Consider the following 538592-nt stretch of genomic DNA (forward strand, 5'->3'; position numbering starts at 1 on the left):
TTTTTTTTTTTGTTTGTTTGTTTGGGTTTTTTTTTTTTTCTTTCTGGTCATGAAACTTGCAGATCTCCAGAAATGAAAGTAGAATGCAAAGATTCCAAAAGTTGCAGAATACCATGATGGTCATGTAAAACGGAACCTTGCCGGACACAAATGCACGTGATTGTGTTTAAGAGTCTTCTACGTTTCGTGTTCATTTATCCATTTCATTCGTCATTTGGATTTATTTCACATGTCATTGATGGCGCCCATTCAGTTTTCTTTTTTATTGCCCTAATTTTCTGTAACCGTGTGGTTTGGCAACTTGTGGAAATAGGCAATTAGTGTTTCCTTGCATTGCACAGCGACGTCGTGTCATGCTGGGTGACAATATGACACCCACGCATGCCACTGTCCAAACTTTGCTTTCTGTGGCTTTGGTCCCTGCACACTTCCGCGCGGAGACACCGAGAAACGCAAGTGCAGTGTGAAAAGGCCTTAACACTTGAGAACAACAATGTTCTCAGACTTTTCGAACAAACACACTCTCAACATTTTAGTGTCACCGAAATCATCGTGCACCCTCTGACTCTAAGAAAGCTCTTGAGAGACTTCTAGCGTATGCTCCGCACAATGGACTAAACTGTCGGTGCCCCTCTATGGATGAAATAATCATAAACAATCAAAGTGATAGGAATAATCAATGATATATTTAACCAATGAAAATCAAATATTGCTTTTAAATTGGGGTTCAGCAGAATTATTAAAAAAAAAAAAAAAAAAAAAAACAAGGTCATGAAACAATCTCGAACAAAAATGATGGTAGCCTTTCTATTTTTTCCAGAACATTTTGCATTCAAGTGATTTTGTAACTTTTAATCAGCCACCTAAGGGTGTTTTTAGCTGTGACTTTCCGACACATATCTCTTTCGACAATTCCTCGGTCATCTTGAAATTTCATTGTACCCTGCACGGATTTAAGATGCCCTGTTCCAGATGCAGCAGAATAAATCCAGAACATAATAGATCCTCGTCTATGTTTTTGCAAAAACAGTGTTCTTTTCTTGGCCTGCTTCATTTTTGCGTCTGTGAACAGAGCTAATGTGCTTTGGCAAAAAGGTCCCGTTTTGTCTTGTCCGTCCATCAAGGCATTCCCCCAGAAGCTTTGCGATCGAGGCTCGAGTACCCTGCCCAAAGATGACCGCTCATTGGTCACTTTTGTTTTGCACTTTTTGCAATCGAGGCACAGAAACCCACAGTGAGCTTGGCCCTTGTCCTTGGTTGTTAGATTATTTCCATTTGTCACTAACGACAAATTATACACTCGGAAAATGAGGCGCAGCTGCACAATACAAATATTTCTACTTGTAATGCATTAAGAACACTGAAAGGATAGAAGACAACTGATCATGAGGAACGACGCATAGTCGATTTTGGCTCTATGATTTTTTTTGGGGCGGGGGGGGCAGGGTTCAGAGATGCCTGTCACAATAATTACTAAATCGACTCATCCCTCAACGAGAAAAAATGGACACAATAGGGTTTTTTTTTTCGTCGCAGCAGTAGAGCTAATAATAGTCCATGTAGCATGAATGCTAGCTAGCGCAAACAATGCACGTCGATGGGCTCACAGATCTGAACGTGTCAACGGCGCTCTCTTTGAATAGGTTCACCGATTGTTCAAACCTCTGTGGTTATTCTAAATATTTGATCACCTAATTTAGCTTTAATTCTGCTCATTTGACTCCGCTATCCCTGCTGATGGTTGCCTGCAAAATGAAATCAAACGTCACGTCACCACTCATTGCTTCTATTCATTATCAACGTGTGAATAGGGCAAAGAGTTATAGAACGTGAAAACAAGGTATTCGGGTTTAGTCTGTGTGCCACGTTAACCTTGACAAAGAACAGGAACAAACAGTTATGGTTTGACACCGAACAAAATATGTCTGTCACATCTGGGTCACAGCTGAGCAGCTGAAAATCATCCTTGATAGAAGTTACTGTATAACAAAGCGAGCTGGAGAAGAGAGAGGTCTTGAGGTCTTGAGGCCTTCTCGTGACGTTCCCGATACTGAAAGCAAGAGCTTTGGGAATGGATGTCATGAATGAAATTTGTGATTGCGCATCTTATATGGGCAGTGTTGCCATAGTTTGATCATTTAAGTCAACGACGACTGAGCTATTCACCGAAGAGATGGATTCTGTTCTCATTCTTATTTTTTTTCCAGTGGATCTATAAAACAAAAATTCAGAAATTATCTGGCACTTTAAAAGTTTGGGAATAACATAAGAGAAAAAAGCATCCGTAGCTAAGCGGTTACAAACATTGGCTGCCACTGCGGGGATTCTGGTTCACACCCATGAACCCTGAAATCGCTTCTCCTTGTGTGCTCGCTGTTTTACCTCCTGTGATGCCTTAGATAGAGAGCAGACATTTTGAGAAGAATCTAATCCTGATGAGAATTTAAATTTTGCAGCAATAAGAAATTCCACAATGCCAAAATTCCAGCATGGCGCAAGTTACTGTATACTCTGATTGCACAGTATTCTCAGCCCACAGAAGGAAGAAAAAAAATTCCTTTTGGACTTGCTCCTGGTGGTAGGAGTCATGGCCAGCAAAAGAAAGGAAGAAAAAAAAAACATGTGGGAAGCTGGTGCAGCTGTTTGCTTCAACCACTGGGCCCTCTCCGTGCACTTCAAAATAAAACCTTAGAAAAACACTTTGTGGTTTTCAGTCGTTAGCTGACTGTAAAATTATAAAAGGCCATGCTGTATTGTAAAAATCAGACCGCAGTTGATCTTAGCTCTTGATTCAAAAAGTGGCGGCTGTCGATAAAAGTGCTCAGGTTCAACGTTAAAAACTACAGCTGGCTAGATTGACAATTAAATATGACGTTTCGGTAAAAAATGGAGTGGTTTTGAAAAACGGATACATATTGCATACATAGAAACAAACGTTCTCCTGCAGGGAGGTTTTACAAGTACACAATATATAGGAAACCGCAGAGGCATATTAATCCTTCTATTTCTCTCTCTCACTCTCTCACACACACACACACACACACGAGAGCCGCTCTGCAGTCGCTAACAGTGTGTTTTTGCCAAACACCTGTGTAATCGTACAGCTGTGGAGAATGCTGGGAAAGGACCGGGGGAACTGAACTCCGCACAACTAATACCCTTTGATTCCATCCGGATCACCGAGTGTGCGTAAGTGTGTTGCTGTGTATGCGTGTACAAGTCTGTGTGTAAGTCCATGAGTGTGTACAAGAGTGGTTTTGGAGATCGAGGGGGGGGGGGGGGGGGGCAAAGAGCTGATAAGTGTTGGCTCAATTTATGCGTGTGCGCTCGTGTCCGCCCATGTATGTGAGTGAGCGTGTGTGTTTTTATGTTTGTGTGAGTATGTTTGTGTATTATTCCCCAGTATCAGCATTCTGGAACATTCCTGCATCCTCCCTCCACAGCTGAACTCATCAAGCCCCCCCCCCCCCCTCCGCCCCTCTTTTCTAAAAAGACTCAGACAGTGCACCACAAACAAAGAAGGAGCTGTATTCACAGACCAATCCAAAATTGTGAAAAGTCACGTCGCTTTGTGTACAGTACACAGTACAGTTGATGTTCCTATGAAGACTGTTACTTCGCTGATAAAATGTTCTTCAGGTGTCCATTTTTTTTTTTCATTTACGATGAAGGAGTAAAGCGGCGGTAGCGATGTCTTTATTCAGTGCACCATTGTCGCGCTTTGACGTCCCCTTTAGGCCTGCGGCTCATCTTCATCATCTGTCATTGCTCAGCACCTTTATTCATCCTAATCACGGTCGCCGACACCTTCGCGGTTTCATTGCGATCCAAAGTCATTCTCACAATCACCAATCTCATCAACGTCTTTCGGATCGAGCCAAGAGGTTCTCCAGCATCGCCCGCCATGAGTCCCCACCTCGGAAATTAAAACATCTTTGAGTCATGAATGACACCGTCTGACCGACTCATTGCCTTTATTTGCGCCGTACGTGCGTCACTACGGCAACATCATCGCTATCTCTTATCATCATCATCATCATTTTCTTCGTCGTCATCATCTCACTGTTCATTTGTTGTCATTTTGTATCCAACATGAACGATAAGCTTCATTCCCGCCAATATCCTCTAACTATACGTGTCAATTCTCCAGTACACGTTGCTCTGCTTTGTCTCAATGTTTCAATAAAGCACGGCTGCCCACACCATCCGTTATGCCTGCTGAGTCCACTCTAATAATGATGAAATGGGCAAAGAAAAGACCGAAAATGCTGTTTAACCCAAAGAACGGTTGACTATTTTTACCTCCTCTTAATTTATTGACCTGAAATGTAGGTTGCCGCGCTCGGCTTCAACTTCTGCTGACTGGGCGAGGAGCTCACGAGAGCAGGAACTCAACGCGAAAGATATTGTGTGCATGCAAAGGCCTTAGGATGAAGCATGACGACAAATATGCCGTAAAATTGATGCATCTCACGACCGATAAATTAGGGATTTTTTTTTTTTATCCCACTTTTGTCTCAGTCGGAGGCAAGAGTGGAGGAAGGAATGATGATCGATAGAGGGAGAGAAAGTGAAATGGGGGAGGCCTAAACCTGTCATGAGTTGGATTCCATTACACTCGCGATACATGTAAAATAGACTCACCCGCGCCAATGTCAACGAGGACGCGTCGCTGAAAATTACTGACACATCAATACGTGGTCTGTAGAATGTTCAATTAGCGTTTGTCAACAATGCAGAGGGAACACGCCGACACTTTTAACGGCCCGTGATCCGGTTGCCAGATTTGCTGACGTAATCACCGACCGGGAGGTCGCCACGGAGGATTTTGCCACTGGTGAAGATGCAAAGTCGACCGCAGCTCTCATTGTTGCCAAAGGAGGCAAGAAGAGACGACAAGCAGCAAAAAAGGGAATGGCTGCATCTTTTACGAATGGCTCGGTGGGAATTTAGACTTGAGTCTCGTTGGTCAGCCCGCCCTTGTCCTGTGGAAGAGACTCGTCTTACGACACGAGTAGAATTTTATTTTTTTTTTCCAATTTGAGGCGCCGCGACCTCGACGCAACCCTTAATTCGGCGGTTTCCACCCCTCATCACGTACATAATGAAAGGGTTTGGTGATGGTGCACTGTGCCCTGCTAAGCGCAGTGTGAAAAGGGCTTCACAAAAGCACAGAAATGTAACCATCGCAAGTATGTCTGCTTCTGCTTCTGCCGCACGACTGAGAGTTGCACATTTGCAGTAGAACAAGCCACGGTGAACTCGCCGTGGTCGTTCGCACTTGGACGCTGAAAGAACATATTCATTTGTGGCTAATCTCTCTCATAAATGAACGGCCATCTTCGTCATGATTTGATGATTTTGGCAGCCGTGAGTATGATCACCTTCTGCGTGTTGATATTTCAACAAAAGGTCATTTACTACTGAAAAGCTTAGCTCCCTAAATTTAATCAGATCTGTGCGTGTGTGTGTGTGTCCGTCTGTCTGTCATTGAGCAGATTGAAATATAATCTGCTGTTGATCCCCTTTTCTGACCATGCGTTCCCACATTCCCATAATACTTAATTACATTTACTTTTTTGGGGGCGGGGGGGGGACGACAAAATTCCATTTTTTTTTTTCATTCCATTTTGTGTTTGGAGTTCTGACGTGTGACAAGAGTCCTGCAAAATAATTTTTGACCCGTTCATGAAACCACAGCATGTCTGGATGGCGAAATTTCGGTTCGGTAATCTCGGTTCAGATAAACTTTACATGTCGAAAGAGTCGTTTCAGAATAGCTCTGTCTGAAAGTGAGAAGACTGGTTAAAAAAAAAATATATATATATATATATATATATATATATATATATAAAAATCCTTCCATCTGCCATGTTAAATATGGGGTCAGTGAAAAGGAATAATATTCTTGCGTTAACAACATACAGTAGGCCCTGAAATATTTCAATTGGATTGATAACACGTGTGCTAGCCCAGCACAGCTTCTTTCGAGTTAGTGTCCGTTGCACTGTCGGCGTTCACTCCCATTGTAATCATTTCAAGTCGCCCGCTTGCCCTCGCAGAGTGATCGGACGCATTTGTACGAAGAACGGTCAAAACGAGGGGCGAATTTCACTGAAGGTGGCTGATGATCGGACAGTTGACATATGATCTCGGTCAACTGTGTTGTCGGCTTGCGAGGAGTTCAGCAATGAGATGGGCAACAAAAGGACAAAGCAAAGCAAAGCAGGTTGTACAACCCACCTGGCTTGAGCGTCACTTGTTTGTCGTGCGTTGGCTGTAAAACCGTTTCTTCTTGCTCCTGAACACAACATTGAAGTAGCCATCAAGCCAGGGAAAATATGGCCACCTATATAAACTACACAAGTAAAAACTAACTTCAAAGGAAGGCCGGCTTTATTTCTAAAATATTTTGGTCCCCAATTCCCACTCCCCCTTACACCCCTCACTGCTCAAAGGCTGCACTTTTTTTTATGGCAACTAATGGTTTTAATAAAGTGTGTTTGTATGAGTTAGTGTACACCAAAGCGATACAGAGATGTGTGCGCGCACACACATCCACACACACATATGCAGGCCTTTGAAAAACCAGATGTTGCTGAGCTGCAGGTTGGAAACATCAGTGAACTAAAAACAGAGTAAGAAGTGGGCCGAGTCTGTGGCTAGACCAGAAACTGTAATGGAATGCAGATTTCTTCAAACCGCCGCAACTTCACACACACACACACACACACACACACACTCAAACAAGGCAACACAATTTTGTCACCGTCTAAATTAGCTGATATTGTGGCAGCACGGTGTGAGAGTGGTCAGCACATCTGCATCGCAGTCAAGAAACTCCGGTTTCAAATCTCAGCTCAAAAGTTCCTGCACGGAATTCCAAGTCTCAAGAGGAGCGCATTCGATTTATAAGACAAACGTATTGCCACCCTGCTAATTAATTACCGGTACTGGGGAAAGAAAACTCATTTTGATTCAGCGGCACCTCCACATTCGCATAAGTGTCATGCAGAAGTCTGTCCAAAATGTGATGACCTGAGCGGTGTTTTGCATGTTTTTTTTTTTTTTTACCGCAGTGGATTATAGAGTGATGGCATGGAGAAATTGACAGTACTTCATCATTTCCCGGAATGTGCCAGGTTCACCTGTAAATCAGAATTCCGACACTTTGAGCAGGTGATAGAATCTTTTTCATAACTTGTTATCGTTTCCCGCAGCATGCGACCGCACATCTTGGGAAGCTCTGAAGAGCTGATAGGGAATGTGTGAAGACAAGAGGAGGAGGGCTGGAAGCAAAGAGAGACTCCCTTTGGGTACATTTTCACCTTTGGCGAGGGAGGAGGGTGAGAAAAGAAGACGAGAAAAAGGAGTGTCTGATGAGAATAAAGAAAAAAAGCTGTGATGTGAGCTGCTGGTTTTGAGCTCTAACACGGATCTCTCTTTTTTTTTTTTTTCCCAACGTGCCTCGCCACTTTGGCGTTGTTGCGAAAGCGTCAACGGACCGCGGCGCTCCTCTGACTGGCAAAGAGCTTCTACCACTTGAAAAAGGCGACGGCACCTTTAAATACATCAACACCTTTTGCACAACAAGCATCTGGCCGTGAATAACTTTTTATATTTGTGGTATCGCCAAATGCGTCACATGTTCGAACTCACGGGTACGTTTGTCTCTTTAGCACGTACGGCGGTAATAATAGTGCTCGCGCAAGTGTTTTCGTTTACCGAGTCAGTCATCGCTCGGAAGTCGATCCAACAGGAAGTAATCGGTTCCAAGCTGATCTTGAAGCCTTGGCAATAAAAGCTTGTTGAAAAGTTGGACAGTGCATGTTTTGGGACAATGGGAATGATGCCAACACACACGCACACACATGCACACGCACACGATAAAACCGGCGCCTACGAGCTTGATCAAAACTGTATTGTTTCTGCTGTTATTAAATATTATGATCTGTTAAATTGGGTTGTGTTCAATTGGAGAAGTTTTAGTAATACACATGAAAAACATTGTGGGACCCTTGCGGCAAAGAAAGAAAAATCCACACTGGGTACTGAAACAAACAAACATCAATTTACTGGAAATTAACTTGCAAATCAATTATGGTTTTTTTTCTTTTAGGTCGAACATAACTACATATAGAAATAGAAAAGTTAAAAAAGGTGATCATGAAACTTGCCTTGACGAAAATATTGGTATTTCCCCCTGACATGTATTTTGGTCAATTCCTTAGCAGAGTCTTGGTTTGAAGGGCAATGGAAAAAAAAAAGTAATAATAATCCTCTTTCTGGAAGGCCAAAATTGAACATAGTGAGTAAGCGAACCAGTGATTTTCATGTTCATAACCCCCCCCCCCCATCTATAAATATCCAATCCATAATATATTCAACCATGTGGGATCAATAATGCATCCTTGACAAATCTCTGAGTAAACCACAAAAAATTAAGAGGCTGCTTTAGTACAGCATAGTGATACAGTGCAGTACGATAGCAATGGCGCACGTGTGTGTGTGTGTGTGTGTATGTGTGTGAGAGCGTGCATGCGTGCGTGCACTCGTGCGTGCATCTGCGCGTCTGTGTTTATGGGTAAGCTTCCCGTGTGCTCGCCCTTTTCGCCGGCCTCCCAGCCCGTCTTGACGTCAATATTAGTGAAGCCTCTCATCGCACACTTGCCGTATATTACAGATCTGGTATGGTATCACCCAAACCCCTATGGAGATCTCGAGCCATGTGAGTCAACATCTCGCTTGCGGTGAGCCATTTTTTCAGCAAATAACGTCAGGGTGAGGCGGCACCGTGGCGGAGTGGTGAGGGCGCGCGACCGCGCGGTTCTGAGGTTTGAATGTGGAGATTGCATGCTTGCTCTGTGCTTGCTTGGGTTTTCTCACGTGCGTGTTGAGTTCATCGAAGACGCCTCTGAACAAAATCGTTCAGAGGCGTGAACATGCGTGAACGGTTCTTTGGCCAATCGTCCTGGGCGACCGCTCCTGAGTATACCCTCAACAAGAAGCGCTATCATAGAATTTAATTGTATTTGACTTTTTAAAAAAAATATATATATATATGATTTACGATTAATTGGGTAGTCTTTCCAACTTTGCGCAACGCTCATGTTATCAATGACACACTGATGGAGAAAGACAAACTTAATATTATCATGTTTCAAAGTTTCATTTGAAATATGCTTGATTGACCTTGAACGCGACGTTCTCACAACTCGTACACAACGGAGCACACAGAAAAAATGGGGCCAACTTGAGCTGAATGAAGCCAAGGCCTCATTAACTGATAATACTGTATAGACAGGAAGGTTCAACTTCAGCATGACAAGATGTCCTTCCGTTTGTTCCAGTGTCTCAATTCATGCGAAATCTACCCATTGAATTAACTCATTCAGTACCAGCCAATTCTGGACCAAGTCTAAAAAGACGTTTAAAAACGTCTTTGGGAGTGAATGAGTTAACAAGGTATGAATTGTTTGCACCGGAAGACGTTTTGGCCTCCAAGTGTCCACTGAGGGGCATATCGGTGGGCTGGGCCGGGAAGCGCCACATGCAAATAAGAAGGAATGTTTTTCGGACATGTTACTTGTATTTTGCATATCCTGTGAATAAAAAGTGGTCGGGGGGGGGGGGGGGTCGATCGGAGAGGCAACACGACTTGTGCTGCCTTCGAGGAACTTCACCCCCTTTGCTGATCAGCAAAAGACAACCCGTTCCCGAGTTGAGTCGAGTCTTTTCATTCAAAGTTCAAGCTGTCCGGCTGAATTCCCTGACACACACTCTACCTGTCGTTTGGCATTTTCCGCCCGGCGTCACGGATCTTTGGTCCGCTTCACGAGAACTCCCAAATAAAGGTCATGACCCGTCAAAAACAACAATGTGAAACTATGCATGATAACGATTTTTCAGGGTTGTGAGAGTATCTGGTCCATGAAACAGCTACAGAGAGAGAGCATAGTGACCAGATGGGGACATAAAAGTTAGTGTGCATGCGCGTGCGTGTGTGTGTGTGTGTGTGTGTGTGTGTCACAACTTACTGTTTCCACGTCCTTTTGAAGGAAAGGATGCTTTGAAAAGAACTCAGATGGGAGAAAGATGAGCCGACGTTGATGGTATTACGCTGTAGGTCCTTGTGTGTGTGTGCGTGTGTGGCATGGTGAATATGTGTGGAGGTGATGTCAGGTACGCAGGTGGGTGGCAGGGGCAATGGATAAAAAGCTCTCTAATATAAACACAGCTGATATCTCTGGATTTGGATTTTGGGGAGGCACTAGCTCATCTGTACGGACTTCAAATAGTAGAGTCGAGTCACGTTTTGAATCCCGCAAAAACAAAATGGCCGGTGTGGATCCGGTTCCCGACAACTGTCGAAGTGCCTTTGAGCAAAACCTCCAAACGCACATCCTTTACTCAAGAAATGTCACACTGGGTCTTTCCTTGCATGCCTGCATCTGGTTTTCTGTGTGCCCAGCACACTTACAAAATGAGTTATCGTGTGAGGTGAATTGCTCCTCGAGGGATTATGATTAATTGAATAAAAAGGTAAAGAAAATGGTACCTCGGCATGCATTATTGTACTCTTTCCTCCTCCCTCTTTCCATGTAAATGAGTGAAACGGTGACATTGTGATTTTTTTTTTTCAATCGAATTGACATTCTTTCCTCTTCTATCGCAACCTCATCAATTGGGCGCAGGAAAATCCAAATTTCAGGTCCATGAAGAATCTCCCGTTCAAAATTCAAAATCAGATCTTCCCTTCAACTTGGTGATGATTCTCATGTTCAGCACAAACAGCGATTTGGGCCATTTTTAAACATCAGGCAAGTCTGATAACAAGAATGAAATCGTCTCCCAAACCACAGTAAATCAAACGTGCTCGCAGAGAAGTTTTGCGGAAGGAGTGAGCACGCTCTCGGTGCAAATGACGGTAATTGTTTTGACTGAACTACATGCGGAACATGAACAATTACAACCAGATTTTGGGCAATGACTAAGAAAGGAATCAAAAGGGGAGAAGGAGAAGGTGCAGTTAAGGAGGAGTGACTCCCCCCCCCTGCACTAATCCCTGCTCTTCCACGTCCTCGTGCCTTTAAATATATTCCACTGGCATGCATGTCCATTTTTATTTTTGTTGTGTGGCTGCTGCTTTTTTGGCTGCGGGCCCCATCTGTCGGCCAGCTGCTAGATGTTTGTAAGGAAGTGTGTGTGTGCATGCGTGAATGTGTGTGTGTGTGTGTGTGCGTGCGCGCACGCGTGTCAGGCTAGGAATGAAAACGCACAAACTAACGCAAGGAGATTAAATGCTATTGGATGGGAATGTTTGTTGGTTATGAATATGCATTATTGGGGAAGGGAGTTTTAGAGGATGGAGAGAGGAGAGCGCGTTGACAGGAGGTAGAGGAAGTGGGAAAATTAGGAAGAAGAGGACGACATGACAAATAAAAGGTTTCAAAGGGCGGGCGGGGGGTGGGGGGAGGGGAGAAGAAAAAGTTGTTTGACTAATATCAACCTGAAGCGGACGTCCCTCCATCTTCTGTCACGAAAAGGGAAAGTGGAGCCATACCAGTCCGAGACGGAGGGTAAGAGGGAGCAGCTCGTACAAAAAGGCCATTCAATGTTGGAATCAAGAAAAAAAAAAATGACTGGAGCCAAGGAAGAGAGGATTAAAAAGAAAAAGAGAAGACGTCCGGAGACATAAGTGATGGAGGAATGCGTTGATGGATGGGGAATAATGAATTCACAAAGGCTTGAAATAGTGTACGAGTGGATGGATGGGTGATTGGATATTAAAATGGACAGATGGGTATGGACAATTCATTTTGCTGTCCGAATTTACGAAATCACAAAAGGATGATCATACAAAGCGTCATTCTTTCATCCATTTTTTTTTTCTGCTGATCAAGTTTAGGGCTGTGCTGGAGCTTATCTCGGCTCATTCTAGGTAAGAGGCTGAGTGCACCTTGAACTTGATGCCGGTCAATCACAAGGCACAAATCGACAATTTCCTCTTTGCAATCCAAATAGATGTTGTCAGGCTCTTCTGTATCCGGATCCGTTATGCATTGGGACGGCCATTAAAGTGGGTCACTCCCAAACATACAGTAATCACACAAACACACCGTCCTCTCTCTCTCTCTCTCTCTCTCTCTCTCTCAGTGGGTTGATAAATCTGTTAGGGTGTGGAGAGGGGGGGGGGGTGATTCTTTCTTTCACTTGTTTGTTCCTCTGTTGTCGCTGTAGACATGAGTGGACATGCGGTGTGTGTGCGGGTGCACGTGTGCGGGGTGCCTATTTATGGGGACAAAGCGCTCAGTGACCCAATAAAGATACGGAAATCAGAGTGTTGCATCGTTAGCAGCTCCGATACTTTCATCAGCAAGTTGTGTTTAGCCCGGTCAATGGAAACAGCTCTACCACACTATAAATATATCTTATATGATAACTGATACACAAAGTCGTCAAAAAAAATGTATATGCGATTCCTCATAAGCAATTAGGCAGAGGATAACCCTTTTGAGGATTTTGTACAAGGCATCTCCTATTCGGAATATTGCGACAAATAAGGCAAATCTCAGGCAATCTAATGCCATGGAAAAAGCAATGGCTGCTTATGGAGCGCGGGGGCGGGGAAATGTGAATTTTGACAACGGCATTTGCAAATTTGAACATAACGCAGTTCACCGACGCGCTCCGTCGGGATTGACTTATCAAAAGGAACAATATTACTCGCAGATGTTTCTCTCCCATCCCCTTTGTACGTTTCGTTATTGGAAACGGAGTTTTTGGAATCCTGGACTTTCCGTCTTGCTTTCATTTCTGATCTCCGGAGAGAAGCGCCGACATCAGAGATGCATCGGCATTGCCAGTTTATCTTCTAAAAAGGATAACCCTTCGGGTGCACTGACTTGGCAATCCTACGGCAGCCATTTTATTCCAGTTTCCCTTCCTTTTATCCCGCTTGCCTTTCACTTAATTCAAATCCCCCCCGACAAGCAGGAGGCCGCCCTAATTGAAGGAATATTAGAAACTATTATTCCTAATTAAACATCACAGTACACGCTGTCAGAGCAGGACAGGCAGAGAGATTTAAGATGTGCTAAACCTCTGGCACGCTAACAAAGTCTTTTGGCAGAGGGAGATGAGGGATTCTTCAATTTTGCCAAGCCGACGCATCGGCGCGGGCCATCTCTGCCAGGTTTTCAACTGTAAAAGGTGTGACGGCGTGCATTCGTGCGTCAAAATCTTGCTAGTAAAAAAAAAAAAAAGGCAACTTTTAGTATGCTACTACTACATTCCTTACGCCCGCCAAGAAAAGTTGCACATGTAAAATATGATCGCAGGGCAGCAACTTGAATACGGCGACTTTTCTCTCGGCGCGTGATGTAACGCGGCGGCTTTTCTGTGAAACAAGCCAGCTGACGCTATTGTTGCTGCGCATGGCCCCTCTGTCGCAGCGTGATGCCCCCTTGGTGTCTTCAAGTTTGTGTTTACTGGTGCTTTATAGCCTCCCACCTTCTGTCAGACACATTAAACACATACTGGCTCATCCCACGAAACCACAATAATACACTCGAACCCAACTGCTACAACGTCCTACGGATCAAATGAGAAGTGGGCTTCTTTTGTGGTCGCTGTCATTTTTTTTTTCTTCAAATAGACGCGTACCACTTAATGGTAATGAGCCGTGTGTCTGAAAAAGAAAAGGCAACCAAGAGTTTCGGTGTCGAGACCCGTTCCTTCTCATCACTCAGCCGGATTGTGTGAAAATAATTTGTGATCCGCCAGGTTGAAGGTGAAGGCTGATCAGTGTTTGCTAAGAGAAAGCAGCTGACCTTGGGGCCCCGGTCATGACAAACAGCCTGTGTTGTGCGCCATTCAAAAGTGGCATGGTTCTTTGAAGGATAAACGAGAGAAAAAAAAAAAGTACCAGAAGGACCACAGTACTCATTTATTTGGCCAACCACAAAAAATATGCAAAGATCAAAAAGATATCAATCGTGTATATATTTCATTCAGAAGACTGCACATACTGTATATATTGAAATATACTAAAAAAAATCACTTTTAGAAGAGTACAAATATGTAAGCAAGTGTTCGTATGAGTGTTTTCCCACATTTCCGGCACTATTTGTAAAGCAGAGACAGCAAAGTTGAGCAATTGGCTCTCACACTTCTCTCAAATTAACACTCGCTTAAAGTCAATTTACCGTTTTGTTTTTTTTCTCTCTCTCTCTCACTTTGCCGAACACATTTAAACAGAAACCTCTCATATGGATCTGGAATTTGTCTCGCTTTTACACCCACCACAAACATAAACTATGCCCTTCTTTCACTTCCTCTCTCACGCGCACGCGGACGCATGCAAACACATTTGAAGTGACCACTCTCTTGCCAAGGAGCCAATTATCCAGTCTGCTTTCCCAAACAGTATGCTCTATTCGTGGCGGGGCGGTGTGTTTAAACAGGACTAATAGTTGAAAGGTTAATTAATGATACAGGAGTCGGCGGTCTGGAGTAATCAGCGGTCGCGGTGACCTAAGGCTGCAATGATTCACGGAATTAGTCAAATGGAGAGAGTCTCCAAAATTCATTTTCGGTTTTCCATTACAGGAGCAGCAAACCACTTAGCTGGGCCACGTACGAGGAAATCTAATGTTGTCTCTTTTGCTCATGTGCTCTCCTAAATTCCAATTTCTCTCGCTCAAAAGCAATTCCGTAAATCACCGACAGCAAAATCATCTGGGAGTTTTAATGATTCTGGACTTTCCGATGTTTTGTGCACTTCACTGACCACGCTCTGCAATTGTTTTTCATTGATGAAACGATAAATTATGGTATGCATTTTTTTCATTCCAAACCTGAAAGTCTTCAAAAACTGTCTTTGACAGGCTTCCGTTTAAAAAAAAAAAACAACAAAAAAAACTTTTTGGTGGGGTGTTCCAACACCAGTGCACCTTTTCCATGACGATGAAGGGCGGAGCCAGTGGGTGGCCACTTGTGCTCATGTAGGCAAAGAAAAAAAGTGAACATGAGGCGCACAGGAGCCCCAGAAAAATGTTCTCTTTTTTTTTTTTTTAATGCATGAATTGTATTTTCAGTCATGACGGCGGCACTTTGTCACCAAGCCGCGAATGCAAAACTAAATGCACATTTTGAACATGCACACTGCATTTGAAGTAATTCGTGTAAAGCTATCAAATTATATTACTCACCGAGGCTTCTTTTGACCCCAAAAAATAAACACTGAACCTAAAACGAAGGCACCGTGTCGGAGTCTACGGGTTGCAGGTCATAGATGTAACATTTAAGGTCATAACAAGAAAACGGAAATCCTTCAGGTGTCCCACAAGATTTTCACGTGGCCGCTGCATCTCACAGTGTTCACTCCATAAATTAGAATGAAATGAATAGTTAAATATGAAAATATGACAGGGATGTTGGCTTGACATTTGCTCACATTGACAAGAGACATCTGCTCCGGCCTTGTAGAAAGAACAAGCTCTGGATGTGTGTGTGTGTGTGTTTTCATTGGGATTGTTGCACGGAAAACTTCTCATTTGCATGCATTGCTATGAATTTAGAAGACAGTCTTGCGCGCGTGCGGCGCGTGCGTGTGCATTGCAGCTTCTGTCACGGCATAGGATGAAAGGATGAGAAAGTCTCGGGAGTAAATGGATGAGCAGCCAGCAGCTGATGGCATGAGCGGGACAAAGCTCAGCTCTCTGCCACATATAGCGCCGCCGCTGCCGCTCTGATTAAAAAACACATTCTTTGGTGTAATATTTTAATGAAATATTAACGCCGCTAAGTGTAATTAAATTAAAATGAGAACCCGAATAGACATTAGCGCCCCTGTTGAAATAACCTAATGAGGAGAGCCTCCCTCCTAATTAATAACAGAGTAAGAGATTAGCAGTGCTGTCAAACACACACAGGGTGAGCATGTACAACATACATTCGCAAAGGCTACAACCCCCCCCCCCCGATAATTCTTACATTGTCTATTTACGTTTACAATTTTAACCCTAATACAAATATCAATAAATCCGTTAAATTCTTCGTCCTCCGTGTCACTTCCGAAGAACTCCGCCAAGACAAAGTAGAACTTCCTCTTCTGCATGGCTGTCGCCAGTCATGCCCGTGCTTTGTCGATCCATTCGATAGCTTGCAGAAAAATTACAGGCGCATCCTCCCGCTTGCTGCGAAGCTATGATCAATATTTTTTCATGTATAAGACGGGGCGGCACGACGGTCGACTCGTTAGCACGTACGTCTCACGGTGCAGAGGTGCAGGGTTCGATTAGAAAACGGATGTATAAAATGCTCCAGAAAATAAGTCACTGGACTAGCCAACCTATAAAAAAAGTGCGATTTATAATCTGGAAAATACGCTATGTAAAATGTTGCTCTTATGCACACACACACACACACACAAGAGTAGTATTTCAATCAAAATGAGAAATAAGCTGTTGTGTTAGCCTGGTTTGACAACATTATCACGACGAATCAGATAAGAGTGAGAAAATTGCCATTTCAATTACCATGACAGTTATCTGCGGCTTTGTGCTCGTCTTTTGATTGTTCTATAGTCATCATTATCATGTATATGCTGATTAGTCATATCAGCAATTAATTTTATCTCCCTAATATTGTCATAAGTTGTCCCGGGCCCCTCTCAAGAATCCTTTTATCTGTGTCTGGTAATTGACTGTCTTCGGCCGTGATTATTATGTCAACGGCTAACAAATGAACCGCGATACCGCGCGTACATCCGAGTATGAGCCGTGCCCAACTGAGCACTGGACAGACGTAAGTAGCTCAACTGTGTAAATACAGCTGTTATACGCTCAGAATTGTCAGGGTCAAAGCTATGTGGAACAAGCAAATTCCAGTCTTGTTCTTTGTTTCACAAAATACAAGAATCGGTTTTCTTCGTGTTCAAATGAAGCAGAGGTGGTTTTCCGCCGCCTGCTATCCACTTAGAAACCGTCCACCTTATTTGTCCTGGTCAAGAAGAATGTAAATGTCTCCTGCTTTCTTTTTATTGGTGGGAACAGCCTATTCCGCCCGGCGACTGGGTGGTGATGGATGATGATTGGCTGGCCGGATCAGGGTCTTCCGTGTATTTCTATACATCATCTCTCTCCCTCTCTGCCCCTGACGATGTGCACCTGTGTCGCCTTGGTTTCCCCCGAAAATACCTCTGATTAATGTCCAGAGCCGGAGGGGGGAGCAGAAGGGGGAGAAGCTGAGGTATTAATTACACCAAGCACAACACGCCATCCCTGTCATTGGAGCAGGTTGAAAAAATAATAATAATACAATGAGAAGCACAGTTTCCAAACCACTGTAAATATTGGGACCATTGTTGTGATCCATGTGTCAAGAAAGACCAGACGCACTAAATATAAAAGCGACCAATCAGGATGAAGAAAACATCAGAGTGGGGATGATGTTGCATGAGATGTGAAAGAAAGAAATATAGCAAAGTAGATTAGATTAATATAAAATTTTCTAATAAAAAAATAAAACGGAGCTATAATGTTGATATATGATGCCCCTTGCAATCACGTTTGTTTTTCTTACCTGCTAATAATAAAAGCTGCTGCTTCTGCTCATATAAATCAGCCTTATTGTGAGCCCACATGCGCAAGCTGTGAAAATGCTCGTGCCGCATTTGTTTTTGCCTAATTTGATAACACCAGTATGCAGGCAAGATCGCCGAGCAGAAGAAGAAGAAGAAGCTGGATTCCTGCTACCGCCGCCTTTGTCGTCTCATAGATTCATGATTCGTGTGACAATGAAATGCACGAACCAACTAGCAAAAAGAAAGCCCATCACCCCAGCGGAATTGACCAAAACACCTCTTGGTCACATCAGAGCCACGTCCAGACACAAAAATCTGATCGTCCGAATAGGCCTGCGTTCTCATTTCCCTAAACCATTTATTTCTTTTACAGCCACAGATTAAAAGACAGACAATTGCAAAGCTCTTGGACAATTTCCCGCGGCACACTTGATGGTTTCACACAGCACGCTAATGTGCTGCGGCACATTGTTTGGGGAATCACAGCTGTAAACTGTAAACTGATGCCGGGGGTAATTCTTACGCCATGCACTGCCCGATGACAACCGCCCACTAAATGACGCGCAATAAGATGAGAATCTGTGCGTGGTTACGGTAAGCGCAAGTCTAGCGCAAAGTGCAGTCGAATTGTATGCATGAGTGGAGTTTTCTTTCTTTTGCTATTTTTGTAGAAATGGGTGTTTGTGCCGTTGTGGGAGTGAACACAGCCGACTTGATTCCCGGGCCAATCGAAGCGGTTCCGCTCAATCCTTTTGAATTAAGCGCCGGTGAAGAAGCAGAAAGAGATTCGCTGAAGTCCATGTAGGAGATCGACGCAAGTATGTGAATAAGGAACTGCAAGGAGATCGCCGCTCGGAGATGACGTCGAGTTGGCCGCTGTCAAGTGGACGCTCGGAGCATAAATCTAATAATCATTCGTTCAGTTAATTGATATCTACAATGATTCACAGATGCACACCGATGTCATATCTGTAAATGAAATACCACGACATCCACCACACATATCAGCAGATCTATAATGATCTAATAGCAACAATATGCTGACGATAGTTCACGACATTAACGTTGCGACTGTACGTGAGCTCGTTAAGAAGCAAAATCCTTCTTAGGAATGAAAAGATCGAGAGGCATAAAACGATTGCACCGAGGCAGGTTGCACACGGAGCAGGCGCAGATGACGCCCGTTTTTCGGACGCGTTATTTAAAAATGCAAATCGATGCAATTACACTCGTCTTGTTTATCAGCAGTAGTTTGGCGTCGCCGCTCTGAAGAGGAGCCATATTTCAAAGTGTTCGCCGCTGGCCCCTTGCAACGCAGATAACGGATTCCCCCTTGCCGATGTAATTACAAAACCATTTCTCAAAAACAGCTCGACTATTAAGAATGTTTCCCCTCCCTACGACTACCCCATCACAAGCATACGCGGATTCTACCTATCGCGTCGACAGAAAGATGCACGACAATGCATTCTTCAACTGAGATTGGGGGCCGGCTTTCTGGTGACGGCGCTGCATACGACTGTGGCCATTCATAAGATTGCGAAGATGTACTTCTCATACACCGCGGTTTACTTTTCCGTTTTCATTTTGGCTGCCTTTCACCCTTTTAATAAATCACGACACTTGACAAAACAGTTCCTCCAATCACCCAAATGCTCATAATATGAGCTCATCATCCGTGCCATGTTGAAATAGAAGTTGGTCTTCCAACGCCTGCGTACCCGTCAGTCTGTCAGTCAGTCACTCTGTAACTTGGACAAGCACACACCAAACGTGAAAGATGGCGTCGGCCTGCACATATATTTCGGCACCTACTCACCCACCTGCATGTTAAAATGCATATGCAGCATGAACATATGTACATACAATCCATATGAAAGCACAGATGCATGTATGCTGCATATTGCAAAACAAAAGGAAACACATGCTCCTTCCAGGAAGAAATTACAGTGCAGATGTGCGTTGAATGCACAGGATGTGACTCCATACATGAGTGGTTGTCATGGCGTTTGGATGGCAGATGGATGACTCTGGTCTAGGCTTCATTCCAGAAGTTAACACACACACACATTTCATTTACTAATAATTGAATTTTAATTCCATTTGGCAGCAAGCAACATGAGGCTTCAAACAATGACAGTAACAGTGGTCAACAGCAAATGTTCATCAGATTTGGCTTTACGCGTCCCGAAATGTATTTTTGGACGCCGATTGAAAAAAAAAAAAAGTCTTTCCTGCTTTTCCAGTCCGTCCGTTTTTTTAAATGTTTTCATTTTTGCTTCTTGTGTGGTGACGTGAAGGTGACGTTTATTCTTCTCATATGCGTTATAAGGCAGTTACTGTTGATTTCCATACATGCAGCCTGACACCAAATAAATTCTTCCTAATTTCTTCTTTAATTAAGTGAGAGTCCAGCAGGCTTCCCGTGAGTTTTAATGTCGAAAATGGCCTGAACCTGAAAGTCAAATAGAGCTTTGAGCAGATCTTGGTTTTGTTCTCTCCAACTATTTTCCCGCAGTAGAAAAAGGAATTATACAGTTTATACAAAGAAATGGGAGCTTCTTTAAACCGCATAATCACTGATTATTTGTTCATTTTTGCGGGTCTAAATTTAACATACTCCAGCAAGATTAAGTTCTACCGTTATCCCCGTGCCCTCGAGACATATTGCTCATATGTGCATCCGTACGCAAATCTTTACGTGTGGATATTATTCTGGGAATGGCTGCCACATCTGACTGCTCCCGTGTGATTGGTGGCCCTCTTCTCAAAATCGACAGCAATCCATGCTCGGCAAAATCAAACGTTAACAATGTGCCTGGCTATGGTCTCTTTTTTTTTTTTGTCAACAGTAAATTTTGAAAATTTGTCCATAACAATAATTAGATTTTAATATGATTCCAAATCCGTGTGTGTGTGTGTGAGCGTGCTTGTATACACAAGTGTGTGATTGTGGTTGGGAGTCCTTTCACAGCAGTCAGGCCAGATGTTTTTGGTGAACACCCCCCCCCCCTTGTGGTTTTGCGCGTCTCCCCTTGCTCATACATAACCTCATAACTTCATCTCTCCTGTGATTCATTTGGATTTTTATTCTCGCTCGTTTCTGTTTGGGTGTTCTCCCGCGTAATTTGGCTTCCTCCCACATTCCAAAAACAAGCATGTCAGGTTAACTGAAGGGTCTAAGCGGCCCATCGATGAGAAGGTGAGTGTGAACGGGCGCTTGCCTTTGTAGCCTTGCGATTGACTAGTTGCTATAGTTTTTAAATTTTTGCAATTTTTGTATTAGTGACACACTTTCTCAGATGTGGGGTCAAAAATTATTCCAAGCACATTCTATAGAATTTCAAAGGTAAACCCTAAAAATCCTTTGATTTATTATTTTTTTAATCAACTGTAACTGTCAGGTATAAATTTACTGTTGAATCACACATCTAATCCCAGCAGTCTGACCACCCCGATTGTTCAGTTATTTCTGTTTTGCATGGCCTTTTGAATAGGGATCGTTACTCAGCAAAGAAGGATCACTTGCTATATACTCTTTGATTATTTATTAAGGCGCATAGCAGGTAATAACCTAAAAGCAAGCATGAATACAACAACAAAAATAAGAAAAATAATGTACCCATCTTCATGATTTTATTACAACCCATTGATTTTAGCATGATGTATTATGATTGTCATCATTATTTCTCGTAATGTTTTAAATGTAATCAAAATTATTTATAATGTCAGCAAGAGTCAGTCTAACACATAAGAAACCATAGAAGTGGAAATGAACAAGAGGACTACAAATCCCAGCGGTCAAACCCGGAAGCAAAGCGCCGGCACTACTAACTCGAACCATAACGCAAAATCACCATTCAAACTTTCCAGTGCAGCCGGACAAACGTGGCAACACTCCAACAAAAGAGAACTAAGCATGGAAACCACTGCAATTGCAAGTCTTAACTCTGAAACTCTTGCCCGCGTTGTTTAAACGCTACTCCAGCGAGTGTTTGCACAGGTCGATTGCGAACAGCAAGTCACGTTGAGCGAAGCAGCAAGCACAAAGCGCCACGGACACAAAGCAGACAAACAAAGCAAAGCAAGCAAGCGTGATTGAATGCAAAGAGTAAAAACAAAGGAAAGCGGACGTAACAAACGTAGCTTACCATTGAAGTTATGCTGGCGAAGAAGTGAGTGTTTTCCCTAACGAACCCAAACCCCGACACCTGTTTTTTTTTTTTACGTCAAATGAATGGTCACCTGTCAGTGACAGCCCCGCCCCATCTTTAGGCTCGAGGTAAATCCAACATTGATGGGTATTTTTACGGAATTATCATCACATTTTCTGTGTGCTGTTGTCAAATATGAGCTTTTATTTCAACATCCATGAGTTTTGTGTTGTCATTCAAGATCTGAAGACATGCCAGCGTGAAGTCGCAATTGGCTCATTCCTCAACCGATTTTAATGAGTTTTACTTTTTTTGTCAATGCCAAAACGTACGAGCAAAACACAACGTGGGAAAAGAATGACAAATCCATTGATTTAACACAATGTGCTGGTCTTCAAAACATCCATCCATCCATCCATCCAACTATGCATCTATCTATCACTCCATCCAGCATGGCGGAGCCCATCCCAGCTGTCATCAGGCATTCGGCGGGGCACCCCCTGAACTGGTTGCCAGCCAATCGCAGGGCACACAGACAAAAAACAACCATCCATACTCACACTCACACCTCGGGACAATTTACAGTGTTCAATCAGCTTGCCATGCATGTTTTTGGAATGTGGGAGGAAAACCCGGAGTACCCGGAGAAAACCCACGCAGAACATGCAAACTCCACACAGGAAGGCCGAGGCTGGAATCGAACCCTCCACCCCTGCACTGTGAGGCCAACGTGCTAACCAGCAGAACACCATACCACCCTGACTCAAAACAGACACAAAAAAAAAGTTCTGTATTAGTGGAATTGGAAAATCCGGCCACACTTGTGTGAATATTGGAAATTACATCACAGCAAGAGTGAAAACATTTCACATCGTGGGCGGTAGGCTGCAGGCTACTTTCCCATTGTGTCAAAGTGTTATTTTGAATGAAACGCTTTGACTACCATATCAGTCAGTCTAATCTTATTAACTTCGTTTTTTTGTGGGGTTGGGGGGGCAATCAACCGCCGTTTACATAATTTACTATCGGTGTTTGGAGACAGACAAACTGAAAAAATATAAGACTTAGACAGACACAGGTCACAAGGGCGGGAGGGAAATCTGAACTATCAGGTCTGCACTCCGAACAATTCATCCTAAAATATTTACTGGTTGTCATGACGACTGGCATTGTTCTTGTCCCGACACCATGACATTTGGATTTCCCCATCTGGAAAAATTGGGCCGTGTTGAATAAGTGTATCAGATTCACATCTGACTGCTGGTGACGCAACTTTTTTTTATGTCTTTAGTTTTCCGTTTTATGATTTGTTCCCTTTTGTCTGGGGCAGAAACGTTGGACATGCAAAGGAGCAAAGGATCATGTCCGACTGAATGTTTGGAGTCAAATCATCAGATACGTAGATCTGATGACATTTTTTCAGAACCTGGAGTGTCCGTTTTTCTCGGTTGCTTCGGTACATTTCTCAGATCAGAATGAATTTCTCAACCGTGTTCAATTTTCACATCATTCTGTAATTTGTGCACACGCACGAAAAAAAAAACCGGTTCCTTTCACCGGATAAGGGTTGAACAAGTTGTCAAGCATTTTCGGATCTGTTTCAAGTCAACTTTTTCTCCCAGGCGGAATTTGGACTGAACAAAGGGAAATGTGTGAAACGTTTGGTCAATCGATGATCAACCAATTTTCTGAAACAGTTCATAGCAAGTGATAATAATTGTGGATGAGCATTTGTCGCCCGAAGGAAGTAAAACGATGCCACTGTAATTAGCATAGCATTGCATGTACAATTTGCCCGAAGAAGATTGTCACATGTTCATATTTCTCCTTTTTATTGCTTTTATGATGATTATTTTTGTTCTATGATTCCGTTTTAGAGAGGGCCAATTCTGGCATCACCACATGTAAATGATCCTCAGAGTTTTTCTGTTTGTTTGGGGCCCGGGGGGGTCAGTTCATTTTTAATCTTCATTTTACTGTGAAGCAGATGTGCGCTTGTGTGGATTTTGTCCAGGTGTTCAAGTTTTCTCCCACACCTCCCAAAACTTTTTTTTTTCTTCTGTTGATCACAGTTGGTGCTGAATATCAGGGGCTCAAAAGGAAGCCTTGAAGCGCCAGTGTCGATCATAGTCGCCATAATTCATTTTTGTTTTTGTCTCATCAGCTATGATGTCTTGAGTCCTCGCCGTTTCTCTTCAGTCCCTTTTGTCCAGCCGGCATTGTTGTGTGTCAGTGTCGTTTCTTTTCCCTTATTCCCGTTTCAAGTGAGTTTCCGTCAAAGTAAACTTACAAGCTGTTCCTGCTGCAACTTTGCTATATTTGGGACCATCTGCTCTTTACGCTTTACACGGCAAACTTTCACTTTCACAGAATGCATTTGTTTGTTTTGTTTTGTTGCATCGTTCAAGCCTACATTGGCCAACTTGAATGTTTGTTTATTTTTTTTTTCATGACAGTTGTTTGCAGCCCCGCCCCCTATAGACACCCTTTTTTAACAGTCTTCTCACCGGCGGCTGATTGTGAATACGACTGCTAGAGAAGCAGTGGATTTGCAAGGAAATGTGGAATATTTTCAATATTTGCACGATTTAAGAATTTCCTCGCAACAAGTAAAACCGTCTGCCGACGTCTCATTTATTCACCCAAAACCGTCAGGCGTGCGTGCAAACACTTATCCCACCATACAGTAAACGATAACAAAAACATAATACAAATATGAAGCACCACATACCATTTATTTGCACTGGACTTACTTTTTCCATCCGTTGCATGAATTTCAGGAATCATTTTTGTGACTCAAGATCTTTGCGCTCTGAATGGATACTCGTCAGCCTGATTCTGATTACATTTACACAAGAATGACCCACATCCAAATCGGGCCGCACTGGAGAACTATTTCAGAATTGTGTCATTTGACCAACGTTGTGTAAGCGCTGTCGAAATCTGCCGCGCATCAACAAGGCGATCTGTTGACGAAGGAGGCCCATTGTTTGTTTTTTTTTCCGTGATGCAGAGCTGCGGTCTTCCATCTGAAGACGAGTTAATGGCTGCCTCACGTGGTCACCGCTGGCCTACTTTAAGGTCTTTTGGCTTCCTCGGGACACCCGCCATTCACACGTTATCCTGAGCGGTCCACCTTAACAACACTCTGCCTGGCACTCACACGAGCTTTGTTTACTGACAGGATTTGGCAGTCAGCCATTTTGTTTTTGCACATTTACATAAACACCAAATGGTGCCTGTTTCCTTTGTGTGTGAGTGTGTGTGTGTGTGTGCGTGCCGACCTGAGCTAACGCTCTTTTCCTCACCACTCTTCGTGAAAATCAGTTGGAGATTCATGAAATTGCAGCGGCTCCCTCGGTTTCCTGCAGAAGACTTGACACAAATGCTCACAAGCTGAAAGTTCATCTCTCCATCACTTAATTTAGTTGATTACTAAATTATGCATTGACCCTGCCAAAGACATCTAAAGGCGGGAGGGGGTGTCGCTGCAAGGGATTTTTCTAGAATTGCCCCGTTTTTAGAAATACTTGCTGCTCACCATCACCCCAGGGGAAACGTGTGCCAAGTAACATAGCAAATACTGTCATGCTTTATATTTTTATGGCGCCCCCTCCTGACCAATGGACAACTGCAACGATCTACAGTCACATTTGCATACACCCACCCAATATGATGAGATCGAATACGACGGCATCAATCATTCAATTTAGTACAATTATGTACAATTTTGACAGACTCTTTCACGCAGCGATTCATTCAACAATAGAAGAAGTGTAGCCGGGAAAGCGTAATTCATAGAAAGACATGTTGAAGAAGAGACGGACTCGACGTGTGCTGTTGGTTCAAGAATCAGTCAAATTGTGACTGAAATTTCAGATTTATGCATCTCCGGTTTTATCCCCACCCCACACCCGGCCCAAACGGGACTGACGTGAACCATTCAAAAAAATAAAAAATAACAAATATGGCCGCCGAAGGAGCTCAGTGCGTCTAACTGACATGCCGCAACAGAAAAACAACAACCCTACTTGCAGAACTGTGACAGTTCAGTGGGTTTTGTCTACACGGCGAGGTGTTTTTTGGGAAGGGAAAGTCGAAACAGAGCATATTCTATCAGTGAATATATTGCATTTTATGTAATACTTCCTTACGTGCGTCCCTCCTTGGGTCCTCGCTCCGTTCTTGCTTCCCGAGTTTCCACTGGGATGGAGACTGTCCCTTCAGGCTCTAATTAGGCAGCTCAGCCTCTCCGCGTTCAGCCATGGCTGGCTCATTGTACACATCGATTCCTGTGCAACGCTTAATTGGCTGAACATTGTTTAGCCGTCTTTGTCATTCCTCCTCCTCTCTTCTTCTTCTTCTTTATATATATCATAATTATTCCAAAAACTCTCATCCATCTCCCGTCATCTCTCACTAGCACCGACAAGACCAGTTTATTTCATTCATGGTTGGAGTCCATTTTATTTGATTTATTTTCGTCATGAGTAACTTTGGCTGTTCTCCGTCTATCTCTCGGATTTTTAAATTTGTCTGTCTCTTTTTCCGTCTGTGAGTTTGCCCCTTCCATTTCCTCCCCTCTCATTTGGCCACGCTCCAGATCCGGCAGGGCTTTAGCCCGTGGTCTTAATTGTCAGGACCAGGGTAGATCCTGTATGAGACGGCCATATGGTGCCTGGCTGCCAGGCTAAACTCCTCGGGCATTTTAAGGTTACTTCAATCCAAAGAGTTTGTGCTCACTGTGGCCGACTGCTTTTCTACATCACAAATTATGACTCGGAGTCACAGCGGCAGACGGGCTCAGGTTCACTAAATTGTTTCATATAAAAACGATCGTAGAAAAACTCAACACTATAGTCTTTGAGCACAGAAACCGCTGATGCTTAGAATTGCTTCACAACATTTATGAACATGGTGGCACGACGTAGCACTTTGCACATCCCATCCATCTCAAAGCTCTGAGGTCGGAGGGGGGGGGGGGGGGGGGGGGTTGAATCAACGCTCTGGCCTTCATGTGTGACGGTTACCGTCCACGTTCCGCCCGTGCTTACGCGGGTTTTCACCGGCTTCCTCCCACATTCCAAAAACATGGACGATGGCTTCGTTGAAGACTCTAAATTGAATGTGAGTGTGAATTCTCATTTGTTTCCCTTCAATTGACGCGATAGGCTATGTAAGTGGAAAGCATACTTCTTTGCCTCAACACGCGCGTGTGGAGCCTGTGGTCAATATATGCAGGCGAGCTCCTCCATATGTGAAAAGTCAGAAGATTGGCCCTGCATAGCCATACAAACACACCGCCACTTTACCTACAAGTGTCATGTCCGTAATATCTACCGGTAGCGTACTAGACACGTGCAAGTGTGCGTGTGCATGCCTGTGTGTGTGTGGTGTAGACAAAACACAGGTCCCACTGGGAACTTTGGATCCAGCTGCTGACTTCAGAACAAATGGCATCTGCTTCCTGCACATACCACCTCCCTACCACCACCAAGAGTATATACAACCACGTAAGCACATGCTTTCGTGGTGCCACACGCACACATGCACGCACAGAATGTATGACAGATGTAGTGTGGGCCTGAGACACATGCTCGCCCTCCTCCAGCTCAGGTAGCGAGAGAAAGAAAGAAAGAGAGAGAGCAAAGGATGTCACTCCTGGAGAAAGTGCTGAAACTCATCCATTAGTAAAGAAAACATACACTGAGCTTTATTTATGGAGATACTCGCCTGTTGCAGGCTTTTTGTATTTAATAGAGCTTTGATTTTTTTTTTCTGAGACTGAAACTTTCCTTGCCTCCAGCCACGAAATATTTTACTACTTACTGCATCGTTTAGCGGTCTCACATTCAACTTGCTTTCAATGGACTGCATTAGGCATATGGAACAAGAAGCTCTGTTTAAAGTAGTAAAATGTTCCTGAAACAATCCAACTACAACAACAACATCAACAAAAAAGAAGATGTCTCCAAAAGAGGACAGCTTTTCTTCCTTCAGTGAGACCTTATTTGACCTTAGCTCTATGAGATGTGTCGAAAATAGTTCCAGTACCGTTGTCACACAATGTAGATTTCACATCCCAACGACAAGTTTTCCGCTTTCAAAGTTAAAAGAAAAAACAAACAAAAAGTACTTTCCAAGCCTTCTCTCTCACATCTTGATAGCCTCCAATACCTGTAAGGATTTTTTCCCGGGCTACACTGAAGGATATCACGCAACATGGAAAAACTCACTAGTGACGGGACATTGTCATTTCCAAGGAATGTTGTATGATTCTTTGAAAATGTGAACATTTGTTGTGATTTATATCATGCCAAAACTCGTCGACATAATCGGTATACTGAATAACCTTTGTTATTAACAACATATATTTCAATTACATTTGACGCAATTTCTTATTTCTAAAGTGTGTAGCCCATAAGTAGCTCTCGGTTCCAAAAAGGTTGATGAGCCCCGCTCGACTGAAGGTTCATTCTTTTGTCGAATCACCCTTTTCCCTCTCTCCAGCTTCGCGCATGCGACTGAATGTACTTGTACTGTACATGTGTGTGCACAGGGGTGTGGGAGGGGGGCCGGCCAGTGGATCAGAGTGGCAGGTGCAAGGATCGTGGCGGAGCCCCCAGGCCAACCGTGGGGCTTGAACGCTCACCGCAGTGTTTAATCACCCGGCAAAATGCTTCTGACATGCTGAAGAGGAAAAGAGAGGAGCTTCATGTTTCTGTATCCTTCACTGAACATGTGTGAGCATGTGTGCTTGTGTGTGTCCAGGAAAAGCCTACCGGGGCCCTCACTGTGGCCCACCAAAGTGTAGAAAAGAAAATAAAAGAGACAGCGTGAATAGTAATGAATATAAAGAAAAAGAGAAGAGAATAAAAAGCCCCACGGTGCTCCGCAAGTAATAAAATGGCCACTCTATTAATAGTTTAATTTGATCCGGGGCTGCAGAATGACCGTCGCCGCCGATGATGCACTTCATGCCAAGGACATGATGAAACTCAGGTCAGCGAGCTGGGTCTTGTTAAAAATCGTCCTCGGTGTGCATTAAAAAAAAAAAAATCACTCCAAGTGGAAGTGGCCCTTTGAGGTTCAAATTTACATAATGATCCCGTGTCAATTTGATGTATCCGTTCGAATCTGACCTTTTCTTTGTTTCCAAGCCTTTTTTTAAATTTCTTTATTTTTGATAATGCAAATAATCGGAAATGCGAGGCACTCGCGCTGCCTGGGTGAACATTCAACTCCCAACGGGCCCCCGCTTGCTAAAATGAGCGCTAACTATGCAGGTAAATGGAACAAAATGCTCGTGACGTTTAATCATAATCAAGCAACTACACTGTATTACAAAAAAATAAAAATAAAAATTCAAAAGAGAATAAAAAAAATAAACCTCAAGGGAAGAAACAAAGACAAAGATATTTATAACTGTCAAAATGAGGCTTTATTTAAGACGTTTATAATTATTATTGGATAAACACAATGCCTTAAGTATCATTAGCATGTAATGGGCTGTGTTGAGGCGGGGGGGGGGGGCATGAATATATGACTACATTCAACAGTAACTGGACCGATTAAAAAATTGTATTTTAATGATGTCCCATTTCAAAATAAAGTACACATGAGCTTTTATACGGTTCATACAGAATTAAAAAAGGACTGTTAGGTATGAAATATGTAAAAATAAATACAGTGCATAACTACATACTGTACATATGTCAATAAAATTGGTTCTAAATTACGATCCAGCCACTAATGTAGTTTTTTTTTCCATGTTTCACTGATCTGTCTTTTTAGCGTGAATGAATTTAACATGTATGCACGACGGAGTTAACTTCATGTGGAACATCCACTCATTTGATGCGTTTGATCACCACTTCAGTTCATTCATTCGTACACTTGTGCCTTGGCGTATCGCTTCCATACACTCGCAGTCAAAGCAATTTACATTTTTCCCGTTCTGATCTGTGCAGGCGTCTCCCCTGAATATCAAATTCACCTCAAAGAGAATAATGCACCTCCTGTGGCACTCGCTTACAAACACGCGCATTCAGAAAAGCCGTGTTGTCAGCCTGCGATTGGATCAAGTCACATGACCACATCTGTCACAGACGTCGTCCGCTTTTTGAGATGAAACGGCAAAGAAATACAAAAAAATTAAATGAAAAATAGAAATGACCTCTTTTCAGTGTTCTTAAAAATGGATCATTTCTAATTTAGTCAACGACTGGTCTTTGCTTATAATTGTTTGCCCTTTAAAAGCAAGTCTTTGCGGGATCAATTGAAAATAGCATCGGTCTCTTTGCTGTTCATTTTGAGCGTTGTCGCTTTGTGGAGATTTTGTAGGCCTTCGAAGGCCCGTTTTCATTACCGTGAGCCAGCCCTCAGCAGTTCTCCCTCTGTGTTTCTATAGTAACCTTGGCTAAAATCCAAACAGCAAGTAGGGCCCTCTGAAGGGCACTACACAGGGAAGATGAAAGATCCCCACCAAGCGACTGCAGCTTCCAGGCAATAGATAAATGTGATTTTTTAAAGGAGGGCACGGTTCCACTGTGCAAAGGAGTCGACGGTGACTGTTGCCGTCGCCGTCGGAGTGGTCTCTCCATGTATTCCGATACGAGCCAATATGAACGCACTTCTTTGTCAGCCATGTTTACTCCTCTGCTCCACCGCTTTCAAGATCCTATCATGGAGGGCGGCAGTTGAAAAGTTGTTCAAATGCCCACACCGGCGGCTGATTTACATGAGACTGGCATTCCGTACGACACACGTGTACCATTCGAATTGACCGATTCCAGTCAAAATGCCAAATCTCCTAAATTCCGCTTCCAGTGGGTGTAATGCACAGCAGCATCTAGTGGCCATTCGAGCTGCAGCTTACACAAATGACCCCCCCTCAAACGGCACAGCAAAATACCTTGTAAAATAGTATCCAAAGCACCATACTCGTGTATGTGTGTGTGTGTGTGTATACAGTATATGTTTTTAATGACTGTCTGTGCCTTATGTGTTGTGTTGTATTATTTTGTTATGTTATGATGACTTCAAGAGAGTGGTAGCTCCTGTACCTTTGGTTCTTCTACTTTCTTCCTTTCATAACTTTGCTGCTGTAAATTGGGAATTTCCCCATTGTGAGACAAATAAAGGTTTTCTTATTCTTACATATAGATAGATAGATAGATTCAGTGGTTACTTAGAATCAACACATAGGAATTGCATGTCCGAAAGCTAATTCCTACTGTGATGTCTATAAAAAAATCATTTCAATCTTTTTGCTTCTCATTTACAGTCATATTTGAATTTTTTGAAGTGGACCATTAACTTGAAGCTTTTAGCTGTCAAAACAACATCAATTTGAATCCTGTATTATGTTAGTGTATCTCCCACTTTGCAAAACATGCACGTTAGTCTCACTGAAGACACTTGGCCAAAGTCAGGAAACAAGCTCCATTTACCCTTAAATGAGTCTACAAGAGGTGTCAAAAATGGATGGTGGGATTTCCTGCATGTTCCAGCTTGCAAGCTGGTCCAAGAAGAGACAAACTGATTCTTTCCAATATCATCACATCATCCCTATGCAACGCATATTTTGTCTTTTCACTCACAACTTTGCTGTAAAGTTCGAGCAGACACTTTTCGGAGGTGGCAGGAGAGTAGGCTATGAAATCTTTCACCTACTCCTATAAGTGGAGGTGATGTTGGAATCACTTTCTAAAGTGTTAGCTATGGAAAAAATATCATCGCCGTCTTTTTTTGAAGGGGCTTTTATGCTTCCATTGCTCATTGAAATTGTAAACGTCTTTGCACACATTCTGAATGTACAGTCGCGTACGGAAATAACTCGACGAGTACACTTGATTGTGATCCACACACTTTCTGTGGCCACGTTCTCCTTTCCCTCACAGCGAGCATTTGCTACAGCAGCCTCCCAAGCAGCCGGAGCGTTCAAAGCACTGAGAGTCGGTGTTTCTGTTTGTTCTTTGAAAGATTCATAAGTGCCACATCTACATGAATCATTCACCAAGGAAATGATTGTCATAAACATGAAGTGCCATCCCTGCCACTGCCTGTTGAAAAATGTATGCTTTTTAAGTCATAAATTATGACATGGCACTCATCCGCCTTCTGCTGGAGGAGGGGCATGGCGGCCACGTGACTTTCCTGCTCATTTCACAGTGAGAAGAGACTTTGCGGAGTAAACGGCATTTTCGGTGTTAAGGTCAAATCACTGCCAAATTTCAAATCAAATAAAACACTGGTTAACAGAACAGATTCAAATTAACCCACAGAGCACTTCAGGTCCAAGGGTTAGAGGTCACAAATAACCGACTCTGGCAGGAATTTTCCACAACTCTATGCCACCGTTTTGAACACAACTTCATCCGTGCTAAAATTGCAAAAAAAAAAAAAAAAAAAAAAATCAAATCGGAACTTGTTTGGCATTGCAAAATAATAAGAATCATTTTAAAGATCTTTGGATCAGGTTATATAATTGTGTATTCCAACCAAATTTAATCGGAACATCATACCTACGCATCGTAAGATAAGACACAAATAATTGGCCCAGTGGACACAGACGGTAATACTCTGTGTTGATTCTTCATTTTAAAAAGTCTCCTCCTTCATAGTGAAAGCACCATGGACCAAACCGCGAGATCACGTCCATGTCGTCTTTGTGTGTGTTCCTCTCGTTCCGCCCATACAGTATAGATGAGACCCCCAGCTCGCGGCGAGCCGATCCTCTTACTATAATACCTTTACCTAATCTCAGAAGCGAATCAGAGTGAGCCTGGGGCACTACGCACTAATAGGTTCACACAAATGAGATCTCGTCACAACCCCTTAATCCTCCTGGAACTGTAAATATGGAGAGCATTATTGACGTAGGCCTGGAGGCCTCCGATGTGGTTCCGGAGCAGATTTGACAGAGCGGTTGAGAAAGAGGAGCCAAAAACAGAACTAAAAGAATTGAAGGTGCTGGAAACCGTGTTTCGGCTGGAATACTGTTCAATGATGAAATGCATTTGAAACTTTCAACATCCAGCTCGAGTGTAATGTCATGAGTTTATACTGTATGTCATGTTATTAAAGTAAAACCTTTGCAAGTAAAAAAACATTATCAGTGTGAATTATGTGAGAATAAATTCATATCAGTGTCGAGCAGCAATGGGAAATGGCTGTTGTTTATGCACATGAGGACATTTCAATATTCACCTCAGTTTTATCTTTGTATTCTGATTCACATCCTGGGAAAACAAATTTAACATTTTTTGTTGTAATATGATTTTTGTTGCCTGCCAAAGTCAATTCAATTTTCATGAACAGTGATGGTGATCATCAGTGTCCCAAATATTCAGTTGTGCTTGAGCTCCCCCTGGAGGTGTGAAATGTAGCCTACTTCATAACCAGAGCGCAAACCAAAACCGATCCAAAATAAATTTGACTCATTACGCGACAAATTAGGAGCTTGTAGGCCGAGACCTCAAGCGAACTTGTGAGAGGTAGCAATTTTTGTTTCGGGTTTAGGTTTATCAGCACACGTCATGATTTAATCATGCTCTCTCTCATACTGCTCGTTTTGATGCTATCGCTTCATTCATACGTCGTGCTGTCGTCATTGTCTTGCAGTGACTCCCAGAGGATCTAATTTGAACTGCCAAACTAAAATACATAAAACCAGTGGCGGGCCATGCATTTCAACCTGAGGCCTTCAGTGACGTCACATACATTAACACAATATAGGCTCGTCAGGCAGCACTTAATTTCAGGAGCATTTAAAACCATCAAGTGTGCATTCACAAGTAAGAGCAGGAAACTATTCTTTGAAAATAAAATTAACAGATCATTTGCATTTTGAGAATAGGCTATACAACAGCAAATAACTGAAAATGTTGAGCAGCTGAGATTGAACCAATTTTAGTGCACAGAGCTGACTACAATGCGCCATTATAAATTGCAGGTGAGCTGATTTGTATCATTTTTGTATCTTTGTCATTTTATTTCGTTACCATTAATACTAACGAAATAAAATAACAAGAAGAAATGTAAAATAAAATTCATTTACTCACCAATGTAGTGCCTGTTCACCGAGCTGCAGATCTACGCGAGTGTCCCCAAACGTTTTTAAACGCACCGTAGCTTGTAAGTGCCCAGCCGTGCTCTGATGTTTCCTTGCTGCCTTGGTAAAACAACTTAAATTAGTAAATCCAGTGGAAGGTCCGTCTTGAAAATTGTGTGGAAAGTAGTCCTGCAACCAGATCAACGTCTTCTCCTTCGGTCATTTTTGGTCAAAATGCAGCAATTCAAATGAACAGATCATCATCATCATCATGGTCTGTTCATTGGAATCAGGTGTGTTGCAACAGAGAGACTTGGAAAACATACAGGGCAGCGGCCCTCCAGGACCCGAGTTTGACACCAAGCCCTTCTTGCTGGCCCTGGTACGCAGACTCGTGATCTGATTGGCTATTGCAAGCTGACTGTGCCCATTCACTTACAGCGCACAGGAGCCTGCTCTGTTTAATGTGAAGGCCCAGAGCAAGTTTAGTTTACCTGGCAACACAAGCTATCTGAAATATGATTGGTTAAAAACTCTACCATAATAAATAAGTTATTTACCGAGTGGCTTTCAATGTTATTTTAAACAACAACATTTTAAGCCACTCGACTAAATGGAAATAACATGACGTAAAAAATACAGAGAATGATTTTGTTTACGTATTTATGAAATTAAAATAACAAATTAAATTTATGTTATTCTCAGAAAAGTAAATTTATTAAATTTACTTTTCTGAGAATGTTTAGGCCAGCAGAGAAGGCCTTGCTGGCCCTGACGGAACGCCACTGCATAAAACTAAAAGCGACTAATACGGCAATAAGCACGAGTTCGGGTGTGAATAATTACCTCCACAACGTAGATGCGTCATTCCTGTGATTGATCCGTTCAGGTTGGGGACTTCAACTGCCCTGCGAACAAATTAAGTGGAATACAAACAAATACATTTTGCACACGCAATGAGCTGAGAAAAAAAAAAAGAGAGCGGTTGTTTCGCATTGATTCATATACCCTTAGCTTTTATTAACAACGCTATGATAAAATGTCAACAACTCAACCGAACAACCACATGAACATTTCTGGGTCCACTGCCTCTATTCTAGTCATAAAAACAAATCTGAATAGAGTAAAAGAACAACAAAGTCTCTGTTTTGTCTTAGAAGTGTGTGTCAGACTGATAAATAAATTGTCGGGTTAACGAAATGGCATTTTGATGTAAACAAATATTTGTATATTTACATGCATATGGATTCAAAGTTGTAAAAGCTGGGAAAAAAATGAAAGAAGGAAAGATGATCAAGATAATTTATCGTCAGGATTGGGTGGGGGATATTTTTTAAGGCAAGCAATTTAGGATACAAACTGTATTGAAAGATTTTGGTTGAAACAAAATCGAATTGACAAAATAAGTCACTGCAATAAGCTGTCTTGGCCACCTGATTCAGGAGAGGGGAAACAATATTCACTTCACCGTTTATATTTAATGACACACTTTACCGCAAGCCGCCTCGCATACGCTGACATCGTAACATCACTCCGTTATTCAAAATAAAACTTTAAAAGTGTGTTTAAAAGAAAAGGGGATCTGTTTTGAATTTCGACAGGAAAAAAAAAATGGATGGATCAATGTAATTAGAAATGACAGCGATAAAATAGAATAGAAAATATTGATTTCAAGTGCACGATGGACCTGAAGCCACACATGTTGCAAGCTGCAGTGGCGTGGACAGGAGGGAAAGTTGGGCCTGGTGGGGTCAACTAACCTTTTAAAAAAGAAAGCTTTTTGTTTGTTTTGTATTAAAAACCCTGAGTTAAATAAATGACATTGTGAGCCACGGCGCATGACCAGAAACGTCAGTTTCTCTTTGGTTTTGCATAATCGAGTCTTTGCATAGAAAGATAAACAAGTGCCTCAGTTCTTCTGTCACTTTCAAAAGCACTTCAACCTCGATTTGAAAATATCCCTCAACTTTGATAACGTCATTTCCCTGCTGAGTTACCAATCTTGAGCACCTCAGTTGATTGTTCCCCTTGAGTTGGTGTTTCCAGAAAAGGGAATCCGACCACAGTGTCAGTTCACCAGTCTCCAGTTCTCCAACCATCAAATGTTCTCAGCTCTTTCGGAAACCTCCCTGATGCTGCTGTGGTGTCCGATCCGGGACAGCGGGCGCCTTCGAATGCTCCGGCCAGAAGCAATGAGTTCTGCAAAGCCTCTGGAATGGGAGAAGGCGTAGCCAGAGCGGCGGAAACGCAGGCCGCGTTGGAAGGCTGGTGCTCTTTTCCTCCCCTCCTGTTGCATTTCCAACTCATACCTCTTCCTGTTTCTCTGGATCTTCGGACAGATGGGGGTGGGGGGGGGGGGAAAGAAAAAAAAAAAAGGTTATACAACTACAGCTCAGACGTGCCTTCGGTTGGTCAAACCAGTCAGTCAGGTTTTCACATACGAGGCCCGAGACTGGGTAGGACCTGCAAGCTTGACCTTCAGTGACCTTACCTTATCTCCTATGGAAGGAAAGATGATTTTATGGAGGAACTGGATGCAGATGACAGGCAGTAGGCTGATTCCCACTGTGAGGATGATGGTTAACCACAAGTAAGGCTGGCGGAGAGCATTTGCTGCTGCCCCTATCAGAAAAGTAACAGCGGTCACGTGGTTAGTGATGAAAGACAGTTGAGTGTGAGCGCCTTTGTATTTGAGCTACTTTGCATGTGAAAATATATATCCTGTATCTATATATATTTTTTATTTTTATTTTTTTTTTTACACTGAACTGAGGACTGACAAGGAAGAGAACGAAGGTGCTAAATGACCCACTGACCAGTGAAGGTAAAATGGCGTGGAAAGATGACGTGAATTCCAGCACTGTGCAGGTCAAACATAATGCCGAAGTAGATGGCTATGCTTCCCAAAACGGCAAAACAGTTGACAAAGGTCCAGTAGGAGGTATCCAGGGAGATCTAAAAGCAGCGAGAATCAAGTAAATCCATCTCTTGTCATATCACGGCATCGTGCTTACGGACAATGAAAGGGCCAGTACATATAAACGAGGATATCAAAGTCAGTCTTGCCCAACAATTTGCGAGCGACCCACCTGAAGGTTGACAGTGAAAATCAGCGAGGAGGCGGTGACAACGGCAAAAGACTGGTAATCCGAGGGGGCTTCTCCATCTTGCCCCATTGTTTGCAGGAACGCCCCATAAGGAATGAAGAAGATAATGAGGGAGACGAAGATGCCATGGAACAAGCTGATGAAGAAGTTCTTGTAGTTGAACAGCAGCCCCTGCTGACCCGGCAGATATAGCTTGGGAAATTTAAGGCTCAGTCTGTCGTTCACGTCCTGCGGCAGAGGTAAATGGAAGAGAATCACTTGAAGATCTTCAGATTGATTTCACAATTCAGCCGCACAAACGGAAGCTGTTCGGTTCGTCTCGTCTCGTAAATCGAGAACCTCTGACCTGAAAGTTAGACACTCGAGTTTATTGACTTGGTGAAGAAAACATTTCTCTTTTGTGCGTCAACAAGGAATGGTGATGGGAGGAAGGCACGCAGTACAGTCAGACGCCTTCTATTCGTGCGTTACGCCGAGTCACGCTAATATGACGTCAGTCTATTTACATTGCTTACACACCCCACGGTGGAAATTGGTGTATTGTTCCAAACTGTACTGTGAACTGTGCCGCTCGGTGGCTTAAATGAGTAAACTTTTCATTTCAGAGCTAAAACACAATTTATAGAAAGATAAGAGTCCAACCTTCAGATCTCATCACGACATCTGAGCTGATCTTTTTGTAATTTGTTGTTACCTGGTCAAGCAGTCCAACGAGAAGAACAGGTAAGCTGCTGTAAAAAAGATTGTAGAGCGTGATGAACCAGTCCTCATAGGCCACCTACAAAAAAAAAAAAGAAAAAAAAGTCATGCAGGGCCTGCGATGGCATCACTTTGAATGATCGCGTCGGGAAGACAAGATGCTGACCTGTGCCGAGTATCCGCTGAAGAAAGAGTACCAGAAATGGACCAATGTGAAGGCAAAGTTCTTGAAGAAGAAGAAGCGAAGAAACTTGCACATTCTGATGTAAGACCAGCGCCCGTGCACGAGCAGGAGTCGTTGCAAATAACGGAACTGAGCAAAAGCGAAGTCGCTGGACATCACAGCCTGCATCCCTTCTTGACCGCTGATGCCAACGCCAATGTCTGCGGCTGGAGGAACGGCAAATGGGGAACGGCGCAAAGTTGAAGATCAAAGCAATCTTTTTGTCGCGTACACATTTTGAAGATGTAGTTTGTGTGAAGTTCCGTGAAAGTGATTTGGGGTCATGTGGCATGTTTTTGGGTGAAACTAGTAAAACAGGCGATCCATTTGCAGTCATGCCCGTTCCCTGTCCACTGTGAAATGTGAAGTAGCAGATATCGGCATTCATACTCTTGATCATGTTGACATCGTTGGCCCCATCGCCGATGGACAACGTCACCGCCTTCTTATACTTCTTCACCAAACTGACCACATTCGCTTTCTGCTTCGGTGTGACACGGCAGCAAATCACTGATTCACACTCGCAGGCCATGTCCACAAAGTCGATCTGGAAAGGAAAGCAGATTCGCGGTTGTCGTCGCTCAAAGCATTTCTATACTGCCTTCGACGATTCTTTTTTTTTTTCCTTCCCAACCTGTCTCATCTCTTTCTCCCACTCGTTCATTGGCTGTCCATCCTGAGGGTTGCTGGGAGGCGGCCGCTTTCCCAGACGACGAAGACGCAAACGGCGGCGTTTCTTCTTCTTTTCATACAGAATCTCGTTCTGAAGGAAAAAAAAAAGGAAAGTAATTTTGTCGTTTGGTTCCTGACACTTCTTCAGCCATTATCAACAATTGAGAGTCTTTATGTTACACATGACATCCTTTTCCGAGACCTAAAGTCAGTATTATGTAATAATCTGATTTACTTGGAAGAAGCCCCCCCCTACTTACCAGCCATCCGCCAGTGATAATGAGTGCATTTTTGCCTGGCTCAGGGAAAAACGGCTCTGCGGGTATCTTTTTTCCTCGGCTCTCAGTCGGAGGCTCACGTCTCCTCTTCGCCTGACGGAGGCTCAGCTTCTCACTGGTGACAAACGGATCAATCCAGCCTGACAACGAGTCCGAGACACTGGCCCACAACGGCCGATACTACGGCGTACAAAGCAAGGAAGTCCTCCGAAGCATGTTTAAATATCACAGTAAATGAACGTTTTCACATTTCGCCTGCGCGTGTCGAGAAATTTCATCGGAATCAACTCACTTGACGTCCTCTCCATAGTGAAGGTGCATGTCTTCCGTCAAAAGGGAGCAGGAAAATCCAATGTTCTCCGCAGTTTCTGCAAGAAGACAAGATAAATAACTAGAACAAAGAAAACAGAATTGCCACACAAATGAATACATTCTCCTTCTCGTTCCCGTGGTGCGATTTGTGCGTGATCTTTGATCGCTTGGATGTCGTCTGACCGAGTTTCTACCTTTCTTATCTCCGGTCAAAACCCAGATCTTGATGTCAGCCTTGGCCAGTTTGGCGATGGTTTCTGGTACTCCTTCTTGCAGTTTGTCTTCGATGGCCGTTGCTCCAATCAGCTGCATGGAAAGGCAAAGTTATTGACATTAAAAAGAAATCAAATTAAAGACGATGGACCTGGTTCCAGAGCCCGGTCGCGTTCCTACTTCATCTCTGAATACATTCAGTCAGCAAATGAAAAAGTGGGAAACGCCGAAAAGAGGTCGGACTGTATAACATGCTGTGTGAGATGCAGCGTTTTCCGCTCACCATGAGGTTTTTCTCAATCATTTCATACGCTTGATCGAGGGCGGCCTCTCTGTCGACCATGGTCACCTGAGCGTCCTTGTGTTTCCTGGACCAGGCCTCATACTCGCTGCCGCTGATGTCTTTGTAGCACAAGCACAGTGTTCGCAAGGTCTCGTTGGCAAATTTCTGCAGGGGGAAAGAGCACAGTCCCCAAAAGAGTTTCGCGATCTTTCGTCCACTCCATATTAGACGGACGATACATGCAATTCCTTCGGATCAGAGTTGAGCCAAACAAAAGGACGCTGGGACTCACATCCAAAGCAGATTGCGTCGACTCCCTGTGCTTGGAATTGGGTGAAAGTCGCTGGTAGATGACCGTGTCGGCTCCTTTGCAGTAGAGACGGATTCGACCATCTGGAAACTTCACTGAGGAGGCGAGAGATTGATTCGAAGGAGATTCAAAAGCGCTCGGCTTTGCCCGACGACATCAAAACGGCGGCGTTGCGCGAGTATTCCTACAGATGATGGACATGCGTTTGCGGTCAGAGTTGAAGTCGAGCAGCGCCAACATCTCGTAGGTGCTCTCTTGTTCCATCTCCCGGATGGTGATGGTGTCCTGCGTTCGGGAAAGAAAGACAAAGCCAAAGTTCCGAGCTGCCGTCACGAGTGCGCCTTCATCCGGCGACGCCGCTTGGTACACCAGTTCACCTAAAAGGGGAAAACAAACTCGTTGCAAATTTGATCCGGGATCCGCAGCTCGTCATTCGATTGGAATCGTTGAACAAGGTATCATTTACCCTCCTTGCTTTCCACCATGACGGTGTGACAGAGGGAGAGGAGTCTGAAGAAGTCCATGGCCTCTTTATCCTTCTTGGAGCGCAAACAGGCAACAAGGGAATTGTCCATGAATTGGAACTTTTTGTCCGCATAGCGATTCCAGCTCCAGTCCACTGGCTTTGAGGAGAGCAGAGGTGACGGGTGCGGCCGGATTCATTTCGAGACGGCCACGTCTCGTGAGCAAAAACGAGCAGAACTCGTGTTTTCAGCACTACCTTTCCGCGGTCCAGGCGCACTCCTTCAGCGGTGGTTGGGTCACCTGCGGCGAATAAGGCAACATTTCCAGTCGCAATCATTTTCAGGGACGTACATTTTGCGACAAAAGCGTAACGCGAGACGTCTGAACTAGGACGGTTACCGTAGCTGTGCCCGGCGATAGTGCACTTTTTGAACAGCATGATGTTTTGCGTCAGCGTTCCCGTCTTGTCTGAGAAGATGTATTCGATCTGTCCGAGCTGTTCGTTCAGGGTGGTGGTTCGAGCCTGGCAAGAATTGGATCAGAGAGGGGATTGTCACTCCTGAAGCGCAGAAAAGCAAAAGTAATCCCAAACGTTTGCTTAATTTCAGTCATTTTGAGGCGACACCTATTGCGAGAAAACCGTGTCCCGATATGTTTGCGATTGTTGGATTGTACCTTTGCTGGTGTGTCTTTCTCTGCATAGTACATCTGCAGGTCCCAGTTGATGAACTTACTCTGGCCGAGACGGATTACCTCCACGCTGAACAGAGAGCCACCAAAGAGCGGTTTTAGCCATCGGTTTGTTTAACTTTTGGCTCGGCGAGAATTCACTGCAGCGCTTGGAACTCTGACATGAAGTCAACCCCCATGGGAGGCGCGTTCCAGACCTATTCGCAGGCGGTTATGGAGATCCCAAAGAAAAACAAAAGACTTTTACTCATCCCATATACTACAAATCACACCGAGGGATAATTCAGAACGAGAACGATACGTGTTTTTGGGGAATGTCGGAGGAAAGCAGAGGCACGTGGAAAACCTGCAAACGTGGGTTCCTATATCGCCATGAAACTTTCTTCTTCTCATCGCCGACATCGACAAGGCTCAAGGTGTTCGGCATTCATTCTTTTTACTAACCTGACATAGAGTGAAATAGGCACCATGGTGTTGAGAACAATGAGGTAGCCCCAGAAGCTGAGGAATCCTCTGTAGGAGGTGCTGTCCTCTCTTCCGTCAGACAGATACCAGGCGTTGGACCCGACTTCCTCGTACCAGAAGCTGTGACCAATGGCAAGTCCTGCTGCCACCAGGATCAGGAGGACAAAGATCTATCGTGTGATAAACCAAACAAAAGACACATTTGAACCGAATCGGGAGGGTAAGTGAATCGTCCCACCCGTAATCGATCCCCCATCTTCATTTCATCAATTCATCGATAACTACGTCCACGCCTAGACAGCACAACACGTCTCACTGGATCAAATCGGAAACTCAGCCATGACTGTAACTCACAGTGTAGACCATGTAGTTCATCAGCTCATCAATCTTGGTCCTCTTGAACCGTGACTTGCCACCATTTCTCATTATTTTTGTATCAGCGCCTTCAGAGGAAAAATAGAAAGGTGAAGAATAAGAAAAAAAAAAGGGAGGAAAATAATGAACTTTGTCGACTCCGCGGCAGAACGCATATTTGACGTTGCGTATCGAGCTCGAGAAACTTTCTTGTGTCAAACTGAAGTTTAACGGGTGGTCAATTGATCCGGCGGTGCGATATTCAAACCTGCAAAAATAATAAGTCCGTGACAATGTTCCGTGTTTCTGATCTTGCAGCCTCGGAGCAGCATGTTATCCAGGTCCAGCGGATAGCGTTCCGCATTCCAGTGCATCACCCCTGTGAATTTGTCCAGGCGGTTGTTGGGCTCCTCGCACTCAATCAGTGCTATAAAAGAGATGGCGTCAAAACAAATAGTCCTGTGTGTCAACTGTGTTTTAGGGAAAAGCCACTGTATTATTAAAATCAAACGTCAAGAAATAAACACACTGCAAGCCAATTATTTTACATTTCTCTTATAAAAAAAATGCATATTTCATAAATAAAAAGCAAATTGAAATTAAACGCCACTGGCTTACAGTATAGTATACTAAAAAAAAAACACACAATTTTTAAAAATAGGCAGAATTACCATCAAACTGAGCCATTTGACGTTCCTCCTGCAGTCTTTCATCAGTTACTCGAAGTCCCATCTTGAACTTTAGGTTGGTTTCCCTGAAAAAAAAAAAACACACACACACAAGAAAACAGGTAAAAAAAAATTGACTGTTGCAAACCAAAACTCACATTAAAAAAAGAATAAAAATGTTCACGAAAAGTTTTGCACTCTTTTATGAACCATGACAAAAACTCCAAATTCAACTATTTCATCATCATTAGCCAGCAATCGCTGCTCAGTGAGATATCGGCTCATTTACCATCAAATTATTGGACCATTTGTGTTGTTTGACTCCAAATGTTTGGGGAAAGAAAGGCGTTCCTTTCTTTGTCAAAAAGAAAAAAAGGCACATAGCTAGCTCAAAGTCCAACAAAGAAATATTTGCAGTCGTCTTACTTGACAAAGAGTAATGTGTTGACAAAGAATGTATCATTCATCAAATGGAGTTGAATAACTTTGCTGACATTTTAAATCCTCAAAGTGCCTTGAAAGGAGTATGTGTTTTTCGCAGAAGCATTTGTTTTTGCTTTTTTAATAATAAAAGATACAATAATACTCACCCATCAAGCTCCGCTGTTTCCACGTAGCACAGGCTGTTTGGGTTTGAGGTAGATAACAGCAACATGTCCGCCTAGGCAAAACAAAACCAAAACAAAACAAAAAAAACAAAAGACGCTGACACAATGGACAAGTTGTACAACATGTCTTTAAAACACACTTTGGAGTCAGAGGCCATTAAAATTCTTAAATTGCACAAAATGGTGGTGAAGTGGGTTTCAGAGAATACACCGGCACGCTGGATTATTTCCGGCAACCATAATTCAATATTATTTGAATGAATGTAGAACTGTAAAAACAGATGATTGCAGTTTGGATAAAGTAATGAAATCCATCAATTGATCCAGATGCATTTTCTAGATCGGCCGTCCTCATTAGCTGGAGACAATCCCAGCGGACTTTGGGGACGCCCTGAACCGGTTGCCAGCCAATTGCAGGGCAAATGCAGACAACGATCGTTCTCACCCCCACTCATGCCTATCCCAATTAACACGTACCGGAATAAAATCATTTTTCTTCAGACGAACGACATCTCCGACCTCGATGTGTCTCCATTTTGACTCTTGAAACCTGAAGAATGAAAACAAAAACGGCAGGTTGTTGCGAGGTGTCAATAGAAGAAAACGACAGCATATTTGGATCTCCGAGGGAAACGGAATGTGCACGAAATAGCAACGCTTTGAGAAAAACGCGAAGCGGTATTTCGAACAACCGAACAGATTAAGGCATGCCTTTTACTTGGGCGTACACTTCAATTAAATAGTCAGCAAGCATCCAAAAGTTAATGGCAAGTTAACGTGAGCGAGTTCTGACCTGCCGTCCATCAGGACCTCACATTTCCTATTATTAATCTCCTTGTCCATCCTGTGTCGAGCCTGAAAGGTAAAAGCAAGCAAGAGGGCACGTCACTTCAAGAATAAAACACAATAACCACATTTTAGAAAATATAAGTCTCAAAACGAACTCTCCCACAACAGAACATTGGATTTCAAACGGCAACGGAGTTATTTGTTGCTCTCTCATCACAGATGCGTTCTGTTAAGGTTCACTATCTCGGCAAACTGCTTTGCTTACAAGATCGTCCACCAGGTCTTTGACGGCAGTTACTCCCAGAACCACGACCAGAGGAATCAGAGTGGTGTACCAAGGCAGAGTCGTAATGGCCGGAATACACTACGACGACAAAACAGAGGCGTTTATTCTGGCAGGGATAAACCGCAGTAGCATTCAATGTGCATCCTGTCCACAATTATCCTGTAGTTAAACCTCTGACGCCATGCGGCGAATACAAATGGATGTTCATGATGATGCACTTGTTTTATTTTTTTATCATTTGCCGTAATTCCGCCACTGAGTCGATGTGTACCTGTAGAATGAGCAGAGCCAAGAAGTAGATGTTGGCGACTCTCTTGAACTGTTCGTACAAGTTGAGGGGAAGGAATGTGAAGACGTTGTATTTGTACGTCTTGATGGCATTGCCCTGTAAAAGTGAAAAAAAAAAAAAAGGTTGAGTACAAAGGCAGGAAGAGGAACTTTCCATACCGATACAACAGTGATGACAATCGTTTTTACGACCTCGTGACAGTAAAAGACTTGCACAACGGTTTGAATGCCGTAAGCTAATTATCATGCGGAACATTCGAAAAATAATGGAGCCAAATCTTTGTTTCGTAATGTCTTGGCCAAGAGTCATGCTTTGTGCACTTACTGAGTATCTGCTCTTCTTGTAGCACAGGAATACTTTTTTGTCAAATTCTGGCAGGTGATGGAAAGCTCGGTCATTGGCTTTCACTTTCCAGCCAACCTCTACAGACAGAGTCAAAGCAGAACATTTTAGCTCTTCCCTGCATCATATTTGGATAACGTAGTCCGAAGACATCAAGAAAATGTGTCTCATTTCGTAACTTGTAACAATCATCCGAGCGATTGTATGCCTCACCACTTGGTCTAATTTCCACTGGGGGAGGCGGGGCCCCTGGCACCGGCTCCTCTTCCTCGTCCGTGCTCACATCCAGCTCATCGTCTGTCTCATCATCGCTGTACGGCATGACCTCATCGTTGGGCCCCACTGACCCGTGGGCGCCCGCGTTGCGCGTAGTCATTTTGACACTGCCGATATCTCTGCCAAAGCAGAAAGGATTCAGATTCCTTAACGCCGTTGTGCTCCCAGCAAGTAACAACTCTCAAGTGCCACGGGGGAAACAAACACTTCGTTGACCCCATCCGAAAGTAGTTGAGGGTAGAAAAAGAGCAGCAGCGGGGTAATGGACATGGTTTGATTGGTAAGCTGCCTCTTGCATCGCCAAAGACGCCCGATCGCATAAGCGAGGCGTAAAAACGTTGTTCGTTGCAAAAGCAAAGCTTTCAAGCACACAGAAGATCGTCGCTCTTGCTGACTATTGGTTTGTGCCAAGTGGCCGCCAACGAGACGGCGTTTGGGTGATAAGCCCTGCCTGCTCAACACCATTTACAAACTACGATTGACACATGGGTGTCATAGTTGGACTATGGAACTGAGGGATAAGGTGGCCTATTTTCTAATCGGGGCCAAATACCTGCATGCTATTTTGTATCAAGCAACTGAGATGGACAAATGTTGATGGAAAAATGCTAGTTGTTTAGAAATCATCCAGTTGAGCTACATACCACGTGTGAGGACAAAAACAACATTTGCAGTTGTTTGAGAATGAAGGCTTCACTTGAAGCGCACACCTCACCACTGATACTTCATTTAATATGTGAAAAAAGGAAAACAAAGACACGACAACAGAGTGCCATTCGTGTGACATAGCTTGTTTTTGATGTACACTCTCAAAGAACTGGAACGTGATGATACAGTCAATTCAAACAAATGATGCACCCCGTTGGGCTATTGAGAGGAAGAGGAATGCAAAAATAAAGAATAAAGAAATGCGGAGCAACGTGCTGTTGGCGGTTTTGCAGCTGGGCATAAGACCTGCGGGTACAAAATCATTTTAAAACATAAAACTACTTCATCGGTGGCATCAGCCGACTCAGAAAACAGGTTTGCTGGTATCTGGCCAAGGGACGTAACTATGGCAACAATGAAGGAGGGCGGGGTAAGTGATCTGCGGAGTGGGACAGAGGAGAGCATACCGTAGTGACGACAGTGAAACCTGAGAGTGGGTGGGGGGGGGGGCTCAGCTCTCGTTCAGGCAGGTACGCCGAAGAGCAGAAAAAAAATGAAACGTCGCACAAAGAGTGACACAAAAAAAAAAAAAAGATGCCACTCAGTGAGCAAATAAAAGGAAGGGATCGCTTGCCAGCTGACATGGACACTGTGTGGCAGCACGGGACACGATTTGGGTGGAATCACCTTTGTTCGTTCATCAAACAGAAAAGGTGTTTAGGTGGAGATTAGTCCGGATCGTCATGGAAAGTCTCGCGGTGAAATTCCAGATATCTTAATGAGTTCATGACATTATCGATAAACAAATTAATTCAACGTAAATGACAAACGATTGATTAAATGAATATTAACATAGCTTGTCTCCGTCATCACTTGGTGGTTAGGCAAATGAATCAACTGTGTACTGGATGCATTAGAAATAATTTCAACTCAATTCAACTACAAACCAAGTTTAAAAAATACATAAATATTGATTACTTATTGCTGAGAACCCTGTTGAAAAATTTGAGAATTTCCATGATTTATCTTGATTATTTTCATCAGTCCCTTCACCGTTTGCCATGTAGTTTCTTTTCGTCATAAATCAAATGATTTTCAATATGAGCTCTTTGCGCAGAAAGCACAGACAGGATTTCCCTAATCAAAACCGTGGCGCTTTGCTTGTTTTAGGTAAACAGCGGGGCAGGTGGCTGAACTGTGTTAAGATAAAACACTCTCCTGGACCTTGCAGCATTAAAGTGGTTCAACAAGTGACGATTACAGCTTTCAAAAGGCGAATCTATTTTTGGTGTGTGCTGTGCTGTTTTAAGAGATTCTGATCGTCGATTACGCCGTCTTGTTGTGACTAAGGAAGACTTGTGCAATACAATGAGCATTCTTTGAAACTAACATCATACAGGCTATTGTGAGGTTTGTATTAGAAGGCACTGCGGGCTGATGCAGATGATTTGGAAGCAAACACAACAGTGTATTGAGACATTGAAAAATTATATCGACAGGAAATTCAATTGAAAGACAACCGCTTTTGAGCGTATAATAGTTTCAACACTTCTGGGGAGACTTGCTCCAAGATTTTGGAGGTTGCCGGTGGGAATTTTTGTCTAGTCACCCAGAGGAAAAATTGTGATGTCACTGGCATCGAAGCAGAGAGAAGACCTGGTTCACCTGGTTCTGTTCTCATTCATCCAAACGGTGTTTGACGGGGCTTGACGTCAGGGTCCTTTCCAAATCCTGCTCGACCAAACTCATCCCAAAATGCCCTTTGGGTGCAAGGGCGCAGTAACGGTGAAAGGCAAAAAAGGTCTTCTCCGAGTTGTTCACGCTATCTGGTTAACACAATACTGCTAGCGTGTTTTGGTAAGAAGAATCGGAAATACAGAGATGTTGTAGCTGAGAAATTGCACACGTTCTGCTTGAAGTGGAAACTCATCACTCATCATGATTCAGGATGAATTAGAAATCCCTATTTGGTTGAAAGGATTTGATGATTGTTCTCAGATGTCAAATGGTGATGCACTGTTGTAACTAAATACCACAAAAGGTCAAAATACTTTCTTTGAAAGAGGCATTGATTTTACCTTGTGGTCATTTGTAGTTACGGTATCTATTCAGTTTGGAAATAGGCACTGCAACAGTAGGCTAAAGAAATTCAATAGACGTAAAATCCTGACATTTCATATCATAGTGCTGTGTTTCTTCAAAGAATAAATTCATTATCGCAGATGAATTTTTACTAGTGTGCAACTTTACAGCAATGTACTGCAAGGAAAAGATTTTGCTTGTGTCGTGTGGCTAAAAACACATGGATTAATTCCCAAATAGTGCATTGGAATACTTGACTTGAATATCTTATCAAATATTAGCATTTGCAGTGTGCCTTTATTACAAGGAGTGCCCAACAATTAGTGTGGGACAAAAAAAATATTTGTATTGTTTGGACCAGTTTTAGGAAGCACATTTGTGGTTTGATAGGTGATAGAGGAATAAGAACTTTTTCTTTGATTTAGGCTCAGTTACAACTGCACACAATTCCAGTTCTGAGAGGGGTAAATGTTTAAAAAAGCGTACTGTACTATGCTTTTGGCACGCATAAAAGCGTGAATGGAACAAGAGCATTCGCTCAGGTGAGGCACTGACACTCCCTTCCAGGTGTTTGAACCAAGCAACTCTTCAACAGCAACCTGAAACTGACCAAATTTAAAAAAGGTCGATTTAAAATGATATTAAACTGTACTTACAAGTTGTTTTTTTTCTTGCTGGGTGGTCACAAATACTTTAAAAAAATAGAAAAATCAGCTCTGTGTGTGGTTTTCCAGCCGTTGTGTCAGCGCACCATGTTTCCTTCTTCCTGCTTGTAGAGGACGCTCCACGGAAGCCGCCCTTCCTCCCCCCCCACGCAGCCTTACCTGCCCGGCCCTCGCGAACCCGCGCGACCGGTTTGACACGTTCAGGGACTGCACGAGCGGCCTCTTCCGACGTGAGCGCCGCGCAGGTGTTGATGCTCGGAACAGGTCACGTGGTACGCTTGATATTGATTTAGTGTTGTAAATTGGAACCTTCAATGAAAATAAACACGAAACATGTAGTATTTGGGCATTCTAAGGCTGACAGAAAAGCTAACAGAGAATCCCTCCATTTGTTGGAATGGTCCATATGAATAACATAAATAGATATAACAACATGTAGAAATTTCTTTAGAATAATTTGAGAAAAATTGCATGCACACTCTTTATTTTTCTGAATGCATTGCCGTAGTATTGGATCGGGTTTCGATATTGGCAGAAGGCAGATACGTAAAACCAAAAACTTGGACTCGGGTGCCAAAAAAAACATGATCAGTTCCCTCACCTAAAGCTGTCCCCCTAGCAACAACTCTATACAACAATACTATTGTTACAATCGGGACTGAATCTGACTGCGTGCTGTATGAGTTTTGAAGCCACGCACATTTTAGCATGCATTTAAATAGGTGTATGTTGTTCTAGTTGGAGTTAAAAGTTGCTCTTTATTTGCTTTGTTAGTGTGTTGGTTGACTGGGCGTGAGCTGTTGCAGAGAGCAGCTCCTGAATGACTGTGCAATCTGTTACTGCTTGTGGTAAAAGCAAATGAAGAGCTTCGGCAACAGTGTCGACCTATAAACACAAACGAGGGCGTCACAATACTAAATGGGTTGCTCTGGCTCTGTTGAGTTATTGTGAGTTACTATGTTCGGTACTAAATGTATATTTTGTTTTAATCTTTGGCTCATTCCCCTGTTTTCAGTAATGCAGTCTCAGGTGTGGAAAGTACGAGTTGGCATGTGGGACCTTGAAGCATAACACAGTATTGCATGTGTTATGTGACAAACTACAATACATTTGCAAGTCCCACGAGTAATAAAACAGTCATTTTTTGGAGCCGAAGAACAGTTGAAGTCGCAATAAAAAATGAACACAGTCATGAGTCTTATCAAGGAGACATAACAAGCGTATTGATGTGTTCACACTCCAATGCTTTAGGCGGCGCTAACATTAATGTGAAAGTACGACTGCGTTAAAACAGGCCGCGCCCTGATCCACTCCTATTGGTCAATCAGAATGTCACATGGCGAATCACTTGCCGTGTCTGAGAGCGCTTCACGAATAGACAGCCGATTTGATCTTAACTTTTGACGCTAAGCTCAAAACACAACAAAATTCTTTACAATAACTAAGTGTAATCGTGTTATTCCAGGAATAATAATAACAAGGCCGCGTCTCTCATTGTACCATGGTCGGTGTTAAAGTGATCGGGAGCGATCCGGAATTTCTACCGGAGCTAGCGGCCGCCGGCTCGAGGCTCACGGTGGTAAAGTTCACAATGGCCGGGTAAGTCCCGCGTTGGAGGCCGTCCTACAACCAGCTATCTCTCTTTATGCAAATTAGTTGGTTACGAGTGGTCACCATTAACTGTTTGGAATAAATGGCATGAACGGTGCAGATCAATCTCTGAAAACAGTCGCTTGTGTGATGTATCTATAGGTTAGCATTATGCTAGCGTTAGCTTTTCGAGCGGACTTGCTTGCAATGACATGGCACAATTACAGTTCTTCCTTGTGAAATCCAATGGTGGGTTGGCTGATATAATGTGTGTGAAGAATAGCGAATATGATATTGGATCAGCGTTGAAACGATCAGTAGTACATGAAATTGTCCATTTCCCTCAGTTGTCCAGTACAGTACTCGACACTTAGGAAACACATTTCCAGTGTTTACTTGCCAGTCATCTATTCTGTTATATCATACGTGTTGAGTAAGAGTAAATTTCTTGATTGCATGCTGACAATTGCCCGTATATTTTAGTCAGTTAGCAATGACTGTAACTCTATTGTTGACATAGATAATAATACTCTGATTAACTGTGTCAGATACTCTGATCTGGAGAACACACATACAAGACAGTCCAACTTTATTTGGGCTGGAACAAAATACAGCTCTGCTCTATGCAAGATGCATATTTTGTTGTTGTTTTGTTGTGTTAAGTGAGTTGTACTATTTTATCAATGACTTGAGCACTTCTGTGTGCCTCGATCAAGTTAACAGCCCATTCTGCTTACCCCTCAGGTGCCGGCCGTGTGTCAGAATAGCTCCAGCGTTCAACATGTTGAGTAATAAGTATCCACAGGTTGTCTTCCTTGAAGTTGATGTCCATGTCTGTCCGGTCAGTCTGATCTCAAACACGCAAAAGCAATGAAACATTGTGTGTGTGTGTGTGTTGTTTTTTTTTAACGATGTGATGTAGTGAATTAATGTTTTTTAAATGTGTGATATTTACGCATGCAATAATTCAGTTATTACTGTAAGCATGAAGTTTGCAAATATTTCACTTGTTCTGTCATTATTCTGTAATTTTGTGGAAAAAAAATTACACTTTTAAGGTGCAACTCACATGACTGGTAGAGTACAATCAATTTTGTTTTAGGATGGTTGAAAAACAATTTTATAAAAGGGACTATTTTGCCAGGTATTAATCAGGTGAATAACCTTGCGGATGTTGAGGAGTAAAGAGATTGTACCGAAGAAAGTACATATGACTGATCAATCTCTTTCTTTCCTAGACGACAAAGGAAGCCAACAACATATCAGCCACACCGACGTTCTTATTCTTCAGGAACCGGGATCGGGTAGAGCAGTACCAAGGAGCAGATGTTGCGGGTCTGGAGGACAAAATCAAACAGCTCACAGAGAATGATCCAGGAAACAGTGAGGACTCTGACATTCCAAGGGGATATGTAAGTGGACATCACTTTAAATCATCTAAACCAGGGGTCGGCAACCTTGTACAACCAAAGAGCCATTTCGACCCGAGTTCCACGGAAAAGACAACACTGGGAGCCGCAATGACATTGGAAATGACAATGTTGGCATCTATCTATCTATCTATCTATCTATCTATCTATCTATCTATCTATCTATCTATCTATCTATCTATCTATCTATCTATCTATCTATCTATCTATCATTACATTTTATTAATTAATGAACACATTTTCAGCTTTTGCAAAAAAAAATTCAAATCCGTTTTGGCGGGCTATTGGAAAGTGTGATGCCTATTTTGAACGAAGAGAAATAATACAATACATAAATAATTTGATTTTAATATTTTGAGATTGCATAAAGTCCCAAGAAAGAAGGTGTGGTGTCAGAAAGCAAACTAACAAGGTCAGAGTGTAACCAAACACTGTATTGTCATAACATAATAAAAAAAATTGTCATATGAACAACACACTTCCTTTTTCATTTCAACACTGCCACCTTGTGTACAGTCAGAGAACATGACAGATGTGATGCGCGTTTTTGAGAGAAATAATAAATAATATACACTTCCATCTGACACTTTTAAATTAATTTTCCAGGCCATGCAGAGCAGCAACATAAGGATGAAAGAACCACATGCGGCTGCAGAGTCGCGGCTTGCCGACCCCTGATCAAAACTGTTCTATGACAAAGTTGCAGTATTGACTAAATTACAGGCATTTAGGTTGACTTTCAAATAAAGCTAAAATGCAGTATAGTACTTGATTATATTTTCAGATGGACCTCATGCCTTTTATCAACAAAGCCGGCTGCGAGTGCCTCAACGAGAGTGATGAATGTGGATTTGACAGCTGCTTACTGAAAGATTCTTCCTATCTGGAGTCAGACTGTGATGAACAGGTAAGGGACAAAACAGACAGCAACCAGAGTAGGGTTTGGCGATATATCTTTATCGTATCGAAAATCGAGATCCAGACATCCATATGTTGTTTGCAGCTACTGATAACCATCGCCTTCAACCAGCCTGTGAAGCTCTTTTCCATGAAGCTACAGTCCTCAGACTTTGGTGAGTCTTTTTGCATTGATTTCGACTTGAATCAGTTCAGCTGTTCTCAAACCTGTCGTCTTTTCTCTTGATCCTTCATCTCTCCACCCATGCGAAATGTCGTTTCCCTTGTTTGTGCACCAGCCCAGGCTCCTAAAGTGGTTAAGATATTTATCAATCTCCCGCGCTCTATGGGTTTCGACGACGCCGAGCGAAACGAAGCCACCCAAACTCTGGAACTTGCAGAGGAAGACTACAAAGATGATGTAATCATTCCACTGCGCTATGTCAAGTTTCAGAATGTGCAGAGTGTAACGGTAAGAACCCGAACACTCTCGGTACTTCTGTGCCTTACAGAAGCTTGAGATAAAATGAATCATTACCTTGAAATATATTAAAAGGGGTTTTTAAGACGCTCACTTAGATTTACACCAAATCACTTTACAAAGCAAGTAGCACCGTTTCTGCATTGAAGTTTGGTTTTATTATTAAAACATTAGATTTTTTTTAAATTATTATTAATGGAGGCTGGGGAATTTTCGTCCAGTCTGAAGTATGGTTCAAAGAAATATGCTAGTGAGCAAATATATTGAGTTATTAATATGTTGCCAATAAATTGTTCTCACTCCATAGTAGAGGGGGCTGCTGCATGTCACCTCACATTAAAAAACAAAACAAACAAAAAAAAACAATTAAACATGTAGCACCTCACTTGACTAGAAAATGCATTTCCAGTATGTTATTTTTGTCTCTGTTTCCCCATCCACTAGTTGTTCATCAAATCAAACCAAGGAGATGAGGAGACAACAAAAATAAACTACCTGACCTTCATCGGTAATCCAGTACAGGCCACCAACATGAATGACTTCAAAAGGGTATGAATCCCAAAAAACTAAGCATATACTGTATGTAAAAAAAAAAAATGTTTTTTTTTTTCCAGCCAGTAAATTAATGGCCTATTCTTCATGCAGGTTGTTGGAAAGAAAGGAGAGAGTCACTGAGTCAGGACAAATGGAGGGAAAGAGGAGACGACTGATATTTTGAAGGACTTTTCCCTTTGCCAAAGCTGCCACACTTCAAGCAGACATTGTCACGCACCACACGTATACACACGTGCACACTGCTCAACATCTGATTTAAAGAATTATCAGTCTCTGGGGACTCTCAGTCTATAAACATTTGTATTGTAAGTCAAATTAAAATCCCTGTAAATAAAAGTCCTTTTTCAAAGGCATGCCTGTCTTTTATGAAGTTATGTGAACTTCTTCCTGGAGCAACATTTTTATAATGTAGACAATTATTGATTAAAAACTAATTTCCCTCAATGTATTTTACTGTTGTCCTCGATCAGTCGTTCTTAAACATTTGACACCAAGTACCACCATCTTGACCAACATTAAAATATGGTCGCATAGTAGGTTTAAGTGTTCATTTAAATAATATTGCAAATCGTTTTGTACCATAACACAAAATGTATGCACGTTAGACATTAACTAAAATAACTGACTGTATGTAATTGGACAGTTACTCTTTCGCATACTACTAGAATAAGCCCGCAGAACACTAGTGGCTCTGCTTCTGAAGTGGCTTTCATTTTTGTCAGTGTTGCTCATGATGCAAAAGGCTGAAGAAGGGAGAGCCTTTATGGATCCCAATGGAAGCTATGCATTGAAAGTAAAAGTGAAGTTCAACTGAACTGTACCTATCAAATGTACTGTACTTAATAAAAATAGATAACAAATTTAAGACATCTGCAGGGAGTCTGTGGTATTCGTACCACATTTTGAGAACGACTGCTGCAGAGTATTAACCTTTAAAGTTTACAATAATGACACACTGTATACTGTGCTGTAAAACAGCGTGACAGTATACTACCGCATTGCCGCAAATGGTGCAATCTGTGACCTTTATTTTGAAAGAAACCCCCGGATGCGTTCTGGGTCAGAGCCAAACGATGTCTCGTGATAAAACTGACTGACCGTCACGCAAAGGTTTACCTGATCTTCAAGCTCAAAACAACCTCGGAGTTGTTGGTTTTTATTTTCCTACTGACTTAGGTCGTTTTGCCAAACTCCATCGGGAAGGAGATGCCTCAGTGATCGGCTGTTTACGGTGCGTATCCACAACCGTAGGGGTTGCATTTTGATGCTAGGAGCAGCTTTAGCAACCCGGAAGTCGCAACATTACAGCTGATTGGAGTCAGTGTAGCATAGCATCGTTGTATCCGATCAGGTGTTGTTTGTATAACGCGTATACAGAAAGGAGCTACAGTATTGACAATGCAATCATGTCTAGTGTGGGAAACCACCCGTGACAGCAACTTCAGCCATTCATACACACTTATCCCTGAGCCGCATTTCTCACCGCTGACACTTAATCTGTCGTCAACCTCAAATCATATCGCAGACGTTTAATTCAACATTCTAATTTCTATCCCAGTAAGTGGATGAAATACAGCTCTCGAAGTGTAACGGTGCTGCGCAAATAAAAAATGAAACGACGGGACGTCGTGATGAAATGGAAACGAAAACCTTTCAAGTGATCGGCAGTGCTTTGTGCTATTTCTTCTGTATAAGATATAACTTGCTTTGCAGGACAGCGCAAATTGAGTGAAAGGTCGATGTCCATAGATATGTGTGTTCCGATAGGCGAAATACGGTCAATGGATATAGGCAATTCTTCCTGCGCCAAATCTTGCCAAATGCAATTATTTAAGGCCATTGCCTGTGCTGTATTAAAAATATATATGTTGGGCAACAGTTATTGGCCCAATACGAGAGTTGGAGTACAATTCATTGAAATGATATTTATATATTTTTACATTTTTTTTGGTGCTCACACTCATTCATTTGAATTCAACCCTACCAGAAAGATCAGCACGATGTCAGGGAACAATCTGGTTCTACCCATTGTACTATGGGGCCGCACCGCTCCAACCCACTGTATCAGCAGCCTGTTGGTGATGGACGACTTCAGCACAATTATCACTGGCTGCCACGATGGACAGATCTGCCTTTGGGACCTGACGTCAGAGCTGGAGGTAGTGAGATATCATATGGTGGTGTTTATTGTCGGGCGTTTCAGGTTTTTAGCGCTCCTCGTACCAAGCGGTGCAGAGGTAAAATTCTGACATGGTGTTTAATACAATTATAAGACAAGCCACTGAATTTGATCAGTGAATTTGTGCACAGCATGGTTTTGAATACAACTTGTGCTCTCCAAATTTTATAAAGAGGGTCCGAACTATCGGTTCGATTAACTAAAGGTTTGTCTTGTTGAAATGACATTATATACTAGTAGAATCCCAAATGCATTGATGTGAAAGCTTAACCACTTAATTATTTTTTTTATTGTTGATTGTTGTTGGGGCACATCTGCTGCAAAGCCAAAGCCTTTGCTAGCCTGCCGCCGTGGTGATTTGAGGCCATTCCTCGCCGCTTGCAGCTTGAATTGTTTTTGTGTTTCACTTCTCTCAGATTTGTCCCAGGGCCATGTTGTTTGGTCATACAGCCTCCATCACCTGTCTGTCGAAAGCCAGCGCCTGCTCAGATAAACAGTACATTGTCAGTGCATCAGAGAGTGGGTGAGTAAAAATTACGGTACTACATATTCAATATTATTTTACTTACCCAACTATTGGTTCCGAGCCTGTTGTTAATATTTTGTCGGCTATTAGGTCATAGATAGAAAATCCGCCAGAAAGGAGAGCGCATTGGCTATCTCCTAAATTGTATTTAGAAATGTAACAGTTTTCATTTTATTATGTGCAATAACATATTTTTGGTGTCTCCAGGGAGATGTGTCTATGGGATGTAAATGATGGTCGCTGTATTGAATTTACAAAACTGGCTTGTGCTCACACCGGCATACAGGTAAATTCATTTATGATGCGCATTTCATATTGTTCATATTTAAATAGACACATATTTACAGCTCAGTCTCTTTCTAACAGTTATCATCAGATTCTTATATTATAAACATACTATAGCGTGCACTAGTGTTGAAATATCATTGCCAGCTTTCCAATTTTTTTCTCGTCATTTCCTTCTTACTTTTCTCTGTGATGCTCCAGTTCTATCAGTTCGCGGTCAGCACGCAGCGAGAAGGTCGTCTGCTGTGTAATGGCCACTACCCAGAGATTCTTGTGGTGGATGCCACCAGTTTGGAGGTCCTGTACTCGCTGGTGTCCAAAATATCCCCCGACTGGATCAGCTCCATGAGTGTTATCCGATCACACCGCACACAAGGTTTAAAGACACGATTCGCTTACTCCTTAATTTGTTTCAAACTCAAAAGAATGTGCACGACGGTTTAAAATTGCAATGCACATATTGGTGTTTTTCATCATATGGATCCAAGGTTACATTCTGACTTATGTCTCTTTCTGCAGAGGATACAGTCGTGGCAGTGTCAGTGACGGGCATTTTGAAAGTCTGGATCATCACAGCGGAGGTCAACAGGATGCAGGTAGTAGTGATTGTTCATTCAGAAAGAGGAAATCCTTTTTTTTTTGGACAGACAAAAACATATTAACAAAACATTATTGAAAAAAAAATCCCCTCAGGACCTGGACCCGGTGTTCGAAGAAGAATCCAAACCCATATATTGTCAGGGCTGTCAGAGTATTTCCTTCTGTACGTTCACTCAGAGCAGCCTGCTGGTGGTCTGCTCCAAGTTCTGGAGGGTAAGAGATGGCCCCCAAACCAAGTACTGATCACACTCCACACAGACGAGGTCGAGCAGAGCAACACTTGGCCTCGAATTGAATCCCAAATATGTTTGTCTTTGTCAGGTTTTTGATGCAGGTGACTATTCGCTGCTCTGCTCCGTGCCCAGCGACAATGACAAGGCTTGGGCTGGCGGAGAGTTCATTGCAGCCGACAAAGTCATCATCTGGACTGAAGACGGCTGTAGTTACATCTATAACCTACCGGCCAGGTATATTTGCAAAGAACCCAACGTCGTCATCATGATCATCATCATCAGAGCCCAGCAGCTGTCAAAGAGCACCACTACAGACCAAGAATGTTCAGTTAGTTTTGTTTTTCTTATCTCCATCTATTTTCCAGCTGTCTACCCGCTAGTGTACATTTCCGAAGTGATGTGGGCAAAAAAGAAGGCTCAATACCGCCGCTGGTCTACAGCATCGAGAATCTAACAGACAAACAGGTCGGTTACTAAGCTCTCTTGTTGAAATGACATTATATACTAGTAGAATCCCAAATGCATCGAGGCAGCCATGGATCTTCATTTTACTTTAAAGCGATGCGTCCTTAATTTCTGCTTCTTTGTAGCTCCTGATATGTCCTCCTGTGACTTGCTTCTTCTTTGGTCGACGGGAGCCCTTCCACAAGCTACTGATCCAGGGAGACTCTGCGGGCAGACTGTCTTTGTGGAGCATCCCGGACTCTTCGCCTCCACGGCCACTGTCCACTCCGGCGGGTGAGGACTAATGAAAATTGAAACGTACTTTTTGGGGAGGGGGTACTTTGCTTTTACAGTATTGGTCGATATTTTCATCATGTTGTGACTCGGAGGCAAAGGGACATCTGGGGGTCGAAATGTATAACACTGATGACCGATGCCATCATCTTTGAGGTTTTATTTAGTACAGGGGACGTAAAGATAACGTAACTATGCTTTGGGGATCCTGGGATACCTGTTTGGGAATCACCGCTCTGCACAACTGCATGTGCAAACTCCAATGATCTAATCTCAGGGGTCTGTACATCCCTCTTTCTCTAGAGCTGCAGGTCTCATCCACCATCAGTCTCCAAGAGGCATTTGATAAATTGATTCCTGTGTCCTCTGGTATCATTGACCAGCTCAGCCTCCTCCCCAGCAAAGAGGAACCGATTAAGGTGTGACCGTGTGCACGAATACATTTCTCATACAGGAGTTTGAAATGGAAAGGTCTGATGGAGTAGAATTCTCTTACCTTCCATTAAAATGCACCTGATTTCCTCCTTCAGGTGACGGCCAGCGTCTACATCCCCTCCCAGGGTCGACTGGTGTGCGGAAGAGAAGACGGCAGCATTATTTTGGTTCCTGCCACTCAGACTGCCATTGTTCAGTTGCTGCAGGGAGAACACATGCTTAGAAGAGGTGAAGAAAGGAGAGTTGTTTTTGGGAGCCTTTTTACACTGTTCACTAGCTACTTAAATGGCACAGAGTTGATTGCAAACATCTGCCAAGGACAATCAATACCTCACAAATGTCTGTATTTGCTTCACAACATCCATTCATTGTCCACTAATCTAAGATTTCTATGAGGAAAGTCGACATTGCACCTTTCTAAGTTTGATTTGCATGTTCCCTGCAGGATGGCCACCCCATCGCACGCTACGAGGTCACAGGAATAAGGTGACGTGCGTCCTGTATCCGTACCAGATCTCGCCCCGCTACGACCAGCGCTCTTTGGTGTCGGGAGGGGTGGACTTCTCTGTCATCGTGTGGGACATTTTCACTGGAGAGATGAAGCACATTTTCTGTGTCCATGGAGGAGAGATCACCCAGCTCATCGTCCCTCCAGAAAACTGCAGCGTGAGTTCTCCCGCAAATTGACTTTGTCGGATCACCGTCAATGGATTTTGTCTATTGATGAAACGCCTCTGCCCTTGTTTTGTCTGCAGACTCGGGTGCAACACTGCGTCTGCTCCGTGGCCAGTGACCACTCGGTTGGCCTGCTCAGCCTTCGGGAAAGGAAGTGCATCATGCTTGCGTCACGGCACCTGTTCCCCATCCAAGTCATCAAGTGGCGCCCCGCTGATGACTACCTCGTTGTCGGATGCTCTGATGGCTCCGTTTATGTCTGGCAGATGGATACAGGTGAGACTAGTCATACAGTTGACACCCTTTTATTAAAGCGAGTAAATTCCGGACTCAACCATAATGGGTGAAAAGTATGGATATGAAAATGCCATTTAAAACATTTTTATTATTTTTATAGTTCTGCGTCTCTCACACACTTAAACCTTTTTGATATTAAAATGCACCTATAAAATGTGAATGTTTTAGAATTATTCTTCAACCTAATTTTGCCGCTTCCAGAAACCATTTTATTTCAACCTATTACAACGATGCCAGCACAAATGAACACGTGCTTGTCAGCCAAAGTACAACTTTGGTTTGAATGCGCTCTACAATGATCTCACTGGCAAGACTGTGCTTGTGAGTGTGTGTGTTTGGGTCCTGAATGAGCTGCAGCGCTGAGAGATTGCAGGGCAACTGAGTGTGAAATTAAAAGTGTGTATGAGACGGCGAGGGAGGAAAGAGCGCGCTTGCCTCTGTGTATGTGTACGTGAGAAAGAGCGGAAGTGAGCCCGAGAGCAGTCAGAAAGAGGGAGAGAGTCTGTCTGTGAGCATGTCTGATGCCTTGCACACCCTCGCACACACGCGAATAGACACTCGCTCTCTCTCTTTGACGCACGCAGACACACAGCATAATGGTGCCACTTCTCTTCTCACTCAATACTTAGAGGCAATCGTGCTATCAGGTCTGTCTGCAGCTAATGGGGTCTCCTCTAAACCTCTCTCTTTTGTAAGGGCACAGGATTGTTGCAGCCGGAGATAACTGTGAACCGAATCGCATTCAAGACAATAGATGTTGATAGTTGAGCATTATGAAACCAAGGTTTGGGGGGGGGGGGGGGGTGAAGGATATTTGGCATTAATGAAAAATAACAATTTTGAAGACGCATAACCCCAACAGACAAAATGTGCGACAGGATTGAAGTGAGAAAAAGGACCCCCCCACAATGGTCATAGGTTTAAAATGAGCAAATTGCACTTGCAGTCCTAGAATCTGTCACTGAAAAGCTTTTCACAAGCTCCGTCTTAGCCCCACAATCATGTTGGGTGGATAAAGGCAAAGTATAACAAGGATAACTTCTCATTGTTTTCAATGTTCTGTTACGATTCTCTTAACTTGCTCACTGTCCGATACTTGAATGTTTGCAGGGGCCTTGGACCGCTGCGTGATGGGCATTACTGCAGTCGAGATACTCAATGCCTGCGATGAGCTGGCTCCGGCCACCGTGGACGCCCTGAGCCATTCGGCAGTGAACCTGAAGCAGGCAATGACACGCCGGAGCCTGGCGGCACTGAAGAACATGGCTCAGCACAAACTGCAAACACTCGCCACCAATCTGCTGGCGGCAGACAACGCTGACAAGGTACAGTCACTGTTCAATTAAGGACTGCGGAGTAGGATCCAGGAAGTAAGCGTTGTATTAGAATGGAATTGGGCAGGTATGTGTTCATTGTCCGAGTGCTGAGACTCGATCATGTTGGTCTTAATCGCCGCTCTTTTCTGAAAAGCCTAGCGCACAGCTGCTGCATTTTTCTCCCTGCCTCTCTATATCGGAAATACATCACTGTTGCTTTTTGTTGTTGTTTTCGTTGCCTCCCACCCCAGGGTCATTTCTCTTGCATTATGGGTCAACCCCCCCCCCCCCCCCCCCCCCCGCCCTGTGAGTGGCTGTGTATGCTCCCCTGCCGTGTGTGATGAAAGATAATGACCACGAAATGTCAGACTATCAACACAAACACTACACCCAGTCAGCTGCAAGCCATCATCTCTGTTTACAGTTGCAGTTTTTAGTCAGGTGTTAAGGAAGTCAGGATGTGACTTTCAATTTGTCCTCTGGCATTTCTGCTGAACCGCGTTTTTGTTTTATTTTTGTCTGAAGGAGGTAAAGTATTGCCAAAGTGGGAGAAAAATATGATCAATAGATGTGTTTTTATAATTACCGTTTTTTTTTCTGGGCGTAATCGGCTGATATGCTGATTCAGTGCTCTGTTACTGTCAAATGGTGGTAAATCATGTCATTGAAATTTGGATGAGCAAAGTGTGCAAACCTCGAGTATGGGCTTGTTACAAAGACAGTGTGCATAGTTCAATTCATCTTTTTATCATACACTGTGATTTGGTGGGCGTTGAACCCAAAATTGAACAACAACAATGAAGAAAGTCATGAAAAAGCCATTTGTGCTGCCGCAGAAATGTTTTATTTTGGGAACAGAATTTTTGAAGTCCCAATGTGGGCTTGGTTTGAACTCCCGATTTCAAGCAAATGTTCAAGAGGGTGCTTGAAAAAAGTCCCAAGAACTGTCTGTGACTTGCCACATTTGCATGGCTTTCCACTGAAACAAGTAGACTCGTGTGCAATGGGGCCCTTGGCCTTTAGGTGGCAACGTTCATCCACTGGAACTTGCTGACATTGACGCGAGGACCAAGACGAGAATGTTGTATTGAATGATTATTATTTTCCTTCCTTGCATTTCTAAGCGGTATGATTTTTTTTTTTTTTAATGTGAGAGATAATTTCAGTGATTCATAGTTTTGCACATTCTGGGCAAACAGAAGTCTTCTGTGTGTGAACATATTGTTTCAAGTACGATTGTCACCCCTCAAAACGTGATAACAATGTTAAACATTCAAAAATAATTTGTTTTTGTCTTAAAGAAATGTGACTACTATATAGCCTGACGCTTAAACGTTTATCTCCTGCATCTGACGGATTCACAGATTTTACTGATTTCCAACATGCTTCCTCCTCTTTAGGGAAACCTGCCCAAATATTCTCACAATGCACTGGTGGTCCAGGCAATGAAGACCAACCTCACCGATCCTGACATGCATGTGCTGTTCTTTGACGTGGAAGCCGTGATCATCCAGTTGCTAACGGAAGAAGCTCAGAGGCCAAATCCCATGCTGGTGTCCCCCGAGACGCTGCAGAAAAGCCAGGCTGGCGCTGACAAGGGAGGCTCTTTCCTGGCCAACAAGATCTTCAAGCAGGTCAGGAAGAAACACGCAGCAATCCAGACTCACCTTCTGGAACAGGCCTTTGTGGTATATTTCAAGAGTTAGTTTCAAACACTCGTGTTGACGTCGTTAAAAAAAATATAGGTAAAAGAAACAATGAAGGAGACCATCAAGGAGCACCTTTTGGACGAAGATGACGAAGAGGAGGAGGAGATGAGGAGGCGCGAGGAGAAGTCAAAGTCCTTGAGTCTTCTGGAGTACAACCTTACAATGGACACCGCCAAACTCTTCATGTCCTGCTTGCATGCCTGGGGTCTCAACGAGCAGCTGGACGGTATCTGTCTGGAAAGACTTGGCATGCTTAGGCCACACTGCCCCATTTCTTTTGGTCTCATCTCCAGGGGAGGTCACATGTCCCTCATGCTGCCCACCTTCAAGGTATGTGCCAATCTGGACGATTTATCCGAAATGAAAATGTGAACTATTTCAATGACCAATCAAGACAATTAATTGTCCCTCCTTTTAATGCTCATGTCTTGTGTTGTAATGCTAGCTGAAAAAAAAAAAATTAGCCTTTGGTGTGCTCTCGCCATTCCCTGTGTTTGGTTCATTTGTCACCCTCCATTTGTCAGGAGTCTTTGCTGCGGCAGTTGTCCCTTGCAACAGGCCGCAAACTGACTTTGTCAGACATTGTTGGCAAGGGGACGTATGGCGTGTCAAGGGCGGTCACTACGCAGCACCTCCTGTCCGTCATCTCGCTGGCCAACACGCTGATGGGCATGACCAATGCCACCTTTGTCGGCGAGCATATGAAGAAGGCACCGGCCAGGTAATAAATGCAGAAGAGCAGGACGCTCTCAAAAGTATAATACGGTGCACTGACAAAGTATTTGCCTCTTCTGAAATTCATACTTTTTTGCATTGTTTCCCCACTTTAATGATTACAATCAGAAAACAAATGTCAATATCAGACAATGATAATCTATGTAAACAAAAAAATGGGAGATGTGAAAATGGGTTTGGTATAGATCTTTTTCCATCATTAAATATGTGCATGAATGAGATTTGTGCAGCTTTCTTTGTCAATCGTCTTTCTGGATATTTTTGTCTCTCGAAAAGTAAGTTTCCTCTGGTATGTTCAGACGCAGGATTGTGCCTTTACTTAACAATTCAATAGCCTGAGCAGACAAATAACCTTTTGTGCATGTGTGTGAGTGTGTGTGTGTGTGTGTGTGTACGTGCGCAAGTGAATGTGTCTTTTTTTTTTGGTGCTCTTCCACCTTTCTCCTGTCTGTTCCTTTAATATTTCATGCCTCGTCTTTGTGATCCTCCTCCAGGCCTCCCAGACCAGGAGGAACCCCGGAGACTCCTCGTAGGACGCCGGCCACACCCCCTCAGCCCTCCAACCCGGCACTACAAGCCCAGATCAAACAAGGTAACTACAAAAGGAGGGGGGGGGGGGGCGCTTGCTTCACACACCCATGGGGTCCTGCGGGGACATTTGGAGAGAGGCGGGGTCTCATAATGTAGCCTACTGGCAATAAATCCCACAGAGACTTAAAAAAAAATATCACAGAAAGAAGCTGCTGGTGTTTTCTTGTTCAGTGGGTCTTTAAAAGGACTCTTTTGTCATTTTTGACATGGTAGAGGTACAACAGCTGGAGTTCACAGCTGGAGTTCAACCTTCTTAAAAATTAATTATTTCCATAGTCATTGAGCGTCAAAGGATTTAATAATAAAAAAAAAAGGAATTTAAAAAACAAACAACTCAAAAATGAACGATGTCTTTGGAAGTCTTTTTAATGGCCCTCATATGTGTCTACGTAAATGATCGTTTTTCTTCAATAAACTGGGAAACATTGATCAACTTTGTATGATTATACCTCAGCAAATACATCTTTTAGGAACATTTAAATGATCGTATAAGAAACAAAACCACCAAAATGGGAAATGTGTGTTTTTTCTGTTATAACATCAATCATTCAAGTTGTATCCGCAGAGGATTTTTGCCGCAAGACAAAATGACCAAACTGCACTGCAACACAATGCTTTTCCCAAGTAAAAGAAGTGTCGCAACTTGTTCGGTCGGGTTCACTGTAGGCGACATTGTAACCATCTGTCACCATCTGCCATACATACGCAACCGCACGCATGCACACTTGTCAAGCACAATACCTGCACATTTGTTTATACACACACTTGCCTCGGATGGCACACTTGCATGGGTGGTGGGAGGGAATGGGGTTTGGGGCTATTGTCATGCTTCAATGGGGGCGGGCGGGAGCGTGACAAGCGTGTGGACTGATTCGCGCCACACTCCTATTCATGCCCATTCAGAGGGACTCCTTGGCCATGACCTCTGCTCAGACAGTCTACTCCAACCAGGTGTGTGTGTGTGTGTGTGTGTTGTGCACTAATAGCAGCTCACAATCTCCTCAAAAAAAATAAAATAAAAATAGACACCCCTAATATCCCACATACACACAGAAGATACTGTTAGCAAAGAGCAATGATTTTTGGGGGGTTTTGAGCAATGATTTATTTATTTTTCTAATACTCCTTGGAATTAGTACTTTTAGTGGGACATCCTTGATCGTACTTATTCCAAAAAAAAATGTCCTCAAGCCTTTTCGTTTTCGGGCTTTGGTTTATTCAGATTTTGTCCGTGCTCTTGCAGGAAAGTCATTTATCTATTTTACTTTTCTTTCTGTTTTCTGTAGCATTACATTTGGTGATTTGAGATGACTTTTCTCCTGCATAGGAAATTTGGCTCTGTGATTAATTTTTTTTTGGGGGGGGGGGGGGGCGGGGCGACATGACTGTCTTTCATCAAACGTTGAAGATGACCTCATCGTTTCAATCAAGAGTTCTAAGTCATGATCTTCAAACCTGCTGGAACCCGATTGCTCTCTGCCCTGCTTTGTGCTTCATAATCAACTAAGAGTTATGTGTAGCCCCCCCCCAGACAGGATCAAGAGATTTATTTTATCTACGTCTTTTTTTTTTTTGCTTTCATTCTTTTCTGTTGCTGTTTTGTAATTGAGTGTAAACTATTCTTTTGGACTTAACTGCCTCCCCCCCCCCCCCTTCTGTGTCGTGTGTATGTATACAGTTGACAGCTCTCTAACATCTTCCTTCACTCTTTACTATTTTTCTCCTTTTCTTCCTTTTCCAAGCTGCGGTAGCCACCACAGCCAGCACCAAAGTTTCTGCTACCGTTACAACGGCGGGGCCCCCGGGGGCTCCTGGGGTTGTTGTTCCTCAGAGGGCCCCGGGCTCCCCCGGCCCTGGTCCTGCTTCTCATAGCATCCCCTCGGTCAATGAAGGTACCGACTGAACCGATGGGTTCAGCTTAAAGGAAATCTGACAGCCCTGTCTTGATTCACCCACTTGCGCTTGGAGATCCTCTTCTTCCCTTCCTCTATTGTCCACTCCCTTGAGTTCCTTTTCTCATGTTTGTATTCTCCCTCTCATGTAGTTTCTATCATTTCATGTCATATTTGGTTTCATTTGGACTTTCCTGTCCTCAAGGCGTTCTTTAGTTATTGACATGCCCAGAATCAGTTTCCACCCATCTATTATTGTTCACGTTTTCGTGTCTCTCGCCTCAATCTTACCTTAGTCATGCTCCTCCTGCTTTTCTCAAGTGTCCATGTTGGTCCTTTTTTTTTTTTTTTTTTTTTTTTTAAACCAATGTCTTTCTTAATGTTTGGGTCTACAGCGCTGTACGTCTACCTGTTTGTTTGTCTGTCGTAGGTGTGTTCAATTCACTTTCGGCTCACTCAGTTGAACAGCGATCAAAATGCGGCACTAGTGAAGAGTTGAAACGTTTGTCTGCCTTTTGTTTTCAAATTCCCAGCACTGTGGAACTTGCAAACAACCAACGCTGTCTTGAAACAATTCACTTGAGAGTGCATTGACCATTGTCCCTGTCGGCTGGTGTTTGGTCGAGTTGTTCATGTGCAGTCTACTGTTGTCCAGTGATATTTCTCTCTTTCTGTCTTTTGCATGTTTGGTCTTCTCGGCTTCTTTTTGCTTCGTTGGCCTGCCTATTATTTTATATTGTAGACTCACTTGGTGACATTAAGCCGGTGAAAGCTATATCCGTTTCCTCACTCAGTGCTTCTTTGACATGGGCGAACCCTCCTCAGCTCTTAGCAACATCATAATAAAATACATTACACCAAAACGCACATGGGGGAGCGGTGTCAGGTGGGGATATGTGACCATATCGAAAACTTGTGAGCGTTGGTTTGCGAGGTTTATGTTTGTTTCAAATGCACACCTGGACTAAATGCTGTCTTCAAAAGTAGACGCTTTCATTTTCAAGTATAAAGATAAGGTAGTGTTACAGTTGAACCTGTTTGCATCATTGCTGTCATGTAAAACACAAAACAGTTTCTCACTGAAGGGTCAACTTCAAAATCAAATTGTCTCATTCATGTGGGGATGTTGCAAAAATGTTGAAAAAAAAAATTACATTTTCAGTCAAAATGTAATTTCATTGTGGTGTGATTTCAGTATTCCGTCAGTCTAACATCTGTTTTGTCTGATGCTAGAACAATATAAAAAGCTGACGATGCACGGACAACTAGGCTTTTTGCAAGCAAAATTTTGTTCATTTGATGTCAGTTTTTTCTTCTGCCCCCTGCCCCCCCCTTACACCTGCCAGTACAAATCCCATGAAATTACCTTTTGTGTGTATTTGCAGGTTGGAGCCAGCTGGCAGCAATGCACTGTGTCATGCTCCCTGACCTCTTGGGCCTCGACAAGTTTAGACCTCCACTACTCGAAATGCTGGCGAGGAGATGGCAGGACCGCTGTCTCGAGGTAAAACGCTCAGGGGCTGCATTTGATTTGCCTCCGCAGTTTGTACCGTCTTAATGTTCTATTCACAAAGGCTATGGCGCTACTGATATTCCAACGCAAATATGTTCGCAAAGTTTCATCCAATCACAAATGACCGAGTGATTGACGCACCTCAGTCTTCGCACTAAGGGAAATGTCTGTGCTTTTACGTAGGTACGTGAAGCAGCACAAGCTTTACTGCTGGCTGAGTTGAGAAGGATCGGCCAATCAGGGCGCAAGGACACCATTGATTTGTGGGCGCCTTACCTGCCGCAATACGTGGACACAGTCAGCTCCCGTAAGTACTCAGACATATTTTTTTTCAATATCCTGACTTTTTTATTTTTATTTTTGAACAATATCAGTTTTTATACAGTATTGTGAGCTGCTTTTTTTTTTTTTTTTTTTTAACGTCGCCAACCTCCCCACACTCCTGTGATAACAATCGGACCGTTAGGTTCATCTCGTGATTCTATTGCATTGTGACGTTTGATATTGGTCCGTCCCTAATAAATAGCACCCCATTTCAGTCATCTCGTCTGGATGTGATGAATACATTGATTAAGTGAACGAACAATTTAGTGACATGAAGAGGGCAACTTTTTCCAATTTTCTTAAGACTGCTTGGTCTTTTTTTTAGGATTCGTTTGACTTTTAATGGTGCGCACTGCATCAGTAGGCCAACAGCATCACATTGCCTTTGTCTCACTCTCGCCATCCATCCAGCTGTTTTCTCTGCTTCCCCATGCACCCCCCCCCACTCTCCCTCCCCCTTCTGTCTATAGTTAGATCTTATGATGGGTTGATCTCCACCTTTGTTTATGAGAAACAGTCTTCTAAAATACTATGCCTGTGTGTGTGTATTTTTCCAGGGGTTGCCTTGTAGTTGCTGAGGATGCTGGATGGGAGGGGGGGGGGGGGTTCCTCTGGGGAACAGTTGCCATGGAAATGGGTACCGGTCAGTGTTGTGTTACCACTGCCGTACCGCAGGCGGGGGAGGTAGGGAAGTGATGGACGGGTGACCCCAGGGGAAGAGGGAGGACAGATGGGGGAGGGAACACCGAGGGCAAGATAGAGTGAGGTTATAGGGTCACTGAATTTGATCTATGCACAGCACAACAAGACTGACTGACGAAAAAAAGTGGGTTATTCTGGTCCTGAAAATCAGGGCTATCGTGAGAAAATCAAGTAATGATGGTGCAACGCAAGTAGCCGTCTACTTTTATCGCTAATCTCTGCGACTCATTTTTGACCTGAAAATATATATTTTTTCACTATGACATGAGGAATCCATTATTTGGGTTGTTTTTCTTGGTGCGGAGGTATCTGTCAACCCTGTTAGCCGGACATGCTACAAAGAATTACAATTAAACCTTGCAGTTTAACCTTCGAAGTGGATGGCTTCTGGCAGAATACGGAATGGAAGCCCAGGAGAGGTGGCGCAGGGCAAGTAGTTAACCTCAAATAACCACCAGTCATCCCGCTCACTTCATGAACTCGTTTCATGCCAAAATGTAAAAGTACGTTGGCAAAAACCCGATCATTTAGTGTCCATCATTTCGTGGGAATGATTTCACCATGATAAATTACCACGAGATGGCAGGTGGGGCTTTGATCAGATCTTGGTCCACACTGCGCTTGAGTGGGCGCGGGTGCGCTCTGGTGATCCGAAGTTGCGTGCAGGACGCCACCAGAGAGAACATAGATAGATACCGTCAGCTAACTCTACAACAGAGCTTATTCAAATCAAAAAATGATGACAAAGTCCCATCGTCATCCTTAACGAACACGCGAACACGTTACGCAAAATCGCCTCCATTCTTCACACCTCCACGCTCATGCACACATGCAATTTGGCCCTTTGAACTCACTGTGTGTGCCAGCTGTTTCTTTGATCACTGAATAGTAACCACCATACCCTTTTCTGTTGCGATATTTCGCATCTGCCCCCCCCCCCCCAATTTTCTTCACCTGCTGCTTTTGGTGTTTATCCTTTTGTCCTCCTTGTGTGTGTTGATATGAAGTTCAGTAGTTCTAGGAGTCATGGTATCAATAAAATGAACGCAGATCACCAAATAGCCCGATTGCCAGACTAAAGTGGAATCGGCCCGCTATGATTTTACAGAAAAGGAAGTATGTGTTTTGAATCGAGGAAGAGAGAGCAACAGACACAATGGAGTAGGAGGAAAAGGTCCGGGAGGTTAACAAGGCATGCTGGGAGCTATGTGTCATGGCTGACATGACAAGCTTGACCTTGGAGCAGGCAGGAATACCTTCTTTTCCCTCTCCCCTCCCCATCCATCCTAACCCCCCTCCCACCTTCAGTCCTCCATTCTACAATGCCCAACCCACCCCGCCTCTTCTTTCTCCCGCAGCGGGTTTCAACTCTTTCATTCTCCAGCAGCTGACTTATAGATCATAGGCCTGGTTGGATGCGTTTTGTAACGATGTGAAAAGCAATGGTGTGGAAGTCCCAGTGGCAAGTGGGTCTGTATATCAGATGGATTAAATTCTCTTGCCGAAAAATACAACAGCAGCTGAATTTCTTTTCGTAGACCCCCAATAAGTGCCATTTTCTAAAATTATCAGAACATCGCTTACCTTAGGACCATGTATCACAGTCACTCTTGTGCTGCAGTAGGCCAATGCGGAGACATTTTACAGATTGACCGAGACATTAAAAACAACAACAACAGCAATCATTTTCCTTCTATTTCACAATTTTGCAATACTTTCTGTTTGTCCAGCACATGAAATCCCAATAATATACAATGAAATAGTTCTTCCTCAGAACCTGGTGATATTGTAATGTTGTTTCAGGCATCGTCTCTTGCGCTCACTTTGAATGTGTTGTTTTCAATTGGGCGAGATAACACAATTTTGCTGTATAATTTTTCTAATGATTTCTCATTATATGTTGCGTTTGTGTCATTCTGCTCAAATGAACACAGAGAGAAACGATGAGTGTTTTCTTGCACGCAGTGTTGCGAGTGCCCGTGTGGATTTCTTTAATGAATCTGTTTAACCAGAGATTATCCCAGCATCGGTTCAATTACCTTTTGTCACTCCATTCATTAGGGAATAATCATTCATTAGCCTGGCTAATGAAAAGCACTGTTAATTGGCAATGGAGCGATAAGGCTTTAATGAAGGCACTAAGTGTATCCTGTTTGTTGGAACAGGTGTGTGTTTCTATTAATTCCCCTGATAACGGAGAGGTCCAATAAACCTTTATTAGCTACTTCACCGGGAAAATCGGAATCAATGTGAAACCTGTTGTGATGAGAATACTAACGGCTACACAAACCCCGTGAAAGTTCGGACCCGTGCATTTTAATAAAGTGTGCTTCTATCTTTTAGCCAGCGCATCCACCGAACCCTCGACTCCGGCTCCGCCACCTCCTGAAGCGCAACCAATTGAGGCCAAGGCTCCCGAGGAGGAAATGGACGTCACTGATGATGACATTACTGCAGGTATTCATAACAATACAAGCAAAAACTGTACCGTTGCAAACACTCTTGGCACTTGCTTTCCCCATGCAATCAATTGCTGATTATTCACACACACTAAATTTCGACACATGCACACCTGTAACTTTGCACAAATGCCCAGTTGTCTTATGGCGTTTAAATATTTTTGCCGACACTAATAACGTCATACATCCAACCTTATTAACTTATTTTTAAAAAATGGTTTGACACCTTTAGCCTCCCAGCTCCCTTCCTTCCTACTTTCCTCCCCATCCTTCTCCCAGAACAATCAATATTACATACGTAGCTAACAATTTGTCATTTCACACTGGCCATGTTTACATATTTTTTGCCCTCTATTGACAGCGGTATTTTTCATTTTCTGTGCAGCATTAAATCTTTAAAATCGTACAAACACCAAGTATCCACCAAAACAGGGAAAAGGAGAATCCTACGCGGGAGCAATGGAAACGGAACTAAAAATACAAAACCAAAAAAAAACCCCAAAACAAGAAGTAACTAGGAAGAGAAGACAAGTGGGGAAAGAATGCTGTTGACAACAGCAGAATGACTTGGCTTTGGGCTGTTACCACGGCACTCTTCCATGCCCCAGACGCACATGCCACACACACACACGCACACACACAGACACCCGCGTTGTCTGGTGGAGGTGTCAAGCGATTTAAAAAAGAAGCAATTAAAATGAGTTGCATCACTGCAGACGTTCAACAGCCTTTTAAGTCTTAACTTATTTGTGACGGGTATCATCAGCATGACATTAAAAACAAACGTGCATATTAGAAATTGGATTTAGTTGGAGAAATCGGCGTGCAACCTGACGACTGAGTGAGACAAAGGCATCAAACGCCAATCAATTTTTGGAGTCATTTCTTCGGCCCGCCACACACACCAAGCAATGCGGCCAAAAGCGACTTAACTGGACAATCGTGCGTGAGTCCCTTCTTATCATTCAACTTTTTAAGGCCCCACATGCACTCTAGTGTATTATTGTTTTTCCACACACACCATGGCACAATTGTCAAGGAAGAAGCAGTTTATCACGGGGGCTGTCGCCACAATAATACAAAGTGGAGCGCGACCGATTAATTGGCCCCCATAATAGCGTATCACCTGTGTATCGACATTGGACAATATGGAATAGATGTGCTGCATGAACTTTTTTTTTTTTTTTTTCTGGACAGAGATTCTGTCACGCAAGCCACTCTGTGTCTCTGCTGCACTTTTCCTGAGTGCCTGGCCCCACCCCCCTCATACACAAACGCACAGACCAGTATTATGTAATTATATTTACTGGTTTTGGGAGGCATTCTGTGTACATGACAAGAATCCATTAATTCTTCCGCACTCTAAACAAGGAACATGACTGAAAAAATGTTGCCTTTTCTTTTCTGAACTCAACTTTTGGTTTTCCCGTTTCCATCTCTCAACCCCGGAGAGCGTTTGCGGTGGCGCAGATAGAGGTCAGAGGTGAAAGGTCAGGCTGACCCTCACCTCTCAGTGTCATTAGCCCAGTTGTGATTGGGTTAGCCGAAACGCTAGCCTCCCCTGCTAATCTAATATCTGTGCCTGGAGGTTGTTTGGGTCAGCTCACATTTCTCTTCGGCGTAGATTGAATCTGCGCAGAGATGAATGTTCGCAGTGGTGACTCTAAACCTTCTTGATTGTTTCCGATGATTGAGTTTGCGCCGTTTTTTTACACATTGAGGGACACCTGCAAAGGTGCGGCGTCAATTTAAGATGATTAGTAATAATAATAAAAATATTATTGGGGCAATAACATTGTGGCATAGGGCCACGGAGGTTTGTAAATGTTTTCAAAAGTGCATTTGTATTTTCTTGGGGTGTCTTGATGTGATATTAAAATGTGGCTTGGATCGGCAAAGCCGTAAGTTTAACGATGATAAATGTACAACAGAAATCTGGATTTACGACGTAGATGGATTTCTTGAATCAGGGAATTGCTTCAATTATACTTTTCGGACAAATTAAAGAAGGCTAAAGAGATTCTTAAAAAAACACATCATGCCACAATCCAACGCGACGTCAGATCCGCCTCTTCCCATCATCCTTGAGCTTTCTCATGAGCGCAGATTCTTGTCTGTCAATCCGAAGACAATAAAATGCATTTAACCTTTAGACCGACTTAGGCAGGGTCGAAGGGCAATAACCACTTTAGGATTTCCAATTGTTTTTCTTGTGGCTTTTTTTTCCTTTATCGTCTTAATTGTGTTTTCAATTATTTCTCAAGCTTCCATGTCCCCTGACATTCACTTTAAGAATGGAGTGCATCCTTGACCACCACAGAATTCCACGGCGCAAGCACACTCGCGTTGAAAGGAATTCTTCCTCCATTGTATTTTTCCACGGTCTACTCTGTCTACCGTTTGCTTTCTCCTTCAACCTGCTTTTCGTTCTCACATCAGTTTCCTGCTGATATTGATCCCCTTCCCTCGGTCCCGAGTGATCAAGTTTTACCAGCCTCCTATTGATTACCAATAGATGCAAAGCCACGCTGCAGGATTGTAGGTTGATGGGGTTACCGCTTTTGAAGTGGGGTTTGGTACGCTTGTTTGCATGAGTTCCCCAAAAAAGGAAGATCTTTTTGCGTTTATTGTCACATGTCCATCAATTATTATTTTTCGAATATTCTGACCGCAGGTACAGTATGCGCAACATTAGGTCAATGTTTTTCATTCCCCCTACTTGAGCATTCATCTTATTGAAGTTGAGGGCTTTGTCTCTCCCAGTGTTTCCAAGATCTCAGTTGTCAAGGGGCTCTATGCACAGCTCGGAACCTGCGATGTTGACTAATATGTTGCATCCTGAGTATAGGACCAGCCAAACTATGAATAAAAAGTCTGAAGTTTAGTCCCAAAAATGTTTCCCACTCTTAAGCCGCTTCGACTACTCGTGCCGGCCTTTCCTGAATTTCCCTCCATCCATTAATCAATTCCTAGCCCTGTCTCGCTCATTATTCTCTGTCCGCCTGACCTTAAAAGATATTTTTAGATGAAATCATTTTCTTTCTCTTAAAGATAATGTTATTTAGCCAGATAGCTTCCTTTTTTTTACCCCCCTTCATTCCAATCCGTCGACGATTTAGCCAAACGTAGGCAAGGGGAGAGGAGAGTTTGCTCGTGCCCCTCTTTACTTTATTGGGTTACGTTTGGGAGCAGGTTGACCAACAAATGAGATTTAGATACAATGTCATTATAATAGATCTTTCGGTCGTGAAGGAAGGGGATCGATGGCATTCAAAAATCAATCATTCCGTCCACACGGGCCGAGAGACCGCAGGTAGGATGAGCTTCACCCAACAACTGTCTGCAGACATCTCATTCCACCTAGAAAGTTCAGAGCACCTGCCAGTCTTTAATAAAAAATGTTTTAAAAAAAAAGCTTTTACATGATCAAAAATGGCTACCAATGGCCCAACTGTAAAGTTGAAAGTTTGGAGTCTCATTGATCCATCCATCAATACTTTTTTTTTTTAAGCGCGGGAACTCTGACTCGCATAAGTTTAATCAAACCACACTGCTGGTTAGGACTGTCATGTCTTCTTCACTCATGTACATTATCTTGAAAGATATATTCTTATCAAACGCCTATTTAAACGTTTTTCTCACACTACCATAACGTTTTTTCTTTCTTTTTTTTTTTGCCTTTCTGTACAGTAAATTGTAACTTTTTTGTGTGATTTTGGTTGGAAGTCCATCTGTAATTCTGTTATCTACTGGCCCATTCTGGCCCAGGGAACGGATGCCATCTCTAATCCATTTATCAGAGCCAGCCGCTGGGCCTTCTTCCAAATGACAGCTGCCCTTTTCGCAATCTCATTATAAAGAGCACCAGGATATAGTATGAAAATATGGGGGAAGGGGGCTTTGAGGGGCTGAAAAATTGAGTAACTTACAAACCTCGGACTCACCCATGTGAACCGATGGGAACAGCCTTGAGATGGCCATTTTCATTTCTTTAAAATCTTTCTTATTTTGACCTCTTGGTGTTTATCTTTTTTCTGTTTTAAACCCGTAATATTGTGAAATGTTCCCCCCCCCCCCCGACATTTAGATGAATATACTGGCTTGTAATTAAGGTCAACTTCTCATAATTACCCTATCAACATGGCCCACGTAAAAATGGTTGACCAACATTGTGTGCAGCATTTGTTTCAACTTAACGGCAGATGAACATTTGACATATGACATTAGCTTTTAGATTCGTAACCCTTTTTCTTTTTAATAATCCCAGGAGCCACGATGGATTCATCATCCATCCATCGCATAGATCTTTTTTTGCACAAGTCACGGTTTTACCTCCATCCAAATCAAATGTGTGTTTATATCCATACTTCAACTGTCAACATCAATACAGTATATAAATATTACAGAAGCTGTGTCAAAAAATGAAATATGATGTATTGTATTATATGTATCGCCAGTAATATGGTTGCCTTTGCTGGCTTGGGAGATTTGGGCGTGATAGACTCCCCTGTGACCAATCATAAGTGATTGTTGCTTCAGGCCTGCACTGCAGGATATTTGTCATGATCCTCGGACTCCATTTTTGCCTCCAATCTTTCGTATCTTATGTCTGCAATGTAAAATGCTTTTCTTTATTTTCATAAAGACAGGAGGTTGCTTTCTGCTCAACTCTGGAAATTAAATCTGATGTGCTGTAAAAATGTATTTTTTCCCCCCCAGTTAGAAAAAAATATGTATAAGCTACTGTATATCATAAATAATTGCAGAGCCTTTAGAAATTCATAATATGATTCTGACTTAGGAGTCATGTTAAATAATGACCAGAATCAGGTTGCATTAACAAATCTAGGAAGGCCAACGGCAAGACGGCACAGTGGCTCCCTCTCTCTCTCTTTTGTATGTTCATCTTACAACGTCCTACCGCAAGTGTGGGAAGGAGGGTGGAGTGTGGGTGGGTGTGGTCAGCAGGCGCTTTGTTCCCTGCGATATAAATCAGTCAGAGTGATTTGCTCACTCACCCAAAGACAGAGAAAATCAGAAATAAAAATCCGACGGCTTGATGGTAATAGAAAATTGCATCCTCTCTTTTCTCTCTCTCTCTCTCTCTCTCTCACTCTTGCCATCGCTCACACGCACACACCTACACACAAACGCGTGCACACAATTTATACGTTGCCCTTATTGGGCTTGTGTGCTTTTTTTAACCATGTGTATAAGGAGCTCACATCTCCTACTGTGATTTTGCCACGCACGCAATTTTCACAAGTCTGCTGCCATAGTTCCCCGCTGCGCAGGTTCTGTTATGTATTGTACACACATACACACCAGGTTCTTTTTAGGTGTTTGCAAACAGACACACACACAAACACTTAAATCGACAGAATTGGCAAGAAGTGTGTCCTATCACATGTGTCCAAAAAGCAGAAAGACTCTTAGAGTGGCTGTGTATGTCTGCACTGTAACAAAAGGCTTTCAGTTGAACAATAAGATGTATGCCTGCATTTGTTTGGATGTAAATAATGGCCAAGCCCCGACAATAGAAGCACTGTCTGCCTTTTGTTGCTATCACCTTCATGGCGAGGCGTTATTTTTAACACATTTCATAGCGAGAAGGATGAGATCGATTGAAAGCAACGCATCCAACAGTTCGTAAATTCTCTTTGTCTGTGTGTGCAAGGCTGCCTCTCGAACCTTCCGCCGAATGCCAAGAAAATCTCCAATTCGTACGAGGAGCGCCGCAAACAGGCCACGGCCATCGTGTTGCTTGGTGTCATCGGGGCGGAGTTTGGGGCTGAGATTGAACCTCCAAAAGGTGCCGCACGTACTCGGGCCGGCGGCCAGGTCCCCGAAGGCTTTGGACCGACAAGTGGCGGTTCTTCAAACTATTCCCTGGCTCGACACACATGTAAGTCACTGAGAGCACAAACGTTATTTGTGTCGGGGATGAACCGTTGCAAAATGATGCCTTCTCCCTCTTTGAACGTGACTGTTTTCATAGAGCTGTTGGATATATCAATTGCAAGTTTAGCTGCGGTTTGGAGGGATTTTTATCAGGTTGGAAAAACAACGTGAGCTGCGCTGAACCTTGTTTCTGTGATAAATTGTGCAGCGATTCAGTTAGACAGCAGTAGACACTTATAAACGGTTGATAGCTTCTTCTGCTGACATTTTGCAGAACCTGGACACTTCTAAACCTCATTTCAGGGTTAAGTACATCATTGTTTCATACCGTACCACAACATTCAACCGCAATCCGTGTCGTGATGCAGGTCGAACTTCGAGCATCTCCTTTGGTACAATACAATCACAGTCATGGGGGTAAAAAAAAAAAATCACAGATGGATTAAAGGTGAGGGGGGAGAGTTGAGATTGATTTTAATCTGCCAAGCTTGACTCGTTAAAGAGCTTGGCGCGAAATACGACACGCACACACCAATTCTCTGATTGATCGGAGCCTGTGCCACACGGAGCCGACAGCACTTGAGCCTCAGCGTGCATCAAACCCGCACTAAGCACTAAGGCGCTCTTCCATCCTGCTTCTCCTGAGCTCTGATTGGTTGTCTCTGGGGGCATCCACCCGGAGACGGTGCCTGTCTGCTCACTGATAGGCTTAATCCACGGCGAGTTGAACACACGAGGTGTAGCTCACCTGAATGGTCTCCAGCCCCCCTAAAAATCTCATACATCGGTAATATACTGAGCTCTTCGGTATGACACGGTCTTTTAACTGTGACTCCGGTTCCATTGTTTTGGTCGACTCGTCTTCCTTAGGTTGAGAAAGAAAGTCGGCATACCCATGAGAATACAAGATTCCAACCAGAGGAATCCGCTTAGGCGTGACGGTCAAATGTTGCGTCTACATTTTCATTCCGGTCTCCTCGGTGGTTTTCGGCTTATTCGATCAGTCCGTCCTTCAGCCTCTTCCCATCCAGTCAATTGTATTTCTCTCTGCGTCCACCCCATCTCGTACTTCACCTGTCTCTGTCATGAAATTGAAAGATGGATTGGTGTTGTTGGCATACAGTGCTGCGCGTGCGTGATAAATGAGAGCCGTCTACCCGGAGAGAAGGTGGGTACAGTAGTCGTCATGGCAGCGTATGGATTTATGTTTTCATGTGCCGAGAGAAGAAATGTAGAGGATGGTGGGGGAAATTGAGCCTGGGCTGGGAGGAATGACGGACAGATGATAACAAAGAAAGGGTTGGACGGGGGTGAAAGAGACAAACTGTCCGTCGTGTTCTCTCTCCGGACAATTATCTGCGTCGTAAATGTCAAAATACTGCAAGTCCCCACAGGGGTCCATTCATCATGAATGGTGGCATTTTGAAACATTCATGAGAGCTGATTGGAAATTGAGTTTGTTTTTTTTCTTTTCTTTTGTTGTTGGGCTTTTTTGTGTACAGCACTGCGGACAAAAACAGTTCTACAAAATGCCCTAAGAAAATTTCACATCAGTCATTTGCGATCTTGTTGCACAAAAACCGAAATTCAGTTTGAACTCATCTGGTCTACCTCGCCGATCACTTCAAACACGTCATTTTTGCATACGCTCTTGAACGTTTGACAGTGAAGCTTTATGCATGAATCGTAAGACAAGACCTTCACTCTTTGCAGTCACTCTGATCGAGCCTTTATCCACTAAGTCCTTAACATTGATTTACCTTCACGACAGTAGCAGACGGAAACGGGAACGGCGGCGGAGGAAAGAAAGTAACAAGCGTGTTGTGTTGGCCCAATAAATTAAAATGTACCAATCTGTTGCTGTTTCGCGCTCTCTCCGACGTTCACTCCTTCCTTCTTCCCTTTGTCTGCTTCCTCCGACCAAAGTCCTGCTCTAATTACCCAGCGGGTGTTAATGTGACATGTTTACTACTCTAACGAACAGCCCATTATGGCCGACTGATGCTTTGTCAATAGATATCGAGTCATTTGAATCTAGAGCCTTCCTTTAAATAAAGATGTCCACCAAGAGGAATGGACCTCGGTGGAGAGACTACTCTCACTTTTTCTTCACTGACGTTCGGAGAAGAGCTGCAGTTGAGTCTCTAGCCATCTTGAATTGTCTATAAACACACACCAAAAAAAGGCTACAAAGTCGAATTTGGCTCAAACATTCAACAGGTAAAAAGTACACGCGCTTACACAAAATACACCCGCCCGCAATCTCCACCTTCATCAATCGCATCATGACATCTCGACACGTGTTCTAGGTTTCTGGGGGGTTTTCTTCGTTTGAGAAGAGAATCTGCATACATATTCACATGAGAGGTTTGATTTTGACCAGTGATCTTCTACCCCATGACCTCCACATCACACTCCTCCCCCAAAGGCCTCCCACACAGTCACCCATCCAGTGTATATATCGCTGATTATCGCTTTATGTGAAACGAATCGCTCTCTGGAGCTCACATTGATTAGCTGTCAGAAGCAGGAGTTGCAATTAACTTGGCAAATGCGTGTTTGCATATTTTACACACGCACGACAAGGGCGTTCCGCAAAATCGCTTGTCGCGTAACGAGCGTATTAGTTTTGATTGCGTTGTTTCACATTGATTGAATTGTATATGAAAAGATTCGTCTGGTCTTGATCCCTCTCACCAGTTGTCACCAAATCCCCAAATGACGGTTAGTTAGAAGTTAGCAGCTGCCATGAAAACACGTCCTTCCTTGTTATTTGCCCTCAAGAATACAAAGTCATATCCATTTATTATATCGATCCATAAAAGAAAAATGTTGAGAGAAATGCAAAATATCACCTTGTATAATATATAACTCTTCACGTTGATGTCATTTCTTTTTTTTGTCGAATGTTGTAGGTTCTGGTGTTTGAGCTGCCTTGTTTTGCCGGGGCTCTGAATTCCTCTGGGCGAGATGTACTGGTAGTCGGTCACCTGGGAGATAGCCGAGCGGGGTGGCTTATGTGTGTTTGGGGGAGGGCAACGTTATTGAGGGTTGGGGGATATTTTTTTGGAACCTTAATGGTCAGCGGGTCCCCACAGAGGCTGGCTCAAATGTCAGGTCAGCTATGAAATGACCTCCAGCTCACTCAGTTGCTTCATCCTCTGTGAGCATGTTGTATTTCGACTCGCACCCCCGTTTTTTTTCTCAATTATGAAATGTTAATTTTATTGCAGGATTCTCGGCCGCCCGAAACATACGCGTCGAGCGAGACGTGCTAACTGGATGCCGATACGAATAGAAGTCATATACAATGTCAACACATTTGATTCCCTGGCGAAATAGTCATTCTCAGTGTTTGACTGTCTCAGGTAAGGCCCTGACCTTCCTGCTACTGCAGCCCCCCAGCCCAAAGTTGCCACCGCACAGCACAATCCGTCGCACCGCCATCGATCTGATCGGCCGAGGCTTCACCGTGTGGGAGCCGTACATGGACGTGTCTGCCGTGCTTATGGGGCTGCTGGAACTCTGCGCTGATGCCGAGAAGCAGCTGGCCAAGTGAGTCCTTCCTGAAATTTCCCTTGATCGCTTTTGGATAAAATTCATTTGTTCTCAGAGTTTACCAAGCTGGGGAAAATCCGTTTTTAATCCATGAATTTCACACAGTTTCACACCTTTTGCTCTACAAAGTGCTTTATATTTATATGGAGAATTTAATTGCGCTGATTCTAATTTGTTTTAATTCACATTGATCAATGTCACTTTAATTTGATTGCAGGCATTACCGTGATATTTCATCGTCTGCATTGCACTGACATGTCAGCCATTTTCGGCCTTCGTCCGTCTTCGTTAAATGACCGCTTCCTAAAATGAGGCACGCGTTCTAGGAAACCTTTCCCGAGGCTGGCATTCATCGGTTGTTGTACAAATATGCCGACTCAACAGATGTGAGTCTGGAAAGTACGATTCGGGATTTTTGTGCTGCCGAGAGATGATTGGTAGAGAGGATGTCAATCATACGAGCAGCCAATGTATCGTTTAAGTCGAGGTTTTCTTCTGATACTCTGGCCCCCTCCTACGTTCCACAAACATGCCTGTGAGGTTTTTCTGAAGACTCCAAATAGTGCGTAGGTGTGCCCCCGCAATTGACCAACCAGTCCAGGATAAACCAAGCCTCTCGCCTAAAATCTTCGAGGCTCACCCGAGACCCTGAACAGGATAAGTGATCGAAAATGAATGAAATGCTCAGTAGGAAAGCCATTGCATTTGACAAAGCCCCGTCGTGTGTCTGGTGCATCAAACATGAGATAAGTGTGCGTGTCAGAAATGGCAAAAGTCTGCATGAACTGATTTTGTTAAGCCTGAAATCCGAGACGCTTTAGTCTGGCTTAATGAGTATGGATATGTCTGCTGTGCGTTGGGTGCGAGTGCGTGTGTTTGCGCGTCCGCGCCGAGGAGCAAGAAACGCAATGCAGTTTGCGTATTCGATTTCAAAGCGGCGACAGCTCCAGTCGTCAGCAATTAAAGAAAAAATAAATATCTCAGGAAAAATCTGCACACAACTTGCAGTCCAACGTATTTATTTGATTGTGGATAAACAGACATCCACTTCTCCACTTGCTTTTTGTGTTTCATTTAAAGTTGTGGAATAGAAATATTCTCCATCCACTGGGCATGCTGCACATTACTACTAAAGTTATCCTTTTAGTTTGAAAAACCCATTTTTTTGGGGGGGGGGGCAGGATTCTGTGGCCCTGCTTTAATTCCTCACACCATTCGCGCAGTTGAAGAAGGGAAAGGGAGAAGGCAGCATACGAGGAGTTGAATGTGTAACGGGCTGAAAGGAAGTGCGGGCGCGCACAGAAGCTAGTATTTCCATGCAGCTGAATCGCAGTGAGGCTCTTTGTCCCTGTTGCACACTACTAGTCATCAATACACTCCTTACAGAGCTGCCTTGTGTGAGTCTGTGAGTGAAAGTGATAATCCTTTTTTCAATTTGTACAGAATGGGGAAGAGCCCCCGTTGTGGAAGACTTGCACACATTTTATACATTTTCAATACCAGAACGCTTGTCGACAGACCACCACGTTACCTGCTGCGTTCATTTCTTTATCCCCCTCCAAAAAAGAAAATGATAAGGGAAAAAAAAAAACACTGGTAAGACCATGCAACTTGAAACTAACGCACAAAGAGAAACCATAGGCACACGGTCACATTTGAAAATGCCATGAATTATGAAAAAAAAAATTGAGGTAGTTTGATGCCAAATGAAACAGAAATCTGGTTCCATTCATGTTTTTTGAATTGATGCGAGACAAATCAATTGGTCGCTCAGCTGCCCTCTGCTCCATGTTTAGTTGGCCGTTTCTGGGGGGGTTCGTTTAAGGGATTTAAAAAAAACGCGCACGTTGTTGCGCTCCAAAATTATTCGACCCTCTAATTTTACGCCACCAGAAAGCCCACCGGCCTGTACTTTGCTCAGAAAGTCAAACGTTTAACCTGTCAAGTCAGCGGGGTGTTGATTTCTGGTTGCAGTGACTCAAACAATGTGACTGATGTTATTAGCTGCTTCCTCACACATAACAATCAATATTCCCCTTTTATCATGGTGTGTGTGTGTGTGTGTGTGTGTGTGTGTGTGTGTGTGTGTGTGTGTGTGTGTGTGTGTGTGTGTGTGTGTGTGTGTGTGTGTGTGTGTGGGCCCTAACGATAATTCAGATTATTTCATTACATGTACTTAATGTTGGTCATTAACCTCATTGGTTTTCAGTTCAATTAGCTCCCTGCACTCGTGCCTTATATCAACGTTGTGACTGTTTCCAATTACAGCCGACACTATAAATGAAATTAAACATTTCAGCATGGCTGATTTATGGCGAACATATTACCCACCTTCATCTCTGGCTGTGATCTGTAATCAGGGGAGATGAATCGTGCAAGTCACCCCCCCCCCCCTTCTCTGACTCCCTCTCTTCCCTTTTGTGCTCTTTCTCTCCTCCCTGACTCACTCGTTTGTTAACAAGGCCTTGCTCCCCCTCCTTTTGCCTTTTTTCCCCCCTGTCACTCACATACGCTTGGAGAAATGAGGGGCCAGCTGTTTGTGTGTGTGTGTGCGTGCGTGCGTGCGTGCGTGTGTGTGATTCCTGTTGCATTGTGGGAGTCCATTATGCCGTTTTCTGGTGAATGGCTGCCATTGACTCAGCCTTGACATTATAAGCTGCCCACTAATCTCTTCACTTCATATATTTGTAAATCTCTCTCTCTCTCTCACACTCTCATTCACTTTCACTATCTCTCTCTCTCTCTCTCACACACACACTCTCTTGCTTACTGTCTGATTTAATTGAAAAAAATATGAGGCATAAAAAATAGCTTCACCTGCCCTACTGCATTTCGCTGAGCGTCAATTATACACTTTTTTTTTCAATATTTGCTGGCCAGCCTGGTCCCTGTTCACCATAAATATTGATAGTCCAGTAAAAATATGTTTGAAAAAAAAAAAAATAAAACTTTCCTTTTCTGTTTCCAGAACGCATTGCGTGGTGCAATGCATTATGAATTCATTTGAACTTTTATTCATTAAGTCACAAGGGCATTGCCTACAAAAAAAAATAATAAGATGCTGTAAATGGTTATCGCACATAAAGGTGAATAAAATCAGCAAACATCCACCATTTGATCCATAATCGGCCAAGAGATCAGGATCTTTTTCCCCATCTTCGCTGTCTGAATGAAGGTGAAAAATAATCTGTTCCGCTCCTCTTCCTCTCTCGTCTGCAGCATTACCATGGGTTTGCCGCTCAACCCACCAGCAGATTCGGCGCGCTCTGCTCGACACGCCCTCTCTCTTATTGCGACTGCCCGGCCGCCAGCCTTCATCACCACCATCGCGAGAGAGGTGAAACCAAATGAATTCTCAGTGCCTGAAGATTTTGACAGAGATGTATTTTCCAGTCGAACCTCGAGTTATGAACTTAAGTGGCTTGCGTATGCCTGTTTGTAACCTGACATATCATAAACTAAGGTCATGTTTCCCATTGAAAAGAATGGCAATGCAAGGAAATTGTCCAAACGCCATGCGTGTTCACCTAGGCATAGAAATATCTTTTCTGAAACAAATGCGTTGATATTATTTTCGCAGGTCCATCGATACAATGCAGCCCAGGCCAACTCTCAGTCACAACAGAACGTTCACACCACCACTCTAGCCCGAGCCAAGACTGAAATATTGAGAGTGATTGACATCCTGATCGAGAAGATGCCTGGAGATGTTGTAGACTTGCTCGTTGAGGTAATCAATATGAACAAGAAGCAATGGCAAGATGACTCGCCATGACGACTACCAATATTAGAGATTCCTTAAGTTCCATTTCCATGATAGAAAAGCACAGCGCTTTTGAATAAAATTGCATGCACCTCCTCCCCATCTCACACGATTGTCTCCTAAGGTGATGGATATCATCATGTACTGTATCGAAGGATCGCTGGTCAAGAAGAAAGGGTTGCAAGAGTGCTTTCCTGCTATTTGCAAGTAAGTGACGAGGGAATAAAGAAACTCCGAAACATTTGTTTCACTGTCATGTTCTCAATGTTTAATTATTGGGCAACCGCTTCAGATTCTACATGGTGGGTTACTGCGACCGCAGTCACCGCATTGCTGTCGGCGCTCGACAAGGTTCAGTGGCCCTCTATGATGTACGCACTGGAAAATGCCAGGTATGGAAATGGCAATCCCCTCCCTTCACCCAAATCTTGAAAAAAAATGCTGTCATGCTTCCATGTTTACAACTTCTTCTCTGACATGTAAGGGCAAAGAAAGAGAAATTGCATGAAACGAATTATTGACTATACCTTCTGTTTATGTGGCCGGTTTTAATTTTTGTCTCTTATTGGAAGCCGGCTGTGTCGTACAAGTCCCGGTGCACGCAGATGGCAGTGATAATTTGTTTTACATTGTTTCTCCACTGGAATTGTGCATCCATCTGTTTTGACATCACGTAAAAGCGCTGAGGGGATGAAGCAATGGAAAAGAGGGATGGTGATGTTGCCTGAAATACGGCAATGGAAACCTAAGACTGAAGCGAAAAAATTGAGGGGAAAAAACGCGATTAAGAGGGTTTGAAAAGACTGAGTTTGGCTTGGAAGGCTGGAAAAAAAAAAAAGGCAACAATTTCACCCAACGCAACCGGGATCTAATATAAGGGCGAGAACCAGGTAAAAAAACTACGATTTTCATTTCATCGCGGTATTACATTTTTCTTCTCTACAACCACAGATGGGCGATAATTTAGGGGTCTTGGGCGGCCAAGGCGAAGTGCCTTAATCTCATCGAGTGGCGCGCGTTTCTAATCCCAGACGCAGGCCGTGTCGGGATGGAGATTTCTGCGATGGCCGTTATTGTGTTACATACCTTTCATCTGTTGGGACACTTTATTTGGTTAGCCACGATGCCGCGTAGCTTTATTTCGCCTCGCGGGTTCTGCCGGCGAATGGCAGCACGCTGCCCCTCACCTGATGGAATTATCTCGCTCAAAGCAAAACACTTAGTGTCAAGAAAAAGCCCAGAGATTTTCTGCTTTGTCGCAATGAAATTTCAACAAGGGCCACCATTTGTTCTTTGTCCTGTCTTTATTCACACAAAATAGAATTTATCGGCGGGTGAAGTTAAGACGGTGTGACGGCAACCAAAACCCAAAGAAATGATTTGCAAACTGCTTCAATAAATCACTGATTGAGATACTTTTAAGTATACGACGCCCTCTTCTCAAGTGGCTCTCTTCCGAATATAAGAATTTACTTTTCGTAACTGGGACTTTCTCTCCATTTGTGTCTAGAATATCCACGGTCATAAGGGTCCAATCACAGCGGTGTCGTTTGCCCCCGACGGCCGTTACCTGGCAACCTACTCCAACGCTGACAGTCACATCTCCTTCTGGCAGGTGAGCAAGATGCACCTGTTACTTTTTACATGACTCTCTCTATTCAATGGCCAATAAGTGATCAATGACCACCCGGAATGGTCGATACCTCATGAAAATGTTCATCATTGCATGTATAAATAGCTTTTTAAAATGTTGAGTATTGTGTGGAGCTCCATGTTAGGGATTACCAAGCGTTGACCCCCCCCCCCCCCCCCCCCCTAATAGCTTTCTGGCTTGAACAGCTACGTGATGGAAGAGTCCAATCGAGGTCTGATAGACTGGCGAGGCTCCTTGTGGGGTCGATGCTGGAGAAAGCAGAGCAGTAAATTTCTCAAGACGTTGCAGAGAAAGGTCCAGATCGCCATTAGCAGCGGTGGAAGTTCTTAGCTGATCGTCTGCCAACGGCAAGCTAGCTTCCAAATGAGAGCATCTCTGAGTCACTTCGTCGAAAACATCATAAAATGGCGAAGAAGGCCGTCGCAGTTTGGTGGATTCAGCTTGCACGAGTGGCAGCAATCAAGCCGTTACGTTACATTTGTCAGAAAAAAAAAATGGACGCATCAACAGCAAAATGTAAATGAAGCACAAACCACCACTGCCTCAACTCGCTGGCTGCTTTGGTAAAGAGATGACGTACGTTATGTCTGCGTCGATGATTTCATGCGTGTGTCCTTCTGTCGGTTTGCGGGAGATTACGAGAAAATGGCCTCTTGAAAGATTGACCTTTAGTAAAGAGTATTCTTTTGTGGGGGGTGCGGGGAATCGTCCCAATCCAGATGAACACCAGTCTGCTGGGAAGCATCGGCATGTTGAATTCAGCCCCTCAACTGCGCTGCATTAAGACCTACCAGGTTCCCCCGGTGCAGCCGGCATCTCCCGGCTCCCAGAACCACTTGAAGCTGGCCCGCCTTATCTGGACCTCCAACCGTAACGTGATCCTGATGGCGCATGATGGCAAGGAGCACCGCTTCATGGTTTAAAGGGGATTGGCTTCTTGGAGAAAACCGCATCAACGTGGAGCTTCGAGGTTTTGCGGTGAGGCCACGGCGAAAAAGCTAATCGGGACTCTCAAAGTTTTATTTTCAAAATCATGTAGAATGAGGCTCAGATTGAAGGCTTAAAAGCAAGCGCACCGTTTTAAATAGAAATTATCGGAAGACTTACAGTTAGGAAAGAACGAAGCCACTCTGAATTTAGGTTTATGTGTGTGTGTGGGTGTGTGTGTATGAGTGTTTTATCTCCCACAGTGATGCTCATGAATGAATGCACCCGCTAATTTATTTATTGGCTGAAAAACAAGGCTAACGCTCTGATTTATGTTCATGTTGTTTTAGTAATTTATAACTTCTAGTCATTCCTAATGATTTGCTCGTTTTTTTTTCCTCCTTCGTCATAGTTGGAGTCAGCAGTGGTCCATGCATTTTTTTTCCCTCTTTTCTATTTATTTGATGTCAGCCTGTATGACGCTAGCAAATTAGGTGTTGTTCATTGTATGGAAGTTTTAGGACACCGTTTTATTTTATGACGGGATAAATCATTTCGCTTGACATCTGTGAGCAAGATATGCTTGCGAGTGGGCGCCATCAAAATAGGGCTTGGGTTTTGATCGCGCATCCGTGTCGTCGGCCGCTGCGTCGGCTATCGTTGCGCCTCCTTTCGGGGAGCAGAATGGATCAGCTTGTAGAGTGTGTCCTTCCTCCCTTGAATTCGGGGGTTCAAGGTGGCCCCACTTGCTCTGAACAGGGCATGTTCATGTGAATATGAGTTGTCAACTCTCGCTCCATGACGATGTCCGCATGCCTGGTGTGAATGAGACAACCTTTATTAGTGTTGCCCGTTAATTGCACATTTCACCACATGCAATCAAAACGTGACGATGCAACTCCCTCTTGGAGTCACTTGAAGACATTTACACCACAGCTCCTCGGCCCGCGTTTCAATGTTGGTACTATTCACATTAACGGACTTTGATTAAATACATTTAACAGTGGAAGTCAGCAGGGGGGTCCTGATTTTAAAATAAATAAATACCGCCCGATGTTCAGACATTTCAGATACGCCGTTTTGTCATGCTGATAACATGCCCACCCCCCCCCCCCCCCGGTTCCCACTTTTCTTCATTCCACTCAATGAAGTCCCAACATGTACAGTATTAATATCCGATCTTACATATCATGTCGTCTCGTATGAATCTTGCACATCTTATTTGTTTCTTGTGGTGTATGTGACTGGCTGAATCCCCCGCGTGGGAATGACTTCCTCCGGTCATCCGTCTTCAAAGAAACGTACCCATTTGACGACAGATTTACAATCACGAGAGCCTCTCGCCATGTCTCTCATCAGTCACCAATGTAGGTTTTTGCGCTTTGCCGCTTCATGCCGCGACCCTCCAACCGAAACATGAAATTGATACAGTGGAAAAACAAATGTGATGATTTTGTTCTGTTTTTCTTCTTTTTTTTTTGTGCAAATCATCGTTACCGTCTGGACCTTTCTGCTTTGTGATGCGTTGCTTCATGCAGTGTTTTATGGAGAAAGACGTCGATATTTGCGGGGGCGTGGATACGATCTATTTCTAAAGTGATTGGGCCTGTGAGTACACTTGAACTGTCATCTCATTTAGGCAGTAAGAATTTACTTTGGGAAAAGCTTTCTGGTGGCGTTTACCAGTTCCACCTCCACTCTCGTGACACTCCTTGGTTTCCACCCTCTGTTTTCAGTCAGTTTTCCCGTGGTGGTGTCAGAAAGCTTCTAACACTGATACACACCTGTAAACACAAGTGTCAAAGCTTTTCACAAGTTTCTTGTCAGTTTAGATGAAAAAGAAAATCCAGTAGCTTATCAGACTGCTCTTGAGACTTCCTCACAAGTACAGTGGCTACAAAAAGTGTGCACACCGCTTTTTTGATTTTGTGATGAATTAAAAAAAAGAGAAAGAGAGAGACTGGTTGCGCCGGGGGAGTGGGAGGGGGGGTCCACAGTATAGATAATTTCCACATCTTTTCCACTATTAATCTGACCAATAACCTTTACAGCTAAATAGAGACGCAGAAATTTTCCTTTTTTTTTTTTTTGTACAATTTTTTAGTTTACAATCTGGCATTTGAACAGGGGTGTGGAGACTTTTTATATCCATCTAATTCCAGAGGGCATTGAGATCCTCATCATGGTTTTTCTCCAGCATACTCAAAGCTTTGGAAAAAAGGCCTTTTTTTTATTTTTTTTCCGTCTTTGGGGACAGAAGGTGAGAAAACGAAGGCAAAGAGGAAGAGCTGAAGAGTAAGTAACAAGTGAGGAGGATCAGTCATCCAAAAAAAAAAAAAAAAAGTGGAAACATTTCTTGATGGAGGAAGTGAACCGAAGTCGCCTCACAGTGGCATGATGCAATGTGGTAGAAGCCTTCCGGTTGGCATCATGTGACATCACATCACCTTATTTCCACTCAACTGGATTACAATGGCAAATATTGACAAAGGCGACGCACATTTTCCATCCATTTTACCAACTTTTTTTTCTCTGTGCCGCAGCATCCTCATCTTCAAATCAATTGTCAGGGGGGGAAAAAAATGACATTGCCAAAACATGTCTCTCTCTCTCTTTCCCTTTTTCAAACGAATTCTGGTAGAATGCAGTAAATTTCAATCGACTCCACTCAAGAAGTTTTTAAATATTCAGTTTTAGTAACTCTGCCTTAGTTGCCGGAAGACAAACGCACGATAAAGGGCGGACTCGTTCTGGAGCGTTGTATGATATCCTGTAGCGGTGTGTGAATGTGCAGCGTGTTGTGCTGATGTGGAGTCGTGCTAGTAACTTGCGTGTCTCGTGCTTGCATGCGGCCTCTCTGAAACACAGTTTGAATCCACCGTGTATCAAATCATTGTGTTGTGGTAAGCTGTGTTCTTGTTTTCACCATGTGACTAATAAAGATGGAACCGCGACAGACTTGTTTTTTTTTTTTTTTTTCACTTATATCCTTCCTAGATGCGGCTCACTCATGAATAACGATCTCTTCTATTTGATTCTTTTCTTTTTTTACTCTGGACTAATGACGTGTCCATTGTTTTGTTTTGTTTTTGGGGCGGGGGGTGGGGGGGGGGGGGGGTTCTCCATTTTAAAGAAAGACTTCTCTAGGTTAGCCCAGCAATCAGCGTTCAATAGCATGCTTTAAGTAACGGCTGCATTATTGTATTTTCCTGAGGTTTTCAAAAATAAATCTCTCGTGAAAAATTACTGGTTGGGGAAAAAAAAATAAAACCCAAACCCTGATGAGTTAGGCTCGCTATCCGTGCGCAGGCAAGTGTCAACGTGTATTGATTAGTGCACGAGTGTATCTGCTCCTTCACGCAGGCCTTCGATGAACAACACAAAAGTGAGTGTAGACAAGATGTCAAACTCTTGACTGTAAAGGGTGTTAAATGGAAAAAAAAAAGGTCGCAGGGTCAGCGTTCCTCATCACACCGTCGCGTCTTCCACTGCTGAGAAGGTTTCGCCCGTGATCGGCAAGCGCTCGATGACCTTTTGTTCCGCCGCCAAGCCCGAACCTTTCGGCACTCTCAAGAAAGAATTTGCGGGATCTTGAACTTCTCTCGTGGGACTCAAAACAGGCTTTTGGTTGTAATCCAAAAGATGAGTTGCTTCAGTGTGTGTCTTTTTCAGTTATTGGCGTTCCCAAAGTTTCAGCCTTCCAAATTATTTTTTTTGTGGAGATGAAAAGATTAACAAAGGATATCCTGCTAATCGATACTATATCTTACAAAATATTGATGCTCTTCCGGGGTTTTGACGGGTAACGTTTGTTTGCGGAACACAGATTTGTGTTGTGAAAAACATTTGCATATGAGGTAAACAAAATATTCTTAGGACTGTTGTTAAAGTAAGCTCTTCTGAAGTAAGATTTGAGTTTATAACCCGTTTATAACTCGTCTATAAAAAGGCCAAACAAAAAAAAAAAGAATCCGTTCCCATTTGAAGAACAAACATGGAGACCTTTATAGCTACAAACTATTTTAAAAGTGCCGCACTTACTAATCTGCCGTTCTCTGCGCCTCCTGACCCATCTCAACATGGCAGCCAGTTGTCTTTAATTCCTGAGAAAGAATCCGCGCATACTTAAACGTGAGACAAAGTACTCGTGTGTCAACATTTAAAACGAATGCGAAAGAAAGTCGATGTTAAGTGCCGTGCGAGAAGGAGATCAAAAGGAGACCATATGTGTGTTTAGCGCCGACAAGCTCGGAGTTTGTTCCTCAAGTTGGTGAGGAGGAAGAGAAAGTGGAGCGCGAGGAAGAACAGAGGAGAGAAGTGGAGCGGGTGGGCTTTAGATTTCGATTAGTTAAGAGCAGAGCGGCTGTGATTCTGCTCAGCTGGAAAGCAAAAGTATCGACGCGGAGTCAGAGAGCCTCTGCTTCCCTCCCCTGTAGTCCCTCAGGTGGGCATTAAAACCGAGCCGAGCGATGGAGGATGGACGGGCGGAAACCCCCCGAGAGACCGGCCGCAGCTTTGATTCGCCGAGGTTTCTCACGTCAACTGCCGGGACGACGGGGGCCGCGGCCTTCTTTTAAAACCGCCGCGCCGTCCCAAATTAATCGCCGCCGCTTTACTTTTCAATTATCAATCCGTGTGTTGAGCCACGCCGCAGCTTACCGTGGGCTTAACGTTACTAACGGCGTTTAAGGTGCTGGAGTTTGCCGGGTCTGCGGAGGGGATGACGCTTCTTTTTTGTGCTTCGGAAGACTCTCGGGCGCTCCTTCCGTGTCATGATTATGGCCTGCGAGACCAGAAATGATGCAGTCGTGTTTCAGGTCTTTTGATGCAAAGGTCGTGTGAGCGCGACAGTGTTGTGGGGCGGGGAGCTTTGCCCTTTTTTGAACAGCCTTCCCTGACACGCGTTCTTATACCGCCTGGGGGGCAGGTCCGTGACCCGGGACCTGCTCATTATACATCGGCACATGCTGTACAAAATGGGGCCTAGATGGCCCCAGTTGTGTTTTTTTACACCAATTATTTGAGGTCGATATGAACAGTTATGACAAATATGAAGAAAAAAAACGAATGTAAATATATCCTGTCCATCATGCATGATACTTCTTCTTTCCACCTGTTTCAATTTGAATTCCGGATTAAAACACTCACCGCCCACTTAACGATCTTCATCCCTACAAACGGTTTTAAGTGGCGCCCTTATCCACCCGCGTCTTTTCTCAGCGCCTCCCGACACATCTCGACGTGGCGGCCGCCAACCTGCTAAATTCTCATTAATCCCCGAGAAAGTATCTGCGCATACTTAAACGTGGGACAAAGTCCTCGTGTGTCAATGTTTAAAACGAATACGAGAAGAAAGTCGATGTTAAGTGGCGGGGTAGAGATCAAAACCGGGACTGGATGTGCGATGAGCTTTGACGAGATTGGAGTTTGTTGATGAAGCTGGCGAGCGGGCTGAATTGAGGAGCGCATGTACGCACGTGCGTCCGCGGATGGGGCGAATATTCAATACGGGAAAAGCGGAAAAACGGATCCGGTTGCGCTTCCGTGAAATCCGGCTAATATTTTGGGTTCAAAAAGGTTGGGCACCCTGGACAAATTTGCCTCTTAGTGCCCAAATGAAGAGGAGTTTTGTGAACTGAAGCATGAAATGTTTACATTGTATACGCTACAAGGTACAGCTAAATGGCAAATTTTGCAATGCCGTCACACTTGAAAAAAAATCGTTTCAGACCGTCGTTTCCACCTCATCGCAAACATAAGACACTACAAGGATAACAAATAACAACAATGCGTGTCCTCAGACACAAAGTACAAATGCAAGCTTGTCACCTCCGGGTTCGAAGTGCCCTGTTGACCGGATTCCTCGGGTCTATTAAACCCGGAAGCTCGGCAGCAGCGACGGCGGCTGGCGGGATGTGCCTGGCGTGAACATGGGCTGGTTAAGGTGGAAGATTGGTGCGAATGTACGGATCAATACACCCCCACCCTCAGACAAAAAGTGAGGGGTGGGGGGCGAGGGCAAAGAAGAAATGGCCACTCAATCATTTCCAGTAAATGGAGTTCTATTTTCATTGTTTTGATGTGATGGTTTGCTACGAACTTTGATGTTAGCAGTCGGTGCCTCAAGGTCTGTTTCTCTCCTTTTTTTTTCCGGCCTGATCACTCTCTCATTTGCACTTCTTAAAGTAGCTTTTTTTTTTTCTCAATACTAGTTTGGCTCATGATACAGAACGCTTGATCATACACGTATGTGTTTTTTACGTACTTGGCCAATAGAGATTGTATATTTCGTATTTGGCATATCGGAAACGGCAAAAAGAAAGAAATGTCGGGTGAGAGGTGTGGGAAAGAAAACGAAGAGGAGGCGAAAATAAGTTCGGAAAGACATGGAGAAGTGAGATGTAGGCGAGGAGGATGAAATGTACTGTCTCTCAACTGGTTTGATGTGTGAAGAGAGAGGCAAGGCGCAGGAAGTTAAGAGACGAGCATTTAGGGAGCGCGGGAGAGCGCCAGAAAGGAAAGTGGGGAATGCGGAAAAGGAAGAGATGGAGGACGGACAGTCAAAACAACAACCGGGAGGGAAGCGAAAGGCAAAGGAGGAATGGATGGAAGGATGAGAAGTGAGGTGAGAAGACCGTTTTTAAAAAGTCAACCGGCACTTTGGATTCCCCAGACTGCATCTCATCGTTACACACACACGCGCACCCACGTACGAGTACGTTATGGACTAAGTGAGTCCGACGGCCCCTTCCGTGTCGGCCTAACACTTCACTTCCTGTCCTTGGAGACATTTAGAGAGCTGTGTGCGGAGTTTTTATTTTGCAAGTCTGATTTTGACAACATGGGAATGACTGTGCGAGTAATGGTCCCATTAGACAATACAGTATATATACGTGTGTGTGTGTGTGCGTGTGTGTGTGTGTGTGTGTGTGTGCGCATGTATGTGTGTGAGAGACGGTGTGTGTGAGAATGTGCGTGTGACTGCAATGTGGTTGTGTGTTTGTCCATTAACAGCTAATAGCATCCCTTTTTCTTCATTATCACTAATGGATGGGACTCGGCGGGCACACACACACACACACACACACACACACACACACACACACACACACCTACGTGACTGTAGGGTATACATACAAAACTGAAAGAGCTTGAATTCTAATGAGTGAAATCTCCACGTTAGTAAGTTGAAAGTGTGACCCATCAAGTGATTTTAATCGTGTCTGCCTTATCCCAGTGTTGCCACGGTTACGATGAAAAGCCAAATTACGGATTATTTGCTTTAAAAGTAATTCCATTAGATGACAAATTACTTGAAAAGTGGCATTCAGCGACAATGCTGGTTTCTTTGTGAACAACTGGAGAAGAAAATTCTGCAACACATCCCTTCGCAATAAACGGGGTTCACTCTCGGCACTATCTCGGGCCTATGTTCATTTTTTTTCCCCATCTCCTTTCTTCGTTTCTCATTTACAGTTTAGTGCCTCGTTCACCTCGACACCGATCTCCGATTTCACATTTGGCCATCTTTTTTTTTCCTCCTCTCCATATTTTCGTTCATTCCTCCTGCTTTTTTTTTTAAGGTCAGGATGGTGCTAAGTGTCTATCAGTGATGATGAGGCTCAGGAGACTCCTTTGTTCTCAATGAGGGTGAAAATTTGAAACAGCCATCAGCGCAAACAGCATAACCCCCCCCCCCCCCCCCTCCACCGCCCCTTCCCTCCTCAGCCCTGACCTCCATCGCCTCCATCTCGCCATTCTTCATCCCATCACCCAATCAATTGCTGCACTCTATTGATCAGATGCACTAACGACATTTTTCATTTATTAATTTTGAGGAAAAAAAACTCCTCCTTGGATTAGCTCTCCGCTTGCTCTTGTTGGATTTGGCACAGGACAAATGTTTCGCAGGTAACCTCACTTGCTGAACTATTGCTGACATTATTGTATTCAAACATCATTTGTGGTTTCATGTTTTCGTCATCAGTTCCTTTACTTTGAAACTGAGAGCTTCCCCTTCTCCTCGCGTCTTGTAATGATCCCTACAAGAAACGTATGACCAAAGCGGCAAACCGTGTACCGTGACTGAGGTGATTTAGCGATGTCGGAAAACTCATTTCCTTTCGCGAAAGAAAGCATTTCCATCACTGTCCCGCAATCAATGTTCAATGCGCCGCCTTTCTTCTTATTCACATTAAAACAGCTGTCCCTCACCTTTGCTTCTTATCATCACAGTTCCCGATCGTGGCATTTGATTTTCACATTTATTTGGGGGGTTTTTAGCCTCATTTTGTGCTCCGGAGGTCATATGGTGCAGCGTTTCTGCCGGTTGGCACAAGATGAGAATATGGGCTCAATTTTTCCACAGGCAGGCTCACGTGCAGGCGCCATAAAAAGTGTCGCATCTTGAGTTTGGTGCCGGGGCAAGTCGAGGTGCGGTGTTTGGGAATTTGGCAGACTTGGCGTGTTTGCTTTCACATGCCCCCCCCCCCCCCCCCTGAGCACCCCGGTATGATTAGCCATTCTGTATAAATTACATGGAAAAAATATATACAGATAAATATGACAGTTGAAGTGCTTTCGCTGAGAGGGCAAGAAGGTCTCATGTTGTTGCCGACGGGTGACGGATCCGTTCCTTTCGTTTCTGTCTCATCGTTGGCCGAACGCCGTGAGAGTGGAACATTCACATGTTTTGTTTTGTGCACTTTGTGCCCCAGTCTTGTAGAGAAGGGGAAGACTCTTAAGTCTTCATTGATTTGAGGCACGAGTGGCGACAGCCTGACAAATAGCCTTTTTATTAACTGTCTGTGTGTGCCTGGTAGGTCAGAAATTGCAGAGAAGAGCAATTCAATTTGATTGAATATGCTTTTCATTCCCCTCGAGGGTAGTTTTGATTACAAGCATTAAAAACACCGCTGATTAAAGACAAAACATCGACATGACTCCAATGAACTCGGCCTGCAGCAATCTGTTTGTGTGGCGCGCATCGGTCCCTGGCCTCGCGTATTCAAGCGGCTTGCTCTCCCAGAAAACGAATATGACAATGTATGAAATGCAACTTTCCAGAGTTTGTCTTTTTTTTTTTTTTTTTTTTTTTGTCAAGAGTTTTGCAAAAATAGCCAATAGTTACAAAAAAATGGAGCGCCCTCGAGGGTGCTGTCACTTGACTGTTCAGTGACATGACAACCAATTAAAGGCTAATTAATCAAGCTCCAGTTGATAGGTAATATCCTGAACCACTCAGGGTGAAACTGTGTGCGATGCCTATGTATGAGAGAGAGAGAGAGACAAGTGTGCGTCCTTATCAGTTGTGGTTTTGAACCAACAATGCATCTGCAGGCAAGTACAGGTCCAAGCAACAGGCACTCCAACGGCCACAATTTGTCGGCCGTTTCAACCAATCGGAAACCTGAAGAGAGTTGTTCCTGGAAAAGACCCCAAAAATGTCAATGGTCCGACGTGTTTACCGTCTTCGCATTGACTGTATGTATTAACTGCGACAATAACAACGCGTGCCGCATTCATCTGGCCTGCAGTGAAAGTCAGCAGCTCTCTAAAAATAAATGTGATCACTGTGGGGGGTCCCGGACCCTTCGGACTGACTCAATGGATGTATTGATGAGGATGGAAAAGAGTGGGAAACACTCTCTCACTTTCTCTCTCTCTCTCTCTCTCTCTCTCTCTCTCTCTCTCTCTCTTTCTCTCTCTCTCTCGATACACACACACACACACACACACAGGAGCAGCTAGATGTTACAGCTACTGGCTGCAGGCCACAGTAAACCTATTGATCCGTTGTTTTCAGCTCGTCTCTCCACTCCCTCACATACACAGTTACGCACACTCACACACAAGGTGAGAAATGCTGTCACTGCGCCTCCTTTTGTTTTTGTATTCTGGTTCTGTCTTCAGCCATGTGTTCATTTAACCTTCCTTAAAATGTAATAGATGGACACTGCTCTGGGAAATACACACACTAACAAATGGAGAGTTGACACCCTAGGGCCAGCCGTTTCGGAGCTGTATGATTTTTTGTTGTTGTTGTTTTAGTGTTATTAGGTGCTGGAAGAGTCCACCATCTTGCTGCATGCTCATGCTTTCAAGAGAGCATTCCAGCGTCCCATGAAGGCAAGTGATTGATTTATTGGAGAAATTTCATTTGCAGGACTTTTGCTTTTGTTTGGTACACTTCTCAAACCGATGCAACGTTCTAACAAACAAACTGCAGTGTATGTGCGCGTGTGTGTGTGTGTGTGTGTGTGTGTGTGTGTGTGTGTGTGTGTGTGTGTGTGTGTGTGTTTACTCGCTAATTCTCTTTGAGTGTGTGAGGGCATGGGAATAGGGCAATGGAATCAAATAGAGCATGAGGGCTGACTTCCCGAGAGTGCATCCACATGATTGACAGCTCAGACATCCCCCCAGCAGAAATCACCCGAAAGGAAAACACAGGTTTACCTTAACCGCTGTTTATATGTTCATGTCAATTTCATGTTAATGCAGCTTCGCCTGGGGCGGCGCGCTGGTCGACTGGTTCAAACGTCCGCCTCACAGTGCGGACGTGCAGGGTCGGACTGGCAAAGGAAAATGCTCAATCCCTTCTGAGGCTCCACTTCGTCCTCGGCGCCTCCAGTAGCATCTGGTCCATAAACCTGAGGCTACAGGCAGGTGCGTCGGGGTGGAAGAGCTCAGACAGGTAAGCTGAGGCGAGGTCATTTCAAGACAACAGACGTATCTTAAAATGAAATCTAAAATGTACTGAGCCCCAGTGAAGGAAACTAGAATTGGGAGTATGTGCTCCCTCTTACGAGCTCCAATTAGGAGCCAAGCAGCAACATCTTGGACCACCTGGAGACGCTCGAGGTAGTTGCAGCCATTGCTTTGGCTTGCTCTATTCTGTAGCAAGGCTGAATTTGATTTCTTTCTTCTTTTTTATTTATTTTATTTATTTTTACCGTCAGTTGCATCACCGTGTAATTGAAACTCCAGAATCCCAAACCTGGTGTCCCTCACTGTGGCAACGTACTGCCCGTACATAACCTTCAGTATTAGATTGCCGTTGACTCATGATGACAATGTCACCGTGATGTAATTTGTGTGGTGACTTTTTAATTACTGCACCTCACTGGAGCTAATCTAATATCTTGGTGGCCTGACCTTACAATGTGTTCGGCGGCGGCACATGTTCTTCTCAATGTCAGGACGAGTATGATGAAGACAAGCAGGTTGAGGAACGCCACTTTGAAACCTTGACCTCATGTCCTTGAAAGAAGATGCAAGTTACGAATCTTTGACCAAGATTTTGGGTTCCAGGACGATAGCAGCACACCAGAACAACTCAATCTGTTTGACCCTTTCAATCATGAATACCGTCATTCAGAGGTGATGTTGCAATAAGTCTAAATTTCACAAGATACCATCCAAAAATATCACAAAAACACAGACACGTTTTTGTATGTTAGTCCAGTGTTTTTAGCATTATAAGACACTACAGAAAAGATTCCTTTTTTTTTTTACAGTCAACGGTTGTGGAGGAGAGTAAAACGGACGTGTGTTACAAGGCTGCGGTGTTCATCATGGTCGATGGGAAGCCAGACAAGATCCAAACGTATGATCTGCCCTCTCCATCCAGGTCCCATAATTCACCATCACGCCTGCCGTTCGCTGTCACCGCGCAAGGACCGCTGCCAGTTTGGGATTGAAATACGGCTGCTTAGGCGTCCCCGTGGCCCTCTACAAAACAATGTTAGCCTGGAAAAATGGCAGGCGCGGGCGCGGGGTTAATAGAGTAAGCCTCCGCTTTTAATTGGAAAAGTTAAACAAGGCGACGGGGCAAAGACGTTATTCCGACGAATGAGACGTGAACGGAGAGATGAATGGCGGCCTCTGAGGAAGGTTAATGAGCACCTAAGCGAGCTGGGAGGATGCAGGACAAGAGGGTCACTTTTTCAAGAAGGTTCAAATGGAGGAACGGATGGGGACAAAAACAGAAGAGTGACATTTGCTGTCCTCTCTTTAACCCTTCCAGGGACGGCGCTTACTACAGCGGACAACTTCTCATGTTATCGGGTTACAGGGTGCATAAGACGGAACCCGCAAATGCTTTTTTTGCATGGCCCGCATCACCAGTCGATCAACTTTTCCGATTCGAGCACCGACTGTTTAATCGGATCTCATGACATCGCAGCCGCACAAAAAAATGGGCGCAAATCAAGCATTTCTTCTTCCCTCCTGGTAAATCTCTGAAACGGATCCAACCCCCCCCCCCCCTACCACCCCTTTAGCCTTGTCAGCTTTCAAAACACCCCGCCCCCCGCGTGCCATCATTTATTAATGGTAAGAGGTCTGTCTGCATCGGGCATTAGCCGTGTTTGTGATAAACCATTAATGATGTATTTCATTTCTCTGTAGGAAACGGAGGAGCGCTGGGGGCCGTTAATATCCCTTAATGTTAAAAGGCGGCGGAAGGAGACGAGGTTTCCTCCCCGTGAGGTGATTAGGCCCCTCCATTTAGTTAGAGCACGCTTACGCGCGGGCACTCGCGCTTTATGCTCTCGTCCAATGTGCATATTTGTTGGGGTGCGAAACACATGATCGATGCATTTGCACTTACTTCAAGTGAGGTATGTGCTGCGTTAAAAATGGCCCGCGGAAAGATGTAATGTCACTATTGACGTACGTATCTATATATGCACGTATGTACGGATACATATTGTGTTGTCTGACCACAGTGGACAACCCTGCATACGTCCCGACACTTTGTGTATTTAAAACAACCACATAGCTTTGCCTTTCGGTCCACGAGCTTAATGCTATCGCTAACTAGCCTATTTTCGGCAAAACATTTGGCCCGACTAAGAGGAATCTTCGCCACGTGTACGCTTCCTAGACCCATCAGTCATCTCTTGCCTGTCGCTGTCAGCGCCCCGGTCTCAGTGTAGTGAGTCAAGTGCTAATTAGCGAACAAATGAGATTACGCCCTGAGTGTATTCCAGCAGCCACCTGCTTGTCAAACGTGCCTAAAGCAGAAATCAATAGGTCATCATCTCTACATATTACAACATATGAGGAAGACGAGTGGGTGGACTGTAGACGTGGAGGTGAGGCTTTAAACCACAACGGAGCTGCACAATGACATTTTTCGATTCCTTTTTTTCTCAATTAAAATATGTAGTCCGCTATGTTGAAGGCTCTTTCTTTTTTTAAAGATCCAGCAACACAGAGTTTTGTTAGTGTGTGTTCGGAGAGGAATGCTTTGTTCAGTAATAACAAAGTGATTCTACACAAAAGAGCCTCTTTTTTTTTTTTTTTTTATCTTGAAGAAAACCGAACAATGTTGACCTATAGTCTGATTAAACCGCTGCCATGACTGTATCCACCTTTGGGAGCGTCGCCATTGTTTACAAGCTTGCGGCTGGCTTTGTTTTCCTGACATCTAAATCATGCCTCCAGCTGACAGCTCGAGCTCCTCAAACGAATGCTGGTCGAATTTTGCAGACTGGTCACAGTCATTGCCATGTTGTAAGGTGTTCCCAAAAATCTACCGTAGACGTTTTGGCCATGTGAGAGGAAACCGGACTACCCGGAAGAAAACCCACATAGGCACGGGGAGAACATGTAAACTCCACGAGGGAAGGTCATGCTAACTATCCATCCATCCATCCATTTTCCGAACCGCTTGATCCTCACTAGGGTCGCGGGGGGTGCTGGAGCCTATCCCAGCCGTCTCCGGGCAGTAGGCGGGGGACACCCTGAATCAGTTGCCAGCCAATCGCAGGGCACACAGAGACGAACAACCATCCACACTCACACCTAGGGACAATTTAGAGCGTCCAATCAGCCTGCCATGCATGTTTTTGGAATGTGGGAGGAAACCGGAGTACCCGGAGAAAACCCACGCAGGCCCGGGGAGAACATGCAAACTCCACACAGGGAGGCCGGAGCTGGAATCGAACACGGTACCTCTGTGAAGCCGACGTGCTAACCACTGGACTACCGGGCTGCCCTCATGCTAACTAGCCCAAGTGAAAATCCGAATATAATATAATAATTAAAAAAATCAATTATTAGCATCCAAAAAGTAAACACACTGAAACAATCGTCTCATGCTGTGTACTCCACATCAGCATACGAAATCATGATCACATACAAGGTATCAATATAGACATTGTTTTTTTTTTGTTTGTTTTTTAAGCACGGCGTTTCCAGCTTTTAGCTAGGCTAGTCAATATCATCGAGCTGTAACTTACCTCCAGCATGATTAATAGTGAATGATTCACGATGAAGCAACCGGTCGCCGGCTACAAAGTCACAATCGGGTGATCCAGTCAAATGGAGACAGACAAGAACGTGTCCTTCGTTGCACGTGCTGGCGGCGTAGCCATTGTTCTCGAAACCACCGCGATAGCAATAATCAGAAAGTAAACGAGGATGACAGCAATGGCTGATCGTGTTAACTGCAAGGAAACAATGACTTGTGTGTCACTGAGTCACAGGCAATCATTAAGCTACTCTGTATTGTCAACGGTTATGGCGTGTATAAACGAATATTTGAGTCGATATTGATTGAAAACGTTGCTGGTCACATTACAAATTCATTGATTGACGATTGTTCTTTTCAAGCGTTTGTCAAGCATCATGTTGTTTTTATAGCGTTCAAGGCAGTTGAAGAGAGCAATCTTACATGTTTATATCCATTTTCTGATCGCTCCGTTGAACACTCAGTCTAATTTAAATTCTTTATGCGTTCCGATGTAACCAAGATTGATGATGTGTTTTTATATCGATAGGTTTCTCGAGGGATTTTAGAAAATAGCTCGGTTGATGGAAATGAAGCGAGTAGAGTTGCATCGACTCCTCTGTGGCCGTGCCAGTGGCTCCGATCTCTATTTTCCGTGTCAATCACCCCTCTCTCCCTTGATCACATTTGCTTTCATTTTCACTTTCATCAGCCCGTAATCATCATCACAGATTCTCATTTTCCGAGATGAAGTCTGGGATGCCTCGTGTGTCTGACCGCGCTTGTTGATTCCGTCTGAAGAGGTGTGAGGTCAGCACACTGGACCACATGTTCTCATGTACATGCTAAAACTGCGGTATTGATTCCTTAAATTGCCGTCTAATTACCATGGATGTCCTGGTTTAATTTAAAAAAAACAAAAAAAAACACCACGTGACCTAATCGAACAAAGATCGTCTTGACGATAAAATATCGTTTCGTTTCACAGAAGACTAAAAATACACACTTATTTGCCCCAGATATTTTTATGGGGTGAAAGCTTCAGAAGAGTTAATTAGCTGAATCGATCATACTGTGTGACATGTTTGACACCACATATGTGACCAACGATTTACCCCTTCAACGGAGGTGACACTTTTAGTGCGCAAATATCGCAGTAATAATCCCATAAAAGGGATCCCAATCTACTCAAAGGCCAGCCCAGATTTTTGTGTATGTTAACAATTTTATTTTTTAATTTTTTTATCACGATTCATGTGACACACGGAGAATGTTGAAAAAGGAATCTTTAAACGACGAGAAATCTGATCCAAACTAGCTGGGTGATGCGACAGCTCAGAAGGGGCAGGGGGGCTGCGGGCCCGGATCACGTCAGCCTCAGGGTCCGATAATCCTGTTTAAAATCCCAGCTGTCAGCGATGCTTCAACCCATCTATCACATGAGACTGATGCGGCAGTGGCCCCTTGTCGGCAAAACATGCTTTCGCTCAGCATGCCTTCGCCATGTGGAATCTGATCCGGATCCGAGTAAAAGACAAAAGTCGCCGTTAGTGGTCACACTGGGCAAATTTTAATCGCGGCAAAAGAAAACAACGGCAGATGCATCGAGTCACAAAATGTTGGGCAGTGTTTGCTGATGAAATGTCAATCAATCATGATCAAATGACATAACTGTCCTTAGCTCTCCATTTGTTTTGAAAGGGAGCGTATTTGTGTTGAGCTTTTTCTGCTTTTGGCTAAACTCCTCGGTAATGAGCGAGTATTCCTTTGTGCGCACGTGTGTGCGATTGAAGCCGGCTCGCCGCGGTCACGCACCTGCTCAAATTGATTGGCCTGAGCGACTCCAATCAGTGGGCTGTGACCAGCGCTTTATCCTCGTCCCTTTATGCTCGCTGGGCCCTCCCTTCTTCAGAACTCATCATGCCGGCTTTCCTTCCTTCAATCTTTCACTCTATGTTCCTTCCCCCAATCCTCGGCTCCGTTTTTTTTTTTTTTTTTTCCTTGCCTGTAGCCTTGACACCCCTTCTTGGTAAGCTGGGTTGCTCGGTAGCAGCTCTGCCTTTCTCTCCCCGTTACTCTGGCGCAGGTATTCGGAAGTCGATTGGTTCGCGCCTAAGCTGTGATGGGCTACAGCGCACCTGCCATCCAAATGTGATTCATCGATAACGCAGGAACAGGTTCAATCTCGAGGTCGGGATGACGAATTATGAAATCTGGTGTCTTCAACGTGACCTTGGACACGCTTGCGAGTGAGGCTCCATCTTCTCACGACTGCAGAGATCCTCTAATCGCCAACCACCTAAGCCTAAAGAGAACATGCTGATGAATGAATAGAAAAACACGCTAACAGTAGTTTGCAGGGGAGAAGACCATTCACATTTTTTTTTCGATATCCCAATCCTCCACCCGTTATCCGAAGCGCTGATCCTCACGAGGATGGCAGGGCGTGCCGGAGCCCGTCCCAGCTGTCTTTGGGCAGTCGGTGGGGTGCGATTATAGGACACGAGTCGACAAACAAGCACCATTCACACTCGCAATCACACTTAAGGACAATCGAGAGTGAAGCAATTCCCGTAGATGACGAGACAAATGCGAGATATCGCATCTTAGATTGGACGCATTTCAATTGCAGCGACATTTGAGAGTTGAGTGTAAAAAGAACGCAGTAGCCTATTTTCCAAGAAATGGTTATACGATCGCAACCGAGCGACTGTAGTGTGTGTTTGCAAATCTTTGTGAGTTCTTGGTAGTCTTGTTTTCACTTGAAAACATTTAAAACGGCACTGAAAGCCACGCGAGTGTTGCTGGAAGAGTGGAAGAGAGATTCGATGGGAGATATTAGGCTTTAGGGTCTTAATCTGTGTGTCCGTTTGACAGGATTTACAAAGCCTAAAGACGTGCGCACGTGTGTGTGGGCTCAGTACAGCGTTAAGACCAGCGGAAAGGTCACTGATGAAATGTCAGCGGCGGTGACAGCCTGCCTATCTGATGTCTTTATGACAATTGCTGTCTGCCTGCCCGCTTTTTGTTGAAAACAATCATGGCGTTAGAAAACTTAAGTCGAAAAACAGATTGAGGTTTTTTTTTTTGGGGTCTTTTCACTTCACTTACAGATTATTTGACAACATGTCAAATGTCCAGAGGGCGGAAAGTGTATCCATTTTTGACTTTTGAACATAATTAGAGTCTCTATGTTTTCAACGGTAAATGAACATACATGTACGGTGATGAGTAATCCTCCGCTGTGCCTCTCGTTACCCTAATTTTTAAAAAAAAAAATGTAAATAGGAGTGTTATTATGATTTATACACTCTCCAGTTTCAGACCTCCTTATGCCAGTTGTACCTCATGCAGTGTCCCTGCAGGCTGCAGCTCCAACGTGCGGAAGACTCCGCCTGGCGTGAGGAGGCTGTTTGTGTGATGAGAGTGGCAATAGAGCTGCATCTCTTTAGAGCTGACGCTGGCTTAATTAATGACACCAGCCAGGAAGGAAGGAAGGACGGACGGAGGGACGGACACCGAGGATGCTTCGCAAAGGACATCGCTGCCGCGTCGTTTCACCGCCACCAGGTTATCCGGGATTTATTTCTGTTATGCTGTCAAATGTTTTTCTCCCTCCCCCCCCTTTCGCACACGCCTCGAGATCACATATTTAGCTGTGTTTTTTTTTCAGGGACACGGCACCCTTCATCTGCTATGACGTCCTTGCTCGCTCTCAGTCGCTAACATCGCATCGTACCCCCCCCCCCCCCCCCTCTACCTCGGCTGCGCTCTTCATGTCAGCGTCTCCTCCGCATCCTCGTATCGGGCTCGGCCACCCCGCTGACGCCGCCGAGGCAGGATGGTGCGCATCGCAAGCGCCCTGGGGCTTGTCATGTTCAGTGTGGCGCTGCTCATTCTGTCCCTCATCAGCTACGTGTCCATTAAGAAGGACTTCCTTCTGGGCACCCCCAGATATGGACCGAACGGAGGACCGAGGATGTACATGTTCCACGCGGGCTATCGGTGAGTGAGTTCCGGCAAGGTTGTGCTTGCATCATTTCATTTGGCGAACGGTGACTGCGGTTGCAATTTGCTGAAGCTTTCGCGTCCAGTGGCGAGGGCCTCCTCGGTGCAGCCTCAAACCAAGGCCCGGCTGCCGACACCGCATCGGTCATCATCGATAGTGAATCGGTACTACTGTACAGCGAACCAGAGATGAGAGTTGGCCGACGTCACAAGGAAGTCAAGTCGAGTCGAAAATATATTGCAGTGATTTTTTTTCTTCTGATGTCCAGAAAAGCAAATCAAAGGGGAGTCTGCGTGCATCGATTTCAACGTTTAACCCCCCATTTTTTAATGGTAGTGTTTTAAGATTACAGTCTGCATATCACAACATATTGATTGAAGAACTTCCTTTCGAGCTATTCCAAAGCCTCCTTAGGTTTCTCCATTTTCTTCCTTCTCTCTCTTTTCTTGAAATGATGCCGCGTATGCTCCCCATTCTCAAATGAAAGACTTTCCAGTCCAAAGAGGAATTGCCCCCAGCACGGGTTAGGGTTCAGCGGGGCCATTGCAGTCCACCTCCATTGAAATCCTTCATGTGCGGTCAAGAGTGCGCTGCTAAAACACAGTTGATCTAGCAAAGCTTCTGGAAGTCAGCAAACTGCCCTTGACTCTGATTTAGAGCACGGCCACCCCGTTCATTTCCCTCCTGCTGTAATCATTTTCCTTCTTGGGCCAAGGTTATGCTTTGAGTGAGTTAGACTTGAAGGTCTTTTCGCTGGATGGTAGACAAACACTCGCGTTTCCTCTTGCACAAGTCTGAGAAGGTGGCGGCGGCGCCGTTTTGCCGTTGTGACCGGTGGATGATGAATGCAACCAAGAACGAAGAGCGTGAGTGACGTCAAATGAGCTACGGCTCAACTGTAGCGGATGGCGATACGCGCAACTACGATCTAGAGTGGATGGCTTTGCGCGATATCACTCGTGAGTAGCGGTGCAGAAACGGATTCGTATTCAAATGCGTGAAATTGAAATTGTCAAGGGGGCGTGTTTCAATATAATTATTTCACAGGTTTGCATTTGACTTCCTGAGTCTGTATTTATTCTTTTTTTTTTTCATATTCCTTTTGCAGCGAAAGGCCGCCTCGCAAGCCTGACCTCAGGTGAGTACGCATCTCAGCCACTGCGCACTTCCCGAGTTTTGAAATCAGTTTTCATTCTAGTGCGCAAGATTGCGGTCACAATTTTTTGCTGCACTTACTTGTCTTGCTGGGTGCTCTCTTCTAAACGTTTTGAATACTTTCCCCTCTTCCCCCTCCCCTTGTCTAGCTCCCAATTGGCACAGAGGTATCTGGATCCAGTTTTCACGCCGTTGACCAATGCTCTTAGCGAAGACCTCAAGAATTCCTCGAAATGGAGATACAACAGCACAGCATTTATCCAACAGAGGTACGTACGTCCGTGTAAAATAACATGATCACATCATTATAGCGCACATACGTGGATATACAAACAGTCGAATCTCATTGCGACGTACCTCGAGGGACACAACGAATCTGTACGTTATTACGGTAGTTCGCCATAACCATTTCTAATAACATATCATAATGCAAAATGCATATCACCGATTGAACAACAATCAGTGATATGCATTGAGCAAGAATTTAGAAGCTGGCAGATTTAGGTAAAAAAAACAACAACAAAAAACAAGAGTTTTGGTGATGGAACGTTGTCCATGTTTGCCTTGCTTCTTTCAGGAAGGAAATCTCTCAGTACGTCGACATTCCTCACAACTTCTCATTAACGCGCGGTTTAGTCCGCATTGGCCAGCTGATGCATTACGCCTACTCCAGCCACAAGTACGTCTACTCCATCGGCGAGAACTTCCGCTCGCTCCTCCCCGAGGTGTCGCCGATTCTGAACAAGCACTACAACGTCTGCGCGGTGGTGGGCAACAGCGGCATCCTCACCGGCTCACGTTGCGGCGATCAGATTGAGAAGTTTGACTTTGTCTTCCGCTGCAACTTTGCGCCAACGGAGTTCTTTAAGCGAGATGTCGGGCGGCGCACAAATATGACTACCTTCAACCCGAGCATCTTAGAGAAGTACTACAACAATCTGTTGACGGTGCAGGACAGGAATAACTTCTTCCTGAGCTTGAAGAAGCTGGATGGGGCAATTCTGTGGATCCCGGCATTCTTCTTCCACACGTCAGCCACAGTGACCAGGACTCTGGTGGACTTCTTTGTGGAACATCGCGGTCAGCTGAAAGTCCAGCTGGCCTGGCCTGGAAACATCATGCAGCACATTAACAAGTAAGACATGCACCCTCACATCTAAAGACACGAGAGACTACACACCCCCCCCCCCCCCACCCCTAAAAAAATGAGCATTTTCTTATTTTTTTAATGCTTTAAAAACGAACTGGGGAAAACCAGTCCAAACTAACTTAATTGTATTCTTGATTCTTACTCCTTGTTTAACAGCATTCGCGACAAAGATGACATTTTGTCACTGTGTATTATCAATAACACCTGGAGACCACATGTTGACGTCTTTTTATAGTGTTTGGAGATGTTTGCGTGTGCGCACGCGCGCGCGCGTGTAGCAAAGGGGGAGATTTCAACCTCCAAAGCCAGATTATAAGGAAACTACAATTTAGTGAAAGGCATGGCACCGAGTTGAAACCGGAGAGAGGGATTTAAGTCCGGTTGTTAGTGTTGTAGTAGCAGAATGGGCCACTCTTACAGTAGCCTAATCTTCAGCAAGCCCATTAAATCTACCTGCTGGGGAAGTCTTAGCACGATTAAGCAGCTCAGGCTGGCTTTTAGCACCTCAACCGCTTGCTGAGCGCCTTTTGTTGAGGCCCGTTTGAGGAGTTTTCGACTCGCGAGGGCAGCGGCGTGCGGGGGGGGTGAAGGACGCCAATAGTCGTCGCCGCTATAACGAATCCATCGAAGAATTCTATTTGACCTCAGTTATGGTTTACAGAATTATTAGTTGATTCTCAATGTTTAAAATGTAACGAAATGCAAATTGCAAGGATGGTGATAGTTGGGGCATGTGTTAGTAGTGTGATTTAAAATGATCCATGTGACGCACATACTCCAAAATACCAAAGAAAGAATTTGAATGAAGACTATACTGTACGTATATGCTACCTAAAAGAGCTGATCAGATATTTGGTTAATGATCTTCCAAATATTAATTTGTGATCATGCTTTTGAGATTCTTGCAACAAAAAAAAAAATAATAATCTAAATTAACTCATTCACTCCCAAAGACGTTTTTAAACGTCTTTTCAGACTTGGTCCAAAATTGGCTGGTACTGAATGAGTTAAGATAGCCTTTTTTGATTGAGCAAGCTTGTGCTGAAAACACAGCATGTTTGTTTTTTTTCAAAGGGAAATCAACTCAATCTTTGCTTTTTTCTTTTTTTTTACAAAAACATGTTGAATGCGGCCCCGTTTGTCTAAACACGGCGTTCTGATATTGCGTTTGTGGAATATGAATTAAGCCGCCGAATCCACCAGTTTTCGTCCATCTCGTGGGCGGCCGTGATGCCCATCGCTGTCGACAGAAAATGACGTCCCAGTCGCTCAGGGCTCAGGCAACGACCAATTACGGCGGACCTGTTTTCTCAGTTTGGTCATGTGACATTCGCAAGCTGAACTGTGATTGGTTCTTACCTGAGCAATGGTGATGTCATTTTCAGTCGACATCAAGTGGCAAAATTGCCGCCTCCTGAAATGGTTAATGAATGGGTGGATTTTGTAGTTTAATTCTTTTTAGAGAAACACAATATTCGTCACGATACTGCATTTAGACTAGTTGGGCTGCATTGAACACAAGAAGTCACGCCACAGTCACGTGACGCATTCCTTTCTGTGTCATGGTCTGCAGTCTCATGACCCGCTCTCTTTAATTTCTCTTCTCAAATGGACTCACCAGCTATTGGAAAACCAAACAGCTGTCGCCAAAGCGCCTGAGCACCGGCATCCTGATGTACACGCTGGCATCGTCGATGTGCGACCAGATCCACTTGTACGGCTTCTGGCCATTCGGCTGGGACCCCAACACGGGGAAGGAACTGCCTTATCACTACTACGACAAGAAGGGCACCAAGTTCACCACCAAATGGCAGGAGGCCCATCAGTTGCCCGCTGAGTTCAAACTCCTTTACGAGATGCACACAGAAGGGCTGCTGAAGCTCAGCCTCTCCCACTGCGCTTAGACATGAAACCGCAGGAGGTATTTCAATTGTCTCACCGGAGCTTCCGTCGGCCAAAGTCACAAAAAGGACCAGTCGGACCAGGGCTGATAAATGTGGTTTTCACAATTGCACATCCTCGGCAAGGAGACGCAATGGACTCTGGCGCTCTTTTAGGACAAGGGTCTATCTCTCTCAAGCTGTGACGGCCATGCATCGAAGCTGTAGAAACAAGGACTCTCTTCGTTGTGTCGTCAGTCAAGACACTCAAGGGCTGCCGCTCCCGACGTCATGCTTCGGTTCAGCAAAACGTCACAAGTGCGGTCTCTAAAGTATCACGTGAGGGGCAGAATTTGGACCAACCCAGAAGCGAGAGGGGACACGGGAGCAGAGAAAATGAGCGCCATTCTTTGAAAGACGGTGAATTTTATCGCAAGACACAACCAAAAAGTATTTCGACACGTCCCTTATCTCAAGTTGATGTTTTAGACCACCGGTGCCAAACTCTAGGCCCGGGGGACAGATCTGGTCCGCCACATCATTTGATGTGGCCCGCCAAAGCAAATCAAACATGTCAACTTCTGTGACGCTTGCTAAAATCTCCATCAAAATTTCAAATTCTCATATGTACAGTAATATATAAGAGAGCTAGTGTAAGTTTTCCTGTTACCAAAACAGTAATTTAATAACTTAATACACCATCAACCTTGACTTCTTTATATAGTTTCACAGTCATAACGGCTCCCCAAGGGAACCAGTAGCTATCATGTGGCCCGCAACAAAAATGAGCTTGGCAGCTCTGTTTTCCACCCTCCTATTCTTCCAACTTTAAGGTAGCAGCACGGGGACGGACGTTTTTTGCTCCAACATGTCCATGTCCCAGTGTACAAATCAAGGTCCATCAGGGCACGCTTGAATGAGTTTGATGCGGAAGAACCTTTGACTGACGTAAGCAGAGACACGGGTACGCTCTGACCTTACCGCTCTTCTGGATAAACAGACAAAACAAATCCCACAAACGCACTCCAAAATCTCGACCTTGTCCGCTGCAATGTGTTCATGAGATGAGATTCAACATGTGTACTGTATTCGTCATTCTGAGATTAAATTTACTGAAATTGTCCATTTAAAAACGAGTAGTGTCTTTTTTTTTTTTTTTTAGGTTGATTAATACTCAGATATTTTTTGGGTGTGGTGACAAATTACATTTTGACTCTTCTCACTGTCTACTACTGATCTGTTGTCTAACCTAAGAGGCTGTGGCTCCATTTGACTTTGAGACTTGCCCTATGTGCCCCATTTCGACTGCCGTGTGTGTGTGTGTGTGTGTGTGTGTGTGTGTGTGTGTGTGTGTGTGTGTGTGTGTGTGTGTGTGTGTGTGTGTGTGTGTGTGTGTGTGTGTGTGTGTGTGTACAATTTTAGGTTCATAATTTTGATGACTTAGTTTAAGAGTAAAAATGATTGAGAAATGAGAAAAAGAAAAGAGGGGAAAAAGTCGTGCAATGTAGGTCAGCGTGTACGCAAAGGAGAGGTCAGAAGGCGTGTGCCAGGGGAGACCGACCCTTGACCTCTGACCCCGTCGCTCCTTTTGATTTATCATCTTGCAACAAAAGAAAACTGGAGGAGTCAAACGCTAGGTGGCACTTCAGTTTTGTTCAGTGAGAGCGACGCTATTGTTAAGCTATACAGATATTTAAAATAATTCTTCTATATCCGACACATTGCTTGACAAAGAAAAACATCCATTAAGTTCCCGTACAAATCCACACAATACCCAAGTGTTACATTTTCGCTCGACCTCATCAGCTGCCCTAATCTGCTGTCATTTCGAATTCGGCCTCGCGTAGTTGTTGTGAATTATTGATGCTCCTTTTCTTCTCCTTCTTATCCACCTCTTTGATCCGAAGTTTCAAAAGTCAAAAGACCCCCACCTGGGTCGGCGGCGGCCCTCGCACCCAGTCTCGCTCTTGACGCGGAGAGGAAATCAATAGGTTAAATCAAACGTTATGATTAAAAGAATCACACTCCAGAAGACATGAAATAATCATGTAAAGGGGAGGCGTCCCAATCGTTAGGCCGCACCTTTCAGTCTTTGTTAATGAATAACAACAGTCTATGATAATAATAACAATAATTGTGTTGTGTGTTGTGAACCTGTCAAATTGTGCCTTGCCCAAAAACGTGCTCCTGGCGAAACCCCGCTCTGCATTTGTAAGCCAAAACCGGAGTGGTCTTCACACACACGCATACACATGCTTGCCATCGACGCCTGGCGTGTACAGATGAGAATTAAAAGCTGCCCTCAGATCACCACGCATGTTCCGTGGAAGGAAACGGAGCTCCCGTGGAAATTCATCACTCGGATTGATTCAAATTAGCATGCGCTCTTTCTGCCTGTGGCCATGCTCTTGCCAATGTTTACTCGCGCGCACCTCGCCGTATCTGCATGCGTGCACGGAGCTGGTTGAGTCCAAAGTGTGTTGAACTTCGGGGTTATGGCAAGCCTTGAAACGGTCTAAAATGTGAAAACTATTCAGATAGAAGAATATTTTATTATAATTTAGCTTCTGGGGGCAGAAAGGTGGAAATAGTGCACCTTTAATGGGATCCCGCAGGGAAAGTAGTCACCATTTAGGCAAAAACTTAATAGATAGATATACACACACTATTTATTTATTTAAATGCCTTTTCTTTGCTTTTTTTGACATGTTCGCAAAACAAAGAAACAAACAAACCAAAAAAAGGCTTGCCTCACCGTCCCACAATGGAATCTTTTACGAGAGCCTCCGTACCCCTGCGCTGCAGCTGAAGAATTCAAGTTGAAGAATTCAGAATAACCGGCGCGCTAATTCATCGACAGAGATGAGTGGCTGTTTGAGTGAGTGTTTATTTAGAGTTGGACACACAGAGATGATGGCGTGTGGTCACATTTGAATACAGCGGGCGGCTCTGCACGCGGCCATTGTGTTCTCATTAATAGCCGATTTCATGGCCAACGGAACCTCAACAAAAGAACCATCGGGTCTGAAAAGTTTGAAAAGAATCGAGGCGAAGAAAGGAGGGAGAGGAGGCGCTGCGAGGAGGAAGGTGGCATCAGATGGAGCAAGAATACAAGCGGAGGTTTTTCTTGATTTTATTCTTCTCCAAACCAAGGACGCAGGATGACCTCGATGATGCTCTGCTCTGACTATTTGACACTCTTCCTGTTCTATGTGCATGAGAAGTGTGCGTGTGCTTTAAATCATGGATTCATCTCCGCTAACCTTTTAATTCAATTCATGAAGAAACACCTCGAACACAACATTCATTTATTCATTTATTTTCTTGCACATCAAAAATTGTGTATCGGCTGTCCATTGGATTGTAATTATTAGGACTCAAAGCAATATGGACAGTTGAAGCTCCACTCTGTGAATCTGTTTAAATGAAACTTGACATAACTATTTCTCTTTTTAATTTCGGACCTGGTCTGGCCCTCCAGCCTCATGACACCGAGACTGAAAATGGCTGCCGGCAAAGCCAGAACACATGCAACAGAACTCACCGTGCAGCACCCAACCACTGCTGAAGGACGAGGAGGAGGAAGATGAGTTTACGGGCGGACAGATGGCTCCCCATCCCCAAAAAAATGCTCGGTCATTGAGGGAGAGAAGGATCGGGAGGAAGAGATTTGAGGAGGTAGGACCACGCTGGTTATATGGAGAGGAGAGAGACAGAGAGAGAGTCAGTGGGACAGATGCGAGGCAAAGCGGAGCGCTGTTTGTCACTAACGCTATAGATTAGCATGTGGTCTCCAGCACAAAGCTGCGGATCAATACTGCTGCTCAGTACACAGCAGATGGCCCGGGACAGGGAGACACGGAGACAGAATGAGAGAGAGAGAGAGCACAGAGCAGGAGGATAAAATGTCCGATCGTCCCACGGCTTGATTCTCATTTTACAACATGCCGCTTGTGCTGAGCCACGTTGAACGCCGCTCACCAGGACGCGCATGACCTCTGTCTCATTTGCTTTTTTTTTTTTTTAATTCAATTTACTTGTCACGGTAGTCATCGCGGCGTGAATTAGCTGCGGGATGATTTAGGCGGTTCTCATTCCAAATGAAGTAATTGTTGAACCAGAAACGCTTACGATCGCAATATGTTCATGCAGTTATTTTTCCTCCTCCGTGGTTGAGCAACATGACTCCAAACTAAGTGGAAATAAACAGGCTATTGATTATCTCAAAAGTCCGCCAGCTAATCTGCCTTTGTGTCTGTCTGCAAGTAGCAACAAAGTGACCAAAGATTGACTTCCCTATCCAATGGCTTCTCTCTGAGCAGACTGGAGCTGCCCGTGCTCCGTACGGGCTGCACGCCTCACTATACCGCAGCCCGGCAATAAAAGAAACGATTGAATGATTCATTCTACGATAGTGATATTTTTAATAAGTTAGCACGACACAATTTCATGTTGTAATTGAATGCAACAAATATCAAATCTGTTTTAAAACGTATTGCTATACATCTGACTTAATGTCATCCAAATTATGACATTTTGTCATATATATACTGTATATATATATATATATATATAGACAGTGATCAAAACAATCTTACCACTGCGACTGATGAGTAGAAAGCAACCGGCCCTGTTCCCCGTTGCGTTTTTTTCAGGGGGAGAAGCTAACAGCTTCAGTCCTCACTTGGGAACGCCATGAGCAGTTTTGTTTCTGCCGCCAGATTGTAACCAACCTCGGCCACTTCCTTCTCTGCCTCTCTTTTTCCTCCCCCAACATCCGCTCCCCCTCAGCTCCTCGTGCTTGGGCCTTCTACAAGCCCCGCGTCCACCTTATAGTGCCCCCGCCGCCTCCTGCATCATACCGCCACCCTCTTCATTTTTTTTCAGCGTTTGACTTCTGTCTGCCCGAGCCTTTTACCGACATTCTGTCTTTTTCCTTGTTCCATTTTTGCCCACTTGGTCAGCACCCGTGGTCCTTTTTAACATTTCCCCGTGACATTTCTCCCCGCCGCCTCAACATTTTCATATTACTCCTCTTTTCCTCATGACCAAGTCGTTTTGAATGAATGCGCCACACCGGCTGCCCTCTTTCGTCTGCAAGAGAGACAAAACTTTTGAAGAGGAAATGGACAGGTTGCCCCTCACTAGACCCCCTGCCTGCCCCTCTGACAGCTGATCAAAAGAAGAAAATGGGTCAGGCTTCTGTTCCTCTGCCCTTAATTACACAACAGTCTTTAAACAAAGCAACATCTGCCCAACTACCCACCCTGCTACTCCTCCTCCATCTTGTCTTTTTTTTTTTTCCAAGTCCTTATCATCCTTCTTACCACCCAAGCCCGGTTTTACAGGGGTAATTTTTTTTGAACGACAATTTTCCAGGAAGATGCACTGAAAGAGCAACGACAATTGGTGGAAAATTATAGACAGAGTTCACTTCCAAATAGATACAGCGCATCCCATTAAATCATTTGTTGTCAGCGTGTCGAGTGTCGTTTCAGAGACGCGTGCAGTGCCAAGTGCGTAATTGCACAGTTAAAGTGAACGCTCGCCATTCTTGAGCCTCAACAGGTTAACGTGGTATTATTTGTTATTTTCCTCGGTAATCTTGTAGGTTGTAGTTTATCTCCTTAGTTTTAGTGACTCACTTTGATCCACTGTTGAACTCTTTGGGCAATGCCGTGCATGGAAAGCTTGAGTTTGGAGGTGGGGGGGAGGGGGGTGGTCTTAAGCTTCCAGGCCAGATGGATTTTTTCCCAAAGGAGTTTCATGAATCCGTCTTGCAAATAACTAAAAGAAACGGTTTGTAAAATATAACACCTCCTTAGAAAAAAAAAAGTTTTTTTTTTTAATTGACAATCTTGGTGACTGCACATTTTCACAAAAGATGGTCACATCATATTTTGTTTGGTCAAAGAAAATATTTGTGATCATGTGCACTGATAGTCATTTCAAATTTGTGTTATCCATTATGCCTGCTAAATGATGGCAGAAGGGGAGCTGGGACTGGAGTTATTTTGCTCTTATTTGTCCTTGGAAGTGCAATGATTTGTGCAGTGAACAGGCTACAGGCCATAATCCTCTTTCATTGGAGCTCCCGCACTCCTCCATCCGCCCCGAGACTGTCGATGACATTGGCATTGACGCGGCAGCAGTTTGCGCTTACCATTGCAACGGTGCTAACTGCTCAAAGCGTCACAAAGCACTGGCCATAGTTCAGAAAACAAAACCTCCACGTGTCCCCCCCACCCCCCACATCTGTAGAATTTTTTTCCGCTCCTTATTTACCTTCTTTCGATCCGAAGAACAAAAATGTTCCGTTGGCTTGAGATCACTTAAAGCAAATTTCAAACTTTTACTCCACAGTTTAAAGTCAATTTGCTTGGTTGACACAACGCAACACATTCATCAAATTACTGTTCTAGCAAATGTTTGCTTTGTTGAAGCATGCTTACAATCAAAACAAGCACTTTTACCTGGTATGCCTACTCGAACATGAACACTTGTATTTGATTTCACTGTTTGTATTTTAAGCTATTGCGTAAAGAAGCACAAAGAGAATGCAGCAGCATTTCAGGAATATCGGGTGTAGGCTGGTTGTATCGTTTGCTGCTTCCTGCCACCTTTATCTTAACAATCAGAGGCAGAGGGTGATGAGGTAAGAGCTAAAATGAGATCAAATTTTAATGATCCCTGTGGGCAAATTGTTCCCTGGCAGCTGCAGCAACAGCCGAGGCAAACAGCACCCTCAGCCCATTACAAAAAAAAACCTTGCAGATTAGTATGTGTGTGTGTGTGTGTTCCCACCAAAGCTTTGTTACCCCTCCATACATTTTACAGTATCAATGTATTGTTTATGCATTTATGGAAATTCCAAGACTCCAGGCCATTTTTTTATTACATCTGTCCTTTAGCTTGATTTTTATGAGACTATCTATATATTTTTTTCCATTTACTGTACACTAACTGCCTTAGGCCTGCACTCTGATCTAGAGAAAGATCAAAATGTCTGCCTTGGCACAGATAATTACATTTTGACTGACACTGTTTCCAAGGTATTTCTGTGTATTGTTAATGATTGTGGTTTGCAGTGTTGCGTGGTAAATTCATGCAAATTAAAAAAAACAAAAAACAATCCCGATGTTGCAACGCAGTCCCTCACCACTGCAACCTTTCATGAGCTTTGTTTCTCTTGTAAAGTAGGATTTGCGTACAGCTCTTGTATTTGATTCTGATTCAATGTTTTCGTGTGACCAACAAGTGTAGCTACTTTTAACATGGGTAGCTCGGATAGAAGCAACTGATAAACAGGAATGGTGGACTAAAGCTTTATAATGGAAATGAGCATACGATTTAAAATAGAATTGAAATATTTATTATGTTTTGTGCGGTGTGAACACCCTCGTATAGTGTAATTAATTTACTTTTCTGCACGTTTCATCCGTACTATTGAAAAAACGAAGCGAGTTAACTTATTTACCCCACCCGGATCATCACCGAGGACAATATTGCATTCACAGGGGGTTGTGCACGTCCCGCCCACTATGTCCTCGAACGTATCTTGACTGGTTACGTTTCCGGTCAGTCAGAAAAGGGTGCCGCCCCATTTAAGATCTGTTCATTTCCACTCCTCCCTTCGGCAGCAGGTTGGGTTGAGCGGTCCACAAGGGGACCGTGGACAGCTCCCGTCTGAGGAGCAGAGCACCACAGGAGGAGGAGAGGGCTGGACATGGGGGAGCCACCGCACAGGCCCGTATGATCGAGATCAACACGATTTGGATGTGCAGCCACCGGGGAAGAGAAACACAAAGAGAGCAGAGCGGAGAGGCCATCGGAGGACGGGGAAGAGAAGCGAGGAAGTGAAGGGAAGAGGGGGATACGGCTCCTGACCCATCCCGGCGCATCAGGGCGGAGAGAAGAGGAGCGAAGAAGGAGAAATATTTCCGCTCGACCTGATGGACTGACGACAGATGAATGAAGACTGCCTACACTAACGCCTATCGATGCCTGGCCAAGGACCTGGACGCGTACGCCATGAATCCGGACATGACAATGGACGGCATCGGCAGCCTGCACGGCGGGGTGGCGGTGAGCTCCGTGGCCCCTGACGTGGAGCTGATGAGCGGCCACAGCCCTCACCACGGCCGCGGGAGCTCCTCGGGGGCGGTGGGGGGCCACGGGGCGGCGGCAGCGGCTGCCCTGCGGATACACCAGGACCTGGCCGCCGCTGCCGCGTCATCCCGCTCGGCCATGGTGTCCGGCATGGCCAGCATACTGGACGGCAGCGGGGAGTACCGTCCGGATCTGTCCCTGCCGCTGCACCACGCCATGAGCGTGCCCTGCGACACGTCCTCTCCCGGGATGGGGATGAGCGGCACTTACACCACCTTAACCCCGCTGCAGCCGCTCCCCCCCATCTCCACCGTGTCCGACAAGTTCCATCACCACCACCACCACCATCACCAGCGGCTTTCCGGCAACGTCAGCGGCAGCTTCACTCTGATGCGCGACGAGCGTGGGCTGCCGGGCATGAACAACCTGTACAACCCCTACCACAAGGATCCCATGTCCGGGATGGGTCAGAGTCTCTCCCCGGTGCTCGGTAACGGCCTGGGCTCTCTGCACAACACCCAGCAGGGTCTCCACAACTACGGCGCCACGACGCACGGAGGTCACGACAAGATGCTCAACTTCGACCCCACCGCCTCTATGCTCACCAGAGGGGAGCACCACCAGCACCGAGGCCTCGGCGGCCCGCCGGGCGGCATCGTGCCGCACCTGAACGGGATGCACCACCCGGGACATGCGGTGTCGTCGGCGGGACAGCACCCCCACCCTCACCTCCACTCTCCGTCCCATGGGCCCGTGTTGGCTTCCACCAGGGAAAGACCGCCCTCCTCCTCCGGGACGCAGGGGGGCAACAGTTCGGGGCAGCTGGAGGAGATCAACACCAAGGAGGTGGCGCAGAGGATCACGGCCGAGCTGAAAAGGTACAGCATTCCCCAGGCCATCTTCGCCCAGAGGGTCCTGTGTCGCTCCCAGGGGACCCTGTCGGACCTGCTGCGGAACCCCAAACCCTGGAGTAAACTAAAGTCGGGCAGGGAGACCTTCAGGCGGATGTGGAAGTGGCTGCAGGAGCCTGAGTTCCAGAGGATGTCGGCTCTCCGATTGGCAGGTACCTCGTTTTCTGAATGTGCTCTGCTTTGCGCGAGAATTGAGCAAAACATAAATCCGCGACTTCTTTTTTTCCGAATACCGTCAAAATACGGTCGATGCGTTTGGCCGGGTTCTGTGCACACGTGTCGCCGATGAGGGGGAAAAAAAAGAAACAAGAGCGATCTCGTGAAACCGTTCAATGTAGTTTGAATCACACGCCATTATGTTTACCATTATTGATCAACAAAAAGGCGATCGATGGGGAATGACCAGGTCAGAGGATTTCCCTCCAAACACACCGTTCAACTCACAATATGTCCCCACCGAAGACACGCTCGCACTAAATGACAGTGCACCGTCGTCGTTGAAAAGTCTATTCGAGCGATTTGTTGCTTACTATAAGATTGAGCCACGCTTGATTCAATCGTTGAGCGGCCACTGTATTACTTTAGTTGAGTGGGCTAGATAAATGGGGTGGGGGGGGGGGGGGTGTTATCGAAACAAATTCGGCTTGCTTGAGGGGCTCAGGAGGTTGTGACAGAAAGGTTGCCAATTCAATTGGTCTGGGGCCCCCTCTAGTGAGGAACCTGGTTTGTGTCCCAACAACAATCTCCCCCCCCCCCCCCCCCCCATTGTCTACAGGGGACAACCACAGCAGCAGGGACCCTATAAAAGGTTCAAGTTTTTTTTTATTGTGGTTTTTTTTTTCTGTGTTCATTTTTTCGTTTTAAGATGTTGTTGGAGAGGCGTGAGCATGGTGGCGAAATGTACCAAAAGGAGCATTAAGTGATATTGCTGAGGTTTAGTTGTGCTGTACAAGCAGTTTTCTGATGTTCACTCAGTGAAGGCAAGGTTTATTTCACCTTTCTCTTCAAAAAAGCACATTTGTTTTTGTAGTCATAAAATAGTGTTGGGTTACTGAGTGGAAAACACATAAATGAGAATTAGTTTTGCATCTAACGATGACTTACTTCTTCAACCATGTAGAGTAAAAAAAGCAACGCTGCACATGTATTTTCATTTTATTTGAGCTCATTTTAGTGCGTTGTATTTTTTTATGACCAGCAAAAAAAAAAAAAGAAAAAAAAGATCGAAATATTTGAAAGAGAGTTATGGATTTCAGTTGAATAAAGTAAAGAATGCATTCAGCAATAAATCTGATTGAAGAAAAAATGCTAAAGTCATTAAAGGAATGTGGGGAGGAAAATTGTTTGATTTCAAGTCATTGGTGGATGTGGTGATCTGCAGTTAAATAGAAATTTTGATTTGTAGTCAGGATGGACATTTGTCAAATGCTAACGCTCTTAAAATATTTTGGGTTTTCAAATGATGTTACTCTCTGTTAGGGTATGATTAGGTTAAAAAAAATGTAAAGTAAAAAGTATGGCTTGCTTAAATAATCCGTGTGGTACAAGAACCCAAAACAGTTTAAATAAGGCTTGTTGTTCAATCCAAAACAATCAGTTGTGGGATTTATTTTTTGATTGCTTTCAATTGTAGTGGCTAGTATTTAGAATTTGGCAAGCATAACTTACACGGATTCAATTTTAAATTAGATGATGGTATTCCAGTTATTTGTGCTGTACTTCGTAGTGGTTTGCTCACATCAACTGATTCAATTGGCCTGCCAACAAATACATCTCTCACGATTAAAAGGAAAAATTCAATCGATCCATTTTTATTTAACTTTAAAAAAAAAAAAAGAACCGTGACTTGTGCTTTGCAAAACTAAAATGCAGTGTGGAATATCAAGGTCTATTTGAAGTGTATTTTTTTGGGGGGGGGATATGCATTTTTTCCCTCCGATAATATGAATCAAGGTTTCAAAACACAACGGTTTTAGGATTGTGGTGGCAGTTTTTGTTGAGCTTTATAACATGACCATTATGTTCTACTTTTGTGTGTGTGTGTGTGTGTGTGTGTGCGTGTATATAGATGTATGCCGTTTGTGCTCAAGCTCTGACAGATGAGATTATCTCTGCACAATTGCACTGTTCTTTGATTCCTCCATTTCTGTCCATCGACCCGATGGCAGGGGTCGCTTGGTTTTGACGGCTGTTGTTTGATTATATAGATTAACAGGAAATGCCTTCCGTGAAGGAGGGGGTGTTGGGGCCATGCGCTTTCATGCCATGTGTGTTAAAAATCGGCAGTATGCAGACACACACTGGCCAGCATCCTGCTGTCTTGTGGCGCTTGTTTTGCTTTGCCTCTTGACTTTTGCATGCGCAACATGCTCGCTGTGGTTATTTGTTCAACATCTGCAATTCACTCCCGGATTCTTGCTTTCTCATCAGAAAATGTCAGCACACAAGAGCAATTGTGCCATCCTTCCTTGAAGTGAGTGGATTGTTATTGTCGTGGTCGGTATTTTTCCCCAATGACATTTTCCGAACTCTAAAAAAGCCGTCAGGTGAATGACCCCGTAAGTCAAGGAAAACATGCTCGATTGCAAACAGCATATGAAATGGCCACACTCCTCTCCTTTATTTCTCACCTGTTCCTTCCCCTTTTATTATTATTACGTAGCTACGGTGACCGCGACAATCTAATTCATTTGACAATCACGGCATGTTGTTTGTGTTTAAAAAAAAACAAAACAAAACAGTACAGCACCTATACATGTGTGGAACTTCCAACGACTGAATATCGTTGAAGGAGGTGATCAGCTGTGGTCATCGGAGTGCGAAGATTATGTATGTGGCCGCGCAGGGATGACAATCGTTATTTCATTGCACTCGCTCTTCGCCAATATGACTTTTTGAACTGACTATGGCACAACAGGGAGCTGCAAATCCTCCATCAACAATGCTACAGCCAGCTCATAGAGCTCGGGTCAAAGGTTAGAGCTGCAACATGCGGATATTAGCTGTGGTAAATGTGGCCGTGGGTTGGGGGGGGGGGGTACTTTGAAGCCTTTCTTCATCTTTTCAAAATAAATATTGCTACCAGTTTGACTGTTGTGTATAAAAGCAGTGTAGTCCCTTGGAACAGGGGTCAAGAGCCACTCCTGTGCATCCACACTGTTCGTGCCGTCACAATTCCCTTGCTGAAGATACCGAAACTCAAAGTTGACCGGGAGTCAGCGAAGCTACTTCATTATTTCATGACCGCTAGCTTTGTCATTTGGATGTACAGGTAAAAAAAAAAAAGGTTTTGTTGAATTTGCTCCATTTTATTTTGTGCAACCACTGACGAAATAAAATGGAGTCATTTCAACGCATCATTTTTTTCAGTGTAGTTATCAAGCGCCCTATTTCCGTGCCCCGTGCAATTCTAGTGCAAAGTGCTCTGTGCTCGTTGGTGGAGTTTTCTTCTTTTGGTCTCTTCGTCGACGCCGCAGGTAGAAAACAGCGTTCGCGCCATTGTGGGAGTGACGACAGCCTAACTACCTCGACCCATTCCCTTCTAATTCCGCACAGCGGAGGCGCGCACACCGTCTTTGATGTTGCGTAAGCAGAAATAGACTCGCTAGAGTCCATGCAAAAGAGCGGAGCACGTAAAACACTTTTGTATGGGACTGCAAGAAGATCTCCATTGTCAGATGACGTAAAGTTGACTGCTGTAGCCTTCCACATTTAATCGTGCGTACACGTGTGACATCCGCCCTCCACACTCCGCCACACATATCCGCGCAGGTCAGAATCTGTCGGCATCAAAGCCACCAAAATCACTTTAAGTCACCTGCGCCATAACTTAGACCAGCTTTCACCTGGTCTAAAATCTAGCATACTTTTAATCACCAAATCGTCACCGTACGCCATGTCAAAGAAAATGCCCACGGTCCGCCGGCAACACCCAGGATGACATAGTGCGACAAAATAGGACCCCCAAAAATGTTGGGCAATTACAACCACACAAAAAAATGCCTTGTGGAGTTGTAGCACGCCGGCCAAAGAGGAACAGCTTTTATTTTGGTGCAGCTATGGGAATTTATCTTCATGACTTGAATCAATCTACATGAAGTGCAAGGGAACTCTCGAAACTTCAAGCTCAAGAACGAATGAATCCAACTCTAATCATTGGCATGTCAATTTAGTTTGGTGTCAAGCCCCGCCCATCGAAGCTACGAAATGGTGACTTAATTGATACGAAAACGCGTCCGAAGGGGAGTCTATGGGGCCTTTTCTGATGGTTGGCAAACGCTCCAAGGTTCAGCCTTGAAATGTGTCCCGAACGTTACCTCTTTGCTTCGTCCTATCTGTTTCTCCCTCTCATTCTCTCTTTTTTGGGGGGTTGGGGGAGGGGGGATATTATGTGATTGTCAGGGGAATCGAACACAAGAGCAGAGGCAGCAGCAGCCCGATGAATTATTGATGGGAATCTCGGCGTGACCCTCCTCGGTCTGCTCACTTCACTTCTTCTTCACCTCACAGCCGGGTTAACCAGGCAAAATGGAGGGAGGGAACAAAAGGGGGAGGGGGAGAAGTGTGGAGCCCATTGTTTGGTTGGAGGATGCTGCCCGTGACGCCCAATGAATTATGGATGAAAAGAAAACGATCCACAAATCAGTGTTAGAATACAAGCGAGCTCATATTTCCGGAGAAACCGTTCCATCGGTACGACCGTTGTGCAACTAATCAGCGATGGCATTGACAACGAAGAAAAAAAAACACAAAGCAAAATGGGATGGCATGGATGACTAATGCCGTCATAGGATGAGCTCACATTTGTTCATCTGGGATGACGTTGGAACTGTTAGGTCAGCGGATACACTGGCCCCGATTCACTAATATGTTCATAAGACTTGAGAAATGACGCACGTGGAGGCATGAAAGTGTGAACGAGATAAGTCCGGTCCTTTTGGTCAAATTGCAATGCAAATCCGAATGATCAGACTCTGAATCGTTTCCATTTGGCGTGTCCAGCTGCGAGCAGATTCGGTGCATTATTAATGAGCTGGACTCTGCTGTACGGCACGGCAATTACCAGCAGTTACTCTCCGTGTGTTTTTGCGGCGACGTATCGTACAGACTCCGCGAATACAGAGCGCCTCTGATTTCAGGTTCTCTCCTTTGGACCTGCTGCATATTCGCCGTGTGGCTATTGATCCATAATCATGGATTTTTGGCTGCTTGGAGCGCGAGCTTTGCAATGTGTCCGTTTGCGATGGTTTCAACAGAAGATGTTGTCGTGTTGGCTTGTTGTTTACAAAGCGCCAGCACAACACCGTATACTCTTTCGCTTAAAGGGAAGAAGAACATAAATAATTGTACGCACATGACATCGCGGCAACATGTCTTGTGATTGCTTGTCCAGGATTGTCAGGATTGAGAGTTATATTGTTGTGTGATGACAGAGGCGACCGCATCGCAATGTAATCGACTGCTCTGGAGCACGTGTGCAGCGGCTCCCTAGGTTGGTACGGTAGCGGCTTTTAAATGGAGTCATTTTGTTCCCTCCGAATTGGATGATGGTCATTCGTGCATTCAGAATAACGACATATCAATATAATGCATTTACATCATCAGATATTCTTTATCATCATTAGATTTCGTTGGATGCGAGTTGCCTTTTAAAGACCGGGTCATTGAGCAGATGAAGTCGTATCCTTCAACAATCCGCTGAGTCAGATTGCTAAATGTGACGGCGGAATTGAAAACTGTCGGCAGTTGTTTGTTTACATTCAAAATCGGATCGTTGCAAATTGGAGAGACGTCATGTCAGATCACTTGTCATTGGCGTCCTCATACCGGAACCTTCTATCTCGATTCTCTCTTTCGTGGCAGCTGCGGTTGTTGTGCAAGTGCCCTAGAAATAAAATTTCAACCTACAAAGAAACGTCTGTCCGGTTGCGTGCATTCACAAAGACGATTGAAAGTGGTTCAAGACAAGTGCAAGTCCAGGTGTTTTTTTGTTGTTGTTGTTTTCTGCGGAGGTAACTAACATGGGATTAGGGTGACGAGGATTGATGCTTCCTTGACATTTGTTCCCATTCTTTCGAGAACTGCCTTTTATCACCTTGACCAGGTCGCTTTTTTTTTTCTCCTTTCAAACCGCGTCTCCTCTCATCCGTCCGATAAAGCGAAGGCAGCCGAGGTGTTTGCGGGATGCAGGCTTTGATTGGCATCCGACCTGTGATGACAGCCTTGACTGCTTTCTTGATCGCCTCGGGATAAAAGGCGGGTTTTACTCTGTCCGGCAGGGTACTGACTTTAGAAAACGACAGTCAATCAAACTGTAGGGATGCAGCACAAGAGATCAAATTGCTGTGCGATTCCACATAAAGTGGGAGACCGGTTGTCCCCCCCCCCCACCCGACATCAGCAAGTGGCCTTTGAAGGTCTTTGCTTTGTGGCTGTTGTTGCTTTTTCACCTTTTGAGTGAAAGGCAAACAGAACCACAAAATTCAGGCCGCTGCGCTCATGTTTTCTTTTCACCAAATATTTCACCGGCGGTGGTAAACACAAGCATGAAAATAATCCAGCAGCTCATCAATATCTTAAAAGTGTCAACATCGGCCTCGCTCCTTCTCACTAGCGGCAACCTTCACGGCGGCGTGGCATATCACAGCCGCCGTGCGGTGATTTATTCGATTTCGACCGTCCTCGGCATTTATGGAGGTGTTGGAGTGGTACAAGTGTTGCCCGGCTCAACAGAGCAGCGATGAGAAGAAAATGGCCCCGTCTCGGCTTTATTAAAGCGGTCAAATCAAACGTGACATCTGCCGAGCGCTCGTCCAATCCACGCAAACAGCAGCGGGAAAGAAATAAGAGCGGCGCGAACACAATGCTCCTCCACGAGTAGAAATCAGATCTTCGGTAGCCCCGGTGTCCACACTTTTCTTCCGACGGCTCGGTTGGATGAGTGCGGCGCGGCGCGGCGCGGACGGACTTGAGTCCTGATGTCAACACTTTTTGGAATGAACAAAATGGAGGTTGTGAGCTCGGCGCTCTCTCTCTCCCTCCCCTCACAAATAGCACTCACTCAACTCGGAGGAAATGGAAAGTGGAATGAATGGAAAATACTACAAACAGAGATTTGTCATCCATGCATGTCATTTCAAAGCACAAACTACATCCTTGAGTGGCGAATGAAAATTGTGAACGGATGCAACAATCAAAAGCCTGCAGTCGGCTCAACTGCAAAACATCCACATTTTATTCTGGGCTGACATGATGACATTTCATCCAAACTTTTCCAAACATAACATAGCGTCCATAATATTAGGGAGATCTTATTTGTGTATTTCCTGTAAAATGGACGTTAGAAAGAGATTTGACGAGATTACAACTCAAACAGTGGCCATTGTGGTTCGTGATGATGTCGCAAAACCAACAAGCAGAGACTTCGGACAACCGCTCGCCAACCAAACTTTATGTTCCCGCTTTGTCCGTTCTTTTCTCTTTGTTGTCGCTCAAAAATGCTCCGCCTTGCCCTCAACTTTCCTCCGGTTCATTAGTATTGGCATCGCAGCGTGGCTGAAATAATTCTGTCTGCGGGTGTAATGAATAAAGACAGGCGGCACGGAGGTGTCCGTCTCTGGACGGGCATTATGGCGAAAGACAAACAGCGCTGAGAGAAATCAAAGGACAACTAAAACCCTGGCGGTATTCGACCTCGTGTTGGAAAACATTGCGCAACAACGAGATTAAAAGAGGTGAACACGATTGGATATCAGGGTAAAAATAAAACGTACGAGATACGACATACGAGACCGCCGAGTGTAGGCGATATAGTTCACGATGACTAATCATGTTAATCGGCAGATTGTCATCGCGTGGTTAGCTTAGCGTCACGGAGAGTCGAGAGTTGAGGGTTGGAATCTCGGCTCAGCTCGATTTGACATGTTCTGCCCATGCAGGTGCTCCAGTTTCCTTCAACATGGAGAGAAAAAAAAACGCAAATTGAAGACTCCCACTCTTTGTAGATGTGAATGGCCGTTTGTTTATATGTGCTCTGCTACTAGCTGGCAACAAGTCCAGAGTCTGATGTCAACTGGGTTCCGCTCCAGCCCCCCCCCCCCCCCCCCCCCCGCGACCCCAATGAGGACAAGTGATCTAGAACGAGGATGAATCATCTAATCGGCATTCGGTGAAAAATAGATCGGTTGTCGTTTGATAGCTCTGGTCTGCGTGTTGCCTCAGCGGCCTGCAAATGTGCTGATGTGCGTCTGTAGTGGATCAATGCTCAGCTGATGCTCTGATACTGACACCAAACAGCAACGTTTGTTGTCTCTGCTCCGCTTTATTTAGATATTCTGTGTGTGTGTGTGTGTGTGTGCGTGCGTGTGTGCGCGTGTGCGCGTTCGATCGGGAAGCAGCAGTTGGGGCTGGGCCCGTGCGTTGGGGTGCATGTATGCGGATCGATGGCAGTAATCCAGAGCAGATTAAAAGAGCATTAATACTGGCAACGATAAGGTAAACGCTACGGACCGAGATCTTCATTGATCTGTAGGAACCTGATCTGGACTGGTTCCTGGAAGAGAACGGAAGGCAGTGAGTGGGGGAGGAGGTGGGGTGGGGTTAAGGCTGACAAACCGTTTGTATTCCACCGAGAGTTTTCATGATTCGGAAATGAATTTTAATGACAGCTGGACCTTCCATGTGTAGAATCGTCCGCCATGACATTTTGATACAATGCGGTGCCGTTTGTCTTGACTTAAAGCGCCTAGCAAAAAAATGAATTAAAATTCTTTTGGGGGGGGGCTGCAATGGATTCTTGGAATGTCAATTAATTTCAATTCCGAATATTGATTTCATAAAGTGAGACATTAGCGTGGTGACGAAAGACATTCAATTTACAGAGCAAGGCACCGCTCATCTGTCTCTGCCCCAAATACTTCCCGAATTGAAGATGCCCTCGAAAAACGGAGCAAAAAATTTCGCAGCAAATTCCCCCGACTTTTAATACTGCTGTTAAAACAAATGTTTATCGTAAATTGAACGAACGTTTATTGCCCTTTGGAATATTTCCGCGACCTGAATGAATCTGGGACCAAATTGTAAAGGCCCTTCGGCGGGATGCAGCGCATTCCTAAACATTCGGTGCGTTTGTCAAAGCGGCCGTCGGTATTTTCGCTCGTCCGAAATGACCCCGCAGGCGATACAACAAAGTCCATGCATGCGACTTGCATAATTGTGCAGATGTTGATACTCGACGAGAGTGTGTTTATGTCAAAAGAGTGTATTGCGACAGAGCTAATATTGATAGCGTCCAATGTCTGGATTCAGCATGTATGTTGAAGTTCACTGTTGGCCAGCATCATTCACTGCTAGTTTGTGCCTAGCATGTTCTGACCCCCCCCCCCCCCCCCATGTCATTTTATTTTGTTACTATTGTCCAGATCACAACAGTGTATAGTTCATATTGGACTTAATCCTCAATTTTTTTTTCTTGCGATTCTGAAGTAGATAGGATTTACAGAACAACCCCCCCCCCCCCCCCCCCCCCCCCGAGAGTGTTTCTTCAGATGACCCGAAGGCTTATCATTGTCTCTGCTGGTGCTGATAAGTCAACAGCAAACCTGATCATAAGGCGAGACAATGAAGAACTCTGGCAGGTTAGCTACCCCCCCCCACCGAACCCCCCTTCATATTTGGTGGTAAAAGCATTAAAAGGAGCTCTCGTTTGATGTGCATTAGACTTATGAGACTGGGTGCAATCCTCTTCTATTTGATTGTCCCACATAACTGGATTCATTTCCTTGATACCGTCTGTTATTGGATTCAAGTTTTAGATGAGATGGATCGGATCCAATTGTAGATATTGCAGCCTTTAAATAGGTTGACAGGTTACCGGGAGGGAGTCGCCGGAGATGTGCGTCCATCCGCTCGCTCTCCGGCCATCATTGCGCCAATCGGCGCGCTCCACATTAGACTTCCCTGTTTCACTACATCATCGATAGAATTAAAAAGACGTCAGATTCGTGTGACTTGAAGTATTTTCCCCTGCGACGGGCGTTTTTGCACCTGACGGACAAGCAAATCTGATCGACTTGGGTGAGCTGGCACAGAACAAAGTGGAGACGAGCACGGCGGCTCACGGCTCGCTAGGATTGTCCCTCGATAGCCGCCCGAGCTCCTCTTGATCAATCATCAATAACAATCCCTAACAATCTATTGATTGCAGAATATTATCTTTCTGCCCGTGTTTGCTCTCTGCTGTGTGCTGCGAGACAGGCCGCCGGTGGCTTCGGGAAGCCAAAAACAGAGCTGATAAGGACGAGTACGGAGAAGCCGGTTAACTCATCATCTATTAGCCGAGCGTGTCTATGGGTGTGTGCGCGCGTGCGTGTGTGTGTGTGCGTCTGTGTATACATGTGTGACTAAACACTGGCTCCCTTTGACTTATCCTCACTGTCAACATTTAGAAAGTCAAGGTTAGTGAATGTTTTCCCCGAAGCCCGAGAGACTCGCCTGGAAATTCAAACTTTCCGTAATTTGGAGCCTCGTTACTCATTCTGGGGCCATTGTCTTATCGTGTCTTCAGGATGGATGGATGGATGGAGAGATGTGTATGACACGGTTTTCCGTCACGGGGGCTCATTTGCTGGGAATGCCCGCATGTCCCAAAACGGTGCGTTGAACTATTGGGCAGCAAATGTGCAAACGGTGAAACGCATTTCTGACGCACAGCTGAAAACGACGCGGCGCCGTAAACAAACTCGGATCACCGACTCATCAAATGAGTCACATTACAAGCTTCCTACTTCAGACGTGACTTTTTGAGAGCAAACAGTGCGAGGGGACAAAAACTTCTTTTAATTGTTCAAGTGACAACATTTAGCCTCCGGAAGAGGGGCTTTATTTGAAGCGAGCTGCCGCGCCGACTCAATCTTCTCGAAACATGAAACCAGTGTACTTATTGCGAAATATTTGATTTTGAAAACAGACGGGATTCTCTGTGTGACATCCGCCTCACACTCATATTAAACCCACAAACTAACAAAATGAATAAAAAAAATAAAATTAAAAAAAAAAAACCCTATTTGGAAAATTTCTTTGCAACAGGGAAATGGACCAGTGATGAAACACACTCGGAGCACATTCACACCATTAATGTTATGCTGATATTGATCTCCAATCAGTTACACTAATGATTAAGTGCTTCGGCCGCTAAGTGTATTGAATAGCGCTGATGTAATTCCATATTTTTCTTTACATTAGAAACGTCTTTAAGCAACGGGTGATTACACTTTTAGTGCTCCTGTGGGGATTTCCACCGGTAGGACACTCGATGTGGAATTGATCTCAAACAAGTATTCACACGCGTGCGCATGTGTGTGTGTTTACATCAACAGAAAAGAATGCTCGGTGTGACGTCATTAATAAAATCAAGGTGTACAACCTTCGCCGCCGTTTCCGCCACGGGCGACAAAAATCGTATGACATCACAACAGGAGGGTAACGCCCACTATTGAACAAAACAAATTAGAACAGCAACTATTTTCCCCCCCTTCTTCCCTTTGAGTCCCAGGAGTGGAAAAAAGGTTTCGTTAAACAGACTTTGACGCCCCCCCACTACTGCATAGAAATGAAGATTCCGGTCACCAATAAATGGGCTTCTGTGTGTCCTGCGGTGGTCACCCAATTGTAACATGCCTCCCAAAAATGGTGCCGCTCATAGAACGGCGTACATCACAACAAATGGACCTGAGCCGCCGTCCTGCTTGGTGGAAATATCATGTCCTGGATTCAATCCCTTGACCAGACTTATGTTTTTCGGAGCGCTCCTCTTCCAACTACAGTGCGCCGCGGAGACCGAGAGAGCATTTCCGTTTGTCAAAACGGAAAGAGGAAATGATCACAGAGCATTAGGCGCAACCGCACACACTCGCACACACACACTCGGGGCTATTATATAGCGTTGTTTGCTAAGTGCTAAAATATTGCACAGCTTCATATAAATCGGCTACAACGCATATGTTTTGTCTGAAAGGAGGAAGAATCATCTTTATTTGTCCTGCACGCGCAACATTTATGCCACCAAGGATCCAGGATCGATTATGTAGCGTACCGGTAGTTGTGAAATTCACTGGGTCGTCTTTTGACCACAACTAGACTTCAGAAATAGATAATAGACCGAGTGGACTCAAATGTCAATTCATCGCGGTAATATTTGGAAGCAAACGGAGTCACGTGTGGCAAGCTGCTGACAAAAGATTGAACAAAATCATCATTCAGCTCTGCTGGCTCCTGATGGGAGTGTTTGGATGTGCCGAAACGTGGCGCCACACTCCAGCAGTGAAATGTATGTTGAAGGACGACTTTACTACTTACCCTGCACTTACATGCCCTCGCTGTAATGGATACCAGGCATAAGTGGTAATGGTGCAATTAAAAAAAAAAAAGATACAGAGTGCACGAAGAGGCAAGCCTTGGTGAAAGGAAAAAAAAAGAGGGATGAAGCCAGTCAGAGCGATAGGAGGGGCAGAAAGATGAGGAAGAGGCAAGAAGGGGGGGGGGGGGGGGGGGGGGGGGGGGGTGATGCGAGCAGGCCCGAAGAAGTAAAACGATAGAGGCGGCGAAGGAGGATGGGCACAAGACAATGGCGCAGGGAGCTAATGGAGACAAAAGAGTGCTGAGGAAAGCAAAACTGAAGGAGGGAGAAAAGATCAGAGATGACACACACACACACACACGAGTTTTTATCCCATTAGAACCACCAATGCACGCGCGTCTTCCACAAAGCAGTCCCTTTTTTTGAAGTATCTGCCCCCCGCCCCATTTATCTGTTAGGTGCATTCGTTGGAATGATGTTGCTGATGGCAGCGATGGGGCAAATTGTGGCTTCGAAGTTCATGTCGAGAAGTCGGCAAAGTAGATATCGCTCATCATATGCCTGTATGCAATGAAATACGATGCTGTTATCATTCAGTAGCTTCTTTCATTCCAATTCCCGAATTTATTTTGTTACTCCAAGCACATTTTTAAGCCTTTTGGGGACAGCGGCTACTACAGTGAACGGCTTGTTGTGTTATCAGGGTATCATCGTTGTTGCATGAAAGGGTTTATGTCAGATTGCTATTTTTGTGTTTTTTTTTGAAACGGTGGCAAAAGTGTTTACCGGTAGTCTGAGTCTCACAAGTAAAAATTAAATAAGACAAATAATTTATAACCACACAACCATGACTGGGGGGGAAGGTTTTTGCGTTCGAAAAAGTAATTTGAAATGAAATTTGGGCGTCTTCCTAATTGGATGCTAATGTGCCTATAAAATACACCAAACAGATAAAAGGCCCACCCACCAACTGAGAGGTAAACGGGCACAAATGACAAAACGCATCCCGTTAATTTAGCGCCTCTTTAATCATCTACCGTGTTGACTGGATGCTTTCTTTTCTTCTGTTTTTCTCCTCCTCTTCCGGGCTTGTTGTTCCACTCTGTCCATGTCGACACGTCTGCTTTCCATCCGCATTTCTCTTTACAGTAACGGTGTCAATAAAAAGAACATTTGGTCGGCCTGCACTCTGCTGTTTGTTGTTTTGCGAGCCACTCTGAACACTTGACTCAAGTGCTTCAGATGAGGCTTGGTCAACAATCTGCTTTCCAAGCTGCCATCTGCAGTATCTGATCATTGTGTTTTTGATGAGGGGGTGAGGGTTTATTTTTTTATTTTTAATGTTTTTTTTTTTTTTTTTTATGCGTCATAATAAAGTGCAAAGACCAAAAGGAAAAACTTGACAGACCATCCATTTTTCTAGAGCTTCGAAACAGGAGTTGCATTATTACCTTTACATATTTAACTAAAGGAACAATAAGTCAACTGTACCGAAAGGCTGTCTCGAAAAACATTTAAGAAGAAGAACGACAACAACAACAAAGAAAAAGTTTGAGTCCACATCATCCAAGTATTGTGTCAGTTCATCGGTGCTGTCACTCGGTCTCAGTCTTATCGGTTTGTCGAGTCTCGGAGTCGCATGGGGACAACGAGAAATGGCCTCGAAAGAGTCGACGCCTCAACAAGTGCGTTCCTACATCGACGCTGATTGTTCCTTGAGGAAGAAAGAATCGACTGCTCTCATCATCACGCGAGGCCGAATCATTCTGACAGACCAAAATTGATTGCGGCATAACTCATCAGAGGATTCTTAGAATGGCGTTACGACGATAGCGCACGGGCAACGATATCCGAGACCACGGAGGTCAACTTATCCAAAATGATTGCCGATACTGCCTGCACTTATGGACGCGTTTAGCGTTTATTGATCCTATTGATCCCGTCTCACCTATAAAGAAGACGCCCCCCACCCCCATCCCACCCCTTTACACTCACCAACTGCTTGATTCTCAACCCCTCCCCCTTGTTCTCAGAGCGGTAAACCCCTTTTGAATAATATCATTGCGCATTTGATCCTCACTGTAACCCCGATCAGAGGGTGGTGGGGGGGGGGGGGTGGTGGTGATTGAATCACTCAAGCGTGCGCCTTGTTCATTGATGGCAGCGGTTGTGTTTGTGTGTGTGTGTGTGTGTGTGTGTCTGAGTGATTGCGATGTCTCTCCTTTTACATTTGGCACTTCACTTTAGCGCCCCCCCCCCCCGTTAAAAGTGCTGCGGAGCTGCTTTTGATTAAGCGACGGCAAGCAGGAAGCAGGAGATACATTCGAATGGCTCATGGGCGAGAACCCTCTTCCGCACGCCGCCGTGACAGGATGCGAGAACACAAAAAGAGCGGGCAACGCTAACATTGTGCCTGTCTTGTCTCGTTTGCCATTTATCGGCTGCAGCGTGCAAGCGGAAGGAGCAGGACACGGCGAAGGAGCGCAACAACACACCAAAGAAATCCCGGTTGGTCTTCACCGACCTGCAGAGGCGAACGCTGCTGGCCATCTTCAAAGAAAACAAGCGGCCTTCCAAAGAGATGCAGCTCACCATCTCGCAGCAGCTGGGCCTCGAACTCACCACCGTCAGCAATTTCTTCATGAACGCCCGACGCCGGAGTCTGGACAAATGGACAGACGACGGAGCCAGCCCCGGCGCCCAATCTTCAGCGTCCAGCACTTGTACCAAAGCGTGATGATCGGCGGCGGGGTTGGTGACGGGGATGAGAGGGGTAGGACGGGGGGTGGCTAAAGGGCGGGAGTGAGGGGGGGGGGGGTGCGAGGTGAAGGGCGCCGGTCCAGGTTTAGCCTGATCCAAACCGGGAAAAGCAAACCTTTTACGTTACTTTGTTTTGTTTGTCTGTTTGTCAAAGGTGACAAATTGAGAGAGGGGCTGCTCACTGTGACGACTTGTACCCAAAACCGCCTTTTGCAAACTCATCACAAATCCATTCCTAGAAGCTGAAGGCTAAGCTCTGTCGGAGAGCAAAACTATACTTAAAAATAAAATAGAAAAAAAAGAAAAAAAAAGGCTTCACCGCTGGTGTCTCATTTGGGACAACACGAGCCTAAATACCAAAGACGAGAGGACAATATATGTTTTCTATTATGCAATATAAGCTAGGAACCAACCGCCGGACTATCCAACGAAAGCTTTATGACTACAGAATGTGCAAAGAATGACCGGACATTTCGTCCGATGTCCAAAACCGAGGTTACTTCTCACCAAAACCAAAGAGTACGCAATGAAAACATCAAATTCCATTCTTCTTATTTATTGATTTATTTATGTTTGGCACCGAGTCATAGAAATTCACATTCTGACGTCACCCTTCGAGTTCAATTCCAGCGACGGAAAAGTCATTTGCCTTCGGGAACGGCGTCGCAACGCATGCTATCGTTTTGAACTTGACGAGCGTCGCCATCGAGCTCCGATCTTAACCAAAGACCACAAAGGAGGCGTAGAAGTCGTCAATTCTGCACGTTAGGAAATGGCTTGACAACGGAAGCACAAACACACACTTGGCCAGGACCCTCCGCAGGCACATCAACCTTCATCACAGTCTGAGCCGATATGAACAACTGCAAGTTTGCCCCCCCCCCCCGACCCCCCCCCCCCCCCCACAGCCCCCCGCCCCTCCAGCGGGGTCCGGTGAATCCGAATGCGTACGAGTCATGCGAGCACAATGTTGAAGCACATTTGTTTTGCAATAGAACCGGGGCTCTCTGCCAAGCCGAGTGGTTTTTCGCATCTTAGAAAACTCAGGATGCCATTTTTCTAAACAGTGGCTGAAATCCACTCTGCGCTCTCGCCGTCACGCGCCGCCGTCTGCTGTATAAGTTGCACGCTCACGCGTCATCCCACGCGGCTTTTCGTCCTTTCCCAAATGCGTTGCCCGAATGTGCAACCCGACAGAAACGTGACCAAGCTTAACCGACATCCTCCAGTTGACCCCGATTTTGAGTCGCCACATCCGGCCAGTGCTTTTGTATTCCAGCATTGGCAGAATCTTCAACTGGGAGAAACGATTTCCACTACTAGAAACTTGAAAGTGAGAAAAAAAAAATTCTTATTGCGGAACAGTTTACCCATACCCGCCCGCCCAAGTGTGATGGCCTTTAACGATCAGAAAAGTTGAGGGAGAGCAAAGATTGCCATACTCGGTCTTCCTTTTTGGTTCGAATCTTGTAATCGGCCATTTTTGGACCGCCTTCGAACCACCGCAAAGAGCGACAGCAACGACCATTTGATCCCGCGGGGGACGGACTGCCCAGGCGAATCAGGGCCTTTGTAATAGTTAAAGAGGACAATCCAAAGACGATGTCTGGAAAGTCCGTCTCCCGCAGAGGATCTCGAGTGAGAGGACGTGCCGTCGCGCTTCAAACAAATCGGGTTGATCAAGACTCCATCGTCCGATGTCAACATTTGTTTGCGGCACGTACCGTTACCAAAATACGGCGCGCCCTTATACCATCACTGTGACGGGAATACCAACACCTCAACCGCCATCACCTCCTACTATGTTCTTAATCACCTCATCAATCATCTCTCACGTGAGCTATCAAACCAAAAAAAAAAACAAAAAAACAAATAGCAACCGAACCAAAGCAAAGGCGCCAGTCAGCAGCCCCTGCTCCTGTAGAAACCCCAGGCCGGGTCCGAGCCTGGTTAGAAGCAAGCCAAAGGCTTAGGATTGGAAAAGAAAAAAAAAGGACACTGAGACTTTTTCTATTTATTGACAAATCGAAACCAAAGAAAACCCTTTTTCTGCACCTAACTGTTCCAACAAATGGACTGGAGATGGAAGAGTATTACTACCAAAAAAAAACAAACCAAAAATATTTGGGGGAGAAAACAAAAATCAAAAAGAGTGGATTCAGTGACGTCAAGGATAGAGGACGACGCTGTGAGGATGAGGAGGGATGACATCACAAGAGAGGAGGAATAGCTTTGTTCTGGCAGAAGGCAAGTCAAGCCGCGGCCAAGTTGGGGACTGAAAAAGGGAAAAACCACACGGGGGGAGGGAGGGGTGGGCGGGAGAAAGGAAGCGGAGGACGCCGTGGTCAGTGTTCTTCCCTCCGGCCTGCAAATGTCCGAACATTCATGTGTCTCTCACGGTTGAAGAGTGTCTTTAACGTGTGCCTATGCAGTTTTTCAGCGTAAAAAAATGGTTAAACGAACAACAGAAACCTCAGCTAACAAACCAAAGATTCACTGTTAACGCCAGAAGCAGTTCTCCTCCTCTTGTAACAGCCCAACCTCGGCTAAGCAGCGCGCGTGCGCCAGTCACACGGTGTGCTTTGGGTTTCCCTTCCGTGTACTGTGATACTTTTCAACAAGGCCGACATCGTTTCTGTCTCGTGTTCACATGATATCCACTCAAGTTTGCTAATCTTCCGGAACTGCTAGCTTGCCAGCGAGTAGTTGGCTTTCTTTGCCACCTACTGACGCAACAAGCTGTCTATTCACACAACCAATTTGAATCAACGCTAGGTGAGAAAGCTATCTAGCCATTAGCCTTAGCCGTTAGCTTCTCCGCAAGGCGAGTCTACCTCCGAGCTTCCCGGGCTTCAGTGCAGAGAATGTTAATTAATTGCTGCCATTTTGTTCTTGATACATTTGAGCAGGAGGCAGTTCATTCAGTCACAGTTAAAAAAAAAAAAAAAAAGGCTAACACCACTTGTTAAAAAAACTACAATGCTTCCGTCTTCGGTGTTTCGCTTCCATCCAGTCCAACACGAAACATTCATGTTTCTGCTGACTGATTTCTTGAGCTTCCTAAAGCAAGAAGAGTGACAGCATATAGTTTTGTGAGATGTACACTTCATACCAAAGACTCTTTGCTGTGCCAGCACAACTGACTACTACTCTCCTCCGCCCGTTTCTAATTTGACTCAATTACACCAGGAAATCGCCCCAAAACGTTGCGAGTCAGATTTCATTGTTGATTAGCATAACTAGCTTGCACAAAAGCCCACCACGCCGCCTTGGAGAGAGACAAAGTAGCTTGGAACAGGCGCGTCGAGCGTGTTCTTTAAGAGGAGGGGAACTCTGCTGCAACAACAACAACAACAAATGAAACCAAAACCCAATTTCCACATCATAAACACACACTGAGAGAAACTGCTCAAATATCGGTCAAATAGCTTTATCCTTGATTTTTCTCTCTTTCTGTATGTGAAGCTTCTAGTCCAAAGAGATGCCCCCACCCACTGAGCCCTCCAATCCCTGTTGACAATACCCAATGGAGGGGTGTTGTTTATGGAGCCGGGGGTGGCGGCCATTTTCCATTCTCACTTGCAATTCTGTCTGGATGTAATACAGGCGAAACCAAAAAGAAAAGAAAAGGAAAAAAAAGGGGGGGGGGGGGTATGAAACCGAATACGTTCCAAAGAGGATTCCATTGCTTGTTTGCTCCAAGTACTTAAAAATGATTGCCAATAATTTTGTCTAGTATTACATTCCTACTTAGGATTTTTTTTAATTTAATTCTAATTTATTCTAATTTAAGCGAACAAATTGTGTTGCCAAATCTCCCACTGAACCCTTCCCCCTTTTGATGAAGATTAGCTTTGCCAAAGTTTACATTGTATGTTCCTTTTTCCTTTCTGTTTAATGCTGTATTTATTTGTAAAGTGTTTAGAACACTCTAGGTTTGTACTTGATGATAATTTAATGATATTTGATTAGGTGTAATTGTTTTCAATGAATATTTATGTATTTAAGAATGTTAGTGGCATCAAAGATGCAGTGATAATGCCAGGCCTATTAATTTATTAGCTTTACTTTGAAAAGAAAAATGAACAAAGAAAACCAACCCAAAAAAAAAAAATCAAAGGCAATGTGCTTTTATGAATGCTTAGACTTAATGACAGAACAATGTAGGAATGTTAAACTAGACTTACATCTGAATGTCCACTCATGCTTTCAGTGTTTGCTTTTTTGTTTGTTTTTGTTGTCGTGGGGATGATGTTTCATTTTTGAACATAAAAAAAAAAACGGGAAAAAAAATACCAAGGCTCAGAACAAAGCCAACAAATGACGAGCGCTGCATCTCTCTTTGTTCCCGCTAATTTAGTGTTGAAATTGTTCTTTTCATTTGTTTGAATTCTGCTGACCATTGTTGCATAAGCAGTGACTTTCGGCTGATATTCCAGATTTGGGGGTGGGGGGGGGGATCAAGTGAAGCGCGGGCCACACATTGACGTAAAACTGAACGACCAAAGATAACTGGAATCCTTGAGAGAGGCAAATAAACTGTGTGTGTTTACATCCATGCAGATCATACCCTGGTTTAGGACTTCTTCTTACATTTGTTATCGTATTAAAATGATGGTTTTCTCAACGATGCCGCCTATTTTCCACAACAAAATGACGTTTTTTTTGTGGGGGGTAACTACGTATTTTACAAAGAAGCCATGCCGAAAAGAAAATGCATTCTTTTTTTCGGAGATCAGTGGCACGTTTTGCGTTGCTGTCGCAAAGTATGCAGATTGAAGGACAGTCTGTGTTTATGTTTATTTTGTCTACTTTTAAATCCATTATTGCAGCTCAAATTTAAATAAATAAATAAAATTGTACCCGGTGCCATATGACAAAAGGGATCAAACGTCAATGTGATTCAAATTCATCAGGAAAATCAACATTGGAAACAAAACAATATTCTTTTCTGAGATTCTGTGCAAAATCGAATCCACACTGGAGCTTATCCGATTTATCGTTAAGGGATGTGATGCTAACACACTCCGGTTCCACTTTGTTACCTTCATCCGCGTGCGGGTGTGCCGGAATGCAAATGCACGGACTCATCATGTTGTCTCGTTCTCGAGAAAAAGTCGCTTGAAGCAGGACCTGCATCCAGGAATGATTTTGTGTCAAAAGAAAGCAATGTCTAGTTCGGCAGTGAAGTTTAGTTGAGTCAGAGCCAGACTTAAGTTTCCATTTGTCCTTTTGATCATCTTGATGAAACCAAAGATAGCAAATGTTTTTTTTTTCTTCTTCTTCTTCAGTGCCATCTGCGTGTAGCTCCGCTCTTGCTTTTGCGAAAGTAGGCTAATGCTTATGTATGGATGGATGGATGCATTTATTTATTTATTTTTCACCTCCACCGTTTTTTGGCCTTTACATGGTCTTTGTTCTTCACATGAGACCCAGTCCAAAGAGACGACGTGAATGAGGCGGGCATTTATTGTCCTGTTTTATTTATTTATTTATTTTTAAAACATGATTTATGATATGGACATTCTCTTTTGTTTCATATTAGGCTCCCTGACAAAACGTACAAGGAGAGGGCTATTTCTTTTCTTTCTCACTCAGAAATGTAGAGAAGGCGCACCAACACAAATGACATTGGGGGAAAAAAAAAAAAACAATAAATGAAAATAAGCGGTTGCGATAACGGCTGGAACGTGAATCGCTGACATTTTTCAGTCCAAAAAAATTAAAACCAAGTCGTTGATGTCACCCATCATCCTGACTCCCGGTATTGAAATACAAGGACGTTACGCTCCATGACGATCGGCGCAAACGTCTTCAGACACCCTTCATCATCACAGAATTGATCAATTGAATCTTAATTCTTTTTCCTATCAAGTATTAAAAAAAAATTAAAAAGGAACACAGTAAGAGTGAATGAAGGAAACATGACTGAAAATTTGTGTTGTGGAATAAAATGATGATCAAACGTAAAGGTGACAATTTGAGAATTAGGTTTGTTCTACTCCATGTATAAAAGACCAAAAAAAAAAAAAAATTCAATAAAGACATCACAATGGTCTTATCCACGAACATGTGATTCTGGTCTCATTACTGCATGTGCCAAAAATATGCAGCCAGAGATTCTTGCTTTGGATGTCTTGGGCTTTTTCCAAATACATACTGGCCAAGAAAAAACATTTTTTTCCCAAGATGGGAGAAAGGGATGCTTCACGCCTGTATGTCACTTGCAGTTAAATGTTTACATGCGGTCATTCATAAAAATGGCAACTTCATTATTGTTCATGTACATTTAATAACTTAAAAGAAAACGATAAAAAAAAATAATATAGCTGGCCGCCATGTTGAACTTTGGACTAGATTGCTCAATGATATCAAGCTAATGGTCTTTTGGTGGCACAAAATACACTTTGGAAAACAAGTGGGACCGCAAAGTGACCCAAGCCAAGTTTCTCTTTCTTCCTCTTTTTATTTTTGAGTAGTCTGGATACCCTGTGACACAATGCTGACTCCCACAGGTCAATCATAGTGTCACGCCATGTTTGGCAGGAGACGGATCGTTAGTAGTCGTGCGCTGCTTTGGACTTTAAAAATCGCTGCTACTTTAACGCAAAGCCATGGATTGTTATTTTATGAGTACCTTCTTCCCCTGCAATTTCCACAGATTCTGACAACCTCAAAAGTATTGCCAATTTTTCCCGCACCTTTTTTTTTTGTAATCCACTTCACCATCAGTCTATTTTTTTTCTTTTGCTTTATTGTCCCACCACGGCTTTCTTCCATCGCTGTAATCATCCGAGCATGTACCTCCCCTCATCAATCCACCTCATCACTTTTCACCTTTACACCCCCCCCTCCTCCTCCGCTCTCCTTTTAATCACTCCATGCACTCCTTCTCCCCTCCCGCTGTTGCCAAGGAAACGGCGGGCCATTGGGTTGCTGTTAAATCTGGTGACATTGTCTTTCTATTACCTTTGGGTCAGATGCCTGATAAAGAGGACAAAGCGTGGGAAAGCGAAGAGAGACAGCGGTTTAAACGTTTGCAAAACGCCGCCGTCTCAATTCGTACAACTTGCGGTGACGAAAGAGCCGGAGGGAAAAATGTTTACTGCGGCAAATAAATATGACTCTCACGGCTGTAAGTACACCGATAAGAAATCTGCAGGGATCAAAACAGCGTCTCGGGCAGATGTGCCATAAAGCGGCACCATTGTGGAGATGTTCTTCTCTTGTTGATTCCATCAGAGAGAAGTTGATTAAGCCCCGCGGGGGGGCCTGAGATATCATCAGATTGTGCTGAATCCCGCCCCCTCCCCGAAAGTGACAGAGATGGAGTCAGAAATGATTGCAAGGGGAAACTAATGATGGCAATGATACCAAAACCGACACTCCCTGCCCCCTTAGTTCTATAATCCTGAACGAGATAATGAGAAAAAAACAAATGAATGTTTATAAAACTGGCACATTTACAGTCGTATTGCGGTTTGAATTTGCATTTGTTTTTCAGATCAGTGGTGACTTCTTTTGGGCCCGGATCATCTCATTTAATGGAGTCTAATGTTGTCGTCACTGAGTGCAAATGAGGAGGGAGTGTGGGTGCTCCCCTTGCCGCCTCTTAAGATACGAATGTGTGGCTGCTCTCCGGCCCTGACAAAGGCCATTCTCCTCTTGCCAACTTGTTTTTGGCCGCGGCTTTTTCAGCTACAATCTTCAGCACCTGGCCTCCCTAATCCGGATTTGGTTTAGATGAAATAATAAAATTCCAAATATCGCACCAGTTATGTTAATGATGAGTGGCAACAGTGACAACACCACATGCAAGGGCAGAAGGCAGCGAAACTGTGACGGGCAACGCAAACCAACACTACTCCGCTGCCTTGATTTTTGTTGATCCGTCCTCTGTGTTCTTCAAAAGGTTTTTCTTATTCTTTTTTCCCCCCAACTTCATACGTCTCTCCCTTTTCTCTGCAGAAATCAATGGTCATTCTCTCAATAGGAGGTCACGGGGGTTGGCCTTACAGTTTTTCAATTACAAGCAGCTGCCGTCACCGCGCAATACACACTCACGTGCCCGTGAACACATACACCTGAGCCACATGGCTAGTGGACAGAGTAAATGGAGCAAAGACAAAAGCGATTTGGGTGGTGAAGATGCAAGAAAGCGAAATAAGGGAAAATGACGAAGTATATCAAAAATGTTTAGCGTTCAAATGGAATAGAACTTGATGTCACGAGCTCTACTTATAGGCACTTAGCTCTGTGTCCGAGGAACCGTTGTGTGTGACTTCCTGTGAAATGTGTTCAACTGTGGTCCCTGAGGGCAAAGAGGAGGTAACAGTCTTGTCCTGGGATGTATGGGTGCATTTGTTATCCCGCAGTTTTAATATACTGCAATTGTTAACTTGAATGTAATCACCCAAGTGGTCGTTTTTTTCGGCAAAAAACGCCTTACTATACATGGTCGTTTTTTTCGGCAAAAAACGCCTTACTATACATGGTCGTTTTTTTTCGGCAAAAAACGCCTTACTATATATACTATGTCGTTTTTTTCGGCTCAAAAACGCCTTACTATACTATGTCGTTTTATTCGGCTCCAAAACGCCTTACTATACTATGTCGTTTTTTTCGGCTCAAAAACGCCTTACTATACCATGTCGTTTTATTCGGCTCCAAAACGCCTTACTATACTATGTCGTTTTTTTCGGCTCAAAAACGCCCTACTATACTATGTCGTTTTTTTTCGGCTCAAAAACGCCTTACTATACTATGTCGTTTTTTTCGGCTCAAAAACGCCTTACTATACCATGTCGTTTTATTCGGCTCCAAAACGCCTTACTATACTATGTCGTTTTTTTCAGCTCAAAAACGCCTTACTATACCATGTCGTTTTATTCGGCTCCAAAACGCCTTACTATACTATGTCGTTTTTTTCGGCTCAAAAACGCCTTACTATACCATGTCGTTTTTTTCGGCTCAAAAACGCCCTACTATACTATGTCGTTTTTTTCGGCTCAAAAACGCCTTACTATACTATGTCGTTTTTTTCGGGCCAAAAACGCCCTACTATACTATGTCGTTTTTTTCGGCGCCAAAAACGCCTTACTATACTGTCTTTTTTTTCGGCTCAAAAACGCCTTACTATATACTATGTCGTTTTTTTCGACTCAAAAACGCCTTACTATACTATGTCGTTTTTTTCGGCTCAAAAACGCCTTACTATACTATGTCGTTTTTTTCGGGCCAAAAACGCCCTACTATAATATGTCGTTTTTTTCGGCGCCAAAAACGCCTTACTATACTGTCTTTTTTTTTCGGCTCAAAAACGCCTTACTATACTATGTCGTTTTTTTCGGGCCAAAAACGCCTTACTACACTATGTCGTTTTTTTCGGCTCAAAAACGCCCTACTATACTATGTCGGTTTTTTTTTGGCTCAAAAACGCCTTACTATACTATGTCGTTTTTTTCGGCTCCAAAACGCCTTACTATACTGTCGTTTTTTTCGGCTCAAAAACGCCTTACTATACTATGTGGTTTTTTTCTGGCCAAAAACGCCTTACTATACTATGTCGTTTTTTTCGGCTCAAAAACGCCCTACTATACTATGTCGTTTTTTTTTTGGCTCAAAAACGCCTTACTATACTATGTCGTTTTTTTCGGGCCAAAAACGCCCTACTATACTGTCAGTTTTTTCTGGCCAAAAACGCCTTACTATTATGACCAAAAACGCCCTACTATACTGTCATTTTTTTCGGGCAAAAACGCCTCACTATACTATGTCGTTTTTTTCGGCTCAAAAACGCCTTACTATACTATGTCGTTTTTTTCGGCTCAAAAACGCCTTACTATACTATGTCGTTTTTTTCGGCTCAAAAACGCCTTACTATACTATGTCGTTTTTTTCGGGCCAAAAACGCCTTACTATACGATGTCGTTTTTTTCGGGCCAAAAACGCCTTACTATATACTATGTCGTTTTTTTCGGCTCAAAAACACCTTACTATACTATGTCGTTTTTTTCGGCTTAAAAACGCCTTCCTATACTATGTCGTTTTTTTCGGCTCAAAAACGCCTTACTATACTATGTCTTTTTATTCGGGCCAAAAACGCCTTACTATACTATGTCGTTTTTTTTCGGCTCAAAAACACCTTACTATACTATGTCGTTTTACTCGGCTCAAAAACGCCTTACTATACTATGTCGTTTTTTTCGGCTCAAAAACGCCTTACTATACTATGTCGTTTTTTTCGGGCCAAAAACGCCCTACTATACTATGTCGTTTTTTTCGGCGCCAAAAACGCCTTACTATACTGTCTTTTTTTTCGGCTCAAAAACGCCTTACTATATACTATGTCGTTTTTTTCGACTCAAAAACGCCTTACTATACTATGTCGTTTTTTTCGGCTCAAAAACGCCTTACTATACTATGTCGTTTTTTTCGGGCCAAAAACGCCCTACTATAATATGTCGTTTTTTTCGGCGCCAAAAACGCCTTACTATACTGTCTTTTTTTTTCGGCTCAAAAACGCCTTACTATACTATGTCGTTTTTTTCGGGCCAAAAACGCCTTACTATACTATGTCGTTTTTTTCGGCTCAAAAACGCCCTACTATACTATGTCGGGTTTTTTTTGGCTCAAAAACGCCTTACTATACTATGTCGTTTTTTTCGGCTCCAAAACGCCTTACTATACTGTCGTTTTTTTCGGCTCAAAAACGCCTTACTATACTATGTGGTTTTTTTCTGGCCAAAAACGCCTTACTATACTATGTCGTTTTTTTCGGCTCAAAAACGCCCTACTATACTATGTCGTTTTTTTTTTGGCTCAAAAACGCCTTACTATACTATGTCGTTTTTTTCGGGCCAAAAACGCCCTACTATACTGTCAGTTTTTTCTGGCCAAAAACGCCTTACTATTATGACCAAAAACGCCCTACTATACTGTCATTTTTTTCGGGCAAAAACGCCTCACTATACTATGTCGTTTTTTTCGGCTCAAAAACGCCTTACTATACTATGTCGTTTTTTTCGGCTCAAAAACGCCTTACTATACTATGTCGTTTTTTTCGGCTCAAAAACGCCTTACTATACTATGTCGTTTTTTTCGGGCCAAAAACGCCTTACTATACGATGTCGTTTTTTTCGGGCCAAAAACGCCTTACTATATACTATGTCGTTTTTTTCGGCTCAAAAACACCTTACTATACTATGTCGTTTTTTTCGGCTTAAAAACGCCTTCCTATACTATGTCGTTTTTTTCGGCTCAAAAACGCCTTACTATACTATGTCGTTTTATTCGGGCCAAAAACGCCTTACTATACTATGTCATTTTTTTCGGCTCAAAAACGCCTTACTATACTATGTCGTTTTTTTTCGGCTCAAAAACACCTTACTATACTATGTCGTTTTACTCGGCTCAAAAACGCCTTACTATACTATGTCGTTTTTTTCGGCTCAAAAACGCCTTACTATACTATGTCGTTTTACTCGGCTCAAAAACGCCTTACTATAGTATGTCGTTTTTTTCGGCTCAAAAACGCCTTACTATACTATGTCGTTTTTTTCGGCTCAAAAACGCCTTACTATACTATGTCGTTTTTTTCTGGCCAAAAACGCCTTACTATACTATGTCGTTTTTTTCGGGCAAAAACGCCTCACTATACTATGTCGTTTTTTTCGGCTCAAAAACGCCTTACTATACTATGTCGTTTTTTTCGGGCCAAAAACGCCTTACTATACGAGGTCGTTTTTTTCGGGCCAAAAACGCCTTACTATACTACGTCGTTTTTTTCGGCTCAAAATTGCCTTACTATACTATGTGGTTTTTTTCGGCTCAAAAACGCCTTACTATACTATGTCGTTTTATTCGGGCCAAAAACGCCTTACTATACTACGTCGTTTTTTTCGGCTCAAAATTGCCTTACTATACTATGTGGTTTTTTTCGGCTCAAAAACGCCTTACTATACTATGTCTTTTTATTCGGGCCAAAAACGCCTTACTATACTATGTCTTTTTTTTCGGCTCAAAAACGCCTTACTATACTATGTCGTTTTTTTCGACTCAAAAACGCCTTATTATACTATGTCGTTTTTTTCGGCTCAAAAACGCCTTACTATACTATGTCGTTTTTTTCGGGCCAAAAACGCCCTACTATAATATGTCGTTTTTTTCGGCGCCAAAAACGCCTTACTATACTGTCTTTTTTTTTCGGCTCAAAAACGCCTTACTATACTATGTCGTTTTTTTCGGGCCAAAAACGCCTTACTATACTATGTCGTTTTTTTCGGCTCAAAAACGCCTTACTATACTATGTCGTTTTATTCGGCTCAAAAACGCCTTACTATACTATGTCGTTTTTTTCGGCTCCAAAACGCCTTACTATACTGTCGTTTTTTTCGGCTCAAAAACGCCTTACTATACTATGTCGTTTTTTTCTGGCCAAAAACGCCTTACTATACTATGTCGTTTGTTTCGGCTCAAAAACGCCCTACTATACTATGTCGTTTTTTTTTGGCTCAAAAACGCCTTACTATACAATGTCGTTTTTTTCGGGCCAAAAACGCCCTACTATACTGTCAGTTTTTTCTGGCCAAAAACGCCTTACTATTATGACCAAAAACGCCCTACTATACTGTCATTTTTTTCGGGCAAAAACGCCTCACTATACTATGTCGTTTTTTTCGGCTCAAAAACGCCTTACTATACTATGTCGTTTTTTTCGGCTCAAAAACGCCTTACTATACTATGTCGTTTTGTTCGGCTCAAAAACGCCTTACTATACTATGTCGTTTTTTTCGGGCCAAAAACGCCTTACTATACGATGTCGTTTTTTTCGGGCCAAAAACGCCTTACTATATACTATGTCGTTTTTTTCGGCTCAAAAACACCTTACTATACTATGTCGTTTTTTTTGGCTCAAAAACGCCTTACTATATACTATGTCGTTTTTTTCGGCTCAAAAACGCCTTACTATACTATGTTGTTTTTTTCGGGCCAAAAACGCCTTACTATACGATGTCGTTTTTTTCGGCTTAAAAACGCCTTACTATACTATGTCGTTTTTTTCGGCTCAAAAACGCCTTACTATACTATGTCTTTTTATTCGGGCCAAAAACGCCTTACTATACTGTCATTTTTTTCGGCTCAAAAACGCCTTACTATACTATGTCGTTTTTTTCGGGCAAAAACGCCTCACTATACTATGTCGTTTTTTTCGGCTCAAAAACGCCTTACTATACTATGTCGTTTTTTTCGGGCCAAAAACGCCTTACTATACGATGTCGTTTTTTTCGGGCCAAAAACGCCTTACTATATACTATGTCGTTTTTTTCGGCTCAAAAACACCTTACTATACTATGTCGTTTTTTTCGGCTTAAAAACGCCTTCCTATACTATGTCGTTTTTTTCGGCTCAAAAACGCCTTACTATACTATGTCTTTTTATTCGGGCCAAAAACGCCTTACTATACTATGTCATTTTTTTCGGCTCAAAAACGCCTTACTATACTATGTCGTTTTTTTTCGGCTCAAAAACACCTTACTATACTATGTCGTTTTACTCGGCTCAAAAACGCCTTACTATACTATGTCGTTTTTTTCGGCTCAAAAACGCCTTACTATACTATGTAATTTTTTTCGGCTCAAAAACGCCTTACTATACTATGTCGTTTTACTCGGCTCAAAAACGCCTTACTATAGTATGTCGTTTTTTTCGGCTCCAAAACGCCTTACTATACTATGTCGTTTTTTTCGGCTCAAAAACGCCTTACTATACTATGTCGTTTTTTTCTGGCCAAAAACGCCTTACTATACTATGTCGTTTTTTTCGGGCAAAAACGCCTCACTATACTATGTCGTTTTTTTCGGCTCAAAAACGCCTTACTATACTATGTCGTTTTTTTCGGGCCAAAAACGCCTTACTATACGAGGTCGTTTTTTTCGGGCCAAAAACGCCTTACTATACTACGTCGTTTTTTTCGGCTCAAAATTGCCTTACTATACTATGTGGTTTTTTTCGGCTCAAAAACGCCTTACTATACTATGTCGTTTTATTCGGGCCAAAAACGCCTTACTATACTACGTCGTTTTTTTCGGCTCAAAATTGCCTTACTATACTATGTGGTTTTTTTCGGCTCAAAAACGCCTTACTATACTATGTCTTTTTATTCGGGCCAAAAACGCCTTACTATACTATGTCTTTTTTTTCGACTCAAAAACGCCTTATTATACTATGTCGTTTTTTTCGGCTCAAAAACGCCTTACTATACTATGTCGTTTTTTTCGGGCCAAAAACGCCCTACTATAATATGTCGTTTTTTTCGGCGCCAAAAACGCCTTACTATACTGTCTTTTTTTTTCGGCTCAAAAACGCCTTACTATACTATGTCGTTTTTTTCGGGCCAAAAACGCCTTACTATACTATGTCGTTTTTTTCGGCTCAAAAACGCCTTACTATACTATGTCGTTTTATTCGGCTCAAAAACGCCTTACTATACTATGTCGTTTTTTTCGGCTCCAAAACGCCTTACTATACTGTCGTTTTTTTCGGCTCAAAAACGCCTTACTATACTATGTCGTTTTTTTCTGGCCAAAAACGCCTTACTATACTATGTCGTTTGTTTCGGCTCAAAAACGCCCTACTATACTATGTCGTTTTTTTTTGGCTCAAAAACGCCTTACTATACAATGTCGTTTTTTTCGGGCCAAAAACGCCCTACTATACTGTCAGTTTTTTCTGGCCAAAAACGCCTTACTATTATGACCAAAAACGCCCTACTATACTGTCATTTTTTTCGGGCAAAAACGCCTCACTATACTATGTCGTTTTTTTCGGCTCAAAAACGCCTTACTATACTATGTCGTTTTTTTCGGCTCAAAAACGCCTTACTATACTATGTCGTTTTGTTCGGCTCAAAAACGCCTTACTATACTATGTCGTTTTTTTCGGGCCAAAAACGCCTTACTATACGATGTCATTTTTTTCGGGCCAAAAACGCCTTACTATATACTATGTCGTTTTTTTCGGCTCAAAAACACCTTACTATACTATGTCGTTTTTTTTGGCTCAAAAACGCCTTACTATATACTATGTCGTTTTTTTCGGCTCAAAAACGCCTTACTATACTATGTTGTTTTTTTCGGGCCAAAAACGCCTTACTATACGATGTCGTTTTTTTCGGCTTAAAAACGCCTTACTATACTATGTCGTTTTTTTCGGCTCAAAAACGCCTTACTATACTATGTCTTTTTATTCGGGCCAAAAACGCCTTACTATACTGTCATTTTTTTCGGCTCAAAAACGCCTTACTATACTATGTCGTTTTTTTCGGCTCAAAAACACCTTACTATACTATGTCGTTTTACTCGGCTCAAAAACGCCTTACTATACTATGTCGTTTTTTTCGGCTCAAAAACGCCTTACTATACTATGTCGTTTTATTCGGGCCAAAAACGCCTTACTATACTATGTCGTTTTTTTCGGCTCCAAAAACGCCTTACTATATATACTATGTCGTTTTTTTCGGGCCAAAAACGCCTTACTATACGAGGTCGTTTTTTTCGGGCCAAAAACGCCTTACTATACTACGTCGTTTTTTTCGGCTCAAAATTGCCTTACTATACTATGTGGTTTTTTTCGGCTCAAAAACGCCTTACTATACTATGTCGTTTTTTTCGGCTCAAAAACGCCTTACTATACTATGTCGTTTTATTCGGGCCAAAAACGCCTTACTATACTATGTCGTTTTTTTCGGCTCCAAAAACGCCTTACTATATATACTATGTCGTTTTTTTCGGGCCAAAAACGCCTTACTATACGAGGTCGTTTTTTTCGGGCCAAAAACGCCTTACTATACTACGTCGTTTTTTTCGGCTCAAAAACGCCTCACTATACTATGTCGTTTTTTTCGGCTCAAAAACGCCTTACTATACTATGTCGTTTTTTTCGGCTCAAAAACGCCTTACTATACTATGTCGTTTTGTTCGGCTCAAAAACGCCTTACTATACTATGTCGTTTTTTTCGGGCCAAAAACGCCTTACTATACGATGTCGTTTTTTTCGGGCCAAAAACGCCTTACTATATACTATGTCGTTTTTTTCGGCTCAAAAACACCTTACTATACTATGTCGTTTTTTTTGGCTCAAAAACGCCTTACTATATACTATGTCGTTTTTTTCGGCTCAAAAACGCCTTACTATACTATGTTGTTTTTTTCGGGCCAAAAACGCCTTACTATACGATGTCGTTTTTTTCGGCTTAAAAACGCCTTACTATACTATGTCGTTTTTTTCGGCTCAAAAACGCCTTACTATACTATGTCTTTTTATTCGGGCCAAAAACGCCTTACTATACTGTCATTTTTTTCGGCTCAAAAACGCCTTACTATACTATGTCGTTTTTTTCGGCTCAAAAACACCTTACTATACTATGTCGTTTTACTCGGCTCAAAAACGCCTTACTATACTATGTCGTTTTTTTCGGCTCAAAAACGCCTTACTATACTATGTCGTTTTATTCGGGCCAAAAACGCCTTACTATACTATGTCGTTTTTTTCGGCTCCAAAAACGCCTTACTATATATACTATGTCGTTTTTTTCGGGCCAAAAACGCCTTACTATACGAGGTCGTTTTTTTCGGGCCAAAAACGCCTTACTATACTACGTCGTTTTTTTCGGCTCAAAATTGCCTTACTATACTATGTGGTTTTTTTCGGCTCAAAAACGCCTTACTATACTATGTCGTTTTATTCGGGCCAAAAACGCCTTACTATACTATGTCGTTTTTTTCATGCCAAAAACGCCTTACTATATATACTATGTCGTTTTTTTCGGCTCAAAAACGCCTTACTATACTATGTCGTTTTTTTCGGGCCAAAAACGCCTTACTATATACTATGTCGTTTTTTTCGGCTCCAAAAACGCCTTACTATACTATGTCGTTTTTTTCGGGCCAAAAACGCCTTACTATACGAGGTCGTTTTTTTCGGGCCAAAAACGCCTTACTATACTATGTGTTTTTTTTCGGGCCAAAAACGCCTTACTATACGATGTCGTTTTTTTCGGGCCAAAAACGCCTTACAACACTATCGTTTTTTTTTTTCAGGCCAAAAACGCCTTACTATACTATGTTGGTTTTTTTTCGGCTCAAAAACGCCTTACTATATACTATGTCGTTTTTTTCGGGGCAAAAACGCCCTTCTATACTATGTCGTTTTTTTTGGGCCAAAAACGCCTTACTATACTATGTTGTTTTTTTCGTGCCAAAAACGCCTTACTATACATGGTCGTTTTTTTTCGGCAAAAAACGCCTTACTATACATGGTCGTTTTTTTCGGCCAAAAACGCCTTACTATACATGGTCTTTTTTTTCGGCCAAAAAGCCTTACTATACATGGTCGTTTTTTTTTCGGCTAAAAACGCCTTACTATACATGGTCGTTTTTTTCGGCAAAAAACGCCTTACTGTACATGGTGGTTTTTTTCGGCAAAAAACGCCTTACTATACATGGTCGTTTTTTTCGGCTAAAAACGCCTTACTATACATGGTCGTTTTTTTCGGCAAAAAACGCCTTACTATACATGGTCGTTTTTTTCGGCAAAAAACGCCTTACTATACATGGTCGTTTTTTTCGGCGAAAAACGCCTTACTATACTATGTCGTTTTTTTCGGGGCAAAAACGCCTTACTATACTATGTCGTTTTTTTTTGGGCCAAAAACGCCTTACTATACTATGTCGTTTTTTTCGGCAAAAAACGCCATACTATACATGGTCGTTTTTTTCGACTAAAAACTCCTTACTATACATGGTCGTTTTTTTTGGCAAAAAAGCCTTACTATAAATGGTCGTTTTTTTTCGGCTGAAAACGCCTTACTATACATGGTCGTTTTTTTTCGGCTAAAAATTTCATCCAAAAACACCTTACTATACATGGTCGTTTTTTTCCGGCTAAAAACGCCTTACTGTACATGGTCGTTTTTTTCGGCTAAAAGCGCCTTAGTATACATGGTCGTTTTTTTCGGCGAAAAACTTCTTCCTCTACGTGGTCGTTTTTTTCCGGCTAAAAACGCCTTACTATACACGGTCGTTTTTTTTCGGCTAAAAACGCCTTACTCTACATGGTCGTTTTTTTTGGTTAAAGCGCCTTATTATACATGGTCGTTTTTTTCGGCTTTTTTTGTTTTGTTTTGAAGAAATGGTGTTATATAGGGACAATCGAAAATTTATATGACCCACCTGGTAGTCGAATTGTTCGTGTGTCTGTGTCCCATATCAGAAGTACACGGTTCAAATCTGCCTCCAGCCGTCCTGTGCCCTCTCAAAAACATGCGTGGCCATCCATTTTCTGATCCATTTCCCCGCACAACATTTCGCACTCACACCAAGGAACAATTCCCAAAATGCCTTACTATGCATGGTCTTTTTTTTCCGGCTAAAAACGCCTTCGTATACAGGGTTGTTTTTTTCGGCTAAAACGCCTTACTATTTACATGGTCGTTTTTGGGGGCTAAAAATGCCTGACTTTCCATGGTTGCTTTTTTCGGCTAAAAATGCCTCACTATAGAAGGCATTTTACACCCGTCAACTCTACGAGTGTAAAATGTGAGTGCGTAGTCATCAGAGGAGAGTAAGAGAAGAGTGGACAAGAAAAGATGGAGCAAAGGCTGAGGTGACAGTGAGGGGAAAGAAACGCAGGGTAATACTATTGCTCGCTTGGATGTTGTGAGGGGGTTTCGGCGCAAAATGGGAGGATGGGCAAGAAAAGGGGAGAGAGGGCGCCAAGCCTTGCAACCTCAGGGGTTATTGGGTCGCGGACAGCCAATCTCTCTCGGCTTAATCAACAGCAGCAAAGGTGATTGCAACACCGCAGGGGGGTTGCTGGGGGTGGGGGTGAGAGGGGAGGCAAGCTGATAGAAATGAACAGGAAGGTGTGGAAGGCAGCGGGGATGGAGCTGGAAGATGGGTAAAAGATTGGTTGGACAAAAAGGGAGAAAAGAGGAGGGGTTGAAAGAGAAAATGAACAAGCTGAACAAGGAAGAAGGAAGGCAGGATGGGGGACGGACGCACTGAGGAAAATGGACATGTTTCCAGACCATGTGCTCAGGACAAGACCGCACTGGGCCTCCGTGAGTTAGGGCAGGAAGTGCGGAAATGTACTGAATCGATCAGTTGCATTGCTAAGCCATGGAGGAAAACGTCATACGAAGTTCAACTCGACTATATTTAATTAGGACTGATTAAATGCTAACATGCTAGGTGTTTGCATGCTATCGCGGCATATGAGTGCAACCTGAGTAGAGAAAGCGCTAAGACAGACTGATTTTGGTTTTATAAGTGCTACGGCTACTTCCAATGGGAATTGATCAAATGCGAAAATGCTAGCGGTATCCATGCTTACATGTCACAAAAATGAGAACAATGAAACGATGAAAAACAAACAAGGTGGAAACACAAGGTGGCTGGCTACCTTCAAGCTGAAGGCAGACACATATTTTGGTGGTCAGTCGTTTCATTTAATTTACAATGTGGTAATGTTCATAGCATAACAATCCGAATAACCTCTGCATTTTTAATCATTCACGTCATCAGAAATCACAGTTTTCATGTACTGTATCACGTTTTGCCGTTTATTTGACCATACAGGAAGACATGCTGAAAACTCTGTGACTCCATTTTTGTTTTCAACGATGCAGGGTAATGTCTGCAATGCAACAAATCAAAAGAAAAATAAACAAACACAGACAGTGGGGGGAATCTTAATGATAATGCAATTTGACCCAATGCACTTTTCAGGTGAACACACCGGAATTTTTTCATAGGGAACCCCGTTCGACTGTTCGAATGGCTTTTTCTGGCCACGATTGTGTGCTGGGGTTAAGCTGGACGTGTTGGCCCGCGGATTATTTGACTAAATAGCCAACCCTGACTCTGCCTGGAATGAACCATGCACAAGCACTACTTTGATTAGTCTGGAAACCTTCATGTTGATATTTTACGCCACCTCAGTTATACACGCACACATGAGGGCCGAAGGACCTTTAAGCATGAGTAAACTTTTCGGAAGCACAATCGTCTGTGAATTATGAGAAGAGAGAATTTTTGCTGTGCAACTCTGGTTGCATTTCGGGCAGAGGTGGCTGACGGTTGAAGGCCAGTGGTTACAAGAGGTGCCCATGTTGACAAGAGTCGAACAAACATGGAAGATACCATATTCTCATCTGCCTTTCAATGTGGTTCTTCTATGCCTTACTTGAACCCGGCGCAATGAGATTCTTTTTTTTTTTTTTTTAAAGAGAATCCATCGCCAGGATGTCACGTTTTGGCATCAACCTGGGAAATTCACACGTCTTGTAAGCACTCATTTGTAAAACTCTAAATAATATAACAAAATAACACCTCAAGTACAAATGGAAAAAGGCACATCATAATTGCAACGTGGGGGTGGGGGGAGGGGCAAATTGACATTAGCCGGGGTAACATTTTACACATTCTTAATTCCAGTCTCGCGACAGAAGGGAATTTTTCCTCAAAATTGTCCCTTTTAAACATCATAATTCACGAGGAAGCAGCGAGGTTGGGGGTAGCTGTTCAGCCTTGAGCAGGTGACCTTGAAACAACGTGCTACCAATCATGGAAGTCATGGAAAAATCTGCAGACGATGCTAACTAGCGCTTCAAAGGTTCATAAATTGAACCTGAGACTTGAGACGAGGATCTTGTTCAGCTCATCATTGTGATGAACACTTTGGACGTTTGCACCACCCTCGTCTTGACACTGCAAAGAAAACATCACAGCCTTTTGACTGCGGTCAGTCAGCAGAAAAACAAAAAGGTAAGCGGTTGTTGTGAGGTGCAGAGATGATGGAATGCAAGAAAAACAACAACAACAACAAAAAAAGTGACTTGAAAACGAGTACAATTGTTTCTGTCATTTTGAGGGGATGAAGCCGTTTCTGCGGAGCATCACTTGTGCTGACAGGTGCTGGTCCAAAAAAATTTCAATATCATGAAAAAATTGATTTACTTCAGCTCACTTGAATGCACTACACAAATTTCACTTTATGAATGACATTCCTGAAATAAATCAACGTTTTTCACGGCATTCTACTTTTTCAGACGAGCACCTGTTCATGCAGACCTTGATCAGTTCACAGCGTGGGGGGGATATTCTGACACTCGGCTGACTTTGTTCATTTGAATGGGTTTCACGCTTCCCCGCTGAATTCTAAATCAGCGAAAAGAGCGGGATATCGTTGGTTTCGAGTAGAAACAAAAGGTGAGATGAAAAAGTTAGGAGATGCTGAAAAAGCTTTGTTCAACCTTTTCCTCGGAATTTTTTTTTTTCCTATAGAAGTTTGACGTCACTCAGTGTTTTTCCGCCACACTGGACAGTGCATGATGTCATCGGATGCCCCGATTGCGCCTTCACGGGGATGGTTGCGCTCCGCCCGCGCACATGTTCTATGACAGTTTCTGGTTGGCGAAAAAGGCCTTGGTCTCTCCGCAGACGGGATTGGTGCACAGCGGGCAGCGTAGAGTCAGCTGGCGGGAACACGGCTGATTGGACTTCAGGTGGGACTGGACCAGTTCCGCCAGAGCCTGGACAAGACCAAAGACATGCAAACATTTTTCCCTTTAGTTTTTTTTTTTTAAATGGATGGACATTCAACGCTTGCTTTGCTAAAACATGCAAAGCTATGCTTTGCTAGAACACAAAATAAAGAAGAGAGTGAGCGGCTGTGGGTCCAAATCAAATGGCGGACATTGTGAAAGTGCACAGTGAAGCCCTGTTTCCATCGCGGTTCATCTTTCATGCCCTCTGTGTACAGGCAATTTCAAATCTACACACACACACACACACACACACACGCACGCACGCACGCACGCGCACACGGCCCTACCAAGGGGTCTCTGAGCAATGGCAGGTTTGACCAGCCAGACAGCCGGGCAGTTCAGTTCTACTGTAGTCAGCTTTTAAGCTTCCCATTGATCCGCTACTTGCTTGAATAAACCTCTCTCTCTCTCTCACACACGCGCGCACACTAAATACAACACTCAAAGAACTATTAGAGTTGTAGTAGTTAGCTGTTGAAGGGCAGACAGTAAAGGAGAAAGGGGGAGTGAGGGAAAGGAAGAAGAACAGCAGAAATGAGTCAGAAGAGAAATCGAAAGATAAGAAAGGGGGAGCGAGGGGGTCCGTTTATTGACAGCATCCTGCTTGTAGTTTACTTCTGCCACAAAACAGTCTGCCGTGGTCTCCTATGTGTCTGTCCTGCACCCCCCCCCCTCCCTCCCTCCCCTTCATTAAATCACACAGTATCTCCTCTCAATGTATTATGTACACAGTTGCTGGCAGTCATACATGAACATGACCTAGCCATTAGCAATTTGAGATAATGGAAAGAAGAAGTGGTACAATTATCTTGTCTGCCTCACACAAAGCGCAACTCCGGGAGCGGAATGCCTTGAAGCAAATCTATTCATCTGCTGTGCGTAAGTGTCCATAGACGACTCGCGTCGTCTGCGACGGTACACCAACCGACCCTCGACTCATTGCCAAGGATTTTAGGTCCCACGAAAACAAATAAATACTTGAAATGCACTTCAATGCCGCAAACCAGAAAGGTTCCTTTTCAGCATTTTGACAAATCTATCAATATTCCCAATCCCTGTGCGTAGCAGTCTAATCGTTGGATCACTGACGTGCGTGCGGATGTCTGCGTACCTTCATAAAGAGAGGATTCCCATTCAGCGACTCGGCTCTTCTGAGGTTTTCCACACCGCACTGACACGAGGAGGGGAGAAACGACATTCAAGTTACAATCACAATCAAACAAAGCCAGTCTCACGGGAAGGCCTCAAAGGTTTCCAATGTGCCCACACTTCAGCAAATAGCCCGGTTCTAAAAAGGTGGTTCATTTTTCTCCAGGTTAGAAGTATATGAAAAGTATCATTAAACCGATACGTGTATAGTGGGTATAAAAGTACGTGTTTTTCATTTCTGCAGTCCTTTTTTGATTTATTCCCCTTCTCTTTTCCAATAAACACGCGCGCTTTGTTCTGAACTTCCAATGACTTCTTGAACAACAGGTTTCATTTTGGTGGCCGTGGAGACACTTGAAGGGGCTCAGACTGTTCAGTGACACTGAGTGCACTAAAATTGAAAATGCATTCCAACGTCCATCATTGTTGTTACTTTGAAGACGTTTGGAACTGGACAGTTACATACGACGATTTTGTCTTCGTTTAGCCGTTAACCGTTTCGCGGTTGATGACTGAAGGAAAGCAGGAGTGCAGCAAACGTGCATCCAATGTGCAAAATGCGTCAATGTCTGCGTGCGTGTCTTTGTGGCACCAGTCACATTGATCTGTGGTCACCTTGCTGGTGCCTTCCGACAGACATGCCGCTCAGCTGCTGGACATAGACACAACCTAACGCACATCCTGAACAATTTATCTGGAGACCAGAGCTCCACTGATGTCACTTGATCCTGTAGACATCAAAGGGGGGTCTACCAAAAATAAGAGACAACTCATTTAGGTGCCCGAGGGTGGCCGTGGCAATGGGACACAATTCTCTTTATGGTAGACTATGGCAGACAAAATTCGGAGTCAGGAGACAAAAAAAAAAAAAAAAAAAAGCCATGAGGTATATTTTAGTTTTGTTGTTGAGCTTCCTTCTTTGTTCTTCATTATTCAATGATGTGCATCTGCTGATAGTATGACGCGCCAGACCGGATTGAAACTTGTGCAAGTTCTCACCTCCTCGCCCAGCACCTGTCCGTACTCAATGTCCAGCTCGTGCAAAGTCTCTATGTGGTCGGAGGTGAACGCGATTGGCACCAGCAGGATGTTCTTTTTCCCCCTTTCGCAAAGCCCTTTAATGACCTCGTCCGTCTGGGGGCCGAGCCATGCCATGGGCCCCACCTGAGGGATGAAGCACAGAACAGGATGCGGTCAGAGATGGGAGGGGGGGGGGGGGGGGGATGGGGCACTCTCGATGAGATAGGAAGTGGCTCCATCTTGAGGTGACAGAATTCAAATCACAAACTTGGGGTGGACTGAAAACTCAATTTGCAATGTGCGGATGAAAATGTGTCGTTTGTGACTGTAAAAAAAAAAAAGCACCAAAATATATGTTTAAAAAAAATAAACCATTCTTAAGGATTAAAATAATCTTCTTGTCCTAACCTAAAAAAAAATAGAATAATAATAATTTCAGTGGTGGGAAAGAAAATATCAGTTTTGCCCTCAAATGCTGTGCTTGGTTGTAAAACAGGGTTGAAGGTGCAATTTATTTGTTCGAGTCAGAACTTCACCTCATGCCCCACAGTGAGTACCACTGTACCCTATTGCATGTCCCTCGGATCTCTACTAAAGTATAAATTGACCCCCCGGATCAATCCCACGGATCAACAGTTTCAATTCTGAAGTGTACGGGGGTTTACCCTGGACTGCCACACCAGTCTGTAAGGGTTACAGTGTCCGAGTCTCTCCATAACTCTCTGGACTGTCGCGCCCACTTCTTGGGGGTACGGGTCACCTCTGTTTACAACCTGCACACATTACACAACAGGAGGACGGTCGGTCATGACGAGTCGTGCAGTTGGAGAGTAAACATGAATTGTTGATTTAATGTGGTTGTTCCATCGAGTCAAAACGGATTTGATATAAAAATAGCATTCGTGATCAAGTGCAGCAGGACGGGCAAATATCATGTTGCACTCACCGCCATAGGAAGTGAATGGGCCGAGAATAGAATCACAACATCGTCTCTCTTCGCTTCTGGAAACTTCAGCAGCTCATTACTGACGTGTTCTGCAAAACACTGCACGGGCACACACAGAGAAAGTGTTACGTTCATGAATAAAATGACATATTGACATCGCACTGCATCATGAGGCTTGCAACCGGTTTTGATGCATTGGTTACTATGACAACTCTGTGCCTTGTTCTTTCTGCCCCATTAGCGTGTTTGCGTGTGTGTGTGTGTGTGTGTGTGTGTGTGTGTCTAACCTCCACCAGCAGAGGGTGTGTGGGCCAACGGTCAATGACACTCCAGCACATTTTTGGCCTGTCACCTTTGCTTCGATAGTAACGGTAAATGGCGTTTAAGCTGCTACCTGTTGACACAACAACAACAATGAATCACATGACAAGGAAAATTGCATTTCCTCATATTAATATCTTGTGACTTGTTGAGGTGTCCACGCAAACAGCAATGCATTCGAGCTAGCTGACGAGGGCGTACATGGGTGGACATTTTTGGCTTATGTTAGCATTGTAGGAGAAACCCCTGCATATTATGTCACGATCCTAAATCTGATTTATGACTAAATGATGTTTGTCGGTGACCTGTGGTGGAGCAGCTATACTGAGGATATTGTGTGAAGGCCACAGCTCGGTCCACTCCGTCTTTCTCCATCTCCTCAATGGCCTCCTCAGTCAGTGGATGGACATAGCGGAAACCGATGTAGAACTTATGAGGTGCTGATGGGATAGAAAAAGAGAGTAAATTGTTTAAAGGGAGGGCGGGGGGGGGGGGGGTGTGAAGGACAGAAGACTGCAGGGGAGGCGTTGTCAACAATATCAGCTTTGGATGTAGTTGTCAGCCGTCACTTGATTTCTAACTGCTGCTTCGTTTGCGTTGTTATCTGTGAGGTGTGAAGCAGGCGTGTGAGCAGCCACTCCTCCCATGCGCTGCTATCTTCGTTTTGCACCCATGGAGTGCCGCGGAAACAAACAAGTCTGAAATCGACTATTGGAGTGGACAGAATTGAATTTCACTGTCGTTGAGAAGTGAGAAGTTGATCAGAATGATCAACTGACATTAAGCAGACGGTTAGCTTGTGTGAATCACAGTCAAAGGTTTTGGGGTCTAGAATTTAGCATGGGACTTTCTTTGCGGGGGTTTACATGTCGCTTGCGTTTATTTTTATATATACTGTATATATATGGATCCCAATGGCAGGAAATATGTTTCCCCTACGCTATTCCAACTCCATAATCACAAACATTTTGATGGTCTCGAAGTGCCAGATGCAGTGGGGATCTTTTGTGACCATTGTCGGTCTCTGACAGGCCGGATGACAACAACACCTGCTTAGCAATGTGCCGCGTGGACGCTCGCTCTCACCAGTCTCAGGGCTCATTTCATCCAACAGCTTCACCATGCCCTCTCCCTGCATGGCGGTCCAATGTTTGATGGGCGAGCCTCCTCCAATCTTACTATACTGCTCCTGGATCTTTGGCGTACGGCGCTTGGCAATGAATGGGCCGAGTTTACTGCGGGGCGAGGGAATGTAATCGTGTACATGATCAACAGTGAACAAATTCGCCAGTTACGTGAACACAAAGTTCCTTTCTACATCTTCAAGGTTGCATACTACTGTCCTGAAATAAACTTATTATGACAGTGTGAAGCTGCAGAGGTTTCTGAGCAACAATAATCATACTCCTGTTCAACCTTGAGTTCGAATGAGAGACGCGGAATGCAGTGCGACTTTCGACTTGTTTGTCTAGCTCTCTGTCACAACCGAATATAAAATCAAAACCGACAACTTTTGTTCAAATGTATTGCCCTTAAAAATGTACTTGATGGTTTTGTCATTCGTACTTCTGTACTGGGAGTTTCATCAAGTCTGTGTCCATGAACAGCCTGAGCAGGAAGTCGTGTACATCTTCTAGTTTCTCGGGTCCTCCCATGTTCAGCATCAAGATGCCTGTCTTAGGTTTCCTGCAAAACAGGTTCAAAAGCAGTCGTTGCATTCAATACACTGAGCTTGATTGCTCTGCGAAGAAATGAGTCTAACTTAATGATAATAAATCTTTACATGGTATATACACGCACAACGTGAGGTACGCCAGCACCATTTAAAAATATGACTCCGTCTACAGTACCTTAGCAAATATTTAAATCACCACTCAATGTAATGCTCCTGCCGGAGCGGCCCTCAGTTCACGGCAGTGGCATTTTCCTTTCTTTCATGCTTAAATTAACAACACGTATGTACAAACGCTACAAATTAGGTCATCTTATGCCCAGCTTCGTAGATCCCTCAGGGGGAATACAATAAAATAGGTTCCTTACTGACCCAGGACATTAGTTTCCAACAGACAGTGACACGGCAGTTATTTTTAGCACCACAATTACATAAGTGTGTCCAAAATTATCAGCAAAACCTTTTCAAGTCATTGTCAATAAAAGCAAGTAAAAGGTGTGCAAAAATAATGAATTCTCAATTTAAGCATTCATGTTTATTATTTCAAAATGAACAGTGGCTAAGCACAAGTGTGTGCGTTTCACCTATTGTCCTGTGTTTCTGGGGTCGCATTGTGGGCCAAAGCTGCAACAGTGGCACGAGTCCTCAGGCTGAGACTGACACTGCTCCTGGCAACTGGACCAGATCAAAATAAAATCAGTCTGACATATTAGTGAGGTAAGTGAACAACCCGGACATACATGTTGACTTACAGCACTTTACAATTTGGTCGGTGATCTATCGCAGGGTACACATACACAATGAATCATTCACATTGACACCTATGGACAATTTAGTCTTCAATTAGACAAACACATGTCTGGGAAAGGTGTCAGGTAACCAAAAATGCCCAGAGAAAATGTTTGTTTTGGCATCACATCTAACGCACTGAGTGAAAAAAAAAAGTAAAGATAAAGTAATGCGAAGAAAAAAAAACAACTGATAGAAGCCGTTTTGTACCAATTCTTTCAAGAAGCATTCATTCTCATGCTGCAATATCCCAAAACGCCGCTAGGGTGCCGAGTGAGATTACGCAAGTTTAAAATGTTGAAATTGTGTAACTCTCATAAAATGCTCCACTGGAAAAAAAAACGATGTCATATTTTTAATAAAGACAGATATCACTCAGACGTAGAAATTTGAATCAATGCACACATTTGATTACGCAAATGTAACACTGCTCACGTTGCGCTGTCGTAAAAACATCGAATTTAAGGTTACCCAGGAACGGAAATAAAATTTAGTTTACAAAATAAATTAAAGCCCATTATGGGCTACGCTTTTAATTGTGAAAAAGTGACGAAAGAATATCATAAATGGACAACAAATCAGAATCAGGTAGGTCATATAGAATAATTCTTAACTGTTTAAAAATGCGGATTTACAGGAAATCTAATAACTACGACAATATATATTTATTGTGAAAGGTCTTCAGCGGAAACTGAGCACTTTTAACCATTTAACTTATCATTTATGAAACGGATGCCAATGTCAACGATGTACAACATTGGTATAATTTACCACATGCAGGGCTAGACAGTCCATTCCCTTATAACTGTACCCAGACCACACCGAAGATGCAACAGTAGTTTACTACTTTGGAATTGTGTAAATAAATCGCAACTCGCGTGTCTAAACATAGCTTTGTCCGAGCTAATTTAGCTCTGTAGTACTACTCACATTGGATCAAGCGACCGGCGTTGCCGAGGACTGTCATCATGATAGTTTCCAATTTTTGTCGCCCCCCAAAAATCAAACTGATAAATAAGTCTTGCACTTTTGCTCTCTCCAGCTGTGGTCACGAGTGTTCCCCGTCCCGCGTATTTCGTTGTACTATACGTCAACGAGATTCCTTCAGCTATCGCCTCCAGCTGGCTGCATCAAGTTGTGAAGTTCGGCAGCAAGGTCATTACTTCCGGGTATTATTTTAGAACAGCTTCAAAACAAGGATATTTTAGTTCACGAAAACCAACGAAATAGCCGAAACAAAATTTGAAAAACAACTTTGTTAACGAAATAAAATTAAAATGGAAATGCTTGTAAAAAAGGAAAACGAAAACTACATTTTACTTTTACAAAACTAACCAAAACGAACTATATTTACAGTGAATATGATATTCATTTTCGCCTTTGGCGATTAATTTAATACATGGTGCTATAGCATTGATTTTAAATGTGATTTTCAATGTATTTATCTCGGTATTTGCCTGAAAAAAATGAAGTTGGAACAGTCACCTGGGAGTTGTAGAGCTGTTAGTGTGTCACACCAAAGCTACGTCTTCTAGCAGCGGACAAAAGGACCAAGTTTGGGTGAATACTTTTACACCCGGGGCCACTGTTTTATTGTGTTTTAATGAATTTGAACGGCATGACTTTTTTTTAATTGTTATTGGGGAAATCGTCTCGGTCAATATTGTCGTTTCCGCTTGGTCATTTATTCAAGCTTGACAACTGATGCAAATCGGTTACGTCTATGTTACGTCACGCTACTCCAGAACCATTCCCCGCCTTCACTGCCTTGACACTTACAAAATTAAATATTGTATATTTAAGCACCAACATTTTCAATCAAATCCGATGCTTACAATGCTTGCAGTCATAGTAGGACATGATACATCCTTTCTAATTAAAAATACATACATACAGATTTTATACAAACAGAAATATAGGCATATTTCTTTCTTTGGATGGTAAATTCTACTATTCGTGAGACTGGAGATTCTACATGTTTGTTTTAGATTGCACTGGTTTTTCTTGATCTGCTTGAAACACCTTCTGTGTTTCCCTTCAAAGCCTTTCTCATTCCCACGGGGAAAGAAAATTCAGCCAAACAACTCCAAACAAATGCACCTCTTTCAAAAAGTTAGGTACGCATCCTGCACAGTATTTAGCTTTCAGGTTTAAATTTCAGGATAAGCCTAAATTGCACTGCACAGAATGGTCTCGTGATGTCAAAATGTGAGCGGTACGATGAAGAGGACTGCTTAAATATCAATTCCAACAGAATCAGGAAATGTATTGGGCCATTCATGATGAAACACGTGTTGTGAATGTTTCCATTCAGTTGCTAGTTTAGATGACCGCAAATTGTGCAAAAGGCATTGAACCCGTTGGACGTGTGCACTCAAATACATTTAGGAAAAGCGACAATGTTGCTTGTAACAACCATCAGACACTATTTACAGTCATCAGACACACAGAATATTAATATAGGACAGAAAAACATTTCCTCACATGAACACCAAGTAACGATGACATTGATTCATTTTCTTCCATTTGTCTCTGCAATTCAGAATTGAGTAATTAAGCTGAGCGGTATGAATAAGGGCAAATGGATGCATGTTTGACATTTTATCTTACATTATCCCCATTTCTACTAATACACCGAATCCTAGGATAATTAGTCAGTCATTTTTTTGCATCTTTTTATTGAATCGTTGTATGTTCCAATTTTTTACGATCACAAAAAAAACAAACCCCACAACGGAACAAACATTTGATGCCATGTACATAACCGTAATCACCTGATGCACCAGGTGCAACTCAGGCTTTTGTTCAGTAGTCAAATGTTTGTCAGCGCGTCAGAGCACAAAATTGCCAATGTTGCTATTCGTGATTTAAAGTTGTGTCCCATTGTAAATACACATTGGCATCATATATACCCGTGTGCAAAGTGTATTTTCTTGCTTAGTCCTCTCCTTATGGAGGGCCACACCTCCTCCAACAATGTTTTGAATAGTTGTTCAGTAAATAATTTGAAGACACCAAAGCATGATGACATCTTTTGCTCCGAGGACATTTGGATAGGAGAGGAAAATGGGAGAAGCAACAGCTAAAAAACCCAAATCTACTCTACTTTGCTAAGCATCAGTCACAGCGTAAATGGTGCTAGAAAAACTGCATTGAAGGCAGGAAACAATCAAGCACGTTCAGCATTTCACAATTACAGCAAATGTGTTAGTTTTAGTGAGCCTCTGTAAGCTGAAGTGACCGCATGTATGCCAAGCAGCACATGGAGAACAACGTAGGGTGATTGGGGCTCAATTTGAGAAATGCGAGATATGAAGCAGACAACGGAGAAAAAAAATGGAATAAATTTCTCGTTTTTGTGTATTTGATCCGATATTTAGGTTAATATTACGGTTCCACAGGTGAGGCCAAGAGAGAGCGTGTCATGTGTGTGTTTAGGGCCGGCAACGCTGGATGAATCTTGGGTAAAGGCAGACGTCTCTGATGTGGTGCCTGTTCAGCACCCAGGTCAGGAAACGCTCGAGACCAAGGCCGTAACCGCCGTGAGGACACGTGCCATACTTCCTCTGAATGGTACGTAACAGAAATTCAGATGGTGCTTCAGTCGTAAAAATGCTTCTTGAAGCAGAGCGGCAAAAAAGGCACCCGGAAAGTGGTCGGTTACCTGATCAGTGTACCAGTAGTACGGGGTCGGGTCCATGCCCTCTCTTTTGTAGCCCTCAAACAGCTCCTCGGCGTCCCAGATACGCATGGAGCCTCCAACAATCTCACCCACATTTGGCATCAAAACATCAACCTGCGACAAGGGGGACGTGTTCAGGTCACACCCTTTTTCACCGTCGATAATTTCAACACCACCATGTTTGTTTTGAAGGGGATGCTCATTTTTCACACCCACACTTGGATTGGATTGGATACAACTTTATTGTCAAATGTGCTGTATGTGTAACATACAGCACAGATGAAATTTCTTCCCCCTCACTTTTTTATGGATATAATTTTTTTATGTAGGGTTTTACAGTACACAGGTAAGTCTGAATTTAGAGTTGAGCATCTTTAATGTACTGCAAGTGGCTCGGGTGGCACAATTTAGCTGTCAGGAGTGCAGCACTCAGTTTTGAATTGAGGCCAGCATGATCAATCACGGTGCCTACCGACTCTGTGAGCCGCCTGTCGTCAGCGCAGCGCTGCATGTAGAAGGATTTGATCTCAGCTGGGAAACGACAAAGTAGAATTGGTTCGTTGATGGCATCTGTCATCAGCCTCTCGGGAGCCTCTGGGATGTCCTGACACACAAAAACAGGAAAGACAAATGAGAGGAAGGTGATGACATAACACGTTTCATAACAAAAGGGATGTACGGGCCATGGTTGGGAATTAGTATTTTGAAAGTAGGATTTCATCATGTAAAGTAGTGCTGCACTAACGATCTCAGCTTGCCATTCGCAAAATCATCCATTATTTGTTTCTATTCCCCATTTAAGTGCTCAGGCAAAATTCCTTGTATAATGAATGAGCATTGCTTTGGTATCTCGGTGCCAAGGAACTGCTATTTGTTGAAGTGATGTAAGGACTTTGCAGCCAACTTTTGGCACCTCGAAGCAATTATACCGCTCGGGAGTCAATTGGTTGCAGATTTTCACGATTTGTGACAGGGCTCAGTCCCAATTCCGCATGAAGAAGGGGCGTCACTGCATATCTTATGATTTCTTCAAGCAAAAAGTATGCTTAAAAAACAATCATATAAAAAGGATCCCAAGTAGCTCGAAACAATCACCTTGTGCGCTCACCATATGAAAATGTGAAATACAGTCATCACGAAAGATTTTGGATGCTGAGAGAGCAAAGCGTTTGTCTGAGTCATGCTCACCTCTCCAAACTCATAATAGGTGCCGTCATCCTTCTTGACGTCATGTTCTTTGAGCCACTTGATGGCATCGGAGTAGTTCATCCTCTTGAAAGGCCTTTTAGGGGGTTTGAAGTCCTGAGAACATCATCGGAAAATGAAATAGCAACTTTAGAATGCAATTTCCCCGCCAAAAAGAAGTAAAAATACAAAGGGTAGACTTGATCTGGCTTGGTACCGGGTTGATGTCGTAGAGCAGTTGCGCAGCAGGGGATTTGAGCACCCGGTCCACAACATCACACACCAAATCCTCCAGTCTGGTCAGCAGGTCTTCAAAGGTGATGAAGGGACACTCCGCTTCAATGTGAGTGTACCTGCGCAGAAAAGGTGACAATACATCATAAAAGAGCCACTTTGTAACGTGTTGTGTCTCAACTTCACACGGGCATCATTTTGATTGATATGAGAGTACAAAAGCAGGGAGGCACTTTTGACGGGTTACAAGGAAGCAACTGAAGAATCAAGCTGACAGCAACTCGTCATGACTAACTTGGCACATTTTTCTGGCTGTGTTTCTGGGTTTACTTGAAGGATACTCGCTCGAGAATGAGGACTTGAATCAGTGACATTTGATTTGCTGGGCTAGAAAGGAGTTTGGCAGACTCACTCTGCGAGGTGCCTGCGGGTGCGGGACTGCTCAGCTCGGTATGATTGAGCAACGCAGAAGTTGTCGCCCAACGCAGGTATGCACGTTTCCAGGTAAAGCTGGGAGGACTGCGTCAGGTAAGCCTGCTCACCAAAGTAGTTGAAGTTAAAGAGCGTGGAGCCGCCCTCCACCTGAGTCTGCACCAAAGTGGGTGGAAAAACCTGCACGGGAAACAGGAAGTAGGTTGTCCTTATTCAGGGATGTGTTGTGAAGAGTGTCTTTTCCTCCCCCAAACTGTCAGCCTGACAATCATGAGCGTTAAACAAGCTTAACATTTACAAGAACTTTTTTTTTTCTTAAGGCAAACACCGACTGGCGATTCAGAGGCGTGATTGTGATGGAAGCAACCGGAAGCTCGTGTTGTAGCTGGAAATAAAAAGAAGAGAGACTGACGATTTTTTTTTTAACTTTTTAAAAATTGGCTGTCATGTCAAAAATTGTTCCGTGTGTCCGGGCTTAACCTTCCAACTTGCCCTGCATTACCAGGGAGTCCCTGCTCAACTCAGATGACTCCTTGATGGAGTGCTTCACCTCACAGTAGCCACGACTGAAGAAGTGCTCCCTGAAGCAATGCGTGACCATGGATCGGACCCTGAGGACCTTGGAGACATTCTCTCCTCGGATCATCATGTGTCGGTTGTTAAGCTGGACGTCCACATCAGACTCTTCGTTCAGAATGTTGTCGGCGCCGCCTGCCGGCGCCAAGCCAATCAGCTCCCAGAAGTCGCAGTGGAGCTCGTGCCCTCCTGGTGCCTGGAAGAGTGATGGACGTTTATTTTCATCCGCAATGTGGAAACGCGCGAGTGCTATCATCCTCGACGCACGAGTTATTTGGAGAAAAGCATATCACAGACACAGTATTGACACTGGAAATGGTTTTACATGGTGGTGAAAAAAAAGCACACTAGGTTTCCTTTAAAAACACAATCAAGCCTTTTTTTCTGTTTGCGTGCAGGCGTGTTCACCTGTTTTCCTTCAGGAACTGGCGTCACAGTCCCATAAAGAGCTACGCTGCTCTCCGTGGACAACAATAAGCCATTATAGCACTGGCACTGGAGACAAGAACAAGAGCAGTCAGTTGGTAGATGTTGATACATTTTTAGAGCGCCCCCCCCCCCCAAAAATTACAAAGTGAAATGATAGTTGGACATGAGATCAATATGCAATAATGGAAGATGTCAGTCACTGGACAATTTAAAATAGTTATTTAAAAAAAAAAGTCATCATTGTTTGAGTTTTACCAGTTTATCGGACAGCACACATTGCAGGAAACCAGTTCCATCTCTCAGCACGACAAACATCAAATTTTTCCCTATAGACAAAACAAGATTCAATTCAAATGTCTTCACTTTTTCGAGAGCAGTGGATATGAGCCTCCATATGGAATTTCAAGTGTCCTAACCTTGTCTTCTCAGGCGATGAACCCATCCAAACACTTTGACTCTCTGACCTCGCTTTGGTGCCAGGTTGATGATTTTTACCTGGGGGGGAATCCAAATTTGTCCAGAGAAAAGAAAAGCTGAAGGGCAGTTGAAGGCGAACAATGCTGCCAAATGAGTCCTGCTCAGGCATTTTGACTGCTGCTTATATATCAACATTGCACTTATCAAAAAACAACAACAACAACAATAAAATCAAAGACAAACCGTCTCCGGCTCGGGCAAACTGGGGTCCTTTTCCATCACGATTTTCTTGGCTTCTTCCAGGTTCTTCTCTCTCCTCTCATTGTCTTCCGCCTGTCCAACAATCATGGACCAAAATCACGATAGTTAAGACTGATGAATAAAACCAAAACTTTGGGGGGCATGGGGGAGTGTATTGTAGCAACCGATGTGAAAGTGAGGCACACACCTCTTTCTTTTCTTTGGACTCATTCTTGGCCTGTTCACGGTTAAAAGCTTTCTTTGCATTCTTCATCTGCGTCTTGGAGATCACTACCCAACGCTGACAGAAACAAATAAGATGCCAAAAACACAGTAATTTACCACAACTAGTTATGTATGATGGGCATCATTCTTAATAGTGTGTGATTTCAAGCCAGAAGAGTAAATCTCGTCAAGTAGCACACATTATAGAAACATTTGCTTTTGTGAAGAGATGGGCATCCCTTAGTGGCAGCCTTAGAGAAAAATATTTTTAAAAATCTGTCGGAAAAATAAAAAAAATCTCGCTACCTCATCCTCTTTCTGTGAGTCGACGTAGATTGTTGGGAATGGTTCTTTGCCAATGAACAGTAGAGCCTGGGAAGGTAAATCAAAAACACAATGATCAGATACAGACATTATTATGGACATTAAAAAAACATGTCTCGTTAGCCTTTATTGAAAAAAAAAACTTAAATCACAGCTTTGAATAATAAAAATGCAAGTTGAAACGTTGCCTACACTGTGCTTACCTGGAGAGGCGTCTTGAAGGGTTTCTGCTCGGACCCATCGCCATCTTGGTCGTTGCCACATTTGTCCGACACGTACACTTCCTCTGAGGTACACACAAGCATGGGAGTTTCACACACAAAATCTCTCTCTGAGATGAATGACAAATGTCAGAAAAAGTTTTGAGTCATAAAGTGGGAAATGTTGTCATCACTGATACCAGAGCTAGAAATAATTAAGGAGGGCTGGAGGGGAAAAAAAATAAAGTCGACCAACTCTGCTGTGTGTACTACAAAAAATGGTTGATCCAAAAATGTATGCCTCGAAACAATTATTTTTTAAATGACGTTTCTGATGCCCGGAACCAGTGTTGATTTTCTAATGCATAAAGCTTAGGTTTCAACCAACTTGACTCACAACCCTCTCTGTTTAGATTTTTTTTTCAGCGTCAACAGTCGTATTTTCTGTGTAAATGTAACCCCCCTGAAAGCCAGACGGTTCTGGTGATTCATCAGATACTCATTTTCCACCCCCACATTTTCACCATGTTTTCGTCATCGACGGTTTCACAATCGTTGCTTCATCCAAATGGCTCAGACTGTACATCCTTTCACAAAGACACTTGATCCACAACTTTTGTTATATCAATTGCCATATCAGTACAGGCGCTTCTATAGTCCACCGACTAAATAATTAAAGTAAAAAAATAAATAAATCAAGAGTGGAGTGTCAAAAGAAAGGGTGGTGGGGGCGAGGATGTACTCAGGCTCTCTATTTATCAATATAATAAAAGCCGATATGATTCTTATTTGTTTTTAACCAATAATAAAACTAACCTTGACTACTGGTTAATTAATTCGTGCTGATTAGTGAACGCAATTCACTGACAGTTGGGATGGATTTGACATGAGGAAACAATGGTTCCATTTTCACGTCCGTTTCATAATCCTACCAGATACAGTACAGCAATTCACCGCAAAATAATCAAAATATAAGTGAATCTTAGAGCCCTGGGAATTACTAGCAAGCTAACTGCTAGCATGTGTGTGACTGATGCAATTGCGACTGTACAGATGTCATCAGATGCTAGGTGGCTAACATACTTAGCCAGCAGATTTTCATTGGTTTCTTACTTACCAACAGACACTTGGTCCACACCTTTGGTTATATCCGTCGACATGTCAGTCCAGGGGCTGTTGTGCTCCGCTGACGAAATAGTTTGGTAAAACAAACAAAGTGGCGACTATTCTCGTCCTGCTGTAGCGTTAGACATACAGTCCTACACACGCCGAACTGCCGCTTCCGCTGCGAAAAGGAAGTCCTTCCTCTGCGAGTCGAAAAAGACTGCCGCTCATTGGACAGTTTCGACGTCGATTTAATACCCACAATTTCAATTGGTGGAATTTATTGTCAGTGTCTCGTGAAACGCCTGAAACGTCATACACTGCTGTCAAATTAACCTGTGTTACATTTCCGTGAAAGAGTGTATTTTATCATGTCTGGAAAACGGAATCATAAGACATATGCAGAGTTCTTGAGGCGGGGTAGTTGAAAAGGGATTAACAATTCACACTGTGTACTTAGGTAGAACAGATACGTTAAAAAAAACCCTAAAACAATTCTACTCTTTAAGTAAAAAAGTACAAACTATGAATAGCTTTTGAAACGTGAATGAGGTGGTCGACTGGTTACACGTCCACCTCACAGTGCAGAGGTACAGTGTACCTGCCTTCCAATGGAGAGTTTGCATGTTCTCCCTGTGCTAGGTACTCTGATTGCCTCCCACATTCCAAAAACATGCATTGCAGGATAATGCAACACTAAATTGCCACTCGATGCGATTGTTAGCGCGAATGGTTGCTCGTTTATGTGTACCTTGCAATTGGCTGTCCCCCACCTACTGCCCGAAGACAGCTGGGATAGGCTCCAGCACACCCGCGACCCTCGCGAGGATAAGAGGATTAGAAAATGGATGGGTGGATGGATGCAAAGTGAATGAAACAGAAGTCCGGTCAATGTTAAGGATTTTATGCAACCTTCAAAGTTCAAACATACTAAACTTTGCATTACAGTATAAACATCATGTTAAAATGGCTGCAATAATCAGCTCAACTGTATTCATAAAGCACTTTAAAACAATCCCTGTTGTATACATGGAGCAAAAATAATTCATACAACAACAAACAATAAAACAATATATTGATAACAAAGACAGTAGAAAGCACAAAAACAGTCAAACTAAAAATCATGAGTCACAAATTAAATTTCTACTTTTGGTGACACGCATTGTAATAAATGTAGTGCAGTCAGTGCTCACTGCCCTCCATAATTATTGGCACCCCCGGTCAAGATGTGTTCTTGGACTTCAAACAACTGCTAAGCACATGTACAGGTATTGAGTGGTGGAAAACAAACGCAGACTTGAATAGCAGTCCAGCCCACTGGGAATTGTCCCAAAGCTCCTGATCGGCCACTCTAGGCCTGCTTACAAGCCAAAAGCATACGCTTGAATCGGTTCCGCAAAGTGGGCTCTGCATTATTTTGCGACTGAGAACTGATATCTCCTGTCCACGTAAACTCAGCTTTATTGTGCAAAGATGATATGGCTTTTGAATCACAGATAATGTTACATTTCTAATAGCTTTTTTCCCTTTTTATTTGAATCAAACAAATTAGTGTTCAGACTGGGATTCAATGCAATAAACATAGGTTACATCTTAATCAGACCTTTCGATACTCTCACAGCGTTAATCTATCAAGTTACTGATCATGGAGTCATTGTTGATCATAATTCTTCTACTCCCTTTGAGCTCCCGCTGTGAAAGATTAGACTGATCTTCGCCAACTTGGTTTTAAGCTCAAGTAGCTATTAGGACTTTAACATGACATTTCTGTCACACCGAACAACCCAAGTCGTGTAAGCGCAGCGTAGTGAGCGTCCGCGGGGAAAAAAAAACATTTTAATTCTTGTGACAACACCGGGTTGCACTGTCACATCAATGCCAATCTAGCAGAGGGTACGAGATGAAATAACCCAGTGTGGAACCTGAGATGACGCCGAGGAAGATCCAAACATTGAAGGACATGACGCACAACATCAGCATGTAGCCCAAAGTCACTTGGAGCAAGTGGAGCAGTGTCTGGATTCCATGTAGCAACCGGCTGAGGACCAGGACACAGATCATTTATTTTCAAAATGATTGTAAGGACTGAAAATATTTCCATCACCTGCGTCAAACGTATAATGACATAAGTGAGTAATATATATAGAAAAATGCATCAGCGCACTGGAAAAGGGCCATGTGAAATTCAAAGTAGATGGCAGCAGTCCATCATTTTAGATGTGAGATTAGCATTACAGATAAAGTTTAGAGGGGGAATCTTGGCTTGGATGTTGATGATGAGCAACAATGGAAGTTGGACAAGTTTAGGCACGAGCAGAGTACGTGCCACAGAAGGTAGTAGAAAGTATGTCACAATCATGAGAAAAAGAGAAGAGAGAAAATTTACCGGCCCCTGTTGTTTGGAAAGAAAGGTTGTGATTCTCTGGGAGTCAATGAGGCTTCTGATGGGCTGTTTTCCAAAACGGAACTGCTGTCACTCTGGTGGGACGGCGCACCGGCATTAGGAGTCATATGCTGAGCCGGCCCCGTGCTCCTGCTGAGCAACACCCTCCACACTTTGAGCAGCTCGTAGAAGACTGTCAGCAGCATGACCACGATCACTGACAAAAACATACCTGAGGGAACAGACAAGGATTTATATACACACTGAATGTTAAATAGTTTCCATATGACACCGCATATGTCGTCCCACATATCAAATACCAAATTGACCGGTTGTTGGGTACTCCGGTTGAAGAGTACTGCACCGTTAACCCTAAATTGGACTTTAAAAATACATAAATAAAACAATAATTTGCAACAGAGAACTTGGACAATTCACCAAAAAAGCAAATAATTCTACAGGTCTACAAGGAGAAATAAAGAAAATACCTCCAGGGCTGTTCACATGCCAGAAGTCAAACAGCAGCGTCACGCTACTTGAAGCCTCAAATGTCATCTAAAAAAAATAGATGTATATACTGTATAAATGAAATGTTCAGACATAGTCAAGTACAACGGCACATATGTACATCTCATCATTGCCTTTAGGCACTTCCAAGCCATGTGATTAGGTTCCGCATCTATTGTTTCCTCACGCAATGAGCCAAGATTGCCCTTGATTAAAGTTTCTTTTTTTTTCTCCTCTGGTGTATCGATTCTGCCTCACAGTGCAGTGACTTATTCCTTGAAGGAAGAAGCCATACCATTTACATTGACTTTCATGGTTGTGATTGTAGGATGCTCTGGAGTCATATACATCCATAAATAAACAAAAACTACCAGGGGTAAAAACAGGAGCCTCTTTGAAAGACGTGACACTTTAAAATGCCCTATGGGTGTCGTGTTATTCTCCTGTTGAAGTTCTGTCTGGATTTGTTTAAATTAGAAAATGAATTCCATCACCGCCAATGTTGAAATGAAATTACGTTCACGTGACTTAAAACTCAATTACGAAATAAAAGCACGTTGTGCGCTGTGCTGCTGCAGTGGGGCGACAGACAAAAAAAAATGTCTCTTGAGTGTGCAAATCACTGACCCATTACTTTCTACCTTTGCCCTCTCAGAGCAGCCAAGTGGAAGATTTGGAATGCCAAATCATCTGCGTGTTCAATACAAGAAACTATTTAAAGTCAAATGTCATCTAAGGCTGTTGCTTTGGAGATATGAGGGTGGCAATTTCAAAAATGATGTTGGACAAAAGCGAGTCATTTGGGTTACTTGTTACACAGGGGATGCACGTTTGTTTTGTTTCGGTTTGAGTCATGTACAATATATACCACGATGAATTATTTAGAATATTTTTGGAAGTTTTGTTGGATTAAAAAAAACAAAAACAAGGAGGAACAAGGACATCCAAGAGCTTGTGCAACAACTTTAGAGCCGAGTTCACAGGCATGACTTGTACTTTACATCACACAGGTTCAGTGATTTCAAACTGCTTCACCTTCACACACTGTTTTGGACAACTATGTTTCAAACTTTCTGGGAACATATTGGGGAAGACCATCTACAGTTTCGGCATGACTGTGCCCTATCGTGCAAAGCAAGGGTACATCAAGGCAAAGATGACCGAGCTTAGTGTGGAAGAATTTACAGGGATGTATGGAATCAGGCGTGCTTCTCGGATCAGAAGTTGAGGGCTTCTGACAGCTTTAGTGCCACAGTACATCTGTTAGGGGGCTTTACCTTTTACCACTCAAAAAAGGTGCACTTGGGCACATGCACACGCACGCACGCACACCCAGTGAATTAGTTAGTCAGCAGCACCTTGGCTTTTTATTAACACAGACGCATGCCAAATGTGTGCTTCTCTCATTGTAATCCACAAAGAACACAGCGTTATTCAAACTGCAAATATGAATATCGATGTTGAAGGAAATGGTAACATATTTTCAAGTAATCCACTAATAAGGGTAAAATTATACATCAATAAAACATTGTTCAACTAAAGTATGTTGGTCCGAGTTATGAAACCCCTATGCTGAACACTGTTGTCAATACACATTTTTCAAAAGTAGCAACCTTTATTTTGGATGCTAAAACTTAATGACTGTGTTCTGGTGCTTATTTGCTCCTGTCATGCATCATTCCGCTTGTACGCGCGGGCAAGAGCATACAATACTTACCGTCATTACGAATGCAAACGCATGGATCTGAATACTAAGACAAAAAAAATGTCGCAACTAAACTCACGGGCATCATGTTGAACTTGCTGGGCGAAGGAAAACGTCACTTGCTGTGCTGCAGTTAATTCCGTTTACCCATTGCGGTTGGCTTTTTCCCGTCTTCGGTAACTCTTGATGTTTCGACAGTGAGAATTCAAATACGAGATGTTTGTTGTACTCGCTAAGAAAGACAAACACAATCCTTAGCAAACACTCCGCTATTGGACCTCGTGACTTTAAGCAATAATTAAAAGGCTGATGGGAAATGGAGTTTTTCCAGCAAGAGACGATTGTCGAAACATTTCCGGGTCACGTGGGTTCGGCGCGTGCGTTCTCGCATTACAGATGGAGCCGAAGATTTTCCAAGTTTTGAGAGGTTTTCCATCATGTCAATCAGAATGCAGTTACACTGTTACTCCTGTTTAGAAAATGTTGTATACTGTACATACAGTCGTACTCAAACACCATATTTCAATCCCCTATTTTATTCACTGATGCCTTCCTTATGTCTTCCGCAAGAGGTCGGAAGTACGCCAGTAGTCAACTTGCAGAATGTGATGGAATCTGATTAGACTGTTATTTTTGAATTCCAATGTCTACGATGACAATATATGATCTCAGAATTTCTAGTTAACTGTGAGGTGATTATATCTCGATCAATTTTAATGGCAGCAGTTTGAACATGCAGCTCAATAACAATGGGCATACAATTTTGAATGAGAACAAGAAATGCTAAGTGTTTTGGAAACACTTCAAATCTTTGAAGGTGACGTTCACAAATTGACCAAGCAAGTCAGATTACTTTTGTTCTATTGTACACAGTTGACATATTACATTCAAGGTGCTACTCCTGTATCGGTATCTCCGTACTGCACCTGTAAACCAGTTACAAGTATCGAAAAAAACTAACTCAGATACCACTTCTCAAAATGTGAGAAAGAATGAGTATAAAATCTGAAAAAAGGGAGTTTGTGGTGGGGCTTAATCATTAAGCTACTGTACTCTTTGGCCAAAAAAAAAGGGAGAACCAAGGATGTTGCAGACAATGCAAAATCCTTTCAGATGAACAAACTGATGCTCCTCTTGGCAATGGTGAGAATTGCACACATTTTCTGCAGTAATTCCAGCAGGTGTAAGTCTGTTGTTTCTGCTTTGCACCTTTAAAGCAACATTGGTATACATGAAGTGTGTTTGGCATAGTCCACATTAAGCTACAGAAGCAGCTCTTGACCTACTCCCTGATGGAGAGGAAGTAACGCCATTAAATGCTCCAACAGTGGATGACGAGGCCCAGAAGAGTAGAGCGCTTGCAGATGGCAACAATATCTGCTAAAATCATAAAATAGGGCTGGGATTTGTGTCTGAATTCACGCTTGACGAAATTAATTGTAAACAAAAATAACAATGCAGTCGATACATTCAGATGAGCAGGTCTGCAGCTCTCTCTCCCAAAGTCCATGTGAAACAAGTTGACGAAAATGGGCGTCATGCCAGAAATTACATTGCTGCATGTCATGCTGGCAGAGTGATGACAAGATAAATAAATGGAAGTGAAAACAAACTTGTCACCATATCTTTAAGGCTACATCCTGCCACCATGCACAGGAAACAGGTTTAATGCGTGAATATTACAACTGCAAAAGATGATCAAGGACAGAAAATGGGATGCGTGAATAAAAAGACAGTTGATTTTTATTGAACGTAATTGAGTTGCATGGCTCCTTCAAAAAATTAATTGCTCACATCTGACTTGCAGTATGGGATCCTGTTATTTAGCACAGGTCTCTAGAGCGGCTGTCTTCCGTCTGCTCGGTTTCTTTCCTTATTTTTACTCTTTTGCACCACAGACCGCTTTTGAGTATGGACATATTTCGACAGACAGGCGAGGCAGTGGTGCGGCAAAGTGGGTATAACCGTCTCGCCGGTGGCCCTGCTACGATGTGTTGGGCCGTTCTGCTAAAATCGCCCAGGCCTAGAATACAGACAAAGAAATGGCTACTAATACTGGCCCGAAGGCAACATACTATCACAGCACCACCCAAGGCACACAGCATTTGTCAGAAAGAGAAGCAGTGTTCAAAGCCTTTTGCGGCTTCCGGTTGAACGCCATCCTCGGCTGGCCTTTCTGCCTTGGAGCTCATTTACATGCTCATCCACCAGTGATGAGGGCAGGTCTCCTCTAGCGTCATCCGTGTCAGGCTCATCCACTGCAGCTTAGTCCAAGTCTGCCATATAATCTGCAGCAAGTCAAATTATTTGTCCATCTGATGTTGTGATTATCTCCGCAATTGGGGCTATGAACATAATCCATTGTCGGCACTCCCTCCGTATCCGGGACAAATTCCTTTGTGGGTGTAAGATGAGGCCTTTTCATGGGACATATTCTCCCCAAGGGAAAAAAACTCCTCCCAAAGGCAGCCGAAGAAGGCTCTGGGTTTGGTCTCTCTCATATGATGTTTGTACCGGTAATTGTCAATTCCTACGTTGAACAGCGGTCCAGTCACAGACCATCACTTATCACAATTCCAGGTTCTCCAATGTTACGGTGCCCATGTGGGCAGGCGATAACCCACACAGACAGTCTCTGGTAGCGGTCCGTGCAGGTTACTTCAGGAGACTCGGACCTGCTGTTTGGCTACGATGGGCCAGTTAGCGCACGGAAAAACAAAATCAAACTGGGTTGACATCGCTTTTTCACTTTTTAAAAAAAATCTTAATTTAAGGAGAGTGGCGTTAAGACGCTCTGTCCATCACCGTCTGATTGGATGTGTGATCAAAATGCTATTCTTGTTTTTACAATCAGACACGATCCCTTTTTATTTGTAGAGGACATCTTTGGTGTTTTGGAGTTGGTCCTGTTTTCACAAGTGAATTTCCATGAGGCGGAGCTGTGAGCGGTTCTTCATCCGCTGCTTTTTCTATTGTCCACCGGTTAAATTGAAGTTGGTGCTACTGCAGCTTTCTTCGTAAGTGGGTGGAGGTTCTGGGACACAGAGATATAAACAGAAGAGGATGTCATGTTGCATTCATTTCATGATTCATTTCCAGAAGTTGCTTCATCACCCGCTTTTTGTTCTGTGGTCTATTTTTTTAAACTGAAGCTGGTGCTGCTGCACCTTTCTTCATAAGTGGGTGGGAGGCTCTGTGACACAGACTTAAACCAGATAGGGAGACTTTCAGAGACCTTGAAAAAATCTACATAGTAAAAATGTATAATGCACAATAGGACATTTGAAACACCGATACTGAAAGCTAAATACTTTCAGCAACAACAACTTTGCAGTTTTGTTATACACAAAAAGTCTTGCTCTGGGGTTAGCTGCATTCTCACCCTTGATTCAAATGAAATATAATGCGGGGTGAAAATGGGATAACTAATTCTATTCATATTTCTTTTTTTTTTTGGTGCTTAGAAGAAATTGAAATGTACACAAAACAAACATTTCCGAGCATGTATCGCACTTACCATGAGGATAGTCCCAACTGCTGTACTCTGGAGGCAAGATGAGAGAAGAGGAAGTGGGCATAGGCGTGGGGTCTCCGTCGGTGAAGAAAGGTATGGTGGCCCCGGTTGAGACACAGAACAAGGGGGCAGAAGCGTTGGGCTGTCTGCGGCCAGGTAGCAGCACTGAACTGGGCGCGTGGCTAAAAGCGCTCGGGGACATGGTGACGGGCTGACCAGAGGGATCTTGCTGAGAATGACTCTTGGTGGGGATCTCTTCGCTGGCGGCACCGCCGGCGCACAGCTCTTCATCGTCCTCAGCCGGAGGGGCGCTGGGTGTCACCCCTGCTGCGTCGGGTTCGTCTGCCACCCCGCAATGATCTGGACTAGAAGGTACAGTCCTTATTGGCGACAAGTTCACCGCGATGTTGCCAATGTAGATGGGCAGGGTGACAACCGCATCCGGAGATTTTAGCGCTACCTGCAATCACCAAAAATGACCGTCTATAGTTTTTCATTGCAGCTGCATAATCAATCGATGGCTTCTGAAATACATTTTATTGACTAGTCAGCAGAAAGTGTTAGCGTTGCGAACCTTGAACGAAGCCTGAAGTAAAATCAACAGTCGCTACTACCTTCGCAGTTACTCGCAAACCGTGGCCGCTCAGTGGGAGAGAGCAGACAGCGGAAAAAAATACAGGGCACAATATGGCAACTGCATTCAGGTCCGAGTTTGTAAAATGTGCAATTTTAATATTCTTATCTATTGAATGATGCCAAAAAAACAAAGGGACTATAGTGATGCGCTTAAAGACAGTCCTGAGAATATTCGTCCCACAGTTCATGTCTCTTAATCAAACGAAAGCTCTAAATGGGTAAGTATTGCATACCGATTATCGACACGTCTGGAAAAGTTCTCATACTATCATAAAAAGTTGCAGAAATTTTGCGACAAAGCAAATAATTGCCACCTTTTTGACCAACAACATTTTCATTAGTAACCTCCCCGGGCACAAAGTAAAATGAGCGCCTGGGGAAATGTCAAGATACTCTCACAACTGGACCAAACACAAACAAGCAGCCCCACGAACCTGAATGAAATAGTCAACATCAATGAGGCTGCAGCCTGTTAGCGCTGACTGAGGAAGAGGTGGGACAATGATCTGTTCTCTCCACTCAGCGTGTTTTCCTGCCTTCACGCCGGCTCCCTCCACCTCCGCGATGGTTCGCAGGTCAAACACGTGCCGCTTGGTCTTATAAGTCACTTTCTGGGTAATATATGATCAACAACGACACGGAAACATAAATGGTGTGGCAGACACCGCAAAGCATATGACACATCTCTCCAGCGATTTCGCAGGGTCAAACACCGCTAACCATTTTGCCTTCCACTAATGACATTTTGAGTAGCTTTCAGGCTTTACCTGTATGAGACTCGCCAGTACACATCCCGTGTCTTTTCCAGACTTGTTGTGGATCTCGGCGGCTAACTTGATCACCTGACCGGGGATATAGCCCCTGAGGTCACTGCGAGCTTTCAACATAAGGGTCCCGGACTTCACCAGAAGGTAGTTAAATTTCTTCGTGGTGACAGCGTAGCTCAGGTGCTGAAGGGAGGAGACAGGGAAGCAAGTTGAACGACAGTTGCAATTTCTCAAGCAATTGTGTGTGAATGCCGAAATGCTGACTGGAAAAAAAAAATGAAAGCGTGTGGAATTACAGTATGTGGAATGCTCATCAGTGATATTGAAAGATATGAATTGTGGAAAAAGATGTTCGCTATAATTGAATGGCAATGATTGTCAGAAACTGACAGCATTCTGTCACATCACATGCTAACAATGCGCCACTGGGCTGCACTGATCTATCTGCCTCAGATGTGAAATCAAATAAGGCTTCAACACAGCTAAAGGTTAATGTTTGGTTGATAAGATCTGCACTTACGTCAATGTCCAGCACCTCATTAAGGTTGAGCAGGTTGAGGAGGTAGAAGGGCCTCTGGGCTTTGTAGTCCTTGGCAAAGCGTGGCGTGTCAATAGCAGCCTTCACACGGTAAATAATCTTTCCAAACGGTCCTTCGAAAGAAGTTGGCGCTGCAGCTGATGGAATGCCAGGAGAAAGGAACTTGAATACCTAAAATGCACTCGCCGTGTTTTGTCTCAACCACATTTTGGGGACTCGAGAGAAGAATATTGAAGGACGCAGAAGGAAAGAACTCGAGGGTGTAAAATAAATACAGTCTGGGTAAAATCTACACAGTGTTCGGGGTAAGATTTGGAATAAGAGCCGCAGCCTTTTGCCTGCTGTGGTATTCCTTCTAGCCTGCTCCTCGCTGAGAAGTTTCTCCGGGGATAAGTCTGCTGCTGATGTCAATAAGCATTAACCAGGAGAGGCAAGGTGGCTGCAGGCATCGTGCAGACAGCCTGGCAGCAGAGGCATAGAAAGCAGCAGACTAAAATCCCCTGGAGAGATGCTACACGCGGAGACTCATCGTATCCCATTTGCATCCAAGTAACAGGTTGATTGATTTTGGGTCAACCGTTCTGATAATGACGCCTCAATGTCATAGACCAAATATCATGCGCAAATATAGAAAGGGACAAAGCTTGACGCTGGAGTTTAGTTCACCTTGACACTTTCGAAGAATCACCCACTAGCTCCCGCTTACGCAAAGTCTTACTGTCAGAGAGCATGAGAGGGGGCGAGGAAAAGCAAGGGGGCATGACGACCAATTAATCCCCCAGTGCGCAGCAGGAGAGGGACTAAAAATACACCAAACCCCTTGTGTCTTAGCCCACGCAAAGTGTGCGCGTGAGAGATAGCAAACTTCATTCTAAGCGCGCTGTTCTCTGGATCTGCTTTGTGTCATAGTGCACCGTGTTATCGGTTGTACTGGATGTCTAATAAAAGCCCATACAACAATTGAAGTCATACAACAATTGAAGTAGCAACGTCGCACCGCAAATAAAAATGAAATTAAACAGGCCGTTGAAAGAAAGTTCACACCTGGGATGAGAAACTGGAAAGGGAAATTGTGTTCGCCTGCTGCCAGACTTCCTGTGGGGGGGGGGGGGGGGGACAAAAACAAACAATTGATCACTTACAGTGCAGAGCAAACGCAAAAAAATGGAAAACCATTCACTCGCGCTGAGGTAAGCACAAGTGTCAGTACCCGATTGTACCCACATGCAAACATTGGATATCCAGGTGGTGCCACGCCTATTTTCCCCGTGGGAGTGCGTTTCACCGATAAGAGGTTATGTTCCGCAAAAGACGGTTGTACTGATATGTTGTTTGAAGTGACTCACTATCAACTGAAACTTGCCAACATGGGAGGATTAATAGCACCATGAGTAATGGCAAAAACAGGCGGTGGGCAAAGCATTTTTCAGCAAAGTTAATCAATGATGAGGGGGGGAGGGGGGGGAGCAGCCATCGACCCACAGAATGAGCGCATTCATCTGAAAGCGATTCTTCATGAATATAATGTCTACGCGATGTCAAGGTGTGTGGGTGTAGGGGGGGGGGGGATCAGGTATGGGTTATGCAAATTAGGGCGCTGTGGGCAATCGCTGTCATTTAGAATGTATTCTGATTCATCAACCTATGCACAGCGATGGATGGATTTGTTCACGTTTAAACTTATGATGCCTTTTCTAGAACTACTTTCTCCAGGCTTACGGTTGCCCCCCCCCCCCACCCCCATGTGCCTCATGGTGTGTGAATCTGTTTTCATGTAGTCATCTCGCTGTAATTTAGTGTATCAAATGATGATTCACCAGTTTGGTGGCAGAAAAATGACATCAGGGAATTGGAAGGTTAATGTATTCTTTTTTTTCAATTCACTTTGGATTTTTTTTTTGTCTGTTTAAGAGAGCATAGCGGTGGTATCTGTGTGCTAGTTATTCACCTCACTTGTCTCTCCCTCTGCTTAGGTTGCTTAGTCCTTGGGGCGAAGCAGGCCATTTTCGAACGAGATTGAGATACGGGAAAAAAAAAAGGCAGTGATAAGGGGGAGGACGGAGAGAGACCGTCTCATGCATTATTTATGTCCTGCTCTGTTAGGAGTGAACTAAGGGGTTTAATTGGGTTGGACTATTGCTCTCATTCTCATGGATTTACAAATGTAAAGTTTCTTTTTTTTTTTTTTTTAACCTATATGCCTGTAACTACCACGACGACTACAATTACACAACCATAGATTTATTTTATCTGAAACAATTATTGAATTGAATTGAATAAACATTGAACATTCAGTAACCTCAGCACCACATTGTGCATGCTGGAATCACTGAAATTTAGAATAATTAAATGATGGCTGCGCAAACAACAGGGTTAGACAGATGTTTAAATCACCTTTGTCAGCAACAGACAAAGTGCTGTTGAAGTACTGCTCCTCAATAGTCCACGACGTGTCGTTCACTTTGTTGGAGATCCCGCACGAGCCCTGACAGGTCACCTTGATGGCTATAAAAACAATAAGAGGAAGTTGTGACCGAGATCAAATTTCTAATTTCCGCGATTAATAAAAGACACGTAATAAGGAAGTAACCAAAAAATAAAAATAAATAAAAGGTCTGCCGATACCCAGCACATGGTTGAGCTGCACATTTTATTATTATTTTAATAATTCTATCCACATTTCCATCCGTTGATTTTACAAAAACAGGACACTATTTCAAACAAAAATCGGCCGATCGCAATCGGTGGCCGATCATGGGGAGCAGCATTAATAAAGGCCATCACATCTGGAGTGTTAGGTTGGAGAGTACGTCTGCAGTGGGATCACAGTCCCTCTGTGTCATCTCTCATCGACCCCTTGAGTCTGGGAGGATATGAAAACCATCTCTCAAAACACACACACACACACACGAACACCAGCCACAGGATAAAACAAAGAGGCAGCCATGCAGCAGTATGAAAAGCTAATTTCAAATATTTATTTCAACCTCAGTCCTTAGCCCTGAGCCTGGGTATAAAAAAATGCAGTGAAAGAAAAGGTAGAACATCATTTATTTTCAAGAAGATGAGTAAATATTGTCAGTCATTTCATAAACACGTATACAAAATGACATTTGTGTGCTACAACGATTCGTTTCTGTTGCGAGTTGCCAATTGTTGTGCATCGACTGTGGTTCGACACGCTTGCGTGAGTTGAGGTTGTGCAAAACATCACCAAGCATTACAGTATTTGGAAAAATCCTATGCAACAGAGAGCAACTGACCAAGCATTCCGTTGCACCTTTGAATTACACTAGTGTTGCGTAATGAACGCGGAAACGCACGAGGAGGCAGATGGCCTCGCTAGATTGTTGGCGCAACTTCAGGGAGGGAGAGGCTCTGACAAAAAGCACGAAACACAGCTGAGTCTTCTAATGATGACAGACAAATGAGGATTATTTATAGCACACACACACACGTATACATACTACATACATACATACATAGATGCACACTGTATGTGTGTGTCTGCATTGATTTGAATACAATACAGTAGCTGTCTTTATTCTAAAGTTATTTATTCTACTAAAAGTCAGTTCAATTGGTTCGCATCCAGGAAGAAACTACAGATTTCCCTGCCTTGGGGGGATTTCAACAGACTGTCTGTCGACCGAAAAAACTGTGGGCAGTGTCTCGACAGATTCGTGGAGCCAGAGGGGCCATGACAAAAGGATGACACATTTGGTTGAGTATCCACCCAAAGAAAGAGGATCGACTGTATCTGTAAAATCAGTGAGTCACCATTGAAGACGAGTAAAAAAAGAAAAAAAAGGAGAACAACTCACAAGTCTGTTTTGGAAAAATAAAAAAGGCCGTAACAATACACCACACACAGAAATTCAGATTTGTTTCGCAGTAACGGTATTTAAATATATTTATAATTTAACATGTACTTGAGGCTGAAAAAGCAAAGTGCGCATGAGTGCAGTCAATGAATGGAGACTTGAGCTTCGCAAATTTCCGCACTCGCCATTCAACTGTATTTCCAGTGTAAAAATCACATGAACGATCAGTGTTTGATCTCGGAACTGGTTAGCTCAGTTTGTATCTAGCCGAAGCCAGTGGTGCCCAAACCTTTTTGTGTCACGGATCAGTTGAGACATGCACATGCTGTTTGCGGGCCGCCAACCATTGCTTTTTAAATTGCCAGTTTTAAAGCACTCGTACTGACAACAAAGGTAATTATACTGTAATTTAACGTTTTGTTTTTTATGAATTTCAAACTGTGTTATGTACATCAAATGAAGTAACGCAGTGAACTACTAAAAAAAAATGGACCAATCAGGAATAATTGGTGCAGGAAACAGTCCTCACCAGCACCGATGAACATCCAGGGTATGGACATAAAGAGGGTGACCTCCTACAAGTACCTAGGTGTTCTTCTGAACAACAAACTGGACTGGTCTACAAACACGGACACCCCGATTAGGAAAGGACAGAGCCGACTCTTCCTCCTTAAGACTTTCTATAACTCGGTGGTGGCCTCGGCCATCCGTTATGGCATTGTCTGCTGGTCAGGCAGCATCTCAGCCCGGGACAGAAAGAGACTGGAGCGACTGGTCAAGAAGGCCAGTTCTGTCCTGGGTTGCTACCTTGACACTCTGGAGGAGGTGGGCAACAGAAGGATGCTAACTAAGCTAAAAGCTATGATGGACAGTCCCTCCCACCCTCTCCAGCCCGCCCTGACAGCACTAGGTAGCTCCTTCAGCCAGAGACTGTTACGCTCGTTCCTACCAACTGCTGTCAGGCTGCTGAATAAAAAAATAGCAACAATAATATTATTAATAATAATTAAATGATGTGGAAAACAACTGTAAATAGCACTGTGATTTATCCATTTTGTATTTATATTGCACTTAATTGAACGGTGTTTGTTTTTTCTTCTTCTTTCTGCCTACATTCTTGCTGCTGGAGGCTGTAAATTTCCCCAGTGTGGGACAAATAAAGGATAGCTTATCTTATCTTTATCTTAATAATAAATCCACTTCATCATGTCACCATAATAATACTACAGTTGTGATCCTATACATATGCCGTTAGCATCATCGCTCCTTGCAAATGTGACTGGTGACACGACTGATTGTTGCTTTCATCCGGTGGCTGCCGGCTAGTTATTAGCGACTGAACTGCATGATTCCGAGCATGAAAGATAAAAGGACCAGATCTAGAGGCGCTCCCAGATACCCTTTCAATGCGCAAATAATTTCATGGAGCCGCACAACAGTGAGGTTAGCACATCTTAAAGTGGAATAGGCTAAAACACATGAACGTCCAGCCGGGGCCACAGAATGAACGGTTGCAACCTCCAGGGGAGAATGTCTTTCACCAGTGCTCAGGATGTAATGTGTCCAACATGCTCTGACTCAGCAGCCAGCTGGATTTGTTACCAACACATTGGAGTTCATCCAAATCCTCTTTATGGTTGAGTGAGAGCGTACGCAAGCAGAGACAATCCCGGTGCTACAGAGAGAGGTGATGTCGTCAACTGTCTAGATGGGAGTTGAAAACTTGACTAGAATCGGTGGAATCTAGTCAAATCTAATTGGCGACGATTACGGCTCGAAGGACCAAAATGAAAATCACCTGGAGTATTTCCACATCCAGCCGAACGTGACTGCCGCCTGATCAAATTCCATGACAGGATCATTTTTAAATTTCCAAAACCCGGCCATTCGACTCACTTTGGTCTTTTAGCGAGCAACATTTTATAAGGGCGGATCGACCAGCCTGCGCTCGTTGAGCTCTTCTTGTTGATCACCCAATGCAGGAATTCCATCCTTCAGGGCATATTTCCCTGTTAAGGTTCGCACCTGTTTTGCACCACCGATGTTATCTTGGCCACGTGCTCATCCAAATGCACACTGAGTGAATGATAAAACCTTCGTACGGAAAGTCCCGAGTTAACGATGGATCAAAAAACACAAAACGAGCAATAAAATGTTTTCCAAAATGCAGAGAGCACACAAATCATCACAGGCAGACATTTTGTCAGCTGGTAAAGGAAATGTTTTGGAAATTTGAGCAGACAAGAGTAATCCAATTAATGCCTTTACAAATGTTATTACAGATAAAGTGTCGAATTTAGTGCCATATATCGGTGAATTTATAGGATGCAACGACCTAAACTACAGTGCCTTTGATGCAGACTCTGTTAGTCAACTTTTCGTTGCTCATAGGCAGTTATTTTGATTCAAAGGGCTGACATGGTGTTTTGCAAACATAACAAAAGAAGCTTCAACTGCCATCACCCAAACAACGAACAGTCCATTATCTTTAAGAATGTGGTACATCTGCCATCCAGCTCTTCACAGATTGTTTTTAATTTTTGTTTTTTTTTTTCTCTCAAAACAAAAATCCTCCGGAAAACTCCCCACAGGCTGGTAACCCATAATTTGTTCTCATTTTCTTTGCAATGCGGTCAGATTAGATTGATAGAGGATTTACAGCCAAACACATCGACATGCACAATGCACACAAACAAATCCTTGCATGTTTGCATGCTGAGATAAGGTTTGTTTATCCCTGAAAAAGTGACATCATAAAAACAACCAGTGGTCATGTAGTATGTAATCCGCACATTGTCTTCCACACTATTTAAATATTTCATGAAACGAGTGCTCTACTTTGTCGATAGATGAATAATTTCACTGTTCTGAATTTCTCCACGGTTAGCGAGCAACCAGACTGGGTATCTGTATCGGACTGATACCGGCCTTATTTTAAAAGGTGTCAGGTACTGGTGGAGGCTCAGCTAACACGACAACAGGCCATGTTCAACTGGTCATGAATAACGGTTTCTTGTGAATCCACTTCAACGACTTTGAAGGGAAGACGATCAATAGAAATACGTACTCTCTAATGGTGTTATCATTAATAATACAGTGAGGCAGTCAATTTGGTCTCAAAAAACCGAGTGTGTTTCACACACAAAAGCACAAAGGACAGCGCAGCGCAGCGGAGACACTGAAACATACGTTCACAGTCCACCTTCACCTCTGATACCTGTGAACCGTCTCGAGTCTGCAAATGATGCTCGGAGCTTTATTGTCATGAGGGCTTGCCCCCTCTTTGTGCACATTAATGGTCTAATTCCATCTATCTTTCAACACCGTTGCTCATCCCACCCCCACCCCCCTGTCATCTCACTGGAATGATTCAACCTTGGTCGAGCAAGGGAAGAAAAGTGTATTGTACCAATGTCAATAACTGTCCAGGGTCACCCAACAAACCAACAGCAGCTAATTTAATAGTGGAATCCAAACGTAAAGGATTCGACGGGGATACAGACATTCCTGGTTCAGCATGAGTCAAGCATTCTCGGTGATTGAATAATCAGCAGTTATGCTTAAGAGGAGCACGCCATCGAAAGCAAAATGCAAGCTCAGCAATTACAGCACATTAATTCTGAAAGCCTGAAATGGAGTGCTACGTGGCAAACAGGTCAGAAGGACTGCAGGATTAGAACGCTACTCAATACAAACTACAGGTGAATCTCAAATTAGAATGCCATTGGGAAGATCATTTATTGCAGCAGTTCAATTCAAAAAGTGAACCTCAAATTGCACAACTTCCTAATTCAACACAGGAAAGAACGGACATCGTGGGAAGCTAACTCACTTCACGAGTACCCCCAGCCATCTTCCAGTTGACTGGCAGGGAAAGCAGACTACACCCAGGATTAGCCATGAGCCAAATGAAGAAAGACAAATGTTGACACTCACATTCGCACATATGGCTATTCAGAGGAAATTGATCCCACATTGGGGACATAAAAGTCAGCCATGTGAACCACGCCACGACCAATGACTGTTCTTGCGCAATATTTTGACATAACTCCACAACTTACTTTATACATACAATGAATTTGCTCGTATAGTCATCAAGTTGCATGGCTTCTGTTCTGTTTATTTTTTTCGTTGGGGTTTGTTCAAGTTTGCAAAACATTGCAAAGACGTTCGCCAGACATTCGCAAACAGTTCTAATGGTCGCAAACTATTTTTCTTGTCGCAAAAGAAACATTGAACGTGTTCGGGTTCTTTTTATGACGACACGAAAAGATGTTTGAGACTATTAAAATTGTCGGCGAACGTCTTTTGGACCATTTGCGACATTGGACGGACCCTGACGAAAGAACATTCGTGAGATGCACGCACACACTTGCGCAACTTCGCCGAGACACGTCCTTTTAAGCATTTGCGTGTATGGCAAGATACTGTTCAGCTTTTTGCTTGCCGACAAATGACCGCCAAAGTATAATAGAGTTGAAATTATCACATGTCACATATCGCATGTCATCAATTATCACAGAAGAATCCCCAAGGATCATTGCCATACAATGGACACATTGTTCATTTCAAGGGCAACTCGTGAGAGCCTGCACTTTGCTCATCTGTTATTCTCAGATGCCTGAATTCTCTATTTCCCATTTCTGTCAGAAAAAAAAAACATTTGAAATGCACATCCCCATCTTCTACAAACGCGTTTGACGCATCGCACGACCCGCTATTCAATTTGCAACTGTTCATCTCCAACCAGACAAATTCAAGCAGGATGTAGTCCAGGATGTGGCTTTCACGCGTCTTGATAACTAAACACCACCGAGTTGCTCTGAAGCCTCCAGGGGGGGAATAAAATACAACATCAACAACTACAACGGAGTAAAAAATATGCACAGGCACTTTGAACGCATGGTCGCGACAGCACGATTGACGAGCAAGCGAAAAACTTTGCCCACGTTCGTGTGTCCCCGAGCGCTTCACCGGACCACACTCCTCTCTCCCTTTCGAGCGGACATTATTACCTTTGTACTGCAGCGAGTTGCTGATTCGAATTTTGACAGCTCCGCCGATCGACTCTCCAGGACTGTAAACCACCTTGTTGTTGGCGAACGTGATGTCAAATTCTTGTAGCTTTCCCATGACTACGCTCCGACACTCGTTCGCTTTAAGGCGAGACGCGATGCTTTGACTCTCACCTGCTGCCGCGAGGAGAATTGACGTCATCGAACGGTGCGTTGGCAGTCATGGGAGGGACAAACTCACTTATCTGACGGTCAAGATCGGTTGTATAAATGCACGCTTGTTCGCGGTTGACCCGCATCAACGCTCACTCTGCTAACGCCTTTTCACTCTGTATCCTTGACAAACTGATCCTTGGGACGTAGTAGACAAGCAGAGATGACAAGGGGGGGGGGGGGGGGGGGTTGCCTTGCACACCGCCTCAAAGTTCTCAGCAAACACATGAGCAGCCAACCTCCTCTGCCTACAAGTAACTGTCAACATTTTAATCTGATAAAACGAGAAAAGCAACTCCCGGAGTCTTTATTGCCTAGCCATGATAACAAGTTGCAAGAATAATTACGCTGTAGTACAAATATTTGCCTGACTTGGAAGGTTCTGGTAAAAGGAGAGGTATCGATTTCAGTTCCATTGTTTACTTATTAAAATACGTTACTGTCAGCGTGGAGTTCATTTACATACTATACTTTTTTTTTAAATGAACAACATGCGGTAGAACAAACTCGAATAAATCCTGAACTGAAATGACCTTTTTATCAGAACTCTCAGTTGCTGTGCACTTCATGTTGTTGTTGTTGTTTTCTGCACTTCCTGTATTGATAAGCAACTATTGAAGTTACCGACATCGATTTCAGAATAAAACGACCACAAGCCTGATTCGCTTTGACTGATAACATGAGCGAGGATTTGACATATCCGTCAAGCAAGAGACATGACATATCTCAGTTATTAACAACCCACCAGGCAATTCATATTCTAGATAAGGGCCCTAAGACAGTTATTGCTCTGACGACAGACAAGCACAATGGTTGGCAAGTGACTTCCTTGTAGCCATGGAAATCTGCTGTGCCTTTTTACGTCTACTCACACTGCTTCTTTTGTTTCCCCGTAAAAGTGTTCACTCAAGCAGCTTCATGATTTAATGAGTCATTCTCAAGTAGTACTCCCAAGAGCGGTCGGATTATATATACAATACAATACAATACATGCTGATTTATATAGCGCTTTCACAACACAACCGACTGAGAGATGACATCTCAGCTTTAGTCCTTATCTGTCACAGTATGCGACAAGTTCTGGAAAGCAGTTTGTGGTGGTGAACAACAGGTGTAAAACTGGAGCCCACGATACGAGTGAGTACAGTATGTTTGACCTGGACGTCAATATTACTATACGAGCCACAGTAACTTGAAGATCAAGAATTTACCTCGTTTACATACTTACGTCGAAATACCCCAAGAATAAAAAAAAAAAAAAAAATACTATACTTTATTCACTTCCTTTCTTGTCTTGCATAAATCAGCCGGGGCCTCATCCCATATATGACTGAATGGTAAATCCATCTTTCGTTACCATGACGACCGGTTGCTGAGCTTTGCCACGACAATGATCATCTCGCTGGTTAATTGAGGGTCGAATCTGACAGGGCAGTGCATGAGTAACAGCAGGGGATGATGAGATATGGTCCCTGGGAGGGATATGCAAAAAAAAACTTTTTTTGGGGGGGGGGGTGTACAATGAAAAATGTAGACACACCCACGCACACACAAAAATACAACTCGAATGTATATTAGTTCATTGAGTCGCAGGGAAACATTTTTGGTTTGTCGGCGAAGGTAAATGTTTGAGTTTTTTGAGCGAAATGCAGACACCGGTATTTTAATTTATTTATTTTTTGCTTTCTGAACATTCCAAAAAGGAAGAAGAAACGATATTTTAACCTTTCCGAATTGGAATAGACTGCTGCGTTGCCAACTATGCACACCTTTTTACTTGAGTTCTGTTGTTCAGTACATACTGTTACGGAAGAGGATTAGGGCCAATGAAGAAAGAAAAAATAAGGTTGGCAAGATTCTCACTTTAATCTCAGAATTCTCACTAGAAACAACCTTATTTTTTCTTTCTTCATTGGCCCTAATCCTCTTCCGTAGAAAAGCATGACGTCGAACACGAGATAAACGGTGCCACGGGGATTAAGACTGTTGTTGCATAACTTTACACGATTCACGCGTTAAATTAATCGTGTGCAAAGTCAATACCACCACCTAGTGGTAATGTAAAAAAATTGATGTTTTACAGTAGAACATCAATTTAAAACATGAAAGTGGGTGTGTTAAGATCATTACTTTGAACTCACTAAGGTAAATGGGGTGCGTTTGACCCTAAGACCTTGTGGCCATGTGGAACAGTCCTTGAGTAAGACACTGAAACCCCACATAGTCCTGATGCTGCTTCTTCAAGAGGTGAATGAAACATTTTCAGGACATTGAGGACACATAGAAAAGTGCCACTCAAAAACACAGATGAATTCCTTCGCACCTCTCTCAAGCCATCGGTGCTCTCTGTCCAAGATTTTGACAGTGTTGTCCTCAAAAAGAATGTTCAGTCTTTTTGAGGTGCAAAAGTCCTGCCTTATAAAGACGGAAGCTGTATAAAAATTTTTAAAAAGTACCTCGGCTGTGGACTCAATCATCTACATGTCATGTTCAAGAAACACGGTGACTAAATATAGTTCATGCCACCAGAAACTGAATCTGAAGAATAAAATTTGAACTTAGTTTCACTCTCGTTTCGTCTCCCCGAGGGAAGACGTGAACTCTAAAGTGGCCCGCGACAAAAATTGAGTTTGACACCCTTGCTGCAAGTGCGTCATTGGGATTTTGCATGAGTTGACAAGGCCGTGGAAAACCCAATGTCCTCATTGTCAGTGTGTGCGTTCCACCCGTGCACGCGTAATTTTATTTTTATTCAAGTCGATGTAAGGGTACAAAAGTGTTTATGGAGGATTTAGAAATGAACAACACATGAACACTTAATTTATTCATGTACACTCAAAACCGACTCCTATTTGAAACAACGCTACGAGCAGACACAATCGACTAAGTCTCGCCATCTGATCTATTTGCCCTTCATTTCATTATCGTCGTCATCGACATCAAGCAGGCAGGTGCTTGCGATGGCCTCGGTCACAACGTACGGGTCGCAATTGGCTGCGGGGCGACGGTCCTCGAAGTAGCCTTTCTTGTCTTGACCCACCTGAAGAGGAATGCGGACGCTGGCCTTTCTGTTTGCGATCCCAGCTGAGAATTCTTTCACGTTGGAGGTCTCATGACGACCCGTGAGACGTCTCCTGTTGTCCTGACCGCCGCGTGGGTCGTACACTTTAATATGCTCCGCGTGCCTTTTGCTCAGCTTCTCGATGGCCTGCTCAATGTATCTGTCAGTCAAAAGTAGACGAGTGAAAGGGGGATTAATTGTTCAGAGTGTACATGTAACGTTTCATAAATATCTGGGGTTCCTATTTTTATTTCCCTTTTATTTGCCCCAAAAAATTGACTCAAGCCCCCCCCCTCCCCCGACATACACACACACAATGTTTTCTAATGATGGTCTCATACAGTATTTTTGGGGAGAACTGTTTACTTACTGCAGTCCTCCTTTTCCCCTCATCTTCTTGGTGCTGACGTTGGTGTGGCAACCTGAGCCATTCCAGTCTCCCTCGACAGGTTTGGGATCCAGCGTTGCAACAACTCCAAAATCTTCGCACACACGGTGCAACAAGAAGCGTGCGACCCACAGTTGATCACTCACGTCAATGCCTTCACAGGGGCCGACCTGGAACTCCCACTGAAGTTAGGAGTCGAGACGATGAAAAAAGTTCAAATGGCGAAGAGGTTCTCCGGAGATGGGAGACAAATAATCACCATGGCAACGCTAATCATGTTTTCTTCCAGCACTTGCCTGAGATGGCAAAACCTCAGCATTTGTTCCAAAGATCTTGATCCCAGCGTAGAGACACGCCTTGTAGTGACACTCCACAATGTCTCGTCCGATAGCTTTGTCTGCGCCCACTCCGCAGTAATAGGGACCTTAAAAAAGGGACATACTAAAAGTATTTCATGTCGACGTTGCTCTTAGGATGATGTGAACAGGGTAAGGCGCTTTGGAAACAGGAGGGCCACGGTTTGAGTCCAGCTGCAGAGCAATAAAAAGTGCAAATAATTGTGAGAGAGATGCTAGTCTGCATCCCGGATGCTGTCTAATTGCTGTGCCTTTGTGTCATGGCTTCCCCTTTTTCATGTGATTTACTTTTAAGAATTGCCAACTCCCTCCTGTGTAGTGAAGTACCGTACCTGGATGGTGTGAATTAACTTTATTAAAAAAAAAAAAAAAGAATTCCAGGGGTGAAATTCCTAGTGTTGATCCCCGTTGTTGGGGAACTGTTTAATTAATGTGCAACTCACCCAGGTCGTTCGCCACAATATGGGTGAGTGGGCAACTTTTGTCAAGTCACTCATCGAGTTGCAATACTGTCTTATCGACATACCGACCTTGGGGTGCAGGGAATCCATCTTGAGGCCAACCAAACGGACGCCCATTTTTTCCATTGAGTGTGTATTCCTGTTCAATTCCAAACCATATCTGGTGCTCTTTCACCTGGTCCATAACTTTCTTACAGCTTATGCGATGGTTTGTTTCTAAAACAAAAAACAACAACAACATACAAACACAGTTGCAGATTTCCTGCCTCGATATGAAGAATCACAAATATGAGGTAAAAAAAAAAAAAAAAAGTAAAGCGGGTACCTGCAGGATGGCGGTTGTACTTGAGAACTTCGCAGAGGACCAGTTTGTTGGGGTCAAGAGTCAACGGATCTCTGAACATACACACCGGGATGAGGTACATGTCGCTATTGGAGCCTTCGGATTGGGATGTGCTTGACCCATCGAAGCTCCATTCAGGAATATCTACCGGTAAGCAGATTCAGACATAAATCAGAGTAACACCAGAGGGTTAACTCAAATAAAAAGTCATTGCTGAATCATACCATCATTAAATTTCTACAAGCACACATTCAAGATCAAAACACTTCCCATCTCCTCTCTGACAACAACATTGTTGAATTACAGGATTAACCTCAACACTTAACATGCCCTTAAAGCAAAAAAACAAAAAAAAAAGAAAAAAGGTGTGGCAAAATCAACTATCATTAAAAGAACATATTTACAGTACCTTGTAAACTTTTTGGTTCAGCAGCCAGGGTGCGGGTTTTGTTGCGGAGCCCCTCTCCGGTTCCATCAATCCAGATGTAAGTCACCTGGCATTTGTCCCCTTGGGGAAGACTCATGTAATGCTTGCGCACAGCCTTGTTAAGACACGAGCTGATTGATGGTGATGTCATATTTACCTGGAAAAAGGTTTCCATCCTGTCATGGCATTTTATGACTTGGCGCAAATGTAATGTATCACTTTTTTTTGTCTTTATGTAAGGAGATCGGTTCAGAATGTTCATGAGTCACTTAACCATAGCTGTTCATTCTTTTGCAACTCTTTTTTTTTTCTTTTCTCACCAACTCAACAGAACAAAATGCATTTCTTTTCGTAGGTATTATCAATTGAAATTGTACAATTTTAGCGGTTAAATAGTCTAACTATTTATAGATACCCATAACCATCATAACCCCTCAAGGGGGAAAAGCATGGTTATTGCTACAGCTTTAAAACATCTTTTTTCTCTTCTGTTCCTATAGGAAACTCAAAGAAATTGCATCAATTGTATTCTTTAGCCATACGGCACGCATTCCACATAAAGCACGCAACTTACTTGGTTGGAGGTGACTTCAGTGATCAACAGAGAGCTCTCAATCAGCACAGGGCTGAACCTGTGTATGGTATTTAACTCCATGTAAATGAGCTGCGGTCATCTGGTCCAACGTAGAATGTGACATCACAGGCAGACGTGCGTGTGTGTGCATGCTTTTGTGCATGTGTAAGTGTCAGTGTGTGTGTGTGTGTGTGTGTGTGTGTGTGTGTGTGTGTGTGTGTGCATATATTATGAATTTCCCACTGTTCTCACTTCTATTAACTGTACTCTGCACTGGAATTATTAGGAATTAGACAACATTTGGGAATTATTAGGAAAAAACATCCATCCATCCATTTTCTGATCCGCCTTATCCTCACAAGGGTCGCGGGGCGTGCTGGAGCCTATCCCAGCCGTCTTCGGGCAGTAGGCGGGGGACACCCTGGCCGGTTGCCGGCCAATCGTAGGGTGGAATATACATGTTATCGAAATACTACTTCTTAAAATAAAGATACATTTTCCCAAATCCGATGCCTAAAACAAAGACAAACGAAGCCACTGAGTAGAATGTCAGTTTTCAGGATTCCAGCAATGAGCACAATCAAAGAATAAAAACTTCCAGTAGGCACGGGAAAATAAACTAATCATTCAGTACAATGCACAGCCTTAGCTGAGGTGAACAGAAGATCTGATGACAAACAAAAACCATCACCCATGAGGGTAGTCCCTGCGGATGTTAGCGGATCACTTGAGTTGTTCAGATGAGTCAAGGCTTCTAGCTCAGTGACCTTAATTAAATCAAGCATAATGATGGAAAGTCAACAACTACACTATCAGATATCAGCAATTTCACAAGCCTCAGCCGCACTTCTGAGCCACAACAGCAGCAAACGTCACAAAATACAAATTGCCATTGTGAGTCACTAGAAGCTCGTCGAGACTCCATCAAAGAACGTGACAGCACAAAGTGTGTGAAAGAGAATGAGGTGTAGGCGCGATTGTAGGTCACAATTGCAAAACAAACTTGGCCGTGTTTGTTTGCTTGACACTGTGTTGATGTTGTTTGTTATGAAACAGACTACTTCTTGGTTCATGCAGGGCTGGTTGAACATGTTTCTCCACGCATACATTTTATTTAACAGTTCTCATAAAGGCTTTCGGGTAATTGCAGCTTAATTCGGTCGACTGAGGGCAAGCGGCGGAGTACTAAGTAATTAAGTACCTTTTATTTACTGTGCGTAGCACTTTTCGTAGAGTCACAAAGTTTCAAAATAAAAATCACAAATATCATCCATTTAATACTGTCATAATAAGATGTACAGTATAAAAAAACATCAGGTTGTACTAAAATGTAAAATGCATCTCTTCTCGAGCTGTAGGTTGTACTTATTTTTGCCAGTTTTCAGCTAGTAAATGATTTTAGAAAGTGCTGGATGTGGCCATTATTTTTCTTGGAGGTCGGTGAGAAACAACACAGTATCGTTTTCCAGGCAGTTGGGCGACAGTTTTAAATTCTGCCATAAAAATCGGAGTTTTCGAACCACAGATCTTGGATGCATAAATGTCAGATAAATTTGACCAGCTCACCAAAAAAATGCAGCAAGGCAGCTATCTGGCACCGAACCGACTGGTGATTGGCTCATTGAAATCATGTGCTGTGTTCTGCGTCAAAGGGCATTCGAGTACTGCTGGGACTGTAAAGGGGGGGGGGGCAAAAAACAGTGGTTCCATACCCCATTGAAAACGTGTGTCCTTGACTGTTTTTTCTAGGCTCTTCTCATCATGCGTCTGGACTTGGTCGGGTCCCTGCCTCCCCTGCTACTCTTGACTCTCCGCCATGCTCCTTGACCCCCTTGGGCACTGCGCGGAAAACATGCAAATCACATTTAGCATTCTATAACGCGGCGATTCCCAACCAATGTGTCGCGGCACATGAGTGCGCCGTGAAAGATCAGGCGTGTCATGGCCAATGACTTGTGACATTGTGAATAGTTTTAAACTTTATGAAATGAATAACAACTATTTTAGAATGTAAAATATAATGGCGCTGATTTCTGACAGGGCTATAGCAACCTCTAGCTCTGGTGTAGCGCCGTGCCTGAACTTACTGTCCTTTAAAGCCAAATTGGTGTTAGGAGGTTCTAGGTTCTTTTCTGAGTGAGTTTGGTTTTGGGTTTGGGATGGCTGATGGGTAGAGCGCCGATAAGGTCAATTAAACAGGACAGCCAGTTTCTCACAATACTATGCTGTGAGCGTACGGTCCACATTGTCGCCGCTGAAGTGTAACTTAATAACTTTGACCAAATCAAATCATGCACACAGACACACCTCGGGTGCAGCTGAGGTCCGCGCCCGATTGCGGGACTTGACGCTTCGTCTCCCGTACCGCATCCATCCACAGAGCAGATCGTCACGTACAGCAAGAAGATGAGCATAGAGGGATCAAAAGGAACTGAGAAACGGTGATGATGGAGAAAAAGGACGCACAATTTTTGTTATTGCTTGACCACTCCGGCTCTTAAATGCTTCATGTCGCCAGACACAAATGACTCCATATGTTGCGCAACCATGACAACCGGCATCTTTTAAATGAATGTATTTCATCTGAATGATCAGAGTTACTGAGCCCGGACTGTTGCTCGGGGCAGGACTATGTCATCCGCTTCTTGAAGAAACAAGGCTTTTTTTTTTTTTTTTTTTTTAGAGTGAGCGTGTTACTTGTTGTCATGCCTTTTGACAGTTAACCAGCCATCCATTTCCTGATCGGCTTATCCTCACGAGGGTCACGGCCGTGGTTGTCAGCCAATCGCAGGGCCCACATAGACAAACAACCTGCGATTGGCTGGCGACCGAAGACAGACGGGATAGGCCCAAGCAAGCCCCGCAAACTTTTATGAGGATCAGCGGATCAGAAAACGAATGGATGGATGGATGGATGAATTATTATTTTTGAGTCATGCCTGAAAAAAAAAAGACGGAAGCATTTTTCAATGCTCATCAATTTAATGGATTCATCAGTTACATTGGTTGAAGCATGTCAACTATCCTTCCAAAACCCGTTTCTTATCTTGACAATCATTCCTCCTTTTATTCTTTCCCCAGCAGGGCACTCCATCAATTCAAAATTGCCCTTGTAAAAGAGCTTCGTCCTTCCGATCCTTCCAGGTGGACGCCCATGAACATACCTCTCTACCTTATGAACTCTTTTGTCCTTTCAACTTGAGGTCCACAACTTCCTTCACATGCCATCTTATGTCATCCCAGGCAATGCTCAGGCTCAGGGAAGCAGGTGTTTTCTCATTTTAAAAGAGTTCCTATAGATTTCCACCTCGGAAACACAACCTGCCCTACTTGGACCTCCACCTCTGTCGGTCCAGTGGCAACGAGCTGCTGTCATCAGTGTATTTGTATCTGTGCGTGTGTGCGTGCGTGCATGTGTGGGTGGGTGCGCGTGTGTGATGTAAGGTCGACACAAGCAGTTCTTCTGCTGTGATATCGCCTAAATTTCACAAGGCGTCCGACGGGGATTTTTCCCATTTTATCACGCCGCCTCCCTCTCTCTGGAAGAGACCTGCACACACAACATTGTGTCCAAGTGAACAGTGCATATACTGTACTGCAAAGACGCATTCGTAGCTCGAGACACTCACAGAGACATTGTTGAACCCAGCTGCCATTGGGTGAGTTTGTGCTGGTGAAATTCTCACGTGGTCTTCCTGATCATACAGGGAAAATGAACTAGTCATAGAAAATCGACGCACGATGGATGGATGGCGCTTGAACTAGATCGAGGCGATTTTGGGGTTCCACCCCTGAACTTACTGAGAGATCTGCTTCATAGTTGTCGTTACCGAAACCACCGTGATCTTCGGGAGATGATGACGATGACGGGTCGGTCAAAGCCCGGACCCTCATTTGGGTCCGCAGATAGTAAACGAAGAGGGCAATCAAGGTGCCAATCAGCAGGAGGACCACAATGATTGATGCTGCAATCCCTCCTGCATTGCTAGGCTTGGTTGATGCTGCAACACGAGATACAGTATAACCGACTCTGACTTGGGCTTTACCCTGAAAATCTGCAATAGGCCTGTTTTTCCTTACTTGTGACTCCATCGGTGACTTTTTTAGCACAGTTGACCCCGACGGTGTACTCAATGTCATCCAGGGCCAGGACACCGAAGGCACCCTTGATTCCCTCAATCACAATCTGGCGACAAAAGCCGAACGGATAGCAGTGAGTGTCACGACGGGGCCGAAAACGTTTTACACGATGTGAGCGACTAACTTGGTATTCTTCGGTGGAGACAATGTCAATGTCAAAGCGCCTCCACGGTCCCTCTAGCTCAGCGACCTCCAGCTGCTCATTGAGAAGGCCTTTGGACAGTGTCCATACCTTCAGCTGGCTGTCCGCTACAAGATGAAAAAAAAACCCCAAAAACGAAAGCCTGTTATAAAGCAAGTCCTGGGACTTTAAAGACTTTAAAGAGTTTACATGAATATATTAGCCACCTGAATTAGCATACTCAGAATAGTGTTGGAAACAACATCAGATCTTGAAAGATGATTTCAGTTTTTCATGGAAAAACATTTCTACATGCTAATTTTGTTCAAATCCGGGTTAGAAAAAACATGCTTATGGAAAACTATTTGCAAAACTTGATTCTTACTTGAATATTGTTTGTAGAGCCAGAATTTCAGACAAGTGCCTTTGGTCGGGGGCAGATGAGAGCCCAGCAGCTGAGCCTTCTGATTGGCCGCTGTCCGGTTGCTCCTGGGAATGAACAGGAAGTGACCTGGAAAATGGAGATGGAAGGATGCTCATTGTGAAATGGAGCCACGCTGACAGTTGACATTCCTCAGATTTGGATTTGTGAGGAAATAAACGTGTCTGATATTTGGTTGCGCTCTTGACCTTTCTCCGTTCCAAGACTGTGGTCTTCTGACGGGGTAGAGTAGTGCATCTCTTTTTCGTGACTTGTCAACTCCCAATCTAGTTGGTCCCGCTGGATGTTTTGAGTGTTACTCCATGTACACATTCCTTTCTCAAAACTACACTTTGAACCTAAGACGACATCCATCACAAACACCAGTTTGTAGCATGAAACGCAGACAGGACGGGCTGACCATACAGTATCCGTTTGGTGAAACCTGGAATCAAGAGCTCCAAAACTAATAGGCTGATGAAACAGTTGCTAAACTCCACCAACCTTGATTTTCACATGGATGAGCAGAAAGGAAAATATCATCAATCGCAACGTGAGTGTCTTTGCCTCCTCTTCCTATAACCTCAAACTGCAGCTGAAGAACAAAACGTCAACACATAAGTAACACAAATGATCGGATATATTCATACGGAGCTTTAGGGGTTCCGTACTTGTTATATTTTAGAAATGGTAACACATTCCAATATTTAAAAAAAATTAATGTACACATTTCCAAATATTTTAATACCACCACATTCTACCTGCCAGTCCATAAGATTGCTGGAGATGTTGCCATTAGCATGGCGCCAGACATCTCCCTGGTCCTGATTATCGGTAAAAATCTTGACCCTCTCACCTTCCACCGGCTTCATATACACCGACAAAGAACCTGCAAAAAAATTGCGTTCTATTGTTTCTGAATCTGTCTGTCACTTCTGTTGCGTTCGGGGGAGTCACCAGGATTCTCGCTTCCCATGTGATACCAGAAATTCAGACACTCGGTACGAGCTTTTCCGATGCGAACGGGTGATGTGAGCGTGGCGATGGCGCCCGCGGGAAGAACGCTTCCTCCAGTCTTAACCATCATGTAGAAACCTAGCATAGACACAGAACAGAATGTCATACACCGTTGATTTTCTTCCATTAAGTGTTAGTCTTTCCGCCGATGTTGAACTTCACTGCATCGTACAGTATATACTGTTGCTATTTTCAATATTTTCACTCCTTCAGGTAGCCAAGCAACCACAAGTACTAATGTGGCAGTTAATGTACAATATGTACGTCGATGTATGTTTATATACAAGCTAATTTTGATTACCCAGTTCTGTCTCCAGAGTGTGATCGGTTTTGGGTCCTGTCGCTGTTGGCGTGTGTCCGTTTCTAAGGACCCAGTAAACCTGACCGGAACTTCTGTAGCCACACTGCTGGCCCTCAAAAGAACACAACCTTGGCACAGAACAGGGACGGGCCACCAGCGCCACATCATCTATAGCCACCTGGCCGTCAAAACCCGAGCGTACAGCTTCAAACATCAACTGTGGGTAGAGGAAATATTTGAGACGGTGGCGTCATTCGAAAAGCGACTTATAGTGTGTGATCATTTTTCGAGATATGCTGGTGTTGCGGCGTACCTGATACGTGGTGAAATGGTTCGGCACTGGGCAGTGAGCTTCATGCCACATGTTGCCATGAGCTCCACTGCGGGTCCACAGCAACGTCTCATAACCGTCTTTATCAAATAACTTCACATTGAGAGCCCCTGAGAGAGCAAAATGTCATTCAGATCATTTCGAGGCTCTTGACAACATCATGCCCCAATAAGACACGCTATATGGTTCCCCCAAAAAACAGGTACCAGGCAATCTTTGCAAAACCCGCGCACCGCGTTCGACTGATCGTGAAACAACTTTGTCGATGTGACATCCTGGCTGAGTACCTCACCAATGTTTGTCCCGTAGATTTTGTAGAAGAAGGTCAAACAGTGGCCGGTATGACTTGGTAATAGTGGCAAGGACAGTAAACGTCCAAAAGCACCACGCAGTGAGGAACTCCACATGTCCACGACAAGACTTTTACCTATCAAAAGAGGGATTCTATGAATGCGCACTTGGGAAGAGAAAGCTTTCTTAAAAAAATTAAAAAAAAAAAAACAGTATCGTCATCTCGCGCCGTTCAATGAGCGTACCAATCCCGATGGTGTGGTCCATTCCATCAACCAGTGTCCAGTCAAAGTTGTCACTGTTGTCCTGGTGCCACCCACACAGCCCATCCTCAAAGTTACAAGTCAGTGCTTCCCGATAACCATGCAAAACAAAGCCAAGAATTGCAGCAAAAATGTGTTATGGAGCAATATGGTTGGGGCTTTGAATAATAAAAGTTACCTGTTGAAGAAGAGGGAAAATAGTTGGCATGGCAACCAGTGAAGTGAATGTTTTTTACTTGAATCTTGGCGCAAGGACACAGTTTCACCGCGCGAGATTCAAACGCCAACTGGTGGAGAAAGGAGAATGAAGATGAGCCCAGGTGAAAAGTCTTTCAACCAATTCCGGCTTTTCTCATACGAAGTCTCAATTGAAAGGAGGTCAAATAAATTCATCTATTGGGGTTACAACGCATTCAGATACTTCACTCGAAAGCCAAGTATCCCGAACTTTTTGTGAGTCCGGGATCTATTTTCATTTTTCACCATCATACACAAAAAAAAAAAACAAAAAGCACACACCTGGAAACGATGTTTCCTGGCTCCGATGGCAACTTGTGCCGGTTGCCACGCTGCCTCCTCTGTTCCGGTCTTGCCGCTGAACTCCCACAGTTTAGGCTGCACACCCAACATGCTGTCTATCACCCTGACTGACAACTCACCTGCAGTCATGTAATGTAATGTAATAGTCAAATGATTGACGTATGTATGCTGTGAGGGGAGGGGAGGGGGGGGGGGACAAAAAACAAAAAAACAAATTCTGTGTGACTGATTTCTAAGCGTACCAATGTGAGCTGGATTTCCAGTGAGTGCAAAATCAAATTGTAAGGTGCAAGCAGGGCCAGATGGGCCCAGGAGAGGCGTCCGCGTCTGTGCCTCAGTCAGCTGCTGGCCCGGGGCCTCGGCCACATATAAGTACTCTTCTGTCAAAAACATAAACATGTGTTTATAAGTGTAGTTGTGAAAAATGTGAATAAACCAACGATCGGTGTCCATCTGTACCTTTCGCTGTAGAATTTTGGTGAAGCAGCCAACCTTGACTCCCAATGCTTGTGTCTGTCCAGCCTGAGCTGCCTTTACTGTATGCGAAGTCCCCTGTGACGCAGACAATCATATTAGCATGCTTAATTCGATGGATGTGGATTAGGTTTTCCATTTTGTGAGTACAGATCAAAACCACCAATTCACGGCGACAAGCTTGGGGAAAATCGAATCAAAAAAAGGTTTTTGGAAATGTAGCAGGAAGGCTGTGGTGGATATTCAAATATCAAAAAAGTGAGATCAGACATGTTAAGCACAAGGCTCCCGTGGACTGCATTATTGATTCTTTTCAATGTAAGAGGAACAAAAACAAACAAAAAAAAAAGAGTCAAAGAATCCCATGGGCGTGGACGCAATTATCGGCACACCAGGTTTATGCAATAAGATGACGCATAAGCATTCCTGCTCAAGGACAAGTTTGTTGGAGAGCAAAGCATTGTGTGTGATTCGACCAGTTGCTACAGGTACATGTGAGCAAACATGTTTCATAAACTCACCGCACGCGGCTTCATCCTCTGCTCCCTCGCAGTCGCTTTCAAAGTCGCACATCTTATCAGGCACGGTGCAAGGGTTCTTGGGAGATTTGGGGAATTTTTCCAGCCACATACTGTCTGATAAAGCAAAGTAGCGTCACGTCACTGCGGACGCCTTCAACAAAACGAGGATGATTCTTCGTACGATTTGATTGCGTAGACCCATAAAAAAATAAATAAACGACGATTTGTCAGTGTTACCATTTGACCGGCGGCATTCAGGGGACAACACGATGTTGTCGACAGCGACACCTCCGTATGCAAGTTCCCTGACAGCCGCCATGATCAGAATCTTGAAAGATGAGAGGAAAAAGTGTCAATGTTGAAGAACAGTTCTCATGAAAGAAAAAATACATATGACACAGTTTGTCTACAAATGCTAATTCCCAAGGTACGGCGGCCTTGCATCAAAAAAGTGTGTGTGGGTTCCAGGATTCCACACTCACTTGAAAAGTGGAGTTATTGACAATTTCCACTTCGGCCTTGACCCAAACATCACCCAGAGCTCCGCCCCGCTTCCACGCTGCCGAGATGCTCTTATCAGCCACCAGCACCGTCAGTCCGCCAGACCTCGGCCCAAACTGGTGTGTGTACATGACCATCTACAGCGGGAAGTGGAACGGACGCGGCTCAAATCACGCGCACGTAAAAAGTAACCCCCCCCCCAAAAAGTCACTGAAGAGAATATGTGGGCTTGCCTTGCACGGATGAGTACTATTGGTGGGTTCTAGGGGAGGACTTTGGAACGCAGCCCAATCCTTTCGGAGCCCGCCGTCGGGAACAGTGACATACAAGAAGTGACCTGCCAGACACACCGGCTTCAGCATAACTTGAGTAGATTTAAAATACATTTGTATTCAGTTGAACTTAGCGCATCACATTGCGCTGAAAAAAACGTGGTTGAATAATGAATTATAATTGGTAGTACCCGATACGCTGTTGTTGGAATGATCCCGTCCTGGTCCTTTCAAAGGATCTGAGATGTTTTCCTGACTGGTCCGTACCCATTTTAGATCGGACAATGACCTGAGGTCCCAATCGCACACATCATTCTCAAAGTCACAGCGCCGATATCCCTCTGCACACACATCACACACACAAACACACGTACACACACACACACACACAGTTAGGCACTTCTATTTGACCTGCTTATCTATTTCTGTTGATTGACACTAACCGAGGTATTCATACTGTGTGCAGATGTGATTATAAAAAAGTTCAAGTCAATCATGAAAAGCCAACACAAACATAGAGCTCCCGGAATCGGCATACCGGCGTGTCGTTCTTGTTTAATCCTCTGCGGTTTATTTTCAGTTCTTTATCATCCGCGCTTTACTGTAATGATCGCTCGGTATGATGCCGCAGATATTTCTGCAAACTCCATCCACAATTATAAGCATGTTGTACGACTAGGTAATTACAAGTTATATCAAGAAGCTTTAACATTGACATCGTAAAAGGCAAAGGCAGGAGACTAGTTTCTTTGCAGCTGATACGCGATATTGGAGTGCTCTTCTGTCCCTTTGTGATGCCCTTTTGTTTGTGTTTACGCACCGCAGTTCTCCTCATCGGTCCAGTCGCCACAGTCATCGGTGCCGTCACATACTTGACGTTGGGCGACACAGCCGCCGCGCTTACACTCCAGCATTTCGGCTGGACACTCTTTGCCAGGTAGTGGCACTGGAGAAGTAAAGAGTGGGAAACAAGAAACATTTCTTTGTGGATTCTTGCGGTGTGGTGTGAAGCCGGAGTAGCCCCGCCCAGAGAGAACAATTGCAAGGGCGGCCATTTTATATTGGACGACAGTATCGCGAAGAAGAAAGAGATTTAATTGGGGGGGGTGCTCACAGGGCAAAGCGCAGTCCAGAAACTCCAGCTGGTCCACGGCAACATCTCCTCTCCGCCCCTCGAGGCGGTTTGAGTAAAGATGGATCTGAAAGGGTGCGGCGATGCGGCCCAGAAAGACGGTGGCCTCCCTCCATCCTCGGAAGCTGGTGGCTTCGAGCCGCCACATGACGGCCATTTCCGTGTCTTGCCGCACGACGGATGCCAAGAGCGGAGAGGAGCCGAGTCCCGTTTGACCTGCGGCGACGTCGCATTCGTACCGGAGCTGTGACGTTATCCTGTCGCGCGCCATCGTAGCGCACCGCGATTCAAAACGTCGACGGCTTTGAGAGAGCTACCGTTTGCTTACCCGAATCCCACAGGAAGTATCTGAGACGAAGACGACATGTCGGCGAGGACTCTTGCATCTTTGGTGACACAAGGACTGCGGTTTTGTCACCTTCGGACTTGACCTCTGTCACACCCATAAACCAACCTGGACGAAAAGTGCACATTGAATCGTTCCCGCACAAAACATTTATGATAGCCCATACGATGCTGTGTTATTGCAGACGCTTTTTTGAAGTGACATTGATGTCATCCATACCTGAGGCAGTCCCAGTGGTAAAGTCAGAGGACGGCCCGCTTCCCGTCAGCGTGTCACCTCTCTGACGGCGTTCCCACCTGTATGCTGCATTCAAGGACTGGTCCTTCCATCCGCATATTCCCGAGTCCTCAAAGTCGCACCGGAATCCCTTCCCGCCGTAGCCTTGGAAGGAATACACAGACTTACTCCGTCAATATTGTTACTTTAGGAGTCATTTCAGGGACAAGAACCGTACCGCAGTCCTGTTCATCATCGCAATCCAAACAGTCACACACAAAGTCGCATCTCCTCTCAGGGCTGAGACACGGATGAGAGGCAGCTGGGGAAAAAAGCAAGAGGAAAGCATTCATTCAACCTGCTCTGCAGCGGATGCTGAGAATCGGACAGGCGCTTTACCAAAGTTTGAGTGGTTCAAATTACCTTCCAGGATCAATGCTATGATATATTTTACTCAAGGAGTTGCTTTGTTTTGGAAAATCAACGGCGCCTTTGCGTTCTGCTTCATTCATTCAGCCAGGTATTATCTGATTTCATGACTGTCACAATTTATGGCACAGTTCTTTGCAAGGGGCTCAAAGGCCACAGGGAAAGTAATCCGGTTAATGCGGGCAAAATGCCAATTGTCCATCCAAAGGTCTCTAAATCAGAATTGTCGGAGACCACGTTGGACGAAAACTCTATCGTCAGCACCTTTTTGTTTTTTTTTACTCATATGTAATGGCTGCAACATAATTTAGAGTTGCATCGATGATATGTTTGTGTGTTTCCATCTTGAATAGCATAGACTAGTTCTTTACAAATACATCACATTCGTTTTGCTGACGCAGAGATATGCCGTCGATGCATAAATAACTTTGAATTGCAGTAGAATATAACCACATCATGAAGAGGCCCGTTTATGATATTGATCATAGCTATAGTTTGCATTGCTACAGCAGAACAATATGAATATAGTTTAGTACAAGTACGCTACTAAAACGATACAAATATCGGCCAATGTCCCTTTAAGGATGATAATGAGCCCCAAGATAAACACTTTGATTGAGAACGAATGATTTGATCTTGACGACAAACTCGACATTGTATTTCATTCGCGCAAATGAAACTTATAAAAATACACTTTCTGAAGCATTCGGCTTACTTGACTTACCAAAGTGCAGAACGAAAGCCAAGATGAGGGCTGAGGTTCTGATTTGTTCAATCCTTCTCCCCTTCCACCACATTTTGGCAGCTCAGGGCGCAATCTGACGGGTTCTGACTGACGTCTCCCGAAGCTGACTTTTGTCTCTTTCTTAATGTTCCTTTCGAAAAGATAAGAAGTGGACTTTAAGTTCTCCCGGCATGCAACTCTATCATAAACAACGTATTAGGGCACCGTGGCACATGAATGTGCCAAGATTTCAAAGGCGGCACATACTTTTGAGATGACAAGTTCTCCAGATTTCTCATGGGCAAGAATCTCCAGTTAATGTTTGGTATTGCTGAATTTTCTACAACCATTATTTTTCAAGCATGGGTTATGTATGAAGGTGGTGAGCCCATGCGCCGGGGGGGGGGCCCACATTGCCTATTCCAGTCAACACTTTCCAAGAAGTTAAACCTATGTCTCATCGGTCCATAGAATATCCTCCCAAGTCTTGGCAATCATTCATGTGTTTTTGCTTTTCTTTTTGTTCTTCTTGGTCAGCCATAGTTTTCACCTTGAAACCTGCCGTGGATGTTGTTTGTGCCCAGTCTCTTCATTATTATTGCGTGATGAAGACTGACCTCCTGGATGAGTCGGCATTGTGTTTTGGAGGGTCGTTTTTTTGTTTGTTTGTTTTTTTTTAGATCTGCTGTTCACCACTGCGGGCGGCCCGGTAGTCCAGTGGTTGGCACGTCGGCTTTACAGTGCAGAGGTACCGGGTTCGATTCCAGCTCCGGCCTCCCTGTGTGGAGTTTGCATGTTCTTCCCGGGCCTGCGTGGGTTTTCTCCGGGTGCTCCGGTTTCCTCCCACATTCCAAAAACATGTATGGCAGGCTGATTGGGCGCTCTAAATTGTCCCTCGGTGTGAGTGTGGGCGTGGATGATTGTTCGTCTCTGTGTGCCCTGCGATTGGCTGGCAACTGATTCAGGGTGTCCCCCGCCTACTGCCCGAAGACGGCTGGGATAGGCTCCAGCACCCCCCGCGACCCTAGTGAGGATCAAGCGGTTCGGAAAATGGATGGATGGATGGATGTTCACCACTGCTTCATGTTTTTTTCATTTGTGGATAAAGGCTCTCACCATGGTTTGCAGGAGTCCTAAAGCTTTAGGAATGCCTTTGCGCGCCTCCCCAGACTGTTAGATGTTAATTACTTTATTTTTCATCAGTTCTTGAATTTTTTTTGGATTGTGGCATTTTATTGCAGGTGTCTGATGGGTTTTTGCCGACAAGTCCTGCATGGGTGCAAAAGTACATATACAGTATTAAATCATGAAATTAATGACATATTATATGATCAACAGACTTACACAAGCACCACTAACCGTGCGTGCAAATGCTTCATTCCTTTAGCTGTTGCCAAACCAGTCTTGGCAACATAATTTCTTATGAAACTGTGGAGTCAACTGAACAGATTATAAAAGAGGAGATATTATTCTTGAGGCACTACCAGCAGACCGCGGTCCAGGGTGAAGGTACATGCTTGTCAAATCTCATAAGCACTGACATTGTACAATACATCCACACCTAACTTTATAATCAATCATAAGAAACAGTGATTTTGCATGGCGTGTACATTTATTCAATATGAACTCAAGCGTCCATAACATTAGGTATACATGAGTGCCAAACACCGAGATCCAAAACGCAAAAACAAAAATCAATGTGAGTGAAAGTGGCCACTGAGGTGTGTATATAACAATGTTTAATATATTTAACTATAAGTCCACACTAAAGCGGTAAAAACGGACAAAACTGCCACTGGCAATGAAACTGATTCTGACATCTTTCACAAGTAGTATTTATTGAAATAATATCTTGCCTAATTTGGCCTTTTAACGTCCCATGGACATGTCACCACTGCCACCATGTGGCAAAAAAAGGTGAGAAGTGAAAACATAGGAATAATTAGTAACTTTAGACAAAATAGCATCAGGATATAAATGTGGGACCGAAACGTTCATGATTGATATGGTCTTTAATGGTGGTGTCTATGAAATATGCGCGATAGTTTCAATCAGTATCCTTCGTTATCCCAGGTCACCTCATAGTCCGGGTACCGAACCTTCAGTTTCTCAGTGGCTATTGCGTGGTTTGCTTTTCCGAACCCCTACAAGGAAAAACACTACACTGTCACTCGCCCTTGGGGAAATACACTGTCAGGACTTGCGAGGGGGCTGAATTGGACACTCACCATAGAGTAGCCGTAAACATGGATCTTCTTCGCTTGGGCATCATGTCTGATCCTTCCACCTCCGACGCATTCACAGTCCAAGAGTCCATCCCTTTCCAACTCCTCAGAAACCTTCTCGTAGATGTCCGCTGACATGTACAATTTCATGTGATTATGTACAGTATACAAAAAAAAAAGATAATCAGTAGATGGCGGTTCATGTGCAGGATGATCAGTTTGTGGGGTTGGGATATATTTTCGTCACACGTTAGCAGCACTAACCGTGGTACTCGGCCCAGCCATATCCACGGACTATGTCTACTTCTGTGTCGTCTCCTTTCTCTTTGCTGTGGACTCTGATGAGGACGTACTTAAACACACCGGAGGGATCGATGTCTGCCTGCGGGATATTTACCATGCGGGCAGCAGCTTTCGTTTGTGTGCACATGTCCACACAACTTGACGGCCACGAGGGCAAGTAAATTAGCAAATTCTAGGTTACTATTCTAATTGAAAAAATCAGTTTCGGCTGGTGCAAAACAAATGTATTGCGATTCCATGCATGACTACAAAAGTGTTTTGTAGCAGGTCACTTCCGTATCTTCAAACTACTTCTGGTTCACCGTTTTCAATCCAATATATTCATTTGACTGGTTTACTATATTCTATCAATTTGGAAGGCTATTGGGATGGGATGACAACTCTGTGTTTCTTTTGGTAATCAATAATAGTAATTAACAGCAAATATGCAAATAAAAATATTGACATCGTAACTTATAACCTTTATTGTGAAAGAAACGGATCCAGGACAGCCACTTCCTTCACACGCAAACGTCACCACATATTTTAGTGTACTGTTTTCTTTTTCATTCATTACAATGATGGCGGAAGTGTAGGATGCATGTAAATGTACTTTTAGTCAAATATTTAAAACAGCGATCAAGAATAGCAACCACATTGTCACCATGATTGCAAGATCTTGGCAAAAAACATACAATTGAGTTAATATGAAAAGAAATGGGCCATATATTGCTGAACCACTGTGGTCTTAAGTTAAGATTTCAAAACTCATTAATAATTGTGGTGTTTATGTACTCCAGAAATTAAATCAAACATTTTCAATACATATTCTATTTTGTGTGTTTGGTCCACCAGAGGCTTTATATATACAAAATGACAGTCAAACATTTGCGGTGTGAGACAGTAGTCACTTTGCAAGCAAGTTTGAGGTCCTGTAAAATCATGAGTTCAAAACATTTTTGAAACTTCAAGTTCATACTTAAATCCAGGGTGATACAGTCAAACTGTACCACAGTCTATTTGCTTTCTGACTGCACCGCGTGTCATTGAAAGTCTAGAGAGCGCGGTCACTGAGTCCTCTCTTTTTCCACTCACGGGCTCGAAGTGCGATGAAGACCAAGACGGTAACCGAGAGCAGCACAAAAAGAACTGTAAGGCTTTCCCATATTCCCGGGGCCAATGCCTTCCATGTTCGAACTTTTTCTGATGGCAGCAAATTACTCAGACTCAACATGTAGCCCAGAGCCCACCCAACGGAGGCATCACCGGCCTGCAGGATAAAATAATTGTGATTGGAACAGGCACCTTCATTTTCTTAAGAGCATAGAGTAAAACACCTGACTGTTCAAAGATGTCAAATGTTTCACCTTCTTCTTGAAAGAAATACGTGAGAACGACTTTTCATCGAAGCTGTATCCTTTGAGTAGGAGAATCTTGACAAACACGGACGAGGCACAATAATCCCTCAGGCGAGATGCTTGATCTGGAGCAAGAGCCAGCATCTAAATGATTGTGGGAAAAAAACAATGTGATAGTGTGTTAATATTATAATGATTTATTCTCCTTTGAGGGGTCAATCGATCATTTGAAATTATATATTGAATGACTAAATCTTTGGTTTATTGTCCATCCCTCTGAATAAGAATAAAATATTACATATAAGTGGTTGATTGCTGACTTCAGGATGTTACTTTTTTTTTTTAATGTATGTGAAACATACTTTCTCTGAATGGATTTCTCCATCCCCTATAATCTAGAATGCATCGGTTATTGTCAAATTCTTCCAAACATGTGCAGACATATAATAAATGAGAGATTATTCCAAGAAACCCTAAACCACAAATGAAACACGTGACACTTACCTGAGCAAAACTCATCTTGCACACTGTTTGAGCAGCTTCCTCCATTTGTGCGGGAGTGCTCACTGTGATGCCAGTGATGCGCCGCAGGAAGGCGTGAATGTAGAAAAAGGCCGAAAATGCCTGTTTAAGCAGACAAGCGCGATAACTGCACGTGCAATGAGAGTGTACAGCAAAATAAAGTTAATGTTTCCAAGAGCCCAATGTTACCATTCTTACCATGAAGCTGCCGGTCACGTTGGGCTGAAAGATGTTATCGAAGGAGCAGTGAGAGAAGGAGCAGCTGTCGAAGGAGAAGATCTCAGAAACATTGCCCACACATTGCTCATATTGTCCGCTGCCGTGTATGAGCAAAGAATCTTGCGCTTCATAGGTGCTCGGTTTGTACTTGGCTGTACATGGAGAGTTGAATATGCTGTCCAGATTTACTTTTACGGAAGAATCTGTAGGATGGCACGGGTGAGTGACTGATACTGAATGACCCTGAGACTGAGAGAGAGAGAGAGAAACAGAGAGGTGGACGGACGACTTTACAGATGACTTCTCCAAACACTTTACACAGCAAAAAATAAATACGTAAAAAATAGCACCTTCATTTCTCACGTTATGATATTGATACAGACGGATATTACACGAACATTTTTTTTGTAACTTTTAATTTAAAGTACGTGCAATATTTTGCTTACAATCAAGCCAAAGTTAAGTACCGGTACCTTGACAATGTGGGCCAGCAGCCTCTTGAGGACCTGATCCTGCCCGTAGCAGAGGAAGCTGTGTGTGTACAGAGAATACTCCTGACCATACAGACGTAGCTTCATCATGTCCTTCCCATCCTCCACTTGCTCCCGAGTCACAAATGTTATCTGGGTGGATGCACCGCCGAAGTCCAGGGCCCCGACTGTGGGCCTCTCCGAGCTGAGCCACTGCCCTACAAAGCCATACTAGAAGGGAATTACAGTAGAACAATGAGGCACCTTTGTACTGTTATTTGTGTCACTTTTGTCTCAAACACTGATCAATGTTTACAATTAACCATTGACTACCAATGCAGACATAGTCGGTCTTTTAAGTCCTCTTAATTCATTTGGATATTTAAAAATCCTTGTGTAGCCAATTCAGACGGTATATAGCAAGCTAGTTAGAAGCCACTAGTACCCCTTTCAGACTGAGCTGGTGCCAGTACTTGTTTGTTGCTGGTCTCCCGCCTGAAACAGTGAGTGGGCATCAGAGGCAAAGCATTGGAGTAACGCACGTCATACTTGGCAGACAGGACGGTCTATCTCAGCCTTGGCCACTCACTTCCTCAGCTCCAGTCGCTTTTGGTGTCCCACGGGGCTCAATTGTAGATTCTTTTACTTTTCCCTTTTTTTTTAAACTTTACTCTTTTGCTCCTCCAACAGGAAATATGGAATATCCTCTCACTTCTATGCAGATGACACAGTGCTTTGAAAAAGAATAACTGATAGTCTACCGCTACGAATGTCTTAATGAAATAAAGGCCTTGCTGCCTCTGAACTTTTTCAGTTACCAGAATCAGTTGAGTTCCTAATGAGTGTACCCATACCTTGATGAAATTCTCTAAGAGGTAGTTGACAGTGACCCAACCGTATGCTCCCTCCTCTTGACCGGACAGAATGGTGGCCCCCTGGTAGCTGAAAGGGTATGACTGGATTTTACGGCCAACTTCTTGCAGAATTTGAGCTGAATGGTGCGGACTGGAAATGCTGAGAGGTTGAAAAAACAAAAAACAAAATGATAACATATCGTATATAACATTTCCACCGAATAATCCAATACGATTCACTTTTGGGTGTCAGCCAATCACAAAGCACACAAAGCACAGCCTATCTCAGATGACTGAGGGGGAGTAGACCCAGAGCTAGTCACCAGCCAATTGCAGGGCACTTGCAAACAAACAACCATTCACACTCACTCTCACGTTAACAGTCCTAACTCAAGCCACCATGCATGTTTTTGGAATGTGGGAGGAAGACCGGATTGCCCGGAAAATAGATGGATGGTCTACAATATGAAGATACAGATTTGCAAAATTCCATCCAAACCCGCATAGATCACCACCCACACTGACTCACCGCAGAAGCCGCATGCCAGCTGTGGCCCCCAAGTACACGGGTGTGACCTTGTGTCTGTGTGCAGGGACATCGTGCACTGCCTGGTCGAGACACACCTCCAAGCTCTGCCCTACCGCTCCCTGTTGACCCGCATAGCTGGAGATCCCCCCACCTGAAAGAGATATCAGCACTTCGTGACATGACTCATTTTGTGATTTGAGCATGTTACCAGATTCACCCCCACAATGGATGTTTATAGATTATAAGAAGCGTAACAAAATTAAAATGCAATGCAAATACTTTGAAAACGGATGAAGGGAGAGAATCCATTTTAACTTGCCCGTTGCATGACATTCACTGTGTTGGGTGACCACACCGGTGCCATTTTGCTTGTCTGCCGGCCACTTGTATACAAATAAGGATGTGTGTGAGGATCCGGCATCCAAAACGATTCCGTACTACAAGATTAGGAAACAAATTAAAGAGTGCCTAGAGTCAGTGGAGCAACTGTACACAAGTTTGTCGCAACTTCACACCAAAACAAAAACACACAACCCAACATGCTGCTGGCTTTGCTTGATTCCGTTCTTGAAATTAGTCCTTTGACTTTTGTTCAGATTCTTGGTTGTGGTATAAAATTGGGATGTCAAGTCTTTTAAGATTTGAAACGCTACAAGTTTTCCTCTTCAATCAAATGTTCCTTTCATTCTAATTGCATTTTGATTAAAGATATACATCTGCGGTCCTCCATACCATAAGGGTACAACAAGAGTCCATTTCTGTCCTCCCATTAACAAGCCAATGCTTATTTCTTTCTGCAAGTGTATACTGTGCACCTAAGCACTGTGAATATCAACGTGGTGTCTGATGAATACATAAACTAGCAATTGTCATGCATAGAGAATATAAGACTATCATTTAAAATATGTGGATCTGAGTAAAAACCACAGGTACAGTGCCGGAGATTCTTCCGGGGAGCCTCACCTCCTTCGGTCTTTGGTTACATGTGAACCAACCTCACACCATCACACATCCAATAATAACCTGCGGGGCCGAACTTACCATAAAGCCGGGCGCCACGGGGATGTCTTCGCTCGGCACAGTGAGAAGCAGGACTGCGGCCAGACCGAGCACCAGCAGAATGAAGAGGACGGCAGGATGAGCCGTACACTGAGCCATGACTGCCAAAATGAGGATCACCGGATGACTGTAATGCGCTACGTGAACGCCTCGAGTTGGACAAGTCGCTCTCACTCCTGCTCGCCCTGTTTACATCCCACTGCAGAAAGCAACATTTAGCATTGTTGGATTTACGATCCTCCCCACATCGAAGCTCCAAGGCTACTCGTTCTGCCCAAGGAACAATGTTTTGACTTGGAGCCCCAGTTGATATGTGAAGTGAAGCCTCGTGCTCATTTGTTGCTTGGATCAAGTCGCAAATCCACGTTTTCTTGATCCGAGAGCCCAAAGCGCACAGTTAGTCACTCAAGGGATGAAAATAATGGAGGTCTCGGACTGGCGGGGATCCACATTGTAGGTGACTGGACTGAGGAACTGCAGGGCTGCTTGTTGCTTTTGTCTTGTATTTGCATGTCAATGGGCGCAGCCCCTCAACTGGCTTGCAAATAGCATCCTCTTTTGAATGGAACCTTAAGCTAGGAAGTGAAGTTTTCTGCAAACAACTAAACTGATCTTGGTGCAGTTTTACAGCAAATTCTCAACTATATTCGAGTTGATTGGAAGCCCAGCTCATGAAAAGGCTATTGAATATACTCAATAGCCTTTTCATTATCTGCACAACTACACTCAAACAGCTCACACAACACCCATTCAAAAGTGGATTTTTTGGGGGTTTTGTTCTGCACAGGGAGTGCAATTTCATTCTGTCCATTTGCATGCGATGACAGACTTTGTCAGTGCCATACTTCCGTGATGGCTGGAGAGTAAAGACAGAGGTCTGAATAATCTGGCTGCGGGTCCTCGAGGGCCTCTTTCCTGCATGTTTCAGACGTCTCCGTCCTCCAACATAGCTGCTTGAAATGTTCCGGATCGTTATCATGCTTCTGCAGAGCTTTCTGATTATCTCTACCAGGGTTCACTAATTTCTTTGCAACCGAGAACTACTACTACGCCACCTCGTGCGGAAAGTTAGATGGGACTGGCTTCCCGAACAGGATAAAAGGCAGACCACGGATGGCTGAATAATGAAACTTATTTATAGATGCAGGTGATGAATCATTTAAAAACATGATTTGGGGACTTGCAAGTACAATTTTATTTACAGTCTTGTTAACAAAATGTTTCAATGATTTAAGAATTCAAAGCGATCCCGCTGTATACTAAGCCCGTGTGCATGCCCGTAAAGTACAATGCGTGCGTGCGTGAGTGTGTGTCCGTGTGCACGTGTGTATGAGACTAAATAAGTAAAAGACATTCTCAGCAGCGCGCATAACACAAGCACGCACTAGTTTCCCCAAATCCTTATGCACTCGAAAACAAACTATTAATTCTATTTCCTTTGATCGAAGTGCTTCCACAATAACAATGCAAGTCTAGAGGAAAAAACAAAACAAAACAGAAATGGCAGCGGTAATAGCATGTCAGCACGCAGGCCAGAGCAAATTGTTCAAAGGAACACGGCATGTTTGGCACCATGTGACTGTGCAAAATGTTTCAACATCATTTGAAGTCAAATCGATTTCGCTCGTGTCTAACAGTGCAAAATAACGACAACGATGATGACGATAATAATTAAGAAACATCCGTTTTGATTTGATGTCAGAGCGATTTAAAAAAAAAATTTTTTTTTACAGTTTGGAAACGCCCTCTCAGCGTAAAGTGCTATGTGGTGCTCAACACCGGGAAGGCAGTCGTTTCTCAGCTCCAGAAACTTGGGAAAAGGCCCGTTTTTGCATCCAACCAACGCTTGCTCGTAAGCTTCGCAACGCTTCAAATTCACTCAGGCTCCTTGGTGGAAAAAAAATTCCCCGGCGACAACCTGTGCCTCGAGGAAGGTTTTTTTCCACCAAAGATTGAGTGCTGGTTGGCTGAAAAACTCGACCTTTTGATGCAACCCTTTCGAGACCGGAAAAGAGAGAGACTGCGGCAGGAGAGAGGAAGACAGAGGGCAGCCCCAAACGTGACATGGCTTCCAGCGTAAAAAATAGCACTTGGCAGTTTCCTCAGGCGACAAAATAAATGCTTTCTTCTTCTCGAAAGTGTTAAAAAGCTCCAGTGATTTGTAGTTTAAGAAATGTCGTCATATCATCGGACAACACGCATTTGGCCTTTGAGTGGAAAAGTAGAGGGACAGATGCCGTTTCCAAAGAATCTCAACGATAACTGTTGACATGAGTATTACATGGCCAGCAGCATTCAATAGTAGATCATACACACACACACACACATGCTCTAGTGATTAATCAGATACCGTACTGATCATTAGGCTCATTAGTAGTGCTTCCCAATGACTTAAATAACACAAAACTATTTTGTCTAAGGTCACATAGACAATTCCTCAAAAGAAGCTTACAGTAAATATTGCAGGATTGTGCCCAAAAACAACCCCCCCCCCCCCCCCACCCCGCCCTCAATGAACTATTACAGTGTTTAATAGGCTCTACTTGGAAGTGATATGTTACAGTACTGGTATTAAAAGTGGCTTATTCATTGTGACTTAAACGGCACGGCAGAAAGCGATGAGGCAGATTAAGAAAATTGGAATCAACGGCAAAAGGTTTAAGTCAGTAACTAAGTCGGCTAAATGACAGAAAAGACGACGTATCGAAGTAATAGTATACATATGGAAAAATCGTAAATGTGATTCGGATGGCTCCGTGCATGCTCGGGGAGCCCACAAACATCTACCTGGAAAGGTCAGGTAATCCTGACTGTTCAAAAAGGTGCAAGTTGAGGGTTTTGAGCCACGTCTTCAGCTCCTCCACAAGCTCCATCGGTTGGCGGGGAAAGGACGCGCGAGACCAATCTCCTCACGTCACCTTCCTGTTCTTGTTTCCTCTTTCCTTCAGCTGGGGGGGGCGGGGGGGGGGGACGGGCAAGGGGGGGTCATGCTCCCTACACCACGGTGCTGACGGAGGGGTCGGACAAATTGAGTTGTCCCGTGATGTCAGTTGGTGGGTACTGCTGCAGAGATGGAGAGAAAATGGGAGGAAGAGAGAACAGACAAGGGCGTTATTTCTTGTTAAAAAAAAAAAAAGTTTAAAAAAGCTTCTTGTGGAGTTGTGGTCTCATAGTCACCACATTTAGTTCTAAAAGCATTCAAATACTGCAGAAGAGAGGGATTGTAACCCCTCTCAGGCTGATTAGTTTGGTTCTCGATGTCTTGCTTGAGGCGGGTCATTGGGAGCAGATGCTCTGCCTGAGCCGAGACAACAGCACCTTTAAATCATGTCTTTCCTTCAAAAGGATGATTTTTCTTTAACTCGAAGGGCTCACTCTTCTCCGTGCAGTTTTTTGTACCTCCGTCTTGTCTCATTTTCGCAGCCCAAGAAGAGAAAAAGCTGCATTTTGGCTTGATTTCAAAGCGCTGTTGTGGCTGAGCCACCGCGGTCTCTCTGTACACTTCATCTCAAGCAGAGTGAAGTAAATTATAGAGAGGGGCAGAGAGACTTGGTTGACATGCAGGTTCCTAGTTGCTATGGTAACGGCCATTTTGCTTGATTGATTTTTGCCTTGAGAATGTGGTCCGATAACCGCAGGTCGCATTTTTCAGCGTTGACTACCCCCCAATCCCCCCCGATTGGCAAGCCTGATTGAACAATCTAATCATAAGTAAATGATTCTGGAAAACAACATTTGACTTGTCAGCATTATGTTCTTTTATACATAGTGCTCTTGAATTTCCGAATGGTTTTGTTCAAACTTGGGAGCCAAATACAGAAATATGAATGAGGATTAGGGCGACACTAAAAACAAAAATATATTTTTTTAAAAAGCCAATATTTGATGAGGTCAAGGTCGAAATTTCCAGACCAATATCATCGCAGCATGCCGAGTACTTTTTTTTTTGTTTTTAGTGAAGCCCCAATACAGTCGTCCTTCCGAGAGCGACGTCCACACCAAAGATGCAAGTCTTATCTTCAAGAACGGATGCTCCTCATTAGCATGACCTTCAAGTTCCCGCTCGTGACTTACAACTCCTTCATCGGCTCGCTAACGGCGACCTCGTGCGGGGTCAAGTGGAGCAGCGGCGCATTCGAGACAGCACAGGCAACCCGATCGTTTAAAATGGACCACATGAAAAGAGCTACGATGGAGCTGCTCACCACACGGCACAACTAGAGGCTACGACACCGTTTTCTACTGCCACTACATCTACGACAGTTGGCATGCTTGTAGAGGGAGAGAGGAGCAGTGTGGCATGTGGGTGAGGGACACTGACACTAAAGTCCATTGATATCCATTCAGGTAAAAAAAGAACATTGATATAAAATCAAAAATAAAGGTCAAAGACTGAGGATGGCAAATATTTCAGTTCCATCTTGTGTGTGATCACTAAATGCTGTTTTACTTTGAGCTTTTCCACGTGGGCCCCCCAAACCGAAATGAAAAATAAAGCAGAAAGAATCCCTTTCTTCTTCTCTTCAACTCTACCGCCGAACCTCAGGAAGGGAGAGTAAAGGTAATTTTGTTGAAAATAAGGACAATAAAAATGACACTGAACACAAGAGAAAGTGAGAGACGAGATTCAACAAAGGGCCGCGCGTACACACAAAAAGATCATCACTTTTGCATTCGTGTGCTATATGCGACGGGTGGCGCTTAGACACCGACACTGAAACTAATACTCTCAATGTCCGACAACAAAAGATTCAAGGAGTGTAAAAGTCTACATAACCCCTCCGCCCCCCCCCCAAAAAAAACAAAAAGAAGTCTTCACTACCTGCAAATACCCTGAAAAGATCACTGACAGTTCACGAGAAGGACACCGAAAAAGAAACAATAATCATGACAGCAAAATATGAAAAAGAAAAGAAAGAATTGATTTGCATATCAATACAAATAAATCCACAAGTAATCCTGAAATAGACACCTGGATCAGTTTGAAACCTTGTTAGTTTTCTTCTCAGCAGGCCTGGCTGTCAAATAACCACCTTGGAAATAAAATTAGATTAAAAAAAAAAAAAAAAAGAAAAAGGACAGCAGGGCATGCTTTTGACAAAAAAAGAACAAAACAGACCAAGTGCAGGACCAGTGCAAAGAAAAGGTGAATACACAAAATATAAAGCCGCAAAAATGACTCACAAATCACAAACACTTAAAACACACACACACACACACACAAGACAACCGATTTACACGACACGCATCGCAACATGTCCAAGGACCAAACATTTGGCAGATTCCACAACCAAACCAGCAGCCCAAGACAAAGCACCACTGGCAGCTTTTAAAAAAATAAAATAAAATAAAAACAATTCTTGATATATTTTATTTTGAAATCACCCTCCTACTTGTGGACAAAGATTCCCGCTTCTGATCGAAAGCGCCGGTTCGCCTCTCGTTAAGTCTCGCTCACGGCCTGACCTGACTTGCACTGAAGCCCTCCAGCCTGTGGAGGCGCTATAGATGCTTGATGGTGGCTGGAATGCTGAACTGACAGACACGTGGTAGAGACAGTTGAGCCCCGTGGATGTGGATGAGTGGAGGATGGTTCGCCCTCATGATCGGGTAATGGAGATGTGGGCAGAGCGGACAGAGGAGAAGAAAATAGAGAGGGAGGAAGAAACAAGGGAGGGTGTCGCTTCTTGGTCTCCTTACCGTGTCTTTGGAGGACCTACGTCTCTTGATGCTGGAGGCCAGGGTGGTACTGATGGACCTAAAAGAGGCTTTCTTTTTGGGGTCGGGCTCTGCTCTACCACTTTTTCTATCCTAAAATAAATATATGTAGAAAGATTATTCATGCTCTATGCCTGGGGGAGATCGCCTCGCTTTCACTTGGCTCTCCCATTCCCAGCCATTCCAATCACTGATGTCAAGTGGCGTGCTTGACTTAGATGGAAGTAAAAATGAGCAAAGAGGGAGATAGAGAGTGTTTAGGGCGTGAGAGTGGGTTTAACCGTATGATATGAGGGCACTCATAAATTTGATGCAAGCTGTCACACAGGCACGGCAAAGATGTCGCGGTAGTCCAATCGTCGGGCTCCTAGAAATGCATTCGAATGACTGATGGGATTGTCAAGATGTCAGTGGGTGTGAGAGCATGTTTCACTCATTCAACTATCCCAAATATTACCAAGTGGTGCCCGAGCGCACTCTTTACGGTTCCGACTGCCTTTCGTCAACAACAACGCCGCCCATTAAGACTAGAAAGAGCGCGACGATACGCCAAATGAGTTCAACTTGATTTTGCCAACATTTCCACATGCATCCTATTCCAGAACTTTCGACAGAAAAAAACAAAACTGCGTATCCGTCACCGCCAGAGTGCCCCGCCGCTACTCTCAGCTCAACAATTTTGGTGTGGGTGTGCATGTAAGAACTCATTAAGGTATTCTTACATCCTGAGTCTCTAGAGAGGAAGATGGCTGCATAGGGGGAAGAAAAGAAAAATAAAATAAATGTCCATCCACTTGATTGTCATTACGTAGACATATCCTTATGCATAAGCCAAAAGGATCGGGAAAAAGGGAAAATGCCCGAAGAAATAAAAGCCACTAGCAAAGCAAACATCCACATTCAAAGCCAGGCAGATATCAAAAAACGTCAAGCTGCAATTGGTTAGCGGGGAGCCGCTGAAATGCATATGGAAGAGGGATACAACTGCAATTATAACTGAAGCCCACTTAAAGTCATTATACCGCAGAGGGTATAATGGAAATTCACCCCACACGTCAGGGAATGAAATGGGACGAAATATTTGAAAAGCAGACTCCAGATGCAAATGATACACCGTAGAAGTCAGCTTAATGCGTGAAAGGAAAATACTTTTCACACTTCATACTGAAAAGAAAGCATTGCATGACTAAAGTAAAGAATGAGTGAGAGGTCAAAAGTAGAGGGAGTGAGGGTGGGGGGGGGGGGGCTTTAGGGAAGCGGGAGGGCAGTGTGGGGTGAATTTCATCACGCCGGGACATTTCGTGGTCGGATGGAAAAAGAAGAAGAAAATGGCAAAACGGAGCAGAAAAAAAGACAAAAACAAAACAGCATGACAAATTCCGAATCAGGCAGCACTGGCCCCGCAGTGCCTCCTTTTCAGCGGGTCACGTGTCCACACTTATTTTAAGGGTACGTTTGCGCCCTCCGGCGCGTTCCTCTCGGCCGCCTGACGACATGCGATCAGGTGGCGAGCGGGCGGTGGCGGGCAAGGTTGGCGTGATGAAAGCTGGCAGAAGGAGTGATTGGCGCACTGCGTGGCGTGCATTTTAATTAAGAATAACATGACTCTCCTGTTGGAAGATGACAGCTTTTGTTAGTTTAACATCGACGTGTGGGGAAACACCAACCGCCACAAAACGTGTCCTCCCTCGGGACGGAAGGAAGACAAATCAATTCCCGAGTGACTTTTTTGAACCCAATTTCTGACATGTTTTGTTACCAGACTGGGAGATGGTTGTTTCTCCAGAGAAAGTGGAGCATCATCATCATCATCATCATCATCAACTCAGATCACATGACAGGTTTTTGAATCGCTTCTTTTAAAACGACGGGTTGGTTCGGACGGTGCACTTCCGACTAACATTTGAAGGGGAAATGTTTGAAAGGCTCATTTCTAGCGAGTTCGTGATTGCTGGGCTGAGCATCACGATGACAACAAAGAATGAAAATAACCATTCCAGTGGAAAGCAAAATGTTTAAATATATAGCCGTATCCAGACTTTACGGTGACCCTGCATAGGGTGCGATGAAAGGTCAGTCAAAAATAATTTATGCATTGGCGGCATATCGTGACCAAGACGGCTTTCAGAGAGTAAAAGGTCATTGAATCGACATGAAACTATTTTGATGAGCTCCAAGTGCACATTTTCTGAGATTTCCAATTCCCCGTTCATGTGAATGCAGCTTGGTGTCATATCGGGACGAGATGCGAGGCATCACGAACAACTTTTGACGTATGATTGCACATCCAAACAGTCCCCAGCAAAAAATTGCCCGCAATGGGATTCCGGGACTTCATGGTCGCTGCACTGAGGGAGGAGGGGCGCACATACACTGCAATGATTTTCCCTCATGATGGTTTCGTGTCCAACATACCCAAGTTGTCATTTTGCATCTGTCAAAATGAGCTAACCATATCAGCGCACCCAAACAGTACGAATAACGTCTGGCACAGGACATATTGGATCAGCACCCTCATCACTCCCTCGCACGAGCTCTCATTATAGCGGTTGATGGCGCAGTGAAGATGGTGCGTATCTTTAGCTCCGAGGCGCTGCTGATGCTTCACGAGCAACGATGAGCGCGCTCCAGGCATCTTTGTTTAGTCTCGCAGAAAAATCGATGTGATCGTCGTCGACGTGGATCTAGCCCCCTCTCCTTTCTCCGTGATGCAACCCCCCCCCCCCCAACACACACACACACACACACACCCTCCCACCCCGGCCCACATTCTACCCAGCATGCAATCGTCCGCTGTGCACATAAACATAACGTCACGTTCACGTCAGGACACTCACAACAACAGTCGTTAGCAAGATGGCAGACACTTTTAGGAAGACGTGTGGCTTGCTGAAAGGCACTTGGGATCTTCTACTGTACCTTTTTCAGTGAGTTCAGGATCGTACAGTGTACAGATATTGTGCAAGGCTCACGTCACAGAGTCAAAGTTACAAGGAGTTTCCCTGGACTAGCCGACCCTGCGCTCGGGGAGCGAAACCATGAATGAAGGGAAAATGGGCGGCCCTTTCAAGAGGTTTTAAAAATCGCATTCTAATACCAGCGATTGTCAACATTTTACGATGTTTATCTTAAAGTCTCTCGAGTTCGCTTTCATTATTGTCTGCTGCTTGCCTGGGCCACCAGCAACATCTTCAAGCTCTCCGATTGTGCCAGGAAAGTGAAGAATCAATGATGACATCATGGAATTGCACGACAAACTAACTGTGATTGCTTTTACTGACTGGAAATTGTATTTTATTTTAGTTTTTTTTAATGTTTGCATTATCTGACTTGAAACAAATTACCGCACGCAAGCGAAAATAGACTATTTTAATTAAGATGCCCAGTCTGTTAAAGGGTCATAAAGACTGTTGTGCAATTATCTGGAAAGTGAATGATGATGCGGATAGGCAGGTACCGAGTTACACACGACTTGTATTTTAGATGAACTGTTGCAGGTAGAGTCGCTGGCTCTGGGCGGGATTTAGAGTTGAATATTTTTGTGTATGAGGTTTCCACATATTTACTTTCTCATCATCACACATTGACCCCTACGAGAATTGTGGCCTCTCCTTCACCCCGTTTCGGACAAAGGGAATCGTTCCTACCTGCAGGTTCTTCCTCCAAACGTTAACGGCCGCAAAGGCGAGCTGCATCTGCTTCCTGCGGGCGTCTTTATGGCGCTTATAGGCTATTTCGATGAAGATGAGGAAGATCCCTGCTGCTATGCCACCAGCCACAAGCATGAAGACTCCTGTACAGAGGGAGCAGGAGGGCAAAAAGACTGAGCTGTCCATCTTCAAAACGCACGCTTCTGCCACCGGGCACGGACGCTGTGCGCAGCACAGCGAGTCATGCTCAGTGGTGGCCACGCCTCTTTTCAATCGGCTCCCACCGACGACTGAAAACCACACGTTGCCATCGTTTACGACCACCAAGCCACAGTACGAGAGACTGTACGCGCGACCCACGACAACACTAAGAAAAAGATTTGGGGTAAAGGTATTGGACAAAAAAGGGCTACAGTAACTTACCACTGCAGTTTTTGTCCAATCACTTTTAACGCTTTTTTTCCCTACACCCTCCTAAGGACCATACCTGCCATGTTTTCAAAGGTGAGTGTGGCTGGGGCATTGCTCCTCGAGTCACACTCCTGGTATCTCACCCAGGTTTTATCTAGGTCTTCCATGAAGCCGTTCTCATGAGAACTGCAAGGGGTCAGAAGTGGTGGGGAGAGAGGTGACAAAGTTAAAGCACCGCGCAAATACGGAGGTGCCACAGTCGCTTCTACCCTGATCGCAACTTGTGAGACGGACACCGAGACCAGTCACAGACAGCGAATGACAGACAGACAGACAGACAGTGAAGGCTGGAAGGGGAGCTAAATAGAGAGATGTGACATCAGGCGATGGCTAAAAACGGCCAATGCCAAATCATAGGGGTAAGAAACAGACAAAAATCAAAATCCGACGAATAATGCACCTTCGGCTGGGACAGACCTGAGAATGGCCAGGGACACATTCTGTTTCCAGGGGCTGTCCTTGCGCATGCCTATGCCAAAGCCCGAACGGAAAAACAGCTCTCCCGTGGTCACCAGGTCGCACTTCTGCGAGGCTTCAAACTCCAGCACCGCAGAGTCCCAGATGAAAGCATGCAGCTTGCTGTTGGGGAGGGGGGGGGGGGGGGCAGGAGGAGGAAGGAGGAAGGTGGAAGGAGGGCCAAGGAGGAGGAGGAGGAGTGGAAGGAGGGGTTACGGTGCAACAGTACAATGATCTACATACACATTGACGCTCGGCGGCCCCCCTCTCTCTCTCTCTCTCTCTCTCGTGCACCACATCTTGCGTGCCATTCAGCCTTTACCGGTAATCAGTACCGTTGCCTACGGCCCAAATGTAATCCAATTCCAGATGGGTATGGGCGCCTTCCCCATCACAAAGATGTTCGTCTGGGTACAATCTGAAAAAAGGTGCTCCTTCGCTCAGTGTTAGCTCCGCCTCTCGCTGGTGCCCGCGCGGTTGTTCGGTCCGCGCCCACCCAGCCGCTCTCTGCTGAGCCATGGGCCCGGATCAGACAGATGACTGGAGTAAGTCCTACGGCCTCCATCTGATCCACCACGGGTCCATGTTTCCCTCCCCCGTCAGCCCCGCGCCGCGGCCACCCCCCAATCCCCTGACGTGACCCGGGCAGCATTGACTTTGCGCTTGACAGGTTGAGCAGCCAGACGACACGCTCCGGTCAGCGCGGCCTGGCTGAGACTCACTTGTCACGCACTGCCTGGATGGCCTCGGCGGCACTCTCATAGTTGTGCTTTTCCATGTGGCGGTACATGGTGCTAAGCTCCACCTGCCGCCGGAAGTAGATGTCCACGGAGCTCTGCTTCACCGTGGCGTAGATGAACTTGTCAGATGGGTTTCTGAGCTGAAGAGAAGATTCGGCAGCAGGTCACGGAGCGACAACAACCGCAGCCAGAGATCCCGACTGTTTCACTTGTGCAAAAAAATGACTTTGGCATCGGCGTTTATTTGCAAGTCAACACGGTGTTGTTTGTGTGCTCTCTTTTTGCTGTAAAAAATTTTTTTTTAATTCTTCTTCTCCATTGTAGCAATTCCACGACGCCTAAGAAAGCCCAATTCATTTTTTTATGAAACTAAAATTTGCCGATCTTTCAAAAAAAAAAAAAAAAGAAAAGTGGGAAATTTGTCAAGAAAATCTGAATCAACCAAAGCCATTTCCTACCGTTTTTCAAAAAAATATTTCGTCAATGCTTCTATCTTTGAGTTTGAATTACGTACCCTTGGGTCATTGATGCCGGTGATGCGCTCCTCAGGCCGGTCCAGCACCAGGAAAGCAGCCAAGTTGGCAGTATAGGAAGCCACAATGATCATGGCAAAGCCAGCCCACACCATACCAAGAATTCTCGCTGAAAAGCTGCGAGGTGCACCTGCGGGTCAAATATAAAAACTCTTGTCATTGTTGAAATAGGAGACCAAAGTGGCGATGCTGTGTACGACCGAGGCACAGCTGGCAAAAAAAAAAAAAAAGGACAACAAATAGAAGACACTAAATCCAGTGAATATGTAGAAAGACAAAAGGAATGAAATCATTACAAGACAGTATCAAAAGCTTTTTTCTTTTTTTTTGTAATCCATTACGATGTCGTCTTCAAAAGAGAGGCGCCGCATCTGGAGCATGTCAAATTGCACAAAGAGCAAAGAAAGAGAATATGCTTTTTAATAGCTTGACATCTAGGACTTGTGAGCTACTGTTCGCCGCCCCCCCCCCCCAAAAAAATAATATTTTTTTAAATCACAATATCAGCTACCACATTCAACCAAATAGTTTCGGTGTGTCATGTCACCTTCTCCAATTCCAGAGTTCAGAAGCACTCCCCAGGAGAACCACATGGCAGATGACAAGGTGAGGGCATCTTCCTCTTCTTCTTCACTGTTGACTTTAAATCTTCCAAAGGGGCTGCAGGAAAAAACAACGTTTGGGTTGCGTGAGATGCAGACGGCCCTTGCGGACAACATGCCTGAGAAAACCGTGGCGGCCTGAGGGCAAGGGAAGGAACTCAACGTGAGCGAGCAAAGCCAGAAAGACAAACAGAAGGGAAAAAAAACGGACAAAGAAGGAAGCACGGAGACGTAGCGGTGGGATGGTTGGAGTCAATCTTCTCCTCTGTCTGTCTTCTCATCCAAACTGAGTGGAAGATTGCTCGGGATTAGGAGTGCAACCCCTCCCCCCCCTCCCACGCAGGTTCCCCGTGTACCTGAACCGGTCTAGTAGGTAAAGCATCACCGCCACCACATGTACCGAAAGACCCACCAGCAGCCACAGAGTACTTTGAAACGGCTGCATGAACGAGTCCAGTGTACTGCGAGGGATTTCCTGAAAAACACACATCGCAACTTGTTGATGATACGCAGCCGACGTCTTGAGGAAGACATCATAATTCAAGTACGGCAAGCAATTGCATTTACGTTCGAGCTCCCAACCTGGGAGTGGTCCAAAAAAAAATAAATGTCTCTGCAACTGACCTTTTTCACGAGAATCGTGAGACCTTGATATTTGAAGGGTTTGGAGAACTCAATGTACTGGGCTCGTTCGTTGTTTATCGTCAGCGGGGCAACAATCATGTCAGCCAGGCCCCCCAGGAGCTCTCCCATCATGCCATTCCACTCTTTCTTGTTACTGTTGTTCACCTGGAGCCCCATCAACATGATTATCGGGACACTGTCAACTAACGCGATTTAAGTCCAGAAAAACTCTTAGCTTGCAGAAGCAGTCGTGCCATAAATGGTCAGGATTTATTTGCATGCAAGGGACAAGTGGAAAAGCAAAATGTTGAGAAATGATCATCTCACAATATGCATCAATAGTCACGGCCAAAGATTTAAAACAAACTGAAGTGAGAGCCGTCACTTTCTGTCGGTGCGAAAAGCAGGATTAAAGAGGATAGCATTCAATCCATTTAAAAAAAATTTTTGGGCTGCACCGTCATACTTTTTGTTTTGTTCTTTTCAATTTATACCGTTTCAAACTTAACAAACGAGCTCATATTTAGTGGCCAACAATGAAATGACCGGTTCCAAAATTTACAGAGAAAAATATGGCAAGTAGCGTGCAACGTTTGTGCACTGAATGACGAAAAAAATAAATAAAAAAAGTCCTTTCGGGAGGTCAAGTGACACCAACCCGCTCCTGCGTTCCGAATTTCCCATCAGCCACCAGATGAACCTCGTAGGTAAAGTTCATGGTCATAGCCAGCTTGATCAGCAGATCAATGCAGAATCCATAACAACACTGCGGCACGATTGGGCGTCCTGTAACCAAACCAGAAAAGGTTGCAAGTTAAAATCCACCGCGGGGGATCTTTTCGTCAGGTGAAGTCCTTATCCGGCGCACGTTGACTGGACAAATGCATCACCCTCTCCTTATGCGGACTTCATGCTTGCGCGCAGTCACTCTGAGCACATGACACACACCTACAGTAGCCCAATCATCACACGCTCTCAATGGCACACTCGGCTACATGCATACATATATAGATACCTACTGCATATATATGTATGCATCTCCAGTAGGCGTATGTGCGTTAAAAGCACGTTGACATAAACGTCCCTGATGTGTTACCTGGGATGGTCTCATTGGGCCCAGTGCAGATAACCTTTTTAATTAAGACTCCATTTAATGTCATTTCCTCCTTGCACGTTCCGTCCGGCATAGTGGGTTTCACATAAACAAATGGCTCCTGGTGTATTGTCACTATCTATAACAAATAGGACAGAAATCTGTTGATCACATTGGTTCAGCGGTTTCCAATCTTGCGGGACCGGCGAACAGCGACGGAAAATGGATGTCCCAGAAACGGCTGCAAGAACATACGCACAGACAAAAGAGTCGTGTGAAGCTTTTTGGAAAAGAAATGTCTCATGTGTTGCTGACGCCCTTACGGTGGTGGAGCGGCTTCATAATCTCGCCGCGCGCCGTCTCACGGGGGGGGGGGGGGGGGACAGAAGTTACGCCTCATGCTCGATATGCGCGGACGTGAACGGCACGTCAGCGTGTCGATTGTGAAAACCGCCTTACCTTCAATCGAGTCGACATCTGGAAGCCCTGCGGTTTTTCCGTCTCCCCGCCGGGCCAGATAATCTTACGCTGATTGTTCATGACCACCTGCGGGGAGACCATACACACAGACACAGTTCCAGTTTCATGGGTGGGTGCTGATGAGAAGACCTTAACGTCGGGAGTAAGCATCCGATCATTTTTGATCAATCCACAGCCGTCCTGTTATTATTCATTTTCTCAGCCAATGACTAGTGGGTGCGGCACCACAGCACATCGTCTGCTGTTGTGACCACTCCGGTAGACACAAGCGATTGATTAATATTGTCCTATACACAGCACTGTAGAAAAGACAGCTCCCAATCTTCTTAAAATGAATCCTCGTGCATGTTTGTGGCGGCTGTCAATTTACCTGCGTCCCATTATAAACGCCCACTTGAATGAGTCGACTCTTCTGGTAGTTGAGAATGCTGTAGTGGGCATACTTCCTGTCTCCGTCGTCATTGAACTCCACACGTCCTGTGAGCCCCTCCGGGTATTTCGATGACATGAGCACCCTGTGGCAAGTAAACCGGAAGAAATATAAAAGCCGTGTGGGGAAAATCGGGACGCGGCTGTCCCTCCCCTCAACATAAGCCGCTGTCAGAGACTTGTTCTGATCACGTGGCCACGACGAACCAATCAAATTGTTCGTTTTCTGGAAGCAGCAGTATAGTATGACAGTACTGTATAATAATAATAATAATCTACCTTTTGAATAGAGGTCCCGTTTTCCAGATGTTGGTGTTGCCCACGCATCCTCTTGGTGGCTCAGTGATATTTTCCTTCTCAAAGAGCTCTTGGACGGATTGGGCCACAACCGCCACCGCGTCATTGATATGAGCAGACTCGTTCTTGCCGTTGATGAGCTGCAGGCCGATCAAACCTGTGACCGATCCAACGACAAACGCACAATCACCGGCCTGAAAAAAGAGCTGCCCCCAAGGATCCTTTTGCAATGCTTTAAGTGGGCAAAAACTTATAGGGTCTCTAGTTTAGACATCCTGAATAAAGGTGGCACATCAGTACAAGCATCTAATTGCCCCGCCGGCATCAGGCAGGGCAACATAAAGAACAATATTGGTTGGGGGTTTTAATTTATTTATTTTTTGCTACTGATGACCTTTCACAGCATGTTTAAAGAGTCCCTTGAAGTTGGATTTCATTTATTCTTTTCCCGTTACTTCAAACGTAGGGAATCAAGCCTTGTGTTAGAAAAAAAACACACAAAAAAAACAAAACAATCATAATCCAACTTCAGCTAAGTTTTCCGATTGCAACCAGGTCCAACCGACTTCGACAAGAAGCCGCAGTGGAAGTGGAGACAATGATGGCGCGCGCGCACACACACACACACACACACAAAGAAAAAAGTGGAGAAATGCTTTGAGAAGGGCTTCTGTTGTGGGAGGTGACTGGGAGGGAGGAGAGACACAAAGTTGGTGACCACAAAGTGTTACGATGTTGTGAGTATAATAATTGATTTAAAAAAAAAAAAAAAACGGAAGCAATGAGAACAAGAAAGGCTGTTGTAGCTTACCATTCTACCAGTTGCAAAACTCTTCCTTAATCGTTCATTAGAAATCGGGACATTAACATGGCAGAATAGCACAATGAATAGCCAGGAAACGCACAATCCAACTGAAGGAAAATAAGGAGCACTGAACACAACGCGTTTAAACCTTTAAACATTGGCTGCTTAAACGTTTAAACGCTGATCCATCACACGACACACATTGGTTCACATTGGTGACATCATGTACGGGCGACACGTCAACGGTTCATCTCGCCAATCGCCGCGTTTTGTTGCGAGCGTCCTTTTGAGTTACGGCCGACGGGCGGCTTAACTTGTGCGTTTGCCACAGGCCTCCGCTCAACGGCGAACGTACCGTCTGGCGCCTCACTCAGCGCTTTACCCGACATCTCCCGCTCGCCCACCAGCCACACGTAGCCCGAGCCCGTCATGTTGAGGAAGCGGGCGGCCTTGTACACCGCGGCGGCGTCTTCCTCGCTGCCGTGACATGAAGCGCATCAGTGAGAATGTACAACGGCTGAATGCACGAATGAAAAAAAACGTTTGACGCAAAATGCGCATTTGTATTCAGCTCCCAGTACTCGGGATCGATATCAGGCTTGTGCAAAGCTCGCCGATGAGCTGCTCATTTGAATCGAGTGTGTTGGAGGAGGGAGACATCCAAAACGGGCCAAATAGGGGCTCTGGAGGACCGAAGCACGGAGCTCCACTCCAATGAAAAGAAAAAGCTAAAATCGTCTCACCTGGCGGAAAGGATGATGACTCGGGCCTCCAGTTCTTTGGCCTCGAGCAGCAGGGCCGTTAAGTTAGTCTCCTGGCTGAACTGGAGGACTTTCTCTGCCTGTGATCGGGGCAGAAGAAAGGTCAAGCCGGCTACTTGCCATCCCTTAGACACCAGGATGTCTCTTTACCTGCTTGGTTCGAGTTTGGCGCATTATATTGCGTGAACTCGAGGCAAAGGTTTATTGAAATTTTTTTTTAAAAAAAGCGATCCAGTGGGGGAATTGGCTGAATATAAAAAAAACAAAAAACAATTCAAAGCTTGAAGGGGGGGGGGGGGGGCGAACCCTATTGCATTTGATTTTACATGCAAACTGAGGATCATCAAGGCTCCAAAAAAAGGACGTGCATGTGTTAGGTGGGGGTGGGGAGAAAAAGGTCAATGCAACCAGTAACTAAAAACGGGTAAAGGGGGTGAGCGGGACCGTTTGCCTCGACAAGAACCAAAAAAAAAAAAAAAAAAATAGCTGCTGAAAAGTAAGGAGGAAGTAGCATCCGGGAGACGGGTCGCTTCCACACTGCCAGTCCTCCGCAAAGGAAAAAAAAAGGCTTGCAAACTCTTTTGGTGCGAGAGTTCAGAGGACATGCATTCCTTCTTTTAGAACTTGAAAATAAAAATGATGAAAGCCAGGGCGCTGCTCGCTGATCTTTTTTTTTTTTCTTGCTGAAAACATTTGTCATAGCAAAACCATTCTTCATTTCAACGACATGGGAATTCCTCAAATTAAAAATTAAAGAAAACACGTGCTACCAAGGGTGTGGGTGGGTGGGAGGGCATTTCTGGGTCGGCTGGTGACTGGTTCGGGCCGGTTTTCTAAGTTGCTACGTTTGGATAGTTGGTGGGCGGCGTGCATTGACCATGCAAATATACCTTAGGTCCTCGCTTGTTGTCATAGGACAGTTGGTCGAGGTTTTCATAGTTCCTTTTTTTATTCTGATGAGTAATGTGCACAGAGAAAATATGCAGACACAGAAAAATATTATAAACAGTTGAAAATGGAGGGCAGCAAAGCATTCCAACAAATCTCCACTTGTGCTTCGAATTGGGATCTTTCACTGTGAGGCTTGCAAAGACATCCAGACTGCTCAGCGACGGCGGCCGTGCCAATCCCACTTACAGTTCAACAAACAAATAAGCAGCGAGTGTTTCAGCCTTGCTGAATTCATTCTGTCAATCTCATTGAGTTGCTTTTATCCAGCAAGCCACACTTACACTTAAGCTCTTCTTTCATAAATTGGATACCATACAACCACATACATGACTCAAAACTCACACTTGGCTTGCCCCTCAAAAAAAAAAAAGTTACTGTATAATTGACAACCATGATAAATGCATTGTAAAAACAGGCCAAAACTCCAATAAACATTTTCCACAAAAAGAGGAGTGGGCAATACAAAACCGGGGTGTGTTCAAGTGACACTGAAGTCCATAAACCTCCTTCAAAAATCCCAATTTCTACCTTCACAGCCAGATGCTGACCAGAAAAAAAAAAAAGGCATGACTAAATAAGCGGAACAACACAATCTTTCACGCACAAGTTGTGAGCTTGCAGTTGTCGCATCTCGCAAACGCCAGCAAAATGCTTTCCACGTGTGCAGCCACCTAATTAGTCACATTCTGATTCTGCATAACTGCCTCTCTGCACTTTGCCCAGAGTGTGAAGTGCTAGCACAGCACAACGTCCTTGGCCTGAAACGACAAGAGGGCCATCGGGGGTCTGACCTGAGAAAGACCGCGGTAGAGGTTCCGCGTGCTGATGACTAGTATGCGGCCGTAGACCAGGATTTTGGGGGAAAAAAAATATACATATATATATATATATACACACACACACACACGGTCACTTTGACAAAATATAAAAATAAATAAAAACAACGTCCAAAACTCAATTGGAAACCAATAAAATTACCTCGCTGACAATTAAATGAAATGTCAGAGCTAAAATATTGAATCTTTTCTCCATCAGGGGATGCAGCAGCATAAATGATTTAGAAATGACATTTGCCTCATCGTTGAGTGTTGAAGCATTTCTCTCAAAGCACACCGCTCCACTTAGCAACACGCCAGCAGTAGTCCACATGAAAAGAAATTGTGTTTGTCATTTTTTTTCTTTTCTTCTTCTTCCCTTTGAGTTTTTCTTTTTTTCCAGAGTGCTCTATTTTCTTCCCACATTCAGACATGCATATTTCATGTTGCTTTTTAGTCACTTTTGCTCTCTGACTAAGTCCAACGTGTCCGGAACCTCTTTGCTGGTGGTGTGAGTGATCCCCCAGTGACTAAATGACCTCGCTCATGGCTTGCCACGTTGCTAAAAATAGTGTCAATTTACTGCATGGGTGCTTCTCAACTAGGTGATTAACCACAACATTCCTCTTCTAATTAGAGCATAGCGAGATGTGGCGGTAGTTCAACTCAATATCATTTCACATCATATAAAAACAATTTATGCCGGGCTGGTTTAAAATCAAGCATAAGATTCGATTGAGGAAAAGCGCACAGAGAAATATGTTTTCAAATAGGTTTACATGCGCTGACAATGTGAAGGATTCGTTCAACGTTGGTGTCGCCAATGTTGCGCAAGCTACACTCGAACCTCTTTTCAGCGTTCCCCGATTACGCTCCCTCCCCCGCCCCCACCCTAGAACGTTCTCATTTCAACGTCCCAATTTCACGTCGTTCATTTTCCATTCGCCAATTTTGCTGACAATCTTGACGGTGTCAACTTCATGATAACGGCCAGGAAATAGTGAAAATGCTTTCGTTACAACGAACCGTGGGAGGCTAACCGCCGCCGCGACCTTGCTTTTGAACACACAGTGCAGCGCGGGATTCCCCCTCCGTTGCTCAGCAACACGACCGAACGACTCGTTACATTGTTGTAGTTCTGGAGGCGCGGCGTACATGGTCTGAAAACGCGTGTGGAAGCAAATCTCGCCGTTTTTGAAGACCGCAATAGCGCGATATGCCGATCGACCGAGTTGGAAAAGCGTACTCCGTATTTTTCTCATTTTCACCGAGGCCTGCGGCTTCATTTTCAGATCCAGAATGTGCGCGTGGTAAAATGACATCACAGGTTCTCATCAAAAGGCTTTTCAGACACCCGCTTCGCCTCTTGCATGCAGGATGAGAGTTCCGGGAGGCTGATTTTAAATGTCAGTAGCATCGTTTAAAACTCCCGAGCGGCCCAATCCAGTGAGATGAAAGCAAAACTGTTGAAAAAGCCCGGTGTTAATCACTGCTGATCCAGGTCACTCATCCCAACAGCTTTCACAGCCTTCCTGTGAATTGCCTCAAGTGAGAGCATCACGTTGGCCGCGTCTTCGCCTTCTGATTTAATTAAACCTCTAAAACGGGACTCGCTTCAGTCTGATACACAATTACAGCCAAGAGGCCCAGAGAGGCACAATGAGAGAGAGGAGGAAAAAAAAAAAAAAAGATCCACTTGGGTAATTTCATCTTATTAAACGGATTAAAAAGATGCTTTTCTTCACTTCCTTTTGCATCATCGCAGGTCTTCTGAGATTTGCCTCACGGAAGATCAGCGTTTCAGCGACCCGCATCCGCAGCTTACAGGCGGGCAGAAACGCGGGCATCGGCACTCTGTAAAAGCACCCAAATCATCCAAGTGTGCTGCAATAAATACAAAAAGCTACGAGAGAAATGATTCCTCCCGTGACCTCCACTGAAAAGAGTCCCCGACTTCCGTCTGCGATGGTTTGCAAAGCCTCACGTCAAAGTCCACTATTTGGCTCCCAATGCTGATCGACATGGGATCATATTTGGACTATGGTGAAAAGCAACGTGAAGATGAGCAACACAACTTTGGTCCAAAGTAGACCACATTAGACGCTGCTGATGTCTCTCGAATGTTAGCGAATGCTTACACAATGGTGAGAAAGAGATGTCGGCCACGTAACAGAGAGAGGGGGGCGGGGGGGGGAACGACGACTCGATACAAACTGCGGGGCGGTGAGAAGTGGAGGGCGGATGGGGCCCGGGAGACCGAGCGTCTCACCTTGGTTTCTCTCTCCTCCAGGAGCGTCTCCAGCCTCTTCTGAGCAGCTCGGCCCTCGTGGTCATCGCTCACGATCAGGATGATGTGGTTCCAGTTGAACTCGCGCATCAGGTCAAACCACACGTGCGCTTGGTGCGAGTAGGGGGGCACGGTCCTCAGGAAGGACAGATGGATACTCTGGGACAAAGGACATTTTGTCATGGTTTACATAGAAAATCAAATCCGGGGAACAGATGTCGCTTATGCGGCATTTCCATGTCATTTATGTGTCGGAAAGTGCCCAAAAAGGAGTGAACAGCATGAATGTCATGATGAGTATATGTTGGAAGTGGAATTTAACCACACACGGTGACGTATTCTGGCCTTTAGACGGGTCTAAGTCACGTTCTCCCGTTCAGTCCATAATCTGGCCTAATACGTGAGGGCACTTCTTTCCTCTGGGCTGTCTGTCATAATCCAGACCTCATCGTCTCAAATCAAATCTTTTTATACTCTAGAAAGAGAACAGTGTTCAAAAGAAAGGCTGAATTCCCCCTTGCATGACCAACATGGGGCCTGCGGGTACCAGGTTACGTATTTAAGTAGCCCACTAGCATGCCGAGCTGTTTAAAAAAAATAAATAAATAGATCAGCAGATCTGAGCTTTAAAAAAAAAAAAACTTGATGTGTCAGAGGACAAATTTATGTGTCCCCTTCATAAGTTAATTGTCAGTGGCTGGTGCTTCATAAAAATTTAATTCAGGTCAAAGACATTATTGATGGAGATCTTTCAATTTCATGCCGCGAACATACTCAATCATCCGCCCTCTAATGGACAGTGATGGGCCATTTAATCTTGGAAGCTTTCGAAGTCCTCCCGGGGGACTTTCTTGACTCCGTTTCTCTCTGTCCGTTCTCTTTCGTCTCATGGATCTCATTTGCATATGCGTACCTTGTCTGAGTAAATAGACATGCGAGTGGTGAGCCCCACCACGGGGATGCGGTAGAAGCCTGCGGTGTAGGAGACAGGTGTCGGAGTCAGGTGGTCATTGGACTGGGGCGGGTGACTCACCAGGATGGCGTAGACCTGCGCGGACGGACACAACACTTTGCATTGAGACTCCAAAACAAAAGTTGGAGGGCCAATTTTCAAAATGAACAGGAATCAGCATTTGAAACTGAATGAATCCGTTTATGTCCCTCACAGAAGCCAGTGGTGATTGATGTGAAATGGAAATTGTTTGGCTGTTTAATGAGGGCATCAATCCTCACCATTATCCGCTCTTTTTAAAGCCATGTGGTGCATGAGTCACTTGCAATTAAGATCCACTTTCCTAGGTTGGTGCAAATTTTTCGAGTTTGTTCTGGAGTATTTAAAGCGAGGCTTCATTGATTTTATGTGTGGAAGCTTGATTGGTAGTAATTAATTAGTTCAGCTTGGAAAAACACAAAAGAGTTGAAAAATGCACCCCATAGAAACATTTTAAATACACGATATGTCCATGATGGGTGCAATGAGACGTTGCCTGTAATTTACTGCTAGACAAAAGACACACATTCGATGAGGAAGAAACCCCAATGCCATAACAGATAGCAAAAATTTGCACGGTTGACCAGAAACGGCAAACAAGGCACACACTGGCATGTTATTTTGGGAATTGTTTTTAATTTATTTTTTTTTACAAAAAGTATATTTTCACAAGTTTCGTCGAGCCCCGCTGTGCAAAAGAACAGGCAGGCACACATTTCTGGGACAAGGAGAGATTTACAGTTGGAGAGGAGACACTCCACGCAGGTGACATTAAAAACAAATGCCGTGCCGAGTATTTTTAACAAGCAAGCTGTGGGAAACGAGTTTAACTGCCGGATGGAGGATCTGCTTTCTCTCAAACCCTCTGCCAGTGGTGGCACCGCCATCGTGGCCGTTATGTTCAAAACGCGGGTGGAGTCTGCGCTCGTAAATTAGGACGCTGAGCCACCCACCGGACCGACGCGGCACTCTGATATTCTTTCGCGTCAAGTGGTGGGACGTATCAATTACAACATTGTCTCCTGGTCTACTCGTGGCTGGCAACCAGTTCAGGGTGTACCCCGCCTACTACCGTGATTGGCTCCAGCATGCCCATGACCCGCATGAGGATAAACTGATTAGAAAATGGATGGATGGGTTCCAGAAAATTCCCCGTAATCGTGGCGGAAGAGGAATAACGTTGCCGTGTGTGTGTGTGTGTGTAGCCGTGGATTATTGGACGCGAGCCGCCCGCATGTTTGGGTCAAAAATGAGAGTTACCATCCAAGGATTGCTCGCAGGCATCTACTCCTCCATCTGCTACAGACTTTCCCTCTCGGAGACTAATCGCCCGCAAGCCAAACACAGAGGATTAAAACTTTCATTGATTCTCGACTGGCGCACAATCTGCGGGCGTTGTTTTAAATGCAAAATTATTATAACATGAATCTGAATAATACATATCGGAGGAGGCAGAGCGAGGCCATGCCTCGACGTGTTACGATGTCAGTTTTTTTTTTTTTAAAGCAATGTTGCGTATGACACGGGCATATGGTTGGAGCGGTGAACAACTCTCCGAGGTGCATTGCACTTACTATGCATTACTTATGAACGTGTTTAATTGGTTCAATCTGTCGGCTGCTCCAATTCTGAAAACACTTGTAATGCAGGAAGACATGCTGTTGTACTTAATACTTATTTAAAAGCAGCATCTATGTGAAGTAGTTGATATTCGAATGGCTTGTACGTGAGAATGAGCCGCCCTGGATGTGATAGCACGTGCAACTATCACTTTCAGTTTTCATACAGAGCGTGCACCGCCTGTCAGGCGGCCTGCGATAGTCAACGCCATTTTCACTCCTCACTGGATTCCATTGCACTTCACTAGATCTGCAGCTGTGTGTTTGGAAACGTGCAGTAGCCCCTTCATCCGAGATATGCCTCCGACCCGAAGCCTATCGTCTGCGCGTGGGGGGAGGTCATTATGCCGTACTGAAAATCAACCGATTTGTGGTTTGAGTTCCATTTTGAACGCATGCCAAATTAACCCAACGGTGCTTCTGTGAAAAGTGCTTTGTTTGCATTTTTTTTTTTTTCCACGAGAGACCAAAATCGAGTCCAACTCACATGTTTCATCATATCGCAACGCTTTAATGGTAGCACAGTGGATGACTGATTAGCACATCTGGCTCACAATTCAGAGGTTGGGTGTTCAAATCGAGGCTCCGGCTGTTCTGTGCTTTTTCTTTTGTTCTTCCCTCCCACATTCGAAAAACATGTACCAGTATATTCGTTAACGGCTGTAAAACATCCTTCAGTGTGACTATGTTTGCATGTAAATGTTTGTCCAAAATGTACCCACACTCTCATCAGAAGTCAAATGGAATAGGGTAGGACCCAGCTAACCGAAGACCCTAATCAGAATAAGCAGGATAATAAAAACAAAAAAAACAAACATGAAATGTGTGGATGCGTGCACAACCCTATATGAAGTCTATCCAGTGCGTACAATCGAGAGATGGTGATGTAACCATGGCGACGGAGTGAGAAAAGACTTGGACGGCACAGTCCAGGAAACGTGTCGTGATTCCCACCTAACTTTTGATTTAAAGACTTGCTGGCAAACACCTCTCCACACACTTTTATAATGTTCAGCCGAAGAAACCGGTCAGTAAGCTAAATGAGGTCGCTTTGACATACCTGACTGGAGATGAGGTCCTCGCATACGGACAGGGCCATCTGAATGGCGTTCGGTTTATGCGTGACGGAGATGGCCGTGAGTTTAAATTTGTCCCGTCCATAGACTTGGTTGGCTTGGGTGACGGCATCCTTGAAGACCTGCTCGTACCTCTTCTGGCTGAGGACGGCGCCGATGTTGACGATTTTCGGTTCGCAGCCGGCCCGCGCGCACGAGCACCAGACGACCACCGCCAGCAGAAAGAGCCGCATCGTTTGCGCCAGCAGCACCGTCAAACTGAAGCCCCCTGCCCGTGCACTTCTCTCCTTGGTGCAGGCGGCTCGGCTCGAGCAGCTTCTGGACGGCAGCGCGACTCTGCAGGCACGACGCGTGTGGGTGGTGTGATCGGGGAGCGATGGAGGGAGGGTGGCCAAAAAAAACAAACACACACAAAAAAAAAGGAGTGAGAACAGAACACTGACAAAGCGGTGAATTTATCGGCAATGCGGTGGATTGAGCCCGATCATCTCAGAAGCAAGCGGCGAGGGAACATCTTGCACCTTTCTCCGCTGAAAAATGTCCTCGTCCACGGGATCTGCAGTGCCTCGTGAAGCGTGTGAGCCACTCGGGGGACGATCACGCCGACGTTCCGTCGCAGGTCGCTCCGGGCTAAACGGTCGCTGTCCTTGGTCCTGACAGCTGTGCACGCGCGCTTGGTGCTCCTGCGCGCTCTCGCCATGCACTCCCAATATTTTATTTTATTTATTTTTTTAGTCCGTGCGCGGGTTGGCGTGATGTGCCGCCAGTGATTCTGAAGCAGAACTGCAACCACAGTAGCCTATATAGCGCACACAGTACGGTTCCCCAACCTTTGGTGAGCCAATTAAGGCACACAAGAGAAATGCCATGCACGGTGCACTACCAAACACGAATCTCACTAAAACAGATACACTTATCTCTTGACTTTGGAGCTTTCTGTTCAACGTCAAATCATTATTAGCCATTTAAAATGAATTGAAATACTATCAGTCCATTCCAGCCACCAATACACCATTTTGGTACTGGTCCACAATTTGAATAAAGACAAAATCTCACTGTAAAAACAATTGCACCACAAATAAAGTGAATGTAAAGAAATAAGATGTTTCAAAAGAAGTGAATCAAGCCAAAAGCCACACAAGCAGATTTACACATCACATTGTTTGCCATTCGTATGGTTGTGTGTACCGGTACCTTTAAGGGGGGTGACCAGATAAGCGAGTAATAACCTTCCTAAGAACCTGTAGAGTCAAATAACCCAATCTGTTCAAATTGCACATCTGTCTAGCAAATGGGTTGGGGGGAAATGACCCAGCATTTTTCAGGGTGTGCATTTACTCTTCACTCCATTTTTGATTTCGGCATTATCATTGGATGTGACCTCTTCGGTAACACTGAATTAAGAGAAAAAAAAACATGCACAAAAAACTGCAGTTTAAGAAGCAAAACATACTGATGGCATTAATCCCAAAATCTGACAAGGTTTGCTGATATGATTTCATGATAGAAAAAACCACAGCGATCAAAGAAATAATCACAAAAGCAATCCATCCATCCATCCATTTTCTCCTCTGCTTACCACCGCCCGAACTGGTTGATCGCAAAAGCTTTGACAAATCCAAAAATACATATGAAAATTAACCATGGGAAATTGCTTATTGCGGTTCCACTAAATTATTAAAAAAACAAACTCACCAAAAAAGGCCTGGACAAAACTGATGTTTTAAATCAGCCTTAAATAAGCTTGAAAACAGTTTGACCGTTGTGCTCATGTTCAACCAAGGCGTGTCCTCAAATTAGCATCACAGCTGTCTTTTGGCTTTCGCCACAGGCCCGTCGACTAAACGAGCCTTGATTAGAAATACCTGTGCTTCACGCCAAACTGGTCGCGGTTTTTGCTTTCTCGACCTGGATTTCCCCATCTCTGACTAGAAGTGCATTCAGGAATGACAACCTCCCTGGACGTAGCCATCCTTTTGAAAGTTAGAAGAATATTTTGATTGCAGTCATCGCCTCAAAAGGTTGCATGACAAAATATCAAATGAAGGGTAATATCATTTTGCTCCAGGCTTGTTTCATGAGTTCCAAAAAGAATTCTGATGAACTACAGTTCAAAAGCAAGGCCTGATTTTCATCGATTCATTTTCATCAATGTATTATTATTTTTATGATTAATTGCTGTTATGTCCCTTTCACCAACAGAGGGATAATGACAAATCCACAGTCCACAGCCTGCACCATTTTAAAACTCGTTCACTCCCAAAGACGTTTTTATATGTCTTTTCAGACTTGGTTTAGAATTGGCTGGTACTGAATGAGTTTTAAAACTCATTTCAGACCCCAAGACATATTTCTATTTAAGACTCCACACATTCAATCGCAGGTACTTATTTCTATTTTTTTTTCAAGATTTAGGGCAAAAAAAAAATAAAGGTTGGGTACTGTCATAAGGAAGCAAGCCAACAGACATACGCAAGCAGTAAATGGCCTTCATATGGCACCTGGCCGCCCAGGAAGAAAAAAAAACAAAAACAAAAATTCACCCATTCAATGATGAGAGACTAATGTGAAAGTACCCTGCCAATGGCCGGGATCTTATTTTACTATCTCACTCTCTGAATAAAATGGAGCTTGAAAGTAGACAAGCCGTTCATCAGAGAGTAAGTCGGTCACATCCGTCTTTCCATCTGTCACACACTTACTGTCCCACGCAACTTGTGTTCCTCATGGCGGGTGACAGAAGGCAGGATGTGATAGTGTGTGAGCTCTGGTTCAAAAAAACAAAAACAAAAAGGGAAGAGCATTCTTGCTGCTATACAGGGGCAGAATCAATCTCACGGTTGCCTAGGAAACAAGAATCTCTCTTCCGCTCTCGCGCACGCTGTCACGAAGCGGAAACGGTCACAAGCCCATTGCGTGAACAAGTCAAACACACATTTGTTCTTTTACTTCAATTATTAACAGTCAAATGAATATTTTCACCCGTGGGGATTAAGCTGCGGGGCCGTGATGTGTTTATCCCGAGTATACAGCCTTATTATTATCAACAAATGCCGCCACTTGAAAAGGGTGTTTGAAAACGGGGCCAGTACGAGACTCATCAAACAGCGTGCTGAATTATAAATCAGTCAACACGCCGGTGTCGTTCGGTGTTGCGGGGAGCCGATGAATAAATCACGAGGATGAACGAGTCGCCATTCATCATCGGCGAGCTGGGAGAGAACCGTTTTCAATTTGTCTCAATTTGTCTCTCGTGACAATTTCGCCCCATTCATTTTGGTTTGATTTACACATACCGCTCCCATTATTTGTTAATACCATCTCCAAAACTATCATGATTAAGTATTGAGGGAAACTATACGTTGGCAGCTGGTGTGCAGCCTATAATCATACGGAGAGAAAAAAAAATGTTCTCATGCGTTTCTGTGCACCATCGCAGTGGTGTGATACAAACACAAATCAGAGTCCAAAGGTGGCCCAAACCCTGCAATCGTTGCCAGTCAATCTCGGGGCAAATATAGCAACAGACGACCATTCCCTCTCATATTCACACCTCCTCGCTCCACCAATTGGAAACTAACCCACACTACTTGTACCAAAGTCAAATGACCACCATCAGTGCTTTCAACGTGAGTCCTCTCACTTGAACGTTCAAGATCCTCGCTCATTATTTCATCTGCTCTATGTGAACAACATGTCACGCGCCATGCATGATTTTTAATTGGACTTCCATTGTATTGCGGTATACCTTGCCGTTTATATCGCGGGTTCAATAAAGGTTGGAAAGCACCGCATTAGTGTCGTCGTCGTTGCTGCGACTGCTGCTGGTTTTCGTGACAGCAGCGTTGTACCAGAAGGCCAAAGCTAACTGAATGCTTCGACACCTTCCGAGTAACATCCTCCTTAGATTTTCTGGTGCGGGCTGTTATTTACAAAGAAGGCAGACAATACTTTCTCTGCATTCAGTGTAAGGGGCCAGCAAAGCGCCAATAATTACCGCCTTGCCTTGATGTGACTGCTGCAGACACTTTGCATTCAACTCACCCCTCAGTGGACGGCCCCGCAGTGTTAAGGCTCCCCGTTAGAGGAGGGTGAGAAACCTTCCGCCGCTTCTATTTCCACCCACTCTCGCATCAGAAAGGTGGGCCCAACCCGTTCTGCGGTCATTACATAAGAGTCCGACGAGTTTTGAAAAGGCTCCCGCACTCAGCAAGACACAGGCGCAAAATAAGCATCAGAAATTGTGAATAATTGTAAAAAAAAAAAAAATTAATACATTCAAAATCTTGAAATATACAAAAACTCATTTGCCAGTAGAATGTTAATGTATTCAAATAATTTTCAAGATTTTTGAATTCATGCTTGTAGTGCAGTTTCCCTACGTTCAGTTAGCCTCCCCATGTTTTGTGAGGTGACATTTGCTTTCAAGCTACCGTCAGCGGTCCAGTCAACAACCATTGAGACGTCAAATGAATTTGCCCACATGCATTTGATTTGTCACAAATATTTGACACTAAATGAGAAAAAAGACGTAGTCCAACACTATCATCGAGTACCGACTCAGACAATGCGGGTTCCCATGGCAACATCACGCAACCTGTTCGCCTTATTACAAGCAGCTTTACAAATGATTTTAAGGCCCTTGGTTCAACCGCTTTGTTTTTGTGCTACTTTATTCATTATTGAGTTGTTTGTATCAAGAATAACTCACAATATTAATCTCATTTTATATATATATATATATGATGTGTATTGATTAAGCATGCAAATTGAAGTAAAACACTAAGCTTGACATTTAAACACATCAAAGCGCTTTGCATGCCTTCCACGCTTGAGCAAAACATGTGTGTTCGTCGTACACAATGCGTTTTTCACGTTAGTCTAATGTGAACGCAACCCTGTGACATGCAGCCCAAGTCATCCGTTCGAGAGAGAGAGAGCGAGCGAGCGAGGGGGGCAAAGCAGGCCTTCCTCTTGCCAACTCTCAAACAGAGCTCATGAGGTATTTTGAAATGAGCGCTTCAGTGAGTCAATGTCAAAGTGAGGCCTGTCTTTCTGATGCGTTTCTCATGTTCTGCCCCGCATAAATCATAGATGTGTTAGCCCTGTCTGCGCTTGCCTCTCCCCACGCCGAGCTGAAGTATTCGGTCGTCACGCGCAGCACACAATCGCCGGCGGATTTGGGGTTTGTGCTACATTGGAAAAACAGGAGGGTGGGGGTGGGGGGTTGAACGGCGAATCAATACGGATCAATGGGTGCGTCGAATAAGAGAGGCCTGTTAGCTTCGAGTCGAACAACTTCAACAAATGCTTGCACCATGACTGTATGGTCAGTATGTAATTCTTGAAAAAAAAGATTGTTTATGAAATAATCGTTGTGTAGCAGCATATTTGTTGTTAAAAAAAAAAGGATACAAGTTCTACTGCGCAGACTGAGTTAATCGTAGAAAAACTAAATACATGTGCAAATAAGTTCACGGAAACCATCTGGCATCTTGGGCATGCCATCTTTGTTCATATCAATTTGTGGTGATTTGACAACATACCCAAGCTATTTTTATCAGAGTGGTTCAACGAGAGACAATATTTCATTCATTTAAAAATGATGAGCCACAAAGTGCACTCAAAGGAACATGTACGCCGTAAATCAAACGCAATCTAAATGCACTTTCAAGGTCGTTTTCCCTCTTAGAAAAAGAACACAATTGATTTGACAGTGACAACACGTACAGCGCTGACCAGAATGCTCGGTGAAACATTCATATTTTGAGCAAAATATTGGAATACGTAAGACACACCAGCGGGGCATACTGTGCACATGTGGAGTAGTTCGGGCTGTTGTTGGGTTGTCTTTTTTTTGTCGTTTTTCAACCTAAAGAGGCTCACAATTTTAAGTGGGTGGACAATTAGTCCATTTTCAATGTCTACGGTACATTTACTTTTAAATATGCACATCTCTGAGTAACGGCTCATCTAACACGGGAGTGTATCCATATAGCTACGCTAGCTTGTAAAAAGTCATCAGTTCAGTGACCAAGTTACTTGTTCATGATAACTGCAGTACGGTTGTTGTTGTAGTTGTTGTTTCTGGGTCATTGTCATTAGAAGCTCAAACGCACTGTGCGTGTGCAACATATTATTAGCGGCAAAATCACCTTGATCTCCTTTTGGGGCACAAACAAAATAGGCCAAGTATTATCGATGTGTACGTTCTATAAATCCACCAGTGGTTAGCGGTTGACGCTAGCTAGGCCTCGTCTGAGGGTCGAAAACCCCATCAGAAGTGCTGAACTTGAACGAAAGGGCATCCTAATATTTGAAAGGATTAAATATGGAACTAATCTGACGTTAAATTGTCAGTTGTCATTTCACTGCTTTTACTGATGCCTCACATTTCTTCCCGTGGTATTGTGCGAAGCTGAAACACAGGTTTAGGACACCCGGGTACCGTTTTAAATTCTGGGAAAAAATTGCATCTTTTATGTTCAGGGTACAATTTTTGTTTTCCAGGCCAGTTTCATTGGTTTCTCAATAGATGTCATGAAGCTCGACGACAAAAATTAAGAAACACAAGGCGCATGTGTCGTCGGATTTGGTTTTTGTGTTACTCTATGACTCCTCCTACAGGCGTACCGGGGTAGTGCAGTGGTTTGTGGACCGAAAGGGCCCTGCAGTGAGCCAAGGTCACGTGGCCCGGTGCGCGGTTTCAAACCCGGAAAGTGACACAAAGCTTTCTGTGCCAGTCGAACAGCTCGATGCAGATGGGACTTTCGTGACGATTTCTGTGGCAACACAAAGTTCTGCCACTACAGTGAGGATAATTCCAGCCGGCCAAGTCTTACTGCATTGGAGCAGCTGTTCTTTGGTCATACCATCTGTCACAAATTTGTCGCCCGCTTTGCCTTTCTCCCAGCAGCTGTCCTGATGTTGGAGAATGATTTCACTCTAACCACGTCTGGGCTTTTTTCCCCCCCTCTTTGCATTTGAAAGATTCCCCAAGAATGCAAGCAATTAGTACAGATTGTGCTCCGTGTCATTGGCAAAGTCCGTGCGTATAAATAAACTGAACATATCCTTAGCATCTTGTTTTTGGAGTCATCTAATTCCTGACTTTGTCTGACTTTATTTGATGTGTGCCATATGCCCAAAGTTGGGTTCCAGAGTTAACAGAAGCGTTCCACAACACTACTTGCATTCATATTATTTTCTACACCAAATGGCAAGCAACGACAATTACCCAAGACTATTTTGAGAGATTTTGCGCATGCAAACTCTATAAGCGCAAATTGAATGACCCATCATGAATTTGATGCTGCTGTAAATGCTCAGACATCTGGCATGTTGGGCAAGGTGACGCTCCAAAACTGCACATACTGCTTCCTCATCTGCCGTCCCACAGAGCTCGCACTCATCTTATGATTGATCTCAAGGTAACGGCGTCCATTGGTGAATTTCGGCCAGGTGGTGGGCACCTCCGAGTTTCCTTTGTTGGGATCTCTGTGAACAAGTGAAGAAAAAAAAAACAACATCAACTAATGACAGAGAGAGAGAGAGAGAGAGAGAGAGAGAGAGAGGTTTTGCTGTTACAGGTATGTGTTTGTTTTGTTTTTTGCAAAATTATACCCGGTTTTGGCAAAGTTGGTCCAATAAGCAATCATGTAGTCAGAAAGCTTGCGGTCGTGTTGCCAGTATAACAAAAACTCTCTGTAAGGCATTCCGAAGAGGTACTGCAGCTCCTCGGTGTGGTCAGCTCCCATCCAGGTGGGATACGGCTTAACCTTGCCGCCCAAACGGCTGGGCTCGGAGAAGCGATAGGAGTAGGTGCGACCAGATCTTGAATGAGACAAGAAGAGAACATGCTAAGATGCATACAAAGCTTGTACAATAATGTCAATTAGCATCGTAATCAGGCTTTTGACACTTTTTGCACCAAAGTTACGCCCCTGGTTCAAGGTGCGGTGTCCCGAGCAAAAGATCAAACTCACCCCCCATTTGGTAGGGGGCGGCGTGTTCATGCCAAGCCTCGATTGTGACCGATTACAGCATGAACAAAATACACGGATAACGTGAAAATAGAATGGCCCTTAGCATGTACGGTACAGATGGATCGCAAATGGATGCTCTCACCTGGCACTGGCGGCGTGAAGTTCAAGGGCAACCTGCGTCGGAACCAAAAAGACGTAATCCGTCTCGATATCCACAACTGTTCTCTTCACTTCCTCCTTGCTTGGATCGGGTGCCCAATTTGAAGTGTAGACTGAGAATGCCTCTTTCAGACCAGGCTCGCCCTTGGGTTTCGTGAACGATTGCAACAGCATCGTCATTTCATCGCTGAGTTGAGGAGAACATGAGAGGAAAAGTCGGATTAAAATGTTTCAAAAAGAATAAGACTTGGGTCATATGTGGAACAAATGCTGACATGGAGGTTTCCAAAAATGGCATGTTGATCGAAGGGATATCCCCGGAAGCCAGGATATGACCGTCCATGTCATTGATCCCAGCAATGTAGTCGACATCAGCGGCGTTGTCGAACAAGTTGGAAGGTTCGTGTGGCAGGAAATCGCCGTCGATGACAGCTGAGAGGATCATGTTCTCGACGAGAGGGGCTGCGGTTGGGAGAAAACTCTCTGTGAGTCACATCGCTTCTTTGACGTCCACAGAAAAGTCATTCAAGAATATGAATGCATACTCTGGGAGAAAGTGGAAGGTTTCATGTAGTTTTTGAAAAGTGTCCCCCAGTGGGAATATGAAGCAAAACAGCCAAATAATCAATAGCAGCACCATTGCGTTCCACGTTGGCAGGCACGCGGGGAAAGAAATCCATTTGATCTTACCGCTCGGTGAGCTGAAGAGGCTGAAATTGCCAGCTTTTGTGAGGCGCACAGGATCAGTCGTCTTCAAACAGGCCGCCATCTTATGATCGGTGGGGCAGTTGACCCTCCGAGCAACCTGAACCGAGAGGGGAAAATCCCGAGTTACAATTTTGCATCAATTGAGAGTCGAGAAGCTTAATTTGGGAGCAAAAACGACTTTGTACCTCTTCAGCGAAAGCGCGGGGGTCCTTTATGATGGACCAGGGACAAAGTGCGACACCACTCTCAGAGATGGCTCTCCTGATGAGCCCCTTGTTGTAGGGAGTGAGAATCTGTGACGGAATATACGTCTGAGTAACCTGAAGCGGCCGTGGAAATGCCATACCGATGCCGCCATAAGATAACCGAGCAGGCCATTTTCATTGGACGTCTGACAGTGAGTTCGTCAATCGGCCCGATATGACTATTTATTGAAAGTCAGACGACCCAGCTTTCTTATACCTGAAAGTTGACACTAGCGCCACCCGCAGACTCTCCAAAAATCGTGATGTTATCCGGGTCACCTCCGAATGCGCGGATGTTTCGATGGACCCAGGCAATGGCGGCGTGCTGATCCCAAAGACCGTAGTTCCCTGTCAAGGCACAAATGTACCAACACGCCACCGCTTTTTGATTAGGACCCGTAGCCTTTGCAATCTATGCCACAGGTGTCAAACTCAGGGCCCCGGGGCCAGATGTGGCCCTCCACATCACTTTATGTGGCCCGCGAGAGCAAATCAAACATGTCCACTTCCATGATGCTTGCTAAAAACCTCTACCATAAGTTAAAATTCTCATATTTAGAGAGATATTGTAAGCATTTTCTTGTGATAAAACCCCTCATTACAGAAAGTTGAATAAATCGTTATTATATGGTTTCAGTCATAACAGCCCTCCAAGGGAAACGGTAACTAAAATGTGGCCCGCGACAAAAATGAGTTTGACACCCCTGATCTATGCCTTGCCTAATTTGAAATCGGAGTTTGCGCGACATGTTTTGAAAAGAACACAGTACCTGGTAAAAGTGAGTCTCCGGTGCTGAGGAAGCCCAGAGTTCCCACACGGTATCCCAGTGTCACCACGATGACGTTGCCTCGATCTGCAATCTCTTGCCCATCGTACAGTTTCACAGCAAGGTCCAAGATGTTGGTACCTATCGATCCTCCAATCAGGAAGGCACCTCCAAATAGCCAGACCATGACGGGTAGATCGGCAGACACTTGAGGAGTAAAAATAATTCCAACTGAAGAATGCGGGTGGTACCATTGCACATTGTTGCTGGCACATCGGCCTCACACTTTTCGAGTCTCGACACACGTCTCTCTTCTTCCCACATTCCAAAAGAATGCATCGTGAAGAGTTTTAATTGGCCATAGTGCGAAGGGTTCTTTGTCTATGTGTGTCTTGTGGTTGAGTGATGCTGCATGCCACTTCTTGCCCAGAGTCAGCTGGGATTTGCTCCATAAATGGATGGATGCTCTGACCGCGCATCTCAGTTCTTACCCCTTCGGCCGTGTGGAACCCAGATGTTAAGATAGAGACAGTCGTCGCTTCCTCTGGTGCCGGGCATTAATGGTTTCAGCTGAAGACAGATCTCCTTGTATTCAGTCGCCTTCAGAACACCTGAAGAAAGGGACTTTCATGTTTGGACAATGAGGACAAAAAAAAAAAAAAAAAATTTATAAAAAATGTTATATGGTTCAAGGAACTGGAAACAGTGAGCCTGGCTCGCTTGGCTAACATCATCGATCCACAAATGTTCACAGAGACACTTGAAAAATGAAAATATGAATGTAGTGTCAGGCATCGCAATACTGATCCATGTGTCTTGGTTCATGGCTTTAATTAGCCAACGTTCCAAATCAACGTTCAGTCGACTCACCTTCCCAACCCGGATGACGCTCGGGTTTCTCAAACGTTTCAGGTATGTCGGCAAAAGGAATCCCTTTGAAGATGTCCATGGAACGGTGGAAGCCAAGACGAATGTTCTTTCCCTTGACCATGCCACCCTCAGTCTTCACCACTCCCAGCTACAGAAACACACGACCACATGACCTTGACGTACTACAGAAAAGAAAACATTCGACCCTAAGTTTAAAGATCCAATCAAACTGCAACTTACAGAGATGGCCGACACCGTCTCCAGAACCACGGTGACTGCAGCCAAGATCCTGAGCTTCTCCATCATGACCAAAGTGAAAACTCGGCTGTGCCGTGGACTTTTATGCATTGGACCCCTCCCCTTGAACTGCAACCGTGGCCAGATGTTTCTCACTGTGACATCAGTCCTGATATGTCATTTGTGTGTGATGGTTGATTGAGAGTCCTTGATTGACAGTGACGACTGCTCCCGCACTGCAACGATGGCCACTTGTTTCTCACTGTTACATCACTTCTGGCATGTGACTTTTATGTCATTACGTAGACGGACGTGAAAACAATTTGGCAAAAGACACAATTTTGACTTTTCCCTCTTGTTTTGGTAAAAGGGAGCCTATTTGAGTAATAGTACTGCAATAGAAATATTAGGAGACACGAGGACCCCTATTGTGCAAAATAATTAGAAAGTATCGTCGTTGAGGTTTGGCTTCACTCAAACCGCCTTCCCCGGGCTTATCTGAAACTTTCATGCCAACGTTCTGAGAAAGGAACTACCCTTTAGATTCCAGAGAACTTTGAGGAGATAGCAATATGTTTCATACAAGTACATAAAAACATATGCAAGCTATGGAGAGACATTATGCTCACGGCTTTGTACAATACTAATTTGCTTCTGCCAATGCATTTGATTGACTTTCAAATATGCTGCCTATCAACTGATATGAAAGTGTGTGTATAGTCTACATTTTTTTTAGACTTTATTTTAATCTTGTCCAAAGCTTTAGAAAATAACATAATTAGTTGTAAATGTATAAAGGCTGTATGAAAACAAATTTCTGGGGCTAATTAGTGACGACATAATTTACTGGAGACCTCATATAAAAGACATGCAAACTAAATTATCGATAAACATTTCTGTCCTGTCCAAAGTCAAATACTTCCTGAATTATAAATCACTCTGTCTTCTTTACAACTCAATGAGACTAAGTAACATTCATGTTCAGAGATTTGGGGAAATACATTCAAGAGTTCTTTACAACCATTCTTCATAACAATCCATCATAACATCATGTAACTTTTGAAAAACAGACTTATACATTATTCAGACTAAAAAAGTAACATAGGTGTCCATTTTGTAGCTTAGTTATACTTATTCATGTTTAGTGGTTAAAACTTGTTTTTAATCATGTAGTTTTAACATTTAAAAAAATACTTAAAACTGCATGTTTGCTTGATGTAGGCATAACAACAACATAACGACTTTTGATAGGAATCCTGTATGCAATACCTCTTCCAAGCAGAATTGGGCAGTAATTTTAAATCGATAAAACTATCATGCCTTATACCACGAGGCGACGTTACCCCAAGATCTATTATTTTCTGTGCCTGATTTAGGTCTTTTACAATTTATAGGTAAAACAATTTATCTTGGCCCCTTTGCTCAAGCGTGTAGCAGAAACAGCTAACAGATCATCCATGGTACAAAAATCTTAGCCTGTGAAACATGACAAGACGACAAGCGAATGAAAGACATCAAAAGGTCAACAACAGCAACGCTAAATTGCACCAACTTCGCACAAACCAGATCACACAGTGTTGTACAGTTTTTTAACTGCCCTGCCAGCACCAGAACAACATTTAACATACTGTGCATTGGTGTTCAAAATCTGGTGAGAAAAAAAAATGTGACGCGCATTTGTTTGTGTGCCTTATACATGAATGTAAGGAAGTGCAATTAAGAGAAAGAGTGATAGAAACATTTACTTACAATGGCGCAAATACCGACATTTGTAACCGTATTAAAATGGCTCTGATTCTGTGTAATCGTAAGTGAAAGATCACAAGTCAAGTCAAACAAGTGAAGTGACAAATTCGCCAAATTACACTGACTGTCCTCTCTCAGGTCCGGAAGCAGGCCAACAGAGGCGCGTTTGTTATGTGTTTTCAACCAATCAGAGAGCGGCGCTGGCACAGCACTTGCTGCACGAGTCCCGATAGGAACACTGTCTTGATCATAAAAGTGGTGAATGAATGAAGCAATCTGATCGTAATTTGTTATTATGCCCGAGTCAGCAAAATCAGTACATGATCTTGTTTCGATCAACCACCAATGAATCCATTTTTTTTAAGTGATGAGAAATTTGGTTCCGTGGGAGAGACATTTTACATGAATGGAGCGAAACGACATATCGAAAATACCTATATAACACGAGGAGTGCATTTCGAGTGATGGAATTTGTACAGGTTTCCTTCTTTGCGAGAAACGCTTTGTCGGCTGTACGACAGAAAAAACATATGGGAGTGTTACTTGACATTTCAGAAATCTCGTCTCACAGCTGTCATTGGGAGGTACTATCACACAGCGGTACCCTTACATTATGGAATGTCATTGCATACTTAATATGACGCCATATGGGGAATTTTTCCTTTAGTTGTCAGTGGGGTGGCTCTTAAAAGAGCCGTTGAGGTTTGACGGAGAAAGTTTTAAGCTCTCTCTCCGCGAATACGACGAGCCAGCTGGATATCTTTGGGCATGATGGTGACCCTCTTGGCGTGGATCGCGCACAAGTTGGTGTCCTCGAACAGGCCGACCAAGTAAGCCTCGCTGGCTTCCTGCAGAGCCATGACGGCTGAGCTCTGGAAGCGTAGATCGGTCTTGAAGTCCTGTGCGATCTCCCTGACCAGACGCTGGAAAGGCAACTTGCGGATGAGCAGTTCGGTGGACTTCTGGTAGCGGCGGATCTCGCGGAGAGCCACCGTACCGGGCCTGTAACGGTGAGGCTTCTTGACGCCGCCGGTGGCCGGCGCACTCTTACGAGCGGCCTTGGTGGCCAGCTGCTTCCTGGGGGCTTTGCCGCCGGTGGATTTGCGAGCAGTTTGCTTGGTTCTAGCCATCGTGCAGCTTTTCTTTTCCAAGGGAAGTGAAGAAAGATTACGTGAGTCGCTTTTAAGCGCTTCGTCGGCTGTGTAGGAGCTACGCTCCCTCGCACCGGCGCTAGCTGATTGGTCCGCCGCAATTGCTGGAGGTCAGCCCCGCCTGCAAGAGTGACCTCCCGCCACAAGACTCGCCCCCAATTGGGGGGAGGGGGTTAAACTGGACCCCAGGATGCAAAGTCCCTGACCACACTGAAAATCTTTTCTCTGGTTGGTCTGACCCCCAGCCTCCCGCGCTTTCTGCAGCTATTAAAGCAGGACTTGTACCACCCTAGGACACATTTTCCTTGAATTTTTACTGCAGAAAGAAGAACCAGGATGAGCGGAAGAGGCAAAACCGGCGGCAAGGCCAGAGCAAAGGCCAAGACTCGTTCTTCCCGTGCCGGACTGCAGTTCCCTGTCGGACGTGTCCACAGGCTGCTGCGCAAAGGAAACTACGCTCAACGCGTGGGTGCCGGCGCCCCCGTCTACCTGGCGGCCGTGCTGGAGTACTTGACCGCCGAGATCCTGGAGTTGGCCGGCAACGCAGCCCGCGACAACAAGAAAACGAGAATCATCCCCCGTCACCTGCAGCTGGCCGTGCGCAACGACGAGGAGCTCAACAAACTTTTGGGCGGAGTGACCATCGCTCAGGGCGGCGTGTTGCCCAACATCCAGGCCGTACTTCTGCCCAAGAAGACCGAGAAGCCAGCCAAGTCCAAGTAAAACAGAATCGGACTCTTCTACAACCCCAAAACGGCTCTTTTAAGAGCCACGCACCTTTCCTCTAGAGAGCGTTTCTCCTTTGATATAAGTTTAATGCAGATTGATTGGAAAAAATATATATATTGAAATCATGGCTAACACAAATGCAATCGAATTAAATGGGCATATCCTTAATACACGAACTCTTAACTAATCTCTATTCTAAATTGCACTACTGTTCAAAAGCATGGTGACACTTCATTGTGTTGTCATTCATTCTGAAAGTTTAGCACTAGTGCGTGTGCGAGATACATTGGCATACATCACACTCTGCATGTTGCATGTCCGGGGTCCCATAAAGATGACGCCTTTTTCCACTTGGCGATAAACAGTCGTGTATACATGGGGCGGTTGCACCACCTAGCGGCTACTGGTGTCAAAACACACAAGATGTCGGTTTGAAATCAAAATGGCAATTTATCCCTTTCGCGATTTTGTCGTCCTTTATCACAAGAGTTTTAAATATGACGTATCTATTCAAACACAACTTGGAAAAGAATACGCTTGCTCTTTAAAGGTTGTGGGGTGGCTCTTAAAAGAGCCTTTTGTGAATACAAGTGTAAAATCACTTCTTTTTGGGTGCTGCCTTTTTAACACTTTTGGGCTTGGCCACCTTCTTAGCTGGGCTCTTCTTGGCGGCGGGGGTCTTCTTGGCGGCGGGGGCTTTTTTAGTCGGCGTCGCTTTCTTTGGGCTTTTGGTGGGCTTCTTAGCCGCTTTCTTGGGCGTCGAGGCCTTGGCGGGTTTCTTCGGTGATTTCTTCGCGGCCGCCTTCTTGGCTGGGGTCGTTTTGGGCTTCTTGCTCGGCGTTGCCTTCTTGGCAGCAGGCTTAGCTTTCGTGGGGGTCTTCTTTGGAGCCTTGGCGGGCGCCTTTGTCTTCCCCTCGGCCTTTTTGTTCATCTTAAAGGAGCCAGAGGCGCCGGTGCCCTTGGTTTGAAGGAGAGTACCTTTGTTCACCAGGCCTACGACGGCGATCTTGACGCGGTACCTGTTCTTGTCCACGTCGTAGCCGGAGGCGACCAGAGATTTCTTGAGGGAGGCCAGAGAAACGCCATTGCGCTCCTTGGACGCGGCCACGGCCTTGACGATAAGCTCGCTGATGCTGGGTCCGACCCTCTTCTTCGCGGACTTTGATGCCTTCTTCTTGGTCGCTTTTGCCGGTGTGGCCGGGGCTGGTGCAACTTCTGCCATGACTTCTGGGTATGAGTGGACTGATGCGTTGGCCGAGTACATTGCTGCATTTAAATGCATCGTGAGAACCGTGGAGAGTCAATCGGGCAGTTTGCGCCACAGCGCGCCGACAACCTCTCCCCCACTTGTGTTTTCTCCGCACACTTCAAATGGCGAAAATTCACAATGAAAACACTTGCATCACTGAAAATGATTTCAGTGCATAGCACACGTGTTTATTTCCACATTGAAGGTGTTTAAAAGCCATGTGCCTCCTGCATTTTCTGTGCAGAGCTTCCAAACTTCACCTCCACACCGGCGTGAGCAGCGTTACTCAAGGAGATTCCTCACTCATTTCTTCAATAAAATGATGTCAAATAAAAAACGATTGGACAAAAAGTGTTTTACGTATTAAGTAACATGTTCATCCATTGACTCAACGTCTAAACAAGCGAGTATGGGTGATATTTTTGGGAAAAAGACAAGCTTCTCTGAGGGCGGCAAACACAATTGAGGAGCAAGACCTGTGGCTTTTGTCATGGGACAACAACTCTTCGTGTCCACAAACTGCAATATTATTTCCAAGTCCAGAAATGATTGTCTTGTTATAGACATTGTACACACATACAGTAGCTAAAGTTTAGACGGAGTCGAGAAAGTCCAATTACATACAGTAACAGTATGTGTGGGAACAGTGTGAATGCTTTTACACTAGCCTGGTTAGTCATTGGAGATCAGACAGACACAGATTACAGTGCATGACTGTATATCGGATGATCGGGTTTTCATCATTTTATATCTTGCCTTTGGTGACAGCCTGGCTACTATTGATGTTCAATTAAATTATGTTTCAAAAATAAAAGTTGTGCATCATACATTCAATATTTTCTCATCCCGATATCAATGCATGATGAACTCCAAACTGAGGACATACAAAGTGTAGCGTATTAAAACACAATTTTCACATCCAAGTCCAATTTTCTAAGATATCCGCATACTTTGTAACGACACTTACATGCCTATCAATTGATCTACTCTAGTATATAAATCCAATTGGACAATATTTGCTCTCTTACTTCGACTACTTAGATTTAAACAAAAATACTGAAGAGCATCAGATGCGTTACCCACGGAAGCGCGGAGTTGACAAATTGGAGTAACCTAAACAAAATGAACTCGCAAATGCGTTGAAACATACTTGCGACTCAGTTCGAGTGCATTCAGGCTCCCCTTTTTGAGAGATGAATAGAAATAAAATGCACGATGAACATAAGGCAATTGAGGAGTGAGTACTCGTTTGATGAGATGCGTGGCTCTTAAAAGAGCCGTTGGTTTGTGGTGATGCGGGAGAGGGTTTACTTCGAGCTGGTATACTTGGTGACGGCCTTGGTGCCCTCAGACACGGCGTGTTTGGCCAGCTCACCGGGCAGAAGGAGACGCACAGCGGTCTGGATCTCCCTGGACGTGATGGTGGACCGCTTGTTGTAATGAGCCAGACGAGACGCCTCGGAGGCAATGCGCTCAAAGATATCGTTGACGAACGAGTTCATGATACTCATCGCCTTGGACGAAATGCCAGTGTCGGGGTGCACTTGCTTTAGCACCTTGTACACGTAAATAGCGTAACTCTCCTTCCTGGTCCTCTTCTTCTTTTTGCCGGATTTGCTGACGCTCTTGGCTACAGCTTTTTTGGAACCCTTCTTGGGCGCGGACTTTGCTGGCTCAGGCATAATTGCCAATCACAGTTCAAATGGTAGGAACAAGTACTAGACCGAAGCCAAAGCCCGTGCCCTTATAGGGGCTCGTGCAGCAAGCGCTGTGCCAGCGCCGCTCTCTGATTGGTTGAAAACATCTCGGGTACTTAGCGCTTGAAGAACACAAACAAAAGGAACCCCCAACGCTCCTTTGTTGTGCCCTGCTTCCGGACCTGAGAGAGGACAGTTAGCGTAATTCGGCGGTTGGACCTTCACGTGACCGCCCATCGAGGTGGAATGACCAATACATTTGATATACTTAACTTGTAGTTCTTTTAGGATTGCACGTGATCAAATCCCGTTTTAATACCGTTACAAATGTCACTATTCTCTCCGTTGTAAATAAATGTTTCTTTTGCGATTTCTCTGTGTCTCCGATTGGCTTCAACCAGTTCAGGATTTACCGCGCCTATTGCCCAAAGACGGCGGGGATCTGCTCCAGGACCACACACACACACACACACACACCATAGCCATTGTGTTTTGTTTGGAATTGATTTAACCAATTATTCTTTCGGGGATGGTACAGCTGTGGGTAGACTGTTAGGATAGAAAACCACGACATAGGTAAACCCCAATTTACCATCAAGCTGTTCGGCCTTTTGCAAATTGTGACTCTTTGTCGTTTGACTAACAAGCAATGTTAAGTTCTGGAAAGGCGTTTTGTTTTTCAGCACAATCAATCATTGATCATAAGTTAACTGATGACTTTCTTGCAAATCGTATATCTATTCACAATTCATCTTTTACATAGGAGAGATGATCGTCATTGTACTCAGAAATGTCTCATTTAGTTGCAAGTGTGATGGCTCTTAAAAGAGCCGTTGTGGGGTGACGAAGGAGTTTTTAAGCTCTCTCTCCGCGAATACGACGGGCGAGCTGGATATCTTTGGGCATGATGGTGACCCTCTTGGCGTGGATCGCGCACAAGTTGGTGTCCTCGAACAGGCCGACCAAGTAAGCCTCGCTGGCTTCCTGCAGAGCCATGACGGCTGAGCTCTGGAAGCGTAGATCGGTCTTGAAGTCCTGTGCGATCTCCCTGACCAGACGCTGGAAAGGCAACTTGCGGATGAGCAGTTCGGTGGACTTCTGGTAGCGGCGGATCTCGCGGAGAGCCACCGTACCGGGCCTGTAACGGTGAGGCTTCTTGACGCCGCCGGTGGCCGGCGCACTCTTACGAGCGGCCTTGGTGGCCAGCTGCTTCCTGGGGGCTTTGCCGCCGGTGGATTTGCGAGCAGTTTGCTTGGTTCTTGCCATTCTGGAGTTTTTCTCTTTCGAAATAAAAGGAGCGAGGTGGAAGCTACGCGAGTGGCTTTTAAACGCTTGACGCGACTGCTCACGGGTGACGCTCCCTCATCCCGATTGGTGCGCGGATTCAACTGGAGGTCAGCCCCGCCTGTAAGAGTGACCTCCCGCCACAAGGCTCGCTGCCAATTGGGGGGAATTGTGTTCAAACTGGACCCCAAAATGCAACCCCCCCACTGCGCGCTGTAAATCTCTTCCCTGGTTGGTCTGACCCCAGCCTGCCGCGCTTTCTGCAGCTATTAAAGCGGGACTTGTACCTCCCAAGGACACATTTTCTTCGAGATTTCACTCCAGAAAGAAGAACCAAGATGAGCGGAAGAGGCAAAACCGGCGGTAAGGCCAGGGCAAAGGCCAAGACTCGTTCTTCGCGTGCCGGACTGCAGTTCCCTGTCGGACGTGTCCACAGGCTGCTGCGCAAAGGAAACTACGCTCAACGCGTGGGTGCCGGCGCCCCCGTCTACCTGGCGGCCGTGCTGGAGTACTTGACCGCCGAGATCCTGGAGTTGGCCGGCAACGCAGCCCGCGATAACAAGAAAACGAGAATCATCCCCCGTCACCTGCAGCTGGCCGTGCGCAACGACGAGGAGCTCAACAAACTTTTGGGCGGAGTGACCATCGCTCAGGGCGGCGTGTTGCCCAACATCCAGGCCGTACTTCTGCCCAAGAAGACCGAGAAGCCAGCCAAGTCCAAGTAAAAACGGACTCTGACCCTTCCACAACCCCAAAACGGCTCTTTTAAGAGCCACACATTTTCTTCTTCAAGAGCTACATTTTCTGTGTGTGTGTGGTGGTATCATGGTATGCATTGAAATAAATACCGACATCAATGTTGTAACATCCATGGATTCTGCATTCCTGCTCATTCCCGTATTAATGGTATCAACAACATTCTAAGCAAACAGTCACTACAAAACTAGAAAAATATTAATGCTAAGTGGGTATTTTTCTCTTACAGTAGTTCTAATAGTAGGAGGAACGGTGGGTTTTAAAAATTCTTTATTACAAACAAAATCAGTGAATTCCATTTTTAAAATTTATTGATGTTAAGGGTTCCTTTTTGTAAAACTGAGCCTGGAAGTGTGACTGACTCTTAATTGTTGGGAGAGCTTTTCTTTCATTTGCAAAAATACTTCTATGTTTTAGATATGCATTATTGTGGAGGAAATTCATTTTTCTATTGCACTTACTAAGACAAATCTGTTTCTATAATTTAATTTCCATTGTTCACTTTCACACATTTTTTATTACGGCCTTTCCTGTTGTTTTTGAATTTCTTCTGAGAGCCGCCACCACCTTGGACCTAGAAAACAAATAGTTTTGCGTCATTAAATACAAGATAGGATTAAAGTGCACATCTTAGTGGTGTATCGAAATAGTTGAGTGTTCGCAGTTAAAATGCACCCATGTACTGTGAGCTAAAACCCCCCAGCTTGTGGGGGGGGGGGGGTGAAAATGTGTCTGAGAGAGTCATTCTGCACTGTCAACCGACTGTTATGGAACAGTGGCAACTGTAATTATCATCCCGCCACCGAGTTTCCCAGTCAATGACATTACCACAAAGCGGTTTGCGGTTGGCGATGTATTAGTGCATCACAAAAATGCTTCCACTGTACTGAGCATGCACTCCTTTTACCACGCTCAGAAATCTGGTTTTGGGAGAAGAGCAGAAAGCAGAAGACCTAAATTCTGCAAACCTTTTTACGTTTCTGCACGGCTAGCGTGTCCACCTCCATCTCGTCCTCCTCATCCGTTTGGAAGTCATCCTCATCCTCCGACTGATCCGCCTCCATGGTCTCCTCGGCCGAGTTCTTCGATGTGAGCATTGACGCTGTGAGGGAAAACGGATGTTAGCAGATGAAAATGTCTGAAGAGTCGCAGCACACGAGGGGCTGACAGGGGTAGAGGTCGCTCATGTCGTTATCCAAGCCGCCGTGGTTTTCATCGTCGCTGGAGGATGCTTCCAATGTGCCGGTGCCATGTTTGGAGTTCCTGCCCTGGTGGACATCTGTGCTCGTCTCCTTTGGCCTTTTCTGCTGGAGTCTGATTGGTACGAACTCGATGCCCTGCTTCACGCATTCCTCGTCTTGGTCAGCAGATCAAAACCAACAAAATCAATCCAATGCTCAAAAAAAAGAACTTTTGAAGACAATACTTTTGGGGGGGGGGGGGGTGAGGGGGATTGTATACAATGAAAACTGTTTTTAGACTAGTAGAAGTAAAGAAGTTCATGCATGCAAATCAAAAGAGAAATACAGTAGTCGCTTACTCACATTTGGAGAGAGCCTTCTTGAAGCGCGTGCCGTTGACGTGTTTTAAGACATGGTGTGGTTGTCTGTTCAGGTGTCTGAGGGTCAACTTACAGAAGAGCTGATTACTGCACACGACATGACATAACGTGCATCATGAGATCAATTTGAATGAGTACTTGTGCCATAGCTATGGTAAGATATTGAGCAGCAATGGCAAATTACTTGACTATCAGGAGTGAGTGTTCTTACGGTTGTTTGGAGCTTGTCACTATGTGGGGTTCATACTGGCTGTAGTTAAATTGTGCTTGGGAACTCAGCTTCTGGTACTTTTTCCCTTTGGTGAACATCTGCAGCTCCTCCAGCTTGCATGGAAACTCATGGTCGTTCAGTGTGCACTTTATCTGATATAACATTAAGCCATTATTTTCATTTCCGCACATTCAGTCACCAAAACAAGCTCCAAATCAGCGGCTGTGGCTATATTAGCAACACAATGTCGTTTTACGTGATGTGCTCGCTCACCTTTTGGCTGTCAGCCAACTCGAAAAAAGGGTGGTTGAGTAGGAAAGCCTTCACGTCCGCAGGTAAGTCCTCCATAGCTGTAAAACGTCCGCAAACTAAAAAGCGTCTAATATTTTGAGGCTCGTTGCACGTAGTATCTAGTCCACGCGTGCTTGTCGCGTCGTTTCTGACGTAATAAAAGAGCGACATTGAACGATTACTTTCTTATTCTTGTTTTGTGAAAGATTGAGTGTAAGGGTAATGATTCAGTCACATTTACGCTTTTATTGTTCACACTGTAGTTTGTTGACAGTTCATTGCAATGGAAAGAAAAACGAAGAAGCCCTTAACAGCACAAACAAGTAGAAATTATAACCGCACAAAAGTTTACTTATTTCGTTTTATTTTCATTCCCTTTTTTTATGCAAGGGATAGTCTTCCTCGCTTCATAATCTTTGTGAGCACAATAAGCACCGCCCACAATCGTCCCATAATCCCCTTCGTTACACTGTAAATAAATACAATACACACTGTACTGACGTCACGTCGAACATAGCTGTTCGTCGATCACTGGTCGTCTACGAGTGAGGTAAAGTGTCGAAGCTTAGCTACTCTACAACAGTTTTATTCGTCTTTTTTTCTGGGTTTATTCATTATAACGTCTACTCGTCGATAGGTTAACGAATAGTCGTTCCGTCGAAACGTGGGATAAAACTAAGATAGCTACCGGGTCATCGTAATACTGTACATTCTTACAATGTCTGGACCAAATGGAGATCCTGACGTATCCATTGATGATGGCATCATTGAGGACGGCGACGAATTAAATGACGAAGGTAACGGAGACATTTTCGTTCCCAATCACCTAAGTGGGAGTCACTGGTGACGCGTTGTCATTTCTCGCTTTTATGTTGCCGTGTTTTGTCCAACAATTTCCATATTTGATTATACTGTATATATTCATGTATATCACCCAGTAATCTAAATTCCATTCATGCAAAAATCATTTCCAGGATTAAACCGTCCCCACCCCTCTTGAGCAGGTGTAAACTAATATAATTGAACATTCTTACTCCACAGAGTTTGCAGCAATCAACTCCATGCTGGACCAGATCAACTCGTACCTCGATGGCCTGGAGGAGAAAAACGACGCCCTCAACAGCAAAATGCACGAACTCCTTGAATCCAATCGGCAAGCCCGGTTGGAGTTCAGAGCCCAGCTGGAAGAGCAGCAGCCTGTGGACGATCGCTCCTCTTGGCAAGGCACGGACGAGGACCGTGATAAAGACACAAGAGATACTTGTATATGAACAGTGACACCAGTCAGTGTTATCATCAGAAGAATCATTCCCAAAGCAAGAGACTTTTAGGAGTCTAATTGAAATGTCACAGAAAATTCTCCTATCAATATGGTTACTGGTTCGCGATACTCCCCTTATATGTGACACCTCGTAATAAAGCCCAGGCCACCTTCCCGTCTTGCTTGCATCCCTGTGTCTGTAATTTATGAAAATGTGGCAGATTTAAACTATAAAGTTTACTTTTCTCTCTTCGTGCTGTCTGTAAAAGTACAGGAACATACCACTGCAGGGAATTGCTGGGGCATTTTAATATAAATTAAAATGTCGTCCAAAAAAATACATTTGAACTTTCAAGTATTTTAGAAAACATCATGTCTTGATTTCAGTTTTGTCCGTAGCAGAATAAAAATAGTCTTGATTAACAATGATTTGTTTTGAAATCGCATCATTCAGAGCTACAATAGACAGATTGAAGATCTTGACCAAAAAAAAGAAAAGAAAATGCAGGGGGGTGCTAATAATGTGCTAGGTCACCACGGTCATGTCAAGCTTTGCGTTGCGTGAGCAAGACTGAGTGGCTCCAAATAACCACAAATGAGGATGAAATGTTTCTGGAAGAGGAAGTGATGCGTTAAAAACTTCAGAGCGGAGCGCTACAAAAAAATGAATCCAGAATAAACACAATGTTGAGCTTTGCAATTATTTTGGTAATTAGGGACTCAAAATTACGGAGCTGATGTCTCATTTGATTTTGTGGTGTCACACGAGATGATGATTTGACACTTCGGTTGAACTACAAATTATAAGGGGGGCTGAGGTTCCATATTGATAAACACTTAACTGCACATGTTCAGATCAATTTAAGGAACACCGCCTTAAAAATAAATGTCACTAATATATGTTCACAATTTTGTCTCGTTGGGTTTGAGCGAATTTGTCTCACCTTGTCATACTTTAACCCACCTTTCAGGTCACATGTTCCGCCATCAAAAGTGGAACGTATTGGAGAATTAAAGAAAAAAAAAAGTCTCTCATCCATCCTTCAATGTCTATTAGCAGCCCTCCCGGAACGGCGTCTGGTGCTTGGCTTCGGTAGAGCATTTTCGTCTTCTTCTTTTTCTCTGTTGTTGTCGTCAGTGGAGGCTGGCAGATCTGCGGTGTCAGCGGGAAGCTCTGATGGAGCTTTCGACGCTTGACAAGTGCGAGGCTCCTCCGCTTTGTCCTGGAGCTGGTTTTCTGTCCCGCGCATACTGCTGAGTCTTGAAACTGACCCTGCAGTACTGGAGGGGCAAATATCTTCCAGAGAGTCTGTGGGTGTTCCTGTTAAAGACCTGCAGTTGTCGTCGTCAGCGTTGGCGCACTTTCCGCCGAGTGATTCTTTGTGTCTCTGAGGACGGACGGCACAAAAGAGAAAATGTAAATTTTCGCAACATCTTAACATGTCAAAAAGCCACAAGGATCAATAATTACGTTCGACCCTATGACCAGTTTAATTGACGTAGAAGAAATTCCAAAGGATTGCTCCCACCGAAACAACTAAAGTTATCAACCAAGTGACATTCCCCCCACTCATTAAAGGCTGTCTTCAACTGGTGTGGCCCAAAAAAAGACCACAGAAGTGTTAAAGTACCCAAAGATGACTGCTAATAGATCTTACCTTGAGGTTGTCAAAGTGCTTAACGGAGTTGCAGTGTGTGTGTAAAGCCGACGAGTCAAAATGGTAGAACTTGTTGCAGAGTCGGCAGATGAAACCGGCCACGGGCACAAAGAAGCTGGACCCTGTGGAAGGAAAAACAAACGTTGCACACTTTTTTTTCACCATTTAAAAACGGCTTCCACGCAACTTCATAACATGCCTATTAGATGATGTTGGTCAAAAATACTCAAAGGATCAAAGAATTACATCACACCTTTCAGCCGGTTTTCAAGCCTAACTGCCTGTTTTAAAGGGGCGGTCGTGTCAAGGTGATGTCATTTACGTGTGTGACAAATCAATTGCCTCTGTGGCTGTCGGTAAGAAAAAAAAAAGTGCACCAAACAACAACCCCTGGCACTTATTTGAGAACCACACCAACAATCAGTCGTCCCTTGAGTTTAGCTCGCCCATGGAACCTTCTCGATGCACATTAAAACAATTAAGATGCTTCTTAATACGGTTGTGTGAGAGCAATTTACGGGTCACTTTCGAAGTATCAAGGAGCGAAGGGCTGATAAGGTTCCATTTGAGGAAAAACTAGATCTAACCATAGAGTACGCAATGAACTTAACATTTTGTTTGAGTCAAATTAGACGAGAGGAACGAATCGCGGCTCACCGTAAATGGTGTTGGGGTCATACTGCTCGTCACTCGTCATGTCCTTCAGAGTCACCTCTCTACATGAGCTCCATCCATCCTGCCACATAACGTCAATGCAAAGTTTACAGGAATTGATTTGAAATATTCATCATGAACAGCAAAAAAAGTACCAGGTTCTCAGGAAAGTCTTCATCCCAGTCGAGCCTGTCATCCTCCTCCACCTTCTCTTCCTCAATCTCAAAGCCATCTATGTCCGGCAGCTTGGATGAAGTGTCAGAGCTCTCCTTTTCCTGAAGCTGGCGACAAACATTATATAAATTAGTTTGAAATTTTTATCCTTAAAAAAAAAAACACCCCCCTCAAAGAAAAAAAGAAATAAAAAACTAAATGAATCGACAAAATCAATTCATCACGCAGGCATCGCTAGAGTCTTCCCTATGGAATATCCTTGCATACCTTAATTAATCTTTGCCGGTGCTCCTGGGACTGCAAGTGTGCCACAAACAGCTTGGAGCTCCTGAAGTGCTTCTTGCAGAGGCCGCAGGACGACACAGCTGCTCTGCACGCACGCTGAAGACAGAAGGATAGGGGTCACTTGAAAAATAATTCATCTATTTATTCAAATGATGTTTTGAATGTGTTTCAAAGCTCCAGAAGAAAGTTATTACACTCCAGGAGAAGATAATCATTAATTCTCTGATTTTTATTCAAGGCCTTTCCTCGTTTCATGATCAAAACCAACAGGAAAAGTTACTTTGTGCTCCTCTGTGTGTCGATGGTCCGCGATGCTGGTGGAGTAATGAGCGCAACATGTTGCACACCAATGCTGCGTGTCTGCTTTTTTGTCTCTTTTGTGGGGGGGGGTAAAGGGCAGAAATTAGAGTATGCCAGACTCCCCAGACACAAATTAGCTTGTGTAAACATACCCATCTTTATTGGCCCCCTGCAGAGTCTCATGCAGCCGTGGCAGCAATGTGACCAAGCATGCGTTGCTCATGTGCTGAATCTCCATCATCCTCTGCTGGTGGGAAACACTGTTCATATGACTCCGAAAGTTCTTTAAAAAAAAAAAAGGGCACACACACACACACACACACACAAAGAGAGAATTAAAGAAAGGCTAAAAGGTGAGCGAGTATTTATTACCTGATGTTTGACCTACTTCCTGACTGTGGCAAGTGATGGTGCAGAGGTAGCAGTAGAACTTGTTGGCTCCTTCTGCAGTATTGCCCTCCGCTTCCCGTTTGTCTGGTGGCTCACCATCGTCCAACACGGCAGCGTGGCTCTCCTCAACTCCTGGACCCAGTGTAGACTCGTCTTCTTGTAGGAGGAGGCAGTCTACGAACAGAAAGATAAATGTGACTTAGAAAAAGTATTTGATTTCATCCATGTGGTTTCAGTTTGTGGAGTGGTGTAATTTACCACCCATCTGGCTGTCTTCTGTGTCGCCATCTGAATCGGCAGTAGGGAGAGCAGGACCCTCTTTAGGCTCCTCAGATCTGATTGAGCAGAAATGAAAAAAAAAAGTTGGAACTGCATTAAGAAAAAGTTGATACGAAGAAACCGTCTGTTATCCCAAAGTCCCGCAAAATGGAGGCATTTGGTCGCGACTATGTGCCCTTTCATTGTGCCAGTATCCTGTAATGTGTGATAATATCAACGGCAGTGTCTATAACCTCTGAGAGTTTTTAAAAGAATTTTTTTTTTGTATAATAAAGTTGATTTTATTCACCAAAATAATTTGACTTCATTCCGGTAAAATGACAAGGATTTAATTTTTCCCGCCCCAGAAATTCATCACAGAAACTAGTGTCAAGATGTTCCTAAGCATACTTTGGGTCAGAATTTTACAATACCGCAATTACAATTTTTGTCCCACCCTTCCATCTTCTGCCTCTTCACCGTCGGTTCTTCAACCTGTCCCTCAGAGCACTGAGAAGATCCATCCACCCATTCCACAACGCCATCTGTGGATTACAGTAAAAGTAAATATGAGCAACGACTCAAAGTGTTTTATCAAGATTTCTGTCGTTATAAAAGATAGTGATGTGCCGTTTTCAGAGAGGTGTTCATTAAAGAATGTTTCTTTTCGTGGTTGTTATTCATGCATGACGCTTGCATTTTATGGGCAGCAAGAACATTTTCCTTTCACAACAAGCAATACATCCTGAATTAGACATCTACCTGTTTCATTCTCCCTGGCCTTGCTTACTGCGGCATTGTCAGCGGTACGCCCGTCTGCTGTCTGCTGGCTGTCATTCTTCTTGTCCAGCTGGGGCAACAACAGCATACCACAAAGAAAAGATTAAGACGCGTTTATTTTACCATTGAAAATTTTTATGAAGGCTGATGCTGTTATTACTGTTGTGGTGGTGGTGGTGGTAACAGAGGAGGCGGCGGTGGCCGCGCTGGTAGCAGTGGCCGCGCTTGCGGTAATGGTGGCATTATTGTATAAGCGAGGGTGAGGGTGGAAGGCCCGAGCTGCAGCGGGGAAGCCCATGTGGTGGGACTTCATTGCCATACCAATTGGAACCGGCCCCAGTAGAGACCTGTTCGCCGCTGTGAAGAAATGACGGAATTGCTGTCCGGCCATCCCAAAGCCCCGCATGTTACCTAAGAGAATACAACACAATACGTGAAATACAACATATGTATACGTTTAAGTGTTGGTTTATTTATTTTTTCTTCAATCTTCACCTTGCATTTGCTGCATCATTAAGGCTCCCTGTAGCATGGGATTGGGGCTGATAATCGTGGTCTGGCTCGCCTGGCACAGATTGACCATTCTGGGAGGAGGAGGCGTTGTATGTGGAGGCACAGGAATGGCTCTGGCAACAATAGTTAATTTCCATGACATGGAAATCATAACATTTTAATTATATTCTCAAAATTATTTCCCATCATTGTATGAATTTGGCAAAAGTATTTCTCCTTCATCTGACTGTACAGTATTCTCAGTGACTACTTCCTTATACTTGGACTATTTTCATGTATGTTGCTCTCAGATTATCTCAACTCTATTTTATTCGCAGAGCACTTTAAAAATCTACAATATATATTTTCGTATATACACACATACAAATTTAAGCGTTGCTTTAGTGACCTAAAGTTAAGGCAACCGCTTCACCCGAAGGCCTCATGCAAAGCCACGGGGTCGCGTCGAAAGGCTCACCGCGATGCCTGGTGATGGTGATGGCCGACATGGTGAGCCGGAGTGGGCTGTGGCGGTGGAGGTGGCGGGGGCGGTGGAGGCGGCGGGGGCGGCTGCTGATGGAAAAGTTGTTGGAGCTGCCGCAGGTGCTGGTGGAATTGCTGTTGCTGTTGTTGTTGTTGGTGGGAGTGGGGGTTGAACATAACGAGCTCTCTTTGCCTTCCTTTTCGCCAAAAGCTTGAGGCCGTCAGAGCTTTTGAAAGGAAAAAGAGGCTTCATGCTAACTGGGCAACTTTCAATGACAGCCGTCGCGGGGACACAACAAGTCGCTTTCATAGGTCGCGATGACAACTAGCTAACGTTTGCAAGCGAGCTAACACAAAGCACTAAGTTGGATTTCCTTTACAACCTTAAGCTACGAAACAAAGGGCCTATAAAAGAAAGAGCAGACACACTCTCAATAAAAATGAAATGCAATGGCGACAAGGTAAAGAACGAACTAGAATAGCGCCGCTACTCGCCAAAAAAAAAAACAACAAAGCTAACATTGGACGTCGCTCAATGGCCGAATACAGTCAGTTAGCTTAGCCTATCGTAAAATCGGCTAAGCGCATAGTTCTACTCCTATATTTTAAAACTCTTAAATACGTCGTCACCACTTACCTCCCAAAAGCGACTCAATGCGACGGTGACTGTTAATTGTATCCTCCACAAGAGAATAGTACCGTCAATGCGACCTGAACACGGTTGCAACACACTGAACTACAAGAGTGTTCTTTCTCCGGCTCAGCGATGACTGCAATTTACCGCCCTCTAGCGGTCGCCTCCAAAACGGAAATTTCCCCAGTCGCCCATTTGTGACATACTGTATTTTGCCATTTGGCCTCAAAAATATCTTTTCACTTGGCCAGTCGGTGTGAAAGGAACCATAAGATACTATATAAACTGATCCAACACGTTTTGCTTTATTTTAAATGCTAACAATATGAAGGTATTCGTGTCGATGTAACTCACAGTTCAGCACCATGGACAGATCTGTACAGAAATTCTGCCATTACTGCAAGAATCCACAAATCTTTCAACATTTGCATTCTGTCGTGTGCCTTGTCTTCCCATCGTCGTTTCAAGTCTTCTGTTATCGCCGCCAAACTTGGCATTAAAGTCCCCTATAAACATGATGATTTTCTTGGTGGTAATTTTTGGGCAGTTACCTGAAAATTCTGGTGGGAATCCGATTGGCCGTGTGAGGCATGGGACTTAGTGAGGAGGAAAATGATGCATGAAGAAAATTGACTCGACTCTAACCTGTGTACCTCGAATTATTACTTACGGGCGTGGTTTCAATTTCAAATAAACCCCAATCAGGGTCGAATCCAGCAGGTAAAATGTATGAGCGTTACAGATTACTTAGACTACAAAGGCTACTTTAATACTGAGTGGTGTTAATGCAACACTGTCCCCGAAGTTTGAACACTAGCCAATTTGTAGAGTGCAAAATAAATTATTTTAAAGTGTTTATCAGTTGAGGGTCCACCCTACATTAAAAAAATCAATCAAATACGTGATTTCGGTCAACAAACGAGTGCTGTGTTGCATTCAAGCGGTTTAAAAACTGAAGTGGAATCATTCGTCTCATTGCAAAGCAAAGCTGTAAAGCAGAGCAGTGTTGCCATCAAGCGGCGACTGTTATGTACTGTATGCAGGGAGTTTTCCAGGGGAAATACAAGTCGAGCTCATCCTCATCCTCCCGCCCTCCTGCGGTGCTCGGTGGTGGAGAAGCACATCGGGGACGGGAACGCAACGCGGGGCTCGCTCGCAGCTCAGAACACAACTAAACGGGGGGGAAATCACGCTCAATACTTCCGTCGAGGACTATCCACCCGGCCGCAATGGGGAACCGGGGAATGGAGGATCTGATCCCCCTGGTGAACCGCATGCAGGATGCCTTCTCCGCCATCGGCCAGAACGCCAACCTCGACCTGCCTCAGATCGCCGTGGTGGGTGGGCAGAGTGCGGGGAAGAGCTCGGTGCTGGAGAACTTCGTGGGCAAGTAAGCAGATTTCAAGCATTTAGTCCATTTAACGCACCGTGCTGTAGTCCCCATGCCCCTCCTCCTCCGACTCCTCTTTCTCTCTACTCCATTTAAAGTGCTGCCACATCATTTATAAACACGTATTACCTCTGCATCCAGTTCACCAAGGGGATTATTATTTTGTAAGGTTTTGCCTAAATCCCTTGTGGCGTTCATGCCTCCGCTCACCTGCTGCAGGGTGCGTTCACAGAACATCACAGCCTGATAGAACCTGTCAGGGCGGCGTCGAGACCCGTGGTGTAAGCGAAGGCAAGTGGGCTGTATACGGCCCACCAGAACGCTTAATCTGGCCACTGTCGCTCATAATTAGCGGTTTCAATTTAGGCTACAACAGCGCTTGTGTTGTCTTTGCGGCAAGGCTACCATTTTGTTCTCCCCCGTGCCATTTGCTCATGACTAAGCAGAGTTGCATGTGTCAGTTGTGCACATAGATTCGCCTTGCAATGATTACAATGATGAAAAACCAGAGCGGAGTAGCCAGCGCTGATGTTTTATGCTGCATGATGACCTTGTAGCCATAGAGAAGGAAGAGAGAGAGAGAGAGAGAGAGAGAGAGCGAGAGAGACAGAGCGAGTCCACCTGAGCTTTGAGCCCTTCCGGCTCAGCCCTTCCATCTGGTTTATGAGCGAAGCTTAACCAGCAGCGCTCAGGCAACAACAACACAGCACCTTTATTGAAGGACATGTGTACATGTGTGCTGCGTGCGATGTGAATACGTGACTGCATTCCCTGCTGAAAGCAAGGGTCAGACTTTGTGTGCGATACTTTAGCTTCAAGCTAGTGCAACGGCATCAACATTCAAAACGAATCTCATTTAACACGCACAAATGGATCCCCTCAAGCAGATCATTTTCAATTCTAACTGATTGACAGCGAGGTTAAATATGTCATTAGGTACCAACATGCCCTCCGTGTTGCCTCAGTGCGCATTGGTTTGGCAGCAGATTCCCACTGTGCACAACCACGTGGCCACAAGCGCTAATCCTCAATTTGGCCGGTAGAATCGGTGATACCGTTCACATCATCACGCTGCCTTGTGGGAAGGTCTGTGTTTAATTTGTAAGTGCGACGACAAAATAAAAAACTTTGTCGAGATCATTTGCTAAGTACCCAGGGTGACCCAAAAAGATGCGTACCCATATTTTATTCGATAAAAAATGTATATACCAGGGAAATCCACAAACAATTGAGGAACTGAAAACTGCCATCACAGCAAAAATAAGAGCCATCCCGAAAGAGGAGTGTGTAAAAGTGATTGACAACTTTGTCAGACGAGTACAGGTTTGCTTGCAACGGAATGGTGGACATTTGGAACACATCTTGGGAAAGCCATAAATTGACTAGAAATCGACAGAAATAGCTGAAACTCTGGTGAATGGTCTTCCATAAACGGAATAATGTGTGGTTGTAATTTGAAATAAATAGCTTTTTAATCAAACTCACAATTGAAATTTTCATGGGTACGCATCTTTTTGGGTCACCCTTTGTATTTAGCAGACAATCAATTCAGATTTGATTGAAGTGGAGACTTCAAGCTTTCACTGAAGAGAGTTCATTAAAAAATGGAGGGACTACAGAACACTGCAATTTTTATAATACAGCAGCGCCTCCATTTTTAGGCCTGGAAAATATTTGGGCTGCAGATGAAACAATTTGTATCACCAAATTGAAAAGAGAAGAGTTCGTGATCCAACACCAAAAGCACAGTGCTCATGATGCAAAGCCAGGGCGGACCCCGCCCCGCACCAAAAGTGGGCCGAGGTAGGCTCCAGCTCATTCATGACCCTCACGAGGAAAAGCTCCGCTGAAACGGGATGGATGGATGAAGCTCAACATCTGAGTCACAATCTGATTGCTGATTGCCGGCATAAAAACGACAAAGCCCCCTCGTGGGCCCTGAGCGTACATGTGATCGTTGTGTCCGTTTCATCATTGTGCGGCACTTTCCTCTGTAGTCATGGCAACAGCTTCTGCCTAATTATGGCGCCAGTACCCGAGGGAGCTGCGATCACGCTGAGAGTTGAAGAGGAAAAATGTGAAACATTATGACTCGCCCATGCCAAGATTCCGTGTGTGTGTGCGTGCGTGTGTGTGTGTGTGCTGTCAGAGTGACATTGTGTGTCCTCTCATCCTTCCGGCTTGACACCCCACCCCTCCTCCCCGGTGGCTCATTGTGGTGCATCGGATGTATGTTGTCAGTTTAAAAACACAGTTGTTGCCTCGGTGTTTCATCACAAAGCCGTTTTATTCCTAACAGATGCAACTGCGACGTGAAGCGTTTTGGCAGTAAGGGAACACCCGGTTTGTTGGTTTTATTTTGGGTCCTATCCGGAAAAAGGCTTTTAACCCTCAATGCTGCGGCTTCCAGTCAGAGCGATCAATGAGGCAAGCATAGGCGATAATGCGCAATAATGGCAGGGAGACGTCTCTGTTCACAGGCCTGACAAAACATTCGATCCACCTGCACTTTTTCCATGTCCAATACAAGAGCTGTATCACAAATGTCTGCCTTTCTAAAGATCATAATTATCAGTTTTGATTGGCGATAGCGTCAGAGGGGAAACCCATCCATCCATTTTCCGAACTGCTAAAACTCACAAGGGTCGCGGGGGGTGCTGGAGCCTATCCTAACCGTCTTCGGGCAGTCGGTGAAGGACACCCTGAACCGGTTACCAGCCAATCGCAGGGCACGTAGAGATGAACAACCATTCACGCTCACACTCACACCTCAGGACAATTTCGAGTGTTCAATCAGCCTGCCATGCATGTTTTTGGAATTTGGGAGGAAACCGCAGTACCCGGAGAAAACCCACGCAATAGGTAATCTTGTCAGAAAAGTCCGTCCATTGTTTTAAATTGCACCGTCTTTTCTAAATCTGTCAACCAAAATGTTCGAAACACTCTCCGCTCCAATCGCATCGCGCCAGTATTTCATTTGTATCGACGCCGAGCATTGTTACTGATCAATGAGAGTGACACATTTTACGATACGTCTCCCGTATTCAATCTGTTTATGAGACGGGCGCAGTTGTTCCACTGCGTGCCATCATTGCACCATCTCATCATTCAAATCGAATCTCTTAAAACGACGCAGAGAATAAACACATCAGGTTCAATTTGTCAGCAAATATTACACAATGGAGTCAGCCCAATCACGTTTGTTCATGGCTTCTGTCTGCCGTTATTGATGCTTGCAAATGACTTCACGTGGTAACTCACATTAATGACGTATCCTGCCTACACTATTCCACCCCCGCCCCCCCCCCCAACCCCAGAGATTACGTCTATGCAGCGTAGCCTTAGCGTTCACATATTATGTAACGTAGCAAATGATCGCCTGAGGCATGATGACAAATGTAGCAGCTTCACTCCATTCTTCACTCATTTTATTCGGCTCAAATAACCCATCAAGGGGAAACGAGTGACCTTTGCGATAAAGGATTGACTCCATTTTGTTCAAGTGGTTCATCGGTAATAGATGATGGATTAAAGCTCAAGTCTGAACATTTTTACATTGATGTTGCTGTTTTCAAGTCTCAAATGGTGAGATCTAAAAACGTGGAGGAAAGTGTGCGACAGAGGAGGAAAGCAACAGAGGATTAACGCTAATCTCGCTCCCTATCTTCCCTCGTGGGCTCAGTGTCGTAATCTGCGTATCCACCGTGGGGGCAACCTGCCTTTTCAGCGGCTTCGCATGCAGGAGTTCGGAGGCTTCGAAGCGCCTGCGATTTGCCAGTCACATCAATGCCAACGCATTGGCGACACCTGCACAATATTCAACAGGGTCTGAAGAAAAATGTTGCCTTTCGCTAAATCGCTAAATGCTTTGATGTGCTTTTACTCTGCCTACATTTCTCTTAAACAGCCTCAGATCTGTTCTTGAAGAGCCTTCTTACAAGGCACAAAGAGTTTGTCTTGCAGTTTAACTGAGAGGACGGGTGAAGGACAAGACCTGCACTTGCGACCGTCTGTTCTCCGTTAAAAGCCTTCCAAGCGGGAAGAGTGCTCGCAAAAATGTACTTCGTTTGTTTGCGGAATGGCTCCTGGCATATTCATCTGCAGCCTGTATGCGCAGACTGGCCAAGACATTAAGAACACCTGCGAATCTTAATGAGCTCCAAGACGAGAAGTCGATGGATGTTAGTGGCGGGGTGCGGGAGGGGGGAGCGGGGGGTCCGACACATGTAATGATGCTGCACGTCAGTGAATTTGAATTGCCGTGTTCGCTGCTGGAAGTACACACACTCACATGCAGTTTGTGTTGCTGTTACATAATAGATGAAACCCTGCAGGAAGACCGCAGTGCATTCAGACATGTTGGCACAAAAGTCACTTTTACCGGCACTCTTCACAAGCCTACATTGTTTTTGCATTATGATAAAATCAACATACCGTTTCGGTTTGGAATTTGCTCCAAAATGGACTTGTTCAAATATGTCAAAGAAATAACGTCAAAGTTGTAGATCACCTTCTCACGTAGCATTGTTGTGTTCTAGGGATTTCCTTCCACGTGGCTCCGGCATCGTGACCCGTCGTCCTTTAGTTCTGCAGCTGATGAACTCTCCTACAGGTGAGAATAAATGCCATAGTGCCATGTTAAAACTTTTAATAGGTAGGGGGGGGGGGGGAAGACAAATCTAGCATAGATATTTGAAGAATGAATTCATCCCGACGACAGTGACATATCAAGACAAATGTGACTCGGTTGTAAGTAACAAAGCTCAGGATTAGCCAGGTTTGCCGTGCGATTGATTCATGGTAGCAAAATTGAAATAAGAAATCAAACAGGATGTCATTCTTTTGACGTGCTCCCTTCCGTGCGTGTTTCAGAGCACGCCGAGTTCCTCCACTGTAAGGGCAAAAAGTTCACGGACTTTGACGAGGTCCGTCAGGAGATCGAGGCTGAGACTGACCGGATGACAGGCGCCAACAAGGGCATCTCGCCCGTTCCCATCAACCTGCGAGTGTATTCCCCTCACGGTGGGGCCCTCGATTTTCTACGGGAACTCATGCAGAGCTAGTCGAATATACCGTTGAAAAGCTTTCACCTTATCCTCCGACAGTGCTCAACCTGACGCTGGTTGACCTGCCCGGCATGACCAAAGTGCCTGTGGGCGACCAGCCGGCCGACATCGAGACTCAGATCCGGGACATGCTGCTGCAGTTTGTCACCAAGGACAACTGCCTGATGCTCGCCGTTTCGCCGGCCAACTCGGATCTGGCCAACTCGGACGCTTTAAAGATTGCCAAAGAGGTTGACCCGCAGGGTAGGTTGCTTGATCGCACACACAAAGCTGCTTTTCATCCCTCCATTGGTCCATCCAATTTCTAGAGCGCTTGTCCTGACTGGGATGGTGGGTAACTGGAGCCTATCCCGGCTGACTTTGTGTGTTTGTTTGTGTGTCTAGGTATGAGGACCATCGGCGTTATTACCAAACTGGACCTCATGGACGAGGGCACGGATGCTAAGGACATACTGGAGAATAAGCTGCTTCCACTCAGACGAGGTAGACACGCACACACACAGACAATTCAGGACCTGTGACCCACTGATTCCCTCTTGTGGTGGCAAGAAAGTTCAGCACAGGCTTTCCAACCTCTGCAGGAGCCGTAAAAAGAAGTTAGATGAAAAAAGGAACAGATAAAAAGGGGGGAGGGGTGGGGGGTGGAAATAAAATTGCGGTCTTGCAGTCTGCTGATGCTGTACTTTTCTTTTCCGCTTGCACTTTGGTTTGAACCCGCACATTTAATATTTTCCATAGTCGGGTGTTATTTCTCTGTCTACCGCCACCTCCCCTTTCCCCTCGTGTGTCTGTCTGCTCGAATATACAAGGCCGCCGGCTGCATCAGTCGCAAAGCGCAAAGTCGCTTTTAACGGGGAAATGCGTGAGGAATGTCAAGCGGAAGTGAAACAAGATCTGCCTGACTTGAACTCACCTGGCTGCCCTTCTAAAAATCTTTGGCAGCCACACATTCGTCCACCTGTGATTTTATTTTATATTTTCGACTCATATAAATCACCTCCTTCATTCCTCATGGATTTGTTAAAGCCTTGAAATGGTTTGGAAGAAAGAAATTTTTTTTTTTAAAAAACAAGGTCCGGCCCGGCCGTCGCATCGGCAGCCTCTGCGAAGCCTCGAAGGAGAATTATTATTGTCTGTTCTGTCAAGGGTACATTGGTGTGGTCAACCGGAGCCAAAAGGACATCGACGGAAAGAAAGATATCACCGCCGCCTTGGGTGCCGAGAGGAAGTTCTTTCTCTCCCACCCTGCCTACAGGCACCTGGCCGAGCGCATGGGCACGGCCTACCTGCAGAAAATCCTGAACCAGGTCGGTCAAGGAGCAGAACACCTGACACGCCTTCAGGGTACCCTCCCATCCTAACTTTGAAACTGCGCAGCAACTCACCAACCACATCCGGGACACGCTGCCGGCTCTGCGGGCCAAGCTGCAAAGCCAGCTCCTCTCCATCGAGAAGGAGGTGGAAGAGTACAAGAACTTCAGGCCCGACGATCCGTCCCGCAAGACCAAGGCTCTGCTCCAGTGAGTCATCACGGGTTCAACTGTGAACGACACAAGAAGAAGAAAAATAAATCGGGCTTTCACAATAAACAGGAATGAATGATGGGACCTAATATTCCCCTGGTCAGGGGAACGGTTCCATTGTGCCTCAGTTAGCAAAAAGACAACATTAATTCCTCGGTCGACAGTTTTATCCGATCTGCATATTTCTAGCGGTCATTTTTTAGGGCAAACGAGTGACAAGACTGCAATGTGCGCGTGCAGGATGGTGCAGCAGTTTTCTGTGGACTTTGAAAAGTGCATCGAGGGCTCCGGGGACCAGATCGACACAGCCGAGCTATCCGGCGGCGCCAAGATCAACCGCATCTTCCATGAGCGCTTCCCCTTCGAGCTGGTCAAGGTTTGTCTGATTTCCAATTCGTTTTTTTGCGACCACAGTCAACGACCCGAAGCCCGACGACACGGTGCGGCCTCCCTCTCAGATGGAGTTTGACGAGAAGGAGCTCCGCAAGGAGATCAGCTACGCCATCAAGAACATCCACGGCATCAGGCACGTTCGTCCTTCCGCTCACCTTTACGTCATATGAGCAGCACACCCTCCGCCTCCCTCATAATCTTTTCTTTCCATTAGCTCAGTCGCCTCCTGGGGGCTGGCAATTAACACTTTTCTCTCTCGTCCAACTTTTTCCTTTCTTGTCTGCGTGGCCGGTTCTGACGAGCAGAACTGGTCTCTTCACCCCGGACATGGCCTTTGAGACCATTGTGAAAAGGCAGATTGGGAAGATTAAAGAGCCTTGCACCAAATGTGTGGATATGGTCATGTCTGAGCTAGTCAATACGGTTAGACAGTGTACCAAAAAGGTAAACAAAAGTAGTCAACGGTGGCTGGCAACTTTTCTTTTTTTTTCTTTTGTGTGTGTTCTCAAATCCCTCGTCTGCAAAGACCCGCCGCTGTCACTTACGTTCCCCTTTTGTCCCGTGAACTTGTGTCGCTCGCTCCAGCCTCCTTGGGTTGTTTTGGACAGTGAGGGGTCTGGGGTGGGCTGCCTTGAGCTTCTGCCGTCGCGTTTTGCTGGACAGGCTGTCCCCGAGTTGTGCTGATGGGGATTTCAAAAACCAAAAAGGATGGAGGCTGAGTTGTTGTGAATATATGGCTGCCAGGGAAGTTCATTTACAGTGTTTTTGTTTTGTACAGTGGAACCTGAAAGTCATACAAAAGCATAAATATATTTGCCTCTATCGTTCTATTAGACAGCAGTTATAGTGAATGTATTTTCACACATCATGTTTTATAATATCAAAAACATGGCCCTGAAATGGTTTAATTCCATTTCCATTTTGTCTTATGGACAAAACGATTCTAAACAACGAAGACTTTTTCATGACCTTACTAACACTGCACACATTTCCTAGTATGGAAAAGCGACGTAGCTGAAGAGAAAATATCCACGACCTCTCTTCTTGCTTTTAACTGGGAGCCATATTGGATGACCTCAGCGCCCAGACTTGTGCGCGTGTGTGTGTGCGCGTGAACGCAGCCGTGCACCTGTAGCATAAAAGAGCCGTGATGGTCGTTAAAAAAAATATATATATATGTGTGTGTGGCCAAATTCCAACTCCACCGTGACAGCAGCCTTCCAAGAGCAAGCCTGGAGGCCTCTACGGGGATGCTCTGTGTTATTTTTGGGATATGGCGCGTGGAAAAGGGAGGGGTCAAGACAGGCAGTTTGCCCGGCTGCGGTCTCGCTCTTTCTCCCGTCTCGTCCCGAGGAGAGAAAAAAAAAAAAAAAAAAAAATACCCCAACAAATGTCTCACTTTCATTTTGTTCCTTCTGTGCGGTTTGATCTTGCCACTCAACTCTCCTCGGCTTTTTCGTCTGGGAAAACGTTGCCTCCCATCCATCCTTTTTCTACTCTCTTCCCCTCTGCTTCTTTTGCTTCTTCATTTCCTTCCCCGCCTCTTGTGTCATTCCTTTTGTCGTTTCCCCGTGCCGCCCCTACCCCTGCAGGACGGGTCTGTTCACCCCGGACCTGGCATTTGAGGCAATAGTGAAAAAGCAGATCCAAAAACTGAAGGAGCCCACACTGAAGTGTATAGACATGGTTGTCAATGAGCTCACCTTCACCATACAAAAGTGTAGTCAAAAGGTAAAAAAAAAAAAGAAAAGGAAATCAAATGTTATCTCTTGTAAAGTGTGCAGGTGGGGGCAGACCGATGGCTGGGCTTATTCGCCCGTTATCAACTTGAAGATATGTTGTTTTACAATTTAAAATGTGCCACAAGTGAAGCATGAGGACACAGCGAAGAAATAATACAATTTAAAAAAAAAAAAAAAGCTCATATGCTAACACGGTCTGAAGCTGCCAGTGTCGGCATTTAACCAGTTTCATTATTGTCGATGGCGGGTCGGATTTGCCGACTGAAAATTTTCAGAGAAGAAGAAGAAGAAGAACTCGACGGTTGTTTGTTTCACATCTTATAAAATATTTGTTTTCTTCCTATACACGTATTTGTAACTGACATGTGGGTACTAGTCTTTGTTTTGTGGCAATATCAGGCTTGTATTTACACATGTCAACATTGGAAACGGGAATCGCCAAGATTGAAGAAGCTATTCAACAGAGTAGCATGCTAATCCTTTGCAGTTTTTGCGTAACAAATTCAATATCTGCCCAACTGCCGGCCGTAATCGGTCTCTCCTTCCTCAGGACTTTACCCGTGTGGCCATTTAATACTTTCTGTTTGTTTTATGCGCCATTTTCGTCTTTATTTTGATAATTTACTCCCTTTATTTTAATTTCATCCGCATGTTAGGTCATTTTACTTCATATCTGGCCTTATCATGCTAAATCTCTACCTTTGACCCGCCTTGTCTTGGTGTTTGTCATTTATTAACCTAATGTGGCGCAACTGATCGCACAGTTCCACTCTTTGACTAAGCGACGCCCTTCCACCATCTTGATTATTTATTATTATTATTTTTTTAAGTTTCGAACTGCTTTTATTTGTCCTCCATCCTGTCATCTTGCCCAAGCGAGAGGGTGACCTCCTTTGGATTTCTCCTCTCTGTCACGCTGTTATTTTCGATTTTCACTTGCAGAGATTTACTGTTTCTAAAGACAGACTGTATTATGATATACAGTACTTGGGAAAATCCACAAAGGGGTCAGTTTGAAGTCGTCTGCATCACACCCCCCCCCCCCTTCCGTCCCCTCCTCTTTGCTCCTTCCGCATTGCACATTTTGCATCTCTGCATGCGGCCTTGCTCGTGACTTGCTCGTTTTTTCTTCTTCTTGACTTTATGTGGCACAAAATGATTTGCGCCTCTGCGTGTTGCAATGCGTCTTACCGATTGGCTACCTGCAAAAATGGACAATCCTGAAACGCTTAATGCTGACTAAAAGAAAAGGCTTGTGCTTTGTTTTGTCACAAAGAGGTACGTGATGTTGACCGAGAATCCATCCAGGAAGATGCTTCAAAACTGAAACAGACTCTTGATGACTGGTTGCAAATTTTCAGATTTGCAAACTTTTTTAAATGTTATTTTACGATGCCTGGTTGACATGTCTTTTCTACTCAACGAAAAATGTCAGGTTAAAAGTGCATTGATTATTTTCATAAAACCCCACACCAATTGGACATTGTTGGTTTGTGAGAGCACAAAACCAGGATGCCACCACTGGGAGGTGAAAAAGCAAACTCATCGTTCCCATTCAACTCTACTTCAAGATGCATTGTGACATGCAATTGAGAGAAAAATAAAATAAAATAAATTGTCATTTTTCCTTTAGTGTCTGTGTCTCGGTGGAGGCCTGCCAGTGCGTGTGTGTCATTGTGGCTTTGCAATGAGCTCATGGAAAAAAGCCCCTCAGTGTGCTGGGAAAGAAATGCTCCGCTGCCAGGAACAATGTTGATCTTGCATTTGTGTGGCAGTATCACAGACTTGGCACAATTCTTCTCTTGGCTTTCTAATTTGGTGATTACTTCCTCTATGCATAAAATCTCCCAAAACGTGGACCCCGCTAGTGCTAGCATCTGCGATAGCATTTCTCTCAGCCCAGAACACTTTTTCTGTGTGCGTTGTTTTTATAGTGCTTGTAGTGGAACTTTGTGTTGTGCTTCATTGAGAGAAGTTTGTTCGTGTGTGTGTGTGTGTGTGTGTGTGCGCGCGCGCACGCGCCACTGTCACATGCGTCCGACCCACTGTGCTGTGTGCTTGTAGCTGGCCCAGTACCCGATGCTGCGAGAAGAGATGGAGAGAATCGTCACTCAGCACATCCGAGACCGAGAGAGCCGCACCAAAGGCCAGGTAACGTTATTATGGTGTCATTATTAACATTCGGGACATTTCTTCTACTTCATTTCGCTGGACCACAAAATGAGTTGTTCAAAAAAAAATATGGACAGCGCTACATGAATCACGTTTAATGATATTATCACTTTCCCAAGTTTTTTTTATTTTTTTTTTAGGACATAATGAGTAATATGAGCTTGTTAGGGCCATTTTGTCACAAAATAATTGATAGAATAATATACTGTACATAAAATGAAATAAAAATATTTTGTAAATGTTAAATAATCACATTTCATGATTTTTTTTCTTTCATTTATGTATACATTCTAAGCACAGCCTTGCATCAAACGTGAAACTTTACCGTTGCTACTCCCAAAAGTAACAACAATGTTCGTCAGGTGCTCCTGCTGATCGACATCGAGTTGTCCTACATGAACACCAACCACGAAGACTTCATCGGCTTCGCCAAGTGAGTCCTCGGTGTCGTTTCGAGCGAGGTAGCCCGTTCTTTGCGCCCGCGTGCTAATTTTGGTGCGTTGGATGCAGCGCCCAGCAGAGGATCAACCAGATGAACAAGAAGAAGGCGGCTGGCAATCAGGTGACTACGTCCACCATGTTTTTTTTGTTTTTTTAATGGGTCGCTCTCATCACCCTGGCAACAATGAAACATTTCACGTTTGTGCAATATTTATAATTGTAACCCTTTGGAATCAGAATTTTGGTGTACTCAGCAGGGTCACACCAAGGCTGGTTTGTCCTTAAACAAAATCTTAGTTTGGGCTTTGAAACTTGTAATCTGTCGTAGTGTTTTGTAAAAGCATACTTTCCGGTTAATATGAAGTGACGCCGTTTTCGTTCTCTTGTAAAAACGTGATTATTGTAACATTTAGTCAGGCGACAGGAAAACGGTCACAGCTCGTCCGGGCACAGTTCAACTCACAGGTCTTGTCGTAAAATTTCCCACCAACGAAATTTCCCTCAGTACATGTGCACCGATCACAAAAATGTCAATACTGCCGTGTATTGATTTATTTATTTATTCTTTGTTAACATCTGGATCCAAAACTCACACACTCACGCATGAAACTGCAACCTGCAAATAGGGCGAGCACACAGTCATGACCAAACATTCCTGATTCTGCTTTTGCATGACTTGCATCCCACTTTTGATTCCTCAAAGCCTTTTTTCGATGATGTCACCAAACTCTCTCGAGTTTTTTTGTTTCTTCTGTTCTTCGGCGCTCTCCAATTGGTTTGGTCTTTTCTTTCATGCGATTTCCCCTGTTGTGCTTCCTCTCTTCTTCTCTCGGTGGCTTGTGCGCTGCTTGCTCCAGGATGAGATTATGGTGAGTAGCCACTCTCTGCACGGCCGAGTGAATTTCAATCAGATTGAAGATGCTCTTGGTCTTTGTAAATGTTGTGTGCGCAAAATACGCTTCCCATACCAATAGTGGCTGGCCACTTGTGGTGGAAAACCCTCGGCTGCTTCCTCTTCCCTTCTTATTTCGATGTTGCGTGTTATTTTCCAAACTCATGCATTTCTATGCACGGGACGGTCATTCCGCAAAAATCGGCTCATATGGTACGCGAAGAAAAGCCATCTCTCCTCACCTCCCTTCAACACCCTCATCCTGAGCAGTGGCTCGCATGTCCCATCGGTGTTTGGCGGTCGTCATAGCAACCACCCAGGTTGGGGCGCGGGAGGGGCAAAGGTCAGAGGTGCGGTAAGCAAAGTGGCGATCTGTGCTTCCTGTTTACACGTGGATGTAGTTGGCCCTTCAAGACGCCCGCCTGCTTCTGTTCTCCGTCTTAGCTTGACTTCCTAATAGAGCCCCCTTCCAGCCTCATTATGAGTGTTTACTACATGGGAAATCGTTTGTCTTTTGGCCTCATGAAAAATGGCCTTGTGTAAGTAAACATTTCAAAGTGTTCAGCAGCCCGAAATGTGCAATTTTCAAAAGCCACAGTGGAACCTTTAAGGCCGTTCCAGAGCATTTCAGGACCTTCGATTTGTATGGCTTTCAAAACTATTTTTTTTTCCCCACAGGAAATATTGGCAACCAAATTCCTGCGTTTCGGCGTCATGCTGGCGCCATCGTGAAACCATTTTTAGCCCTCCAGGCAACATTTTGAGATTTGGCATTTGAGCATACAAGTTGATGGCAAAACATAAAAACAAATATATTTACTTGTACTATTTGGCTGGTGTTGATTTTTTGGGGGGCGGGGTTATATGTTCATCATTTTTACACAAAAAAAGAATGAAACATTCTCCTGCATCTGACTGCATGGTCTGAAAAGGGCATTTGGACAAGTGTCCCCCGCTGATGCTTGCTGTCCCAGCCGCCCGCTATATGAAATGCAGACTTCTGACTGGCAATGCACACCAATAAATGTGACTTGGCCTCTTTCACGAGGAGCCCTCGTTGGCTTTGAGTTGTAACATTCTCTCCGCATTTTCATCCAGCCGGAGAGAGGAGTTAACGATCGGTTCAAGGTAAATCAAGTCGCACATCACGTACTGTGTGTATAGAGCCCGATACTATTTGTTGTCCCACAGATGTAGTGAGTGTACTGTTTAGATACCCCTGTGGGCCAATGTATTTGGTATACATGAGATCCATTAAAAAAGGCCGGATTTAAAAAGGTAATATTTCTCAGTTTTGTGATGTTGAGAGATCCATTTCTGGGCATTGTTATCTTGATCATGGCCGAATTTTTGACACAGGTCCTGCTGGTGTTTCTAATGTTGCGGCTAGTGAGTGTTAGTGTGACATTACCTCTTGCTCGTCACCAATAATCCTGTTGCATGTCCTGTCCGTCCGTTGCCCAGGTGATCCGAAAGGGATGGTTGACGATCAACAACATTGGTATCATGAAGGGCGGCGCCAAGGAGTACTGGTTTGTCCTCACCGCCGAGTCGCTGTCCTGGTACAAGGATGACGAGGTGACGTGTTTCATTCTCTCACATGCTTGGAGGCCATTATATTTTGAAAGGAATATTGGCAAAGATATATGTCAATGTCCAAACCTTATTTTATTTCATTTTATGTTATTATAAACGGAGACCAAGATACGTCACTACCTCTCATTATCATCCTCAATGGCAGCGGTCCCCAACCTTTTTTGCTCCACGAACCGGTTTAATGTCAGACGATATTTTCAGGGACCAGCCTTTAAGGTGTGGCGGATAAATATGACAAAATAAAATTATATAACCTGCATGGAAACTGTGATATTTTCTAAACACAATGATAAACACGAATCATGACACGAAGAAGGTCCTATCTGGCCACAAAACGCTTTCTGGTCACTGTGGTAATGTTTAAACGTGTCTTCAAAATATGATACGTCGCAAATAAAAAGTGCATGAAAAATACGACTCACCATTGCCGTATATTATGCAGAGAAAGCTTGGTGCGTGGGAGGTGGCAGTCTCCCCTTGAGCTAAATATGTATTTTAAGTAGGACTCCTGATACTGTCGATAAAATGTAGCCTTATTTTTCTTGAAAATCGTAGGCTGATCTTCTGTCTCCTGGCTGGGCCTTTACCTATTCCCAAAGAAACTTTCCAAAGACGTTTGTTTTTTGTTTTACGCACTTTGCTAGCTCCTGGGTTTCAATTTAGCGGTAGCTTATCACGTGATCGAGAAGCATCCTTAACTCGCATCAAGAGTGACATAATGTAGACGGATGTAACAGAGAATCCGGTAAATTTTCAAAATAAAACATCGTTCAGGTTCCGAAATGAAAAGTAAGTTGTTGTAATGTAAGTTATTTATTCTTTCTCTGCGGTCCGGTGCCAAACGACCGTCCACGGCCCGAGGTTTGGGGACCACTGCTCTATGGCACACGTGGTGTCTTGAAAATCTGTATAATGCATCCATAACATCTTTGTCATTTTCATGATAATTTGCACGATATTTTGGAGAAGTTCTAAGATGTTATTGGAAATTATTGCAAAACAATACAATATTTTTACAATTAATATTTTCCTAATTACTGCCTCACTCATCACTCATGTCTGCATCACTTGAAGATTGATTAGACTATCGGTAGGTACTGCAGATACTTTATCCATCCCGTGAGGGAAATGAAATAAACGTGTGGTAGTTTTCACCCAAACTTGAGCCAGGAGGAACATTTCTGTTACATTAATTTCTTCCAGCAGCCGTACTTTTTTTCCACTTTGTGCTCCAAAAGTTCATTCCAGCTCCACTCAGTGTTTTTTTTTTTTTTTTTTTTGAGTCAAGTTCAGCGGCTTTTGAGTACTTTTGAGCCAACACATTTTGTTACTGGGCGGACTGGTCATAGAAAGGTCCCGTGAAGCTTTGTGGAACTTTTCGGTGCTCGCCACGCAGTCTCGCTGTCTCCAGGTTGTAGCCGCATCCCCTCAAATGCTCATATGTGAGTGCGTGCGTGTGTGTGTGTGTATGATACAGAGAGAGAGAGAGAGAGAGAGCAGGAAAGAGAGAGAGACAGAGAGAGGAACGTTTCCAAAGAATCGAGACCCCCCAACATGTCAGACACCAAAAGCTGGCACCCACATGTGCATACCAGAGCCCCTACCCCCCCAACTCCAGCTCCTCTCACCCTGTGCTGCTCACAATTACACACACACACACACAATCTGCTTCTAATAAACATACTTCATTTCAAAGAGGATGCACGGCATGAGTGGGCCAGTGAGGCAGGACGTGAGGGTGGGAGTTTCTGTCTTTTGTTAGCCGGGTACCGTACGCGTAACTTGGACGACGTGAAAGGTACGAGGAGGGGTTGGCGAAAGGTTGATGATGCGCACACGATAGTTTTTTCCTCATTTTTAGTCTGCCTCGTACACATTGCACAATCGCCTCCTCTTTGTCATGTGAATTTATTCAAACGTGGGTGCAGGGAGGACTCAAGTTGATGTGCGGTGTCATAGCTCAGTGTCAAGGCCAAAGGAAACGCATGTTTGACTGGTGCTCCACAATTTCTATTGAATGGTCATTTGTCTCTGTGTGCCCTGCGATTGGCTGGCAACCAGTTCAGGGTGTAGCCCGCCTACTGCCCGAGGACAGCTTGGATGGGCCCCGGCACGCCCGTGGCCCTCGTGAGGAGAAGCGGGTCAGAAAATGGATGGATGGAAGGCACCAATGTCCTGCCATCGAGTCCTCTGTTTGGCGCACCTCCCAAATTTCATGAGAGCAAGAGGCCATGCTCATCACTTTGTTTGCTTATTTATTTCTTTAAATTGCATGGTAGGCCTCCTCAAATGCCCTCAGGGCCCATATTGTATATTTGGCCCACCAGTTGCTGGTTGCTCACCTCAAGTTTTTTTTCCACTCAGTTCCTGAGTGGCGCACGCCAGTCACAGCCCTTACATTTAGATTCACGTACTTTCTAAAAGACGCCACGTAAATGCATCGTGAGTGGGGTCGAGTGTGACAACATCTTTTGGTGCAAGGCGCACACACACACACACACACACACAAAACTAACACTTATAGTTCTTTGGAAAAAGGAAAAACAATAACTTTTATTGGTTGGCCTCTTGTCATGGGGAAAACCCTTGCTGTAGTCTGGCATGGCAGTACACACTCTAACCAAAACATCCTGGCACTGCTTGTTGGCTTGCATACTGTTATTACTTTGTGTGTGTGTGTGTGTGTGTGTGTGTGTGTGTGTGTGTGTGTGTGTGTGTATGAATCAAAGCCTCCTGGTCCATATTACCACCGGACATACCGATTCTTTGAATCAGACATCTCGATGTAGAGAGCAATGTGTTGAAAAGCAGAAGAAAGGAAAAAAATAGCTGGAAACCAAAGAGAAATGAGCATAAAAGAGCCACGTGACTGTGAGTTTCTCGACCTCCAGCACAAGTCAACAAATTTTGACTTGTGCTGCGATATTAAAAATCATCTTCGAGAATATGGAGACGGTAGATTTTCACGGTCCCTTACCTCGGACCTGTTGCCACGGGTGACCATGCCAGGGGCACAAAGCCCCCTACAGCTTAACTACAAGGATCACAGAGACACATAAACCCCTCTGCAATGATAAGGTGACAGCAGAGGGAGGTGCGTTTATTTATTTATTTTTTCAGGACAATAACGATGTTCATGTCATTTTAAACTCTAAATTTGGTTTCACGCATGACCATTCAACAGCTTGGCTATGGAGGCTTGGGGTTTCACAACATATTGTATATGTATTGATTTACGAAAAAAATGTGAATTGTGTATTAGTTCCCGTGCAATTTTGTTGTTGTGAAATCCAACAACATGCTGCTTATTTTTCTATCCTTGTCTGGCCTCTCCCATGACATCCCATTTTTCATTGCGTGGGGGGGGCATGCCACACTGACAAAAAAATGGGGTGTTGAATTTCCTCAATTGTTATTTTTGTCAAGTGGCTGCACTCAATAGAATCATCTGGATGCAGGTACTTTTTTTTTTTTAAACTTGATTTATCGTCTACTTAAAAATGTGACTGGATCCAGATGATTTTATTTCATGGAACCTCTTGACAAAATGGAGTAAATTCAACACACCGTTTTTTTTTTCCTCTCATGGTAGGATTTTTTTTTCCCCCCTGCGAGAGAACTTTGTGTGTTTGAAAATCTGTGTGTGTGTGTGTGTGTGTGTGTGTGTGTGTGTGTGTGACTGGGCTTTCCTGACGCAGCTGTAAAGTCGCCAATACGCCAGACTTACCAACTGATCCCAGCAGTAAACATCTTAAGGGAGAGAGGGTCGGCCCCCATCACACTCACATGCCTTCTCTAAAGTGTGTGTGTGTGTGTGTGTGTGTGTGTGTGTGTGTGTGTGTGCGTGCGTGCGTGCGCCAGAGCTTTAAATGGAAACAGGCCCGCTGGTTTGCGGTTTTTGGATGCCGCTCCGAGGCAGGACGCCGCGTTTGCATTGCTTTTGTGTCTTTGCAGAGGGAATTCAAAACAGTGTGTAAAGGCCAAGCGGTACCCCCGACACCCTTTGAGGTAAACACGGTAACAAACCAGGCAAAGAGGGAAATCGAGCTAAACGTGACGTCACCCCCAAACAACCGCTCACAATTGATCTCTGTTTGCAGGGAGGTGCTCTATTCAAAGTAAAAATAAAAATAAGTCAACAAGGCAATGACAGAGTGGGCGCTCTCGACATTTTTGTGTGCTCTCTTTGCACATAACGTGGTCATTTGAGGTGGAGACATAATTGTATGCTTTGGGTTTGTCTATTCATATCCTGCACGGGTGAGCCTTTTCCTGGCTCCCCTCCTCACCTAAATTTAAATGTACTCTGTGTTTTTTAACCCTTTTGTAAACGTTTTGGTGAACATGGACCTCAAATGCCTGACCCGAGCCGATCTGGTTCATTCTGTGTCAATCAATTTAAAAAAAAAAAAAAAAAAAAAAGGAAAACTACAAGGATTAATCTATGCTCCACATAATGAAACTTTTCCTATCGTTGCAATGAGATTGTAAGAACAATAATTAGGAGAAAAGAAATCATGAAGTAAAAACAACTTGAGGAATTTAGTGAGGATATAAAGTCACGAAAGGTTAAAAATATCTTAATAAAATCAACTTATGTGGGTATTAATTTGCATTTTCAAATATTTGACAGGTAACCAAGAGACATTTTGCAAATATTTCAGTGGTATTTATTAAACATGTTAAGTAGCATCTCTTTTTCTTTTTTTTTTTTTTAAATACGTCACAAAACATGGTCACTTTGAATTTGATCACTTATAACAAAATATTGTGGGTACCTTTTCAAATATTTTTAGAAAAAACCCCCACTGAATTATGAAGTATGTACGGAACACAAGGTTGGTAACATTTTATTCGCAGATTTAAAATTCCCTTCAATAGTTGATGACGCAATTCTTTTGGGGAAGACTATTTTCAAACGTTTTAAAAGTCACAGTTGTGTAACAAACCTTTTTCGTAATTTGGAGGACGATTTAAACATCAAAAAAAGTCGAAAAAGTTTCTCATGAGTAACGAAAGTTTGAGATCTCCTAAAACATAATTATAAAGGAAAACTTTGAAGACGTTGACTCTGACAGGCTGCTTCCCAAACAAAAAAGAAAAACCAAAAAACAGTTCCAAATCAGAAGCATCTTTATTTATTTTCTTTCTTTTACAAATTGAACATGATTTAGTAAAATCATTACATTGTGTCAAGGTGACATCAGCAGCACCATCACTGAGTCACTTTCTTTGAGGATTTTGTGGTCCATTCAGAACCACTCAAATGGGTTCTTCCGCATCCCAAGTTGGGCTGAGGGCTGCTTCTGAAGTGTTGGTTCAGTTCCCGTGCTTCCCCGGGCCAGCCTAACCAATGTGCAGACTACTGTACAACCACTACTTCCTGAACAGGTAGTCTGAACACTGGGCGGGCGGGCCGGGCTTGATGGATGCTGCATTTATTTGTTTAGTTTTCCTGAAACAAAACAAAACGGAGCGCATGCTTTTACTCACTCGAACCCATGAGGATGAGGGTGAGGGTTAGGGTGGGAGGAGGCGAGGTGAGACGGAGGTGATAGCCACTGAATGGCAGATTCCGAGAGGTTCTCTGGCCAGCATCCATTCCAGCGCATTCCAGACATCTGTCGAGAGGAAACACGTTGAAAGCTCGTCTATTTCTCTCACATTGACAAAACGTTTGCAACCAAGATTTCAACTCCTCGACAAGCGTACGGCGAAAGTGCTGCCATCCCCAAATTCCCCTCTTCTTCATCGTAAATGGGCTTACCTGAATTGCATCTCTTCTTTGCAACTTCTTGTCCGCTTTTTTTTTTGAGGGGGTGAGGCGGGGGTGGGGGGGGGGCGCTCATCTTCCACATTGTAAGTGAGTAAATAGTCAAACCTAGAATAGAAAACTTTTCCCATCGTTTGCCTTCCCAAAGTTAGAACCCCCCCCCAAAAAAAGAAAAAAAAATGGCACTCCACTGCGTCCACCTTGCTGGAGGCTTGACGTGGCAGCGGACTGACCACCAACAAGTTTCCCCTCCAGGAGACAGAAGGAGGAAAATGGGCGAGCGGGAGCAAGAGAGGAGATAGGGAGAGAGAAAGAGGAGGAGCTCCCCTTTCATTCCCCCCCACCCCATTCTCTGTCCCTTTCTGCTTCCTCTGCACCCTCCCTCAGATTTGCCTTAACCACCCCCCATCCCTCCCCTTTTCTGCCACCGCCACCACCTCCCTCCCGGCCCTCGCCGGCTTCCAGGGAGAAAGTGGAAGTTCAAAGGTGAACAGGAAGCGAGGGCCATTCTTTCGGTTGTAAAGTTTCTCGATCATCCCGCCGCATCCCTCCATCCAGTCGACTCTGTCCATGCGTGATCGATGATTTGCACGCTGAAGGGATGGAGGCAGGAGATGTGGATGAGAGCGGAGGCCCGGGGAGGAATGTCTGCGTTTTGTTGGTGTGTGTGTGGGAGGAGGAGGAGGAGGAGGAGGAGGCCTTGTAATAACTCCAGATGTGCGGGCCTGTGGTCTCCATCGCACTCTCGCTCCCTCTGTTTTTGCTTCTAAAGCTGATTTCCTCTCGCTGTCAGGGCTGAATAAAGAAGCCTTTATGTCGACGCTCGCTACACACATGTGCACGGAGAAAGGGGGAGGTGACGGGCGGGGGGGGGCGGGGGGGGGGGGTAACATATAAGGGCTAAATCCGAACCAGAACAAATTACATACGGTACTGTGCTGAAGTCTTTGTTGTTGTGGCAACGCGATAATGATCGCGGAGAGCGAAGCCCAGACGCGCCTTTGAACGCCAGCGCGATGGATTTGAACTGAAACAAACACCATGTGATTGACTCTTTGCTTTCATTTAAGTGGTTTCAGAAAAAAACAAAAACATGGCATTTGGCATTTCATGGGATGCTCTTTAGGAAGGCCACACACTTGATGACACGGGGTTCCATTTTCGAGTGCAGAAGTGATGTGAGTGATTGATTCGTGGCCCTTCCTGGAGATTTTTTTTGTTTGTTTGTTTGTTTGGGGGGGGGTTGTTTTTGCCAGGCCGTTGTGAGTCTTGCTGCCTTCGTTTTTGTCTTCACTAAATGCTCTGTTGGGTTCTGATCAAGATACCGACTTGAAGAACATTCTCTTTGTCTTGAATTGTTTTCCCCGTCCGTTTCAGGTCATTTATCAATTCACCCCATCCAACGAATGACATCACGTATACCACAGTCAATGGACAGATAGTGAAACGCATTTGTTTTAGTCATTACGTGCCGGCGGAGGAATGTAGCTTTGGTTTATTCTTCCTTTTTTTTTTTTTCCTCACAAATACACAACATCAAACTTTGCTTTCAAACTGCAGGCAGGCGGGGGTAATCGGTGCTTTGTTTCCAGCTGTGTGCGCGCGGCGTACGCATGTGTGCATTTGCAGAGGTGGTGGCCAAGTGCGTGTTTGTTTTAGCTTTGGTTTCAGAGCTCGGACCTGAGCTCCAAATCAAAGCAGGCACGCTCCCGGGAGAGGCCAGTCAGCAGTACAGCCAAGGAAGGAGGGATGTGGAATGAGAGCGAGAGGAAAAGACAGAATGTGCTGCAAAAAAAAAAAAATGAAGTTGAAGTGATTTCAAGCTAAGATCTTGTACAAAAATAAAACTTCAGCAGCAACCAGATAGAGCGTCACTCTGATGTGTCATTGCATCCACAAGTGGTAGTTAGTGGGTGATTTCTTAGCGTGTAGAAGCTTTGAAAGTCCAATTTTCACTTCATACATACGGTAGGGCCGAATGAATTAGAATCACCATTTAATATGCGATTCTTTTTTCAAGGTGTTGTTCCAACGTATCGTGTGTCCCATGTTTTGGTCTTACAGGTTAGGCTTATACAAAAATAAAAGGCAAATGAACCATGAGTTGCACGGTCTACTACTTCCTGCAGTCTGTGCAGCGGATCAAAAAGTAAACTTTTAAGGAACTGCAAGATCTTCACTTGCGGATCATGTGTGAAATTGGCCGCTGTAAAGTGGGCTCTTGGCGAAAAGCTATTTGATCGGAATACAGCGCTCACAGCGGAATGCTTCGAAGATGATGCACAATGAGAGTTGGCCGAGTTGCCAGGCAACGCCCTGCGCACATGGCACATCAAATACCCCCCACTCCCTCCAATCTATAATTTACAACCCATTATTACGATGGCTGTATTGTTTGTGACCGGCACTTCAACTGCCGTTAGCATTTGGAAATGCTCTTGCACTTTTTTTTTTTTAATGATATACAGTATAACGTCAACCTTCCGTCCACTTTGTAATGTAAAAGCTTGAACGGTTAACCTTTATGGAAATTTACACCTCATCGAATCAGGCCCTCTTTGTAAAATTTTTGGACACCCTTGCCAAGGTTTGTTGTCAAATTATCTATTCACAAACAAAACAACTACTAGCTCATCAAAATTAAAACATCGTGCACTGAACGCTCAAATATAAAGCCGACGTCAAGCAATTGATTTTGGCCAAAAGCGATAAATAGCCTATATAGTGTGTTAGGGATATTCATTTGTCTTGCAAATGTCTATCGTAAAACTAGAAATGTCAAGAAACTAATTCTGTCCATTTGCGTGCAAGTGCAAGTGAGTGTTTGCATTGTGTGAGCGGCTTTGTCTCCATAGGAATCTAATGGGGCATACAAAGTGGGTGTCATAAGCATCGCTATTGTGTCTGATCATTGTGGTTTGGGGCAAAAGTGTGGTTTTTGTCAGACTGATGAGTCACACATTGAATATTTTTCCTCGTGTATATTATGAAACCGATCCAGAGCATTTTTTGGTGGTCCAAAGGCTTCACGGAAACAAAGGATGGCAAAGACTTGAATAAAAACAGAGCCAACGAGAAGGGAGAGGAAACCACGTAATTCTATTCTACTCTTCATGATGTCTATTATGCGGCGACTAAATTTACTTTGTTTCCCGTAAGCGCTCATTCGGATTTTTGTCTTGCAAACCTTACATTCTGGCAGCTCGCTTGACTGTGGAAAATTCTCTGAGAAAGTCATTCGCTTCGCGTTCGGATGTGTGTGAAAGAACGTGGTTGGGAAGACTGGCGCTCTACATAAAAAACAATTTTACCATTTCGAAACCAAAATAGTGGAATTCCCCTACTCTGCCCGAAATCTCAGTCGAGTCGCTGGAACCTCAGACGTGTTTGCTTTGCATATTATGTAAACCTTTTCATCACAGGGTTAGAGTGACAGACATCATGTTTTAACCTCGGATCTTGAACATCTCAGTCTGGAGGTGCGCTTGCATGTCGTATTCATTTAGAGGTGCACTAACGTTTCTGACCATGCACAACTTGTGGGTGAGTTTGACATGTGCCGTATCGTGCCGCTATCTTTCTTTGCTTATGAGTAAAAGGCACGACCGTCATCCACGTCCCAGCCCCCCCCTCCCTTTTTTTTTCCAAACTAAAGTAGCCCCCAAGGTCGCAGTGGCTGACCTCCTGCAAAAGTAAACGCAGCATGAGTAATTAAGTGATTAGCAATTAGCTGCTAAGCAGGAAGTGGTCACCGAGCTGCCAACCTGAATACAATGAATGAATGTGTCATTGTCAGGTTACCAGTATTTATTTTTATTTTGTGTGTGTGTGTGTGTGTGTGTGTGAAAATCATAAAGCTCTCAGATTAAAAAAAAAAAAATAATAATAAAACTTCAGAACCAATTGCGATTCCAACCTGGCAACGCGAACCACAATCACACTGGACACTTTTTTTTTTTGTCATGCTCAGTCTCCAAAGGATTTTGAACTGCAGGAAGATTAAAGAGGCAACCATTAAAAAAAACAGTTTAGTGTATCACAGAGATTTTTTTTTGATGTAAAGTAAATTTGATAGCAAATATTTGCCTTTTATTCAACCTGCACATTCGTTGTCCATCGAATGAACTTCATTCCTATTATTCAAATTACGTTTCCATAAGAGGCCTTTCAAATTAGGGTTTTGAGCCAGGAGGAGGTTTAAAAAAAAAAAAGAGTGAATCAATAAATGACAGGTGCCAGTCATGGGAAAGACGATGTGACGTGTCATTCGTGATCATCAAATTGTTTGCTCTGTATGAAATGAATTTGACACCGAAAGAAAATCAGACACTGCCGAGTTTCCAATACATGTGACTACAATGTTTCTTCTCCCTTTGGGTTCTGCTGGGTTCCTCTAAAAAAACAACAGAATTATTTTCACGGTGGACAGCTTTGATAAGGATTCTAATCGAGACGAAGGGGCTGCCCCTTGCCCGCATCGTTATCAGATATGGCTCGATTATAAACGATGTGCGAGAAAGCCTGCCACCATTGTCGCAAAGATAACCGCTGTGTATTTTTAACACGGCGCCCACCGATGAGTGCCCACAAAGTTCATCCCGGTCGTAAATCACTCGGCCTCGCCGATTAAAAATCCTGACGTGCTGCTTTTCTTTAAAAAAAAATAACCACATGACGACTGCACTCGATGTTACGGCGCTCCCTTGGCGTTTGCTAATTTCCAAGTGGCTCACGTTATATTCTTTTGTCGCAAAAGAACAAGGCCCTTCTTTGAGTTTGCGACAAAACCGCACGTCAAAAGTGTCTACGGGGCCTCACGCAGCCTCACCACGCGTAGACTCGTGAAGCTGTGTTTCGTTTGTACAGACGGAACTCAATATTGCAACGGCGGAGGAGCGACGGGAGGGAGAGGAGGTGAAGAGGAGGCTTGCGAAAATTGCCGCTGGCTGCCACCCAGGGCCCGGCCTTTGTGCTAATGACGGGTTAGAAGCGATGTTATTGCTCCCAGATGCCGTGCGGCTTCCCCGTCACTCCTTTGATGCCCGGCTCAAGTCCCTCGAACTTCTATCACGCCCACGTCCCCGTCAGACAACATGCCATAATCACGCCTCTTTTAGGCTTGCTCCCCTCAAACGACGCTGAATTGCGAAATGTGTAATAGGCTGCGCGGCCAATGTTTCAAAGGTTGTTTTTTTTTTTCTTTTCTCAGAATGGTGAACTTCCTCTGGCGTTTAATAATGAGTGTGTCATTACTCACTAACAAAACAAAAGCATGGAAAGTACTTTGCACTCGCGTAACAGCTCGCAACACCGCAGGCGGCGTTTTTTTTTTTCTTTCTGCTTCATGTGTGACGGACCGCCTGAGTGTGACTCACCAAGTCACTGATGCCGCCTTTCACTGGGAAGGAACCTCACGGACAAAAGGGCGTATCAAAAGCCTTCTACTCGCCGTGGGTCTTTCTGCCGTATTTTACTGTCTCGTCGCTGTCTAACAGCAAAAGCATCCACTGGATCTAAAAATGTTGCAGATTGCAATGACCTATAATAACGGACGCCCATAATGCATTGAGGAAAGCCACCAAAGGGAAAAAAGAAGTTAACTACTGTTAAAAAAAAAATAAAAAAATAAAGCATCTCGCCAAACTAATCGGATTGTGTTACGCTCTTCGTAGTCAAACATAAAACGCATAAAAACTATTCAGAGGCAGAGGCCGAGCCAGAAATTTTTCAGTATGATGGCCAGGGCGACACATCACCAAAGTATGGCCATGAGCACATGCTTGTAACCTCCCCTGTAACCGAGAAGTCCTTAAAGTCATAAAAATCCATATAATATACAGTAGAATGCAATTATTTGCTCGTTATGGTGTGAAAGTGTTGATTTTGATTGTCGTGGATTGTACGAATCAAATGTTCTTTATTCGAGACAGATTCTTGAAGAGTTTGTATTCAGGTTAGTCGCAAATGTTTCCTTTACATCTCCAGTTAATTGAAATATAGAAAGTGATCTAATGCTACATTTATCTGCAAATGTCAGGAAAGTCACCGATATCAAAAGTTTTGGTGGCCAGTGGGTTGGCTCCGCCTCCGCTCTTCGGCTAGCTTGTAAATTCCTCCAAAGAAATACAAGGAGATTTGTCAGGAAAATACACGCTCTTTGGGAAATGATTTTAAAAAGCAACACTAGTGATAGTAATATCTACTCCATACCAAATACATTTTTAGTCTGCTTTGAATAAAAGCGCCAGCTCAAATGACCGACACTTTGCAAACCAGTTTATCGATTTTATCATTTTCCGCGCAATGCAGTTCACTTAAAGAGTCACATCTGATGGAGGACCTTTTTGCAAAGACACCGCGGCACCCCGATGCTAGCCGAGACCAACGGGACTAAGGGATAAAGCACCCCGTTCCAAAGGAAGGCCCTGACAAGTGTAAAGTACTCAGTAAAGCCTCGCGGAACTTGATGGAGCGCTTGCTAATCCGGAGACAGGAAGCCTTCAAGGTGGCTGAGATGATCGCCAGACGCATTCACCTATGAGTCCCGTCGGTATCGTCTTTCGCCTCCTACTCGTCCTCCTCCCCCGTCTGCAGCTCAGGTGTCTCCACCGCGGATGGTAGCTGACGACCGCAAATCGTCTCAACCGCGCAACCCCAAAGATTAGAGGCGATGTGGGCTCAGGCTCGAAATCTCCGAGCTTGAGGCTCGCTTGACTCCAGATGGCCGTCGTACAAGGAGGCGTGGCTCCAAAAAGCAGGTTTTTGACGGGGTGACCGCAAAAGCGCTCAAATATGAAGCTCTCGCGGGCCTTAATTGCTTGAAGGTGGGATTTCGCCATGTCAAATGAGTCAGAAGAAAAGGATTTGCGCCTTTCTCAAACGCTGCTGAGACTTCACAATTAGCTTCTGGCCCTGCTCTTAAATCTGCATTCTTGTACAGTACACACACACACACATTGGGGTCATGCACACAACGAGTCATCTCGATGTATATTTCAGGAAATCAAATTACGTTTGATGCTCTGGAGCCCTCCATGTTTCAAGCCTGCATATTTTGGTTGTACTTTATCGGAACATATGGCAAAACACTCAATTCGAGGCTTCACAAACACACACACAAGTGGTTTGACGGATCTTTTGCAGCTACGTGGCTCAACCTCAATCCATATACTATACACGAATGACATTCTGTCAGCATTCACCGCCCCCCCCCCCAAAAAAAAAATGTTGGCTTTGTTTCTGTAGCCCGTTAGGCCGCCATTGTTTTGCTTTCTGTCTTTTGTATCGAAGTCTCTGAGGTTGGGGGTTCAAACGCGGGCTCTGGTCTTCCAGTGTGGACTTTTGCATGTTCTCCCCGGTGCGTGTGTGCGTATTCTTCGGATACTCCGGCTTTCTCCCAACTTCCAAAAGGCTGCACGTTGGGTTCTTTGAACACTAAATTGTCCGCGGCTGCGAGTGTGACGGAGAACGCTTGTTTTGTTTCGATGAGCGGTAGGCCAAAGCGGTCCGAGAGAGCCGCGGTTCTGCTTGTTTGAGTAATTTCCTCTTCCAACACACATGATCGCTATCAGGCTTTTACACAGCTCGCTGATGAGCTGTTTGTTTGGAAGACGGAAACTTCTAAACAAGGACTGCGGCTCTTTAGGACCGGGATTCCCTACCCTCGGTCGAGATCCACCTTGTGATTGGCTGGTTGGGGGTCTATCACACAGATGACCAATCATTCATTGGCCAAAGGGGCAATGCTGAGAGAGCCACACCAATTCTACCTCACAACAAGAAAAAGAGAAGCTCTCTCGGAAATTTGCTTGGACGCCTTTCCCGCTTGTCAGATTTCGTTCATCGCTATAAGCGCTCTTTGTTCCCGTTTGACTTATGCATACTCGCATGCAAAGGGACTCGGTTCACCGCGTGTTGCGCCGCTGTTTAATGGCCACGAGGGAGGAAAATGTATGAATCATTCCCAGCGAGAGGGAGAAAGCAGAACAACAAGACAAAGAAAGAAATTGGGAAAATGATTGAAGTCAGCATTCCGCGGATTGGGGCCTTTTTGTTTTTTCCCTGAATTGTTTTAGACAGACACCTGATGCTGTTTTGCGTATGCACATGCATATGTGTGTGTGTGTGAGTGTGTGTTTGACATGCATTTAGGACTTTTCAGAGGCTGCATAGGTCTTAAATGCTTTGATGAAGGGCACGCGCACACACATTTTCTTGAAGACACGCACTAGTTTGGGCAGGGCAGGCTGTGGTTAGCCGGCCAGATGGCTTTAAGCTTAGTTACAGACTACCAATGTGTGCGTCAATGTGTGTGTTTATAGAAACCTGCTCAACCCGAATTTATTTTTAGGGTTGCTCTCTGTTCATTTGCCGATATCAACCATGAAAAAGAAAAAAAAAATGTGCACACATACATCCTCAGTGTGTATGTAACAGAGGAAGTGAAAGTTTTGCCCTTCCACGATTGGACGCATGCATGTCGTGTACACATTGAGAAAAATGCATTCTTCCTTTGTGTGCGTGTGTGCGCACGCGCGCAATATGTGTTTCTCATTTGTCGCTCGCCTTCCTTTAGCTCCCCTCTGCCGTAATCAAAACCACAGACCTGAGTGAACAACTTTCCCATCCGTCTCATGTTTTACCCCCCCTTTTTAACGTGCTGTTAAATTTAATATGTAAGCGTTGAGTCTCGAACCGCCCCCCCCCCCAAGACCTCCCCTGCCCGCCCCACCCTCCAAGGTTCTCCATTTCAGGTCCTATGCTATCTAATGCAGGTTATGTCAATGAAAATATGACCCAAATAATTTTCCAATACCAATTTGCCTATTTTGTGTCCACCAACCATGTGTCTCGTTCTGTCTTCCCCTGCAGGAGAAGGAGAAGAAGTACATGCTGCAGGTGGACAACTTGAGGCTGCGGGATGTCGAGAAGGGCTTCATGTCCAGCAAGCACATTTTCGCCCTCTTCAACACCGAGCAACGGTTCAATTACATTTAGAAAATACCGCATTTTATTTTAGATATTTTTAACTGATATTGCTCGAGAATTCTTGATTATTGTGTTGTATTTTTCCTCCAAAAGAGTTTTAGACATTTTTTTTTTTTTACCACGCTGCATGCGGCGCAGACACCCATCCATCCATGCATTAATAGTCTTCCATTGATCTACAATTTGGTTGATGGTGGTTGTCTGAGCATGTGGTTGCAGCTCTCGTACTGAATCTCATTCGATTGTGCATTCATGAAGTGTCCGGTGTGTACATACGTTGCATATCTATAAGTTGAAAGTGGATGGATGCTATATTGCTCACCCCGTCCGTGTAAACGGCAGAAACGTGTACAAGGACTACCGGCAGCTGGAGTTGGCCTGCGAGAGTCAGGAAGACGTGGACGCATGGAAGGCGTCCTTCCTGCGAGCCGGCGTGTACCCTGAACGTGTCACGGTAACATCCGCGTCACGCCATTGAGCATAAAGCCCGCGAGTTCATGATGTGGCGTTTGCTTATTTCCCCACTTGTCAAATGCGTGATGTCTCTCATGTGACTTTTTTTTGGGTGTTCTCTCAATGTCTGTTTTCTTCATCACCGTTTGACCTTGTAGGAAAAGGAAGGAAAGGTACGTGCTTCTGCTTGACATCTTGATTCTTCACTGTTTGCGCACATCATTTCTCACATGTGGCTTTAACATCAAAGCAGTGTAATTGTCACTCAAATGATCTCAAAAATGGGTGGGATAAAAACTGCCTTTTGTGGACTTAGAAACAGCCGCAATGCATTTCACGATGTAAATCTCGATTAAAGCAAAATGACTTATTAGTTTCTCGACGTGCGGGAGAAATTGTTGAATAATACAAGTCATGGAAACAGCTTGTTTTATTTCGATTTCGTCAATGTGGAAAAAAGAAAAAAAATCGATGCAAGTCAGATATGATGAATGCTGTTCCTGTCCTTACAGATAAATTAGAACAGCAGCTCAATAGACCTCTGTCAAAGCTGTACTACAACAATCGCTATAAATGCCAATCTGCGCCTCACTTTTGCACATTCTGTGCAGAGCGACACAGGCGATGAGAACGGCTCAGACGGTTTCATTAGCAGCATGGACCCCCAGCTGGAGCGTCAGGTCGAGACCATCCGCAACTTGGTCGACTCCTACATGGCCATCGTCAACAAAACCGTTCGCGACCTGATGCCCAAGACCATTATGCACCTTATGATTAATAATGTGAGTTCTCCTTTTCGGCGGCTCAGGGGAACATTTGTGAAGCACGCTGCAAAGGTCTGTTGTGCTATCCAGTGCAAAGAGTTCATCAATGCTGAGCTACTGGCCCAGTTGTACTCCTGCGGCGACCAGAACACACTGATGGAGGAGTCTCAGGAGCAGGCGCAGCACCGCGACGAAATGCTGAGGATGTATCACGCCCTGCGAGAGGCACTCCACATCATCGGCGACATCAGCACGTCCACCGTCTCCACAACCATGCCGCCACCTGTGGACGACTCGTGGCTGCAGGTCCAACGGGGTGGCTCGGGAGGAAGGTGATGGATGAACGACGAGTTGTTAAATTCCGAATGGATCGCGGTCTTCAGTGTGCTGTCCTTTATCCAGGTCTCCAGCCACCAGTCCGACTCCAAATCGCAGGGCGCCCCCGGGCCCTCCAGCTCGCCCTGGGTCTCGCGGGCCTCCTCCTGCCGGGGGACCTCCGGTACCATCCCGCCCCGGGGCTTCTCCAGACCCTTATAGCGGGCCGCCGCCCACAGTGCCCTCTCGACCGAACCGCGCACCGCCGAGTGTGCCCAGGTGAGTTAAAACCTCTTTCAATTTCTCTGTCCTTGTGAGAATTTAGTTGGATTCAGTAGAAAAAAATGCAATAAAATGAATATATTCCACACATGAGGTTCACTCCCAAAAGCATTTCATCTACCTAGCAGACACGGGTAACAGGATAACAAAAACGATGTGCTCCTTTTTCTGCCAGGCTGCATGTTGCTAGGCAGAATTGAGTCATTGGTGGCCCAAAGACCACTGAAAAGATTGGCTTACATGGGATGAACCCACTAGATCAGGGGTGTCAAACTCAGTTCCTGTAGGGCCGCTGCCCTGCATGTTTTCCAAGTCTTCCTGTTGCAACACACCTGATTCAAATGATCAGATCATCAGCAAGCTCTGCGGAAGCCTGACATTGAACCTGTTCATTTGAATCAGGTGTGTTGCAACAGGGAGACTTGGAAAATATGCAGGACAGCGGCCCTCCAGGATCTGAGTTTGACACAACTGCACTAGATTGTTTGAATCGCAAAATGTTGTCATACCCCAGGAACAAGAACAGGGGCTCAGATAGGCACAGAAGCATAATAGAATAGCTCGGCTTTTTTCCCTGCAGTGGCCGATTGCCGCTAGGCAGAATTTAGCCGCTGATGAACCATTGACCAAACTTATGTAATTCATGGCCATGTTTGAATAACAAAACCAGGGGATGATAACAGTAACAGTAATTGGAAAGGAACAAACAACTCCAAAGACAGCACTCATGAGCACTTGTGTGCTTGGGTTTTCCCGTTCTTACTCAGTATCCAATATAAAATGATGTTCAGTGGTCATTGCTAATTTGTGTATGATTTCCTACTAAATTCTCATGAGAAACACCCAAAGCGTTGTTGTCATTCGGAATGTTTTTAAAAACTGGTGTGGATCCTCTGTGTTGCTAAGGGGGATTTGAAGACACCCGGATGAGGGCATACAGGAGGTAAATAAAAACAGAGGAATAGTTGTTGGTATGACATAGAAATAGAGCGAATCGTTTGTTCAGCAGCTCAGAGACCACTTCCTTGTCTTTCGACTGTCATCCCACTCACAAGCGCCTCACCACTGCCCTTGTGCTAAAAATCGTGCGTTCAACGGGTGACTGGAATGATGGATGAGGAATTATATGAAATCATTCCTGGTTTTCCACTAACTATGCCAGTCCCATTTGTATGCTAGCTAACGCTCCAACCTTTTTGCTGATGTCCCACTATGTAACACTGTTTCTCTGTACTTCATCCCCTTTTTTCTCTTTCTTTCTTTCTTTACAATCACTTCCTTACCGCCACACGACCACACTTCTTTCCACAGAATCACTATCACTGACCAATGAGGACTAACCTTTCTGGTATGTTGGTGCTGTCTGCCATTTTCATTGTCAGCATCGACCACGGCCGCCTTCCTTCTTTCTCCCCATCTTCTTCCTCTCACTTCATTTACCGGTAGTTTTTTCTTCGCTCATTTTTTTTGTTCTCTTTTCAGAGTGCTGCATGGGAACACACAAACACACAATTGAAATTGAGTGTGTGTTGCGTGAATTTTTGGCATTGACCCAGTGAAATTGCTCAAGTCAACTGTTAACCTCCATTTTGCTCGTGTTTTGTGTCATTGTCAGGTGTGTGATATGTACCATGACTCCCCATCAATCCCGTTTAGCAACCCCCCCCTTCAAAAAAACCCCAAACTCTCTTCCATGATACAGATGTATTCAGCGGTTTGCCAGGTTGCGTTACTTCGGTTCGTCGCTGTGGCTTAAAGTGCTCTGTGCATTATTGACAGCATATGTCGTCTCTGGACCCGTTTTGTTGGCATTAGTTTTTCATTAGAAATCACAAAAGCTACTTTATGATCTAATCATTGTAAAACATTACATTTGTAGTTTTTCATTTTATCGTTGCTCAGATTATTTTAGTTTAGCTTGTTTTATTTTAGAGTGGTGGCCCTGGCTAACAAAACATATATTTATCTCTATAAGATGTCATGTTGTGAGAATTTACAACGAATCACATGCTAAACTTGGCCAAATTTTATCTCATTAAATGCCCTTAAAGGTAAGGAAAGCTAAATTTAGCAAATATGATTTAACTGATTTAATTATCATCAGCAGGTATGTGCTATTTTGTCCAGCAGACTATCGGAAGCTTAGTGTTACAAAGTACTATGATTTATGTTACATGTTCGCCAGTGTTTTCCTTTGACTTTTTAAGACGTGCTAACCTAAGCTATGCTAACCAGCTGCCGCCATGAGCAGTGAATACTGCGAGAGTGAGGCTTACCAATGGTAGATGGTTGCTGTGCATAACCCACAGTTGCTCCCTGAGATGTTGTGTTCTATGACGCATGTTTTCAACACAAGGTGGCGCTCCAACCACTGCAAACGAGCTAACGTTAACCCCAATGTGTGAATCCCTCTCCGCAACTTTTTGTGTGCCCCCCCCCCCCCAACAGTCGGAGACCCCCACCTTCACCGACCCACTAGACCTCCAAGCTCCTCCTCCTTCCTCTCCTTCTTCCATCTCTACTCTTCGGGCCGACGGCGCCACCTTCCTTTCTTCTGCAGTGATGGTGGCTCCATCCTCCAACTACCTCCAACCCTCAAATAGCGCCACCTGTCAACAACACAAACGCACATTGTAACATACTGCATGACCCTTCAGATATTTAATGTGTATGATCCGGGTGGTATTTTTTAGCAAGTAAGTTGTCATACGTGCATAAAGAGAAGTGTGATGGCACTAAAATAAAGAAAAACTATAGTACTCACTCATCGGAGGAAGGGAAATTCCGGATAGAATGGGGAGGGGACAGGGAGGTATTTCACCAGAGCGATACTGTCACTCAGTGGCATTTTACAAATTTAGCAGCAGCGTAAAAATCTTTTGCTTCTGTTGCTATGCTGATATTTACATGAAATATACATTTTGTTTGTGAAATGGACAAAAAATGCACGGCTTCAACACAGTTAGTCACCGTAGCTTCTGTCATTTTCACGCTAGCCGTTTTACCATTATGTGGCTACATGCTAATTATCTTAGCGTCTACTTGGTACAGTACAAAGTTACATTGTGTATGTCAGACTAGGTCACCAGAAGCTCCATTTCTGGTTATATGGTTATCGTCACTCTTTTCCTTTTGGCCTTCACTGGTAACACACGCGCACACACACACATGCACACGCAGACGCACACGCACACACAAAAGCCAAAGAAAAAGCAAAACAATTGCAGAGTTCCTCCTGGAGGTGAAGGTTTGCCGAAGTCACACGTGATGCTGGCTTGGACTCTCGTATGAATGGATGACCATGACTATAACATCATCCTTGCATGACCTCCTCTGACCATATTTATCATTTGACACACTCTCTTCTCATTCTGCACAGCATGCCGCCGACAAAGAGGCACTGTTCGAACTCTCGAAGACGCTTCACACCCTTTCTTCTTTTTTTCCATCACTTCATCAATCATCCATCACTCACTCACCTCACATCTCTTGCACAGAAGCTATGCAATGCAGGAAGTCCCTTCTCCCTCCCTCCCCCATCACGTGAAGCACCATTTATGACCCTCTAGTGAACAAATGAAACTGTTACCTTATCAAGGCGGGATAGAAATAAAAAGTGCAATATGGTAGCATGTTTCTGTGCTGGGACCCCGACCCCTGTGTCAACCCTCCTTAATATCTTAAAACAATTGATGATCTACCCCTTTTCTTTTTCTGCTTTTTTTTGTTGTCAGTGGTCACGGGGGTGAGTGAGAGGATGAATTCCATGTGCACGATTCTCCTTCTGTTTGGTTTACTCTCAATTGTGCTGTGGCGCGTTTTTGGAGCCCCTCGAACCGGTGATGTCATCAATCATCCAACTCCTGTGTATTTCACACCTACAAAAACTTCCACTCTTACCAGTGATTTGCAAAAGGTTTATCATTTGACATGAGACATATCTTCAGTTATTCTGTGTACGTGTTCCCCACCCAACCCACCACACAAAATAAATCTGACCCGGTTGCCATTTTGCACCAGGGACCATCAATTTGAGTAACCCTGCTATAAGAAGCCGTGCAATGTGAAGTTTATTCACATTTTATTTAAAAGCATATTAGAGTGATGTGTGTATATGAAATTTGGCGAGATGTTTGATACTGTAGTGGAGCAGAGAGATTTTAGTTGTATTATTTCCCTCTCGTTCCTGCGCCCGTGCAACAAGGTCGGGGCGATGTACTGTTACTATGGATGCAACCATGATCGCACCCTGCAGGATGATATTGCTCACGTGTAGAAATAAACTGCAGTGTACTGACAAGAGATCCAGTGTGCCTGTTTTGTTGTTGTCCCAAGTTAGTTTTATAGGATAACAACACAATTACTTATTACTGCTGGTAGAATGACTACTACTAATGAAAGGTTGGATCATTCCAGAGTTGGAAACATTTTTTGTCCCGGTAAAATATCAAATAGTCATACTCATACCTCGTTTTTCGACCATAATCCGTTCCAGAAGGCTGTTCGAAAACCGAAACCACGTTCTTTAAAAAAAAAAAACCAACTTTCTGAAGGACATCTGTTCACAATAGAGCGCTACACGAGAAAGCGTCACTTCCTCATGTAAGGAAGGCGGGAGGAGTCAAATTGCGCATTCAAGTGCGCTCAGTTTGAATTCTGGAAGGCCCTGTATTTATTAGTAGACAACTTCTAAAATTACGTTTGGGCGCTAACCAAGTGGACGAGTGTGCAATAGCTTCATCTCGTGGAAAAATGTTTACATTACAGTGTAATAATTCGACATTAGAATTACCGGTAATTTGTACTGGACCAAATTATGGTACAGGTAGATGTTTTTACACATTTGTAATTCCACATAACGGTGGTATCCTTCTTCACCATAAATATGTAAGAACACTAGTAGTAGAAAATAAAATGTATCCACATGATGTTGCTCAATCAGTTTTATTCAATACAGGCGGAGGTGGGGGGGTAATCAAGGCCAACAAATCAGGTCACTTCCTTCATTCTCAACACTCACTCCTAATTAAACATCAAAAACTGATTGGTTGAGACACAAAATCATTCCAAATAAGAATAATAAATAGTATATTTCCTCTTTTTTTAATCATCCTTTGTATTAAATGTCAGCCTGTCTGTCACTAACCATGTCCATCTGCACATACACACACCCAGCCACAATAATATACAATATGATACACACACTTGCATTATATACACACCACTCAACCTGTATGATCACTGCTCTCCCTCTTCCTCACATTCTATCATAAAGTAACAGCGTAAAGGGGAACCACCCTCTCTCTTTCTCTCTCGGTAAGTAAAACACAAGTTTTACTCAGAGGACCACATAGACACAAATTGAGGATGAAGATTTCTAAGGGCCACTTTGAAATTCTCCAACTTCAATTTATTAAACAAGCTAAAAATCAATCCATCACAATAGTTTACATTGCGGCAGGCCACTAATGGCCGCGGGTTTAAGTTCAGACACCCCTGATATAGTTGGACAACTGCAGTCAAACAAGGATGTCAAACGGTGGTGTATTTGGAAGGAAAGTAACAGAATGACCAAAAGAAAAATGATGAACAAGGAAGTGGCGCAACCTCCTTTGATGATGGGAAAGGATTTTCATGGGTGCCTGGTACAATATGAGCAATTCAGGTCATGATGGATGACAGAAACTATTTTGGTAAATTCCTTGAGAGTGAATTTGTAACTAGAACTTTTCCATCCATCGTACTTATTTCCTTCAAAATGGCACCCTCGGCTGCAGAGGCATCATAGGGTCCGTCATCTTGACGCTTTGTACAAACCGTTTTGGTGCAATTCATTTCTATGAGCTCATCATCTCTCAGACTCCGCCTCACATTCGCACATACAAACACGCACACTCCAGTTTTTTGATAAGTAATACATTCAAACCTGATGTGTCATAAGTAAGGAGATGCGAGGCCCTGTTATTGCACTTGAGCGTACGGAAAAGGGGGCGGCGGCGGCCATTTTGGATGCTGCTAAATAGACGGATGAGCGGCGTTCCAGTTTCACACAACCAGGATCTTCACCTCATCCTGCTCGTCGGGACGGTAGAAGAAGGGGATGCAGGGATTCTCGCCCATGAATGGGGGCGGCCGCGGTAGCCCCTGCGGGTTCTGGATCTCCTGCAGCAGCTGCATGATCTGCTGCGCCGTGCCATCCTCCTTGGGCTCCGCAGGGGGCGGGCTGTGATGCGATGGTGCTTCCTGGCCAGCGGTGGGCTCGGAAAGGGGAATGATCTCCATGGTATCTAGGACACAGAGAGTCTATCAGAGCCGTGTGTGTAAAGCCCATCTTATGCTACCCGGTAAAAAAAATGCTTCATCATGTCATTGTTCCAAACAAAAAACACCAACATGGATTTGGAAGGACGACGTTGATCTGGCGCTTGCCTGTGAAGCCCCTTGAGCTCACCTGCTCCGCTGGCAGCACTGAGGTTGTCAGCGTGTGCTTGGAGTTCGGGGTGACGGTGATCCTCGCCAACAGGAAGAAGGTCGGGGTTTGCCGAAGCCACGCCACCAACGACGCTGGCATATTTGCCATACCAGTCATTTCGCTCCGCCACCAGCCTCATGACGAGGTCCTGCAGCTCTGCCAGCTTAGCCTGATGGGCAGGGTATTATTTCGGACATGTGGTCACTGCCGAGGAGATGTTCTGGTCAGTACCTTCATCTCTTCCTTGTCCTGAGCCAGCATGCTGATGTATTGTTCCTTCTCCTGGTGCTTCAGCTTCATGATGGCCCTTTGGTTCTGGTACAGGGCAATGTACTCTCCTGAAAATCAAAGTGCCCACAACGTTTGCCAAATTCTAGCTCGTGTCCCACGTTGGCGGCAGAAAGCATCCTTCCCCTCACCGATGGTATCTGTCTCGCCGGAGAGCTGGATGCAACGGTGCTCCAACTCCTCCACACGCTCCTTAAGGTCAGCCTTCTCCTGCATGAGTGAGGTGAAGCGCTCTTGGAGCTTCTCCATTGCCATCTGTAACGCCTGATGAACTTCCACCGGCACTCCTCCTCCTTCTGGGCACATTTTTATACGACTTAGCTTTTTCTATATAATACAGTATAATTTAATATCTAATTGTGTGTGTGCGTTTTTCACACACACAGAGAAAGAAAAAAAATCACATAATAAAAGTTATTTGAAAAAAATCGTTCAGCTAGAGTGGGCAGGCATTCCAGAGACCCAACTGCTAGTGTCCGAGATTTAAAAACAAACAACAGAAACAATCACACGATACAAATGCATCTTCTCTCACCTGAATGGTGACTGTGTTCACAATGACTGTGTTGGCCCTGAGTGTGTTCGTGTTCATGATGGTGATCATGATGATGATGATGGTCATGGTCATGGTCATGGTCATGGTCATGCCCATGGTGGCTGTGCTGCTGCAGGCTGAGAGCCGCGGCCGCCCGGTGCTTTGCGGCTGCGTGGAGTCGCTGCTCCTCCCTCAGCTGCCTCTTTGCCTCGTCCCGCTCGGCCTCCAAACGAGCCAAAGCATCGCGAATGAACTCTTCCTGCGGAGGTGGTGAAAATCAGTCGCAAAGTCAAATACAAGCAAACGTTGCACTAAGATTCACCATAAATGGAGCTTATACATGGCAAGGCATTTCGAATTTTTGAATATCACTGACATAAAACTTGTGATAACCTGAGGATGTGTAATACTATAAGTATCAAAAGTTTGGTGGTTGTGAAACATTGTTCTCACCATTTCTTTTTGGCTCTCAAAGTCTTGCGGGATGATGATGGAGGGTGACTCTGGAACGGTTTCTTGAGGCAACTTGCTCTCCACTCCATCTCCTGAACAAAATGATCCATCAACGATGACAATAAACCTTTTATAAAGGTACTACTTATGACATATACAGTACCATATGTGGAAAAAGTACTTCCTTTCCTAAACCTATTAACGAGTTAGGCCCTCCTCAGCAGCAACAACTGAAATCAAGCCTTTTCTACAGTTGGCCATGTGTCTGTCCTTCATATGTGTGATATTTTGGCCCACTCTTCCTTGCAGAAGAGCGGATTAAACTTTTGCTATTAATACAACACCAGGAGGGCATTTTGACAATGACAAGTAAGACACAAACCTTCATCTCTGGGCGCCATGGCTAGAGCCGAACTGTTGAGCAGCTCCCTCACCTCAGCCTTCAAATGCTCGTTATCTTGCACCAAATGATCCAAATGCTCCTGAGTGGGGAAACAATGTCAGTCATGTCATAACTTCACGAGAGAACAAGTGGGAGGCGCACGCTTACATACCTGCGCTCGCTTCAGCTCGTTCTGGCTGACTTCCAGCTGAGCGCGGCCCTGGGACTCATCATGCTGCAGCCGGTCCATGAGCTGGCTCTGCGTGAAATACTGCCGGTGGAGCTGCTCTCTCTCGGAGGCCAGTGCCTGGTAGGCGGCGCTGTACTGCTGCAGATGGGCCGCCACCTGGTCCCTCTGCTCGACCAGACCTTGAGCTTCCTTGTATTTCTCTTCCAGCTGGTGGTGAGGGAAAGGCGAAATTAGCAAAACCGTCTGCGATGAATGTTTCAGATTAAAAAACACTAACAACATCGAAGAGTGCTTCCCAGCCATTGTGCCGCAGCACATTAGAATGAAATGAAAGGTCATCAGATTATCCAACCATCCAATTTCAATTGTACCATGAATGCTTTTTGTGCATTTAGTTTGGTTTTGTGCCATGAAATTTTTCTGGCGTGAAATGTGTACCTTGCATCAATAAAGGTTGGGAAACACTGACGTCGAAGACCGAACCTGCTCTTTCACATTGTGCAGTTGCTCTTGAAGCTCGCCCATTCTGCGCGCCAGCTCCTTCTTAACATGCTGCTCTGACTGAATGGCGGAGGTCAGCTCCATGTTCTCATTTGTCTGCAAAACATCAGGAAATACTGTATATATTTCAGATTAAAATGTAGCAATTTCTCAGCTTCAAAGGCAAGGCTTTGCTTCCCACTTCAATACTAAAATGAAAATGAAAACCACAGCGACAAATTGGCATCAGTTTCAGCACTTGTGGTAATCATGAGGACGACTGCTTTAGAAAATGGATGATTAAAATAAATAAATTAAAAATGCAATAAAAATCACCAGTTGAACAAAGCCGTTCTGCAGCTCAGCAAGCTGGTCCTTCAACGTTCGGTTCTGCGTGAGAGCGCGGCTGATGGTTGCCTTGTCTGACTGAACGTCTTCGAGCATGCGGCGACGGTCGTCGGCCTCCTGGACTTGGCTCTCCGCCTGCTGCTCCAGATCTGACAGGCGCGCCTCTTGCTCGGAGCACAGGCGACTCAGCTGCTCATTGTCACGCAGCTATAAGGAAAAATTGTCACCTTAAAGACGCTTTGAAACATTTCGGGAAGACAACTGCAACACATTGATGCACACCTGCGACTGGTACTGTTCATTGAGAGAGTCCTTGTCCTGTTGCAGACTGTTGAGTGATTCCCGTAGAGCCATTTCACTCTCTGAAGGCCCTGAGGACTGAGGTTCTCCAATACTCTGGTCTTCTTTCTCTCGGGACAGTAATGCTGCAAGAGACGGAGAAGAAACAGATTAAGGCGCGTACAAAAGAACAGGTGTTTGACTAGAATCCTATACAAGGGGTCTTTGGTTTACAACGGTCCTAACACACAATATTTTCAGAGGTGGGCATTGTCAGTCCGGTGAGTCTGTCAGTGAGCTGCCATCAATATTTCAGGCCGGCCCAGTCAGTCAGTCGTCTGCGACAGCCAAATGGTGTCAGGAACGGCCTTACCGGTACTACGTCACACACGGGGGCCGCACACCTGACACACATGCAAATAAAGAAAAATAAAACAGTGTTGTATACCTTTCAGTCCCACAGACCTAAATGACATGTGTCCCATTTTGTTTTCACTTCACCAATCAGTCTGGTGCTTTAATTTATGATCTTTATTTTGATTGGCTGTCTCCTATGAGGGACGGACTGGGCCCACGTGGGTCGGCCTGAAATACTGACGGAAACCGTGACGGACTTATAGACCTTCCATCAGTCTGACGGGATGCCGACCTCTGGCGTTTTTCATACTTTATATTAGCTGCAATTGACTTGACTACTGCGTTAGCGTAGTCAAGTCATAAACTACGCCACGTTCCAAATTTGAGTTATGACGACACAATAACAAATATGCAGGGAACCAAGAATCGATCAACTGTCGTAACAAGGTTACAATAAACACTTTAGCTTACCTGCTGCATTTCTTAGCTCTGTGATTGTGGCTTCAAGTTCTTGGACTCGTTCGATATTTCTGTCCCTCTCTTCGGCGACCAGTGACACCTTGGAGACGGAGGCGCACACATTAAGATACACACAGGCATTTATACAGGCAACCCCGTATATTCACAGTTAGGCATTCGCATATACAGTATAATCCCTTATTAATTAAAAATAAAAACCATGCTGAATTAAGACACCTGGGGACGGTTTTAAAATGATGAAAAACAAAAATAAGGTATACATAAGGACTCCTCTAAATCTCAGCGTAGTTTACTTGTGTTAGCAGCTGCTCTGTTTTGTCCTTCCAAACGCGGCCGCCCTCCTGGATCTGTTCCGCATAGCAGTCCCTCTCCGTCTTCAGCTGGGCAACAGATTCCATCAGCTACAGCATGGACGACAACGGTGCGTTAAAAGTAAAACTTGTTGGGAAGGGAAAGCAGCAATTTCTATAAAAGGTGTCCACACAATAGACAGAAAAAAAAAAAGAGTTTGCAGACCGAACCTGGTGATTGTGCATTTCCACTTGCTGCTTTTCTTCCAGCAGTAACTGGATCTGCTGGTTGGCACTGCTGGGATCCGACTGGGTGGAGCACTGGGCAAACAGAGCAATGCAGATGAAACAAAATTCCAATCTATGACCAGGGTGACATGCATAGATGGAAATGGACCTGCTGCAACATGAGGTCGGCGATCTCGAGCCTCTTGCGGAGATCCTCCACCTCCAACCGCAATGCTCCAGTCTCTTGCGCTCTCTGCCTGAGCTGCTCTGACAGCTCCGAACTCTGCTGTTTGGACTCGTCGCTCAAATTACTGCGAGCAAACGCAAAAAAAAAGATTGCGTGCGGCTTTTAATTGCCATGATGATCTTTTATGGTGAATGGACAAAAAAAATAACAAATAAAAAAATCCAAGGGGGAAAAAAAACCCCAATGTGACTAACTTTTGCCAAAAAAACTCACTTTTGTCTAAATATCTCGAGCCTCAGGGCGTCTCTCTCTTTTTCTAACTCTTTGTTGTGCTGCAGAGAAATAGTCACAGAAGCAAAGAATTCCATTGGTCTGATCCACAAACATTTCTTGAACCTTCTGTGCGTTGACTACTTTTTCAAACTGTTTCTGTTGCGTGGACACGGATGACAGCGTTCTCTCCAACTCTGACACTCTCTGCTTTGTTGACTGCAATCGGCTCGTCAGCTCCTCTGCTTCTCCTGAACGTACAATAAAATTGAAAGGAAAAGCACTTGATACTAGGGATCGTTTCCCATGGTCAAACATCATCAAAACACACATCACCTGCTTTCTGCCGGGCGGCCTGCTGCGTGTACTGTAGTGCGGTTTGTAGCTCAGATTTCTCGGAGACCAGGATGCCAATCGTTTGAATGTGAACCTTGTGAGATCAAACATACAGTGCAGCGTTTTGTCAGATTCACCCGAATTCAATGATTGTGTTTGCAATGCAATGACTATTTACATGCTACTTCATGATTAACTCGCATGTCAAGAACATAAGAATATACCTGTAATTGCTCCCGCATGGCTCCCTGTTCTTTGCAAAACTTTTGCTCAAATTCCTTTCGCTCCTGAATGAACAGAAATGCAAACATCGCAGGAGTGAAGATGAAAGTGGGAGGGGGGTTAAAAATACCTTCTGCAGCTGATCTGTGAGCTCCTGAGATTGTAGTGCCTGAGTAAGCAAAAGAACACAATCATCATCATGGCAGCGTGACACAATTGCAGCCTTACATTGTAGCCTAAACGATTAAGTTCATGTCACAACATCAACTCTTTGTTCATTTTTGATGTGCTAAACCTGTTTATGATGTGTTTCCTTCTCACTCTACACAGACAGCTTAATGTTTGCAGAAATGCATTCAGCGGGGGTGGGTGGGGTGTGCATGACTTGCATGCATGGGGAACCATTTTAGTGACACTTAAGGTGGCGTGCATTAAAGGTGACATGCAATACATCTCGTGCACTGTGGCATTCAAAGACTCACACAAACAGCTTCTTACCAGCTGGTCAAGCTTGGTATTGAGCTGGGAGTTTGTTAAGTTGCTGGACTCCAGGGCAGCAGACAGCTCCTGGTTCCGACTCTACCGTGTGTACATGCATCCGGAATGGCGCGGCGAGGGAATGGAAGAGAACGGTAACGCATTTGTAGCAAGACAAATAAAAAGGATACGACAAGAAAGGACAAACATTTGTAAATGATTAACACGAGGGCAAACCGTAGCATCTTTGTGTGTGGTGCCAGAAAATAAAAAAAATAAAAAAATAAAATAAAATCGTGACTAGTGGAGTGTATCAAAAACTATGAGCATTGCGTCATACGTCCAATTCTCTCTCGCCAATGGACGGCATACTGTCGCCATTCACGTGTGCAGCAGATGACTGAAATCACAAAAATGAATAAACCTAATTTAAAAAACATATCCAGCCATGAGTTCTATTTGTATCCATCAGAGGTTGTAGCAACATACTTCAGAGACCAGGCCGTTCAGTTGCTGAGAGAGCTGTCGCAGGCTCTCCGTGGATGACAGCCGTCTGCGGGACAACATTTATATACAGCACAGACATACATGAGAAAAAAAAATAGCACTTTTGTGTTCTCCTGCATGCCCTGTTCCAAGTGCTATGTCCTCAACTTTATGAAACTACTGCGTTGGCAAACTCTTGAGTATGGCATTTCCTTTTTGCTGTTTCGGTCGATGCATGTACCACTGTAGGTTGAGTGAAAGAAGCCAATTTACCTATTCTCCTCTGTTAAATTCTCATTGCCATTGGCGTCAGGGTAGTCCTACAGAAAGACAAAAAAGTGAGAATGGGAGACAAAGAGCAAGTAAAACATCAGCAATGAACATACAAATGGAAAGTAATAAATCAGCGTACTGCAAGTAAATCAATTCCAAAACAAAAATCCAGTTTCGTATTGTAGATACTGTGGAATGACAGTGAAGCACGAGGTCGCACGGCAGAGGACAAGCTAGAAATCGAGTTGGGAGTGAAACACACCTGCAGCATGTCAGTGTGGTATCCGACACTCTGGAGGTTAGTAGTGGTGTTAGTGCTAGTAGCGTTTGACAGGTGTGAGCCCCCGTCGAGCTCAGCCGTTGGAGGGGGACCCGAGGACATGTTGGTCTCCATGTTGGCTACAGTCTGAAGTGGCGTGCACACAAAAGAATATATATACATACACACACACACACACACACACACACACACACACACGTGTTAGGCTAGAACAAAAAAAGCAACAGAGAAGCATTTGTGCGCGGTTACGTGCACTGACAACACGCTATTCATACAATGAAAGACAGCGAGACATCAAGCAGTTTACCAGCCAATTCATTTGAGACAAGCTTGCTTTGTGGAGCCTGTTCAAAACACTGTCATGCTATGCGCTCCACAGATCCAAACTGTCTCACTTCTGATTAGCACATTATATGAAGTTCTCAGCAAACAGTGGTAGGAGGAGAACAAAAAAAATACACATCAAATGCACCATTTTCTCAAGACCTCAAGCTGGGCACGTGCTCTCTGCACCATGTGACAAACTTAAGAGCCCTTCATTAGAGGAGTCGGTCAGAATGGGCATGAGAGCACTTCAATGATTTAAAAAAATAAAAATACATGGAGGGGAGGAGGACACACAGGTTAGAGAAGCATAGAAAAAGCACAGCAGAGACAAGGACAGAGCGAGCTCACCTGACTTTTGCCATACGGAGGCAGGACTACTCCATTGCTTTGACTAAGCGCTTTGAGAATATTGTCATACTATGTACATGACGGAGACATGGAAGGAAAGAGAGGAAATCTTTAGACGAGAATGACAAACAACAGCACAGAAGGCAGACATATTTAGAATTGCCCACAGGAAGTTGCCTGGGAAAAAGGGTAGAACAAATTAAGTCGCTTACCTATCAAACAGTTACTAAATAAAATGTTTGGGACTACAACTACAAAGTCTTTAAGGAATATAATAAGAATAACAGCTTTTATGAGGGAGATTTTCCTCCATAAACTTTGTATGTGGGGTATTCAACTTAAGGGCTTTCAGTATACTGTATTTTTGCAGTGTAACCTGACCAGAGGAAGCTGAATATCGAGTTCAAAACAAGTCGAAAGCAGCTGAAGCAGAAGATGAGATGAGGCTTGACCAAGCTTACATTGTCTGGAGAGTTTCTGTCAATCGAGGTTGCATCGTACTGGTTGGGTCCTTTCACTTTCCTCTTCTTCTTGGCCGCTGCACCGCCAAAAACTCCTTCACCTCCTCCTTTGTCTCCTCCAACACTGGTTGGAGTGCTTTTCTGCTGGAACTCCTTGAGCTGAGCCCCCCCCACCCCCCCCAAAAAAAAACCACAACAAAAAAAGATATGTGAGTGTAAACAATTTCAAAACACAACTGCAACGTGTGGAGCAACCCAAAAAACAAAACAAAACAGTGAGACTGTCTCAAGGACTCATTTTGTTCAGACTCTGGTTGGTGTTTTGCCATGACAGGTGACTGGAAGGAAATGATCCCTCTCTAAAGTCAATATTTGATAAAACGTTTGTCAACATGGTTCACAGAATATTAGAGAATCCTTTTCATGTTTTTTTTTTCTCAGAGCAATCTAGCACACGTTATGGAGCGAGCATCTACATAAGTGTGCGCTACAAGTTCTCGTTCCTCAGAATATCAAAACAAAAAAACCTGAGAAAACTTGGGACACTTGTTGAATTGTTTAAAATGTCATTTTACTCTGGAGAACTGTTTGATAATTGTGCCTAGTTCATATTTGCTGGATTGTTTCTCTGTTCTTACAACTGCCACGGTTTTATTCCGAGGAATACTTCAACGTTATGCTGTCACGATCGTTATGTCATCGTGCTTGCGTTTTCTGTTGTCTTTCAATGTTTGTAGTCATCCTTCGTTGTGACTGAAAAACATTTAAGTGCTGCACCGTTATAGAGTCCAAAACAAATTTCCCTCCGAGATAATGCAGTTCATACTATCCTAGTCTACATAAGGGGTGTTCACACGGCACACATTTGCTCCGGCGCTGCACCGATGTATTTTGTTGCAATATATTTTGCACCGCAGCAAATTGTGTGGAGCGTTCACACGTACAAAGCCACTGAGCGTGTCTGCACCGGCACAGCGTCGGTGCAGCCCCACTTGCGTCCACACGGCAATTTCTGCAGCGGGGCAAAACGACAGAAAACAAATGAGCTGTCGTGTTGGTTCTTTTTAAAACGTATACACAACTCAAGCGACTACTGTACAGGCACGTCCTTCTCCTTCTCGGTCTCAGTGCCTTCTGCTCGAGAGTGACCGCCCCCGAAAACGTAAATCAACGATGACTTCAATGACACTCAGAAAAGCAAACACGTAATGCGCCAAACAGAAAATCAAGAGAGGAAATCACAAAATAAATTATATGGGGAGCGGGGGGTTGTGAACACACAACAAATGAACAAACTACAAAAACAACTCCGAGACAGTCCAGTCTTCTACAAAAGGAAAGATGTTACCAGCCAAGTCTTGTGTCGTTATTAAACAAACACATGGCGGAAGTCCGACAGAGCACGAAAGCAACGCATTCTCGCCGTACGTAAACTCGTCACAAGCATTTGCTCTGGAGCAAATTTAACCCAGTTGCGTTCACACGTGCAAATTTACACCGGTGCTGCTTCGCTAACGAGCATTTGCTCTGGAGCAAATTTTTAAACCACCTCCCTGAGGTGGATCAAATTTGGTCCGGTGTAAGCTGTTTTGCGGGGCTACGCCGGAGCTAATTTGCACGTGTGAACGCTCTACTGGGGCAGCCCCGGCGTAGCACCGGACCAAATCTTGCCGTGTGAACACCCCTATAGTGAAGGCTCCGATAACATTGGAAGCTCTAGGTTAGAGGTATGCGAGCAAGAATGCACCCAACCCAGTCTCAAACAATGTTCATCCTACTCAGGTTTAAAGTTTAAAATGAAGCTAGGCACAAGTAATTCTCAACCAAAAAGCAAGTCTGTAAGTCTGTCTTCGTTTTTGTCTGTGTGCATGTTAACTCGAAGCCCAACATAATAGAATTGTCAATGTGAGCACTTTTCCTTGCCTTGACGTTTGTCATAATGGGTCCACAGCAGCAGAGGACCATTGAAAATTCTGTGAAATTCTTCTTTCAAAAGGGACATTTTAAAATACTGACTCTAGGGGCGAAATATCCCATCGGACATTTATTTAATATTCACCGCTGTTTTAGGCAAATGTTGGCAAAGTAACTTCCTAAAACGTCACGTCGCACATTTTAAAGGCCATATTCGAACAAGCAAACATGCCAACGCCAAACACACACCCCGGGACAGGGAAGAGGGCTGTCAGCTGTCAAAACACCCGACTTACTGGAACTTACGACCAACTCAATAACAAAAGCCGGTCCAAAAAACAAAACAGTGAGACGGTTACACACGTACCCCGTTCCCTATTCATTAGTTAGCCTTTTGGCTAATATTTTATTAGCCAAGTTAGCACGTTCCACTTCGACGGAATACACATTTTAGTTTGTCAGCTAAAAAGCAACTCGAACGCACTCAAGAAAAGAAATCGCTGACTATTCGGGTGTTGTTGCGTGGTAAAAAATGTCAATTGGAGATAAAAAGGACGACCAGAATTAGAAAAAGTTGATGTTAGAAAGTAAAGGCCTCGATACAGCCCCAGACTTTCCTGAGCATTGATGCATGAGACAACCGACAGAGGCCGGACAAGCGTCGGCTGTAGAGGTCGCAAGACGTGTAATGACACTACCATTGCCACGTTAATACAATTGTGACAACCCAGCATGGAGCGTGGAAAACAAAAGCCACTTTAATAATAATTCACCGGATGAAAATGAATTTAATTTTACCTTTTTCTTGGCTGCGGCGAGTTTTGTTTGCCTGCTCTGGTCGGCCATCCTGCTGCTGCCGTGGTGGTGAACAGCCCGGTCGAACCACGTCATCAATTTGCTGTCTGATGCATAAGATCCAAGGCTCTAGGGGGCGCACTTAACTTTGTTTATTTATTCAAAAAAAGAAGAAAAAAATGAACAAGAACAAGAAAAAAAACCCACAAGCACTAGGAGGCCATGCAAAAGCACACACGACTAGTCTCGAGTTGAGATTCGAAACCATAAATTCAGAACGAGGCGGACAAGCTAACCACCACGCTTTCTTCACAAATTACTTCATTAACATTTTCTGTGCAGTATTCATGCATGTTGTGTTATCGTGTAATAGTGGGCCTGCTGCAGAGTAAGCGCTGCCACTATTGCTAAGGAGATAGCGCGAGTTCTAACCAGAGCTTTGCAGCACATCTTTCAGTTTTTCTCAGTCACTTTGATACATTTCTCACATCAGAATTGAAATTCCCACAGTGAGTGCATTTCTCAAAAGAATTGGTACAAATAGCGAAACATCACAGCTCCCCTTAAAAATCCTCAGTACATCATTCAAGACTAAATAAATGTGTCACTAAACATGGCAGTGCCATCAAAATGTCGAGTTGATCATATTGTAAATTATGTTTTGCAATTACAGGGATGCATTACTGGGACAAGAAATTCATTTCGAGGCTGAATTAAAAACCTTACTGATACATTTAATTCAGTGCACATCATCTTTGTAGATTTTGTCACGTCATTGAATTACCTGTATGTACAGGGTGAAGGCATAATATTAATACTGTATTGTCATATTGTCATCATAAAGGATGTACGTACATTGGCAGCCATTACCCAGCCATGACCTAATTTTACTTGTAATAAACCATTATCAGCGCTGTTTTGTTTGGCATGTCCCGTTGTTCATTCACATTTTTATTGTTTTATTTAATTAATGAATGAATTAAAGTTTAGTTGTGCAGTACTGTATTCCTGATGTAACTACCCAACAATACAAATTATCTGATGCAACAAAATACAGTGACAAATAATCCACAGTAACTAACTGTTCAAATTGAACGTTTGACACATTAGTCACTGACGTGAGTCAACGTCGATTGATCGAGGAGAGATATCAATGACAACGGAAGTGCAACGTTTTTAGCGTAAAATAAATAAATAAATAAATGCACCCACCCTAGCCAGTCGTCATGAGTGGCGTGTCACTGTACGAACCACGTTCCCAGTCCAGCCAATCAGCGTCGATTGAATTACGTCGTCACAAAACCATGTTGCGTGCAAATCATCGAAGGCCAGCGTACCAAAAGGAACCAATAGGCACATTCCAACGCGCAGCCTCTCCTCCAATCGCTGGCCTCCACGATTGGGAAGCGGTGACGGATTATATAGGGGCAGCGCTCAATTCATTCTATATCAAATCTCCCAGGCAAGAATACTGACAGAGTCAAAACTAGCAACGAGTGAATTATATTGTCTACGTTCCAAGTTAACGCACAATCCGACGATTAAGGTATGTCCGACTTTTTCTTAAACATGTTTCAGAAACTGCCTTAGTCTAATTTATGTAAGATATGTAAAGACAACATTATACACGTGTACTGCGTTGTCGTAAAGATCTCTTCTGCCGCGTTACATTTCGGCACACTAGCTGTTTTAATCCATTTTGCCATCTTTAAATATAACAATGTCCTAAATGACTGAAATTGTTGCTCTCTTATAAGTCTATCGGTCAAGCTAACTAGGTTGTCTAGCTAGCTAGCTGCCGGCCTTGGGAAAATAATGAAAAAAATCCGAATGAGTGGTCATTGAAACGAAAATGTTTTGAGCCACATCAATTTGACATAAAGGGAACGTTTAAAATCTGAATATTTCCCTCGAGCCGAACAGTCTCCCATTTCGTGCGGCTAACAGCAAACGTACTTGAAGAAGTTGGCAGACAGTGGCCTACGCAATTAACAAAGGCAATCTGTTTTTTTCCTCTACAGATATATTCATTTTCTCCAGGGACTTGAGCAATCGACTAAACAAAATGAAGTTTGTGTGGCTATTAGTGGCGCTGGTCTGCGCCGTGTCTGCTGATGATGACGACAAAAGGGACAATGTGGGCACCGTCATTGGCATCGACCTGGGGACCACTTACTCTTGGTAAGGCGCGATCTTTTAAAGCGAATGATTCATCAATCTACTAGTTCTAATATTGTAATCTTCCCACCCCTTTCAGCGTTGGGGTCTTCAAGAATGGCCGTGTCGATATCATTGCCAACGACCAGGGCAACCGCATCACTCCATCCTACGTGGCGTTCACCAGTGAGGGTGAGCGTCTGATCGGTGATGCCGCCAAGAACCAGCTGACCTCCAACCCAGAGAACACAGTGTTTGATGCCAAGAGGTTGATTGGTCGCACATGGGCCGACTCTTCTGTCCAGCAAGACATCAAGTACCTGCCTTTCAAGGTATTGTGAAAGGGATACACAAATATCACTGACACTGATGAATTAAGATATCGGTGCGTGTGGAAGGAGGGGGAGGAAAAACAAAGGATCCAATCTTATTGCATAATTAATACATGCTAATAAGAAATGCAATACTTACTACCATAAAATGGTGACATTTTTAATAATCACAATATTGATATCTATCATAAGAATGAAAAGATCAATAGTTGCTGTTGGTATTGCAGTACTATGTGTTACGGTACACATCTACCAACAAGTATTTTTATGGTCGTCTTCAGGTGAATGACAAGAAGAGCAAGCCTCACATCCAAGTTGACATTGGTGGTGGTCAGATGAAAACATTCGCCCCAGAGGAGATCTCTGCTATGGTTCTGACCAAGATGAAGGAGACCGCCGAGGCTTATCTGGGCAAGAAGGTATAAAAAAAAATGACACCTGTAAATTGCAGCCCTTTGCTCGTGTGAGAGACAATTTTGTAACGAAAACTCTCGTATCGCAGGTCACTCACGCTGTGGTCACTGTTCCGGCCTACTTCAATGACGCCCAGCGCCAAGCCACTAAAGATGCCGGCACCATTGCTGGGCTCAATGTGATGAGGATCATCAATGAGCCGTAAGTGTTAAGATGGCAAATTATCAATGCGCCCTTTTTGTTTTTCCTGTCCTGAAGTGTGGCATCCTTCCCCGCAGAACTGCTGCTGCCATCGCTTATGGCCTGGACAAGAAGGATGGTGAAAAGAACATCTTGGTGTTCGACCTGGGCGGCGGCACCTTCGACGTCTCACTGCTGACCATCGACAATGGTGTGTTCGAGGTGGTGGCCACCAACGGTGACACCCACCTGGGAGGGGAGGACTTCGACCAGCGTGTCATGGAGCACTTCATCAAGCTGTACAAGAAGAAGACTGGCAAGGACGTGCGCAAGGACAACCGTGCCGTGCAGAAGCTGCGTCGTGAGGTGGAGAAGGCCAAGCGGGCACTGTCTGCCCAGCACCAGACCCGCATCGAGATCGAATCCTTCTTTGAGGGCGAGGATTTCTCGGAGACCTTGACCCGTGCCAAGTTTGAGGAGCTCAACATGGTAAGTTCCCTTAACCTGTTCAGGAGTGATCGTGATCTGACAACCTTTAATAAATTGATTCTGTTGTGTTGTCAGGATCTGTTCCGGTCCACGATGAAGCCCGTGCAAAAGGTGCTGGAAGACTCTGACCTGAAGAAGTCCGACATTGACGAGATCGTCCTGGTTGGCGGCTCCACACGTATCCCCAAAATCCAGCAGCTGGTGAAGGAGTTCTTTAATGGCAAAGAGCCCTCCAGAGGAATCAACCCCGACGAGGCCGTCGCTTATGGTGCTGCCGTACAGGCTGGCGTGCTTTCCGGAGAGGAGGATACCGGTAAGCTTTTGTCGCACTGATGTATTAGGCCATGTTTACAAACGTGGGCCTTTTTATTAAAATAACACAATTTCTCCCTCCTTTTCCTTCAGGTGATGTGGTTCTATTGGATGTATGCCCTCTTACTCTTGGCATTGAGACTGTGGGAGGAGTCATGACCAAGCTGATCCCCAGGAACACCGTGGTGCCCACCAAAAAGTCTCAAATCTTCTCCACGGCCTCGGACAACCAGCCTACTGTCACCATCAAGGTCTATGAAGGTAAGACTCTCAGCCACTGGATGCTTTTGCACAGGGATTCTGTAAAATTACTTTGAGACACATAGGCGTTGGCCTACAGTTAGGGCATGTTTGGGTGGGGGCGGTGGGAAATCCAGTTTAGCAACATGATCTCAATCATACTGATCTACTGTTTAAGGTGAGCGTCCCCTGACGAAGGACAACCACCTGCTGGGCACCTTTGACCTGACGGGCATCCCCCCCGCACCACGCGGCGTGCCACAGATCGAGGTCACCTTCGAGATCGACGTCAATGGCATCCTTCGAGTCACGGCGGAGGACAAAGGCACGGGCAACAAGAACAAGATCACCATCACCAACGACCAGAACCGGCTGACGCCCGAGGACATCGAGCGCATGGTGAATGATGCCGAGCGCTTTGCCGACGAGGACAAGAAGCTGAAGGAGCGCATTGACTCCCGCAACGAGCTGGAGAGCTACGCCTACTCGCTGAAGAACCAGATCGGCGACAAGGAGAAGCTTGGCGGAAAGCTGTCCGATGAAGACAAGGAGACCATCGAGAAGGCCGTAGAAGAGAAGATTGAGTGGATGGAGTCGCACCAGGAGGCCGATCTGGAAGAATTCCAGGCCAAGAAGAAGGAGCTGGAAGAGGTGGTGCAGCCCATCATCAGCAAGCTCTATGGCAGTGCGGGTGCCCCGCCACCAGAGGGTGCTGAAGAAAAGGATGAGTTGTAAGCTGATCTAGTCACTCAGTCGCCTCCTTTAAAAAGAAAAAAACCCCCACATTGATGTACATATTGGACTGATGGGACTCATTGTGAGAGGGAGGGGCGACCATACGGAATCTTCGAAAGACTTTGAAGCGAGTTTCAGCTCGTTTGGTGTTTCTCTTCGCCGGTGGGTGGAGATATGTCAGCCTGGATTCTCAAGGCTCACTGCTGCTGTTCTCAGGCAGTCCTGATGGGGATCACGTAGTACTAGTCGTAGTAGAGGGTGGGAAGGGAGGGTTTGCTCTTCATGGGTAGGCTGCCTAATGGCTCCTCAATGCTAAAAGTTATTTATTGAATCTGGAAAGGCAGTGAAATAAATGTTTGATACAAAATAAGTTGTTTCCACTTCTATTTTCTCTGCGATCAGTGTCTCATGATTATGATGCAGTTAATTGCATGATGGCTTTGTTTTTTTTCCCCCAGTTGAATTAAACCCCCCCAGCATGACGCTGCCATTGCCACCATCATGCTTCACTAAATATTTTTTGATTCCGAGCATTGATGTTTGTGTCAAAAATAATTTGGACCAAAAAGGTTCATTAGACTACAATACATCTATATTTATATAGCGCTTTCAAAGAGGATAAAATCACACTTTCCACACCTAGACGAACAACTATTTGCGCTCAGTCACACCTAAGGACCATTTTCAATGTTCCTTTAACCTGTCATGCATGTTTTTTGGAGTGTGGGAGAGAACCGGAGTACCCAGAGAAAATCCACTGATGCATGGGGAGAACATGCAAACTCCACATTGGAAGGCCGGAGCTGGAAACGAACACTGCACTGCACGGTGAGGCCGACGTGCTAACCAGTCGACCACTGTGCGCTCTAAAGTCAGTCCTTAATCAAAATATTGATAACTTTGATATCTATGAACTAGCTGTTAATGCGAAGGCTAGCTGTTGGACCCTAAGAGCAAAATGTTATTTACTGAATATAGTCAATATACTTCTGGAAAGACATTGAAATAAATGTTTGATACAAAATCACTTGCTTTCATTTTTTTTTTATTTCCTCTACGGTCCATCAAGTCACCACGGTCACAACACAGTCGTTGTGTATGACACCTTGTGTGTCCATCCCACCAAATACAAAAGCCAAGTGTATTGTCTCGGCGTGTAGTGTCTTGGCTGGAGCGGATGTTGGCGCGGCTTCGGGATTCGCGGCGGCTGTTTGCACTTCACCACCATCTCCCACAGCCTCCACCTTCCACGGTAGCAAACACATGCAGTGGTCCAGACGGTTCGGGGGCAAATCCCCCTCAAACTTCATTAGGGTCCAAGACTTTTTTTCTGCCAAAAAGTCCACAGGTCTGGTCATAAAATATGCTCTGCCGTGTTTAAATAGCACATGAAGGAATTGTACCTATGTTGAATGTGTACATGGCATTGCTGGCTCCGTCGGCAGTCAGCCCGCCAAGGATGTAAATATTGTTGCCCAACGCCATGGCCGAATGTGCTGCCACGCCAGGTGGAACATCACCTTCGGGCTGCACTAACTCCCACGTCATATTACCTTTAAAATGCGCACATGAATGATATCGGTGTCAGATTCACAATTTCATTCCGATGCAAATCTCCCTCACCTCAAGAATTTTTTTTCCCCGATATAAATACATGAGACTAAAATAAATCCCACTTGACATCCCTTACTTGGATCAAGAGAGTACATGTCATCCAAGAAATCGTCGTTCGCCATGCCGCCATGAATGTAGATCTTGGAGCCTGCCGCCACTATAACGTGTCCGTGTCTGACGGGCGGCTGTGGGCCTTGCGTTTCTGGCTGCGTCCAGGTGGAAGACACTGGGAAGACCACAGTAATGCTGGCATAAAAACAACATCCATCCATTCATTTTCTGAACCGCTTTATCCTCACAAGGGTCGCGGAGGGTGCTGGAGCCTATCCCAGCCGTCTTCGGGCTGTAGTTTTAGTGATTAATGTATGTGGAAATAAGTACATCCAATACTCGCCAGTATCAAAGACGTGAAGTTTCTGGTCGGCGACAGGTGATGCTCCTGCTTCCCCACCAGAAAACACATATAATAAGCTTCCCATGCAGGCTGAGTTGGTGTGATATGTCCTTGGACTGGGCGGCTCGCCCGTTACCGTGACATTTTCCCAGAGTGCCTTGCTTTCTGTGGATCACAACAGGAGGCAAATTTACATCACACTATCAAACACTAAGTCAGTCTTTTTTTTTTTTTTTTTTACCTGCTACTTTTATTTTTTGGATGCAGTTATGGTTGCCGCTCTGCTGCGCACCCCCAAACACCCACAAGCTCTGCGGCGGGCTTCCGGGCACCAATGTGCAGTGCTCATATCGAGCCTTTAGACCCTCCCATGGCAATGCATCCCACTCAAGACACTCTAGAAGAGTCAGAGAGGATAATAATTGCAACAATAGTTCAAAAATAAAATAAAATGCAATGATAGCTGTTCAAAAAGAAAAGTGCATTGAGGAATACAAAGGCAAGTTGTGGTTGGTGGGTGTGGAAAGGTTACCTGGCAGGCATCGCAACTCTGTGCTAAATAAATGATCACTTTCCAAGATCAAGCTTTTCTTTTGCCTCAAATATAACCAAATTAAAATAGTTTTTCTTTGTGTTTCCCCAAATAATTAAATGCATGCTTTTTGTTGGGACACTGCAACATTATCTTTTACTATTATTTTGCAACCCCAAATGAATAAAAATGCTAAATCTAAAAATCAAAAAATGTATAAAACACACAGGACCTGAGTATGACACCTATGTGAGATAATCATCATTCTTTAAATGAGTGAATTGCAAAGGTCCGTACTCAGATTTATGGCGTGTGTATGCGAGAAGCTGCCACCAGGATTTGCTCCCCCAACTATAAGGATCCTTCCACTGCCACCATCCCCGGGCCAGTAGGTGCAGGTGTGTCCCACGCTCACACCCGGGGACCTTCCGCTCGGTGCCAAGGAATACCTGGGTTGAAGTTGCAATGTTGAAGAAAATAACAAGGTTGGCCATCTTTATGCATCGACTCTCCCATTTGCTTACCATATTCCTTGTTTGGGCTTCTCTTGAGCTTCAAGCACCGGGAGAAGCTCCATGGCTGGCTGTGCATCAAACGGGAAAACCAAAAAGCTGTGCTATGTTGGAAAGTTATGCTTCTTCTCACAGAGATTGACTCTAAAATGAGTAAATTATAACGAATCCAGCATGGCAGTTCCTGAAAATGTGACACGATTTAGCATCGCGTTGCTATGATCTTACAAAGTACTGCTAGTTTTGAAATGTGAGAGATTGCACGCTTGTAGTCTTGGTGAACCAATCGTATCGCTTCTGTTGGGCTCTCACACATCGTCGGTGTGAAGGTTACCGTTGGTTAGTGTGTATTATTGGTGAAATATTTTCGACTAGGATTAAATTGCTGTTTTAAAGTAATGTTTATTAAACAACATAAATTATATTTCAACGAGCAAGGCACTTTTACCGCTCGGCGGTACGTGGCTTCAGTACTTGTGCGGTTGCGACATCTTTCTCGTTGAACATATCTGACACTTCCTTTTTCCGCCTTGACACCGCTGATGCGTTCACGTTCCAGAGTGGTAAATCGGAACCCAAAATACGCAATAAACCCAAATAAAATGCATTTACTCCCAACACACTCGACATGGTTGCTCTACGTGTCAAAGGTAAGTAGAAAATGGCGATACTTTGAAAAGTATTGTTTACCTAACCAAAAAACAAATCCTCTTTTACCTGTCACTAATTCATATTTGATGTTGATCTGTTTTCTGTTAGTCGGGTGATAAAGGTTGACGACGTTGCAAGGCAGGTCTTGTGTAACATTTACATTGCCGACTTGGGCCAATACAACCACGAGAATTTGCTATTTGCAGAGGTCTTTCACTTATGTGACGTTTAACGATACGTGCCTGAAGGGGATCGTGTCTTTAGACCACGCCCACGCCAACGTTCACTTCCGACTTGCTGAAGTCTGATAGTTTCTCCAAATACCTTTAGTTAACAAAATATGATTAGTAAAAATACGTGCATGTAAGGTTGTGTAGTGTTCATATTTCTGAAGTTACACGTTTAAATAATGAACACTAAGCTGTTTCTGAACAGTATTCCCGGTAGAGTACGGTATTCGAATGCATATTGCACTTCTAATTTTTCTCGGTAGGTGGTGCGATTGTTTATACTTGTTTGAGGACCATCCATCATTTTGCTTCCTGTCCCACTTTTGAGGATGATTTCTGTTATCCTGCATACCCTTGACCCTACTATATTTGCAAGATCAGCACATGTTCTGCTCTTGCTCTACGTGTGTATTTTTGGGCCCACTGTGAGTAAACGGATCTTAACCTGTTTCCTTCTAAGGAAGCACAGGATAATTCTCCTTTTGTTTGCCCTTCATTCCAACTGATAAGAACCTGAATGACCATGGGGGATTTTTGTGGTGGAAAAAAAGGAAGATGATTATATTTTAACGATCCAGAGGGAAGGACTAGACCAGAAGAAGAAGAAATACATGCAGATATGAGTTTTGTCAGCAAAAAAAATCATCCTTAGGTTGTTTTAAATTTGAAGGGAGTGGGTGGATTAGCGACATGGGAATAAATACATCAAGTTCATTTGTGGGTCACTTGTACACTGTCGCTGAGCAACATGTCAATGTAATACATGGCAGCTTTGTCTCTTGTGTCACATTTGAACCCGGAGGTGTGCTAAATCGTGCTGCGATTAATCTGGATTCTAGCAGTGCAACCTAATCACCATTTCAGCTCCACGACAGACACAAGCACACACGCCTCACTCAATCTGCGTATTAAAAACATGTTTTTGTCTTTTACTCTGTGTTGTTTGCGCTGGGTTTTTATTTGTTTCTCATGGGGTTTTAAAAAGAGGCAGACGATGGAACTTTTACATTTTAATTTGTTGTATATAAATAGGTGGATCTTCAGAGCGCCTGTCCATCTATTCCGTATAAAATGTAATTTTTTTTTATCTGCCTCTGTCCATCCATCCATTTTTTTACTGCCTATCCAGGGTCGGATTGTGGGAGCAGCAGCTTTAGTGGGGAAGCCTAGATTATTCTCTGCCCGGTCACCTCTTCCAACTTCTCTGACTCTGGTCTCTCCAACATGTCATCTATCGATCTATATACATATGGTATTTGTATATACATGTATACTGTAGGATTCTTGCACTGAGCAGTTGAGTGTGGTGGAATTTCCGTAGGTGACATTTGAAACACACACACACACCCTGGCAGCCAGCATCAAATTTCTTGGGAGTGTCTTTTGCGGAGGGATTCTCTCTGTGATGTCTTTCAAAGTTTACCTGCGCAAACCGCCCGTCACCTCTTCCAAAGCCCCGTCCTTCCTGCTGACGACTCACGGTGAGGACTCGTTTGTATGTTTTAGTTCATTTGATCTCAATCATGCTGTAAGTTTACTTTGTAATTAGAAAAACATTTAATGGGCGCTTATGAAAGCGGCGTCACAGGCCATTCACTGAGTACATCCTTCGGTGTGCTAATGAGGCGGCCCATTGCATCATTTATGGAGAGTATTATCCACACCTGCACTGTTGGCCCAAAGAGCAAAGCCTCATCCATTATCCAGTGTTTTTCTGTTGCCACTAATCAATAATGATGGGGTCAAAAAGGGTCCAGATCTGGAACCAACTGACCCAAGGATTCAACGGATAGAAAATGTGTGGGGTTGCTTACATTAAAATAGTTACTGACTTACAGTCCAGCTCCCTTTTTCTCCCTTTGAACTTGTCATCAAGTAATAAGAATAATCAGCCTGCGTTGCTATTTTGCTTGGCCGCTAACACTCTTTGAGGCAACTTCATAGCAGCCTTTTGTGTGGCGCAAGATGTACTAGGAAGACATTTGAAGCGGCGTTACCGCTTTGTTCTTCCGCATCCCCACATGCCAAGCTCGCTGTGGGAACGACAAACATCCCCCATACCCACCGTGTGAGCGGGGGCCCGAGGTGGTGGCGTCGTTAGCGGTGTGTGCCCGCGCTCTTCGTAGTTGGATAAATTTAGACGAGCGGCACAAAGCCAATGTTAGTACTGGGCCATGTTGACGTGGTCAACAAGGCTTTAAAAGGTTGGTGACAGAACTGAGAGACCAGCAGAAGGAGGCTGGGACATGAAAACTGCCTGGGCGAACACGAGACGCGACAGATGATTAACATTCAAGCACACACTCTCTCACACACACACACACACACACACAATATTGCAGGCAACATTCATTTATAGCTGTCAGTCTTCTCGCTGTCTTCTTCTGCAGGTCAGCTGAAACTGTCAATCATCCAGGAACAGGAAGTTCTTGCTGTAAGCGGTGAGGAAAAAAACATATGTATGAATAAAAATTTGAAAAGCTTCATGGTGTCCATCCACTGGTCACACAAGTGTATACAAAAGTAAAACAAAGTCATAACTGCGTTTAGCTGATCACTTAGCTGTACCATTTGTTGAGTTCAATTCCCACCACGTCTGATGGAGTAAATTTTGAGGTCAGGTCTGCTTCAGCGCGGCCCGGTCCCAAATGGGCCGAGGCCCGTTACCGATCCGCGGACCGGCGGTTGGGGACCACTGTCCTAGCAACCAAAGCAATGCACCCTCTTGTTTGCCTTCCCCTTTTCAAATACTTTTACTAGCCGCCCACGACCTCTGTATGGAGTCTAACTGGTGCAGCGATAGTTTTGTTTGTTTCCCACATCATTTGCAAAATGAATCAAATGACGCCTTCCATGACATTCTATTATATTTAATCTAGCTTGTCGGGGTGACTTTCGAGATATACTCTGCCCTGCATGTTACAGTTATTTTCTACAATGGAAGACACGACCGCGAGCGACCATATTTTGTGTCAAAACGTGCTTGTCTGTTGAGATGCCATCTGTCAGAAAAGAAAGATCTGGTTAGATTTTGCATGTGTGCCTCATATTGTGGCCACTGCTTATGCAGTTCTGTTCAGTTTTTTTTCCCCTAAATATTGATCACTGTGAGATATTTTAAAATGACATTCGGATATTTCTGTTGACAGTTTTGGAGGCACGGGATATGTTGCACGAGCACCAGGGGTCATGTGACTCCTATGTAGAGGTATGCTATGCATCTCTTGCTTTTGCTGTCATTGTTTTTGTAGCAATTTTAAAATGTAAATCAAGAATGCAGTGCAATGTGGGCAAGCTCTATAGAAAACAAAGGGGTTAATTTTATTTTGAGTGCTACGGGTGCTTTTTTTGGTCAGGTGGGCATGTTTCCAGACAGCGAACCCAGAGAGCGACAGAAGACGGCAACGGTCCTTCAGTGTAAAAATCCTGTCTTTCTACACACCTTTCACTTGTAAGCACACATACAGTGTACGGCTCATTGCGCACAACTTTTGACCATGCTGACATGTCGCTTTTATTTTTTTCATGATGTATTTTTTTGGGTTACTACAGTGTGATACGTGACGAGGACCTTCACAAGCGACTGCTCTTCACAGTGTGGAACTCTAATTGCGCCTCCAGGTATCCGATGGCACTGCTCACCGCAGCAGCGAATTGCCCTCTTTGTTTCATAATTAGTGTTCGATCTCCCGATGTCCATGTGTGCTTGTGTTGCTTTGCGTGTCACTCTCACCTCAGCAGAATAAGACTGGGGGGGGGGGGGGGCATTTGTGTGTGTGTGTGTGTATAATTTGCAAAATTATGTTATAAAATTCATTAGTTGAAGGTGATATTCACCCAGTGAAGAATAATTTTGCCTGCCCTAACAAGAGGAGCATGTTTCTATTGAAAATCCTTTTTAAGACTTTTTTTTTTCCCCCCTGCTCGAATATTAGAAAGAAAACAGGGTGCGTGTTGTCCTATAAGTGTGTGTGCGTGCGTGTATGAGGCTCCACAGTGACGGCAGGCTACTCTAGGTGAGTACGACGTTTGTGTAACAATTCCATTCATCCAAGGGTAATGTGTGTTGAATAGCCACATAAAATAAAAACATGAATCTATGTTGTTTTGTTGTATTTGGGCCCCCAAGTGCATGGCCAATCCTTCTTTTGATTGGCCACAAAGGCACCAAGGTCGATGAAGTCTTCCAAAGAAAAGGATGGGATTCTTTTTTTTTTTATTCATTATCATAATCTGTATTTAATGTGCCAGTGAAAGGCTTAAACGCAGAGCAAAACCTTGTGTCTGTGAAAAGAACCCTTTTACGCAGACCACAGTGTGGTCTTCTCCATAGATCAATGCGTTGATGCGTTTTTGTTTGAGCAGGAGGAGTGCACTGCTGGGGTGCATGAGCTTCGGCGTCCGCTCCCTGACGCAACCGCACAAGGTAAGTTCACCGCATACATGCCAACGCCATATGGTGGCAGTGAACTCTACTTCACAATGAGTAGCAGTTTGTTTTCAAAAAGAGCTTTCAAGTTATTTGAGGCCACACCCAGTTGAAGTTTACAGTCAGAAAACAAAAATTAAATGCAATGACACATCTTTTTTTTTTTTTGCTCATAATTCAGCATTCAAGTTGGCAGGTTGGTTTGAGAAGCAACCGGTCAGCGCTGTCATAATTCGGTTTGGGACCAACAGGTGGCACTGTAGGGCTCCCCCTGCAGCTGCACACCTGTTGGTCATTAGGTAATTCGTGCTTTACAAGTACTCCCAGCCCGACCACTCATTGTCGGGTCATTGTTGCTCTTGTTTTGTTTCAGTCATGTTTTGGTTGCTGCTATGTTTTATATTCAGTCATGATTTTTGTTTGCTACTTTGTTTGTTTAGGATTTAGTTTTCTGGGTTTTATCAATACACTTCTTCAAATACACCCTGCTCCTCTCTCCTGCCTGCTTTTTGGGGTGCAGCACCACCACCATGCTACGTGACAAGCGCTAGTTCACCAAACTGTAGCTCTAGCAGAAGCTAGCAATGTGCTTTTGTGTGTGTTTTTCTAAACTCTCATGTCTTTCCCCATTGTCTCGTTGGATATTGTTTTCTGACCCCATTTCTGAACCTTTTGCCATTATTGGGGGTAAATATCGTTGAATAGTGTAAATCCCTCCCTGGCTCTCTGTGCATACTGTACCATCCTCCCCTCCCCCCTCTACCCTTTTACTGCCTCCTACTGCCTGCAGAAATGCGTCCACTCGCATAAGATGCTTTGAAAGCGGAGATTATTGTTACTGTCCGCAGCATGTCATTATTTAGTACAATAAGACGGGGCTTGTTTGGAAATGTGCGTCCTGTGCAAGTGTGTGTGTGTGTGTGTCAGTGTCAAATGACGTAGGCGCTTGTGACGGCAATGTCCTTGTTTTTGCATGAGTATGTCCACTTCATTCACATTACAAATCAGACGCCTGCTGCCTCAGTCCGGCATAGCTTTATGTAACACACACACACACACACACACACACACACACTGCTTTACAAGGCAGAAGTGCAGAGGAGGGGGAGTGGAGGGGTGTCAAAGAACAGGTCATCAGTTGCTGGAATAAGCTAAAACACAGTGAATAGAGACTGCGTGTGCCCTGAAGGAACATAGTGGGTTACATTTTATATATATACTGTATATATATATATATATATATGTGTGTGTGTGTGTGTGTCTTTATTCACATGTTTAATGCTTTACATATTACAGCTTGATGCTGACACGTGTATGGTTTCACCACTGCAGGAGGTCCGCGGATGGTACTACCTGCTTAAGGAAGAAGTGGGCATGAGGAAGCATCTCAGAGTACCTGCGCAACAAAAGTCACATAACGCCGGTAAGAATTTTTCATATCCTGCACTGTGCAAAAAAATAATAATAATAATAAAAATAAAGTCTTCTACTACTATGAGCCCTTCATAAGGATTTTTTTTTTTCACGGCACCGTATGCCACTTCAACGCAGCCATTACACTAATTTACAAGTGTTATTTGGCTGGCCAGTGAAGTGCTGCTTCCTTGAGCCTCATATGCTTTGCAGTCTGCACTTTTTTGATACATGGCCCAACAGGTTGCTCTGCCCTGAGTCGTCTGAGTAACGCCAGTCGTGCTTGTGGAGGGGTGGTGGTTGTGTGGGGTGGGAGCATTGGCTCCTTCGCATGAAAAATGATGACCGTCGCCATCAAAACAGGCTGAAAAGTGTGCTATAATTCTTGATGTTGTTGAAATCCTGTAACAGACACCTGGGAACTGATTTAAATTGTAAACTAAATGGCGCTAGCTCGCTAGATATTTATTTGCTCTTCCCATGATGGAAATTAGATCAAGTATGTGTAAATACAGTACAAATACATCCGTGTGTGTTTGTGTGTAAGCTTGTGGCTTCTTTGGACGGGAGGTGTTTAAGCAAGGGATTAAAAGGGGAAGTAAACGAGGGTTTGGGAGAGTGACAAGAGAGGGAGGGAGAGAGAGAGAGCGGGTGGGGAGGGGAGGGAGGCATTTCTGGACCGAAGCCCGCCGCCGCGTCACACTCGTCAGAGAGCGAGACGGAGCTTTACTCCTGTGCTGCTCTGCTCAGGCTGCTGATGTGGATCTCCCCTTCAGTCCATACACCTTCATGTTGCGTGTTGTCCTATAAGTGTGTGTGTGTATGAGGCTCCACAGTGACGGCAGCCTACTCTAGGTGAGTACGACATTTGTGTTACCTTCTTCACACAACGGAAGTAAAGTTGCCAAGTCTTGTGAGATGCCGCCTCCTCCTCCAACTCCACATGCCTCCTCATCATCCACCATTGTGCATCTCTTATTCCTTTTAATCATCACGGGCTCACCGCCTCTTATTTCATTCCCAATTGTTTTCCCCGTTTGAGACCCTCCCCCTTCCGGGACCACCACCACCTTCTGTCCCTTTTTGAGAAGCTTAATTAACTTACGCCGCATAGCTGCTTGCACTCTTTGACATCCAAGAACGGTTTCAAACAACGATACAATACATTCAGTTAATTGTTGCGGCTGCTACGAATATTTCAACTCCCATTTCGCTTAGCAAGCTAAACAAAAGAATTGGCAAATGCAGTTGAAACTGCAACCATACAGTAATAATAAACATATTGATAATCGGATAACCCCTATGTATCATATATACCATAGAAGGCCCAATGCCCGGCGGCATCCAATGAACAACTTGGTGACAATCTCAATCAAAAATGGGCCTTTATTATGTTTGTAAAGACAGAATTGTAGTGTGCTTGTACTGGATCCCATCACATGGTGCAGATGTATACCCAGAGAAGTGGCTGTTGCGTTTATAACATGATTTGCTCACTTTACGGTCTGACCTGGGTACCTTTTCTGTTTTTTGATGGTGCTTGGCTGAACAAGGCTTACTGTAAATCTCATGCAACTTTAAAATGAGTTTTCTCCCGGGTAAAAGTGCGGAACAGGATGAGGCGGCGGCGGCGGCAAACCATAGCGAGGCCTGTTCAAGGGTTAGTTGAACTTCTATACCCTTAAGACATTGTCAATAATGCAGATAGGAGGAGAGCAGTAGAGGAAGTTGATTTCAGTCGAAAAACAAGCACATCTGGCTTCGGATTGCACTCATCTCATGCGGGGGTAATACTTGCCCCACTACTGTCTCATCAGATTCATATGCCAGTGTGCTGTCTCTCTCTCTCTCTCTCTCTCTGTAGTGAGGGTAGGGGGTGGGGGTGGGGGGGTTGCATACTCATGCACTTGAATGTTGCCAGGCCAGCTGGCAGAATGTAGGCCATGGCTCTGCTGCACAATGACGTGCACGAACACGGAAATGATCAAAAGCCCATTTAGTACAATACAACTGTGTGCGTGCGCATGCCCACCCGGTCCATCTTTGGGCTCATGTTTCCAGATCGTCCTCAGTCTGTTGCGTTATTGTGACCATGTTTCAAAAAAAAAAAAAAAAAAAAGCGATCACTCCACCCTCATCATGTTTATTACGGCAACAGTTTATCAGCGGGAGGGCATTCCAGAATGCGATGGGGCCGGTTGCACTAGCAGCGTGTGCATTCACTGGACCACAAAATAAGCACGTTATCGTGTTGAAGTGCCTGTAAGATAATGCTCAGTTTTTATGCAATATCGATTTACTTGTGTTACTGTAGTTGTGGTTTAAATACTACAACCTACAAATGGTAAAGTACATAAAAAATATCCAAGCAAGTGATTAGCAGGCTCCCTGTCTGGTTTCGCAAGGATGACTGGCGAGTGCAATTTTTGATTGTCGGGTGGGTGGAAAGTCTTCCATTTTGACTCAAAAAGACAAATGCCACTTGAGACTGAATCAAGGCCCCAGTATATCATCACGCCACACCGTTCCCAAGATGAATTCATATCCTGCAAAAAATAAGCCTGGGCTGTCCCGCAAACATTTTGAATCAACAGCACCATTTGCTGGTTGCTGCCAAGTAGTTCGGCATCCACATTTTGTCTCATCACCACAAACGGCTATTTTCCACTTTTTTCTAGCTCTGTTGCGCTAAAATTTATATTTTAAAGTTTTTCCCAACCGAAATGAGGCCCAAAAAATACAAATTGTGTTTTCCTTCCACCGTGCTGTCATTCCTAGTTTGATTGCATTTCGCTATGTTATTTGATTGTCCATTCCACTCCCCTAATTTAACGATGATACTCTTCTCAGCCTGAGCGTGTTCATCTTTTTTTTTGTTTTTTTGTTCCTCATTTCTTTTACGAAAACCCGTCGCGACACGGTTGACATGATGCTCCCCGGCTGTCTCGGTACTGGAAGTGAAATGTGTCAAGCGTGGGCTGGCTGCACACGGCATGCCCGAGACTCATGGCGGTCTTTTTTTTTATGGAGCTGTCATGTGATAAATCAGTCAAAGATGCTTAGTTGGCATTCACATTGTAAAGCCACAAAATAGCCGACAGAGTTGAATACAAATTGTTATTTCAGGTTTGTGTCATGTTCGAGATTGGATTGGATAAAACGTTGTCAAATGTACTGTATGTGTAACATGTAACATACAGCGCAGATGAAATTTCTTCCCTCTCAACATGATGCGATTGGCTTTTTAGCCGCTTGCGTGCGGGGAACTCGAGCTTGCTTGACTTTTGTATTCGAAAACTGTACACATGTGTGTTTGTGTTTTGTTATGTGCCAGTGTCAAGTCAAGCCTTCAGCTTCTATTATATAAGAATGAATGTGAGGAGCTAAAGTTCTTTTTTTTTAACCCCTCATCACCCCCCAGCCCCCAAAAATGGTCGCTCCAGAAAATTTAGGTAACGAAAATTTTATTTTTTTTTCCCCCCGGAGTGAATGTGACCTGTGGATGTGTCTGCTTCATGCACCACATGCACAGATCCGCTGCACTAAGTGACAAGTGTAAGTTGGTGTCAAAGTGCTGCCTCCACATGTTAAAATAGAATTGGTGCTTTGTGGCTGCTCCCTTTTTCCTTCAGTTTGGGCTTTTAGTAGCAGCTTGCCTCATTGCAGACCACTAACGCATCCCTCGAGAGTCATGGTAACGTTGGCCCCAAAGTAGGGGGCAACGGTGGGGAGGCGCTCATTGGCATGAGACTGGACCATCAACAGGACTCCAAAAACAAAAAAAATATTGTGGCACTTTATTGTTACTGTAGAGCTATTGTCCCCCCTCTTTGAATCAAATCAAGTGAGTTGGTTTCCAAAACAATCTCACCGCCGCCCGTTGTTTTCACATCAGCAGTTTCATTCATTCATTTGTAATCATCTGATAATTGATGTCGAAACGGTGTCGTGCTACAAGTCTCCACTTTCTCCACGAAGAGTTTGTTTGTTTGCGGTTGTCGGAAGGTAAAAAGCGGGAGCGAGTGTCAAGTGGATCAGTGGTCCTGACGAGAGTCGACTTGTTCGCGCTGGAAGACTGCCAACATCTTGATTTCCTTTCTGTGTTTTTCGCTCGCTAATCTTCCCCTTTTCAGTCCCTCCCCGTGTATACTTTTCCCACTGGCCGCTGCCTCCGCCGTTTATTGTCGCGGCGACTCTCCCTCTTTTTTGATGTCATTCATGCTTCCAGCTGCTTCCACGCCATCGTGCCCGATGTCCTAAGCAGACAAAAGACTCCACTCCCGGGCCTGACGCCAGCCAGGTTGCCCCCGCTCTCTGTCCCTGTCGGACCCCTGAAGTTTTCCGATTCAGATGGAATCTTTTTTTTTTTTTTGTCGCTGTTTAATCTTCGGCATTTCCATGGTGACCGCAGCCTGGAGACCGGACCATGTACTGTGGGGTTGGCCCAAAACGTGTCAGAAAGTGATGTGTGTAATTTTCTTTTGTGAGTGTACACGGTATTTGGCACCAGTTGAACTGTTCGAGTGCAATCTGACTTTGCATTTCTAGCTTGACATTTTCGCACCTCGCTTTTGACTGTATCTTTCCCCCCCCCCCCCTTATGCCACTAATAAAGTAACCATTCCTGTCCATTATAAAGAGCCCTTTGTTTAATGCAGGGCGGTTGCACACCACTGCTGTGCTGACTGTTGTCTCTTGTGCTGGGTCCATCAGACATGAACTGTAAATCACAATATACCATTTTTCAAAGTTTTTGGAAAACAAGACAAAAAAACACACCAAAAAAATTCCATGGACAAGAAGAGTTGAGCTTCTTCTATTCAACCTTTGCGGAACTTTTTCCATCCATCCATTTTCTGATCCGCTTTTCCTCACAATGGTCGCGGGGCATGCCGGACCCTATCCCAGCTGTTTCGGGCAGTCGGCGGGGGGGGGCGGGGGGGGGCACACCCTGAACTGGTTGCTCGCTAATCTGCGGGCACACATCGACAAACAAGCATTTGCACTCACACCTAGCGACAATTGGGAATGTTCAATCAGCCTGCCGTGCATGTTTTTGGGAATTTGGGAGGAAACAGGAGTACCCGGAGAAAACCCATACAGGCACGGGGAGAACATGTAAACTCCACACGGGAAGGCCTGGAATTAAACCCAAGACCTCTGCATTGTGAGGCCGACGTGCTAACCAGTGCGGCCTGCAGTACTCATTTACAGTTATGCCACAAAAGCAATAAAATTGAAAAAAAAAAATCGATGTTCACCGAATCAGATGTTAGGTGAGGACGTGCAATCCCATCTCCCAGTCAGTTGATGGAGACGTGACAGGAAAGGGCGTGGCGTTCTCAGAACGATGCTTTGACTGCGTTTTGCCTTTTCTTCGGGAAGTCAACTCTGAACTTTGTGAGAAGAGGCGGACAAAGTGATGAGACGAGCTGTAAGCGCACGGACGGAATAGGCAGCGAGGCGAAAATCCACATTGTGGCCCGTGCGCTGAATGCAGCCCTTTATGAGCGTTAGTTAAAAGGGACACATGAGGCGGGAGTCTCCTGTAACCATGGAAACCCTCCCAGGAGCCCTGTGACGGACGGATAATAGAGTGAGAGAGGAGTTCCTTTTCTCTTCTTTCGCCCTCCCTCCTCTTCTCTCCCTCTCACTTGTTCTCCCTTGCACTCCTCCTCTCTTGGGCACTTTTGTGGGGTCCTCACATCTTATGGGATTTTTATCAAACTCTGCCTTGGCTTTTTATTAATTATTTTCTTCAAGTCTGCACTGAGAAGTTTAAATCCCAGTCCGGCTGGGCAGCGCTTGCCTCAATTACCCACCCCTTATCATAGACACTTTTTTTTTTTTTATGGACTCTCGAAACTATTTTGGGACTTTTGCATCCAGAAGGTGGTTTTGTGGCAGCCAAAATGTGCTCTAAAGGCACTGTGTCAGCCCGTGATTCCTTTGTCTACATTTCAGAGGCCGTGCTCTCGAACCATGGTGCTGCCCCTGAGACACAGCGGCCTGAGAATATGCAATGCTTAACGGTGAGTAGCGCACACTTTTTTTTTCCCATTATTTTAGCTTTTTTTGTAGGGTTTTTTTGTGTGTGTTTTTTTTTTGTTGCTGTTGTTGTTGTTGTTTCCCGCCCTGGTTATGGCACGTGCGTATGGTCGCGGCTGCTGAGACGGCTGACCCCGACGCGGCTCGATGTTCCACAAACTCATCATGCATAAACACGCCCTCGCTAAAAGTTATCGACTGCGTGAGTTCGGTGTCTCACATTCCCAGCTACCATGGCAACTAATCGAATTTAATCTTTGAGGCTTGAGTGGCGAATGGGGCAAAAAGAACACGGGAAAAAAAATCCCCGTGCATGACTGAAGATGTACTATATGTCAAGATGCTCTTTGCACGCGACTCGCATGCAAAGCAAATGATAGCTTGTCATGAGAGAGGCTAAGTTGTTTGCGTGACAGTGCAGTTGTAAAATTGGGAGTTTTTTTTGGATTAAGAAAAAAAAAAGAAGTTGCACACAACAATTTTGGCTGTGAAGGCCAGTCCGTGGCATTTCTTGTTCCTGCGCGGCTTGCAATTGACTACTGGTAATTCGTTGTCATGTGGCACAAGACGCTCAGCATATTAATTGTTTTGCATTTGCTTGTTTAATATGGCCAACAAGTCTTTTTCAGATGCAGATTTTGACAGAAATTCTGACTTTGACTCCTTTGTTTGGGTAGGTTGGTGATTTCTGCGTTCAGACTGTGGAAATTTCACTTTACGTCACGGCCGTAGAATCGCAACTCTGTCGGGGAGTTGCTTTGTTTTTATCCGACTCCACCCAATTGTGGAAGTTAGACGGAATTTGGAGTTTTGTGGAAGGTTCGTTGCGTATCGCAGCCAGGAGAGTGGTGATTTTTTAAAAATGATTCATTCAACTCCAGCAGGAACTGGCTTCTTTTGAGCTGCGCCATATTTGTGAGGAGAGGCCGTCGGCTTCCTGTCTTCTCCCAGCCTCCCTCATTTGCCCTCTTGTATCTCGCCGTGGATCAGGGCAACAGATGATTGCGGCGATTGTGTGGGGACGGTCTTATGGGAGAGTGGAGGGAGGGACAAAGTACACTCACGGTCAAATTAGAGGGGCAATGGAAAACCGTTCAATACTTTTGCTGTTTTTCTTTTTTTTCTGTTACCTAGTCCTTGGTCCTCCTTGTGCACGGCAAAGCTCCCGCGCATTCTGCTTTTATGTCGATGCTGCGTGAGTTTCTCAGGGATGTACTAAAAGCTTTGGGCACTCGAGATGTTGGTGTCGGTAGCACTTGATGTGCTGTATAAAATCGCAAAGTTATTCGATGAATATGACAGCTGTAGTCGGCGTTCTGGTTCTGTCTTGTGTTTATGGACAATGAATCGATTTAGAAAGAAAAGGGAAAACATACGTGTTGTTGCGTGCTATCGGCGGCGACGCAAATGGGAGAGGCGATTGGCCGTTGAAAAGGAATGACAAAATGTTTTCGCATTTGAGTGAGTACTGGCCGTCAAAGACGTTGGGATGTGTGACGTGTGTATGTCGCTACGTACAGCGGACGGACGCCCGGAAGTAGCTGCGCTTGTATGGGAATATTTTGCTGGCTCATGGGCATGAAATTCAACTGCCATGTTGGTTTGAACGCATGCGAGGTTGCCTCCTCCTTTGATAGCTACTGTTTTGTTTAGTTTTTTTAAACATCCGGGGAGAGCGTGAACCCACACCACTAAAGAGCAGATTGGCCTCATCTGGCCAGCAGACAAGCATTTCAATCTCCTTTCCCCGAGACATGCTTTTCTTCTCGCCCTCTAATCCGTCCTTCTGCCCATTTAGAGGTGAACAGCGCCGCGTGAAAGCGAGACAAAAGTGTTTTTTGTGTGCTTGACGTGGTAACCCGAGCCCCTTTTCAACAAAGCAAACAGGGAAAAGCGGCCATTACCGCCGCGATGAGGAGATCTTAGAGAAACGGGCCCTCTGCAGCCTCTTTATTAAAGCTTTACAAACTTGGGCAACGCTCTCCCTTTTTTCGATTCCTTCTCTGTCAGTGTTTCATTCCGCGGCACGGCCAATGCCAATGAAAGACGTGAAAAGATACAAACCGTTAATTGATGGGATTTGTGCCCGATGGCACTGGTTGCTGTCTTGGGTGTGCGAAAATTGGACGAGGGGGGACATTCACAAACGACATCAACTTTTTGTATAGAAGCCTGATCCACGGGTCAAAGAAGAACCCGTCACACAAATGTTGGCGGATTGCGAAATGTGTTTTCACTTTGCAGTCTGAATGATCGTCCAACTCGCTCCTCTTCAAAACGGCGGCCTTTGTTTCGTCGTGTCGTCTTTTATGAACAAGGAAGTCGCCTGCTAACTTAAAACCTGGGAAAAATGCAGATTTTAATGAACATAAATATACAAGAACAGTTACGTGTTGAATTAAAACGTGACTAAAAATAGTTCGAGTCGTCACTGATTCGCGCACAGCCCTGCAAACTACAAATGCGTTTTGGGCCTCGGCGGCGGTCCTTCCTCCGCTAACTGCCGAATGTTCTTGTTTCTCTCTTTTTTCAATGTTGTCCGCTGAGCACCACTTTCCCATGGGCGGCGATGTTAAAAACAAAAATACAAGTGCTGTTTGGATAACTGGCAGAGGAGGAGCGATTGTCAGGGATTCGCAGAGCTGTGAATTTCCGCCCAATGTGGTCGGCAGGGGAGGGGGTGGGGGCTTGAAAGGAAAAGCGCAGGAAATATGGAAGGTGAAAAAATAACAAACAAGTCTGGTTAGAGGTCGAGGGAAGTGTGTACTCACTTGCGTCACAGTCTTTTGACGAGCCGTGTTGCTCACTTGCATTTTTTTGGCTGCGTATGAAGAAAAAAAAAAAAGTCATCGGCTCTCATTCACACACTCAATACGCTGACGTTCATTACAACGGTGTTTGCGTATCTGTCAAAGTGATCTGCGGCACCTGTGAGAAGCTCATAGTGTGGACAAAGGAAGCAAACGGGCCTTATCGCGGGCAGACACCCAAATCTATGCGGGCCGTGGAGGTTGGCGAGGAATGCGTGGGTCCATGCGTGTGTACATGTGTGTGTGTGTGTGTGTGTTAATGGGGGGTTCGGTGCTGCTGGTGGTGGTGGGAGGAACTTCCTCCTATTCTTTTGCTGTTGAAGAGTTCCCATGAGCGCCCCCGGCCAGGAGCGACACTGTGGCCTGAGCAGCAGTCTCGCCTCCGCGTCGCCGGCGGTCCACGCAAGCGGCGCTCAGGAGGCCACGGGGGCACCACCGATCTGGATGAAGACGAGACCGAAGCAGTTCGCAACCTTGATGACATCACTCCCGCCAATCATAAATGGAGCGTAGCTTTGCACGCGGAGCGACAAACCTGCCGGGAATCTGACCTTTCTTTCAAAGAAAGAATCCAAAGCGAGGCGAGGCCGAGATGATCCACAACACGCTCAAGTCCCCCCAGGAGGAGGAGGAGGAGGAGGCGCCAAGTCCCGCCCGCACGCACTCGGCTGCGCAGCGGCGCTTGTGGAGGTACTCGGGCTGCAAGGGCGCCGGGCGGCCGGAGAGTCAGCGCCGAAGCGTGTGCGTGCTCTCGGCCGACTTAAACGGGACGGCGGGAGGAAGAGGAGGAGGCGTGATGCACACCATTCACGGGCTGTGCCACCTCTGCATCGGATGTAGGCTGCCACAGGTGTGTGTTAGGGTGTCGGGTGTCCAAATAGGAGAAGTTAAAACGGAGCGCCTCAGGGTAAAGAGATGAGAATCAAAAAAAAAAAAGCCAACCTTCGAGCAGTGTGAATACGAATGTGCGGGAGCATGGCGGACCAGCGGTTATCACGTCTGGGTCACAGTTCCGGGGTTCAAATCTCCGCTCCAGGTTTTCCGTGTGGAACTTCCCCCGTGCTTGCCGTGGTTTTCTGCAAGTGCACCCGTTCCAAAATGTCATTCGGATTCCTTCCAAACTATCTCCCGAAAGGGAAACCAAGTGAGCAAGGAGGACAAGTATCTCTCCAACGGCACACGTTCACATTTTATCGACAGCGGGTCTTTAATTGTTACTCTCTGGTTCCAAAGACCAAGTCCTTATCGATAAACTCCTATCGACCCATCGTGAAGATACGCAGTGTCATGAACGGATGGATGGATTATTCTTGTGGCCTGCAGTGATTTATCGCCACACTGTCTTGCACAGTTTCCAAAATTTTGGTGAATTTGAGCGTTGTTTTTCCCTCCTCGGAGTCATCGGAGCCCGATTCTCAATGATCATGAAGTTGACGTGTGAATACAATAGGGGTGGCAACGTTGTAAAAGTCCTCCGATAGTCTCCATAAAGTCTCTTATTTGGCCTCCCAAAAAAAAAAACCTCACATGACCAAAATACAGAACGACATTAGTTCTGCTTGTGACCGTGTGTGAGTGTGTGCATGCGTGAAGCTGCAGCCACTGAACATACTGACCCAGATTACACTGTCGTAGCAAAAGGAAAGGGAAAATGACGAGTTGGCCAGGAGATATGTGTGTGTGTGTGTGTGTGTGTGTTTTGTGACTTACAACCCACATCATGCATTCACTCGCCAACGACATGCGCATAAAGCCGTCACACTTAAGACAACGCGGTATATTGCAATTAGCGACGGCTCTCCTCCGTGCGCTCGGCTCAATGCGAGCCGGGGCGCTGAGGCGTGAATCCTTTAAAGGGGAACGCTCCGGAGTTCATGCATCAATGCATACCCAAAGCCACATGGGCCTGTCTATGTCGTGTACAAGATGAGTTACAACCCCGTGGTTTGCGTCCATTCGTATCCTCGACGTCCATTTTGCTGAAATATGAACCCCGCAGCTCTCGTTCATTTGAAAAGAACACTGAGAGAAACTTTTATATTTTACGATTATCGTCAGCTTGCAATACGATTTTATTTGCCTGAATATACCAGTCGGTGGATTGCGCTCCGAGATACAATGATTGCTTGCATTTAGGATTAAACTTTCGCCCCCCCAAAAAAAAGGAAATCGTTTCAGAATAAAGCGCATTGATCATCTTTTTTCGTTGTATAATTTGCTCTTTGAGTTCTGCTGTCCTAAAGCACTACTGACCCGCTTTTATCCCGACCGTCATTATTATTTCTTAATGCCTACTGATGTCATTTTCATCTCTGTCCTGTCATCTCCGGGTCTTTTTTTTTTTTTTTTTTTTTTAATCATATCGGCGCTCACGGAGTATAACGGTACGATATCTTGTTTGCGACGCTTCCCAGCAACCCGCTTCCGTCAGTCAGGTAGAGGTTATTCGTCATCGCCGCGTCACGATAATTTGGCCTTTTACTCACTCTTCCCTGTCTCATCTTTCTCATGAATTTGCAATCCTGTCTGACGTTTTCGGGTCATTGCAAGTTTCGAGGCTCCTGAATAGTTGCAGTATGCCACTGAATATTTCCGTCAGGACTAATGTGTCGTTTCGATTTTTTTTTTTTCTACTAATCTACCCTTTGAGATAACAATTTCATTTACCCTTGGACTGACCGATAATAGGATTGCAGAAAAAAAAGACACCTGATTGTGGCTGAACTTGGTGGAAAGATTGGAAATTGCACTTTTTTTTTTCCCCCCCAAGGGTCAGATTTGTTCACTACTGCACAAAAACTAAAAACTAAAAAATCTTTCTGTGGAATTCGGTGGGCTCTCTGGACATTTCCTTCCTTCTCTTCACCCGAGGGTAAATCTGTCACACTACTTCTAGTCAGTTTCAACAACACATTGGTGGACAAGAAAAGAAGCCGCCCGAAGCCTCGGTGCGCGGCATGCGATCAGCAGATAATTCACATGTTTGACATCCGAAGAGAAGCTTTGGGCGTTTGGAAATCTCGTTCCTCTTGAGCACTCGTTTAAAAGAGTTGTGCAGTTGTTGGTTTACGTGACGCTTGGAAGGTTATTTCATTGTGATGTGTCCATTGGCATCGCATTCCTTGGAAATGCCTTATTGTGAAAGGTGTCACACTATAAGTGACACGCTAGCCTCGGCGAGGGCGTGTCTCTCGACGGCAGCGTCACCAACGACTGGCCTGGCATTCGTATTGCGGCGTTCTCAAGCGCATTTCCAGGTTGACGGATTTCCTTGTGAATCACGACCCATTTCAAAATGGGACGTACGGTGATGAAACGGATTTGTAGCCCGTCCGAAATGGTGAAACGGAACAGAAAGGATGCTCGCACTAAAATTGTACGGATTCTGCATCGTTTTCCGTCTTACAATTTGCAGATATCTGTTTTATTTGTTTTTGGTGGGCTACACATTTGTCGTATAAATGGGAGCTGGGTTACCTGGGAACGCCTCCCCAGGCGAGCCATTCCTCCGCCGTTCATGAACAAAGAAAGTCCGTCTCCAGTCTCTGGGAGTTTGTTTTTCTCACCAGCTCAGCTAATTGGCTTCCTCAGGAAAACTGCCGTCAAGACAGTTCGCATAGGAAGCGGACTCTGAAAACAAATCGGCTTAATCACTCCTGTTGGACGGCGAGTCGATTGGCCCGCCAGCGCGCTGCCTTCACATCCGCCGGTTGGTTGTTGCGTGAAAATAAAGCCGGCCACTGTCGACATAATGAGCTGTTTGTGCCTCTGTGTTGCAGGTGACCATCCTTCGAGGAAAGGATGGATACGGATTCACCATCTGCTCGGATTCGCCTGTGAGGGTGCAGGCTGTTGATCCAGGCAAGAATATTCTTCTCAGAAGGACCCAAACCGATCGAACGCCATAATCGTTCAGCGAGAAATTGAGCTTTCTTCAACATCCTTAGGCCCATCCGGTGCCACGCCCTCAAGTTTCCAATCCACAGATGCGTGTCGGTTGTCAGAAACTGGCACTATGAAAATGAGTCGCTTGAGTCGTTTGACTACTTTGTCAAAATGCGCCGAGCGCCGAACTGGACTGATGGTGAAAACTGGTGCAAATGTACTGTAGCTTGTATAATCACACCTTCACATTCATTATTTTCACCCAGAACCAATTAGCTTCACTGTCTACCTCTGATGCATTTAAACAGCCCCCTTTTCACCGTATTGCTCCAGTTTTCCAATCATCGATCCACTTTTGATGCCTCATGAATAATTCCTCCCATCATAAAAAGCTTGTGGGCCTTCTGTTTTTCATCTCTCCGCTTTGAGGATTACCGCGAGGATCAAGCAAAGCAGCGGGGTGTCGCCGTTAATAGGGGGGGAGCCCACATCAGTTTTCCCCTTGAATCAAATAAACAAGCCCTAAAAAAAAAAAAGCACATGCGCTGGAACCGTAGCGCGAGTGACGCGTCTTTGTTGTGTTCTCTGCGGCAGGAGGCCCCGCGGACCAGGCGGGTCTCCAGCAGCTGGATACTCTCCTGCAGCTCAACGGTCAGCCCGTGGAGCAGTGGAAATGTGCCGATTTGGCTCATGCCATCAGGTAAGATCACCCGCCATCTTGTTTGTTTTAAATCGCATCCCAAATCCTTACGCTTCTTGCTCTGACAACGAATCGAGGCCATCTTCCAAATGAATAGGGTCGCTTCCAAAGTGATGATCTTGTTCTGTGACCGCAGAAACAGCGCAAATGAGATCACGGTTGTGGTGTGGCGCAGCGGCCCCTCGGCCAAGCCCAACTTCGAGGGTCTCATCCACCGACCGTCCTACATGCAGTCCACCTCCAACTACGAGACGCCCTCGCCGCCCGCCCGCCGGCACGCCCCGGACTCGGGCGCCGGTCGAACCCCGCCGGCCGTTCCGCCGCTGCCGGCTCACCACCGCACAGCCGCCGCCCGCAGGCTACTGGTCAACGGCTCGGATGGCGTTGCAGGTGGCGGCGGGGGCTTAGGGGTGGGCACCATGCGGTGGGGCGCCCAGGGCGGCTCGGCCGAGGAGCTGGACGGCAAGCCGCGGCACCTCCAGCACCCTCCCACCGCCACGCTGAAGGGAACCAGGGTGAAGGCGTCCAACGGGGACAACTACATCATCCTGGCCCCCTACAACCCCGGAAGCCAGGTACCGCAGACTGGTGGTGGGCTGCATCTTCATCATCTCCTCCGTCCTCCTCATCCTCACCCTGGTCACATGATGGCTCACGCTAGATATGTCTCCTTACCCTTCATCCCCGGTGCCAATTGATAGAGTGACTTTACACGACGGCTTCCTTCAATGTTCCTTTTATTGTGAACACAGGAAGGGCGTTCAAACGACAATAAAGCACTTAGTCTGCCATCCTTATGTCCGGCCATACAAAGACATCTGGTAAACAAAGCATGTGTTTATTCACGGCATCATTTATCTCACAGGTATCCTATTGATTTTGACCATGTTTAATGCAACAGTTCATGGATGACCCGTGGGGATTTTTTTTTTCAGAACTGTGTACACTATGTACCAATGGCTTCATCTAGTGGTTGCATCAATAAAGAATACTTGTTATCAAAGCAAAGCCTGAAATGAGTTCCTTAGTTAATAACAGTGTAATTACACATGACTAACACATTTGTTTGAGCGCAACTGACTAACAGGCCTAACCTTAATATTTCTGGCTGTCCATATAGAGTTGAGAACACACCCTTGTGTCTCATTGAACTTTCGGGGAGTTTGTGAAAATGTGTATGTGTGATTCCATCTTTGATTGAAAGTGAAAAAAGGGGACGATTGAGACAATAAGAATGAATCACAGTCACGGTACAAAAAAAAAAAATAATGGGTTCGTTGCACAATACCGAGAATGAATCATTTGAGTCGTTAGCATTGTTTGCATGTGCGAGCTAAATTTACCTTGAAAGGACCGCTGGAAACGGCAACACAATGCTATCATGTTCTCTCTCTGCAAAGTGACGACGTGACAGCATAAACATGTCAAGTTACGATGACCAAACCCTCCATGATGGATTTCAGTTGAGTGTAAAATGAGCGTAACGTCGCAATTTTTCTGCTTTCAGATCTTGAGGCCGGTTTATCAGGACAATCAGGGAACCTTAGGTAAGACGGCCGGACATTGTCCTTGTTGTTCTTTTATTGCGCTGAAATCATTCAAATCACTGTCGTGTGGCATTGGAAAAATATTGATCACTTGTTCACTGGATTGCATGTAAAAAAGTAAAAACGACATACGCATACTGTACTCTCTGACAGATAAACACTTTGAACACATCATTGTCTGCATGTTTCCCTCTGAATTTCTGATCATCCTGACAATATTGTCTTTCAGTCAGCAGGTTGTACAACACGCGGCAGGCCTCCGGGGCTCAAAATCAGGCCGCGGGTACCGTCGGTGGCGTCGGAACCTTTTCGTCGAGTTCAAGCGGAATCGGTCCTTTCTCCGGCCGCTCCGGCTTCCTACGCCGCTCCAACAACGGCAAGACGTCAAAAACCACCTCCGCCGGGACCGGCGTGCCCAACCTCCCGCAGCAGAGTGCCAACTTTGCCAACTACCAAAACTGCACCATCGTTCGCTCTCACGTCCCTCACGGGAACTATGGCTATGTTTCTGTGGCGCCCAAAATCCTCATCTTCCCCATCTTTGTTCAGGTGAGGCTGTTTTTTAAATGTATTTATTTTGCCGGGATGTTACTCTCCTTTGGCGATGATGATTCTCATTGAACTAACCTGTGTGTGGAAGCAGCCTTTGGACCTGTGCAGTCGAGCTCTCATCATAACAGAGGAGATGATTTTGCATGAGAGCAAGCATCACTCCCTAAAAGTCAGTCAAACCTTCAATGTCATTTTCTGACATAAAAAAAAAAAACAACAAAAAAAAGCCCATATATAATCATTGATGGTTTTTTTTGCATTGTCCATTGCAGGTTACCGTGTTTGTCTACACAGACTTAATGTTGGTCACGAGAGAGGACGAGCCTGGCAAATGTAACGTCCTCCAGAGTCCTTTGTACCTGCGACACCTGCGACTACAGGATGGTATGTTTGATTGCGTCAAAGTGCGTGCTGATAGCACGATTGAACACATTTTTGCTATTTTTATTCATCGCAGATGATAATTTAAACTAATAATGACTAAGAATTTTAATGAGTAAAGAACGACCCTCAAAAAAGAGTTTCATTTTGTGACAACAATTTCTCGAAATCAAAAAAGTTGTCTTTCAAGTCTGTATTTCAAGTCTTGCATTGGGTTCTCGTTAAGATTGTTCTGATGCCCCTGACCAAGTCTCCACAAGCGTCCACGTGATCATAGGAAACAAAGACTCGGTTTGCTCCTTAACTTGTGTTTGAGGCGTGTTGAATGGCAATTTCAAAACACTTACATTGAGCAATAAACCCTCCTTTGACCTGCGGATATTTCGGGAGCGACATCCCCGCTGAGTTCCTGCTGCTTTGTCTTTTCATTCCAGTCCCCAGTAAACAGTCATCTCCTGTGCCAGTGCACGCCATAACTCGGCTGCAGCCAATGACAGCCTCATGTCATGACTCCCTCTAAATATTTGTCTTCAGGATAGACATGCAGGGCGGCCAGTAATGGACTTGTAGCAAACTCCATTTTTTTTCCTTTTTTTTTTTTTTTTTTTTCCCAGGCAGCACATTGTCTCACATGACTAATACTGGACACTATTGTGCTACTTTGTACTCTATTGTTTTCACTTGTCACAAATCCGTATTATGAGTGTCACACTGTCCAAAATCTTTGGCACATGATACTTCATGGGACAAAGTGGTGGTTGATTGTGTTGTTTGCAGATAAAATAAATGGCTATTTTTTAAAGTTTTAAATGTAATTATTACGTAAACCTGATATAAAGCACAAGCCAATAACTCACGGTGGTGCAGCGTAAAATATAAATGGATTTATGTTGATTGCAAATAAAATAGAACAAAATTGCCCAAAAAGTTATGTTAAAGTAAAAATAATAATGAAGGAAAATAATGAGAATCAAAAAATAAATATAAATAAAATAAAATAAATTCAATTTAAAGTTGACTTCCATTGAATTATATCGATTAGAAAAATTTTATGTTGAGTGTAGATTTTATTTTTATTTATTTCAGCATATTTGCATATTTGAGTCGAACTTCACCCAAAAAGGGGGGAAAAAAAAAGGTCACCACTGAGGTCATTCAGTGGTGCTCCTACATTCAGGTTTGCTCCTCTCATTACGTGTGTTAGTATGTGTGTGTTGTCAAAAGTGGACACAGTCGCAGACATGCATCTCCGCCCTGTTGCCTGCCTGTCATTGTTTTTTTTTCGCATCGGCAGCGTCAGTCAGGAAAGAGGCGCCAGTGGGGATTGTGTTTGTTTCAACTTTGTGTGTGTGTGTGTGTGTGTGTGTGTGTGTGTGTGTGTGTGTGTGTGTGTGTGTGTGTGTTTGTGCACATGTGCAATACAACAGCTGTCCAGTGTTCCCGTTTACATGATACTTCAATGTTAAAGAGCGTTGGAAACAATGAAGTTGAAACACAACCTGCAAACATCAACAATGAGCCGCCACTTGAGTTTTCTTCTGAAAGTGTTTCCGTGTCAATAGATTTCCAGCCAATAGTTGAATTAGAATTGTAGAGGCGTTTCTTATATTTTGCCCCTCTCATGAAGCCATAAAAGCCAACCAAACCAAAAAGACAGAGCTCACGTGCTGGACAGCAGCCGCTTCAACATATGCAAGAGTGCCCTCTGCTGGTTATTGTGAGAAGTGACTATTTATTCTTGCAGGGGCTGCACATTTACATAATACAATGAGTACGTGGCGCTTATTTGAATGATTTTATTTGAGACGTGGCCTGTATTTCTTTTAGAAAACACTTGGGCAAGCATGCAGATATCTTTTTTTCTTTTCTCCATTTAGCAGCTGGGGTTGTGTATTGACTCAACTCCAGTGAGTACCAGGTGCTCATTTGAGTTGATTAGTTGGTGAGGAGGCTTTCATTCCCCCCCCCCCCCCCCTGACAAATACTTAAGGGTAAGGGTAGCACTTCCTTTTCTTCTTTATTTCTTCATGTCGAGGCTGTGGGTTTGTGTTTACTCATTTTCAATGAGTCTCAGATGCTGACTTGACTTCATTTATTTCAGAGGAGGCCTTTATTTTTTTCTGATGAATTGTCCTGAAAGAGTGGTGTGACCTTGTTCATTTTCTTGGAGAGGCAGCCCTTATTTTTTTTCATACTGCTTCCTGAAAAGTATAGTCAAGGTAAACTGCAGCTGATTTCTGAGAGGAGAAAGGATGTTTCGATTTGAGGTGAGGCATTTATCTGTTTACAAATGCAAAATAAGTAGCCCTTAATTGAGGTTAAGGCATCTTTTAGAATGCAGTCCACCATTCAGAGGAATACTGTTTGTTGTTTGTATACTCAAAAAATGGTGTATTGAATTGACTCCATTTTTATTTCCTCCAGTGGTTGCACAAAATAAAATCATGTGGATCCAGAAATGAAATTAAATGGAGTAAATTCAACAAAAACGTTTTTCAGTGTAGTCATGATACTAATGGAGTTTTTTTTTCCCTCACGCAGATTATGCTGAAGAACTCCGATTCTATCTTATTCACATGACCGAGGTAAGACCCTCCTTTACCAGCGTGTACAGCATGTTTGTGTCTGTGAGCCAATAGAGTTGTCATATTCTTGGTAAACGGAGAGCTTGAATGAAAATGCCTTTTTGGTCTCGCAGTATGCATTTGTGATGAGAATAGAAGGCTAAATGATGAATGAGTCTGACTGAAAAAAATGTAGCTTGCAAGCCCCTCTGTGAATGCTCTTTTGTGCTTATTTCTTTTTCAAATTGATGCAAAATGAGCTTCCCGACCGAAACGTTTCTGTGAAAAATAGCTTTGCCACTGTAAAACTCTTGCCAACTCTTACTGCTGCGCGCATTCTGGTACACCACACAACGCTCTGCACAGCCTCATTAGCAGCTTATGAATGCTTTGAAGGCTCGCCTTATTTTAGGGGGGGGGCTGAGATTCCAGACAGAACAAGAGAAGTCTTGCTATCTATCCCACAGGCTGGAAAAAGAGGAAGCGGCTACATAACTTTCACTGCGTCCAATTAGAAAAGTGGATATAAATAGCAAGGTCTTACGTAGGACAGCATGGGAGAGCAGGAGAGTTGGAGCGGGCTAATGGCACATTTTGACGAGACATGTGAACCTAACAGTGTGCAGTTGGAATGTCTCCTCCAGGATGCCCCCCCCCCCCGCCCCCCGAAGCGCTGGCATAACTGAAAATAATACGTTTTTCACGACTGCTTCGCAAGACTTCAGCATCCATGCTAGTGCTAAACCGAACACTAGCGCCAATAATGCAAATGACTTTTCGGCTGTTATTTTTAAAGTGCAATTGTTTTCCATCTTTACAGTTAAAATGCTGTCCTTTGCCGTATCTTCGATGATTTCTGTGTTTGGGTCACATTTACGTGCACAAAATAGAGTTCCAAGCAATGGCTTCAAAGCTGTTCCCATTTTTCTCGAATATTACTTTAAAAGGCTCTGCTGGAGCTCAGCCTTGCACAATCGCGCGTTATTTATGTCTTTAGGGAAGAGTTACATTGGTGCGGCATACATGACGCATCATCAGCAGCCGTAGCTTTTCCGATGATTACATTGCGCAGGCTCCCTCGACGACCGGCCATTTGTCGAGCTGCTTACGTCTCGTTGCTTGAAAACGCCCTGCCTTTGTGGTAGCTCGGGTTGTTTGAGAGTTCGGGTCAGATTGATGTTGTTATCTCCTCTCGAACTGCCGCGGCGGCGCTTATCGCTGTCGTGTACGCAGAGTCATCCATTCATCGGGTCGGCAGTTCATCTGTCTCACCGTGCCAGAGGAAAATAGCAGACATGACATGCGGTGGTTTAGTGATGTTGCCTGTGACAAGTGTTGTTTGAGAAGGACCTGTTCTCCGCCCTCCTCTCTTTCTCGTCGACCGGCGGTGGTGTTCGTTCATCTCCGAGCGATGACAGAATCTTCACGAGAGGCGCTGACAGATGGTGTGCGAAGCGGAGCCGCGTGAGGCAAATATGTCGAGAGAGGGAGAGCGAGATGGAGTCCTTAAATAGACAGCCTGCTGAGCCGTTTGCCGTTGGTGGCGCGAAGATGCAAGTTTCACGCGCTGGGGACGGCCGTGACCCTCACCTCCGTGTTTGTGTTTAGGCCAATGCGGGAGATGTTTGGAATGCAATCGCCCGCTTGCTAATTCACTTGCACTTGCTGGCCTGCAGAGGTCACACACATAAAAACGCAGACAAAGACATACACGTGTGCAGAGAGAGAAATGATGGTTTGGTTTTAGTCTGTTAAATAAGTGAAGGGTGAATAATGTCAAAGTGGCCCTTGGAAGAAAACGTTTGAGAACTCCTGATTACTGACAAGCATGAAGTTGTTGGCCAGGTTATGTCTGTTCATGCACAAAACGATGATACAATGGTTGACTTTGGCTCGGCAGTTATTTGGCATCCTGTCTTTGATGATGTGAACGTGAATGGTTGTCTCGATCAAACAACGCTCAAACTGTTAATGTACAAAAAGTTCTTGTTCTGTTCCCGTTTCAGTTGCGCTACCTGGGCAAGAAAACAGGGCAGGAACTGAATTTGGTCGAATCTCTCTTCGGGAGGTCACCCTATTTTAGTAGGCGCTCAAAACGGAGCAGATCTAACCCAGATTTACACGCGAAACAAAAATGCGTGCGCATCTACGGGAAGAGAGTTGGGTGGTCTCTGGAAAGTCAACTGTGTGTAAGTGTGTCAGTGACGCAAGAGGAGAGGAAGCAGAGATAAGGGCCGTGATGGTAAATCGAGGCGAAAACGGTGAGGTGTGGCGTCGACTGCGTTTGCGATCGGTGTCCAAATCGGGAGAGTCATCAGCGAGCGGCTTGTCGGAGTGGTCATGGGAAACTTTGCTGAGCGCGCTGTGCCCAAGAAGTGGTTGTCCAGGGAGGGCGACTCTCTCCAGCAACACCTGCTGTCCGACACTGCAGATGTAAGTGCAACTCTTGGAGATAAAAGGATGTTTGGATTGCGGCGTGCTTTTGAGAGATGTGTCAATTGACAAACCCATATGACGTAGAATATCAACGAACGGCTCTATTTACATGCATTTTAAGTTCAGCCGTGTACTTTGTGAAAGGGATTTGCCGTGTCTGAGGGAAATGGGTCACTGCCTGAATTTGCCCCATTGCAAGCAAACGGGAAGGGCAAATGGTGACAATTTCACAACTTCAAGAGAAATAAATAAATACATCCGGGCTACTTCGCACCCGCTGCGGGGTTTTTAGACAATCCTTTTCGTAAATCATCCAACCAATTGAGCAGCAAGATAATTACCGTATTTTCCGCACTATAGGGCGCACCTCAAAGCATTCAATTTTCTCAAAAGCCGACATTGTATATAGATCGACGTTCAGATTTCTTGGACGTGGTATTTTAAATGTTCTTTCTATAAAGCACTTTGTGACAGCTGCAGTGGTTGTGAAAGTGCTATGTCAATAAAGCCGTATTGCATTGGATTCCCTTTAGCATAGCTCCATCTAGTGGATGTATAACGCAAGGGCATCCACGATTGTAGCTTCTATTCTATGCGCTTTATAACGCGGCGCGCCCTATATACGCAAACCGTTTTAAAATAGGACGTCATTGGAGGTGCGCCTTCTCGTGCGGAAAATACGGGAATTGCAAAAGGTGATTGGAACATAGAATAACCAAGCAAGCAACATCGTAGATAACATCATGGCTTGCGAGCTACTTAGAAATGTTATTTTGGGTTGCCTCGTGGCACACAGTGCCTGGAATCCGCGCCGAGTTCAATGAAAGTTTTCATGAAATGTGTGTGATTAGTATTAATTACGACGAATAATTTTCAGCAATGTGGAAAAAAAATGTCCGGGGATAAAAAAGGGTGCATTCATTCTTATGTCACCAAAGTGTCACTGGCTCAGTCATATGAACGGGATGAATAGTGACGATCATGATAAAGCATAGAAAAATAATGCCATTGATCAGAGGCAATAAACGGAAATACCCGAATCCCAGCGGGGACAATCATGTGCTAATCATCCGCGATGACGTCTATAGGAAGGGCCCGGGGCCAAAAATTCCAGTGTACATGCTCCTTTGCTTCGTTTTTAGGTCAACCGCAGAACAGCCGTGAAGTGGAAAGGCCGACAAACAAACTCAAAATAGATGAAAGAGTGTGGGAAAGACACTGGGACAAATTACATTCTGTCCTCTGCTATGGAAATTGTTTGGGGAAAATGCTTTGTTTTGCTACATCATCTGCTCGGTGAAGTTATTTGGGATTTGACGCTCAAGTGTCTGTCCGCCATTTTCTCAATCACTAGAACTTTCGTTCTTGAAAGCGAGAACACAATTGGTTGAAAAGCATGACGTTGATCGGTTTTATCGGTTTGGAGTTGGACCTGCAGTCACATTAGCACTATTGGGCGCCATTCAAAATGAGTCAAGGTCATACAAATTAATAAATGAATAATGGTGATTATAATTGAACATGACTCCCTGACCAAGATCTATCGATGTGTCCAATAATCGTGCGCAGTGGTGAGGGACTGATCAATTTTCTGAATAGGCATTGGATTGGATTGCACTTGACATTGAAAAGCTAAGAAGATGAATTAAATATGTGGTTGGTAGAGGGGTAACATGCACATCCCCACCCCCGATGTAAATGATCTCTTTGGCTTTTTGCCCCCTGAAACGGCACTCATCTCGGATTCGTTTTCATGCGACATGGAGTACAAACAGCAATCAATTAGGATCTCGCTTACACACTTCATCAAATGGTATGTAAGTGGATAATCCCGACAACATCTGGCGACATTATTGGGGGCTTCAAGAGGCCACTGGCTGCCTTAGCATCATTAGCTCTTGTTAACATGACACTTGAGTGGAAGCCGCTTAAAGCCGTGGAGTGGCACGCTTCCAAGACGCATTAAATATCCGACCGACTCTGTCTCTCTGCAAGCAGCCGGAGAGCGCGTTCCATTTTTGTTTATGTGCCGAGGTTACACTTGGCGATCTTTGCCGGGTGCCTATGAGGGAATTGATGGTGTTATGCTGTAACTCACCCGATTGCGACGGAGCGACAAGTCATCGCGACGTGACTAATGGGCAATGACGCTTCTTCGTGTCACCATGTGTTGTTTTTTTTTCGCCAAGCTTTTGCAGCGCTTCTTCATGGAAGACCTCCTTTGAAGCCTCGTAGAGAGAGAATCCCACCATAAAGCGTATGTCGATCAGAGTCGGTGCTTTGCAGGAATTTTGTCTCCTGTGCTTTCTCCTTCATCCGTTTTATTCTCTTCATTGATTTTGGAGAGTGTGTTGACTTCACGGGTCTTCTGGTGTACTTTTGTCATTCTCAGGTTATTCTTCTCCTCATACCCACAAATGTTGAACACGGCCAGTACTTACCAGTCCGTAGACACACCCCATGGGACTTAGTGGCTTTGCGTGGGGCCCGTCTCGATTCACGATAGACACACCGTATGACCTTGCCAACTTCCTGGGCTGTCCCCTCACTTGCACTCGTTTCTGCAGGTGTTTAGAAATGACAAATCCCCTGCTGTGGCACTTCAAATGCGCTGTTGGGTCTACTACCCCTGTCCTGCTTCCATCCCCTTCTTGTCGCTGTCCTGTCCTGTCCTATCCGAGCCCATCCTGTCCTACTTCACAACTGTCCTGTGTAAAACTCCATTCCAATGTAACATTATCGCAAATAAAACATTTATTTATCATTTGAACTAAATTATGACATGATATTCAGATGGTGAAAGCCGTTTCCACCCTTTTAAATCACCCGTGCTGACTTGCAAAGCCCTCACGGTGTTTAAATCAAGGAGACAAACCTTACAAACATGACTTTCAGCGCTATGGCGTCATCTGCTGACCAGCCGCAACCGCTGAGATTTACAAGCTTCTGGCGACAGCACCATGGATACCGGCAAGAACAAAATTGGTGTCAATCAATTCTTCTGGCTGTTTTTGAGAAAGCGAACAGGAGCATTTTCGTCCCGAGTAATGCACTGCCTCGCCATTGCTAATCAGGTTTTGACTCATCTTTTCAATCATTTTCCCAGAGAGTCTGTTGACTTTACGGCCACATTTGATCGCGTGCCGACAATTTCCCCGATTTAAAGATGCTCAACAAAAGTGTTGAAACCAAGCCCGTTTTGGTCAACTAAAAATCGGGATGAAAACTGTTTTGACTCAAGTGTATCAGCTTCTGGCTACAACCCAGCATGTTTACCAAAGAGACTGAAATTGGTATCGATCGACTCCCCTGGCCGCTGTCAAGAAAACAAACAAGGGCATTTAACGAGCCTTCCTCGCAGGCATGCGGCTGACGTGAGATCAAACACGGTGCAGTGACCCGAATGTGTACAGGAAAGTGAAAGTATTCTAATCGGCGCTGACGCTTGGTACTGTACGCGAGCCGCCGTGACATGCTGAAAACTCATCCGCCGGTCGGCTCGGAAGGAGGCCCCTCAACCGGGGAGCAATTTCATCAATCCGATGTTGCTGCCTTTTATTTTTAGCCCCCTCCATGGCAGTTACCAGCGGCCAGTCATTGGATTTTGCCCCATTAGCTTCCAGTGTGGAGCACTCGGACTGATGCTGGGGTTACAAACAAGGAGCTGGACGCATGGAGTTCACGGATGAGGTCAATCCGCTCCTGTGAAATATACAAATAAACAATTTTTCCTCAGCTGCTGCGATCCGCTTGAACTGGTGATTGCATCATTTTCGCCAGGGGTTGTATACGCGTAAATGCACGTGATCCACATTTAGCGGCCTCTGCTGTGTCGCGACAGACTAAAACTGGCCCTAAGTGATGGATTTCATCGAACGTTGACACTGATCTCTCTCTGTCTGCTCTGCTGACGCCGCTCATTCATCATCTCTCTGTGATGTCATCAATGCGTTGCTTTCTGCAGTTTTTGTATTCTTTTCGTACAGTGTATTTTGCCTACTTAATGAATATCCTCTTCGATGAGACGTTGAGGGTGATTGAAAAGGACAGGGAGCAACCGGGCAAGATGTGATGAATCCCATGTTGTTGCTGGAGGGTCGGCATTGTGGGGGGCTGGGGTGTGGGGGGGGGGGGGAGCAACGTGAAACCAAGCAAACTGCATGGAGATTCTCCACAAAGCGGGGCACTGAGCGTGGAGCCATAACCCTGAAATTGATCTCGAGATCTTGCATAAATTGGACCGACAAAAATCGATGCTATTTATATCTTGGGTTATGTCCAAAAATGTCAGGACTCAAATATTTTTGCTAGAAGCAGGACACCACGGAGACGTTTCCATAAAGAAATGCCACTTGAACATTCTGGGTGTTCTTCGGTTCGACATTGTTCCCGTTTAAGACCCGTGCATGTAGAGGCTTGGCATCATTACAGGTTTCAAACAAAGCCGATGCTCGATTCATGATGCCGACCACAGGACAATTTAAACCCTTGTGGATGAAAAGCTCTCAGACCAGCCGCTCCCCTGTCCTGACCGCCGATGGTCAAATACGTAGTTTCATGCATTTTCCCAGCAGGGCTCTATTGATTTCTTGGTCCACATATCAAATTCTGTCTCAAGTGCGCCCGGGCTATGATCTAATTTCACTAATACTAGCACATTTCGCCTGGCCAGAGTTTCTACCCAGGCTGCTGTGTCATAAAAACGGAGCCCAAATGGACATACAATCAGATGTGATTTGTCGTACCAAATCACACTCGAAGTGAACGACTTTCCAACACCCTACAATCGTGGTGGGCGTTCCATACCGTTAACTTGGAAGTTGCTGAATTGTTGAAGAATTCTCGTGAGGATACGCCGATTGGAAATATCAGGTCACAGGGTGCATGAAAGGGTTAAAAAAAAATCACACTCCGTCGTCAATAAAGGATGACCTCATCTTTTGTGTTCCAGTGCATATCATTACTACCGATCCAAACTCGACTAACCCGAGTCCTATGAATCACACTAACCAGACTCACCCTCACCCCTAACCTACCTACGGTCAGATCCTCCTAATTTGACGAACCTCATTAACCCTAACACGAATCTACTTTATATAGTGTGGCTCCATCTTGGATCGTCTTTCATGTGTGTGTGTTTGATAGCAGCTGTAAAATACAGTCAGAGTCCGTTTTGACTTGATGCTCAATTTTAATGAACGACCAACTCCTCACATTGGGTGTTTCTCAATCCTCCGCCTGTCTGGTTGCTCACCTCTCTCCGTCGTCTCTCTCGCTTTGTCTCTCCGCCCTCAGAAGTGCGACTGCCTGCTCAGCCTGGAAGCGTACTCGTCCGAGCAGAAGCGCCGCGTGTGCCAGTGCCTCAAGGACAACATCGACAAGCAGCTCCAGCTTCAGAGGAGGGAGCCCGCTGTTCAACATTTTGACCAGGTAGGGTCACTCCCGGACACTCCTGGGCAAGTCCGGTGTGTGTTCTCCCCGCTCGTTTCTGGCCCGGACAGGATACGGCCAAGACATGAACATCTGTGTGTGCATATATTTGCATATACACCCTCATTCACATGTTATCTCAATGAGCGAGGTGTCCTGTGTTCCTCTTCTTTTTTTTTTCGGTGGGGGGAGGGGGGCGAGAGTTTTGAATTTGCTTGGCGCCAGTCTTTTTCTTTTCTCTCGTGCATAGTAATTGCTCAGCAAATCGTATGCAAAGCTGCTTTGCGAGAGGAGCAATTCGCAGTGTGTGTGTTTGTGTGTGTGAGGCAGGTACAATAAGTCCTGAGGAGAGAAGTCAAAAATGAAAGGTGTTTAAAAAAAAATATCAAAACCATTTTCAATGGTTTCAGTGGAAAATCGCACCCAACACCAGGACCTGAATTGCATTAAGAATAATTTTTCTGTATTTATTTTTTACATTTGACAGCTCAAAGTAAAACACAGTAAAAAAAAAAAAAAAGCACTGCCCAAGACACCAAATGAAATTTGACAGCAGTCACAAACAAGTCTCAAGGGGAAAAAAATATTGTTTAAAAATATTAGGTCAAGATGTATAGCGCATATTATGCTTTGACCCCTTTCATTTTTAATCAAGGATTTCTGTTCTCGTTAGCGACTCGTCATTTAATTCCGCCTTTGTACGACAAATTTTAATGCTTTGGGCTTTTAGTTTTCCTCGAAGCTTAAATTGCATCAGCTGATAGCGCCTCGCTCTGTACAAACAAGCTGTGACCGCTTCAGGCATTTTGCGTGCGCACAAGCTGATCCGTTGTCTTAAAATATGGTTTGGTTTACTTGGTGAAATGCAGTGGAATTTTGCTCACCGATATGCTTAATTGCGTTGGATTCCCAGTGCGAATACCTCCTTTCGCTCCAAATTCTTTTCATCAGCAGATACAATATGGGCACTTGTCGCAAAGGTGTTGAACACTCAACGTAAGCTTCACATGATGATCACGTGAACGCGGATCGTGCACGACCGGTGTGCCTAATCACCAAACACTGTCGTCTTAATCCGGTCAAGTGTAAATAGCTTTGGACTCCTATAAATGTCATTTAGCTCCCCACATACATGTAATTATTAGTATTAAGATTAAGATATCCTTTATTTGTCCCGCAATGGGGAAATTACAAATTGGGGTTGTTTGATGCCACTTTTCTTTTCAGATTGACACCAGTACAAGAATTCACTCTTTGAGTACTCACCGGTACTGATACTTTGACATTTTATTAAATTTTATTGAACACAATGACAAACTATTGCGAACAAAACCTTTCTATCTTTCGGACGCAGTTGAACATTCGATGATGTGTCAAACTGCTGCGGTGTTGCGCCATCTGCTGCTGAGATGAATTAACTCGACGTCAGAGATATATTTATTGTCTTGGGTATCGGCGCTCGGTATCGCAGACTGCACGAGTACCCGATACCTTAAAATAAGGCCAGTATCAGCCCAATACCGATACCTGGTGTCGATACTCGCCCATCCCTATTAATAATAATTGTTATTTATTAATGATTTGTAGTAGTAATTGTAATCTTTTCCCCAAAGAAGAGGCTCCTTTCGGTCCACCAAGCGTCAAATCACAAACACAAACGGTGCACAGCGCCTTTCATATTATTCGGAGCGGCCTACATTCAAGCATGATTTATTATATCTGTTCATTCATAATCATACGCCAGCTGATGTAAACCCTCATTCACTTTCACCGATTACGCCTCCCTTTTTTTCTCTTCCCGAAACATCTTATTCGATCTAAATGCGCGCTGTCCCGGGGGCGAGGAACTGTTTGCTTAATCATATTGAACAAATGAGTTCACTTTTGATTGCTTTTGTACGCACTACCTCGGAGGCAAATAGTTTGATGCTCGGTCCACTTCGGCACTTCGTAATTACATGCAAAACCAGGAGCGGGGTGGGGACTCTCTTTCGGCTGCATGGGGTCACCCGGTGTTTTCGTTGGAAAATTCCAGCGACACGCGCCCTATTTTTGAGTAATTGAGTTTGAGTCGTTGAATAAATACTCCGTTTTGAAATCACTGAACAATTCATTCTAAGAATTGTCATTTCAATCTCAATCCAAATGATTGCCTTTTTATTTATGGAAAGATGTGATTCCGCTGCTGCTCAGTACACGGGTGCATGTCCTCTATTTGGCTTTTACTCTGCCATTCATTAGATAGAAACATAAATAATAATTAAAGCTCCCGAAACATCTGTGCAGCCCAATAAATACGTCATTTGCATGCCTCGTACTCTCTTTTGCCTCCCCTGCTGCAAACGCACGTTGCTGCTCATTGTCTCGACTGTAATTAGACATGGGTGAATTGCTTTTGGCTTTGCTTCACTCGGTCTTTCTCTGCTCTATGTGCTATTTTTGGGGACGTAAGGATTAGATTTACATTTTTTTACCGAGGAGCTGTTGCCGCCTCGAAAGCAAATGTTTTATTGTTAATATTTTAACGCACGTCGCTTTGTAACTATAATAACTTGAGGCGTGACGAGGAGTTCCACCTTGCTCGTAAAATGGATAAATTAACCTATAATTCGACATCACAATCAGTTTCATTGAGCAGTTTTACTTTATTTTAGTTTGATTTTTACAGTGATAGTCTTATTGTTCCGCTTTTATGACCGCTATGAATGTTCAAATGTTGCTTCACAAAATTATATGTTCATTTGATGAAGGTCTTGCAACATTGACCCCCCCCCCCCCCAAAAAAAAAGAAAACACGAAAACATTTGACCACTGAAGCAGAGAGCAGAACTTTTCCTTTCCTCATATTGTGTTCAATCCATCAAAGTTGTTTATAAACTGGTGTGGCCGCTTTTGTTTGATGGCGCTCATTAAGAAGACGAATGTCCTGGACTGTCCTTTGCCATGTTTCTTCGCAAGCGGCCCGCGTTCAACTTCTTTATCGTGATCTGAGTTGTCTCCTCGTCTTCCGCTACGGCTTTTCTTTTTCCATTTGTTCGCCGCATGTGACGACTCTCAGATCCGTTCAATAAGCCAGTAGCGCTGAGCTCGTCGCGCTACTCAACACAGTAAGATAAAGCCATCTGAAATTTGTCGGAGGTTTCTCTCTGTCAACCTCTACCGTCAGTGTCATGAACGTAGCTTAGATATGAGAGCAAAGTAGCTGCAGTTCTGCGCAGCATAACGCACGTCAGCGGTTACGTCTGCTGGAAGCTTATTCGGTAATTGACAAAATTGTCCCCCTCGCTCAATGTTTTGTCTCTCGTTCACCTCCTCCCGCTCCAAGTGCATACAGTATCTCCTCAGCCATCTTCTCGCTGCTCGTTTGGCTCACTTAATCTTTCATCCTGTTTAGCTTTTCCTAAATATGCTCATGCACGCGCGCACACACACACACGGCGATGTTATGTTAGCCAGCAGCCTGCAGTGGATTCATTCCCCTGATCGTCTTTAAACATTTATGGCCTCCCTTCGGTGGGCTGGTGTTTAGCTTTATTTTAGCTCGAGTTTAACTATTCATAAGTGCGTTGTGTAACGGAGCAGAGTGAGTTCGGACCGGAGCAGGCGCGGGCTCGACCCCAAGAGGGCTTCGCCGAGCACGAGATACATCCACATTCAATTTTAATTACATGCATTCTTCACCCCCGAAAAACATGAAGCCATGCCAAGCATTCTGTCGGGCTGGAATAATTGAATTTGGTTTAGTTAAGTTCAGTGGAATGTAACATTTACTTCCAAACACGTTGCATAAGAAGGTCAGCATTTCATGGCAGACCTCAGCAAATCTGGTGAGACTTCAGCTATTTTACTTTGACTATTTTTGTGACAGGAGGGTTTCACGGATGGCATAGAAAGAAAGTGTGACGGTAACCGTAGAAGAGAAAGTGAGCCATATTGTGTTGTGGGGAAAAAACGACTCCAAATATTTATGTACAATAGAAAAAAACAATCAAATTACTTATTCAATTTCATTTTACCAAGCAGATGCTAAGGTAAGTAGCATGTAGCGGAGAGCAAAACTAATGTCTGGTGACTTTACCATAGAAGATTCTGTATCCCACCTAGCAACGTTCATGTGAGGTTGATTAAAGACAATAATTGACCCGTCGCTGTGCATGGTGATTGGCTGGCGACCAATCCAGGGTTCACCCCACCTCTCACCCAAAGCCAGTTGGGTAAACCGCTTTAAAAATGAACCTGGAAGTGTTTTCAACATGATTTTAGACCTACAGTGGTGAAGTTGTTTACAAGCATTTGATTCGATGAGATAAGGTCTGATGGAGAGCTTGCACGCCTCACCCTTGAGTCAGGGTCTCACCCTCGCGCACACATTAACTCATTCAGTACCAGCCAATTCTGGACCAAGTCTGAAAAGACGTTTAAATACGTCTTTGGGAGTGAATGAGTTAAACACGTATGTGTGTGTGTGTGCGTGCGCGGGGTGGGCCCGCATAACGTCCCGCTCTTCGGTGGGTTTTGATTCACGGCTTTGATTTGTAACTTCTAAAAATAGCTCACCGAGAGGGAGCCGGGGGGACGGAATGAAGGACACTTGGATGCTTTGCTCTGCAGAGAGTTACTTTGAGCATTTGATCTTTGAATAACCGTCTTTCCCGTTGTGTTTACAAGACGCTTAAGCATCCCCGCTCACCTTAGCCTCATCTGTTCTTCTTTTATTTATTTCCCCCGCTCTGTCCTTCACTGAATTTCCCCCCACCAGCTCCTCCGGCGGCCCACCCCGCACCCCAACCTGCCTGGAGCTTTACCGCACCGTCTCGCTCTCTCACTATCGCTTTTGCACACATTGGCGGTACGATCCCCAAGCCCGAGCCGGCGACGACCCAACAAGACAAGAAGCACGGAAGCGTTTCCGAAAAGGACGGCGCACAATGGGGACGCTGGATTAGCTGCACATCTGGGTGTGTGCGCGAGTGTGGGTGTGTGCGTGTTCTTTGCACGGCAGCCAGCTGTGCGTCCAGATGCCTGTGTCGAAGGTAATGCCTTGGCGTCTTTGCTTCTGTGTCGGGAGAACAATGACAATGTGATTTCAGTGGATGGGATTAGAATGCGTTTACTTTTTTTTTTTTTTTTTTTAAATTGGGGATCACTTAGCGGAGCTGCAGCTCCTTGGAGTGTGTTGCTCTTTTCTGAGTTGCATATTCATTACGCGCAGTTTATTATTATCTTTGTTTTTGTGAGTTAAGTCGTATTCTCTACCCCCCCCCCAAAATAATGCAGGTATTAAAAAAAAAACACCTCGATTTCACTTTGTTGGTATTTTTCCAACATTGCCCTTCTTCAGTGAAAAAGTCATGATTCTTAATAATTGCAAAATTGAGGCAGGAAAATGGCAATTAGTTGTGTGGTGGTTTACAGAGCTTTTTAAATATAGAAGAAACATGTTTTCATTGTGAGATTCCAGAATTTATTCATCGAGAGTAGTGGTCGACGGAGCCCTTTAATAGCCTTTGTTGCAGTGGGCCAGGATTTATTTTTCACATTTGTTGATACAATATTTGCCATTGGAAATGTCGTCCTCCACATACCTGACCGAGATAAAGTTGTAGCTTTCACTTTTGTTGATTTGGGCCTTTGGCAGTGTAGTAGTTGACATAAATACAGTCCTTATATGCTTTGTGAAGCCACAGGCTCGAGCCAACCTATTTTTCTGCTAACGTCCGGAACTGGAATGTTCATTTTCACTGTGGTGGATACGGAGCGCACGTTGCGTGGTGGCTCACATCGCTAACGTGAGGGCATTGAAGAAGCTGTGATGTCATTCTTGATGCAGGTTTCAGGATTTGGATACCACCATGTGAAGCATATCACTTCCCACAGTATCTGTAAAGTAGCAATCTATTGTTTGGCCTCCGCAAAGTTGTTGATAAACAGAATGAATTTTGGAGTGCATCACTGAAGGAGTCCGTTTCAGTGTGCTGTACTTTTCTATTTATTTCTGCCCCGATTCTCACAAGGGCGTTTTGCGCAACTATAAACATGACAAAGCTTTGCGCTGTGACATTTTGAAGGTACCGGCTGGGCTGACTGCTTGTCACCAAGAGGAGATCAAATGAAACCGTACTCTTTTGAACTTTGTTGTGATGCCGATCAAGTGCCGAGCCGGCGCCATTCGTGACTTCATGCAGACAAAACAAACCTATTTACAGCAGGTGTGTTATTTATCAAAATGTAGCCTCTATTTGAGAAAAAGGACGGCTCATGTCGGTGTATGTCAAATAGCCATCGCCGCATTTTGTCACCAACCGGAAGTTCCGCCTGCGTAGCATACGTTCACCCAAACTGCCCGAGGGAGTGTGATTGGAAGCGCTTGTCCTACATGAGCAGAAATATACATATTTTTTTCCCTTTTGGTGTTTTGTGACCAGGAACTCACAACAACAACATGTGTTGTTGTTGTGATTTTCATCAGAACCGACAGATGAGAAAGCGGTCGCTGGTGCTAGTGTGAGCGAGGCAATCAAAAATGGTCAAAACAATCACAGGAAATTTGTAGCGAATTCATCTTTAAAATGAGAATGTGACATCCCAGTTATTTATTATTTTTGGAACTGAAAAAGTTTGCCTGAATTGGTACGTTTCAACCAATTAAGTTGGCCAGTTGCCTTTTTCGCTGTACATGGAAGCGTCATGGAGCAGCATTTGAAAGTGATGATGTCACTCACCCGCCGCTTTGTTTACGCGGGACCAGAATGGGCCATTCATGTCAAGAATATGATGGTAACCCATGACTCAGTGCAATAGTGTGCAAACATGTCTATATATAGCCGCTCGAATCATATGCGCCGTGGCCCAGACAACAGCGAGAGCAATAATGGATTTGATTTACGAGGTCGTATTGTCACGCGCCGTGATGCAACGGAACCGCAGTTTAGCCGACATGCTACATGTCTGTTGAATGTCACGTGACACGACTGCCGTTGTTACTATTATCCCTGATGTATACTTGATAGACACGCCTGCATTATGTCATGGTGTCGTCGTCATGTGAGGAATATGAATTTCGTAACAGGCTGACGATAGAAATCACGCACAACACCCCTCACAAACTTTTTAAGCGATGATATTGAATTGGGAGGTGGGGTTTGATCTTTGTTGATGAAGTCATCCAGTTGCTTGGCTCAGAAAATTTGAGTGAGTGAAGAGAAAGCAGATTTTTCAGCATGAAAGATATCACAGTATTTGGGTTCCAGAGCTTCTACGTGCTGGTTTCGTAACTCTTGCCAAAACGTAAAAAAAATAAAATAAAAATAAATGATGGTGGTTATCACCAACACTGTTAATGTACGGATAGTAAACGGCGTTGAGAAAGCTCCAATGGACGTCATATGTGCTGAGCGATGCATCCGCCGAGTTCATTGCGGACCAGTTGGCATCCAAAAAAAAAACAAAAAAAACCTTCACGCTCGTTCCTCTCGGTGCTCAACTGTCTCTTCTCGTTACCAAGACTCGGGAGTCCACCTTCTTTGCCTCGCGGGCACTCGCTCTCTCCTCCCTCTAATTCCTTGCCCCCCCCCCCCCGACTCCCCCATCCTTTTCTCTCCATCCTCTCCACTTCTGTTCTCTCTCTCATCGGCCGAGCCCACACTGACACAATCGCACGCAGCTATCGCCGAGCCTCCGCCGACGCTCACTTTGACAGAAAAGGAAGTAGGCCACTTGAATGGGGACGCACGGAGCGCTTTTCATGACCTTTTAGCAGACTGCAAAACTTGGGACGACTTCCTCTCGCCAGGTAGGAAGGGTGTCCGTTGGGGAAATGACTTTTTCTTGTCCGAGCGAGAAGGAAAAAGTGTCGTTTCGTCCCCGCTGGGCAGGGAGTGGTTTGCTCATATGACAGGACAGATAGGGGAAAAGCAATAAAGGCTTATTTCTCCTTGGGAATCTTCTGTGACAAGCATTTGTGGCATGTGTGCCTCTGGTCTTCTCTACTTTTTGTTTCTTTTTTTTGTTTGTTTGTTAGCATAACATAAATATTTTCCTCCTGGTTTGGGGATAAACAAAATGTGTTCACCCTCAGAGCTGTTATCATCCCAGCTCAGGCTGCAAGTGACACTGGAATAACCCGTCCGGCACTGCCGGGGGCAAGCAAAATGTTGAAGAGAGACGCTCAAAAACATGTTACAGGGCGATAGAGACACGAGAGAGCGACAAAGCAAATAGGAGTGGAGGGGGCAGACGGAGCGGAAGCTCACTTGGGTGTAATTGCCTTTCTGGTATCCTCACCAGGGGAATTATGGGGAATATTCTCTTATTTAAGGAGGAACGGCTCACACGCGAGGGGGGTGTTTGTGGTGCGTCCTGTGGATGGACTGTAAAGATGAGCTTAACATGAGATGTTTGCATTGAAGATCAGATGCCGCGTTTTCCGCTTGTCCTTGATCGATGGAAGACACACACTAACACACAGACACGGACTCGCATGCAGCGTGATTTATTAGCTTTGCCTCGCTCGTTTGGACAATGAGCTGTTTGTTACGCGCTCACCGTGGAACAACGCGGCGCTTCGAAGCCTTTTCTTGGTCCATATTTGTCACACAGAAGATGTTTCTTCTTGATTTGGCTTTGCAGTCAATGGATGCCTTTTTTTTTTTCCTTCCAAAGGCCATTTGCCTGCAAGTGCCACCTGCTGGCATGGTGAATTTAGATTGGTTACAAATGTCTAGCCGAGCACCAAGAGACGGGGGAGAGAGTAGGATTTTTAAACGGGAGGCGACCCGAAGCTTGCACTGTTGCCAAACACGGCAACCGAGTGTTTTTGTAATGCGTCTCACAAGTCATTCAATAAAAATGTCAAGGTGAAAAGTTTGCACCTGCAATGTACTTTCCAAAAAAAAAAAAAACGCCGGGGCAACTTCTTGTATTTTTTCGTCTACTACTACTGTATCTAGATAGATATAAAATGCGCACATTGCTTTATTGAAAGCCTGGGTGCTTTAATTTTTTTCGCAAGTAATCCAAGCTTGATGACACTTCAGCCGTTAAGAATCGAGGCATGTCTCCTCGACATTTCCAGTCCATCTATTCAAGCCAACTTTATAGTCTGTAAAACCTCATCCACATTATGACGGTCATGAAAAGCGAGAACAAGAGGCTTTTAAGAAGACCAGCCTGTCTTTGATGTCACACTGGAAATCAATGCAGTGTTGTCAAAAGCCGACTTCATTTGAAAGCATGCGCACACAATCGCGCATTCAGTGTACACGCAGCTCTTTCTTTCCTTCCCAAGAGGCCTTTTGCAGACGTGTTCAGTGGTCACATTGTCTTCAACTGTTTGGCATCACGCAGCAAAGCCAAGTAACGTCAATGACATTCTCACAGTGAACTTTCAGAGCCTATCAATAATGCTTTTGCATCTTTGGACCACCAGCCCACCACCACTCATTTATTTATTTATCCCCCCCACCCCCCCCATAAACGTTTGCCATGCTTGATTGACAAGTCTCTGAATGACATATGACGCTTATGAAATTCATCTCCCCTGAACCGTGAAGTCAGTCTTCAATAATGGTAGCACCTCCTTGTTTCCATTGATCCATCGACCCCGCTCACCACGCGTTCTCTTCCACCCTGCTTCCGTTGCCTGTCATATCCTGTCCTCTAAGCACGATCCAAATGGACGCCAGAGATATATCAATGACGGCGATTACCTCATCGCTCTTCCGTCCGTCAAAATCAAAGGGGGGCAAAAGAGGCCGGCGCATATCATAAATCCATTCCAAGATGGATCCGCTATAGGGATCAGCTATACGGCCCCGCCGTAGCGCCTTATCGCTCTTACATACAGCGATAATGGCTCTCAAATCACCAGAGTGCAGATTGTTGATGTCGTGCGCCGTACAAGCCGCGTCAGCATACCCAGTGGTGTCTTTATATAAGAACACGTTGCATGGAAATGAATACATGGCTTGTGATGATGAAATGTGCAGATTTAATCTCAAACAATGGGAGCCATTTAGTTCCGTGGTTATGTATTACAATAGCATAGAGATGTATCGAGATGACCCTCTCATCACGGTCCCCACACAGGCGTCCATTCCAATTATTTTCGTGTCTTCCCAATTTCTAGGGTCTGTCTGGGGGTCAGTTGTACTTAGAAGTGGGCGTGCGGTTGATTTTCTGGTGATTCGAGAGCCCGTTTCTGATTTGCCACATCACGCTTGAGGAATGGGAGCTTTAAGAAGCTGACGCTCACCGATATACATTTGAGGCATCTTGGTACCAGGGAACTATGTTGATGTTGAGGAGCTTCATCTTGACAAAAGTAGTGTTTTGCCACATGTTGAGGGATCTTTATGCCAAAGAGCTTTGTTGATGGGAGTTGAGATGCTTTATTACAACAAAACTATAGGCAATTTTGGGGTGCCGATTGCAGATTGTCACCATCTGTGTCAGGGATCGATCACTATCCCCCACGAATAGCAAGGGACCACTGTATTCTGGTGCCACATTCAACTCTGGATTCCAATCTTAACATCCTGACAGGCAACTTGGTGTCATGCAAATCGAGCTGGGAGTTGTGTGTGTGTGTGTGTGTGGGGGGGGGGGGGGGGGTCAAAGGGCACTCTGGGAGGGACAGACTGCATGCAGGCAACCGCAATGGCTGCGAGAGGAAGTGGAAGAGGAACGCATGTTTGGCAGCCGCCTATTTCTAACCGCTTTGCTAATTGAGTTGAGTCAGATTTATTGAGACTGTGCATAGATTTGGCATGTGGCTACGTCGAAGCATTAATGTTGCTGTAACTAAAGTGAAAGGAGCGGGGCCAGCGCTGATGCGCCTTAATACTGCGCTTTACCCAGATACAACCACAGGAAATTAAAGGCAACACGGAGAGATGCCTCCCGATGAAATTGAGGGGAAAGAGGTGGCATGACAGAGTTCAGAGATGGAACTGTAACATTTGGAGGCGACACGGTAGAGGACAGCTGCTCCCTTGGGATAGGTCTCTCATTGTCATGGTAACTAGGACAGAGGTCACACACGTGACGTTGTGTGTGTGTGGCCGCACACTTCTATCGTCGTTACCAGTATTGGACTTTCAGACAATCACAAGGAAATACTGATGGCATATTGACAATATTCACTCATAAGGCAATCAATAAATATACTAAATGGTTTGAATAATGGATGGATATAATCATAATAGTAACTTAACAATGAAGCACGAATCTAGCATTTTTTTCCCCCCCCTGGGTCATTGCGCCCCGTGAAAGAGTAATGCTCCTTTCGGGACCTGTGATGAACGTCGTCATTTCCTAATGGCCTCGGCCTGACCCGCGTTTCCGGATCGCTTTCCAAAGACGCAGAAGCGGCTCATTACCTCGAGTGTTTGAATTTGTAGGTAGCCCTTCATCCTCTTAATAGTCCATCAACATAAAAGCGCAACCCGCTCTAAGTTTTATAACCGTCTCAGGGACTTCTCCCGTGATGTCGTTGCCGAGAATGCCGTTCATCGACGGGCTCACCGACCGGAGGTTTTCTTTCAGTTCATCACTGGCATTTGCCTTCACTGCTTTCGTAAGTGAGGGGCACGCTTCACCAGGCCAAATTTGAACAACCCCCCCCCCCCTTGCCCTCTGAAAACCGCCACGCAGTGATAACAGGAACCGAAGGTCGCAGATAGGTTGATCAATGTTCCGCTGAGCTGTTGTCACACGTTCCGCCGGTTCCGCCTCCATCTTCAGTCCTAAATTGACCAAACTCTCGCGAGAGCCAAAGCAGCGGGCATGGGCCGCGCCATCTTATCCAGCCACTCCCGCTGACTTCCAATCACAAATCTAACATGGCTGCTGTTAGATTTTTGATTCGATAAGCAAGTCAGGCATTGAGAACGGAACGAGTGGATGTGCATCCCGCTCCCTTCCGCTGTGGAAGTCGGTTTTGTGGACGAAAGTCACGATCCGTTGTCTCCCAATACAATGCTATAAATATTATACAAGCTGTAGACATGAAATACATTTCTGCCTTTTTTGGGAGTGGGGGGGGTGCGGTGGGGGGTGGGGGTCACAGTACAGAACAACCACAAATATACAGGCGTCGCCCTTTTGCCAAATGTGAAATGTCTCTTTAAAAATGGGAGCCTTCACATGAGCTTGCTTGACTCTGTCGCGTGTTCAGAGTGTGTGAGAGGGCCCAAGTGTTTCTGACAGGTGGCTCCATTGTGTCTCCCGCCATATCCTCAACAGTCGCAGCCTCTCTAGTGAGGACATGACAAAAGGTGAAGGTCAGTGAGGCGGAAGAGGAACATCACATGATTGAAAGATCACCGTCTTGCGTCACCCATTTTTTTGAAATTTTTTGGGGTGCACGACATGGGTCACAATGCACGTGTTTGGAACGGTACTTGAGATCTCACCACACACAAATATATATATATTTTTTTTGGGGGGGGGGGTACGTTTATGCCATGCAACAAAATCCGAGCTGGGGATACATTGTGGTCATCGTTTTAACAAAGAAAGAAAAACCAAAGCCCAGTGAGTGGAATGGAACGTTTGTCTTTCTCGAATTCCCCCGGAGGAACTTCTCGTTCTATTCCGTGAGTGCACTTCATTGTTAATATACATCTCCTTGCATCACTTGAAACATCACTATGGAGCCTTTAAGTGTGCTCACGAGGGGGAGGTTTAAGTAGAGGGCTGAGGCGGAAGAAAGATCTGGATCACCTTTAAGCCAAACAGGAAGCGGCAAAAATGTCCGCTCATCCTTCTCTCTTGTGAGTCACAGTAAGAGGCTCGTTGACAATGCGTACAATCATCATTTGGCTTTTATCAATTCAAGTAATCACATTGCCTCCCAAGCAGCCACTCTCTCTGACTCATTTGGGCTTTTCTTTCCTTCAAACAAATCCATTTTACTTCTACACGGTGCCTCTTCCCCATTTCCACTTGGACAGCGCATCGCGTCCAACTCCAAACATTCCTCGCCTACCTGCTAAATCACGGCCGCTGTCGCGCGAACAAGTGAACATTTTAGGGCATGATCGTGGCGATCGGGTGTTGTATTATTTATGTGTTCTGCCGGCAGGACGCGGCAGCGAATCAAAGTGATTTACATGAGCGTGGGTTCAACTAACCTGAGCGATGACCGCGGAGCTGTGCAAACATTTGAGAGAACGAGGGGGGAAGCGGGAGCGAGAGAGGGGGGCGACAGGTGGGGGGGGGGGGGGTTAAAACGTGTAATAAATAAAGAGGTAATGTAAACTTATCAGGTCAATACACTAAAAAGATTAAACCTAAAAACGGAGATCAGCCAATAGCCAAAAAGTACCACTGGAAATGGTCGTGTCTTCTAGAGTTGTAACTAGATGTGAATATACTGGATAATGTGAAATATCAAAATGCATTTAAAGTGCCTAATCTTTCAAGCTAATTATTTGATTTTGATACAAAAATTATAACTACACGCAGCAGGTAATGTGCATGCCATGCTTTGCTACCAATAGAAATCTTCGATCGGGGATGGTCAACTTCAATGCTAACGAGACCCCACAATTTTTCATCAGGGCTGCTTATGGGCAACCATGTGCTGTATTTTATTTTATTTTTTCTTGGTGCAAAGGGCTCTCTTACATAAAAATAACCATTCAAGAAGGGCACAAAACCTTTGAACAAAAAACAAGAACTTGTATTGAACGATGGGGGGGGGGGGGGGGTTCCAAAAAAATATCAAAATTGTAATATTCCTGAAATACTCGGTCCTGCTTAATATTTCCAAATCGATATAATATATATTAGGCCTACTCATGTACAGTATGTAACATAGGGCAGTATAAGACCCAGTGTGAGCACAAGCAAGACATGTCTCCCGACATGAAATAACAGTAGCACTTGCAATTGAATACGATGTTGACCATTTTGATTTTAAACAGCCATTTTGGGTCAATTCCTTGGCTTATCCGACTGGGAAATTGACCTATGAAATGGCTACGTTGAAAACCCTTGAAATAAATTCAAAGCCTTTTAGTTGGCTATCCCAAGCATGCTTCTAATGCAATTTAATGAGATCTATGTTGTTAACCGTTGCATAGGGGGTCAAGAAAATAGTTTAAACGTATCCGAGACGGTAACTTGACAGAAAGTCATTTGAGCCGCTTTCAGCGGCCCGCGCGTTCTCATGAGAGGACACCCTTCTTCGCAATTAGAGCCGAGCGTCTTGTGACCGCGCCGCCTCATGGGGGGTCAGCCCGACCGGCACAATGAGCCCCCTTCATGAGGTTCCGAGAACACACGATTGATTCGCTCGACCCAGCGCAAGACTTCTTCATTCGCACAGTCCAGTAAATAACAACTGTGTGTATCTTAATGGACGCTGACGGGGCTCGCGGCCATATTTCTTTCTGACTGTATTTGTCTCTGTTGGCTTTTTAAATTGGCTTTATGTAGTCGTGGTAACTTTTGGGATGTTCCAGTTTGTGTTTCATTTCATGAGGAGTTGCGTAACTTCATTATTTTTCTCCATTTATCACCTTTCTGCATGAAAGTAATGCAGCTCTGCTTACCTTTTGGGTCTTGACATGACAGCGAGCTTGTCCTACCGATGGGAACTTTCTGTATTGTAGTTCCCCTCCGTGATCGTGTCTCACGCCGTGCACGAAGCCATTGCTTGAAAGTGTCTCTGGATCGTCACCCGCCCTGGTTGATCATGCCATTCAAACACTGTGACGGGTACACTTAAGTCCGTACATTTGCCCGATTCGTGTGTAGCAGTGCGACAGAAGTGTTCGCTCTCACACGCATTTTAAAAACAAGGCAGATCAGCCAAAGAATGAGTTTATTGTTTAAATCCACGCTCGATGGGTGGGCACTTGGTTGCAAGCCTTTAAAAAGTCAATTCGTCATCATATGTCCCCCTTTAAAGCAGTGCGAGAAGTCTTATTCCTGCATTTTTGGTTTGCAAGCAAACACTCTCAGCCCACGCCACCCATCACTTGTTTTTTTTTTTGTTTTTTTTTAAATGTGCTGTATTTTAATGCCTTTAAAGTTATGCTGACTTTGTAGGAGTTGCAGCTGCCCCCTGGACACTGGCCAACTTGCTGTCAAGTCCTTCTTTTATACCGTTTCTCAGATCACTTCAAATAAGTTTTGAACTCAGAGTCCACGGAAGCTTTGCGTGATTTCACAGCACATCGACTTTTCATACTCACTTTAATGGTCACGCATAAGATTTGAAGACCTCCTCGGCGTTGCGCTCATCTTCCGCTGCTTTCGCCTCGTCGCCATGCCCATTATGAGCAAGTGAGCAATAACGTCTTAAACGTTAAAAAAGGAGAAAAAAAAAGCCTTGTTTGCCATCTCATTTCCTGGAACGATAATGAGTCGAGGTCGAGACACCATATGGTGTCGTTGCATCAGCAGTTTTTGTGTGTGTGTGTGTGTTTTTTTCCACAAGTGTTGTACATTAAATATTCATCTTTATTGGAAATGTATCATCTTGAAAGTCATGTTCGACCATGTGGGCGCCGACTATTGTTGGCCCACTCAAAGATGCAACCGCTGACAGTTCTGTGGGCTGGTAGAGGTTAAAGGTGCGCCGAGTGAGTACGGGCAGAAGGACGGATCGTGCGTACGTGTGTGTGGCGGGGCGTGTTGTGTTGGCTGAGGGTGTGTTGATTTACAGCTCCGCTCCAGCCATTCAGACGGAAAAAAAGATGGATCGTGTCTGACTTTTCGCCATTTATCACTGTCGTAACTTTGCGTCCGGTCTTTTATGAACTCCGCTTTTTAAGAGACGCAATGATGTTCGGCGAAACTACGAGTCGTTTGTTTCCGACATATTGCATGTGAGCCAACCCCAAAACAACACAAAATGCCGTTTGGGGGATTTTTTTTTTTTTTAACGTGCAACTTGGATCGTCGTTACTCTGGTCGCAGTTTGTAGTGACGTACGACGACAGTTGGGTCCTTCAACATTGAGACAGCAACGGACTTTTTGGCACCGCAATGAATTTGAAATGAAACTACACGTGCGCTTGAACTGCATGTCTTTCAACTGTAATGTGAGTTGGGGGGTGGTGGGGGGGGGGGGGGGGGGGGGTTAGGGACTGGAGTCCATCAGGCACGGACCCACAGACGTTCCGTCGGAATTTCTGGACAGGTGACAACCGTTGTAAATGCCCACCTCCGTTCGTCTTTGCGGCAGAGACGTCGCCGAATGGACGCAAAATGTGATTTCTGATGCGTAAGCGGTCTGTTCTTGTCCGTCTGTGCAGATGTTGGAACCAAAGGTGGACGCCCCCTCTTGCGAGTTGGGCGGAGTCGGCGGGGATCGAGGGGAAGTGCGCCTCCACCTGCCCCCTCGCACTTCCGAGGGGGAGGAGAGCAGCCTGTATCCGTCCAGCCCCTCCGAACCCTTGACCCTGAGCAGTCCTCACCCCTCTGAGCCGCTCAGCCCACTAAATGAAATCTATCTGCCCCTCGGCAGCCTGGGCGGGTCCGAGGAGCGCCACAGGGTGCCCCCCACGCCTCCGCCTTCCACCGAGGGCGAGGACTGGAAGAGCATGGACGGACATGAGCTGGAGATCTGGAGAGAGGGCGACAGGAGAGAGGGAGAGGATGAGGAAGAGGAAGGTGCGAGCGGGAAGAGCGAGTCGGAGGAGTTGGCGGAGCGACAGGAAGAGGAAGTTCACCTCCACCTGCTGGTGTCAAACGCGGACGAGGACAACGCTTCCGAGCCGCCCGACACAAACGCCCCTCCTTCGTCCTCCTCGTCCTCATTCGTCATCCCTGAGCTGCGCCTCGACCGCTCTTTCAGCGCCGACGCCCTCTCCTCGCCCAACACCGACGAAGAAGAATACGACGAGGAAGAGGAGGAGGAGGAAGACGACGACGATGACGACGACGACGACTCTGAGGAGGACGACAGCGACGACGCCTACCTGCAGCGCAGCGACAGCAAGCGGCGCTCCATGGTGGAGGGCGCCACCTGCGAGAAGCACGGCGGCGGGGGCCTCAGCGTGCAGAACTCGCTGCGCCGACGCACCCACAGCGAGGGCAGCCTGCTGCAGGACCCGCGCGCACCCTGCTTCACCTCTGACAATGCCATCAACTGCTTGGAGACGTCCGGCGGGCGTCACAAGGGCGGCTGGACGCTACCCTCGCCCAAGACCCTGAAGAAGGAGTTGACCAAGAACGGAGGCTCCATGCATCAGCTGTGCATGCTCTTCTCCGGGAGGAAGGTAAGCAGGTGTTTTCCTGTAGCTGGCGACTCAATGAAGTTCCAGAAGAGATGTCACAAAGGTCATACACCAAACCATAAAGAAAAATAAGTACCATTATAATCTAATCGCTCCACGGCTGTGACCTCAGCTCTCTGAAGCCATGTTTTTTTCCGCCCCTCACACTCGTAGTTTGGATTTGTAGTATAACTTTTGTGACTCAAGTCCTGGAACTTTTCTGACATGCCTCGTCTTCACAAAAAGACACGACGGTAGGGCTGGACGATCATGAAAAAAAAAAATCACGAGTACACACACTAAACATACACATTTAAAAAAAAAATCTTTTAATAGCGAGGACGCATATTGACAACCGAGCAATTACAATCTGAAGCACCAAATAATCATGAAGTTATCCTAATGCCCGTGCGTAAAAAATGAGACCCAAACAAGCATCCTTGTTTACCTGTAGTTGTGGGGACGCCTCACTGACGAAACGGATTTCTGAGCCCTTGACATTTGAAGCAGCAAGCCGTCAGGAATTTGATCAAAGATGCACGCGCGCACACACATACACACACGGAAGCGCAAACTGAGATCTCGGAATCTCATCATCTTCCCATCGCAAATTGACACAACACATTACTGAGCTCTTGACATCTGTAGCACCAAGACGTAATGAGTTTAATCCAAGGTGGGCACATAGACATCCAATCAAATCCATGTGTCCGCGCAGACACACACATATATGCACGCACAGAAACGACACACACGTTCTTGTGTCATTTAGTTGTGGGAACGCACATAAGACTCTCTCATGAGCCTCGGCCCTTGACATTTGAACCACCGAGGATTCATGAGTTGAATCTAAGGTGCACGCACACATAGAAATGGCAACCCTCCGTATCTAATTGCAAACACGCATTCTTGTCTTCCTGCAGTTTTATGCACAAAGCATTGCCATGACCGTCTACTCACCCTAAGTCAAGTTTTTATTTCTGAAAGAGAGACAAGGCTGTGTGACAACACCCTCCCCCCCCCCCCCACCACCACCCCACACACTGGTGCTCAGACAGTCGCTGAGATGCGTCACTGACATAATGTATTCCTGAGACCGTTGCATCTGAAGCCCAGGCACATAGTCACGCGGCGTGCCCTCAATTTAACCTTCAACGTCAACCCAAATCTTCCTGGACATCCACACAAACCACTGGGAAATATTGAACACTCACTGGCCATTTTATTAGGCACACAGCTACAAGTAAATGACACCCAACAGGCAATTCTCCGTTTTGACTGAAAATGTCAACGAGGGAACCATTTTCCAAAATGTTACTTGGACTTGAAGCTTGATCCGCTCCATGCTGACTTCACTGGATTCTATAAAAGGAGTGACACCAAGTGGCCACAGGGCGCAAGTGCACTTTAGGAAATACAATACAATTTTCACTCCAATACATCTTGATTTATCCATCCATCCATTTTCCGAACCGCTTGATCCTCACTAGGGTCGCGGGGGGTGCTGGAGCCTATCCCAGCCGCCTTCGGGCAGTAGGCGGGGGACACCCTGAATCAGTTGCCAGCCAATCGCAGGGCACACAGAGACGAACAACCATCCACGCCCACACTCACACCGAGGGACAATTTAGAGCGCCCAATCAGCCTGCCATACATGTTTTTGGAATGTGGGAGGAAACCGGAGCACCCGGAGAAAACCCACGCAGGCCCGGGGAGAACATGCAAACTCCACACAGGGAGGCCGGAGCTGGAATTGAACCCGGTACCTCCGCACTGTGAAGCCGACGTGCTAACCACTGGACTACCGGGCCGCCCACATCTTGATTTATTTCATACTAAATGGCACTGTTTGCTTCACTCAAGAACAAAAAGTGCCAACGCTGCAAAACATAATGGTATGAAAAATACCTGTGGATAAAACTGTCTTGTACATCCTTTTTATTCCTAATTTTGGCTCAAGTTGAGCCGCTCAACTCTCTGCATATGGAAATCGAATGTGTTTTGCGTACAAGTCTTGAGTGCAATTATGAATCGGGGTACCAAACTACCTTTCACGTTCGTCGTCACCACAGGGATCTTCTACCGAGGACTCCCTGTGGTCCGCATTGAGTACTCCCGAGGCCTACTTCCTTGCTGCAAATACTGCAGTGCAAGAGAGTTTCACTATTTGTCCAGCAGAGGGCAGCGTGCACCACAACCTCTTTGTGTCAGAAGCGCGTTTGAGACAGGAGACTTTGTGGCTTTTGTGTTTTGATTCTGCTCTTGGCCTTTACAAAGTCTCCGGGGTTGTTGTTGAGAGCTCCTTATCACTCCATGACATGCATACATTCAAACCTAGCACTCCTGAATGCTTCTATATGACAAGAAGTTTGCTCATCATTGCGGAGGACACTCAATCACTTTGGGATGAGTTTGAGGTGAGGACTCGCCTCCCTTATCTGGCCGCTCTGGCAGCCGGGCTGTCAGCACATTCGGCAGCCTTAAATGGCATTGAGGTTGTATATCCGCGAGTGTGCTCGTGAGCAAGCAGCGGTGTCTCCCGCAAGGCCCGAGACGATTGGTCCTGCCCGAGTCAAGGCCAACTGGACCACCACTGTTGGCGTCACGGGCAAAGCTCCCTTAAGGAGTGCGTTTCCACTATTTAATGTCATCATTCACCCTCGCACTCATAGGTGACCGTAAATCTTGTGGCCGAAAGTAAACGTGCGTGGGCAGTGTTTGTGTGTATGCATGGCAACCCGCAGAAAGTGATGCGTGTCGCTTGATGTCTTCAGTTGGCCAGAACAGCAATACTTGAAGAGAATATGGCGTTTCCATGTTTTTTTTAATCTAATAGTAGTAGGGCGGCCCAGTGGTCGTCTGGTTACATGCAAATGTAGACTGTAGGAGGTGTTTATATGAAATAACTTATAACGATATGTACCCTCAAATAGTAGTCAGGGGCACAAACGACGGGATTTTGTGTTGCCTCATCACGAAAACAATGAAATTCGTCAAAACATACCCACACAAACACTGCAAAATGAGTCCGAAATTTGAACCCATCTTCACCCGCAGATTCCCAAAACTTCATTACAGCAAAAGACCCTTCCCCTTCCGTGCCCTGAGCAATTAGTGGAGATTATTTTGGGCCCGGGAAGAAAATTATAAATTCTCAAAGAGTCCTTTTTGAGTAAAGCACTGCAGCTCCGATCCATGTAGACGAATGTGTTGTTCTGATGAAGGCGCCCCACGGTTTGGCTCTGCACGTCACACTGCTGCACGTGAGTGTAGCCAAAAATAGACTTCCAAGATTATTTCATTGGAAGTTTATGGAAACAGTGTTGAAATATCTGCTGATGATGAGTGTTAATGTTGTTTGGTCTAAATGGGAATTAAAAAAAAAAAAAAAGAAATCCGAGCCAGGCCGCCGTACTTGTCACCGCCAGCACATTATGGAACAGTCAATTGATCAATTGAATCACAAGAGTCGTGTGTTCTTTACGCAGAAGGCCGGCACAGGACAAAAGTTCAAATCAATGTCAGGCAGCACAAAAATACTAAACGTGAACGGGTAAATATTTACGGACATGAACAAACTCTGCGGACAGTCAACGCAGTGTCCCGCCGTGCGAGTCTATTGGCAAAAACTGGAACAAACTCAATTGCAAAGCTTTGCCATTTATGGTGCTTAACGACACAGCTCGCAATAAATTCAACCACCAACTGACTTTTCCAGTAAACATCTTAAGTGTGCTCTCCCGCTGTAGTTTTGGAACTTCCCTTTCTACCTTATGCCACTGGAAGCTAAAAACTGGACAAGTATCTGAAATACGACTCATGTTGTTTATTTTTTTTTTCTTTCATTTTGAATTGAACCGAGTGATTTCAACCAGGAAGTGGATGTTAATTGTGCTGGTGTGTTTTTTTCAATATCGTTATTTTGACAAAAGCGGGAAAAAAATATTGGTGTGGAATCACAGAGGGAGATGAATGGACTTGTTGGACATTTGACCGATCATCTTTTGTTCAACATAAATCCAAAAGAAATGTTTTTTCTTGATCAGTAGAGGAGAGTAGTCTAAAAGTCCCGTCAAACAATTGCACATAAATTGTGCTTTTAATTAGTATTCACCCCGTCAACTATACCGTTATCGTCACATTATCATATTTCTGCAAGATGACATTTTCGATCCGGGGAAAAATCTCATAAACAAGAATTAAATCAGAAATGGTTCACACACTGATTCAAAGGTTCACCTAAAAATAAGCATATACTGTACTGTCCAATCTTGTTGCAACGTACCTCAAGGGACATACCGAATCTGTACGTTATAACGGTAGTTCGTCGTAACCATTTCCAATAAAATGGCCGCCGACTACAATGTATACTACAATATGAACATTTGTAGTGGACCACAACAAAAACTATCCACTCAGCACAAAACAATGTCAAATTCTGACGAATGGCACATTTACTCTCATGGAAACCCAGGCGTGTTTACAACAAAACACAAAACGTCCAAACGTCATCGACCGACAGCGCATCGGACGTAAACCAAAGCTCACGTTAAAACTTACGTAAGTCACTGCTACAATCTCTTGATGTTTACATTCTGCAGGAGACGATCCAGACGGCCTCGTGCTCGTTGCCGCGTCATGTGCGGCGGTTACGATGACGGCGCCGGTCGCCCTGGCATGCGTACGGGTCGGTCGGTTGCGCGGTTGACGATAAAGCGCCGATGGCGTCATTGCACTTGTAGACTCGAGTCGAAAGAAGAAATTGTTTTGTCGCTGGCTCAACCGGCGCTTCCCGTGAATCAAACCGTGCAGCGGCAATGACGGTTCTAACGGTAATTCCATCTGCGAACGGCTTTTCACTTGCGGCACCCTTTCACCGGCACAAAAGGTTAAAACGGGGGGGATGGCAGGAACACATTACACTCGATTTATGAATTATTTTGCATTGGACTCACACTCACTGACGCTCACGAGGTGGTACGAGTCACGGTGAAGAATGCACCATGTCCTCGCGGGAAGCCGCGTGGGTCAAGGGAGCAATTAAACGCAAAGGTACACAGGAGGGGATGTTATATACATCCTCACCGTTTGACGTGTCAATCGGACTTCGGCCCTGACATCAAACTCAGAGGCTGCTAACATGCTATGCTAGCACCTTTCGCTTTCTTCCTCCAAGTGGTGAGTTTGTTTTTGTAGACCAAAGGAATGATCAACTCTGGCGCAGAAGGAAGCAGTCAGATCAGGAGTCAGATCATTTCGTCAGATATCCTAAAAATATTCGAATTCAGTCTGAAATTGTATAATTGTGAGAATTTGTGTGGAGACTTTGGTTGGAAGTTATCTGCCACGTGCTTTTAGTCAGAAATCATACAAAGCAGCGTTTGGTTAGGAGTTTAGCAAGCGCAATAATTCAGTATTTGCTCAATAATCATACAACACAAAAATGTGTCAGAGGCTGTATGAGCACAACACTTGGATTTGAAATCCGACGACACCAAAATTTGTCGAGTCATCGTACGAACACAAGCATTAGGTTGGCAATGGTACATACACAAAAGCTTGAACAAAGGGAAATCCAATCGAAAATTGGATGACACAAAAATGAATCTGAAATCGCACAAAGGTAAAGCTAAGAATTCTACACGCGAAATTATACAAACACAAAAATTTTGTCTGACAAACACAAGACTTTGGTTGGAAAACATATAATGCGAGAATGACCATTTTTTTGACAAAAACAAAAATTGAAAAACACCCAAGAAATTGGTCTGTGATCATCCAACACAAAAAAGATCTCAATTGTACCAACATAACAAATCAGTTTGAAATTCTGCAAATGATGAAAATGAACATTCAGACCCGTCGTCTTTACATACAACAAACGAGGGGCCCGTTGGCTCACGTGAAGTCCCAGTACACCGTAAAAAGTCCCGGTGCTGGTATTTTTGTATCACTGCGGAATAGGCCCATTTAAAGGTAAGCCTGAAAATTGGCCGTAATCGTTGACGGGATGGCAGCAGTCAGTTCCGGGACTGGAGCAGGTAACCTCATCACTTGGTCGAGGAGCTCGGAGAAGTGACGCACAAGCGTCAAGCATCCTGTGACACGTAGGAAGCGGCCATCTCCTGAGTGGGTCTGAATAACAGGAGACGCACGCGCACACACACACACACACACACACACACACATACACTCATACTGTACTGAAATTTGCAGACAATGCACCTTTTGTTCGCATGTTCATTATGTGCCCTGACGATGGAATGAGTCAGTATCCTGTCTATGGGTCACCAGGTTTCTCCTCGGATAAATACGGTTCTGCCCCTGAGTGGGTGTGTATGTTTGTGTGTCCATATACTTGCCGGGACTCAATCGTTTATTTTACCCCTAATTTTTCTTTTATTTGGATTCATTACGCAAACATTTCCCGCAGCAAAGACAATGAAAGGTGATCAAAGAATGCTCTCTCGCTCTCTCTCTCTCAAGCCTGAAAACATTTGAGGTGGAGATCCGATGTTTTGGGTTGATCATTCCTCTCGTGTGTCTCCTTGTTTACATTATAACTTTTCGTTTGTATTTTCGGAGTCGTACGGAGGCCTCACGGAGAGAGAACTTTTCCTTGCCTCGAGCCAAGATCCACCAGGAAGATCTTATCAAGGCGGCTACGATCATCCAAACACGCTCGCTGCCTTCGTTCGTTTGTTTAGATTTGCAATCCGTGTGCCCGTTATGCAACAGGCCCGCTCTAAAGTTTCAAAACCTCTGAGCCAATGAGCAAAATAATATTTTTGCACTTACCGGGAGTCACCTTTTTGAAATGCGTTTTTCCAAGTGGGGTTTGTCGACCACACTTGATGGACTAAAATAGTGCAAATATTCATCCGCCAAATGATAAACATCATATTTGTTCTTTTTGACTGAACATCGGATTCCGCACAAACCTGAATTTTGGTAGTAAAGAAGTATGTGGGTGTGTATATGTGTGTGTATAAAAAAAAAATATATATACCTGTATATATATATATATATATATATATATATTTTTTTTTTTTTTTAAGTTTTGATGGCATGTTGTAGCGTTTGCAGAATGTGCTGCTTGGGCACAAGGATGCAACTTTTTTTTTTTTGGTCCATTCTCCAACGAAAACCTTTTTAAAATGTTCAACAATCATTTGAAAATAGCAAAACAATCATTTTACTTCCACGAATGAACATGTTCTGCCGCATGTTGTATTGACACAATGTCACAATTCCGACATATATGGAGCGAGATTTGTTTGTGTTCTTTGGCGCCAACTTGATTTTGTCATTCCTTCACGTCTTGACTCTTTTGAGTTGTTTTGGCTTGACTGGGTGAAGAATGTTTCCCTGAGTGAAAATATTGTTCATGATTGGCTTTGTTGCGGCAGGCTACAACAGAGGAATGTGGAGTTTTTGATTGTGGCCCGGTTGTGGGAGGCAAAACTTGGTGACCTTCATTTTAACTTCTGCCCCACATTGTTTAGGCCACTGGCTCAAAGGTTTGTGAGCAAGATTGTCTTCAAATTGTGCAATAAAAACTTACAGGTATTTGCTTTTTTTTTTTTTTTTGCCCAAAGTCTGGGAGCCCCTCCAGTCTACAGGATTGTGAAAAACCGGACTCGGCATTGGTGGAGCAGTGCAAGAGGCACGATAAGGCTGGGCTCACTTGCATGACTGATTTCAGCAAGACAAAAACTCTACCAAAGTGTAACCTTTTCAACAATTCAAATAATTAGATCAGCGGTGGTCAACAGCGCAACGCTGCAAATCGTCACACTCTGGTCACGTCTTTTGGTGTTCTGAATCCGCAACCTGACGCATGCGGTGGGACAGCGAACCGTGCAAAACACGGGAAAATGCCAGCTTTGACGGCCAGTGCGAAAAAGGCTTCCGCTTATCACCGAAGCACTGCAAGGCTATACGCTATCACCTTCGTGCAAAACATGCAGCGACGCCTTCGACAGTTTGTCTTGACTTAATACCAGCAAGGCTAATCTGCTGGCCGAAAGAGGAGAAGAATTCCACTTTTATTTTGTGGTTATCGAATCTCACTCGGCAGCTCACCCGTGACACTCGTGAAGACAAAAAAAAAAAATGCTATGGCCTATGGCCTACATTGCAACATTTCAGACACATACGTTAGAATTGCAAATCGAACTTTATATCAAACTGTTGGTCTGTTAACCCAAATTGACAAAAAACGTGTTTGGCTTCACACGTGCATGCTATGCCTTTGTCCGCATTGACACGTTTTGCACTCTTTCCCAGCCAAGTGTGCATATGCATGTGTTCAAGCTGTTATCTAGGGCGTTATTCCGCAACACCTACCGGCGTGTCAACACCTGCACCTTGGGGCAGGGGGGCAGGGGAGGGGGAGGGCTTTAGTCTGACGCGTGAGCTTTGGCACGTTCTGGTTTTGGTGACGCTCTCTAAACGAGCATGTGAGCAGACTGTAATAATCGGCACATATGCACACAAACACACAGCGGCTATTTTTAGGAAACACTTTTATGCTTCACTCGTCAGTTTTTGTGCAGTTTGGGGGTTAAGGGGGGGGAGGGAGTTGCACTGGGGCAAGAGTGGGACATTAACAAAAGGACAGAGAACACTGGTTCGTTCGTTTAGTGCTTCACGATATTTTTTGTGGCATCATCTTATTTTATTTTTTTGTTCCTTTATACGCTAACACTGGTTGGTAATGCTAATCTGTGCTAACACTGCGGCTTTGACGCATTTGTGCTTTCGGGTAGTAAGTACACTGTAGGGTTAATGAGCGTGACCGTTGGATTTCCCATTCCCGTTATTGCCTATGGTACCACGGTTTCGTAATTGGACGTGTCTGGTTGTTATCAGACGGTGAGGAAAAGTAGTGGTTCCCCAGTGGAGGTCAGCCAGGTAACCCGTCGATGGCCTCATCACGGAGTCGCAATGCGGCAACATAATAAGACACAATATTGCGTGTTTTCGGATATGAGAGAGAGAGAGAGAATAAGGTGATGACCACCGACACATTCCTGTGTGCTTTTATGTGCGTTGGATCCCATCCAGCTGGAACATAGCGGTACCGTGTCAAAAGAGCATCGCGTCTCAACATGCAGGCAGCCAGTGGAACACGCGCTGACCTGACTCGACAGCACTCCCCCTCCCCTCTTGTTCTGATCGCCATTCCCCGTTTTCCTGATCCCACATTAGAAGCTGTCTAGTCTCTCTGCAAACGATTGAGCAAATCCTTAATCCTGTGGGGTTCATATGAGATACTGAAAGACTCCGTGGCCTGGCGCCAGGGGCCTTCCAAGCCTCATCTGCAAGCGAAAACACTATCAGGAGCACAGACCGACATATACAACTTGAATGAAGTGGTAATCATTTTTTTCCCCCATTTCTTTTGTCTTCGTTTTATTGTCATCTTGGCCCTTCAGCTCCGTGGGTTTATTCTGATTTTATTTTTTTTTTGTCCACCAGATTTCAAGTTCGATGTGAAAACAAGGGTCCATTAAGTTTAACCAACCACTGGAATCTCTTTTTTTTTTTTTTTTTTTTTATATTGTACTGGTAAAATGTATTTTGCCGTACAATGAGCTACTATTCCTGGCCAGGCATAAATTTTGCAGCATGCTCAGTTGTTTTCGGCAGGTTAGTGTGAACAGAGATTATTTCCAAACTGTCTTTTCTCACCATTCGATGAGATGCCGCGAGCAGTTGTCGGCAGAAAATATCATTCTGCTGAATTGTATTAATCAATACTTTCGGTCCAGAGTGGCTCCCCACTGTCCCGCTTTGTATTTTCACACCTCTCGCTCGTCCAGATTTTTTGAGAGGTTCTTGGTCTGGCTGGGCCATTCGATGGGCTCGTAAACTTAAAAGGCAGCCGTAAAATGTTAGGAGCTTCCCCCTTAGTGGAGAACAACAGCTGTTGGAGTCAAGCTGCAGCCGTGATCATGATCACGTGTCCTAAGAGGGAATCCTACCAAATATCCTGACGCTGGACAACCAATAAAACGACATAAGAGAAGCTGATTTGTGAACTGTTACACCACCCGTGGCCAATCAATCAAATTCTTTGGAATTACAGTTTTGGACCATAAACCAAGTTTCCCAAAATGACCACTTTGTGAGCTTCAGCCCTGTCATCTTCCACCAAACTCAAATGACTCAAGATTTGAGCATGCAGGGGGTCCGCTTCCGACAATCGTGCGGGACTATTGCCTAAAATATCCAAGGAGGGGAGATTCCCGAAACATGTCAAAAGAAACGCACAATAACGCACACAATGTGTTGCACCAGCTGCGGCCGGGGGCTCCCATTCAGGTTCCTGTAATACAATGGCTCATTATGTCGAACCCACCCCGCGCTCGCATACAATGGGGCAGTTTCAGGCCATCAGATTAGCAGCGACTGACCCCCTTCCCCACCCTGGAGCGACTTCCTCTTTCCTTCCAAACCAATCGAAATGCAGGCTAGGCGTCAAATGTAACGTGAAACCAGGAGGGATGGCGTGGGGGTCGGGAGGGTGTTGGTGGGGGGGGGGGGGGGGGGGGTTGGGGGGGGGTCTTGGCACAACACTTCAAACCTCAGGCACAGGGAGGGGAGGGGTGCAGCAGTATCAACAGCCCACTCTCCCACACAAATCGTCCCAGTCTCGACTTGCACTGTTTGCAAACACCAGCTGCCACATGCAGGCCGCACCAAGACCCGTACCGGGACTTTTCCAACTTTGGGACATCCATTCCGGGATCGTATCGATGGAATGATCATTCAATTTTAACAACGCGTTACTGGTCCGAGGCTGTCTTTCCCGGGGGTTCTCGGATGATGCAGTGTGTGCTCTCCTTCCTCTCCCCCCAGCTCAGCTCCGGATCCTCCTGCAGCTGTGAGGTCGGCCCCGACGGCACCAAGAAGAAAAAGTCCAAGAACCTGTAAGTGATCCCGCGGCTTCTCGGTGGTGCATGTTCGCTCCTGCCTTTTGCTCTCCTTTGATTCACGCAGTCGTCGGCAAGCATGTTAGACGTCTGCAAAGGCCTCACCAAATCGGGATTTTGTTCAACACCGTTATCGCCAACATGTGAATTTTCCAATGTCAACAAAAAAAATCACTTCAATGTCCAACATGGCCTTGAATTGGTTACGAGCAATTGTGAATGGGACATTGAGTGGGAAGTGTCACATATGTAAATCTCGATACTAGCAATGGCCTAATCAACTAAATCCCGGATCTCTACTATTATCAAGATCTGCAATGGACAAGGTTCATTCCGTGTGCCGCCAAAAACCTCAGCTATGTGAACCCAAGCCAACTCTATCAAGACCCGCAATAGAAAGTGATATTTTATTCCTTGTGTCACAATTTCACAAAGATATTGAGAAAGTCGGATATGTGTACCACGACGGTACATATTAAATAAGTGAAGAAGAAATTCTGGATTTGCCCTTTATCTGGATCTTAAACTGAATTGAATCTGTCTTTTTTTTTTTTTCAATGCTCCACTACTTGACAAATGATATTCGAAACGACAGCTGTCGAGACTACGATGCTGCCAAGGTCATATTAAGTAAAACGGAAATCCTGAATTCAGACAAGAACCTTGCTACAATTGAAAAGTTTCTTCTTTAGCCCATCCCTTTACAAATCCATTTACAGTCAGCTATTTGAACCACTACACTACAAATGACAGATCATCAACTCAAGTGAGAGAGAAATTCGGCATCCTTTTGTCGGAAGCTGAAACAAAATTGTTTCGTTCTGTCCAGCCACTGAAGTGGACATTAGAAAGTGTGAGCCACTTGGCCCATATCTCCACTTGAATCAGGATCTAAAGCGTAATTGAATAGTTCCTTCCATTTTGCCAATTAATGGCCTGGCGTGCAAATGGCAGTGTTTTCAATTTTGGTGGAAGCTCTTGTGTTGTCATATGAATTTCTGTTTGCACGGATGCGAGTGGTTAAACATCTTACTCGGATTTTCCCCACGTGGTCATTCCTCAGAAAAATATAGATTTTGACTATTCCTCAAAATATAGTAAGTGAAGCATGGTCAATGATAAGGCTGGTAAAGGTTCTCATCGTGGACTTAATGAAGCGCTAAACGATGGGTGAAGACTGTGTGTGTGTGTGTGTTGCCAAATGTGTGCCTCACATTTTCAGCTTTGTGTGAAACTGTGTGTGTGTGTGTGTGTGTGTGTGTGCGCGCCTCAGTAATTCATCAGCTGTTGAATGAACCTTTTCACACCCCACTTCATCAAGACCAAGGCACTTTTACACTCAGTCAGGGCAATAAAAGCTGCTCCGAGTGGCAGCTTTGTAGCTTCATGTGCTCTCCTTCTTGTCCATAAACTTCTTAGATTAAGTGATTAAGATTCCACAACCACCCCCTTCCCCACCCCACCCACACACACACAACCACCACCACCACCACCACCACCACCACCTTAAAGTTGTGGAAGCAGTTCTTTTTAGGGGTTTGAGATGAACACATTTTGTGATTCGGGTCTGGCAACAGCAACTCGTTTGGTCGTCGTAATTAGCATTAGCGCTCATGTGAGCATTTCCATGAGAATAGTGTGTTTGAAACTGAAATGTTTAAAACACTTCACGTCATTTTTTTCCAATCGCTAACAACAAAACTATTCCATTCCAGTATTACGTTTTCAGATATTTTTATTCTTGTCCTGTTTCTGCATGCTTGTTCATATTATTTAAAGAATTTGCGTCATTGAGCGTACTCTTTCAGCATGCTTGTTAATATCATTTGGAGAATTTACGTCATCGAGCGTAACCATCCTTTGTTATTAATTACCTGATACATTATGTCTCATGCTTGTACATGCTTGTCTCCATCTGAATATTCTTTGTGCGCTGTGCAATGTGGCTATATGTAGAAATATCTTACGATACGGTAAATATAGATCGGTTCTTATACTTACACCTCAAGGAAATGAAATCCTCCAGATGTGCGCAATCCGCATCATGTTCAGAAATAGAAGCAGGAACGTGTATCGCTACTGAGGCACGTGTGCATGGGGCAGGGATGCTTGTCTGATTCATTTACGGCTTTGAGAGGCCGGTTACATGTGACGGTACATTACATAGTGATGGTGATAATAAGCCCGACTCCCCGCGGGCGCTTGCGTATGTCATCCATCGCTCATCCCTTATTTCCAGGCTAAAGCTGTCTATTGTGAAGGGCTCTGATCTTTCATGCAAAGTATTTCAAGACAAAGGAGGAGGAGACATCCGCTTGGGTGATGGTTTGTGTTTCTATTCAAAAGCCCTCGCTGATGTGGTTAGGCTTTCACGTGCCTCTCATTTGCCAATTAAGAGATACAAGTACAAAGTCTTGATCTGGATAAATGTCATCATCGCTGGTGACGGAAGACTAGCCGACGTGAAATGCATTTTGTTTGTCCGTGTACTGTGACCTGGAAATGCCACTTGACCAGTTTGCAGCATAATCACTGCCTGCAAAAGTTGACCCAACTATATCGATATTTTTTGTTATTTAAAGATGGACACCTCAAATGAAATGATTTTCGTCCGTCAATGTAATTGTCCCTAAGGCGGTCAAGTACCGACGGATATCTCGGTTGGTCACTGACGGTCGCCTGGTTTTTCTGACAAGAGACAGAAACTGTCTCGTATGTTTTTCATCGGGGGGTTCTGTTTTACAGTTTTTGACAGTATAGTTTTTTGATATACGTTTCTGTTCTGCTTTGTTCCTGATGCCGGGTCATTTAGATTTTTCAATGTCTTATAAGCCCCTATGGGTCCATTCGTTTTCTATACCTCAGATTTATTTTTTTTTGGAGTCCTTGATGAGTTGGGGTCTCTCCCAGCTGACTTTAGGCGAGAGAGGCCTTTTGTAGTGCTGGGACAGGAGTGTGAAGTTTAACACTCGTTGCACACTTGGCCTACCCTGTTGGGTTAAAAATAACCACTCTCCAACAGATATTTTACACCTCACACCAGATGCCGGCATTGACACTACCGACGTAAATATCAGATCGTTGCATGTGCAACCACATTATTCCAGTCAAAGTCATCTGAAGCTTGTCGTCTGTCTCTCATTACCGACCTCTACCAAGCCGCATCGGTTTTGTCAGTCAGCTCGGCTAACACCGCAGTCGGTTGGTTGTCTTGATTGGTAGGTCTGTGGATCTCGTAGCGCGATCGGTCCAGGCTCTCCATCATAGCGTAATGGATGTGGTATCTTGGTTTTGGTGCTCACGCCTTGACGGTGACAGCGCGAGGGCCACCAAGGTGCATGATGGAGTTCCGTAAGCGCAGTCTCGTGCTGCTCAACCAGTTCCCTTGGCTGGCCAAAGCTTGAACAATCGTATCCGTGTCTACCTGATCCATGGTCAGATTATTCAGTTTAGTGTTAGGAATAATCCGAACTCCAGCTCCTTCGTTCTTAAAAAAACCCAACAACAACAAAACAAATGTGTTGTTAGTGTCTGACATACGCTGAGCAAAGCCATCCAGGCTCAGTGGAAGGAATCTATCCACTCTAAACACACAGAGGCGATTGAGTAGCATGAGTGTCCGCCTCCTGACTCCGGGCGCTATAAAGGCTCCTGCTGGAGCCTCCAGTGGCTGAGAGGAATGTGATTGCCAAATAACCCTGCACCCTTAAGACACACGCTTACATGCCGTCACGCCAAACGAGACTTTGCCCATGTTTCCCATGACGGTCGATTTCTCGGAGAAGTACCTGGAACGGTAAGAACGAGGAATGCGTTTGTGTGTGCGTGTGTGTTTAAGCATGTTGCAGGAATTCTAAGCTTGGCTAAGAAGCTACGTGACCCCACAGTGGATCTCATTTGACCGTCTCGGGGAGAGGGAGAATTCACCAGTGAGGCCTTCCCGACTATTTTGTCCAGAAAGCTGCTTTGACTTCGAACTGGAGACCTTTTATTAATATCATCATACCAACCTGGATTTTAAGAATAGGACATGCACACGGTATGTGTGAGTGTGCGTGTGCCCTGAGGAGGCTCAGAAAATAGAGCGCTTCCTTTTAGGTGCCAATCGAGGGAAAGTCGCACGACACGTGGCTGCGTTGGGATATTTATGGATACAATTAAGGACAATTCCCCTTTTCACCGTTCTTCTAGGAATATTGCAGTGGCCTTCTTTCCGCCGTGATTAGATTTCCATGCGGACAAATACACTTTCCGCAGTGCCTCTTGACTGCTTTCGGCAGCATACGGCAAAGAACAGGACAATCGAGTGTCACTAACCCACTACGCTGGCGCAAACAAACATGGACACGATTTGAGTGCAGGGTCACGTGCTCAGCCTTCTGTCAATAAAGGCTACGTTTGCATGACAGCGATCTTGGAACCGCTGGAAGGTTTTGAGTCTGGTGGCTTCATGCTGTTAATATACATTCCAGGCTAGTAGTTAGCGCTGAGAATCAGCAATTCGTCCTTTTGGAACCAAGATGGGCAGATCCGTTCTGTGAATAGTTGGGGGCTGACAATTAGAAGTGTTAACATTGACTATTTTCCAGCAGCTGGGCTCCATGTTGCCGCTCACAAGGTACTACGAAAAACATTTGATCGGAATCAGAATCATATTTATTGGCCAAGTATGTAGAGCACACAAAGAATTTGTCTCCGGTAGTACAGGCTACCCTCGTATCATCATTTGATTTAGGGGAGGAGAGTCAAGGTCATTGGCGGAGATGGACATTTTTGTGTGTTGTGTTGGTCATTTCAGTTCCATGGTTTGTACTTTACCTTGATGTTCTTTTCCCAACCATTTTTTAATTTGCAAACTGAGAAGTAAAATTTCCCATCATCAAACTCCAAGTGTTCGACATTAGCCGGTTCCGCTCTATTTTGAGTCGTGTATTTTGTCGCAGTATTTGGACAAGCTGCGATGAAAGCGAAAACAGATGTGTAGGCCATCTTTGTTGTCAATGCCGACGCTAAAGGCTGCGATTGTCTTCCGTTTCTTCGCATGGATGGCCAAACAGCAAGAGTGTGGTTTTGAAAAACTTCCGCTTTGTACTGGCTTTCGAGGCGCTGTTGTCACGTCAACAAATAGGCGAAGGGACGGAAAGTTTCAATCTGGGTTGAATTCGCCGCAGCGTCGTGTAAACAAAAAGCACTCCGGCATTTGTCATTTTCGACTTCACCGCCGTGCTACGGCGTCATCGACAGCGAGCCTCTCCCATGGAGTGCGGCCTACTTTGCACGCCGCCATTAGCGCAACTAATGTGAGTCAAGCAAGTAGGGAATACAAAGCCGTCAGATCATTGCGGAAGCCCGCTCAGACCCTAAAGCCAACGGTCCAGCGTCACGACACGGACGGGCGTTTGGAAAATACGATGGGCCAGCGGGGGTTGAAATGTCAGGATGTGCTAATGTGATCATTGCGAACAAGCCATGTTCCAGCCGTAAAACAGATTAAGCTAATTGCATGGGTGTTGTTTGAAATCAGATGACGATGCAGCTATTTTAGGCCACTCGGCTGGAGAGATGACAAAAAAAAACCCTGAAACGCTTGAATGCGAGGATATGTTAAAATGGGGACTTGAGGAAACGGCCATTAGTGTATTGAGACTAGACACTAAAAGCTCTTGAACAAGTACTCATTAGCTGTGCTGATTTGAGTTTGGATTATCACATGTGTCATTGCAGGTTGCAGTTTAACTTTTCTACGTACGGAAGGTTTTACAATACAGGGATAAATGCAAGCATGCCCTAAAAAGTGAAGTTCTGCTTATTTGTTTAGCTCCAGAACTTTACGTTTGACCATTCCATTCATCTTAAAATAGTGAATAGTTGCAGGTTATGTGGTGAAGCTCTTTTGTATCATTGCCACTTTTGTAGTTTGGACGTGCAAAAAGTGTGAATTTTGGAGTCGAATAATTACCCGATTGAGTAGTAGTGTGGATTCTGAGTTTTTCCTGCGTTTGGAAAAATAGTAGGATGCATTGACCACTTTGAGCCATGGGCCCCAAATGGCCCATTTTGGAACACTAACGTCTTTCAAATCTTAAGTGAGGCATAAAAATACCAATAATCAGGTCAAATTTGAATTTTTTTGTCCCCCCCCCCCCCCGCCCCCCCCTTTCTGATCAAAGTCAACAATGACCCGATTCTCTGACGTCTCTGAAAGATTATTTTGAGTGATTATCCAATGCAGTGGGGGTGTGCGAAGTGTTTTTCCTCCTCCCTCTCAGATCTGATGAGGAAACGGTCCGGTTGACAGGATTGAGCCTGTTCAATATTCCATCCATCCGTCCAGTATCTGAACCGCTTAATCCTCACAAGGGTCGCGGGCATGCTGGAGCCTATCCCAGCTGACTTAGTAGGCGGGGTACGCTCTGAACTGGTTGTCCGCCATTTGCAGGGCACACATTGACAAACAACCATCCACGCTCACACCTCGGGACAATTTCGAGTAATCCATTTACCTGCAATGCATGTTTTTGGGAATGTGGGAGGACCCGGAGAAAACCCACGCAAGCACGGGGGAAACGTGCAAACGGCACACAGTGGGGGCCGATGGATGGATGGATGGAAGCTGCATAGTAGTGGGGAATAAAAATGAAATTGTGCAATATCTGTTGACAGCCACACGATGGCAGGACAAAGGCACACTGGATTCCCTCAAAAGTCATGACATCATCCTCGCGCCCTTCCCACATAAAGCGGATCATAATTGTAAAGTGAAATGCATCTTCTCTTAAGACTAAAATAAGAAGTCTGCTTTTTGTTGGGCCAGCACAATATTTTCAAGGCACCGTAGAGATAGAGTTAGAGAGAATTACAGTGCAAAAAAATAAAAATGAGCCTGCTCTTGTGTTATGAGTTAGTTTGACAGCAAGAGGTTTTATTATTGGTGGAAGAGAAAATGCCTCAGGCTGACAAGTGCGAGTTGTTCGCATCGGAGTGCCCGCTTGTTTTCCACAAAAGAGAGAGAAACGGCCCCAGCCTGCATTTCGCATCATTCATGCGGCACCATGAGAATCTTTTCAATCGGCCGATGAGTCATTGCCGCGTGTGAGCGCGTGTACGTGCATGTGTGTGCGCCTCTGCAGCGACATTGGCGTCTTGCTTCGGATTAGGAGAGACAGGAGAGGGAATTGATTATGAAATTGGTTTCAAAGGAAAGGTTGAGGCTTGTGTGGTTTTCCCCTCAGAATGAAGAATATTAATTTAAATCCACTGCAGTTGTATCACTTGCATGTTCACATCATTAACCCATAGGGCACATTCACTCCCTTGAATTAATCAACACATATGCTTGTTATCTGACCACAATTCTTATTCATGGTTTTCCGGTGGCAAAAAAGCTGCTCACTCACACGTTTACGGTCGGTGTCCTCAGATGAAATGAATGTACACGTACATGCAGAAGATCACCTTGGCTGACGTCATTCACGACATACAGTATTTCGAGGAAACCAACTGCGTGCGATGTAAGGAAAAAAAAAAAAGAATAATCTCACGGCAAACCTTCTGCCTTTCTGTCGCCAACTACTGGCCTGTCATGCATATTACATGGTTTTTGCATTTCTGTTTGAAAATTGATTGGTCTGTTGTGATTGTGAAACTTCAAAAAAACGATTTCTGCGCTAAATCAGACAATTCCCTTGACTCTTGCACTGGTTATTGACAGACCACGTTAGATCAAAGAACACGTCTTGAAGTGGAGACCGTAATCTGGAACCTGTACACAGGCCTGTTTCCTGTTCTGCCTAAATCGGTATCCCACACATGCAGATAATGTCAGCTGTTATCACACCTGATTACCATTCAGACTCATAACAATGTGGATGTGCATTTCTGAAGGCCAAACATCTATTTGTGGAAGTCCGGCATCTTAATTTTATCTCCCATCCACCCAACCACTAACCCGATGGGGGTTTTAGGTCGGTGGTAGAAGGACAGTTGGCAGCCGAGCGTCCGCGCTGCACTATTAGCAGACCTCCCAACTCACAGTGGAAATCAAAAGCAGGGACTCAGGAAATGGGTGTTGAGTGAGGTCACATCCCAATTACGGCGCATGTGCTTCAGGTTGGGAAAAGCCAGGACATGTACCGTGGGATTAGGAGAATGTGCACATTTCCGTCGGAGGCCTCTGGGAGCGTTATACCTTGTGATGAGCATGTCTCTCTCTCTCTCTCTCTCTCTCTGTGACGGGGGTGTGCGTTGTGGAGGGGGGGAAAGTTGAAGCGGGCCTGATGGGCGGTCAGGAGCACTTTTGAGATGCAGCGGATGAATTTTGGGGGTCGCCGAGGCCTTGGCCCTGGGGGTCAACTCCCTCTCAGCATCCCCTCCGGGCACAGAGAAGAATGGCACGATCAAATCAAAGGAGTGAGGCTTGAGTCTCTCTCCTCCTCCTCCGACACTTTGGCTCAGTCCCTGCCGAGGAACCTGCCAGGGGCACATCTACGGTGGAGAGTTTTTCTTTTTTTGGGGTTAGATAAACCATTGACATGAGAGACTAACTGCAAGTGACAACACGCCTTTTCGGAATATCCTGTTTTACCATCCCTGCGCAACTGCCCGAAGACTACGATGTATGCGCGCCTTTATTTTCCTTCGTCTTCTCCCGCTGTGTGTGTGTGTCTTCGATTTTGCATCGACTGGATTTTACAACACTGGATTGGGACTCGGACCCGGGTTTTGGGAAATCTTCTGATTCTTCTTATCTTCTCCAAACAGGGCCAAAGATATGAAGAACCGCTTGGCTTTCCTACGGCGGAGGAACGAATCTCCGGGAAGCAACCCAGCCGGAAAGTTGGACAAAACCATGAAGTCAGTCAAGTAAGTGGCCTTTTCCTGTCTATGATGCGTGGGGGCGGTGTGAGCCACCTTTCCGGGTCTGGACTTGACTGTTGATGACCTGACGGTGGTCTCATATATATATATATATATATATATATATATATAAATATATATATAATTAAAATATTAATTTCAATTAAAAAATGTAATAGATTTGAACCCTATTCAGAATTTTTCCTCACCTCGTGTTGCATACTAGGCAAATCATTTCCTGAATTTTAATCTTGAGTCCTAAGAAATCGATCTGTCTCTCTAACGGGGTGTTGGCAGGCCATTTAAACTCTCATCAGTTTTCCAAACTCAAAACCATTATTTTCCTTCAAAATGACATTCTTGTCTTCTCTGTTCCAAAGTCTTAAAACGTTGCATCGCATTGTGTCAGACCAGTTATATTAAGGTAGTTTGCATCTTTATTGTACATAAACCCTCCAAAATTGCAGTCTGTTTTACAAAGCCATGAACTTCTCGGCGAGGTCGATCACGTTAAAGCAATTTTTCACATTGTTCCAGACACAAGTAGCATGTAAATAACTGGTCATTACAGAGACAGAGTGTCTGCTGGGTTCGCAAGATAAGACGCGCGCGTCCTCATGCAGTAAAAGAGAGTATGAAACGCAGTGTTCCTGTGGCGGAGGTTGCAGATAGAGAGTCTCTCTGAGGGAGGAGGGCGCTCAAACCAAAACATTCCTCCATTGGCTATTGGAAGCCCCTCCCATCCTGCCTCCCTGACTTCCATTCATTAGGATTATAAAAAGCTCCCCCCCCGCCCCCCCCCGGCGGAGTCAAGCAGAATACACTCATGGCTCTCTCTGCTCTCACCACTCACATACTTGAAACCAGCGCGCGAGAGCATTAAGACACGGACTGCAGTGACAAGGAAGGAAGGAAGGAAGGAAGGAAGGAAGGCAAGAAGGAAGCAAGGAAGGAAGAAGGAAGGAAGCGGCATTTGGGCTCACTTGTGTGGCACGGTGCTTCTGGCGAATGGGTCACACCATGAGAAATCTAGCAGAGATGGGCTTACTCAAGAACCGCTCTGCCTTCATCTGCAGGCCCACCCCGGAGGATGCGCTCAAATGGGGGGACTCGCTCGACAAGCTGCTGGCGCACAAATGTAAGTGTCTTGAATTTCTTTCTCTTGGGCTCTGCCGTCTCTTCGTGTATGCGGTTGGGCGTGAGGACATGGAGTGCACTCGGGGTGGAGGGAGGGGGGTGGGGGGGGGGGGGGTCAGAAGCATGCATCATCAACACAAACACATGGACATAGTCTTTGGCCACCAAGTTAATCCCCGACGCCCCCCCCCCCCCCCTAAGAAACACACGACGACTCCTGCTGATCAAAGCTGACTAGCTGACGTAAATCCATTGCTACATCTGTTCCTCATCCCGCATGTAAATTCCTCTCTTCCGCGGAGTGAGGTAAGACTCCAGCCCGCCTTGCGCTCGTGCTTATCAAGCTTCTCTGCTGGATCCATGGGAACGGAAAGGTGCAGACGGGGGAGGTGTGGGCAGATTGGGCTTCCTGACATTCTCTCTCGGAGATGCAGCCTTCCTCAAATCATTAACTCAGCTCTGAAAAGTCCACCAGCTGCATTTGGCTCCAATCGGGTTGTTGTAAAACGCGCGTGTCTTTGTACGAGGTCGCTCGTGCGGGACAAGGTCAAATAAAAAACTGTTTTTTGGTCTGGGGGTGGGGTTAGTGCAAATACTGAGTACGACCCTACTCTTTGGGGTCAGAGGTTTTAATATTAAAAACATGAAGTGGTCAAACTGATCTGCAAGACTGAGAACCAGGTCAGGACCTTCCAGCTTTTGGTGTCTTATTGTAAGTGTTGGATTGCGTAAAATCTGCAATCGTGCATACCAATCTGCAAGTCCCCCTTCCGTAGTTTATGAGGTGTCATTTTTCGGCCAGCTCCAAGTCTCACTTTAAGGGATTGAGTACAAATATTCACCATTCTGCAAGTATTAGGTCTGTAATTTTGGAAGACTGCTTTCTTTGTTGTCGTTTTATTCCAAGCACATGACTGGAAACGGCAGAGCTATATTTGGGCTCCAAGGAGCGTTGTCATGGCGCCCCCACTCAACGCTCTCTTTTGTGTATAGTCCACATCATCATCATCGTTTCTCCCTCCCTTCGCTCTGCTCTCCTTCAGATGGTCTGGCAGCCTTCAGAGCGTTCTTGCGCACTGAGTTCAGCGAGGAGAATCTGGAATTTTGGCTGGCCTGCGAGGAATACAAGAAGATTAAATCGCAATCCAAGATGGCCTCCAAAGCGAAGAAGATCTTTGCGGAATACATCGCCATCCAGTCTTGCAAAGAGGTGAGGAAAAAGAAAGACGCAAGTATCCGCCCGGATTGTCTGCCTGCTTTCCATGAACGTCCCGTCCGTCTCTTCCGATCCAGGTGAACCTGGACTCGTACACGCGGGATCACACGAAGGACAACTTGCAGAATGTGACGCGCTCCTGCTTTGAGCTGGCGCAAAGGCGGATATACGGGCTGATGGAGAAAGACTCATACCCCCGTTTCTTGCGCTCAGAACTCTATTTGGACTTGATCAACCAAAAAAAGGCCAGCGCCACTTCGACGTCCTCTTCGTCATAAGAGGCAAAACTATTCTCCCTAGAGGAGAAAGAGAGCGCGTTTGGGATGCCAAGTTTCTTCTGTCTTGCCCCTTTTTTTTTTTTTCTTTTTAAGTCTTTCGTCCTGTTTGCTCTAAACGTCTTGTTTGTTTTTGGGTGGTCGCAGGAAAGCTACAGGCACCGCAAAGGAATGTGCTTTACTCCTGGAGTGGATGGACTGTTTGCTAAAAACATGACAGGGAAAAAGGCTCGAATTGTGGGGAGAAGCCGAGTGCTTGTCAGATGACGTGGGGTTTTGGGAAAAAAACAAAAAAAACAAACAAACCTGCAGACATGAAGACAGTCCGGTACTGTTTGTCACTTTTTATTTTCTTGTCTCTTCATCCGTTTGTTTCCTCGACAACGTCCACGGCGAAACCACATGCGAACTGTTGGTACGACCAAATGCCCCCTCCCCGTCTTCGTTTCCATCTCGAAGAGAACCGTCGCTTTGTTTCAGCCTCATCGAGTGCCCCTCTCAATGACTGAAACAAACGGGAACAAAGAATGCGCACGGATGGACTTATTTAAGACTTGAAAAGTCGTACTGACGGCAAGAACAAAAGGACTCGAGAACGAGAGCAGAAGCCAAATGCCGTTTTCCTTCAACCGCACACGTAGCTGATAAACAAGGCCGCATCTCTCAGGACATGGCTTCAATTTCCTTGATCGCCGTTTTGGTTTCCAGGCTTCACAACTTGCACTCCCGTACTTATACTGAGCAATACGCAAAAAGTATCTTGGAAAACTTCACTTTGCCTATTTATTTAGAGTACCACGGTAACTGGCTGGACACCTACAAAAGCTCTCGGCTCAAAGCTTTCCTCTTAACCACCAAACAGGTCCGATGCTGTCCTGAATTTAAGTGCAATATTTTTATTTTCATGTTTTATTATTATTAATATTATTATTATTATTATTGTTCATTTATTTGGATATTTTTTGGGGGGGGGTGGGGGGGGGTGACAAGCGGCTTTAGCTCTCGATGAACTTTATATGTTAGGAGAGGCAAATTAGAGCTCTAAGTTTTACTTAACAGTGAACAACTCTCAACAAGCCTATAAGTTGTTTCATGGATCGAAAGCAAGTCATGATTTTAACTGTGTGTTTGCCCCCCGGCAGCGGGCCGCCGGGAACTTTATGGTTGTACATATAATTCTTTAAGAAAACGATGTGATAAAAGATGCCAAAAAAAACAACAAAAAAACAAAACAATTGAAGCGACCGGAGGTTCCCACCGATTGTGAAAGTGGGATTCAGCTGTACTTATGTAAATAAAAGAGACTCCAAAAACTATAAGATGACATGTAATGTTGACGAATAACAAAATAGTTGAAATGAGCAAGAACCGGGCACCGTGTTGGCCCTTTTCTCTCTCTCTCTCTCTCTCTCTCTCCCGGTCATACATAATAACACTGCTTGTAAGAACTTTTACGAATGCATTTGATCATTTCCACTCTTTACAAGTCAAAATGCGTCTTCTGTGATATCACGTGAAAACAGTAGATTGCATCTGGTGTCAATGCTAATGATAAATAAAACGATCAGCTGACCAAGTCGACCCGTGTTGTCCCTGCAACAAATGTTCTTTTTTCGGTTTGTTTGTTTGTTTGTTTGTTTGTGTGGTTTTGCAAAGGATGTCCTTGAGCATCACAAAAGAAGAAGCAATGCTACCACCACCAACAAAAGCAATAGTAGCTCATTTCAGCCCGGAAAGACATACATTGCTTTATAAAGAATGTATGCCAAGCAGTTAATGGAGACCACTGACACGTTTAGCAAGGCTGTTTCTCGGACAAGCATAAACTTTCAAAGCGTACAAACTACAATTGTGCTAGCTTCCCACATTTATATTTGACCATGTATCACAATATACCTCTGATCTCTTAGATGCTATACATCTGGCTTTTTTTGAGGTGGGGCAGGGGGGGGGGGGGGGGTGGGGGTACTCTAGCAAGTTGGGTATAGTTCAACAATGTAGCGATGACATGAGCTAGCATAAATAGCTGACGGCACATCTTCAACCCAGCTCCCTTCCAACAAGCAGCTAGGCCACTAAGCGATGCTTTCGTAAGATTTATTTGACATTGCATCAATGCAATGAACGCATCACAGGTTGACTTGATAATATCGAGAGGCTTTAGATGAGGGGTGGTAAACGTAGCACCCAAAACTGCAATCGGGTTGAATGAGATGATTTGGGAACGTATGGGAAAAAAAAGTCCGGCCCAACCGAATTTTAGTTGTACGCAAGTCAGATACAGCTCTAAACTTATTTCACTGCACTTTTCCCATAACCTTGTTTCTTTTCGTTTGGTCGTAAAGTTGAATGAGATGACCATTCTTAGCTTGATACGCTTTGCTTCCTTCCTTCCGTCCTTTCTCCAACTTGCACTTTATCATTGTGTGCCATTTTTCTTGGGGTTTTTTCCCTTTTCTCCATTGTCCCCCCCCACCCCCCCCCCCCCCGCTATGATGGATTTTTATTATTTATTGTGTGCTTTGTTTGAGACTAAAATCAAAAAAATGTGACTGAGACTATAAACAGCACTTCTGTACTTTATTTGGAAATCTGTGTGTGTGTGTGTGTGTGTGTGCGCGCGTGTGTGTGTGTGTGTGTGTGCGTGTGTGTGTGTGTGGCTTCAAAAGTTTGAGCTGTGTCACGTGTGCCCCTGCACTTTATGTGACAAACCAAAGTAGGGCAGTTGGACGAGACACAATGAGCCACCCCGAAAGGAATCCCATCTTTTCGGGGTGGGATTAGCGGAAACATTGCCATTGCACGTGTGTGTGTGTGTGTGTGTGTGTGTGTGTGTGTGTGTGTGTGTGTGTCTTAAAATGAGGGGGTTGGTTAGTCAGAAGTGCTGGTGCTGCTCCTAATCTTCTTTCGCAGCTGCCATCTGTTTTGACACACTGTTTCTTTTTGCTCGGTTTCCTCCTCGGCCTCTTTCGACTCTTTATTTTATTTTTCTTTTAATCGCCGCGCGCTCACGAGCAAGGGAAGTCCCTCTGTCAAGATTCTCGCTCAGAATTTTCTTCACACTTCCTTCCTGCCGCTGTCTGTGCAAACTCTATCGCGGTATTTGTCAATGTTTTGGAAAAGCAGCTGTCATGAGTTTTTCCTTTTGTCTTCGTCTTTTTCCCAAATATGGCAGCATCGGGATTCCGCCGTGGTCTGCTATCTTCAAATGGCCATTGCTCTATGCCAGGGCCATGACTTTCAGTGTCTTTATTTACAGCTGCTTTCAACAATTGCGTAACATTTGATTGTGTTGACCAGGCGAGGAAATCCTCTTTTTCTTTTTTGGTTTTTGTCCCTAGTGCTTTGTACTCGCAACAACCTTGATAGGAAATTAGAGCAAAAACAGGTGAGGCTTTGTTTTATTTAAAGACTCAACACTTGCGCGATATGTCACACAATAAGAGCGAATAACACAGATCTCAACCAAGGGCAAATAATACAACCACAATGGTAACATACAAAGTGAGAGCAGCGGTGAAATCCTGAAAATGATCAACGGCCTTTGACACCATGCTCCGCCCACTTTAGCTGGAGAAGGCCAAAAAGATTGCTAAAATAGCATCAGGCATCTGTGTTGGAGAACTGTTTCCAATTAGGTTTTCATTCGGGCCAACTTTTGTTTGTCAAACTACAAGCCCTGGAATTCTCCCCTAAATGTCTACTTCGATTGGAAATGGCCGACGTCCGCTTGGATTTCAGACATCGGTCTTCGAGATTTTTTTCGTGTGTTTTTCGGATTATGAGTGGCGATGGGTGCCGAGCCCTGCAGCTGAACTGGCCTCAGGACTGATTTATTAAAAACTGGAAAATTGATACGCTCCCACTTACCAGTTCTGTTAATGGTCTTGCAGAAATTGCTCAAATTCATTTTCAATTTCTTTAGGCGCCATGATTGTTATTTTGCACCTTCTGCCTCTCTGATTTCATAAAATAAAATGAATATATTCATCTCACGTGCATTGTAACAATCGAAGCGAACCATCTCGACCCAGTATAGTGTCATGCATGAGGTGCTTTGAGCTCCTGGATTTACCCACAATGCATTGCCGGCAGACATATTGGTCGTTTAGCTACGCTAACCCAAGCGCCATTTGCTATTGGTTATTTCTTGTACACGTCTCATTGTTAGCTGCAGACAGGGTGAAAAGGCGGAAAAGGTTTCTTTAGTCGTCCGAAAATCATGGCAAACATTGCAGTTGTTTCCCGTTTTTGATACTAGATGAGTATCTCTGCGCCGCGTTTCTAAGGAACATACCTAGTTTGACGTTGCGTCAGTCTCACCCGCCATAAGGCCGCACCTCAGGTAACACGGATTAAATTTTCTCCTCCCCGCCGTGAAGGCGTCGATCTGTCAATTCATGGCTAAAATGCTGCCAGATTTCCTCAGTAGTCAGGCACACTGGAGAAAAATTTATCCCGTCTTGACTGAGCTGAGGGGGCCGTAACAACACTGACCTCAGATTTATTGCGGAATATTTTCAGATTGGCACCCTCGACTCGGAAAGCTGCGCCAACATTTCCATCGCTGGTGCGGAGCTCTGCGAGGCTTGTGCGGAAGTCGGCGTGCGTCGAGGGAGCCTTTGACTTTGACATTGCCGCGGGTCGCAACAGCCGACGTAAAAACATGTTGGGTTTTGACATTTAACCCAGAGAGAGACATGGAAATGGCCCACGAGAGGATTTGGGGCTGTTTTTACAATCACGCAGTCTATTTTTAGCGCAGACATAGAGAGGGAGGAGAGGCGAGAGGCCAGACTCAGTTTACCTTCCAACCAAACACTTTAAATGATGAATGTTGCAGTTGCGAAGCTTCAATATTGTGCTCTCCTACTTGGATTGCAATAAGCTGACTTCATCTGCTTAGTTTTGTAGCCCCCCCCCCCCAAACCTAAAGAAAACTTTTTTTTTTTTTTTTTACATACTGCGTGAATTGATTTGGATGTATGACGGCTGAATTATTTTTGACTACTGTATGCCATCAACACTATTAGTTTCATGCAAAATGTAAAGGTCGGTTCTCCAGGTAAGTAGCGGTTTGAAAAAGAAAAAGAGTGGTGGTTTTTCAAATGATCATTTTGATACTGTTATACTATTAGGTCATAACTTACAGTTTTCATCCATAATAATATCTTTTTTTTTTTCAAACATTGAAATTGTTTGTACCCTTATTGGCATGTGGGATTCCTTTTTTTTTTTTTTTGTCCTGGCTAATTATTTCCCCCGCCTCGTGCTTGGATTCCCACCAGTGAGTCGTTAGCGGCTCGTGTGATCGAGCAGCGTAATGTGTCATCTCTAGGGAGGAAGCGCTTCAGCGGAAATGAATCAAGCGCTTGATGTCAGCGCGCAATGTCCTACCGCGTACATTAGAATAATGGTTGACTCACAGGCTGCCTCATGGCGGATAATGGTCTTCTTCCTATGATGTTGCCACTGCAGAAGAATATAAGTGTTGAACACCAAAATTTTGCGAAACGGGGAGGAAACGTACGCACGTTGCTAAAGCACAAGGTATTTGTGTTGGGCTTCTGGGTCGGTGTTATTCTTGGAATATAGGACAACTTTCAAGAGAAATTTATGGGAGACTTTTACGAGCCACAGTTTCCTTTGAACAAAAGTCTTTTTTGGGAGGCTTACTGAAAAGGATAGACGGTGAAAATGCTGCTCACGGGTCGTTTCATATGACTGGAAGCTGAAGGGCTTCTCAGCCTTTCCGCAAAAACCCAACAAATTTGTCATCTTCCAAGCAGTCGCATCACTTGGTGAAGCCAAACAAGTCAGCAGGAATACGCAAGACGCCGGCATTCCTTATTCTGCTCTCATTTACGGGATTGTCATGCAAACGGCTTCCCAAAGTTATCGAGAGGATCCGGATTTGTTTTTTTAACCATGCCAACTAATATGTCTCACTGTCAGTCCATCGATTACAAAACACACAGAAGGATTTTTTATATTTTTTTGGTCTACTTTCAATCTCCAGTTTCCAGGGAACTTGAGAGTTACTGTACAACCCTGTTAAATCACATATCCAGGATTTAAAAAAAAAAAATCAACGACAAACATTGATTGCCACTAAAACTCTGGTCAACAGACAGCTGCTGGCGTTCCGCCATCGACAGGACACACGTGTTTGGCCTTGGCAGAGGTCTGCGCTCCACTAAGTGCTTGAGCCAAGTCCCTGGTGGAAAGTGATCACATCCTCATCTACAAATAACCTATTTCCCCACCAGGCGCCTCGATGATGAAACTACCAGGAAGGTATGAAACCTGACGACTTTTTCTTTTTGCTTTCTTTTTTCATCATGCCAGTAGACAACTTGTACTTTCTCCGAGCGAGTTCAGTCATGTCGCCAAATGTCAGGACAGGTGCCGATTGCGGACGTTGTATCGGTCTGTCGTGGTGAAGAAGGAGCTGAGCCAAAGGGCGAAGCTCTCAATTTACCGGTCGATCTACGTTCCAACCCTCATCTATGGTCACGAGCTATGGGTCGTGACCGAAAGAACGAGATCCCGGTTACAAGCGGCCGAAATGAGTTTTCTCCGCAGGGTGTCCGGGCTCTCCCTTAGAGATAAGGTGAGAAGCTCGGTCATCCGGGAGGGGCTCAGAGTCGAGCCGCTTCTCCTCCACATCGAGAGGAGCCAGATGAGGTGGCTTGGGCATCTGATTCGGTTGCCCCCTGAGCGCCTCCCTGGTGAGGTGTTCCGGGCATGTCCCACCGGGAGGAGACCCCGAGGAAGACCCAGGACACGCTGGAGAGACTATGTCACCCAGCTGGCCTGGGAACGTCTCGGGATCCCCCGGGGAGAGCTGGAAGAAGTAGCTAGGGAGAGGGAAGTCTGGGCTTCCCTGCTAAAGCTGTTGCCCCCGCGACCCGGCCCCGGATAAGCGGTAGATGATGGATGGATGGATGGAGGTGCCGATTGCGCATAACATCAACGCCGATTGTTTGAGTATATCGACAACCGTGCAAGAAAACGCATTGGCTTGTATTCGTCCCTGATTGGCTCTGGCGTCGATGCTCTCAGTTTTTCACTTGCCGTTTCTTTTTGCTCACCTGTTTCAGTCGATCAACTACAAATCCCGCTTGCTGTTTCTCAGGCAAAAGACATGGAGGGACTATGGAGCAGTGACTGCAGGCAATGCAGATGTGAAGAAGTTCCCAGGTACAATGGTCACTGTATACCGCTGAACTACACCGCTTTGAATCGAGGTCCCCTGCTTGACTGCATTGTTTCGCAACTTCGACATATTTGTTTTCATCTCATGCCCTCGGATGCTGTTTCCTTGAAAGAAAATGCCCTGAGTTCCGTATTTAACCGAGTAGTGACACTGAAAGTTGACACCCTCCATCTTGTTCATCTCCCCTGTGGTTATATTGTGCCGGGTACATCCACAACACGGCACATGTGGATTTCCTCCCAGCTTCGGATAAATGCTGATACTTTGGCTCAGACCCAACCGCAACAAATACATCGCAACATGGACTTTCTCTTGTGGTGCAAAGGAATATCAGCATCTGTCATCTGACCCAAGCGACCGACCCCCCCCCAAAAAAAGAAAAGAAAGTACAGCACTTCCTTCACCTCACCTTGATAAAGCCAAATGACTCATTCAGCATCTGCTTCCTCAAGGCTCTGGAATATGTCAAGCTCTAATCAGAAAGATTTGGATGCATACGAATGGAAGTCATGGAATTGTTTTGGAATTTTCCACCTCTTAGTTTCCAGCATCTAAGAATAAAGATGAAAAGATCAAACAACAAAGTCGATAAAAAAACAATGGGCAGGCCGGTGAAGCCAAATTTGACTTGAGTGCATTTTAGCTCTTGCGACTGACTGACAACTCAACAGTCACAATATTAGGTACACCTGCACACCTTTTTTGTAAACACCTCGATTAAAAAAAAAAAACGGACTTTTTTTTTCCCCTAATCTCATCTCTAGAAATTGTGAAGTTGTTCCAAGTAAAAACTGATTGTTGACTACATGTTTTGTCTGCATCCAAAAAAATAATAATTGTAAAACAAAGACAAATACACAATTCAAAGAGGCGATGGTCAAAACATGAGCCCCAGAATTGACCTGAAATCTAACCAAATTGGCACATTTCCTTTTCCATTTTGGGCATGTGTGCTTGAGACTTTTTCAACCATTCTGTTATGATAGGCATCTGTGATTTTAAAAAAAAAAAGTTTTCTTGGGGAATGGCAAAGAAAGGCACTCATTCATTCATTCATTTGAAGAATAAACACAGCGATTCCATGAGGGCCTTTGCACTGCCGCGTACTCGGGGCAGCCACAATCAAATCTCAGAGGAACTGTTACAAGAAAGCCCCAAAACATTTCAACGACTATCGCTAAGAAAATATAATACCGTACCCGTTTTATGCTTGTCACTTCCTTTTTTCTCAAACTGTAGTATAGGCCTCGGAAGATGGGCGAAAAAACTGAAACTGAAAAAGGCTGCCCACCCCTTGCCTCACACATTGTGGCAGCAATTTTTTTTTTCACCCATTCATGTTTAAAAGAGACATTTCGCGGCAGAACACACGAGCGTTTGTTTATCATCAGGCCGATAGGAAGCACGCCTCCTCGCGACACGCCACGGCCCGTCTCGCATGGCCCTGATAATCGATACGGCCGAACGAGGTGCACCGAGCTTCATCGGTAGATGTTGGCCGCAGCTTTTTGATGGATCCTCTTTTTCCGTTTCCCCGTCAGAGCCTCACTGTTATGCAACCGTTTTAACTCTAACCAGACCGTCTTGGCCTTTCTCTTGTTTTCCATTCGGCCACAAATCATTCCACTATCCAGTGTTACATATTTTAGTGTGTAATGTTTGAAGCACAGGACCGTGTGTTTTCACAAAAGAGGCGCAGGAATCATGACAGTCGGAGAGCTGCAATAAAAAGACGCAACTCGGGGCCGAGGGTATTTTTGTAGCTCCGAATCGTTCTCAACCAGCCAGTGGAAATAAGGAACGTCACTATTTGGAAGATGCAAAACGTTTGGGAATGAGCAGCCCCTTGCAAGAGCGTTGTGTGAGATACAACATGCCCCCCTCCCAGTACAAAAAAAAAAACCCCAGTGTTGAGTCAATCTTCCATCACAAAGATGGTGCTGAATGGTGGTGAGTAATAAATCTTCCATCCAAGGCTTCCTTCGGTATTTGTGAATCATTTTGAGCCTGTTAACAAGTTACCAAGAGGCAAAATGGAAGGAGTGATTTACACGTAAATGGCAACTTACTGTTCTCCAACATTTTTTTTTCCCCCATTTCCAAGGACATCCTCTTCTATTCCTTTCTGTGACTCTTCCAGTCTCTCCGCAACTCTGGAACTTCCTGCGGATGTCACTCTGTGACACCACTCAAAGCTCTGGGGGCGACTTCCCTCGAAGAACATTCTGCTTGAAGCTACAGAATGGCGAGGTACTGCTGATCACTTATTTGGCGTCGTCTTGGTCTCACAATGTCAAAATCTGAAATGGCGTAATAAGGAGGACTGGCTTCATACCATACAGGATAAATTGTCCACCGCCGTCCCTGACAGGGTTAAAGTCATCTCAATGCTTAGAGTATGCGATTTTTTGTTCGACTACAGCGTTCTTTTTTTTTGTTTGTTTGTTTTTTAACGAATGGCAATATTAAAAGTGTAATACTTTAATAGTGGCATGCACAGTGTATACCTTAATTCACAAAACAGGCCTGAATGGTCGTTTTGAAAATGATAACGATCTTGCCTGACACATTTTTGACCTCCTACTCTTCTTAGAAAAACGCTTTCCTTGAAGGATTTGTTGAAAAGCCATTACTGACCAAACGCAGGAGTGAGTACGCACATATCAGACAGCCAGTACTGTAGAATGGAAAAATACACTCTTGGTACTTAGCCTCTGTTATATAATATGAGAAAGAGGCTCCAGACTAAAGAAGAAGTAAAGCGACATAAGTGCATCAAACCCGAGATCATGATTCAAGTCGTTATAAAGAACCTGAAAGAGTCAAAAATCAGTCACATCTCACAAGCATCCAAAAACAGTGGGCGCAATTGTTCACTTTGCACAGTTAGCGTCTGACAAATGAATGAGTCGTCTCCTGTCTCGCTATTCGTCACATCATTCCGAAGGGGTGGCTGGGCGCAAGGGCGTCGTGCCACGAGCTGTGATTGCGGCTGCACCGCGTATTTCTTCATGGGACCTTCAAACACTGCAGGGCAGAAATGGACTTTATATATAGACCCCCACAAAATGAAGGGGGTTGGGTGCGCAAGCGGAAAGAGGGTTGAATTCTTTGATCTCATTGTCGTTCTCCCGACCGTGTTGAGTTTTGGGCCCCATTGAGTGTGTGGCTTCATTTTGCATTTCCAGTTCACTTGCGGTTCCCTTTTAAGAATGATCTAAAGCTCCAGTTTCCATGTCCCGAACTGAAGATGGGCTTTGTGTCAACAAGTGTAGGTGTTGCAAATGTCCATTTGAGCCCTCCAAGACCTCCTGGTAAATCCTTTCCTGGTGATAAAAGCAACCGTTTGACAGTGGCGGGGCGGGGGAGGGGCAGAAAGGGTGTCATAATTCTAAAAACAGCCAGAAGAGCTTTTAAAAACAAATTTAAGCGACTGAATAGACAAGTGTGAGACTTTTTAAGAAGACTGTGCCCGCAGCTCCTTGTTACGTTGATTCCCGTGATGGATCCCCCCCCCCCCCCCGCCATCCCCGCCCCCGAGAACATTACCATGCGATGGTATTGTTTCATTATTAACGAGTGGAAAGATTTCCTGTCCCTGTTCCATTCCAATGTTTATTTCTTTCCTAACATCATGTAGACGTCGGTCATTCAGTGGGTAAAAAGACACACATTTAATCAAGGTGTAATTTACTCGAACAGACACAGGGTGTACTGCACCGATGCTCCATTGATTAGTCGTATCAAAAATACCAGTAAATTGATTTTTTTGTTTTGTTTTCGGATGTATTTCTTTTGGAATTTGCTTTCGAACACAAGTACGTGAGCTACAGCTGGCCAAGTGTAATTCATCACATTCAATGATTTGGATTGCACAAATTCAAACTCATCCACTATTTTTAAAACTAATGTGGAAAAATCCTGTTAATCTGGAACAAGAGTGCTCTGGTTCCTGCACCCACTCCCAATAATGAGGGGGGCCGGATGGGCTCCATCTGCGCTCCATATTTACTTATGCATATGATCATACATTTGTTTTCAATCCAATCCCATCCTGGAATTCACTCACAAAAACCTCCGTGAAAGTCCAGAGAAAGATGGCTGCACGGTTGTTTATATTCTCTTCCAATTAGGCAGCCTCGGTTGATTGCTGCTCCTTTTAGACTGATATTGATTAACTGTACTCTGGCCGGTTACATCAGCAAAATCCAAAATACTCGCAGATGGATGCGAGTTCGTGGAAGGCCGCGGTGAGTCCATTTTGTCAAAATGGACCATTTTCTATGAAATCTGCCTGAACAAGAACAGGGTACACGAGATCCCTGCCGTTTGTAGTACTTGTGTGTCTTGGAATTATGTTCCATAATTATCCTTTCAGGGCAGCCCGGTGGTCGACCGGTTGGCGCATCGGCCTCGCGGTACAAGGGTGCAGGGTTCGATTCCGGCTCCGGTCTTCCTGTGTGGAGTTTGCATGTTCTCCCCGTGCCTGCGTGGGTTTTCTCCGGGTACTCCGGTTTCCTCCCACATTCCAAAAACATGCATGGCAGGCTGATTGAACACTCTAAATTGTCGTTGGGTGCGAGCGTGAGCGCAGCGCGCCTCGCGGCCCTTGTGAGGATAAGCGGATTGGAAAACGGGTGAATTATCTTTTCACTGCAAGGCAGGAAAAAAAAAAAACAATTGTCGTCATCGTTCTTTCAGCTAATTCGGTGCGCTGGGAAGTGCTATCCCGATGTTTTTAGAGCAGGACACTCAGGACACAAACAGCCTCTTCCTTTCAGTGCAAATGTCAAGAACAGAATCACCCGGTATGTTGCTAAACCGACCAAGGGGAAAACATCCGGCCCTCGCCCACACCGGTGTTACCTAATACTACACCGTTTAATGTCAGCGTGTACCCGCAGGGATACAGAAACACTTCGGTCGAGCCAGAGAGGAGAGAGCGATGGAAAGACGGATCCTATTCAAAGTCATCTATCTGACCAGGTGATGACAAGGAGAAATTTGACTTGATCATATAAGTGCAGCAACATTCCTCATCATACATTTGAATGAAATGTGTCTTGAATTTTTATTTGTTGAAGCTTTCCCCCCCCCCCCCCCCCCCACAGCATCGATTGATAAGATTGTTGCACCTGCCTTGTCAGAGAGAAATCCAGACTGATTTTACTGCGTACTAAAAGAAAAGCTATTTTCTACCTTCTCGTTTAAGATTTTGTCTCGTTTCCCTTTTCTAATTTTGGACTTTGGTGACTTTGTGCAGTTTCCCTCACGGTCAGTGACTCACTGCTGCCATTGCTTTTGGCCCATGACTTTCCATTAGTCTCCTAGCAACCGGGTTTCGATCCCTTTGGATGAGTTCGGGGAAACTCCCCTGTCACCTTTTTTTTTTCCCTCATCAGAACACAGGAACCATCGAGTCTACGTCAGCGTCCTGACAACAAGTGAATTAACTTAAGGCGGCAAGGATGGAAAAGACGAAGAAGCAAGGCAGCTAATTTTAATTCACGCATGGAAAAGGTGTGTAAATCAGAGGGAGTTCTCAGTTTACAACGGAGTTTCCTTCCCGAGGCGGCACCTTAACCAGAATTTGTACATAAGTCAGAAGATGTCGTCGTCTCTCACGAACCAACACCAAGGCAGTCGTCAAGTCACAATTGCAGTTGATGTTTATGAAAAGCACTTCTGGGGGCATCCACTGAAAACAATCAAGTGAAAACATGTAAGCGCGTCATTTTCTCATCGTTGTCGACATCGCGCACCTTTTGTAACTTCAAAAATGTCTTTTTGGGGCACTCGAAATCGGTCCACTCCCTGACATTGCAGATGTCTCGTTAGATCATTTGGCTGTAATTGTTCTGATTTCCACCTCCTTGGCCTTCAGGAATAATGTCAGTGTTATGCATGCTCCCCTTTTGTATCTTCCTAAAATTAAGCTTTTGGCTTGACGCCACAGTGTAAAATTGTGCTTTTAAAAGATGAGGCGCAGGAGTCATAAGAAGCTGCCTTTGACACCATCAGGAAGTGGCTAATCTTTCTCTCGCATCAGCCTGCTTGTGATGTATTATGAAATAAGAATGTTGTTGTTTTTTTTTTCTTCCTCACGACTCCGATTCACTCCCACTTGCAAACACCGAATGGGTGGCGTCAACGATGTGTTAACACATCACTCATGGTTAACCGTGTCAGAGCCTGAAAATGTAACCGCTTCTACACTTCAGTTGTTTCAATAATCCGTTAAACTCACTGCCTCTCCGACAATGCTGATGACCTCACACTGAATATTAACAGGAGTGGTGTAAGATATGCGAAAACACTGCTGGAGGCAGCGAAATCATTCAGTTGATCACATCCTGACGCCGAAACTGAAACGCTGCGATTATGATGATGTCATTTCACATTTTTCCAGGGTGAATCTACATCATTTGGGAGAACAGAATGCATTCCATCCATCCATGTATCCGTCTTCTAATCCTTTTATCCTCAAAAGGGTCGCGGGCGTGCCGCAGCCGATCCCAGCGGTCTTGGGGCAGTAGACGAGGGACATCCTGAACTGGTTGCCAGCCAATCGCAATTGACGATCTCACACCTCGGGACAATTTCGAGGGTCCCATGAACCTGCCATGCATGTTTTGGGAATGTGGGAGGAAACCGGAGTAACTGGAGAGAACTCACGCAGGCACCGAGGAGAACATGCAAACTCCGCACAGGAAGGCCACCGGGCGAGTGACGTTTGTGAACTATTCAACTGTGAATCAGAAGTCCACGGAAATCAGTGGATTCATTGCTCAGAATTTTAATTAGAACCACACTTTCATTTTCTAACTCTTTTAATAAAAATAAGTTAAAAATAAACACATTTGCCCTAAAAGCAAAACGCTACAAATAGAACGGGGTGACATTGTTACCGCACGGATCTCTCACGAACAAGACTGAGGAATGTGTTGCAGTGGAAAGTGATGGAGCATATTCTAAATTTACCCGAGGAATTCAAGCAAATGTGAAAACTTGCATGTGCAAACCCTGTGACACCGCAACTAATACGATCCACGCTTCCTTTTTCGACGGCTCGGCCCCATCAACGTCACGACATGGAAAAAAGAAGAGCCACTCGTGCACATGCTCTAATTGTCGAGAAATTATGCAACCGACCCGCAGGTATAACGGGCTTGCTGGCAAGGGCAATAGGCTGCTCATTATCAGGACGGTTTCCTGTCCTTAAAAGCTTCTTCAATTTCCCATGAAAGGAGCAATGAATGACTTGTCATCGCCGTTACTATCCCATTGATACAAAGAAGTGTTAGGGTCTCACTGAAAAGAATGAGAAGAACACAAAATGCCGGGATTACGTCATCATGTTACAAGAGATCCGTGGCGGTACGAGGAAAAAAAACAAAAACGTCCGAATATGACGACAAAATGTGTGAGATTGTCATTTCCTGAGAATATGATAATAATAGGAGAGAAGAGAATACATCTCAACTCAAGTGTATTTCTAGAGCACTTTAAAAACAACCCTCGCTGTGAATAATATTGATACTATACATTTCCTCTTCCATAAAAATTTATATTGTACACCAACACAAGCAAAACTACAGACCAAACAGCGAAATAACTTTCTTGCGTCATTGTTATGCTCTTCATCCTCTTGTTTGGATACATTCGGCTAAAAATAGTTTTCAAATAACCTTAATGGATTCCTTCCCCCACTACCCCCATGACGCCGGCAGGTTATGAATGCCGTGTAACGTGCATCATCTGCAATCATAATTCTTTGCTGACACCGCCTGCTTTGAGGATTAGGCTCAATCAAACGTGAGCGCCAATCTGGGATCGGGCGCCTTTTATATAATTTTTACAAACAATATGATTGAGCAGTGACCTTAATGTGTCCGCAGACTTCCAGTAAGAAAGGGACTGAAAAGAGATCAGTTGGAGTGTTTGAGTGTGTCCCTGTGCCTGCGTGGGTTTTCTGCGGGTATTCCGTTTTCCTCCCACGTTCCTAAAACCATGCATGGCAGGTTCATGGGACACTCGAAATTATCCCTCAGTGTGAGTATGAGCGCGAACGGTTGTTCATCGATGTGTGCCCTGTGATTGGCCAACCAGTTCAGGGTGTACCCCGCCTACTTCTCGAAGACTGCTGGGAATAGATCTTCCTTCATGTGGCCCTTGCAAAAAGAGTTTGACACCCTTGTCTTCAGGGTTCTGATTGTCTAAAAAGATATTGGAGTTTTTTTCAGGACTTTGTGTTTTGGATTTAGTTAAGCTAGTGCCGGTAGTTCCCCTCCATTCCATCCGTATTGACTTTGTGATGGTATCCAATGGGTGTGGTAGTTACGGTGGGATTTATATCTGCATCTTAAGGACATTTTGTCCCAACACGGCCCATATTGACAATCTTTTCCAAATGTTAGCAGGACTCTGGGACCGACCAATCATAGTTCACCTGTTTTCTGGGTTTGGCAACCATTTTGTGATGAATATCCTGTCTTCATCACTTTATGTAATACCAGGGCTCACATTTCCAGGAAAAGAAGTTCAAGACGCTCGTCAAACACTTTCATATGCAAGCCTGCCCGTGTTGCAAGCGTTTTGTGCAGTTAGAATGAAGCAATCTGGCCAGTGTAGGTAGCATAGGTGAACGTAAAGGTGCTGATAAAGTAGGACAAGGCTGTGAATAACAGAGGCTGCAGTGTTGAGTAACAGCAGTGATGTGAAAGCCACAGAGTTCACAGCCTGGGACATTTTCATTCACAAGGGCGAGGAGGGAGGAGGAACAAAGACTGCAGAAGAATGTAATGCGCAAACGGGGAGGAAAGGCTGAAAATAGCAAGTCAGATGATGAGACAATCATGCAAAAGTCATAAGACCTTTTTAAAGGCAAGCGAGCCTAAAGACCAGTTGGGAAAGACTTCGGTTCAAGTTGCGCTGCATTTTTTTCATTTTGCATCACGCAAACTAAACAGCATCTGTCAGTCGACTGCTCCCAAAACGGTGGAAAACGGGGGATAGAATAAAACCTGGCGACTGACATCAGCAATATCATTTTTTTTTCCAGCCTTTGAAAAGGTTCCACATTTTTTTATGCTGAGTTTACAACAAATCAAAGTATGCTAAATGGACAAATATGGTATGCTAAAAGGATAAATGCTGATTGCTGATAAACCTATAAATCAGGTCAGTAACTTCATTTTAAAGCATTCCTATAGGACAAAACTTGCAAGTTAAACAAAACGCTCAAAACCACAAACTTAGGGTGATGTGTGGTGTCTTTCCAAATGAATGGCATTAGTCTGTTGTGTAATGTGTAGGATAGTTCCTGGGGTAGACTTTTAAAAAATATATCCCCAATGATGCCCGTATCAGTATTGATATGAATGTATAGGTGTTCCTATTGAAGTGGCCCGGGTTTAACAAGCAAACACGTGGTCACTATAATGAGAGAAAAGCCCCTGACTCGGAAAATAATTGCGCTTCAACAGATGTCAGGTGGCCATCTGCTTCGACCGGTTGGCTTTAGATGAAAGGGTAATGACAGCATTTTACAGGTACATAAAACAAAAACTACACTATGAAGTCACTGAGCATTACATCACAAGTACAATTTGTCATTGGGATGCGCGCGCTCTTTTTATAATATAGCTACCTGCTTAATGAGCTGCCTATTATAGACTGTTCATTTATTCGAGGCCAAAGGAGAGGTCGAGCAAACACGCGCGTTATCCGCGCATGCGCCTTTTATTCATTAGACGTTCTCTCAAAGGAGCGGACTCTAAATGGGTAAATGTGAGTTACAAACACCTTGAGAAGCCCCTTTTCGTATTCATTAGTCTGATAATTGATGTCAGGGATTCCTCTCGTCCCAGATTCCTGCCGTTACATAACTGGCTTCATTTTTTTTTTTTTTTAGGATTCAATATGCCAGTTGACCCACAGCCACAAGTTCTTGGATGAAGCCTAGAAGTGAGTTTTAATGTTAGATCTTGAAGATTTACGGCCTGGAGGTTAACCCGAGAAGTCATCTGATTTCCACTGCAGATTCCTCGACATAATACGCTACGCGATGAAAGAAAGCGGATTCTAAATCATTCACAATTATTTCCCTTTTGTTGTGTCATAATTCTGTTTTTATTAAGATTACATTTGGTTTTCTATCATAGTTTTGTCTCCTCGGGTGCTTTTGTCTTCCTCGTTTGGTTTTGTTTCCACCTTGTGTCACCCAATCAGCTCCCTCAACCGCGTGTCTCTTGTCCAGGTTGTGTCGTCAAGTGCGCTTTGCTGGGTTCTGCCAGTCTTTGGCGGATTGTTATGTCGCTGTCATGGGTTTTTTGTTTCTGTTGCTATCACATTGTTTTGTTTTACTGTCATGGTTTCATACCTGGAAGACAGGTTGTTTGTATTTTTCACACATATGGCAACTTTACCCATGAGACAACAGACTTGTTGGCGTCATCCTCAACAGGATACGTAGCCATCTGAGCAGAAGTTTCTGCCTCACTTAACCATCCGCCGATTTTGGCAAGGATCTTTTTTTGTTTTTCACTCATACTTGGAATGCTTTGTGATCAGATTCGAGTTTCCTGGCTTTGTTCTGACGGATGATGGTAACGTCATCGTCGGCCCAACTGAACCTAATTGAACGGATTCATTAGCACTCTGTCCCAATTTTGTTACAAAGTAGTCTCAACCTTTGGTCATATATATATAGCAGGGCAAAGGTGTCACTGGACTTACTGTATGCCTGTTTTGAATAACATGGTCATATCTGTGCTAACTGAACTTGCGTTTCTCTAGAAAGGTTAACATTCTATTTATAGCCTTTAGGGAGGTGAGAAAAAAGGAGGTTGCTGTTGAGATGAGTCACCTCTGGCCCAAATGACCAAAGAATGACTTTGACAGCGGCAGCAGGGGAGGGGAGCAAAAGTGAGAAACATGAGGGATCTGAACATAATGGCTACAAATTTGTATCTTGCTTTGCACCACACTTTGATCAGAAAGTGTCCCGGATGTGAGCTGCTTGTTCATAACAGAATAAAATGCTGTTTGTCTTTGCTCAGGCCCTGACATTTGCACAATTTGGAATTCAGCCAAACATTTAGGGATGATGTGCCTCTGAACTCGCATGAGACTTTGCACCATTGTCATGCGTGCTGTCAAGCAAGACCTTTACATACATTGCAAGATCCTAGCCCTACACTACACCCTAATCCCATGCTCACTCAAATATTCACCCTTTAACAACTATTACCGTCACTAAATCGTTCTTCATAAACTATCCCAAACAGATAATATACAGCAAAGCGTAAATAGGACATATCCCCTTAAAGAATTATAATGAGTATTAGGTGGCAGTCGTGGCCAAGTGATCAAGATTGTTGCCTGCCACCATGGGGGACTGTGGCTCATGACTATTCAGCCCCCAAATCCCTCCAACTTGCGGCTGATACCCCAAACTACTCCATGGGTGCCTAAATATCCCCCTGCTCCAGTATGTGTCACAGTGTGTTTGCTGTGCTCACTAGTACTATGATGATGGATCAAATGCAGATGTCAAATTTTGTGAACCTGTGTGTATGTGTGTGTGTGTGACGAATAAATACGATGATTCTTCTTTTTCTAAAATTTATCAAATTAAGTCATTGATGAAGTGTTGAATTTTTTTTTCGAAAGAGTGATACATTTTTTGCCCATATGTTCCCATACCCATTATTACACTTGGATTTATATTTGTAAAGTAAACGTGAGGTACTGTTTTTGTTATGCTCATCAACCACTTTGCTCGAACCAATAACTATACTTAAGTGTGTTGCTGCTCTCTGCTGGTTACTCCAAAAAAATGCAACGAGGGGCCACTTTCAGAGAGACACAAAATAAATACAGTACTGTAAAAGTCTTCCAGTAGTGTACAGACATTTATGAAACAGTGAGAGTACCACGCAAATATTTATCTGATGGGAAAAAATTGTGTAATCATTATTTTGTCATTTTTTTACCCCTCCAATTTCAAATTGAACTTTGAACATTTAACATTAATTATTCATTAAACGTTTATTATTCAAAAGTGACGGTTTGCTTTTTTCCTCCGGCGTCCGTAAACACTATTTCGATCGCAGCAGATTAACATTCAAGTGCCGATATTTATGGAAGTTCAAAAAAAATGTTAGGATTTTGTTTTAGAATAAAAATGTTGGCCAACCAAAAAGTTTCGGTTGACTGGGATTCGTATCATCAACTTACTTGTCGTTGTTGACATATCTGACCAAGGAGCTGTAAATGTATCGTCTGAATGTGTACGGGAGTATTTTTCAATGATAAAATAACAACAAATACTGCGACTTGATGCCAAATAATACATACGTTAGCTACATAACAGGGGCCTCGATATGCAGTGAGTCTTTTTGGTTGGCCAGTGTATTTCTCCCCCAGCTCCTTTTCTTCCCAGACCACCCCCCGCCCCCCCCCCCCCCCCACCACCATTTTTTTCCCTTTTTTTAAATGTAGGCTATTGCAGGCCAGCTCTGTAATTTTGGAATCTGTCCTTGTGTATGGCGGACGGGAAAATTCCTCACCAGGAACGGTGACACAACCCCCCCCCCCCCCCCCCCGGTGTGGGAGCTGTGAGCGGACAGCCCGCACGATCCGGACTGTCGTCTTTTTGACGGCTCGTTACATTATTTGCTACAAAAAATGTAACGTAGCGTGTCGAAGCGGCGAGGGGGGGCAAACACAAGACTGGAGGGAAATTTCTAACATTTTTGAATTTCCTCATAACTAATTCACATTTTCCCCTCCCCCGGAGGAGGAAGCCGTTGTTGCAGACACCCCTGGCCGAAGGGAGGCTTTTTCGTCGGGAGTGTTTTCGCATGAGCCACGGCGCTTTTGGAGGTATGTCAAATCACTTATTTTTATTTTTGAAAACATTTTTTTAAAATTACAAATTTCCAGTAGCGGGCTAACGTCAAGTTTATGGCTGTTCCACTTGACTAATGGACGCGTCAGCTCAGTGCTCGCCTTCCAAACCAGGTGCAGCCATCATTGAGGAGCAATTTTGCTCGAGTGTCGCGGATTTTGATTTAGGAATTGTAACTTTGGAATCATGTGCTGGGGGAAAGGCCGCTAACCGATGCTGTAAGCGAGCTGTGGTAGCGAAATGAAGGGCGACGAGGAAGGGGAGGAACAATCTAAGCACACACAAAAACCTCTTGCAGCCATGTTTTTTTTTTTTTTTTGGGGTGAATTTTCCATCAAATTTGAGCAGGGCTCCGGAGTTGCCACCCCCCCTCTCCGGTACTCAGGCCACATCCACACCGCTCCTCGGTGTTTCTTTGACCGCCGAACACGCTTCACAGACGGATACGACCGTCACTTTATTGACGTCGATTAAAAAAAAAATCTTAATTTGTAATTTTTTTTTACATAAAATAGACGTTTTTTAATGATCTGAACTCTGCGACCGATTGGCGCCACCTGTAGGTAGCCATTTGGAGAAATTAAATACAAGCAGCATAATTTGATTAGTTTGGGATCTGTTATCACTTTACACACAATGTGCAATTTTTTTGTTTCAAATGAAATTTAAAGTGCTTTGATGTTCAACCCAATACATTGACAGTTACCTTTTAAAAACAAATCCAATGGCAGGGTGCAAGTAATCTTTTTTTCCTCCCTTGTTTTTCCCCCTCAGGAGCCTCTGGCCCTGAATGGTTTTGCTTAAGGGTGACAAATGTAAATTCTTACATTTGTTTTTCATTCTAAGCTACTTAATCATGCACTTTACTATTATTGTTGCCTTCAAATGTTTTGGTTTCCCTCCCTCCTTATTTTCCTTTTCACCTTCCATGTTTCAGGATTTATACATATATATTTTTCTCATTTTGTGATTCATTCAGATTGGGAATTTTACATGCAAAACTAAAAATAGTCCAAATTGAACAGAGTAGCTATGGAGGTAGAATGAGTATGTCAGCAAAAAAAAAAAAAAAAAAAAATGTAAGTCAGGAAAAACAATCACCAGCAGCGCTCCTGCGGTTTATTTTATTAATCTTGTGGTCGCGTTTCCCATTTTGCTCGACTTGGGTTTTTATTTGAGTCTGGTTGCCATTTTGCTCGGGGTAATTTGAATGCTGACCTTCAAGTCAAGTCCTCATAATAAATTCAGTGGGCTCCTACAAAATTATAATAAATTTGACAGGACAATTCTGCCTTTGTTTTTCAGATGAAATTTGATCTCAAGTAAAGAAATGGATGTTTTGTTTTGTTTTTAACAATAAACAGACCTTTGTAGGGCTGAAACATTTGTTGTGCACTATTAATGATTGAGCAACCACAGTCTCTGATCTTACAAGCTAAAATAAGATCAAGTTGAATTTTTATTCAAGTCGAACAATTTTTCTTCTTGCAGGAAGCAAACATAAAGAAACAAGAGCCAAACAAATTACAAGTAGCTTTAAAGAGATTTGACAGAGCTGCAAGCATCTGATGATGTTAAATGAGATTTTCTGTGGAAATTTTTGATTGCTTCCACATGCACAGTCTGGATCAGATCCGATTTTTTTTTTTAACCTACTGTAAAAACAAAACACTGCCCATCTGACAACATGCTATACGATAATGCTTATTGTAAGCAATGTTTTGTATATCTTTTTTCTCTAATTCTTTTTGTTTGAGCTACTTTAAGCATTAGCGTTTCTGCCTGATGTCATGCAACTGAGACTTCAAGTTTCAATTGAAACGTTCAACTGTGGAAGTGACTGCCCGTGCTCCTGCGTTTGCAACACCTGTACATGTTTAAAAAAATAGACAATGTTAGTTCTTGCTGCTTGTTGTACCAGTGTGCTAGCATATTTCGAATTAAGAATCGTAGTTAGCAATCCCGCAAACAGGTACAATTTTTTTTAAAACAACCATCGGTGCTGTCGTATGTCAGAGGAAGACTGAGAACAGAGAACAGATGGCGGACATTTCCAGTTTGTGTAAAAACGACAGTGGTCTATCAAGTTACAGTGAGGGGTTTCTGTTTTCGTCGATATCAACTTGCTAGCCGAGTTTCTATTTTCTAAAGAAGAAAGATTTGCTTTCTTTGATTCCTCGCCAGTCCTTTTAAGCACTATTCCGGATGAGTGATGTGGGTTAAAATGAGCCTTTTAGAATCCATTTTGAGCAAAGCAGGCATCCACTGTTCTCTTGTGTTCTCAGTGGCTGTGCTGAAAATGTCTGAAAATTGCTTAATTTATATTAGTCCCTGGGAAATTGCTTTTCAGGGGTTAGGGCCGCCGCATAAAATGCTGTGCTTTCCGCTCATATTTCTTCCTCTCCTTTCCCTTGTAAAAATGAACCTTATTGGTTTGATGAATAATGCATCAGGACATTCATTTGCTACAGCAGTGAAAATTAGGCTTGTTTACGTGCAGCGGTTATGTACACAAAATTGGTCTTTTTTCTTTTTTTCCACTTGACCATTTTGTGAAGGTAGTGCCTGTGTTGCTTTTCTGGGGCAAAAAAATAAATAAAATCAGCAGAGCAAATGTAATTTCTGCGCGCGGTTAAAAAAAATAAAAATAAAAAATGGGGGAGGGCTGAAACCGGTGCGGCTGTAATGAAACCATAAATCACAATGGTGCCAGGTTTGCCTCGCCCCGCGTATGTTTGCAGTGTAATTTTGATTTCCATCAAAAATTTAATCTGCCATCCGACAAGGGTTTTAGCAGTGGATTGGATGCTGTCTTGAATTTCTAATTTTAGGGCCCTGATCTTTCTGGATTTATTTCTGCATGATTCAAGTCTGCTTTTCAATATCTCCTGTTATTAAAATTTAATTCACAGCATTAACATATAGATTGAAAATGTTTTTTATGGGGGGTTGTGGAGTGAATACCACTGGAATTTTACTAGACGCCAGTTTGTTGCATAGTCTCTGGTGTGTGTGCGTGTGTATGTTGGAATGGGGTTGCTGGTGGGGGATTTATGTATTTCTTTGCGTTATTGCTTTTTGAAATGATGGTCAAGCTCAATATTAGAACACATTTATTACGAGAGGACAGGAAAATGTACGTTTGATGAAGGCAAGACGATTCTCGGCTCTGCATAACACAAGCCAATGCAGTGAAAGCAGTGATTGAAGTGACCCGTCCGTCCTCCATTTTTAACTCGCTCCTATTTTTACTCCTCCTCTGGAGAGTGCAAACATTTTCCTGATCCCTTAAACAAATTTGTTTTTCATACTTGGATTTTCTTTTCCTGTGTATTTGACTTGCAAAGCAGATGGTTTTTGTTTTTTGTTTTTTTTTTGCAGGAGGGCAAAGTAAAATCGGCAATCCAGTTTACTCTGTTCTGAAAGTGATTGATTCGCTTCATTATTGTGTGCGCATAGCAGCACTTTGACCAAATATAGGGCAATTATTTTTGGTAGCTAAGCAGCGCTAGCATTGCATTCTTCGGGGAAGATGCAAAAAAAAGCTGTGCTTTTTTTTCTCCCAAACCCTACAGTCAAGCTTTAGATATCGGAAATTAACTGTTAGCAGCATTGTATTTGACACAACATTACAACGTACACAAAAACAGTGTACATCTCTTAAATCTGTTTTATTTTTTTGTTTTATTTATATTTATCTTCTAATCCGCTTCTCCTAACAAGGGTCACGGACGTGCTGGAGCCTATCCCAGCTGTCTACGGGCAGTAGGCGGGGGACACCCTGAACCGGTTGCTAGCCAATCGCAGGGCACGCATGGATGAACAACCATTTGCTCTCACAACCACACATGGGGACAATTTAGTGTTCCATTAACCTGCCATGCATGTTTTTGGAATGTGGGAGTTTTTGATATTTTTGTTATTTTTCTTTGGCCTTTGTGAATGGGTGGGGCCCAAATAATTTTGAAATCGTCCCACTACTTTTGGACCAACGTTACATGTAGGGGTTGACGATATACAGTATATCGCCCTCAAAATAATGGTCAAAGTTGCTTTCATGAAGACAATACATATTCAGAAATCCCCATATTAATGTCATTTTTATACAATACAGTATATCAACGTGTACATTTTTCCAAGGTCTACTGTACATGCCGAGCTGTTACGGAGAGTGCATGAAAGAAAATGAGCGGGGCGCGCCTGAGGGAGCAAGAGAGAGTCAGTCAGTCAGTCAGACAGAGAGAGGGACAGAGCGAGATGAGGTGTGCGTATGGAGCGGTGCTGCTTGGCGGGGTTGTGGCAGAAAGGGGCACCGCGGTACCGTAATGTATGATGTGGCACGCACCTGAAAACATGAACTTTCCAACGCAATATGGCATTTTGGGACATTCATGGACATCAATCAGCCTTTGTTCGAGTCTATGAACGTTCGTAACATGAACCTTCACGAGTCAGGATACCTGTACGATGTTTTGCAGATATATGACGCAATAGTAATAATAACGACGAGACGGCCATTAAGCCTGCTGGAGTGGCGAGTGGGATCGATACATTTTGAGCTGATACCACCAAAGATCTATACTTTTGATACTTCATTAAAAAGAGGCTGTGCATTTGCAGTATAATTCCACTGAGGATAATCGGTACTGGAATCGATGAGCTGACTCTCACGCAAGACAGCGGGGAGGGGCTTGTTTGTAATGAAAGTTATTATAATCGTTAAACATTGACAGGTAGTGCCAAAATCTTAGAGGGACTATCCAGCCGGGATGGTGACGATATGGAACCGCACAAAAACTGAACGGCTTGCTCTTTCATTTCACAGTTTATCCTAATGAGAGCCCTTTCATAGTCTCACCCAAGGTAATTATCACTCACTTATGTTGCCTGCTCCATGTCATTAATGTGTGACTTTGTCTGCTCCTCTCATTAACCACACGGAAGTTCAGGGTCGGAGAAGGTGGAGTCATGAGTGCACAAGAGTCACCCAGGGTTGGAGAAGGCGGAGTCACGAGTGCACAAGAGTCACCCAGGGTTGGAGAAGGCGGAGTCATGAGTGCACAAGAATCACCCAATCCCGGCAAGGAGCTCGGAAGCGGCGGGAGCAACGGTCCCCCTTCCACTTCCGCCATGGTCAGCCAGGACGCCGGCTTGCCTCCAGTCACGATCAAGAAGGAACCGGGCGCCACGGAGACGAGCAACGGTACCTTTGGTGACGCCAACCCGGCGGAGATCTGCGTCGTCATCGGAGGAAACGACGGCAAAGCGAGCGGAGGCGGATCTCGCAGAGGCCAGACGGAGGGTATGTTCGCTCTTGGTACTCCTCCCCCAACCAAGAGCACAGACTCGTGCATAGGTGTGTTGCCAAATGTATACATACTGTACACATGTTAAGCTTGCAAAAATGTTTGCAAACAGTTTTAATGGTCGCAAACAGTTTTTCCTATCGTCATCTCAGTGTGACCACCGCGTTGCCAGTTGCCCGTCCCTGAACTAAGATATTCCTTTGTTTGGTGCTAGTAGTACCTAATTGTATTGAATGATATATGTACTGACAAAACCTCTTTCCTTATCTAGGTTCCTATGTATGTGGAGTTTGTGGGAAGAAGTACAAGTATTACAACTGCTTCCAGACGCACGTTAGGGCACACAGAGGTAAGGGTAAGAGATGGTCCCAAAATGTCATGCACAAAAACATTAGTTTGAGAGAGAGAGAGAGAGAGAGAGAGAGAGAGAGAGAGAGAGAATATGGCCTAATACTGATTTCCTCTGCATTACAGAATCTGAGAGCATGGTGGTGGATCTGCAACCAACGCCCAACAGTGAGTATTCTTTTTACAATTATTATTATTTGAGGACAAAATCAAAGGTGATCGGAGGCATTCCACCCAGTTTTGCAGGCCAAGACTCACTGTGTCAAAGGGCATTGTGTTTCTCAAGGACATTAGCATCCTTCCCAGGATTCCTGCTAGAGGTTTTATCATTCTCATACCTCACAGTACTTGTTTAACATACACTCTCTGTGGTCACTTTGGGCACACTACGAAAAGGGAGTCGTTTCAAAATTGGGAAGGCATGCAAAAGCCCAGTTGTCTTTTTGCTGGCAAATACAGTCTGTCGTTATATTAAAATCCACAAACAAGTGGAACCAAAACGTCCGTTCGAATGAGTAGACTGCTGGGTTACAGCCTTTTTTTCCCTTTTTTTTTTTTTTTTTTAAAATTCCACAATTAAATAGTGTACTTGATGAATACTCATTAGACTGATGTTTTCAAATAGAATGTGTGTTGCTAAGAAATTCCCAAATGAAAAGTGCTTTTTCATTTTGACTGCAAAACGCGCGCACTGCAGTGCTTCCCAAATGAAATGAAAACTGCCTGTTTGTGTTCTAAGTGATGTCAGAATTTTCCCACATGTACCTCCTAAAATAGTCCGCGATCGTCCATCAAGATCAGTGGGCTTTATCTTTAACTCCAGATTTTACGACAGCAAATAAAATCTTTGGTTGCTCTATCTTTAGCTTGGAAAAAAAAAACACCACAAAATTCAACACACATTAATTGTGACAATCAACCCATTTTTTAAGACAGAGAAAATGTTGATCGTTCCATATAAGTAATTGTTTTGTCAAAATATAATTGGGGCAGCCTATTGGGAAAACGTCCTAACCATCACACAAAATCTTCAACAAAACGGGGACTTAACAGGCACATAAACCTACACACACCCTCCACCCACACTATGCACTTAGTGATGAACTAATAGACTGCAGCGACACAATTTCACCTTGTCCGTCAACTGCTGTATTATGCTGTTGGTCTGAACATTCAAAGTTGATGTTGTGTCGAAGCTTGCGCAATAAAATGTGAATGGAAACCATTGTGATTTCTGCAAATATTTATCAGTCATGCAGTGAAAATGTCATCATGCTAGTTTATCTCAGTGACTTGATGAACGAGAAGACATTGGTGTCCAATTTTTAGCCAGCCTCGTATGGCCAATATTGCAACAGGCATTTTTAGTTCGGATCACGGGGATAGAGGATACTTGTAGAAGTGTTTTACTTCTTGCCAAAGATTTTTTATTGACATTTTAGGCAGGGATTTTTTTTTGTGTGTGTGTTATGGCCTTGAATCAACTTATTTTTCATATTTTTTTCTCTCTCATATCTGCGCATCTGTTAGGTGGCTTCCGTTATTCCTGTGACATCTGCGGCAAGAAGTATAAATACTACAGCTGCTTCCAGGAACACCGTGACCTGCACGCAGTAGATGGTAACGTAGCAAATTTCAGTGGGCTGGCAAACAAAGAATGGAATCAACAAAAACAAACAAAAAAAAATGCCGGAGCTAAAGAACGATCCTGAAGGAAATGCTTTATTTATGGCAAAAGTGTGTTTTGTAGCCCTACTAATGATCACTCGTATTCACACTGGGTCAGAATGTCACTTCATTTCTGACGATATTTGTACGTTACATCCGGTTGCGTTTGGAGTTTTTAACCATTGTGGATGTCATTTGGATCCATTCCGACAAACAAAGCTGCATTTTAGGATGACGGTGAGTCATTTAGGATCAACCTTTCACACCCATCCTCTGCCCTGTCCCTTTTAGATCCATATGAGCAGGTCATGATACCCATTGATGGCCTTAAAGAGGAGGAGCCGGTTGAATCCTATCCTAAAATTGGACCAAGTAAGACCTTTTAATGTCTTCTAATTTCGACGTTCCTCTGCATTTTTATGCACCTCTCTTCAAATAAATACTTCCTTCTCATGTGATACCGCCATGTGTCGCTATCAGACACCTTTTGTCAAATGAAAACTGTGTGGATGTGCGTGTGTGTGCTTGCTTGTGGCACTTTTACAACAGCTGCAGCTGTAATAAAGCGCTTTTATAGAACATTTAACATACAATAAAAATAATACAACAGAACCCGTAAAATGAAACATGGACAAAAATACAATCGTAACAGCTATTGCGTGCTCATTCCATTCAGAAGTTGTCTTTTCTTAAAACCATTGATGAACGCTGTCCCGCAAACCAAATGTGCATCTTTAACTGTCTACTAAAATACAATGATTTATAAACGACTGTAATTTCCGGACTATAAACCATTCGTTTTTTTTCACATGCTTTTAACACTGCGGCTTAAACAATGATGCAGCTAATTTATGGATTTTTACGGGCTCATGAGTTTCGTGCCGCCAATATAGTCAGGGTCAATTCCAATTATAACCCTTAGCCCTCGGTTGTAGGCGTTTACGAGAACAAAGGGGTGTACCGATTCCCAGAGGACTTGGTCTCACATCAGGTTCTGACATATCGGCCGCAACCTGCTGAAATGTGGCCTGACAGGGTCCAACATTCGGCCTTTTTGAGTGGTGGCTGTGCCAGAACCAGCACTGGAACTCTATATTCATGACATAGTGTAATACAATAAGTTCCAATGAATTATTCATATTTACCGTCAATATACTGTATTCAGCCTTGAAGAAAATGTGACTTCTGTGTTAATATTTGCGATCTATATTCGACACACAAAACAGAAAAATGCTGATGTGACTGATTCTTAACTGAGCCCTGAGCAACTGTCTTTTTTTTTTTTTTTTTTTTTTAGTCGCCGGCGACTCGTTAGCTTTTCGCTAACTTTGGACTAGTCTGCTTGCCGGTACACCCAAAACTGGAAAAATGTTGTTTTTTTTTAATCCATATACAAAGTCAGAAATGGGTGTTTCTTTTAGTCATTTCCCCTCCAAATGACAGAATGCTAATGTGCTTGCTTGAGATTCACGTTATACTGGACTATACTGTAAGATTTAATATGTTGTACACCACCTTTATTTTCCATTTGATTTCATCTTCATTTAAGACACATTTTTCTGTGCTTTCATTTCCCTTCTCCTGCAGAAACGGGCAGCTTTGTTTGCGAGTTCTGCGGGAAGCAGTACAAATATTTCAACCCCTACCAGGAGCACGTTGCGCTTCACACACCCATGAGTGAGCCCTTTGTTGTTATTTTTTTTTGTTGTTGTTGTTGCTTTTTATTGCTCCTAAGTGAAAATGTTAACTTGCCAAATATTTAATCAAATAACCTGAACATTGAATGTCTTTTAATGCCCTCGATTGCCTTATAAATTTCATCTCCTCCTCCTTCTGAGCCATCGCCGTGAAGCCAATAATAATTGGTAACCGCACCGAGTTGGTGGTCTCGGTGTATTGTGTGGGCGAACGCGCCTCTGCCTCTTTCGAAAATGATTGAACAAAAGCTCTTCTGCAATGAGTAACTTGCGCATCAAAGTTCAACAAAGTTGTAAAGGCCTCTGCGCTGGCTTTCGCACTTATAGCACTGATGCAAACAACTTTTTCAGTCGGTCGCACGACTCGCACAGGTTTTGGTTGCACCCGTTTTTGGGGTGGTACAGCATGAGCATGCTTGCTGATGTATATATAGTTGTCATGTGCAGGGGAACTGTTTTGCACGGGGTTTTGTTTCGCTAATTTGTCCTCGGAGAATAGAGACGCTTGAGTTTCACATGCCTATACTGTATGTTCGCCAAAAACAAGCAAGTGAATTTTGCGGCGTGGTTTATGTTTGCACGGGCGGATTGCTATGATCGGTGGAAGTCCCGTGAATTGGTGGGAATGCTATCTACAGCCATATCGGTTGAATCCTGGGCAATATATACCATTTTGACTTCCCCTGCATAAAATATGCTTATATGCGCATACATGATATAATTTTACATTCTTAATAATGGTACGACATGCCATTTCTGGACAGGACAGTCAATCCTAGTGTTTATTTTATTCCTCTAAGCATGTGTGTATTTCATGCCAATGATAATGAAATGTCCTGTGTTTCTCCTATTAGGCTCCTTTGATTTGACGGCATCTCGGGTGCAGGAGTGCGGAAGCTTGGACATGAGTAAATTTGGCCACAGCCAAACTGATAAGATTAAAAGTAAGTGAGTTTTGTTTCTCTCCCTCTCTCTCTCTCTCAATCTCTCTCCCTCCGTCTCTCTCGCAATTGTCTGTACACATGCAGAGAAGACAAAAGCAAGTACAATGTAGCTAGATTGCAGACGTTAACATTCATCATCAGTTTGATCGCGGCATCAGAATGCTCTGTAATTAGCGGAGCTTGTCGGCACGGCGAATTGTCGTGTTGTTCGTAAACAGACGGGCCAAAATTTAAAAAGCGATTGAAACAACAGCAGAAAACAATCAAGCAATCAAACATTTATAAAGTGCTTTTCATCCAGAAGAGCAACTCAAAGAGGTTTTTCTTTGAGTTGCTCTTGTGTAAGAGCAACTCAATTGCTATGATCAAGCTTCCTACCTCTAGGAAATGCTCAGACAATTTCACAGGTTACAAATAATGGCCGATGGTATACGGCTGGCTGCGGAGGACCAAGGTGAGGAAACACAAGCCGCAAAGGACAGTCGTCCTCTTTGTATACAAGCAATTAAAAAGTGAATTTTCCCTTTAAGAATATACAGTATCTCAGCAAATGCTAAGAAATGTGCCTCTGTCAATTGTATAAAAAGTCCAAATTCAAATTGTATGCAATATTGTTTTCAAACATGAAAAACCATAGAGCTATTTAAAGCATGCACATTTTTTTTTAAAATGTGGGTCAAAAAGATGAAGCGACGTGCTGTAACATAAGCTCACATTTCAATGTGAAATGAACAGCTGGAACATTTTTGATGAGATGCTGAGCATGATAGAATTCACAACCTCATTTGATGCATTCGCCACGAACTAACATTAAAACTGCATACAGTGCCATTGATTTTCGTCGTGGCTTTCAACATAAAAGAAAATCTCTCAATATGCAGCATTGTGATTAGTGTCTGCTATTTTTGCTTTTACACAGCCAGTCACTTCAGACGGAAACTGGAGAATGCATTACAGTCTAGCCTGGTTGACACAAACAGTTCACGGAATTCAAGTGGTGAGTCGTATGTCTTTTTTTATTATTATTTTTTCCTTGTGCAACATCAAAGTTACCAATGTTCAACCCCGAAATAGTCTTAGTCTCTTGCAGCGTGTGCTACTTGTCATTGATGAGTTCAATTAAACATATGTTAATCTTTTTTTTTTTTTTTTAATCTTTTGTTTATTGAACATAAAACATATATACAGTAATAATTTGACAGAAAATAAGGTAGATAAAAAAAGAAAGAAATCAATCTTCATACAACACAGTTATTATGTTCAAGGGAGTAGGAAGAAGTAAAAAACTTATCTAGTCCTACCCCGTTATGTGATTGTATCTAATAAATCATTTTTATATCAATCAGAAAAGAAAAAAGTAAGAAGAAAGAAGTCTCCATTAAGGCTCATACTTTACCCTTAACCGTGATATTTTTACAACTTTTGGTTTGTATCGGGATTATATACTTCCACACCCTGACACTCTTGTGTCAATTTTCTCTTGTATTCATAATGGATATTTATATACCTTTCTCTATTTATCAACTTAGTTCTGATTTATCATTATATTTAATGTTTTGAATTTATCATTTTAACTCTGATTGATGTAGGTTGTTTGTACTATTTTTTTGAATTTGTTTTTGAACTCAGCAAGCGATTTACTCATTTTCAGGTCCGTTTCGAGATTATTCCACAGATTAACACCTTTGATAGATACACTTCTTTGCTTGATGTTTGTTCTTGTTTTGAGTTTTTTGAATAAGTTGGTACCTCTTAAATCATAGCTGCTTTCTCGAATTTCGAAAAACTTCTGAATGTTTTGGCAGAGCAGGTTATTGTGTGCTTTGTACATTAATTGGGCATGATGTTGAACATGATTGCAAATTATTGTATTCTGTTTTTTTTTTAAATGTTTTATACAACGTCCCAACTTTGTTTGTATTATTTAGGACATGCGCATGTGTGACAAGTTTATGCCGTGAATCAAAATGGAAAAATAAAAGGAGCAAACACGCCGCGGTAATCACATTCCCTCTTCTCAACCTCCAAACAGGCACTCCAAGCCCTCTGGTGGCCACTTCCTTCCCTACACCTCAGAGTAAGTGCCAGCCCCACCCCTACCCCGTCTACCTTTCCGCGTGAAACAAATGTCCAGTATACGTACGCTGCTCTCCATTGCATGTCACTTTTGGTTCTCTGCAAGCCATTGTGCGTCTACTCTACACATGTGCTGCATTCATCATCACTGGAGAAAGAACTTGCAAGGGCATGAATATTAGGTTGATTGTACATTTGTAGCGGGCTTGGATCCGGGCCTTTTGAAGTGTGCCACAATGAGAAGATAATCAGTTCAGTGAAATACAGGCCACGACTAAGTCAACCCAACCACATTTTCAACAAGTCGTTGCAAATCCGTTCCAAAATTTGAATTCATATATATATATATAATTTTTTTTTTCAACCAATCACAAAGAGCTTTCATTGCGAGGCACCTATTACGCTACCGCTATCCTTGTCGTCTCTGCCCTTGTATTTTCTGGATCTTGAGTTCTGAATTTTCAGCCCTCCTCAAATATATTCTCTGTTACTCCTGGAACAAAAAAAAACAAATCTGCTGGGCTTTTTAATGCATAGCTGAAGCTAGCTCAGCCAATATTTTATTGTGATCTATCTAATTTGTTTTAGCTGTTTTGAAGCGTTGGCTGCCTCAACCTTTCTGCAAGGCGTAGCAATCCAAAATCTTTTACTCTCTTTTGTGTTGTGATTATATTTTCTATTTGGTATGCTTCTATCCCAATATGCTGGTTCTTAAGTTAGGACAGAGTTGGACTGAGGCTGCAAAGTAACTGTTTGGCCCCCCTGCATGCAATACTTCTCCAAAGTCTCTAAAGTTTTGTCAACTGCATTGTCGAGATAAATGCTAGAAGAAATAAAGTTGACAAAAGCAGTTAGAGTTTTTTCATTGTTGGGATGCACGATAACTATTAGACTTTATCCAATATACACTACTCACAAAAAGTTGGCGATATTTGGCTTTTGGGTGAAATTTCAGGATGAGCCGAAAATGGTTTCAAACGGCTCGACCATGTTGTGCAAAGTGAAGTTGAGTATCTGTGATGCACTTTGGGTTTGTGGATTGGATCGGACTGGTTCGAATAAAAACAATACAGATCGAGGTATTTTGGCTTGGATTGGAGCGAAACTGTGAGGTGGCATTCATGTTTCACGTTGGGTGTTGGTAGTTGAGCAAATTAGAGAGGATGGGATAATGGATGAATGGATCATTAGAAGATGAAGCAACTCGTGAGCACAAGCCGATGCTGTTCATTGTAAATTATGACTCGTGTCAAGTCCCCACGTGTGTGTGTGTGTGTGTTATATTTACATACTGTAGGTATTTATATTAATTAATAATATAACTAAATTGTGAATTTGTCATTTTCATTACGTTGCACTCTCTCAACTCATTCATTTTAAATGAATCAAATAACAATTTTGGGAACTTACCAAGCACAGTGCGACCAGTTAAACATTATAGCATTCAGATATTAAATGAAAACATTGAGAGGTCCCTCAAATGTATTTTTCAACAATATACTATACATATAGCATGTTGTCCTTCAGTCTGAGCTGTAGAATACTTTGGTTTTTATGACTTTGTCCAGTATACATTTGTGAAATAGTGTGTAACTTTAATTTAAACAGTCTTTTGTGTTTATTCAACATTGTCTGTCTTTGCAACATAGTTTAAAGTCGTTTGTGGGTTATCGTTCTTTTTTTCTGATTTCAGCTTCTGTGTTGCTTTATCAGCATAAACTTCCCAAAGCTTTCACACGCAGATTTGCCATTTCGTCGTCCAATTGAAACAACACAATAGCTTTATTATTTATTATTATTCAATATATTTTTTTAAAGAATCTGCCCAAATCAGATTTCAGAATCAATATGAAAGGGCCTTCTAGAATACATTGGGGTTGGTCAGCACTTTTCCGTCCTCTGATTGGTGCCGAGCGACGCGTGTGGGATTCATTGCATGAAGCCTGGAGCAGACAAATGGACATGACTGAAAATTGATTTTCAAGGCGGACTCTTCAAAAAAAAAAAAAAAAAAAGAACAAAACAATTGTGACGATCGGACAACTCTTGGAGCTGGCTGGCTTGGCGCTGAAAGGATTTATTTGACACTTTCACAGTAGCCTCATAACAGTTCTCAACACCATTAGCAAAAGAGAATGGAGTTCGTCTAAATGAGCATCTCTGGTGAGTACGATGTATTTTATTTCATGTTTGATCTTCTTATGATGTGAGAAGATCACGGTTCGCAGTCTGTTTTACTGTAGTGGAGAGATTTTTAGCTGAACGTTGAATTGGCGCCGCTGATAGCGTGGTGCTACGTTCGCCTGACTTTGTCCAGTGCAGTTTGTGTGGGCTCAGTTCTCAGTGACGCAGTGAAAGTGAGCGCAACTGGTTGCCTGTATCGATATGTGCCCTTGATTGTCGACAAGCTCCGGGTGTAGTCCCGTCTTTCGCCTGAAGTCAGCTTGGATAAATTCCGGCACCCGTTACCGAAAACAGGAGGAGTGGCGTCATGAAGGCTGGATGGATGTTGTCGTCACTGTGGACTGTGGCGCCTGGTTTTCCCAGAGTTACGAGCCACTCATCTTTTTAACAAGACAGAATTGCAGATGGTGTTTTTGTTGTGTTGGTCCTAACGTTCTAAACTTTGTTGTGCGGGGAGGGCGAGGTGGTGGGGAGGGAGGTTTGCTTCGTGAAGTCACACATCTGATCGGCACGGCACGCCAATGGTATGGATAAACTTGTACAGTATGTATGTATATGTGTGTACATATCAACGTACGTACATACAAAGTATGTATCTGGAAACGTATGTGTGTACTGTATTTGTATAGCGTGGAGTATACCAAAAAACAAAAAAAGGCAGCGGTTATCGGTAGCAGGAAGTTATCGGTGGGAATGAAACCTATCGTGCATCCTTTCTTGGTAGTACTGCAATTGTAGGCCTACACATGGCGTAAAGCCAGAATGAAGGCAGCTGAATGGACAGATGCATTAGCATTTGTGCTTTTGTCACCAAAGAGAGATTCAACTCTCTTCTGGGCCTTGTGATTTTTTAGAACCCTACACTTGTGGTGCCTGTGGCATCCAGTTCCAGTTCTACAACAACCTGCTGGAGCACATGCAGTCCCACGCTGGTGAGTCCACTCTCACAAATGCATGTTGAAGCTCAGCAGTGAAGCAAGCACAGAATTTTAAATGGCTGCAATTGATGTGGAAGTCTGTACAAGCAAACGTGTTTTCGGCATCAAGTTCTCCCATGTGGTTGTTGCAGATCTGGTTCTGGGACACCTGGTTCCGATTCTTTTTTTTTTTTTTTTTTCTCGGTAGTATCATCAGGTAGCCGTGCAATGGCTTAATCATCGTATTTGTTCTTGATAAAGAGTCTGTCTGTCCGTGTGCAGTTTCAGTGATAAATTAGGCATATCCAGGCTTCATAATTATCTTTGGATTTATGATTACCTTCCATTTTGTTTTTAATTTTCCAGTTTTGTTTTGACTGTAGGTCCATGCATCAAACTAATTTGACGGCATTTGTCGGATCTGCATGTGAGAACTGGTTGTTGCAATTATTCATCTGACATTTTACTTTGAAGTCAGGACCATATTTGAAACATTCGCATTCTTCCACTTTGTTTCTGTTTTGCGGTGCCTATATCTTTTCACTTCCTTTTTTGTCCCTCCATAATCTTGCATCTCCACCTCCCTTTTTTTTTTTTTTTTTTTTCATTTGAAGATGAAGATACCATGGCTGATATTGCTCCTCTTTATTCCCTCAGCCGACAACGAGAACCACACCAAAGGAGACTCTCCAAAAGCCTCCTCAGCCTCGGGTCCTCAGGAGCCGCTTTGGAGAGCGTCTCCGGCTCAGGCACCCCACCCTCCCGTCAAACTCCAGATACAACCTCAAAGTCTCGTCCAGAGGAACCACAATATCACCCGTACGTTATTACGAACGTCACTCGACTCCGCCGCCTTTTAATTTCACAAAACCAAACGGCTGCGGTACGTCATCTTCCCAAACTCTTCCAAACGCATGAATGAGACAAATGCAACAACAATAAGGCCTTAGCCTGAACCCTTTTATGTCGGTGGAAATGAGTCATCACAAGCATGATGTATGATGATGCTTGTCGCCGGCGAAGGCTCGCTCTGTGGCACCATCCTCACAGACTTTGATTTTTGTTTTTATGCGCTGCGGCGATTTGATAGTCAACTTTTTTTTTAAATCAAATTTTGACCAAATTGATTGACAATTATTTTTCATCATCATGTAATCTTTTAGAGTCGTTTCACTTATAACTGTCCAAATCCTGATTTCAGCCACATTCAAGGTGAATAATGCTGCCAAATGTAAATCCTGATCCCTGTCGACTCAGTTGAGGTTGATTATGATCCATTTTTATTGTTCATCTTGTCCTGATTGACATTTCTTTTTGACCAGATAATAATGGGCTGCCTGAGAAGGAGCGACTACAGGTGGCTGAGCGTCTCTTACGGGTAATGTGTTCTGATCTGAACATGCTCAACGTGCTCAACAGCAAGGACTTCCTCAAGCTGGCGCAGACGTTGGTGGACACGGGGGCACGTCACGGTGCTTACTCCACCCGCGATGCCCTCGGCAACATGAGTGCCTTGGCGCTGCGTCAGCTACCCCGCATGTACAACCAGGTCAAGGTCAAGGTGACGTGCGCCCTCGGCTCCAACGCCTCTCTTGGCATCGCCGTCACCTGCCACTCCCAGACGTCAGGGCCGGACGCTTGCTACGTTCTGACAGCGTACCAGGTGGAGGGGTCGAGACTGAAACGCTACGTTCTTGGCGTGCGGGAGGCGGAGCTGAGGGAGGGGCCGGAGCAGATTCACCACTGGGTCCAGAATGTATTGTCTGAATTTGTGATGTCAGACATTCGCACTGTGTACGTGGCGGAGCCCCGGGTGTCGGCGGGCGGATTCGGGGTCTCTTCGCTCGGTGGCGGCGGCAGGGGCAGGATATGCTTACGCTGCGCCGGGTGTTCGCTCGGCGCAGTGGTACAGGCGGTCCTCGGGAAACGTAGCCTGCAGGCTCGAGGCCTTCACGAGCTGGCCGAACTCCTCGCCACATGCAAGGACATCTCCACCTCCACCACACTGACACTGAGGGAGGAGCAGCAGCACACCAACGCTTCCCTAAGCATGACCGAAGAAGGAGCGCAGGGCAGCGCTGCCCAGTGCCCAACCCCTCCCTGTTGGGACCGTACGGCCGAGGCCCTTCTCCAGGTCCATGCACACTTTGAGCATATCTGTGAGACATACGGGCGCAGTAAGTCCACAGCGCCGCTGCTCCAGGGACTCAACAAGCATTTGCTCGGCACGCTGACTTGTCTGCTGGCTCCTCTGCGCCTGGCAGCGCTGGAGCTGAGCAGCCAAAGGAGACCCACCCTGCAGCAGGTGCTTCCCGTCTACCTGCGCCTGGAGAAGTTCTTCACTTCCAAAGCCGGAGAAGCAGGAACCGGCATGGCCAGCAAACTCTGCCACTACTTCCTAGAAGCGCTCAAGGAGAACTTTAAGGTAATATATTCAAATTGTTGCAAATGTTATTGTTCGGACTACACTATAATTAATCTCATTACATTTTTTTTTCCCCCTGAGAAACAATTATAGTAGAACTGTCACTCGATTTATAAGCTTTCGATACTTCATACACTTCAGTGCTATTAAACTATGGGAGGAAGGACTGAGCCATGGTGTTATCCATTTTAAATGTGAAAAATGTCACCAACCAAAAATATCACCAAAAGTAGTCCTACTGAAATTATGCTAGCATCGAATTCATTCCGTGACTCGATGGATAAACCACCGTCATGAGAATAGAAACATCCGTCCTGTCCCCAGGTTGAGCGAGCCCACCAGGTGGCGATGATATTGGACCCTCAACTCAAGCTACGCTCAGTTCCCGCTTACCAGCACGAGGACATCATCTCGCGCGCCTGCGAACTTGCCGCCGAACCCAGGGACGGCGGCATGACCACGGCCGGGGCGTCGTGCGGCGAGGAGCGGGACGCCGACGGCCCTCCCATGCCCAAAATCACCCGAGTGGAGGGGGCGGGAAACAACGGCGGCCTTTCCAGGATGACCTTGACCACCAACGACGAGAGTCAAAGCCACGTCAGGCAAGAGATCTTCCAGTACCTGGCGGAGCCTCTCCTCCAAGGCACCACCGATCTCTTCCACTACTGGAGCTCGACAATGGGCGACAGGTTCCCCAAGCTTGCCCGCCTGGCGCTGTGGCTCCTGGCTGTGCCGGCGGTGGGCATACGAAGCGAGTGCGTAACTGTGTGCGAGCAGAGCCTGGCCATGAAGAGGAGGCAGCAGGTAACCGCCGAAGAAATGAACAAACTCATTTTCCTTCGCTCCAACATGGGCTAACCAACCAAACCTTCACCTTCCACCAGAGACTTATTTATATACACTAAGGCCGACCGTAAAGCTAAATGTGTATGGAGAGGCGGAAAAAAAAGAAGACATTTTTAGGTTGCAAGCGGGACGGAGCAGTTATTTGAGTGCCAGGTGAGCCTCTTTTGTCTGGCTTGAAGACTCAACTGCTTTAAAGGCTACATTGCTGTTAGACTTACGGGATGGCAGGTAAGGTCAGTAAGAGTGAGCTTGCTGGCATAAATACAACACACAAAACGGTTCAGTAATTTCACTGCCTTTTGCACCTCTTCAGTCATTTGTGGCAATGACGCCAAGATTTTTTTAATTTCAGCAACCGCCTCCCCAAAATCTGCTCAACCACTCACCTTTTTGTTCAAAAAGGTTCAGTACACTAAGAGTTGATTACAGTCTTATGCCCTTGTCAGACGCTAACGTCGTCCACTGTTTCTTTTAGCTGGATTTGCACTGCAGGGCTCAGTGGCTACTTCCGACGACCCTGAATCTACTTTTTTTGTATTATTGTTATTATTTTATCTTTTACATCTACATTTCAAGTGTCACACACTGTACCCGACAAAGCCGGGTTTACGATCCACAATATGATCCAAATTCTGCGCAAATGCATCGACGCCAGGCATTGAGACAGAAGAAAAAAAAATCATCGAAATATTTAACATTCCAATGACATGAGAGCCACCTCAACAATGCTCCACTGGCTACGCTCTCCAAAAATGTTGATGGCCTTGCATTTTTCATTGCATCCGTTTCTCAAATATAATGGTCTTTGCTTTTGGATTTATCGCAAGTGTTTTTTCTTGATAAATACTGTTTCATTTGAGCAGACGTGGACGTGTGTGAATGTGTCACCATATGTCAAATGCATTTGGATGACCTCACAAGGATCAGCCGTACGTTAATGGTGTACCCGCATTGGCAGATACGCTTGATATGCTGGATGTTTGTATCCACATCTGACAGGTCTAATTTTGATGGGAAAGATACCCGATTCATAGCATTTTTCTTCTTTTTCCACTTCTGTGACGCATATTCACATCAACAACAAAACCTCTGAATTGTGCCACTTGAATCGTGCGGTGTAAATCCAGCCTTTGTCTCCTGCTGCTACATGTGCTAGCCGCACTGCTTGGCTTATGGGCACTCTTATCAGACGTTTGGGGTTTTTGCGATGATTGTGTTAACAGTTAGCGTCATACTTGGGGTACAGCCAAGCTTGTATTGAATATATTTAAATCACCACGCAGTTTTAGCTTGCTCACTGTAGAAAACATGCTGACCTGCTGTCGATTTTAAACATGTTGTTTATATGCTGTGTTTTTTTTTTTTTTGGAGTAATTTGAATAGTCTTGGTTCTGGTAAATGCATAACTTCTAGACCCCACTTTTTAAAAATCAATATAGTTTAGTCTTCCGTATGTGGGGCTTCATGTGTTCTTTTCTTGAGGCAATAAGCTACAGCGCGTGGTTAATAGGGTAAACGACAGAATCTACCAAAAGAGATTGGTGGCGGACACGCTTCTTCCACCGTCAATTGGCGATCGCTTTGTTTTTGTGGGAATCAAAACGGAAATCTCTCCCAAAGGAATACATTAGCCTGATACTTCCCTCACTGTACTTTGACCTCCATTTTGAGCGACACGCGTGCACCCTCAAATACAGCTCGTCATGTCATTTGAAATGAGCACGTTGTATGACAGACAGATGCCCTGGCATGCCCACTAATCCCCCTACCTAAGGGCCACCGACTAATGAAATCAAGTTCCTTTTATTTTTGTTAGTTTTTTTGAGGGGGTGTGCTAATACCTCTTTTAATTGCCTTGGATGAATGGCATACACATCTTCTGTTACTATTTTTGTATGCTGTCAATATTTGGCTTCAGGTCAAAATTCTGGTTCCTGAAACATTCGGGATAAGTCAGTTCCCTGCCTGAGCAGAGTTGCTCTGTCACGGTAATTGTCCCGAAATGGTAATTGTGATCAATTGGAATATCCTCATCTAAACGACGACTCACGGACAACGTCATGACGCGAGTAAACGTCATTTCCGCTTCTTACTTTCTACCATCAATAAAATACGTTCACGTTGATCACCTCACTAATAATGTCCTAGGCTTCCTCCTCACTCCACAAGCGTGGTGCTGTGCCGTGTCTGAGGTTTGCCTTGTTTGTTTACCTGTGCTTGTGTATTTACGGTGGGCTGCACGCCAGATGCCCCCTCCAAGTAGTTTCTGTATTCAAAACACCAAATTCCTTGTGGATAAACCATGCGCAGAACATAATTGAGCGTTTCAGTGGGGATATTCCAATACACGTTTACATGACCAAATATTCGGGTTCAAACCGGAGTCTTATTTGGGATTTTCAAAACCGGTATATGGCATGTTGGGGTTTTTGCGGGTGGCCTTGCGCAACCGGAACGTTGCTAATATTCCGCTTTTGAAAGAGTTATTGACTGCATGTAAATGTATTCCGTGTGTTCCTTCTGCCCTGCGTTTGGGCTTTATATCGCTTACTTTCTGTCAACAACAAAAAAAAAGCCTTTATGTTGCTAAATTATTGCCTTCTCTGCAACATCTCATTTATTTGCATTTTGCGTTGTTGCTTCTCTAAGCAACTTTTGACTGACTGTTGGAAACAGTGTCCTCTAGTGGTTAATCGTAGACCTGCATTATGGACAAATGGACTTGGCAAGTGCTTTCTATCCCACCACGCAATTCCCTATTGTGAGCATTTACGCTCGTGGTGTTGTCTTCAATAATAAGAATGGTCCGTAATTGTCCTCAGTTAATACTATATTAGTATATTCGACAGTATTCTATTCAAACGGTGGAACTATCTGTAAATATAATGGCCCATCTGAACCCCCACAAACTGCTATAGATGCCACACATTTTTAATGTTGATGATTTTTCCACCAACAAAAAAAAAGTGCTTGGTTTATTGAACATTATCATTCAATATTTGAATTGTCTATCTTTTAAAATGTCTGTTTTTTTGCGGGTAACCTGGTTCTGTGCGACCTGGATTTGGGGGATTGGGCATGGGCATTTCCTTGACAAACTTTTAATTGATGAGCAATCGAAGAATCTTTTTTTAATCATAGTAAACATTAAAGGAGAGACGTATTGTGCATTGTTTTTACAATCTTGAACAGTTCCAAGGCATTTATATAATCTGTGGCACGCTTTTGTCAAAACACCCCAAGGATCATGAATTGCAGCGCACTCTGTGCCCTATTTCTTGTCTTCCTGAAATTAGCTCGTTTTTAGGAGCGGGCCCTGTCTCCTGCAAGTGAGTTAGCCTTCATCCTCGGCCAAGCCCGGCTTTCATTACCATGACAACTGGGGACAGAGCCTGATCTTTGTGAAATAGTCTTCGCATGACTCCCCTTGTCATCTCGCCTGCTAGTGTGTGCACAACAGCCGGCAGGATGTTGCCGAGTGTGTGTGTTCCGATGGCCAGCTCTTCTGCCGCATCGCTCGGGTAACATCAGCAAAAGTGTCCACAATCCGACCAAAACTGTTAAATGATAGATTTTCTCTCCTTGCTTGCACCCAATTAAATACAAGTCGCATTTTCACATATAAGTGCTTTGTTAAAAAAAAGATGACATCAGTGGTCTTCTACAGACCAGCATCTGTGCTGGTTGTAGTCAAATCATCGACGACCTTTAGCCCCAATTATCAATGCCATGCGATGGACGAGTTCTGAACCAACACTTAATCCTTGTATCTGATTGCCATTTTTAAATATATTTTAAGTGAGTCTGGGAAAAATGTACTTTATTTGAACTATACCAATTCAATGGTTTACCTCAATATTTAAAAAGTAGTGTTGCTGCTCATTGTAAAATAATAAATAAATAAAACAACCACCAAAAAAAAAAACTACAAATATTTTAAGTTAGTGTTTTTGCTCTGGGCCAGGAATAGATGAAGGGATTTGTGATAGCGTTTTTTTCTTTCAAGTATGTATTTTAAATAGGATACGCTCTGGGACAAAAATGCCATTAGTTGACGTCACGGCGACACGTCAACGTAATCAAACCGTAGAACTAGCTTTGTTTTTTGCCGTTTTTGCTTAAATGAGAATTCTATCGTAAAATAATTATGCATGCGTTTTAAGATTATATGATACGGTTTGAAGACAGGTTTTTTTTTGCCCCCTTTTTGTTTCATGTCAGACTGTATTTGAGCCTCTCGAGTGCCGAGGGAGGCGGCCGAGGTACTGCTGATCCTGGGGTGCTGCGAATGCGTGATCGACGTCATCCGTTTTCCGAGGACGTATTATGTAAATACGTGAGAACTGCTGTTTTTATGCCACGAGGGGGCGCCATCAATTCAGAGATACAGTAAGGGGCGCCAAGAACATTATACCTCTTTTTCTACAGTAGCATTTCAAGGAGAAAAAAAGTCTTTTGATATGATCAAAAAAACTCAAGTTAGATACTGTTAGCCCAGCCGCTGTAAGTTTGATTTTAACTTATTCAGACGACAGTTGTAAAAATATGCTAACACTGAACCGTGTTCTCCTTTGGCTTCTAGTTTGCATTATCAAATCAGGTTAACAACTGTGTTTTGCTTTTAATCTTATTTGACGGTCGTTTTTCCTCTTTTTTTTTTACTGTTACACAACACGTTTGATCCTTTTTTTCTTCCTTTGTAGATTCCCACCTAAGTTGTCTTATTAGTAAGCCTAATTTATACTTTTGTAGCAACACTATTTTTATATAATGACAAAGTAAGTTCAGTGTCTTTTTCTTGTTGTTTTGTGTCTTCTAATGGCAGCGCTGTTCAAAACTGTTTCTGGACGACGTAACCCACTGTAGTATGTGATGTGTGAATAAACTCCGAATCTGTGTCTAAAGTCTTGAGTACATGATGCCATACTTGTCTGTCATCCAACCTTTGCTATTGCAATGTCAAAGATTTGGAGTTGCAGAAGTGAGCAGATATTGTAGAACTCCATAATGTGACATGCCGCCAAAAGCCCTCTGTCATGCTACAACCTAAAACTGCATTTTAGAATATGTCCATCAAAGACCTAAATTTTATTTTGGTACGTTCAAATGCATTGTATTTTCTAACATTTTATCCAGAGATTTGTTTGTGGCTATTTCAAGGAACACGAGCAGCTGTCCATCTTTGTACTGCACGTGACCGCTAGATGGCAGTGCCCCTTCAGATTTAACATAGGTTCAACTTGATCCAGAGACGCTTCTGAAGACAACCCTTAAATCAGTATTGTACAACCTTCATCTGGTTGTTTCATTGAAATGTCTTTGCTGGTGACTTGACACAAGGAGAGAAGGTCGTATCTAATTATTTGTTTCATGCTTTATGGCAAGGCGTCCTTCACCCACATGCAGTGACAAAAACAATTTGCTGTTGCCCAATTGCACCACTCGCAAAGAGTGAACCATTTCATTGGTTGAGTGGCCTCAAGTGGGATATAATATCGGTTTGTGTATTTCCTGTGTGCATACATAGAAGCACAATGACAAAAAAAACCCAAAAACGTTAATCAAACTAATTTAATAGTTGCCGGGCCGTATAGAAAGGTGTCTGGATCCGGACTCGGGGGTAGCACCATCCTGCTCGTCTGCTCACTGAGCAAGAACAGCCAGGAAGGAAAGAGACATTCTCCTCTTCCTCATCTTCATCTCCTTCCTGTATGAAGCACCTGACTTATCAGGAGTGACACGAATGTACAGAAGTGCCAGGGTGCATTCTGCCGGCCTGCTGTCAGGTGTCGTTCCCGCTAACACTCCACCTAGGCTGTGACCTCATAAGCCCCTGAGCCTGCATCTGGCGCCTTGCCCGCACTGCACCGTCTGCCTGCTCCTCTGGCCGCCTCTGCAGATGTATACGGTGCATACGTGTATCTCATAGAATTGTATGAAAGCCCCCCCGCCCCCCAAAAAAAGCTGTTCCAAGTAGAATTTCATCCATTAGGAAATCAAATAGAAGGTGTGTCAGAAAGACTATGTCACAAAACATATTCCAAACCCAACCTACAAACTATGAGTTTTTCCCCTTCAAACTTGGGCCAGAACGTCAAACCTGCTCCCAGAAGAATACAATTAGAAGTGAATAAAGACGTAGCAGAGAAGACTGCTGAAAATGTGTTTAGACTCCAGACGGATTACTTTGAGAGGGCTAACTTATAGTTTTGATTTTAAATACATCTTTGTTGATGCCAGTCCTGGAACCTCTCTGACAGACCATGTGTTCATATATTCCACACGGTGGGAAAAGTTAAATAAGAATTCCAACTTACAGGGGAAGCCGAGTCAAGAAAGTTCTTTCCAATAATATTCTCTATGCGCCCCCATTTGTCTAAACACGGTATTCGGCTTAATATGATATTTGTAGAATATGGATGAAGCGGCAAAATCAGTCTGTTTTTATCCGTCTCGCGACGCTGCCAATTTCGCCACTTGCTGTCAACTGAAAATGACATCACCGCGCCTGGGAAGGGCTGAGGTAACGATCGAAACGTCATGTGACATTTGCAAGCTGAGCCCTGCGGCACTGTGATGTCATCTTCAGTCGCCAGCGTGTGTCAGAACTAGGCAAAATGGCCGCCCCCTGAAATGCATGAAAACGGATGAATTTTTCTGCTTGTATGTTCGACAAATGCAGTACTCATCAGAATGCTGTGTTGAGACTATTGAGGGCACATGGAACACATTGTGGAGACAAATTTTGACATGACTTTCCCTTTCACTTCATTTAAAACTCATTCAGTACCAACCAAGTCTGAAAAGACGTTTAAAAACGTCTTTGGGAGTGAATGAGTTGAATAAATCATTCAAATAAAGTACTGATGAGAACAGGGACCCTCTAGCCCAAATGGAGGAACCCGTGTCTCCTTATAGGGCAATGAGAAACATGTAGTTTGTCCCAGCCACCGTTTTCTGCAAGGGTCTCTTGCAATTGAAAGGTTCATTTCTATAGAACGGCGTGTATGTACAAAGTGTGTGTGCGAAGGCTAACTACACGGGCAAAGTCAAACATCCACCAGCACTCCTTCCCCGAGTGAAGCCCCGCGATGGGGAATTTCCGAGGCATTTAAAAAATTCATGTCCGAGTTGGCATTATGTGACTTGTCCAAAAAAGTGACGTTTGACTGCAGGAGGCCCGACTGCGTGGCTGCTGTGCCGAAAGGAGGTCAAGGTTAAATTCTGCAGCGGTGCTATAAATAGGCCCCGAAACGTTGTTACCCCCCACCCCCACCCCCCACCCCCACCTCCGTCACTTCCAACCCAACAGATCTCACTGTTATCATTTATTCATCGCCACCATGATCCAGACGTTCCGTGCAGCTGGAAAAAGCAGCATGTCATTCGCATTGTGGACTGTTGGATTTAGGGAAACAGGCTTGTTTGCTCTCCACACACGAGCGTCATTGCCAGCACCGAGTGTGTGTAACTTGGCGGGGAAGTTACTATGAGTCGTGAGTTAAAGTGGACTCCTCTTCTTCAAACAATCTGTTCCTCCTGTTCTTTTTTTTAAAATTTTGGTCTTCAACCCTTCCTCTATAAATGTCTTCCATTGCATATTCCCGACATTACCCCTTGTTTTTTTTTTTTTTTTGCATACCAAATTTTAATAGCTTGTAACTACCCCCAAATGTTGGAACCAACGTTCATTTTCCAACATCGCTGCCTTATCGTGTCGGACCAATGCCGTGTCAAAACAGCTTTTCTCTTCCCAGCAATCTGAAAGAAGTTTTATCCGCCCAATGTATTTTACCCTTTCAGGGACAGCGGTCGCTACAGTGGACAGCTTATCATTTCTGTAGGATAAATGCTGTATTTCTGTTGAGAAGCTTTTACTTTTTTTTGAATGGCTCGTACACAAACAGTTGGGCATTCATCTTGGATGAAATTAAAACAGTTTTATCTCGTGACAAATGGCCCCATCCACGTCCTTAGGAGTGAAACGTCACATCTAGGTGACTTGATTTCCTATCCACCGTGACGTTTTAGAAAGGCATAAAAATGTCATTGTTCAAATACTTCCGGATCTAAATAATCGATCTCATTCAAGTGAGCAAGTGTACCGATTGTTGGGGGGCCGTCGTGATACTCCCGGCTTTTGCATCATCGCTTGTCATGGGCGCATTGTTGGTTTGAACTGAATATTTTATCGCTCAAAAGAAAAAAGAAAAAGCTCAATTCCGAGTGATTTAATAGCCAGTGCCGTTTTGCATCCTATACTCTCTCCACTCATTTTCCATGATTTATAACCCCTTTTGGCCACGACTATTCCTGTGGGAGGATAACTCCCTGGCACAGGCGCCAATTGGGCAATTTTGATTTGATAGGATGCTGAAAAATGACCCATTTATTAGCTTTGATAATTAGAGCTAATGGATCATCGCAATTTTCCTAAGCCTGGCATGAAAAGGGAATGAGCTTGCAATTTGGGTACATGATGCATGATTTATAGTCAAATGGGAGTAAGCGTGGCTCATCGCCGAACTATTTGATGTATTTATGTTTTTTTTCTTCCCCTCTCCATGGTAACGTGTCAATACACTAATATGAGCTTAAACAACATTTTGTGTTTGTGTGTGCGTGCGTGCGTGTGTACGTGTGCTTTCCTCCCAAAGTGTCGCAGTTGTGGCGAGGACGCGAGGGCGCTCCAGGTGCAACGTGATGACGCATGTTCATGTCGGAGTCCTTGGCAGTGTCCTTCAAAATGAGGGGGGAAATGCAAGGCAAGAGACAGGTTTGTTTTACAAGGTTTAATCATTCCCGACGCCATTTAAAAAAAAAAAAAAAAAAAAAGGATGAGCCGATTGATCAGGCTTTATTGATCTGCCACAACCCTTTGACCTCCCGATTGATGTCGGGCCTTATAATGAGGCCTCGGATCAGAAGCTTTAGGGTTTGCGGAAGGCTACCCACGGGAGTGGTGGCTTACGCGCGCACACACACACACACACACACACACACACACGCATACAGTGCAGCTCAATCAACTTCGTACCATTGTTACATCGCCATGCCCTCGATAACCCCAATTTGCATAATCGGCTTTTTGCATTGTGTGGCCCAGACACATTAAGGTGCGGCATTGCATTGTTAACTGCGAATCAGCATGCAACCATTGTTTCCTCATCTGCATTGTTTATTTATGCCACAGCATGTGTTTTTCAGCTTTAGCCGGCCCGCTAAAGGCATGACGCCGCCTCTTCCGCCCCGCATATACATTACAGCTGTCCGTCGCGGTCGTGTCAACAACGCACACACTGTTGTTGACACACTGGCCACACCCCGAAGCGCAGGAGTCGTATTTCTCGTGTCACGTAGTGTTCCCCTCGTTTACCATATGCATACTGGACATTCCAGTCATTTTTTTTTCTCTCCCCCCCCAATGCCGGGAACTTAAATGCGGTTAGCGATCCCTGAACCATCTGTCTACTGGGCTTCATCCCTTCAGACAAGTCACGATGGTGAATACATAATCGACTTGCTTTTTGATGGTGCACCCCGGCCATGGGGGGTGCGCCAACTCTGCTGGAATGTCAAATTGGGACTTAAAATGTTTGGCAATGCTCTTTTTTGAGGCGTGCTGTGGGGACACGAACGTACATATGAATGCACTAACGATACCGCTTCGGGAGAAGTGAAGCCACCGGCGGCCATCTTACGTTGCCCCTTGCTCAGCCCACCTACCTTGAATACATTGATTTCTGTGTGGCATTTTCACCTTATTGTTTGTCTCCATGGTTAAAATGTCACTGTGTGTGGCATCAGGTTGTACCAATAATTATTGGATGAAGGATACTTGACTAATTTTAACCAGGACCCAAAATCTGCCACCAACAATGTGACATAAAATTTACTTCAACTTCAGTACACAGCATGATGTCCAAATATGGCGAGTAACTTCAGCTGTTCATCTCACCCCAATCCAATCGTTCACCAAATCGACACAAAAAATGGTTCATCCAACCTTGGGGTAAAAGCAAACTAGTTCGTTTAGAATCAACAGCGAATGGGTTAGCAAAATGACTCAGTATTTCTTAGTATGTCGGAAATTTCCTTTTTTTTGGGGGGGGGGGGTTTATTTATTTTTTTGTGCTGTGCTGAGGAGTAGGGCATGCCAGCTTTGTCGGATGTTAAAAGGGATGCGCGGTTCCAAAAGTTGACTGATCCCAAGGATTAAGAAGTACTGTAATAATTTCATGCTTCGTGTGGCTCACAGGATGTCGTTGAGTCATTCCATCTGAATCACAGGCTCTATCAACATTAGTTCAGAGTAAATATGCTTTTGTCGCAGGACCAGGCTGCATCAAATGTAGCGTATTGAGCAAAAAGTCTTTGTAGTATTCCAAAAAACACAACAAGCACAGTAAACTTTAAAGACACTTGAGAGTGCTTTGAATTAGGCAGCGTGGTTTTTATGTTGGCTTTGGCAGACAGATTGGCACAAACCTTTCTCATGAAGCCGCTTGACCTTGTGATCTGTTCGTAAACATCCTATTCCCAAAGGAAATAATGCAAAGTGAATCAAAAATTGTCCCTAGGTGTGAGTGTGAGCGCGGATAGTTGTTGCTCTATGTCTGCCCTGTGATTGGCTGGCAGGGTGTCCCCCCCCCGCCCCCCCCGCCTACTGAAGACGGCCGGGCAGCATGCCCGCGACCCTCGTGAGGATAAAGGTGGATCCGAAAATGGATGGATGGCAAGAGGGGGTCTCCCAACCCTGTTGAAATGTTGCATTGGTTCAAACGCGTGAGAATAGCATTTTGGGGGCGGGCCTTCAATTGTGAGGAACGGCCGTTTTTGGAGTGTCCAGGAAAAGGCTTATCAAGTCTTTTTCTGGGGCGTTGTGTGCTGGAAAATGGTGGTGCGCCAAACGCTGGGCATGTTTTGAAAGGGGTGCACCTTGAACCAAGTTATTTTTGCGGATTCTTCCAATGGGACATATCCCATTCACCTTAGCAGGCATTTTCCACTCATCCTCACCCAAAGGGATCAAACTACCTCGAGAAGCGTTCCGAGGAATCATCTCTTTCCTTTCGCCCTCACTGTTCCAGCCACCCTTGGCTACGACGTGGCCTCGTGCCCCCCCCCCCCAAAAAAAATTATATCCTCGGATGCGTCAGCCCGCTTCATCCGTCCGAACAACGCGCTGGAGTTTGTGTTTTTATGGACGAGCGTCAGTGCAAGTGTATTTCGAGCGGGCCAGCTAACGAGCGTGTTAAATATCTCCATATGGACGTTTCCTCGAGTCTAGACGGAGGGGCAGTGGCGGTGGCGAGCGGCGGTGTGCTGACTGCGCCATACCCCGCGCATATAATTCTTCCCCCGTAAGCAGCGCAATTCAAACAAGGTTCCAGCGGCCTTGGTTGTGGCCGCTGAGCCATAATGGATTAATATTATTTACTGCACGCCTCACTCGCAACAGCCGCGGCCAAACTCCAGGATGTGGCCGTGACGGCGACTTTTTGAACGCCGGGGCATTCCTGTTAGACTAATTCATCACACTTTCTCCTTTTTGAGAAACAATTGATCTCCTCAAAAAGAGCCATAAAGGCTGTGGCACCTTAACGCCTTCGTCTATATTCCTGCTTAACCGTGATGGAGTGGCTATAAACTTTGTGAGCTCATTAATTTTCGTAATGAAGCAGCATAAAGCAAAAGTGTTCCAAAATACTCCGTCAACACATCCACTGGAAAAGCTCTTAAAGTGCATTGTGGAGGCAAACTCTGTGTTTTGGGCTAATTTATCACCTTGTATAATGCAGTGAAAACTCTTTCAGAACGGCGGTTGAATATTTTTGGGAGGGTGTGTGCCAGGCATGTCTAGACAATTTTAGGGGGTGCTCAAGCACCAATAAAAATATGTACAATCTCAACAATTTATTGACTATAGGTCCTTTTTAAGAAAGAGTCAGTTGACTTTTTGATTTGAGCCAAGAAATCAGACGAGTACATTATTCTTTTTGAATTACAATGAGAGAAGCACACTTTTGGCATGCGATCGTGTTATTGACAAGCTGACTGACTGGATGCCCAGTTCCATTGAAACTCCGATTTTGTGTGTGCGCGTGCTTGCGTGTTTTCTGATTGATCGGATGTTAAACCCCCTATGGATCTACTCTGTCGCTGAAACTGTTCGCAGGACTATCCAAGAATCCCCCCCACCCCCCAATAATAATAAGTATCTCCTGAGGTAGCGCGGCCTTTGCATCTTTGGCAAAACTGGCTCAAGTGCAAGCTCAAAGATGCAAGCAAGAGGCCGAGCGGCACGCAGGACGGTGGGATTGGATTTAAAAAAACGCGGTGGCATCTTGCCTCCTCTTGTGTGTGCTTGTGTGCGTGCGTGTGGCTCAGCAGCTGGAAGTTCTGACTAATGGATGCCATAGCACGTGGACGAGGGAAGATCAAGTGGCCGAGCGGGGGGAGTCGAGTCAGAGGCGCTGGGATGAAATATAGAAATTTAAAAGAAAAAAACCCCCCCGTAAAATGTAATGGATCATGACGTGCTGATGGAAACGCTCATGGGAGACATCATTCGAGGCCAGAAATCAGAGATGAAATGAGTCAACGACCCGCTGACATCCACACTGAGCTAAGCACCCTAATGCTGAAATGTGACCTTCCAATTATTGCTTCATAATCCTTCAGATCAGCCGTTCTCCCAACTTTTTTTGAGCCGCGACCCCCTTTCAACGTCCCGACGGAGCAGGCGCACCTCCTCTCCCCTTGTGCTTACCCTAAATAAAGCGAAAATGGGAGTCCGTCGGTGACGGATTGACGGAGCTTCCGTCGGTGCTGACGGACTGCCCACCACTGATGCTAGCACGGCCGTTTTGCGTTGCGTTGTGCTTTTTTCCGTTCTCTTGTCCAATGTGCGCACCTTATAAATATGCCAGCGTCCATCTGAACTGGCTGCCCTTCCACGCTAAGTGCATCTAAAAAAAAAAAAAAAATGACAGCTGTCAAAAGCATTAGAAAAGATTAAACCCGATTTGTGCGTATAGCGTATACATTTCCCGTAATCTTTGCCATTGGTTAAAAGTAACAAAAAACACCTCTGTGCCGGTCGCTCGCAGCCCTCGTCGGCAACTGGTTTCCTTTTGAGCTGGGGGAGAGGGACGGGGGGCGTTCTGCGTGACAGTTTTCACGGTACGGTTGAAAGTTTGAGCCGCTGCTGTCAGTTTGTAGTTGGGATTATATTTTTAAGAGGTTTAATGGGTTATTCTCTAACTCTCTTTCGAAAGAGAAGCCTGTGTGAGGTTCCGGCTGCCGACAGAGTCCTGTTGTCGATATTTTTATGTTTGAGTTGGATAGTCGCTGATATTCTTGAAGTGTTAACACTTGGAATTCGACGGTGTCAAATCAGCAACAATCTTTGAAAAGATGAAAGCATTTAGGTTGGCACTTTAAAACAGTCACAGATTAAGCTCAGTGCATTAATGGATTATGAGGCTGTGGGGTTTTTTTTTCTCCTATTTATCTGGTGCCACTCGCTCCACAGTGGCTCGGATGACGCAGTGGGATTATTGCGGGAGCAGGCCGCAACCGCTTTTCTCCAAACACGGGCGACCACATCGCCGCGGGAGCTGGGCGATGTACACCGGAGCGCTCGATCGTAAAGGTTCTATCCTGACTTTGGTCATCGTTCAAACGACTGACGTGCATCGTGGATTCACTTTGGTTGGTGCAAAGCGGCATGCAGTTTCTGCGGGATAAGGCCTTTGTAAAGGCACCCAATTCAAAGCCGATGGAGTCGCATTGCAATTGAAGTCTGTTGAGTGTGTGCGGTATGCCAGCTTCTTGGCCTAAGGCCTCTCAGGCCCGTAGGTTAAAGATGGATGTTGTTATTTCTGGAGCGTCGAATCTAAAAATAACCGGATGGTCTTGTGTAATAAGGAGAGATGGCGTAAGAGTAAGGCCCTTTTAGTGGGTTTGAATGGACAAGGGGGGTGGGGGGTGGAGGGGGGGGGGGGTGCTGCAAGATAGTATAAACAATCTCATTGCGTAACAGCAGGATGCAGAATCCCCTCTGCGTTACACGCCAGACACAACATTAGGTACACCTGCACAAGACCAAGAACGTAAGATGCCACTTCTCACATCCCAACAGAGACAGGAACAGCAAAACGCTCTCTGTCGTCACACGCCCTTTGTCAAACTTTTGCAGTCATGCAAGTCACACTTCTTGGGTGAGAAAATATCGGATCCATATGTAGTTAAGCAGGAGTTTGGAATCCAGAGCTGTCCCCGAACTCCCCCTCCCCCGCCCAAAAACCCCCCAAAACAAAACCTGTAGCCAAATCTCCAAAAGAGAATGATTTCACAACCTTTACCATTTTGCCACCGTATTAAAATCGCTCACTCTTCCTTTCAAGGTCATACACCTTTTCCGTATGCCGATATGTCACGCAACCCTCCCTCGCACCCGCCCGCACACCCCCCCGGCCACCCACCAACCCCACACCCACCCCGCGCAAGAGACACAAAGGGAAATATGTGGGCCGAAGTCGCAACAACACAAGAAGGAAGAAGGCAAATATTGAATGTTTGTTCCCGCTTTCCTTTTATGGTAGGTGGCAATGCACATTTACAACAAACAGCTTGAGGCAAATTCCATAAGGCGGGCTATATGGAAAAAGACACCACAGCTACGGAACCACACTACATGTGAAATCTATGGAAAGATGCTTAATTTAAAGCTTGTGGCAACACAATCTGTAAAGTGGATGGAAAGACTCCACATGTAAATATTAAGTTTATGGAAAGAAACGTCACGTGGCGTCTATGGAAAGACATCACGTTTAAAAGTCCATGGAAACACCCTGTATGTGAATACATGTGAAAGGGGAAGTCAAGTCAAAATGTTCCTTGAAAATAATACGTTGTATGTGCCCTCACTCGCGTAAACACGGCAATTCCAATTAATATCGGGTCTGTTGAATATGAATTAAACAGCAAAAACCCACATTTTTATCCAACTCAGGGTGGCCAGTTTGCCAACTGCTGTCGACTTAAAATGACATCACAGTGCCGAAGGGTTCAGCTTGCCAATGTCACATGACCATACCTAGAAAACAGGTGAGCCGTGATTGGTCGTTACCTGAGCCCTGCGCAGCTGTGATGTCATTTTCAGTCGACATAAAGTAGCAAAATGCCCCCCCCCCTCCGATAAATAAAAAGAGGTGGATTTTGCCATTTAATGGAACGCTTCATCCGGACATACGCATAAAGTCTATGGAATGACATTAAATGCAGAGTAAGTTTATGTCAATCGCCTCCACTTCATACCAAGTCGCTGAAAAGACAATACATGTAAAGTCCAAAGAAAGTTATCCATTGTATTGTATTTAAAGTCCATGAAAATTGAACTAGTAGCATGCAAACACACCAAAAATACACATCTGAGTTTTCATTTAATTTTACTAATAGTGGTTAACTTATTTTTACAATTATTTACTCGAATAATTAGAGACGCGATGCCCATGTGTGACATCCCAACATACAATTTAAGGTACTGACTGATATTTTACCCGCCGTGGTTACTGCGACTCTTTTACACTTGCATGACTGACTTAAGAATGTTAAAACGATGCGTTTCAAATATTGCCTGTGCAGATTTATGTTGGTGACGGTTTGCCTTTGGAACACATTATTTCGCCAGAATGCAATATGCGTAAATATACACGTGGATGTGTCTGCATGGCGAGCTAGTTCCGGATGTGGCCACCAGGGGGATACAGCACACACAATAAAAATCATACCTCAGAATGCAGTGGACAGTGAGAGTTCCCTACCTGCGAGTGTGTGTGCACGCATGTGTGTGTGTGTGTGTGTGTGGGTGGGGGTGTGTGTGTGTGTAAGAGAGAGACTTCCCATTTTGAGGGCGATGGGGTGGGGGTGATAAGACCACATACACTTTCACACACAGCCGAAACATTTGAAACATGAGTTGTTCTTTTCGAATGTCTACGCACACCCAAACACACGCTTGCGCACGCACACACTTGGGGAGAAACCGGCTCCGCGAGCGAGGAGCGACTGGTGCGCACAAGTGTGTCCGCTTTCAGCGCGCGTGAGGACGCCGATGCTGCGCTTCGGCACCCCCTCTCCCGCTCCCCCGCAACTTTTTTGACTTTTTTTTTTTTTTAACACAGCATCCTAAAAGAAGTTGGGACCCTTTTCCATTTTTTTTTTTTTTTTTGGTGGAGATTTCTTTCAATAAATATGGGTGGCTGACTCGCTGTCACTTTCCCACTCTTTTTAATTGATGAAATGTCTTTTTAAGGGTGGGATAAATAATTTCCAAAAAAAAAAAGAAAGGGGGGGGGGGGAAAGGTGTGACAGCAGCTTTGCGGACAACTGTGGATCTCTGCGAGTAACTCCTGCCGTCCGAAAGGAGGGGAGGAGGGGGGGGGGGCGGTAGGGGAGGTGGATGAGGAGGGGGGGCAACGGCCGTACCCCCCTCTCCTTGATTGATTAGTTATTAGTCATCCCTTTGGCTAAATGGGACCCATTGAAAAGGCACCGTGGAACACATACATGAATCAAATATTCCTCGTGTCCCCTCAATGTCTCCACAGTAGTTTTGCTTAAGAAGAGAGGGGGTCGTGGCTTCGCATTATAAAGAGAAGGGGGAAAACAGCAAAGCTTTATGAGGTTTATTTAGACACTTTCAACCGCAAAAAAAAGAAGAGGATTTCAAAGAGAAGAGGAAGTGTGGACTATATTTTTCTACTTGTTTTTTTTATTTTTATGTCCCATTTGTTGGCCATTTTCATTGTGAAAAAATGAAACTTTGGACGTCTCCCTGGGTGTCCTGCCTGGTGATTCTCATCCTGTGTTTTGGATCAGAGTGCGGAACGGTGGAGCGGCGGAAAGGCAGATCCAAGAGGGACTTGGTGCGCATGAGGGAGGCGAGAGCCGCCGTCCCGGGGGCTTGCGCCACGCGTCTGCCCCGGGGCAAGCGCTCCCTGGCCGGCTTGGAGCGCCGGGGGCTCCGCCAGCGTCGGCGCTCCTCCTCGCAGCCGGAGCTGAGCTCCCCCGAGCGGGGCAAGGCTGTCTACTTCACCGGCAGGGGCGACCAGCTCCGGCTCAAGCCCGGCGTGGAGATCCCCAGAGGAAACTTCACACTTGAGATGTGGATCAAGCCGGAGGGAGGTCAGCGATCACCCACCGTTATAGCAGGTAGGAACATCGTGTCGCTTGATTCCCTTATTTGATACATTGACATATTTTGCTGCAGTTGATGCCACTTAATCCGAGCCGCCCAATGACGGACAACTCGGCATCATTCGTGGCAGGGCAGCGTACTTGCACGCAGCTTGCCTCGGATGGAGCAGATTTAGCGCGTCAGCTGGTGTCGCCGCGCGTTCAGACGGAGGCGATTCCTCCAAAAGCCCACTTGGCTATTTTAAAACTATGATGTAATGGTACCGAAAGTTTGGCGCTGCGAGCACGACACGAGAAGTTGATATGGAGCGCGCGTCGCGCATTTTTGGACGTTATTCCAAACGATCGGCAGCAGGATTGAGCGCCTTTTGCGCACTTTGACGCACCGCGCTCATGCTGATCATACCCCTCCACGCAACCCAAAATCTTTGAAATTGATCAAGTGAATGATGATGATGATGATGATGCATCGGGGTGCGGAGGTGGACTTTCTGGGGGCGCGCGGGAGAGGAGGGGTGGGGGGCGCGGGGGAGCGGGTTCTCCATTCGGATCTGCAGCCGTGCGTTGAAAGCGGCACCAAAAGTCGAGGTGTGAAAGCAATTTACGGTGCACGACGACACGCGCTACCTCGGCTCGCCAACAGGGAGCGTCGCGCCACACGTTACCTGCTGCCTTTGCCTGCTTGTGCAGATGGCTGCATGGCTGCCTTTGAACCGAACTGAACTGGAATGAACCCGGTACCTCCTCGCGCGTATTCGCATGCAGCACGCTTTGGTGGGACTTTGCCTCCACCATATGAGCAAATTTACTTATTTCTATCTGTGTCTGACTTCACACACAACCAATCACGGTGTTGTGTGCTGTTTGCAGAGTACACTTTTGACAGCAGCCGGTTGGCATGCTCTGCAAAAAGGGGATGTCGGGGTGGGGGGCATTGTAAGAGTTTGTGGTGGCATTTCATGATAATACTATGTACACACATGGCCTGGGAGGCAGTGCAGGATACACTTTCGCACCTTTAAAAGAGCAACCGAAGAGAATTTGAACTTGATTCCAACACAAATATTGTTTTTTCATCTGCCATCTCTCACTACTTTATCGCCTTCTGCCATGGTGGGGTGGGGGCCTCCAAAAGAGAGCAAATAAGATGATCAAACAATCCCAATAAAGCCTAATCTTTTAAATCTAATTCAGGCCTAGGCAAATGCCCCATCCCCTTGTTTTGATCCACGGGGCTTGTTTGCAGCAGCTGTTTTCTAGACTGGCTTGTTTTGACCATTGCAGTTTTCTCCTTTCCATGTGTCCCCAGCACCCCCCCCCTCCTCCTTTCTCCCGCTCCTCTCCCTCTCTCTTCTCAAGTTTTTTTTTTTTTTTTGGACCCGTTTACGTATGTTGTTATTTTTCATTTGGAAAGTTGGGGGAAACCGTGCGTGAAATCAGACAGGCCAGAAATAAAAAGTCACCTCATTGTCTTTGGGCGAGTCGTGGGACGCGCTGTGTGGATTCATTAATAGATTGTAAAGCATGCTTGGATAATTTAGGTGTAGAAGAACAGATTTTTCTGGTCACTGTATTACGCTTTTGAATAAATATCTTTAAATTATTTAGAAGAAAAATGCCTGGACATGCACATGCGCCAACTTCCACTAACAACCCAGGCTAAACTCGAAAAAGTCACTCAGTGTATCACTTCAACAATATTTCCTTGACACCAATTCCTTTAATATTAGCCAGGGCTTTCCCACCATCGTGTAGCATCTTAGGGTGTTACAAAATGAGCACGGAAATGCGCGAATATTTTAGTTTTTCAGTGAATAGTCGAGGATAGGTTCCATAGAAAAAAATGTTGGCTGCGGGGAAACTCCAAAAAAAACATTCCGTGTCATTCAAAACACTCATGGATCACACAATTTTTAATCAGAGCGGACAAGGCCACTCCCGCAATGTGGAGACTGTGGAGACTTACCGCAGTGTCCGGCGGGAATTCTCAGCAAGCCTAAATAAGCACACAGGTTTATTTTGGGTCATTTGTTGTCATGTTTTTTTCTCATTTGTTACACTGACAAATTGGTTCTACCAATGAGCACAAGCCGTGCTTTCCGTATACTGTATACTGTATACACGCACACACAATCATATTTAACAGCTTAAATGTGTCATTGAAACATACAGCAAAAAGTTTGTCCAAATTGGTAACATGTGAGGTCATTCCCGGGGTTGCGGATTTTTGCAGTGTGTTAACAGTGTGTAGCTGTTGACACTTTGCCATTTGCCGTTTTATCGTTCTATTTGCTACCATTCAGAGCGGTTCACTGCTGTTATGGAGGTGAAGATTAAGTCCGAAAAGAGCTGCTCTGCACCCTGCAACGGAAGACTTGACAATAGACCGTGCAGTACAATCGTGGTGGGTAGTCAGTCATCATCCCATCATTATTTCAGGCCGGCCCAGGCCGTCCATCGTCGGCGGCGACAGCCAATTGGCATCAAGAGCGTACTGACTGCGCCACACGCAGGCACAGCACTATCAGACTCCAGTTAAAAAAAAATATATATATATATATATATAACAGTGCTGTATACCTTCCAGTCCCACAGACTGTAATGACTGTCACATATTGACTTTTGTTTCGCCAATCATCACAATACATGTTTTTTTTTTTGTTTTGTTTTTTTGCATGCACATGTATGACGTAATAACACCTATTGGCTATCGCACCCGCTTACAGTCTGTTTGGGCCTGAAATAAAGACAGAATGATGCCTGACGGACTGGACTGACTTGCCCACCCCTGCGGTACAAATTAGCTTAGCACATAGCTTAGCGTTGGCTTTGAGGTTTCCCGAGGAGCCGGGAAAGCAAGGAGGCTTGGCTACTGTTGGCCAAATTTGACGTACTGCCAAAAGCAGATTGGTAGCCATGAGGTGCACTCGCCAGAGGCAGAGCTGCACTGTGTTTGTTTATTGAGTAGCATGTGGCAATCACACCTCTTGTCCCTTCCCTAATACAGTGTGTTCCCTGTGGTAACGCATACCAAAAAGTAGACGTTATTTATTGTACACGAAGGGCTTGTTGAGAGGGGTATTTTCCTTTCTGACTCGAGAGCTGGCAAAGTCATCCTTTTGGTCGTCCAAATACTGTCTGTCGATTGGCATGCGTGACCAATCAACAGATCAAATCTCCGGGTACGTTTTGTCTTCTTGTTCAGTTGAGTACAGCTAAGATTGTTACATGTGGTCAGAATTGATCCCAGCTTGAACGAAAAAAAAAAAAAATCCTGTTACGCTCATACGCACAATCAGAACATCAAGTTCTGTATCCAAATGTTATGCAAACTTTGTTGTGGCCTATTAGCCCCGTATCCGGGTCATGTTGCATTGTCCCGCATCGGGGAGGGGAAGAAGAAAATAAATGGTAAGGCAAACCAGGGTTCTCTTCAGGGAGATTTCCATGCAGACATCAGCTGATATTTGCTGAGATAACGGATGTACTACTACCCAGTGCTTCAGTTGCATTCGTGTCTGGTGCGAACCAGATGAAGGCAATCATGACCACATTAACCCCCCCCCCCCCCAAAAAAACTGTCATACTGGGAAGAAAAATATTTTAAATGTCAATCGGAGATTCCCAAGTGTCTGAAGCAAAGACTCCGGCACGGCGTAGTCGTTGTTTGCATGTCTGCCTCACAGTTTGGACGTTGAATGTTTCAATATCCATCCTGCGCGTTTTCTCCGGGATATTCTGGCTCCCTCTCACATTCTTGCATGTAAGGTATATTGGAAAACTGTCATAGCCTATTGTGTGAGTGAGAATGCTTGTGTGCCAGAACTAAGTTCCCATTCATTGTGGGCCAGACAATCAACCAGCACATTTTCAACGAAAACTCGCTTTAGTCACCGCACAAAAGTTGCGGCGGCACAACTTGCGCCTATAACCCAGTCAACACGCTCGCTCGCAACGCCTCGAGCATCCGACCGTTCCTGGCCAAGAAAGATGTGTTTGATCAACTTCCCTACTCATTTTTTTCACCCTCTCTTCCGAGTACAAGGAGCTCATTTAGGCGACGTATTTTAAAGGCATGATCGCTGTTGAGTATCCCAGGAAGAATTATTATTATTTTTATTTTTAAATCATCTCAATCGTATTATTTCTGTCCGCGTAAACATTGCAATTGCTCTCCAAGCCAAATACGGAATGTACGGCCTTTATAACGAGTCGAGTGTGACATCAGCGATCACAATCTCAAACGGAATTCTTATTCGTTTCGCCATGGAGTGAATATGAGCGCCGCCAAGGACCTTAATGGGATGTCAATGTCACAATAAAAAAGTTACGGTGCAAAAAATAAAATAAAAAAGCTGTCAGGGTCCAATATCCCGAAACCCTTTTAAACTGACCCTTCTTGGCAGACTCGCAAATGCCGAGACTCCAAGAAGTAGTCTCCAATATTCAAGCCTGACAGCCTATTTAAATGTTTAAAGTCTCAATATCTGATGTCATGACATTTTTATCATCAATATCTTTTTTATTTGTTCATACTTTCGATTAAATATCGCTGGAATTTTCCGTCATCCTTCAGGGAAACTGGCTTTCGGAAGAAAGGGTTTTCACCTCTCGTCGGGTGACAAAGTCAACACGCTTCATTGTTTGTCCGGTCAGAGCCGACGTGTTTCTTTGTAGCGCGCCGCTCCGTTAATGCTGATTCACTTTCTCGAGCCTTTTGTTTTCTCGAGGGTGTTTTTGTTGGACCCAGTCAAACGCAAGTCGGCCTTTGGAATGAGTGCAAATCCCTTAATGTGCGCCGACAAAAACGTATATCATGGGAAACATACGCCGCTTGCGCTTGCCGTTCATCCCGAACGTACACTTTGGAGCGCGCCCAGGCATTCTCGGGACAATATTCAAAGAATCATAGACCACGTCACCAGCATAAAAGGATCAAAATGTGTACTCATGGTGTTTTCGGGTTATGTTTTTTTTTTTTTTTTTTTTTTACTCACTTTCAAAGTCAGGTATCCAAGTACTTGTGTCTAACCTGTTGGTAGCAGTATGATGGTACACTGCTATGTCCTGTTTTTGTGACTAGAGTTAGCTTGATGGGACTCGAATATTGGGTGTGCTAGCCGGGGGAGTCATGAAAGCAGGTGCTAGTAGTAATATCCGCGTGTTAGATTAATTGAGCATGGCAGAAACGATGACAGTTGTTTACACGAGGAGCCCTGCAAGCATTGGAGCACACCTTTTAGCCTTGAGTGCACCGGCAGACAGATGGAGGGCTTTTTTTTTTTTTTCCAACCGAGTGAAAAGACGGTGAGCGTCATCCACCTCAGGCCTGACCTTGACGCTGAACCCGGATCGTCTCTTTCTTTTTGGAACATAAGTCCATTGAATGAACAAGATAATGAATGCATCCTGAAGCCGCTCGCCTCTCTAATGAGAACCAGATCAAAGTTAACATTCACCGCTAGCCAGAGGCGGCCCGATCGATGTGGGAAGAGCGAGTTGAGAGAGGGTTTGATTATTCCCTTTATGATGACTAGTCACCTTAACGTGTTACTTGAAGCCATTCATTTTGAGAAGAAGAGGTAAACATTAGAAAAGTATCCATCCATCCATTTTCTAATCCGCCTCTCCTCACGAGGGTCGCGGGGCGTGCTGGAGCCCACCCCAGCTGTCTTGGGGCACTCGCCGAGGTACACCCTGAACTGGTTGCCAGCAAACCCCAGTTGAAAAATCACGTTTGGCCAACTAGCCTCTGGTCAGAAATATATGTTGTAATATCTTTTAGATATGCATTGGGCAGTCGATGAGGATATAATGAGCCAGGTGTGCCTCCCTGTCAGGGAACGTCCTCATTTGAAGGTGCGTGAAGTGACACACGTAAATATTTGTATATGTTTTTTGACTGGCCGGGAACCGGGAATGAGAGTCCCGGTTCCACTTAACGCCGCATGAGACCTCTGATAGTGTCCCCCAAAAAGGTGCCAAGGTGCCTTTGAAAATTTTCTGAAACGTAGCAGCCCGGGCCACAAACTCGCATTCACGTTGAACCCTCGTGGACCCGAACGTGTGCGCCGGTCACATACGTACCTCAACAAGCGTTAAACAAACAAACAGTTAGCATTCAGAGATCCCCCTAAGAAGTGAAAACACATTACCATGCTGGAGCTGACACACGTGGTCCAAGTGAAACAGGAAAAAGGTGTTTTGGTGCCTCTACAATAACAAGGCCTCAGCAGAGAACTGGTCTTTTCTGGCTACTTAGCTGGCAAGGGACATTTACACTAACAACTTTAAATGCACTCAGTGTTCACGAAAAAAGCCTATACAGAGAGATTTCCATGGAGTTTCCCTAAGCCAAACATGCACTTCAACCCAATTTCCAGGACAACACGCCCTCAGATATATGGAAAAAAAATAAATCACACTCATGCATCTGCGCTCCGATCTCGACAGCTGGAAATAACAATTACCCGAGTCGTACATATATTTGACTTTTACGAACGTATACGATTGAGTTGAGTTTTATTGAGGATCTTGGCGGGCGGACTGTTCTCGCATGTTCCCTCGTGTTCTGGTGGGTGATCACGTTGACTCTGCGGATAGCCTTGCGTGACGGATAAGACAAGACCACAATATCTGACCAAATCCACAGCTCTATTTAGACAAATGCATCAAAGCCACCCCCCTCCCCCCATGCCCCCTCTTCAAATCTGCGTGGAATCTCTGCATGCTTCACGTTTGCCTGCAGAGACATATTTGTACCACGCTTACTCCCTCCTGCTAACAGACTCCATTGTGTTGCGGCCAAATATCTCAAGCTCGAACATGGCAGTCCGGAGCAGCTGCTGTGAGTTTTCTCCACCTGAGTATCGATGTCTTTTAACTCTGGCGAGTCACTTGACTCTTGCTGTAAGAATAACAGGACCTTTTGGCGTCTTCTATAAAGACGTCCTCGGATAACGCCGCAGTGGGGAGAAGTGTTGCTTCTTGTCGCCGTCAGGGACTAAGCTAGCAAGAATCGTCATTGCGACCTTTTTTGGGATAAACAGCTAAAATGTTCCCGCGTGAAATAATTCACTTGTACGACTTCTGTGCAGGCAGCATGGGTTCAATTCCCACTTAGTGACTGCGTTGAATGTGAGTGCTTGTCTCTGAATGTATCCTGTGATTGAGCGATGACCAGTCCATGGTGTCGTCTTCCATTTTGCCTCAAAGTCATCTGCTTTGAGGCAAAATGCTGTGACCCTTAAGTTTTTTTTGTTGTATCGAAAATTGATGTATGTACAACTAGAAAACAAACAAACAAAAACTGACAAACGGTTACCTCGCACCGTTGATGCGCCACAGAAACGATTTTGGGAAGTGACAGACTGCCAGAACACGCAGACTTGGAGACGGTCGACCCTTCACGCTCGCTCAGCGAATGCGCATGTTAACAACGTTTTCTTCTGTCGTCTCCCCAGGCCTTTACGACAAATGTTTCTACGCCTCCAGCGACCGAGGCTGGTTGCTCGGCATCCGGTCGGTCAGCGAACATGGCAACCGAGACCCTCGCTTCTTCTTCTCCCTGAAGACCGATCGTGCGCACAAGGCCACCGTCATCCACTCCAACGCACGCTACGTCCCAAATCAGTGGGCGCACCTCGCCGTCACCTACGACGGCGTCTACATGAAGCTTTTCGTCAACGGCGCCCAGGTCGGCGTGAGTCGCGAGCAATCGGGTGACGTCTTCAGTCACCTGACCAAGAAGTGCAAAGTGCTGATGATCGGGGGCAACGCACTGAATCATAACTACAGGGGGGCGGTGGAGAGGGTGGCTCTGTGGAGGCACGCTCGAGGGCAGAGGCAGATTATCAGGGATATGCAGGGCAACGAGGATCCGCAAGATCTACCTCAGCTGGTCATACGGGAAACTTTTGAGCACCCGGGCAGGAAGTGGCTGACCGTGAAAGACGGTAGCTTCCCTCAGCCGGAGCAGAGGGGAGGTGGACGGATGGGCTTCCAGGGCGGCGGAGCAAACGCGGAAGGATTATTAGACACGACGCTCGAGCCTCCCGTTTGCGGCCAGACGGTTTGCGACAACGTCGAGGTCATCAAAAATTACAACCTGCTCTCCAGCTTCCGACGCTCCAAGAAAGTACGCTACCGCGTGATCAATATCTGGGACGATACGCGGACCAAGCCGACCGTGTCGGACCACCAAATCAGCTTGCAACACCAGCAACTGAATGACGCCTTCGGTCCCTACAACATCAGCTGGGAGCTCAGCATTCACAACATCACCAACTCGTCCCTCCGCAACAGGTTGATTCTCGCCAATTGCGACATCAGCAAAGTGGGCGACGACGCCTGCGACCCAGAATGCAACCATCCGCTCACCGGCTTCGACGCGGGAGACTGCGTGTCGGGCCACCGGAGCCGCTGCCCCGAGAGCAAGCAGGGCAACGGCGTGTGTGACCCGGAATGTAACTGGGAAAATTTCTACTACGACCTTGGTGACTGTTGCAACCCCGACATAACGGATGTGACCAAGACGTGCTTCAACCGCTCCTCTCCGCACAAGTAAGTCACCGCAAATCTCTTCCAGTCCATCACCGCAACGTTTCTTGTTTGATTTCTTACGAGTCATGATGAAATCATTTCAAGAGACCCAGTCCACACCTCTCATTCCTCGATTAATCAAAAGGCAAATCTTTCGCTGCGCCCGCCCCGCAAGATCGCCTTGGCAGTCTCGTCCTTCGGCTTCCTGACCATTTGGTTTGCGGCTGAGTTGTAACTCAACTCCCAGCCTGTGTGGCCTGAGAAATCCTCCAGGGGCGGCTCGTCCAATCTTACCTCGGCCCGCTTCAATCAGTGTTGCACACACAAGCGGGGCAAAACAAATGCTACATGATGACTCTCCTGGTAGCAAACGCGCCGGCCAGACGGATCTTTTTTTTTTTTTTTTTTGTGCGCGTGTGTGTGCCTGTGTGCATGTATCCATTTTTCAACAAGTCTCCCCCACATTTTTCTACTTTGTTTCCTGTAGCCAGTGGTCCTAATTAAGCCGTCTTGATTGGAGGCGGCAGTTGATTCGGAAAGAGTGAGATTGTAAACACTGTAAAGGCAAATAGAGGTCAGGAAAGGGGGACCAGAATGACTTTCGCTTGTAGCAATGGAAATTCTTCTAGACATAGCGCTCTCCCCAGGAAACCGCACAGACGTGTTTCCTTCGGAGGCAGGTGAGGGGTCCTTAAACACGGGAGGCTGAATTTTCCAGTGCATAACAGTGGAGAAACTTGTGTGGATCCATTTTGTTTCTTCCAGGTGTACGGCACATGAACGTCGGGATTGTGGTTGTGTTATACACATAAATATTATGGGTTTTTATTTTATTTTATTTTTTTGGTTATAAGGTCATAGTGAGTTGTAAACGATGGCTAAAAGCTGGCGGAGATCATAAATATTTGACATTTAAAAAAACAAAACAAAAAAAGGCCTCTGCCTGTCCTCCAATACTTTTTTTTAAGGTTCGGGGTATACAAAGGACAGTAGCCTTGACTGAGGACCTAGCAGGGGCTTGTCATCATCAGTCAAAGTGGTAAATCATCGTTTAAAGCATCGTAATAGTGTGAAGAGAGCGACCGAGGTGCCTGGTTTCAATCACGGCCGAAGCTGGGAGTAGCGTTCGTCCGCCTCACTCCTTTTGTTTGAAATGACCGCTAAATAGCAAAATAATGACATTTAATTAACAACACCGGGAGAGTAAAAGCAGGTGGGCTTCACATCCCTTCCAGCTTAGTCATCGTTCAAAGCCCATTCATCAGGCGGCGGAGAATCTGCTTGATTTAGATGTCAACAACTGGCTTCCACTGTCCAAATCTCCCTGGTATTTGACATGTGGGCGTGGGCTTTGACGCATACCAGAAAGTAAGAAAAAAACAGGAGCCATATTCTCATTCAGAATCATCTCGCTCAAGTGACTGCGTGCTTTGTTTTGTGATTATGCGACGTATCTGGTATGCTCTCCGGATAGTTTGCCTTCTTTGACCTCCGCCTGAGTAATCCCGCAATGAGCAATGCACTTTATATCGCGGGGAGACAGTAACTGCGGCTTCCATTTCCTCATCGCCGCCGCTGCCTGATTTTAAAAGTCGGGTCAACGTCGGAAGCAGGCAACCGCAAACGTGACCTCCTTCTCCAATCGCTGCAAACGAGTCTTGCGAAATATCGTCGCGTTGCTTTCTCATCCTTTTTTTTTCTTTTTCTTCGAAACCTCTTGATGGGATTTTGCCGGTATTTGATGTTATCTCATGGTGCTTTCTCCAAATGCCAAACACCCCCCCCCCCCCCGATGAATCATTCATGAAATATTCAATACTGTATTCGAAGCGTCATATAGTGCTCTTAATTGTTGGTGTAGTTTTTGACGACCGAAGCACCTGGACGTCACTCCCAAACCAATGAAAGACGAGCGCATAAACGCTTTTCATTTTGGCAAATGAAATTCTGGGCCGGCGTTGTCAGGGGCTAATAGGTCATCCCTTTTCCCTTGGCCTCTGCCTCTCCTCCTCATGAGTCAATACCTCTCGGCGTGGCATATTGATGGATGGACCACCCTTTCTCTGCTCCACTCCCTCTCCCCGCTGTATTTAGCTCAGTGGAGGCAGCTAATCTCCCGGGCCCTTGACTTGGGTGTTTTACAGTTGGTCGTCTAAACCATTAAGCCCCGTCCCATAAAACATAATGGAGTGCTTGTTCGTAAATACCAGGACTTTGCACTTCCCCTTTAAAGCCGTAGCGCACTTATAAAAACACCTGTTGTTGAGATTTCACCTGCGCTTTCAGTGAGGCGAGGGTAGGGGGGGGGGGGGCTTTTCGGGAAAAGACCTCCTGCATTCGAGAACATTAGGCCTACTCGGTTGTCGTTAGATTCTACGTATTTTGAAAAAAAAAAAAAACGCACCGGGGAGTTCGCCGCTTTCTGCTCTGGCTCGACGGCGGTCGTTAAGTCACGGAAAGGCAGCGGCGAAGATTCTTAGCGCGTTCACTCCAGCGCCGGCTTACGAGCGACCACTTCAGAGATTTGGGGACGCTTTTGACGGCCCCTTTGTCCCGTTAAACCCTTCCGGTTCTTATTGTCGTCATCATGCCCGGTTCTAAGTTCCCTCTGAGTTGTCGAGCATTGCGACGCGCGAGAGCGCGTTCGTGAGCCCAAAGGTTGAGGACGAGCGATGGGATCCTGTCATAAAAGCGGAGATGAACGACGGGGTTTAAGAGCTGCGGTGTTAACCCACTCGGAATATGAAAGTTCTATCGGCCACCGGAGTGCCACGGCCACACCGGCTTGCCCCTTCGCTGACTCCGGGCTTCCTCTGCTGAATGCATACGAGGCAAATTTACGGCGTTGTATGAATTATACATGGGTGTAAATGGATGAAGTCATCATCTCTCGTTTAAAAGCTTTGAAGGCGCAAGTTTGACGCAACCTTGCATCTCGCACCAAAGGATCCCTCGCAGCCACCCTTCCAACTTCCCCATGTGACGGGGCTCCAAAGAGGGTCGGAGTAAAGCCGGGTAAGGGTCATTGGCAAGGAGATTAGAAGAAGACGTAAAAAAAGGACGGGCACAAAGACGGAGTGAACGCTCCAAACTCTTTGTGCGCGAAAAACACTTTGCGCAGGCTCGGCAAAGCGGCAGCTGATCAAAGCGTCTTTTCTTGCGAGAGTATCAGACAATAGCTCGAAATCGAGAGCATATGGGCGCCTCCGCAGAAATGAATGCACACCGAGGACCCTTAAATCATTCTGGTCTTTGTACGAGACGCCAAATGTGTGTCCAATGTGCTAATGACCGCGGCTGCTTATTAAATCAACCTGACGAAATGAAGTTGAATTTTTGCTCTCGAACTTCGTTCAGTCAAAGCCTTTGACCGATCCCAAATTGTTGGGAAATTCCTTAAACTAGACAGATTGTGCATTGTTTTTGTCCCTTGAAGTTCAGCGGGTTCCTTTACATGACGGGCCACCTCAAGGCAAACTTTGTCTGGCTGATTTTTGTCCATGTTGAAGGGGGACGCTTGTCTTTCATAAAATGGGCCACCGCAACGCTCCGCCCTCATCTCCTCCGTCGCCAATGTCGAGTGTGGCTTGGGGTTCGAAATGAGACGAGAAAGGCAGCTCCTGCTTAGTGTAGTCCACTTGTTTCCTGGAAATGGATGATCTTAGTCCAGTCCACCCGCCAAGTCGTGGGCGGAGAAGCTCGGCTGGACTCTATGTAAAAAAAATAAAATAAAATAAAAAATCTGGGTGGCTGGCTCACAGTCGTTTCTGGAAGCAGGCAGCTGACAGATACTGTTTGTATACAAGTAATTCAAAAGTACACTTTGCTTTGATCGCTATGCTGCCTCTATATGGGCGAAAAAGGTTACCCTGCGTGTTGCGTTTAGTTATTTCTTTTTATTTGTCCAATTTATCCAACAAACTTTGCGACGATATTATCGATTCAATATCTCTGGGTTCGAACCTTCGCCAAATTGCCAGGAGGGACAATTTTCTCATGGGTTTATTTTCTCCAAAAACGCTGCCAAACATCACCGTTGGCCCCTTTTAAATTGCTTCCTCGAAGGTGACATTGAACATTTACGCCGCCGGGCAGCTTTTAGATTTTAATATCTTATGCAGACACTTTCCTCATTTTTTATTTTTTGCAATTTTTTGGAAGATGTGGAACTCTAAAAAAAGCATGATCGCGCGCCTGGCTAAAGTTTTCGAGCGCCAAATGGAAGAAATGATACGCAGAGTGTTGTGGTGCAAAAGAGAGAAATACAAATTTAACAGAGCGCTAAGTGAATTTAATGAACAAATTGGTGGTTTCATGTTTAAAAAAAAAAAAAAAAGAAAAAAGAAAAAGAAGGTTGGGGTTGAGCCAGTGAGATTCAGTTCGCAGTTCTTAGAATTATTTAATCACCGCGTACATGATTACATCACATTTTTTTCCCCCGTCGTATTTTCCTGCTTCTCACTTTCATCCGCAAAGATTCCGACACTTAACCGCAGACTTTTAATGTGTAAACGGACAAACACAAGCAACCATTTAGAAAAACTACCCATAGGCGTGCACTTTATTTGTTCCAGTGAGAGATTATGCTGCATTATTTTCACCACTGAGCCCACATTTAACCAGAGGGTCGGAACCGTTTACTTGGAATTACGTTTGTTTCCCAGCTGTAAACGGCCATGTTGGTTTTTATTTTGATTTTTTTGGAGTCTCATTGTTGTCGCACTTAATCTTATGATCCAAGAACACACGTTACAAACCGAAACCCTGGTCGTAGCAGGCGAGCGGATCACGCAAGCTAGGTCAAAACTTAAAACGCGGCGCAATTTGTGACCATGTTCGTTGTGTTTTGTGTTGTATTGGAAAAAAAACAAAACAAAAAAAAACCAACTCCAGCACATGCAACAGATTATTGACACTGATTAGTGACATGGCTGAGTTTGCGGACGCCGCCTGCCAGGGCCGGCGGCCAGCCTTGAATTTGTTCATAAAAGGAATGACAGACCGCGGCGGAAACCTATCGCGGCGCTGAATGATTGCAGTTATCAGCGGCGCTTGTTTTTTTCCCTCCCCGGTGCCTGAACGCATCGCTGGGCCGTACGCCGGAAGAGCATATTTCTCTCCTTGCGCTCCATTAATCGGTGGCTTGTTGAAACGGAGAAGGCCTCGGGAGATCTCGGGAATCAAACGCAATAAGAGCAGCAAATGTTTTATTGAACTGGTTGTCTTCCCAACGTGAAACATGTGTCGCCATGATGTTCACGAGGCATTGCGGCTTGGCCATCAGCGGCGTTACAAACAAGGGAAACGAAGGCCCTCGCTCGCATTTTGGCTTTGTCTTTATTGGCCGCTTGCGCTTCTCCGACGACAGCCTTGACATTGCCCAATTTGCTCGCGATTACACAAGGGTGCAATAGCGAGGATGACAAGTTCTGAGGGCGTTATCAAATTGGAACGCCATCCCGGCGTTTTCAAAACGATGTTTATTGAACGCCATTTGTTCATGATATTGGTGGACGCCATTTGTTGCTCAAGTTCCCCGGCCAGGTGTTGCGTAAATTCGGAGTACGTTCACACAATCTGTGTTGCTCTTATGCAATTGAGCATATGTGGCCGGCGGGTTCCGAAGGCAAAAGAAAAAAGAAAAATATTGTGTTTGCTAAATATTGAACATTCCAACTTGATATTTCAGCCTTATTTAAATTTGGACTTTTTTGACTTGTCATTTTGTTCTTGGAAAACAAAAGGGTTTTTTTTTTCTAATATTACAAATTTATTGTCATAATCAGTTTTTGATTCTTGTGAATTACGCCTATAATCTTGTAAAATTACAGATTGAAAATGTCCAAAATACATATATTGCAATGTTACCTCCTTGTATTTAAACTTTGCCTTTTTCTTTTCTGAGGAGTTTACTGTCCAAAAAAAAATAACAATTGTGTCCCGAAACATTGCGATTTTTATTCCTGGGAAATTGCTCCCAAAATTCTCCCCTTATTCTCTTGCTCCTATGACCTTCTTTCCAGTTGTTCCAATGTTCTTTTGTACACAAGAAAACCTGATTTGCACGTAAACAACTTCCTTCCTGTGTGCTTTCCCCCTGACATTTCCCAGGGCCTATTTGGACGTGAAGGAGCTCAAAGAAATCCTGCAATTGGACGGCTCGACTCACCTGAACGTTTTCTTTGCCAACTCCTCTGATGAAGATCTAGCAGGGGTTGCCACTTGGCCGTGGGACAAAGAAGCCCTCACGCATTTAGGTCAGATGGCACGCCAACATGCACATACATTCGCGCACGCACACACACACACACACACACACACACACACATGCAAATATTCCGTCAGCCCAGACCTTTGATTGCGGTTTGAGCCTCAAGCAGCAAGCGTCTGTCTTGATCACAACTCAAACTGTGAGAGGAGCCCAGCTGGAATGCCTCACGTGACTCTCCATATTGATTGTTTGCATGATGTGCTGACGGTGCATATCAAAAGTCTACACGCTTTACAATATAGACGTGTCCTCAAATCTGTGCAACTCATTTGATTAAAATAGAATTTTAACCACAGTTCGTTTTCAGTTTTTCTTGTAGGCTTTTCTCGACATACTGTACCTGTTGTAACATCGTACAGCACACGTCATTGTCTGCAGAGAGCTGTCGCACATTGAGATGAATGTCATTGGTCAAAGGTGTCAGTAGGAGGGTACAAAGGAATCGTTGAGGCGGTAAATATACCACCGAACACAGTGAAGACAGTCAATGGGAGCAAATAAGAAAAGGAGGTGCGATGGCTCCGTCAACAGGGGCAAGGGGCCTAACATTATTCCCACACACACTTCATGGCGCGGTGGGTTGGAACTCAGACTTGGGTCGGGTCAGGATAACTTGATTTGGAAGATTTCCCGACCCGAGCAGCGATTTTGAGACACGTCACGCAAAGGGAGTGTTGACAGCTCTGACGAAAGCCCAAACTGTCAGCGAGGTCTGAGATTTTTCTCTTTAGTGGGAAAAAAAAAATTGTCTGGGGGGGGAAAAACAAAACAAAACAAAAAAACGTTAACCCTATTTGAACCTGAGATTGAATGTGATTGACACCCCCATTCGAAGAGGGGTGTGTACACTTGTGCAACCATATTATTTCAGGTGGTCAGTTCTACTTGCCCGCTTGGGAATAAAGAAAGAAAGATATAAATAGCCACATTTTGGTGCAAAAAGTTTAAATAATTTCTCCTGGTCTTTTTTTTTTTTTTTAATCTTCTCCCTCTCTCAGGTGGGATTGTGCTGAACCCATCCTTCTACGGCACATTCGGCCACACCGACACCATGGTTCACGAGGTCGGTCACAGTCTGGGCCTCTACCACGTCTTTCGAGGGATCTCGGAAATCGAGTCGTGCAACGACGCTTGCTTGGAGACGGAGCCTTCCATGGAGACGGGCGACCTGTGTGCCGACACCAACCCCACGCCCAAGTACAAAGGCTGCCACGATCCCGAGCCGGGAAACGAAACTTGCGGCTGTCCGCATTTCACGCACACGCCCTTCAACAACTACATGAGCTACGCAGGTAAGGATACTGCGCTTGTTTGTTTTCACCTTACGTTACCTTGGAAACGCTTGCGGAACAGGGCGGCTCGTTTTGCATCGCTGAAAGTGTTGAGACGGATTCGAGATGGCTGCCGTGAAGTCGGGAAGATCGCGCTTGAAAGCATTGCAGCGGAAAATCATTTGAAAAAATAATAAACGTGGGTGATGAGCGTAATGAGTTGCTAGCAAATGTGAGATTCTAGTATCGTTGGCCAAGGGCGTTTATTTGTTCAAGTGCAGATTTTTTGGGGGGGGGGGGTGGCGGGGGGGTTACTGGGAATAATTGTCCCAGTAAATCACAATTTATGTCAAGGTAAACTGTTCTTCTGGGCTGCTATTCGCTGGAAGCTCATCCTTCAAACTGCACTAGGAACTCATTTCTAAGAAGACTAAATTCATCTGAGAGACTGTTTACGTGCTTTGGTGCTGCTGTTTCGGTTCGTCACTCGGTTGGAATGAGCTCAACTGCGTGTGACGGAAAAACTGAGGCATCTATTTGGAAGTGTTGAGGTGCCTCCGGCAGTTGAATTCATCGAAGATCCACACGTAGCCAGCCATCGTAGCGCAGGGGGGGCGGGAGCCCGTTCCACTTCCCACTTCCGACTACTTTTGTCTTCCCCGCAGACGACTCCTGCACCGACTCCTTCACCCTCAATCAAGTGGCTCGGATGCACTGCTACCTGGACCTGGTCTACCAGACGTGGCAACCTGCCTCCAGACCTCCGCCGGTGACGATGCCCCCTCAGGTGGTGGAGCAGCATCACAACTCCGTCACCTTGGAATGGTTCCCTCCCATTTCGGGACACTTTTACGACAGGTGAAACGACCCGCATTGCTGGTCTCTTCGAGTCGGGGCCGCCGATGGAGGAACTGCGGCTCCCGTGGCCTGTATCTAAGTTGCTTGCTGTGCCCGTCCGTCTGTTGTGTTTCCTAGAGAATTGGGATCAGTGTGTGATAAATGCACTGAGGGGAGAGTTCTGCTGCAGTACGCCTCCAACTCCTCATCGCCCCGACCGTGCGCCCCCTCTGGACACTGGTCTCCACTCGAGGCTGAAGGTAGAGCGCGAGCGCACACAAAGCATCCGTACCTAGCGCTGGACCGAGCGACGCGGAGGCTACGCGTTCTCCGTCGGCCGTGTAAAATCGGCAAACGGAAACGGAGGTTTTGCCGGTTTTTGTTGTCTTTCTGAGTCAGAGCTCCAACATGCAAACGCTGACTCACTTGCGAAACACGCACGCGGGATCGAGCGTTCGGGTAGCGCCGTTCGCGTGGCGCGGGGGGCTCGAGGCCACGAAAGATGTCAAAAGACCCCGTTTAATTCAATTCCCCCGTTAAAAAACACGGGATTGAAGGAGAATAAAAGCTGACAGAAGTGGGATTTCAGAGGAGCTTTATTTATTTATTTTTGGATAGTGAGTCCCCTAAATAAGGACTTTAGAGGGATGAGGTTTTCATGCTATTAAAATACTTTTGTGTCCCATCTGTGCACCACTGAATCACTCTGGCAGCGCTCACATCCAGCACACTCACTGTCTCGCTATTATGAAACGAGAACGGCACGCAGGGCGCAGACCCCCACCGAGGCCCGGAGCATCCTAATTTGGATGCGCTCTCTATTGCGTCGGTCATTAAGACGAATGCGAACGGAGGAACCATTTACAAAGTTGACAAAATAATGACACCATAATTTCTGATAAAGTGATGGTAATCATTCGATCCTGTAATTTCTCTTTTTTTTTTGTAGTACATGTTGTTCTTTTGCGAAAGCAAGATTTTTTTTTTTTAAACGAATGAGATCAGCACCAGATCGTTCATATGAATGCATTTTATCGTGCGCTTGAAGAAAAAGTAATGGGGTCGGAGACGGGGGCGGGGGGGGGGGGGATTCCGAAAGTGTCAATCATTAAATGAATTAAGGACAGAATTAAAATAAGCGAAATGACTTTGACTTTGGCCCCGCGCACCAACCCTCGACAAATATTTGTAGAAATCGTTTTTAAGTGCTGTGGCGATGATCCGGCACATTAGAAAACAAACTTACGATCTTACTCATGTCGCGAGCGTACGAGCTGAAAGGCTTGTCTGACCGAGAGCCATTACTCACGCGTTATTAAGCATTTGTAATGACTCCTCCGCATATCATCGCCAGTGTACATGCATGCTCCTTTCCCGGCACGTCGCCAAACAGCCAAACGTAACGTGTCGCCTTTATCTCGGACTCTGTGCGGCGTTTGTCCGCTCGACTTGGCGTGCGTGCGTGAGTGCGTGCGGGTGATCTATAGATTATTTCAAGTCACTGAACCTTGCCTTAACGCTCGCCGTAATGTGTGTACCAGAGGCAAGTCTGGGCTTGTCCAACATGCTCTGTGTGTAAACTGTACTCAATTTTCTTTCTTGGAAAGCCTCCCTGTTTGTGTCAGCTCCCCATTTCCTCCTAACCCTGCCCGGGCTGGCGTCTCGGTGGATTCTCAGCTGCCGTTTTGGGTGAATAAAGTGTCTGCAGTAGTAGACGTTCACTCCACGCACGGCTGGAAACCGACGCATTTGCATGTAAACTCGACGGCGAGGCGCGTATCTGGAGATAAACGATGCCGCGTCGCGTCGCGTGTGCCTACGCATTCATGAGTCGAGCGTTCGTGCATACGCGTGGCACCTCAAATGGCGGCGTGGTCATCGAGGGCCGGAGGTACCTCTCATAAATGTTTATGACTCGAAAAGAAAAAAAAAAGAAAAGGCGCACATGGACACGAGTTCGGCAGGAGGAAGAAAGGTTCTGCGCGGGGGAAAGCAACCCAAATATTTAAGCGAGATGCGTGTGGTTAGCGTCATTCACAAGGAAAGGATCCCGGCTTGATTGGAAACAGGAGTGTGCATGCATGCGAGTGAGTGTGGTGCAACATCCTGCACGTCGACGTGAGTACAGCACGGTGTAAAAAAAAAAAAGAAGTGGATCGGGTGCAGCCGAGGAAGGCTCGGAATCAACCGTCATCGAGTCGTTTTGCCATCTGTCAAGTTGGGCGAAATGATTTATGCCACCGAAATTCTGATCTCAGACGGTGTGATTTTGTGACCATCGAAGCTGCGTTTTTGTTTTTGTTTTTAGCCTCCGAATACTCCGACGGTGTGACACCGATTCCCCGGCTGTTTCATTTGCCTTCCGTCAAGTGCGCGCGCTTGGAAGCGCGTCGGCTGTGTGGGGGCCGTGCGGTGGGATTATCTTGTCTGCCTCGGGAGCGTGTAACAGTGTGCGACAGTGACTCATTCGCCATGGGAGCCAGTTCTTAGAGAGCGCAACGTCTGCATGCCCGGACATGTCCCGGAGTTCACCCGGCCGCCTCTTCGGATGGGGCCGGACCCCGGCGTCTACCTTTGGGCGACGGGTCATTGGCTGGCCCACTTTTTTTTTGTTTGGGTGTTATCATAATTTACAACGAAGACAGATTCCTGACATTGCAGTGTCTTTCGACAAAAGTCATTGATGGTCATTTTAGTACATTAAATTGGTCAGTGGTGCTGCCCCCAAGACAACCGGGATAGGCTCCAGCGGGCCCGCGACCCTTGTGAGGATAGAGCGGTTCGGAAAATGGATGGATGGATGCTTTGGTAAGAGAGCTTGAGTGAAGGCGGCAAGAAATGAACACTAATTAATATTGATGACAATAAAAATGATCAAAACAGGTGGCGCGGCGGCCAAGAGGCGAGCGCATCCGCCTCACAGGTCTGAGGTTGTGGGTTCACATCTGAGCTCTGGGATGTAACAATTCTTGATGACAACGATCATTTTATTGATAGGCACTTTCCTGAGGACCCAAAGATATGACGCCGAGCTTATAACGTCTACAATAGCGAGCATGCAAAAATACAGAAAAAAAATTAGATAATAAATTAAGATAATAAAAACAGCACTGTGATTTTTGACCTGACCTGGAATATTTTGGAAAACAAGTGACCTTGCGGGCATTTGAATCCCTAAGCTTTGGAACAGCAATGCAAGAGCAGGAGTAGGCCGTCCTCACAGCTGATTTGCTCAAACGAAAATGGGGCCCGCGGCAGGAGGCCACAGAGAAAATTGAAGCATTTCAGCAAATACTTCTCAAGCGGGCCACACTTTTTGTCTTTTTTTTTTTTTTTTCCACATTCTTTCTTCTTTCACTTACCTCCACTCTGGCCACACACGCAGTTACAGTACAATAATAAATGTGTTGAGATAATGTGGCTTGGAAAGCATATTCAGTGTTCACTTGATTAAACAGTGGAATTTTGCACGGTGCCCAGAAATGAGGTTAGCAAATGGCTTCGCCGCTCGCCAGCTTGGAAGTGTACGAAAGGAAATCGGGGGGGGGGGGGGGGGGGAGAACATCGCGTCTGCCGCTCACTGGCTTCTCAAAGTGCTTGATGAATGCTAGCGTACGTCACTCGGGATAATGCGAGTTAGCTGTGTGCCGACGCCAAATATGGAGCGAGTGTGGCTGTTTGGGGGTTGTAATGACTTTGCTGAACCGAGAGCCCCCGATGGCGGGCCCCCCCCCCCCCTCTCGCAAAGGTACACACCTCGTAAGAACTCACAATGAACTCTCAGTTTCACCTCCGCCCTCGATTTGCGAGAGGCGCGCAAGCTCGAGAAATTAAAAAGAGAGGAAAAAAAAAAAAAAACGTGATGCAGCTTCTTCATCCGTCGGCCCTCGTAGATCAGACCCAAAGCCTTCAGCGCACCCGAGAGAGAACGTCGTCGCGTTGCGTTTGGCTTTCGTGCAGCATGTATCTCGAAAAGCGTGTCTGATTTCTCTGACCTCATCCCTCAGGCCCTCCTGACGTCGAGCAGGCCTGCGAACCGAGCGTGCGCACCTGGAGCCCCAACGCGGGGATCGAGCAGGGCAGCGTCGGCCTGTCCGAGTGCCCCCTCCAGGGCTGCATGCTTCAGCTGGAGTTCCCCCACCCGCTGGTGCCGGACTCGCTGACCGTCTGGGTCACGTTCTTCAGCCCTGAAGAAACGGCGCTGCCGGCGATCCACAACATCCTGCTTCTCACCGTCGGCGGCGATAACATCTCGCTGGGGCCCAGCGACGTCTTCTGCGACACCGCGCTCACCCTCAAACTGGACGTCGAGGAGGAAGTCTACGGCGTGCAGTTCTTCACCATGGAGCAGCACCTGGAGATCGACGCCACCCTCTTGGCGTCCAAACCCGACTGCTCTCTGTGCCGCCACTGCCGACCGCTGCGCTACCGCCTGCTGCGCCAGCCGCCCTTCACCCACGCGCCACACGGTCACGTTTTCAATGAGCCGTCACGCCGATATACAGACAGGTGAGTGACCCGGTAGGTAAATTGCTTTTTTCGGGTTCAACCTCCCGTGGGAAATCGGTGAAATAAAAACCGCCGCCTCGCCGTTTGCTATCTGTAAAATTCTCGAAATGGAGGCCGCTCTCGAATCGTATTCAGCCATTTGCTGTGTATTTGGCGGGAGTGCCTCGGGTAGAGTCAGGAAACAGGCCCGGTGTTGCTTTAAAGACTAATTAGGGAATTTTCGGTGTGACACCGAGTGAAAGTGTGTTTATTCGCGTGAGCAAGCGAAACGCGCAAACACGGTCCTGCAAGAGCGGATCTCCTTTACGGCGCCGCCGAGGAAAATGAGTGAGTCGCCGCTTCTGTTGGAGTTTCAAAGCTGCGGTCAGACGTGTATTTCCAAAGTCGCAGGTCAATGGTTGCCCACGTTTGTTTTTTCCCCTGTTCCGTGAAGCAAGGGCAAACAGATGGCTTGTTGAAAGTATTATGTGCACACTGCGGTGAGAGTTTAGTGCTGTGCTCTTGCGGAATGCGCTGACTCGTCAAAGATTCGTGCTATACGTGGCGCCGATGTGTGTTGTGCCATCTCACTATCGTGCCGTCAGCGCGGTTCACAAGAGAAGGAAGGGAAAGGAAAAAAAAAAAGGCCCGATAAGATGCGAAAGGGTGAGTATACGTGTTACGCAATGAGAGCCGCGTTGCATAAAGCGTCCTCACAAGCGCTTCCTTGGTTTTGGACAGCAGGAGGTCTTCCAAAGGCTGCCTCGAGTTAGATGCATTTTATTTGTTGGGAGGCTTTGGCACACCTCATTGAATATTGACGTACTGTAGGTAGTTTAAAAGCTGTGGTGAATTTCATGAGCTGCGGTTGCATTCCCGCGGTCGAGGTCAGTGGCACCGGCGGACTGTTTACCTTCCTGAGTGCATATGGAATGTTGTCGCTGGTTAGAAGGGTTTTGTAGCGTGATTGCAACAAAGAAAACACACGCTTGCTTGTTTATTGAGGACGGAACCTAAGTTAAGGAAGTTCTAAAAAAAAAAAAAAAAAATCATAATCGCCCGGCCATTAGGAAAAAAAAGGGTTCGGAAAAATGAAAGTGTTTATCTGATCACATGGAGAGGGGGGGGGGCGTGTGATTGATCTCGAGTGTCAGACCACTGGCCTTTACCTGAGCTGGGGCAAACTGAGCAGAAGGAGCATTTGGATTCCCCCCCCCCCAGCACCATTCTTGGGTGGCGGTTTGTTTGTAATGGCCCGAGGCTGGGAGGTCAAAGCAAAAGGATAAATTATGGTGCAAAATCAGGACGTGTGAAAAGAAGAGGAGACGCATGAGGTTGAAGGTTGAACTATTTGGGGTTAAATCATCGGAGCGAGCCAAAAGGTGATGGAGGAGAACGTTAGGGGGTTGAGAAAGCAATGAGTGGGGGGCGGCGGGCGGATTTGGTCTGACCCCCATTCAGCCGAGACACCCCAGTCGATGGGCTAATCCTCTCCGTGATGTGGGTTTCAGAGCTGTCACTGGGTCAAAGGCTATCTCAGAGCTGATGTGAGGGGACCTCCCAGAGAAGTAACCCCCCCCCCCTTCTCTGATTGGGAAAGAGCCCGGGATTGACAGCTCTTTCCCATAATATCTCATGACGATCCCCATGACTCCTTTTGTTGAAACACAGATCAATGTACACCGTCTCCAAAAGGAGATGCGATTAAATCCACTCTTCCGAATCCTCCATTTTTGTCAACCACCCCAATTCATACCTGGACTGGGTTTAATCTTTTACCGATTCATAGCCACGCGCACGCTGGCCATTCTTCTCTCTCTCTCTCTCTCTTTTTTTTTTTTTTTTTTTTTAATGGTTTGCTGTGCTGTCTGTCAAGGTTATTTCTTTATTTCTTTATTTGCCAAACAACCTCATCTTAATGCATGACGTCAACATCTTACGTGAGCCTTTTGAGTAACTGGGCGAGTCCAATTTCGAGTATCAGTCACCACTGACCGGCACTTGATTTGTTTGACTTGATCGCTTCTTGAGGTTTGAAAAAGGGAGCGCTCTTCGCAAAACGCGAGCCCTTTCTTGGAACGAATCCGCACTGGTTGACACTTGGCGCCCCAAAACAATCATCGGCAACAGTAGATGCATTGTTCAAATGTGAACGCTACAAACTGGCCGCGATGCGTGACTTTCATTAGTGGTTAGACAGCTAGACATCAAAAGACATGTTTGTGTCTGAACATTAATTTGAATGACAATTAGGGGCAATATAAAGTCGAAGCCGCCCGTTAAACGCTAAAAGGCAGTGACACCCGAGATGAATATATAACCGCTCTTGCATTGTTTGTTGTTCTTGCAGATGGCTAAACGTTTGTCTCTTTTCTTTATCCGCCATCTGTTAGCAAAGACCGACACGCAGATACAAGAAACATCTTTCATATAAACATACCCGATTAACAATAACACACACTTTTTTAAAAAAAATTTTTTTAAATTGAAGCAAATGGACACTGACAAACTTTGGAAGGTATATTTCATCTACCTACTAGACTTGTAGCGGGCCTCAAAATAACCCCCCCCCCCCCCCGCCCCCATTCTTTTCCGTCAAGCTTCTTGAGAGGAATGTCATGACCCACACAAAAGGATCCAATCTTATCAGCGAGAACGACTTGTATGGCTGACTTCTTTGCCGGCATTTAAATGGCTCACGAGTGTCTTGTTTCACCTTTCATCTGTACCGTCCCCAAACAGTACAGTCGGCGTCAGTAACGTGTGAATTGACTCTTCTTTTCTATCGCCGTCATCTCACTTTCACAAAAAGCGGAGCTTTGAAAAGAAGATCCGTGAGCACACATGGACCACGCTACACGCGTGTCTCTTGTATCGTGTGGTGCGGCCGTCCTGGATTTGCGGAAATGGATGCTGAAGAGTCCCCAGCTGATTGATTGACTGGTTTTACCTGTATCAATAAATAGGGATATTCAGCCATCAAAATGACATTTCTTGGGCTTGTATTGGCTTATTGTCTCTTATTGATTTGTTTCTTTTTCCTACTACACACCTTTGGCAATGAAAATCATTTTGATTAGCCTGTACGTACAGTATATAAATAGACCTGCCATGCATGCTTCGACATCAACCGTTGCAAAGTCTTTTGTAGTGTGAGACACATATATTTCATCTCTAAAATAGGAAACGTTTTTTTTTTTTCCCGGGATGCTGAATCGACTGTGTACTTATATTAATATCTTTACTGACTCTCAGCACCCAAGATGAAGTCCAGTCTCCAAACGTCATCGCATGATGGTACTCCGGTACCGCAAAATTCGACCGCAATCCATTCCGTACCGATGGTTGCATTTGGACTTGGCCCAATTCAGATTAGCTCAAATTGGTATATTTCAGTCCAGAGTACAAACAGTCACCATCATAAAATGACGTCTGCTCGTTTTTACGTCATGTAAAATGTAGAACTAGAAGTTGCTCAAGAATAGACACGGGCCATTTGATTTTTCTGTTTGTTTTTTGGATTACCGCAATAGAACGTTTAGCAAAAAGTGTAGCAAATTGCCAAAAGAAATTTTGGTATGCGCAGAGTTAAATCCTTTGGTACTGGTCGAAGTGAGATCCAAAAGGCGCCCTGAGGGCTCACAAGATATGCTTACATTACGCGTGGTGATGATTTGAACAACAAAAACAACAAATTGAACTTTGGGAGGAATATGTTTGAGGAATTTGGAGGCCTACCAAATTGTCAAACACGAGTTGACCCATTCGCAAGACTTGGATGGTTGATGGCCATCGAGTTTTAACAGACGTCAGTCTTACGAGTTGCTTCCCACATTCCGAATGGTGAAACCATCTCGATCCCACAACCGAGTGGTCGTTTGGGTCATTTCAATCTAAAAGGAGGGAACTAGACGCTGGCTTCGACTTTACACAACCACATCCACTGCAGCCCATTGTTTCTGTGTTTGTCTTGCATCCACATGCTGCCAGGACAGGATGTGCTGTGGTCATTTCTTTTTTGTGGGACTCTATTGAGTCATCAAACTGATCATCGTGTTCAGTGCGTGTAAGCGAAGCTTTGTTAGCCACAGTGGCTAGCATGGCGATGGAGGTGCCGACTGCCTGAGCGACTGCGGTCGAAGCAGGATGTGAGTCACGACTCAGTGGGCATCAGATTTGTTTTAAAAGAACCGGAAGAACTTTTCGACATCGCAGATGCTTTTCAACGCCAATACGGAAACGGAAGCGAAAGACGCCAAGATGCTAATTATTTTAAGAGGGCTTCTACATACTGTACGTCCTCGTGTTTTAGCAGAGCCACCATCTCCCCAATACTGCTTGTGCGTTTGCATCGAAGAGGTTGTTTCCGTTCCAACATATGTTTTTAATAATACAACAACAACAAAAAAAAGGCAACATAATTATTGTAGAACTTGTGATGTGATCACGATGTAATTATAAAATATAGGCAGTCAGACAGGCAGCTTTTGTCTGTCAGGAGTGGAAATAACAGATAAAAGAGTAGCCGAGGCCCAAAGCCGGAGATGTCATTAAAAAAAACAAAAAAAACATAAAATACATTTTACCTCAAGTCTCCTCGCACTGTAATCAAAATCAGCCTTTGACATTCAAATCCACTGTCCGTCCCGCTGCACATTAAATTACTGCAGCATCGCTGTATTTTTTTGTTGTTGTTGTTTGTTGGTAATTCCATAGGATATGCCGACAAAACTTGATGGTCCACATGAAACAATCTACATGAAACAAGCCATCTATCTATCAGTCCTATTTGGCCCTAATTTACCAATGCTGCCCCCCCCCCCACCCACCCCAAACTTGTAACTCCCTTACCCTCGCTGTGATTAAACAAAACATACTGTCTACACGTATCTCCTGTTACGCATTAAACAAGATATAGGCTTTATTATGCTTAACAAGTAGGAAACTGTGAGCATTTTTTTTTTTTGCGAACATATTTTTACAGTCTGGGCTTTGTTTTGTTTTCCCACTACGTAGGCTGATATGTCTAGCACATGACAATATCAAACACCAATATAAATACGAGGGTGTTATAATCTGAAAATGGTTGACGGATAGACGTAAGAAGACATCATCATCTTTTTTCCTTATAGATTCTGTGGAAGAAAATACAATGAGGACATTTCACAAATGTTTATTTTAACATGGTACTCTATATTGTACACCACAAAAACAAATAAAGGCCAAATGGCACTCAAATGACATGATCTTCTTTTTCTTATTTTTTTTTATAGCTGTTTACTGTGGTAAAGAACAACAACACCTGGAGCAACATTTAACTATATTCAGTACATACATAAGCAACAAAACAAAATACCGTACGTAGTTGGCACTGCATAGCGTGTGAAAGAAAAAAAAAATTGAACGCTTAGATTCCATTTTTGACCCACACTATGTAGGACATGTGAAGGCCAAAATCAAAACTTAAATGAGAAACCATCAGCATAAACACCAAATCAAGTATAAATGGAAAAAAGAAACAACTATAAGCAAATGAGAAAACTGTAAATGAGACATTTGCAAGATGGCGTGCAACATACTGTATATGGGAGAGGATAACCTGCACATAGAAGAAAAGCTTGCTTGCACTTTTACAGTTTTCTGCTTTTTTTTTTGCTTATGGTTTTCGCTTTTTCATTTATTTTTCCTTTTTTTAGTTTTTCCAAAAAAAAAAAAAAAATCCCTCCCCGGGTTCTTTATAGTTTTCAGTTTTCTCATTTAAGTGTTGTTTTTTTCCTTTCAGACCTTTTATTTTCAGCCTTCCTTATCATGCCGACTCAAGAAACCGTCATGGCGACATACATCCGTAAAGTGAGTAGTCCTCAATAATTCCAACCATTCCGCTTGTGTGTTCCTCATGATGGTTCTTTGACTCGCTATGATACACAAGCAAAGGCAGTCAGCGTCTGGGGGCATTGTGTGTTTTGGCTCACGGAAGCCTCCCTGCGAAAAAAGATGCCGCAAACACACAGCATCCCGCCACGCAGTTTTCCACCAGGCTGGTCCAAGTGTCTTCGCAGCGTATAATCTTTTAGTAATTGCGGTTCTCTCTGACGTTGCTCGGAGGCTTCCCGTTTTCCTGAAATGCACAGTCATTTTTTTTTTAACGTCGGGGCTCTTTCTCTCTCTTTCTCTCTTTGTTTCGCTATCGCTAGGGATGTGGAGCCACATGTCGCGTACACCTATCGGGTCCAAACCATCTCCAGTCGGAGCGAAAGCGAACCTTCCCCGCCGCTGGTGCATGAACTTGGGGCCACCTACTGCGGGGATGGACGGATCCAGAGGTGAGCTCTCTCATTTTTGGCATTTTGGCCAATAGTTCTTGATGAAGTGTGCTTCAACTGGGGGCTTGAGTTGTGTCCTGCCCACTTTCCACTTGGCTGCAGCACTCCTTGTTCTTGCTGCCCTCAGTCTCATGTTGGATAAAAAGTGGGGCAGACACACGTGAGAGACTCTCGACATGTGATTGAGAGCGTGTATGATTGTTTATCGATGTGTGCCCTGCGATTGGGTGGCAACCAGTTGAGGGTGTCCCCCGCCTACTGCCCGAAGACAGTTGGGAGAGGCTCCAGCACCCCCCGCGACCCTCGTGAGAAGAAGCGGATTAGAAAATGGATGGATGGGTGGATGGATGCGTTGACCGCTCTCAAACGACCTGATTTAGGAAGATCCTAAATAGCAGATGCTAAATTGCTTGTTCGCTCATTTAACACAAGGATGGGCCCGCGGTCACACTGTGAGTGGCCCCAAATTAAATGTCACCTATTTTCTGATTTTTAAAAAAACAAATTGACAACTTTTTTTTTTTAAACAAACACCCATTTTTCATGAAAAAAAAAACACATTGGGGGTTTACAGTAGGTTTTTTTTAAAAATAATGTTTGAGGATAAAAAAAACCTAACAAACGTTATACTTAAATATGGCAGCCTCATTGTGCTTTTTATTACGGTTCAAGTCGACTGTATATTACTAATACATTTCCAGTATTGGCTCTTTGTGTCGGTGTGCCTAATTGTGTTGCGCCCAGTTGGTGTACACACGGAGAGACTCCTCTACCGTATGACGTTTTATTGTATGTTATTTGGCAAGTCTGAGTGTGGATGTTTCCTTAACCACCTCCTGATGTGTTAGTTCCAAAGGAGAGGAGTGTGATGACATGAATTCCATGAATGGTGACGGCTGCTCAAGCCAGTGCAAGAAAGAGCCTTTCTTCAACTGTGTTGGTAAGTCAATTACATTCATAGTTTATTGCCTGCAAGTCGATCAATAGCGTCAGTAACCAGAAAGCTTTGCCCTTCTTTTAAAAAGTCTGGAAATCATTACGGTGACTCATCTCGTTTTATATTGCTAAATGACTGGCATATCCGACATTCTTTTTCACAAAATAGATGGATGGGTTTCCTGTGTTGTTCTCCTGCTGCAGTACACACACACACGCACGCGCACACACACACACACACACACACACACACCCCACCTCCCTCCACTTTTCTCCCCGCCGCTCCCCTCTTGCAAGCGTGCATGTGTTTTACCCATGTACACAACATGCGAGCAGGCACATGCTTGTGGGAGCTTCTGTGAAGTGGCTGCTTTAATTCCTGTTGGATTGCCGGATGACTGCATTGGCCGTGCTGTTTTTCCACCAACTGCAAGGCTCAAGTGTGTGTGCGTACGTGTGTGTGTGTGTGTGTGTGTGTGTGTGTGTGTGTGTGTGTGTGTGTGTGTGTGTGTGTGTGTCTCTGCGGCCGTGTGTAGTTCTGCACAGAATTTGGAAATCATGATGATGGGACATTGTGTCTTCTCCCTCTGCCTCCCCCTACAGGCTGTTCAGGCAATATTTTGAGGAAAACGAAGTGTAAAAATAAGTGAAGCACTATGAAAAACAAGGCCATGAAGCAATGGTACCGATGGAGGGAGAATGCAAGTCGCCCGCATGTACTCGGCTCACTTTGTGCTGTCAGTTACATCGTTCCATCCATCCATTTCTGGGGGCGGGGCTTGCTCTTGCTGATCCCAGCTGACGAGCAACCATACACACCCACATTCACACCGTCACTGAGAGGGAACCGATCCCACGCTGCCCGCGCACAAGTCAGACGAGTGTCCCGCGACACCGTCAGCGACTCGAGTTTCATCCTTCCCTCCTTTTATTATTATCGTCCACTTGGAATGTTAGCCAGAAGATATGAGGAGAATCCTGCACATGGGACGACCTCACAACCAAAACCGTCGCTTATGAACATGGTTAACCCTAATTTGTTATTAGATTGTATTGGGTTAATTTCGATGGCCAGCAGATGTGGCACTCTGGGCTCGCTCTGCAAAAAAATGCAGACTTCAAATGCACTTTGGGAGTTCATTCTTCCGATGCAAAGTTAAAGTCTTGCAAAACATGTTGGCAACGGTTCGCTGTCCTTGTTTTTTGATACTTTTGTCCTCAGGAGTTGGGCTTGGAATGTTTCTTTGTCATTCATTTGCTCTTGCATGCTAGCTGACGGTTGTAAATTGTTGATTGATGGAAAAAACGACCAACGAAAACATGGTCGCAGGCCAAAGAAAGCAATCAATCTCGACACAAAGCTCCTTATATAACTCCGCTGTTGTAATACAGCGTCTTCAAACAGAGTTCCGTCTTTTAACGTGCGAGTTTTTGGCATCGCGCGCAAGGTGTCTCGACTCGTCCGCCAATGTTACAAAGCTGAGAGATCTCCTTCTTACCGGGATAAGGCTTTTCAAATAATGTTTTCTTTCTTCCCCCTTTTTTTTTCTTTCCATTTTCTCTTGACTCGCTCCAAATTCGCACATTTGATTCTCTCTAGCCTCCCGTCTTCCCTTTTTACCCCCTGCGCATTCCCACAAGGCACCGTTTGAGCTTCCTCCTGTCTCGGTTTTGCCGTCACCTCCTGTTCCCATTGAGTGTGAGGCATCTGTGTGCCCCCTCAGTAGCCCCTCAGTTCGCTGTCCAGCGGCGCACAGAACTGACTTTCGTTTTTTTGGACCGCACTGGGGAGGGCTGGAATTTCGAGAAGGAGGCCCCGGCCAACTTGGCACGGAATGCCGTCTCCCCTCCCCGCGCTCCTAAATGGAACTGCATCAGCTAACAGCGCTTTTGCTGTGAGCAGTCAAGCCCTCCTCCTCCAGGCCCATAAGCTTCCACTTCCATGCTTTGAACCCGGCGTGGGATGTCTGGAAAAATGAATAGTTGTCGCTTTCTCTACCTCTTAACGTTATCTGATGGCCCCACAACCAACCCCTACGCTCTCCTTCTGTCTCTGGAATGGGTTGACCACCCCCCCCCCCCCGCCGCCCTTTCACGTGATCACTGTTTGCTTTAATTCACTCCTTTTGTTTCTTTCCTTTTGAACCTCTCGGGAACATTGCTTCGTTTTCCTCCTTTCTGTAGTTGGTCGGCTGTCTTCACCGGTCAAAGGGTAAAAAGACGTGAAGAAAGAGTTTTGTCGGGTCTGACCGTCTTTTGTTATCCCCCGCATGGATTCGCAGAGGAACCGAGCATGTGCTACTACTACGACGGCGATGGCATTTGCGAGGACTTTGAGAGAGAGACCGGCGTTCGAGACTGCGGCCTTTACACGCCCAGCGGCTTCCTGGACCAGTGGGCATCCTCTGTGGAGGTTTCCCACGAGAAGAAACCCTACTGCTCGGGAGAGGTCGCGGCCGGTTATCCCGCTGTTACCAAGGTAACATCCTTTTTTTGTTTAATCTTGTGTCCCACCCATTCATTCATTTTCTATCAACTTGTCCGGTTCAGCGTTCACTGGGTGAGTTGAAGACGATCACAGCTGACTCCGAGAGTGAGATGCGGTACGCCGTGTACTGTTCGGCGGTCAATGACGAGGCTCGTATAGAAAAATTGCATTCATACTATGTAGCCTCGAAACGAACATGCATGCATGCTAATGGAATTTGGGAAGAAAATGGAGTACCGATAGAAAGCTCAGGCAAAGCGGAGAACGTACAAACGGGTCGAGCCGAGATTCAGTCCGAGAATTTTGGACTGTGGGGCAGACACAGGCGCCACCAGGCTGTTCTCCTATCCCGTTTGGATATTCGGATTTATGGAGGGCTAACACCAATCTTGCTCTTCGATTAAGCATCTTTTCAGAGCTTCCTCAGCGCATCTCGTTTTAATCCATAGATGACATCATATTTTGCCAAACAACTTCTTTTGCCGGTTTGCCAGTGAAGTCATTTTAAAGATTGGGACGTTTAATTAGATCCAAACCCCCCCGCCCCCCATCCCACCCCAGCCCACCCCGCCCCCTCCCTTGTGGCGGATGCATAAATTTGCCTCTCTCATTAAAGTAATGCTTCCAGAAGACGGGCCGAAGCCATTGATTCCAGCCGAGCGTGGTGGAAGCATTGATCTGTTGCCGTTGTGATGCGATGGCACAAATCATTAGGACCGTGCATATATCAAGTAGACACAAAGCCTCGCATATGTGGAAGGGCACAACCCTCGAATTCCCCTTTGGGCATTGACATGTGGTACATAAAACCATCTCCTTCGAGCCCTTGTTTATTATTTCTCTTCATTGTCCAATCCTTTTACGGCATTCGAGGCGTCCAAACCAACGAAAGGAGCCGCAATCTTTCCACACTTTCTTTAATGTGAGAGTAACTCTACTATGCATCATTTCATCTTCATACCGAGAACCAGAAGAGTTTTCCAAACTCATGCAGACTTTTGACAGTGCTGGTTCTTGCGACGCTGATCACTATAAAACTGGATGTAAAACATTTCTGGATGGCTGTGGTCAGGCAGGATTTGAAAATGACTTACCGATTGTGTCGATGTAACAATTTATGCCGCGAGGGCATTTTTGCTCGGTTCACATCAAGTCCTTTTGTCTGAGTCATCCATCATCAATCTTTGAATGCAATACCCTCGCAGAATATAAGATGTAATTGTACGATTTTTGTCTCATGAGGAGGGTGAGATCGCGATACTAGAGAGTGACCTGTCGTTTCCTCATCGCCCTCGGCGGCTTTACGTTGACGCAATATGAAGTTGTTGTGACTAACACAAAACTGTAGTTGAAACGACACCTTCCTTGCACTAGCTGGACTAATTTTGTCAACTAAACCTAATATGCATGACCTGAGAGCAGGTCGACTGCTAAATAGGGCTTATCTGTGTGGGTTCATCAGTTCTTCAAAAAAAATCCGTCCCGTGTCACGGATTTTAGATTTCTTTTTTCTTTGTCGAACCAAAACGTTGGTCGACATAACCCTATTCCTATCCCTTAGTAGCCACAAACATTACTGGGTTGTGGTTGGTAATGAATAGGAATTGGTAACGGATAGGAACGTGTTGGAGTTTGAGCTGCCACAGGCTACAACTTGAACGCTATCCCTAACAATTGCTAAGCTAACTTTGGCCATAACGCTAACCCTGTCCCTGACCACTACCAACCCTCGCTCTCGCACTGGAATTTACCGTGACAAACCCAAACTCCAATCACTTCTCCCTCCTTCTTCGTGGTGTAGCTTGTTCGTCAATGTGAGCGAACGTTGAGAGCAGTGAGTGACCGCGCATGAATGAGATTACGCTTGACCCTTTCCGGGATGCCTAAACTACTCTCGTGGAAAGGTTCGTTGGGTTCAGAACTTTGTGCTTTGGGTACACCTCCCTCCAAATCCGTATCACTCACTTATCCCTGCGCAATCAACGTACTATGAAGAAAATACCCTTTGCCACAATGCTTCAAAAGTGATTCCAATGCTGGGCAAGGGCAGTTGTGGAGCCTTCTGTCCTTTGCTAGGCCTAACAAGGGATTTATCACTGACATCCATCACTTTGTATCATTGCTGTCCTTGTAGTGCTTCTTTTCTTTCCAGAAAAGGAGGCGAGGCTATAACTAACATGCACCTCAACATCTTAAGTGCTCCTTGGCATGGATTCTACACCCCCCTTTTTTTTCCCCCCACGATGGATGTACGCCATCTTGACACACGCTTGAAAAAGTGGCTGCGCAAATTAGCTGTTGTTGTTGTTGTTTTTTTTTTTTTAATACATCACGTCACCTGTCCTGTTAATAGCTCACTTCATCCCATGTGGATTAATTTCAAAGAGCTTTTGATAAAGTCTGCCGAGAGATGTCCTGATAGAGGACGGCACATTTTTGCGGCATTGCAAACGGTGGCTTTTTATATTCTGAATGAGCTCGTTGAGGATAGGACATCATTTCCATCCGATCTCATAAACAAGTCCTGTGTTGGTTTTGTGTATCTGTTGCTTTTGATGTCCCGCGACAGTGTTGATTCCGTGTGTGCCTCGGCAAAGCGAGCAGCCGCGATAGGAATCTTTGCGGATGCAAGAGAGGCAACAACAGCACAAGAAGGCACTTGAGGAGAAAGAGAGATCGTGTCTCTGCACGAAATCTTAAGTTCAGCATGTGTGTGTGTGTGTGTGTGTGTGTGTGTGTGTGCGTGTGCTTGTGCGTGTGTGTAAAAAAAATGTGCATGTGTGTGTGTTGAGAATCTTTTACACATAAATCTATATCTTCGACTTTAAAGCAGCTAAATCGATACAGACTCACATCCATATATCATGCTTTGACACTGAGCATGTGCTTTTATTGATTTATTTTGTTTGTTTGTTTTTTTTTCCTCTCTCTTGCTTAACTTTAAAAATGATCACGCCACAGCTCATAATGGCCGAGTGTGGTTTTGGTAAGACAAGTTAATGATGCGTGCACACATTAAGGCTCATTATAAATAATGTGCACTGTTATATTTCATTTGAAACACTGTACTCCATTACAATATTTTGCAAGTTTTGTGTAGTCAGATAACCTATTGATTTAATTTAAGTGCGTGTTATTTCAGTATTTTATTTTGTCCCACAATACGGTTTTTGATCTTTTTTTTTTTAAATTCTTGGAAAAATTGTAAAGCTCCAGTTTAAAATTTAACAGACCAGTCAGCACCTTTTGACCTCCTTTGTGTCTTGAGGGTGATGTGGATAAAGGTAAATACAAAATTTGTAACGAATATTGGTTTGGATGCATCCTTTGCAGCACTTTTAACAGCAAAGTGGATGTTAATATTCATGAATGAAGTTTGGAGGAACAGTAATGACGCCTTCCATGCTGCTTCGAATCTCATCCACTAATTAAGGGGTCAGATGCGCTGACAGATGGGGTTCGGGGTCAAAAACTAGGTTTGCTTGAGTCCTCGCTGTGTTCGCTGGAGATGATGCCATCGAAGAAAAGGTTGCTGGGAAACCGTTTCTTTGTTTAACTTTGTCGTCATAAAAGAGTTGACCATCAAACACCTCCTGGACGCGAGTAAATGCACGCCGTAACATTTACGACCCCGTTGAGTGATGAGCTCGGTCCTTCCACTGAATCTCTTCATGTTGCTGGATCTTTAAGCAGTCACACAAGCACGCCCTTGACTCGACTGGGGAATTAAATACGCTACAGTTGACATCAACACATTGTTTCTCTCATCATCAAGCCTTTGAGTGTGCGCTTGACTTGAGAGGGATTGAGCACTAACCACTCTCTTTGTGTGTACATGAGTGCCCATCTGCGTGCATGTGCGGTGTTTGTGCATATTCCAATTTCACATGAAACAGCAAGGCAGGTGATTTCTCCTGAGATATTTGCTGCCCAGGCAATCTCTGACGCAACACCCCCACCCTGCCCTCCCCCCGGGCATCCCTTGAGAATGCCACCCTTAATTATACATAAGCAACAGAAGGGGGATAACATTTGAGTTGTGTCACGCTGCTAGGACATGTTTCTATATGAAGTCCATCCATACTGAGGTGTAAAACACAATACGGCTGGGAAGGATCAATATGGACTAATAACAGAATAATAATCACCAACCGTTTTGAAACTTATGCTTACTGGTTCAGCCATTGTCTGCTTTTGATTAAACAAAAGGTAATGAATCTACATTCACCAAGGAGGACATAAATCGGAGAATAATTACTGTTGAAAGGCTGAAATCAGAGAATCTGAGCAATTTTAAGTTAAGTGCGGGCTCCAAACGAGTCCTCGACTATTAAAATAATCGATTAATTTTGACCTCTCTCAACCAATGCACAGCTCAACTTCAGTCAAATTTGGATTGGAAGCGAACTTGTCCGCTTGCCCGACAATTAAAAGTACAGTGTGTAGGATTTAGTGCCGTCTAGTGGTGTACTAATAGAATGCAACGACCTCAGCTCGAAGCGCGCACGTGCACTACGGCCACTCAGAAGGAGCACGTTTCGCGAGCCTACCACCAAATATCGTCAGCAGAGGTGCAACCCAAAAGCTCCAAGTCAAGGTTGCGCCTCGTGTGACAGCATTTGTAGAAATTGACACAAGTTTCAGAAACTCGGTGAACATGACACACAAACAGATTTCATGCGACGCAAAGGGGTACTAAAGGAACCTCTCTCCCGATTCGAAAATGAATGGTAAACTGTTGTTATGTGTCCGGTTGGTAAAAGTTTTACCTCAGAATGACCAAAATTGTTCGTTTGCACGCATGTGGAGCTGCTATATTTACATAAAACAATGGCTTGCGAAATCATCACCAGGTTCGACAAAACCTCAACCTTGAAGCTTTTCGTGTAATCCCGATGGACAGCAAACAGATGCGGAGAAAGAAAAGAAGTAGTCCATTTTTTTTTTGTCTTAAAGTGCCCCAAAAAGCAATCGGAAGCTCCGTGTAAAGGCTACTGTCGAGCTGATACTCACATTACCCCCCCCCCCCAAAAAAAAAACAACAACAGTAGCTGGGCCGCCGCTTTCAGCAGGAGAGGAAAGCCAGCTCCTTTGGCACGGACTCCTTCGCCAACATTCCCTCAAACCGCACGGACCTCGTCAGGCAGCGTGCCAGTGACATAAGCGTGTGGTAACATTAAAAAGAAACCTCTGGGATGGCGTTCCTTTTTCCCTTTTGCTTTTCCCGTTTCAATTATTATTGTGGCTCTGCCATGCAAAAACCTCAGTGCGGTCGCCGTGCTTTTTTTCGTGGCACTGTTGACCCCACACAACATTTTCAAGCTGTTAATATGCAAGATTTTGGCCTTGTTCTGCACAGCAAAGCGGACCACTGACTGAGGGACATTTATCCTCTCAGCGGACCCATCTGGTTTCAACTTTCCGCCGTCGCACGCTCACCGACTCCTATATGTTAGATTGCGGTCGACGCTCGCTACCACCCAGTCTCCCCTGATGAGACGGGCTTAGGTAAACGGCGTAATTGCCCTCTCTCGTTAGCGCTTAACGGTCTCACTCTCAGCGGGCCGTCGACGTCACTGCCATTAGCCGTGCACCAATGAGACGGTCAGCCTCCGTGGCTAAGGGTGGGGCTGGGTGACAGGACATTACCTCACACACCAGGCGCTCACCAACATTCCGGTAAACCATGGGATGGTGCTTGGAAAGTGGTGCTCGTTTCTCTCTCTGTTGCTTGTTCTCTTTCCTTCCACAAATGCCTCGCAGATGCTCACGTCTGCTCAGGCTTCAAATTCATCGCGTGCGTCTTTGCCAAGAATCCGAGGACCAGACCTAAAAACATACCTGTGGCAGATATGTTTCGCTGCCGTTGCATCAACGCTAAATTGAAGTTCCATCCCTCCATTCCAATCGTGGGGAGGTGAAGCCCGTGAGGATACCAGCGGATGATTGGAACAACCGTTTATCTGTTTATTACAATCTGGAGCCTATCCCGGCTGCGGGTGAAACGCGGACGACAATCTGGATTGGTTAGCGGTCAAATTCAAAGCACATGTAGCTCAGATTTACGCCGCCGCGTAAACCTGCAGTTACTGAACATGCATCGATCCCATGCGGGTTGCGCGACAAACGTGGACCGCCACACGATCGGCGACCGCCATGCGACCGTACGTCGTCGCCGTCCCGTGAAAAACACTTCTGCCCATTTCGGGGTGTTCTTTACCTCCGAAGAGGCCAAACGACTCCGTAAAAACGAATGTTGGGTAGCACAGCATTCTATTTTCACTCCACTCGACACTTTCGTCCTGTTCTTCATACTGGAGAATATAAATTGTACCTTGCACATACTTAAGGCTTAGTTCATGTTGATTGTACAAGTGATTTGTTAAGTCGTTGACACAAAACAGCAAAGAGTCGAGTTAATATATCACAGCGAGTGCCCTAATTATTGATTTTCTAAGGAGTGGCACCGAATAATGCAGAGAGGGGCTTGCCAACGTGAAAACAATCACTTTCCCCGGACTGCGTCTTGCTTCTTTTCATTGCCAAGTACGGTAAAGATGACCTCAGTGAAGAAGTGACCTCATGCTTGTTTGGATCGAAGGTATTTATTGAGCTGAATCCACAAGTCTGAAGTACATCACTCCGTAGGAGTCATTGTTATTGCCGTCACTCTGTCTTTCGCAACGGCGTTTCCCCACTTTAACCCCACTCTTGACTTCTTGCTCTCGCGGTACATTTTGCTGTGCCCCGCAAATTTTCAGCGTCCTGACTCCCGACCGTTTGCCCTCTCGCTCTTTTTCTGCTCGAGTTCCTCTCCTCTCCATCGCCCCTTGGCTTCACCTTAATGCTGCCGTTAGCTAAAGTGATGTTGAACAAACACCGGTGGGTGCCTACAGTTATGGTCGGTCGGGTTGTTGCCTGACCAGCCAGCTGGTTCAAATTAAGACCGCATATTTTCCCTGTGGGATTACGGTCCGAGCGGACACCTAGTACTGTGTTCTTGATTTAATATGGGTTCTTTGTGACATCCTTGAATTTGTTACAGGTGGTTGAGTTATTTTTCAGGGGATGTGAACTCAATGTAGTGGTTTGCTGCGTGTTGTTCCTGCTGTGATGACAGGCGTTTTCGGAAGATTTATGCCTGTTGATCTCAGAACAGTCGCTGGCTTACTCTTTGGCCTGTGGCTGGTAGAGGGAAAAACAAGTTCCATGCAGCAATGAGTCACGATGGTTTGTTTAGACGCTTCGAAAACTGGTGTCACAATTAAGACGGTCGAAAAGTGGCTTTGTGTCGGCAGAATTGAGGCACTCGTAATAAAATGGGCAATAAAACGGTCCCTGACAGTTGGCTGACTGTTTCGTTCATTCATTCATTCATTATTGCGTTGGTAGCACGGCGCTTCGCAGAGCTGACTTGCACACAGCTGGCATAAGATCGATTTGCACTCAATGCCCCATTCACCGTTGCGCCGCGACTGACTGGCGACAAGTCCAGGGTGTAGTCCCGGGGGCTACACCCGTAAAGAGTTGGAGGTTAGGGTTCAACACGGAGCATGTCCTAAAGCATGTGCGTGTCAATTTCTTTCAATAGGCCCATAATGAATTAAATACAGTACTTATTTTTCTTTTATTTTGTTAATATCACATCTTGCGTTCAAGAGCATGATGAATAAATGTGGTTCCAGAATTCTGTCATTTTGGCATCATACTGAAAACTATTAATCCAGAAGCAAACATTTTTATTGTGAAAGTCAGCGGTATACAATTAGTCCAGTGCTTTTCAACTCTTTTCTTTGACGCAACCCCTTCCGCCCCATGAATAAGAAAATATTTCGCACCCACCGCAACTCTTGCGCCACTACTATACATAGTACAATTTGCCTAGAAAATTGTTATCAGACAAAATCCCAACACAGTACAGCTAATACCTGTTGAGCACACTTTGAAAATGACAGTTCCACTGCCACCTACGGTAGTGGATGTGCCATTACAGTTTATTTAGGTACAGCAAAAAAAAAAAAAAAAAACCTTAAAAAAGCATGTTCCTATTTTAGATGCACTGAATTAGTCTGAATGACGGCGATGATATCTTTGCTTGGCGTGCAGGTAGGTGCTCCATCTATGTTCAGTCCTAAAGGCTTTATACTGGCTCCCAATCAACTGTAGAATCTATTTCAAAATTCTGCTACTGGTCTATAAATCGCTGAAAGGTTTGGGTCCTAAATACATGGAAGAAATGCAGATTGAACATAAATCCAGTCGGGCTTTGAAATCTGCAGACTTGGGTCAATTAGTGGAGCTCCGAGTTCAAAGCAAACATGGTGAAGCACCCGTTAGCTGTTATGCTGCACACAAATGGAATGCGATGCCAACAGAAGTGAAGTCAGGCCCGAAAAACGTTTCACCCCCCAACCGCGAACCTTTGATGAAGGCGATTTAAACATTTCATTTTTTTTGTAAATTTTCAAACCTTACATGTTTTTCTGCACTTTAAATGTTTTTAACAGTTTCTGTTCATGCGTCAATGCACGTTATTTTAGTAAATTAGGGAAGCCTTTTTATTTTGTCTGCTTTGCTTCTGAATGTTGGTAACCTTTGTGTTCGTAGATGTTTTTGCGTTATTTCTCCTGTAACGCGGAAAACAGCTCTCTTCCTGCATCGTGCCTGCCATCCATATCTTCCGTCACGTTTCCCTTGTCTCTGGGCACCTTGAGACTATAAATATTCTGTGCAGCATCTTTTGTCATCTGTACCTGCTGTGATAGTACAACTGTTTTAATCAAGCAATCAATTGAAAGGTCTGCTAGCGGGTGGTGTTTCTTAATACCCAGACTGACAGCGGGCAAATATCTGTCATCATATTCTTTGCGAAAATGTGTTGTTCCTGTTTTGCCTTGTGACATTAGAGTGTGCTGATTTTGGTGTTGTACCACTCATATGCAAAGTACTGTGAAGTCTTGACTGCCAGTCATTTTGTGTGTGTGTGTGTGTGTGTGTGTGTGTGTGTGTGTGTGTGTGTGTGTGTGAATAGCAGCCTTGGCCCCGAATACCACATCCTACAAAGATACAGTTACTAATGCCTTTGACAGTTACTTTTGCCTCCAGGGGTGGGCTGACTGGTCAGTATTGATACAGTTTGACTGTGATAGAGCTAAAAGCATCTGGTTTTCATTCCACTCATGTATTTTTCCCAATTTTCTCATTTTTATTCTATTGAGCGAAAGGCTCATGGCAAAGACATTGCAGAGAGAACCTGCCTCAAATTTGTCAATAATAGCTGCATTACTAAGCAGATGTTTGTCCAGTCTTGCAGACTTTGGCTTTCGCAGATGGTAAACTGGTGGAAGTAGCCTTGGAATATTAATAATTGTTTCCATGTGGTTTATTACTCAACCTGTTATAAAGAGACTTCTATAAATGTCTGTGGGGTTCTGTAGCCCTACCCTGGAAGCATTCGTCAACAAACGTTCATTTTTAATGTCCCCTGGGACACATTTTTGGTCTTATTATAATACCTGATCATGGCTCAAAGGAGTCCAAGGAATCCTGCAGCGTGTTTAAAGGATCCGACATCTTGCTTCAACGCAACTGTATCAAATTAAGCTTCTTGGGTTAACGCTAGGGGTGGGCACGACGGGGTTCGTTGTACGTGCTTTTCTGTGGGCAATAGTCTATCGCTCGGTTGTTCAGTTATAAGTGACCACAGCGGTCAGTCTGGTGAGCGCCATTGCGAAGTTTGGTTTTGTTTCACAGAAGTAGAATTTAAATTCGTACTTGGTGCAAACTTTTAATTTTTGATCGCAGGGGCTGTTTTTAATAGAAATCGAGCTTGTGAGTTGCTGCTGACATGACATTCAAACTGTTGGTTTGCTTTGGACTGCGGCAATGTGCTTTGAAGCAAACTGAGTCAGAGATCCATCAGTTTCTGCTCTGATTCAGGAAATATATACAGTATATACCAAGCATGAAAGAGAATTCAACTGTGAGTGAAACAAATGTAGGTGCTATTAAATTGGGAAAGGCGCTGGTGAGCTTCATTTGAAATCTTGGAGAAAATAATGCATGGAACCAAGTTCACTGCTTTGTCACAGATGGGGAAACGAGTGAGCGATTGGGGAGTCTTTGGGATCAGAAGATGGAAAGACAAATTAACGGAAGGACCTGCTCTTAGGCTTTAAGATGAGATGAAAGGTATCGAACCATCTTTAGAAAAACATGCAGTATTGAAAACAGGAACTGGTTGGGACGAGGAAGGTGAAACACTACACTGAGCACTGGAACGGTGTGACTGGATGCTTTGTTGTGAAAGTCGACCCAATTGAGGTTCCACCAGCGTCGAGGAACAGATCGGGGTTGAATTTCCCGGGTCCCACCGTATTTGCAAGAACAAGAATGATTTTTATGGCCGTGCTTGATTAAAAGCAAGTCATGCTTTCTAGTCTCAGAGTTCAGATGATTTGATTTAATTAAGATGTTTTACACTTAACCTGTGCCTCCCGCTTCGCAATTATCAAATGACAAAAAACAAAACAAAAACAAAAAACTGTCCAGTTGCATCACAGCGTCATGGGATTCTATCCAGAAAATGGCATTTGCATTCTCATAGGAATACTCATTTCTGCTGCATCAGCAGCAAGCACAGAGGCCATGTCAACAGATTCAGGGAAGAGATATCTGGGCAGATAGGCAGTCGGGCCAGTTTTTCCACGGCGGCAGAATCTTACAGTCGCCGCCATAGCAAAACTCTCCGGTTACGGGTGTCTTATTTCACCAGCTCAGGAGAGCGGGCGAAACTGTCCGTCCTTGGTTATCTGCCCTCCATTCGCCTTTGTGTTTGTTAATCGTTTAGTTGCGGTGTCCATTTGTCATCTTTTTCCTCCCTGTCACCTTTCTTTCTTTTCAATCCATTCTGTTTTGCCAAACATTATCTTTGCTTTACAATCCTTTTGCAGCCAATAATGACATGCAAGACAAGGTGGACCCATTGACCCGCTTCCTTGTAAACCGGCCGTCAGCAAATTCGAAACTGTAGCAAGACTCTGGCGCCTTGTAGTGGGCAGGTATAGCATGGTGTTTTAAAGACGGCTAAAACAGCCTGCGTCATTGACCGCTTTTATGCAAAGCGATATTTTGAGAGATTGGCAGAGAGACAACTAAAAACAAGTAATTCAAAATAGAACTTGCCCTTGCACTTAATGTTGTAATTACTATAGTGGAGAGCCCTGCACATGTTTCTCTTCAAAGGGCCGGTCCCATTTTGGGGTAATTGGAGACAATGACATCCAAATGGTGTTACTTATCTTCAGTCCATGCAGCAATGTTTGATTTGGTCGCCACCTTTGCAGAAAATGCTGCTTCACAAAGATAGGGTGCTTAAGCATTGTCTGCATTTGCCAAAACTTCGTTGACGCATTCAGATGCCCACATATTATGCATTATATCTTACTATGTAGGCACTTCCTCTGTCAGTATTTTTTGTTGTTGTTTGTTTTCCCCTTTCGAAAGAAGCTCTCGGAAGGGGCTTGACCTCTCAGTTGCCCCCTTTCCCGGTGCTTGTGCTAGTGCTAGTTCCAGGCCAGTGTTCAGGTTAGCACTAGTCCTTTCTTTTTCAACCACCGAAATTGGCTGTAGCTTGAGCTCTGGTGACTGAAACTGGTGCTTAAACTGGCCCCAATTATTTTTTGGGCCAGACTCCGGCACCAATACATGAGGGGCAGGGGGGCGGGGTTAGCATGACGATCGCAGATGGAGAGGAATGTCTCCCCGCACACCCGGAAGTTTAGCACAAACTTTTGAGCGTGAATTCAAAGAGTGATCGCAAATGTGCTCAGATAGCACGCGATCTCCGACTCGCAGCCAGCCTCGTGATCATCTACAATGATTAAGAAAGATATAAGCGTTTGCTCAGTGCATGTCCATGACTGTCATATACTATGTACAAGTATAATCGATGCTATGCTAAGTTGCCGAGCAGATGCTAAGAGTGCATTATTATTATTATTATTATTATTATGATGACGTTTGGACGCTTTATGATGACGCAAAGACGTAGCTTCAACCTGCCTCTTTGTCGGTGGCAAACCAAACTCGTTTTTCGGAAGAACTTGCTAAGCACCAACTAAACACAGCACTGATCCTTTAGCGGCTAAAGGCTAAAAAATCGTTCGGCTAAAGTTTAACCGAACAATTTTATTATTTTTTTTGATGGGGGGGGGGGGGGGGTTGGAAAATGGGTAAGTGCGGTTCAGTGCCAAGTGACCCATGGAATACAGTAGTTTCATAGGGGACCAGTAAACTAAAGTATCAAGGGGAACTATTTTGTCTACTTCAACTACTAGTCAAAATAATAGTAAATGTTTTATGCTCTCTTCGTCTTGTCTTAGACATGTCAGTCCAAGGTGTTTGATCTATCTGACGGGGTTTCCCAATATGCCTGGTTCCCATGCCATGATGCCCGCAAGTCTCCCTGGGGATACCCAAACTACTGGCTGAAGGTATAACCTTGGATTTAATGTATCACTTGGCAACATTTTGAGTCAATCAGGATTTGGATTCAATGGTATAAATAAAAAAATACACCGGATGAATACATCCCGATTTTTGAGCTGACAGACATGTCGGAGACAAACGTCCTGGTTTTATAATACCTTGTGTTCATGAAACATAAACTTTTAAGGTTTGGCTGAGAAGAGGAAAAAAATGCATTAAAATGCGACCACATAACACAGGCACTTGCATTTATGATGCAATATCAGCGAAAAAAACCCAGTTAATAGTGCAGTCAGTTTCTTTCATTGGAAATCTGGACACTACTTCCCTTATCCAGGCCCACTTCTCTCATCCAATGGTGGCTGCGGCAGTGATCATACACCTGGCGGCTGATGGGACGGGTTACATCGACCAGACTCAGTGTAACGTCACCGTTCAGCTGGTGGACACCAAAGAAGGCATCCATAGCCTTGGTAAGAACCATTTTCTGTTCCAATGTTCTGTTCACACATTAAATGTCACCGACACGGAATGAGGAGGTGAAGTTCACCTAGCAATTTTAGCAGCGTAAGAAGATGATAATAAAAACAACAACAACAATAATAATAAGTTTGTTATTTCAAGCTGAAACAAAACTGTCATCGACAGTCCGTGTTATTTTCCACACCACACATCAAATTATTGGATTGTGGCACAGTGTAAAAGGCGCAGACAGATAAAGTAAATGCTGAATCTACAATGGCTGTAATGCATCAATTTTGTGGGATTTCTGTGCTATTCCCTCTGCCAGTGAGGGAATGTCCATTTTGTGGAACTTCCTGTGTAACGTTTGCCACATATCAATTATGAAGGGTATATATTCTTCCAACAAGTTTCCAAAGGTAGTAACAGGCCTCCTGTGGAAAATATGCACTCATCCCTTCTCTATAGTGCCCATAAGGGTTGGAGGTGAACCGGAGCCTGGCCCAGATGACTCACAATCACAAGGGAACATATAGTCAAAGAATCATTCACACTCACATTCACATTCAAACCTATGGACACTTCAGTGTCTATTTTTTGTAACGCTCATATTTTCCACCATGCTGGCCATGGCATACTGTATGATACAGTAAATAAAAATCATATACGGCATTCCTATTTTCTAGGGGGAAAAAAGGCTCTCTAACATATCTATTCCAATACATGCATGATGAATGTTGAGGTTGCATTTCATTAAACCAAAACAAAAACCTAGATTTGGTCAACAAAAAGCTTTTCTTGGTCCTTGTTTATAGGCGAGTGGCGACTGAGCTGCCGTACGAATCCGTTGGTGATTCCAGTGAGTCATGACTTATCGGTGGCCTTCTACCACACCAAGGCCATCCTTGTCGTGTTCGCCTCCCGCCTGGTAGCCATCTCCGGCGTCGGCCTGCGCTCTTTCCAGTCCTTTGACCCCATCACCATCAGCGGTTGCCAGAGCAATGAGATCTACAACCCCACCGGTCAAAGGTGAGCCAACAAACCCTGTCAACATATCACACGTAGGACAAGCAATTCCATATTGTTGAACTTTGCAATTATCATCTCCATCTTTGATGTCATACAATTGTAATCCCACTAAAATTACTGTATGAAATGTGCTTATGCCAAACGATGACGTGCCATACCACAGGAATCAGACATGCTTCATTTACTCCAAATCAATCCGAGACACAATGCCGCGAATGTGCTAAACATTGCCTGTTTTCACCGTGAAGTTTATTTATACGTCCCTGATGGACAAATTTCCTCTGACCAGAAATGATTCGTTTAAACTCCAAAAAGTCTAGCAAAGCAGATGTCTTGATTCTCCCAACAAAAACACATAATGGAATTGCTGTTCAAGAAAATACGAATTAAAAAAAAAAAGTGTGCGACTGTGTGTGTGTGTGTGTGTGTCACAGCATTCTTTTCCTCAAATGCATATTGGTGGAGGTGTCTCTAAGGATCTCTCTCTCTCTCTCTCATGTATACATATACACATATATATATATATATATATATATGTGTGTGTGTGTGTGCGTGCACACAAACCCACACGTGTATGTGAGGAAGTGTTTGGAAGAGCTAACCTGATGCAACTAGCCACTTAAAATCGAAAGTCAAACATCAGCGACAATTGTTGATGTCATTCCTCCGGGTTGTTTATGGGACCACCAATGAGATTTTGCAGTAAAACGTGTCCTTTCCGAGTTTAAGTACTATTTTCAATTCAAACTTTTTGGGTGACGAGTCACTTACCACAAAAAGCACGGCATCTGACCGCACGCAGAAAGTAACTCGCACTGTTTACCCGATTGCCACACCGCTGTCACGCATGCGACTGATACACACACACACACACACGATTTTGCTGCGCCACATGCTGCGAGTAAACATCACAATCCACAAAGGGCACTTGTTTGTGAAGGTGTGCGGCTCGCCATACAGCTGTTTATGGTATTTGTCTTGTGCCAAAAACAGCTAAGTTGATTTCGAACTCGACAGGTCAGTGGAGTGGTCCAGCAAAATTTTGATTTTTTTTTTTTCTCGGACTTGGAAATACAGAGACCCTTAAGATAGGAAACCGATGAAATGAAGTTAGGAACTAATTATCTTGCTTGATAGCTGCTGTTGTTCACACAGAGGCTCCTGCACCCATTTGAACATTGTTGCTAACCCAAACATTAACACTGAGCCTCGTGAATAGCTTCAATGAATCAATGTGCGAAGTTCCAGACTGCGAACATTTAAACATTACCGACTGTGTCCACAAAGAAAAACCTCCTTTTCTAACTTCTTTACTGAACATCACTTGTTGAGGTTGGTGATCCTTTTGGAAATGAATGAATAAAACACCAAAAGCTCAACTAAAGGGAAAATCGCAGGCACAAAATTTTTATTATTATTATTATTTTTTTTAATCAATTACTTGATATGCCCACTGAACTGAGGTCACATGTGCAAATGGTGTGACGCAACATTTGAATCCAATTTTTAATTTTGGGAGCAGAGATGTCTGCTCACCCCCCCCAACTGCCTTTGCCAACTTTTGTCCCATTTTTTTTTATGTGCTTCCAGCTCTGGTGCTGCCTCGCTCACACACATTTCCCGTTACATTCCACAACACCACATCCCTGCCCCACATTCCCTCATCCCCCCCCCCCCCCCCCCCCGTTAACAACAGTAAAAGCTATTTAATGTCACTTTACGCACACCATACACTATATTTTAATATGGTCATTAATGGAAGGACTATGGGACAATTTTGCTTTAACTTTATTTTATTATCACCTTTTAGCTTGCAACGCTTTTAGTTCTGTTTTCTTCACTTCTATATTCAAACTTGATATTACTTTCAGTAATGTTCTCATCCCTTTTTTCCCCACCATTTTTAATGTTGCAACTACTCTATCTATTTATTGTTAAACCAGGTAAGCCCGACCTGGAGTCAATTTAGGGTTCAGCGTCTTGGAAGCCGGGTTTCGAGCCAGCTCAGCCACAGCCGCTTCTGACTGGCTAAAAACGGATTATGATCGCATCATTATAGCGCCGCATGGTGCCCCGCCATGCACATTTAAACATTTCATTTGGCCTAATTCCATTATGACCAATAAATTCTCACGCTTTGTCAGTGGTGGGATGGAACCATCGAGCACGGGCGCACACCGTACCTACAGGACGTACGTAGGCAACCTGTGATTCATGCGAGAGAGGAAAAAAAAGCACTAAAGAAGAAAGATGACGGCTACAAGAGAGGCTGTAAAATGAACGAAGATATAAAACTCATGATTAAATTTCTGCAGCCCAAGCGTGTGCGCGCGCGCACGCACACACACACAAACACACACACACACACTAAGGCTTTCTGTGTGAATTCATATATGGTAGACTGTTGTAAAATAAAAGAAAATGTGTGCAGGTTTTCCATGAACATGAAACGTCAAAAGAGTCCTTGTATTCGACCACTCCTCATTCCCATATGTCACTCCACAATAAACCCCCAACCTCCCCGCCCCTCCCCCTTCCCATGCCGATCTCCTGTCTCCATGTGGTTTATCGATCTGATATGTAAAACAGTCAGTGATGGATGCATGTGGTCGCTGACATTTTGCAGTGTTATTTCACCCGTATATACGCCATGTGCAACTTTTCACGTCACCCTTTCACTTTCTCTTCACCTCCTCTCCACCATCCCCGTCTTCGCAGTTGTGTACATTATTCGTGCGAAGCCATCGACTGCCAAGAGCCCTTGATCCGCAATGCAGAGCTCAAGTGCAGCAACGCCGGCCGCCACTTCTACAACGGCGACCGCTGCACCATCTCCTGCAACTCGGGATACGTCTTACAGATCCACCAGGATGATGACATCATCAAAAGCCAGGTAAAGCACGCGCACGCACGCACATGCATTAGGTGCAGGTAATGTACGGTACACAAAGCGTATTGGGACGTGCGTGCCAATGTGAATGCACACACGATGCAAACTTCAGCACACAGGTGGCCAGAAAAGAGCTTCTGCTTGCCTCTGCACTTATTTTGTCACCTGCCAGTGCCACAGCCAGTCCCCCGGGGTGGGTGAGGTAGGGGGGAGGGGATGACATCATCCAGGTAGGCGAAGTGCGACACTGAGGAGCTGAGGAGAGGTCCGCCCGGCGCCTCCTCTCTACACACGAGAGCGCCTCACACCCGTTTAGTCTCTCGCCGAGAATGCTGCACCATCACCTCAGACGGTCACTTTGTGTGGCTGTCGCTGCGCTGGGACCATGACATCATCGCATAGTGTCTGCTCCCCCTCCCCCCCTCTCCTCTCCTCTCCTCTCCTCTCCTCTCCTCTCCTCTCCTCTCCTCTCCTCTCCTCTCCTCTCCTCTCCTCTCTCCCGCCTTCTGCCTCTCCCGCCCTCACTTGCTTGATGCATCTTTACACACACACACACACAGTGAAGCCACTGTTAAAGTGCCGAGATTTGCTACCGTGCTGGCACATAAAAGGCACTTGCATGTAGGAACTGACACGTATACGGGAAATTACACTCAATGGCCTGCATAAACAAGATACACACACAGAGATGCAGATAAATGCACTTTACAAGTAAATAAACAAACAGGAGAGTCGACACCACGCTGTCAAGCTTTTGGATTGGCTCCAACATGCTGTAAAGGCCAACATAAATGCTTTCTCCCTCAGTGCGGCTCACACTAAAGCCAGACCATCTAATATGATACGAGATAAGAGAACAAAGTATCCAATGTAGCTTTTATGCACAGCCACAAATGTTGAATAATTAGAAAAGTGAGCAGACTTTCCCAGACTTTAGTCAGGATTGCGTCCTTTATAGCTGTCCCTGATATGTCCTCTGCTCAATGACCTGGTCTACACTGTACATGTGCATAAAGCGCCACATGGGAATAATTACACGAGGGGAGTGTGGAGCTGCATTTACGTCCTCATGCACATTCGCAAACACAAGAGTTCCCATTTGAGTCTGAGCGTCTCGCTAATTGCATTAGGTTTTGATTGACGGCCCGCTTTGTGGCTATTTATCAGTGCCAATTCATTTAAGAGCTAAATGATGCTTTTTTTCCAGAGTGACAGGGACAGGTATGTGTGGAGAAAGTGGAGTAGAGGGAACGCGGCAAAGAGGGAAGGACAGTAAGGTGTGCCCTGTATAGTGTATAGTAGTGATGGGAAAATGAAACTTCAAATTTGATTCATGAACTAATTTTTGACTGGCACTCACTGGTGACCTTTGGGGTGAAAGCACACTGACTTGCCATTTCATGCACCCCCTTATTTAAAACAACTGTACCATCTAGAGAAGTAAAAAAAGTACAACCGATTCATGAAGCAAACTTGAAGCTTCATTTTGCCATCTCTAGTGTATTTTACAAAGTCGTTTAACTAAAGTGGAAGAGAAGTGATTGAATGGATGGATAAGTAACCGCCCACTCCATCGCCAAATGAATGGGGTCGATCGTGGATGAGCCCTCAAAACGTGCATTTGGTACTGATACTTGTTGCGACACCATGTTGGAGTCTCTTCAGGGCCTGATGTCCATCACACACACAACAACCTCTGACCTTGTGGCATTTTTAGAAATGTGTGTTTTATGGCTAGTTATCAAACTTCACTGCCATTCTCCGCCCAACGCAATAACAAAAGCATAAACGTTTTACAATCTAATGTCAACCATATGTCTGGTACACATATCTTAAATTTGGTAGCAATCAGACACAATCTCTTAGTTGAGACATATTTGTGGTTCTACTTATAATAGACATGTCGACCAAATTTCATGTTGCTAAGCGAAACTGGCTCTGGGGAGTTTTTAAAACTACGTGGGGGGTTGCTGCCAAGCCAATAATGGGGTTTCATAACCGTGAAGGGGTACCAGATGTAAAATTTCATCTGGCCGAACCCACCTGAAAAACTATTACATGAAGTCATCAATTTCCAATAAAAATTCACAGAACATGAAACACTTTCACCAATTTTAAAAAGTTGACATCCCGCAATTCCCCAGTAAATAATAATATTAAAAAAAAGGTAAAAACTAGACTCGCCAGCAAAAGTGCTGTTGAGTCTCTGTAATCGTTTGCTAGCTCGAGAAAGATGTCAGCCTCGGGACGTTGAACAACATCCGTTCCGTTTTTCTGCTCAATGAAGCACTCTCATAGAACATTCAGCAAGATTCCCTTGCCTTAAGAAACAATATTGGTGGGGGAAGGGGGGCGGATGAGGTGGACTGGGGCGGGGGGCAGTTCATCATTCGTTTCAATCAAATTTAATCAGAAGTCCAACCCTCGTCAGAGTCACTCTTAGCTTAACAAATATGGTTCGCATCATTTCAGGTAGGATTCATGTTCCTCTCGTCTCTCAAACTTGGCTACATACGTTCTTTTAAGTAGGCAGACAGACAACCCCGTGCCAAAAAAAACATTAACATAAATTTACAAAATGATTTTTAAACGAGCCTTGTCCTGTCACTTGGGGCGCCTAAATCACTCTGCTAAGCTCGCATGTCGCCAACAATAGAGCTGATGCTGCAAAGTCGTTGTGCTGACAGAATGATGTTTATAATTACTCTATAGAATCTGGCGAGGTGAAAGGGGCAGGATGTGGGTTTTCTAAACCCGGGAAAGCAGCGTACATTTCTGGAAATACTGGACAAACAAGACACATGTAAAGGGGATTTAAGGCAAACAGCGGGAACGCCCATTTTTACAACCCGACGTCAAGCGGGCTGACTCATGAGTCGTCGTTGCGCTGCAAAGTCAAAGCAAGTTCAGCAACGTGATGTCAGATTGCCCTCATTCGTAGTGAAATTGTCTGTTTTCAATTGACGACAGCCCTGAGTTAATATATAGATTGTTAGTTTCTTGTCCTTCGGCCAAGCGGCGAGCACCAGTGTGCTTGTGATTTGTGATCAAAAGATAGCGTGTTCTTTTAACATTTTACATTGTATTACTTGGGGTAGGAAGGCCCCCTTGATTTTTTTTTTTGTGGGGGGTGGGGAGTCATTGTTAATGTTAGACCAAATAAATGATCCATTTGAGTGCTTTCCCATACTTACAAACTCACCAGGTTTGTCAACTAATTGAGTCCTGGAAAAAAAAAATAGGCTACTTTATTTGAAACTGTTTTTACCGTTAATGCAATGTTAAAAAAAATGCAAATTATGAAAATAGAGCATTTTGGTGAAATATTTATGTATTCTTTATTGCATCAAAATATGTTTTTATGTATAGGTATTATGAACCTCGAATTTCACTGCACCAATGCCCTTATTTACCCCTAGCACGGAGTCAAAATGTCATCTGCTACATTAGGTTTTCGCTAACGCTGTGATACAACAACGCTCATTAGTTCATTTGTCGTTCATTTTAAAAGTATGTTTTCGCATTGGTGTGAAGTCGTATAACATTTTGTTTAAAAGTTACTTAAACTGTTCCCCGTACACACACTCGGGGTTTTAGCACGATGTTCTCCTTATCCAACTGATTTTCTTAGCGAATGTAGTTTGAAAATTGAAATTTGTTGTGCTGCTACCGCAACACGTGCAGGGTTCTTCATTTTTAGATATACAGTTACTTACGCCCGATTTCATGAGCGCTAAATGGTATTTTCATTAAGCTCCAAAAGAGTCTGCAGCATGTTTGGGGATTTTATAACCTGCAAACGTTATGACGTGCTTAATTAAATCCTTCAGTGATTCTGGTTCCTTCTCTCATTCATTAAGTTACAATGAGAGCTTATATTGTTGACAGAGTCCCAAGTCCTTATTGGGTTTTGTCACTCAAAGACTCTCTGATGTTACTGGGAGTTTTTTGCACGCAATTTTTTTTTTTTTCTTCTCAAAAGCTGTTGGCTAGGCATAAGTCGGACTCAGCCAAAATACCAGCGGGAGTCCTTTTTATTGTACAATGCAAGCTTCAAGTCTACACGTGTCCAAATTTATGACGAAAGTGTGTTTACTTTGCTGTTTGCTCGTCAAATCGTCAAAATGATGAATGGAATAATGGCGTATGGCTGTTTCCATGAAACCATTCCAAACGCGCTGCTCCTATATACCTCCATTACAACGTATTAACGAAATACAACGGCGGTATAGGCCGCTGCCATACTTTTCCCATGCGCTCATGTGTTTGTGTGCCGCTTGAGGAAAAGCTCTGGTTCGAATGAAGACGCCGTCGTTCTGTTGGTTCTTGTGTCTAATAGGCTGCCTGGCTTGAATTAGGCAGAGTGGCCAAAGGTTGTTAAAGTGGCTACTGGAGGAGCGCTAGTCAGCTGTAAAGTTTTTAAAGGAGGGGAAACTTCCCACAAATTTACACGCATTGAGGCACTCGCAGCCTTATGTGTTCTATAGCAGCCTACCACAGACTTTTAACAGCACAACAATGTCATCGGATGGATTTCCTTTGCGTTTTAAGAACCTTGCATGCATACTCTTTGTAATCATATTTGCTCGTGGGGGCATAAATGTCTGGTTTTACAGCGGCCCCGCTCACATGGGACGCATGTGTTGCGTTCTAAGTGTCCAATATTGCTGGGAGTTTATTTATTTGGAGTGAACCTGATACTGTTATGCAGTGTGATATGCCGGGATCCAGATGAAAGTTCCAGCTTAATGACGGCAGAGAAATAAGGGGTTTGTCTTGCAAAAGAAATGCCGATTAAATTGTGGGTAGTTTACATCTGGACACTCTATAAAGCAAAAAAAAAAAAAAAAACCAAAAAACCCCAAAACAAACAAAAAAAAAAAACCTGCGGCGAAATTTGCGTTAAAAACCCCACAAAATGTTCCTTTATTTCGTCTGGGCCGGCGAGGGATGTCAAAAGAATAAAAGTTTCCCAGCTTTGTTGCAAGATTTGTTGGCCGGCTACACATTTAAGCATTCTCTCGGTGTAACATGTTGCTGGTTAATAGGAGAGGATGAAATTGGGAATTTCTCCATTGTGAGACAAATAAAGGGTTTCTGATCTTTTTCTTAAAACACTTGAGGTTTGGACAACGCTCCACCTTTTGCTCTCAGCCCTGCGAATGGAATACCACTAGGCAACTAATTTACAGGAATCCGAGCTATTTGGATAAGGGTGAATGGGCCCATCAGACGTGTCAGGTTTTATTTTTCAACAACACCGACGGGCACATATCTTCTCCAAAACGTACCGCCCTGATACATCCTTAAAGGGGTAGGTTAGGGAATAAACCTTTGATAGGACTATTACTGAATATCCCCTCCTCTGTCGCTTTATAGCAGTGGAAGTTTTATTAATGCTTGTATGCCCCCTTTATGTTCTGTTGTGTCCTCCCCCATTCCACCTAGCTTCAAGTCCCCGATCGCTCTCAAAGCGCTGAGTAAGCTTGAAGGTCTGACGTAATGATTTGTTTGAGAATCCCAGACTGGCAGGATTTATATAGATGGATATCTGTCAGCTGTCAATCAATGAAACATGCAGCTAAGCCAAGGGCATTAGCTTGGTAGGTCAAAGCTATTCAAAGGTCAAAGCTCATTGCGTCACTTTCCTGTACAAGAAGTGATGGGCTCTCATTCTGTGCCAAACATTTTGGATGTGGGCACAGAAGCTGATTGAATTTGTGTGTTGCGAAACATCCCTCACGTGTGTGTCTTTGTTTTTTGCGTGTGTGAGTGCTTCCCAGAAACGGACACACGGCCACCTAAGTCAGTCTGCATTGTGTTAGGGTAGCGGTATTAGGCGCTCCCGTAGGATATCAGTTGCCCGAGTGGCACAACCTGCTCTTACAAATGCTTTTGGAGGTTACTTGAGCTGCTGCGTGGCCAGTGCGGCTTACTGACTCGCCGGTAAGATAAGACCAATCAATTTTATTTATTTATTTTTTTTTTACTGCGAGATGCTGAAAGAATGGATGGAACATCGGTTGCCAAACGGCAATCCGTTGGGTTGTTGCGTTGAAAAGGCAAAAATCGGTCCGGGTCAAACGCCAACAGTGTCAGTCATCTTGGGGCCAGATAGCAATCAAATTGAATCGAGTTCTTGGGCATGTCAACTGGGACCACTCGCTACCTCAATGACGACAAGCCCCGGCTAGATGAATGGGTGTCATCACTTTCTACGATGCGATGATCGAATTTTCTAATTTCACAGATCATTTGATTTATTGCTTCAAATGTAATTACTATCAATACCAAAAAAATCAGTAGACGTTCATTTTTCGGCGCGCGGTGACCACACCGATTGCGCCCGTCTGCGACAAACTTTTCAACATAATTGGAATTTGTATATCGAGATAGGAATCAAAGGTGCATATTGAAACTAAGAGAACAATTTTTTCATTTTATGAACTGTGCTCCTTTGCAGTCTGACTCTTTGGTGACCATAACCTGCGCAAACGGCAAGTGGAACAAGCAGGTGTCATGCGAACCTGTCGACTGCGGTCTGCCCGACAAGTACCACGTTCACCCGGCCGATTTCAACTTCCCCGAGGGCACCACTTATGGCACGAAGAGCACTTTCCAGTGTCGCGAACCCGCCCAACTTGTGGGTGAGCTGCCCTGCCGTGCTCGTGCATGTACAGATGTTTTCTTTCAGGCTGACCTCAAAATACCTTCGGCGAGGTTTGCTCAAAAAACACGTGCGCGCGCACACACACACACACATTATATACAGGTATATATATACAAGATGGAACAAACCTAAGTGCAATCTATTGCTTCCCTCTTGGGGTGTGTCAGACGAGCAAACAGATGAGGCCTGTGTCCTCTCTTACATTGTTTTCATATTTAAATTTTAATGCACATTAGGATCCAAGAAATGGGTGTACAAAGCAAGATGAGATGACATTTACAGGCTATTTAACAACTGAACATCTCAGGACATATTTTTCCTTCTCTTTCTGACCTCTCGATCAGGCACCAACAACACTCTGACCTGCCTGGAGGATGGGCTGTGGTCCTTCCCGGAGGCCCTGTGCGAGCTACGCTGCCCGGCTCCTCCGCCCGTTCCCAACGCCGTGCTGCAGACTAAGCGCTGCAACGAGACGGGCCTCAAAGTGGGAACACTGTGCAAGTACAAGTGCAGGCCGGGCTACCACGTGACCAACAAACCTAAGAGGTAAAGAAACAATCAGAACCAGTTGTTGAAGAAGGGATCTTTGGTCTCCACTAACAGAATTTGCGGTGAATAGAAACAAATGATTTTGAAAAGGTTCCCCAATTTTTTTCATCAGAATTTGAACGCTTCTCTTTAGGCGCGCGTTTAAGCGTCAGTGCACCGAGGACGGCAGTTGGCTGGAGGGGGCATGCGAACCAGTGACTTGTGACCCTCCGCCGCCCATCTTCCACGGCTCCTACCACTGCACCGACGGCTTCCGCTTTGACAGCGTTTGCCGACTCAATTGCTCTGACCCGGCCGGTAATAGCCCTAATGCCGTCACTGGAGGCTCCGCCCACACGGTGAGGCTGCTGCACGCTCCATGCAAGCAGGTCTGTCCATCTCTTTCCTCTCTTTCCCTTCTCCACTGTGCCTTATTTCTTTCAGTTTGATAGTTGATTGGATTTTTATTTGTTATAATCATGACCATGTTTCCTCATATCAAAAACAAAATGAAACCCAATCGGCTCGATAAGACTCCTTAATAGCCCCTGAGTCTTAATTTAGAGACATTTGGAAGGAGCAGTTTGGGAAAGGCCCTATTTTGTGCTGCGGTGCACCAAGCAAGGGCCACAAGTGCGTGAGTTTGGCGTGGAAGAACTTAAGATAAGATAAGATAAGATATCTTTTATTTGTATATTTATTTTGTTCCCCATTACAAATTACAAACTTGAGAGCCTTCAGCTTTTTGTCCATACGTCTATTGTGTAAAACAGACAATAACACAGTGTAAACAGATCCATCCTATCAACACTTCTCAGATCATTTCCGAAAATATATTCGATATTTAAAGAAGTCTATCTGGCTCCTAAAGTACCTGTCAGCTTTTATCAGGTCCTGCTTACATTGTTTTCAGGTTTGCCGACTCCCAGAATACCCCTTAGTTTGATGCCCTTCTATTCGGGAGGCTATTGATTTCCACAACCGAGGAATTCTGAAATGTATACACCTCTTAATCCTCTCAGGCCTCACGGCTTGGATGCCTGATAAAAGTTGGATTGTATTTCCCCCCCCCCCTTTTGCAACGGGATGCCCGGGATAATGTCCTCACATAATGTCCTCGCGCCGCCACTTAATTGTGCGTGTTGATGTATGTGTTTCTTTTTTGTTTTTTGTTTTTTTTTGCAGGGCACAGGCTCCAACGCGATCCGCTGTAGGAAGGACGGCAACTGGACAGGATCCTTCCGCCTCTGCCCCAACAGCAAAGGCCAATGTTCTTTACCTCAAAACCTGCATTACAGCCTTCAGTACTCGTGCAGGCGAGGACATGGCATCGGTGAGTGTGCACTCAGGGATTAGTTTTCTCGATTACCGATGTCAACTTCTTTCGACATTTCGGTCCCTGTTGCTCACATGACGGTCTCCAAGGGGGTCACGTCATTACTTGAATGTCGTGAGTTGTCTGCAAGTTCTTGTGTGGTAGGATTGCTCAAATCTTCAAAGACGCATACCCAGTCTCTTTGGAGGTGCGGTGAGAAAGGATTTACAGAAGAGGGAACTTGCAGTAATTAAAAGAAGACACGATTCCTAAGTTGCAACAGATTTCCTCGAGTTGCCGGTCTTGGTTTGCATCCTCCCTTCCAATTTAGTCCCTGTGAGTTATGGTGTTAAACCACCTAAGGTCTGACGAAGCCTAAGGTTGAGACTCCCGCAAACAATTCCTTGAAATGTCGACAAAAATGAAAATCAAATGCAGGTTGTGAACCAGAGTTGACTAGGAACGGAATAGGCCATTTGTTTTGGCGCTATGCAGCTTACAAGCTTGGATCAAAAGCATTTAATGAGAACATAATCACATGGAGTGGGAGTAATAATTAAAGGATTCATGTCTGACTGCTTCATTGATGGCATCACGTTATTTGTGACAGTGGAATTGAAATAGAAATGTCAACGAGAAAAAAAAGGACATTCAGCCATCCAAAATTACTACTCTAGAAAAAGAAACAACAAATACCGACTTGATCATCAAACTTCTTGAACTGATGAAGGAACGGTGATAAAATGCCCATCACTAAAATTTATAGTTGAGAGTTCCTAGACTATGGAATGTCTCATGTTTTTTTTTTTTTGAGGGGGGGGGGGCTACAAATATGAGTTTGACGTTGCTTCCCCGTCACGTGCAGGTGAGGAGTGTGAGCTGTCGTGCAGGGAGAGCAACAACGACGTGGTGATCCTCCCTAGCAACATGACGGCCGAGGGCGTACTCAAGGAGCACTGGAGGAACCCACACAAGGTCAAGGTACGTTGGAGGAGTGCGGCCGCCTCACCATTGTCACAGACGCACTTGACAAAGGCCTGTGATCCACAACTCTCCTTTAAGGAATTTCCCATCTGGTGTCGACATCCTCGCTCCATCGGTCACATTTCCAAAAAGGCCCGCGTGTGCCTGCCTTTTATCTTCCGCCGCAACCAAATGTTTTGGTCCGAAACATGGCAACCCCTCAGACATTTTTCACAACACGGTGTGACCCTCTAGCATATTCCTAATAGCGGTCGAGTCGGCGGCTATTTTTAGGATGCGCAGACAAGTCACGCCTGTGCAAACGTTCAATTCATTTCCCTTGCGTCTGTCAACACTCGAATAAATATCACGATAAGAGTCAAATAGTGTTCAGTTTGGCTCCGGAAGTTAGCTTGAGGGGTGGGGGGGTTTAGGTTTGGGTTAAATTAGGGTGAGGGATTACTGTTATGTTTAGGGTTAAGGGTTTGGGGCATTAGATCAAGGGGTCGTGGTTCGGATTAAGAGTTAGGTAAAGGTATTAGGGTGAGAATGTGTCGGCTGCGGCTCGGTTGGTCAAGCGTATTTATCTTCCGGTGACCAAAAGGTCAGTGGTTTGATTCTCGGCTCTGACTGTCCGCTGGCAAATTGTCCCTGGGCAAGACATTGAACCTAAATTACCTCCAGGTCTCTTCTTGCCTATGCCTGGTTATGCATACATGTATGAAAATAATATTAGATGAGAAGTTAGGTGTAAGGTCACGTTTAGGGTTAGGGTCAACATGTAGGTTGACTATATGAAGGGTTGTTGGGAGTTGGGGGGACCGGTTGTGTGATGGTCGGGCTGGGTTTCGAGATTTTACATTCACCAGTAGTCATCTGAATACTACCCAGCAGTGATCTCAAACTCAATTTAAGTAGGGGCTGCTGGTGGTTGTGTCTGGGTCGCATCGAGTATTCCACAAAAAAGTACAACTAATCCAGTCTTCTCAAACTTTATTCATAACAGTTCAGAATATGAATGGTTCTTCAGAATGTGAACAAGATGGGTGACTCTGTCCTCACCCTCGTCTGTCTTTTAATTAGCATATTCCTCAGCATGTCTAGTTGAATAATGACATCAAATGCCTCAGGGCAATGACATTGCAAAAAAAAGGGGGGGGGGTGAGCCGCACTAAGGTTAAACTGTGATGTCAAGTAGGGGCTCGCAAAATATCATGTAAGTTTGAGACCCCCCATATATCGTTTAGTACAAGTTCCACGCTTCGTGAGCTTGTTTTTGTTTGCTTGTATTGCGAGAGAGAGTGCAGAGGACACCGGGTGTGGAAAGAATCGCGGTGTTTGTGTGTCGGTATGGTTTGCCTCCTACGAGCCCATTTTGTATGCTTTCAGAGTCGCGCTGAGTCAGCAGTGGGCTGGGCCACCAGGACATGAAATGATCTGTTTTTCATGGATGTGCGTAATTGATATGATTTGTGCTCAGTGGTAAATTGAGACTCGCGCCTGTGCTGTTGGAGGGCGCCGCAATGGATTGCGTACAAGTAAACCCGTAAAGAGATGGCGGTGGTGTGCCAGAAAGTTGCGTCGTTGCGTCGTTGCCCCGCTTGCAAAAGGTCAACTTTGACATATTTTGCTCTTCATGCGGGACGATTATTTATGAATTGTAATACTTGCACAGACGCTCGGTCGCACAAGTGTGAGTATGTAATCGACTTCCCAAGTGTGTTTTGCTTTTCCTTTGGTATTTTTCTGACACAACCACAGTGATGGCAAAAGGGACTAAAAAGTAGACAGGGCGCACAAAATGAGATTGAACAATAAGTCTGCCATTTTGGTTTGAAGCAGCCATTTTGGGCAGGTCGTACGTTGACAAACGTCAACGAGTGAATTGATTCAGAAGAGGCCCAATCGGAAGCGGGCAGACTTGACAAGTGGGTGACGCTAAATAGTGCTCATGGTGTCAAAGCCAGATGAGAATTTTGAGGGGTAACCAAGAAAAGTGGCTTCATGACAAGTGAAATCACTTGTCATGAACCCACTTTTTTTGACCTTTAATCCTATAAAACAGTTTTCTTACATTTTCTCGTTGCCTGAGTGTGTGTCTGTTAAATCAAATGACATTTTTATGACTGTTTCTAGCAGTTTTTACCACTGGAATGGATTTTTTTGCTGTGGAAAAAAAAACTGCATGTGAAAAAAAACATTTTTTTTTTTTTTTGGAAAGAAGGGTCATAACTGCCTATTGGGAACATTGGGAAAAAATAAAGAAATACACGTCAGCGAAACGCACGTTCAACTAGTTCTACTTTCCCTCCACTTACAGGTGGATGTTGTCCACCTTAATAAGCGATGATGATTTATTGCTTTCGAGCAGTTGAGTTCTCGCTATGACCCACTTAGACATCCCTCCTCCTCCTCTCCCTGATGCGGCTAACGACTCTGCGGCCCCCCCTCACCCCACGAGCACCCGCCCTCCCTTTTATCAGCAAAATTAGCTTGTCGGGCTTCCAGTGGAATTAGTCATTTTCTATATGACATTACGTCGTCGAAGGTGGCGCTGAGATGGGGATCTATTTTTATGTGGTATCAGCGCCCCGAGAGGCTTTGGAGCGAGTGAGGATCGCATCCATAGTGAGGGGTGAAGCCAGGCAACCGTCATGGATTATCATGATTTACGGCCCTGCTGAGAAAGGAGAAAGGAGTGTGAGAGGGAGCGAGAGGGGAGGGGGGAGGGCTTTCTAGATGACATCATCGCGAAAGCAACGAGAACAAGTGGAAAGTACAGTAGGTGCAAAAAGTTTGAGCTCCCCGATGAATTAAGGTGCCCGGCGTGGCTACTGTTGGCCTCGCCTTCTGCTGTACGCGCCTCCTCTTCCATCTTCCATCTTTCTCCATTGCATCGATTTGCTGACAGCGCCGAAAATGACAAATCGCTTTCGTTTGTCGCCGCAAAGGAAAACCGTGTCAATTCTCTTAGATAAAGGCGCACGGGGGGGTGTTATTATTTGGGGGTGTTATTTGAGGTGAGGCGGTTATTTTATCCCGCCGGGATATGTTGGATTTATAGTGCTCTGACCTGCGCTGAGAAAACAGGGTAGCATTTTTTTTGGAAGTGTTTTTGTGCTTATAACAACACTTGAGATCTTAATGGTATTTCCTTTTTGTATTTAGCTTCCATAATGAAACTTTTTGTCCAAGTGTTGAAGGGTTTATTCAAGTGTAAATCCGCTGACGTTCCTCGAGTACAAGTGTGCTTTCCGTCACTGGTGTCTTCGAATGCATCAGAACATGGAGGTACAAGCTGTCCGGTGGAATATTTAGTGCCTGTCTGCTTTTGTATTTATTCTCCATTTGTCTTCACACGGAGGCTGAGAGCTCTTATTCACTCAACAGCAGAGAGTGCGAGGCGTCTCGGACAAAAGTCATGTTTTTATTTTATCATGCCATATTTCCTCAAATAGACCCCCTGCACATTTCAGACAAATACATGAAAAGGCACCACCTATTTACGCATGAAAAACCAAAAAGAGATCTGATATTTTCTCCGCTCGCAGACACTGTTGTGAACGAATGAACCATGAACCAAAATAGTAGCACCTGGTGAAGTGAACAGTCATCTCAGCTTGACCAAAACGTCTTACAACAGTTCTACAGGAATTGAAAATGTTTTCTCTGCGGGCTCTGTCGAATTGTTGAGAGCACCTTCAAGATAGTTGATTAATTCATTTGATATTTTGCTTCTGGATTTTTTTTGGCAAATCCGGTGGCTGAGAACCTGTGTTTACCACCAAGCCGAGTAAAGATCATCACAGACACTTCAAGGAACCCCTTTTTCTTCTTCTTTTCGATGAGAGTTGTGTATGTGAGTGTGGTGTTTCTTACAGCGGAGGCATCCGTTCGAGGAAATCACTGGATTTTTTATTTTTTTTTAAACTGGCAGTTGCATGCTATTTCTCACACACACACGCACACAAAGATTAACTTTGCATTTGACATTTTATCGCCGTGGGACTGATTTAAAAAAGATTGACAGACTCCTTCCAACACCTGGTAGACGCACACATGCACGCACGCACGCATGCACTCACACAAACAGACGCACACACGCATTCCATGCAAACCTCCCATGAGCTGCATTTTAAGGACAAGCGCAGTGGGAAGGGATTCCACACATTCTGTGAAGATACTTGAGAACATTGCGCTCTTTACCTTTCCGTGCGTGTTTTCCCCCTTTTCTGCTCTCAGCTCTTTGACCTCAAACCCCCATGCCGGACACCCCACCCTTATGACTGAAAACACACGCGGACACATTTGTATTATTTGGTTCTTGTCTTGTGAAAATCGATTGTTTTCAACTGGTGTTCTGATATAGACACGGGTCACTGTAAATCAGAGGCAGCCTGGAATACGAAGAGTGCATGGGAAACCTTTTAATAGCTTCTTAATGGCATATATACATGCATTCTGACACGTGTCTTGACGTGGAGTTGTTCATCCATCCATCCATTTAAAAAAAAAAAAAACGTGGCTGTTTTTTGTTTTCTGTTCCTAACAGCTTAATTGATCACCCCTTTCTTCATAATATATCTTCCAGACTATCGTCTGTACGATGGGACTGAAGTGGTATCCGCACCCTGAACTGCTCCACTGCTTCAAAGGATGTGAGGTAGGACAATGCTCTATCAAAAAAAAAAAAAGAAAAAAGTAGCCTCATTTATCATGTTACTTTGTTTGTATTGTTGATTTCTTGGAATTATTATTTTTTTATTTTACCTCCAAACGCCACCTCCCTGGGTGAACTGTAGTTGACTTCAATCCAGACAGTCATTACCATGTGGTCCCCTGCCTTGAAAGCCTTTGCTTTATTTGTGGGTCAGCCTGAAGTCACCAGATCAAACAGCGCCTGTCCTCTGCAAATGTTGCATTCACATGTGAAGGAATCCCCCTCCACTGTAGGCAAGAATTATATGATGTGCGCACTTTAGACCAATTGGATATCCTGATTGTTAACTCAAGTGGAAAGGGTTGAGCCAAGCCTATAAATCTCCTCATAGGAGATATATATATATATATATATTTTTTTTTCCACTCTTTTTCTGTCGTGAATAGTTTATTGCGTTCTCGGCCAGATTTACGATGCTGGTCCAATAAGAGCCAAGAAGAGTGAAAAAAAAAATCCCATTAAAAGACAAAAGGATGTAAAAGGCCATGTATTGCGTACAGGAAACAATCATTAGCACAACCATATATGATAGTACTGAAGATGTTTTTTTTTTTTTAACACAGCCATTCATGAGAGACAACTACTGTGATGCAGTAAACAACCGAGCCTTCTGTAACTACGATGGAGGAGACTGCTGCCAATCCACTGTCAAGACCAAGAAGGTTAGACGCACCATTGTACGGCACATGAACTCGGTTTCCTTTTTTGTTTTTTTTTCAGATTACATGTTACCATTGGCAAGTCTTTACCCCCGTAAATAATATAAAGTACTTATGAAAGAAAAATATATTGGAGGCAATATGTTAAATGAGAACTGTTATGCCCATAAATCCTCGTCCTGGATTCCCTCTGGAGTCATTTTGTCTTATTGATGGTTGCCAAAACTCATTATCAATACCATACTGGCACTTTAAGAAGTCTCTGAGTTCATACCCTGTCTGCAACAAAAGTTCACTTTTCATCCCCTGGGTATGGTTTGGAACGGTAAATCCTGACAACTTATTTCCACCGCAGGGCGTGTAGGCGAGATGACGCGAGTCTCGTCAGCTACCAGCTACGTAAATTGTTTGACATCATAGCAGCGAGACATGGCGTAACTCGCCGATGAGTCCAAGGCACAACAACGTCCGCCGTATTAAAACTAAACTTTATCGGTTGCCCTTTTGTATTTTTATTGGCTGTCTTGCAAGCGTTTGCAACATTTGATAACAGACAGCACACCAGGCCAAACGATATTCTGTTAAACAAGGCAATCTGCCAGTTGAGGGGCCTCGCTGGGAAAAAAAAACACAAAAATTGTGATAGGCCACGTAGATCTCCACTCCAAGTTCAACCACGATCGATTCCGTTGGAACGGGTCAAAGTAGCGAGCTACCAGAATGAAACCAGTTACATTGCTCTGGATACTGAACAGAAGCAACGCTCGGTCATTCACGGGGCTCCTGTTGATCATCTTTGAACCTCATGACACTGAAGCACTGCCCTTTGGACAGAAGTTAAGCCGATGTCGGACAACACGAATGTTTCCCGATTTGGGCAGGCTCTGGTTGGTGACAGACTAGTGGTGTGACATCTCGCCCGGACAATATTTATCCGGTAGTCTGAAAGCAGGACCGTCGTGAATGACACAGAAGTTCTGTTGTTTGAGAAAGCCATGAATTGGTTTTCTGGTTGGTCTTTTCTGCTTCGTCCTGCTTGGCGCCACAATTCATCCTTGCATCCTGGACACAGTGCTTGTCCTCAGCGTCACAGGTGAGCTGGAGCCTCACGCTAGGTCACTATTGGCGAGAGGCGGCGTGTATCAAGGACCGGTCACTAACCCATCGTAGGGTAGACGTAGTAAAAGCCGTTCCCGCTCGTCTTCACCCCTATGGACAATTTATAGTCTTCATGAACCTAACATAGTTTCTGGAATGTGGAAAGAAGCTGAAGAAAACCCACGTAAGTAGGGGGAGAACATGCAAACTGAAAAACGCTTCACGGTACTTCCCGGCTAATGTTCCTCTTTTTCTTTTCTTCTTCTCATCTCAACGTAAACCCTTTCAGGGGGAAAAAAATAAGGTGTGCAAAGAGCCAAAGAAAAACGTAGTACATGTCGAGCGAATGCTTTCACACTGGCTGGAATGAGGTCGACTGAACTTTTTGGGACAAATGAATGTCTAATATCAAATTTGGATCTCTTCAAAAGAGCCAATCATCCTGAACACATGTTGGGACCATCCATTCAAGGTTTTGACTGGTCGCTGGTGAACTGACTTTGTTTTTAGCAGCGGTTGTAGCATTGAGACCTGTGAACATTCCTTTGCAGTCCATGTTATTACCCGCATTCATAAACACTCGACGTTTTCTCGACATTTAGGCAGTTGTTAACGTTTTTGCGGTTGGCTGCATATGGCAAAGCGCTCGGTTCTTGTGGTAGGCGCACTCTTGAGTGTAGCAACCAGCTTTGTCTGGATCGCACTTAGCAGTCGTTGGCAAATGGCACGATTGGAAGTGTAGTTTAGCTTCTGCGCTGCAACATCTGCTTCTCTGGTTTGGCCTCTCCTTCTGAATTTGGCAAGGGCCTGGACTTGTACTCCTGGCATATCCATCTGTATGTCTGGCTACATTTATACAGCAGTCTATGCGTCTCCCTGGATATTTCACTGTGTGCTCGACGAGGAAGCCTCTTTATTGCCTCTGGTGGTGAATTAGGATGTACAAAGAACATCTTGCGCTTTTCCGAAGGGACACCATCTCGCGACCGCTTCCTGTCCACGATTCTTTTTCGGCAAGCACAAATAAGTCGTAATCACGAGCGGTCTTCCCCCCCACCCCTCCGCGATGGCTTCTTTCGTGTTTGGCAACGGACTGACCAAGGCATTGCCTTTCAAGGGGAGCAAGGTTCGGAGACAGCATTGATCACATCTGTGTGACGTTTCCAAAAATATCAAGAATGATGAAACCCCTTTTTGAAAATGCATAATTGAGCCGCTGGCCAAATATGTCACAGTGATACATTTTATCGTTAGCGCGAAACACTTTCTTTCGGTATTTTGACACAGTAATTTAAGATGGCAACTCCAGTCTGCTTTTCCTAATCATTCTCACACGCATTCTACCTTGGCATTGTTTGGACACAACAGTCGTCGTCGCCTTCTTTTTTTTTTTTTTTTCTTTCCCCGCATTCATTTAGCCAAATGTTGGCGTCTCGGAAAGCACACCAATGATCCCTTCATCGCTCTTCAGAAATGGATGGTAGGCTGGTAGGGTTTGTTGTTCAGAGCGCTTCAAAGGGAAAATTGGAAAAGGAAATGACCTATTGGTAAGATTTGTCCACCATAGATACCGTTGCCAAGGCCGTCAAGCTTGAGAGAAACAAGCTGATCCTTCCAGCGTCTGCACTCTCTGGAGAAACATCCAACGCTTGGAGGGGAAAATACATACGAGACTTTTAGGAGAAGGCAGAAGGGTGTGCATTACAGTGCAAATGGAGGTTACGTCGAGTAGATCGCAGAGAACTCTATTACGTTGCCGGACAGAGGGGGACGACAATGTCACGGAGCTGGCCGGCGCTCGATTGACTATCAGAGTCAAAGAAAAGATCCGAAGAACAATTGGCCGATAAAAACACTGCAATCGGGAGCAACTTTCTAGCCGTTGAGCATTTTCATGGTCTGCAAAACATAACCTGCAATTTTAAAAGGCCGCATTTTTCCGATGTCAGAACACAGGCGTGTTCATTTTCTCAGTTCACCTTGCGACCAAGCATTGTTAAATGTTTGCTGGATGCACGGTTGCAGGCTGCAGGCTCCCGCCCATAGCCTTTAGCTGTTTGCTTCACTCTTGCTCAGCCCCGATTTCCTCTTGCAATCTGAGCGCGACAGGGGGATAAACTGCCGAATGTCAGGGCAAGACCGGTTTCAAGCTGAGCTCGCCTCATTTAAAGTCCGAAACAAGCCATTGAAAACAAGTGGTCTGAAGACGTTTTCAGATAGAACCGAGCCGCCGCCTCCAAGCGCACCTTCGCTGGCGTTGCGTGGTAACATCAGAAAATGCAGACGGTGGCAGCCGAATCAAATACTGAGAGTCAGCCAAATCAAATGTTTTGATGTGTATACCGAGAGGCCAGTGTAACGCATGACGATTTACATTTGATTTTTCACTTTGAAGCACATTTTTCGAGGACGTGGAAGAAGGCGCGTCGCCAGCAGAATCATTGCGAGAGCACCAACGCCCCCGTAAAGCGATTGGCTGGAAAATTATTGTGCGGCTCAGTCCAAGCCACTTCGTTTGATTCCTTTTTTTTATTTTTTATTTTATTTATTGTTCTTAGTCAGCGCACATTCAGTATGGACAGCTAACAGATCATGAGGAAATATTCCTGGATTTGACAAAACATGTATTGGATTACAATGGCCGACTCCCCCTTTTGAGTTCTGGATGACTTGTTGTGTATTATTCCACCCCCAGGAGCTTTGAGGGGCCAAGGTCTAGCTGCATGTAAGGTCACCTCTGGATCCAGCGTTAATAGTTGCAAGCTGTCAGTCCGGTTTGGAGAGGATGAGTGTAGGCAAGCGCATGGAGTCATGCCTTTTGAGGGTTGCCTGCGCAGACACCCGCGTGCCCCCTCCCCTCTTTCCTTTTTTTGGGGGGTGGGCGACCCCCTCCCTTCACATCCCCATTTTGGAAGAAATTCCTTTCTTGGATGCTTGACGCAGTATGGAGAGGGCAGCAATTATATCGTTATATGGCTTGGCCTCTCTAAAACAACTTTTGCTAAATGAGACTATATGTTTTTCTATCTGCTTTGGTGGTCGGCTCTTGAGTTGCCTCCCAGTCTCTCAGCGCTGTTTACAGCTCTCCGTCTGGCACGGGAAGGCTCAATACGCGATTTGTAATGTGTCATGACTGATGTTTGTGTCCAAAGCTGATGGGCCGCCATTGCCAGCACTGACCACCTCGCTTTCGCTCTTGCGCTCTGCTCGCAGATACTCATTTTAAACCGTTGCATACTTCTGAAGTTTCAGGCACAGATGATGATGACGTTGTGTGCATTTGAAGTAGAAAAAAAAAATGGAGAAAAAAAAAATCTGCCTTTGTATGTCTTCAATATGTTCACTCGGTAAGTGTCTGAGGTCAGCACAGCCGCACAAAGTATTCAGTAGTTGTGTTTTCGTCAATGGTAGCCAGGGTTACTTTCCTACCTTCTCGTCTTTTTTTTTTTTTTTTTTTGCCCAGCTACCGCAATCCCCTGTAATTGCCAACAATTGAATAAACAGCATCTCGCCATAACGAACTCAAATGCCAGCTCTGGTGGTTGAGGGCGTTTAAGTAGGACGGGACTTAGAGATAATGTGAAGGGGGGATTGGGGGGGGGGGGGTTCTCCACAGCTGAGCAAAGGGAGTTGCACACCAGTGAGGACACACTCCCCACTGTTTCTTCGCGAATTTGGCAGTTTGGTGATGTTAAGTGCACGCACTTACGTAGTCAAACAGGGTTATGTGATTTTTGTTTGCTGTTGGTTTGTTTTTGTTTTTTTGCTTAGAGGCTACCATTTGTACATCTTAATACATTGGAGGATTTACAATTCGCTCCCTCTTTATAAGTGTTTGTCGCATGCAATGTGCTGAAATTCTGATCCCATTTTCCCCTGTGCGGTACCAACTTCGTTCTACTTGACTCCACTTGCCTCGGTGTGGGCCGCTCGATTTTTCAACTTCAAAACAGTACAGCTGGCAACTGCAAAAACAGTGCCTCACCGAAGGCATCGCTCGGAACAGGATAAAAACAAACACGACTAGAGAAGCAACAATAAAAGCCATTGGGAATCTCCTCTGTTCTCATAAACGTGACCATAAACTACGATGAGGAAAATTGAATCCCAGAGAAGACTGAGGCCTTTTGCTGCTAAGTGGAGACGCGTCGTGTCTCGTCCAGGGGTGCCCAAGTCCCTTCCTCGAGTGCCTCGAGTATTTATTTTAGCCATTTGTATCCTCAAATGCTAAGTTAATGCAACAATGACACTTATACATCAATGAACCTGCTCGGTAGTAGTGTTTATTTTAAGTCTCAACTGCAGGTAGAGAAGCAATAGTGTCGTTTTTGTGTCGTTTCCAATTCCAAACATAACCAAGTACCGGTAATCAGAGTACATCAGGTCATTGCAGAGCTAACTTTCACGGAGCTGCCATCGAATCAGTTCACACTCGATGCCCCTTGTACAGTCAGTCACCTTGCGAGTAAGCTGGTGGTCAGTCAAGAGTTTAGTCCACCTCCTGCCCTAAGTGGGTTGGACTTTCTCCAGCAGTCGAGAAAAATGGAGAGATTGTGCCGTGTGGCTTGTGCAGGGGTTCACATAACTTAATATTTGTGCAGCTCCCGTTTGCATTTTCCTTGCTGATTGACTGGCGATCAGTCCAAGTGGTAGACCGCCTGAGTCTGCCAGATACGTTTTGGAGGGAATTGCTTCAGCCGTTTATTTTTATTTATTTATTTATTACATACTTCCAGCCAAAACCAAGTAATATTTCCCGTAAAACCCGTAAAAAATCACTTCTCTAGCGCATTTCCTGAATGATCTCATGCCACATTTTTCGAAAATAAGAATAACCCTTTCAGGGACAGCGGTTACTACAGTGGACATCTTATCATGTTATCAGGTTACAGGGTGCATGAAAGGGTTACAAAAAAAAATAAAGACAAACTTACTACTTACTACCTAGGGATAACGGTGAACACTTTTATGCAGCTAGCGTTGAATTAGATCGTACACATACTATCGCCCTGCGACTGATCGGCAGTTGTTTGTCATCCATCAGCGGAGAAAGCCATCTGTCGAGTGCTTCGACTCGGCGTGTTTTGTTTTGTTGTGCGTGACGTACATTTGCAGGGTGCACGCAAATGCTCTTGGACGCTATCTGCACACCTGGAAATGTATTGTGACTGTGGCGGTTGCTTGTGTTGGATCGGCGCCCGTGACACGGTGTCCTTGCCTCGCACTTGAAACGGCGTTTGTGTCGGAATAACTGCAAACGAATCAGTCAGCCTAAAGCCGCCTTTGAGAAAGTCCAGTCCAGTTGGAGTACGACACCAGCCTTACATACCTTCCACCCTCCCAGCATTGACTGACACATATGTAGGGAACCGAAATGAGAGGGACATTGTGTTATTTTGACCCGGAGCAGAAATGGAGGGATGAGGCTCTGACAAGGTCAACAACCACCAGAATTTCTTTCATGTAGCACTAACTGGGTGTCCCCTAGCCCAGGCCTCCCTCTAGCCCTGGGATGTGGGGCCCCGGGCCCGCAAGGCCAGCCAGCCATTTCCCAGCCACCCTGAAGAGCGAGCCTTAAGCAAAGGCCAGATGTGGCAGTTGGCCCCCGCCACCATTCGGGTCAAGGTCAAAGGAAAACAGTTCAATTTTGCCACCCACGATCATTCAATAGATACAGCGGTAAACTCTGGATGGCAGATTAGCCTTGGGTGGAAAGCGAGGTGACGTTAGGGAGTGGGGAGTGAGTTGTGAGAAGGAGCCGAAAGATAAACCAAAGCTAGAAAGTACGTAACTAAACTTGGCCTCCTACGAGAACACACATCACACCGTTGACAGCTGTTTCTGATGTGAATCCGCCCCCCGGTCTTGTAAAAATCGTCCCATGCGGACGTCGTTTTCTTAGGCGGGTCCAAGCACTGCCCACTCCGTCCACCTGGCCCTCACATGAAGAGCAGCCCGGACGCACAAACGACTTCTCTTATGCGCCATTTTAAAGAGAGTCCAGCACGCACTCACGTTGTCTCTTTCACGAGTTACTACCGAGGTTCGATTGATTGTCAATCCAAAATAAGGTGCAACATTTAGTCACCCAGGTTGGGCTCAGCGGCCAAGTGCGGACATTTATTTTGACGATATTACACGAGTCTCGTTCTCATGAGAATTACGTACAATTTAGGATGGAATGTAAAGCAAAACATCTAAAATTTGTTCAGGGTCTAATTTTATACACTTATAATTTGATACGACGGCCCAAGTTTCATGTTCACTGCTTGCTTGTGTGGGTTTTCTCCGGGTAGTCCGATGCCCTCCCACATTGCAAAAAGATGCACGACAGGTTAATTGAACGCTCCAAATTGTCTCTCGGTGCGATTGCGAATGGTTGCTTGGCTACGTGTGCCCTGTGAGTGGCTGGTAACCCGTTCAGGGTGTACCCCGCCTACCACTCCAGGACAGTTGAGATCGACTCCAGAACGCCCGCCACACTAGGAGAAGCGGTTCGGAAAATGCACGTATACATTTTCAACTCGCCGAATGGAGCGGCCAGTCAACTTTCATTAATGACACCTGCACTAAAAACCACCCTAACGTCTGCCGTATGTCAGGCTGGATTAGTCTTATTTTAATGTCTGCATTGCATACTGGGAACCATTGTACAAAAAAAGTTCACATCCACTTATCCTCTGATAACCAAAAGCGATGCTGGCAGCAGACCCGCACAGATTGAGCTGATAAGTCACTTTTTTTTTTTTTTTTTGGTTTTGTTTGACGTGCCCTCGGTCTGCAGTTTGCCTTTGCATGACTCGGACCACATTTCCCGGTTTGGATGAGAAGAATAGGGACACACTTTGTATACCCAAACAGCTGAAGAGAGGCTGGCCGACAATGTGGCAGCTGAGACATTCTCTGTGTTTTATGCGGTGACGTCGAGCGCCTTGAGTGAAGGCTACTTACTGATCCTACGATTCGATTCTCTTCAATGAAGATGTTATTGAAGTACGGTGACATGCGTCCACCCGTCCTTTTTCTGTCATGCTTGTCATTGCTCTATCAGTGTCGTCTGTGGGCTGGCACTTATCCCAGCTGATTTGGGGCAAAGAGCGCGACACACCACGGGGTCGCCAGCCGGTTGCAGAGCACGTATAGACAAACAGCTTTTCATACGGAAATTCATCTTCAACCTAACGTGCACGTTTTCGAAATGTCGTAAAGAGCGCCCAGAGGAAATTCCACGGAAGCCAAAGAAGAACTCGACACACATTTCCACATTCAAAACCCAAAGCTCCCAACTGTGAGGCAGATACGCTAACCTCCCCTCACTGTCCCGCAGCGATTGGTTTCATTTTGTGGATACGATCTGTCTCTTTAACAAACATGAAAGGACGTTTTGCTTGCTGCGATCGCTGCAATCCGTATTTTTGCGGTTTGGTGAAAAAAACGACTGGCTGCAGCTGAGGCCAATCGATACCGCGCAGTTAAGAATAAAAAGTGTTCCAAAAGTGATGATGAACAACGAATGACATGAATTGAAGTGTTCTGTTGTTGTTGGTTTTTTTCCCTCTCCTGCTCAGGTGATTCCATTCCCCATGTCCTGTAACATCCGGAACGAGTGCTCCTGTCGGGATCCAAACGCCGCAGAGAACAAAAGGGAAGATAAGGTCCATTCTCTGGGGTGACGGAAGCAATGGGAGGATGAGAGAGGGGCCTCTGTTCAACGTCCCAAGACCCTTTGCTGCAACACTGCACCCATCGTGGCCGCGCGGCGCTTAGCCCCGCGCCCACCTGGATCGTCATCTTCCATTTTCCTGCACATGCTGCTTTAACAGGCATACCTCTCCATCCTCGCAACCCCTCTGCCTCCACATCATGAAAAGATCGAGAACAGACGAAAGGACTCACGAGACGCCACTGAAACCTTCATCCCCTCGACTAAAAGGTAGATGAGTCTCACTGTATCATCATCATCATGAAGCAACATGGCCATTATAAGAAAAAGAAAACAAAAACCCTGGCAGGCCGAGGTACTGTAGCATGCCTTTTGTTCAGTGTCTAGTTTAGTGCCGTAACTCGACAATTACACGATGAAAGCAATTGTGCAAGTTTTATGTGGGGGAAAGGGGGGGGGGGTGCGCGTGCGCCTGTGTGTGTGTGCGTGCGTGTGTGAGTGGTTGAGGGATCAATATTTATTCAATATGAAGGAAATGAAGACACGTGTTTCTCAGACACGTTTTGAAGATGTGAGGTTTTGGAACGAGCGGTCAGACATTCTGTATCTGTTTTAATTTCAGTCATGTGTTTCTTCACCGGCACATCTGCTTGGTGGGGAACAATATTGTCCTATTTACACTCCGCAGATTCCGCACACAATAACCAAGATGAAATAAACAAATCGTCAGAGAAACTATCAAGTAATGGCTCTGCAACCGAACCGCAGAAACAATATTCCCATGCAAGGTCTTTTTTTTTTTTTTTGGTTGTTTAAGCAATTTTCAGAGCGTGTAATGAAAACAACGTCAGTGCAGCCTCTGCTACTGCTCCGCTGCGACTCGACATATTTGCGTTGTTAAATCCTCAAGGAGCGGTTTACGGCTTTTATCTGCGGTTGGCTCACACTTGCATGTTCACGGGGAATGCTTTAAAACTTTGTAAAAAATAAAATAAAAATAGCGTCACAATGTCAGCTCATTGTCAGAATGGAAGCGTTATGATAGCGTCACATTTAGACCAGGGATGGGCAACTTAAGGGGCACGATTTTTCATCAGTGCTTCCTCACCAAAATATGACCCTAAAGGTGATATTAAATATACGCAAAATACGTTCATACGTTCCGAAGCCGACAACAATGGGCTTGAAGTAAAAAACAAAATAACCGCATATAGTAGGTTTTTATCCAGTGCAAAGGGTTCTCATAGAAAACTGCCGAACAAGAAAACATCTTTTTTTTTTTTTGTTCCCCACAAAAGTGATCTGACTCTTAATTTGTAATAGAATTGTCCTGCATATCATTTGAAGTCCGCAAGAAATTCTAAAAGTCTACTCATGGAGTTTGTGGCAGTAACGAGACAAGACCAGTTGCAGTGGAAGCAGAATTAGATCGTGTCTTCCATCTAGTGGTAACTGGTGATATTACAACTTGAAACTACAGTTCACCGCTGCATATTTGCAGTTGGGCACACATGGATTTGCATATTGGCAAATTTTGTTCCCTTTGTTGGAAGCATTTTTGTTCTCTTTTTTTTTGTGGAAAACAAATGTCTGATGCTGGAGTTTAGGCAGCTTTTTGAAAATTAATCAGTGGCCACTCGTAGTGCATTTGCGGGCCACTGCGAGTTGCCCATCCATGGTTTAGACATCTCGTAAAATGGCTTGAGGAAAACAATGCACAAAAAGTACATTCGGTGATAGAAAAACAAATGGACACAAATATCGACAATATTTTCCATTTAAAAGAAAAAATCGCCACATTCTGATCCTCTGCTGGGTGATTGAATCGCATTTTTCGGCTGTAGTCATTTGTCACATTTTATTTTTGCCGAACCGCTTCCGCACCAATTGACCTTTCGCTAAGCCCTGCCTTGCCCCTTCTGCCACCCCTCCTGTTGGTTCATTCTGCTAAGCTTCCGGAACCAACACGGCACGGCGCTTCCGATGTCTACAGTCGCAGTTTTTGGAAGAAAAAAAAAGCAAAAAACAAAAAAGACATTTAAATCTCACTGGCTAAACTGGCTAATGCCGCAGATGGTGATTCCAGGTCACCTCTCTGCTTTGTCCAAACATGACATGATGATGCAGTCTTTTTTGTTGTTGTTTTTGGGAAATGAACAAAAACAAACAAAACAAATCGACTTACAATGTGTTTCATGGTGACCCTTTTTCAGGTTAATGTTTGTTTCTCAGGAACAGCAATAATGTTTCTGGGTCACATTGACCCAGGGCATTTGTCAGAAATGAAAACAAAAATTGTTTGCATCTCATGATCAACTCCATTAGCAACGATTACGTTGCAGAAGTGTACCATAAATGAAATGTATTATTATTATTATTATCCCTAAAAACGACTACACTTGAATATTTTATTTCTCTAACTGGTCACTTTAACCCGCAACGTAAAAAAAGCAGTAATAAACCCGGATTTATGTTCCTCTCTGTGATTGGCCTGGCTTAGCGAAAGGGTGAATTAACCTCATTCTGTTCCGGTGTTTCATGACACACTCACACATACACACGTGCACACAAGCACACAAAAAAGTGCTGCTGCTTCTGCTTGGCTTACTTTAGCCCACGTTTTGCTGCTTCGATTAGGTTACGGTCACGGCGTGATTCTGACTTGCCATTCATTGGACTCGACGTACGGATGCTATCGCATTCCTCGCCATCTTTGATTAGTCAGGAATCATCCGTCGCACACAAACAGGCAGGTGGCAATGGAAGCCCGTTGGCATCGTACAAAGACAAAAAACGACACCCCGGTCGTGAGGTATTATTATTTTCCACCCACACAAAACAAAAATAGAAAAAAATATATATACAAATGAATATTGTGTAAATATTGCTTCTCAATGGAGGGGAACATTCTCTTTTTTGTGTATTTGATTTTCACCAAATGTCATATTCAATTAGTTTGTCACAATGACCTCAGTTACTGCACTTTTTAAGTTGCCATGCAAGAAGAAAAAAAAGAACAAGAAAAGTATGTGTTTCAGATCAAACTTGTCTAGAAGCTGCTATTGTCCAAATGGTGATCTCAGACAACCTGTTCTGATATTTGCTGCGTTTGCTCCCCGTGCGTTGCTTTGACATGACCTTGTCCCTTACCTCTTCCTCAACTTGACATATTTCCAACGAGGGTTTCATATATCCAGTGGAGCCTCCAAGGTCGAACGCAAACCATTCCAAACAATTTTACCTCCTGTTCCGTTGCCAAACGATCGCCTTCAGGAAACACGAAGGGACATTTTTTTTCTTTTTGCCAAATTATGCCCAGCAGCCATGGTGAAGGCATGTGCGTTACTTCTGTTCCATCGCTGTAAGTTCCATTTTCTGTTCGACAGCTGTCATCTTGTGTCGTAATGCTTCTGTGTAACCAAACAAAAAAGAGAATGCAAAAGGACCTCCTTAGATGTGGTGTGATTAATACGGCCCATTGCATCCTCAATTTTTATATATTTCGTACAGCTCCCTGGGGGCTTTATAAAAGCTAAAACACACCCTGATTGGAAAAAAAAAAAGTTTTTCCACACCCAGGCCATTCGATGCTCACTGAGCTGAAGTCTTGTGACATTTCCCAAAGTCTTGACATTTCGTGCAACTTTTTGGTTTCGTCGACATTGGAGGTTACACTGTACATTTCATCCATCGACGTATCACAACTGACTGAACTGCACATTATTTGTCTTTTGCCTTGATTTGTATTTTATTTTTTTAAAAGCTGTACATTTTGGCTGAGAAATTCAAAGTGTAAAGGGAAGGAAAACCTAAATGAAGACATCCTAATTGTTATTTTTGAATGATTGTCAGGCTGTTTGAAAAACAAACAAGCAAAAAAAAAAAAAAAGCTTGCATTTGTCAGACGACATGTATTATCTTGATATTATTACCGGTACACAATGTTAGACTATTCCTCTTGTTGCGGCTGTTAGCCATCGAACTGGAAGCGGTCGCGTGGGGGCGGGGCTCAGGCACGCTTCTCCGCGCTGATGAACGCACGTTCAACATCCACCACTAAGCTCCATTCGAATGGAGCATTCTGTTGTTTGGGCTCACAATGAGCTTGTGAGTCCACGCCCGGCTCCCAAAGTGGCTTTTCTTTTGGAGAAGCCCCCCCCCCCCCCCCCCCCCCCCCCCCCCCCAACCCCGTAAAGCCGTAGCCCACCGAGCGCTTCACACAAAGAAGGAACATCACCTCCATACTGTCGTCATCACAGGATCCCTCACTGTACCTCATGCCTGTAATGTTTGCTGCTTCAATATATATATATATATATATATAAAGAGAGAGAGAGAGAGAGAGAGAAATTTTATTGATGTTTTTTTTTTGCTTCTCATATCAATGGTGTACATAGTAGAACTATTTATTGAGAGTGTTATACTTTTTTAAGTTATATTTAATGTCCCTGTAAGTTATTTTTGACATTGTTCATTCATCATTCTCATTGTAATCTGGCAAACTCCTCTGTGCTCAAACACAAACGCACCCATTTTTTTAAACCCTCAAGTGTTTAAAAAAAAAAAACCTGACACTGCTCTTTCTCGGTTTTAAATGATTTTTTTTTTAAACTCTCTTTTGTTTGCCTGTGAGGAAAGATTCAAGTGTATCGTGGCATAACAACTGTCTTGTATCAAAATGACTGGCATTGGATGTATTTTTATCAGGCTCTAAAAAATGTTTTTTGACCCCCAAAAATATTAATAATCATAAATGCATTCCCAGTCTTTAACCCTTCTGTTGTTTGTTTTATGGGTGACTGTGACCTTTTTTTCTCAACTATGGAGAACATATAGCCAGCGGAATACGTTTATGCAAATTGTTGTTTTAGTTTTTTTGACCGATTTTCATGTTGGTCCACGTGACCCATAACATAACAGGAGGGAGCTTTTGAGTGACCCCCTAAACGGCAGAACAAAAGTACTTTTCTGAGCGTGTGCTGCAGGGTGTCAGGGTGTTTGTTGGATGCAGATTAAAAAGGTGTGTGATGGGTGGGCTGCTTTTCCTGGCCTGGGCAGCTATTTGGCCAGGTGTGAAAATGTGTACTCACAGGGGCCGGACCCCGATGCCCCCACGGCGGCGGCGGCCAGCGTTGGACTGGCAACGCGACACCTAAGCCGCAGGGGCCACTGAGTCCGGTTTTCTCCCGAGGGGAGGGCAGGGATGGAGTGGGGGGAAGGGTTAAGGCGGCCGGCCCCCTTCCAACAGGTCGACACCCCCCCCTGCTCCGGCCCCCACCCTGCTCGCCTGCTATTCCTTTGACACACTGCCTCATCTGTCACTGTCAGCTTGGGCGGCACAGTGCGGCCAGTGTGGAGCGGGGCCCTCCGTAAAAAAAGGAGAGAGGAAGTTTGGGCAACTTCAAGAGGTGTTTGAAGTGCCGGCTGAAGGAACACACTTCTCCTTGGCCGAGCGCCTGGCTTATCACATCCACTAATATGTTTGGAGTCGCGCTCGCTCCCCTGACAGGCTTTGATATCGCTCCATTTAAATCAACAGTTGCCATGTTGTTTTGAATTTAACAACTTTTTTTTTTTTTTTTTTGGGCGCTTTCTCACCAAGCGTAAACTACGACAAAGAAGTCGAGTGTTTGAAGTCCCTCATATCCTCAAATACTAATGTGCCATCTTATTGAAGACATTTTTTTTATTTGTGTATTGTAAGACATGAAGTACCGCTCGCAGGCCTCTGGTTGTAGATTTAGTCCACTTTTTGTCTCCCTCAATCAAGGTGACTTGTCCTTTTGTTTATTTTTTACTTTAAAGTATATATATATATATAGAGAGAGAGAGAGAGAGAGAGAGAGAGCAAGAGAGAGACGAGTGTATTTGCATATTACGTGGATATCTAGTGGTATTACTGCAATGTTTCGTACCCGATTGCTCAACAAATATATTTTAAGATGTAAATAGTAATATTATATGATGATTGTATTTGCAAAAAACAAAAACAAAAAAAAACAAAACAAAAAACATACAATGTACTAACTGTTTGGGAGTAACTCTTGGATGGATTTTTATCCTATCATACAAAAATATGTTGTATGTTGTGTCAAAAGTGTCACCCGCAAAATCTAGTGAGAAACAAATGATGCTTTGCATTGCCGGCTCGCAGTTGGCATTGATTTGTCCATCATGGCTCTGTGGAAGTACTGTTGTCAGCTCTCGAGACCATAAATTATATCCAGTGAGTCATATTTATTTGTCGTCCAAATGAATGGAACCCGGAATGGAACCTCAAGTAGCAACTTGGTTGCTTTTTTTTTTTTTAATGAATTATGATAATGATGATGATGATGAATTTAAATGTTTGTTTCAGGCACCAGCCAGTAACTTTGAACCATTTCTTTGCCCTCACTTTGGACTGTATGAGTCAGATCTGCCTTTGGGTCTCCACCAACACTGTAAAGGAGGCCATCGGTCGCCCCTCCGATGGCTTCCTCGCTCTTTGTTTTTTTTTTTTTTTTTACAGTATGCACTTTGTCAGGCACATATACAACCCGTTGGACTTTTTGTTTTCTGTGGATGTTTGTCCTTGTTTTCTTCACAGTTGCAATTATCTCCTTTTTTTTGGTGCTCTGGTACATGGCAAAAAAAAAAAAAACGTCGGAAATGTACTATATTTTCATAAGAAAGAGTCATAAAGATGAGTATCATATTTTTTTCTTTTTTCGCTGTCATTGTGTAGAAATAAAACACTGGTTAAAGTGAGGTGGTTAATGGGTGGTTATTCTCAAAACACATTTGCTTTCAATTGTAAAATTGATGTAAAATTTGTGTAAAAAAAGGATGTTATGAAATGTTATTTTCAGAGTGTGACATAGGAAAGTAAGGCGTTTTTTTTAAACCAAAAAAACGACTATGGATAGTAAGGCGTTTTGAGCCGAAAAACCCCCGACATAGTATAGTAAGGCGTTTTTGAGCCGAAAAAAACGACATAGTATAGTAAGGCGTTTTATGCCCGAAAAAAAACGACCATGTATAGTAAGGCCTTTTTGGATGAAAAAAAATGATCATGTATAGTAAGGCATTTTTGGACAACATTTTTAGCTAAAAAAAACGACCATGTACAGTAAGTCGTTTTTAGGTGAAAAAAAAGGACCATGTCAGTCACTTTCGCCAAAAGAAACGACCATGATTAATAAAAAAACACAACTCCATTGCTCTATGTGGTGCTTTGGCTCAGTGGTAGGGTGATGGAGTGACACACCAGAGGTTGAGTGTTCGATCCCTGGGTGTTGCAACAATGTCTACTCTTTAACCGCCAAATACAACTTATTTGATGAAAAACCCAAAACAACTCAAAGGTTCATTGTGGTGGGTTAGCTCAGTGGTAGAAAGCTGAAGTCCCAAATCCAGTGGTTTGGTGTTCGATTCCCAGTGTTTGCAAAAAGGTCACTACTATTTGCAGCTTTATTGAAGACAACACAAAACAAACAAGAAGTTATGTGGTGGTGTGGCTCAGGGGTAGAGAAACCATGTCCCAAACTAGCAGTTGGGTGTTCACTCCCCAGAAGTTGCAACCATATCCCTTTTTTCTTTGACCAACATGATAAGTAAGGCTTATTGAAGTCTTTTTTGTATAGTAAGGCGTTTTTAGCTGAAAAAAACGACCATGTATAGTAAGATGTTTTTTGCCGAAAAAAACGACCATGTATAGTAAGGCTTTTTTTCCGAAAAAAACGACCATGTATAGTAAGGCGTTTTTTGCCGAAAAAAACGACCATGTATAGTAAGGCGTTTTTAGCCGAAAAAAAACGACAGTATAGTAAGGCGTTTTATGCCCGAAAAAAACGACATAGTATAGTAAGGCGTTTTTGGGCCGTAAAAAAGGACATAGTATAGTAAGGCGTTTTTGAGCCGAAAAAAAAACGACATAGTATAGTAAGGCGTTTTTGAGCCGAAAAAAAGCGACAAGTATAGTAAGGCGTTTTTGGGCCATAGAAAACGACATAGTATAGTAAGGCATTTTTGAGCCGAAAAAAACGTCATAGTATAGTAAGGCGTTTTTAGCTGAAAAAAACGACCATGTATAGTAAGATGTTTTTTGCCGAAAAAAACGACCATGTATAGTAAGGCTTTTTTTCCGAAAAAAACGACCATGTATAGTAAGGCGTTTTTTGCCGAAAAAAACGACCATGTATAGTAAGGCGTTTTTAGCCGAAAAAAACGACAGTATAGTAAGGCGTTTTATGCCCGAAAAAAACGACATAGTATAGTAAGGCGTTTTTGGGCCGTAAAAAAGGACATAGTATAGTAAGGCGTTTTTGAGCCGAAAAAAACGACATAGTATAGTAAGGCGTTTTTGGCCCGAAAAAAATGACATAGTATAGTAAGGCGTTTTTGGGCCGTAAAAAACGACCATGTATAGTAAGGCTTTTTTTCCGAAAAAAAACGACCGTGTATAGTAAGAGTTTTTTGCCGAAAAAAACGACCATGTATAGTAAGGCGTTTTAGCCGAAAAAAACGACAGTATAGTAAGGCGTTTTATGCCCGAAAAAAACGACATAGTATAGTAAGGCGTTTTTGAGCTGAAAAAAACGACCATGTATAGTAAGGCGTTTTTTGCCGAAAAAAACGACCATGTATAGTAAGGCGTTTTTAGTTGAAAAAAACGACCATATATAGTAAGGCGTTTTTAGCTGAAAAAAACGACCATGTATAGTAAGGCGTTTTTGCGAAAAAAACGACCATGTATAGTCAGGCATTTTTTGCCGAAAAAAACGACCATGTATAGTAAGGCGTTTTTTGCCGAAAAAAACGACCATGTATAGTAAGGCGTTTTTAACCCAAAAAAACGACATAGTATAGTAAGGCGTTTTATGCCCGAAAAAAACGACATAGTATAGTAAGGCGTTTTTGAGCCGAAAAAACCTACATAGTATAGTAAAGCGTTTTGGACCGTAAAAAACGACATAGTATAGTAAGGCATTTTTGAGCCGAAAAAAACGACATAGTAGTAAGGCGTTTTTGGCCCGAAAAAACGACATAGTATAGTAAGGCATTTTTGAGCCGAAAAAAACGACATAGTATAGTAAGGCGTTTTTGGCCCGAAAAAACGACATAGTATAGTAAGGCGTTTTTGGCCCGAAAAAACGACATAGTATATATAGTAAGGCGTTTTTGAGCCGAAAAAAACGACATAGTATAGTAAGGCGTTTTTGAGCCGAAAAAAACGACATAGTATAGTAAGGCGTTTTTGGCCCGAAAAAACGACATAGTATATATAGTAAGGCGTTTTTGAGCCGAAAAAAATGACATAGTATAGTAAGGCGTTTTTGAGCCGAAAAAAACCCGACAGTATAGTAAGGCGTTTTTGGACCGAAAAAACGACATAGTATAGTAAGGCGTTTTTGATCCGAAAAAAACGACATAGTATAGTAAGGCGTTTTATGCCCGAAAAAAACGACATAGTATAGTAAGGCGTTTTTGAGCTGAAAAAAAACGACCATGTATAGTAAGGCGTTTTTTGCCGAAAAAAACGACCATGTATAGTAAGGCGTTTTTAGTTGAAAAAAACGACCATGTATAGTAAGGCGTTTTTTGCCGAAAAAAACGACCATATATAGTAAGGCGTCTTTTGCGGAAAAAAACGACCATGTATAGTAAGGCTTTTTTTCCGAAAAAAACGACCATGTATAGTAAGGCGTTTTTTGCCGAAAAAAACGACATAGTATAGTAAGGCGTTTTATGCCCGAAAAAAACGACATAGTATAGTAAGGCGTTTTTGGGCCGTAAAAAAGGACATAGTATAGTAAGCCGTTTTTGGCCCGAAAAAAGCGACATCGTATAGTAATGCGTTTTTGAGCCGAAAAAACCCAGACATAGTATAGTAAGGCGTTTTTGGACCGAAAAAACGACATAGTATAGTAAGGCGTTTTTGAGCCGAAAAAAACGACATAGTATAGTAAGGCGTTTTATGCCCGAAAAAAACGACCATGTATAGTAAGATGTTTTTCGCCGAAAAAAACGACCATGTATAGTAAGGCGTTTTTAGCCGAAAAAAACTACATAGTATAGTAAGGCGTTTTATGCCCGAAAAAAAACGACATAGTATAGTAAGGCGTTTTTGGGCCGTAAAAAACGACATAGTATAGTAAGGCGTTTTTGAGCCGAAAAAAACGACATAGTATAGTAAGGCGTTTTATGCCCGAAAAAAACGACATAGTATAGTAAGGCGTTTTTGAGCTGAAAAAAACGACCATGTATAGTAAGATGTTTTTCGCCGAAAAAAACGACCATGTATAGTAAGGCGTTTTTTGCCGAAAAAAACAACCATGTATAGTAAGGCGTTTTTTGCCGAAAGAAACGACCATGTATAGTAAGGCGTTTTTAGCCGAAAAAAACGACATAGTATAGTAAGGCGTTTTTGCGAAAAAAACGACCATGTATAGTCAGGCGATTTTTGCCGAAAAAAACGACCATGTATAGTAAGGCGTTTTTTGCTGAAAAAAACGACCATGTATAGTAAGGCGTTTTTTGCCGAAAAAAACTACCATGTATAGTAAGGTGTTTTTAGCCCAAAAAAATGACATAGTATAGTAAGGCATTTTATGCCCGAAAAAAACGACATAGTATAGTAAGGCGTTTTTGAGCCGAAAAAAACGACATAGTATAGTAAGGCATTTTTGAGCCGAAAAAAACGACATAGTATAGTAAGGCGTTTTTGGCCCAAAAAAAAGACATCGTACAGTAAGGCGTTTTTGAAACGAAAAAAACGACAGTATACTATACATGGTCGTTTTTTTCGGCTAAAAACGCCTTACTATACATGGTCGTTTTTTCCGGCAAAAAACGCCTTACTATATATGGTCGTTTTTTTTCGGCTAAAAACGCCTTACTATACATGGTCGTTTTTTCGGCAAAAAACGCCTTAGTATACATGGTCGTTTTTTTCGGAAAAAAACGCCTTACTATACATGGTCGTTTTTTTCGGAAAAAAACGCCTTACTCTCCATGGTCGTTTTTTTCAGAAAAAAACGCCTTACTATACATGGTCGTTTTTTTGGGGCAAAAAACACCTTACTATACATGGTCGTTTTTCTCGGCTAAAAACGCCTTACTATACATGGTCGTTTTTTTTCAGCAAAAAACGCCTTACTATACATGGTCGTTTTTTTCGGCTAAAAACGCCTTACTATACATGGTCGTTTTTTTTCGGCTAAAAACGCCTTACTAGACATGGTCGTTTTTTTTCGGAAAAAAACGCCTTACTATACTGGACATGGTCGTTTTTTTTCGGCATATACCGCCTTACTATATATACATGTTTTTTTTCGGCTAAAAATGCCTTACTATATATACATGGTCGTTTTTTTTCGGCTAAAAACGCCTTACTATACATGGTCGTTTTTTCCGGCAAAAAACGCCTTACTATATATGGTCGTTTTTTTTCGGCTAAAAACGCCTTACTATACATGGTCGTTTTTTCGGCAAAAAACGCCTTAGTATACATGGTCGTTTTTTTCGGAAAAAAACGCCTTACTATACATGGTCGTTTTTTTCGGAAAAAAACGCCTTACTCTCCATGGTCGTTTTTTTCAGAAAAAAACGCCTTACTATACATGGTCGTTTTTTTGGGGCAAAAAACACCTTACTATACATGGTCGTTTTTCTCGGCTAAAAACGCCTTACTATACATGGTCGTTTTTTTTCAGCAAAAAACGCCTTACTATACATGGTCGTTTTTTTCGGCTAAAAACGCCTTACTATACATGGTCGTTTTTTTTCGGCTAAAAACGCCTTACTAGACATGGTCGTTTTTTTTCGGAAAAAAACGCCTTACTATACTGGACATGGTCGTTTTTTTTCGGCATATACCGCCTTACTATATATACATGTTTTTTTTCGGCTAAAAATGCCTTACTATATATACATGGTCGTTTTTTTTCGGCTAAAAACGCCTTACTATACATGGTCGTTTTTTTCCGGCTAAAAACGCCTTACTATACATGGTCGTTTTTTTCGGCTAAAAATGCCTTACTATACATGGTCGTTTTTTTCGGTTAAAAACGGCTTACTATACATGATCGTTTTTTTTCGGTTAAAAACACCTTACTATACATGGTAGTTTTTTTTCGGGCTAAACCTTCCATGCTAACAGCACAAACACGTGCTCTTGGAGTTTAGTTTGTTAAGGCACAAGTTTGAGCAAGCTTATTGGCAGTTGTTTGATTTCATTACGCAATCATGGCTTGCCACGTAATGAATTGCCAAGATGTTTCTCATTTACAATTGCCGGTCCGGATCGTTTTAGAAGCGGATCGGAAGCTACCACTAAATAACATGCAAACAATGAATGGAATCTTCCATTGGGACCTTATGTATAAATGCCAGGTAACTGAATTTATTGAAAGGGTCAGACACTACTTCACGTAAACATGGCCGACAAGTGCTGAACTCGCAGGATTCCAATACTCGCGGGTGGTTGCGACAATATCACAGATACGTCGGCACGGGAATAAGAGTGTTGTTGCTGGCGCGCCTCTTGACGACCGCTGCCTAATTCCGTGAGAATGAACATCAGGCTCCTGATTTTTAAAAGTGGCCCTTAATGTTGCATGACTGGAAAGAAACGAGATGGGGAGCTTAAAGGAATAGTTTTGCGGAGGGGAACTGGAAAACGAAAGTACTTTCCCAGCAGCTCACGCAACACAGGAAGGCATAGCCACCTTTTTGCTTAATGATATCAATTAGAGAGTCCAAGTGCTGTGTTAGTTCAGGAGCGAATGCAAATATTTGCCCTATAGATTGGGCTAACTGCCGAGAAATAACACCGTGGAAGCGTTTGCAAATCATCTTCTTCACACGCGTAAGCTGATCGACAACCGCAGTCCCGTTCATTGAACTCCAAACACGTCACCGACGCGTTTAAAGGAAGCATCTTGTTGACAAGGAAAACCTTTCGGACAAAAGTCTTTGCCGGTCGGTCATGGTTGTAAATCTTACCTGGATCAACCAAAACAATAAATGTTGATGATGCTTATGACACATTGGCCTTACTGCTATGTGTCGGCAAATGTAATTCTCTCATCAAAATATGTAACAAATACATGTTACAATTAGATTAGTGCGCAATAAATGAGAATTGTGTATAATGTAAAAAAAAAAAAAAAGGAGGAGGTTCGTTCTCAGAAGTGTTTTTTGCCTGGCGTTTTGTAAAGAACTGTTCCAAGGATGTTGACTTTTGTCAGCTTTTAACAATCTTTCGAAAAATGTCCAAGGCAAACATCAGCATAGTGAGCGATTGCCCGACTGGTGAACACTTTTTCTGAGTGATTCACATTTACCTTAAACTATCGAAACGCTTCATGGCCTTCGGGGCAAATGACGATGACACCACATAGACACATACTGTATCTATCTATCTACATACATCGACAGATACGGTTGAGGTCCCTCTTAACAAATAGGATGCCAGGATGACGCTCGGTAATAGCAAATGGCAGAGCGGCTATAAGTATGTTACGTTCAGGAAAATCGGAGTTTTCAGTATCAGTCCATACTGTATTTTAACCTTTTGTGTCGTGAAATTTCTTTCGTAACAAGAGGCAATATTTTCTGGGTTGAGGCAGTAAGTTTAAAATTTTGTTTGAAGAGACGTTCGTAGGTAGAGGTACCACTGTATGGATTTTCTCCAGGTGCGCGGGCTTCCTCCCAAAACATTTGTGTTTGATTAATGCATTGAAGGCTAAACTGTCACGGTATTTTCTGTTGCCTCCAGGACCTCTTTTAACCCTTCCATGCACCAATAACAATAACATGATAAGATGTCCATTGTGGTAACCGATGGAACCGAAAGGGTTCAATTTGATTGCTCACCCAATGCTTTGAAAAGACGAAAGAAACAAAACATAATAAATGCATCAACTAGCGGCAATGGAATCTGACAGACGTTACAATTGCATATTTTCAGTCGTCCTTCGGTGTCATTGGAGAAGTATGTGCTCCAGCGCATTGGTTTTGAAGTCGTGAACGCAATTGGTTCTGGATGTGGGTGTTCCAACATGTGTTAGTACTTTTTTGGGAGGCCAAGTATCAACAAGCACTTCTTCAGTTTCTCCCGATAGGAGGGCAACGCGCCGCAAAACGGGGGCCGGGGAAGTTTCGAGGATTGACGGCTTGAGTTTCAAATAAGGGGCTGGAAAGGTGCGCGATTACGTCGAAAAGGACGATTTGTGCTGAATTTCATTAGAACGTACAGCGTTTAACAAATGTATCAACCACCTGTCATAACAATGACAAGAGACCATCCAGCATCGCCGCTTTCTTCCTCTTCCAGCAATCTGT

At 44.5% G+C, this 538592-nt stretch overlaps 31 protein-coding genes and 2 long non-coding RNA genes across 78 annotated transcripts; 12 read left to right on the forward strand and 21 right to left on the reverse strand.

The window, feature by feature from the left end:
* Positions 1 to 34791: 34791 nt before the first annotated feature.
* Positions 34792 to 48661, reverse strand: atp8b1 (ATPase phospholipid transporting 8B1). The gene is made up of 30 exons (XM_086134312.1): positions 48512 to 48661; positions 45063 to 45244; positions 44832 to 44929; positions 44490 to 44603; positions 44198 to 44296; positions 43937 to 43998; positions 43621 to 43693; positions 43126 to 43196; positions 42539 to 42621; positions 42136 to 42294; positions 41868 to 41956; positions 41493 to 41683; positions 41034 to 41118; positions 40758 to 40881; positions 40615 to 40658; positions 40360 to 40516; positions 40082 to 40270; positions 39876 to 39988; positions 39584 to 39748; positions 39282 to 39393; positions 39068 to 39143; positions 38758 to 38890; positions 38460 to 38588; positions 38216 to 38372; positions 37769 to 37992; positions 37598 to 37681; positions 36886 to 37131; positions 36613 to 36751; positions 36288 to 36418; positions 34792 to 36125 (listed from the first exon to the last, which is right to left on the reverse strand). The coding sequence occupies exons 2-30, from the start codon at positions 45223 to 45225 to the stop codon at positions 35895 to 35897; spliced, it is 3741 nt and encodes a 1246-aa protein (XP_085990438.1). The 5' UTR covers positions 45226 to 45244; positions 48512 to 48661; the 3' UTR covers positions 34792 to 35894.
* A 1195-nt stretch (positions 48662 to 49856) lies between these two features.
* txnl1 (thioredoxin-like 1) lies at positions 49857 to 53826 on the forward strand. Its single transcript, XM_086135801.1, has 8 exons — positions 49857 to 50119; positions 50855 to 50951; positions 51349 to 51522; positions 52325 to 52447; positions 52544 to 52613; positions 52737 to 52909; positions 53363 to 53467; positions 53564 to 53826. The coding sequence occupies exons 1-8, from the start codon at positions 50022 to 50024 to the stop codon at positions 53591 to 53593; spliced, it is 870 nt and encodes a 289-aa protein (XP_085991927.1). The 5' UTR covers positions 49857 to 50021; the 3' UTR covers positions 53594 to 53826.
* A 733-nt stretch (positions 53827 to 54559) lies between these two features.
* Positions 54560 to 89439, forward strand: wdr7 (WD repeat domain 7). Of its 2 annotated transcripts, XM_086135143.1 has the most exons (31): positions 54560 to 54704; positions 55461 to 55632; positions 56069 to 56175; positions 56386 to 56464; positions 56665 to 56839; positions 56983 to 57059; positions 57157 to 57276; positions 57385 to 57530; positions 57662 to 57761; positions 57887 to 58034; positions 58338 to 58453; positions 58565 to 58697; positions 58915 to 59135; positions 59225 to 59420; positions 60552 to 60766; positions 62158 to 62391; positions 62503 to 62796; positions 62991 to 63187; positions 63696 to 63793; positions 65535 to 65684; positions 67070 to 67188; positions 67381 to 67504; positions 70567 to 70680; positions 76360 to 76587; positions 79952 to 80138; positions 83361 to 83478; positions 83722 to 83871; positions 84029 to 84111; positions 84197 to 84296; positions 85415 to 85519; positions 86278 to 89439. In XM_086135143.1, exons 2-31 carry the CDS (start codon positions 55474 to 55476, stop codon positions 86479 to 86481), a joined length of 4497 nt encoding a protein of 1498 aa, XP_085991269.1. In that variant the 5' UTR covers positions 54560 to 54704; positions 55461 to 55473; the 3' UTR covers positions 86482 to 89439. The 2 variants fall into 2 exon arrangements, with proteins under 2 accessions (XP_085991269.1, XP_085991271.1); XM_086135145.1 differs by lacking the exon at positions 65535 to 65684.
* Positions 89440 to 96325: 6886 nt separating this feature from the next.
* st8sia3 (ST8 alpha-N-acetyl-neuraminide alpha-2,8-sialyltransferase 3) lies at positions 96326 to 110320 on the forward strand. Of its 4 annotated transcripts, XM_086135168.1 has the most exons (9): positions 96326 to 97178; positions 98002 to 98818; positions 98894 to 98974; positions 104076 to 104291; positions 104395 to 104726; positions 105839 to 105868; positions 106035 to 106154; positions 106463 to 107020; positions 108657 to 110320. In XM_086135168.1, the coding sequence occupies exons 5-9, from the start codon at positions 104563 to 104565 to the stop codon at positions 108937 to 108939; spliced, it is 1155 nt and encodes a 384-aa protein (XP_085991294.1). In that variant the 5' UTR covers positions 96326 to 97178; positions 98002 to 98818; positions 98894 to 98974; positions 104076 to 104291; positions 104395 to 104562; the 3' UTR covers positions 108940 to 110320. The 4 variants fall into 4 exon arrangements, with proteins under 4 accessions (XP_085991294.1, XP_085991293.1, XP_085991295.1 ...); XM_086135167.1 differs by having other exon boundaries at positions 98002 to 98974; XM_086135169.1 differs by having other exon boundaries at positions 98002 to 98974; positions 104076 to 104726.
* On the reverse strand, positions 106126 to 111786 carry LOC147191464 (uncharacterized). Its single transcript, XR_015103513.1, has 2 exons — positions 111671 to 111786; positions 106126 to 106992 (listed from the first exon to the last, which is right to left on the reverse strand). It is a non-coding gene; the product is annotated as an uncharacterized LOC147191464 (long non-coding RNA).
* Positions 111787 to 116300: 4514 nt separating this feature from the next.
* Positions 116301 to 141466, forward strand: onecut2 (one cut homeobox 2). The gene is made up of 2 exons (XM_086134780.1): positions 116301 to 118087; positions 132738 to 141466. The coding sequence occupies exons 1-2, from the start codon at positions 116887 to 116889 to the stop codon at positions 133025 to 133027; spliced, it is 1491 nt and encodes a 496-aa protein (XP_085990906.1). The 5' UTR covers positions 116301 to 116886; the 3' UTR covers positions 133028 to 141466.
* Positions 141467 to 152657: 11191 nt separating this feature from the next.
* fech (ferrochelatase) lies at positions 152658 to 161691 on the reverse strand. Its single transcript, XM_086135599.1, has 11 exons — positions 161485 to 161691; positions 160350 to 160440; positions 159660 to 159779; positions 159180 to 159328; positions 158399 to 158533; positions 158060 to 158166; positions 157773 to 157871; positions 157492 to 157599; positions 156806 to 156970; positions 155769 to 155828; positions 152658 to 154642 (listed from the first exon to the last, which is right to left on the reverse strand). The coding sequence occupies exons 1-11, from the start codon at positions 161522 to 161524 to the stop codon at positions 154505 to 154507; spliced, it is 1212 nt and encodes a 403-aa protein (XP_085991725.1). The 5' UTR covers positions 161525 to 161691; the 3' UTR covers positions 152658 to 154504.
* Positions 161692 to 162329: 638 nt separating this feature from the next.
* nars1 (asparaginyl-tRNA synthetase 1) lies at positions 162330 to 169778 on the reverse strand. Its single transcript, XM_086135473.1, has 15 exons — positions 169616 to 169778; positions 168502 to 168584; positions 168281 to 168346; positions 167958 to 168050; positions 167753 to 167842; positions 167509 to 167587; positions 167348 to 167418; positions 167072 to 167158; positions 166638 to 166859; positions 166068 to 166267; positions 165639 to 165774; positions 165425 to 165538; positions 164709 to 164840; positions 164219 to 164350; positions 162330 to 164120 (listed from the first exon to the last, which is right to left on the reverse strand). Exons 1-15 carry the CDS (start codon positions 169656 to 169658, stop codon positions 163989 to 163991), a joined length of 1680 nt encoding a protein of 559 aa, XP_085991599.1. The 5' UTR covers positions 169659 to 169778; the 3' UTR covers positions 162330 to 163988.
* Positions 169779 to 170490: 712 nt separating this feature from the next.
* Positions 170491 to 174493, reverse strand: slc31a2 (solute carrier family 31 member 2). Of its 2 annotated transcripts, none has more exons than XM_086134866.1 (4): positions 174210 to 174493; positions 172474 to 172540; positions 171989 to 172217; positions 170491 to 171640 (listed from the first exon to the last, which is right to left on the reverse strand). In XM_086134866.1, the coding sequence occupies exons 1-4, from the start codon at positions 174213 to 174215 to the stop codon at positions 171475 to 171477; spliced, it is 468 nt and encodes a 155-aa protein (XP_085990992.1). In that variant the 5' UTR covers positions 174216 to 174493; the 3' UTR covers positions 170491 to 171474. The 2 variants fall into 2 exon arrangements, with proteins under 2 accessions (XP_085990992.1, XP_085990991.1); XM_086134865.1 differs by having other exon boundaries at positions 174277 to 174492.
* A 1429-nt stretch (positions 174494 to 175922) lies between these two features.
* Positions 175923 to 188841, reverse strand: arrdc1b (arrestin domain containing 1b). 2 transcript variants are annotated; one of them, XM_086134863.1, is made up of 8 exons: positions 188492 to 188841; positions 182047 to 182157; positions 180697 to 180747; positions 179635 to 179789; positions 179115 to 179297; positions 178782 to 178958; positions 177715 to 178171; positions 175923 to 177231 (listed from the first exon to the last, which is right to left on the reverse strand). In XM_086134863.1, exons 1-8 carry the CDS (start codon positions 188691 to 188693, stop codon positions 177167 to 177169), a joined length of 1401 nt encoding a protein of 466 aa, XP_085990989.1. In that variant the 5' UTR covers positions 188694 to 188841; the 3' UTR covers positions 175923 to 177166. The 2 variants fall into 2 exon arrangements, with proteins under 2 accessions (XP_085990989.1, XP_085990990.1); XM_086134864.1 differs by having other exon boundaries at positions 188666 to 188840.
* Positions 188842 to 191544: 2703 nt separating this feature from the next.
* Positions 191545 to 194594, reverse strand: LOC147191470 (glutamine synthetase-like). Its single transcript, XM_086134767.1, has 7 exons — positions 194315 to 194594; positions 193723 to 193897; positions 193296 to 193457; positions 193040 to 193186; positions 192450 to 192577; positions 192136 to 192335; positions 191545 to 191925 (listed from the first exon to the last, which is right to left on the reverse strand). Exons 1-7 carry the CDS (start codon positions 194393 to 194395, stop codon positions 191607 to 191609), a joined length of 1212 nt encoding a protein of 403 aa, XP_085990893.1. The 5' UTR covers positions 194396 to 194594; the 3' UTR covers positions 191545 to 191606.
* A 2682-nt stretch (positions 194595 to 197276) lies between these two features.
* Positions 197277 to 207831, reverse strand: mamdc4 (MAM domain containing 4). Of its 2 annotated transcripts, XM_086135515.1 has the most exons (32): positions 207714 to 207831; positions 207471 to 207623; positions 206622 to 207378; positions 206355 to 206505; positions 205440 to 205523; positions 205205 to 205366; positions 204968 to 205093; positions 204622 to 204855; positions 204328 to 204453; positions 203699 to 203848; positions 203469 to 203572; positions 203217 to 203372; positions 202972 to 203062; positions 202735 to 202848; positions 202199 to 202291; positions 201982 to 202119; positions 201719 to 201858; positions 201378 to 201486; positions 201182 to 201286; positions 200938 to 201072; positions 200628 to 200755; positions 200315 to 200531; positions 199954 to 200091; positions 199758 to 199885; positions 199501 to 199591; positions 199206 to 199355; positions 198961 to 199086; positions 198579 to 198703; positions 198395 to 198500; positions 198116 to 198315; positions 197944 to 198009; positions 197277 to 197864 (listed from the first exon to the last, which is right to left on the reverse strand). In XM_086135515.1, the coding sequence occupies exons 4-32, from the start codon at positions 206425 to 206427 to the stop codon at positions 197835 to 197837; spliced, it is 3645 nt and encodes a 1214-aa protein (XP_085991641.1). In that variant the 5' UTR covers positions 206428 to 206505; positions 206622 to 207378; positions 207471 to 207623; positions 207714 to 207831; the 3' UTR covers positions 197277 to 197834. The 2 variants fall into 2 exon arrangements, with proteins under 2 accessions (XP_085991641.1, XP_085991640.1); XM_086135514.1 differs by having other exon boundaries at positions 206355 to 207378.
* A 116-nt stretch (positions 207832 to 207947) lies between these two features.
* phpt1 (phosphohistidine phosphatase 1) lies at positions 207948 to 209158 on the reverse strand. Its single transcript, XM_086135517.1, has 3 exons — positions 208844 to 209158; positions 208583 to 208710; positions 207948 to 208498 (listed from the first exon to the last, which is right to left on the reverse strand). Exons 1-3 carry the CDS (start codon positions 209007 to 209009, stop codon positions 208406 to 208408), a joined length of 387 nt encoding a protein of 128 aa, XP_085991643.1. The 5' UTR covers positions 209010 to 209158; the 3' UTR covers positions 207948 to 208405.
* Positions 209159 to 209320: 162 nt separating this feature from the next.
* LOC147191473 (ectonucleoside triphosphate diphosphohydrolase 2-like) lies at positions 209321 to 214494 on the reverse strand. Its single transcript, XM_086135092.1, has 9 exons — positions 213855 to 214494; positions 213133 to 213250; positions 212814 to 212964; positions 212285 to 212444; positions 211434 to 211661; positions 210940 to 211209; positions 210724 to 210843; positions 210229 to 210363; positions 209321 to 210131 (listed from the first exon to the last, which is right to left on the reverse strand). Exons 1-9 carry the CDS (start codon positions 213969 to 213971, stop codon positions 209916 to 209918), a joined length of 1515 nt encoding a protein of 504 aa, XP_085991218.1. The 5' UTR covers positions 213972 to 214494; the 3' UTR covers positions 209321 to 209915.
* A 549-nt stretch (positions 214495 to 215043) lies between these two features.
* Positions 215044 to 239061, reverse strand: LOC147191474 (glutamate receptor ionotropic, NMDA 1). 16 transcript variants are annotated; one of them, XM_086134298.1, is made up of 23 exons: positions 238792 to 239059; positions 238255 to 238606; positions 235498 to 235632; positions 234567 to 234743; positions 231422 to 231484; positions 230514 to 230611; positions 230126 to 230247; positions 228948 to 229122; positions 228610 to 228754; positions 228219 to 228305; positions 227750 to 227898; positions 227325 to 227451; positions 226667 to 226831; positions 226399 to 226517; positions 225988 to 226100; positions 225422 to 225570; positions 224890 to 225047; positions 224129 to 224290; positions 223728 to 223837; positions 223238 to 223383; positions 220313 to 220339; positions 219573 to 219683; positions 215044 to 216932 (listed from the first exon to the last, which is right to left on the reverse strand). In XM_086134298.1, exons 1-23 carry the CDS (start codon positions 238968 to 238970, stop codon positions 216867 to 216869), a joined length of 3135 nt encoding a protein of 1044 aa, XP_085990424.1. In that variant the 5' UTR covers positions 238971 to 239059; the 3' UTR covers positions 215044 to 216866. The 16 variants fall into 16 exon arrangements, 14 of the variants coding, with proteins under 14 accessions (XP_085990424.1, XP_085990437.1, XP_085990422.1 ...); XM_086134311.1 differs by having other exon boundaries at positions 227325 to 227452; positions 227763 to 227898; positions 238792 to 239058; XM_086134296.1 differs by having other exon boundaries at positions 215044 to 216935; positions 238792 to 239058.
* A 6292-nt stretch (positions 239062 to 245353) lies between these two features.
* LOC147191475 (bile salt-activated lipase-like) lies at positions 245354 to 249407 on the reverse strand. 2 transcript variants are annotated; one of them, XM_086135317.1, is made up of 11 exons: positions 249245 to 249407; positions 249005 to 249152; positions 248626 to 248745; positions 248138 to 248341; positions 247585 to 247715; positions 247308 to 247415; positions 247105 to 247219; positions 246690 to 246876; positions 246398 to 246601; positions 245894 to 246103; positions 245354 to 245767 (listed from the first exon to the last, which is right to left on the reverse strand). In XM_086135317.1, the coding sequence occupies exons 1-11, from the start codon at positions 249350 to 249352 to the stop codon at positions 245596 to 245598; spliced, it is 1707 nt and encodes a 568-aa protein (XP_085991443.1). In that variant the 5' UTR covers positions 249353 to 249407; the 3' UTR covers positions 245354 to 245595. The 2 variants fall into 2 exon arrangements, with proteins under 2 accessions (XP_085991443.1, XP_085991444.1); XM_086135318.1 differs by having other exon boundaries at positions 248626 to 248758.
* A 2201-nt stretch (positions 249408 to 251608) lies between these two features.
* On the reverse strand, positions 251609 to 252117 carry LOC147191476 (histone H3). The gene has a single exon (XM_086135010.1). It carries the CDS (start codon positions 252115 to 252117, stop codon positions 251707 to 251709), a length of 411 nt encoding a protein of 136 aa, XP_085991136.1. The 3' UTR covers positions 251609 to 251706.
* Positions 252118 to 252338: 221 nt separating this feature from the next.
* Positions 252339 to 253584, forward strand: LOC147191477 (histone H2A-like). Its single transcript, XM_086134526.1, has one exon. The coding sequence runs from the start codon at positions 252475 to 252477 to the stop codon at positions 252859 to 252861; it is 387 nt and encodes a 128-aa protein (XP_085990652.1). The 5' UTR covers positions 252339 to 252474; the 3' UTR covers positions 252862 to 253584.
* LOC147191478 (uncharacterized) lies at positions 253335 to 254149 on the reverse strand. Its single transcript, XM_086134525.1, has one exon. It carries the CDS (start codon positions 254147 to 254149, stop codon positions 253466 to 253468), a length of 684 nt encoding a protein of 227 aa, XP_085990651.1. The 3' UTR covers positions 253335 to 253465.
* Positions 254150 to 255284: 1135 nt separating this feature from the next.
* Positions 255285 to 255798, reverse strand: LOC147191479 (histone H2B 1/2-like). The gene has a single exon (XM_086134528.1). It carries the CDS (start codon positions 255796 to 255798, stop codon positions 255424 to 255426), a length of 375 nt encoding a protein of 124 aa, XP_085990654.1. The 3' UTR covers positions 255285 to 255423.
* A 690-nt stretch (positions 255799 to 256488) lies between these two features.
* On the reverse strand, positions 256489 to 257079 carry LOC147191480 (histone H3). Its single transcript, XM_086135036.1, has one exon. The coding sequence runs from the start codon at positions 257077 to 257079 to the stop codon at positions 256669 to 256671; it is 411 nt and encodes a 136-aa protein (XP_085991162.1). The 3' UTR covers positions 256489 to 256668.
* A 247-nt stretch (positions 257080 to 257326) lies between these two features.
* Positions 257327 to 257968, forward strand: LOC147191481 (histone H2A-like). Its single transcript, XM_086134527.1, has one exon. The coding sequence runs from the start codon at positions 257436 to 257438 to the stop codon at positions 257820 to 257822; it is 387 nt and encodes a 128-aa protein (XP_085990653.1). The 5' UTR covers positions 257327 to 257435; the 3' UTR covers positions 257823 to 257968.
* Positions 257969 to 258106: 138 nt separating this feature from the next.
* On the reverse strand, positions 258107 to 261151 carry surf2 (surfeit 2). The gene is made up of 7 exons (XM_086135347.1): positions 261002 to 261151; positions 259899 to 259975; positions 259626 to 259777; positions 259398 to 259501; positions 259022 to 259210; positions 258822 to 258955; positions 258107 to 258427 (listed from the first exon to the last, which is right to left on the reverse strand). The coding sequence occupies exons 2-7, from the start codon at positions 259971 to 259973 to the stop codon at positions 258338 to 258340; spliced, it is 744 nt and encodes a 247-aa protein (XP_085991473.1). The 5' UTR covers positions 259974 to 259975; positions 261002 to 261151; the 3' UTR covers positions 258107 to 258337.
* bbln (bublin coiled coil protein) lies at positions 260564 to 261365 on the forward strand. Its single transcript, XM_086135348.1, has 2 exons — positions 260564 to 260713; positions 260958 to 261365. Exons 1-2 carry the CDS (start codon positions 260635 to 260637, stop codon positions 261185 to 261187), a joined length of 309 nt encoding a protein of 102 aa, XP_085991474.1. The 5' UTR covers positions 260564 to 260634; the 3' UTR covers positions 261188 to 261365.
* ciz1a (cdkn1a interacting zinc finger protein 1a) lies at positions 261239 to 267429 on the reverse strand. 2 transcript variants are annotated; one of them, XR_015103543.1, is made up of 16 exons: positions 267289 to 267429; positions 266647 to 266878; positions 266172 to 266302; positions 265837 to 266087; positions 265659 to 265746; positions 265354 to 265441; positions 264897 to 264973; positions 264637 to 264812; positions 264401 to 264531; positions 264229 to 264322; positions 263931 to 264044; positions 263645 to 263770; positions 263493 to 263571; positions 262836 to 262957; positions 262142 to 262565; positions 261239 to 261374 (listed from the first exon to the last, which is right to left on the reverse strand). XR_015103543.1 is itself a non-coding variant. In XM_086135346.1 (15 exons), exons 2-15 carry the CDS (start codon positions 266826 to 266828, stop codon positions 262221 to 262223), a joined length of 2004 nt encoding a protein of 667 aa, XP_085991472.1. In that variant the 5' UTR covers positions 266829 to 266878; positions 267289 to 267429; the 3' UTR covers positions 261463 to 262220. The 2 variants fall into 2 exon arrangements, 1 of the variants encoding a protein (XP_085991472.1); XM_086135346.1 differs by lacking the exon at positions 261239 to 261374 and having other exon boundaries at positions 261463 to 262565.
* A 934-nt stretch (positions 267430 to 268363) lies between these two features.
* On the forward strand, positions 268364 to 303379 carry dnm1a (dynamin 1a). 11 transcript variants are annotated; one of them, XR_015103399.1, is made up of 25 exons: positions 268364 to 268675; positions 273214 to 273287; positions 273548 to 273697; positions 273781 to 273984; positions 274126 to 274224; positions 274888 to 275048; positions 275119 to 275261; positions 275505 to 275640; positions 275723 to 275790; positions 275963 to 276101; positions 279464 to 279550; positions 279934 to 280004; positions 280082 to 280133; positions 280870 to 280881; positions 282003 to 282032; positions 282369 to 282482; positions 297145 to 297254; positions 297604 to 297715; positions 297873 to 297887; positions 298326 to 298496; positions 298569 to 298810; positions 298881 to 299072; positions 299982 to 300018; positions 300387 to 300423; positions 301524 to 303379. XR_015103399.1 is itself a non-coding variant. In XM_086134171.1 (24 exons), exons 1-23 carry the CDS (start codon positions 268515 to 268517, stop codon positions 299989 to 299991), a joined length of 2553 nt encoding a protein of 850 aa, XP_085990297.1. In that variant the 5' UTR covers positions 268364 to 268514; the 3' UTR covers positions 299992 to 300018; positions 301524 to 303379. The 11 variants fall into 11 exon arrangements, 9 of the variants coding, with proteins under 9 accessions (XP_085990297.1, XP_085990298.1, XP_085990299.1 ...); XR_015103400.1 differs by having other exon boundaries at positions 302810 to 303379; XM_086134171.1 differs by lacking the exon at positions 300387 to 300423.
* Positions 298127 to 301505, reverse strand: LOC147191486 (uncharacterized). The gene is made up of 3 exons (XR_015103401.1): positions 301352 to 301505; positions 300417 to 300561; positions 298127 to 299103 (listed from the first exon to the last, which is right to left on the reverse strand). It is a non-coding gene; the product is annotated as an uncharacterized LOC147191486 (long non-coding RNA).
* Positions 303380 to 304003: 624 nt separating the features above from the next.
* On the reverse strand, positions 304004 to 316380 carry golga2 (golgin A2). 5 transcript variants are annotated; one of them, XM_086135025.1, is made up of 28 exons: positions 316237 to 316380; positions 313525 to 313683; positions 313064 to 313132; positions 312371 to 312514; positions 312109 to 312155; positions 311839 to 311902; positions 311690 to 311749; positions 311371 to 311451; positions 311003 to 311041; positions 310875 to 310937; positions 310651 to 310744; positions 310459 to 310565; positions 310318 to 310376; positions 310027 to 310168; positions 309861 to 309950; positions 309633 to 309740; positions 309331 to 309418; positions 308506 to 308648; positions 308212 to 308430; positions 307879 to 307992; positions 307378 to 307602; positions 307206 to 307305; positions 306824 to 306915; positions 306371 to 306629; positions 305967 to 306128; positions 305779 to 305885; positions 305527 to 305716; positions 304004 to 305362 (listed from the first exon to the last, which is right to left on the reverse strand). In XM_086135025.1, exons 1-28 carry the CDS (start codon positions 316327 to 316329, stop codon positions 305121 to 305123), a joined length of 3360 nt encoding a protein of 1119 aa, XP_085991151.1. In that variant the 5' UTR covers positions 316330 to 316380; the 3' UTR covers positions 304004 to 305120. The 5 variants fall into 5 exon arrangements, with proteins under 5 accessions (XP_085991151.1, XP_085991150.1, XP_085991152.1 ...); XM_086135024.1 differs by having other exon boundaries at positions 305967 to 306131; XM_086135026.1 differs by lacking the exon at positions 313064 to 313132 and having other exon boundaries at positions 305967 to 306131.
* A 1254-nt stretch (positions 316381 to 317634) lies between these two features.
* Positions 317635 to 321462, forward strand: hspa5 (heat shock protein family A (Hsp70) member 5). Its single transcript, XM_086135275.1, has 9 exons — positions 317635 to 317779; positions 318255 to 318414; positions 318491 to 318722; positions 319004 to 319141; positions 319225 to 319337; positions 319415 to 319805; positions 319881 to 320118; positions 320211 to 320378; positions 320536 to 321462. Exons 2-9 carry the CDS (start codon positions 318299 to 318301, stop codon positions 321090 to 321092), a joined length of 1953 nt encoding a protein of 650 aa, XP_085991401.1. The 5' UTR covers positions 317635 to 317779; positions 318255 to 318298; the 3' UTR covers positions 321093 to 321462.
* Positions 321463 to 322125: 663 nt separating this feature from the next.
* Positions 322126 to 324683, reverse strand: rabepk (Rab9 effector protein with kelch motifs). Its single transcript, XM_086135281.1, has 7 exons — positions 324157 to 324683; positions 323930 to 324081; positions 323342 to 323497; positions 323101 to 323265; positions 322783 to 322932; positions 322496 to 322645; positions 322126 to 322422 (listed from the first exon to the last, which is right to left on the reverse strand). The coding sequence occupies exons 1-7, from the start codon at positions 324207 to 324209 to the stop codon at positions 322157 to 322159; spliced, it is 1092 nt and encodes a 363-aa protein (XP_085991407.1). The 5' UTR covers positions 324210 to 324683; the 3' UTR covers positions 322126 to 322156.
* Positions 324684 to 326419: 1736 nt separating this feature from the next.
* Positions 326420 to 398454, forward strand: rgs3a (regulator of G protein signaling 3a). Of its 5 annotated transcripts, none has more exons than XM_086135276.1 (23): positions 326420 to 326506; positions 327416 to 327466; positions 328175 to 328233; positions 328382 to 328476; positions 328578 to 328646; positions 329391 to 329451; positions 330751 to 330877; positions 336832 to 336899; positions 343505 to 343586; positions 344205 to 344310; positions 344447 to 344885; positions 345818 to 345857; positions 346087 to 346406; positions 346501 to 346578; positions 346682 to 346793; positions 349332 to 349375; positions 357086 to 357220; positions 373489 to 374454; positions 385318 to 385388; positions 394152 to 394253; positions 395324 to 395385; positions 396428 to 396594; positions 396678 to 398454. In XM_086135276.1, the coding sequence occupies exons 1-23, from the start codon at positions 326431 to 326433 to the stop codon at positions 396876 to 396878; spliced, it is 3531 nt and encodes a 1176-aa protein (XP_085991402.1). In that variant the 5' UTR covers positions 326420 to 326430; the 3' UTR covers positions 396879 to 398454. The 5 variants fall into 5 exon arrangements, with proteins under 5 accessions (XP_085991402.1, XP_085991403.1, XP_085991405.1 ...); XM_086135277.1 differs by having other exon boundaries at positions 330787 to 330877; XM_086135279.1 differs by lacking the exons at positions 326420 to 326506; positions 327416 to 327466; positions 328175 to 328233; ... (2 more) ...; positions 329391 to 329451; positions 330751 to 330877 and adding an exon at positions 331580 to 331722.
* Positions 398455 to 416713: 18259 nt separating this feature from the next.
* On the forward strand, positions 416714 to 440322 carry znf618 (zinc finger protein 618). Of its 4 annotated transcripts, none has more exons than XM_086135303.1 (14): positions 416714 to 416982; positions 421952 to 422363; positions 422585 to 422662; positions 422788 to 422829; positions 424192 to 424281; positions 424621 to 424701; positions 425917 to 426006; positions 426881 to 426970; positions 427890 to 427967; positions 429003 to 429047; positions 432085 to 432162; positions 432805 to 432966; positions 433470 to 434572; positions 434897 to 440322. In XM_086135303.1, the coding sequence occupies exons 2-14, from the start codon at positions 421976 to 421978 to the stop codon at positions 435428 to 435430; spliced, it is 2859 nt and encodes a 952-aa protein (XP_085991429.1). In that variant the 5' UTR covers positions 416714 to 416982; positions 421952 to 421975; the 3' UTR covers positions 435431 to 440322. The 4 variants fall into 4 exon arrangements, with proteins under 4 accessions (XP_085991429.1, XP_085991431.1, XP_085991430.1 ...); XM_086135305.1 differs by having other exon boundaries at positions 421952 to 422309; XM_086135304.1 differs by having other exon boundaries at positions 421957 to 422363.
* Positions 440323 to 451899: 11577 nt separating this feature from the next.
* pappaa (pregnancy-associated plasma protein A, pappalysin 1a) lies at positions 451900 to 528415 on the forward strand. The gene is made up of 22 exons (XM_086135331.1): positions 451900 to 452638; positions 460087 to 461185; positions 467276 to 467421; positions 468434 to 468727; positions 469372 to 469564; positions 469682 to 469803; positions 473551 to 474052; positions 480226 to 480354; positions 481203 to 481294; positions 483573 to 483769; positions 496162 to 496272; positions 496605 to 496740; positions 497545 to 497758; positions 500477 to 500651; positions 507112 to 507295; positions 507663 to 507864; positions 508001 to 508235; positions 509032 to 509179; positions 510027 to 510142; positions 514716 to 514787; positions 515408 to 515506; positions 524170 to 528415. Exons 1-22 carry the CDS (start codon positions 452242 to 452244, stop codon positions 524272 to 524274), a joined length of 4968 nt encoding a protein of 1655 aa, XP_085991457.1. The 5' UTR covers positions 451900 to 452241; the 3' UTR covers positions 524275 to 528415.
* Positions 528416 to 538592: the final 10177 nt, after the last annotated feature.

The sequence above is a fragment of the Hippocampus guttulatus genome, chromosome 17 (assembly GCF_054856545.1).
Source record: "Hippocampus guttulatus isolate MCC_2025c chromosome 17, RoL_Hgut_1.0, whole genome shotgun sequence".
NCBI lineage: Eukaryota > Metazoa > Chordata > Actinopteri > Syngnathiformes > Syngnathidae > Hippocampus > Hippocampus guttulatus.

Coding starts and splice junctions, on each gene's coding strand:
- atp8b1 (XM_086134312.1), bottom strand. CDS start 45,225: ATGACTACGCGCAACGCGGGCGCCCACGGGTCAGTGGGGCCCAACGAT. Junction 41,957..42,135: donor CGGACTTATTATTTTTGCAG/GTTTGAATATCG, acceptor TTTCCTCTGAAG/GCGCTGATACAAAAATAATG. Junction 41,119..41,492: donor CCTATTTCACTCTATGTCAG/GTTAGTAAAAAG, acceptor CTCTCTGTTCAG/CGTGGAGGTAATCCGTCTCG.
- txnl1 (XM_086135801.1), top strand. CDS start 50,022: ATGGTCGGTGTTAAAGTGATCGGGAGCGATCCGGAATTTCTACCGGAG. Junction 50,120..50,854: donor GTAAAGTTCACAATGGCCGG/GTAAGTCCCGCG, acceptor CTTACCCCTCAG/GTGCCGGCCGTGTGTCAGAA. Junction 52,614..52,736: donor GCTACAGTCCTCAGACTTTG/GTGAGTCTTTTT, acceptor TTTGTGCACCAG/CCCAGGCTCCTAAAGTGGTT.
- wdr7 (XM_086135143.1), top strand. CDS start 55,474: ATGTCAGGGAACAATCTGGTTCTACCCATTGTACTATGGGGCCGCACC. Junction 56,465..56,664: donor GTGCTCACACCGGCATACAG/GTAAATTCATTT, acceptor GTGATGCTCCAG/TTCTATCAGTTCGCGGTCAG. Junction 84,112..84,196: donor TGCTTTCCTGCTATTTGCAA/GTAAGTGACGAG, acceptor CAACCGCTTCAG/ATTCTACATGGTGGGTTACT.
- st8sia3 (XM_086135169.1), top strand. CDS start 104,563: ATGGTGCGCATCGCAAGCGCCCTGGGGCTTGTCATGTTCAGTGTGGCG. Junction 105,869..106,034: donor CCTCGCAAGCCTGACCTCAG/GTGAGTACGCAT, acceptor CCCCTTGTCTAG/CTCCCAATTGGCACAGAGGT. Junction 106,155..106,462: donor ACAGCATTTATCCAACAGAG/GTACGTACGTCC, acceptor TGCTTCTTTCAG/GAAGGAAATCTCTCAGTACG.
- onecut2 (XM_086134780.1), top strand. CDS start 116,887: ATGAAGACTGCCTACACTAACGCCTATCGATGCCTGGCCAAGGACCTG. Junction 118,088..132,737: donor GTCGGCTCTCCGATTGGCAG/GTACCTCGTTTT, acceptor TATCGGCTGCAG/CGTGCAAGCGGAAGGAGCAG.
- fech (XM_086135599.1), bottom strand. CDS start 161,524: ATGATGACAGTCCTCGGCAACGCCGGTCGCTTGATCCAAT. Junction 160,441..161,484: donor CGCCGGTCGCTTGATCCAAT/GTGAGTAGTACT, acceptor GATCTGGTCCAG/TTGCCAGGAGCAGTGTCAGT. Junction 159,780..160,349: donor CCAGAAACACAGGACAATAG/GTGAAACGCACA, acceptor CCTGTTTTGCAG/GAAACCTAAGACAGGCATCT.
- nars1 (XM_086135473.1), bottom strand. CDS start 169,658: ATGTCGACGGATATAACCAAAGGTGTGGACCAAGTGTCTGTTG. Junction 166,860..167,071: donor CAGTTCCTGAAGGAAAACAG/GTGAACACGCCT, acceptor TCACTCTTCCAG/GCACCAGGAGGGCACGAGCT. Junction 164,351..164,708: donor ACAGGCGGCTCACAGAGTCG/GTAGGCACCGTG, acceptor CCCTTGTCGCAG/GTTGATGTTTTGATGCCAAA.
- slc31a2 (XM_086134865.1), bottom strand. Junction 172,218..172,473: donor GCATGTGAACAGCCCTGGAG/GTATTTTCTTTA, acceptor CTGTTCCCTCAG/GTATGTTTTTGTCAGTGATC. Junction 171,641..171,988: donor TTTCCAAACAACAGGGGCCG/GTAAATTTTCTC, acceptor CCTGGTCCTCAG/CCGGTTGCTACATGGAATCC.
- arrdc1b (XM_086134863.1), bottom strand. CDS start 188,693: ATGACGTCAATTCTCCTCGCGGCAGCAGGTGAGAGTCAAAGCATCGCG. Junction 180,748..182,046: donor TTTGTCTGTTGCTGACAAAG/GTGATTTAAACA, acceptor CCCCCCCCACAG/GAAGTCTGGCAGCAGGCGAA. Junction 179,298..179,634: donor ATGAGGTGCTGGACATTGAC/GTAAGTGCAGAT, acceptor TCCTCCCTTCAG/CACCTGAGCTACGCTGTCAC.
- LOC147191470 (XM_086134767.1), bottom strand. CDS start 194,395: ATGGAGTTAAATACCATACACAGGTTCAGCCCTGTGCTGATTGAGAGC. Junction 193,458..193,722: donor TGAACCAAAAAGTTTACAAG/GTACTGTAAATA, acceptor GCTTACCGGTAG/ATATTCCTGAATGGAGCTTC. Junction 192,336..192,449: donor CTGAGGTTTTGCCATCTCAG/GCAAGTGCTGGA, acceptor TCCTAACTTCAG/TGGGAGTTCCAGGTCGGCCC.
- mamdc4 (XM_086135515.1), bottom strand. CDS start 206,427: ATGTGGTGGAAGGGGAGAAGGATTGAACAAATCAGAACCTCAGCCCTC. Junction 198,010..198,115: donor ACTATGAAGCAGATCTCTCA/GTAAGTTCAGGG, acceptor CTGTATGATCAG/GAAGACCACGTGAGAATTTC. Junction 197,865..197,943: donor CTGGGTTCAACAATGTCTCT/GTGAGTGTCTCG, acceptor TTGTGTGTGCAG/GTCTCTTCCAGAGAGAGGGA.
- phpt1 (XM_086135517.1), bottom strand. CDS start 209,009: ATGTGCACACAAACGAAAGCTGCTGCCCGCATGGTAAATATCCCGCAG. Junction 208,711..208,843: donor TGGCTGGGCCGAGTACCACG/GTTAGTGCTGCT, acceptor TGTACATGTCAG/CGGACATCTACGAGAAGGTT. Junction 208,499..208,582: donor ATGTTTACGGCTACTCTATG/GTGAGTGTCCAA, acceptor TTTTCCTTGTAG/GGGTTCGGAAAAGCAAACCA.
- LOC147191473 (XM_086135092.1), bottom strand. CDS start 213,971: ATGGCTCAGTGTACGGCTCATCCTGCCGTCCTCTTCATTCTGCTGGTG. Junction 211,210..211,433: donor TGCTGGCCCACATTGTCAAG/GTACCGGTACTT, acceptor TCTCTCTCTCAG/TCTCAGGGTCATTCAGTATC. Junction 210,364..210,723: donor GCAAGATGAGTTTTGCTCAG/GTAAGTGTCACG, acceptor ACAATCATTTAG/ATGCTGGCTCTTGCTCCAGA.
- LOC147191474 (XM_086134296.1), bottom strand. CDS start 238,970: ATGGCGAGAGCGCGCAGGAGCACCAAGCGCGCGTGCACAGCTGTCAGG. Junction 227,899..228,218: donor AGATGTCGACTCGATTGAAG/GTAAGGCGGTTT, acceptor TATTTGTTATAG/ATAGTGACAATACACCAGGA. Junction 225,571..225,987: donor GAACTCTGGAATTGGAGAAG/GTGACATGACAC, acceptor TTTGACCCGCAG/GTGCACCTCGCAGCTTTTCA.
- LOC147191475 (XM_086135317.1), bottom strand. CDS start 249,352: ATGCATAAAAGTCCACGGCACAGCCGAGTTTTCACTTTGGTCATGATG. Junction 247,716..248,137: donor CGGAGACTCACTTTTACCAG/GTACTGTGTTCT, acceptor GTGCCTTGACAG/GGAACTACGGTCTTTGGGAT. Junction 247,220..247,307: donor CCCGCGCTTTCGCTGAAGAG/GTACAAAGTCGT, acceptor CTCTCGGTTCAG/GTTGCTCGGAGGGTCAACTG.
- LOC147191476 (XM_086135010.1), bottom strand. CDS start 252,117: ATGGCTAGAACCAAGCAAACTGCTCGCAAATCCACCGGCGGCAAAGCC.
- LOC147191477 (XM_086134526.1), top strand. CDS start 252,475: ATGAGCGGAAGAGGCAAAACCGGCGGCAAGGCCAGAGCAAAGGCCAAG.
- LOC147191478 (XM_086134525.1), bottom strand. CDS start 254,149: ATGCATTTAAATGCAGCAATGTACTCGGCCAACGCATCAGTCCACTCA.
- LOC147191479 (XM_086134528.1), bottom strand. CDS start 255,798: ATGCCTGAGCCAGCAAAGTCCGCGCCCAAGAAGGGTTCCAAAAAAGCT.
- LOC147191480 (XM_086135036.1), bottom strand. CDS start 257,079: ATGGCAAGAACCAAGCAAACTGCTCGCAAATCCACCGGCGGCAAAGCC.
- LOC147191481 (XM_086134527.1), top strand. CDS start 257,436: ATGAGCGGAAGAGGCAAAACCGGCGGTAAGGCCAGGGCAAAGGCCAAG.
- surf2 (XM_086135347.1), bottom strand. CDS start 259,973: ATGGAGGACTTACCTGCGGACGTGAAGGCTTTCCTACTCAACCACCCT. Junction 259,211..259,397: donor CAAGAAGGCTCTCTCCAAAT/GTGAGTAAGCGA, acceptor CTGCTGACCAAG/ACGAGGAATGCGTGAAGCAG. Junction 258,956..259,021: donor CATGAGCGACCTCTACCCCT/GTCAGCCCCTCG, acceptor TTTCCCTCACAG/CGTCAATGCTCACATCGAAG.
- bbln (XM_086135348.1), top strand. CDS start 260,635: ATGTCTGGACCAAATGGAGATCCTGACGTATCCATTGATGATGGCATC. Junction 260,714..260,957: donor CGACGAATTAAATGACGAAG/GTAACGGAGACA, acceptor CTTACTCCACAG/AGTTTGCAGCAATCAACTCC.
- ciz1a (XM_086135346.1), bottom strand. CDS start 266,828: ATGTTCAACCCCCACTCCCACCAACAACAACAACAGCAACAGCAATTC. Junction 264,045..264,228: donor GACACACAGAGGAGCACAAA/GTAACTTTTCCT, acceptor TTCTGTCTTCAG/CGTGCGTGCAGAGCAGCTGT. Junction 262,958..263,492: donor TGACCCCAACACCATTTACG/GTGAGCCGCGAT, acceptor TTCCTTCCACAG/GGTCCAGCTTCTTTGTGCCC.
- dnm1a (XM_086134167.1), top strand. CDS start 268,515: ATGGGGAACCGGGGAATGGAGGATCTGATCCCCCTGGTGAACCGCATG. Junction 275,049..275,118: donor TGCAGAAAATCCTGAACCAG/GTCGGTCAAGGA, acceptor GAAACTGCGCAG/CAACTCACCAACCACATCCG. Junction 279,551..279,933: donor AGAGCCGCACCAAAGGCCAG/GTAACGTTATTA, acceptor AATGTTCGTCAG/GTGCTCCTGCTGATCGACAT.
- golga2 (XM_086135024.1), bottom strand. CDS start 316,329: ATGACGTGGTTCGACCGGGCTGTTCACCACCACGGCAGCAGCAGGATG. Junction 310,169..310,317: donor CTCGAGATATTTAGACAAAA/GTGAGTTTTTTT, acceptor GTTTGCTCGCAG/TAATTTGAGCGACGAGTCCA. Junction 309,419..309,632: donor CAGAGCAGCTGCTAACACAA/GTAAACTACGCT, acceptor TCCGTCTCCAAG/GTGTCACTGGTCGCCGAAGA.
- hspa5 (XM_086135275.1), top strand. CDS start 318,299: ATGAAGTTTGTGTGGCTATTAGTGGCGCTGGTCTGCGCCGTGTCTGCT. Junction 319,142..319,224: donor AGGCTTATCTGGGCAAGAAG/GTATAAAAAAAA, acceptor CTCGTATCGCAG/GTCACTCACGCTGTGGTCAC. Junction 319,338..319,414: donor ATGAGGATCATCAATGAGCC/GTAAGTGTTAAG, acceptor CCTTCCCCGCAG/AACTGCTGCTGCCATCGCTT.
- rabepk (XM_086135281.1), bottom strand. CDS start 324,209: ATGGAGCTTCTCCCGGTGCTTGAAGCTCAAGAGAAGCCCAAACAAGGA. Junction 323,498..323,929: donor TACACACGCCATAAATCTGA/GTACGGACCTTT, acceptor TGACTCTTCTAG/AGTGTCTTGAGTGGGATGCA. Junction 323,266..323,341: donor CCAAAAAATAAAAGTAGCAG/GTAAAAAAAAAA, acceptor TGTGATCCACAG/AAAGCAAGGCACTCTGGGAA.
- rgs3a (XM_086135276.1), top strand. CDS start 326,431: ATGTCTTTCAAAGTTTACCTGCGCAAACCGCCCGTCACCTCTTCCAAA. Junction 343,587..344,204: donor GGTGCAGGCTGTTGATCCAG/GCAAGAATATTC, acceptor TCTCTGCGGCAG/GAGGCCCCGCGGACCAGGCG. Junction 385,389..394,151: donor AAGAAAAAGTCCAAGAACCT/GTAAGTGATCCC, acceptor TTCTCCAAACAG/GGCCAAAGATATGAAGAACC.
- znf618 (XM_086135303.1), top strand. CDS start 421,976: ATGAGTGCACAAGAGTCACCCAGGGTTGGAGAAGGCGGAGTCACGAGT. Junction 424,282..424,620: donor TGACCTGCACGCAGTAGATG/GTAACGTAGCAA, acceptor TGTCCCTTTTAG/ATCCATATGAGCAGGTCATG. Junction 432,967..433,469: donor GAGGAACCACAATATCACCC/GTACGTTATTAC, acceptor CTTTTTGACCAG/ATAATAATGGGCTGCCTGAG.
- pappaa (XM_086135331.1), top strand. CDS start 452,242: ATGAAACTTTGGACGTCTCCCTGGGTGTCCTGCCTGGTGATTCTCATC. Junction 480,355..481,202: donor GGGGATGGACGGATCCAGAG/GTGAGCTCTCTC, acceptor CTGATGTGTTAG/TTCCAAAGGAGAGGAGTGTG. Junction 508,236..509,031: donor TGCACGCTCCATGCAAGCAG/GTCTGTCCATCT, acceptor TTTTTTTTGCAG/GGCACAGGCTCCAACGCGAT.